Source organism: Musca domestica, unplaced genomic scaffold, assembly GCF_030504385.1.
Source record: "Musca domestica strain aabys unplaced genomic scaffold, Musca_domestica.polishedcontigs.V.1.1 24, whole genome shotgun sequence".
Classification (NCBI taxonomy): Eukaryota; Metazoa; Arthropoda; class Insecta; order Diptera; family Muscidae; genus Musca; species Musca domestica.
The window spans coordinates 4,473,705-5,050,420 of NW_026712272.1; the positions used below are offsets into that span (position 1 = coordinate 4,473,705).

The 576,716-nt window shown below is 34.5% G+C and overlaps 23 protein-coding genes, 3 long non-coding RNA genes and 12 other non-coding genes across 53 annotated transcripts in view; 22 read left to right on the forward strand and 16 right to left on the reverse strand.

Annotated features, from left to right (window-relative positions):
- Positions 1-2,318, reverse strand: part of LOC101894269 (uncharacterized) — a 9,172-nt gene extending 6,854 nt beyond the window's left edge. Inside the window, exons 1-2 of the mRNA XM_005183488.4 lie at positions 1,963-2,318; positions 1,235-1,897 (exon numbers count right to left, since the gene is read on the reverse strand). Of these exons, the coding sequence (XP_005183545.1) occupies positions 1,235-1,897; positions 1,963-2,082 (783 nt within the window). The 5' untranslated portion in view covers positions 2,083-2,318. The remainder of the gene's footprint in view (positions 1-1,234; positions 1,898-1,962) is intronic.
- An 8,206-nt stretch (positions 2,319-10,524) lies between these two features.
- LOC101893423 (glycine receptor subunit alpha-4) lies at positions 10,525-28,129 on the reverse strand. The gene is made up of 5 exons (XM_005183483.4): positions 27,914-28,129; positions 14,518-14,590; positions 14,002-14,456; positions 13,327-13,937; positions 10,525-11,594 (listed from the first exon to the last, which is right to left on the reverse strand). Exons 2-5 carry the CDS (start codon positions 14,586-14,588, stop codon positions 11,316-11,318), a joined length of 1,416 nt encoding a protein of 471 aa, XP_005183540.1. The 5' UTR covers positions 14,589-14,590; positions 27,914-28,129; the 3' UTR covers positions 10,525-11,315.
- Positions 28,130-49,944: 21,815 nt separating this feature from the next.
- LOC101893142 (large ribosomal subunit protein eL6) lies at positions 49,945-51,443 on the forward strand. Its single transcript, XM_005183481.4, has 2 exons — positions 49,945-50,106; positions 50,588-51,443. Exons 1-2 carry the CDS (start codon positions 49,996-49,998, stop codon positions 51,263-51,265), a joined length of 789 nt encoding a protein of 262 aa, XP_005183538.1. The 5' UTR covers positions 49,945-49,995; the 3' UTR covers positions 51,266-51,443.
- Positions 51,444-52,923: 1,480 nt separating this feature from the next.
- On the reverse strand, positions 52,924-55,073 carry LOC101892966 (acyl-coenzyme A thioesterase 9, mitochondrial). Its single transcript, XM_005183480.4, has 3 exons — positions 54,683-55,073; positions 54,532-54,611; positions 52,924-54,128 (listed from the first exon to the last, which is right to left on the reverse strand). Exons 1-3 carry the CDS (start codon positions 54,787-54,789, stop codon positions 52,957-52,959), a joined length of 1,359 nt encoding a protein of 452 aa, XP_005183537.1. The 5' UTR covers positions 54,790-55,073; the 3' UTR covers positions 52,924-52,956.
- A 3,118-nt stretch (positions 55,074-58,191) lies between these two features.
- LOC101894100 (JNK1/MAPK8-associated membrane protein) lies at positions 58,192-59,487 on the forward strand. Its single transcript, XM_005183487.4, has 5 exons — positions 58,192-58,506; positions 58,569-58,781; positions 58,862-59,028; positions 59,091-59,225; positions 59,293-59,487. Exons 1-5 carry the CDS (start codon positions 58,274-58,276, stop codon positions 59,445-59,447), a joined length of 903 nt encoding a protein of 300 aa, XP_005183544.1. The 5' UTR covers positions 58,192-58,273; the 3' UTR covers positions 59,448-59,487.
- A 2,308-nt stretch (positions 59,488-61,795) lies between these two features.
- LOC101892673 (E3 ubiquitin-protein ligase HRD1) lies at positions 61,796-66,644 on the reverse strand. 2 transcript variants are annotated; one of them, XM_005183479.4, is made up of 7 exons: positions 66,530-66,644; positions 65,960-66,220; positions 65,725-65,781; positions 65,465-65,653; positions 63,600-64,482; positions 63,302-63,537; positions 61,796-62,446 (listed from the first exon to the last, which is right to left on the reverse strand). In XM_005183479.4, the coding sequence occupies exons 2-7, from the start codon at positions 66,083-66,085 to the stop codon at positions 61,937-61,939; spliced, it is 2,001 nt and encodes a 666-aa protein (XP_005183536.1). In that variant the 5' UTR covers positions 66,086-66,220; positions 66,530-66,644; the 3' UTR covers positions 61,796-61,936. The 2 variants fall into 2 exon arrangements, with proteins under 2 accessions (XP_005183536.1, XP_005183535.1); XM_005183478.4 differs by lacking the exon at positions 66,530-66,644 and having other exon boundaries at positions 65,960-66,523.
- A 1,301-nt stretch (positions 66,645-67,945) lies between these two features.
- Positions 67,946-123,924, forward strand: LOC101893926 (probable ubiquitin carboxyl-terminal hydrolase FAF). 5 transcript variants are annotated; one of them, XM_059123357.1, is made up of 20 exons: positions 68,576-69,265; positions 81,452-82,413; positions 91,296-91,444; positions 93,959-94,938; positions 95,018-95,275; positions 95,478-97,481; positions 107,277-108,648; positions 108,716-109,109; positions 111,022-111,337; positions 111,410-111,563; positions 111,631-111,781; positions 112,189-112,497; positions 112,577-112,688; positions 114,609-114,718; positions 114,791-115,142; positions 115,217-115,476; positions 115,531-116,107; positions 117,598-118,110; positions 118,436-118,562; positions 123,259-123,427. In XM_059123357.1, exons 2-20 carry the CDS (start codon positions 81,995-81,997, stop codon positions 123,276-123,278), a joined length of 8,577 nt encoding a protein of 2,858 aa, XP_058979340.1. In that variant the 5' UTR covers positions 68,576-69,265; positions 81,452-81,994; the 3' UTR covers positions 123,279-123,427. The 5 variants fall into 5 exon arrangements, with proteins under 5 accessions (XP_011292518.1, XP_011292520.1, XP_058979340.1 ...); XM_059123356.1 differs by having other exon boundaries at positions 118,436-118,601; positions 123,259-123,403; XM_011294216.3 differs by lacking the exons at positions 68,576-69,265; positions 118,436-118,562 and adding an exon at positions 67,946-68,077 and having other exon boundaries at positions 123,259-123,924.
- A 6,343-nt stretch (positions 123,925-130,267) lies between these two features.
- Positions 130,268-130,637, forward strand: LOC131802783 (uncharacterized). The gene is made up of 2 exons (XR_009342389.1): positions 130,268-130,407; positions 130,464-130,637. It is a non-coding gene; the product is annotated as an uncharacterized LOC131802783 (long non-coding RNA).
- LOC131802782 (uncharacterized) lies at positions 130,344-131,144 on the reverse strand. Its single transcript, XR_009342388.1, has 2 exons — positions 130,661-131,144; positions 130,344-130,588 (listed from the first exon to the last, which is right to left on the reverse strand). It is a non-coding gene; the product is annotated as an uncharacterized LOC131802782 (long non-coding RNA).
- Positions 131,145-137,043: 5,899 nt separating this feature from the next.
- LOC101892497 (methylcrotonoyl-CoA carboxylase subunit alpha, mitochondrial) lies at positions 137,044-140,158 on the reverse strand. The gene is made up of 4 exons (XM_005183477.4): positions 139,970-140,158; positions 139,033-139,798; positions 138,468-138,974; positions 137,044-137,948 (listed from the first exon to the last, which is right to left on the reverse strand). The coding sequence occupies exons 1-4, from the start codon at positions 140,005-140,007 to the stop codon at positions 137,169-137,171; spliced, it is 2,091 nt and encodes a 696-aa protein (XP_005183534.1). The 5' UTR covers positions 140,008-140,158; the 3' UTR covers positions 137,044-137,168.
- A 3,155-nt stretch (positions 140,159-143,313) lies between these two features.
- Positions 143,314-227,013, forward strand: LOC101892331 (uncharacterized). Of its 3 annotated transcripts, XM_059123365.1 has the most exons (7): positions 143,314-143,414; positions 152,469-152,870; positions 214,772-214,894; positions 218,154-218,284; positions 221,036-221,974; positions 222,046-222,201; positions 225,986-227,013. In XM_059123365.1, the coding sequence occupies exons 2-7, from the start codon at positions 152,828-152,830 to the stop codon at positions 226,397-226,399; spliced, it is 1,806 nt and encodes a 601-aa protein (XP_058979348.1). In that variant the 5' UTR covers positions 143,314-143,414; positions 152,469-152,827; the 3' UTR covers positions 226,400-227,013. The 3 variants fall into 3 exon arrangements, with proteins under 3 accessions (XP_058979348.1, XP_058979350.1, XP_058979349.1); XM_059123367.1 differs by lacking the exon at positions 214,772-214,894; XM_059123366.1 differs by lacking the exon at positions 143,314-143,414 and having other exon boundaries at positions 152,449-152,870.
- An 8,194-nt stretch (positions 227,014-235,207) lies between these two features.
- Positions 235,208-238,845, forward strand: LOC101888797 (uncharacterized). The gene is made up of 3 exons (XM_059123346.1): positions 235,208-235,429; positions 237,354-237,405; positions 237,477-238,845. The coding sequence occupies exons 2-3, from the start codon at positions 237,366-237,368 to the stop codon at positions 238,469-238,471; spliced, it is 1,035 nt and encodes a 344-aa protein (XP_058979329.1). The 5' UTR covers positions 235,208-235,429; positions 237,354-237,365; the 3' UTR covers positions 238,472-238,845.
- A 345-nt stretch (positions 238,846-239,190) lies between these two features.
- On the reverse strand, positions 239,191-240,236 carry LOC101887877 (plectin-like). The gene is made up of 2 exons (XM_011294119.3): positions 240,096-240,236; positions 239,191-240,033 (listed from the first exon to the last, which is right to left on the reverse strand). The coding sequence occupies exons 1-2, from the start codon at positions 240,180-240,182 to the stop codon at positions 239,269-239,271; spliced, it is 852 nt and encodes a 283-aa protein (XP_011292421.2). The 5' UTR covers positions 240,183-240,236; the 3' UTR covers positions 239,191-239,268.
- Positions 240,237-242,460: 2,224 nt separating this feature from the next.
- LOC101896996 (histone-lysine N-methyltransferase trithorax) lies at positions 242,461-368,513 on the reverse strand. 2 transcript variants are annotated; one of them, XM_059123345.1, is made up of 11 exons: positions 367,030-368,513; positions 331,147-331,208; positions 287,832-288,387; positions 279,019-280,686; positions 260,486-261,665; positions 259,898-260,419; positions 257,487-257,711; positions 247,649-257,417; positions 247,450-247,583; positions 245,916-246,091; positions 242,461-245,852 (listed from the first exon to the last, which is right to left on the reverse strand). In XM_059123345.1, the coding sequence occupies exons 4-11, from the start codon at positions 280,564-280,566 to the stop codon at positions 245,679-245,681; spliced, it is 13,728 nt and encodes a 4,575-aa protein (XP_058979328.1). In that variant the 5' UTR covers positions 280,567-280,686; positions 287,832-288,387; positions 331,147-331,208; positions 367,030-368,513; the 3' UTR covers positions 242,461-245,678. The 2 variants fall into 2 exon arrangements, with proteins under 2 accessions (XP_058979328.1, XP_011293059.1); XM_011294757.3 differs by lacking the exons at positions 287,832-288,387; positions 331,147-331,208; positions 367,030-368,513 and adding an exon at positions 286,003-286,319.
- Positions 368,514-370,220: 1,707 nt separating this feature from the next.
- Positions 370,221-402,198, forward strand: LOC101895146 (RB1-inducible coiled-coil protein 1). The gene is made up of 6 exons (XM_005184778.4): positions 370,221-370,390; positions 371,245-371,394; positions 393,586-397,437; positions 397,509-397,797; positions 397,867-397,966; positions 400,603-402,198. Exons 3-6 carry the CDS (start codon positions 394,193-394,195, stop codon positions 401,703-401,705), a joined length of 4,737 nt encoding a protein of 1,578 aa, XP_005184835.1. The 5' UTR covers positions 370,221-370,390; positions 371,245-371,394; positions 393,586-394,192; the 3' UTR covers positions 401,706-402,198.
- Positions 389,134-390,292, reverse strand: LOC105261888 (uncharacterized). Its single transcript, XR_891573.3, has 3 exons — positions 389,874-390,292; positions 389,563-389,757; positions 389,134-389,494 (listed from the first exon to the last, which is right to left on the reverse strand). It is a non-coding gene; the product is annotated as an uncharacterized LOC105261888 (long non-coding RNA).
- Positions 402,199-412,045: 9,847 nt separating the features above from the next.
- LOC101895318 (transcription factor Ouib) lies at positions 412,046-414,283 on the reverse strand. The gene is made up of 7 exons (XM_005184779.4): positions 414,124-414,283; positions 413,722-413,864; positions 413,534-413,659; positions 412,931-413,469; positions 412,740-412,874; positions 412,531-412,641; positions 412,046-412,470 (listed from the first exon to the last, which is right to left on the reverse strand). The coding sequence occupies exons 2-7, from the start codon at positions 413,854-413,856 to the stop codon at positions 412,287-412,289; spliced, it is 1,230 nt and encodes a 409-aa protein (XP_005184836.1). The 5' UTR covers positions 413,857-413,864; positions 414,124-414,283; the 3' UTR covers positions 412,046-412,286.
- A 405-nt stretch (positions 414,284-414,688) lies between these two features.
- Positions 414,689-416,523, forward strand: LOC101895669 (serum response factor-binding protein 1). The gene is made up of 3 exons (XM_005184781.4): positions 414,689-414,830; positions 414,893-415,054; positions 415,114-416,523. The coding sequence occupies exons 1-3, from the start codon at positions 414,801-414,803 to the stop codon at positions 416,482-416,484; spliced, it is 1,563 nt and encodes a 520-aa protein (XP_005184838.1). The 5' UTR covers positions 414,689-414,800; the 3' UTR covers positions 416,485-416,523.
- LOC101895487 (large ribosomal subunit protein uL29m) lies at positions 416,501-417,834 on the reverse strand. The gene is made up of 4 exons (XM_005184780.4): positions 417,588-417,834; positions 417,077-417,514; positions 416,745-416,885; positions 416,501-416,686 (listed from the first exon to the last, which is right to left on the reverse strand). The coding sequence occupies exons 1-4, from the start codon at positions 417,698-417,700 to the stop codon at positions 416,542-416,544; spliced, it is 837 nt and encodes a 278-aa protein (XP_005184837.1). The 5' UTR covers positions 417,701-417,834; the 3' UTR covers positions 416,501-416,541.
- A 1,714-nt stretch (positions 417,835-419,548) lies between these two features.
- On the forward strand, positions 419,549-424,917 carry LOC101895844 (myelin expression factor 2). The gene is made up of 6 exons (XM_005184782.4): positions 419,549-419,730; positions 419,880-420,412; positions 421,874-422,015; positions 423,080-424,063; positions 424,131-424,266; positions 424,332-424,917. The coding sequence occupies exons 2-6, from the start codon at positions 419,901-419,903 to the stop codon at positions 424,385-424,387; spliced, it is 1,830 nt and encodes a 609-aa protein (XP_005184839.1). The 5' UTR covers positions 419,549-419,730; positions 419,880-419,900; the 3' UTR covers positions 424,388-424,917.
- Positions 424,918-426,289: 1,372 nt separating this feature from the next.
- On the reverse strand, positions 426,290-427,803 carry LOC101896018 (SAP domain-containing ribonucleoprotein). The gene is made up of 2 exons (XM_005184783.4): positions 427,646-427,803; positions 426,290-427,493 (listed from the first exon to the last, which is right to left on the reverse strand). Exons 1-2 carry the CDS (start codon positions 427,673-427,675, stop codon positions 426,546-426,548), a joined length of 978 nt encoding a protein of 325 aa, XP_005184840.1. The 5' UTR covers positions 427,676-427,803; the 3' UTR covers positions 426,290-426,545.
- A 1,854-nt stretch (positions 427,804-429,657) lies between these two features.
- Positions 429,658-450,876, forward strand: LOC101896178 (ras-related protein Rab-23). 8 transcript variants are annotated; one of them, XM_059123270.1, is made up of 7 exons: positions 429,658-430,134; positions 442,685-444,202; positions 444,281-447,221; positions 447,272-447,359; positions 447,409-447,483; positions 447,541-447,689; positions 450,751-450,876. In XM_059123270.1, exon 2 carries the CDS (start codon positions 443,016-443,018, stop codon positions 443,745-443,747), a length of 732 nt encoding a protein of 243 aa, XP_058979253.1. In that variant the 5' UTR covers positions 429,658-430,134; positions 442,685-443,015; the 3' UTR covers positions 443,748-444,202; positions 444,281-447,221; positions 447,272-447,359; positions 447,409-447,483; positions 447,541-447,689; positions 450,751-450,876. The 8 variants fall into 8 exon arrangements, with proteins under 8 accessions (XP_058979253.1, XP_058979255.1, XP_058979254.1 ...); XM_059123272.1 differs by having other exon boundaries at positions 447,423-447,483; XM_059123271.1 differs by having other exon boundaries at positions 444,281-447,205.
- Positions 450,877-455,467: 4,591 nt separating this feature from the next.
- Positions 455,468-457,949, forward strand: LOC101897171 (zinc finger protein 287). The gene is made up of 5 exons (XM_005184790.3): positions 455,468-455,748; positions 455,805-457,051; positions 457,123-457,257; positions 457,321-457,431; positions 457,684-457,949. The coding sequence occupies exons 1-5, from the start codon at positions 455,602-455,604 to the stop codon at positions 457,799-457,801; spliced, it is 1,758 nt and encodes a 585-aa protein (XP_005184847.1). The 5' UTR covers positions 455,468-455,601; the 3' UTR covers positions 457,802-457,949.
- Positions 457,950-459,465: 1,516 nt separating this feature from the next.
- Positions 459,466-461,555, reverse strand: LOC101896465 (myoneurin). The gene is made up of 5 exons (XM_005184786.4): positions 461,132-461,555; positions 460,271-461,058; positions 460,076-460,210; positions 459,898-460,008; positions 459,466-459,825 (listed from the first exon to the last, which is right to left on the reverse strand). Exons 1-5 carry the CDS (start codon positions 461,309-461,311, stop codon positions 459,672-459,674), a joined length of 1,368 nt encoding a protein of 455 aa, XP_005184843.1. The 5' UTR covers positions 461,312-461,555; the 3' UTR covers positions 459,466-459,671.
- Positions 461,556-462,122: 567 nt separating this feature from the next.
- LOC101896646 (J domain-containing protein CG6693) lies at positions 462,123-463,811 on the reverse strand. The gene is made up of 2 exons (XM_005184787.4): positions 463,635-463,811; positions 462,123-463,347 (listed from the first exon to the last, which is right to left on the reverse strand). Exon 2 carries the CDS (start codon positions 463,326-463,328, stop codon positions 462,411-462,413), a length of 918 nt encoding a protein of 305 aa, XP_005184844.1. The 5' UTR covers positions 463,329-463,347; positions 463,635-463,811; the 3' UTR covers positions 462,123-462,410.
- A 738-nt stretch (positions 463,812-464,549) lies between these two features.
- On the reverse strand, positions 464,550-466,270 carry LOC101896825 (protein farnesyltransferase subunit beta). Its single transcript, XM_005184788.4, has 5 exons — positions 466,097-466,270; positions 465,773-466,029; positions 465,277-465,712; positions 464,980-465,215; positions 464,550-464,924 (listed from the first exon to the last, which is right to left on the reverse strand). The coding sequence occupies exons 1-5, from the start codon at positions 466,187-466,189 to the stop codon at positions 464,660-464,662; spliced, it is 1,287 nt and encodes a 428-aa protein (XP_005184845.1). The 5' UTR covers positions 466,190-466,270; the 3' UTR covers positions 464,550-464,659.
- Positions 466,271-467,734: 1,464 nt separating this feature from the next.
- Positions 467,735-467,808, forward strand: TRNAT-AGU (transfer RNA threonine (anticodon AGU)). The gene has a single exon. It is a non-coding gene; the product is annotated as a tRNA-Thr (tRNA).
- A 35,102-nt stretch (positions 467,809-502,910) lies between these two features.
- On the forward strand, positions 502,911-502,984 carry TRNAT-AGU (transfer RNA threonine (anticodon AGU)). Its single transcript has one exon. It is a non-coding gene; the product is annotated as a tRNA-Thr (tRNA).
- Positions 502,985-506,271: 3,287 nt separating this feature from the next.
- Positions 506,272-506,345, forward strand: TRNAT-AGU (transfer RNA threonine (anticodon AGU)). Its single transcript has one exon. It is a non-coding gene; the product is annotated as a tRNA-Thr (tRNA).
- A 676-nt stretch (positions 506,346-507,021) lies between these two features.
- Positions 507,022-507,095, forward strand: TRNAT-AGU (transfer RNA threonine (anticodon AGU)). Its single transcript has one exon. It is a non-coding gene; the product is annotated as a tRNA-Thr (tRNA).
- Positions 507,096-510,693: 3,598 nt separating this feature from the next.
- Positions 510,694-510,767, forward strand: TRNAT-AGU (transfer RNA threonine (anticodon AGU)). The gene has a single exon. It is a non-coding gene; the product is annotated as a tRNA-Thr (tRNA).
- A 164-nt stretch (positions 510,768-510,931) lies between these two features.
- TRNAT-AGU (transfer RNA threonine (anticodon AGU)) lies at positions 510,932-511,005 on the forward strand. The gene has a single exon. It is a non-coding gene; the product is annotated as a tRNA-Thr (tRNA).
- Positions 511,006-511,448: 443 nt separating this feature from the next.
- On the forward strand, positions 511,449-511,522 carry TRNAT-AGU (transfer RNA threonine (anticodon AGU)). The gene has a single exon. It is a non-coding gene; the product is annotated as a tRNA-Thr (tRNA).
- A 4,350-nt stretch (positions 511,523-515,872) lies between these two features.
- On the forward strand, positions 515,873-515,946 carry TRNAT-AGU (transfer RNA threonine (anticodon AGU)). The gene has a single exon. It is a non-coding gene; the product is annotated as a tRNA-Thr (tRNA).
- Positions 515,947-516,839: 893 nt separating this feature from the next.
- TRNAT-AGU (transfer RNA threonine (anticodon AGU)) lies at positions 516,840-516,913 on the forward strand. Its single transcript has one exon. It is a non-coding gene; the product is annotated as a tRNA-Thr (tRNA).
- Positions 516,914-518,837: 1,924 nt separating this feature from the next.
- TRNAT-AGU (transfer RNA threonine (anticodon AGU)) lies at positions 518,838-518,911 on the forward strand. The gene has a single exon. It is a non-coding gene; the product is annotated as a tRNA-Thr (tRNA).
- Positions 518,912-521,798: 2,887 nt separating this feature from the next.
- Positions 521,799-521,872, forward strand: TRNAT-AGU (transfer RNA threonine (anticodon AGU)). Its single transcript has one exon. It is a non-coding gene; the product is annotated as a tRNA-Thr (tRNA).
- A 1,436-nt stretch (positions 521,873-523,308) lies between these two features.
- TRNAT-AGU (transfer RNA threonine (anticodon AGU)) lies at positions 523,309-523,382 on the reverse strand. The gene has a single exon. It is a non-coding gene; the product is annotated as a tRNA-Thr (tRNA).
- Between the last annotated feature and the right edge of the window lie 53,334 nt (positions 523,383-576,716).

A 576,716-nucleotide genomic window follows, 5' to 3' on the forward strand; every position in this document is an offset into this window, starting at 1 on the left:
AACGACGGCAGGATTTTAGTGCGGCTCTGTAATCCCTTTATGAAATGTCACAAAATATGCCTAGCCATGACTTCAAGCTTCTTATGTATTTAGACCCTAAGAATGAATAATGAAGAAGAATAAAGGTGCAAGTACATAACAAGCTTGAAGTAATGGCTAGACATATTAATGTCAAATTATAATGAAAAACGACGGCAGGATTTTAGTGCGGCTCTGTAATCTCTTTATGAATTGTCACAAAATATTATTTTCCATGTGTATTTCCGTGTGTACGTCAAAATTGCCACTTTACATATGACTCATAATTTTTGCAATCACACACTTGCATATGCTTTTTTAGTTTTCTTTGGATTAGTCTGTTATTATATGGTATTATATGAAAAATTATAAAACTTTTAATTGTTTTTTTTTTACCAGAACAGTGTTGGCTTGTTTGTTCGAGATACCATTGTATTTTGTTGTTGCAAAATGGTCAGGCTTAATCCCTTTATTGTTGTTTTTTATAAAAACAAAGTTTGTTTATTAGTGGAGAGCGACGATATAATTTACCAGGGGGTAAGGCAGGGAATACCTAGGTTTCAGAAAGAGCCACCAATCCTCATCAGTTCCCTTGTTTTTTTGTCTGGGATGTTCTCCCCAGAAGTTATTTTAAAAATAACTCCTATGACAAAAAAAAAACTTTTTTTTACCCAAGTGACGAGATCGTAACCACAAATTTAATTTTATTTTTTTTCACCCAAAAAAAAAAAAACAAATAAAAATTTTGATGAAATTATATTTATCGATAGAAATAGGGCTCGCTGTGATTGAAAAGTACGTGTGTACTAACTTCTGTATTTTTCATCTGAAATTTCGTCCATGTATCATACGATATGTGCAACTTCTACATATGGAAAATTTGTCTTAAACATATTGAAAAAACATTTCGTCTGATTGCGGCTTTATTCACAAATGTTCGATGATACATATTCATTTTTCAAGAGTCTCTGGATATAAATTATGTACAAGTCATGGGATAATACGAAATCAAAATTCAACAAGTCGTGGATGAGGCTTGAATTTGATCGAAATGTCGTGGATAATATATATTAATTATCTACAAGTTTAATATAATACACATATCTACTAGCTGCATAAAAATTATCCACAAGTTGTGGATATAATAAGTTATCCAACAATCTTGGATAACATACTTTTTTTTACATTACATCAAATTTTTAATCTCACAACTCACCCCCAATCGTCCAGCTGCAACACAATCCGTATAACCGTCTCGATTAATATCCATCGTACACAGCAGAGAGAAAACATTTGCCACACTCCATGTCTGCCACAAAAGATCACCATTCATACCGCTCACCGCTATAACACCACCCTCACAAGGCACTTCATCTCCCTGTATGGGACTTTTACATTTGGGCAGAGGATAACCCTCATATTGGATGTTGTCATCAACACCAAATCCAAACACAATATCCATAATACCATCTCTATTAAGATCTGTCTTGCGGACAGGACTTTCACTGTTCATGCGCGGAAATGTACGTGACCACAATTTCTGGACACTTATTTGGGTGCAAGGAACAAATTCACTGCCCATACTATCACCGTATGAACGTTGGCCGTCATCGAGTAGGCCCATGGCGGGGCCCGTACGCTGATTATGGAGCCAACCTTTAAGCTTTTGCATTGATACCGGTACCATGGTGAGGATAAGGGCAATCAAACTGATTAAGGCTATGACAATGGTTAAGGCAGCTAGACCATAACAAAAAGGTTCACAGCAACGCCAACAACAGCGTCGATGCTTTTTCATGATGGGCGATGAGGAGTGTGTTTTACCGTTTTTACGTCGCGGAGCCATCAGCGGGCGTTTCAGGCCCTTTTCTTCACTCATCTGCAGTGGAAGGGGTCAATGGGTAATTTCATTATTTTTTGTATATTTTTTACTGAAGAAAATACCTTGGATGTTTTGGAATCTTTGATGAAAACTTCATCATCGACATCATCGCTAATGTCTTCATCAATGGAATCGCGTATGGCGATACGATTTGAGGGCACATATGGTCTCATATTTATCATTGCCGGAAAATACTGCTTGCAAATCAAAATAACAAATATGGTATTTTTATCTACGCACTTTGGCACTTGTTTTTTGGAAAAATACACCCAAAAGTCTGCTACATTTATGTATTCTATTCGTAAGCCTTTTGCTTATGCTTTAGTTTTCAAATTATTTAACTTTTTTTGTCTATTCTTGTAATTTTTATTATTTTTCCATGAGCAACAAGAATTTCTACGTCTGTTATCACCAAAAAAAAAATCGATACTCTTTTTGCATTTTTATCTAAACTGTCATTTTGACAAATGGTGGTTGCTTCTTGATTCTTTGTGTGTTTTTTCTCCATTTATTTGACGCATGCGCCTAAATGTAGTCAAGTATTGTTTATCTTATCCAAAAGAGGGGGGGGGGGGGGGCTCATTGCATTCTAAACACGTGTTGCATGCTTCACGATTTTGTTTACCAACAAACACTCCACATCCATTCAAAAAAGAACATATGTTTTCATCCGCTGCTTTGCAAGGATGCAAGGGTGGACATGTTTATCAGAGGGAAACGGGATAACTTAGGTTATCTGTTGATATTTATTTACATTATTAGGGGAAGTTTTGTGCCCTTAGTTTTTGTATTGTTTTCCTTTTTTTTCGGGGGAAATTCTTGTGAAGTCCATCGAAGAGATTTATGAATGAATAAAATATGTGACGTAGGGATGTATGAACATTAAAAAAAAAAAACTTTTTTCCTAACTTCATTCATAATTAGATTTGGAGTGTAGACATATATTGGACTATGTATGTATTATAAGACATGTTTAGGGTGACAGGATTTTAGGAAAATATTTAAGGGGAAACATAAAACCCAGCAATGAATAAATTAATGAATTTCAGGGGAAATAATAAATTGTGATTTGTATAAAATATTTTGTAATACCTAAAAATTGTATTAGCTTTTATTTCTGTGGTAATTTAGTGTCTGACTTATAAAAAATTGAAATTTTTTCACATTGAGATAAAAAAAAACTGCCACAAAGTCAAACGTCATCATTTTAATTTTTTTTTTTTTTAATTATATTGAATGAAAGCACAACATGTCGGAAATATCATAAAATTGTAGAATACGTTTAGATTGGTTCGAATTGGTCACCTTTGGCACGAATTATGGCCTTCAAACCCCCCATAAAACCACACGCTGCCCGAATGTTGCTCTGCGGTATTTTGGCCCATTCTCAGCGAGGCGATTGCTTGAGGTGATCGACACCTTGGTATTTTTTATTGCCAAGCTTGCTTTTCAAAATACACCAGACACAATAGACCGGATTGGTATCCGGAGATTTTGGTGGCCATTGCGCTCTGGAAATGAACCGAGGAACCCCATTTTGTAACCATTTTTTGGGTGGCGCGTTCTGAGTGCGATGGTGCTGAGTCCTGTTGGAATGTCCAAGGTCTGCGGCCAAAATGGTTGCGTGCTCAAGGCTTTAATATACCCTCCAGAATATTTTCGAGGTAATATTCGTCTTTTATTCTGATTGATTAATTCGAGCGGAGAGCGACCATCGGCTATTATGGCTGCCCACACCATCACCATGGCCGGCGTTTGGGTTCAGGTGGCTAACCGAAGGTGCACATTTTCAGCTAACCCGTTTGGCAAGTAAACACGATCATTTTGTTTGTTTACAAACTGCTGGAAAACGAATATTTTCTCATCGGAGAAAACCAAATTCGGCAGTTCACCACTTTTGACCAAGCGAAGTAACTCTTTAGCTCTTTTGAGTCTATTTTCTTTCTGTTGCGGTGTAAGTTCTTGCACTTTTTGGAATTTCAATGGCTTTACTCCGAGCTCATTTTTCAATATTTGCCGAATGGAATATGTTCAGCTCACGAGCCATTTCTCGGTCAGTGCGACGCGGGTTTCGATCAAGTCGCTTCTTTACTTTTCGAACTATTTCTGCTGATGTTGCTGTTTTCTTCCGTCCACTTCCTTGACGTCGGGCTATGCTACCAGTATCACGGTAACGAGCGATGGTACGAGACACGAAATATTTATTCACATTTAAATGCTGGAGTGCTCTAAATATAATTGAATTCCATCGCGAATAACTATTTTTCTGGAAAATTCTCACTAAAATGCTTTTCTACGCTTGTAAACAATTTAATGAGCTGTCACTGGAATAATTTTAATAGCTCTCGGACGAGTTGCTTAGAAATGACAGCAGTCTGAAGTTGCTTGCAGTTTTTTTAACTCACCCTGTACATCTCAAATAAAACCTCACAAAGGACAAAGAAGTTCTAATGTAGTATTGCTGACAATATTTGCATTAATAGTGGTGAGAGACCCTCTGGACTTGCCAAATCAATTTGAGAGAGAATCCGGGTGGTTTGTTTATTAATTTCTGTCTGAGACTGCTCATAGCTGATGTAATGTAAACATACTATTAGTCACGGTCTACACCATGGTAGAAGAATATAGGTAGATGCATCAACGCTTGGGAACATTGATATGTCAAAAATTTGTAAGTGCTTTGCGAAAAATTAGTCGTTTTGTATATGTTTTCTTATACGACGCAAATCGAAGGTTGTAATGATATGTATTTTTCGACAATTTTTACAAATTTCAATAATTTTTCATTCATGATTTTTAATATCAAAATCGAACTAAGTCAACCTAAACCTCCTTTGTTCATCTACGAAGAAGCCAGCCGATGACTTAAGCCAGCCAAATATGCTCTTTATGTATTTCCAGCCTTAAGCCGGTCAAATAAGCGCATTATGTATTTCCACCTTAAGGGCACAAGGGAGCCTAGGGCCAAAATAGAACTAAGTTAACCTAAAACTTCTTTGTTCATCTACGAAAAAGCCAGCCAAATATGTGCTTTATGTATTTCCACCCTAAGAAACAAATTAAAAAACATAAATTTTTAAGAGTTTGTAAATTAAATAAATCCAATGGATTAAACAATTAATTTCATTAGATTTATTCTATGTAAACATGCTTTTACCCTGCGTTTACAAAAGAAAGGGCAATTTATATTTTAGTTTAGTCTGCTTGTTCGTATGATAGTAAATACAAATTTGATTCAAGACAATTTGTCCTGTGTAAACGCCTGGTTAGATATGGGTAATGTAAAATTTTCCATATGTAAAAGTTACACATATCGTGTGATACATGTACTGCATTTCAGTTGTAAAATACATGAATAATATAATCTAATAATATCTATTAGGTCATCCGACAAGACCAGCTGATTTCACGCGCATTGTCAAAATCATGTTATTGTGAATTAAACGTATGAAAACGTGAACAAACTTTTAAGGGGTTTTCTATATTAATCACAGTTTTTTATTGTGATTTACAGGATCTGTTTAATGGGACATAGCATGGTAGAAGAATATAGGTAGACGCGTCGACGCAGCTGCTTGGACAATGAACTGTCAAACCAATTTTGGAATTGAAAATGTTGAATGAAAAATTATTTAAATTTGTAAAAATTGTTGAAAAACGCGAATTATAATAGCCTCCGAATGACGTAGTATATGAAAGTATATAAAAATCTACTTATATTTGAAAAAACATTTAAATTTTTTTGACATATCAATGCCCCCAAGCGTTGATGCATCTACCTGTATTCTTCTGCCATGGTACGTATGTACTATTTCGGTCACAGCGTGCCGTTTTTCATCGGATAGAATTAAGTCAAAGTCAAGTTTGCTTGTTGTGTAAAAATACATAAAACCACATTTGCGTTCAAAATACATTAATAAAATTGTAAAATAGAAACCAAAACAAATATCGACAGCTAATTCAACGTATGTGTTGCAGCTGCCGGCAAATAAAAACTTAACCTAAAACGGTGGACGGCAGCTCACATAGAAACTGTAGTGTTGCCACTTAAAGGTATTCACAAAATACTACAGTGCTTGATTATTAGGGCTCTATAGGTAAGAAAAAATGTAAAAAACTACTGAAATCCCAACAAAATAAATTACCTAACAAAAAGGAAACTTAACATCAATGGCGTTCATATATAAAAGCAGTAGCGGGGGAAATTCGCCATTAAAGTATCAACATTTAAGATTTTTTTTACCTATATTGTAGAAACCAAGGCGTGATATTGTATTCATTGTTTTCCTTTGGTTTGATTTCATTCATCCATTCCATAATTACATGACTTATCAGACTAATATTTTAGTTTTTATTTTAGACTATATTCTTACTTGACTTTTATACCATCTAAAATGCGTGAAAATAACGAAATATTTGGTCTGAAAATAATGACAAACTCTTGCCAGCGTACACCCATATTTAAGGAGGAACTACATAAATAAATTTGACAATGAAGTGACAAAAATATTTAATAGTATAATAGCATGAGGTTACCTTGGTAATTGTACCATGTGTTTATTGTGGGAGGCATGGTAGAAGAATATAGGTAGACGCATCGACACAGCTGCTGAGACAATGAACTGTCAAACCAATTTTGGAATTAAAAATGTTAAATGCAAAATTATTTAAATTTTTAAAAATTGTTGAAAAAATTTGATAACCTCCGAATGAATTTCAATAACCTCCGAATGAAGTCGTATAAGAAAACATATAAAAATCTAACTATATTTAAACAACATTTAAATTTTTTTGACATATCAATGCTTCTAAGCGTTGATGCATCTACCTGCATTCTTATGCCATGGTGGGAGATGTTAGGGTGAGGTTAGTGTACGCGGAAATTGGGATCCCTTCAATTCCATTACATATATCTCAAATGTAAACATACTATTAGTCCCTATCTACCCACGAACAATTTCATGAAACCATTCGTTTTTAGACGAAAGAGATGAGGCGTTAAAGGGTGATATAAATTAAGGCTTAAATCGTGACTTCAACGTGGATATACAACACTGTCTCCATTTTTTGGCCATCTTCTTGCGGAATAAATAAATCACTTTTTATTTATTTCATATAATTTATTTAGCATTTATTATTATAATCGTTTACATATTAGTTTAATGCATCATTAGAGACGCAGACATAAGTTTATAGCATTTTTATGTTTAAATAAATTTTTATAGGCTATTACATCGACAAATTATTGCATTATTTTTAAATGTTAAATAATAATCATATTTTTATTATATGGCCAAAATAAAACTATATTTAATTTAATTATAATATTATGGTAGTATAAAAAAGAAGGAGATTTTGTGATAACTTTAAAATTATATAACAATGCGTAATATTTTTATAGATTCTATGAAGTTTTAAGATCATTCTAATAACAAGCTTTCTATTTTTTGTATGTACATGATCTCATAAGTTGGCAATGCCCCTTTGTTTCTCCACGAAGGTGCCAGCCGATGACTTAAGCCAGTAAAAAAGCGTTTTATGTATTCCCATCTTTACTGTTCTTAATTCTTCTGACTTTAGAAAGGATGCTGAAGCAATATGTGTTTGGAAAACAAAGTTGTATTTGTATTCAGTTAATTGTCTTGTGTAAATGCTATAAAGATGTATTGCATAGCTTCGTACTTTAGTATTGAAATCAAAATGATTTTGATGTCATATTAAATAAAAATGTCAGTGTCAGATCTTAATTAACAATGACGACTTTTAATTTGACTTGTAGGCTTTCTAACATGTTTCCAATATGAATTAATAACTCCAAAACCTTTTTTAGTGATATTTCCTTAACAGACATAAACATCTAATTCATTTATATACAATATTTAATTTTCTAGAATTTCGTATCTTTTGTTTTTATCATTTTATAAATAATCTAATTAAAATTACTTAAACATACAATTGTTTTTTTTTTTCTAAAGCTAGATTGCGGCTTGCCACAATGTTTGTGCTATAGGTTCGATAGTGTGGATAAAAAATATATCAAATAAATCGCAATAATACTAAATAAAAATTATACAAAAATTATTTTCAACAGAAGCAAACATTGGGAAAATCACACATACATGGTAGAAAAATATAGGTAGTCGCATCGAAACAGCTGCTGGGACAATGAACTGTCAAACCAATTTTGGAATTGAAAATCTTGAATGAAAAAATATTTCAATTTGTAAAAATTTTTGGAAAATGCGAATTATAATAACCTCTGACTGACGTCGTATAAGAAAACATATTAAATTCGACTTATATTTGAATGAACATTTAAATATTTTTGACATATCAACGTACCTAAGCGTTGATGCATCTACCTGTATTCTTCTACCATGCACACAAACAAATATAAAAGTACGTTTACATCATGGTAGAAGAATATAGGTAGATGCGTCGACACAGCTGCTGGGACAATGAACTGCTCTCAAACCAATTTTGGAATTGAAAATGTTGAATGAAAAATTATTTAAATTTTTAAAAATTGTTGAAAAACGCAAATTATAATAGCCTCCGAATGACATATTATAAGAAAACATATTAAAATCTACTTATATTTGAAAAAACATTTAAATTTTTTTTTTTGACATATCAATGCTCCCACGCGTTTATACATCTACCTGTATTCTTCTGCCATGGTTTTCATACAAAATATCCACCCGAATTAAACCTGATAATTGACCAATCACAATAATTTGTTTTTTATTTTGCCAGATTTATTTTAATTGATCAATAATTGAAAGATCAATAATCTCTGATTTGTCTATACACAATGGATGTTGTCCAATGCATGGTAAAATTAAGAAGGTAAAGTCATTTCAAAAAAGCATACCCATCTCTGCATTTTCTATAATTTACCTTGTCACATTTCACTACATAAAAAGTGGTTCCCATCTCTGATTTGTGTATATATATAATGGATTTATAAATACACATTTTGATAATGAGATGTTGTCAAACGAATAATTTTTGAAAAAATTGTAAACATATGATTGCATGACTTTACCTCCTTGATTCTACCTTCTACCAGCCCGAGTAAACCCTGAAAATTACCAATACTATATCAGATTATATAAATCGATGATTTATAATACCATGTTGTATCGAGGGGATTATCTGAGAGATGGACCAATTAGGTTACCTCATTTCGAATATTAATATTCAACCCTGTATTTTTAACATAGAAAAACGTAAGTTGTGTTCCAGTACTTTTTTAGTAGTAAAATTAGCAGAAATGCGATAAAATGTCAAAATTCAAAATTCCAAAAGTAAACAGCCTAAATTGGACTGGTGAAACCTTACTGAAAAGAGCGCCAACATTTAAAAAATGAGTATTGAAGACGATAAGTTAAAATTAATAATTTATAATAATAATTAATAATCTGATTCCTCATTCAGCCAGTCCTCTTCACTGCTGGAATCATCCAAAAGTGAATACATCAGTTGCTCCATATTTTCTCTTTTTGTTTTTTGCACGACAAATATTAGTTTTTCCTTTAGTTTTCAAGTTGATCATTTTCTTTATTAAAATGTATCAATACATTTTTCAACCTTGTTAGCCCTGCCAATTAAATGTCAAATTTACAATATGCACATTTCTGCTCGGCCAAATTCATGTAGCTAAAACAAGCAGAAATGTGCACCACTCAGCGCCATTTTTTTCTCGAGAGAGCGGCAAGTTTTGCTAGTTTTTGGAGTACGGGAACGCGTTGTAGCAGAATTAGTGCTAATTAGTACTAATTTGCAGGTTCTGGAACACAACTGTAAACGACAACTTTAACAGAATGGGTTTTCAATCACAATGGTCTAGATTACATATACCTCAAATGGAGTACCTATCGCTTGTACCATGGGTTGTCCATTATGAACACCTGATCCGCTTTAAATTGTCATTGCATTGACAAAACATGAAAAAAAATATAACACGGGTAAGAAAAAAATGTTCTGGTTTAAAATTGGAGACTCTCAAATGTAAACAAACCAATCTAATATAAGCTGATCATATTCGAATGAAATTCACTGGATTAAAAGGTGAAAGTACATAAAAATCTTTTCTGGCTGGCTTAAATCATCGGCTGGCTTCTTCGTAGAGGACCAAAGAAGTTTTATGCTGCAAGTACATAAGAAGCTTGAAGTCATGGCTAGGCATATTTTGTGACATTTCACAAAGGGAGTACAGAGTCGCACTAAAATCCTGCCGTCGTTGTCCATTATAACTTGACATTAATATGCCTAGCCTTGACTTTAAGCTTTTTATTTACTTGCACCCTTAGTTTGACTTAGTTCGATTTTGACCGTCAGCCAAAAAAGCTTTTTATATATTCTCACCCTAAGACAAAGGAATTCACAATTGAAATCCATTCGAATTAGTTAATGTAAACGAACTTATAGTTACGATGATGATTTAATTTTTTTTCTTCATTTCTACTAAAACAAACGAACTTTTCAACTTAAAAAAATAAAACAATATCACGTTTTTCAGATGCTTGGAAATAAATCTGTTCGATAACTCAATATGCAACAATAAATTTACAGAGTATTCCAGAACAAAGGTTCAAAATAATTCTGTAAATACGACACTAGTTTTGTAACCAGGAGTGAATATTGAGGCCAAGCTGCGTCATGGCTTAATAATAAGGTGACACCTTATCAGACGAAGTGTCAAAATTTGTTTAGAGTAAGTTTAGATTTATGAAATCCCCTCGATCTCCGAATGTCACTTCCATAGCGTATACGTCAAATAATATTATCCACTCCAAGATTTATGAATACGATTTACGTAACGTATACGCTTGGACATGGTAGAAGAATATAGGAAGACGTGTCGACACAGCTGCTGGGACAATGAACTGTCAAACCAACTTTGGAATTGAAAATGTTGAATAAAAAATTATTTAAATTTGAAAAAATTGTTGAAAAACGCGAATTATAATAGCTTCCGAATGACGTAGTATATGAAAACATATAAAAATCTACTTATAATTGAAAAGACATTTAAAATTTTTTTGACATATCAACGCTTCCAAGCGTTGATGCATCTACCTGTATTCTTCTGCCATGAGTTGACATGTGAAATCGAGTGAATTTATTAGTCTAAGCATACTCTAAGTGTTTTGGCAACTCTCAATTATAAGCTGATAATGATAAGTTGTATAAATTTTAAATTGAAGTAATCGAACAGACCCAATATTTGATAATAATTGGTCTGTTCCAGAATTGCAAGAATGTACAACTTTCTGATAACCGATTTTCCCTTTATGGTGTCGAAAAAATTGCAAAATAGAAAATTCTTGCAAGTTCTGAAAGAGAGCAAATTTGTGCTAATAGCAGTATTGAATACACATTGTTTTTCGTTTGTTTTCTTAGTTTTGGCTTAAAGATATTCATAAAATACTATCCAATATATGATATTAAGACTGGCAAATAACGCTGGAAATAGTACGCGTGATGTTCGATCAATGTATATGGCTCTTTTGAGACGTTCCTGTTGTGGTGTCAGCTTTGGTTTGGGAGGTTCAGGTGATGGAGGTTTTGGTGGCGGTGGTGGAGCAATACCTGGCGTCAGTATTATACGCGACTCCTGTCGAGGAATCCAGGGACCATCGGCGTCGAGGGGTGGTCGCATAACACGTCGTGTATGTGTGTGGGGAATCTAAGGTTAAGGAAAATAATTTAAAAATTTTTATTATTATAAATGCGAGAAATGTTTCAAAAATGTTCTTAAAAATAAAAAAATATAAATAACCATGGTAAATATTGCGATTTAAAGGCAAAAAAACGTTATCTGTTTAAAAGGTGGCTATCTGTGAGAAAACAGATACCTTATTGTAAGAATACATAGAAAAAAGTTAGGGTGACCTAGTTCAAATTGTGGACTACAATGGAACTAAGTAAACCTAAAATCCCTTAGTTCATTTAAGCTGTCATCAGACGATAACAGTTTTACATTTATAGTGTCAAATTTTCCATATGTAAAAGTTGCACACATCGTGTGATACATGGATGATATTTCTGTTGTGAAATCCATGACTAAAGTGCATATGTTCTTTTTCGATCACAGCGAGCCCTATTTTCGTTGGGAAAAATATAAATTAATCAAAAGTGAATTTTTTTGTTGTTGTGTGAAAATATGTATTCTCACCTTCATATTTTTTAGAAAATAAAATATAATCACGATGTAACCAAAGAAAATAAAAAAAGATTGCAAGAATTATGAGTCATATGTAAAATGACAATTTTGACATACACATGGATAATAAAAGTGACAGCACATATGTAAAACCCTAGTCGTCTGATTTAAGCTATACGAAGAAATCAGCCGATGACTTAAGTCAGTGAAGATACACATACTTAGGAGGCTTTTTTACTATTGCAACGACTCATGGTAGAAGAATACAGGTAAATGCATCAACGCTTAAGAACATTGATATGTCAAAAATGTTGAAATGTCTTTTCAAATATAAGTAGATTTTTTATATGTTTTCTAATGCGACGTCATTCGGAGGTTATAATAATACGCATTTTCAACAATTTTTTCAAATTTAAATAATTTTTCATTCAACATTTTCAGTTCCAAAATTGGTTTGACAGTTCATTGTCCCAGCAGCTGTGTCGATGCGTTTACCTATATTCGTCTACCATGGATGAGAGTACATAAAAGTCTTTTTGACTGGCTTAAGTCATCTGTTCGCTTTTTTCGAAGAAGAATAAAGGAGTTGTAGGTTGACTTAGTTCGATTTTAACCCTACGCTCTTGTTTTTTATGAATAAGCCAGCCGATGACAAAAGGCAGTAAAAATAACCTTTTATGTATTCTCACCTTCATATTTTTTTTAGAAAATAAAATATAATCGCAATGTAACCAATGGAAATAAAAAAACATATGCAAGTGGAAAATAGCAAGAATTATGGGTCATATGTAAAATGGCAATTTTGACATACACATGGAAACACACAAGGATGATACAAGTGACAGCACATATGTAAAACTATTATTGTCTGACAGCAGCTATGTATACGAAGAAATCAGCCGATGACTTAAGCCAGTAAAGGTACAGACACAAAGAAAGCTTTTTTTACTGGCTTAAAAATCAACTGGCTTCTTCTTAAAAAAACAAAGGAGGTTTAGGTTGACTTAGTTCAATTTCTGCCCATAATTTTTACTTGTTTACCCTATGCTCCTTTGTTCTTTTACGAAAAAACCAGTCGAAGTCTTCAGCCATTGAAAAATTTGTTCTATATTTCATAAATGGAAGCTAGACCCGTATTCGTCATTTTCCCTTTAATTGGACATTATGCCATGCCGTGATGACAAGTTGCATATGTATCATCGCCTTTATATTCTAAAACTCTGAAGACATATTTTCTAAAACCCTGACTACTCACCCTCTTATTTTTGGTCATTTCATCAAATATTTTCTCAATCTTTTCGTCTGTGAGTGGTGGCTTGGGCGCCGGTTCTGGCGCTGGCTTCTTTTCTGGCTCCTTTTTCTCCTCCTCTGGCTTCGGTTTAGGAGGATATGCTATAGGTTTGGGTATGGGTGTATCACTTAGCACGATATTGATGAGGCAATATTCCATCAGAGCCATAAACACGAACACCGTACAGACAGACATAAACGCATCGACTGCTTTCAGATAGGAAACCGGCGGTAGCGATGATTGTGATTTTGCATGTTGCGTAGATAGAGTAAGCAACGAAGTGACGCCCAATGTAACACGGGCTGGAGCTGCTTCGGGTTTAATCCAAAATGAGACCCATGACATGATGACAATCATACAAGTCGGAATATATGTATTGAATACATAGTAGACAAGACGTCTTTTCAGCGTGAAAACCACTTCGAGACACGTGAAATTACCCGTCGAATAGACTTGGGTACAATCAGCTGTTTCGTTGCGTATCAATGCCACCTGGGGCAATTCAATGTTTTCATCCACCACCAGGGGTGTTGTGGGATCCCATTGGAAAATCATATCATCTGTTGTGTGGGATACTGGAAAATATAAAGAAATTATAACATATTTTTAATGTATACTACTTTTAATTCGACTACTTACAACTTTCCATTTGTAGTTTACACTCTTGCGTGTCATGCGGATAGATGGCAAAATTCATAATACACGACAGCTTCAGTGTCAATTTCACCATATACAATATCGTCTTATCCTTATACAGCCACATATAATGATTGGGTATCGTCATTGTCTGAAATGTCACCGATTTAGCATTTTTAAAGAACGAATCTGGCCGCCAGACATTTTTCAACCAATCCACTTCGAGTAGACGATATTCTGTTGTCATATTTTCTGGCAATCGTAAACGATGATCTTTCCATGTTTGTGCGAAAAAGATATCCGCCACATAGGTCATGGAATTCTCATCGATAGAATCTAAGCCCATAACGGTAACGTGAAAATAAACTATACACGGTTGTCCCTCTTTTTTCGGCGGACGCATTTTATCATAACGTTTTATGTCCTCGGGTAAAATATCTGTGATAGCTAAACTATGTCTGAAATTGGAAATTTTTAGTTATGTATCAAATTCCACTAACATATTTTTGTAAAACTTACTGAAATTCTCCTCTAACGAAATGTTCCAGACTTATTGAAAGTAATACAAAAAGAACCGATTGGGCACCCATTGCTGTAAAATAAGAAAATCGCATTTAATTAGCGGATATTGGTAGGAACCGTAGTTGAATTAAGAAGATAATCTTGTGCAATCATATATTCAAAATTTTTTACACATTTGACAATTCTTAGTGTTAAAATTTGTGTTTATATCCACTGTATTTGCACAAATCAGGGATGAGAACCTACATCCAATGCAGTTAAATTTGACCAGATATACCACAAACAAGTAAAAAAGCAGTAAGTTCGCCGGGCCGAACTTTTAATACCCTCCACCATTTGGAACGAATTAGAAAATTTAAAAAAAAAAAATGAAATCCATTAAAAATTCTCTCAAAATCTTTGAAATACCTAATATCGGAAGATACCGATATATAGGGGGGTATGCGATATTGTGGACCTATATAGACAAATCTATGTCTGGGGGTAAAGTACTCACAAATAACTCCATGAGCAGAATTTCAGACAATTCCGTTGAAAAATTTGGCTAAAATCGTCAAAATACCAAATATAGGGGGGGGGGGGTACTGTTATATGGGGGCTATACGATATCGTGGGCCTATATAGACAAATCTCTTTCAGGGGTAAAGTGCTCACAAAGAACTCCATGTGTATAATTTCAGACAATTCCATTGAAAATTGTGGCTAAAATCATCAAAATACCGAATATCGGGGGTACCGTTATATGGGAGCTATACGATATCGTGGACCTATATAGGCATTTCTCTTTCAGGGGGTAAAATACCTACAAGGAACTTCTTGTGTGGAATTTCAGACAATTCCGTTGAAAAAATATGGCTAAAATCGTCAAAATATCGAATATCGGGGGGTACTGTTATATGGGGGCTATACGATATCGTGGACCTATATAGACAAATCTCTTTCAGGGGTAAAGTGCTCACAAAGAACTCCATGTGTAGAATTTCAGACAATTCCATTGAAAATTGTGGCTAAAATCATAAAAATACTGAATATCGGGGGTTACCGTTATATGGTGGCTATACGATATCGTGAACCGATATAGACCATCTTCGAACTTGACCTGCCTGCAGACAAAAGGCAGATCTGTGCAAAATTTTAGCTTCCTTTCTTAATTCGTTTTGATTGTATCGTGATCACAACGAACAGACAGGCCTAAATCGTCTTAAAATTTTACGCTGATCAAGAATATATATACTTTGTTGGGTCTAAAATTATTATTTCGATGAGTTACAAACGGAATGACGAACTTAATATACCCTCCATACTATATATGGTGGAGGGTATACAAATTCAGTTTACCTTGAATTAATTGTACCCCGGTAGAACAAAGATTAACCAGCTTTAGTTTAGAACACACCAATTCAGTTTTAAGGGTTAAAAATCGCCACAAGGGTTAAAAATCTCATGTCAAACTGACAATGTCAGTTGTCGATCACAGCGAGCCCTATTTTAATCGGAAAAATATCATTTAATCAAATGTGGTGTTTGTTTGTTTTGCGAAAATATGTAAGTTGATATTTACGATAAAAATCCATAAAATATTATATTTTTTTTATAAAATACAATGTAATCAAAGGAAATAAAAACATTTGCAAATTTATAATAGCAAAAATTATAAGTCATATGTAAAATGGTAATTTTGAAATACACATGGATGATAAAACTGACAGCACATATGTGAATCGCATTCCATCTGATAATGCCTTTAATAACACGTTTAAATGCAGATCAGATTCACCATACCTCATATTTATTTTTCTATATTTCTAACGGTGTATCTAAACACACATAGTTAACGCACCAGTGGGTAAACCTTCAATACTGTGAACGTACTTTTAACTTATACCATGTTGTCATTCCCATTTGAATTACATTATCTGCCGGCAAAACTACGTAACGAGTTCATACGACACGATTCATAGTTCAAAGTAACATAACTCCTTTTTTCTTACATAATGTTTCTGTATTTTTTAATTTGAACAAAATGCATGAAAAGAAGAAGCAAACCTTCAATACGAAAACATATACAAATCTACTTATTTTAAAAAGGAACATTTAAAAATTTCTGACATATCAATGTTCAATGGTAAAAGAATGCATGTAGATGTATTTTTTTACCATGGAATATACCCAAAAATATGTTTCGTATTCTTTTCGAATAGTCAAATTTTGAAATTTGAACAGTTGTTCTTTTATATAAAAGAGCTAAATTTTCATAGTTTAAGATTTTAAAACCTTTAAAATTCTGCCAAATTCGCTTGTAAAAAGTAGAAAAGCTACTGATTGACACTTATACCTTATTAAACATAAATAGATTTTAACATAGTGCAATAACAGCTTCATGGTACAAAATCAGTAATCAGCTTGCTTCTTCGGAAAATAACAAAGGAGCCTAGAGCCAGTCAAAAAACAAAACATTTTATGTACTTTCACCTTTACTGAAATGCAGCTCTGAGGCTATGCCGGTTCCTCTCAGAATTATTAGAAATGACATTTTTCCTCTGTTTTAAAATGGTTTAAAAATTTTGAAAGACGAATGAATAGTCTGGAATTTCTTGAAAAATATGATCAACAATGGCACAATTACAGAATGTAGAACAAAGCTACCTCTTAAAAACATTTTTTTTGTTTTGGTGCCTTAAGGTGAGAATACATAAAAGGCTGGCTTAAATCATCGGCTGGATTCTTTGGAAAAGAATTCGCTAGCCGCTGACTTAGTTTCTTGAAGTCGAGCAACCTTTCTGATTGAGTCATGACTCAAACCAACTTCATACTAAGCTGCAATGAGTACCAGGGTACGTACACGTATGCACTAACCATCGCACATTTAACTAAACAGTGATTCCACTTTATAAAGGCATTATCAGACGGAATGATTTTTTTCTTTTATTATCCATGTTTATTTCCGTTAGTATATCAAGTTGTTCTTTGAAATAGGACTCAAAATATTTGCTATCACACACTTGCATATGTTTTGTATTTATTTGCTTTTGTTACAATGTGTTTTGTAAAGGTGAGAGCTCAAATAACAAGTTTTTTACTGACTTAAGCTGGGAATACATAAAGCGATTATTTGGCCTGCTTATGTCATCGGCTGGCTTCTTCGGAAATGAACAAAGGAGCCTAGGGCCAAAATCGAACTAGGTCAACCTAAAACTCCTTTGTTCATCTACGAAGAAGCCAGCCGATGACTTAAGCCAGCCAAATATGCGCTTTATGTATTTCCAGCCTTAAGGCATTTGTATAAATGATGGCAAGAAATTGAATTGAGACAACTTCTTTGCCCTTTAACGAAGAAGCCAGCAGATGACTTAAGCCATTAAAAAAGCTCTTTATGCACTTACACCTTTTTCCGATGAAAATAGTATGTATGAACCATGGTAGAAGAATACAGGTAGTCATATCGACACAGCTGCTGGGACAATGAACTGTCAAACCAATTTTGGAATTGATATTTTTGAATGAAAAATTCTTCAAATTTGTAAAAACTGTTAACAAATGTATAACATAACAACATCGAAAAATCGACTTGTATTCGAAAAAAAAGAAACATTTAAAAATTTCTGGCATATCAATGTTCTCTTCTGCCATGGTATGTAATTTACTCATTTATTTCAAAACTGAAATGCCGTCCATTTATTTCACCATATGTGCAACTTCTACATATGGAAAATTTAACATTGCGTATGTGAAAAATATTTCGTCTGATAGAGCCTGGTTCTGCAGCAGAGCATGGTACAATTAAATAAAGGCAACCTTATTTTAAATTATAATATCCAGTTCTGCATGTTTCTGTAATTGACCTAGTCAAATTTTACTTAATTGAAAACAGATTCTTATCTCTGATGCGTGTATAGGCAAGGGGTTTTTAAATAAATAAAAATAAATATTTTGACAATTTTAAAAGATTGGAACAGAGCAATTTTTTTAATATTATAAGATTGATATCATCTCAAATGCATATTCACAAATCTATTACATAAAAATTAAGCAGAAATCAAAAATATCAGTCGCATGGCGTATCTCTTGCCGAAAGGGACGGCAAGTTCCAAAAAAAAGAAAATAACAAGTTAAAAAGCAGTAAGTTCGGCCGGGCAGAACTTTGAATTCCCTCCACCATTTGGAACGAATTTAAAAATTTTCAAAAAATAAAATCCGCTGAAAATTCTGTTAAAATCTTAAAAAATACCGAATATAGCCGTTATAATAGTGTCTATACGACGTGGACCTACATAGGCGCTATTTGTTATAAGCCATTACCATATTTAAATTCAAACCCTGAAATAAACGGTGATTAATGAGCTAAAAGCATCAGGTTATTTCGGAGCTATACGAAGACCTGGACCTGCATGGACAATTTTCTGTCACAGTCTGTAGCATCCATTACGAACTTTAAATACGACATCTCAAACAATTTCGGTGATTATTGTACCTAAAATCGTCAAAATACGAATTTAGCGAGGTACTGATATATGGGGCCTATACGAAGACCTAAACCTGCATAAACAATTTTGTGCCACAGTATCCATTACGAACTTCAAATGCCAAATTTGAAACAATTCCGGTGGATAATGTCGCTAAAATTATCAAAATACCGAATATAGGGAGGTACCGTTATGTGGAGGCTATACGAAAACGTGGATCTGCACAGACCATTTTCTGTCTTAGGCTGTAGTATCCATTACGAACTTCAAATGCCAAATTTGAAACTATTCTGATGAATAATGTCGCTAAAATCATCTCCTTAGTATGGTGGAGGGTATAAAAAGGATCAGAAAAAACTCTCCTAAGGTGAGAATACATTAAACGCTTTTTTGACTGGCTTAAGTCATCGGCTGTCTTCTTCGGAAAGAAGACAGCCGAAATTGAACTAAAATTGAACTAAAACCGCTTTTATGGCTGGCTTAAGTCATCGGCTGGCTTCTTCGAAAATGAACAAAGGATCCTAGGGCCAAAATCGAACTAAATCAACCTAAAATTCCTTTGTTCATCTACGAAGAAGCCAGCCGATGACTTAAGCCTGCCAAATATTCGCTTTATGTATTTCCACCCTAAGAAGAATCCAGCCGATGACTTAAGTCGGTTAAAAAAACGTTTTATATACTCTCGCCTTTAGAGCTTTTCCAATTAATAATCGAAATTGAATATCATTAAAGAATTCGCAATTCGAATGCATTTAAAATCACATACATATATGTAAACATGCTTTAACATTTCTTCGCATTGTATGGTACGCCAAGGCGAATGTACAATATTTGAATTTCGAGGTTAGAATTAAATATCGCCCATACGTAACCATGTACGGCGACCTTAACAATTATTCAATATCATCGAGATTATAATGTCATCACTCATTCACCATCTTCATATTTACGAACCATTCAATTTTTCTTTCAACGCGCACATTGTAAATAAAAGTAAACAAATCTATTGTCACCTTGTCTTTAACATTGAATTTCATCAAATGTATTAAATAAATAATATCACATTTAGAAAAAAGAAGTCGCACACATATGTACAAACATAAACAGGAAAATACTTATCTTTGAACACAAAAAAAAAAAAATAATAAGTGTGTGCGACGACGACTAGGACTTTTTCAAGAACAGAACGTGAAATCATTGTCAATTGTAATCACCTTGACGGCTCGTCATTCGTTAATACGAAACATTGAAAACGATATGCAAAAAAATTGAACGTTGCATTTGAAAAATAAAAATCTTAACAAGGATAGTAGTAGTAACCTACAAAAAACAAAACAAACAAAAAAACAAAAATATGTTACACATATTTCCTTGCCTCAACATTGTATTTTTTTATAAATTCAGACCATGATAATGATGTCGAGGATGATGACGGCGACGCCGACGATGACGATGTCGCTGCTACAGATGACAATTGTCACTACCTTCAGTCTGGTACTTGTGCGACGTATTTTTTTTTTTCCTTCTTTCTCTCATTTCTTTTACTTGTTTTCGTTTGTGTTCTTTGCTTTTTCTTGGCTGTAACCAACTACCGCACAATAGCGGCTTAATTTACAATTAAAACCACTTTAGTGCAAAAAAGCCCCCTCTTACAGTATCCTGTGCTTGCGACTGTTCTTTTGTATGGATACCGGTGTTATGGTTCATTGTCATAGTTGGTGGGCAGAACATAAAGAAGGGGTTTAAGATGTTGGGTAAAGATTTAAAATATATGCCAAAGAAATGTATGTGCTTGTATTGGATTGAGAATGATAAATGGTATAATGAAAATTAACCATTGAAAGTGACCTCAAAACCTAAGAGGACTAATTTTATATAAAATATTAAAGTGATCTTCGCCATAGAGTGATCTACGAAATCTGGCTTATATTTGAAGTTACTTTTTAGCATTATTACGTCATACTTTCAGGCGCTTAAACCCATTTCCAAACTAACCAACAAGAGAGTACCAATCGGTGTTTCGACAAATATATACCCTAAAGGTGTAAGTACATAGAAGGCTTTTTGTATTGGGGTATGTCATCGGATGGTTTCTCCGCAAAAGGAGAAAAGAGTTCTAGGTTGACTTACACTGCCTTTACACGGTGCAATTTTTATCTGGCATTTTTATCAATTCTCTTTTAAAATATCTGCGTAAATCTTCACGCCTTTACACGGTGGCATTTTACGATAAAAGTGCTTGGCATTTTTTCTGACATTTTATTTTATTCAGTATTTCGTATAGAGCTAATTGTTTGTAACAGATATTTATAAAGAAGTGATTTAAAATTAAATGTGTGAATCTAAAGAAGAAATGATGGAAAAAGTTATTGAGGTGTTAAATATTGCATTATTTACTTTTATTTTAACTTTCTTTTTTTACTTTTTAATACTTCCAATTAATTTTCATATAATTCACTATACAATTCAATCACTAAAAACATCACAATAAAAGAAACGCATCAAAAATTACAATAAAGAAACGATATAAAATGTCAAAATTATAAAAAATTCGGAAGAAGCAAAAAGAGAAATGCAAAGAAAATGGCATGTAACCCTGTGCGGTGGCTTATCGTGCCATTTTTTCTTCTATCCTTGTCTCTCTACACCTTTTACCAACAATAAAAAATGGCATGGTTAAAAAATGTCACCGTGTAAAGGCAGTGTTAGTTCAATATACTTATTCAGCCTATGCTCTTTTGTAATTTTACGAAGGAGCCAGCCGATGACTTAGGCCAGCTTGATTTACCTTATTAAAGGTGAGAATACTTAAAACGCTTTTTGATTGGCGATAACTTAAGCTGGGAATACATAAAGCGCTTATTTGGCTGGCTTAAGTCATCGGCTGGCTTCTTCGGAAATGAACAAAGGAGCCTAGGGCCAAAATCGAACTTTGCAACCTAAAACTCCTTTGTTCATCTACGAAGAAGCCAGCCGATGACTTAAGCTAGCCAAATATGCTCTTTATGTATTTCCAGCCTTAGCCTAGCTTCGTCGAAAAAGAACAAAGGAGCGTAAGGCCAAAATCGAACTAAGTCAACTTAAAACTGCTTTGTTCCTCTACCATAATATAAAAAGAATAAAGGTAGTTGCACCAAAGTTGTTGCTGGAACAATGAACTGTCAAACCAATTTTGAAATTGACATTTTTAATGAAAAATTATTCGAATTCGTAAACATTGTTAAAAAAATGCATATTATAATAACCTCCGATTGGCGTCGTATAGGAAAACATAAACAAATATACTTATTTTTGAAGGAACATTACAAAAATGTTGATATGTCAATGTTCCCAAGCGTTGATGCATCTAACTGTATGATTCTACCATGTCCTCTACGAAGAAAGCAGCCGCTGACTTAATTCTACAATGGGAGCTCTTTAAAGTATGCTATAAAAATGCTATATATGTACCATGGTAGAAGAATATAGGTAGACGCGTCGACACAGCTGCTGGGACAATGAACTGTCAAACCCATTTTGGAATTGAAAATATTGAATGAAAAATTATTTAAATTTGTAAAAATTGTTGAAAAGCGTGAATTATAATAGCCTCCGAATGAGGTAGTATAAGAAAACATATAAAAATCTATTTATATTTAAAAAAATATTTAAATTTTTTTGACATATCAATGCTCCCAAGCGTTGATGCATCTACCTGTATTCTTCTGCCATGATATGTACAGAATGTGAAAATACGGGGTAAATGCGAACATTATATTCAATTCACATTCAATGAAAATACAAAATACGTTTTTTTAAACGCATATTTGGGTAACATTAATTAAAATACAATTATATAATATTGATAATATTCGAGATTTAGTCCTTCGAAATGTACGTAAGGATATATATTCTTGTTTTTGGTCTGAAATTCCCGATATATTTACACTCATGGCAGAAGAATACAGGTAGATGCATCAACGCTTAGGAGTATTGATATGTCAAAAAATTTAAATGTTTTTTCAAATTTGAGTAGATATTTTTTCTTATTCGTGTTTTCAACAATTTTTACAAATTTAAATAATTTTTATTCAACATTTTCAATTCCAAAATTGGTTTGACAGTTCATTGTCCCAGCAGCTGTGTCGATGCGTCTACATATATTCTTCTGCCATGTATACACTATAAAAACAAATAGTACGTTAACAAAATTTTTTGTAGCATATAGACATGGTAGAATTAAGAAGGTAAAGTCATGCAATCATATTTTTACAATTTTCTCAAAATTATTCATTTGACAACATCTCGTTGTGAAAATTTATATTTATAAATCCATTGCATACACAGAAATCAGAAATGGGAACCTCTTTTATTTCATTGAAATTTGACAAGGTAAATTGCAGAAAATGCAAAAATGGGTATGCTTATTTGCAATGACTTTACCTTATTCATTTTATTATTCGGGAAGCAAAATCATATTTTTGTGCGCACATTTTGAAGGGTGAAATTTTAATTTTTAATTTTAAAACTTGCATATTGTCAATGTTAGCATGAGATTATCTTATGTAATTATTCCCATGCCAAACCTATGATACAATAAATTCAGGATAACTTTATTTCAAATAGTATAATCCAAGTCTGCGTTATTTATAGTTTATATCGTCAAATTTAGCTCAATTGAAAACAATTCCAGAACCTGCAAGAATCTACTAGTTTCGCAATCATCTCCGATATTGTACATTTTGACAATGGGGGTATCATTTCATCACTACACAGTATGTCACATATTACTTTACACACTCTCAACTTTCTGTTTTTTTTTTTTTTTGCATTATTCTAATTCTGGATTGTGTTGTGTACTTTGTACATACTTTTGAGTACGGTTGAGGCGCTGGGAAAATCTAACAATAAACAATAAATATTCTAAAATTATGTATTTCCCAGCCGCAATAAAATTTCACATGTGAACAATTCGGTGATGCGCGGTGATGCGCTGACGCATACGATAATGTGTGAGATAATAGAGGTTATGACCCATACGCACAGATATCGATGCGCTCAGTCGATGTGCAAGACCACTTGAATGGAATGACAAGCAGCCCCACAATGTTAGAGAATAGAGTCCAATCTCCCTCTTCGATTGTCAACTCTATTTTGGATCCTGCTCGGAGGATCAATGTTTTCAAAAATGAGAATAGAATCCAATCTCCCTCTTCGAACGTCGTCGTACTCATATTCCCCGCATTCGTCGAACATGTTGGGGCCTTCTGTACGTGAATCCATTCGTTCTTCGCCGAGTGCTTCATTGGTCAGGGCGGATTCGACCTCGGAATTTCTTCTCTCATCTCGTTCTTCAAATTGAGGACTTGCCGGCGGGAAACACTTCACAATATTTCCTTCTAAGCAGAGAATCTGTTTTAGATTAACATCATCATGTCCCTCTCTTGCATTTGTCAGTTGTTTGAACAGGTCAAATATATAAATTAGACACTAAATTACAACAAAAAAATGAAAACTAGTACAATTTTTAGATGTCACAAAATACTTTACACAAATCACGTTTTTCGTTTATTTTTCCAAAAATTCGTCGAAAATGGCTCTATTTTATAGTTGTACTAGAAGTTTACGATAGTAAATTGCCCATGTGTCGATAAAAATAGGGTGCTGTATGAAGCGGGACTAACAGCCTGTTTTTTGTAAAAAAAAATTACTTTCACTCGAATTGTTCGTATTCAAACGGGTAATATGGTTTTTATAAAAAATTAGAAACTCTCGTCCATTTCCAAAAAGCTTTGATATGTCTGGCTTTCCATAACCATTATTTTATTAATTTTTTATTTTATTTTATGAGTAGTTGTGCTCATTGTGGCAATCCCAATAAATTCAAAATTTATCACAAATTTGTAATATAAAATTGAAAAATCTTTTTAAGTTAATATGTAATATTAGTTCATATATAAATTCCCCGCCATAAACATACAATTTTGGCGAGATTCTGCAAAAAACAGCCAATTTCTTTCTATTTATATCTACAAGGGAAAAAAGCTTTATTGTGTTTGCCACTCGTAGAAAAAACATGCACTACAAAAACCCAAAATATATTTTCTTTTGCCAAAATTCCAAACGAAAGGAAAAATACTCTTACAAAAACATGCTGTATGTATTATACTTTGGAGAAGTTATTAAACAAAATGTAACAACATATGGAGTAAAAGTACATAACAGATATCGAGAAGGGTTTCCGTAACACAAAAGATGGTGTACAATGCCATTTGTAGAAGAAATATGAATATTTAGCCTTATTTACACCTACACCTAATTTACAAGTTCTACAAAGATTCGTCACTTATTTGTGGGTGCAAGGTCTACGCATGGAAAATTTGATAGCACTTTTTATGAGTAACGAGGCCTGACAGTCTTTAAAACACAACACAGCTGGTACACACAACACAGGTGGTACAATGAACTGCGAAAACATTTTTGGAATTAAAAGTTTTGAATAAAAAATTATTTAAATTAGTTAAATTTGTTGATAAACGCATATCGTAACAGCCTCTGAGCGACATCGTAAATGATATATACGAAATAGTCTCAAAATTTCATTTTCTTGGGAAAGTTCCAAAAAATAACTTAAAACATTTTTGGTTATTTTTAAAAATATCTAGTTTTTAATAATTCCTTGAAAAAAAATTATTAAAAATCTGCTTTTAAATTGTTAACAAACATTGGAAAATTTTTCTGAAAACTGCTATGTTTAAACGTCTAAACGTGAGAATACATTAATGGTGAGAATACATAAAACTCTTTTTAGACTGACTTAAGCCATCGCCAGGCTTTTTCGGAAACGAACAAAGGAGAGTAGGGCTAAAATCGAACTAAGTCAACCTAACTCTTTATGTACTCTCACCTTTTAAAACCCACGTTCACAGCTGTGATACTTCTAATTCAGTGTTCCAGGGAAAATATTCTTAAAATTTCAGGTTTCAAAAAAAACTGGTAATTCTTGGAAACTTATTCTTAAAACTCCAAAAAAAAACTTTTTTAAAATTTATGATTATAGCTTGAAAACTATTTAAGTTTGTCAATAGATTTATTTCCAATCCAATAATATTTAAGAAAACTCCAATTTATGTCTCGAAAAAAAATCTAAATGAATAAAGAGCTATAAATCGAATAAAAATCCAGAGCTGTAATTCTAATGCACGCCACACACGATACAACTGGTTGTACAACTTGAAGAGGTTGTATTCAAGATTGTATCGGTTGTATAAAAAATCAAAATTTTTTGATATTTGGCAAAGTTTGTGGGCATGTCGCATACAATTCCATTTTGCGTTTATTTTTGAAGAGGCAACACCATTGTTTCGCACTTCAAAACAATACGAAATTAAATAAAATGTGTGATTTTAACGTATATATAAAATGGAATTTCAAAAATTAATAATAAATAAATAAACTAGTCTTTAAAAATACCTTTAAAAATAATCTGGGCCATAACTCTGATAGGCATGGACAAAAATATTTAAAAATAAATAAAATCTGATAGGATGTAAGAATACATAAAACGCTTTCTTTTGACTGGCTTAAGTCAATGGCTGCCTTCTTGGGACAAGAACAAAGGAACCGATGAATTAACCCAATCAAAAAAGCGTTTTATGTATTCTCACTATAAGTTCAGTAGACCGAAAAATGTGTATTCGAGGTGTTACAAACGGAATGACAAACATAATATTCGCTACATACTATGATGAAGGGTACAAAAAAAATTCAAAACTACTATCTTATCGAAAAAAGTAAAAAATACTTTTTATATCTTTAAAAGAAAACATCTAATGCCCCGAAAAAAATGAAAAATCGATTATGGGTCAAAAAATATTTAATATAATTGAATAAAGTTCCTTTACAGCTCGAAAATATATTATTCGAAATTGACGTTTTTAGCTCCAAACATATTCGGGCTATTGTATCGAAAAAATATTCATACTCAAATTCGAAAACTTGAAATAAACGTTGAATAATGTAGCTAAAATCCTCAAAATACCGTACATAGGTAGGTATCGTTACATCGGAGCTATACGAAGACCTGGACTTACATAGACAATTTTTTGTTACAGCCTGTAGCATCCATTACGAACTTTAAATATGACATCTCTAACAATTTCCGTGAGTATTGTACCTAAAAGTATATATATTCTTGATCAGCGTAAAATTATATGTCGATTTTGCCATGTCCGTCTGTCTGTCTGTTGTAATCACGCTATCTTTCGAATGAATTGAGATAGAAAGCTACAATTTTCCACACATGTTTATTTTGCCAGTAGGCAGGTTAAGTTCGTAAATGGGCCATGTAGGTCTACGTTTTCATATAGCCCCCATATAACGGTACCTCCCGATGTTCGGCATTATTCACTGGAATTGTTTCAAATTTGGTATTTAAAGTTCGTAATGAATACTACAGCCTATGACAGAAAATTGTATGTGCAGGTCCACGTCTTCGTATAGCACCCATAACGGCTATATTCGGTATTTTTAACAGAATTTTTAACATTTCCAAATTCGTTCCAAATGGTGGAGGTTATTCAAAGTTCGGCCAGACCGAACTTACAACTTATTTACTCATTTTTAATATATCTTCGTGGCAAAAAAAGTTTGAGTATATTGCTCCAAGACTATAATATATATACTACAAACCTATAAAACCTGAAAAATATTCTTAAAAAACACATTCATATTCAAAAAATAAGAACAGTGCTTTAAGAAAATATTGTTAAAAACTCCATTTTTGTAACTCTTATAATATTTAAAAATCTATTCTTCGGAAAATTATGATACAAAATATACTTAAAATATTCATCCTTTAAAAAAATTTTAAAAATTCACGATCGGAATATAATTTTGGAAACAATTAAAAAGATATAACATTGAAAAATATATTTCCCTTCAAAACTTACTTCTTGATATAAATTTTTACTCCGTAATTAAAATTAATTTTAGACTAAATCAAACTATGCTTCAAGAGGGCCAATTGTGTTTGATGTGGCAGCTAAGTTGTAACACTTTCAGTTTAAATACTTGATTATTTTTCACATTATTATGTAATTTTATTTTATAATGAGATATTAACACAAACGAATATATAGATCTTTGGTTATTTTCACAAATAAATTTTTAAAGAAATTTGTGTTTTGTATATTTTAATTTATTTTTTAATTTAATTTCAAATTGTGTATATTTTTCTTTAAAATTTAATTTATATTTCCACAATTTTTCACAATTTATTTTCCCAAAAATTTGTTTTTTTTTTATTCTCTGTAGCTATCAACTGGGTTTCCGTTATTTTTAAATTTAACCAACTATCAACGTTGAATTTCCGCTACAAACTGGCAGTTGTTGAGCTATATTTTGAATTTGAAACCTTTGACGAAAATGAGGCAAATCACAACGAATGGCAGATGCAAAAACAGAATCGAGAAAAAACAAGAGCCTGCGACAGCGAATACCATTGCAGTTGTGTGAATTGCACTCACTAAATATGTATGTGTGTGTGTGTGAGCGCTAGAGAAAAGGATTTTGTCTTTTCCCAAGTGATAGGACACAAAATCATCATCATCATCATCGTCAGAATCATCCTTCTTCTTCTTTCTCATCATTTCACAAGTACGATAATGATGTTCTGTAACGTAAGGGCGAGGGTAGGGAGGAGGGAAGGTTTCGAGAAAAAAAAAACTAGAAAATGTTGAGTTTTCACATTAAGTCATAATTTCCTTAGACCAACAGACATGGCAATGATTCAGTCTGCCACCCCTGCACCATCGAAAAAAAAGTATGTACCGAGAACAACTAAACCTAAAACATGTTAAGGTTAATGTTAAGTGCTTCTGCTTTTGATTTTGGTTTTATTTTCAAATCGCATTCATCAAAGACAAATAACAATAAAGCTGCGCAGGTTTACAAAGACTTGGTGAAAGTGTTACCTTGCCATTTCCCCAAAGGGGAAATCTTTGCAGAGAAGTTAACTTTCTGTGCCATGTTTGCCACATGCCAGACAGTTGTAACCAATGGGACACCATTGGGAATTTTAGTTTTTCCACAAGAACACTGTTAACTTGAAGAAATAATTACAAAAAAATACTAAATTCACGATTTGTTGAAAACGTATTAAAGAAAATGGCAGAAAAAGGCAGAGAGATAGATACAAACTAAATAATCTTCCCATATGAGGAATTTTTTAAAGTTGTAAGGAAATCAAGTCACAATAATGAGTTTATTGTCAAAAGAAGTCTGAAAATCTGAGCTTATATGGGAACTTTCCCAATCTTGAAGTTCATTATAGTTTAGTCCTATAATTTCAAAAAGTAGGCTAAGCATCAACCGAACACCCATTAAACATGTCGTGTAACTCACAATGAAACTGTGTATCTCTCCCTGATAAAAAAAAAACTGCAACAAACTCTAAAGCCATAATTTATAAATTAAAAAAAAAAAACAATTAAAAAAACATTAAGTTCGGCCGGGCCAAACTTTTAATACCCTCCACCTTAGGGTAAAGGAAACATTAGAAGAAATGTGGCGAAAACTATCAAAATACCAAATATTGGGAGGTACCGTTATATGGGGACTATATCAAAACGTGGACCTATACATACAATGTTCCGCCACACGAACTAGAACCCATTATGACCAACAAATACCATTTTTTAGACAAATCCGTGAAAAAATGTGGCAATAAAATTAAAATACCGAATATCGGGAGGTACCTTTATATGGTGGCTATACCAAATCATGGACCCATACATGCAATGTTTTGCCACACGCACAGGGACCCATTATGACCTACAAGTACCAATTTTCAGACAAATCCGTGAAAAAATGTGGCATAAATAATCAAAATACCGAATATCGGGAGGTACCGTTACATGGGGACTATACCAGAACGTGGACCGATATATCTCATTTTCAATACCAAATATCCTAGACACAATACAAATAGCTCTGCCTAATTTTGGCGCTCTACGTCAAATAATGTGGGCTGTATCGTGATTTCAACAGACAGACGGACAGACAGACGGACATCGTTAAATCGACTTTAAATGTTATGCTGATTATGAATATATATACTTTATGGGGTCTACGACGAATATTTAAGGATGTTATGGTGGAGGGTATAAAAAATGTCGGAAATAGCATCAAATTTTAGAATAAGTTAAGATTTGTTCGAATTGGTTACCTTTGGCACGAATTATGGCCTTCAAACGGCCAATGAAATTGTCGCACACTGCCCGAATGTTGCTCTGCGGTATTTTGGCCCAGACCCAGTAATCCAACGGATTGGTATCCGGAGATTTTGATTGCTATCGTGCGCTGAAAATGAAGTGAGAAACCTCATTTTGTAACAATTCGCGTGTTGAGTGCGATGGTTTAATACACCCTCCAGAATATTTTCGGTATAATATTCGGACTTTATTCTGATGCCACGGTCGATTAATTCGAGCGGAGAGCGACCATCGACTGTTGTGGCGGCCCACACCATTACCATGGCCGGCGTGGCCAACCGAAGGTGCACCGTGGCCAACCGAAGGTGCATATTTTCAGCTGACCTCTCTGACAAGTAAATATTTTGTTTGTTTACAAACCGCTGGACAACGAATGTTTTCGGAATGTCATCGGAGAAATTCGGCAGTTTGCCACTTTCGGCCAAGCGAAGCAACTCTTTAGTTCTTTTGAGTCTATTTTCTTTCTGTTGCGGTGTAAGTTCTTGCACTTTTTGGAATTTCAACGGCCTTACCCCGAGCTCATTTTTCAATATTTGCCTAAGGTAATATTGCGATATGTTCAGCTCACGAACCATTTTTCGGCCACTGCTACGCGGCTTTCGATCAAGTCGCTTCTTTATTTTTCAAACCGTTTCTGCTGATGTTGCTGTTTTCTTCCGTCCACTTCTTTGACGGGTCGGGCTACGCTACCAGTATTACGGTAACGAGCGATGGTACGAGACACAAAAGATTTATTAACATATAAATGCTGGAGTGCTCTAAGGATAGCCACTTGTGGTTTTCCAGGCAAATATTAAGAAATCACGCTTGAATTGCATCACGCATAAATTTTTCTCTGGAAATTATCACCAGAATGCTTTTTTACGCTTGTAAACAATATAATAAGCTGTCACTGGAATAATTTTAACAGCTGTCGGGCGAGTGGCTTTGAAATGACAGCAGTCTGAAGTTGGTTGCAATTTTTTCATCTCACCCTATACATATATATATATAATTTGATGTTCTACCTTTACAGGACGTTTCATAGAAATATATTTATACACAAATATGATTGCTTCTTCTATGCTGATGCTCAACTTTTCCTGCTGATGCTATGGTGAGGACAGAGTTTTCGTTCGGTGACTAAAGTTGGCGAGATCTTAAAAATAAAACAAGTACTGTAATATAAGCCTTTCGCCTGTGAAACACATCACACATTTCGGTTATGTTTGCACAAACCCATGGTAGAAGAAAACAGGTAGATGCATCAACGCTCAGAATATTGATATGTCAAAAAAATTTTAATGTTTTTTTTAAATAAATAAATAAGTTTTTTTATACGACGCCAATCGGAGGTTGTTATGATATTTGTACAAATTTTCAAGAATTGTACAAATTTCAATAATTTTTCATTCAACATTTTCAATTACAAAATTGGTTTGACAGTTCATTGCCCCAGCAGCTGTGTCGACGCGTCTACCTATATTCTTCTACCATGGTTTGCACAAACCCATACATGCTATTTACATTTCCTAGATTTATTTATTTATTTTTGCTTTAAACGCCTCTACATGTCCCTAAAAATTTTCTAGAGTTGCATTTTCGATCTAATTAAAATTGTATCCGGCTACTGAATTCACAAAGCAGTTATTATGAAGATGTTGGCAGCTGGTTTACCGGGGTTTTTATTCCTAAAGGCTTACTTAAATTTAAACGTCACTCGAGAGCTGTACAACAGCTCACACAAATCTATTTTTATATGTCACTTATATATACCAATGAATGCCGAATATAATAGGTTATTTATTATTATTTTTTAAATATGTCACTCGCCATACGTAAATATTTTAAATATGACTAAAATTTTTATTAAAAAAAAAACAGAGTCGAGTTCGTTGAAAAAATATTGCTGTATTCAATTTAGCAAATGAGTCTACCTCTATTGTTTTGTCATGTTATGGTGTCGCTCGTCCTATATCTTTTAAGTGGCAAATGACGCAAATCTGGAAAAAGGGATTTTTGTCTATTGAAAACCGTTATATGCCTTTCGTTTGGAACACCTTCCGATTTTCTCTCTATTCCTATTTTTTCTGTTTGTTTTTGCCGTAAATGCATCTACATGTCCCTACAAATTCTCTAGAGTTGCATTTTCGCTCTAATTTAATTTGTATCTGGCAACGCTGGAATTTTACTTGACTCTTATTATTTGACAGGGATAGTGAACGATTGTAAACAAAGATCAGTTGACTGACATTTTACATAATTTTAAACTAGTCTAAATAAGTTGGATTTAGAAATAGAGTCGACTTAAAATGGCTTATCCAAATAGACTATAACAGAAACTTAAATCATGTTTACATATACAAAATTCCATGGGCTTCCACATTCCAAGCATACCATAATCAATAGGTATTTAATTTACCTATGTTGATCATCATCATCTATTTATTCGATGTATATGAAAACAGGTACGGCGTAAATAAGGCTTTAAAGGATATAGTGCCTTTGCGACGAATATTCGGTGTGTACTATAATACTATATTTTGTAAAAAATGTTGTTAGTAACACAAAAGTCCAGTTAAAGAGAACGATTTTGACAGTTGAGTCACTGAGAGTTTGCAGAATCTTACGGGAAATTGTTTTTTTTTTTTCTCAGTAAGAATCGCCGATTAACATCAGCTGATTGAAAAAGCATCTGTTTTGTGGCCAATACAAACATGAGTACATATCTCATTTTCCAGTTAATACATATTAAACTTAATATATATTAAACCATTTTTGTACTAAATGCTAATATTTGATGAATTTTTTGGACAAAGCGGTGTGCATTCGAAAATATCGTAATGATTTCGCAAAGGATTTCGAGCAAGTCATCATAAAATCAAATGGATTAAGCACTTAAACCGAGATGTGGGCGTGTATAGTCTAAACCATGGTACAATGAAATAAAGGTAACCCCATTTCAAATAAGCATTCCCAGCTCCTCATTTTCTGTAATTTACCTTGTAAAATTTCAATGCATAAAAAAATTTCCATCTCTGATTTTGTGTGTATACAATGAATTTATGAATATAAGTTTTGACAATGAGATGTTGTCAAATGTATTACTTTGAAAAAATTGCAAATATATGAATACATGACTTTACCTTCTTAATTCTACCATGAGTCTAAACGTACTTTGACAGACTTAGAATATCGTTTTGAAACTGTTCTGTTTTTATTTTTCATTTTCTTCATTGTGTCCTTCAACAGATGGTAGGTAAGGGCTAAAAATACTTTCAATGATTTTCAAAATTATATATGTCATGCATTGGGCATCATTAAAAAGTTTACTTCGTTATTTTAAATTTCTATTTTTTACTTTGACATTTTATTTTTTGGTACAATTCACTTTGAAGTAGCATCTCTGCAGTCACTTAACATATTTTCTCCAGTTCTTCAATAACTATACGAGTGCCCGACAAGCTCAAGTGGCTTAATGACATTGTCCAATATCTAGTTTTACAAGAGAATAAGACAGAGGGCAAGAAAAGCCCCACTGCTGTTGCTGCCACCACTACACATGGTGTCATTAAAGATGAAGAATATGTCATGATGACGTTAGTGGCAATTGTCGGGTGACGACGAGGTTTGGTGGTGGTGGTGGTGATTGTGTTGATTGTTTTATTGTGGATGTTATTGGCTGCTTAATATTCGATGCACCATTGCACACACATGTACCCCCAAACACACACGTGAAAGCGTTCTAAAGGCTGTAGTTAAGGATAAGGATGCACTACTTTGAGGACAGCTGTTTTGCGGCATTGTAAGGAAATTACACTAAATTCAATGTTAATTTGTTGCTGTTGTTGTTTTTTATTTGATTTTGCATTAATTATTGATTTCTTTCCAGCAGATTTTTGCGTATACAGCTTAGATGTGCTGTGGGGAGGATAGGGCGGCATACGTGTTAATCGCTGCAGATTTGTTTGCTTTTCTTCGAATACACGACGAGGGAACTGCATACATATGCATATCATTATACCATCTCATAAAGGTCGTTTATCGCATTCCCTCTTCGTTCGTCAAATTTTCATTTTTCTTAGAACAATTGTCCTTTATGATGGTTTAAAATTAGCTTAGCTTGACATGGTAGACAAGAAGAAAATCAATATTCAAATACTTTAATGTAATGAAATATGATTTTGAAAAAAAAAAATCTTTCGTCTTTAGAAGACCTTCAGAAGATCCTCTGTTTAAAGACGAGAGAAAGCCATTTTAGAGTAGAAGACACTTAAGGTGAGAATATATAAAATACTTTTTTGATAGACTTAAGTCGTTGGCTGGCTTCTTCGTAAAAAAAAGCAAAGGAGCTTTAGGTTGACTTAGTTCAATTTCGGTCCGTAATTTATGCTTGTTAACCCTACACTCCTTTGTTATTTTATAAAGAAGCCAGCCGATGACTTAAGACAGTCAAAAAAGCTTTTTATGTATTCTCACCTTTATATTTTTTAAGTGGATCTTTAAAAGGATATTATACCATGTTTACATTTTGATAATTAGCAAGATAAATTGTTGTTGTAATTTATTTATTTGCATTAAATTTATAATAGAAAATTGTCGGCGTTTTCGTGGGACAATTAACTGTCAAACCAATTTTACATTTGACATTTTTTAATAAAAAAAATATACAAATTTATAAAAATTGTTAAAACCGATTGGCGTAGTATAAGAAAACATTTACAAATCTACTTATTTTTGTAGATTTTGTAAATTATTATGAATGTTCATAAGCGTTGATGCATCTACCTGTATCCTTCGACCATGTGATTTTGGCTACATTTTTCAGCTGATTATTAATTGTGGGTCTTAAAATGTTGTCTATAGAAGACAGTTAAAATGCATTTTGTTTAGGACACCTTCTGTCCCATGGTAGAAGAATAGAGGTAGATGCATCAACGCTTAAGAACATTGATATGTCAAAAAATTTTAAATGTTTTTTTCAAATATAAGTAGATTTGTATATGTTTTCTCATACGAAAATTTTCGGAGGTTATTAAAATGCGCCTTTTTCAACAATATTTACAAATTTAAATAATTTTTCATTCAACATTTTCCATTCCAAAATTGGTTTGACAGTTCATTGTCTAAGCAGCTGTGTCGATGCATCTACCTATTTTCTTCTACCATGTTCTTTCCCTAAAATATCTTTAAAATATTATTTGACTATAGAATAGAAGAATATATAAAACCAAAAGTGTATACTCCACTTAGCACAGCAGCATTTCTACAAATCCCTGTAAATAAAAACAGAACTGGACACTCAAACTGGCCGGCTCATGTGCAAAATCCCAGTATTGCCAGATAAAAATTGAATTAGATCGAAAATGAAACTCTTGAGAATTTGTAGGGATATGTAGGTGCGTTTAAAGCAAAATCAAATAAATTTTAGAAAAATCTGCAAAAATATAGGAAAATAGGGGAAATTTGGCATCGCTTGGGCGGGAAATATCTCGTTTTAATTAATTTTGTTGTGTGAGTGTTCCATTTCTCCTGTAATATAAGTCTAGCCTGCAAAATTAAAAAAATTTGAATATTTATTTTAATTTGATACCATGGTAGAAGAATACAGGTTGTCGTATCGACACAGCTGCTGGGACTATGAACTATCAAATCAATTTAAAATTGAAAATGTTGAATGGGAAAATATTCAAAATCGTATAAGAAAACATACAAAAACTACTTATTTTTGAAAAAAAAAAACATTTTAAAAATTTTGACATATCAATGTTTCCAAGCGTTGATGCATCTATTGTATTCTTCTACCATGACTTTATACTTGGGACCATGGTAGAAGAATACAGTAGACGCATTGACACAGCTGCTGAGACAATGAACTGTCAAACCAATTTTGGAATTGAAATTGTTGACAGAAAAATTATTGATATTTGGAAAAATTGTTTGAAAAATTCATATTATAACAACCACCGATTTGCGTCGTATAAGAAAACATTTAAAAATATAATTATTTTTGATAAAACATTTTAAAAATTTTGACGTTCCCAAGCGTTGATGCATCTACCTATATTCTTCTACCATGCTTGGGCCATGGTCCCCGCAAATAAAAAGAGAACTGGATACACAAAAGTTGTGTTCCAGAACCTACAAATTTGTACTAATTAGTGCTAATTCTGCTACAACGCGTTCCCATACTCCAAAAACTAGCAAAACTTGCAGCTCTCTCGAGAAAAAAATGGCGCTGAGTGGTGCACATTTCTGCTTGTTTTAGCTACATGAATTTGGCCGAGCAGAAATGTGCAAATTGTAAATTTGACATTTAATTGGCAGGGCTTACAAGGTTGAAAAATGTATCGATACATTTCAATGTTCGCGGGTGACAACAAATGTAAAGAAAAAAGATAAATTAAAAAACTGCAGAAAAACTAATATTTGTCGTGCAAAAAACAAAAGCAGAAAATATGGAGCAACTGATGTATTCACTTTTCGATGATTCCAGGAGTAAAGAGGACGGGCTGAATGAGGAATCAGACGAAGAAAACGTATTGGAAAACAGTGCAAAATTAGTGAAAGGTAAATTGAAAAATTAAGCTTAAAATCAAAGATGTTCGCTTATTACTACGAACATTTTCTTTTTATTTTTTAGGTTGGCTGTCTTCCCAACTTGTGGCATTAAGTTTTCTAGCAGATTTAACATTAACTAAACCGGCGGCTCCAACGATGTCAGCTGCTCCGGCTCCGACTCTTCAACGCATTCTGAAAACAAAACTTTCTAAATAAACAGCATTCAAAAATATTTGTTAACTTTAACTTATTTTCAATACTCATTTTTTAAAATTTTGGCGTCCATTTCAGTAAGTCCGATTTAGACTGTTTTCTTTTGGAATTTTGAATGTTGACATTTTATCGCATTTCTGCTAATTTTCCGTTCCCTTATTTTTTGAGCACACCTAAACGAGAATGACATTTCGTGCTGTTCTCTCTTCTGCTAGTTTTACTAGTAAAAAAGTACTGGAACACAACTAAAGTGGCCGGATCATGTGCAAAATTCAGGCGTTGCCAGATACAATTTGAATTAGATCGAAAATGCATCTTTGGAGCATTTTTAGGGACATGTAAGTGCGTTTAAAGCAAAATCGAATTAACACAGGAATTCGGATTGAATTTGTTTTACATGTGTCGGTGCGAGAAAAATAAAAGTAAGTTAATGTGTTTTACGGGTAAAAAGATTATTCTAGTAATTGTTTTACGTTATTTCCGTTATTCTTGCAGATTATGGAACAAAACTTAATTTATTGTTTAGTACGTAAGTTTCTTGATTTGTTAGGCATTTTGACGCATGATAAATTACGGAAACCACTAAGTGAGATCTTTTAGGAAAATATTAAAATTCCCTTTATAATTCTTCGGCCCCTAGAGCTGATTTTTTATTTATTAATTTAGGTGTCAATGTAAGGGCATATTTACATGCATGGCTTAATAAGAAAGGTTGTTCAACTTCAAAGAAACTAAAAAAATGCAACTCTGTGCTGGAGTCTTATTGTGTCAAATGGACTTTTAAATATGCAACAATTGTCTTGGTTTATTTTTATTTTTTTTTTAATTCTTATATTAGGGAAAACCCGCGAAACAAGAATGGAATTTCTAGGTTATTCCACAAGATTGAATCTAAAATAGTAGAACAATAGTTTTATTACAAAATTGTACACTTTGTTACTCATTTACGTCGAAAATTTGCATTTATGTTGCAACCAAAATTGAAATAATTTCAAATTATTGTATTTTTTTATTCAAAGCAAAATGTGTATATTTTATGACAGAATAAGGGCACCAAAAGAAAAAAATTGTATTTAGGAGGTAGCTTGGTTCTACCTTCAGTAATTATGCCATGTTTACATGTATTAAATTCAGTGGTATCAACGGTCAATTCTATTGCGTATAGGTCAAATAAAATGTACTAGTTTTCAGATTTGGCGTATATAAAGATATACATATATTTAAAGTACATTTACATACAAAATCTGAATCTTATCTAAAGTTGGTTGTTCTATTATCAGGGATAAATCGGGTAAAAAATATTGTATGCAAAAGTACTTTAATTGGCAGTTAGTATCCACTGGATTTATTATATGTAATCAACATACGTATATTTCATTAATTTACCCCATCATCAAATTAATAACATATTTCCATGTCATTGAGTTCATAATGTATTTCCAAGAAAAACCAATTTACATATTTATATGATCGCAAAACTACGATGAATACAAGTCCTTGTGTTAAGGAAAAAATAATGTTGTCTTCAACATATTTTATACTAAAAAGAAATTATCCCCGGACGACTAATAATAGCAAACAGCGTCATAATAAAACACACATACACACGGCAACGTACATACGTACGTACATCTTATGATTTCTTAACAAACATAATTTACGTCATCATTAAGTCTACAAGTCGAAAGTCGCCTATTTTTAAATCCCTTTTCCTTTCATTTGAGAATTTCATTCCCCAACCTCTCTCGTGTGTATTTCATCCTTCTCTTCTCCTCTCTTTGCTCAATAACAGCTAACCACAACGAATCAGAAAAAAAAACATACTTACACAAAAATATCCACAAGTACTGCACTTAACCTCGTCTTCATAGTGATGTCTTAATCTATAAAGGAACACACATACACACACAAACATAACTGTGAATTAAATAAACCATAGTCAGTTCACGCAAAACAAGTAATTTATCTCCTTGGGGAAAAAATTGAAAGGCTGCAAAAAAAGTGTAGTTTTTACATAGCCACCTAACCTCACCCACTATCTCTCTTGTTAAACATCTACCGCAATATTTCACCCATCTGGCTACTCCCCTGACGCCATGCTTAAATGCTACCGAATAGAAATGTTCTAGTTTGGAGAGGAATATGCATTAAAAAATTGTTATTAAAAATTTTTTAGACTGCAAAAAAATAAAACAAATTTTATTGGTTGTGAGAAAAAAATACAACCAGAATTATATTCAGTAAAATATTGTTGGACAGTAGTTGACAAGAAGGAGAGGAAATATACGTCTTTAAAGAGGACCAGGAAAAGGGGTTATATCTACAAAAGAGAAAGATAAAGTCTTCTTCCCATGGCAGAAGAATACAGGTAGATGCATCAACGCTTGGGAGCATTGATATGTCAAAAAAAATTAAATGTTTTTTCAAATATAAGTAGATTTTTATATACTTTCATATACTACGCCATTCGGAGGCTATTATAATTCGCATTTTTCAACAATTTTTACAAATTTAAATAATTTTTCATTCAACATTTTCTATTCCAAAATTGGTTTGATGGTTCATTGTCCAAGCAGCTGTGTCGACGCGTCTACCTATATTGTTCTACCATGCTTCTTCCTATAAAATACATGAAGAAAATCTTCTCCTTAAAAGACCAGTAGAGGGCATTCAAGACCTGACACCTAAAAACCATAATCCCCGAACCACTGTTTCCCAATATTTTTTTTTCTGAAAAGCAATAATACTACCATGGTACAATAAAAAGGTAAGGTAGAGCTACCAGCTGATTAATTTTTTTTTTCTAAATGTGTCCGACTTCTGTCAATTTTGTGTATGTATTTATTATTTTGAAAAATAAAAGCAAAATATTTTTAAAATCAATGATTGGAAGAAACTTAAATTACGGGGCACGCATTAATGATATTAGCCAGGTTTGCCACGGAATTGAAGACTAAAGCTGGCCATAGACGAACGATTTGTTGGTGTGATTTGCAAATTTATTGCTGCGATTTATTGCATATCGTTTCTCCACACACGCTCGAACAAATCATAATTCGGCCGACGTTGAAGAGTAAGCATATGCTACGAAGCGGATGATGTTCATTTTGTGTTTGAACTTCGGTTTGTGCTTCTGTTTGAATTTTGTGGCAGAAAATTTTTTATTTAACAATTGGTTTTTTCTGTTGGTAGAAAACTTAAAAAAACATATGCGAAGATGCAGCGGCTGATGCAGCTGCGCTTTTAATTATATATACATGTTTCGACATGGAAAATAAAAAACAAGAAAAGAAAAAAATCGAAAAAAAAAGAAAATGGAGTGAAGAGTGGCTGCTCGAAAGAAAAAAGCATTCCCATGTAGCAACGCTCAAAAATATGGAAATGCTTACTCCAAGGGATTATAAAAATTTTCCATTTTGTTACGAGTTTTTCCCATGATTTTTGTTTTTCTAATTTGTCTTTATATTTTTCACTTTTTGTTTGCCAAATGGCATTTTCATTTTTTAACACATCAAAAAATTCTATCATAAAGTCTTTGCTTGCTATTTTTTGTGTGCACTACACGACCTTTCGTTACAATGGTTGAAGAGCAACTGAAATGGCAAAATGGCTTGAAATTTGCGCAGTAGCCCACACACGTATGATTTGTTTGCCAACAAATTGCAAGTTTTTGAAAATTTTCAAAAACTTGCAATTTGTTCGCAAACTACCCCACAGACGTAAAAACGCGACCACAAACCCAACAAATTGCTCGAATTTATCGTTCGTCTATGGCCAGCTTAAGGGTCATATTTCTGGGAGAACATCCAGGCATTTCATTCATCTTTCGGGCCATTTGACTCGGTTTAAAAATGAATAAAAATATCAAATAAATGAAAACAACTTGTTTGACATAATTTTGAATAATTCTGACAGGAAGCGGGCATTGCCTCAGGGCTGTATTTCTGTAGTTTCACGAAGGTGTTCTACCTCCTTATTGTACCATGAATACTACTACTAAATACTTTCCATATCAAACGTAACACAAAATATCTACACCCCCATCAATCATCTCCCTCGTCTTGCACTACCACAATATCCATCACATCTTTTCACCAAATAAAAAATCTAAAAACAACATGAAATGAATAGAAAACCCCCCATCAGCAAACAGAATCAGAGTTAAGACAAGAAGGAGATGGTGAATTTTGTTTTTAAGTGTTATATTTCAAGTGTGTTATTATCGCATCAGAGATAATTTAATAACAACCTTTAGTTTTTTTATATATCTATATACTCTGCTGTTTGTGGTAGTGTATACTATCTAAATTGGAAACAAACGAACACATCTGTGCAAACTATGTATAAACTAACCAACCACAAACATTCACATTACCATACAAAGGAAATGCAACTACTGACGATTTCCGCAGAAGAAACTAAAAAAATCCATAGACAGCTAAAGAAGGGTGTGAAGAAGGTTGCTGTGAATTTCGTAGAAATAGAATTGAAACAAAAATTTATTTGTTATTTAAATAAATGAAAATTGATGAGACTTTTAAAGCTCAAATTTCTGAGCCCAAACAGTTTTTTATTAATGAACCTATTTCATTTGACAATAAACTTAAGGCTCTATTATACGATATGTTTTTTAACTTATGTAATGTCAAATTTTCCATATGTAAAATTTTGCACACATCAGACGTGCAAATTGACATTACATATGTAAAAAACATATAGTCTAACTGAGCCTTAAGTTTATTGGTATATGGTTTTACGCATGGTACAATAAGGAGGTAGAACAGCTTCGTAAAACTACAAAAATACAGCCCTGAGGCTATGCCCGCTTCCTGTCAGATTCATTCAAAATTATTGTTTTCATTTTTTTCATCATTTTTAAAATGAGTTAAAAAGCGAAAAATGAATACAATGTCTGGATTTTTCTCTCAAAAACATGATCCTAACTGTTCAATCTTTCAATTTCATGGCTATACTGGCTAATAGCTTTAATGCGCGATCCGCAATTCATGTGTCTTCCAATCATTGGTTGTGAAAATATTTTTTTTCTTCATTTTTCAAAACAATAAATACATACACAAAATTGGCAGAAGTCGGACACACTTAGAAAAAACTTGTAATCAGCTATTAGCTCTACCTTACCTTTTTATTGTACCATGGTTTTACGCATGGTACAATGAAGAGAAGAGTTGTGTTCCAGTACTTTTTTTGTAGTAAAACTAGCAGAAGAGAGAACAGTTCGAAATGTCATTCTCATTTAGGTTTGCTCAAAAATAAGGGAACGGAAAATTAGCAGAAATGCGATAAAATGTCAAAATTCAAAATTCCAAAAGTAAACAGCCTAAATCGGACTGGTGAAACCTTACTGAAAAGAGCGCCAACATTTAAAAAATGAGTATTGAAGACGATAAGTTAAAATTAATAATTTATAATAATAATTAATAATCTGATTCCTCATTCAGCCAGTCCTCTTCACTGCTGGAATCATCCAAAAGTGAATACATCAGTTGCTCCATATTTTCTCTTTTTGTTTTTTGCACGACAAATATTAGTTTTTCCTTTAGTTTTCATGTCGATCATTTTCTTTATTGAAATGTATCAACACATTTTTCAACCTTGATAACCCTGCCAATTAAATGTCAAATTTACAATATGCACATTTCTGCTCGGCCAAATTCATGTAGCTAAAACAAGCAGAAATGTGCACCACTCAGCGCCATTTTTTTCTCGAGAAAGCTGCAAGTTTTGCTAGTTTTTGGAGTACGGGAACGCGTTGTAGCAGAATTAGTGCTAATTTGCAGGTTCTGGAACACAACTAAGGTAGGTCAACTTTGTAAAAATTGCAAGTATAGAGGTCTACCTGTTTGGCTTGTAATGTCAAAATTAGTATCAAAAGAATAAAAAATCCAACAACTTGTTGCATTTATTTTGAATAAATAATTGAAAACCGCGATAACTGAATGAAAGGTCAACACTTCTTTCCAAAATCATGTACTATATATCTCTAAAGGATTATTTCGCTACAAAAACTCTAGATTTTGTCGATGCATACGTTGAAATAAACATTTTGAAAACACCAGAATTTTAATATTTTCTGAACAATTTTTTTGTTATTGAAAAGAAAACACATACATAAACAAATAAAGATGACGTATTAAGCCAAGAAAATAAAAAAAATAAAATCATATGGTATCATTGCCCTACCTTGATATCATTGTACCATGCATTGTCCATGACATGTGTTATCAACGATTTGTGAATGATTTATATAAATTAATTACGGATCATGGTAGAAGAATACATGTGATGCATCAACCATGGTAGAAGAATATAGGTAGATGCATCAACGCTTGGGAACTTTGATATATCAAAATTTTAAAATGTTTTATGTAAAATAAGTGGTTTTTTAAATGTTTTTTATACGACGCAAATCAGAGGTTGTTATAAATGAAATCAACAATTTTTACAAATTTTAATAATTTTTCATTCAACATTTTCAATTCCAAAATCGATTTGACAGTTCATTGTCCCAGCAGCTGTGTCGATGCGACTACCTGTATTCTTCTACCATGGCATCAACGCTTAAGGTAAGGTCACATTGAGCAAATATTTGACGAAAAAGTTCAAATATTTCTTTGCCACAATCTGACCACAAAATATTTTTGTAGGGCAAACACAAAAACAGCTGATTTCGAGAAAACAAAGTTATTTGTCTGCAAAGACAATTTTGATCAATGTGGCCACAATGTGAACACCTGTAATCAAATATTTTCCTCTATTTATATTAAACATTTATTTGACCTTACAATGGTTTTGTATGAGAAAACAGTGAGAAATAACAGCTGTTGCATCACTGTTGTCAGTTTTTTATATTTAAAAATCACTTTTCTCAAGCAATTTGATATTTACACATTATATTATTATATTAATACCGCAAATGCATTGCAGATAACAACAACAAAATACAAATATCGTTTTGTTCCTTTTTAGTTGTAAAGGAATTATTTTAGTTTTAATTCGTAACATTTTATATGTAATTTGAGAAATATGTTTGTAATTCAAATAGTTTACTTTTTTAAATTGAGAATTCCAATTGCAATTCTATTTAGTTTTATTCGAACTGCAAATGGAATTATTCGAATTAAAAATAGAATTCTCAATTTACAACTGGATTGAAATGCAATTCAACTAGACATATTCAAATTATAAACGCAATAATTTGAATTACAAATGTATTTCTCGAATTACAAATGAAATGTTACCAATTGTACCAAAATTACTCGATTTACAACTGAAAAGTTGTATATTAAAATCCCAAGAGACGTTGATCGCTAAAAGCGTTTTTATTTAATATACGACATTGACAACATTGACATGTAAAACAGCTGTGCAGATAAACGTTTACCTACAAAAAGACAAAAAGGAATAATAGAAAGTTGAAGTGAGAAGTAATTCCAAAAAAACTAATAAACAAAAGGGAAATCAAATATGAAGTCCCGCAGAAGGAATCTCGGGGAAAGCAAAGGTTGCAAAGGAGTGGGCAGAGGAAGATATTTTTAAACTCATTGCTCTAGTGAAGGAACCAAATTGTCAAAATCTGCCGCGTTCATCCCCAAGAAACTTTTATAGACCGATGGTGTTTCAGCCCGCAGTTGAGTCAGCAATTTTACGCAACATCCTTCCTCTTTTCTTTGACGCAACCATTCTCGAACCCATGGTCTTTTCTTTCTATTTTTCATGGATTCATCCTCTTTGACGGCAATATATGATGCTGCACCACAACATAAAATAAAAAGCGCTTCTTCCTGCTGCATAACTTCTTTTAAATATTTCGACCAAACAATTTTTTGTTTTTTGACAGTTTGATCAAACTGCTTTTTATTCAAATATATTTTTCAAATGTGACCGCACGTCAAACCTGTTTTGTCATTGCTTTATTTTGATGGGTGTTTGAACAAACAAAATTTGTCAAATAAATGTGAGCAATGTGAACACAAAATCAACTCTGTCTGAAAACAACATTTTTTTGGGAAAATGTGATAAAACATGTTTGGGTCAAACATTTGCTCAATGTGACCTTACCTTTAGGAACATTGATATGTCAAAATTTTTCATATGTTTTGTAAAAAATAAGTATTTTTATATGTTTTCTTTTATGACGCAAATCGGAAATTGTACATTTTTCAATAATTTTCCATTCAATATTTTCAATTACAAAATCAGTTTGACAGTTCATTCTCCTAACAGCAGTGTCGATGCGGACATCGAAGAAGTGTCAAACTAATTTTGAAATTAAAAATTTCGAATGGAAAATTATTCAAATTTGTAATTGCTAAAAAATGCAATTGGCGTCGTATAGTAAAACAGATACAAATCTACTTATTTTTGAAGAAATATTCAAACATTTTTGATATATAATTTTTCTTTTTTCTTTTAACCGGATTAACCTGCAGTAAAAGCGATAAGAAAAACCAACCGTTCGGTTCGGGATCTCTTTCAAATCTCCTTCGTCGTCTACTGTAAGAAATTGAGTATAATTTGTCATTTCAAATCTGGATTCTTTCCCCATTTCGTTCACAATATTGATCAACTTTAACATTTGATATTCCAAACTTTCATATCTGTCCTCCAAGAAGAACTTTATCATTTCGTTTTATCATTTCATCCATTGTTGCCACATTTATATTAAACGTGTCATCTAGGCAACTCAATCGTCTATTCTCAACTTTCCTCGGATACCCAAACATCTTCTTTAGTATCTTATTTTTTGAAGCATTATTTGGTAGGAACATACATCCTTCTTTCAAAATTGTTATATTTTTAGTTGTGACTTTTATTATCTTCTTGTGATTTGCCGCTTGGATCTTTTTTCATTTTTTGTCTATACGGCTTTTTGCGTATAGTTAATCGATTCTTCAAAATATGGTATTGAACGCGAATACTAATAAGTTGCAAGGTTATTAGTATTTATTTTACGCTTTACGCGTATATATTACCTTAAACAATATATACCAAGGTCATTTTACACGCGAGACAGCATTGATTTATAGAGAGAAAAACAATAATATTTTATTACAACAAATCACCAATGACAATTCATTCATTATCTTAAATGTCAACCTCTAGAGTAGTTTGTGACGTCAACGTTAAATAGTTTCTCCCCTTTCATTTAAAAAAAAAAAATGTATATTTACCATCAATATTGGCATCGTTCAAGAGCATAATTTGCATGTACATAACCTTCTAACACTTCCGTGGGGACTTACATATCATTTCACCTTATTTACATTAGCATCAATGAGCATTAGTGTACACACATACATACGTATGTAGCATATGAAATAAATCAAACGTAGTTATAGATATTCAGAAATGAATTGGAATAAGATTATATTCAATACCATTGAGAGTCGCATTGGAATTGACAGTTGAAAACCAGCCGATTTAGTAAATGTAAACGTACCTTAGGTGTAAATGTACTTTATGATATGATCAATTCATGGTAGAAGAATATAGGTAGACGCGTCGACACAGCTGCTTGGACAATGAACTGTCAAACCAATTTTGGAATTGAAAATGTTGAATGAAAAATTATTTAAATTTGTAAAAATTGTTGAAAAACGCGAATTATAATAGCATCCGAATGACGTAGTATAAGAAAGTATAAAAAAATCTACTTATATTTGAAAAAAACCCATTTAATTTTTTTTTTTGATATCAATGCTACCAAGCGTTGATGCATCTACCTGTATTCTTCTACCATGCCTTGTAGTATTTTCAAAGTAATGCTAGGAACACAATTGGAGCGAACGACGAATTTTTTCGCGGCGTATGTTCGTCGTCAAAAATAAAAACCATATGTGTATATGGAAGTGCACACAATCACGGCGGCGGCGAAAATTTCGTCGGTCGCCGCGAACTCAATTAGCTTTATTTCTATTTCATACGCCGGCGAACGGCGACAAAACAGTACAAGGTGGCCATACTTGTACGAATTTTATGTGTTTTAGTAAATAAAGTTACTTTTTACTTAAAAATTTGTTATGGTCACTCTACTATCTGTTATTCGTATAAAAAAACATAAATAATTTGTTTATTTATTTGTGCACTTGCGCCTGAGTGAGGATGGATATCAGTGAATTTATAATAGAGAAGATGGACATAACTGAAATTATAAAGAATTGTGAGTTCTTGTATAATTTTCATTGTAGTCAACAAATGAGCAAAAAGTAAACAACTTCATCAGCTGTTTTATAATTTCGTCGGTATTGTGTTCCATACGACGAATTTTCGCGGCTCATTTTGTCGCCGCGTAGGGCGAAATTCGTCGTTCGCTCCAATTGTGTTCCTAGCATAACCCGGTAGCAGTGTTGCCACCTGATGTGTAATTACGCATATCATGTCAAATTTTCGTTGAATGTGGTACCCATGTGCAATTTGTGTTTTTTTTTCTATTTCGAGAAGAGCTTCATGATCTGAAATTTGCAGTGAAAAGATAAGCCAGAAGGACACTATCACACACATACAACTTACGCGGTTCATCAGACATATTTGGTGCCGATGGGTTTTACATATGTGCCCTCACTTTTTTATCCATGTGTACTTCCGTTTTTAACATATTGTCATTTTACATATGACTCATAATTGTTCCTATTACACACTTTTTAATTTCCCATTTCAAATAATTTTATGTATCATTTACGCCAAACTTGTTTCCTCAAAGCGCGTTATTTAGATTGTCAACTCCTTTGATTATTCGTTTATAACACATATGCCTTCCTAATTGTTGTTTTTTATTATAGTATGTTAAAAATGAATACATTTTTACCACAAAATTAATTTTATATATTTTACACTACAAACAGACAGACTAAATGATATATTTGATCGCAGCATGGCTTGTTGTTTCATTTCATATTTTCATAGAATTAGAATCCAGAACCAGCTCTGCATTCCCTATATTTATAAACAGACATACTGAACACAGCTTCATGCGGCATTGCCATACCCCACGTAATATATGAACATTGCCAGTTTTGATGGTTTACTCACTTTACGCAGCGTATGATGTCAATGCTTGTATTTAATATAGATTTTCTTCAACGATGTTCATCACTTGTTTCAATTATATCATTTAACAGATACAAAGTGTATATTGTTTAAGTGAACACACTTAATTTAATTATTTAAAATTTTTTGTGAAATTTCCTGAATGAAATACGTGGCAAGGGAAAATAACTTATATTGCTTTATAACAAATTCACGGTACGAACCTCACAGAGTCAGTGACGTTTGTGCCATGAGTTAGTGATTATGTCTTGGAATTTCGAAATTCTCAAGTGTTTATTTAACAGATAGTAAAGCAGACCGAATGAAAAGTTAAATTTACCTCAATCAATTCTCGTATTTCACATAAAACTCACTGTTTTTCTTTGTAAACTTTCATTGTATGTTCATGGACAAATCGATTGGACAATAGTACAGTTAATAAAGCTAGCTCTATTTCAAATAAGTTTATGCCTTGTTTACGCCAAACTTGTCTTCTATAAGCGCGTTAATCAGATTGAAAATCAAAAAATGGAAAGAATTGTTAATTTAACTCAACCTTTTTTATGTGTTGCTATCGACAGGAAAGCCTAAAAATGGTGTTGAAATGTTAGTTTTTTCATTCCTATCCTGGCAGCATTTCAGCTACTATATTTCCATATACATTTTCATTTTTTCTGGCTTCTTGAAGCTTATCCCAGCGTATAAGTGTTTTTTTTTTTTTTTTTGACTCCTGAGAAAAATGCGCAGACATATTATTATGAAATATATGAAATACAGCCCTGAGGATATGCCCGCTTCCTGTCAGATTCATACACAATTTTATATAAGTTCATTTCATTTTTTTTTTCATATTTGTCCTCATTTTTAAAATGGGTTAGAAGCGCGAAAAATGAACGAAATGTCTGGATTAGCTGTCAAATATTTGATTCAAACGATTCAATCTTTCAATTTCATGGCTAATCTGGTTAATTGCTTTAATACGCGAGCCGCGATGTACATGTCTTCTAATCATTGGTTTTTTCAAATTATTTTGTTTTTACTTTCCAAAACGATAAATACATACACAAAATTGGCAGAAGTCGTAATCAGCTGGTAGCTCTACCTTACCTCTTTATTGTACCATGGGTTTGCGTGTGTTTTTGTGTATTTCTGTATGTGATTTTAAATTAACTATAGACTACGATACATGGTCTATATAAGATCGGCCAGTATACCCATCTGACGAATAAGTTTGCTGTCAAAAGACAATTCTGCAAAAACTACTAAGTTTATTGTCAAATCGTTGTCAAAAGTAGTTTTTTTGGACGACCTTATCTAGGTTGCATTTTTAGGAGCATTGGGTAAAACAAATCTATGTTTTGAGTTAATTTAAGTTTGTATGGTAAGTCATCGTAGATTTGGGAGGATTGTGTACAATTCCAATTTATAAATCCATTGTACATAAACAAATCAGAAATGGGAACCTGTTTTTATGTAATGAAATGTGACAAGGTAAATTACAGAAAATGCTTATTTAAAATGACTTTACCTTCTTAATTTTATTATGGCTTTGTCTTTTCTTTCTTATTGTTGGATTCAAAGCAAAGAAACTTTTGACAGTAAAAACCTGCCACCAGAAAAAATAGCAAGTAAATTATTGTACCATGGCTTCATCTATACTGTACTTCAACTTGTATTACCGATCACAGGAGACATTAAATAACATGTGACGTGTTAATTATGCCATAGCTTTTAATTGTTTTCGTTTCTTCAAAATTTATATTCCATTCATATTGCACCAACTCACGTACGGCAAAATTAAAGTATCACTTTCATAACTAATACACTTTTCGTTCAGAGTATACCTGGCAATACCGGTTGACAACTGTCAATTGTCTGTCATATATTTTATCTGGCAACGCCGTTGTACCTAACCTTCCTTTTTACCATAATTTCTGTGCGGTGTACACGTGTTTTCCGATATGGCACCCGTCGAAAAAGCTAAGAAAACCGATAAATCGGGCAAGAAAATTGCTAAACATCCCTTGAACACTTACCTCCATGGCGGTGTTTTGCGTTACTCCAAGAGCCAGGTAATAATCCTTGAAATATCCTCCAGAAAAACTCCTTCCTCTACGATGTGATGATGGTGCCGACGGAAACTCCTTGATGCGTTTGTGTGCGTGCGTGTGTGAAACAAAGTATAAAATGTGGAGAAAATGAATACCAAAAATAATGGTGGTAGTGACAAATTTTGGAAATTCTTGCAAGGACATTAACCGTGGACGGACTGGATACGTTCTAATTAATCAATTATTTGTGACTAAATATGAAATATGTGTATTTACGATTCGTAAACTAATAGTGTGTGTTTTGACAAATGGAAGAGGCATCCATTGGATTCTTTCCCCAGAAAGTGTTAATTAGAAGTCATATTTTGTGAATTTGTAAATATTTTTCCAAATTTTTGCTTTGTCCCCCCACCATCATCACATTTGTTTTGTTTACACCTTCGCCCCTCTTGTTTGTTTATTTTGTAGTACGTTCTATAATGTGAACTCCTCTTTCTTGCAGATGTACAAGCGCCGCGCTCAATGGCGTTTGAAGGGTACCAAGCGTCCAGTCGTCAAGACCCTGAAGAAGGACATCAAGAAGGTCAAGAAAATCGGTGGTCCCAAGAACGGTGGTGAACGTACCGTCTACCTTCAAAAGCCCAAGGCTAACTACCCCACCAAGCGTTTCGTCAAGAAGCGCCCCGCTAAGAATGTCTTCAGCAAGCACCAACGCAAGGTACGCTCCAACCTTAAACCCGGTACCGTCCTCATCTTGTTGGCCGGCCGTCACCAAGGCAAGCGTGTTGTTTTGTTGAAGTCCTTGAGCTCTGGCCTCTTGTTGGTCACCGGTCCCTTCTGCTTGAACTCCTGCCCATTGCGTCGCGTGTCTCAACGTTATGTTATCGGCACCTCTACCCGCGTTGACTTGGGCGACTACAAAGTTCCCGAAACTTTGGATGATGCCTACTTCCGTCGCTTGAAGCTCAACAAGCAAAAGAAATCCGCCGAAGGTGATATCTTCGCCACCAAGAAGGAACGTTTCGTCCCCAACGAACAACGCAAGAAGGACCAAAAGGAAGTCGATGCTGTTGTACTCAAGGCTATCAAGGCTCATACCGATGGTAAATTCGTCGCCAAATACTTGAAGAGCATGTTTGCTTTGCACTCATCTCAATACCCTCACCGCATGCGATTCTAAATGTTTTAGATTTAGAATTTAAGATGGAGAGGATGTAGTTTTTTTCGGATGAGAAAGAAGAAAAAAAGTTGATTCTTTTTTTTATTGTAATTTTACCAAGTAAAAAATAAAATGGACAAGAAAAATTCTGTTTTGTAAAATGAAGACAATTTACAAAATCACCAAAAAATATTAAAAAGTTGGCTGTTTGTTTATTTTGTGGGGTGATATTGGTATATAAGGAAAAAGAGTGGGTCATTGGAAAAATCTGGGAACAACTTTCGTTTAGTAAAAGCTCTCGAAAATTTTTCAAGAGTTAGATATTTGCACCCTGTTTGCGGGAAGTCATTTTTTTCTTGGGCGGACCCGGATGTCAGAATATATGACCAAAAAGTCCATGTCCAAGACCCGTACCACCTACTAAACAAATATGGACATTTGTATCATTTGAAAGCTAATGGAAATGTCTATACAACAAGTGGACGCATGATGGGGTTATTTAAAATGGCTCCGTAGTTGTATCAAAATTATTAATTTTTTGGACCCGGATTTTTATAACAAAGGCCAAAAAGTTCCATACTGAGAGTCCACAAAATGTATGCCAAAGTGTGTTATTATCTTAGATCCAGAGATATGGGTCAGTACATTCTCTTTAATTTTTCTAAATTTTATGCCGTATTGGGTACTCTCCTCTGTGTATGTCCAACACCGGCTACGAGAACTAATAATTTTCAAAAATGTAATGCTTTTATGCAGCCAGCCTTCTCCTCTGGGTATGTCTAACACCGGCTACGGCTACATATTTGAGCATTTGGAAAGGTTATAGTGTCAGTATGGCATAAATGCTTGCTATAACTCCGGAAATGTTTTAAATAACCCTCTTGTTGGATATTTATTCTCGTTGGTAAATTCGGGTCAGGTACTCGGATTTTCGAGTCAAATATATAGGTATCCAAAAAAAAAATACTTTCCCGGAATCCCAGAATGCAAAAACCTACCTTATAAAGAGTTTTGACTATACTAGAGTTAAGTCAAAGTCTGATGGTAATTCGTAGTATTTCTTGGATGGAAGTCAAACAAGGCCTCCTAGACGTCCAGAATGTCTTCTCAATAAAGAAAAAAAAATTTTCTTAAAGAAGTCCATAATGTCTCATAAGTCGCCAAAAGGTATTTTCAATATAATGTGTGAAAATATCACACATAAATTCCAAACTTTGGGTAATTGAATAGATACATTTGTCGACTATAATCAGAAAAAAAACTAATATTTGTTAGAATTGTTTTTTTTTTTTTTCGCGATTGCAACAACATCGATGGGTATTAATATAAATTACAAAAAATGTATATAGTTAGACTAACTACATAAATACTTTAAACTTAACATAGCCAATTGAAAATACACATGTATGTAAGGTACATTTGGATAATAAATAAAAAACTAATATCAAATAAAGGTTTGTTAACATAAGGAAATACAGCAGATAAAAAATCGATTCAGAAAATAAATTGAAATTCGGGTGTGAGTTGTACTAAACACATAATAAAGTTTGACTTTACACTATGGCAAATACCTTCATTGAGTAATGTAAAATATTTTTAAGATATTTTACCATGGCTAGAAGGTTGGAAATCATTCACTATTTTCAGTACTATTCTAAGTTTCTGTTTGCCATTTAAGGGGGAGATTTGTAGGATTCTTGTTTTGCAATTACTTATTCCAAACCCAAAGCGTATTTGAATTTCCTGCGGCCTTGAAGATACCACATAGTTTCATGATAGGATCTTGGTAAGACTTCCGGCACCTGTTCCGTAGCCGAATAGGTATAATAGAAAACGTTCGAAGTCAATTGATCACCCGTCACCGAATCAATGACATCGGCCACTGTCATTATCTGTAGATAATTTACCTCCGTATAGACCACATAGGCAGTCATTTTAATGAAGGAATTCACACTGACCGGCTTTTCAAAACTAATATCACAGATGTGTTCAGTTTTGGGTTTGGCCGTTTTACAATATAAATTGGCACAGACCCAACTAATTTCCGAGGCATTACGCATTAAAAATCCACCAAATACCTTATTGTGGGCATTGCGATTTTCCGGGAACGATGCAATGGTATTTGTAACAAATGAATCCGACATCCAGCGACAATTTGGTGGCAGTACTCGTAAATTTAATTCCATGGTAGCCTGAGGTGTTGTTCTCTTGAACAACTCATACATGAGAGATTGTTCATAATCATTGGGTTCCACTTTGAATATCGAAGAGGCCTGCAGCAGTTGGCGTCTTTGTTTACGCAAAATACCACCATCGAAAATTTTCTTCTCTTCATCGGTTGCGGGTTTAATGGGATTAACAGGAGCCGGTCCAGTGTTTGTGGCATTACGGGCAGCCATTAGAAACAAGGCCTTTGTGATTTTATGCCACACTCCATTTTCCATTTGTTCCAACCACACAACAATTTCCATGGAACTTTTGCCCACCCACGAAACATGGCCCGACAGGCGAATATCTTCTGTGGCTTTCGTTCGGAAATTGGTGAATGTTATCTTATCGACCAATATGGTGACAAAGGTGTATGGTAGAGGAATGCCCTCGGGAAGATTATTTAATTTGATATGTTTGTGGCATACCCAAACGGCAAACATATCCATATCTTCCATTAAACGTCCCAAACGTACATGACCCAAAAATGCCACATATCGATCCTGCAATGTCTTGTCCGTGGATAGCGGTAAAATTGCCGAAGTAAATGAATCTTGCATAGAACGTGGTTCCAAATCCGATGCCTTTGGTTCATATTTCAGTAAATGTTCACGATGCTTTGGAATTGGTGTATAACCGGGCTCCAAGCCCAAACGTTCCATGATTTGATCTTTAACTGTAAATGAAAAGGAAATTAGTTAGGATATGGGGGGAAAGTGGAAATGTTACTCATAAATTCCAAATACAATAGCACCGACGTAGCCTAGGCTTAGGATGTCTAGAATCGTAAGTAGCATTTTTTACATATTTTACAGAAAAACATCATACTTCCAGAGAACTGTCTTGCGGGAAACCGGGCTCCGGAATGAAATGTTTAAGCTAATTTCCCACATTTCCCAAAGATCTAATCCTTTCATGATCCTTGGGTTGAAACGTGAAAACTTGAGTATTTTATAAAGACAGCTCCCGGTGTGGAATACATCACATTTAAATGACCTCGAAATACATTTCCGGCTACATCGGCGGACCATGGACCACTTCTTTTCCATCAAACATCGTCTCTATTAATAAAAACCTACCCTCTGCCATTGTTCCAGCATAAGCAGGATCATTCTGACCATGTTTCAGACCAACATTACGCTTCGTCATCGTTGTCATTCTAAAAAGACGAGATGCACAATCTTATTAGAATTTTTATTTCTCATTGCAATGCTATTGACCTTAACTTACACGGCACCATTGCTAGTGGACAAAATTAGATTGCTTTTAGTTGGCAAAGAGCCATATACAATTGGTCGAATTATTATTCCAGAGGTTTTCACAAGATTTCTTAGCATGATGCTGCTGCTTGCTGTTCAAGTTGTTTGTAACTGGTTGTGTTTTTAAGGAATACTTCAAAGTCCACAATTCTCACACTCTTCCACTTTCTTATCTTTTGACTAGGTGTCTGCGGATTAAATCAAAATTTGCTTTTTAAACTTTAACCGTGACGTAATTGTTTTGCACATAAACAAAAGAGATGAGTAGGGTTGCCAGCTTCCACATTTTTATGCCCTGCCTATAAATTGGGATGTATATACATTTTGAATTATGAGATTTTGTACTGAAGGTAGGGTGTTCGCGCAGAAGAGGACTGGAGATGATCGCAACAAACGTAAAAAAGGGTCCACATTTTCTTTACAACCAATGGCAAAGGTTTTTGGAAACATTATTCGTCACCATCACAACACATCAGTCCGTCTCTTAATGAGCAATGAATCATTTTAACAGCTCTATCATACGATATGTATTTTTACATGTGTATTATCAAATTTTTCATATGTAGAAGTTGCACACATCGTGTGATACATGGACGACATTTTACTTTTCACTTTTACGATCACATTTTCATAGGAAAAATACAATTTAATTAAATAATTCAAAAGTGATAATCTCAATTGCTAAATCGAATTTGGCAACCTTTTCAACAAACCTCGACCTTGTCATTTTTTCGAATAAAAATTATTGCATACATAAAATATTCGTGCATGACGAATGGCTTATTTAACAAAAATAATAAACAACCCCTTATTTGCCGCGTTCCTTGGCATGTAAAAGCAGTCATTTGTTCCATATCTCAAAATGTCATATTTTATCTATTTTTGTTTTGGGCTGAAGTATATAATTTTTTAGTGACTTAAGTCATCGGGTAGCTTCTTCGGAAAGGGCATGATAGAAAAATACTGGTAGATGTATCAACTCTTCAAAAATAAGAAGATTTTTATGTTTTCTTATACGACGTTAATCGGAGGTTGTTATTATAATTTTCCATTCAAAAATTTCAATTTCAAAACTGGTTTCACAGGTGCTGGGACAATGTAGCACCCATGGTACAATGATATCAAGGTAGGGCTATGATACCATATGATTTCAATTTTTTATTTTCTTGGCTTAATATGTCATCTTTATTTGTTTATGTATGTGTTTTCTTTTCAATAACAAAACAATTGTTCAGAAAACATTCAAATTAGGATGTTTTCAAAATGTTTATTTCATCGTATGCATCGACAAAATCTAGAGTTTTTGTAGCGAAATAATCCTTTAGAGATATATAGAACCTGGTTTTGAAAAGAAGTGTTGACCTTTCATTCAGTTTTCGCGGTTTTCAATTATGTATTCAAAATAAATGCAACAAGTTGTTTGATTTTTTTATTGTTTTGATACTAATTCTGACATTACAAGCCAAACAGGTAGACCTCTATACTTGCAATTTTTCAAAGTTGGCCTACCTTCTCTTCATTATACCATGGGTGCTACCATGGTACAATGAAGAGAAGGTAGGGTGCTACCATGGTACAATGAAGAGAAGGTAGGTCAACTTTGAAAAAATTGCAAGTATAGAGGTCTACCTGTTTGGCTTGTAATGTCAGAATTAGTATCAAAACAATAAAAAATCAAACAACTTGTTGCATTTATTTTGAATAAATAATTGAAAAACGCGATAAATGAATGAAAGGTCAACACTTCTTTTCAAAATCATGTACTATATATCTCTGAAGGAATATTTCGCTACAAAAACTCTAGATTTTGTCGATGCATACGTTGAAATAAACATTTTGGAAACACCCGAATTTGAATATTTTCTGAACAATTTTTTTGTTATTGAAAAGAAAACACATACATAAACAAATAAAGATGACATATTAAGCCAAGAAAATAAAAAAATTGAAATCATATGGTAGTTCTGCCCTACCTTGATATCATTGTACCATGGTAGCACCCATGGTACAATGAATTCAAGGTAGGGCAGAACTACCATATGATTTAAATTTTTTTATTTTTCTGGCTTAATATGTCAACTTCATTTGCTTATGTGTGTGTCTTCTTTTCAATAATAAAAAATTGTTCAGAAAATATTCAAATTCGGGTGTTTTCAAAATGCTTATTGCAACGAATGCATCGACAAAATCTACAGTTTTTGTCGCGAAATAAACCATAAGAGATATATAGAGCATGATATTGAAAAGAAATTTTGACCATTCATTCAGTTTTCGCGGTTTTAAATTATTTATTCAAAATCAATGCAACAAGTTGTTTGCTTTTTTATTGTTTTGATAGCAATTCTGACATTACAAGCCAAACAGGTAGACCCATATACTTGCAATTTTTTCAAAGTTGACCTACCTTCTCTTCATTGTACCATGGTAGCACCTATGTTGATGTGTCTATCTGTATTCTTCTACCATGGGAAGGACCAAAGCTTAGGGCCAAAATCGAACTAAAACTTCTTTGTTCCTATACGAAGAAGGCAGCCGATGACTCAAATGTGAGAATACATAAGAAGAATTTTGACTGGCTTAAGTTATCGGCTGGGTTCTTCGTATAAAAACAAAGTACTTTCAAGTTAACTTAGTGCGATTTTGGCCCAACACTCCTTTGTTCTTTTCCTAAGAAGCCAGCGGAAGACATAAGCCAGTCAAAAAAACGTTTTATGTATTCTCCTCACCTATTATAATTCGCGTTTTTCAAAAATTTTTACAAATTTAAATAATTTTTCATTCAGCATTTTCAATTCCAAAATTGGTTTGACAGTTCATTGTCCAAGCAGCTTTGTCGACGCGTCTACCTATATTCTTCTACCATGTCATCTACAAAGAAGCCAGCCGATGACTTAACCCAGCCAAATATGCGCTTTATTTCAACCCTTAAGTCAATCAAAAAAGCATTTTATGTATTTCCACCTTTAATGAATTGCCAAATATCTATTCACAAATTACCTTTGCCCCACAAAAGCATAATGCTTCAATGTTGATCGTAATGGTCATGGTAAAATTAAGAAGGTAAAGTCAGATAACCATACCCATCTCTATTTTTTTTTTTAATTTAGCTTGTCAAATTTCACTGCATAAAATACTAGGTTTCCATCTCTGATTTTTATATTTACAAGGATTTATAAATGTATATTTTGACGAATAATTTTGAGAATATTGTTAGCTTATGTTTGCATGACTTTATATTCTTGTAACCTCATTCCTGATGATTTATTTGTTTTATATGCAATGGACTTGGCAATTTAAATCCACTGGGTTTACTAAATCCGATAAACAGTAAACGTTCCACAAGCTTCTGATTTAAAAGGATTGCCCTCAAATGTTGATAATCTTATTAGTTTTACCGTTAAATAATTACGGCCCGCTACGGGAACACAGTACATGTTAAATCAATTGTTCGTTTATGCAAATACTAAAAGCTATAAAGTCGACCTAAGTAACCCTAGTCGTGAATGTAAACATAGTTTGTCTGCAGACAACCGTGGCAGTGGGATATGCTTCAGCATTAGAAATGTCAACAACATTGGAACGTTGTCCTGGACAATATTGTGGCCGTGTAGAATTGGAAGATGGTTGGAGTGATTGTGGACCTTGTCCACGGGGATTTCGGGTAAATGCCAGCTATGCCTGCAATCAATGCGAAGATGAATTGGATTCGTATTCATGGTTTTATATGGGCTTTATGGCAATGTTACCGCTGATGATGCATTGCTTCTTCATTGATTTGGATGCCAAAGATCGAAAGTAAGATTGCACGGTTATGGCATGTTCATGATGTTAAAATTATATATGTATTTTTTTTAAAGATTTTCTCGTAAACAATTGATATTAACATCTTGTGCCATTGTGGAGGTTACCATTTCGGCAATTGTATCAATTCTATTGATGGAACCTATGGGAGAATTTCGTTTATTTTCATGTCCAGTGAGGAAATTTTCCGATTGGTACACGCTGTTCTATAATCCCACACCAAATTATGAGGAAACATTGCATTGCACGCAGGAAGCAGTGTATCCTTTGTAAGTATTTGTTGTCAGTTGACGAAGTATATTTCATGTATGTGAAGAAGCTAGTTTTATGTTTTTCGTCTTATTTTCAGACAAACCATTGTCCTGGTATTTTATTTTCTTTGCCTGGTAACCATGTTCATTATAAGGCCCATAGTTAGTGGCGTCTTGGATGTCAGAGGTAAAGCACCAATTTATGCTGCTCTTTACTTCCTACCTTTGATTACATTTGTTCATGCCCTGGCTTGTGGTCTGATATGTAAGTGTTATGTGTACGTATAATCAAAGATATTTATGTGGATAATTTTTTATTTTCTCTAGATTATGCCTTTCCTTATATGAGTATAGCCATGTCAATGATCTCAAATGCAATACACTATTCCATGAAATTGGATCAATCTTTTAAAGCATTGGTCAAATCTTCCTTTATGGAAATAAAAAACTTTGTGATTATATGTAAGTACGGCAGCAATTTTATGTCTGAGCAGAAAGTAAATAATCTACATTTCTTTTTCATTTTAAGGTATTCAATGGCTTTTGCTGGCTTATGGTATTATTGCCTTGGGCCATCATTATGCCCTGCTGTCGTTAGTACCATTCCCCTCAATATTCTATATACTGACAGTACGTTTTACAGATCCAGCAGAGTTTAGAGAAGTTGAGTCCCGTAGCAGTTAAGTTATGCCAAAAGGTAAATTAAAATAATTTTAAGGTAAAAGCTGGTGCTTTCATAAATCAAAAAATCAATCAGTTTTTGTTCTCAATAAATTCGTATCGGATTGAACGTGATGTGTTTTTTGACGTGTCCTAAAAGAAAACAAAAATTTTTCCAGGTATATACATGTTATATATTTACGTTATATAAACCTACTATAATTTTGCTCAGATATATTTTAGGTGTGTAGAACCTTTGGTATTGAAAATGGACCATGTAGAAGGTGCCTTAAGCGGGTTGACACAGGCATATCATGCCCCACATCCACTTTTGAAGATAAAATACATTAAATTGTTCAGTTGTCTTCTTTAAAAATTTTTCCGAGTTTTCCCTTCTTATTAGCTGTTCGGCAACCTTAATGTCCCTAGTATTGCAGTGCCGTGTAGGCACATTGCATTGAAAATAAACACAGATTAAACGGGGCAGGACTTGATTAGCTTAAGTATTACCAAACTGTAAACATAAACTATGAAGCATAAACATAAACTGTCTATTATTTTGTAAATCATCCGGCTCTTTTGTGTCCTAGTAATATATTGGGTAAAAATTGACGAATTAGTTCGTTGTGGTTCCCAGTCGATTAGACTGTCAAACCACTTATAAAGTACTATGCCAGCTACATCAGAAAGGCTCTCGTCGGTTAAGCTGGCACTTGGGAACCGGCTGCAATGAATTAAGGGACATTTGGCCGGCAATTTCAAGAATGAGAACCTGAGCCTTCTATCAATTTGTACGCCTGATCTAGATTCGCGTTGGGCACATTGACTGTCTACTGCAGTATCAGATATTTGACCTCAAGATAGAATAACAGCAGTTCTGACTACTCTAGACTATGTGAAGACAAGGGAGATATTCAGCATCTAGTATGCAGATATACCACACTGTCGAGCATGAGATATAGGCTCTTCGATAACATTCTTCTCAGACATCGATCCCATAAACATCCATAGTTTTGCTAAAAAAATGTCATGGCCTAGAAAAACTGCACCTTACTAGATCTTTTTCTATTCCTTCTTTCCTAATCGATTTATATCTTTCCCATCACCTTTAATTCCCGGGATAAGCACAATAGACCGATGGTCTCCGAGTGAAGCACCTAACCTGGATTCAGTATTAGGGAATAAATTGAATAAATAAATTCTAACCAAATGGCATCTTAAAATTGTTTTTACGATCGGAAATATCTAAAAACTCCATTGCATGATAATGGCTTTGTCGCTTTTGGGACTACGTCAGGTATATCTTTGTGCCAAGCACTTCTAGCTGGGATTTTGGCAATTTGTTGCTGGAAAAACTTATGAACTTGCGCCAAATTATTTCAATTTCATTAAACTTAAGATTTCCATATAAACAACTAGGTGTCGAAAGTTACAGTTAAGCCCCAGTTGTTCTTAACAATTTTTTTTTATTTTTATCAGTGTAAAATGAGTCAACAGGAATTAATCGCGATATAATTTTCTTCGATATCGAATGCAAGAATTTGGCACCTTTTGCTTTCCTATTTTAGTTAATTAGAAAATTTATCTTGAAATCGCTGCAATTTAGTTTGACTTTTGTCCACGTTTTCGATGGCTCCCTTTTATAGTAGCAAACCGGGTCATAAAACACTTTCCTGGTTGCCCAAAACAACATTTGATATAAAAACACAACTTTTATTCCATTTATAATAATTTTGTGTGTGTTTTGTTGTTGATTTGTTTTATTTTAAATTCTAAATATAATTATAAATTATTTTTAATACATGTACATTAATGTTTTTGTTTTTTCTTTTGTAATCATAAATTTAAATCTTCCCATTTTTTGTTTGTAATCTTAAAGTTTTTTATTTTCGTTTTTCTCTTTTTTTTGTTTTGTTTGTTTTAAATTTTGCAATTCATAATTTTGTCTTCTAATTGGTTTCTTTTTTATACACAATATATGTTATAGCTACATACATATTTTTATGTTTTTAAATTATATATCGTTATATTAATAATTTTCTTTATATGTTTTTATATATATCAAGTATTATTTTGTTTATAAAGAAAATTATTTTTTACACTTGCTCGCATCGAAGGAATAGAGAAAACAACATAGAAACAGAAGGATAATGTTTCAATGGTTGTTATGGGGAGGGGGACATTTTTTTTAAAGCATTGAGTACTGTATTAAAATAAGAACATAAAATAGTAATAACAAATATTAGTAGTTACAAGTCCTTAAACTCAATTTCAACAAGGATAAACAGTTATGTGGAGTAGAAAAGTGTTTTGGAGGGGTATTAATTGCAGCTAAAAATGATAGTTTTAAAACCAAAGGAAAAACTACTATGTTTTGTTTGTTTTTTGTTGTTTGTTTTAATTCTTTAGAGTTTTATAAAAAAAAAAAACGATTTCAGTCCACCTTCAAAATATAAGAGTTAAGTTTTACTATTATAGATCATCATTTATAAAAATTGAGCCTTAACATTCTTTTATTCTGTAGACGTTTTGTTGCGTTCCTCCAGGAATTTTAAGCGTCGTTTTCTCAACTCATTTATCTGTTCGGCTGTACTGTCCACTTCCTTCGAAGTTGATGCTATTGTGGCCTTTTCTGGCCCATCTATATGATCATCTTCCTCACCACCCAAATCTTCTATGGTTACTTGATTGTGTTTGGCAACTGGAATTTCTTTGCTTTCTTCAGCTTTTATTGGCATTTCTTTTTGTGATGCTGCCGCTAATGTTGCCGCAGCTGCTGCGACTGCTGCTGCTGCCGCCGATGATGTTGATGGTAGTTCATCGGTTTTACTTTCTGTTGTAGTCACTTTGGATGTTGTTGGATTTGCTATATCATCCGGTTTGCTAGTTGTTGATGTGGCGGATGTAGATGTTGCTGCTGCTGCTGCGGGTGTACTTATTGGGACACTACGTGGAGCAACTATTTGATAGTTCTGCATAAGGACATTAGCTGCATCAAGCATTAATTGTATATTGCGTAAAAGCTGTAAAGACAAAAAAATATATTATTTCCATGATTTACGTGATGGTACAAGAAAAATTCTAAAATTATAGAGAAGATGGATGAACGAAAAGAAAAATTAATCAAGAGCTAAAATAGACAACAACTTCAAGTTAGTAGGGACTTTCAATGGCTAACAGAGCTGTGGAAGATTCTGTTAGAGCAATGTCATTCAACTTTAATGAGACTATTTCCCTATAAATATCTCCATCAGAAGATCGCCAGAATATATGAACCGTTGCTTTAGCAATCTGTAGCCATCTGAAGTGAAACTGTGAGCTCTGTCGCTTTTTGAGAATATTTTCTCAAAACCCCTTCTAAACAGGGCTAGTATTCTTACATCTTCGGATGCGTACAAGGAAATCTTGTTGACCTCTTATAAAGTAATAAGTCGAACTGTTGTTATATATGCGACTCCAGTGTGCTCTGCAAATAATAATGCTACGCATTGGAAAAGTATACAGACTTTTCAAAATACCAGGCTGAATATTGCATAGGGTCGCCTCGTCATGTTACCTCATGTACATTAAAAATGAAAATTCCCTCCGTACGTCAGCATAATCTCATGCAGAAGGGATCTACACGATCTACAGAGGGAGGTCCAACGATATAAGAGAGAGAAAGCCTTTAGATAAAGAAGCCAATCAAGCTTGGCTGTTTATGGCCCCTGGATACGGCCTATTAGATTAGCTGACTTTTTAAATCTTGATATAGAAGCACAATCCGATTCAACTCCTCCTTCTTCTCCTCATAAGTCAATTCTAAAAAGGGGTGATTTTGGATGTAGAATACCCACATCTCCGGGTGAGGATATACTTTCTATATCAGTATCACATACCTTTATACGCTCCTCAACATTTTTCCTTTCGTTTCCTTCCATAGCTCTGAGCTCTTCATCTGTGAATGTGGTTAGATCTGGTGGCATTGGTGGTGGTGGTACAGCATATGGTGCCACAAAGGGGAATGGTGGTGGCATCATAAATGGTGGCGGCATCATAGGTAAGCCGGCAAAGTTTGGTAAACCATTTGCACCAGAGCCTGCCAAATTGGGTACCGTATTGGCTGTTAGGCCAGCTGGAAAATAAAAACAAAATTTTATAAATATTACTTCCGAAGCAAGGCCCAAAAAAACTTACCATTTGCAACCAGTTGTTCGAAGGGATTGGGTGTAAGAGTGGGTGGTATTGGCGTGGCGTTGTCTGGAGCATTTGCCACCAAATTGGGTACAATTGGTACATTAGCTGCATTAACAATCGCAGCAGCACCTGGTATGACCGGGGCAACAACGGCAGCCGGTGCTACTCCTGCTACAACTGGCACAGCATTAGCATTGCCAGCTGCCGCATTATTATCCTCTTGCCTTGGCAAAGCTGTAGAATTTGTGGCCGGTGCCCTTAAGATGTTCAAACGACACGTGGGACATGTCTGCTGGCGTTGGAACCATGACCTCAAACACGTTGTATGGAATATATGACCACATGGTAACTTCTTCGAATGATTAACCATATCTTCACGACAAATAATGCAAATATTATCGGATAATCTCAACTCTTCGGGTGTGGCATCCGGATAAAGAGTATTCATATTACGTATGGCGCGTCGAGACATTATCACATCACTCAAAGCCTTCTTAAAGTTACGTATGGTAAAGAACATTGGTCGGAATACGAACATGGGTAGGGCATAGAATTTCGCCATTATAACGACAAACAAAACGTACAGAATGACTTTGATGAAACCAATAAAAAGTTCAGTGTAGAGTAGAAAAACTGCCTTATTTTCCCATGGTGTGTCCGTACGCATTTCAGCTGCATGTAGAACATATTTTATAGCTGTGCTCGCCACCACGGTCAATAAAATGGCATATTCAAAACCAAATACTAGCTGTACGCTGGGACCGCGGGCCAATGCCGAATTGTAGGCATGCATCAGCAGCATATAGTCCAATGTGCCCAATACCATTAATAAACTGGCCACACGTATATGGAATAGCCACCCAAGTACGGGAGAACGTTCCATCTGAAAAGAAGAGGAGGGAAATTAATAAAGCATTAATTTAAGTATTTTAAAGATCTGTTTTGTATATGAGGCTACATTTGTGTACATCATACAAGGAGAATTTCTATAATTTATCTAAAAAATGTGTATCGAAATTTGGTGGTCATCTGATTATAATATTCTCCTGTGAAAAGCTATTAACGTTTCCTCCATGGAGTACTGGAGTACTACTGCATTTTTTGAAGACAACTGTGGTCTATCCTGGCGACTTAAATATCTATCGAACGTGATCGAGGTTTTTTTTTGGGTAAGTAGTGGTTGATTGACGTTCTTTAAATCCTTCTCGTGATAGGCAGAATCAAATGACTCATTAAGTCATGCGCTTCAGATATGGTCACATTGGCGATATCCGTAAGGATTATAGGTTTTATCATGCGGATAAACAATTCGACGTTGTCGATAGTTTCGAATAGTGTTTGCCGATAGTAAATCCTACAGATCTTGGTATTGAGATTTCCTTTGGATCTCGATCTTGTTGTGATTATTCCACTTTCGGTTTTACCAACATTTATCGGATTAAATCCAATAACTACAATTGTTTCATTATTACCGTTTTTGGCATTAAGATTATCTTTATATCTGCAGGGTGACCCCCTAATCCCATTACATTATCTATCGTTAAAAGCACAATATTTCTGATTAGTTATGAAATTGTGGCGACAGGTGTCGTTTCAAGATTTAATGGGGTTTTAGTCTATTTTGTTGTTGTTGTTATTATTATTCGACTGTAAATAAACAAGTACACATCATAGGTATGCAAATGAAAGAACACATCAACTTGTTCGTTTCTTTTTATCAGCTGTCGTAGTTCAAAGTTGCCAATGATACAACAACAACTACAACAAGTAAATAAATATCTCCTGATAACACTTGACTCAAGTAGTGTAGTAATAAAAAAAAACACCTTTCAAATAAACTAAATATTCCCACCTGAAATACTTACAAAATCTACACGTTCTTCGGCCAACCAATGGAATGATTTGAGAAACAATAACACCGTAAACAGGGCCACAAATCTTGGATTGAAATCATCTCGAAATACGGTAAATGCCAAACATGTTTCCGTCAGGGCATACCAGAAACGTTCCAATAGATGTTCAAATTCAGCAGCTCGCAATGTACCCAAGAAGATCTGTAACAAATTGCATTTGATTACTCTGGTATTCCCCTGTCTCTGTAGTTTAAGCTCCAATTAGCACTTACCTTTCGCAACAATTTACCAAACATAAAGACAATGGCAAAGAATTGAATGTAAATCACCTGAAAAATAACATCGGACAAATACAATATTTTAAAGCAATGAGGTCATATCACACACACAGACATTCTATACTCCGTGAACACACAGAACGTAGAATGGGCGCCCTCTGCCACCCACTACTGCCGCCTACCATCCACTTGTCATCATCTTAAGACTCTTGAGAATTTGTGCACTTACCGCCATTGATGCATTCGATTTGGTGATGTACACCACCGCCGGATAGAATTGCTTCTTCTGGTACCAGGCATTCCCAATAACGGCACTGGTCAGTGCCATACATATGGCCGAAAGCAGCAACTGCATGATGGTACTGTTGTTTACACGCACAGCCACTTGGCTGATCGACTCGAAAAATATGTTAATCTTGCTTCGTTAACTCCGCGTTCGCTCCTCGAAAGTCAAACCATTTAAAATACATAAATATACGAAATGGTCTGACTGCGATCGGGAATCATTTGCCCGTCAGTGATGGTGGTGGAGCGGAATCAGTGACGACACACAGTAGTAATAACCAGTTAATTATTGCAATAAGATGAGAAGTTGAGGGAAAAAACAACAAAATTTTCGTCAATCAGAAATAGTTGGTCAAACGATTTTTCTTAAGAATTTAAGCTTGTTTTATTGGTTAGTAATGCCAAAAATCAGTTTATCGCGCGTTTAACTGCACTTCACAAATGCAATATTAAGAAATTAGCAATTAGAATTAACAATTTAAGGCGAATAAAATGAAAAATATATAAAATTTACTTCTTTTTTATAGATGTACGTGTCCCAGTTGAAGGGATATGTAGATCGACTTTCGGCAAATCGATTGTTGGTCTTTGGTAGAAGAAAAACACCGAAAAGATAATGTACGGTACACACCAATGGTAGTTAATGACAGAAAATATCATTTTTAAAATATTTTCTGTACATGAAAGCTCACATGACTTAATGTTTTATTTTGAATTACAACAATATATTTTTAAATTTCATGCAAATATTTTTGACATTTCATATACAAAGTTTTAAAACTATTTTAAGATTTGATTTTATTTTCTTCCTGTTAATAAACCATATTTTCATATTCATTCAGAATTTTTGATACTCTGGCAAATAAAAGAAATCCGGTCCATAAATAGAAAATACAACTTGCGCGACTAAAAATGGTAATGGGTCATTAAGAAAGCTTCCTTAGAGCTTTAAGAAACTATGAAAAATTCATATAGAATTTTTAATATGCTACAATTGTTTTGTTTATTTTATATTTTTTTAACAAAATTCTCATAATGGGGAAAACAACAAAACATGAATGAAATGTTGGGGTTATCTTACATTTCTATTGCAACTGAATTTGAAATAATTCAAAATTATTTGTTTATATTCAAAACAATACACACATATAGTGTATATGTTTTGACAGAATAAGAACGCCAAAAGAAAAAAATGTATTTAGAAGGTAAAGTCAATTGTTTTGAAAATAAGTCATTTGACATCTCATTGTCAAAGTTTATATTTATACATCTATAGTATACGCAGAAATCTGTTTTTTTTTTTCAACGAAATTTGACAAGGAAATTACAGAAAGTGCAGAGATGGGAATACTTATTTGAAATGACTTTACCTTCTTAATTTTACCATGGGAAGTAGCTTTGTTCCACCTTTTGCAATTGTGCCAAGGTATTGCCATGGTAGAAGAATATAGGTAGACGCATCGACGCAGCTGCTGGGACAATGAACTGTCAAACCAATTTTGGAATTAAAAATGTTGAATGAAAAACTATTTAAATTTGTAAAAATTGTTGAAAAATGCATATCTTTACAACCCACGATTTGTGTCGTATAAGAAAACATATAAAAATCTACTTATATTTGAAAAGAAATTTAAAAATTTTTGACATATCAATGCTCCCAAGCGTTGATGCATCTACCTGTATTTTTCTACCATGGGTATTGCCTACCATTTGGCTAATAAAAATATTTGTTAAATGGAAATTTTGTTTTAACATTTTTACTCACAATCTGGTTCATATTATTTTATTGTGATAACAATTCATATATACAAAAACTGTCTTCATCAAATTGTAATCCGAAGCCAATATGGCAATATATACTAATCACGATATATTGTTATCCCGTCCTCTGCTAATCACGATAAATTAATAACACTCTTCGTTTTTTTTCCGCATTTAGTTATAATTTGCTGCGACTCTGAACTCTGTGTGATTTTGGAAAGAAAAACTCTCTGGTCGAGTTGAGTTAATTTTAATAATAGAAAAATAATTTATTAATACTGCATAAAAGTTATTTTCAAAGGTATCTATGGTATAATATAATTCCATATAATAAATTTCATATATGTAAAAAGTTATATGGAAAACGAATGATTTGTAAAGAAAAATTTGCTCTGCAAAAAATGTAATGAAAAAAATTTTGCAAGGAACACCGGAAAAAGTACGTCGGGAAAATAAATCGGAGCCTGTCAGAGTAAAATCGATAAAGGTGTTGTGGCCACCAACATCACCACACACAACTCACAAGGCGTTGTGAAAAGAAATTAAATTGTCTGTTTTAAATGTGTCTTCATTTTGTGAAATTAATAAAATAGAATTTAAAGTGAACAAATGTGGAGAGAATAAAATAATTTAGTATTTTTCCTGTTAACATGAAAACATATAAGTACATGAAAATTGAAAAATTGAAATGACAAAGGAAAAAAGTGAATGAAGTAAGCAGTGCAAAAAAAAGTCAAAAGAAAAGAGAAAAGGAAGAAAAGCAAGCTGATGTTATTGCGAAAGGTGTTTTTGGAAGTGGCAAATCTACCAAAAAATAATAAATTTCAGTAACGAAATATTAGAAAGTCTGGCTGGTAGCCATTTTGTTGCAAACCCGGTGTATTAACAAAAATAGGGAAATATGCATTTTTCGGGTTTGCAACTCACATAGATAAGTCCAATAGAATAAAATTAAAAATTTTTGTGCAAATGTAAATAACAAGAAGGAACAAAGTAGAAACAGCCAACAGCGAAAAAGAGTAACGAAAATATACTAAAAAACAAAATCTGAGAGAGCCTACCAGACACTTCTTCCGAGAGAGGGAGATAGAGAGAGAACCAAAACGAGTGAGAGCAATAATTCTTATTGGGCGGATGCAAAAAAAAAAAAAAAAAAAAAAAAAAAGAATGCCATGCACAATGAAAAAATAAGGAATTGGCGAAAAGAGAAATTGCATTAAATCAAAGAAACAAAAGAAAAAGCCGAGTAAAAAATGAAAGAAGAAAAATTGCAATTCGTTCGTTCGTCGTTGTATGGTGCTTAGAAGTTGTACGAAATTTTATCGGTTAAATATTTTGAAAAAATAAACAAATTACAATATATTGTACGCTGAGAAACGTAGTTAACAAAAAACCTATGAGAAAAACATAAAACAAACCCGGAAAGTAATAATTTTTATGGCAAAAAAAAAAACAAAAATTTGCAACGACGGCAGTGGTATTATACACGGTGTGTGTGCAAGTGTGTTTGTTCTAAAAATCGATAGTAATCGCTGTTGTTGTTTTCCTTGTGTTTCATTTCATTTTTGCAGCTGTGTGTATGAGATGATTTTGTTTCGTTCGCTGTGTGCGGTTGGTTGTGCGTTTTATTGTCGATATTCGCTTCATGACATTCGCCGCCGATGAAAGAAATAAAGAAAAGAAATATGCGAAATATAAATAATTTAATTATTAAACATAAAATACGTGAGAGAGAGAGAGAGAAAATAATTTATGGTGTCATAATTGCAAAAATAATGTCAAATCTTTAATGACGTTTGACGTTAAGCACACATTACCAACGTTGGACGTTCAGCGCCGGAGATGTTATTCTTTTTTCAAACAAGGGATTGATGACCCATCGTCAAAAATTAATACATACTTATAAAGTTAAAAAAAATATATAGACAACACACATGTCTAAAAACATATGTTTTTGTGCATGTAAATGTTGTGGTTATTGTATGAGTGGCTAGAAAAAAACTTTTAATTGTATCTTGAAGCTTTTTTTCGTGTTAAAGAAAAAAACGGAGTCTTAACCCCCACCTACTGTCAGTGCAAAGAACAAAAAGGTTGTTTATTTTATTTGCGAAAAAATCAGCTGATTGGCTCGGCTTGGCCATGCCCGTCTGTCTATATGTCCGTCTATTGCAATCACTTTTCACCCAATTTTAAAGATAAGGCGTTTAAAATATTGGAAGGCATTTTTATTATACCTAGAATATTTGGTATTTACATTGAAATATATCGTTTTGGTATAGCTTTCATGAACCGGTAATTTTTGCTATTTTCAAAGTTTCAGACCCAATTTAAAACCAAATCAGCATTAATTTGTCACTTTGGATTCACAGTCCAAATCCTCGCAAAAATTTAGTCGAATTTCATATTGATTCTGACTTTTTAACTTATCTTTCATTGGTTAACCGAGAGAACAATAGTACCAATGGGGTTTTCAATAAATCGCTTTAGATTTACAAATGTGTATATGTACCTAGGTATATTTTTGATAAGAGTCTTTGTTTGGCACAGTTCATTGGACAGCTAATCTTCAATAATCAGTTTAAAAAACTCTGACTTTTTTTTACAAATATTCAGATGTAGATATCTTTTACCCTGATTGCGGAAAAATATAAAATTGAAAAGTTTATACTAAACCGGAGTTATGCCAAAAAAAATGTTTATTATGCGTGAGAGATATGTGCCTTTCATCCAGACCTTTGGCCGGGGCTCAAAGCCGTCCGTCCATTAAATTCTTCAGAACATTACATGCCCTTAAAACGCATATCGTGATCAGAGTATAAAACTGAAGATTTAAAAAAAAAACGGACTGCATTCATAAGCCTAAGTTAAGCGTTAAAAACTGATCTCCATTGATCTCCGAAATAGACTTACGGGAAAATCTGAGTGTTGCTGAATTTTCCTCTTGTCGATAATCTGTCACCTATGCATTACTCAACAAGTAGATACGCGAGCACTCTGTTTCAGCAGAAGATGCATTTTCCGCAAAGAACTCAAACATTGACGATGTCGAGAACGAACAATGAGAAAGCTCTCTGGCCGGAATTCAGAGAGTTCACCAATCTTCGCTTCAGAGAACTGCCCTTTAGATGTTCAGCTAGTAGAAAGGATTTCCGAGACATCATCAAAGCTGCAGCTGGTTGAATGTCCGTAATAAGACGAAATTCCCCCAGCCGAGGCAGCGGGACTAGCAAATGAGCGTGATGATTTCCGTTGTTAGAGGAGCATATAAGGAAAAGGGTGGCTTGGGGCGTTCAATCAGTCAGACTGTCAATTTTTTTAAGAAATTAGGATGCACTGATGTGATCAAATTTCTCAGCAGAGGCAGCGGGACTAACAAAATGAGCGTGATAATCTCCGTCATTCCAAGTAGCTAGACCATATGAGCGTTGCAACATTGGAACCGATATGAGTAAGGTTAAATCGCTCTCAAGCCCTGGCTAAAAGGATGGTAGGACATGAATCACTTTTAAAAACGTAAAGGTGACTGATCCGAACAGGTGTGCTGGCCATTCTAATCACCATTTTGTCGAGTATCCCTTAAGGTTGACAAGGCGAAGAGTGTAGTACGAAGAGTACTCTCACTGAGGAGGTGTGAACGCAAATCGTACGTATAATTCCGGAACAAGAAGACCAAATGCCGAAGAGTGAACCTGGGAGTGTCCCAAGATCGGGTTATATCCCCGTATCTGTTTAACATCTACCTTTTCGGAATTCCTCGAACCCAAACGGTATTGCGATCCAAACTTACGCGTATTATTGGACGATCATGGCGTCGGATCTGGTCGTTGATCGAGCTTGGCGCCTCTTCCTCGTGAGAAATATGAAAATATCCACCACTAAGCACATGGTATGCGGAGATCAGAATACAGATGAATGTGAATGTCGAGGGAGATGTTACTCAGACCAAAAACTAGACCAAAATCCTAGGGGTCATATTCGACAAAATGTTTAGCGATAAATTGAAAAGTTGGAACAATATCCTCTGGGCACTAGCCGGCAGAATTTGTGGTGGTCTGTGGCATATCCAGATCTGCCAGAATGCTGCCCTAAGAACTACATGAGGAGGCGAAGGCCTGTGTTTAGCTATAGGGCCCCAGTGTAGAAAAATATTCAGATCTGCCAGAATGCTGTTCTAAGAACTACATGAGCAGGCAAAAATCCTTCCCGTACGTCAGCATAACCATATGCTTTCGTTGCTGTCTCTGTTTGGGTGCTATCGTGGGGTCATCCAAACCATCATATGGTGGATGAAACTCCACTACCCGGGCGTGTCAGGAATAACCTACACGATCTAGAGAGGATGCTCCAACGCTATAAGAGAGAGAGCATCTAAAAGTAGCATCCACACTGATGTAGTCACAGATTCCACTGAATGTAATGTAAATGTTTTCCTAGGAGTCAATCCCCCAACCATTGCAGGTGAAGAACGTCGGCTGCCCAGACAAACCAGGGTAGTTTTTCGTATAACTACGTTTAGAAGAATACAGTCATCTCAATTCGTATTGGACACGAATTGATGAAGATATGCGAAACGCCTGCCCGCCCAATACACTGCATCCCTTTAATTGACCTGCCAAACCTAAACTTCTCATTCCAGAAGATCTTCGGTTACAGCCTACGAAAGTAGCCGAATCTTTAGACCTAGACTTAGAACCGGATAAGCAGAAATCAAACTACTCATGTATAGTTGTCACAACAAGGAACAATCGGTATCAATTTAATCACTCCTTGACAGGACTCTGGAGGACAAAACAAGTAGAAACATGGCCCGATATGACTGCAATCTCCTCTTTATTTTTATGTATTCCAGCATAAAATTTGTCCTTTCCTTTGCAACTCCACTGCACTGCGATTTACTACAAATTTTGGAATTTGAAGAGAGAAATTCTAATGAGCTGACGTAGATTTCATTTTCCTTATTGTGTTAATTTCTAAAGTCTCCCATATTGTCACTTCCTCCCATCTAACTCACATCTGTAGCCTGTTGGATTTTCGATCCATGTCGGTTCAGTGAGTATTTCATTTCCATTGTGAAAGTTATTCATTCGGGTATTTATTCTTTTTGACACGTGACTGTATAACTCACTGACGACTTATCAACAATTCTTTACATATTTATAGATTGTTTCTAGTTTTTTTTTTAAATATATATATATTATGCATATTTTTTATGCGATTTCTCTTTGCGTGTCATTTGCACACACGCACACATTCAACCAACACATACATAGTTTGCAAAGGGTCAAAAGCCTGTTTGCTGGTGGCTAAACTATACAACCACCACAGCACCACCACCATCAGCAGCACTAATGGCAGCAGCAGCAGCATTGGACCGACCTCCCTCAACTTGAGTGTGGGATAGCAGAAGAAAAATAATGACATCACAGAATAAATTATAGCACAATAGCAACAAAGAGGAAAAACAAATAAAAATGCGAAAATAACAGAAAAAGAATTTAGAAAAAAAAAAAAAAAAACATTTACACACAACAAATGTTATAATTATTGAGAGATATACCGAAGGAAGTTTTGGGAAAAACTAATGGATTTGCCCCCAAATATTGGATAAAAAAATGGGTCATTGGTTTCATGTCTCTTGTTCGCATGAACTTTACGGGTAACATCTCATTACAGTTAATTCCAGGAGGAAGTGAGTGAGTGGTTCAAGGTTAGAACATTTCTGAATAGTCTTTCTATTGAAAGCAATGGATTTTGGATACGAAAGGGTCCTGAGCTGGTTGTTGTTGTTGTAGCAGTAGTACATGAATGTGTTTGCGTTCTGCTAATCTGGTTCCAGCTCCAGGGTTAGAAATACGGCTACTTTAATGGGCTGTAGCCAGAGATCTTCTGGAGTGAGATGGGTTGGTTTGGCTTTGCAATTAAAGAGGTGCAGCGTATTGTGTGGGCCTGTATCACACGCCGGGCAGGCGTCACGCACATTTTCATTAATTAGTGCCCAATACGAATTGAGACGACTACACCATCCTGAACGTAATTGCGCCAAACCTACCTGGTCTGTCTAGGCAACTGACGTTCTTCAGCTGCAATGGATGGGGGGTGGACTCCGAGTATGGCATTCATACTGTAATTATTAACTACCTCTGTGACTGCATCAGTATGAATGCTATTCAGACCCGCTTGATAGGCTTCATGATCTAGAGGCTCTCTCTTGTATCGCTGGACCTCTCTCTCTAGATCGTGCAGGTCCTTCCTGACACGCCTGTGTGTGGGAGTTCTATCCACCATATGGTGGTTAGGGTGACTCCCGCGATAACACCCTAGCAGGTACTGCAACGAAAGCATATGATTATGCTGACGTAAGGAAAGAACCTTCGTCTCCTCATGTAAGTGGTCCACAGGCGTCATGAGGAGGCACCCTGTTGCAGTTCTCAGGGCGGCATTCTGGCAGGTCTGAATACATTTCCACTGCGTTGCACTTGTATTCGCCGACCACACTGGAGCCGCATAGCTAACCACAGACCGACCTATCGCTTTATAAGAGGTCAACAAGGTTTCCTTATCCGCACCCCAAGTGCTGCCGGCTAGCGCCTTGAGGACCTTGTTCCTACTTTTCATTTTATCGCAAATAGCTGTGGCTTGCGCGGAAGACTTAAACATGCTATCGAATGTGACTCCAAGGATTTTGGGGTAGTTGGTGGTCGGAATTATATGCCCCTCGACCTGCACATTCAGCTGTGTTCTCATCTCCGCAGTCCATATGGTAAATAGTGTGGCCGTCGATTTAGTGGCGGATATTTTCATATTCCTCGCGTGGAAGAAGGCGGCAAGCTCCGCGAGATAGTTATTCACCCTGACACATATGTCATCAACTACAGGACCCGACGCCATGATCGTACAATCATCCGCATAAGTTACGATCTCGAAGCCGTCTGGAGGGCGCGGGATTCCGGAAAGGTAGAGGTTAAACAGTTCCGGAGATATCACCACACCTTGGGGAACTCCCTGTTTCACTCTACGAGGCTTGGACTTCTTATTCCGGAATTCTACGTACGACTGGCGTCCACACATATAGTTGACTATCCAACGTTTCAAACTTGGCCGGAGGGTAGTGTTCTCAACGTCCTCGAACAGCGTGGCATGGTTGACCGTATCAAAGGCCTTTGATAGGTCGAGAGCCACCACTACTGTTCTGTGGCACGGCCTGTTCTGGTTGAGTCGTCGACTGATATGTGTGGATATGGCGTGCAATGCTGTTGTAGTGCTATGTAGTGGACGGAAACCGTGTTGATGGTTAGCAACTGAATAGCTTTCTCTGATACTGGGGAGGAGTAAGGCCTCGAGAGTCTTTGCTACTGGCGAAAAAAGCGAAATTGGCCTGTATGATTCGCCTTTGCTGGCATCCTTGCCAGGCTTCAGTAGCGGGACCACCCTGCCCATTTTCCAGGCTTCGGGAACTATGTGGGTGGCTAACGACAAGTTAAGGACTACTCAACTCCCGGCGTATCCAGTTGCTTCAACATTACCATTGATATTCCGTCCGGGCCCAACGCTTTAGATGACTTAGCGTTTCGGATGACATTCGCAACATCACCCATCGTAAACTGTGGAGGTACATCCTCGGCGGGAAGAGCTCTTATACGGCGGGAAGAGCTCTTCGCCTCGCCCTATCACTCTCGGGGTGCTCGACAAATTGGCGGTTAAAACAGCCGGCGCACCTCTTCGGATCAGTCACAGTTACGTCGTTAAATGTGACTGCTGTCCTATCATCCTTTTTTCCAGGGTTCGAGAGTGACTTTACCGTTACTCACTGTTTACTCAAATCGGTTCCAATGTTGCAACACTTCAGATGGTCTAGTCACTTTTTCCGCTTATGCTCCTGTACCAACCGGTTGACTTCCACTGTCAGTTCACTGACTCTGGGATCAGTAGGGTTGGTACGTCGGAGCTCATCACGCTCATTCGCTAATCCCGCTGCCTCTGCTGGGAAATTTGGGAACGTAGAACAACTTCTGGTACCGCCCCCGTAATTGATCGACACTGAATAACCATAGCCCAGATAAATTGCGAAATAGGCCTCCGACTCTTTTCTAAGATCTGATGTGAAGATGGGAGATATCGGGCTACTCTTCTAGTATCTTCCCCACAACGGGTTTAAATTTTGAGAGGCCATAAAGTTCACAAAATGCGAAATAAGCATTCGACTCTTTCCTAACTCGGAACACCACAATATTTCTATCAACACATGATCTAGTGTGGAGATGGGAGATATTGGCCAAATCTTTTGGAACCTCTCCCCTAAAGGGATAAAAATAATTAATTGAATAACCAATGTGCTCATAAATTCCGAAAAAGGCATCCGATTCTTTTCAATGTACACAAATCCCACTATGTTTACCAAAACAAGATCCGGTACGAAGATGGGAGATATCGACCCATTCCTTCTAATATCTCTCCCACAAGGGTAAACATTTTTAATAACAAAAACGCTTATAAAACTCGAGATTAACATCTGATTCTTGCAAACTTGGGACATCACAATATTTGTTCAACTACAAGATATCGTGTGAAAATGGAAGGAAGGTACCTCCTCCACAATGAGGTCAGCATTGTGAACAACTGAAGCTTTTATAAAAACCGAAAGAACCATCCGATTCTTTTCAAACATTACAAATCCCAATATTTCTACCAACACAAGATCTGGTATGAAAATGAGACATATTGACCCAGTCCTTCTGATACCTCTCCCACAATAGATTCAACATTTTGAATAATTCAAAGGATCACAAAAAGCGACATAAGCATCCGATTATTTTCAGACTTTGAACATCACAATATTTCTTCAACCACAATATATCGTGTAAAAATGGTAGACATCGTCTCACTCCTTTGGGTACCTTCTCCATAATGGGTTCAACATTGCGAATAACTTAAGTTCGCATAAAACACAAAATAAGCATCTTTTTATTTTCAAACATCACAAATCCCAATATTTTTACTAACACAAGTTCTGGTATGAAGATGGTACACATCGGTCAACTCCTTCTGATACCTTCCCCGAAAATGGTTAACAATTTTAAATAACCAAAACGTGACGTGAGCATTCGATTCTTTTCAAATTTCACACTTTCCAATATTTCTTCTGGTGCGAAGATGGTAGATATTTACCCGCTCTTTCGAAATGTCCCCCACAAAGGGTCGATATTTTGAATAACCAAAATGCTCATAAAGTGCGGAATAATTATCAGATTCTCTGTAAATTTTAAACATCTGGTAAAGATTGAATGTATCGGCCCATCCCATCTGCACCCACCTGCATTTCTAAGCCCAGTCTTGCCTGGTCTGGAGGAGGAAGGATAATAAAAAGAGGCCCTAGTTTAACTCAAGTTTCAAGTTTACTTATGTCGTGACAATGGGGTTTCGTTCGGAAGGACTGCCATCTTTTTACACCCTACACCACATAGTGGTATGGGTATAATGTCTCTATGCATTTGTTTGTAACGTGGAGAGGAAAACTAGATAGACCCACAGTTACTTTTCAGAATCTTAATAGAATCACTTTCTGAGTCGATTTGTCCGTCCATCTGTCTGTCCATGTATTCTTGTGCAGGTCGCATTTGTATCCGATTAAGATGAAAATTTTCAAACAATATTTGTTTGGCCCTAGGACGAACCGCATTGAAATTGGTGAGAATCGGTTTGAAATTAAGATAAAGCTCCCATATATCTTCAACCGATTTCGGGTTAAATGTGCACTAAATGGCCAATATTAGTCCAAATGACTTGAATTTTGGCACATCCGGACGAATTTAGTCTAGAAGAAAGTAAATCAAATTTGGTGACAATCGGTTCAGATATAGCCATAGCTCCCAGGTATATGTTTCATCCGCTTTTGGTGTTTAGGTCCTTCACATTCGTAATATGCGCCGCACAAGGATGATATTTGGTTACAGATATCAGATACAGGCCAGAAATACCTCTGCCAAATGTTATCAAGATCGGTTCAGATTTGGATATAGCTCCCATATATATCCTCAGCCGATTTCGTGTTAATTGTGCACCAAATGACCAACATCACTCCAACTGACCTCAATTTTGGTACATTCGACCGAATTCCATCTAGAAGCAGGTATATCAAATTTTAAAATCGGTTCAGATATAGCTTTAGATCCCATACATATGTTTCATCTGCTTTGGTCGTTAGATCCCTCATATTTGTTAAAGGCATTCGACAACAATGATATTTGGTACCAAATATCTTATATAGCTCGGAAATAATTTTGCCAAATTTTATCGAGAAGGGTTAAATTTTGGATATAGCTCCCATATAAGCTCTTTAATCCGATTTCAGGTTTGTTGTGCAAATAATGGCTTATATCAGCCCGAATGGAGTGAATTTCGAGACGTACGTTTCCAAATGTTGGAACTCGGCTCCGATATATTTCTTTTAATATAATCCTTGTCGAAATGACATCATGCACGCACTCTACATCAATGCTATTTGGTATAAAAATAAAAATGTCTCCGTCAAATTTAGTGAAAACCGATTCAGAATTGGATATGCCTCCCATATATTAGTTCCCCCTGAAACCAAATAGTAACTGCTCTAAAGCCAAATGTTGATAGGTGGTATGATCTATTTCAAATAAATTCTTCTCTTACGGGAGCTCTACTAAATATGCATAGTGGTGTAGGGTATCATATAGTCGGCCCGCCCGACTTTTGTCTTTTTCTTACTGTTTTTTTTTTTTTTTTTGATTTAAGATTGGGTTATTGACCTCTTTGCAATATAATATGAGATTTTGGAGACTTTTTGGACAGTAAAATTGTGTAACCTCCCACAAGTCTACATGCTCAGTAAATTTCTTAGGTGATTTAGACCATATGATCCCATGATTTTGACCATATGGCAGTCGCCTAATTTATTTTTGCGATCAAAGCTTTAAATTAAATTCAGATCCATTTGGATTTCTGCATTGTGATCGCAGACGTCGAAGCTGTAGCAACGTAGGGTAGTATGTCTTTCGCCAGTTGCGACCACATATGTTGCTTTGGGATTTTTGTTAAATCTGATGGTCCTCGAAAAAAGACATTATTTCCAAGGCTCTAAGTGGACTTGAAGGGGCCTACTTTCAAAAATCCTGAAAAAACCTGATGATTCCTGAAAAAATCTGGAACTTTTTGAGTCTGGTTTTCTTGTATTTTTTTTTTTTTTTGTTTTAAATGTGATGTTCCTCAACAAAGACATCATTTCTAAGGTTCTAAGGGACCTTGAATATAGTTTTAAAAATCCAATTTAATTGACATGGATAGTCCCTGAAAAAATTCCCGAATTCTTGGTCTGGCGTTTCTTGAAAAAATATTTTTAAAAATCCACATTTATTGTCCTGACCCTCGAATCCTCGAAATATTAGCCTGGTATTTCAAGAACAAATATTTTTAAACATTTTTGGAAAATATATTCTCGAAAATCCACGTTTGTGGCCTTGACAATCCTTGGAAAATATATCCTCTAAAACCCATGTTTGTGGCCTTGACAATCCTTGAAAAATAATATTCTCTAAAATCCACGTTTGTGGCCTTGATAATCCTTGAAAAAGATATTCTCTAAAATCCACGTCTGTGGCCTTGACAGTCCTTGGAAAATATATTCTCTAAAACCCACGTTTGTGGCCTTGACAATCCTTGGAAAATATATTCTCTAAACCCCACGTTTGTGTCCTTAACAATCCTTGGAAAATATATTTTCTAAAATCCACGTTTGTCGTCTTGACAATCCTTGAAAAAAATATTCTCTAAAATCCACGTTTTTGGCCTTGACAATCCTTGAAAAAAATATTCTCTAAAATCCACATTTGTGGCCTTGACAATCCTTGAAAAAAGTATTCTCTAAAATCCACGTTTGTGGCCTTGACAATCCTTGAAAAATAATATTCTCTAAAATCCACGTTTGTGGCCTTGACAATCCTTGGAAAATATATTCTCTAAAATCCACGTTTGTGGCCTTGACAATCCTTGGAAAATATATTCTCTAAAACCCACGTTTGTGGCCTTGACAATCCTTGGAAAATATATTCTCTAAAATCCACATTTGTGGCCTTGACAGTCTTAAACATATTAAAAATCCAAATTTATTTGTTTGGTGAACCCTAAAAAACATATTTTTGAAAATATACGATTTGTGATCCGGAGGTCCCTGACAAAAATATTTTAAAAAATCCTCGTTTATGGCTCTAATGGCTCCTAATTTTTTATACCCTACACCACAAGGTGGTCAGGGTATTATGTCTTTGTGCATTTGTTTGTAACAGGCAAAAGGAAACGAGATAGACCCATAGTTCCTTTTGATGATCTGCATAGAATCACTTTCTGAGTTGATTTATGCATGTCAGTCCGTCTGTCCGTCCGTCCGTCTGTCCGTCCGTCCGTCTGTCCATGTATTCATGTGAACAAAATGCAGGTCGCATTTATTATTCAATTGGGATGAAATTTTTCAAACAAAATTTGATTGGCCCAAGGACGAACCCTATTGAAATTGGAGATAATCGGTAAAAATTTAGATATAGCTCCCATATATATCTTCGTCCGATTTGCCTTTTATTGTGCACCAAACGTGTAATATCAGCCCGAATTGTATGGAATTTTGCACATACAACCAAATTAGGCCTAAAAATAAGTATGCCAAATTTTATCGAAATCGGTTCAGATATAGCTATAGCTCCCATATATATTGTTCATCCGATTTGTTATTTTTGTCCTCCGCAGCCGTAATATGCACTCTGTAACAACAATATTTGGGGACATATATCAAATGCAGCTCAGAAATACCTTTGCTAAATTTTATCGAGATCGGTTCAGATTTGGATATAGCTCCCATATATAACTTCGTCCGATTTACCATTTATTGTGCACCAAACGTTTCATATTTGTCCAATTGGGATGGAATTTGGCACATACGACCGAATTTAGTCTAGAAGGTAGTATGCCAAATTTGGTGAAGATCGGTTCAGATATAGTTATAGCTCCCATATATATTGTTCATCCGATTTATTGCATTTGTTACCCACAGCCGTAATATGCACTCCGTAACAACGATATTCAGGGAAATATATCAAATACAGCTCAGAAATATTTTTGTCAAATTTTATCGAGATCGGTTCAGATTTGGATATAGTTCCCATATATATTTTTATCCGATTTCAAATTAATTTCGCACCAAATAGGCAATACAAGTCCGAATTTAAAAGATACAAATGCTTCGGCATATTTAGTCCTTTGAATTTTAAATTATAATTATAATCATAGCGTGTATAATTGAATTCTCCCATAAAAACTTTTAATTATTAAGTGGAGCTCAACTAAATTAGCAAAGTGGTGTAGGGTATCACAAAATCGGCCCCGCCCGACTTTAGGACTTTCTTTACTGGTTAAAACCAAATTTTGTGGCTCTTATTATCCCCGACAATTTCCTCGGTTCTTATTAATGACGCAAATCAGGGCTCGAGTAGACCCCACACTGGCTTTGGTGTTGTGTCCGATGATATACACTGGTATAACTTACTTCTACATTTAAGAAACCTATTATCCTTTTACCCATATATTATCCTTGATGATTCCAGTTGTTGTTTTTTTTATTTGTTAATTTAGTTTTTGTTTTTCTGTTTCCATTTTTTTGCAGTTTATGGATTTTTGGATTTGTCTTTTGCCAGTGGAATATGTAATAACGCTTGCTTAGGAACCCTTAGTTGTTCCTAAGGCAAACAACAGCAACAACAACAAGAATAAGAAGAGAAAATCACCCGGAGCATATAAGAGACATAAATTGAAACCCAGAAGAGGAAGAAGAAGAAGCAGCAGAAGAACATTTGAATTCTTGGAAAGCACATACACACACTCACACACAGAATACTTACAAATATATTGTCCTTTGTTCGTGGTAAAGTCGACAACAACAACAAAAAGTACCATTGTATATCATCACACATTTTGTTTGAACAGAAGACCAACAAACAGACACCAGAAGCAGCCAGACGCCGCTCGCTGTGTGTAGGAGAAACTAAAGTCTGTGTGATAGTCATCATCATCACGCCATCACCTTCATCATCCCATCCCGATTTGCCGCCACTGTGGTTTTCTTTTTCATCTCTAGTTGAAGCGGCAGCAGCAGTAAGGAACAGCAGCAGCAGCACCATCATCATCATCATCGCCCGGTACTGGCAGCATGAAGTTTGAGCCACGACGTGTCCGTGGTCAGTCATCACCATCAGGTAGCGGTAGTGGTGGCAGCGGTAATGATAATTCATCAACTACAAGCACTTCCTCAAATACAACCTCATCCTCTTCGACATTGGTGGGCGGCAGCAGCGGCGGCGGCGGTGGTGTGAGTAGTGGCAGTGGTGGTGGAGGTGGCACTGGCATTGGTGGTGGCGGCGGCGGTGGCGGTGGCGGTGGGGAATCCTCATCATCTTCGTTGTCGTCCTCAAATCTAAGTACCACAGCAACTACGCATAATCCTGCAGAACCAACTATTTCCTCGGCAAATCCCACCACCACCAGCACCATAATGAACAGCAGCAGTAACAACCTAACTACAGATTCCCAAACAGAAAATCCAGGCGCCTTAGTGTCGGACACAGCAGTGTAAGTAGTAGAAGAAAATCTATTTTTTTTATTACGTGTTTTATTTTTTTGTTTTGTTCTATTTTTTTTTTTTTTTTGCTTTCTTACATTTAAGTTTTCATATTTTGTTGTAAGTCATGTACATATGTATGTAGGAAAGCTTGTATGTATGCATGTATGTGTCTTGTTTAGAAGAAGACGACGACGACGACACACAAATCTAGTGTGGTAGAAAAGAATTGGTAATAGTTTTCGTTTGCATTGGCAGTTAGTTGTTTGGCTGGCGATTATTGTCCGGCCGGCATATTTTAAGAGCAAAAAAAAAAAAACAAAATGAGCAACTTTTTCGTTTTATTCGCTTTTTTTTGCTTCCTTTTGTTATTTTGTGGTCAATAGTTTGCGTGTCCCATTGCTGTTAACCCTTGCGATAAGTTGTTCCTTTACTTTTGTTTTGTCGTAACAGTAAATATGTATTTTTTGCCTAGAATTTGTAATAGGTTAGGGAGAGTTCCATATTGCCGTGTGGAGGAGCCACTCACACATAAGGTACCAATATGTGAACATTTGCCGGCAGTAAAGAATATAGACGATTTGCGGTATATGGAATTTTCTGTCAAAAAGAGTTGAAATAACTGCCAATGCACTGCTTCAATGAACTTTGGATTAGGGCGTCAGGGCAGTAGATTTTAAAAACATTTGTCCACATAACGAACTGGACTTATTTGCAGGCATGTAATTAAGGGTCCTAGTATGTTAGATTTTTTAACCAAAAATTGTGGGGTTGATCTTTTTGCGATCTTTTTGTCACCTGGAAATTATCCAAACGTTTTTGAAGGAAATTTCCGTTTTTTTTTTTCTTAGTCTTTCTAAACGACTGGATGATGGACTGGAGACAGGTCTTTACATTTTAATCCTTTATGGAATGGGAAATTATATAGAAAACGTTTCTTTACAAACTTACCGGATTATATTCAAGAAATCTCTAGTTTCATTGAGGTTTTGATTTTTTTTTTGAATAGTCGCCACCATTTTTGAAGAAATTTCCATTTTTATACCATACACCACAAGAATGGGCAGGGTATTATGTCTTTGTGTATTTGTTTGTAACAAGCAAAAAAGGAAACGAGATAGACACGTAGCTCCTTTTGATGATCGGTCTGCATAGAATAGCATACTGAGTTGATTTATGCATGTTCGTCCGTCCGTCCTTCCGTCTGTCCATGTTTTTTTTTTGTCAACAAAGTGCAGGTCGAATTTATTGCCTGATCCCGATGCAATTTTGCACAAATCATTTGCTTGACCCAAGGACGAACCTTATTGAAATTGAAGATAATCGGTCAAAATATAGATATAGCTCCCATATATATCTTCGTCCGATTTGCCTTTTATTATGCACCAAACGTGTAATTTCAGCCCAAATAGTGTGGAATAGTTGCACATACGCCCAAATCAGGCCTGGAAATAAGTATGCCAAATTTGATCGAAAACGGTTCAGATATAGCTATGGCTCCCACATATATTGTTCATCCGATTTGTTATTTCTGTCCTCCGCAGCCGTAATATGTACTCTGTAAATATTTTGGAGGGAAATATATTAAATGCAGGTCAGAAATACCTTTGCTAAATTTTATCGAGATCGGTTCAGATTTGGATATAGCTCCCATATATGTCTTCGTCCGATTTGCCTTTTATTATGCACCAAACGTGTAATTTCAGCCCAAATAGTGTGGAATTTTGCACATACGCCCGAATCAGGCCTGGAAATAAGTGTGCCAAATTTGATCGAAAACGGTTCAGATATAGCTATGGCTCTCACATATATTGTTCATCCGATTTGTTATTTCTGTCCTCCGCAGCCGTAATATGCACTCTGTAAATATTTTTTTTGGGGGGGGGGGGGGGGGGGGGATATATAAAATGCAGGTCAGAAATACCTTTGCTAAATTTTATCGAGATCGGTTCAGATTTGGATATAGCTCCCATATATATCTTTACCCGATTTCTAGTCAATTGTACAACAAACGTGAATATTAGCCCAAATGGGATAGAATTTAGTACTTACGACCAAATTGATCCTAGAAACAAGTATGTCAAATTTGGTGAAAATCGGTTCAGATATAGCTATAGCTCCCATATATAATATTCATCCGATTTGTTATATTTGTTTTCCACATCCGTAATACGCACTCCATAAAAACGATATTCGGGGAAATATTTCAAATACAGCTCAGAAATACCTTTGCCAAATTTTATCGAGATCGCTTCAGATTTGGATATAGCTCCCACATATATATCTTTATCCGATTTCATGTTAGAAAGATATTCCTCTCATTTATTAGTTCCTTCTCACTTTAAACGTAATTCTCACAAATTTCCCATAAAAACTTTTATATGTTATGTGAAGTTATTAAAAATATGCAAAGTGGTGTAGGGTATCATAAAGTCGGCCCGTCCGACTATAAGACTTTCTTTACTAGTTTTCTATACATTTATTTTATTATATCCTCACCCAATGGGCTACAGAGGGTATATATCTCTTCTGTCTCTTCGAAATAACGTTTTTAGGCCCTAGGTCTCTTTGCATGAAATCCGTTTCAGGACACTGGAGTTGATCTAGCGGTATTCCTCTGTCTGGCTGGCTGGTGTAAATGATAACTCTGAAAAGAGTATCTGATTTTGTTCAAACTTGGCATATCGTAATATTATTATCAAGTTTAGATCGAGTTCTAAAACCTTCCCTGCAAAAGCTCAACATGTCCACAGGGAATAATTTACCATATAGAACAAAAAAGGATTATCTAGTTTTGTGCAAACTTTGCAAAATCTTATATTTGTATCGGTGCTAAGTCAGGTGTGAAAATAGACAATATCGGTCCACTTCTTCTGGTACCTCCCACACAAAGGGTTAGAATTTTGAAAAATCAAAAATGTGAAATAAGGATCACGTTGTCTTCTTTGCAAATCTCTATATATCTTCCAACACAAGATCTGGTGTGAAGATAGGATATATCGATCCACTCCTTCTGGTACCTCTCTTACAACGGCTCAAAATTTTGAATACCCATAACCATTATAAATGCAAAATGAGCATTCGATTCTTTTTAAATATGGCACATCCTAATTTTTCTACCAACACAAGATGTGGTCTACCACCCCTGCTGGTAGCTCCCCACTACAAAGAGTCAAGATTTTAAATAATCGCAACGCTTATAAAATAATTAACATTTTGAATAATCGTAACTTTTACAAACTGTGAGAGAGAGAGTCCGATTGTCCGATTCAAATTTGCCACATTCCAATATTTCAACCAAATATACTCTCCTACCAAATATGCACCCCTATTGATATCTTCTCCACAAAGGGTCAAAATTTTTATTAACTAAAACGCTCATAAATTGTCAACTAAGCATCCCATTCTTTTCAAACTTCACACATTTCAATATTATTTATATCGCCAAATGATTTTTCAAAAGATGGGATATATTGATCCTCCCACTACTAACCAAAACGCTCAAAGAATGCGAAATAAGCATCACGTTCTTTCCAAACTTCACATCTAAATTTTTCCTGCCAATATTAATATTCATCTGGTGTGAAGGTGAGGTAGATCGGACCATTTCTTCTGGACCTCCCACACAACGAGTCCATACCCATAACTCTTATAAAATTTGAAAGAAGCGTGGAAAGATATTCCTATGACTCTGGAAAGTCAATACCTTATCTTGAATCCGTGGCATTCAAGTGCAAAAAACCAAGTGCAATCGGTTAAGACTTTGGCATACTCCGACTACATAGACGTTTACACGGGCGATCGCGATGAAGAACCGTCGGGGCCTGCACAGAGTAATCATAAGGCAACGAAATCCCAAAACAGTTGCTGAACTTTACAGCCCGGTCATACCATCGTATATTGCCGAAAATTCCCACACGTTACAACGCAATTTTTGATTTTCCATTAAAGGCCAATAGTGGATTTGTTTATTTTGTGGTGGGAGCCTCTTGCCGAAACTGATATGTTGTTGTTTCGGTTTAATACGGTATCTTAGAATCGGCCGCCATTGGATTGCAGGTGGCATTGTTTTAAATATATCCCCGGTATCGTAAAACCCACAAATATTCCATGCCCTTCCTTGTCTTTCGCATCGTAGATTATCGAAAATTCTTACACTTTACAACAGAATTTTGTGATTTTTTCCACCCAAGGTCAATATTGAATTTGTTTATTTTGGAATAAATCTTCTTCGGCAAAAAATCTAAAATTAAAATGTTAGTATGTATAAGAAATATTCTTTGTTTCATTGCACATTTCTAAGTGGGTCTAGTTTGCAGTCTCTTCATTATCCACCATTACCACCACCACCTCCAACAACACATTTCTTTCTGTTTTTCGTTTACATACGGCTACCACGCAAAATTCTGTTTTCTTTTGTTTATCAAAAACAAATGTTTCGTAGTGGTCTTTTGCCCCTCCATTCTTCTTAGATTTTGATTATTCACTTAATTTTTTTCGTTACCACTATTCACCACTGAAAGTCGTCTTTCATTTACAAATATGTATTTGTGGTCATTTTCATGTTTGAGAAGAAACAGGGAAATTTGATATGAAACTGCGTAGTTCTGAATTTGTGGTTTTTAAAAAAAACAGCTTAGCATATAATTTGTAGCTCAGCCCACCGAATTTCCAAAAATAAAAGAGCTGCCTCAAGATATCAATATCCATGGCTGAGTGGTGGTAGTTTATCTCTGCCAAAAAATGCCACAGTTCTTATGAATCTTATATCAGTTAGGTGTTCGGAAAACTACTAAAATTTTATGGGGCGATCCCGATGAGATAAAAATGAAGAACCTTTTATTGCTAGGTAAAAAAGAGATCAGTGAGGTAACAGGCATCCTTACGGGGCATCCTTACGGGCCTACAAGCTCATCTGTACAAGATAGGATGTGAAGATAACAGCATATACAGGGCATATGGGGAAGATGACGAAACATTGGAACATTTTATCTGCCAATGCCCAGCGTTTGCAAATATCAGATCCCAATTCTTAGGCAACGACTCCATACCAGACATTGGTAAATGATATAAGACAGTTAAGAAATTTCATAAAGGCAACTGAATTTCAAATATAACAGACAGTAAACTGCTCGTCTTCTTCAAAAAATCCTTAGTCTAGAGCGCACAACAGGCCTATACTGACTTAAGTGTATGCCCAACAGGGCATGAGGCTAATTGCTTCGCCCCTCTTTTCAACCTAACCTAACCTAGGTGTTCGCAATCGACCCTTAAACCGCTGCTTTCCTCCATCTTATGTACGTCCATATAGATTGCATGTCCGATTTTTGAGCCCAAGGTAGAAGATGAAACTGTTGGTGGTTAAAGCTCATTGTATGTGGAGCTCTGTCACAATAGAAGATAAATTGTGTCTACGATTATTGATATTTGAAATGGGCTTTATCTGTTCATATTTAGGTGTAGACAACATAAAATGGTTACTCTCGATATTCGGTGTTTTGAATCTGTAACACACAATTTCCAAATGATACAGCTGCAATTTGCATATTTCAGACTTCAATCTGATTCTATTCTATAAGGCTACCTCGAGATGTTTTTTCTCACAAATTAGTTTCTATATGGGTCTAGTATTTGCTGGATACCTTCCACTCATAAAGGTACCTCCTGATTTGCGTTATTTTGAAGGTGTTAGTCTCAATGTTGACAATTGGCATTTAGAAGCTCCTGCCGAAGTGATTGTACTTTGTCATTTTGTTTTGAAATCTGAATGGGTAGGAAATTTTCTCGCAAAAATTGCACAATAATGATAGCCCCTCAATCCTGAATTTTTACAGATATTTGACAAATATCCTAGGAGTGTATAAAAAACTCGGCCTGGCCCCTTTTTATACCGCAGTCAGGCTATAGAGGCTAAATATCGTTTGACACGACCAAAAACTGGTTTATGGAAATAACGGTTTTAGGCCCCAGGTCTCTTTGGACGAACTGCGCTTTACGAAATTTGGAGTCAATCTAGCGGTGTCCGTTCGTTCACCTGTGTGTGTTTGACTGATGCGCACGACAACCTTCGAAGGGAGTATCCGATTTGGTACAAACTTGGGATATCGTCAGGTTATCATCAAACTTAGATCGTGTTCGTAGGTGGGAAAATTAATCTACTCCTTCTGGTATCTCCCACACAATACGTCTACATTTTCACAAAATAATATATCTCTTAAATAAAAAGAGGTATAAAATTTTGTTTCAACTTTCCAAGTGCAAATTAGGTGTAAAAATATTAGGACTCGCAAAGTTGGAACCAAATTCGAGAACAATATCGGTTCGCTTCTTCTGGTACCTCTCCTAAAAAAGGTTAACATTTTCTAAGAAAATAATTAACCTAAAAAAAGAGCAAGGCCCATTCGATTATGCTCAAACTTTTGAAATCCCAATTTTTGTATCATTGTTAGGTCAGGTGTGAAAACGGCCAACTCCTTTTAGTACCTCCCCTAAGGGGTTAAAATTTTGAGTAACCATAACTGAAAGATGAGTTCGATTGTCTTTAAATGTTGCATATCCCAATATTTCTATCAACTCTAGGTCTTATATGAAGATAGACCACTCCTTCTGATACCTCCTCCACAACGGGGTCAACTTTTTGAATAACCCAAACGCTCATAAAATCCGAAATAATCCTCCGATTCTTTTCAACACATCTCACTATATCTTCCAACAAAAGATCTGGTGTGAAAATGGGAGCCATCGTCCCGCTCCTTCTGGTACCTCTTCCACAAAGGGGTCAAAATTTTGAATAAACCAGATGAAATTTTCCACAAGTAATTCGATTGACCCAAGGATGAACATAGGGTTCGGAAATTGGAGATAATCGGTCAAAATTTGGATATAGCTCTCATATATATCTTCGTCCGATTTACCTTCTATTGTGCAGCAAACGTGTAATATTAGCCCAAATGGGATAGAATTTTGCCCATACAACAGAACTAGACCTGAAAATAGTAATAAGTATGGCTCCCGTATATGTTGTTCATCCAATTTGTTATTTTTGTTCTCCACAGCCGTAACATGCAGTTTGTAACAAAGATATTTGGGGAAATATATCAAAGACCGCTCAGAAATACCTTTGCTAAATGTTATCGAGATCGGTTCAGATTTGGATATAGCTCGCATATATATCTTCGTCCGATTTGCCTTTTATTGTGCACCAAGTGGGTAATACAAGCCCGAATTGATCGGCTAATATAGTAGAAATCGATTCAGTGGAGGATATTTCTCTTATATGCTAGTTCCTATGGACTTTAAATTATAACTCTAATCATAGTAGGGTATGATTTAATTCTCCCAAATTCTCCATTTATTTGTTATGTAAAGCTCTACAGGGTGAGATAAAAAAAACTGCAACAAAGTTAAACGCCGTAATTTTTACATATTTTTTTTATTATTCATATTTTAAATTGCATTAAATTTTAGAATAAGTCTAGATTTGTTCCAATTGATCACCTTTGGCACGAATTATGACTTTCGAACGGCCAATGAAACCATCAGACGCTGCCCGAATGTTGATCTGCGGTAGTTTGGCCCATTCCCGGCGAAGCGCTTGCTTGAGGTGATCGACTCTTTGGTATTTGTAAGTGCCAAGCTTGCTGTCCAAAATACTCCAGACGCAATAGGCCAACGGATTGGTATCCGGAGATTTTGGTGGCCATTGGGCGCTGGAAATCAAGTGAAAAACCTCATATTGTAACCATTTTTGGGTGGCGCGTACTGAGTGCGATGTTGCTGAGCCCTGTTGGAATGTTCAAGGTCTGCGGCCAAAATGTTTGCGTGCTCCCAAGGCTTTAATACACCCTCCAGAATATTTTCGCGATAATATTCGGCATTTATTCTTATGCCAATGTTTTTTTAAAACACATTTTTTTAGATTTTTTTTTAAATATTCAAAACTTTAATTTATTAAAATAACAAATTTTATGAGTTCAGTACCACAAGTTTTTTTTGCATTGCATTTTCAAAAAATATCACTTCATAGTACATTGAACTCAAAATTGAAATTATTGAACTGTAATTTGTGTTTGTAATCTATTCAAGCAAACCGAATAGTTTGATTAATTAGCAATTATTTAGAAGAAAAAGAAAACAAACAAATGTATTTCACAATTGTAATCATGAATGAAAAAATGACTACCTATGACAGTGTTAAGTACTTGTAGTTGTTGTCATTTTATAACTTTAAACGCCACCGACAAAAGTTGATAGAAAAAAAAAACTGATAAAAAGTAATCGACAAATAATAAAAATTCTCATTGTTTGTGGTGTGGTATGCCTTCCCCTTAAACCGAAGTAGCTTTAAAAGAAAAAACAGTCATCTAAACGCCAACGACATCATCAACCAAAACACCTGATAAGAAATTCTAATAATAATGCAAAAAAAAAAAAAATATTATTTGCCATGCTATTAAACGTTCACCTACAACATCTCCCACTTGCTAGGCCTCCCCCTTCTTCATCATAGACGAGAACGTTTTCCATTCAAAATATAGGTATCTACTAGACATTTGTTTTTTTTTTTGTACACTTTTTTTGTTTATCTGTAAACGCGCTTTTGTTTATCAAAGTGCACAATCAAACACACTCTCGTTTCGATTCTATATTCGTAATAGTACCAAGTGTGATTCATAATTATATATTTGCCATTATAATTATTATTGTTATTATTTGTTGGCATATTCTCATTATTTTTCTTTTCGTAGTGACGATAATCGTTCAATTTTTTTTTTTTTTGAGGGTTTTTGCTTTTGTGTTATGTTTACCAAATTTTGTTTTCATTTTCAGAAATTGTTTTTCATAATAATTTGTGTGTGTGTGTTTTTTTTTCTTCTATTTATTCCTTTTTTAGGTCGCCGGAAAAATTGATATCATCATTTCCCACAAAATCGCTAACATCACTAATACAGAAAATATCCAGTCCACGATGGGTTGTACCCGTTTTGCCAGAACAAGAGTTGGAGGTATTATTAAATGCTGCCATACAACTAACAGCTGCTGGTAAGTTGAAAGAGGGGAGCATAATACCCCAGGTGCAGTGGACCCATAGTCTAATGGACCTAATCAAAAACTTAAAAAATCAAAATCCAAAAGATTGATGATCCTTTTGATAAATTGAAATTCACATTTTTTTACTCTCCACAATGGTTTGGAGGGTATATTAAGTTTGCCATTCCGTTTGTAACTCCTCGGAATATACCTTTTAGGCACCATAAAGTATATATTTATATTCTCTTGATCTGCATAAAATTCTATGTCCATCCGTCTTTCCGTCTGTGGAAATCACTCTAGCTTTCGAACGAAATGAAGTAGGTTGATAAAATTTTACTCAAATGTATAGTATGTCTACAGGACTTTTGATATGTAGGTCCACGTTTTAGTATAGCCCCCATATAATGGTAGCTCCCGATATTCGGTATTTTGATGATTTTTTGATCACCAGAATTGTTTCAAATTTTGTATTTGAAGTTCGTAATGAATACTACAGCCTATGACAGAAAATTATCTGTGCAGGTCCACGTCTTCGTTTAGCTCCCATATAACGATACTCCCGATATTCGGTATTTTGATGATTTTAACGACATTATACACACAAATTGTTTCAAATTTTGTATTTGAAGTTCGTAATGGATACTACAGCCAAAGACAGAAAATCCCGATATTCGGTATTTTGATGATTTTAGCGACATTATTAACACATTTTTTTCAAGTTTCGATTGTATGGCTTATGACAAAAGTTGCCTACACAGGTCCACGTCGTCGTATAGACCGAAAAATATAACGGCTACATTCAGTATTTTTAAGATTTTAACCGAATTTTTAACGGATTTTATTTTTTTTAATTGCCAAATTCGTTCCAAATGGTGAAGGGGGTATTCAAATTTCGGCTCGACCGAACTACAGCATTTTTTCCTTTGAAAAAAATCTTAAAAATCCACGTTTATTGGCTAGATGGTCCTTTGAAAAAAATCTTTAAAATGTCCACGTTTATTGGTTAGATGGTCCTTTAAAAAAAATCTTTAAAAAATCCACGTTTATTGGTTAGATGGTCCTTTGAAAAAAATCTTTAAAAAGTCCACGTTTATTGGTTAGATGGTCCTTTAAAAAAAATCTTTAAAAAATCCACGTTTATTGGTTAGATGGTCCTTTGAAAAAAAAAATCTTTAAAAAATCCACGTTTATTGGTTAGATGGTCCTTTAAAAAAAATCTTTAAAAAATCCACGTTTATTGGTTAGATGGTCCTTTAAAAAAAATCTTTAAAAAATCCACGTTTATTGGTTAGATGGTCCTTTGAAAAAAATCTTTAAAAAATCTACGTTTATTGGGTAGATTGTCCTTTGAAAAAAATTCTTTAAAAAATCCACGTTTATTGGTTAGATGGTCCTTTGAAAAAAATCTTTAAAAAATCCACGTTTATTGGTTAGATGGTCCTTTGAAAAAAATCTTTAAAAAATCCACGTTTATTGGTTAGATGGACCTTTGAAAAAAATCTTTAAAAAATCCACGTTTATTGGTCAGATGGTCCTTTAAAAAAAATCTTTAAAAAATCCACGTTTATTGGTTAGATGGTCCTTTGAAAAAAATCTTTAAAAAATCCACGTCTAATGGTTAGATGGACCTTTGAAAAAAATCTTTAAAAAATCCACGTTTATTGGTTAGATGGTCCTTTGAAAAAAATCTTTAAAAAATCCACGTTTATTGGTTAGATGGTCCTTTGAAAAAAATCTTTAAAAAATCCACGTTTATTGGTTAGATGGACCTTTGAAAAAAATCTTTAAAATATCCACGTTTATTGGTTAGATGGACCTTTGAAAAAAATCTTTAAAAAATCCACGTTTATTGGTTAGATGGACCTTTGAAAAAAATCTTTAAAAAATCGACGTTTATTGGTTAGATGGGCCTTTGAAAAAATTCTTAAAAAAATCCACGTTTATTGGTTAGATTGTCCTTTGAAAAAATTATTTTAAAAGTTCCTCGTTTATTTGTTTAATGGTCCTTTGAAAAAAAATCTTTAAAAAAATCACGTCTAATGGTTACATGGTCCTTTGAAAAAAATCGATAAAAAAATCCACGATTATTGGTTAGATGTTCCTTTGAAAAAATTCGATAAAAAAGATCCAAGTTTATTGGTTAGATGGTCCTTTGAAAAAATTCGATAAAAAAAATCCAGGTTTATTGGTTACATGGTCCTTTGAAAAAATTCGATAAAAAAAATCCCCATTTATTGATTTGATGGTCCTTTGAAAAAATTCTTTAAAAAATCCACGTTTATTGGTCAGATGGTCCTTTGAAAAAAATTCTTTAAAAAATCCGCGTTTATTGGTTAGATGACCCTTAAAAAACACTTTAAAAAAATCCAGGTTTATTGCTCTGATGGGCCTTTGAAAAAAACACCCATTAAATTTCAACATTTATTAGGTTAATTGTCCCTTATAAAGTTTGTTGTTTGAGGGTCCTTTTCAAAAACGTTTAATTTATCTAACTTTGCTTTGCTTACTCTTTCCCCCCTCCAGGTGTGGATCATGACTGTGAGCCATGCGTTGAATTCTATCGCAATGCCTTGACGACATCCTTTACGAAGATACTCACAGATGAGGCTGTCAACTCGTGGAAATACGCCATACATCATTGTATTTTGATCTCCTGTGGCAAGCTATTGCATCTGATTGCCATTCACATGACACGTGATAATCCATATCTGTTGGATTTACTGGCGCTAGTCTTCGATCCGGAAAATAAATACAACACCTATAATGCGACGCGACAGCCGGAATGTTTTATACCACCCGAACATTTGTGGGGTGTTTTGGATGGCAATAAAATGTTTGCCAAATCGCCGCCAGAGCCCAAGAATGCACGTGGATGGTTGGTGGATTTGATAAATCGTTTTGGTCAGCTCAAGGGTTTCGACAATTTGCAAGAGCGTTTCAATCGCGGTCTGGTGCTGTTGCGCAAACAACAGGAACAACAGGCCGCTGCCGTGGCATCGGGTTGTGCCAAACCAACGGGATCACGGGCCATGCTACAACCCGATCCCGAACAAGAGAATAAATTGACATTGGCTTTGATCTATAGCTTGTTGCGTCCCTTCGGCCAATGCTATGAACTGTTGACACCGGCAACCATTTCCAAATATTTTATGCCCATATGGAATGTGGTTTTGGATTTACTCGACAGCTTTTCGGATGAGGAACTGAAGCGAGAAGCCAAACCTGAGGGACGTAATGACTACATCAATGGTATTGTGAAGTCGGCCCGTTACTTGGCCAGCCGTTTGCCTGGCCAGGAGGAGCTAATACGAAATTTGGAAATGTTTCGTTTGAAAATGATACTCAGACTGCTGCAGGTGTCCAGCTTCAATGGCAAAATGAATGCCCTCAATGAGATTAACAAAGTTTTGACATCGGTCTCATACTATTCGCACAGGACGCCACAGTTGCCGCACTGTATGTCGGATGATGATTTGGATTGGCTGACGGCGGAGAGAATGGCGGTAGGTTGAAAGATTTTACACATTTTTTTAAAAACAGATTTGTAATTTGTTGTCTCCTTTCTTTCGTATTGTTCTACAGGCCTGGATCAAAGAATCCGATGTCCTGGGCATTGTCCTGAAAGACTCGTTACATCAACCACAATATGTAGAGAAATTGGAAAAAATCATAAGATTTTTAATTAAAGAACATGCCTTGACTCTGGAAGACTTGGATGCGGTGTGGAAAGCCCAGGCTGGCAAGCATGAGGCCATTGTTAAGAATGTGCATGATCTATTGGCTAAGTTGGCATGGGACTTTACACCCGAGCAATTGGATCATTTGTTTGAATCATTCCAGGTAAGTTGGGGAAATTTTAAATTATATTTGTTCCATTTTCCAGAATCTGCAAGAATCTAAAAATATTATTACGATAAACGATTTTTCCTTTCGGATATCGAAAAAATTTACAAATCGAGCAGATTCCTGAAAATTTTTTGGGAACAGTTCTTTAAAAAATTTTTAAGAATATTTTTAAAAATAATATTACTTTTTCTTTCAGGCCAGCATGACAACTGCCAACAAACGCCAGCGCGAAAGGCTTTTGGAATTAATCCGCCGTTTGGCTGAGGACGACAAAAATGGTGTTATGGCTCAAAAGGTGTTGAAACTCTTTTGGACTTTGGCCCACAGCCAAGAAATACAACCCGAGGTCTTAGATCAAGCATTGGCGGCCCATGTTAAAATTCTCGATTACAGCTGTTCCCAGGAAAGGGATGCCCAGAAAATCGTTTGGCTAGAGAAATGTGTGACGGAGTTGAAGACGTTTGAATCATGGGTATTGCCAGCCTTGCGTTTAATTAGAGAAATCTGTTGTCTCTATGAGTCCTCGCCCAGCCATGCTCCCCGCTCACAGCAGTCGCTCAACCGCCAACAGGTCATTGAACGGCTACAAAACGAATATTCATTGGTAATCCTTGTGACCAATAGTCTGACATCGTATATGGATAAAATACGTGGCATGGTTGCCGAAATGTCCAATGTAGATCCTGCCGCCCTGTGTATAGATGGTCGTTTCCCCCACAATGTGCAAATATCGGAACGTTTGGATTTTCTTAAATTCCTATTGAAAGATGGCCAGCTGTGGCTTTGTGCCGATCAGGCCAAACAGATTTGGCATTGTTTGGCCGTCAATGCTGTATTCCCCTCGGATCGTGAGGAATGTTTCCGCTGGTTCGGCAAACTAATGGGCGAAGAACCGGACTTGGATCCCGGTATAAATAAGGATTTCTTTGAGAACAACATTCTGCAATTGGATCCACATTTGCTAACGGAATCGGGCATAAAATGCTTTGAACGTTTCTTTAAGGCGGTCAATTCCAAAGAGGACAAACTCAAGGCCATACATCGTGGTTATATTCTGGACAATGAAGATCTAATCGGCAAGGATTATCTGTGGCGTGTCATAACAACGGGTGGTGAGGAGATTGCCAACAAAGCCATTGATTTACTTAAGGAGGTGTCGACGGCATTGGGACCACGACTCCAGGAGAACATTAGTGATTTCCATGAAATGTTCATTGGCGAGTGTTGTGAACGTTTGAGGACCCACTACTCGAATATCTTGATACTGGGCAAATCGTTGGGCGGCAGCGGTGGCAATGTGGTGGCCACCTCGCCCGATGACAACAACCAGGAGGCCGATCAAAATGATTCAAAAGATTCGAAAATGCGTTTCATTGAGGCCGAGAAAATGTGTCGCATCCTCAAGGTCCTACAGGAATACATCAAGGAATGTGATCGTTCATTTAACGGCGATCGTACCATGCTGCCTTTGGTGCGTGCCACACGTGGCAAATATACTAGTCTTTATATACGTTTTCAAAATCCTGGACGTCCCATTGATGACATTGAAATTACCACCCATAACAATGAAATGGTGTCGTCGTTTAAGCGTAACCTACTGAAAAGGATCAAGGGCACATCGACGGCCAACATCAAAGTCGATTTGCATTACAACAATGGTGAACTGATTGAAATTGGTGATGAAATAAATCCCCTGTCGCATTACTCGATACGGGATAAAATGATTCTAACCGCGAAGCTGACACCAATTGGTGCGGGGCTGGCCAGCAGTCCAGACACGTCGAGCGACTCGAGTACCGGTTCTCCGCCCAGACCTTGCCCCGATATGTCACGTGTCGAATCGGAAAGCACGCTGCCGGGCGTAATAATCTCTCAGAATTTCCAATATATAGAATTTTTTCTTAAACTCTATCAGCTGGGCAGCGATTTGGAGCATGGTCGTCTAAGGGAAAGTGCTAAAATGTTGTTGCATTTATTGCCCTGTGATCGTCAGACTGTCAAGATGTTGCAACTAATGTGTGGCATGCCCGAGGCAGCGGTGTTGGGAAGTGGTGCGGCATTAACAGGTGGTGGTGTTGGAGGTGGTATTGGCTCAAATATTGTAACCAAAGATGAAGAGACAACGGCTGGGCTGAATGTCGGTACGGGCAGTGCCGTCAATGAGGGCCAAATCCAACAGGGCAGTTCAACAAATGAACCGGTAAGTTGGAAAGATTAATGGGGGGAGTTTTGGGATTGATGGAGGAGGAGGAGTTCTTCCTTAGGCGCAGACGATTTGTGGAAGATATTCCATTTAGGGAAAACCAGTATGAGGTTTTAAGCCTATTTGAGATTTTTAATTTATGAAAGACCCTGTAGAAGTTTTGTCATATAAAGAAGACCAGGGAAAGATCTACTGCCCATAAAAGACATGTAAAAAGCTTCAATCCAAGAACGACATGTGGGGGTGTTCGAACAGAAAAGAAGACTTGTTGGAGATCTTCAAAATATAGAAGACTTTGTGAAAAATAATTTTGTTGGCATGTCCTCTATGTACGTAAAGACTATGAAGGATATTCTATTTTAAGGAAATCTCTGGAAGGGTTTAAATCTATAGATACGCTATTGGAAGTCTATCATGTAGGGAAGAACCTATAGAAGTTCTATTGAAAATATTCCTAATTTAAAGCTATATAAAATCTACTAATCTAATCTACGAGAAAAAAGGCGAGAGGGGAATCTTCTAACCGTAGAAGATATGTGGGAAATCTAAACAGAGAAGAACCGAAGAAGGCCTTATATTTGTATAAGTTACCCGAAAGCAAGAAGAGACCTGTGGAAAGTCTTCAAAGAACTTTTTAAATGAAAACCTGCCACAGTCCCATTACCGACAGAAGACAACCCACTCTTTCAATATCTTATTTATACCCTCAGCCATGTGGCTATAGAGGCTATAAGTTAATGTTAGAAGTTAAAGTTTATTTCACACTGCTATGGTGTTTCTTTATTTTGTTACTAACATTTATGTTGCGGTGCTATGCACCTCTCTTGTTGGATTTACAATTATGAATCCCTTCAACTTAAAACTAATATTATACTGCAGCCTGGTCGTGCTCGTTATTACGCTGAGTCATCACTTGCGGTGCGCTGGTATTAGTGCGCGTGTTTGTGGCGGATGACTGCCCTGGTGTCATATTCCTGTTGATTTGTCGGACTGCTTGCGCAGCATAATGATGGGAATGTTTACTAGTTGGTTTGCATATTTAGTTTGATGTTTATTAGGGTGAGCCGTTAACTCCTCCCTCTCGAATTATCAAGCGTCTCGATTGATGTGTTTAGAAATATGGCAGATTATAAAGACTGCCGCGTTGATTCAAGTTAATATTGTGGTTTGCTAGTTGTTTTGTTTTGATAACAGATTCTGTTGTGCCGGCTGCCAATTGGCTTTCTGACACAGTCATTTCTATTTGAGGTCTAGACATTCCTTCATGTGGGGTCATTTTTATAATTTTCATACTAGTTTTGCGCCTTTGCCTCATTTTTACTGCCATCAGGAGGATGACCAATGCTAATATGAGACTGATGTTAAAACATAAACTGGTCTTGAATTCAGTATTTAGACGCTCGATTCTTTTATTACTTTTCACGTGCAACGTTTTTAGTAGTTGTAGAGATAGTATTTCTTCGGTGTAGTTGTTTCTAGCTGAGTGTTTTAGCAGCGCAGGCAACGGTTTGGAGTAAGCAGCTTCTTCGACGGTGAAATTTTTGTTGCCTATCCTAATTGTAGAATTACTAAATCTTATTAAATAAGTTCCTGTTACATTTTTTTCGTTTCCATTTATGACAATATTTTCTTTTATGTTATTTATCAAAATTAATCCAGGTTCTATTTCCTCTAAATTATTAATGTGATCTGCATTTACTATTGAACAATTATGTGGGCTATTAGTTACTAATTTAGGAATACATGTATTGTTTGTTATATTGGCTACATTAGATTCTAGACATAATTCAATACCATTTATTTTTTGACAAGGACTTTTAATTCCAAATGTTGCTCTTTCACATTTTACAATTTTCTTATAATCAAGATTTAAAACAGTATTTTGATTTTTTACAGGTCTTATGGTTATGACATTACAAATTTCTTTTACAGTTTTGGGAATGCTTATAATGTAAATTATATTAGTACTATTGTTTACAATTTTTATTCGTGCGAAATTTAAAGCTTGTTCAATGTTTTGAAACGGGATTTCATCTTGATTAAATATTTCTTCTATTTTTCTAATTTCTATTTCCGATAAAATAAATGTGTTTACAATGTTGGATTTTGTTAAATGAATGGCCGAATTAATATTCGTTATTTCCTCCTTTAAAATTTCAACTTTGTACTTTGCCTGCAATATGAGGGTATTACGGAAGTCCTCACTAGTCTTTAAAATTTTTGAAATACTATTTGTCGCATTCGTTATCTCCTGCATTCTTTCTATTAGATCTCTGTTGATTATTAACTGGTTATTGCTGTTGTCTGTTAACTCATTGATTTTGTTTTTCAAAAGCATAAGGTCATCATGGTCTGGACTACCTGCCAGCCATTTCCACGCCGTTCCAATCTCATCAAGAGATCTTTTAGATCTCTCTTCAGGCATTAGCCGATTTATAAGGTGAGATAGGGTAGTAATGTCATTATGTAGGAAGGGGAGTAGTGGGTGGTTGTCTGGAATTCCTTTGGCCAAGTCGTCCTTGATCCTCTCTAGAGTGTCATGATATTCCTTGATGTTAATAACATGCAAAATTTTGAATGTCCCTGTTTGTATTTTTCCTATTCCACTCTCTATAAGAACCACTTCTGATTGAGAGTAGTCCAATATTTCTGTGACCCCTAGGCAACCTGTAATTAAGAACTGGAAACCCGGTAAATAAGTAAGTCAGTTTCTGATATGACTCTTATGGACTATTCTCCCTGATTGAGTCAGGACAGTTGAGTGCCTATTCTCCTTTACAACTTCTTCTTTGAAACGTTTAGATAATTTGGTTCCTAATCTCTTGTTCTGTTTGACAAATATTTTCTGACCTTCTTGATATTCTTTTGGTTCTTCCCTAACACGATTATGATTTGCCAAATCATTTTCCTGTTTCCTCAAGAGTCTTTCGTAGTTGTTAAGGCGAGTCCTTTCGTAGTCCTCTGGTCCAAAGGTCGTCGGTCGTCCAAAAAATAGATCTACGGGTTTCTTTCCAATTGACGAATGTATTGTGTGATTGTACTTGTTAACGCTATCTTGCAATAGCTCCTCAAAAGAGTAATCGGGTCGCTCACACTTACTGCAACGCATAATTTCCGATAAGGTCGAATGGAATCTCTCTATTTGCCCATTAACCTCGCTCTTATAAGGCGGTGCCGTAAAAATTTCCATGCCAAGTTCGTCTTCCAACATAAACCGAATGGTCTGAGAATTGAAAGATCGCTCGTTATCAAATACAATTGACTTCGGGACCCCAAAGTAGAAAATTATTTCTCTCAATGGTTTCCTAATGTCTTCAATGCCTTTGCCATTTATCATTCTGGTTACTGCGAATTTTGTAAATTTGTCTATTGCGGTTAAAACTCGAAACTTGTCTGTAGAGAAGATATCTATGTGGATTGTATGCCCAGGATAAGTTGGCATAGGTGTCTTATTAAGTTTGGGAGCGTTCGGATGTCGCTCATACTTATTTTCTTTACATACTTTACAGATATTGATCACATTCTTTATTTTCCTAGTCATGGAAGGGAAGTAATAGCTCTCTAAAATTTGTCTCCTATTCTCGGCATTATTCCTATGTGCTCTGTTGTGAGTCTCAATAATGATTTGTTTTTGTCTCTCCTCATCAGTAACATCTTCAACCATTGTTCGAGCGAATCGTACTTTAATGTTTCTGAAGTGATGAGGGTACAGTGCTTGAATCATAAGCATAACTGGCTCTGAGGTCTTGATGCCGTTGACTACTGTAGGATTTAGGTATCTCTTTAATATGACTTTCAGATCTGATTCCGCTAGACTGGTTTCTTTAATGATATGTCTATGGTAGGAGGGAAATACAATGTTAAATTCATATGAGGAAGCTGATGATTCCTCAATAATGATCTGATTTTTGAAGGTATTTATTGGCACCTCAGCGGAAGGAATTAGGTCTTCCGATGAGTCCTCGGCACTGTGAACCGTGGGCGTTAGGGAGTTAACATCTGTCACTGGTGGTCTCGATAGCGTGTCCGCGACTACATTCGTGCTACCTGGTTTATAAATTAACTCGTAATTATATTCTTCTAACTGTGCCTTCCACTTCTTCATCTTCACATTTGTGTTCTTGTTGCTTAGCGCAAATGTCAAAGGTTGATGGTCGGTAAATATCTTTATGCTTCGTGCTCCATACAAGTAACAATTCAATTCCTTTAAAGCCCAAATTATCGCCAGCATTTCTTTCTCATTTGTCGCATATTCCTCTTCTGCCCTACTGAGAGTTCTAGAAAGGTATGTGATAGGTCTATTGCCTTGAGATAAAACTGCTCCTAAAGCGTATTTCGAGGCGTCAGTAGTGAGTTCAAAGGGCTTATCAAAGTCGGGATAGTTCAAAACGACTTCCTCCGATACCAAACAGTTCTTGAGCTGTTTGAAACTTTCAATCTGTTCGGAATTCAAATTGACACTGATTTTTTTTGACTGGTTTCTCGGGGTTTTCCCTATATCGCCTCTCATCATGGAAGTTAATGGTTTGGCTATTTGAGCATAGCCCCTTATGAATCTCCGATAATGTCCGGTCAAACCCAGGAACGATCGCAAGTCATGAACTGTTCTAGGTTGAGGGAAATTAACTATGGCCTTAAGTCTGTCTGGGTTTGCAGAAAAACCTCCTTCCTTTACATTGAACCCTAAGAAGTCAATTTCTTCCTTTAAGAATTCACTCTTGTCCAAATGAACTTTCAGATTAGAGTCTTCCAAAGTGCGGAATATTATCCTCAAATTTTCAATGTGTTCCTTTTTAGTCCTACCAAATATCAAAATGTCATCAATGTAGACGTAGCACCGTTTCCCTATATGCTCTCTAAGAATATCATCTAGAGCTCTTTGGAATATTGCAGACGCGTTACGTAGTCCAAATGGTAGTCTTGTGAACTCGAACTTTCCATTCTTGACGGAAAAAGCTGTTTTCTCAATATCGGATTCCCTAAGTGGAATCTGATGGAATCCGCTCTTTAAATCTATGGTGGAAAAGTATTTCTGTTCGCCTAAGTTAGCCAAGATTTCTGTAATTTCAGGTATGGGGTATCTGTCAGGTCTAGTTATCTCATTAAGTTTCCTATAGTCAATAACCATGCGGTATTTTTTCACACCTGAAGCATCTGGTTTTTTTGGTACTATCCAAACTGGAGCATTATATGCGGACCTGGAAGGGCGAATTATCCCGTCCCTTAATAGTTCTTCTATCTGTTTGTCAATTTCGGATTTCAGTGCCATTGGATACGGATAGGATTTTGAATAAACTGGACTATCACTACTCGTATTAATTTCAGCTTGTACGATTGTTGAATAAGTGAGTTTTTTATTGGGATCTGCAAAAAGGTTTGGATGGTCATCCAAAATATTCCTGACTTCTTTTTCATCTTCGGGATTTAGATGATTTAAACGTAGATTCATGTTATTAATCTCATCAATTTGCAGCTCTTTCAAAGGAAATTTCTTTCCATACAGAATTGTGAGATAGGATCTCCAAGTGTAAATCACTGCATTCAAAGATTTCAGGGTATCATTCCCTATTATCCCATCAAAGGTCTCTAGACCAGGAAGGATGTAAAATTCTAACTTTCCGATCCCGCAATTAAAAATGTCAATAAAACTATGGGTCTCTATACTAACTATGCCGCCTACGGACTTAACATGAAAAGGTTTCTGGTTCTTTAGAGGGTTTCTAATAAATTTGCCATTAATATAATTTTTGTTCGAACCGGTGTCTATAAGAAATTTAAGTTCGTTGCCATTTTTCATTCTGAAAGGGAGGTATGGCAACGTTGAAGCTAGTCTAAAAAATTAACGTCATCTACAATTGCCAACTGATCGTCTAGATCCTCCTCGTACGCTTCGTCATAGGAAACCTCATATTCCTGTTCATCAGAACCATTCATTTCATCCGGCTCTGCATCCTCACGTATTTGGGCCTCAACATTAAACATTCTCTGCTGCTTTTGCGGCTGATGAATATTTCCTGAATTATTTCTCTTAAAGTTAGGCTGAACATTGTTAAAAGCATTACTCAACTGTGGCCTATTCTGATAGTTTACCTGCCTAGTCTGTATTGATTGATCCACGTCCATTGGTACAGCAGGTTTAGGAGGAAGTGGGGGTCTGTATCCTCCGTATTGGGGGTGTCCAAAATTATTCACTACTGGAGGTCGATTCGAAAAGTTCGCCGGCCCTCCGTATTGTTGTTCTCCACTTCGGAAATTCCGATAACGATATTGAGTAGGGCCTCTGTACCTTTGGTCACCTTGAAAATTCCTATCACCAATCGTCAGCTGTGGGTAAAAATGTCTAGGAGGGTTAGTTTGGGGGATCCTGTTTGGTCTAGATCCTTTCTCGGTAGCGTGTTGAATACGCACACCTAGATTACCTAATTTTAAACAGGCATTTAGAGCCTGAGGCAAACTTGTCGGGTTTGTAACACTCATTAAGCTTGGAAGATTACCATTAAGTCCTCGAATAAAGGTGTCCAAAGCCTTGTCCCTATATGTTTGGGTCAATACATCCAAAGCCTCGTTCCCTATATCCAGACAATCAATCTTGTCCAGAATCAAAGACAAATGGTGGTAAACCTTCTGGTAAAAATCTGTTATGGTTTGCCCACCCTGAGATAGGACGGTCATTTGATACTCTAAGGTCGAAATATCTCTCTTATCTGAAAAATGAAGCACTAAACACTTTCTTATCGCTTTCCAATTTAATGGGGTCCGATAAGACTCCAAAGCCGTGTCGGCCTCACCAACAATTTTATGCCTAACAGTGTGTAGAATTGTGAAGTATTTGGTTGTTCCCCTTTGTGACTCATAAATGTTCATGATCCTATCAACAGCTTTCCTCCACGAACTAAATTCTCCTGGCTTGCCCGAGAATTCCCTTAACGTCTTCACTATGTCTGGTATTCTCTCTCCTTCTGAGATATCCCCAGATCCTTCTATGTCGACATCTTTAGTGGCGGTAACATCCTCCCCCTGTTTGAGAAGGTTTGCCACCGTCTCACTTATTATTCGTTTCACCTCATTAGTCTGACTTTCCGTAAAGGGATTAAACCTTACGGGAGCTGCCCCAGAAGGCGAAGATGTCTGTCCTGAAACACTCATAGCTTCGACCCTTGTTATTAAGTTGTTTAAATCTTCCGGCATTGGCCGCTCGAAAAAAAGGAGAAAAAGAAACACCAAATCCTAGTTCTCGTCACAAATCTATTATCAAAATTTCTTTAAACTTATTTCAGCACGGATATGACTCTTTAAATTTGGATGCCACACTCTATTTTTTTGTTTAACTTAATCTAACATTTCATATTTCTTACATTTGTTAATTTCGCACAAATATGATTTTTTTTGTGAATTTAGATGTCACACTTTATTTTTTGTTTTACCTTACTCTAACATTTCTTTCTTCTTACTTTGTTATTTTTGTTAAACGTATTCTAGCACAAATATGATTTTTTGTAAATTAGATTTCACACTTTCACTTTCTGTGTTATTCCTTATTTTGTTTAATTTTATTTTAACATTTCTTCTTTTTTACTTTTGTTAAATTTATAATAACTTACTAATAATAATTTGATCATTTTCCTTATATCCCGGTAGTCCGCTAGTTCTTACGTAACATCCTTTTCGTACTCCTACTCAGGAACGGTTCTCGTACCGGCTGTTGGGATGTTTTAATCCTTGTGGTTGTTGGGTTCTAGGATGTGTTGATCCTTGTAGTTGTTGGGCGCCAGTTAATGTTAGAAGTTAAAGTTTATTTCACACTGCTATGGTGTTTCTTTATTTTGTTACTAACATTTATGTTGCGGTGCTATGCACCTCTCTTGTTGGATTTACAATTATGAATCCCTTCAACTTAAAACTAATATTATACTGCAGCCTGGTCGTGCTCGTTATTACGCTGAGTCATCACTTGCGGTGCGCTGGTATTAGTGCGCGTGTTTGTGGCGGATGACTGCCCTGGTGTCATATTCCTGTTGATTTGTCGGACTGCTTGCGCAGCATAATGATGGGAATGTTTACTAGTTGGTTTGCATATTTAGTTTGATGTTTATTAGGGTGAGCCGTTAACTTATATATCACTTGATACGGCCAAAACGTTCCTTCTCGAAATAGTATTGGATATTGGGAGACGATCTAGTGGTGTCCGCCCGTGTTATAAACGGTTATAAAATGACAAATAAGCTTCCGATTCTCTTCATATTTTACATATCCTTATATTTCTACCAACACAAGATCTGGTGGGAAGATGGGATAGCAAAGCAATGAAAATGTTGAATAAACAAAACACTTAGGTCCGAAGTAAGCGTCCGATTTTTTTCAAACTTCATTCATTCCAACATTTTTAACAACACAAGATCTGGTGCAAAGATGTCAGATATTGACCCTCTCCTTCTGGTACCTCTACCACAGAGGTGTCAAAATTTCGAATAACCAAAAAAGACCCATAAAAAGGGAAATAACCTTCCGAATATCTTCATAATTCACATATCACATATCTGGTGAGACAGCCCACTCCCTTTTGCTACCTCCCCCACAAAGGGGGCAAAATTTTGAATAACCAAAACGAAACAAAATGAATTGGGTAAAAAAATTTTACTCAAATTTATATTATGTCTGCAGAACGTTCAATACCAAGAACATGGGTTATGCAGGTCCACGTTTTGGTATAGCCCCCATATAATAGAATCTCCCTATTTTGGGTATTTTGGTGATTTGCGCTACATTATTCACCGGAAATGTTTCAAATTTGGTATTTGAAGTTGGTAATGGATGCTACAGCCTATGACAAAAAATGTTCTGTGCAGGTCCACGTTTTGGTATAGCTCTCATAAGACTCCACCTCCCGATATTCGATATTTTGATGATTTTAGCGACATTATTCACCGGTATTGTTTCAAATTTGGTATTTGAAGTTGGTAATGGATACTACAGCCTATGACAAAAAATGTTCTGTGCAGGTCCACGTTTTGGTATAGCTCCCATATGACTCCACCTCCCGATATTCGGTATTTTGTTGATTTTAGCGACAAGATTCACCGAAATTGTTTCAAATTTGGTATTTGAATTTCGTAATGGATACTACAGCCTAAGGCAGAAAATTGTCTGTGCAGGTCCACGTTTCGGTATAGCCCCTATATAATGGTACCTCCCTTTATTCGGTATTTTGATGATTTTAGCGACATTATTCACCGGAATTGTTTCAAATTTGGTGTTTGAAGTTGGTAATGGATACTACAGCCTAAGACAGAAAATGTTCTGGGCAGCTCCATCTTTTGGTATAGCCAGCCCCCATATGACGGTACCTCCCGATATTCGGTATTTTGATGATGTTAGCGACATTATTCACCGGAATTGTTTCAAATTTGGTATTTGTATTTCGTAATGGATACTACAGCCTATGACAGAAAAAATTCTGTGCAGGTCCTCGTTTTGGTATAGCCTCCATATAACGGTTCCTCCCGAATTTCGGTATTTTGATGATTTTAAGGACATTTCGCATTTGAATTTTGTAATGGCTTATGACAAAAGCAGTCTATGCAGGTCCACTTCGTTATTAGACCCTAATATAACGGCTACTTTCCGTATTTTTAATTTAAACAGAATTTTTGACGGATTCATATTTTTTCTTTTTTTTAAATTGCCAATTTCGTTCTAAATGGTGAAGGATATTTCAAGTTCGGCCCGACCGAACTTACAGAGTTTTTACTTGGTTCTCTTCACATTTGATTTATTTGCGTTTCTTTCTTTCAGATCAATCCCCAAGATTGCACCCCCGAAATGCTATTCTTACATCCCACCCCAGCTCAAGTTCACTACAATCTCTGTGTACTGAATAGCCTGCTAATTCCCGCTCTCGATCCGTACGGTGAAAATGCTTTATTAATACAATCGTCATGGCTGCATTCCGGTTGTGCCCATTTCATATTGGAACTGCTGACGAAAAATAATTTCTTACCCAATGCCGATATGCACACGAAGCGGGCATCATTCCAGTGTGTTTTGCGTCTGGCCAAACTATTCCTCTACATTGTGGGCTGTGTGCTGTCACGGGTGGGCGACGAACCGACTCTGTGCGAATACGATGTGGGCTCCAGATCCCAGGTGGATATTCTAAAACAAATCTTAACCTCAATACCAAATACCTCAGAGATTACTTTAAGAGCCATCTCACAGAAATTGGCTGAGAATTTAGCCACGGAAATGTTATCGGCTTGTCCTGAGGGTGAACGTTGTCGGGTGCTGTTTGCCAGTACTCTGCAGTGGTCATGTCCCGATATATCGACCATTAAGGCTGTGGTCCAACTGGCCTGGGCATCGTCGTGCGGCAATTTACAGGCGCTGGGTACAAAGAATGATTTTGCCGATGACAACTCAACACCGGATAGCCAAGATTTTATGGTCTGTAAAGAGGCTTTGGAGGTGCTGACCATTTCGTTGGTTCTCAATCCAAGTGCCAATGAGGCTTTGAATTCTGATCCATTGTGGCCGAAATTTATAACATCATTGATATTGAAGAATCAATCGAGGCATGTGCGACAAGTGGCAGCGGAACAGCTGTTTTTGACCTGCACCTATTGTGCCGGCGATCGAAGGCCATTTGCCTATATGGTCAATCTATTGATTAGTTCATTGAAGACCCTAGTGCCACAGCATGAGGCCACCTGTGCCGATTTCTTCCAGCTGCTGTGTCGCACTCTGTCCTATGGCTGTCTGGTCAATTGGCCCTTAAACATTGGCGAGGGTCTGCTGGCCGAGGAAATCAAATGGCTGCAAAAGATACGGGAAAATGTCACCACCACGGGCGATATACAGGTCCATGAAGATCTACTCGAAGGTCATTTGTGCTTAGCCAAGGAATTGATGTCTTTCCTAATGCCCGAAACGAAGGCCCAACTCAACGACTTAATACACGAGCTGATCGATGCATTCTTGTTCACCGCCTCCAGGGAGTACTTGCATTTACGTAAAAGTGGTAAATTGAAAACCGAAACTGCCCCTCCTCCGGTGTGTCGTAGTCCGCACACAATAGCCGCTGCCTGTGAATTATTGATAGCGTTATGTCAGAATTGCGTTCCTAATATGAAATTATTAACGAATACTCTAATAGATTTTGTGTGTACAGGTAAGGTGTCCCCTCTGGGACTCTAGGTGATGTTCTATATGTAATTATCTTTTGCTTCTTCTTCTAGATACCGATCCCCTGCGTGAATGGGATTATTTGCCGCCAGTGGGCCCCAGACCAGCCAAGGGTTTTTGTGGTCTAAAAAATGCCGGTGCCACTTGCTACATGAATTCGGTGTTACAACAACTATATATGGTACCCTCGATACGTGTGGGTATCTTGAAAGCCGAGGGAGCGGCCACCAATGAAAGTGAAGATTTTAGCGGTGAACCAGAATCGAATGTTCTCATGGCGGCTGCTGGTGCCTCGCCCTTTTTCAATTCCAATAACGATGACAGCAACAATGACACCAGGAAGAACTATCATGTCGTCATTCTGAAACATGTACAGGCGATTTTTGCCCATTTGGGACACAGTGCATTACAGTTTTATGTGCCACGCGGTTTGTGGACACATTTCAAGTGAGTATAGAATGCCGTCGAGGCAATAGGATTTTTCCATTAATGGGTTAATCAAAATCAAAACAAGTAAAAAAGTATCGGTCGGTTTTGCAGACAGATGTATAGGCTATATAGCCAATGTTGAATTATTTAAAAATATTTTGACTTGTGTTTAGATTATTTAAACTGTTGACCCTCTATGGAGTAGGTTCAGAAGGAATGGGCCAATAATGTCCATTTCGTATCGGACCTAAATAAATAGCAAGTTATGACAGATAAAAATTGTGACCCTTTGTGGTTCTAGAAGGTGTTCGATGATATATATCATCTTCACAGCAGATCTTGTGTTTGTAGAAATAATGGGATGTACGAAATTTGAAGAGAACCGGATGCTTATTTCAAATTTTATGATAGTTTTGGTTATTCAAAATTGTGACCCTTTTGGGGGGAGGTACCACAATAAATGGTTCGATCTCTACCATCTTCATAACATACCTTGTGTTATCGAAAGTGTTGAGATGTGTGAAATATGAAGAGAACAGGATGCTTATTTTGGATTTTATGATTGTTTTGGCTATTCAAAACGTTGACCCTTTGTGGGGGAGGTACCAGAAGAAATGGTCCGATCTCTAACATCTTTTTAACAGATCTTGTGTTGATGGAAATATAAAGATAATCTAAGTTTGAATGGAATCGAATGTTAATTTCGCGTTTTATAAGCTTCATGAAAAATTCAAAATTTTTAAACATCTGTGTGGGGGAGGTACCAGAAGGAGTGGACCGATATATTCCCTCTTCAAAAATATTATGATGTGTTTAATTTAAATACAATCGGACTCGATCATTAAATTTTTTAATTATAATTCAAAATGTTGACCATTTATTGGGGGAGGTACTTGATGGAGTGGACCGATATTGTACATTTTCGCTCCTGACCTAGCACTGATGGAAATATTAATATATGCGAAGTTGAACCAAAATCGAGATATCCTTTCTCTTTCAGTGCAGTAAATTATTTTCTTTAAAAATGTTGGCATTTTGTGGGGGGAGGTATCAGAAGGAGTAGACCGATATTGCTCATCTCCGAACTCGATCTAAGCTTGACAATAATATTACGATGTACCAAGTTTGGATCAAATCGGATACTCCCTTCGAGAGTTATCTAGCGTACCAGCCAGCCGGACAGACGGTAATAAGGGGGGAAGGACGGACAACCCTAGATCGTTTTGGCCATATCAAATGATATAAACCACATAGACATATGGCTGAGGGTATACTATTCTCTCAAGTTTAGCTGAGGTTTTGGCAGAGTGGTTGGGCTTTTTTTGGCAGCCACATCACTCTGAGGCCGATGCTGCATTGTGTTTATTCTGAATAAAGAGTGGAAGAGAGAGAATAGTTTGTAGAATTAAAGAAGGCAGAAGTCCAACCAAATCACCAGTATCCTCACAAAAGCACTTTAAATGTTTAGTCGCCATATGTCTATCAAAGTTAGGTAGGGTTTTGGGTTGATTGTTTTTTTTTTTTTTTTGGCACCCACTTCACTCGGAGGCCGACTCCATTGTGTTCATACGGAAAAAAGAGAGGAGGTATAGAGTTGATGTCGATCACCAGTAATTTGAAATTTCCCACTCTCACAAAAAAATGATATTAAGGTCTCCCTTTTGGTCCAGTCCCAATGAATTTGATTTTAGGTATTTTCAAGGTCTCGACTCAGTCAAATTTATATTTCGGGTTATTTTTGGTTAGATTAACTCCTCTAAATTAATATTCAATATAGGTATATCCCTCATATATCTTAATTTCCATACTTATCCATAAATAATGATTTCACATGGTACAGGGTATAAAAAGTTCGGCCCACCTGAATTTGAATTAATTTTAACTTTTTTTTAATCGGTAATTTTTTTTCTTCTCCTTTCTCATTTATTAGACTCCAAGGTGAACCCGTCAACTTACGTGAACAACAAGATGCTGTGGAATTTTTCATGTCTCTTTTCGAAAGTCTGGATGAGGGCCTCAAGGCCTTGGGTCATACCCAATTGATGAATGCCACATTGGGCGGTTCGTTTAGTGATCAGAAAATCTGTCAAGAATGTCCACATCGTTACTCGAAAGAGGAGCCCTTTAGTGTTTTCAGTGTGGACATTAGAAATCATAGTTCGTTAACCGAATCTCTAGAGCAGTACGTTAAAGGTGAACTCTTGGAGGGCGCTGATGCATACCATTGTGATAAATGTGATAAGAAAGTAAGTTCCAGCACCTCCCTTTATGCCATACAAACTCGTTCTAATTTTCTCTTCCTTCCCTGCCTCTTTTAGGTAGTTACAATTAAGCGGTTATGTGTAAAGAAATTACCGCCTGTATTAGCCATACAATTGAAACGTTTTGAATATGATTATGAACGTGTTTGCGCGATTAAATTTAATGATTACTTTGAATTTCCAAGACTTTTAGATATGGAGCCCTATACAGGTGATTTGATGAGAGATCAAATATGGAATTTATTTCAATACTAATTTGGTATTTCTTTTCTTTACAGTATCTGGCCTAGCCAAACTGGAGGGCGAAGTAATCGAGGTTGGCGATAATTGCCAATCGAATGATGAATGTACCAAATACGAATTGACTGGTATTGTTGTGCATAGCGGCCAGGCTTCCGGTGGCCATTATTTCAGTTACATTCTATCAAAGTAAGTGGTGGAATAAAATCTATATTTTATTTAAAAAAATCAAGTTTCGACTCTTGGGGTCAAATTAATCAAACCATTCAAATATTTTAAAAATCGAATTGTCCTTTGTCAAAATGTTAAAAACGTTTTTTAGAAAGAGTTCTAAATGCCTTTCTACAAGAAGTGCTAAGTCAAAAATTTCAAGAGAAGTGCCCTATACTCTATAAAAAGACCTTTGCTAAGAAAACTCATGTTATCTTCTTTTGACAAAAACCTATCTGGTTCTCTTTAAGAAGAGGCATGTGAGGTTTCTCTGACAAGATGTGATTTCTCTGTCTTCTGTGGATGTTTGGATAATATTTGACCTTGTAATTAATATTTCAATACATATCAATCACTTCAAATATTTTTCATCCTCTATTTTCCAGAAATCCCTCCACTGGCAAAGAACAATGGTATAAATTCGATGATGGTGAAGTTACCGAATGTAAAATGAACGAAGACGAAGAAATGAAGGCCCAGTGCTTTGGCGGTGAATATATGGGCGAAATATACGATAGCAACCTAAAGCGAATGCAATATCGCCGACAGAAACGTTGGTGGAATGCCTATATGCTATTCTATACACGCTGTGATCAAAAACCAATACAATTTGAACCGAGTGTAGAGCAACTTTCATTAGCGGAAAGTCGTAATTTTGTATTGCCATTGCCAAAACCGATTGAGAGGAGTGTTAGGTATGAATTCAATATTTTTTTATATTATTTTCAATTTAAAAATTGTTGATCATGATTTCTTGTGTTTTGCTTTTTTTAGGAATCAGAATATACGTTTCTTGCATTCAAGAAGTATATTTTCTGTAGAATTTTTCAATTTTATTAAAAAATTGGTTAGTTGCAGTATTCCTCCCATTAGGGCCGAAAAAGTGGTAAGTAGATATTATTTTTATTTTTATGTTCAATTGAAATTTTCCAATTAAATTTTCTATAGAAAAATTTCACTATAAATATTTTTTCTATAGAAAAACTTCACTATCAATATTTTTCTATAGAAAAACTTCAATGTCGATATTTCTTCTATAGAAAAACTTCACCATCGATATTTCTTCTATAGAAAAACTTCACCATCGATATTTCTTCTATAGAAAAACTTCACTATCGGTATTTTTTCTATAGAAAAAACTTCGCTATCGATATTTTTCTATAGAAAACATTTTACTATCAATATTTTATCTATAGAAAAATTTCATTTCTAATATTTTTCCTATAGGAAAATATCACTGACGATACATTTTCTATAGCAAAATATTACTATCGATAAATTTGCTATATAAAATGTTCACTATCGATAAATTTTTTATATAAAACGATGATTCTATAGACTAATTTCACTATCGATAAATTTTCTATAGGAAAAGTTAACTATCGAGAAATTTTCTATACAAAAAGTTAACTATCGATAAATTTTCTATACAAAAAGTTAAATATCCATAAATTTTCTATAGAAAATGTTAACTATCCATAAATTTTCTATAGAAAATGTTAACTATCCATAAAATTTCTATAGAAAATGTTCACTATCGATACATTTTCTATAGAAAATGTTCACTATCGATACCTTTTCTATAGAAAATTTTCACTATCGATACATTTTCTATAGAAAATTTTCACTATCGATAAATTTTCTACAGAAAATTTTCACTATCGATATTTTTAAAATATTTTAAAATTCACTGTCGATATTTTTTCTATAGAAAAAATTCTTATTTGATATTTTTTCCATAGAAAAATTTTACTATCGATATTTTTACTATAGGATAATATCACTATCGATATTTTTTTTATGGCAAAATATCATTGTCTATATTTTTTCTATAAGAAAAAATCACTATCGATATTTTTTCTATGGCAAAATATCATTGTCTATATTTTTTCTATAAGAAAATATTATATTATTATTATTTCTGTAGAAAATTTTCACTATCGATAAATTTTCTATAGAAAATGTTCACTATCGATAAATTTTCTATAGAAAATGTTCACTATCGATAATCTTTCTATAGAAAATGTTCACTATCGATAATCTTTCTATAGAAAATTTTCACTATCGATCAATTTTCTATAGAAAATTTTCACTATCGATCAATTTTCTATAGAAAATTTTCACTATCGATCAATTTTCTATAGAAAATTTTCACTATCGATCAATTTTCTATAGAAAATTTTCACTATCGATCAATTTTCTATAGAAAATTTTCACTATCGATACATTTTCTATAGAAAATTTTCACTATCGATAAATGTTCTATAGAAAATTTTCACTATCGATAAATGTTCTATAGAAAATTTTCACTATCGATAAATGTTCTATAGAAAATTTTCACTATCGATAAATGTTCTATAGAAAATTTTCACTATCGATAAATGTTCTATAGAAAATTTTCACTATCGATAAATTTTCTATAGAAAATTTTCACTATCGATAAATTTTCTATAGAAAATTTTCACTATCGATAAGTTTTCTATAGAAAATTTTCACTATCGATAAATTTTCTATAGAAAATTTTCACTATCGATAAATTTTCTATAGAAAATGTTCACTATCGATAAATTTTCTATAGAAAATGTTCACTATCGATTAATTTTCTATAGAAAATTTTCACTATCGATAAATTTTCTATAGAAAATGTTCACTATCGATTAATTTTCTATAGAAAATTTTAACTATCGATTAATTTTCTATAGAAAATTTTCACTATCCATAAATATTCTAAAATTTTTTTCTTTGTATCGATAATTTTTTATCTTGTATTTATTTATTTTAATTTGTCTTACGTTTTCCCTTACAGACCCCATCCGCTGAAGAACTATCCCTATTGGGTGTCCAATTGGCTTCACAATTTCTATTTCATACCGGTTTTCGTACAAAGAAAACATTGCGTGGACCAGTTATTGAATGGTAAGTTGTCACACATAACTCCAGCTCAATATTTCTGTAATAATTTTCCGGACTATATTATTCTTCTTCCAGGTATGATACCCTATCACATCATATACGTTATTCATCGGCTGTACGCAAATGGTTTGCCAGCAATGCATTACTTAGTCCACCAACACGTTTGGGCGAATACATTTTAATAGCACCATCACCAGAAGTTCGTACTGTTATTGTTAAATTAGTTGTATTCTTTTGTCATTTTGCCATCAACGATGAGCCGCTGGCTGGCTATGAGGGCAATAATTTATGTGAACAAATTCTCATAAGTGTTCTTAAGTTATTAAAATGTGAAGTAGCAGATCATGGTAAACATTTGCCACACTATTTTAGTTTATTTAGCATGTATGTTGGTTTAGGCATACAAGAGAAGCAACAACTTTTAAAGGTAAGCAGGTGTGGAGTTGGCAGGGTGCGATTTTAAAATATTTTTTTAATAACGTTACTATTTCATTGCCACAGTTAAATGTTCCCGTTATATTTATGCAAGTGGCTTTGGATGAGGGACCTGGTCCTTCAATAAAATATCAATATCCCGAATTGAGTAAACTACATCAAGTTGTATCACAATTAATACGCTGCAGTGATATTTCCGACAAATGTCAATCGTCAAATCCCCAAGGAAGACCGCTACCGAATCCTTATAAAGATCCCAGTATAAGTCATGAAGATTTAATGCCTTTATCACCAGAATGTGTTGATATCTTGTTCAATAGGACGGGGTAATATTGTTATAATAGAAACATATTTTCATATTAAATTCATTTTCTTTACAGTTACATTAAAAAGCTCATTGAGGACACAAATGTGGGAGAAGAGGGCCTAAAACTATTACAGTATTGCAGTTGGGAAAATCCCCATTTCTCTCGTGCCGTTCTCACTGAGCTTCTGTGGCAATGCGGCTTTGCCTATTGTCATGACATGCGCCATCACACCGAGCTGTTGCTTCATATTCTATTGATCGAAGATTCGTGGCAACATCATCGCATTCACAACGCTTTAAATGGTGTCGCTGAAGAGCGAGAGGGTCTACTCGAGACAATACAACGTTCGAAGACCCATTACCAAAAGCGAGCCTATCAAATCATTAAGTGTCTAACACAATTGTTCCACAAGTCATCGGTGGCATTACAAATGTTAAATTCAAATCCATCGGTCAGTAGACATTGGATAATTGCTGTGGAATGGCTGCAGGATGAATTGGATCGCCAGCGTGGCATTGGATGTCAATATAATTCATATTCATGGTCACCACCGGCTCAAAGTAATGACAACACAAATGGCTATATGTTAGAGAGATCGCATTCGGCAAAGAATACCTGGTCCATGGCATATGAATTGTGTCCCGAAGAGGTAAGAAAAAAATTTAGAGTAGGAGAAAGTGGAGCGAGAAATATCGCTAAATTTTCTATAGAAAATGTTCACTTTCGATAAATATTCTAAAGAAAATACTCACTATCGATAAATTTTCTCCAGAAAAATTTCACTATTTATTTTTTTTTCACTATTTATATAGAAAGTATTCACTATCGATAAATCTTCTAAAGAAAATACTCACTATCGATAAATTTTCTCCAGAAAAATTTCACTATTTATTTTTTTTCACTATTTATATAGAAAGTATTCACTATCGATAAATTTTCTACAGAAAATTTTCACTATCGATAAATTTTCTACAGAAAATTTTCACTATCGATAAATTTTCTACAGAAAATTTTCACTATCGATAAATTTTCTACAGAAAATTTTCACTATCGATAAATTTTCTACAGAAAATTTTCACTATCAATAAATTTTCTATAGAAAATGTTCACTATCGTTAAATTTTCTATAGAAAATGTTCACTATCGTTAAATTTTCTATAGAAAATGTTCACTATCGTTAAATTTTCTATAGAAAATGTTCACTATCGATAAATTTTCTATAAAAAATGTTCACTATCGATAAATTTTCTATAGAAAAATAGCACTATCGACAAATTTTCTATAGAAAAATAGCACTATCGACAAATTTTCTATAGAAAAATAGCACTATCGACAATTTTTCTATAGAAAAATAGCACTATCGACAATTTTTCTATAGAAAAATAGCACTATCGACAATTTTTCTATAGAAAAATAGCACTATCGATAATTTTTCTACAGAAAAATAGCACTATCGATAATTTTTCTACAGAAAAATAGCACTATCGATAATTTTTCTACAGAAAAATAGTACTATCGATAATTTTTCTACAGAAAAATAGCACTATCGATAATTTTTCTACAGGAAAATAGCACTACCGATAATTTTTCTACAGAAAAATAGGACTATCGATAATTTTTCTACAGAAAAATAGCACTATCGATAATTTTTCTACAGAAAAATAGCACTATCGATAATTTTTCTACAGAAAAATAGCACTATTGATAATTTTTCTACAGAAAAATAGCACTATCGATAATTTTTCTATAGAAAAATATCACTATCGATAATTTTTCTATAGAAAAATATCACTATCGATAATTTTTCTATAGAAAAATATCACTATCTATAATTTTTCTATAGAAAAATATTCACTATCGATAAATTTTCTACAGAAAATTTTCCCTATCTATAACATTTCTACAGAAAATTTTCACTATCGATAAATTTTCTACAGAAAATTTTCACTATCGATAAATTTTCTATAGAAAATATTCTCTATGGATAAATTGTCTATAGATTGAAAAATTAAACTAAATTAAAAAAAATACAAAATATCCCAAAAAAATGTATCGACAATTATTTATTCATATTTTTTCAAGTTTTATCCATTTCTGATAATTCTACATTACATCTCAAATTCCCTCTTCTCTTTTTAGGAACAAGAAGAAACCAATGAATCCGATGCTGAAACCAATGAAGAAACCCAAAGACAACAACAACAGCAGCCACAACAAAACCAGCAATTGAACACAATCAAGTCGTCTGGTGGCAATGAAAAGGTGCCCGATTTGAATATAATTGCCGATTTGATAAGTAAAAATATGTCATCAGAGGAGGAGTCACAACAACAGGAAAAACAAAAACAATTGATGATTTCTCGAAATGCACCAAATGTTAAAAAGCTACTGGTCGGTGTACCACCGGGTGGTTCAACTGGCGAATGGATAGGAAGTGGTGGCAATGTTTCCAATACATTTAATAGCGGTGAGACAAAATCCAATGTTGATAATTCCACAACATCGACAACAACAACAGCAGCAGTAACAACAACAACGGGGTCGCCATCCTCCTCTTCAACGATGGCCGTCGTGACTGAAACCCAAACGGAACTATACAATATAAATGGTTTAACTAGTACTTTGAAACATTTGTCGCTATCGCCAAAAACGGTAAGTTTGCATGAAATTGATAAGAAGAAGGAGGAGGAGAAGGGAGTTGCATCGTAGCCCCATTTGTTTTGGTTTGGAATATGGGAATATATAATGTTGTTATGTTATTTTCTTCTCGAATTTATGTTGTTTGCCATTCTAACCAATATTCCCTTTTTTTAATTTTGTTTTTGAATATTTTCCATTCAAAATAATAATAATTTCTAATGATTCCCCTTTTTTCAAATCCAATGTTTTTTTTTTCTAACAATCGACCCCCCTTTCCTTTCTTTCGACTCAACTCAACTCTATCCACTGCCCCTTAACAAAAATAAAAAACCAATAGCGTTCAATGGGCAACAGTAAACAGCAACAACTTCAACAACATCTTCATCAACAACAATTACAGCAACATCAACAACAATTATTACTCCAACAACAACAGCAACAACAACAACAGAAACAACAACGCGGTAACACTTCAAGCCGTTTAGTATGATTTGCTGTGCCAAGTTAGTTTAATTTCCGCTTTACTTTACTTTTCTGTTCTGTTCCGTTCCGTTCCCTTTCATTTCATTGTCATTTTGTTTCTTCAAACTTTTGTTTTCTTTCGTTTTGTTTGTTTATTCATCGAACCACCACAGAGCACCACCAAATATTGCAACAAAAAATATTACAAATATGTGTGTGCGTGCGTGCGTGCATTTTAACAAACTAATTTTTGTTAAGTTTAGTTTTGCTTAATTTCCTAATGGCTTCCACATTTTATTGAATTGTCACCAATGGTTAATCTGTCTTCAGGATAATTCTGCTAACCTTTTGTTTTACACATTTGTTTGGCTTAGCAACAGCAAAATAGTAAAGTTTTTTTTCTTTTACTCTGACTAATTGCAAATCAGATAATCATTTTTGTATATGTCTCGCACCCCATGGCCTTATAATCTAACAGCAGTTTGTAGATAGAAATGAATTGCAATGCGTGCGTTTGAGTACGTGTCTCTGTGTTTTGGAGCTTAACACCTAGCTTGGCATATTTTAAAATACGTTTTCTTTTTAACACCCCCCCCCCCCCCACCACAAAAGTGGGGAGGAAGTTATATTATTTTTGTCATTCTGCTTGAAATTCGATAAAATATTTGGCAGGGATCACACGATGCGTTTGTTTCGGGTAAGCTAGAACAATTCTATGCCGATCTCTCTGTCAGATTGAGTTGTGAAACTTTTTGCAGGCATTTAAATTATTCCTAGGTATCTAAATATACAGGGTGAGATGAAAAAACTGCAACCATTTTCTAAGCCACTCGTCCGACAGCTGTTAAAATTATTCCAGTGACAGTTCATTATATTGTTTACAAGCGGACAAAAGCATTTTGGTGAGAATATTCCAGAAAAGAAGTTATTCGTGATGGAATTCAGGCGTGATAGTGTGATTTCAACAAGTGGCTATTGTTAGAGCATTCCAGCATTTAAATGTGAATAAATCTTTTGTGTCCCGTACCATCGCTCGTTACCGTGATACTGGTAGTGTAGTCCGACGTCAAGAAAGTGGACGGAAGAAAACAGAAACATCAGCGGAAATGGTTCGAAAAGTAACGAAGCGGCTTGATCGAAACCCGCGTCGCAAATATTGAAAAATGAGCTCGGGGCAAAGCCATTAAAATTCCAAAAAGTGCAAGAACTTACACCGCAACAGAAAGAAAATAAACTCAAATGAGCTAAAGAGTTGCTTCGCTTTGCCGAAAGTGGTGAACTACCGAATTTGCTTTTCTCCGTGGAGAAAACATTCGTTGTTCAGCAGTTTGTTAACAATCAAAATGATCGTGTTTACTTGCCAAAGAGGTCAGCTGAAAATGTGCATCTTCGGTTGGCCACCAGAACTCAAGCGCCTCAAGCGGCCATGGTGATGGTGTGGGCCGCCATAACAGCCGATGGTCGCCCTTCGCTCGTATTAATCGACCGTGGCATCAGAATAAATGCCGAACATTATCGCGAAAATATTCTGGAGGGTGTATTAAAGCCTTGGGCACGCAAACATTTTGGCCGCTGGCCTTGGACATTCCAACAGGACTCAGCACCATCGCTCTAAGCACGCGCCACCCAAGAATGGTTACAAAATGAGGTTCCTCGCTTCATTTCCAGCGAACAATGGCCACACAAATCTACGGATACCAATCCGTTGGACTATTGTGTCTGGAGTATTTTGGAAAGCAAGATTGGTACTACAAACTACCAAAGTGTCGATCACATCAAGCAAGCGCTTCACCGGGATGGACCAAAGTACCGCAGAGCAACATTCCGGAAGCGCGTGACGGTTTCATTGGCCGTTTGAAGGCCATAATTCGTGCCAAAGGTGACCAATTCAAACAAATCTAAACTTATTCTAAAATTTGATGCTATTTCCGACATTATTTGCTTTCATTCAATAGAAATGAAAAAATTTTGTAAAAATTATGGCGTTTGACTTTTTTGCAGTTTTTGTATCTCACCCTGTATACCCTCTCTAGCCATATGGCTGTGAGTATAAAAAGTGAATCTTAAGCTAAACTTTTAAAGGAGCCCCTGAAAGGCTTCATACCTTATTTCTTCCGCAAAATACTCCACGTTGTTGAATAACAGAGGCCCAATTGCTGCAAACGTCGACGAATCGATAATTGATGGTGATCATTACCATATTTTCTAAGAACCTAAATAACCCGAAAAGCAGCTTCTTCAATGGGTCGATTAAACTGACCATAAAATGAAAGAAGCATGCGATGAACTTTCTTAACAGAGCACGGATTTGGATAATGAAATTTAATGATTTACAAGCTTTGTTCGTCTGTAAGCCGGTTCAGGGTTAAATTATAGACCAAACAGGAGATGTTTTCAGTGAAACAAAACACGAGAGCTGTTTGATTAAAGCAGTATTGTCAAAAAGATAATGGCTTAAAAATCACCCTTTAATAACGAGCCGAGCAAAATTTAGCCGCCGAAGGAACAAACACTGTTTCATGTCATTGTTCTCGGGTTTATTTTATTGCTTATTTCCATGTCCCTAATTAAAATCACCTTGAGCTTCGTAAAACACTTTCCACTGGTTTGTAAATACTTCGGCTTCCCCATTGCTATTCTAATTTCTGCTTCGGCAGTGATTTAACCTGAATAAAGTGAAATATGTCGTTTAACGATTAGCTTGTGATGCGCACATTGACTTAGTATCAGATTTTATTTTTATCATTTATTTTAGTTCTTCTTTACATTTTGTTTCGATTTATTTCTGTAAGTAAACTGCAACGGCTTGAAATTGTGATTTTGTTTTTGTTTGGCAAATTTAAAATAAAATAATAATTCACAAATTCCAAGAATTAAAAAAAAATGCAAACCACAACACTTTTTACACACACACACCTATACAAAAGAATATTGAAAAAAATAATCAGCAGCTTCACATTTATATTTCACCGACATTTTTGTTTGAAATCAAAATAAACGCTTGTCACTGTTGCGCTTGGCATTATTGTTCGTGTTCTCGATTTAACAGCAACAACAACAACCACACCACTTTGTAAATGTTTTTTACTTATAATGATTTATTTAGTTTTTGTTTGTTTTTCCTGTCAAGCTGCATAATTTTAAGATGCTACCACGTTCTGATTTGATAGGAACAGAAGAGCCTTGAAGGTCCAATATTGGTCATTTATGGATAGAAGCCTATCTGGAAGCATGTGCAGATCATCTACGGATAGTAGAAGCTCTAATGATCTTCAATAAAAAGAATATTCTCTACAGCGGCTCTATGGATAAAAGAACCTCCACAAGTTTCAATAGGTAAAAAGTCCTCTATAGGTCTTCAATAGACTCTCTGCAGGTCTTCTTTCGATAGAAGATCCTCTTAATGGCTTTAATTGGTAAAAAGTTGCTCGAAGACTCTCTATAGGTCTTCTATGGATAGAAGGCCATCGACAGTTCTTATACGAATGGAAGACGTTCTTCAGGTCTTCAGGTGGACAGAAGTACCTCTACCGGTCTTCTATGGATGGAATACCTTCTTCTGGGTAGAATACCCTGTGCAGGTCTTATACGAATACATGGCCCCTACATGTCTTCTGTGCATAGAAGACCCTCTTCAGCTATTCTCTGGATAGAATACAAGGACCCTAAATGTCTTCATGGATAGAAGACCCTCTACAAGCCTTTTATGGATAAAGATTCCAAGGTCCCCCATAAATAGAAGACCTTCAAATGTCTTCTGTGAATAGAAGATCCTCTAAACAAAGGTCTTCTATCTAAAGCTCTTATACCTTTGGGTGAGGTTCAACAGGCCTTCTATGGGCAGTAGATTTTCTACAAGTTTTCTATGCATACAAGGCCCTTCAGGTCTTCTATGAATATAAGAACACCCTCTACCGGCTTTAAATGGATAGAAGAAACTTTACTGGTCTCCTATTTATGGAGCACCCTTTACAGGTCTTCTATGGATAGTAGTCTTGAATTCTGCGAACAAAAGATCCTTTAAACAAAGGTCTTCTATAAATAGAGGACCCTCTACAGCTCTTATACCTTTGGGTGAGATTCAACAGGCCTTTTATGGGCAAGAGATTCTCTACAGGTTTTCTATGGATACAAGGCCCCTCAGGTCTTCTATGGATAAAAGAACAACCTCTACCGGCTTTCAATGGATAGCAGCGACTTTACTGGTCTCCTATTTATGGAGCACCCTCTGCAGGTCTTCTATGGATAGTAGTCTTGAATTCAGTAAATAGAAGACCTGCTATAGTTCTTATACGTTTGGGTGAGGTTCAACATGACTTCTATGGGCAGTAGATTTTTTACAGGTCTTCTATGGATACAAGGCCCCAACAGGTCTTCCATGGATAAAAGAACGCCTTCTACGGGCTTTAAATGAATAGAAGAAACTATACAGGTCTTCTATTAATGGAGGACCCTTTACAGGTCTTTTTCTACAAGTTCTCTACAGTTGTATGGATAGAAGACCCTCTGTAGATCTTTGGTACACAGAAGTATTCAAAAGAAAGTGGTATAATCTTTGAAATCGCCTTGGCAGGATATTTGCCTTTTAAATGTATTTTCTTTTATTTTCGAACAAATATTTTCAAAATTATTCTAATAAATATTTTTCTTTTTTCCTTCTTCTTCTCCTCCATTACCACCCATTTTTCTCCTTTACAGTCCGTCAGCGGCGTCATTAGCACCACGGATATGCCAACAACATCAACAAATATATTGACGACAAATAGCAGTAATACAGTGACTACAACAATGGCAACAACAACAACAGCTACGATGAAAAAGGACAAAGACTTATCGACGACCACACATATTTTAAATGTACTCAACAATCCGGCTATGAGGACCCTTGGGACAATGACAAATGTCTTGGGAGGCGGCGGCGGAAGCGGAGGTAATGTTGCTGATCATTTGCAGACTGTAAATACAACAACCACAACAACAATAAATGACCAACAACAAGCGGAACAAAAGCAGCAGAACATTGAGCAACAGGAACTAACTACAACAACAACAACAGCAAACAACACGTAGATGAAGTTGAAAAATATTGAAATATTATTTAAACTCTACTATGCAAAGGGAAAGAGTAAACGAAAGAAAAACAACAACAACAAGAACCACAACAACAGCAAGAACAAGAACAAGAAAAGCAAACATTTTTTAAAAAATATTAATTATAATAATGATGATGATAAATATAAAAATCGATTTGATGAAACAACAGAAACAAAGAAAATAAACAAAAAGAAAACAATGTTCTTTTTTCACACTAAAGAATTAATTAATTATTAAAAAATAAATAAAAAAAAACAAAAGAAAAAATATTATTAAATAATAATTACTATTAATTTAATATAAAAAAAAATAACAAAAACAAAACCAACAAACTTTATTTCCCCCCTCAATTCAATTTTCAAACAACAACCATACACACATGAAAGAATGTTCCCCCTAAAAGTCCCTTCAACTTTTCAACCAGTCCTGATTATCCTTCACAAATTAAAAAAAAAAAACAATAACAAATAAAACAAATATTCTTAAAAGAAAAAAACGAACGATATTTATATATGTTAGTAATTTATATATATTTTTTAAATTTCTTATTTTTTTTTTAAAAAAGAAGGAGTGGAAAGAGAAGAAATTTCAAAGAATTTAAGGTCATAATTTATAGGTACATTTAGTTGTTTGACGAAAATAATATCAGAGATCCTCCCTAATTCACTATATTCAAATTCAATTTTTCTTAAATAAATAAAATTCAAAAAGTGAGGTTAAGTGATTATTTTTAAAGGCCGAAAGTTAATTATGTCGTTTACTCTCGAAAAAGATAGGACGAATACCTTGGAGTTAGCTTGAAAAAGTAGCACTGAGGAAAATGCTGGGAAAGACTCAGTTGCGGTTTTCTCCTGCAAGAAGTCTTAGGGTAAATTCTGGGGACTTAGACATAAAAAAAAATTCTTTGGCATGGCTAGGAGTATGATTTGTCCTTTCCTATCTCAAATGTCATCATTTTTTACAACAGTTGTCAGAAATGATCTAATGTTGCCTTATCTTTTTATACCCTACACCACATAGTGGTAAGGGTATTATGTCTTTGTGCATTTGTTTGTAACAGGCAAAAGGAAACGAGATAGACCCATAGTTCCTTTTGATGATCTGCATAGAATCACATTCTGAGCCGATTTATGCATGTCCGTCCGTCCGTCTGTCCGTCCGTCCGTCTGTCCATGTATTTTTGTAAACAAAGTACAGTTCGCATTTATTGCCCTATCCAGATGAAATTTTGCACAAATCACTTGTTTGGCCCAAGGACGAACCCTATTGAAATTAGAGATAATCGGTCAAAATTTAGATATAGCTCCCATATATATCTTTGTCCGATCTGCATTTTGTTGTGCACCAAACGTGTAATATCAGTCCGAATAGTATGGAATTTTGCACGTACGATCAGATTGGACCTGAAAATAAGTATACCAAATTTAATCGAAATCGGTTCAGATATACCTATAGCTCCCATATATATTTTTCATCCGATTTGTTATTTTAGTTCTCCGCAGCCGTAATATGCACTCTGTAACAACAATATTTGAGGAAACATATCAAATGCAGCTCAGAAATACCTTTGCAAAATTTTATCGAGATCGGTTCAGATTTGGATATAGCTCCCATATATAACTTCGTCCGATTTATATTTAATTGTGCACCAAACATCTAATATTTGCCCAAATCGGATGAAATTTGCAACTTACCACCGAATTGAGTCTAGAAGCTAGTATGTCAAATTTGGTAAAGATCGGTTCAGATATAGCTATAGCTCCCATATATACTGTTCATCCGATTTGTTATATTTGTTACCCACAGCCGTAATATGCACTCCGTAACAACGATATTCAGGGAAATATATCAAATACAGCTCAGAAATATCTTTGCCAAATTTTATCGAGATCGGTTCCGATTTGGATATAGCTCCCATATATATTTTTATCTGATTTCAAATTAATTGTGCACCAAATGGGCAATACAAGTCCGAATTTAAAAAATACAAATGCTTTGGCATATTTAGTCCTTTGAACTTTAAATTATAATCATAGGGTGTATGATTGAATTCTCCCATAAAAACGTTTAATTGTTAAGCGGAGCTCTACTAAATTAGCAAAGTGGTGTAGGGTATCATAAAGTCGGCCCCGCCCGACTTTAGGACTTTCTTTACTGTTTTTTTTTTTTTTTTAATTGCCAAAGTTAGGACTCCCAACCTGTGAACTTGTCCAAAGCCCAACCTGTTATTTTCCTGAACTCGTCTTATTGCATAACAATATACCACTGTCCAAAGTTAAACGTGAGCAGCGTATATATCTGCTTTTAATAGGAGCAATTGTTAGAATACCTCGAGAGGCGGTTTTGAATTCGATTCGAAATGTTTATTCATTGGACCTTTTAGTCTGATCTCAAATATGCTGAAGCGTACCTACGCTTAATGACTTACACAGTGTTTTTCGCTCTTACCACAGCAGACGGCATCAAACTGGTTCCCAAAACGTTGTAATTATATATTACCCGATCGTGGGAAAAAATCCTCCATCTTCCATCTCAAAAACTTACAGACAGTTATAACAATCTACACCAATGGACCAAAACTTAGAGAAGACCCCAGATCCCTTATTGATTGCATGGAGCTCATCAGCCGGCAGTCGTACAAACAGAATGAGGTTTAACTAGTGCGTTTTTCGGGCAAATCTTACAAATCTCCATGTCTATTGTCCAGATGGTTCTTAAAGCACATAAATGTACAGGACCATATAAATCTGAATTCATAAGGGATAGATAGATATATACTTGAATCAATAGAGAACTCTCCTAATATAACAAAAATGCCTTAGACGACAGCCTGAGACTAGTATCATGAAAATAGTTTGTCATAAAATTTTATTTAACAATACTTGTTCCCTTTTGGTAAAAAAAACAAAGTCGTGTGAATTTAGGACATATTTTCCGGAACTAATTCTTAAGGTAATGATTAATTTATCAGGGAATCTTTCAGGCTGTAGGCATGAAAAGGTTGGGGAAATTCAATGGAGGGCAATATTTGTAAAAAAGATGGAGAAGCTATAATATGGTTAAAGAACGCGAAAGTAGGTCTCAATGCCACAGGAGGTAGTGACAAATGGGAAAGGCCATCAATGAATAGATATGAATAAAAAATTAAAAAAAAAAACGTTCACTATTACAAACCTTATAAATAAGGGATTCATTTCGATTATTCTATATTTATTACACAAACTTTTTTCTAAAGTTTTTTTTTCAAGCTTACAAGTGAGGATACATAAGCAGCTTGGCATTAATGCTAGGCATATTGATGTCAAATTATAAAGGGAGACGTCGGCAGAATTTGACCGCGTCTCTGGCATCCCTTTATGATATGTCACAAAATATGCCATGCGAAGACTTCAAGCTGTTTATATACTCTCACCTTTTGGCTTGTATTCTAATGCTTATTATAATCAGGGGTGTCACAGACACCATGTCGGTTTTGCTTATTGTCGTTTTTGTAAACCAATGTTGGTTTCATTTGGTGTCATGAAACCAAGTTAGTTTTGTCAATTTCGAATGTAAATAAAACCAATGTTCGAAACAGCTGTTGTTGCTTACATATGTTGTTTGTTTATTTGTCATTGAAATATCAGTAAAAGTAAAATAAATAAAAAAAGGAATAAGTCGCTATAAATAAAGTAAGATGGCATCAGCAGTGGTAGTTTTTGTGTTGTTGGAAGAAGAACGCTTGTTTATAGTCCTTTAAAAATTCTTTATAAAATCCACGTTTATAGTCCGTTAAAAATTCCTTAAAAAATTCACGTTTATAGTCCTTTAAAAATTCTTAATGAAATCCACGTTTATAGTCCTTTAAAAATTCTTTATAAAATCCACGTTTATAGTCCTTTAAAAATCCACGTTTATAGTCCTTTAAAAATTTTGTTGTTGCAAAATGGTCAGGCTTATCCCTTTTATTGTTGTTTTTTTTTATAAAAACAACGTTTGTTTATTAGTGGAGAACGATGGTAATGTTTACCAGGGGGTAAGGCAGGGAATACCTAGGTTTCGGAAAGAGCCACCAATCCTCATCAGTTCCCTTGTTTTTTGTCTGGGATATTCTCCCCAGAAGTTATTTTAAAAATAACTTCTATGACAAAAAACATTTTTTACCCAAGTGACGAGATCGTAAGCTCAATAGAAGAGGAACAGACAAAACCAACTTACATGGTTATGCTTCTTCGTTCAGGTTTAACGAAAGCATAACAAGTGGAGAAAGATGTAAATGTTTATAAGTGCGGTTGTAAGATTTAGAAGACTTTCCAAAAGAATTTTAGTTTTATTTAATTCTTTGGTTCCTCTTCTATTGAAACTCCACGTTTATAGCCCTTTAAATATCCTTTTAAAATTCTTTAAAAAACTACGTTGATAGTCCTTTAAATAACTTTTAAAAATTCTTTAAAAAAAAACCACGTTTAAAAATTCATTCTTTAAAAATTCTATAAAAAATCCACGTCTATAGTCCTTTAAAAATTCTTAAAAAAATCCACGTCTATAGTGCTTTGAATATCCTTTAAAAATTGTTTAAAAAATCCACATTTTTAGTCCTTTGAATATCCTTTAAAAATTGTTTAAAAAATCCAAAGCAAATGAAAAGTGACAGCTCTAAGCAACTTGGTTTATTTCCAATAACAAAACCAATAACATTGGCTTCTATGACAACCAAAACCGATAAAATTCTAATTCGAAAATAAAACCGATAACATTGATTTTCATGACACCAAAGCATTTTTTCTTGTCGTTTTTAAAACCAATAGTGACAAAATTGGTTTCTATGACAGCCCTGATTGTAAAATGAATCCATTCTGGTCTCCTCGTACAAATCTAAGTCGTGTGTAAAATTTGATCGGACTTGTTAGTTGAAGTTAGAGATTATCCATTGTCGCGTTACATCTAGAATTTGCAAGTGGAATGGAGGCAATATTGACTGTTGCAGGCTCTGTGTAGATGAGAAGGTGATGTAGACAATGGAGCACCTTCTGCTGTGAGGTCGATCACGTTGGTTTAAATCTCTAAAAAATGTTTTTTTATGAAAGTACCTTGGTCTAAATCTTGAAGGAACATTTGTAAAGAATCTAAGTTGATTTAAATTTTCAACAAAAAGCTAAACTATTAAAAACTATTTAAAGAAAAATTAAACACTTATGTTGGCCCAAACTTTCAAAAATAATTGGTTTGTTCCAGAACCTACAAATTAGTACTAATTCTGCTACAACGCGTTCCCGTACTGCAAAAACTAGCAAAACTTGCAGCTCTCTCGAGAAAAAAATGGCGCAGAGTGGTGCACATTTCTGCTTGTTTAAACTACATGAATTTGGCCGAGCAGAAATGTGCAAATTGTGAATTTGACATTTAATTGGCAGGGCTAACAAGGTTGAAAAATGTATTGATACATTTCAATGTTCCCGCGTCATAACAAAAATAAAGAAATGATCAACTTAAAAACTAAAGGAAAAACTAATATTTGTAGTGCATAAAAACAAAAAGAGAAAATATGGAGCACTTTTGGATGATTCCAGTAGTGAAGAGGACTGGCTGAATGATGAATCAGATTATTAATTATTATTATAGATTATTAATTTTAACGTATCGTCTTCAATACTAAATTTTTTAAATTTTGGCGTTCGTTTCAGTAAGGTTTCACGAGTCCGATTTGGACTATTTACTCTTGGAATTTTGAATTTTGACATTTTATCGGATTTCTGCTAATTTTCCGTTCCCTTATTTTTTGAGCACACCTAATTGAGAATGACATTTCGAACTGTTCTCTCTTCTGCTAGTTTTACTACTAAAAAAGTACTGAAACACAACTAATGTTTGACATAATTCATCTATATTTATAACCATGGTACAATTATTACAGGTAACAGCAAGTCCCAGCTGATTTGACTCTATAGTAATACTAGGGTCAAACTCGATGTGACATTTTGTGATTTAATTCCATTTCTTGATATACAATAGGTATGCCCATTTTTGATATAAAATTTGAACATATTTTTTGTCTAATAAGAAGAAAATCGGCGTTGTACTTTACTAAAAGCCAAAGGCGATGGTTTGGAAACTTTTTTTGTGGTTAAGGAACAGCGATACCACATTAGATAATATATTCGTATAATTCATGCTTCCTAAAATTGCGAAAATGTACAATACTTTATGTATGTATGCCGATTGATTTCGACTTGAAAGGGATGTTGCCTTTTCCGCGATTTTCTAGCGATTACTTGAAGTGTTGAGAGATTAGGACCAACAGCTAACAACTATACATTCAGGGGAATGATGTGAAAGCATTAACAGCCTGTTCCACGATCTCGAAAGAAAATTTGTGCGAACGAAGGCTACTCACTCACTTTCGCATAAGAATGCGTTCCACTAACTTTCGTTCTTTCTTTCGCATAGCCTTACGTGATTCAGTGTTGCAAAATATTTTTTGGCAAAATTAATCGCGAAATAAGGCAAAAAAAGCGCCAAATGTCTAATATAAACGCGAAAAAGCAGCAGTGGCTCTGTCTCAACTGACAGTTCAGTTGTAAACAAACAAATTGTAAATAAACAAACAAAATAAAATTTCTAGTGATTGTGTTCAGATTATTTGTGTTCTTAAAAAAGAAAAAAAATGAATATTTCTGTAGCCCTATTTTTTATGGATGATGAGGAGGAGGTTCAAATTGTGCCACGGAGGCATTTAAGAGATGCTTCGAATTTATTTGAAGTACCTAACAACCAGTAAGTATGATTGTATTTTTACATTTTTAAAATAATAAAAAAATGATTTTTTCTAGGTTTGTGTCTTCCAGTGGTCTTCATGGGATTGCTTGCTGCTTCCAAAAATTGGCACTCCTCTGGCGAACTTAGGATTCTCCCCCATATACTCAACTAGTGCCCGCAGCTGTGTAGTTTTTTCGTGCTGGAATTGAGAAAATAAAAAAATATATATTTGTTGTTCACAGATTAAATTGCATTTATTATTTTTACTTACATTTTTCTTTCCATTTTCAATCAAGGAATGTTTATGTTAAAACAATTTTCCTTAATTTTTATTATTCGACAGCAAACACACAAGTGACTGATTTTGACATTTGTGTTCGCATGCGTACGAAAGAAAAAAGATAGTGGAACGCAAAATTACACTGAAACGCTTACGTTTTCGTTCGCTTTGATTTTCGTGCAAATTTTCGTTCTGATGGATTTTAGTGGAACGGAAATCAGCTGTTTGTGGTGTAAAAGTTGTGCGAACGTGTTCTTTCGACATCGTGGAACAGGCTGTAAAATTAATTATCTTAAGAACTATTCTTCTGCATTTTCAATTTAATAATCCAAATTCCAAAAATGTATATTTTTGAAATTAAAATAATTTATTGAAAATTAATTATTTTGTTTACATTTTTGGACACATAACTCTGACACTTGGATTACGTACAAAAACAAATTTATATGTGGTTGTTGTTACGATTGTTGTACAACAACACTTGCTGTTACTTGCTGTATTTTTTTACAATGATTTATAACATTCACATTCAGTCTGTCTTTCAAAAAAATATTTGATAGCAATCCACAATATTGAAAAAACCTTCAAATATTAAAAAATATATTTCAAAAAATCCACTTTCGTCAAAATCAAAATTTATAAAATACATAAAAAATTAAAGACCAATGGTCTATTCCAGAACTGCAAGAATGTAAAAGTTTTTACTCTTTATGACATCGAAGAAAATTGCAAAACTAGTAGATTCTTGCATTTTTCACATTTCTTCACATTTTTTTATTTTCTTCCAAAAATATTTCAAAACAATCCTCCAACGTGAAGAAATACTTTAAAAAAAAAAAATTCAGTAAACATTACTAAAAAAATCACAACAGGGGTCAAGTTTCATTAGCGAAATTTATACGAAATTTCAATTAATAGCATTGGTCAAATAACTCAAAACAAATCGAACTGGGGGCAAATTCTCTAATTCGATATGGAAACAAATTTAAAACTTTCTTCCTATGGGGTGAAAATTGTTTAGGGCTTTGAATAGATTAATTGCCCGCCTCAGAAGGTATCATGTGCGTATGGAAGGTTAGGAGATCTTTATTGAAAAATCTTTCTAAAGAATACATCTCTTTAATTTTAAAACTTTCTTCTTATGGGGTGAAAATTTTCCAGGGCTTTGAATAGTTTAATTGCCCGCCTCAGAAGGTATCATGTGACTATGGAAGGTTAAGAGATCTTTTTTGAAGAATTTTAAAGAATATTTTTTAACGCAGTAATAGAAAACTTTTTTTTAGCTTTTCTTTAAAGACAATTGGACTTTCTATTTAAAGAACTAGAGGTCTTCTATAATTGGGTATTAGAATATAAATAGATTAAACATAAGATATTTTATATGCCACTAGAAGTGAAATCGTCCCTCTATTTGAATGTCATTGGCTTCAAATTGATGGGCATTTGTCCTTTTTTTCTGACGATTTTGAAATCTTGTTAAAGTCCGTTTGGTTTTCTTTTAAAAAGGTTATTTTGTCTTTTAATTTTGATGGGAATTTTTCCGATATTGAATGCAAGAATTTGTCCCCCGGTTTCCATCTCTTAGCTGTTAGACTTTGGAATTCCATATTACTTTTTAGTTGATGCTGTGATTTTTATCAGTTTCTCCTTGCTCGTATAAATGTCTCTTGAACATTTCAAAATTGAATTTTCCTGTCATATTTTCATGTGGTAAAAATGTTATATATTGGTCATGGTAGAATTAAGAAGGTAAAATTATGCTTTCATATGTTTAAAAAATTTTCAACATTTTTCATTTGACAACATTTCATTGTCAAAATGTATATTTATGAATCCCATGGTATATTCATAAATCAGAGACAATTTGACAAGGTAAATTACAAAAAATGCAGAGATGGAAACGCTTATTTTAAATGACTTTATCTTCTTAACCTTTACCATGATATTGGTGTACTTTGGTGCGATAGTAGACTACATAGGAGTATATGTTTTGAAGCGTTATTGAATGAAATGACGGTTTTCAATTCAAATATGCTTTAAGAAAACGACCAACACTGTTCTTGAAATATTTTTATTACTTGATGGGGTTATTTAAAGCGGTTCGGAAGTTATAGTCAAATATTTTAGACACGGATTTTTTTTTTATCAACACTCCTACCTTTCCAAAATGAAAACAATTTGCTAATACCCTTTCTAGGTCCAGAGATGTTCTCTTCTGGTTATGTTCAACCGGCTACACGAACTAAAGTTTTCTAAATTTAACAATTGTTGCAAATAGCCAGCCTTCGGTGGTCATGTGACCACTTGTTGGATAGGTATAGGTATAAGTTGTCAAACGATAACTATATTTCCTATATCGGGTAAGTGGATACGGGAAATCAGTTTCCCGGAATAAGAGTAAAAATAACTGTCTCTGGAAAATATTTCGAAAAAATCGTAGAGTTTTTATTAAACTAGAATTGTTCCAATTGGCCACAGCATTGAGGTTTTTAGCGCTAGGATCTTATTAGACCAGTGTCGGAAATGACTTCAATAGGGGCTGTCATAGAAACCAATTTTGTCACTATTGGTTTTAAAAACGACAAGAAAAAATGATTTGGTGTCATGAAAATCAATGTTATCGGTTTTATTTTCGAATTAGAATTTTATCGGTTTTGGTTGTCATAGAAGCCAATGTTATTGGTTTTGTTATTGGAAATAAACAAAGTTGCTTAGAGCTGTCACTTTTCATTTGCTTTGGATTTTTTAAACAATTTTTAAAGGATATTCAATAGACTAAAAATTTGGATTTTTTAAAGAATTTTTAAAGGATATTCAAGGACTAAAAATGTGGATTTTTTAAAGAATTTTTAAAGGACTATATACGTGGATTTTTTAAAGAATTTTTAAAGGACTATAGACGTGGATTTTTTAATGAATTTTTAAAGGACTATAGACGTGGATTTTTTAAAAAATATTTAAAGAATATTCAAAGGACTATAAACGTGTATTTTTTAAACATTTTTTAAAGGATATTCAAAGGAGTATAAACGTGGATTTTTTAAACAATTTTTAAAGAATATTCAAAGGACTAAAAATGTGGATTTTTTAAAGAATATTCAAAGGACTAAAAATGTGGATTTTTTAAACAATTTTTAAAGAATATTCAAAGGAGTATAAACGTGGATTTTTTAAAGAATATTCAAAGGACTAAAAATGTGGATTTTTTAAACATTTTTTAAAGGATATTTAAAGGACCAAAAATGTGGATTTTTTAAAGGATATTTAAAGGACTATAAACGTGGATTTTAAAAGAATTTTTAAAGGACTATAAACGTGGATTTTTTTAAAAAAAAATTTCAAAGGACTATAAACGTGGATTTTTTTTAAAAAAATTTTAATGGATTATAAACGTGGATTTTTTTAAAGGATATTAAAAGGACCATAAAAGTGGATTTTTTAAGGATTTTTTAAATAATTTTTAAAGGACCATAAACCATAAATCTGCATAGCAGCTTTATGAGTAAGTTCACAATAAAAAAAATGCTTACGCTATCTCCGGCAACTCCAGTAGGTTGCTGAAATCTCTAAGAGCTTTTCTCGTCACCTTTTCTGAGCGTTCTTCGTCCAACAACACAAAAACTACCACTGCTGATGCCATCTTACTTTATTTATAGCGACTTATTCCTTTTTTTATTTACTTTACTTTTACTGATATTTCAATGACAAATAAACAAACAACATATGTAAGCAACAACAGCTGTTTCGAACATTGGTTTTATTTACATTCGAAATTGACAAAACCAACTTGGTTTCATGACACCAAATGAAACCCGCATTCTAATAACATCTGATGGTCTCTTGTGGATCCTTATGGATATGTATGAGAAACATTTGTGTTTCTCAATAAGACCTATTTATTTTTTGCATTATTCCAACGTTCTGGCAAAGATCATTTCTCCAGGATGCCCTTTTTGGAGTTTAATTGGAAATTCCATTGAGGTTTCCTACTCTATCTTTGTGTGTTATGCAAATTGTGTGGCTCAGTGTTATTTCTATAATTTTATTTATTTTAATTTCATTTATTTTAACAATAAATAATAATAGGGATAGGCTGCTGGTCATATATCTTGAAAACATTTTGAGGTTGGTTATAAATTTCTCCGTTGCTTTTTTTCATAACAAATAAATAATAATAATAAAATTAAAAATCACAATAATACTAATAATAATAATAGTACTAATAATAATATAACAATAATAAAAAAATAATAACGCAAATAAAATTTTTGTTCGTGAACCTCTTTATTTTTTAACTTAAAATGAAAAAGCTTATTTATCTTTTTTGAAAATTTTAATTGCTGTTTGTAGAACTTCATTAAAATATTTATCTTGTTTTGTTCTTAGGACTCTATAAAAATATTATTTCTATTTTTTTTTAATTTATTCAAACAACAAATAAAAGCAAACATATATTTAATAAAAAAAAATATATATATTCTAACATTTGAAAACCAAAAACAAAAAGTGATGCATTAACATCTATAAATATAAAAAACACAAATTGAGAAAAAAATAATGATTTTTTTTAACTCATTCTATACAGATTTAGAACTAAATGATATATAAAATAAACGACTATGGAACGCGATTTTTTATTTATTATCTAATTTTTCTTCATCTTTCTTAAAAAAAAGAGAAAATAAAAACTAAAATAGAAAAAAATATTAAAAACAAACATTCGACATTTTTTTAATTTTTATAAACGAGATAATTTCAATAAAAAGAAAAATAACGAAATAAATCCATATATATTATATAAAAAAAAATATGAAAAACAACAACAATAAGTCTACATAAAAGCAGAAAAAATTTAATTTAACAATTTTATGTTATATAGAAATTTAAAACAAAAAAAAATGATAAACAAAATATTATTACTACGCTTTATAAAAGAAGAAAAAAAAAAAACACAACTTAAATTCATTAAAAACAAAATAAAAAAAACTGAAATAAAAATTATATATAAATTAAATATATACTTATATTGATACGAAATAATATATGAAAAAAAAAACAAACAAACTGAAGAATAAATAAAAAATATAAACAAAAAACCAACAAAACTAAATGTTATGATGATAAAACCAAAAAAAAAAAAAAAAACAGAACAAAAAGAAAATGAACTCAAAAACAAAAATAAAAAAATTAATGTGAAATAATTCTTAATTCAAGGTTTTATTTTTTAAGAATTTCGTAATTATTTTCTTTGGCAAGACTTGTCAAGGTCTTCTGTTTTATAGAAAAATTTCTCGAGGACTTCTGTTTCGTAGACCTTAAAGGTTATAGAAATACCTATTGTTCTCAATAACATTTCATTACACCAACTTCTGGAAGAAGACCTAAAATTTCCTCGCCAAGACTAGGCAAGGCCTTCTATTATGTAGAAGATATCCTTAAGGTCTTCTTATTTTATTTATTTTCAATGTGTTGAGTAAACTAGCCCATAGGGCCATGGAGGGTTCCACAAACTCCTATACATGACTACTCTACTTCTGTTTCATATGAGATCTTCTAAAGATCTTCTGTTTTCCGAACCTGAAAAGTCCTTTGTTTTATATGTTCTTAAAATACTTCAATGTCATGGCAAATGGACGGAAGAAAACAGCAACATCAGCAGAAATGGTTCGAAAAGTAAAGAAGCGACTTGACCCGCGTCACTGTGGCCGAAAAATGGCTCGTGAGCTGAACATATCGCAATATTCCATTCGGCAAATATTGAAAAATGGGCTCGAGGTAAAGCCACCGAAATTTCAAAAAGTGTAAGAACTTATACCGCAACGGAAAGAAAATAGACTCAAGAGCTAAAGAGTTGCTTCGCCTGACCGAAAGTGCTGAACTGCCGAATTTGGCTTTCTCCGATGAGAAAACATTCGTTGTCCGGCAGTTTGTAAACAAACAAAATGGTTATGTTTACCATTGGCACCTTCGGTTGGCCACCAGAATTCAAGCGCCGGTCATGGTGATGGTGTGGTCCGCCATTAATGCCGATGGTCGCTCTCCACTCGTATTAATAGACCATGGCATCAGACCAAATGCCGAATATTATCGCGAAAATATTCTGGAGGTTGTATTAAAGCCTTGGGCACGCAAACATTTTGGCCGCAGACCTTGGACATTCCAACAGGACTCAGCACCATCGCACACAGCACGCGCCACCCAGGCCTTGACCACTAGGCCTTAAAAAGTAAAAATCCTTTTTTTTAAATTCTTCACAAAATTGCTCGTCTTTATTTGTATACAAAAAGAACTACAATTAAAACAATTTTAACATTTCACTTAAGAAGACATAATCTACATAAATACACGTAGGAGGGTTTTTAAAATAAATGCAATATATAAAAGGCACCCAAGTTTACTAAAAAAAAACAAAGATCAAAAATCAAAACTATATATCAAAAATAAATGCAATTTAAAATCTGGTACAGGTTGTCAGTGGTAGTGTCAAGGAATTTCCCAATTAATTCTCAGCTTCTTCCTCAAAGGTAATGACAGCAGCGCCCTTGGCAACATTTGAACCTTCGGCGCCACCAATCGATTTAACAACAGCATCCTTGGGAGCCTTGAGAATGTGTTCCATTTTCATGGCAATCAATACGGCCAAGTTGTCACCCTTTTTCACCTTATCGCCCGGTTTAACCAAAACCTTTTCCAAAACACCAGGCATGGGGGCGATTACCTTCGATCCAGCACTACCCATTTGATCAACGGCAGCATTTAAGAATTTCGGTTGTACCAATTCAAAAGCCAATTTACCATTTTCCAAAAACACACTAACTTCCGATTCATCAATATAGGCATTGTATGTGGAAATGTTATTGGCAATATTGGAACGAATCTTTAGACGTTCACCATCCTCTATGCGATCAGCTTTGACGGTATACCACGAGCCATTATCAATTTGAATTTCAATATTTTCAGCATTAAATTTAACATTGATTTGATAGGTCTTCTCATTGGCCTTCAGTTGGTATTGGCGTATTAGGTCATAGTTCAAACGTAAATTAGCCGAGGCAGCAAAAGGATCGTTGCGGCTAGGGGCATTTGTTTGGGATGCTTCCAATTCATTGAACACCAATGAAAGGGCAGCTTTACACAAGTCATTATCGGAAATTTCCACCGGTGGGAATAGAGTATCGAAATGTTGATCAATGAAACCGGTGTGAACATTGCCAGATTGGAATTCAGGATGGGAGGCCAAGTCAATCAGGAAATTGATGTTGGTTTCAAGGCCAGTGATCTGAAAAGCAAAGAGAAGGTGAGTATTAAAAATGGTTAGTTAATCTGAGCAGAAGTGATAAATAAATGAATGACAAGAAGGTATTATTTGTAAAGAAGACCAATAGGACGTTATAATAGACGACTAAAAACGTAGAAGACAAAATGGTCTTTCAATAGAAGACAAAATGGGAAAAGACAAAAATGGATCTATTAATAGAGGGCAAGAAGTCTTTACTTTGAAGACCAAGTTTTGTTTTTAGAGGGATTATCAAGGTCTTCTAATAACTCAAAATATGTCTTCGAATCTGCAACAAAGACCAAATAATCTTCAAGTAGGACACCAAGAAATTTCTTCAAAAAGAATAGCAAATTATCCGCAAATAGACAATAACAGAAAGATCTAAGGATAAAAGACCTCAAGCTCTTCAAATCATTGCCCCATTTGTCTTCAAAAAAAAAAAAAAAAAGGCTAAAAGAGTCTTCCATCAAAGGGTTCCAAAGTGTATACTTCTAAGATCTCCAAACCTTCCATACTCACATGATACTCCCTGAGGCGGGCAATTAAGCTGTTCAAAGCCTGTGAACGATTTTCACCCCATACAACCAATTTGGCAATCATGGGATCATAATGCACCGACACCTCATCACCTTCCCGGACGCCGGTCTCAACACGAACCAAATCGCTAGCTTGGGGTGTGGCCAAATAGCGTAGAGGACCAGCTCCTGGCAAGAAACCACCGCGAGGATTTTCAGCATAAATACGAGCCTCAAAAGCATGACCTTTACGGGTAATTTGTTCTTGAGTCACTGGCAGTGGTTCACCGGCAGCAATGCGAATTTGCCATTCAACTAAATCGGTACCGGTAATCATTTCAGAAATTGGATGCTCCACCTGGAGACGGGTGTTCATTTCCATGAAATGGAAACTAAGATCTTCTTTGTCCATAATGAATTCAACAGTGCCGGCGCCAACATAACCCACAGCCTTGGCGGCACGGACGGCGGCTTCGCCCAATTCACGACGCAACTCTTCAGACAAGCCAGGCTGGAATTAAAACAATTATATTAAGAATTATTGTTTCTACAAAACAAAAAATACTTACAGCTGGTGCTTCTTCAATGATCTTCTGATGACGTCTTTGCACGGAACAATCTCTTTCCCACAAGTACACAGCATTGCCGTATTGATCGGCAAACACCTGGACCTCTACGTGACGTGGTGAACGAACATAACGTTCCAAAAGCACCGAGCTATCACCAAATGATTTTTGCGATTCCGTACGAGCCGAATTCAAGGCATCCATAAAATCTTCTTGCTTATCGGCAATACGCATACCTTTGCCACCACCACCGCGAACAGCCTTAATCATCAAGGGAAATCCAATCTTTTGGGCCTCCTTTTGCAAACGTTCATCCGATTGATCTTCACCATGATAACCATTAATAATGGGTACACCGGCGGCATCCATAATATGTTTACTTGTGCTCTTAATACCCATATCGCGGATGGCAGAGCTAGGAGGTCCCATAAAGACAACACCCTCCTTTTGGCACAATTCAGCAAATTCCACAGATTCTGATAAGAAACCATAACCCGGGTGGATGGCTTGACAGCCGGATTTCTTGGCAATTTCTATGATGCGATCGCCGCGCAAATACGATGAGGCTGATGCAGCCTCACCCACACGATATGCCTCATCAGCATATTGAGTGTGCAGGGACTTTTCATCGGGATCAGAGTACACTGCCACCGTTCGTACACCTAATTTACGGGCAGTTTTAATGACACGGCAGGCAATCTCACCACGATTGGCAATGAGGATTTTATTAATTGGCCTTACCGCAGGTGTTACTTTGGCGGAGTAACATCTGTAAAAAAAATCAGATAAAAAACATGAAGTTCAAAACAAAAAAAATATTTATGTAACAACGTTCTGTGGGGTCGAGAATATCTCAGGTGATATAGATGCTGATCGTGGGAGCATTCACGGTTTGTGAATATGAGAGCAGTGAAGAAGACTAGTTATAACCTGGACTTACCTTATGTTCCTTAAATTTCTAATTAGTTGTGTGTACATTTTCTTCTAAAATTCTTTATTCTTAAACTACGCACACCTGCGGAATTGCAAAATGATCTTCTCCGTCTTATCAATTAGGGTTGGTAAACCATCGATAGCACGGTTGCTGATATCGATTGTGTTAACAATATCGATTATCGTCTTCCGAAGAAGTCATCAATGGTTGAAGCCCAAATGCCATGTCCTTGGTGGTACGCCACCGGTTCTCGAGACAATGTTTATCCATATATAACTATTGGTGGGAAAAAGTTCCGCATGTCGACACTTTCCCGCTTTTCGAAGGCTGTGCCCGAGCAACACTCACCGAGCTTACCAGAGAGAAATCCCATCTTGGGCTTCCCGTGTTTGTGCCTGTGCATGATGTTAATTGTTATCCGATTAATGCTAACTCTGAAATAACACAGAGAGGGAGAGAGAGTGAATGCAGTGAGCATATACTACCAAGCTACTCATTGACAACGGCAACGCCGTTGATGGAGTAACACTGAGGTAAACATCGATTACTGATTACTTTTTAAACAGCTGTGCATTGGAATTCGTTAAAATTAAATAATATTTTATATTTTCTAGCCGAAATAAAGTTAATTTCGTAGTATACCGAATACCGTAACAGTTAGAAGTACTAGGCGTAAAGCAAGATCGCCCAAAATGGTAATGCCTATAGAAGAAAAAAAGCCAGAGTGATATGGACGAATCAAATCAATCTAAAGAAAACAGTTCCCATGTGGCCTGGGGAGAAGAAAAGAGATGTTATTGTCATAAAGATCAAATTTCGATGACGAAAGCAGCAACGGTCTAGAGGTCGGGGTGAAATATGATGAATGCCAGCACAAAATACCCTGGGCCGAGGTAATTAAGGAATTCCCTCCTCTTGATCTTGGTATTGTCATTTCCAGAAAACGTATCAATTCCACGGTTGGGACAAATGAAAAATAGCCATCTTAATCGTTCGATCCTCCTCCTCAAGATCGTATACCCAATACCAATGAGGCTGAATAGAATTTTCCAAAAACAATGATCAATTCAATGGCGTAGAGGAGGTCTCAGATATATAGCTGTTCGAATTGTCGCAAACCTGGACACACATGACGCGAATGTAACCGACTCTTTTGCTACCGTTTTGCGAAGACATTAAAATGCTTTGTTTGCCAACAGGGAAACCGGCAGAGGTGAGTGGAAGAGAAGGAGGGACTACTTCTGAGAAGAACCCTCAGACAACGGAGAAAATATAAAAAAAGACGAGATCATAATATTAAATTAAATGGAATGGATTGAATTCGAAGACATAATCGAATCGAGACAAAAATCAGAGATGGGGACCTGTTTTTTATTCAGTGAAATTTGACAAGGTAAATTACACAAAATTCAGAGGTGGATAGTCTTATTTGAAATTACTTTACCTTCATAATTTTACCAAGATAAAGAATTCAAAAACTTCGTCTTAAGCAAACGTTTTCGTTGATCTTTGTTCTTGTGTAGGCCTAGAATGAGTTTTCACTTAAGGACTTTGGGGATTAAACCCCCAGAATTACCAGATGAAAATGTTTTCAAATTCTTCACTATACCTGTTATCATGGTAGAACTAAGAAGGTAAAGTCATGTAATCATATGTTCGCATTTTTTTTTCAAATTTATACATTTGACAACATCTCATTGTTAAAATCTATATTCATAATTCCATTGTATACACACAAAATCAGAGATGGGAACTGTTTTTTATGCATTGAAAATTGACAAGGTAAATTACAGAAAATGCAGAGCTGGGACTGCTAATTTGAAATAAGGTTACCTTTATTTCATTGTACCATGCCTGTTATATGGATTCTGTAGTAAAACGAAAACTTACGCTGAAAATTTCTTGTAACGAAGTTAATGTCAATTTGACTAAAAATGAGGGATGGAAATCTTTTTCCAGTATTTTAGCAAACAAGGAGTGATATTGTCTTCATACTTTTCCTGGGCGTAACCAAATTCAACCATACCAAAATTAAGACTTACATGACTTATCAGACGAGTATTGTAGGTTTCTATTTTATATTACATTTTTTCTTGACATTAAACCCTTTAAAAGGCGTGAAAATAACGAAATATTTGGTTTGAAATAAATACAAAATTCTTTACTGCTGTACGTCCACATTTAAGGAAGCACGATAAAACATCAATTTGACAATAAAAGGACATAAAATAAAAAATTGTAATCGAATGATAACATAAAATTACCTTGGTAATTGTATCAAGATTTCGCTGCTCTTTTTACAAATTGAGTTGATTTATTATGGGAAGTCAGAACATGTCATAACATTCAGAAGTCAGCCACACTATTCAGTAACATGAAACTGCGACCAACTTCACGTTTTATTGAACACAGCTCTTCAGGGTTGTATTGCAGTTGCGTATTAAGTCACAGACGTATTGGATGTAAAACAATGACATTATTTGGCCCTGTTTTAAAAACATTTATTAAAAACAATATTTGGACGCTATTTTCTTTATAAAAAATAAAAAAAAACGATTTTGAAAAATCTAGGATCACCGGAGCTAAAAACCCATTTTTAAAGAAAAAAAATAGCAAAATCCACATTAATTTTTATAGGAAGTTTTCAAAAACGTTTTTTTGTTGTTGGAATTTTTTTCCGAAAATCCCCATGACTAATCACCGCCTGCATTATTTCAATGAGCAAGCCAATGGATGATTGACCAACATCTCCTCTACATGCAGCATGTTTAAAATTTTAGCTGAAACAATGCCAATATTTACACATCATCACCATCTCATAGATTAATGGAAATGAAATACAATATTGTCATAAGCGGACTTCTGAAACCTTGTCCAGAAATTAAAAACTAAAAAAAAACAGCTACTACGAATATAACAGTAGAAGTCTTTGAAACCGGGGCGCCTTGAAAATCAGATTTTGTGCTCAATATTATTCAAATTTTTGTTTCGATCTAACATGGGTAGCAAAATGATTTAAACAAAGCTGAATAAATGAGAGAAGTTAAAACAAAACAGAAGCGTTACTGAGTAATAAATTAAAAGAAGTTTTCAAATTAACAGAATTTGTGTGAATTTAATTAAACAATGCTCTCAGAGTTTACATGTGTTGGGGGGAAATTAAGGAGAGAGAAATAACAAATTAGAGAGAGAGAGAGAGTAACGGAGAATACCACATAGCCGGCATTTGTTGATCTCCCCCAAAAAATGAGAGAAAAGCAATGAATGGCAATGCCTTTTTAAAGTTGTTTGTTGCCATTCCATGTTTGCTCCATGGCATTGTGCTTTACTTATGTGCATGCGTCAACTTGCCGAGCTCAAAATCGATGTTGCTTGTAAAACTTCAAGTCTTTTACGATTTAGTTTTATTTTAAACGTTAAAGCGATCACTTGAGCGATTTTCAAAGAAGCGGTAAAATTACAAATTTAGTTTACAAAACTTTTTCTACGTGCTTCGGTTTGAAGACTGGGAAAAAAGAAACAAAAACAAAATCCAAAAATCAAAAGCGTAAAGTTGAACGTTTTTTGAATGGCTGCAAAAATCAACACAAACGCCAACAACAACAAATGATACCAATAAAAACTCGTTATAGTAATTTAATAAAATTGCCACAATAACAACAACAGCAACAAAAACCAAAGTGAACCACAAAAAACCCAAATTGTAAATGAAAGAGTTTGACTAAATACACGAGCTGGCTGGCTAGCGGCCCGACACATATGATTGAAAATATAACAACATTAACAACAACTTTTGTAAATTTAGAATTAAAAAAAACAACAACAACAAAAATCGTGCACTTACAAAGTGAAGGAAAAAAATAACCTTCATTTGAATAAATCGTGGAAAAAAGATGGCATAAAAAATATAAAGAAAATATTGAAAAAAAATACGTAATTTTAAGGAGTTATAAATAAAAATGATGAAAATAAAAATTTTAAATAAAAACAAAAATGTTGAAAAGAAAAAGTTGTCATCATGCATATAAAAAGTGAAATTGTTTATTTTAGTTTTTCGAACCTCCCCATGGAATTTCAAACAACCTTAAACTCTAAACAGTCGAATAGATGCTAATTGAAAGAGAGAAAAAGTGTTAAAAAATCGGAACCAAAGTCCAAAAAAAAAAAAAATAAATAAATAAATAATAATAAAATAAAAAACAAAATATGTTTTGGAATTGGATACAATTTTCTAATATTTTCACTTTGTAATCCCAAGGAAATATTTGAATGCGGTTTTGTACGAAATTCCCCGCACATTTTTGTTTGGTTTCAGAGCTGCAAGAATGTAAAACTTTTCCGTACGATTATCGATTTTTTATACCCTCCACCATAGTATGGAGGGTATATTAAGTTTGTCATTCCGTTTGTAACACCTCGAAATATACATTTTAGACCCCACAAAGTATATATATATATATATATATATATATATATATTCTTGATCAGCATAAAATTCTATGTCGATTTAGCAATGTCCGTCCGTCTGTCCGTCTGCGGAAATCACTCTAGCTTCCAAACAAAATGAAGTAAGTTGATAAAAATTTACTCAAATGTGTATTATGTATGCAGGACTTTTGGTATTGAAAATGGGCCTTGTAGACCCAAGTCTTGGTATAGCCCCCACATAAAGGTACCTCCCGATATGCGGTATTTTAATGATTTTCGCGACATTATTTATCAGAATTGTTTCAAATTTCGCATTTGAAGTTCATAATGGATACTACAGCCTATGACAGAAAATGGGCCATGTAGGTCCACGTCTTCGTATAGCCCCCATATGACGGTACCACCCGAAATTCGGTAGTTTGATGATTTTAGCGACATTATTTACCGGAATTATTTCAAATTTGGCATTTGAAGTTCGTAATGGATACTTCGCCTATGACAAAAAATGGACCATGTAGGTCCACGTCGTCGTATAGCCCCCATATAACGGTACCTCCCGATATGCGGTATTTGGGTGATTTTCGCGACATTATTTATCAGAATTGTTTCAAATTTCGCATTTGAAGTTCATAATGGATACTACAGCCTATGCCAGAAAATTGTCTGTGCAGGTCCACGTTTTACAACCCCCATGGTACCTCCCTATATTCGGTATTTTGATGATTTTAGCTACATTATAAAATAAAAACATTTTTTTTCAAGTTTCTCATTTAAATATTGTAATAGCTTGTGATAAAAGTTGCCTATGCAGGTCCACGTCGTCTAATCAACGGCTACATTTGGTATTTTTAAGATTTTAAAAGAATTTTTAACGGATTTTATTTTTTTTTTGGAAATTGCCAAATTTGTACGAAATGCTGGAGGGTTTTCAAAGTTCGGCCCGGCCGAACTTATAGCTTTTTACTTGTTTAAATTTTATTGAATCAAAGCAAAAAACGTCGGAAACAGCATCAAATTTTTCAAAAAGTTTAGATTTGTTCGCATTGATCACCTTTGGCACGAATTATGACCTTCAAACCGCCAGCGAAACCATCACACGCTACCCGATTGTTGCTCTGCGGTATTTTGGCCCATTCCCGGCGAGACGCTTGCTGGAGATGATCGACACTTTGTATTTTTTAGTGCAAACCTTGCTTTCCAAAATACTCCAGACACAATAGTCCAACGGATTGGTATTCGGAGATTTTGGTGGCAATTGGGCGCTGGAAATGAAGCGAGACACCTCATTTTGTAACCTCATTCTTGGGTGGCGCTTGCTGAGTGCGATGCTGCTGAGTCCTGTTGGAATGTCCAAGGTCTGCGGCCAAAATGTTTGTGTGCCCAAAGCTTTAATACATCCTCCAGAATATTTTCGCGATAATATTCGGCATTTATTCTGATGCCATTGTCGATTAATATGAACGGAGAGCGAGCATCGGCTGTTATGGCGGCCCACACCATCACCATGGCCGGCGCTTGAGTTCTGTTGGCCAACCTAAGGTGCACATTTTCAGCTGACCTCTTTGGCAAGTGAACATGATCACATTTTGTTTATTTACAAACTGCTGGACAACGAATGTTTTGTCATCGGAAAAAACCAAATTCGGCAGTTCACCACTTTCGGCCAAGCGAAGCAACTATTTTAGCTCTTTTGAGTCTATTTTCTTCGCTGTTGCGTTGTAAGTTCTTGCACTTTTCGCAATTTCAATGGCTTTACCCCGAGCTCATTTTTCAATATTTGACGAATGGAATATTGCATTATGTTCAGCTCACGTGCCATTTTACGGCCACTGCGATGCGGCTTTCGATCAAGTCACATTTTTTTCGCCGATTATCGATAAATATTCTATAGAAAATTTTTATCGATTATCGATAAATATTCTATAGAAAATTTTTTATCGATTATCGATAAATATTCTATAGAAAATTTTTTATCGATTATCGATAAAAATTTCTATAGAAAATTTTCGCCGATTATCGATAAAAATTTCTATAGAAAATTTTCGCCGATTATCGATACAAATTTCTATAGAAAATTTTCGCCGATTATCGATAAAAATTTCTATAGAAAATTTTCGCCGATTGTCGATAACAATTTCTATAGAAAATTTTCGCCGATTATCGATAAAATTTTCTATTGAAAATTTTCGCCGATTATCGATAAAATTTTCTATTGAAAATTTTCGCCGATTATCGATAAAATTTTCTATTGAAAATTTTCGCCGATTATCGATAAAATTTTCTATTGAAAATTTTCGCCGATTATCGATAAAATTTTCTATTGAAAATTTTCGCCGATTATCGATAAAAATTTCTATAGAAATTTTTTGCCGATTATCGATACAAATTTCTATAGAAATTTTTCGCCGATTATGGATAAATATTCTATAGAAAATTTTTATCGATTATAGATAAATATTCTATAGAAAATTTTTATCGATTATCGATAAAAATATCTATGGGAAATTTTCGCCGATTATCAGTAGAATTTTCTATAGAAAATTTTCGCCGATTATCGATAAAAATTTCTATTGAAAATTTTCGCCGATTGTCGATAAAAAATTCTATTGAAAATTTTCGCCGATGATCGATAAATATTCTATAGAAAATTTTTATCGATTATCGATAAAAATATCTATTTGAAATTTTCGCCGATTATCGAGATCACATTTAAATGATGGAGTGCTCTAACGCTAACCACTTGTAGTTTTCCAGCCAAATATAAATAAATCACTCTATCACGCTTGAATTCCATCACGAATAACTTTTTTTTCTGGAAAATTCTCACAAAAATGCTTTTGTACACTTGTAAACAATACAATGATCTGTCACTGGAATAATTTTAGCACCTGTCGGACGAGTGGCTTAGAAATGACAGCAATCTGAAGTTGGTTGCAGTTTTTTCATCTCACCCTGTAAAATTATTTTTCGAAAAATTTCGCCTTCTCCATAACCTCACTTAATTTGCATTCCCTTTTTTTACATAATTTGTAATAAAATATTTCGGATTTTGAGAGTAATTGTAACAGGTTACATGTGTGTGTATTTTTGTGTGTCTTCAAACCTTAATTTCTTATTACCATAAACACTTTTGACAAATGACAGAAAATCAAGCTGAAGAAAAAAAAAAAATAGATTAACCGTTTGTTTTTATTTTTTGTCCAGCGACCAGCCCACCTGTAACGCATGACACATTACTCATCATAATTATTATCATCATCATCATCATAATTCACAACAAGGCAGCAGCACTTTTGCCCCATTGCTGTGTGCTGTTGTTGTTGTTGTCTGTTACCATTGTTAACTTGGCCCACTCAACTGTTAATATGGAAGAAGAAGACGAAGACGACAACTTTGAAAAAATCCCAACTTTATTTTTATTACCACTGCCGCCGTCGCCGCTGTTATACTCAAATGCAAGTTGATGACGAATTGACCAACAGTCCGTCCGACAGTCACATACGTACATGTATTTGTCCACTTTTTCTGTCCATTGATACGTGTTTTTTTTTTGCTGTTGTTGTGCTTGTTTTTTTTTTTTTTGTTTTTGCTTTCTTGTCGGTCATTCGTTGTGTCGTCCACTTTTACTTTAAATAAATATAACATCGGAATATTTATGAATATATCGATGGTATTTTGGGATGACAGGTGGTCGACGAAGTTTGGAGGTGCTACACAAAATAGCGAAGAAATAAAAAATAATTTAAAAACTTCCAATGAAAAAGCTCTTGATAATAGCTGTGTACCCGATATTGAGTTATTGCGGCAAATTCTCAAATAAATAATGGCTTATAAAATCTTAGTGTTAGTACCAATTCCGTTACTCGATTTCTAAATCGAGTCTATTTATTAAGGCTCGTGTGAACATGGCATAACTGTCTAGTTATCTGGAACTGCAACCAACTTCGCGTTTTATTAAACACCGCTCTCCAGGGTTGTATTGCAGTTACGTATTAAGCCACGGACGTAATGGATGTAAAATAATGACATTATTTGGTACTGTTTTAAGAACATTTATTAAAAAAACACTACACAAAATAGGGAAGAAATAAAAAAATAATTTAAAAACTTCCAATGAAAAAACTCTTGATAATTGGTGTGTATCCTATAACCCGATATTGAGTTACTGAGTATTGCGGCAAATTCTTGAATAAATTTATAATTTATAATATCTTAGAGTTAGTTTAGACAATTACTACTCCGTTACTCGATTTCTAAATCGAGTCCATTTATTAAGGCTCGTGTGAACATGGCATAACTGTTTAGTTACCTGGAACTGTATCCAACTTCGCGTTTTATTAAACACCGCTCTCCAGGGTTGTTACTCGATTTCCAAATCGAGTCTATTTACTAAAGCTCGTGTGAACATGGCATAACTGTTTAGTTACCTGGAACTGCAACCAACTTCGCGTTTTATTAAACACCGCTCTCCAGGGTTGTTACTCGATTTCCAAATCGATTTAATTTATTATAGCTAGTCTGAACATGGTTTAACTGTTCAGTTATCTAAAACTGCAACCAACTTCGCGTTTTATTAAACACTGCTCTCTAGGGTTGTATTACAGTTGCGTATTAAGCCACGGACGTAATGGAGGTAAAATAATGACATTATTTGGTACTATTTTATGAACATTTATTAAAAACACTACACAAAATAATGAAGAAATTAAAAAATAATTTATAAACCTCCAATGAAAAATCTCTTGATAATTGGTGTGTATCCTATAACCCGATATTGAGTTTCTGAGTATTGCGGTAAATTCTTGAATAACTAATGGATTTATACTATCTTATTGTTAGTTTAAACAACTACCATTTCCCTACCCGATTTCCAAATCGAGTCTATTCATTAAGGCTAGTGTGAACATGGCATAACTGTTTAGTTGCCTGGAACTGCAACCAACTTCGCGTTTTATTAAAGTCCCATTTCCAAGGTTGTTACTCGATTTCCAAATTGAGTCGCTTTATTAAGGCTAGTGTGAACATGGCTTGAGTTTTCAGTTACCTGGAAGTGCAACCAACTTGTGTTTTATTAAACACAGCTCTCCAGGGTTGTTACTCGATATCCAAATAGAGTCCATTTATTTTGGCTAGTCTGAACATTGTTTAACTACTCAGTTAGCTGGAACTGCAACCAACTTCGCGTTTTATTAAATCCATTAAATTTTCGGTACAATCCATGGTAGAATAATACAGGTAGTCGCATCGACGCAGCTGCTGAGACAACGAACTGTCAAACCTATTTTGGAATTGAAAATGTTGAATGAAAAATGTTTAAATTTGTAAAAATTGTTGAATAACGCGAATTATATTAACCTCCGAATGTCGTCGTATAAGAAAACATATAAAAATCTACTAATATTAAAAAAAAAATTAAAATTTTTTGACATATCAATGCTCCCAAGCGTTGATGGATCTACCTGTATTCTTCTGCCATGAGTTATCTGGAACTGCAACCAACTTCGCGTTTTATTGCACTTCACTCTCCAAGGTTGTTACTCGATTTCCAAATCGAGTCGATTTATTAAGGCAAGTGTGAACATGGCTTAACTGTTCAGTTATCTTGAACTGCAACCAACTTCGCGTTTTATCAAACACCGTTTTCAGGGTTGTATTGCAGTTGCATAATCAACCACCGAAGTAATGGATGTAAAGCAATGACTTCAACTCACTTTTGTGTGGGTTCCGTCACACGTTGAAATCTTCTACAACGAGTGTGCTGATATTTCCGCTTAACAAGCTGCTGCTGCTGGATGCATTATTCAATCAAATTTTTTTTCATCACACCCCCCCCAAACACTGGCATTCTAAATGGTCCCTAGAACCTGGGAAAATAAAACTGATTAATCGCTTGCTGTCAGATCACACATACTCAAAAGTATACCTCTACCAAAATAAAATTGTCACACACCAATCTCTGCTCACTTTGCAGTGTACCTCAAGGGGAAACCATTCTCAAATAACCAATCTTGGCACATAGGTAAACCCTTTATGGAGGAGATAACGAAGTAATGGATTTACGTCCGAATTTGGACTATATCGACCATCAATTTAAATGAGATATGTAATAATTTTTGGAAAATGTTGAGGAGAATCGGATGCTCATTTCGGGGTCTATGAGCTTCATGGTTACTAAAAATTGTAACCCCTTTTTGGGGGAAATTTTGACGCTTTCTGGGAGAGGTACATGATGTAGTCGGTCGATATTGTTCATTTTTGTACCTAACATAGCACTGTTGCGAATTAGGGTTTTGCAATGTTCGACAAAAATTGGTTCTAGCAATGTCCGTCCGTTCGTCTGTCTGGCTGGCTAGTGCGCACTATAACTTTCGAAGGGAGTTTCCGTTTTGATACAAACTTGGTACATCGTAATATTATTATCAAACTTAGATCGAGTTCGGATATGGACAATATCGGTTCACTTCTTCTGGTATCTCCCCCACAAAAGGTATTTTACTGCTCGGAGAGAGAAAGGATAATCCGATTTTAATCCAAATTTGCAAATCCTAATATTTGATTTAGTGCTAGGATAGGTTCGATAATGGACAATATCGGTCCTCCCCACAAAAGGTAAAATTTTTGAATATTCATGAAGCTCATAAAACGCGAAATGAACATCCGATTTCATTCATACTTGGCACTTATCAATATTTCCATGAACACAAGGTTCGATATGAAATGGACAATATTGGTCCGTTCCGAACATTCGCTGAGGGTATACATTTGTCGGCAAAACTGACTGATACTTTTTAACTTATTTTTGACTTAAAAGTGTAGAATTTGGTGTTTACGGCTCGTGTTTGACAAAAGTATTTTAAGAAATGTCCACATTTTTTTGGGATTTAGAGAACCCCAGTTTTGATAATAATTTAAGTTTTCACACCGTGGTGGGATAACAAAATTCCCCTCGATCGAAGAACCCAAGGTCACTTTTATTTATTAAATATGCACTGGTCAAAACCCTGTGTTAGCACATTCCAAAAAAGAGATTAGTTAAGATTTCATTTCAATTGTTTTTTTTTAACTTGGATGTTGTTCAAAAATTAATAATAAAGCGAATTTTTTAAAAAAAAATGTATAAATTATATATTAACACTGGTTTTTTTGATGATTAGAAAAATAAGCAGACAGAAATTGGATTGGTGAGCGAGGTCTGAGAGTAATTCCTCAAATGCTCTCCATATGGAGTTTGTGTCTTAAGTCTTTTGTCAATTCTCTTGATTATCTCTCTTGCTGGTGCTTGTTTCTTAAGTCTTTCGTTTATTTTTAGTTTTTTTTTTAGCATTTCTACCTTGAAATTAATATTTCAAAAAATTTAATTTTGAATTTTTATTGCATTTGCCTCTAAGACCAACTGTAAGGTGTATTATGCCATTAAACGGCATATATGGAAAGAGAGAGTGTTGAATATTTTTGTTTTCAAACAAACACAGGCACAAATACATACCTACCTTGTGCTATGCTACTACGCACACAAATGCCACAACTCAATGATACTTTGGTTGGCTTTTTAGTTAAGTTTTTTTTCAAACATCAGTCAGAAAAAAACTTCCACACCGGTTCTGCGTGCATTTCTTTGTGGTGAATGACAAACCAAAAAAAAAAAAAACAAAAGCGAGTTGGTTAAGCAAGTCAAGAAAATAAATAAATTTACATATAACTCTTCTTGGATTTTGTTGTAACCGTTGTCGAGAAGAAGAAGAAGATTGGAGACTGAAAAATTAAATAACACGCGCGGCATAAAAAATTAATAAAAAAAAAAACAAAAACAAATCTAGAAACCTAATGGGAGGTTTGAATATACTGCCTATTAAGTAATCTAGAGATTTAAATTTTACAAAAAAAAAAAAAATAAATAAAATAAATAAATAAATAAAAACATAGAAACTCAATGTGGGTTTTGAGGGAATAAATTGCAATCCAGATACTTAAATGTTTTTTTTTAATTTTAAATAAAATGAAACAAATAAATAAAAGAATTAATTTGGATGCCTATCCAAAAACCTTGTCAATCTAAGATAAACAATTTCACTTTCAGGCCATTGTGAATGCAGATGATTTTTTAAAAAATTGTGATAATAAAACGAAAAAAAAATTGTTTGGCACGCATCTGGAAAAGAGATCTACGGAGAAACATAAAAAATCGAAAAGAAATACTAATAAATATAAAAAACACAAATTGTCGGAAAAAGTAGCAAAAGAAAAAAAAAACAACACCAAAAAATTTTGTATTTTTTTGTGAGAAATTTCTTTCTTGCCGTTAGAAAAAAAAAAGAAAACAGAAGCAGGGCAAAACGTTTAGCCACCGCACACACATACCGTTACCACAAACAAAAAAACAAACAAAGAGAAGAGGCAACAGCAGCAACAACAAAAAGCCAGCGATACACCGGCAATATGAATTTCATTGTGATTGGCATGCTAATAATGCAGGCTGCAAGTAAGTAGTTTTTTTTTTATCATTTCAATGTTTCTTTTGTGTGTTTGTGTGCAAAAAATCATTTCATTTCATTTTCTTGAAAAAAAATCAGAAATACTCGTACACCACAAGAGCTGTAAATAAAAATTGCTACTGTTTTTTTATTTTTTGGTATTATATAAATTTTGTAAATATGTATATGAAAGAAACAAATGTAATTATTTATTATAGATATCGTTTTTCTTTGTTTTGTTTTAATTATAATAATTTTCTCCAATTTCCGTGGCAATATAAATGATAACACATACATACATGTGGGTTGGATATTAAATTTTTTTGAAAAAAAAGTATATCGAAAATTTCAAAAAATTAAATTTCATTAAAAAATAGACTACTTCAGGTATTTGAGAGCAAGGGGGGTTTTTATAATCCAAAAAATATTAACAATAAATAAATAAAAGTGAAATCATTACACAGTGGCCCCAATCCGTGAGAAAACCGAAAACCTGAATGCAACACATTTTAATGTTAGCGTTACAAATATTCTCTTAACTTTTCAATTTTTTATATTTCAATAATATTTTAGAAACTTTAAAACCGCACTTGAAAAAACTCTTAAGTCTTCATTTCTGTGGCATTATTTCAACTCCATATATTTTAATTTGTTGTTAATTGTGTTTCAAAATTTTGCTTAAAACTTGAAAATTCGGCAAATTATGGGAGGTATACCAAGTACTGATACTTTTAATTAACAATTTTTGGCAGGGAGTATATTTTGTATTCAGAACTCAAAATGACAAATTACATCAAATCGCTCAAATCCGGAGGGAACGGTTGTTAACCCCATATAACGAAAAATTTGTCCCATGTTGATAATATTTGGCACATACATTTATTAGCCTATCTCAAATCGGAATGATAAGTTACAGTAAAATCGATTGAAAAAAAGAAATCAAATCGTAATTAGGATAACTATATTAAATTCTGGGACCATATTAACATTTTTTTTTCTCAAAAGGGTATTGGTTTGCCATTATGAACACCAAATAAAAAACTACAGTAGATTTTAATAAAAACATTTATCGGAGGGATTCGGTATATGAGATTAGGTCTAAACGTGGACCTACCTTCACAACATTTTTGGTTACATTTTTGGTTACATTTTTGTTTTATACCCTCAGTCATATGGCTACAGAGCGTATAAATCTTTTGATACAGCCATCGAAATACCGGTTTTAGACCCTAGGTCTCTTTTTGGACCAAATCCGTTTTATGACATTTGGAGTCGATCTAGGGTGTCCGTTTGTCTGGCTGGCTAATGCGCACGATAGCTCTCGAAGGGAGTATCCGATTTGGCCCAAACTTGGTACATCGTAATATTATTATCAAATTTAGATCGAGTTCGGAGATGGGCAATATCGGGCCACTCCTTCTAGTAACTCCCCCACAAAAAATCGAAACTCCCAAAAATGTTTCACTGCACAGAAAGCGAAAAGATAATCCACTTTGCAAATCCTAATATATGCATCTGTGCTAGGTTAAGTGCGAAAATAGAAATACCGGCCCATTCCATCACCTCCACACCTCCGCCAAAACGGGTTAAAATTTTGAATAATTATATCACTCATAAAATGTGAAATAAGCATTCGTTTCTCTTCAAATTCCATATATTCCCTCCTTCAAATACTTTCCCCACAAAGACGTCAACATATTGAATAGCCATGAAGCTCATAGAACGCAAAATTAATATCAGATTCCCCTCAAATTCGGCGCAATCCAATATTTCTATCAACACAAGACCTCGTATGAAGATGGAGTATATTAATCCACTTTCTCCTGTACCTCCCCCACAAAGACGTCAACATATTAAATAGCAATGAAGCTCGTAGAACGCAAAATTAATATTAGATTCCTCTCAAATTCGGCGCAATCCAATATTTCTATCAAAGATCTGGTATGAAGATGGAATATATTGGCTCACTCCTTCTGGCACCTCCCCCACAATGGGGTTGAAATTTTGAATAATCATGATGCTCATAAAACGAGAAATAAGCATTCGATTCCTCTCAAACTCGGCACATCCAGATATTTCTATCAACAAAAGATCTGGTATGAAGATGGAATATATTGGTCCAATCTTTCTGATACCTCCACCACAACGGATCAAAATTTTGAATAATTTCATCTCTCATAAAATGCGAAATATTCATCCGATTCTCTTTAAATTTTACACATTCCCTTATTTTTGAGAACTCATGATATGGTGTAAAGATCGAATATTTCGGATAATTCCACACAGCGGGCTAAAATTTTGAATAATTATATGCCTCATAAAATGCAAAATAAACTTTCGTTTCTCTTTAAGTTTCTTACATCTAAATATTTTTTTATTAACGCAAATTCTGGTGTGAAAATTATAGATATCGGCCTACCCCTTCTGGTACCTCCCCCACAAAGGGTTACAATTTTAACTAATTATATAGTTCATAACTTGCGATAGAAGTCAACAAACTTGGTATATCTAAATATGTGTGTGTGTGTGTGAATATGGGATTTATCGGCTCATTCCTTCTCGTGCCTACCCCAAAAATTTAATTTTGACGCACAGTGTTATCTTCCCAACACGGAATTAGAACCCCTATCTATCAAAGAGAATTTTTTTCTGCTTCAACTCTCAATTACAAATTACATTCCTTCTAGTACCCCCCACACAGCGGGCCAAAATTTTGGAATAATTATATCCCTCATAAAATGCAAAATAAACTTTCGTTTCTCTTTAAGTTTCTTACATCTAAATATTTTTTATTAACGCAAATTCTGGTGTGAAAATTATACATACCGGCCTACCCCTTCTGGTACCTTCCCCCAAAGGGTCACAATTTTAACTACTTATATAGTTCATAATTTGCTAAACAAGTCATCGATTTTATTCAAACTTGGTATTTCTAAATATGTGTGTGTGCATATGGGATTTATCGGCTCATTCCTTCTTTCCTTCATTCCTATCTAAAAATTTAATTTTGATGCACAGTGTTATCTTCCCAACACGGAATTAGAATCCCTATCTATCAAAGAGAATTTTTTTTCTCTGCTTCAACTCTCAATTACAAATGTGACATCATTTCAATAATTTCATGCCTCGCTTAGCCATAATTTCTCTCTCCCCCTCTCTTTTTCGCTCCCACAATTGTTTATTTCCTCAAAAAATTCTAAGTGGAAAATTGAGCAGAGTAATTGTGAGTGATTACAACAACATGATTCTAATTCTTATTGTTTTGGTGGTTTGGCAATTGTCAACAAACAGTAGCAATGACAAAACACCAACAATAATAACACCAAGAATAACAACAAAAACCAAATTGTCCATAACATCAATTCGCATGAATTTGTCGAGAGCCCGAAATTGGCCAAACGAAGAATATAACTTGTTTACATGGTGACTACCCAGTAAACAATTTTTGCCGAATTCGGTCCGATTTCTGTCAGAATCTCTGAAAAAATGTCCGATTCTGATTCCGAATTCCTTCCGATTTCGGTACGAAAGTTGTATGGACGTGGTCACCGAATTCGGAAAGATTTTCTGAAAAAAATCTGAAAAAATATTAGATTTTCTGGACGAATTCGGTCCAAATTCGGTGAAAATTCTTGAAAAAATAGGAGAAAAAATTAGATTTTCGGAAAAGATTCGGAGGACAACTCCGAATTTCTGAAAGAAATCGGGCAGAATTCGTCTGGAAATTCGGCGGAATATTCAGATTTTCTAAAAGAAATCGGTCAGAATTCGAAAGAAAATTCGGAATAAAATTCAGATTTTCTGAAAAAAAAACGCTCAGAATTCGGGAGAAAGTTCCGATTTTCTGAAAGAAATCGTTCAGAATTCGGAAGAAATATCGAAAAAATCGTCACACCACTTAAAAATGAAAAAAAAAAAAACACATATTTATTTAAAAAACAAACAATTTATTTCGGGTTTCGTAAAAATGTAGTTTAAATATTACATCTATAATGTTGTTGTAGTTGTTTTTGCAATTTTTTTCCATCATATTTTTTTGGGAACGAAAGAGAAAGAGGCTGATTCACAACAACAACAAAACGCACATTTTTACAACGGAAAATCTAACAGTTCACAATAACAATAACAAATAGCATTTTTGCTTTACGCTTTGTTGTTGTTGAGATCTTGAAATGAATGATCACAACAACAACTACTATGGGAGAGAATGTGTCAAACCACCACCATCCGTTTACATGTGGGAGAGAATATGCCAGAGCAATAGACAATCTACTGAGTAGATTCTACTCTCTCCGTTTGTACATTTTTCGAGTTTTTTTCGCTTAAAAACACAGGAAAATGTGCAGAAATTCTAAAAAAAAAGTTTAGAAAATCGGACCAATTTCTATCAGAAATTTCTGAAAAAAACGTCAGAAATTTCGGAAAAAAATCTAAAATCAGAGCAGTCGGAAAAAATTGTTTACTGGGTATGTATATCCAATGTATGTATGTATGCATACATGTGTGTGTGCGTGATTATTTTACAACGTAAACGTTTACTCAATACCCAGACTTCTTCATTGCCTGCGTCGTCATCGTCATCAGTCGAACATGTTTGGTGTTTTGAATTATTACCGGTCTTTGGGAGGGAAGTATCTTCTAATGGCGTTTGGTTCGACGATGGTAAATCATGGTGTCGATAGAAGCTTGGTGTTTTCGTTGTTGTTGTATTTGATTACAATTATGGTTGTTAAATTCAGATTAAATCGTGGTTTATTTCAAACGTAATGCGCGTATTGTATCAGACGATCATCTCTTAATTGTAGTGTTTAGACAATAAATCAAGAGAGTTTTCTTTTAAAAAAAAGAGAAGTTGAAGGTGTAGGGGGTGAAATAAGCTTAGTCCGCCATCGTTTTGTGGAAGCTGAGTTTAAATTATTTGTTGGCCCATCTCATTGTTATTTTGGGAATTTCAAAAAGAAAGCTATTTGTTTTGAAGAAAAAATCGCATTTTGAAAAAGTTTTGTAAATATTTGGAATGGAGTTTGGAATTATATAATGGGAAATGGATATCAGCGATTTCTGTAGATCACGAAGTGTTTGACAAGCTTTGATACATTCACAAAATTTTGATAGAGAAGACGTGGCTTTTTTGCAGTTGTAACAAGTTATAAAACAGTAAGTTCGGCCGGGCCAAACTTTGAATACCCTCCACCATTTGGAACGAATTTAGAAATTTTCAAAAAATAAAATCCTTCAAAAATTCTGTTACAATTTTAAAAATACCGAAGATAGTAGTTATATTGGAGTGTATACGACGTGGACCTACATGTGCATTGTTTGTCATAAGCCATTACGATATTCAAATTCGAAACTTGTATTAAACGGTCAATAATGTAGCTAAAATCATAAAAATATCGTATATAGGGAGGTACCGTTATATCGGAGCTGTGAGAAGACCTGAACCAACATAGACAATTTTCTGTCACAGGCTGTAGCATCCATTACGAACTTCAAATACGACATCTCAAACAATTTCGGTGAGTATTGTACCTAAAATCGTCAAAATACCGAATATAGGGAGGTACTTATATATGGGGCCTATACGAAGACCTGGACCTGTATAGGCAATTTTCTGTCACAGACTGTAGTTCCCATAACGAACTTCAAATACCAATTTTGAAACAATTCCGGTGAATAATGTCGCTAAAATCATCAAAATATCGAACATAGGGAGGTACCATTATATGGGGGCTACAGGAAGACGTGGACCTGCACAGATAATTTTCTGTCTTAGGCTGTAGCATCCATTACAAACTTCAAATGCCAAATTTGAAATAATTCCGGTGAATAATGTCGCTAAAATCATCAAAATACCGAATATCGGAAGGTACCGTTATATGGGGGCTATATGATAACTTGGACCTACATGGCTCATTTACGAACTTAACCTGCCTACTGGGAAAAAATACATGTGTGCAAAATTTTAGCTTTCTATCTCAATTTGTTCGAAAGATAGCGTGATTACAACAGACAGACAGACGGACAGACAGACAGACAGACAGACACACAGACAGAAAGACGGACATAACTAAATCGTCTTAGAATTTTACGCTGATCAAGAATATATATACTTTGTTGGGTCTGACATGAATATTTCGAGGAGTTACAAACGGAATGACAAAGTAAATATACCCTCCATAGTATGGTGGAGGGTATAAAAAGGAAGTGACGAGTGAGTGACTGACTGATTCATCAACACCTAAGCAAAACAGCTGAATCTAGAACCATGAAATTTTGCATGTGGCCCAATTTTATTCTCCTGGGGTGAGATATTCTGGGTTTTGACAAATACAAACTATAAATTTAATCCATATTGGCCAAACGGATAGAGCTGGAATTCTGATATTTAGAATGCTTATTCCGATGGGGTGTAGGAAATATGTTTGAAAAGTAGTACTAAATGGTACTTTAAATGATATATATAGTGTGGATAATATTTGGAATTGTGTATTTTGATTTTTTCAAAATCTTGAAGCCTAAGTCTGGGGGAGGTACCAGAAGAAATGGTTCGATCTATACAACCTTTATAACAGATCTAGAGTTGATAGAAATATTGAGATGTGCCAAGTCTAAATGGAATCGGATCTTAATGTGGCGCTTTATGAGCTTCATGGGTATTCAAAATTTCGACACTTTGTGGGGGAGGTACCAGAAGGAGTGGACCGATACATTCCATGTTAACAGCAGATCCTGGGTTTATAAAAATATTGGAATGTGTGAAATTTGAAGACGTTTGGATCCTTACATCACATTTTATAAGAGTTATAATTATTCAAAATGTTGACCCTTTGTGGGGGAGGTACTTGATGGAGTGGACCGATATTGTCCATTTTCGCACCTGACCTGGCACTGATGAAAATATTAGGATTCGCCAAGTTCGAGCAAAATCGGGTAACCGTTTCTCTTTCTGTGCAAAAAATAAAAATAAAATATATAATAAATTTCGACCTTTTGTGTGGGAGGTACCAAAAGGAGTGGACCGATGTATTCCCTCTTAACACCAGACCTTGGGTTAATAAAATTATTGGGATGTGTGAAATTTGAAGACAATTGGACTCTTACATCACATTTTATAGGAGTTGTAATTATTCAAAATTTTGACCCTTTGTGGGGGAGGTACTTGATGGAGTGGACCGATATTGTCCATTTTCGCACTTGACCTAGAACTGATGCAAATATAAGGATTTGCAAAGTTTGAGCAAAATCGGATTTTTGCTTCTCTTTATGTGCAGAAAAAAAATATTTTTTTTTTGGTTTTTGAAAATTTCGACCTTTTGTGGGGTAGTTACCCGAAGAAGTGGACCGATACATTCCATTTTTACACCAGACCTTGGGTTAATAAAATTATTGGGATGTGTGAAATTTGAAGACAATCGGACTCTTACATCACATTTTATAGTTGTTGTAATTATTCAAAATTTTGACCCTTTGTGGCGGAGGTACTTGATGGAGTGGACCGATATTGTCCATCCTGATCTGGCACTGATGAAAATATTAGGATTCGCAAAGTTCGAGCAAAATTGGATTATCCTTTCTCTTCCTGTGCAATAAATTATTTTCTTTGAAAATTTTGACATTTTGTGTGGGAGGTACCAGAAGGAGTGGACCGATATTGCCCATCTCCGAACTCGATCTAAGTTTGACAAAAATATTACGATGTACCAAGTTTGGATCAAATCGGATACTCCCTTCGAGAGTTATCGTGCGCACCAGCCAACCAGACAGACAGACGGACGGACGGATGGACATCGGTGGATCGACTCCAAATGTTCTGAAACGGATTTGGTTTAAAACCATTATTTCGACTAGGCACGTTTTGACCGTATTAATTGATATACCCTCTGTAGCCATATGGCTGATATATATAGTGTGGAAAATATTTGGAATTGTGTATTTTCATATTAAGATCTCTGCAAGTGAGTAGCTATAACATGCGTATTATAACGTGTACGAAAAGTACAACATTGGTACTAAATTTAAAATAAAATCTAGAAATAGAGCTGAGTTGCATTTTGATTTTTGCTATAACGTTACTCTGTGTTAAATAATGGTCAGTTTTTTTGGAAATATTTGTCATATAGGGTACAAAAAGTACTAAGTTCGGCACGAAATGTAGAAAAAGAGCCGAAATTATAAATTGTGACATTAGGATTACCACTGCACATAGATTAGATATTGGAAATCTGATCTAAAAATTTCGAAAGCCCTTAGAAAAAGATAGTGGCTGTGAATTTGTACGAAGTGTACTAAATTGTACTTAAATTGGTATATAGTGTGGGAAAAGAAATTGAATGCACAATTCATATTTATATTAGGATTACTCTAAGTGTATAGTTTTTAGACAATGAGGTGAAATTTGGAATATGTACTAGAACGTGTACGAAAAGTACTAAATTCTACAAAATTTAAAATAATGCGCAGAAATAGAGAGTTGAATTTGTGATTTTTGAAATATCTTTTTGGCCAATTTTTGCATATATTTACCATATAGGGTAGAAAAAAAAAAATACTAAATTCGGTAAGAAGTGTAGAAAAGAGCTGGATTTATAAACTGTGGCATTTGGATCACCAATGTAAATAGAATAGATTTTGGATCTAATAATTTCGAAAAACCCTTAAAAATACCTACAACTTAAATAGTAAAATAATGACATATGGCACACTTAAGCATGACAACGACATAATATGCAAATCACTTCAAAACCAACAAAATTCAAATTCATACCTCTCTTTTAAAATTAGCATGACATATACATACCCACGGAAAACATGTCATACATCTATGTTAAATTATTTCCTTATGTTAATGTTTGCTTGTGAAAAACAAAAGACTTAAGCAACAAACTTCGTTGATTATCTAATGCGAATATTTTCATCATTTAAAGAGAATAGCCAAAGACAAGTGCCAAGGGCAATAATTGAAAATTAAAATATTGAAATAATATTATTGTAATATTGAATATTTTAGTTCATTGATTAAATGAAAGCACTGAACAACATATCTTTAGTGTGTTGTAAGCAGTGTGACCAGATCTAAAATAGTGTTGCAGCTAAAACAGCATAAACATAATGCTAAAAAATGCCAAAACAAAAAATGAAAAAAGCCAAAAAATAATGCTAAATATAAATACCTTTTTAAACCCTGCAACACTATGTGTAGGGGGTATTATAAGTCTGACCCACAAAAGTCTAAGTCTGGGCCACAAAATTATGTAACACTTCGAAATTTTGGCTTCCCACATAGGAAGGTATATATTGATCTACTAATCTCGCTTAGCTAAGCCGATCTAGCTATGTTAATTTGCAATCACGCTACGGGTCACAATTATAGACCAATCGACGCGGAATTTAGCTTGGTGCTGGAGCATAGGACTGGGCAGAAGCTTTCCAATTTGAATGGTCATCGGATAATATTGAGCGAGTGAAATAGACCATAAGTTTAGTTTAAAAAATCCCATTTAACAGCGAATATTCTTAATCCCGGTGAAATTACAAATAGACGAAAAGGTCAATTATATATATCAATATATATATATATATATATATATATATATATATATATATATATATATATATATATATATATATATATATATATATATATATATATATATATATATATATCGGCATATATTCGCTAGAATACTTACATCTCAAAAATAGCTGGACTGATTTTGACAAATCGTGTCAATTCAGAATGCCCTCTAGACAGGAAAGAAAAAAATCTAACAGAACGAATGAAAAGATCCCAATAAAGATGAAAATATTGATTTGGTGATATTTTCTTATATTTTTTCATTTTGTCACATTTTTGTAGCATGACTTACAATATTGAATTTTACATTTTGTAATATTTTTAAACCTTACAACACTATATATTTAGGATATAATATACAGGGCACAGTTATGGCCCGATCCTCACGAAATGTTGAATGGAGATGGGGTTAGTGTCAGGATAGGAGCCTGACGTTTTTGGAGATGTTCGCAAAATATTTACAGGTTCAAATGGTCCAAAAACTGAAAGTTTTCTGACACGTCATAATTATCGTCCGAGCCTCAAGAAATTTTAAGTGGCGGTTCGGTATGGGCCCTGCCAAGTATTTTGGATGGCCATCGGATAATAGTTAGCGGAAAAAATGGGCCCCGATTTTTGTGGGAAAAATACCAAAATGTCTAATCCACCGAAATGCTGAAAGTGAATTTCAGACGAATTAAGAAATACACGAATGACTCACTTTTGATCTTTTTTAAAACAATTCATATAGAGAAACCTTAATTTACAAATATTGTTCTGAATAGCCATTAGCATGACTTTCTTTTCTTAAGCTTTAATGTAGTGCAAATTTTATAAGAATATGCATTACTTCGGTCCAAAGCTTGAAATTTATTAGAGATGACAGGTTTTTCAAGAAAAAATTGGTTCCAGATCCATGAAGGTTATTCGGAAGGAGGACAATAAGGTCCAACATCTGTTTTTAAATTTTATATGATTTTATTAAAATGTATTAAGTCCTGCTACGTGAAAATTAGAGACCGAATGATGATTCGAATGAGATCGTTAGTAATCTTAAAAATTTCGCAACCTTTATTTAATCTTTTCAATCCGTTTCTAATTTAAAGAAGTGAATTCATGGAGTATAAGATCATTCTATTTCTAATTTCTGCTTTTATAAGGTTCATGCCACTTAAAACTCTTCCAACTTCTGTGTTACTAAACTAAAACTAGACAAAATCTTGAACAGTTTTTTATTTAAAGCATTTTTAAATTCTTATACGCATATCCAAAAATAAATCGTTCAGTTTATGTTTGCCCATTCATATGTACTTAGCTTTTGTCATTGCTTTTCTAAAATAGTAATTTCGTTCAAAATGTTCATGTAATTTAATTTTTTAGATTTAAGAAAAATTGGATTTATAAGGAAGTACTGAAATATATGAATATTTTTGGACAAAAAAATTCTAAAAAATGCTAAACTAATGATTTGAAAAAGCTAATAAAAATGCTAAATGCAAAATGAAAGTTTTGCTGCTAAATACAAAAAATAAATGCTAAATTTAGCTGCAAAAATGCTAAAATGGCCACACTGGTTGTAAGTTATAACGTTATGTTAAGATATTTCTCTCTACAGATGATCAACACATACAATTTGTAAGAGAAAAGAGACTTATTGTCTCACCAACTCTAAGAGAGTTAGTTTCATTTAGAATCATGAAATTTTGCATAAGAGATGCATGGATTTTTCTAAATTCCCACTAAAAGGTACTAAAAATTCATTTTGGGGAACTAAATTTCTGTACTTACAGAACAAGAAGCTTGAAATGTAGAATCTCGTATGAGAAATAAAATATAGTGGTTATTTTACAAAAAGTAACTAAAAAGTACCACATAAGTTAGCATATTATATGTTGAAGCTAATCTGTTCTGTGAAATGCAATTCCCAGAACTGAAAACTGGCACTCTTTGTAGAAGGGGTTTGCAGATCATCATATCATCTTCACAAGAGATCTTGTGTTAGCAATCAAGTTTGTCTGTGTGAATTTGAAGAGAGTCAGATGCTTATTTCGCTTTCTTTGAGCGTTTTGTTTTTCAAAATCTTGAACCCTATGTGGGGCAGGTAACAGAAGAGATGGTCCGATCTCTACCATCTTTATAACAGATCTTGTGTTGCTGGAGATATTGAGATGTACCAAGGCTGAATGGAATCGAATGTTAATTTCGCGTTTTATGATATTCATTGATATTCAAAATTTTGATCCTGTGTAGGGGAGGTACCAGAAGCAGTGGACCGATATATTCCATCTTGACAGCAGATCTTGTGTTAGTACAAAAAATGAGATGTTTAATGCTTATTTCGGATTTTATAATCGTTATGGTTATTCAAAATGTTGACACTTTGTGGGGGAGGTACCAGAAGGAATGTTCCGATCTCTACCATCATTATAACAGGTTTTGTGTTGATGGAGATATTGAGATGTCCTAAGTCAGAATGGAATCAGATGTTAATTTCGCGCCATATGAGCTTCATTAATATTCAAAATGTTGAGCCTTTGTGGGTTAGGTACCAGAAGGAGTGGACCGATATATTCCATCTTCACAATCGATCTTGTGTTAATAAAAATATTGTGATGTTTGTAATTTGAAGTAAATCGGACTCTTATATCACATTTTATAAGAGTTATAATTATTCAAAATTTTAACCCTTTGTGGGGCAGGTACCAGAAAGTGGGTTCCGAACTCTACCACTTTTTTAACAGATCTTGCGGTGATAGAAATATTGAGATGTACGAAGTCAGAATAGAATCAGATGTTAATTTCGCGCCGTATGAGCTTCATAAATATTCAAAATGGTGACCCTTTGTGGGTTAGGTACCAGAAGGAGTGGACCGATATATTCCATATTCACACCCGATCTTGGGTTAATAAAAATATTGTGGTGTGTGTAATTGGAAGTCAATCGGACTCTTATATCACATTTTATAAGAGTTATAATTATTCAGAAATTTGAGCCTTTTGTGGGGGAGGTACATGATGGAGTGGACCGACTAATGCTAATGCAAATATTAGGATTTGCAAAGTTAGAGAAAAGTCGGACTATGCTTTCTCCTTCTGGGCAGTAATATATATATAAATATTTTTTTTTTTTGGAAATTTCGACCTTTTTTTGGGGAGTTACCACAAGGAGTGGACCGATATTCTCCATCTCTGAACACTTTCTAAGTTTGATAATAAAAACAAAGTTTTAGCAAAATCGGATACTCTCTTTTTTCGTGCGCACGAGCCAGACAGACCGATAGACGGACGAACGGACATCTCTAGATCGACTCCAAATGTCCTGAAACGGATTTGGTCCAAAGAAACCTAGGGTCTTAAACCGTTATTTCGATGAGGCACATTTTGGCCGTAACAAATGATATATACCCTCTCTAGCCATGTGGCTGAGGGTATAAAAAACACATGTCCATTGGAATTAGGCGGAACAACCATCCAATTTAACAAATCCCGTTCTATGTCACATATTTCCATACAAGGGAAGGGAGGAAGGAAAAGGGTTGGAAATCTGAAATTTGTTATTAGAGTAACTTTTTGTGAGTCGGGATTGAGAAATAGAGGGGCTTTTGGAAAATGGTACTAAAAAGTACGAAAAGTACTAAATGATGTTAAATTGGGTATTTGGGGAAGGCATAGGACGGGAAATATGTTGTGTAGGATGGACGAACCAAAGTGTTTTTGGAAATGCGAATAATAAGTGTTAATGTGGAAACACACATATCCATTGGAATTAGGTGGAACAACCCTTACTTTAATATATCCTAATCTATGTCACACATTACCATACAATTGAAGGAAGGAAGGGAAAGAGTTGGAGATCTGAAATTTGTTATAAGGATCACTTTTTGTGAGTCGGGATTGAGAAATGGAGGTGGTTTTGGAAAATTTTACTAAAAAAGTACGAAAAGTACTAAATGGTATTAAATTTGGTATTTGGAGAAGGCATAGGACGGGAAATACGAAATTTGGAATGAGAGTCTTTAATGTTGTCTAGGAAGGATGAACCAAAGGTTTTTTTTGGAAATGCGAATAATAAGTCTTAATGTGGAAACACACATATCCATGGGAATCAGGTGGAACAACCCTCAAATTAATTAATCCCAATCTGTGTCACACATCACCATACAAAATATTGAAAATTTATATAAATTTTGTTGTTGTTGTTTTTACACACCATGTTTCAAAATTCAATTAACAGCTACTTCTTATTTCTGAAAAACGAGAGACATGCGTATACTGATGATGTCTTCACATTTGTCTCAGGGTAATGCCCCAAAGATGGTTTCTAATGGTCCATTCGATGATTGCCGACGATCGGAAAGAAATACCATTAATGAGAATGGCATTGATGAGTCTGTGCTGGGAAATAAAAATCGAAACATTTTGCAAATAAAAATAAAACGCCATGCGAAAGAAGAAAATAATATCAGAATATGGCTGGCTAGATAAAAAAAAAACCAATAACAAAAAACCAGGTCAATGTGAAAAAAATTTGGCTTAGTCATAAAACCGAAATACACGAAAAGACAAAATACCGCTCTTTTGGTGTTTTTTTTTTCATTTTGGATGCAATAATTTTTAGCTGATTGACGTTAATTTGTAATAAAAATTTATAATAAAAAACTTTTTTTTTTAAAGTGTAAATTATTTTGGCAGGGCCACAGTTCAAAATTTTGAAAATCCACATAAAAAACTATGAAGCATGCAATCCTTTTAATGATGACAACATTTTTCGGCTGCTTAGGGGCGAATCAAGATAGGCAACCATCCTATTTTCTTTTCCTCGTCTGAGTTGTGTGTTTCAAACAAAAGACTTAAGCAACAAACTTGATTATTGAAGATTTGCGCGGCTATTTGTTACTCTTCGCCATAAATCTATTATTAGCCGTTAATAAAAATTGACAACATCGAGCAATGGCTGTTAATATCATAAAACATGGATTTCATTGCTCGAAGTGATGTTGCCACGGCGAAATTGCAACCTGTGGCCAATAGATGGGGGGGATTTAAAAATTAAAAATTTAATCTTTGACACTCCTTTTGTAATAAATATTGTTAACATCGCCAATAAATTTTAATAGTAATGTAGAAATCTATAACCAGTAAAGAAAGTCCTAAAGTCGGGCGGGGCCGATTTTATGATACCCTACACCACTTTGCTAATTTAGTAGAGCTCCGCATAACAATTAAGAGTTTTTATGGGAGAATTCAATCATACACGCTATGATTATAATTATAATTTAAAGTTCAAAGGACTAAATATGCCGAAGCATTTGTATTCTTTAAATTCGGAATTGTATGGCCCATTTGGTGCACAATTAATTTGAAATCAGATAAAAATATATATGGGAGCTATATCCAAATCGGAACCGATCTCGATAAAATTTGGCAAGGATATTTCTGAGCTGTATTTGATATATTTCCCTGAATATCGTTGTTACGGAGTGCATATTATGGCTGTGGGTAACAAATACAATAAATCGGATGAACAATATATATGGGAGCTATAACTATATCTAAAACGATCTTCACCAAATTTGGCATACTACCTTCTAGACTAAATTCGGTCGTATGTGCCAAATTCCATCCCATTTGGGCAAATATTAGACGTTTGGTGCACAATAGAAGGTAAATCGGACGAAGTTATATATGGGAGCTATATCCAAATCTGAACCGATCTCGATAAAATTTATCAAAGGTATTTCTGAGCTGCATTTGATATATTTCCCCAAATATTGTTGTTACAGAGTGCATATTACGGCTGCGGAGGACAAAAATAACAAATCGGATGAACAATATATATGGGAGCTATAGCTATATCTGAACCGATCTTCACCAAATTTGGCATACTTATTTTCAAGCCTAATTTGGTTGTATGTGCAAAATTCCATACTATTCGGGCTGATATTACACGTTTGGTGCACAATAAAAGGTAAATCGGACGAAGATATATATGGGAGCTATATCTAAATTTTTACCGAGTATGTCCAATTTCAATAGGGTTCGTCCTTGGGCCAAACAAATGTTGTTTGCAAAATTTCATTTCAATCGGATAATAAATACGACCTGCATTTTGTTCACAAGAATACATTTCATTTCAATCGGATAATAAATACGACCTGCATTTTGTTCACAAGAATACATGGACAGACGGACGGACGGACAGACGGACTGACATGCATAGATCAACTCAGAAAGTGATTCTATGCAGATCATCAAAAGGAACTATGGGTCTATCTCGTTTCCTTTTGCCTGTTACAAACAAATGCACAAAGACATAATACCCTGACCACCTTGTGGTGTAGGGTATAAAAGGGTGATTTTTTATTGTTAACTCTTTTTTTGTGGCAAAACTGGCTTATATACGTTTCGTGGTTTGTTTCACTGTCAACATTTTAGTGACCGACTCACTGATTCTTCAACGCCAAGGCGAAACGGCTTGAGGTGGAATTCTGGAAATTTTTAATGTAAGTCAATATTGGGGTTTAGGGGTCAGACAAGGCTGGAATTTTCGAGATTCGAGCTATAAGTGGACTAAAAGGTCCCAAAAATTGAATCCATTGTATTGGTCAAACGGATAGAGCTAGAATTCTAAAATAAGGAATGAAGACCCCTGATGGGGTTAAGCATAGATGTACTTACGGTTTTTAAATTATTTGTTTTTGAAATTTTAACAATAAGTGTACTAAAAGTATTAAAAATCACAATAGTAATTATGTATCCGCTCACCTTTAAATATAGATCTAAAATCTTGAAATTTCGAGTAAGAATTAAGTTGAGGAAGTTGAAACTGATTTAAGGAGGTTCTTTTGGAAATTTTGTACTGAGTGTAAAAACAGGTACTAAATGGTACTAAGTTTTGGTAAAATTTAGGTTTTGGTGAACGAATGTAGGTGGAATTTTGAAATGAGAATATTAGGATCACTATTAGTGTGTAAGGCTGAGATTTGAAGGAGATTTTGGAAATATGTACTAAAAAAATCACGAAAAGTACTAAATGGTACTGAATTCGATATTTGATGAAGATTAAGTGTTGGATTTTTGAAATTTGTTGTTAGGTTGACTTTTTATGAATTGCGATTGAGATATGGAGATAGTTTTAGAAATATGTACTAAAACAGTAAGTCTACCGAACGGTTTGGCTGTTGATTCAATTCTAATTTTATTTAAGGAATATGTTTCTTACGTACTACTGAAACTAATCTAACTTAACCTAGTCGCAGCCACACAATTGTTCTTATCTATTCTAATACTGAATGGAGAACATTGCAGGGCTGCTTGGCATCTCATTCAAGTGGTCTTGTTCATCTACTGAGCGCATCGATATCTGTGCGTGTGGGTCATAACCTTTATTATCTCACACATTATCGTATGCGTCAGCGCACAAGATCGCCGAATTCTTCACATGTGATATTTTGTGGCGGCTGGAAAATATTTAATTTTTGAACATTTATCTTTTATTGCTACATTTTCCCAGCGCCTCAATCGCACTCAAAAGTATGTACAAAGTATTTTGTACAGTACTAAATGGTGTTAAATTTGTTTTTGAGGTAGGAAAAGAGTTGGAAATCTGAAATTTGTTATTTTGGATACATTTTGATATTTGGCGAAGGGAAGGAATAGAGTAGAAAATCTAAATGTTGGTATTGGGGTCACTTTTTGTGAGTACGAAGAGTACTAAATTCCGATGCTCGGTATTTGGTAATTTTTTGTGAGTTGAGGTTGAGATGTGGAGTTGGTTTTGGAAACTTGTACTGAAAAAGTACGAAAAGTACTAAATAGTATTAAATGTTGTATTTGGCAAGGGGATAGAGCTGGAAATCTGAAATTAGGTTTTTTGATGTTGTGAAGGATAGACAAACCAAAGGGTTTTTAGAAATTCTAGTAATAAGAGTACCAAAAGTACAAAAATTTATTAAATTTTTAACAATTTGGAATTTTGTGATGGGATAGAGGTGGAATCTTGAAATTTTTATGAGAATGAGGTTTGTGAGGAACAGTTGATATAAAGATGTGGTTTCGAAAATGTGTACTTAGTTTAAGAACTGTACTAAATGGTATTAAATTTGGTACAATTCGGTATTTGAGGAAGGAAAAGAGTTAGATTTTTGAAATTTGTTTTTAGGGTAACTTTTTGTTAGTGGGGATTGGGATGCGGAGATAGTTTTATAAATATGTACTAAAACAGCACGAAATGTACTAAATAGTAAAATATTTGGTGTATGAATAAGGGATAGAGTCGGAAATCGAAAATTTGGTATTTGAGTTACTTTTTGTGAGTTGGGGTTGGAATATTGAGGTTGGAAATTGGAAATATGTACTAAAAAGGTACTAAATGGTACTAAATAATACTAAATTTGGCATTTGAGGAAGGGAAACAAATCTGAAATTTAATATTATGGTCACTGTTTGGTATTTGGAGAATGGATAGAGTAGAAAATCTAAGATTTGGTATTGGGGCCACTTTTTGTGAGTTGGGTTTAAGATATGGAGGTGCTTTTGAATAATTGTATTAAAAAAGTACGACAAGTACTAAATGGTATTAAATTTGGTATTTGGAAAAGGCATAGAGGTGGAAATTTGAAATGAGGGTTTTTTTATGTTGTGCAGAATAGACAAATCAAAGGGTACACAATAAGTGTACCAAAAGTACTAAATTTCACTAAATTTTGTACCATTTCGTATTATATGGACGAATAGATTTAAAATCTTCAATTTTTTTTATGAGATCCCTAATTAAGAAATAAAATTGATATAAGGAGATGGTTTTGAAAATGTGTACTTAGTTCAGGAACTGTACTAAATTTTGTACAAAAAAAAAATGGTACTAAATTTGGTATATGAGGAAGGGGTAAGTTGGAAATCTGAAATTCGGTATTAGTATCACTTTTTGTGAGTTGGGGTTAAGATATGGAGATAGTTTTGGAAATATGTACTAAAAAAGTGCGAAAAGTACTAAATGGTATTGATTTTGGTATCTGGGGAATCGGAAATTTTGGAATGCGGTCCTTTAATGTTGTGTAGGGCGGACCAAAAGGTTTTTTTGGAGATTCGTATAAGTGTACTGAAAGTACTACAATTCGCTGAATGTGGTACCATTTGGAACAATGTGAACCGATAGAGTTACAATCCTGATATTTGTAAGGTTTGTAAAGGAGGCGAGATATAAGGTGGTATTTTTGAAAAAATGCGTATTAAGTGTAGGAAATGTACTAAATGGTACTAAATCTGGTCCAATTTGTTTTTTTTTTTTTTTTTTGGGCGAACGGGTGAAACTAGAATTGTTAAATTGTTAATATTGGGAATACTGAACCGATCTTGAAAAAATTTGACAGAATTATTTTTGGGCTGTATCTGATATCTGGTACCAAATATTATTCTTGTTGAGTGCACATTACGTATGTGAGGGACATAAAATCCCAAATCGGATGAAACATATATATGGGAGCTAAAGCTATATGGGAACCGATCTTCACCAAATGTGATGTACCTGCTTATAGACTGAATTCGGTCGGGTGTGCCCAAATTCAGGTCATTTGGACTGATATTGGCCATTTGGTACACAGTAAACCTAAAATCGGATAAATATATATGTGGGAGCTATATCCAAATCTGAACCGATCTTGACAAAACTTTAGACAGTTATTTCTGAGCTGTATCTGATATCTTGTACCAAACATTAATCTTGTTGAGTGCACATTACGCATGTGAGAAATCAGATGAAACATATACATGTGTGAAGATATATATGTGAGAGTTACACCTAAATTTGAACCGATTCTCACCAATTTCAATTGCGTTCATTCTTGGGCCAAACAAATATTGTTTGAAAAATGTCATCTTAATCGGATAAACGCAAGCATTGAAAACAGTGCTGCTCAAGAACAAGATTCAACTTATCAGTCAATTTCTCTTAGTTTTTTAAAACCATCAACAAATCAGTGTTAAAACATTATTTATTTCTTTATCGTTAATTATTAGCCTCATTAATACTTTTGGATAAACTTCGTATTTCAAAACAATTAAAAAAAATCGTAGAATACAAAGAAACATTTCTCTTAGTTGTTCTCTTTTGTGCAAGCATACTGGTTTGAGCAGCAGTATGAATTTATCATATTAAATGAGAGCAAGAGAATGCAATGACTTCATGCATGCTTTCAAGAGAAGTGAGTAACTTCCTTGTTCTCCCAGACGTCAATAATTGAGTGTTGTTATTAAAGAGACGAAAACAAAAGACTTAAGCAACAAACCTTAAAGCAATTAATTACTCACGAAAATAGATTGACAATGTGTTTGTTGTCATGTGAATTTAATTTTATGGTCTTGTGGCAAGTGAAAACAGCATCAGTTACACCCCAGTGACAGATGGCATGGCAAAGTCTATTCGTTATACAAAAAAAAAAAATAAATAAATAAATAACAAAAACAAAATGAACATGATGTGACAAATTTATTTACCACTTTCCTTAATTTCGGTTGAAAATTAAAATTAGAGAAAACTTTCTTTGAAATAATTTCGAAGGCAACTTCCACGACCATTGGACGCTCATAAGACTATCAAATTTGGTAGCCTTTTTGTTTTACAAATCAAGACAGAGATACAAATCTCCAATGAAGGTTAGAATTGAACCTTCAAAATAAAACTAAACCAACCTTATTTTTACACCATTAAATTAATCGTAAATTGACTTAATCAGGCATGTCCATTAAACGGTTTTTGATATTGTAAAGCGTCATTAGTTATGTAAGCCACTCAATTAAATTCGGAAGGAAATTAAAAAAAATAAATAAAAATACTTTAACACGTTTGAAAAAAAAAAACAATGATGGCCACTTTGTTATCCAGCAATCTCTAAACTTGCATAAATAATTGTTTTTTTGGAGGGGCCAAGTGGGGGCTCCCCCTCCCAAAACATAAAACCGAATAACCGCTTTAATCTGTCAATTTAAATGCAAATCAAATAATTTCTATTATTTAACCATGGAACATTTTATGGATAATTTTAAGGCTAGGTGTAGCCATGTCCATATTCAGTTATTTTTGGCCATTACTTTCCATTGCAAAAACTCTACTACTCAGGGGCTATTATATTGTTGTTGTTGCAACTCATCAATCAATGAAAGTCCATTAAAATGCCAATGACTTTGTTTATGTTTTTTTTTGTTATTGCAAAAATTGCAAAAAAATGTTTATTAAATATGAATTTTTTATGGGTGTGGGGAGAGGAGGTGTAAAAACTGCACCATAACTCAATCTTGCTGAATTTCTCAATACGTTTTCCCTTACAATTTCAATGCTCCCCTTTCCCCATTGTCCACATTACCATGCCTCGGGTTTTTTGGTCATTAGGAGTTGACGTTAAACGCCTTGGCCACAGCCACAGCCGTTAATAATAGCAACACTGTAACATTAATTGTTTATTTAACCAAAGTTTTATTTTTCCCATCTATTTCTGTTTACTTTGTGAAGACATTTTCAACTTCGCTTTCGTTTGCCTCCATTGAGCCGTTACTTGAAGTCAGGAGAGGCGGCCAAAAAAAAAAACTAAAATCAATTGTTGATTGCATTTCTCATTAGAGAGGCGAAAAGAGAAATAGAGAGAGGGAGTCAGTGAGAGTGATTACTTGCAGAAATTGTTGCATTTTTTTCAAACAAAAAAATATGAAAAGTTTCTGAGGAATTTTAGGCGAACTTTTGTAATAATTAATTAATTATCTTGTGGTTTTCCCTTTAGGAAAAATGTCTTGTGTACATGCGGAAAATCAAGAAGAAAAAATATAAAGAAACAAGTTAAAAAGTATCAGTCGGTATTGCCGCCAGATATATAGCCTCAGCCTATGTTCGATTATTTTTAAATATATTTTGACTAGTGTTAAGATTATTCAAACGTTTGACCCTCTATGGAGCAGGTCCCGAAGGAATGGGCCAATATTGCCCATTTCCTATCGGACCCAAAAATATGATAGAAATATTGCGACAGATGTGCCAAGTCTACATGGAATCGGATGTTAATTTGGTGTTTTATGAGCTTCATGGGTACTCAAAATTTCAATATTTTGTGGGGGAGGTACCAGAAGGAGTGGACCGATGTATTCCCCCTTCAAACCAGGCCATGGGTTAATACAAATATTAGGATGTGTGAAATTTGAAGACAATCGGACTTTTACATCACATTTAATGAGATTATAATTATTCAAAATTTTGACCATTTTTGGGGGAGGTACTTGATGGAGTGAACCGATATTCTCCATTTTCACACTTGACCTAGCGCTGACGCGAATATTAGGATATGCAAAGTTGGATCCAAATCGGATTATTCTTTCTCTTTCTGTGCAAAAAAAAAAAAAAACAAAAAATATTTTTTGAAAATTTCGACCTTTTGTGGGGGAGGTACCAAAAGGAGTGGACCGATATTGTTCATCTTAACACCAGATCTTGGGTTAATATAAATATTGGGATGCATGAAAGTTGAAGACAATCGGACTCTTACATCACATTTTATGAGAGTTGTAATTATTCAAAATTTTGACCATTTGTGGGGGACGTACTTCATGGAGTGAACCGATATTGTCCATTTTCACACCTGACCTAGCACTGACGCAAATATTAGGATTTGCAAAGTTCGAGCAAATTCGGATTATCCTTTCTCTTTCTGTGCAAAAAATATATTTTTTTGAAAATTTGGACCTTTTGTGGGGGAGGTACCAGAAGGAGTGGACCGATATTGCCCATCTCCGAACTCGATCTAAGTTTGACAAAAATATTACGATGTACCCAATTTGGACCAAATCGGATACTCCCTTCGAGAGTTATCGTGCACACCAGCCAGCCAGCCAGACAGACAGACGAACGGACGGACATCGCTAGATCGACTCCAAATGTTCTGAAACGGATTTGGTCCAAAGAGACCTAGGGTCTTATTTCGACTAGGCACGTTTTGGCCGTATCAAATGATATATACCCTTTGTAGCCATATGGCTGAGGGTATAGAAATGTTTTGAAGGAATTATGGCCTTTAAACGTCACACGCTGCCCGAATGTTGCTCTTCGGTATTTTGGCGAAGCGCTTGCTCGAGGTGATTGACACTTTGGTATTTTTTAATGCCAACCTTGCTTTCCAAAATACTCCAGACACAATAGTCCAACGGATTGGTATACGGAGATTTTGATGGCCATTGTGCGCTGGAAATGAAACGTGGAACCTCATTTTGTAATCATTTTTGGGTGGCGCGTGCGATGGGTGGAGCATGCTGAGTCCTGTTGGAATGTCCAAGGTCAGCGGCCAAAATATGTGCGTGCCGAAGGCTTTAATAGACCCTGCAGAATATTTTCGCGATTATATTCGGCATTTATTTTGATGCCACAGTCGATTAATACCATCGGCTGTTATGGTGGCCCACACCAAACAAACTGCTGGACAACGAATGTTTTCTCATCGGAGAAAACCAAATTCGGCAGTTCACCATTTTCGGCCAAGCGAAGCAACCCTTTAGCTCTTTTGAGTCTATTATCTTTCTGTTGCGGAGTAAGTTCTTGCACTTTTTGGAATTTCAATGGCTTTACCCCGAGCTCAGTTTTCAATATTTGCCGAATGGAATATTGTGATATGTTCAGCTCACGAGCCATTTTTCGGCCACTGCGGCCACAGCGGGCTTCAATCAAGTCGCTTCTTTAAGCACTTTACTCCCTAGAAGAGAAATGTTTATATAGGGCCACGCCTTCGTATAGCCTTCATATAATGGTACCTCCCGATATTCGATATTTCGATGATTTTAGCGACATTATTAACCGGAATTGTTTCAAACTACAGTCTATGACAAAAAATTGTCTATGCAGGTCTAGGTCTTCGTATAGGCCCCATATATCAGTACCTCCCTATATTCGGTATTTTGAAGATTTTAGGTACAATATTCACCGAAATTATTTGAAATTTCGTATTTAAAGTTTCTAATAGGTACTACAGCCTGTGACAGAAAATTGCCTAAGCAGGTCCAGGTCTCCGCATAGCACCGATATGAGGGTACCTCCCTATATTCGGTATTTTGATGATTTTAGCGACATTATTCACCGGAATTGTTTAAAATGTGGTATTTGAAGTTCGTAATGGATACTACAGCCTAAGACAGAAAATTGTCTGTGCAGGTCCACGTTTCGGTATAGCCCCAATATAATGGCTACCTTCAGTATTTTTAAGATTTTAACAGAATTTTTAATGTTTTTTTTTTTTTTTTTTTTTTTTTGAAAATTTCCAAATTTGTTCCAAATGATGGAGGGCATTCAAATTTCGGCCTGGCCGAATTTACTGCTTTTTTAACTTGTTTAATGTACAAAGAGTTGTTTTAAGGCTCTTTACAACCTCTTTGAATATCTTCCATTTTTGAAGTTTTTTTTTTTTTGAAAATTCCATAAATTTAGGTAAAATTTACAATTTTTTAATTTTACCTGGAAAACAAAACTTGTTTCTTGCAAATCTATAATTTTGTTGTATTCAAATCGGTTTGATTTCATGTCCATTTTATGTTCTCATTAAACAATTAAAATCATAACTTAGAATAAAAAAAAAAATATTCAAATCCAAATTGAGACAAAACAATCCTTTATGCCATACAGCCACCGGCTGAATCAATACTCCGAATCAAGTTATTAAAAAAAAAAACAAGTTTACAACAAAGTAAAACAAATTTCAAATATTGTTTTTATTTCTCACACACAACGAATTAAAAAAAAATTCAAAAACATTAACAACATACTACCAGCCACTACACTGCCATAAAATTGAAACAATTTGAAAGTCTCATTCAGAAAAAAACATAAACACTCAAGGATTTTAAATCTTTGATCTCACAAAGATTTGAGATCAAAAAATTTGGATTTAATGCCATTTCATATTAATTGAAACGTTTTGTCAAATACTTTACTTCCTCGATCGAATCTATTCATTTGATCTCAATACAAAAAAAAAAAAAAAAAAAAAAACAAAAGGTCAATTATATTATAAATTAACCTTATCAATAACCCAATGGATTGTAATTGATGGAGTAGTCATCGCCCTGAAACTGATTATGATAATCATCATCATAGGCAACCTCTCAAAAAAAATATTGGCATTAACAGAAAAGATACAAAAAAACAAGTAAGCAAAGGCTACAGTCGAGCGGGGCCGACCGTTGAATACCCTACAACACTATAATAAACGATACAGTTTATATAGGCGAAATACTGGAAAGAATTCCACAAGATATTGTGACAAATAATTAACAGAAAACCATCAGGTTTCGTTTTCTAATTTGCTCATTTCCAATTTATTGGTAGATGTTGCACTTAAATGGTCTTCCTAGATCTGGAACCAATATTTCCCAAAGACCTATAACCTCTCAGAAGTGGCAAAAGATTAACATTTATTATTGGTTTTTGACTGAAACGCATCTATATGAGATACAGATATTCTTCAACGAAATCAGCGTTAACGAAATAGTCAGAAGTGCGTCTTTCTTGTATTTGTGAATTCTCCAAAAAGTCACCGGAATGGACATTTTCATATTTTGTCTACAAAAGTTGGCAATCTATTTCACACATTGAATATTTTTGGATGGCCATCCAAAACTGCTTGGCTTTTGTAATGTCCGGTAACCCCCATTCAAATGTGCGTGAGGATCGGGCGATAATTACGACCTGCAGACAATTTTGCAGTTTTTTGGTCCATTTCAACCCCTAAATATATGGCGATCATCTCCAAAAAGAGTAGGCTTCTATTCTGACCCTCATCTTATCTCCATGCAAAATTTCGTAAGGATCGGGCCATAAATGCGATCTGTATATGATATCCTGATATCCTAACAACTTAGTTTTGTTAGCTGTAGAAATATTACCAAATGTTTAATTCAAAATAAAAATATGCCAAAAATATGACAAAATTGAAAAAATATGAGAAAATTTTACAAAATCAATATTTTCATCTTTAGGGAGATATGTTCATGCGATTTTTTGGACGTTTCTTCTTTCCTGCCAAGAGGCCATTCTGAATTAATGAGAACTGTCGAAATCAGTTCAGCCGTTCTCGACATATAAGAGATTTTTCAAGCCTATCTTCTTTGATAAACATATATATCGCACATATTTTGCTATATATCCGTTTTGTTGGATGTTAACATCAATGTAAAGATCAGAAGTAACCTTGTCATGGCTTTGTGATTTTGACATGATTTAAAATATTCGCGGTTTAATGAAAAATTTTGAATTTTTTCAACACAAAAGATATGGTCTATTTTACCCGCTAAATATTATCCGATGACCACCCAAATTGGTAGGCTTCTTCCCCGCCCTAAACTCTAGCTACATGCGAAATTCCGCGTCGATTGGTCTATAATTGCGACCTGTATGGCTACAGCAAAATCCGACATTTTTTCAGTATTTGGTCCATTTCAACCCCTAAACATTTGGCGATCATCTCCAAAAGAAATAGGGTTCTATTCTGACATTAACCCCACCTCCATTCTAAATTTCGTGAAGATCGGGCCATAATTGCGACCTGTAGAGTGATTACAAATTAACATGGACAGACGGACAGACGGACAGACGGACAGACGGACGGACGGACATACATAGCTAGATCGACTCAGCTCGGCGAGCTAGGAAGATCCATATATACTTTCCTATGTGGGAAACCAATATTTCGAGGTGTTACATAATTTTTGGGCCAATCAAACTTATAATACCCCCAACACATAGTGTTGTAGGGTATAAAAATAAATAAATAAATACAAAAATTTGAAAAAATGTGATGGCCTCAGGTGATAGGCCATTATGAATGGGTGGATTAAATTCCAAAGAGACACACATGCTCTTCAAAATTCATGAAAGAGGCGTCAAACCGAAAAAGTTTTGAATTAGTTGGCATTTGTTTTTATTTATTTATTTATTTATTTTTACAATTCAAAAATTATGCCGTCTTAAAAAATTTAAGTGGCAATTTCTTTCAAATAATCGTGACAACGTTTTTTTTTTACAAAAAATAATATAAATAAAAAATTTCTATTTCAAGCCACGCCAGTGTAGATGACATTTAATTGATCATCTCCACAAAGAAAAAAAAAAGATAAAGGCAGGTTGGAACATAAAAAATTTTAATTTATGGAATTTACAAACCTGCCCATGCATAACAATTTCGGCTAGAGTATTGGGCAATCAGAGATGACAAAAAAATTTTAAGATTTTATCTTAGCATCATGGCCTAGTCTAAAAACAGGCATCCCAGCCGCCTAGCCCACGATATTCAACTACTTAGCATCTTCACCGGTGTGTTATCTATTTTGTTTTTTTTTGGATGATTTGTGGGTTGTTGATTTTGAAATTGCTGTTTGGCATTGCTCGAGTATCACAAAAAAAAAAAAAAAAAAAAAAAAATACAGAAAACATATCTCAAACAAATACTAGACACCCGCTTACGCATATTTCCTTTGACGAATTATTAATGACTTGCAATTGAATTGTCAAGTGGTTTTGTTGGGTACAAAATTGTTGAAATAGATTTGTCATTGTTGGCACAAAACTCTTTCGAAAAAAAAACTCGAATTGAAATGATTTGGTGATAACAAACACCAAATAATTGAAATGACATATGTTTTTTTTCGTCGAGTTTGTTGCCTAAGTCTTTTGTTTTGGTTCTCTTTAAATCGATAAATAAGTGGTTGGCAACATTCACTCACAGAGGGCTTTAAGAGAAATAATTGGAAATAATTTCATGGCTGTTGTGAGAGATTAAAATAGGCCTCTCTTTTATATTTTTTAATCTCAATTGGTTTTCTCACCCAGATTTCCTGGAGAGACAGGAGAAAAAAAGCAGCACAGAATTCTCTAATATAGATCTAAACATCCATTCAGAATTCAGCTTCCAAGACAAAAATAAAAAATTAAATAATTTAAAAAAAATGGGGTTTTGTAGAGTTTTTTTTGCCCAAGTCTTTTGTTTTGATTCTCTTTAAATCGATAAATAAATGGGTTGCAACATTTACCCACAGAGAGCTTTAAGAGAAATAATTGGAAATAATTTCATGGTTGTTGTGAGAGATTAAATTAAGCCTCTCTTTTATATTTTTAATCTCAATTACATTTCTCACCCACATTTTCTGGAGAGGCAGGGGAAAAAAAGCTGCACAGAATTCTCAAATATAGATTTAAACATCCATTCAGAGTTTCCCTGGCAAAAATAAAGTTTGCCAGTCGTTTTGCCGATAGATGTATACCCTCAGCCAATGTTCCTTTTTTTTAAAAAAGATATATATCGATATACGCGAAGGGTATACAGTGCCTTCGTCGATATTGCAGATAAAAATACGAGGAATATTTGGCTAGATAATTTTAACCCTCTAGCTAGTCAAAAATGGATTTTTAGTCCTTTTTTTAAATACTTTTAAACGGGAACGTAGCAAGTCCAAATATTCTACAAAATTCTATTCAAGAATCGAACCTTACCTAAACACCAGAAATTCAAGTATATTTAAAATACATTTTAGGGTTAAAACTCAGCCATTTGGCTACAGAGGTTATATAAATGTGCCTCTTCGAAATAACGCTTTGGATCAAATCCGTTTTAGGACATAACTATCCAAGGGAGTTTCCGATTTAATCCAAACTTGGTACATTGAAATATTACAGTGAAACTTACATCGAATTCGGAGATGGGCAATATCGGTCTGCTTCTTCTGGGAAAGGGTTACAATGTTCAAACAAATATTTCACTGCACTGAAAGAGAAAGGATAATCCAATTTTGCTCCAACTTTGCAATCAAGTACGTCCCCCACATAGGGTCAAAATTTTGAATAATTACAACTCTTATAAAATGTGATGTGAGTGTCCAAGTGTCTTCAAATTACACACAAAATACTGTTTTTATTAAACCAAGGTCTGGTGTGAAAATAGAATATAAAGGTCCACTCCTTCTGGTACCTCCCCACAAAAGCCCAAAATTTTGAATACTCATCAAGCTTATAAAACGCGAAATTAACATCCGATTCCATTCAGAATTGGCACATCTCAATATTTCTATCAGCACAAGATCTGTTATAAAAATGGTAGAGGTCGGACAATTCCTTATGGTACCTCCCCCCACAAAGGGTCGAAGTTTCGAATAACCAAAACGATTGTAAAATCCGAAATAAGCATACGATTCTCTTAATATTCCACGCATTCCATTACTTCTACTAACAAAAGATCTACTGAGAAGATGGAATATATCGGTCCACTCCTTCTGGTACCTCCCCCACAAAGGGTCAAAAATTTTGAATATCCGCGAAGCTCATAAAACGACAAATTAATGTAGGATTCAATTCAGACTTGGCACATCTCTATGTTTCCGTCAACACAAGATCTGTTAAAAAGATGGGAAAGATCGGCCCACTCCTTCTGGTGCCTCCCCCACAAAGGGCCAAAATTTGGAAAAATCAAAACGATTATAAAATTCGAAATAAACATCCGATTCTCTTCACATTTCACATGTTCTATTATTTTTCTACTAACACAAGATCTGCTAAGAAGATGGTATATATCTGCCAACCCCTTCGAGTACCTTACCCACAAAGGGTTAACAATTTCAATACTTTTATCTATCGTAACTTGCGAAAGAAGCATTCGATATAGTCCAAACTTGGCACGTCGCAGTATTTATATCATTTTTAGTTAGTTCTGATACGAAATGGACAGTATTGACCAATTTCTACGGAACCTACTCCATAGAGGGTCAAGAATTTGAATAATAAAAATAGAAGTTAAAATATATTTAAATAACCGAACATTGGCTGAAGTTATACATCTGTTGGCAAAACCGATACTGATACTTTTTATTTTTTTTAATTTCAATTGGCTTTCTCACCAAGAATTCAGTACAACAAGGAGTGGAGCTATCTTTGATATCGAATTATGGAGATATGGAAATATACGACTTTTTCGCACTAAGATTCCTCGAAATTCGCGCATTTTACGTATATAGTGTCTGCGGCAATATTGCAGATAAAAATACGAGGAATATTTGGGATGAAAATGTTAGCCCTTAAGCGTGTGGAAAAAGTGGTCTTTTGGTCCTTTTTTAAAAATATGGTTTAAAACTCCCTTTGAATGGGATCGTGGCAAGTCGAACTATTCTAGAAAATTAGTTGCCTTAAAATTCTATTCTATAGGTCCTAGAAGACATCAAGAGTCTAAATCTTACTCAAATGCCTGGAAAACACATTTTAGGGGTCGAAACTCGGCTTCATGTGAGTTTATGCAAAAATCTCCAACAAATCATCTTTGTAGAAGGATTACGTCAGAGACAAAAATATTCTTTATCAAATTCTACTATAGGTCACCAAAGAAAAGAAGTTCCTATTTCCATTATATATCAAGAAAATATCCAATATATAGCATCAATATTTTCGAAAAAAAAAAACCAAAAATATTCAACGATTTTTTGATTACTTTTTCTATGGACTTTTTATAAGGTGACACCTGAAAGTAACTAAAAATTTCATTTTAGGCGGAAAGTGTAAAAAGAAGAAATATTCTGTACTAAATTTCACTATAAGTCCCAGAATATACTATGCATCTAAGTATAATGGTTTTTTAAGAAAATTCCATTCAAAATTTAAATATTGAAAGTAGAAAATATATTTGGATGTTTTTTGTCTGTCACTTTCAAGCGTTTCCAAACCTGAGTCAAAAACTGCCATAATATTTAATATTTTGGGGAAGTTGTCAAAGGAAGAAATAATCTACACCAAATTTCATCATAAGTCTCAGAATAAACCATACATCTAGGTACAATAGATGTTAAGGAAATTCATTTCGAAATTTATGCATTACAAGTGAAAAATTTGTGTATGCTATTTTTCTGTGAATTTAACACATATCCGATATAAGTCAAAATCTCCCATAATACTTAATATTTTGGGGAAGTTGTCAAAGAAAGAAATAATCTACACAAAATTTCACTATAAATTATAAAATAAATCATACATCTAGGTTAAATAGCTTTTAAGAAAATTAAATTCGAAATTTATATTATAGAAGTGAAAATTATGCGTTTATGTTTTTTGCTTTAAATTTAACACCAATTTCCAATTCAAGTGAAAATCTCACTTTAGCTTAGCTGTTTTCCCAAATTCCGTGCACATTTTCTTATAATAACCAGTCTGGCTGATGAAAAATTCCTTGTGGAGTTTCGAGTTTTTAGGCCAAACATTGTTAATTTGAAACTTGATTTTTTTTTAAATTTTTGTTTGAACTTTACCACAAAAAAAAGCGAAAATATTTCCTAAAATTGTTATGGAATTTTTTCTACAGTCTTTTTCGAGTCGAAGCATAAAAGTAACATAAAACTTCATTTTAGACAGAAAATATCAGAAGAGGAAATATTCTACACCAAATTTCACTATAAGTTCCAGAATATACTATATCTCTAAGTATAATAGTTTTATAAGAAATTTACATTCAAAGTTTAGATATTGAAAGTAGAAATTATATTTCGACGTTTTTTTGTGTGTCAATTTCAAGCGTTTCCAAACCTGAGTCAAAAACTCCCATAATACTTAATATTTTGGGCAAGTTGTCAAAGGAAGAAATAATCTACACCAAATTTCACCATAAGTCTCAGAATAAACCATCCCTCTAGGTACAATAGATTTTAAGAAAATGATATTCGAAATGTATGCACTACAAGTGAATTTTTTGTGTTTAAGATTTTTGCTGTGAATTAAACACATATCCGATATAAGTCAAAATCTCCCTGAATTCTTCATTTTTTGGGAAAATTGTTAAAGACAGAAATAATCTAGATCAAATTCCATTGCAAGTCTGGGAACACAGTAATCTTGTCTATCCAATATATACCTCTGAAAAATATCATCAATTTCGATTTATAAAAAAACGAAATATTTCAAATATTTTACCCAAAAAGAAAAACAAAACAACTCTAAAGCTATGCATTTTTTAATTCAAATTAAAATAAAAACATCATTCATGATTTTCTGGTTTTTTCATCATGTTCTCTTTTGTTGTTGTTGTTATGCATATGTTCGTATGTTGTTTTTGTTTAGAGGTCTAGCCACACAGACATACGAAATAAAAAGTTGATCTCTTGAACGATAATTAAAATCACAACAGCTGAAGATAATAGCTAGAGCAGCAGTGGCAGCGATGGCAGACTCTAAATGGAAACACCTTGAACTAGGCCCAGATTTCAAAGGTATTCTCGTTGGCCGAGTGAGATACTGCCACAACAACAACAAAAACAATAACGACATGATAATCACTATCAAATGCATATCTTGTCATTTGAAATGTTTACGGTTGGACATGGTTGTTTGGTATTCTTATGAAAAATATGTAAAGGGTTGTATCGCAAAGGACCGAATTTTCTTAAAGAAGAAGAAGAAGAAGCGTAAATGTCTTCTGGGTGGAAATAAGAATAACATTTTTTTGGAAATCGATTTTCACATAAAGGCTATGATGAGCCATCTTATGGGCGACCCAAAAGAATTTCTTGTAACAAAAGCCAGAAATATTTTTTTAAGTCCGGAGAGGTCTTCTTATGAAAGTTGCGTAAAGATTTTTACTCAAAAGACCGGGGATCGAATTTTCTTAAAAAAGAAGAGCCGTAAATATCTAGTTCGAGAAAATATAGATGACATTTTTTGGAGATCGATTTTCACATAAAGGGCATTATGGGCCATCTTATGGCCGACCTAAAAGGATTTCTTGCTGAAAAAGTCAGAAATATTTTTTTTTTTAATTACGAAAAGGTCTTCTTATGAAAGATGTGTAAGGATTGTTACTCAAAAGACCTGGGATCGATTTTTTTAAAAAAGAAGAAGAGCCGTAAATGTGTTGTTCGAGAAAATATAGATGACATTTTTGGAGATCGATTTTTACATAAAGGGCATGATGAGCCATTTTATGGAGGGCCTAAAATAACTTCTTGCTGAAAAGCCAGAAATATTTTTTTTTTAAATTCCGAAAAGGTCTTCTTATGAAAGATGTGTAAAGATTGTATCTCAAAAGACCGGGGATCAAGTTCTCTTAAAGAAGAAGAGCCGTAAATGTGTTGTTCGAGAAAATATAAATTAATTTTTTTTTGGAAAATCGATTTTCACATAAGGGGGTATGATGAGGCATTTTATGGGCGACTTTAAAGAACTTCTTGCTGAAAAAGCCAGAAATATTTTTTTAAGTCCGGAGAGGTCTTCTTGTGAAAGATGTGTAAAGATTGTTACTCAAAAGACCTGGGATCGATTTTTTTAAAGAAGAAGAAGAGCCGTAAATATCTAGTTCGAGAAAATATAGATGACATTTTTTGGAGATCGATTTTCTCATAAAGGGCATGATGTGCCATTTTATAGACGACCTAAGAGAACCTCTTGCCGAAAAGCCAGAAATATTTTTTTAAGTCCGGAGAGGTCTTCTTATGAAAGATGTGTAAAGATTGTGTCTGAAAGGACCGGGGATCGGATTTTCTTAAAGAAGAAGAGCCGTAAATGTCTTGTTCGAGAAAATATAGAAGACATTTTTTGGAGATCGATTTTCACACAAGGGGGTATGATGAGACATTTTATGGACGACCTAAGAGAACTTCTTGCTGAAAAAGCCAGAAATATTTTTTTAAGTCCGGAGAGGTCTTCTTGTGAAAGATGTGTAAAGATTGTTACTCAAAAGACCGGAGATCGGATTTTCTTAAAGAAGAAGAAGAGCCGTAAATATCTAGTTCGAGAAAATATAGATGACATTTTTTGGAGATCGATTTTCTCATAAAGGGCATGATGTGCCATTTTATGGACGACCTAAGAGAACCTCTTGCTGAAAAAGCCAGAAATATTTTGTTAAGTCCGGAGAGGTCTTCTTATGAAAGATGTGTAAAGATTGTGTCTCAAAAGACCGGGGATCGAGTTTTCTTAAAGAATTTAAAGGTCTCATTGGTAGAAAATATAGATACAGTTTTTTGGAGATCAATCTCCAAGTAGGGGATATCTTATGGGCGACCTGATAGTTTCTTGCTGAAAAAAACAGAAATGTTTTCTCATAGAGTCTGGAAAAGTCTTTCAATGCAATAAAAAAATTAAAAATGCCCTTTTTTAAAGACTTTAAAGGTCTTCTTAAACAAACCCCTACTAGATTCCTTATAAACAAGTTAAAACAAGTAAAAAAACTGTAAGTTCGGCCGGGCCGAACTTTGAATACCCACCACCATATAGTACAAATTTTCAAAAAAAAAAAAAAAAAAAAAAAAATCGGTTAAAAATTCTGTTCAAATCTTAAAAATACCGAATGTAGCCATATATTAGGGTCTATAAGACGACGTGGACCTGCATAGGAAACTTTTGTCACAAGCTATTACAACATTCAAATGCGAAACTTGAAAAAAAAATCTCTTTATAATGTAGCTAAAATCATTAAAATACCGAATAGAGGGAGGTACCATGGGGCTTATAAAACGTGGACCTGCACAGACAATTTTCTGTCATAGGCTGTAGTATTCATTACGAACTTCAAATACAAAATTTGAAATAATTTCGGTAAATAATGTTGCTAAAATCATCAAAATACTGAATATCGTGGGGGTACCGTTATATGGGGGCTATACGAAGAGGTGGACCTACATGGCCCATTTTCTGTTTTATGCTGTAGTATCTACTACGAACTTCAAATAGCAAATTTGAAACACTTCCGGTAAATAATTTCGCTAAAAGCCTCAAAATACCGAATATCGGGAGGTACGGTTATATGGGGGCTATACGAAGACGTAGACCTACATGACCCATTTTCAATACCAAAAGTCCTGCATGCATAATACACATTTGAGTAAGATTTTATCAACCTACTTTATTTCGTTCGGAAGCTAGAATGATTTCCACTGACGGACGGACAGACGGACGGACATTGAAAAATCGACATAGAAATTTATGCTGATCAAGAATATATATACTTTGTGGGGTCTAAAATGTATATTTCGAGGTGTAACGAACGGAATGACAAACTTAATATACCCACCATACAATGGTGGAGGGTATAAAAATATCTGTCGGTTTTGCCGACAGATGAATGGCCTCAGCCAATGTTCGATTATTAAAATATATTTTGACTTCTGTTATGATATGTTATGATCATTCAAATTGCTGACCCTCTATGGAGTAGGTTCCAAAGAAATGGGCCAATATTGTCCATTTCGTATCGGACCTAAATAAATATGATATAATTATTGCGAGGTGCCAGATTTAGGCTATGCCGACTACTTCTTGCACTTTATGTGAGATATGTGATAATTTTTAGAAAATATTAATATGTTGGTGAGGTACCAGATATAGTCCTCCGAAGTATTCCCTTTTCATATGTCATCTAATACAGATAATAATATTGGTTTGGGGGGAAATTACAAGAAAATCGAACATTTATATCCAATTTTATACGGAAATCATAAATTTCATATTCGTTCCAGGTTTCCTGTTGAGAGAAGCAAGAGAGAGAGAGAGAGAGAGAGAGTTGTAAAGTATAGCTGAATTGTTTCGCAAGTTATGACAGATAAAAGTATTGACAATTGTCACCCTTTGTGGGGGAGGTACCTGAGGGGGGTTCGCAGATATATATCATCTTCACAGCAGATCTTGTGTTAGTAAAAATGTTTGTACTGCGAAATTTGAAGATAATTAGATGCTTATTCTGCTTTCTTTGAGCGTTTTGTTTTTCAAAATCATAAACCCTTTGGGGGGAAATACCAGAAGAAATGGTCCGATCTCTACCATCTTTATAACATATCTTGTGTTGATGAAAACATTGAGATATGCCAAGTCTGAATGGAATCGGATGTTAATTTCGAATTTTAGAAGCTTCATGGATTTTATGAATTTTGACACTATGTGGAGGAGGTACCAGAGGAAATGGTCCGATCTCTACCATTTTTATAACATATCTTGTGTTGATGGAAATATAGAGATGTACCAGGTCTGAGAGGAATCGGATGTTAATTTCGCATTTTAGAAGCTTCATGGATATTCAAAATTTTGAACCTTTGTGGGGGAGGTACCGGAAGGAGAGGTCCTATCTTCACAGCAGATCTTGTGTTAGTAGAAATAATGGGATGTGTGAAATATGAAGATTATCGGAAGCTTATTTCGGATTTTATGATCGTTTTGATTATTCAAAAGTTTAAACCTTTGTGGGGGTCGTACCAGAAGGAATGGTTCGATCTCTACCATCTTTATAACAGATTTTGTGTTGATGGAAATATTGAGATGTACCAAGTCTGAATGGAATCGAATGTTAATTTCGCGCCTTATGAGCTTCATAAATATTCAAAATGTTGGCCTTTTGTTGGGGAAAGTACCAGAAGGAGTGAACCGATATATTCCATCTTCACAGCAGATCTTGTGTTAGTAGAAATAATGGGATGTGTGAAATATGAAGAGAACCGGATGCTTATTTCGGATTTTATGATGGTTTTGGTTATTCAAAATTTTAAATCTTTGTGGGGGAGGAACCAGAAGAAATGGTTCGATCTCTACCATCTTTACAACAGATCTTGTGTTGATGGAAATATTGAGATCTACCAAGTCTGAATAGAATCTGATGTTAATTTCGCGCTTTATGAGCTTCATTAATATTCAAAATTTTGACCATTTGTGGGGAAGGTATATTCAAAATGTTGACCTTTTGTTGGGGGAGGTACCAGAAGGAGTAGACCGATATATTCCATCTTCACACCAGACCTTGGGTTACCCAAAATATTGTTATGTATGTAATTAGAAGACAATCGGGCTCTTACATCACCCTTTATAAAAGTTAAAATTGTTCCAAATTTTGAGCCTTTGTAGGGTACGTACTTGATGGAGTGGACCGATATTGTCCATTTTTGCACCTGAGCGAGAACTTACGCAAATATTAGAATTTGCAAAGTTGGGGCAAAATCGGATTATTGATCTTTTTTCTTTGCAGAAAATATATTTTTTGAAAATTGCGATTTTTTGTGGGGTAGGTACCAGAAGGAGTGGACCGATATATTCCATCTTTCGACCAGACCTTGGCTTCATAAAAATATTGTGATGTGAGTAATTTGAAGATAATCTGACTCTTACATCACATTTTATAAGAGTTGTAATTATTCAAAATTTTAACCCTTTGTGGGGGAGGTACTTAATGGAGTGGACTGATGTAGTTCATTTTCGCACCTCACCTAGATGAAAAAATTTTGGAATATGCAAAGTTGGAGCAAAATCGAATTTTCCTTTCTCTTTCTGTGCAGAAAAATATTTTTTTTTTTTTTTTTTTAAATTTCGTCCTTTTGTGGCGGAGATGCCAGAAGGAGTGGTCTAATATTGCCATTTCTCCGAAATCGATTTAAGTTTGCCAATAATATTACGATATACCAAGTTTGGACCAATTCGAATACTCCCTTTGTGAGTTATCGTGCGCACCAGCCAAATAGACAGATAGAGAGGCGGACGGACATCGCTAGATCGACTCCAAAGTTCCTGAAACGAATTTGGTCCAAAGAGACCTAGGGTCTAAAAGCGTTATTTCGATGAGGCACCTTTTGGCCGTATCAAATGATATATAACCTCTCTATCCATATGGCTGAGGGTAAAAAAATCCACGACTATATTGGCCTTTAGTAAAATTATTTTTAAAAAATCCACGGCTCTATGTGGGCCCTATATAAAAATATTTTTAAAAACCCACGACTGCATATGACACAATATTTTTTTTTTTTTTTTTTTGAATCCACGACTTTATAAACTTTCAATAATATTATTAAAAAAAAATCTACGACTATATAATTTTAGTGTAGAATTTTAAAATCCAGCGACTATTTAGCCGACGGCCTAATTATCCCCTACACCACAAGGTGGTCAGGGTATTATGTCTTTGTGCATTTGTTTGTAACAGGCAAAAGGAAACGAGATAGACCCATAGTTCCTTTTGATGATCTGCATAGAATCACATTCTGAGTCGATTTATGCATGTCCGTCATGTATTTTTGTAAGCAAAGTACAGGTCGCATTTATTGCCCGATCCAGATGAAATTTTGCACAGATCATTTGTTTGGCCCAAGCACGAACCCTATTGAAATTGGAAATAGTCGGTCAGAATTTAGATATAGCTCCCATATATATCTTCGTCCGATTTGCCTTTTATTGTGGACCAGACGTGTAATATCAGCCCGAATTGTATGGAATTTTGCATATACACCCAAATTAGGCCTGAAAATAAGTATGCCAAATTTGGTCGAAATCGGTTCAGACATAGCTATAGCTCCCATATATATTGTTAATCCGATTTGTTATTTTTGTCCTCCGCGGCCGTAATATGCACTGTGCAACAATAATATTTGGGGCAATATATCAAATGCAGCTCAGAAATACATTTGATAAATTATATCGAGATCGGTTCAGATTTGGATATAGCTCCCATATATAACTTCGTCCGATTTACCATTTATTGTGCACCAAACGTCTAATATTTGTCCAAATGGAATGGAATTTGGCACTTACGACCGAATTGAGTCTAGAAGCTAGTATGTCAAATTTGGTGAAGATCGGTTCAGATATGGCTATAGCTTCCATATATATTATTCATCCGATTTGTTGTATTTGTTATCCATAGCCGTAATATGCATTCCGTAACAACGATATTCAGGGAAATATATTAAATACAGCTCAGAAATATCTTTGCCAAATTTTATCGAGGTCGGTTCAGATTTGGATATAGCTCCCATATATATCTTTATCTGATTTCAAATACATTTTGCACCAAATGGGCAATACAAGTCCGAATTTAAAAAATGCAAATGCTTCGGCATATTTAGTCCTTTGAACTTTAAATTATAATTATAATCATAGCGTGTATGATTGAATTCTCCCATCAAAACTTTTAATTGTTATGTGGAGCTCTACTAAATTAGCAAAGTGGTGTAGGGCATCATAAAGTCGGCCTCGCCCGATTTTAGGACTTTCTTTACTGGGTTTTAAACATATTTTTTATTATTTTTAAAAAATCCACATCAAAAAAAAATTTTGAGCTTAAAATCCTCATTTGGGGTCAAATGGAAAAACAATTCTTAATAAAGATTACATTACAAAATAATTATAAATATTTGCAAATTTTTAAAATTAAAAAAAATCGTGTCTATTCACAAAACATTCAAAATTTTTTATAAAATGTTGAGATTTTTTTTCAAAGAAAATGTCTTAATTTTTTTTTATAAAAAAATTAAATATTAAAAAAATCATTTTACAAGTTCACTAAAGTTCCTTCCAACAATCCCTTAAACTCTACGTTTAAGGCCCCATTTTTAAGAAAGTTGTCATTCGCAATTGAAAACCTCCAATAAATAACAACATTTAAAAATTATTGCTTAATTCAAAAATACTAACAACAACACGAAATTTCCATTGTCATATGATTTATGAGTTATTGTTAGCAACGCATTTCAAAAAAAAAAAAAAAATTATTTCCAGTTGACAAGAAATCCCCGAATTATTGATGCCATTCACTTTCCTTTTGCCCAGCGCCGGAGAGGAGGAGGAGGTTGTCAACAAAAGTGTTAATTTTTAGACAAGTCGTTGGTCTCTTTGTGTTGTTGTTTTTACTACCATTGTTTACTTGGTTTTGTTATTGTTATTGTTTTTTTAATTTGGTTTCCATTTTCAAAGGTTCACAAGGCACTGGCTCTTTTGTTTTGCTCGCTGCCAGAAATTTTAAGGTTAAACTGCTTTTGGATTAATTAGCTTGTAAAATAGATGGAATTTTTTATTTTATCTGGTGTCGTGGTAAAGACAATCTTTATTGGATTGTTTTGGTTTTGGTTTTTTTATTTTTGTAATTATAGCGACACTCAAAATCATTGATTATATAAATCGTAAAAAAAGAGTTACTCTGCTACTTGTTAATTATTATTTTAATTAAAGTAATTTACAAATGATTTACAAAAAAAAAAACGTTTGGAAGTAAATGGCAAATTTTGGGCTAGTTATTTTTTTGCCACGATTTTAGATAAGAGAAACGGAATTTCCAATGTTTGGAAATGTGGAGGCGTTGAGAGAAATATTTTTTCAATTTCGATTTTTTTAAATAATTTTTTTCTCAAGGACTTCAGCCCAAAAATCCTGAATTTTGTAATAACACTGTTTTAAGGGTTTCTAGGAAATTTTTGAGTTTTTAAGTATTGTTTAAAAAATATATAGAGGACCACAAACTTGAATTGTTAAATTTCCTAGCAAAACATTAAATTATTTTCTGTGAAATTGTTGACCTTTTGTACGGGAGGAGGACCAATGTTGCCCATCTCCGAACTCGATCTAAGTTTGACAATAATATTATGATCTATCAAGTTTGGACAAAATCGGATACTCCCTGCGAGAGTTATGGTGAGCACCAGCCAGCATGACAAAGAGACGCACCAGCCAGCCTGACAAACCCCTAGATCGACTCCAGAGATCCAGAAACGTATTCTGGTTCAAAGAAAAATGGGTTCATTTTTCGATAAAAATAAAAATACTCCCAAAAATCAAAGACAGTCCTTTGGACAATGCAAAAAACTCCGCAACTTGATAGGTTTTTTTTTTTAGAAAAAATAGGTTTCTTAAAATTTCCCCAAATAAAACAAAAATTCCACTAACAAAAAATCAGAAAAGAATTTAGAAAATTCACCATTGGGCGGGACTTAAAAAAAATATTTTTGAAATACACTATATATTTTCTTAAAAAATCTGCGATGGGAGGACCTCAGAAAATTATTGTTTAAAAAAATATGACAGAATGACTTTCAGGAAAATATTTTTTTAAAAATTCCACGCCTAGATAAATCTCAGGAAGATATTTTTTAAGAAATCCACGTCTGAAAATTTCTTAGAAAAATATTTTTTTTAAAATTCCACGCCTAGATAAATCTCAGGAAGATATTTTTTAAGCCCCACTTCTGAAAATTTCATAGGAAAATATTTTTTTAAAAATTCCACGCTTAGATATATCTCAGGAAGATATTTTTTAAAAAATCCACGTCAGAAAATTTCATAGGAAAATATTTTTTTAAAAATTCCACGCTTAGATATATCTCAGGAAGATATTTTTTAAAAAATCCACGTCAGAAAATTTCCTAGGAAAATATTTTTTTTTTTAATCCACGTCTGAAAATTTCTTAGGAAACTATATTTTTTAAAAAATCCACGTCTGAAAAAAAAATATTTTTTTTATAAAAATCCACGCCTGTATAAGTTCCTCGAAAATATTTTTATAAAAATCCACGCCTGTATAAGTTCCTCGAAAATATTTTTATAAAAATCCACGCCTGTATAAGTTCCTCGAAAATATTGTGTTTATAAAAATCCACGCCTGCATAAGTTCCTCGAAAATATTTTTATAAAAATCCACGCCTGTATAAGTTCCTCGAAAATATTTTTATAAAAATCCACGCCTGTATAAGTTCCTCGAAAATATTTTTATAAAAATCCACGCCTGCATAAGTTCCTCGAAAATATTTTTATAAAAATCCACGTCTGACAATTTCCCAGGGAAATCTTTTCATTTTAAATTCCACGCCTGAATAAAAAATCCAGGAAAATATTTTAAAAAATTCACGCCTGGATAAGTTCCAGGAAAACATTTTTTAAAATCCTCGGCTGCATAAATCCCATACAAAAATATTTTGTAACAAAACCATGCTCGGATAAATTGCAGGAAAAATTTATTAAAAATCCCACGGCTGCATAAATCCCAGGAAAATAGTTTTTAACAAAATAACTTCTGAATAAATCGCTGGAAAATATTTTGTAAAAATTAATGTATGACTTTGAGAAACTATTTCTAAAAAAATCCAAAAAATATTATTTTTAACAAATCTAAGCTTGTATAGGTCATAGAAAATTTTTTTTTTTTAATAAAACCACGCCTGAAGTAGTCCCATGAAAATATTTTTTTTTTTTAACAATTCAAGCCTGTATGAATTCCAGGAAAAGAACCTTTAAAAATTCCATGGCTGAATAAATTCCAGAAATATAATTTTTAAAAATTCCACGCCTGAACAAATTTGAGAAAAATATTTTTTAAAAAATACACCCCTGGAAAGTCCCAGGAAAATATTTTTCAAAAAATCCACGCCTGGATAAATCCCAGGAAAATATTTTGTAAAAAATCCATGCCGGGATAAATGGCAGGAAAAATTTTGTAAAAAGTCAACAAATATCCACTTCTGGAAAGTCCTAGGAAAATATATTTTTTTAAATCGAAATCCACGACTTGTAGACTTCCATGAAAATATTTTCTTAAAATCCATGACAGAATGACTCTAGGGAAAATATTTTTTTTTAAAAATCTACGATCAGATAAATCTCAGGAAATATTTTATAAAAAAAAAATTCACACCTGGAAAAAAACAGACAAATATTTTGTAAAAAATCAGCAACTGAATGACTTTCAAGAAAATAAAAAAAAGAGATAAAATGCACACCTAAAAAGATCCAGGAAAATATTTTGCAAAAAAATAAACAAAAGGAAGTAAATATTTAAAAAAAAAGCCAAATTTTTAAAAATAGGTGAATGATATCCTTCTATAGGTCTTCTCTATATACATGTAATTTAGATGTTATCACTTCAGTAGAAAACGATTCTATAACTATCTTATATTTTGGGGAGGTAATTCACAGCTAGAAAATATAGAAAATAATTTTTATCTTTTATAAATAGAAGATATTTTATTGATACATTCGATTCTGTATTTATAGAAAAACTATCAAAGGCCTTCTCTTACAATTTAAGGTTTCTTCTATTTCAATGCAAGTTTTCGATGAAAAAAATTCCCTAAGAAGCCTTGAGTGGACAATAGAAGCCACCTAATTTAAATAAATATAAAACAGTCAATACAATAAACCCACCACTGTATTATTTTTATTGAGAACTACAAGTGTTAATTAAACTAAAAGCAATCAATGTCTTTAAAAAAAAAACACACAAACAACTATTATATTTTTATTTATTGATAAATGACCACCGACCTATGCCAACAAAAATCCAAAGAAAAAAAAAACCAGTAAAGAAAGTCTTAAAGTCGGGCGGGGCCGACTTTATGATACCCTACACCACTTTGCTAATTAAGTAGAGCTCCACATAACAATTAAAAGTTTTTATGGGAGAATTCAATCATACACGCTATGATTATAATTATAATTTAAAGTTCAAAGGACTAAATATGCCGAAGCATTTGTATCTTTAAATTCGGAATTGTATTGCCCATTTGGTACACAATTAATTTGAAATCGGATAAAGATATATATGGGAGCTATATCCAAATCTGAACCGATCTTGATAAAATTTGGCAAAAATATTTCTGAGCTTTATTTGATATATTTCCCTGAATATCGTTGTTACGGAGTGCATATTACGGTTGTGGGTAACAAATATAACAAATCGGATGAATAATATATATGGAAGCTATAGCTATATCTGAACCGATTTTCACCAAATTTGACATACTAGCTTCTAGACTCAATTCGGTCGTAAGTGCCAAATTCCATCCCATTTGGACAAATATTAGACGTTTGGTGCACAATAAAAGTTAAATCGGACGAAGTTATATATGGGAGCTATATCCAAATCTGAACCGATCTCGACAAAATTTAGGAAATGTATTTCTGAGCTGTATTTGATATATTTCCCCAAATATTGTTGTTGCATAGTGCATATTACGGCGGCGGTGGACAAAAATAACAAATCGGATGAACAGTATATATGGGAGCTATAGCTATATCTGAACCGATTTCGATCAAATTTGACATACATATTTTCAGGATTAATTTGGGTGTATATGCAAAATTCCATAAAATTCGGGCTGATATTACACGTTTGGTGCACAATAAAAGGCAAATCGGACAAAGATATATATGGGAGCTATATCTAAATTTTGACCGATTATCTCCAATTTCAATAGGGTTCGTCCTTGGGCCAAACAAAAGGACTTTGCAAAATTTCATATGGATCGGGCAATAAATGCGACCTGTACTTTGTTTACAAAAATACATGGACAGACGGACAGACGGACGGACAGACGGACGGACGGACAGACGGACGGACGGACATGCATAAATCGACTCAGAAAGTGATTCTATGCAGATCATCAAAAGGAACTATGGGTCTATCTCGTTTCCTTCTGCCTGTTACAAACAAATGCACAATGACATAATACCCTGACCACCTTGTGGTGTAGGGTATAAAAACAAAGAATGAAACTCAAACTTGTTGAACTTGAAATTCACCAACTAATCGATATTTGCAGAACATTAAAAGCACGTAAATCGAATCGAATCAAATCAAATTAATAAAATTTGTATTTAAAACAACTACAACAACAATAAAAGTTAATAGAGCATAGAATTGATGTCAAATCGAATGGAGTTCAAAGTCAGTGGAAGCCAATAAAAAAGGTGGTGGTTGTATTCCGACTTTGGAGATTTCTAATTTGAAAAAAAGAATGTTCTCTAACACAAAAAACCGACGTAATTAAAATGCAATTAACTTGGCATATTTTAGTCCAACCTATAATTAAATCATCTTTAATGTTGACTATGTTATACCTGATGTTGTTGGATTCGCAGAGCTGGGTAATTGAGTTGTGAATTTTCACAATTCTATGTGAATTGTTTTTTTTTTTTATTTATGACATCGCATTTAATCAAAGTCCAATGATGTTTGATGGAAAACATGATTTGTTTTGTGCGCTAAAAATGAAATTAAAATATGTGGACTTTAATTTTGAAATTCAAAAGGCAGAGTCTAGCAATGAAAAACAAAAGACTTAAGGCACGAACTTGGTACTCATAAACATTGTTTTTATTAATGGTTAAAAAAAGAGTGTTGGAATATTATCACAGGTTATTTCCTGGTACAATTGGGTTTAATACCTTATATGATTGCAGAAGAATAATTTAAAAATAATAGGTTTTAGAAAAATATTTCAATAATTTAAAATATTAATAAATATACTTTCAGGAATGTCTTTAGAAAACTGCCTTTAGATTTTGTTTAATCCAAAACTAAAAAACTATAAAATATTTTGTTAAAATTCACTACTAAGTAGACATTTAAGGAAATATTTTTAAAAACCACAAATGTACACCCCTTACGGCTTTAGGAAATATTTGTTTGAAATATTAGGAAAAAAAGTTGTAAACAATTCACGTCTATCCAGGAAAATATTAATGTCATCGAAAATTTTTCTATAGAAAATTTTGTTATGGATTATTTTTATATGGAAAAATGTTGTTATCTAATATACTGTTATCGATAATTTTTCTATGGAAAAATATTGCTATCGATTACTTTTCTATAGAAAAATCCTATTATCGACAATTTTTCCATAGACAAATCTTTTTATCGACAATTTTTCCATAGAAAAATCTTGTTATCAAAGAATTTGCTAAAGAAAAACCTTGTTATCGATGATTTTGCCATAGAAAAATCTTTTTATGTATTATTTTTTTTATAGAAAAATCTTATTATCGACAATTTTTCGATAGCAAAATCTTGTTATCGACAATTTTTCCTTTGAAAAATATTGTTATCGATAATTTTTCAATAGAAAAATCCTATTATCGATAAAAAATTTGACGACTTTATATGGCTTTGATTTTCTTATTCCATCTTCGCAGGCTTTTTAATTCTCTGCGGTTCCGAAGATTTAACATCAGTCTTGCCTTCCTTTTAAGTTTGAGGGTGTTTCCTCGGGCTCTAGACATCAGGGGCCATTCTTGAATGCTTCAGCTTCCTTCGATTCGATTTTTCCAGACGACCGGGAGTTTTCCACAGTCGTCACATTTTGGAAGGTCTTGACTTGTTTCACACCTGTTCTGCATGTGGGGATCCTAATTATCGGGAGTTCGCTAAATGTTGCGTTAGGATACGTCCTCTCGAACTCCTAACGAACTTCAGGTTCGTCATGATAAGTTGCAGCTCCTTATCAGCGAGCTTAGATGGATCCCCATCAACATACAAGGTGAGATAAAGAAAAAACAACAACAAAGTCAAACGCCATAATTTGTAAATGGCCAATGAAACCGTCTCACGCTGCCCGATTGTTGCTCTGCGATATTTTTTCCCATTCCCGGCGAAGCGCTTGCGTGAGGTGATCGACACTTTGGTATTTTTTAAATGCCAACATTGCTTTCCGGATACCAACGGATTGGTATCCGGAGATTTTGGTGGCAAGTGGCTTAGTAATGACAACAGTCTGAAGTTGCTTGCAGTTTTTTCATCTCACCCTATATCGACTACATTAATTTACTACTCTTCCTTTTGATTAATCGTCTTCTTGAATTTGGCGCTCTCATTGTCGAGAGAGCTCAGCGGAACTTCCATTTTATCAATGGAGATGCAGCTCTGTCCTCCTGCCACTTCTATAGCCAGTCTTGACAGCGTGGGCTTGTCCGTATTTACTGACTGATTGCTGTTGGGGCCGCTAGTACTATTCAGTTCGACTTTCTTGGGAGTCAACCCCTGACCCTCGTCATACAGGCTTTCCTAGAAATCTGTAGAAATACAGTCCTGACTCAGTCCCAGCGGTCGCATATCTGCAATGTTCTGGTGGTCCTCTTTACAGATGTTTGACTATCTTAGGGACACCGAAACATTGCCTCGTCAGTTTAAGGATCATTGGCACTCGTGTATTTAAGCTGAGACTCTTCCCCCAGAACGGCTGACTCTCCGGGACCGGAAATTTTAAAAATTCACGACAAATTTTAATGATCCAAAAAAATTCCCGAAAAAAAAATATTTTTAAAAAAATTCACCACTTTGTAGAATTCGATAAAATATTATTTTTAAAAAAAATTACGAAATTATAGCCCATTAATAACATATTGAAAAAGTCCCCGACTATTGAGGCCTTTAATAACTGTAGAGATCATCAATTAAACTTAAATCCACCGCTGATAAGTTCTTATAAAATATTTTTTAAAAATCGAAGACGGAATGGAAGCCCATAAAAATATTCAAAAAAAAAAAAAAAAAAAAAAAAAAAATACTTGGCAATTGAAACCTTCAATGAAATATGTATTTTTTTAAATTCACAACTTAACCTGGCTGGATACAGAGTTTAAAAAATATTTTTAAAAAATTCACTGCTGAAAAGCTCTTATAAAATATTTGTTTTTAAAAATCGAAGACTGCAATGAAAGCCCATAAAAATATTCAAAAAACAAAAAAATACTTGGCAATTGAAACCTTCAATGAAATATGTATTTTTTTTTTAAATTCATAACTATGAAGTATTTAAAAAACATCATCATATTCAAAAAAAAAAAAAAAAAAAAAATATATATATATATATATATATATATAAATATATATATATATATATATATATATATATATATATATATATATATATATATATATATATATATATATGTATATATATATATATATATATATATATATATATATATATATATATATATATATATATATATATATATATATATATATATATATATATATATATATATATATATATATATATTTTTTTTTTTTTTTTTTTTTTTGAATATGATGATGTTTTTTAAATACTTCATAGTTGTGAATTGAAATTCAATAATTAGAATTCTCAGTGAGTATATATAAATATATATATATATATATATATATATATATATATATATATATATATATATATATATATATATATATATATATATATATATATATATATATATATATATATATATATATATATATATATATATATATATATATATATATATATATAAATATATATATATATATATATATATATAAATATATATATATATATATATATATATATATATATATATATATATATATATATATATACATATATATATATATATATATATATATATATATATATATATATATATATATATATATATATATATATATATATATATATATATATATATATATATATATAAATATATATATATATATATATATATATATATATATATATATATATATATATATATATATATATATATATGTATATATATAATTTAAACAAATCCCCATCTTGATGGGCCTTCAGTAAAATACGTCCCCAGAAGTCCTCGCTTTGGACCCACACAAATTTAGAATTTCGTTGGACTCCAAACGAATTGCCTGAAATTCAATAATTAGAATTCTCAGTGAGTAAAAAACTATCTCGAAAATATAAATTAGTTTAATTCCAAAAACAAAAGACTTAAGACACAAACTTAAAAACAATATATCAAACTAAAATTGAACAAGAATTCAAATAATTAAAAGAAGTTCACAAATTTTTCTGAAAAATCCTTCAAACAATAGGGTGACCAAAAAATCAACCCCCAACATTCACACGTGCATTCATTTATTACCAAGTTTTATTAGGCCTACACCAAATACTAAGACACTGAGAAAAGACAACAATATCCAACGAAGAACGATTGTCAAGATAAAGGTTAAGGTCTGCTCAAAGACGTAGCAATGCACGCACGACCAGCCAGCCATGTTTCAATGAAAGCGAAACCAAGTCAACTCTTTAATATTCAAAAAAAAAAAAAATAATAATAAAAATAAAAACAAAAAAAAAAATTAAAATCACAGATGTCTAGATAGCTGTCTTCTGTTTGGCTGGCTGGCTGGCTGACTAACTGGCAAAACCCTTCATTGCGGCTGCGAATAACGGCCAAACAAAAGGCGCGGTAGTTGTGAATAGCATCAACCGACAAAAGCAGAAACAAAAAAAAAAAAATAAAAAAAATGCAAATAAAAGCGTATAAATTATAATACAAAACGATGGTGTTGAGAATAGGGCAGTAGTAGAGGAAGAAAAAAAAGAAGACAGAAAAACAAGACATAAAGACATGACAAGACCAGACAACAAAAAAAAAAAAAACATAAAAAAAAAGATTTTAAAACACCGCTCAATTTGGACATGTGGCCCAAAATATTCGCTAAACTTTGGGCATCACCTTTGGATGATTGAAATCTTCTTTTTCTTGTTGCTGTTGTTGTTGTTTTAGTTGGAGGTAATAAAACTACAGCCACCATTCTTTGTTGACCTACTTTTCCAACATCACCACCTTGCCTTAGTCTTTATACCCTACACCACAAGGTGGTCAGGGTATTATGTCTTTGTGCATTTGTTTGTAACAGGCAAAAGGAAACGAGATAGACCCATAGTTCCTTTTGATGATCTGCATACAATCACATTCTGAGTCGGACATCCGTCCGTCCGTCTGTCCGTCCGTCCGTCTGTCCATGTATTTTTGCAAACAAAGTACAGTTCGCATTTATTGCCCTATCCAGATGAAATTTTGCAGAAATCATTTATTTGGCCCAAGGACGAACCCTATTGAAATTGGAGATAATCGGTCAACATTTAGATATAGCTCCCATATATATCTTCGTCCGATTTGCCTTTTATTGTGCACCAAACGTGTAATATCAGCCCGAATAGTATGAAATTTTGCACATACAACCAAATTAGACCTGACAATAAGTATGCCAAATTTGATCGAAATCGGTTCAGATATAGCTATAGCTCCCATATATATATATACTGTTCATCCGATTTGTTATTTTTGTCCTCCGCAGCCGTAATATGCACTCTGTAACAACAATATTTGGGGAAAAATATCAAATGCAGCTCAGAAATACCTTTGCTAAATTTTATCGAGATCGGTTCAGATTTGGATATAGCTCCCATATATAACTTCGTCCGATTTACCTTTAATTGTACACCAAACTTCTAATATTTGCCCAAATTGGATAAAATTTGGCACTTACGATCGAATTGAGTCTGGAAGCTAGTATGTCACAGCCGTAATATGCACTCCGTAACAACGATATTCAGGGAAATATATCAAATACAGCTCAGAAATATCTTTGCCAAAATTTTATCGAGATCGGTTCCGATTTGGATATAGCTCCCATATATATTTTTATCCGATTTCAAATTAAATGTGCACCAAATGGGCAATACGATTCCGAATTTAAAAGATACAAATGCTACGGCATATTTAGTCCTTTGAACTTTAAATTATAATCATAGGGTTTATGATTGAATTCTCCCATAAAAACGTTTAATTGTTATGTGGAGCTCTACTAAATTAGCAAAGTGGTGTAGGGTATCATAAAGTCGGCCCCGACCGACTTTAAGACTTTCTTTACTGGTTTTATTTTTTTTTTTTTGTAAAAGGGAAGATGCTAAAATTGGTTTGAATTCGACATGCTTGCCAATTTAACAGGAAGCTGTAGCTGCCTCAGAGAAGAGACGGCATTCTTTTGATGAAAGTTGAACATGTTCATCATGAATGATGTCTTTAAATTAATTGATTGCTGTTTAAATTATTTTTGTTTGACAATTTACACCCCAAAAGCGAAGAAAAAAAAAAGGAATGCGAATAAATAAATTTCTATGCCGAGGCAAACAGTCACGCCCTGTTTGGTCGGTGTATTTAGTTGTGTTAGCTCTTTAGAGTGATTTGACAAAAGATTAACAACAACAACTACAACAACAAAAATTGTGGTAGTGAAAGTATTTTGAAATGAGAGAAATATTAAATATGTGACCAAATAACTGCAGATCTTCAGTTAATAGAAGACTTTCTGAAGGCACACCCACTCAAGGATTTTTTGAGAATGTGGAGCTTTTTAAAATCTACCCCGAAGGTCTATAGTGAATTCTTAAGAAGATTTTTCGAAGGCCTATATCCATGGCGTATAGAAGACCTCAAGGTCTTCTATGGAGAATAGAAGACCTCAAGCTCTTCTATGGCGTATAGAAGACCGTGAAGCTCTTCTATGACGTATAGAAGACCTCCAGCTCATCTATGGTGTATAGAAGACTCAAGGTCTTCTATGGAGAATAACAAATAGAGAATATGAACATCGAGATCTTTCATAAAGATCAAAAGACCTCAAGGTCTTCTATAGAAAATAGAAGGCCCCAAGCTCTTTTATAGAGTATGGAATACCTAAAAAATCTCTATGTAAGGAGTATAAAATACCTCAAATTTAAGAACAGAAGGCTTTCTGCTGAAGGTAAAATTCCTCAAAGTCAGTTTTAAGATCTGTAAGTTTTAGATTGTTTTTGAACACTTAGGGTCCTCTATCGTTCATTAAAGACATGGAGGAGTTTTATTGTATTTAAACACATCAAGGTCTTCGGATGTCAAAAGATGTCCCCCAAAAGATCTATGAATCTGCAGAAAAACCTTAAATCCATTCTACTGCCTATAAAAAACCTAAAGGAGACCTAGTGACCCAAAGAACTTTTCATAGCCTGTAAATGTCCTTGGCGGTGTATATACTCTATATAGGCCTTCTGCTGTATATGGAAGAGTTTTTTGTTTACGAAAGACCTTGATACTTTCTTACAACTATAGGAGACCTTGAGGTCTACCCTTGTCTGTAAAAGGCCAAGAGCTTTTCACTTGCTCTAGAAACCGGACTAAGTTTCCATACATTGTCTTCGATTAAGGTGATATCTCATCCGCAACATTTTGAAGCTCTTTTTAAGTGGCCATTAAAATTAGGCCTACAACTCTTAAGCGAATACAATTTAATGGAATTTTTATGTTGTTATACAACCTCTATACATTTTTGTTGTTGTTTTTATAAATATTGAGCGCATCGAGTGAAAGTGAAACAATAAAAACCATTTAATTTCAATGGTTTACTTGTGGGATTTCCTTTTGGAAGTTATTGATATTCCCCACATGCCATGTAAGGAAACAGGAACTATTGAGGAAATAATATTAATAAATTATGTAATATATATCAAATATATTAAAAATAATAAATATACATTTTAAAATGCCAAAGAAAAAAAGCAAAAAAAAAAGAAATAAAAAATACTAAGCAAAAAACAAAAGACTTAAGACACGAACTTGGTAAGGCAAATGCTTGAAATATTGGATAAATTAAAGACAGTTTCAAAGAAGGCTTATAAAGGAAGTTATTTGCTTTTATTTGTAGCAATCTTAATTCAGTGAATTATTAATGGTTTCATACGTCAGTGAGGTTGTGGGAATATATTGGCATTGATTATGGCTGAGATTTTAAATCTAAGATATTAAGAAATTGTAAATTTCTTAGCAAAGTTTTTTTAATTTAGCATTTTTTTCTCTAGAGGGGAAGGGGTTTCATATTTCCGAATTTAAATCCAAAATTATTACACCATTGCCAAGCTATCGTTTTTTTGCCACCTGATGCCTTGAACGCAAAGCAAAAAAATATTTGTTTTGCATTTCCTTGTTATTTTATCCTCCCCTCCCTGCCCCCACATTGCAGTTAGACAATACCTTGTTATTCAGCCATTGTTTATTTTGTCATTTGATCCGTCAAATGATCAAACAAACGTTCGTAATATCGAATTCATGTACCGAACAAACATTATTAATAATGTTTGTTTTTGTTGCTATTTTTGTTGTTTTCTCCAATAGCTTTTTTATTAACAGCATTTCAGGTTTGTTTCTTAAGTCTTTCGTTTTAAATGGTTGGGGTGGGGGAACCAACAAAAAATGTGTTACTAAAACAACAGTTATTGGTCTTCAATGCCTGAAAGTCATGCAATACCCGTTGATGATTTCGAAATAATACTTCCTTTTCCTAGCCACCTACCCTCCTGGGTAGTATTGTTTAACAATGATGAGGGGTGTTTACTAGGAGAAGGTAATTAAACAGCAAACTTTGTTGTACGACGAATTGAATATTAATGAGATTTTGGAAAAAAAAAACGGCAACATGGAACGGGATGAGAGCTTATTAAGCTTGGCATTCAGTTACAAAGATTATTTTCAAAATCCACGACTTTAGAAAAATTAGATAAAGAAATTTTAGCATCTACGAAAAAAAATCTGGAAATAAATAAGGCAGTATTTTATAGAGGCCTGTTTTTTTTGCTGGATCGTGAATCTTTAAAAAGGCCCCTCTCTAAAGCAATTCCACACCAATTATTTATTGAGGTCAATTTTATTTTTGTAATTTAAAATTTGAGTAAATATTGGATTCAATACTAATCCAACATATTTTCAATATTAAAGGTGCTATCGTTTTTAAATAAATTAACTTGATACGAATTTTATTTTTTAATGTTTTAATTACTAAAAATTAACCCTTCCGTTGCTGTGTTTATTTTGTATTTAATTTTTTTAATTTCAACAATTTATAACAAAACGGATCTGAAGAGGTAAATTTGATTTGCTGTTGAGATTGTTTGAAAAAATAAATTGAGGATTTCCGGCTTGTTTACAGCACACGTAAATTAACCTAATTAGGTATCTATTATTTAGGGGTTTAGCGTCATAATGACCGTTAATAAGTGTTAAACTTGACACCAATAGAGTAGAAAATAATTAAAATTTAAAAAAGGGAAACAGGAATGTTGGACTTAAATAAAAAAATAAATAAAAACGCGAAATAAAGACGATATAGAGGTGTTCTCTTATCTATAAAAGACCTTGGGGCCTTCTACTACCAATAGAAAACCTTGAAATCTTCTAGTGTCTATAGAAGACCTGGAGGTCTTCTGCTGTATTTAAAAGACCTGGAGGTTTTCTGCTGTATTTAAAAGACCTGGAGGTCTTCTACTGTCTTTAGAAAACCTGGAGGTCTTCTACTGTCTTTAGAAGACCTTGAGGTCTTCTAATGTCTTTAGAAGACCTGGAGGTCTTCTAATGTCTTTAGAAGACCTGGAGGTCTTCTAATGTCTTTAGAAGACCTGGAGGTCTTCTAATGTCTTTAGAAGACCTGGAGGTCTTCTAATGTCTTTAGAAGACCTGGAGGTCTCCTAATGTCTTTGGAATACCTGGAGGTCTTCTAATGTCTTTAGAAGACCTGGAGGTCTTCTACTGTCTTTAGATGACCTGGAGGTCTTATACAGTCAAAATATTACCTGGAGGCCTTATACAGTCCATTGAAGACCTGGATGTCTTTTACTGTCTCTAGAAGAGCTGGTGGTCTTCTAAGGTCTTCTACTCTCTCTAGAAGACCTGGAGGTCCTCTAATGTCTTTGGAAGACCTGGTGGTCTTCTATTATCCATGGAAGACATTAAGGTTTTCTAATGTCTTTAGAAGACATTGAGGTCTTTTACCGTCCATAGAAGACCTTAAGGTCTATATAGAAGGCCTTGAGATTTTCTACTGCCTCTAGAAGACCTTGGGGTCTTTTTTTAATTGCGCTTATCTTGCGTGAAGATCTCACACCTGTCCGTATCTTGCATCTTTGGAACGGTGTTTTTTGTAGTTGTTTTAAGATCGGTTGCTGATGAGACCATGTGGTGAAAGAAGAAGAGATTTTGTTCTATATTGAATGCATTAACGTATGTTTAATTGAAGGTCATGTGAATAATTGAGTTGTTCTTTGTGACGCCTAAAAGTATGCAATGATAGTCGATACTTGGTTTTCTTTGCTTTGAAAGTTGGGAATACTCTGGAATATGGCAAGAATAAATGATCTAAAACCCCAAAAAAATCCTAAACGTGGCTTAGAAAATCTACAGATACATATGTACGTGTAAATATATGTATATATACATATATACATACATGTTTACAGCAATGGATATTCACAACAAAATTGATACGGTTGAACACCCTCAATTCATTTTTTTTCGCTCTTCTTGTGGTTAATTTGTTTTTGCTTCCTAACCAAAGCTGAATATTTCAGTTTTTCCCAAGACAATTTCAACAAATCAACTGGAAAAGCTGGTTAACCATAGCCGGGTGGTTGTTAATCATGGCGCGCTCATTACACTTGAAATCAAATCAAAAGCACCAAACACCGGTTAAACGACTCAAATGACATTATTGTTGTTGTTGTTATTGTTGGAAATCTAGACAACGTAACCATCACCACGATGGTTGGCAGCGGAGAGAAGTTTGGGTGGTCGGTTAACTTGGCTAAGATGGTTGTTTTGCATGTTTAACCAGCTGGCGTTGTCTGGTGCTGGTGCTGCTGCATCATTTCAAAACGACCTTTGAAGGTTCAAACTAATCACACAAAAGGGAGTGGATTTTGGGGCCACACCAACAAAAACAAAAAAGACAAACAACAATAACAAAATATGGAAAATAGCTTTTGATGTCATTCCCATAGAAATGTCCACACATGGGGCTATGTAAACAGCTGGACAATAACAACAACATCTACATGAAATGTTGTTAACAACAACAACTACTGAATTGGGTAATAATGTTGTTGGGACTTTTTTGTTGTTTTCGTATTTACGTTTCTCAGACGAATATTGAGGCCCTCCTTCGGTCAGACAGATAGCTAAGTAAATTAAGTTTATGTTTTTATTACCTCCTCAAGTCATGTCAACCCAAAAACGCTGCTCATCATTCTCACCCAGAGTCCCAGAGTCCATCTGGGCAATTGTTGTCTCCATTATTGTTTTTGTTGTTGTACAGTAATTAATAATGCTGTTTGTCAAATTTGATGGTAAACTTTTTTTTGCCAAATTATCCGAAAAACAAAACAAGATTGAAGTTGCTGCTTCTTCTTTTTTTTTTTAATATTTTGGCAAAATCCGCAAGCTGTGTCAAAAAATAAAATTAAATAATTAAGCGGTATTAACATTTATTTGATTTGAGAAAAAAATTAATTTAGTTGGCCGCTTGAACTTTTTGGATGTCAAAATGTTGTTTATGTGTTTTTTTTTTTTGAAAGTATGTATATATCTAAAATATAATAATTTGGAGAATGGATGTATCCAGGGAATTTTTGATGTGTTTCCTTGAGATATTGGTATTTTGTTTTGATTATCATTTAATTGAAATCGACATTTTGCCTTTTCTTTTTAACTTATCCAAAAGTCATATGTAGCCATGACTTAAGTCTAGTTTATATACCATGTGAGAATCATGCCCGAGGTGACTTTTTCAAATTTATATTAAGTATTTTTTTACAGCATACTTTTTGGAGTTTTCTATAATTTTTTTGAACTCTATCAGCCGTACGGCTACAGAGGGTATTATATCATTTGATATGACCAAAACGTGCCTCATCGAAATAATGGTGTTAGACCCTAGGTCTCCTTGGATCAAATCCGTTTCAGGACATTTGAAGTCGATCTCGGTGTGTCCGTCCGTCCGTCAATCTATCTGGTTTGTGTGCACGATAACTCTCGAAGGGATTAACCGATTTGATCCAAACTTGGTACATCGTAATATTATTGCCAAACTTAGATCGAGTTCGGAGATGGGCAATATCGGTTCACACCTTCTGGTACTTCCACCACAAAATGTCAAAATTTTCAAAGAAAATAATTTATTGCACAGAAAGAGAACCGATAATCCGATTTTGCTCCATCCTTACAAATCCTAATATTTGCATCAGTGCTAGGTTAGGTGTGAAAATGGACAAAATCGGTCCACTGCATCAAGTACCTCCCCCACGAAGGGTCAACATTTTTAATAATTACAACTCTTATAAATAGTGATGCAAGAGTCGGATTGTCTTCAAATTTCACACATCCCAATAATTTCATTAACCCAAGGTTTGGTGTGAAAATGGCATATATTGGTCCACTCCTTCTGGTACCTCCACCACAAAATGTCAAAATTTTCAAAGAAAATAATTTATTGCACAGAAAGAGAACCGATAATCCGATTTTGCTACAACTTTACAATTCCTGATATTGACGTCAGTGCTAGGTCTAGTGCGAAAATGAACAAAATCGGTCCACTTCATCAAGTACCTCCACCACAAAGGGTCAATATTTTGAATAATAAAAAGTCTTATAGAGTGTGATGTAAGAGTCCGATTTTCTTCAAATTTCACATATCCCAATAATTTTATTAACCCAAGGTCTGGTGCCAAGATGGAATACATCGGTCCACTCCTTCTGGTACCTCACCCACAAAAGGTCTAAATTTTGAATATTCATGAAGCTAATAAAACGCGAAGTTAATATCCGATTACATTTAGACTTGGTACATCTGAATATTTCTATCAACACAGGATCTGTTATAAAGGCGGTAGAGATCGGACCTTTTCTTCTGATACCTCCCCCACAAAGGGTCGAATTTTTGAAAAATTAAAACGATTATAAAATTCGAAATAAGCACAGGCTTCTCTTCATATTTTACACATCCCAATATCTCCACCTACACAAGATCTGCTGTGAAGATGGAATATATGGGTCCTCTCCTTCGGGTACCTCCCCCACAAAGACTCAAAATGTTGAATATCCATGAAGCTCATAAAACGCGAAATCAACATCCGATTCCATTCAGACTTGGTGCATGTCAATAGTTTCATCACCACAAGAACTGTTATAAAGATGGTAGAGATCGGACCACTCCTTCTGGTACCTCCCCCACAAAGGGTCAAATTTTTGAAAAATTAAAACGATTATAAAATTCGAAATAAGCACGCGGTTCTCTTCAAATTTCATACATCCCAATATTTCCACCAACACAAGATCTGTTGAGGATATTTGCCAGATTTTATCGAGATCGGTTCAGATTCTTAAATATACCTTCGATATACATCTTCATCCGATTTTATGGTTATTGTTCACCATATATGTAATATCCGGCCAAAATGAACAGCTTTTTTCGGATTCAAAAAAAAAAAAAATCCGTTTTTTTATTTTGACTTTAATGATTTGTGTAAATAATATTTTTGAAAACTCCCGCATAATATTATTTTATTATTTTTCAATGACAGTAAAACCTCTCTTTTGTAGATACTAAAAAATTGAAAAAATCCATATTTTTAATTGATATAAACAATTCCAATTATAATTAATTAATAACCCCGAACTTTCCAGCTATCGCCGATAATCTTCTGTTAGAGTTGTGACTACTCAAACCACGATAATTTGAAGACAACAATAATTCCGGCATCAAAGACCTTCTAAAACTTAAAAGCCACTTTAAAACCATTTCCTTCGAAGAAAATCATCGGACCCCATAGCTTGCCAAAACCAACGAGTTACCACTGTATTTACAATACATTTCTCAACATTTTACCACATTTTTAGACAAACTGATATTTATGTATTTTGTTAATACATTTCTGACCAAAAATCACATTTTGGTATTTAATTAATCGTATTAAATAAAATCAATTCAAGTCAACCAAAAAGAAGAAGATTTCCTTGACTTGTTATAATTGGTGATTGTTTTTTTTAGTTTTATTATCATTCTTGCTGTTGTTGTTGCTGCTGTTGTTATTGTGCCAACTCTTGTCTTGTGTTATATAATCAAATGCATTTTTAAATATTTTGTGTGTTTTTCAAGTTTGTAAATTATTTGTTGGGCCTAGTTTAGTTGCCAGGCATCGCATGTCTCTGTCGAGTAGTTGATTGGGACAAGTTCGTGTCTTAAGTCTTTTGTTTTGTCACTAATGAAGTGCCATGACTGTAATGGGTATTATCATTCGAAGTCTGCTAACATGCCACAATGTTAATTAACATTTTGGTGGGAATTTTGCGGTAGCAGAAGAAGAAGAAGAAGAAGAAGAAGAAATGCTATAAAATGTGACAAATGAATGTTAAGATTTTTGTATTTGACATATAATTATTTACAGAGGATGTTATATAAGTGTGTTGTCATAAAATATTATTCGGGGTGAAATGAAGAAATTATTTTTATTATTACAGAAATTTGCAACAAAAAGAAAAAAAAAATAATGAAAATCATAACAAATAATTAACTAGTCATGTAATTTATAAGGTTGTTATTTTTCAGAGAGAAAATTTATTCAGGCCAAGAGAGGAGGGATGTTTTGGAATCGTGGGAAAAAATATTAAAATGAAAAATAATAAGTATCAGTCGGTTTTGCCGACAGATGTGTACCCTCAGTCAATTTTCTAATATTTAAATATATTTTGACTTCTGTTATGATTATTCAAATTGTTGACCCTCCATGGAGTATGTTCCAAAGAAATGGGCCAATATTGATCATTTCGTATCGGACCTAAATAAATATCATATAAATATTGCGACGTACCAACTTTGGACTATGTCGACTACTTCCTTCACTTTATATGAGATATGTATATATATATATATATATATATATATACATATATATATATATATATTTACATATATATATATATATATATATATATATATATATATATATATATATATATATATATATATATATATACATATATATATATATATATATATATAATGAACTGAATCTTGGCAATTCCGACTGAATTCATCCTAGAAAATTTGGTGAAAATTGGTTCAGATATATATCAGTCGGAATTGCCAAGATTCAGTTCATTTGGGCTGATATTGGTCAATTGGTGTACAATTAACCTCAAATTGGTGGAAGACACAGAGTGAGATGAAAAAACTGAAACCTACTTCAGACTGCTGTCACTTTTAAACCACTCGTCCGAAAGCTATTAAAATTATTCCAGTGACAGCTCATTAAATTGTTTACTAGCGTACAAAAACATTTTTTTCCAGGAAAAAAGTTATTCGTGGTGGAATTCAAGAATGATAGTGTGATTTCTGTGATGTGATGATCGTGTTTACTTGCCACAGAGGTCAGCTGAAAATGTGCACCTTCGGTTGGCCACCAGAACTCAAGCGCCGGCCCTGGTGATGGTGTGGGCCGCCATAACAGCCGATGGTCGCTCTCCGCACATTTTGCCGCAGGCCTTGGACATTCCGACAGGACTCAGCACCATCACACTCAGCATTTCCTCGCTTCATTTCCAGTGCACAATGGCCACCAAAATCTCCGGATAACAATCCGTTGGACTATTTTGTCTGGAGTATTTTGGAAAGCAAGGTTGGCACTAAAAAATACCAAATTGTCGATCACCTCAAGCAAGCGCTTCGCCGGGTATGGACCAAAATACCACAGAGCAACATTCGGACAGAGTGTGACGGTTGCATTGGCCGTTTGAAGGCCACAATTCGTGCCAAAGGTGACCAATTCGAACAAATCTAAACTTATTCTAAAATTTGATGCTATCTCCTACGTTTTTGATTTCATTCAATAAAATTAAAAAACAAAGATGTAAAATGACTAGGATTTCTTTAAAGTTTTAAAAATGTTTTGAAAACGTGTAAAAGAATGTCAATTAGGTCTATGCTAAATAGAAACAAGTAAGCAAAGGCTACAGTCGAGCGGGGCCGACCGTTGAATACCCTACAACACTATAATAAACGATACAGTTTATATAGGCGAAATACTGGAAAGAATTCCACAAGATATTGTGACAAATAATTAACAGAAAACCATCAGGTTTCGTTTTCTAATTTGCTCATTTCCAATTTATTGGTAGATGTTGCACTTAAATGGTCTTCCTAGATCTGGAACCAATATTTCCCAAAGACCTATAACCTCTCAGAAGTGGCAAAAGATTAACATTTATTATTGGTTTTTGACTGAAACGCATCTATATGAGATACAGATATTCTTCAACGAAATCAGCGTTAACGAAATAGTCAGAAGTGCGTCTTTCTTGTATTTGTGAATTCTCCAAAAAGTCACCGGAATGGACATTTTCATATTTTGTCTACAAAAGTTGGCAATCTATTTCACACATTGAATATTTTTGGATGGCCATCCAAAACTGCTTGGCTTTTGTAATGTCCGGTAACCCCCATTCAAATGTGCGTGAGGATCGGGCGATAATTACGACCTGCAGACAATTTTGCAGTTTTTTGGTCCATTTCAACCCCTAAATATATGGCGATCATCTCCAAAAAGAGTAGGCTTCTATTCTGACCCTCATCTTATCTCCATGCAAAATTTCGTAAGGATCGGGCCATAAATGCGATCTGTATATGATATCCTGATATCCTAACAACTTAGTTTTGTTAGCTGTAGAAATATTACCAAATGTTTAATTCAAAATAAAAATATGCCAAAAATATGACAAAATTGAAAAAATATGAGAAAATTTTACAAAATCAATATTTTCATCTTTAGGGAGATATGTTCATGCGATTTTTTGGACGTTTCTTCTTTCCTGCCAAGAGGCCATTCTGAATTAATGAGAACTGTCGAAATCAGTTCAGCCGTTCTCGACATATAAGAGATTTTTCAAGCCTATCTTCTTTGATAAACATATATATCGCACATATTTTGCTATATATCCGTTTTGTTGGATGTTAACATCAATGTAAAGATCAGAAGTAACCTTGTCATGGCTTTGTGATTTTGACATGATTTAAAATATTCGCGGTTTAATGAAAAATTTTGAATTTTTTCAACACAAAAGATATGGTCTATTTTACCCGCTAAATATTATCCGATGACCACCCAAATTGGTAGGCTTCTTCCCCGCCCTAAACTCTAGCTACATGCGAAATTCCGCGTCGATTGGTCTATAATTGCGACCTGTATGGCTACAGCAAAATCCGACATTTTTTCAGTATTTGGTCCATTTCAACCCCTAAACATTTGGCGATCATCTCCAAAAGAAATAGGGTTCTATTCTGACATTAACCCCACCTCCATTCTAAATTTCGTGAAGATCGGGCCATAATTGCGACCTGTAGAGTGATTACAAATTAACATGGACAGACGGACAGACGGACAGACGGACGGACGGACATACATAGCTAGATCGACTCAGCTCGGCGAGCTAGGAAGATCCATATATACTTTCCTATGTGGGAAACCAATATTTCGAGGTGTTACATAATTTTTGGGCCAATCAAACTTATAATACCCCCAACACATAGTGTTGTAGGGTATAAAAATGAAGAAAACAACTTACACATAACTCTAATATTATGTGTAAATTGGCGTTAAGAATTGTAAATGTGTAAATGTGTAATAATGTACAATAGAAAACAAAACACAGAAAAAATTAATTCCATAAATCACCTCAGAGTCGTTACTAGAGTTGTGTCAATCTTGTTCATAGTTCAGCACACCAGGGGCTGGATTCTTGTTCTATGAAAATATGAAATGAAAAATATTATCTTTATAAAATTTTCCATTTGTCAATTCTTTCCTTTATAAAAGTTTTCATTTCACATTTTCATAGAACAAGAATTGAGGCCCAGTTCCTAAATGTATTAATGATTTCATAAATTGCATATATTTCATATCACTCATACGCCGAGTTTCATAGAAAAGGAGTTCGACCGAACTAGATTGACACAACTCTAGTTTGCACATTGAAAAATAACACACATTTCACCTCCACACCTCATTTTGTCACCACTCACACCCTCCCATCCCTTGTAAAATTTTTATTTTTTGTATATATATTTTTTTTTTCCAATTCCTCTTTTTTTGCTAATTTTTCTGTGTTTGTTTTCTCTTCCCTCTTTTCTCTTCTCATTTATTTTTTGTATTTATTTTTAGGATTGGCTTGCGGGACATGTGTTTTAGAATCCGATTTTGGTTTTATACTCAATTGTAATTTCAAAAAATCTGGACTATTTCGGGTCAGAAATTTGGGCGGCCTTAAGGCGCACTTTGGTTTAGGTAATACTATAATTATTTTTTATACCCTACAGTAAAATAAAATTAACAAATAGTTATAATCAAACAATTGTTTATATACTAACAAACACACGATTGTAAATATTTGAAATTTTTTTATCATGTAAAAAGTAAAACTTATACATATTTGTAAAATATAAAAAAAATGTAAAATAGACTTAAAAAAAGAAAGAACCCTAGAAGTCTGGAAGACCCATGTTGAAATTAAGAAGGTAGTCATTTCAAATACATTTCTCCATTTTCTGTATTTTACTGTGTCAAATTTAACCTGCATAGAAAACAGGTTTCCATCTCTGATCTGATGGATTAACTAATATCAATTTTGACAATGAACAATTTTTAAAAAATTGTAAACATTTGATTCATTAAAAGACACATAGTCCATATAAGAAGGTTTTTTTTTTATCTCCAAGACCTAAAGGTTTCTTTTCCATAAAATACCTGGAGTTATGCTTTCCATAAAACATCTAGTAGTCTTCTTTAAATATAAGACCATCAGGTATTTTCCCATAGAAAACAAGGAGGTCCTCTTGATATAAAATAATGTTCTCTAAAAAAACCTCTCTCCAAAGAAAACCTGGAAAGCTTATTTTCACATGAGACCTAGCGATCATCCTTTTTCATATAATACATAAATATCTTTTTTTCGATGCGGATATAAAAAAAAAAAAAACATATTTCTGAAAAGTTTGATCAACGAAAAATTTTTTAATCGTTTTTAATTCTTAAAAAAATATTTTTTTTAATAACCACGTTGGTTAATTTCTTCCATAAAAATCCACGTTGGCTAATATCTTCAAAAAATATTTTTTTATATTCCACGATGGTGAATTTTTTCAAAAAATATTTAAAAAACACGTTGGCAAAACCCCATAAAAATATTTTTTAAAAAATTCTGGTTAGCTAAATTTTTCAAAGAAAAAAAAAATATATATATATATATATTTAAAATAGCACAATGGTTGATTCCTTCAAGAAATCAGTTTTTAAAAGCCACATTGGTTAATTCCTTCAAAAAATATTTTTTTTTTAAATCCCGCTTGCTTTATATCTTTTTTTTTAAATTCCACGTTTTTTAATATCTTCAACAAATATTTTTTTTAAAAATTCAACGTTGGTGATTTTTTTCGAAACATATTTTTAAATATTTAATTAATTTTTTCAAACACACATTTTTTAAAATTAAATGATTTTTTCAAAAAAAGTATATATTTTTTTAAATCCCACGTTGGTTAATCTCTTCAAAAAATATTTTTTTCAAAATCCACGTTGGTTTAGTTTTTTTTCAAAACAATATTTTTTAAAAATTCCATGTTTGATTTTTTTTCAAAAAATATATATTTTTTTTTAAATTCAGGTTGATGAAAAATTTCAATAAATAATAAATAAATATTTTTTTAAACTTTTAGTTGGTTAATATTTTCAAAAAATATATATTTTTTAATTCTATGTTGGTTTTTTTTTTAACAAAAAATATTTTTTTATATGTTCAACCTTGGTGAAATATTTCAAGAAATATTTTTTTTTTAAATTCCTTGTTGTTTAAAAACTTAAAAAATACTTTTTTACAAATTCCACGCCAATAAAATATTTCAAAAAATCCACGTTGGTGCAATGTTTTAAAAAATAATTTTTAAAAAATTCAGTTTGGTTCAATTTTAAAAAAAAATATTTATTAAAAATTTCACGTTTTAAAAAATTCAGGTTGGTCCAATTTTTAAAAAAATATGTATTAAAAATTCCACGTTGGTGAAACTGTTTAAAAAATAGTTTTTAAAATAATCAGTTTTGCCCAATTTTTTTAAAAAAATATTTATTAAAAATTCCACGTTGGTGAAATGTTTTAAAAAATAGTTTTTAAAAATTCCACAATGGTGAAATGTTTCAAAAATATTTTTTAATAATTCCACGATGGTATTTTTTCAAAAAATATTTTTTAAAAATTCCTCGTTGATGAAATGTTTTCAAAAATATTTTTTTAAAAATTCGACGTTGATGAAATGTTTTAAAAAATATTTTTTAAAAATTCCACTTTGGTATTTTCTCAAAGAATATTTTTTTAAATATTACTTGGTGAAATATTTAAAAAAATATTTTTCAAAAATTCCACGTTGGCGTTTTTTCAAAAAAAATATATTTTTTTAAATATTAATTGGTGAAATGTTTAACAAAATATTTTTTTAAATTCCACTTTGTTTATTATCTTCAAAAATATTTTTTTAAATCCACTTTGCCAAAAATGTTTCAAAAAATATTTTTTGAAAAATGGTTGATATCTTCAATTTTTTTTTTTTCAAAATCGGCGTCAAACAACATCAAACAATAATTTTTAAAAAATCCTCGTAGGTTAGTGTTTTCAAAAAATATTTTTAAAGAATTACAGGTTGGTTAATTTCTTCAAAAAATATTTTTTAAAAAAACCACGTTGGTTAATATCTTCAAAAAATATTTTTTACAAAATCTACGTTGGGTTTTTTCAAATAATAATTTTTAAACAATTCAATTTGGCTAATTTGTTCTCAAAAAAAAAAATAATTTTAATAAATTTTTTACATACGTTATTTTTTTATAAAATCTTTTTTTTTAATTTCTTGACATTTAAAAAAAATATTTCCTTAACTATATTGATCAAAAAATTTAGGTTTTATTGATAGATGAATAGGTCCCTGTGTCTTCTAGTAAAAATTCTCAACGTCTTCTATGCAAACAATTTCTCTAAATCTTCTATGGAAAGAATACCTTAGGCCTACATTTTCTTATTTCCAATTTTTTTTTTTTGTTTTGAAAAACCATACCCAAACCTTAACCTGTCATTATCTATGACATCTTTATAATACCCACCAAATCAAATTGAAATACAACGAAAATTAAATGGACAATAATCATCGTCGATGTCATGGGAAGAGGGAGCTCAAAATTAAATGGCCCATAATCATCGATGGATGGGGGCAGGTCAGCTCCACATGCCCATTGACTTTAATTGCAAATTTTGTATTGATTTTGCACGATGATTGACACGGATGATTGATGGCGATAATGATGATGTCGACGATGATTGGGTCCACAAATTTGAATATGCGGAAACAAATATTAGTTATTTGAAAAAAAAAAATCAAGTGTGAAACTGAAATCTACAGCTGAATGAGTTTCTCACGTTCGTCAATTATTTAAATTGGTGATTTTTTCATCTGGTGATTTAAAGCTATTATTAATGTTATTTTTTGTTTTTATTTTTCTTCAGGTTTCAGTCTGGGCGATGAACTAGGTTTCCCCGAATCCTTGGGCAATGTGGAAGGAGGTCGCCGCCGTTCAATTGGCTACAAGAATGGACCACCACCAAATGCCGTTGGCGTTTTGCCAGCCAATCAACAGGTGAGACATGAATGGAAGAGTATTGAAAACAGTTTTGAAAAGAATTTGGAACTACAGGATGAGATAAAAAAAAATATTGGAAAAAAGTAAAACGCCATAATTTTTACATCATTTTTTTAAGTTTTATTGAATGAAAGCAAAAAATCTTGGAAATAGCATCAAATTTTAGAATAAGTTTGGATAAGTCCAAGTTGGTTAATTTCATAAAAAAATATTTTTTTAAAAATCCACGTTGGTTAATTTTTTCAAAAACTATTTTTTTAAAAATCCACGTTGGTTAATTTTTTCAAAAACTATTTTTTTAAAAATCCACGTTGGTTAATTTTTTCAAAAACAATTTTTTAAAAATCCACGTTGGTTAATTTTTTCAAAAACTATTTTTTTAAAAATCCACGTTGGTTAATTTTTTCAAAAACTATTTTTTTAAAAATCCACGTTGGTTAATTTTTTCAAAAACTATTTTTTTAAAAATCCACGTTGGTTAATTTTTTCAAAAACTATTTTTTTAAAAATCCACGTTGGTTAATTTTTTCAAAAACTATTTTTTTAAAAATCCACGTTGGTTAATTTTTTCAAAAACTATTTTTTTAAAAATCCACGTTGGTTAATTTTTTCAAAAACTATTTTTTTAAAAATCCACGTTGGTTAATTTTTTCAAAAACTATTTTTTAAAAATCCACGTTGGTTAATTTTTTCAAAAACTATTTTTTTAAAAATCCACGTTGGTTAATTTTTTCAAAAACTATTTTTTTAAAAATCCACGTTGGCTAATTTTTTCAAAAACTATTTTTTTAAAAATCCACGTTGGTTAATTTTTTCAAAAACTATTTTTTTAAAAATCCACGTTGGCTAATTTTTTCAAAAACTATTTTTTAAAAAATCCACGTTGGCTAATTTCTTCATATTTTTTAAAAAATCCACGTTGGTTAATTTCTTCAAAAACTATTTTTTAAAAAATCCACGTTGGTTAATTTCTTCAAAAACTATTTTTTAAAAAATCCACGTTGGTTAATTTCTTCAAAAAAATATTTTTTAAAAAATCCACGTTGGTTAATTTCTTCAAAAACTATTTTTTAAAAAATCCACGTTGGTTAATTTCTTCAAAAAAATATTTTTTAAAAAATCCACGTTGGTTAATTTCTTCAAAAAAAGATTTTTTAAAAAATCCACGTTGATTAATTTCTTCAAAAAAAGATTTTTTAAAAAATCCACGTTGATTAATTTCTTCAAAAAATATTTTTTAAAAAATCCACATTGATTAATTTCTTCAAAAACTATTTTTTAAAAAATTCACGTTGATTAATTTCTTCAAAAAAATATTTTTTAAAAAATCCACGTTGATTAATTTCTTCAAAAAAAATATTTTTTAAAAAATCCACGTTGATTAATTTCTTCAAAAACTTTTTTTTTAAAAAATCCACGTTGATTAATTTCTTCGAAAACTATTTTTTAAAAAATCCACGTTGATTAATTTCTTCAAAAACTATTTTTTAAAAAATACACGTTGATTAATTTCTTCAAAAAAAATATTTTTTAAAAAATCCACGTTGATTAATTTCTTCAAAAAATATTTTTTAAAAAATCCACGTTGATTAATTTCTTCAAAAAATATTTTTAAAAAAATTCACGTTGATTAATTTCTTTGAAAAATATTTTTAAAAAAATCCACGTTGGTTAAATTCTTTAAAAAATATTTATTAAAAAATTTACGTTGGTTATTTTCTTAAAAAAATATTTTTTAAAAAATCCACGTTGGCTAATTTCTTCATATTTTTTAAAAAATCCACGTTGATTAATTTCTTCAAAAACTATTTTTTAAAAAATCCACGTTGATTAATTTCTTCAAAAACTATTTTTTTAAAAAATCCACGTTGATTAATTTCTTCAAAAACTATTTTTTAAAAAATCTACGTTGATTAATTTCTTCAAAAAATATTTTTTAAAAAATTCACGTTGATTAATTTCTTCAAAAACTATTTTTTAAAAAATCCACGTTGATTAATTTCTTCAAAAACTATTTTTTTAAAAAATCCACGTTGATTAATTTCTTCAAAAAAATATTTTTTAAAAAATCCACGTTGATTAATTTCTTCAAAAAAAATATTTTTTAAAAAATCCACGTTGATTAATTTCTTCAAAAAATATTTTTTAAAAAATCCACGTTGATTAATTTCTTCAAAAAAAATATTTTTTAAAAAATCCACGTTGATTAATTTCTTCAAAAAATATTTTTTAAAAAATCCACGTTGATTAATTTCTTCAAAAAATATTTTTAAAAAAATCCACGTTGGTTAAATTCTTTAAAAAATATTTATTAAAAAATTTACGTTGGTTATTTTCTTAAAAAAATATTTTTTTTAAAAATCCACGTTGGTTAATTTCTTAAAAAAATATTTTTTTAAAAATCCACGTTGGTTAATTTAAAAAAAAAAATAAAAATCCACTTTGGTTATTTTTTCAAAAAATATTTTTTTTGAAAATCCACGTTAGTTAAAGTTTTCGAAAAATATTTTCTTAAAAAATCCTCATTGGTTCTTCAAAAAATAGTTTTAAAACGTCCACGTTTGTAAGTTTCTTCAAAAGATATTTTTTAAAAATTCCACGCTTTTGAAATTTTTTAAAAAAAAGTCGTCGTTGGTGAAACTTTTCAAAAAATATTTTTTTAAAAAATCTACGTTTTTCAGACCTTTGAAAATATATAATTTTTTTTAATTTATATTTTTATAATTTCTCCATTTCTTTTCCTTACAGCCCTCTGCCCAATCCTTGATGGATAAACGCATCCAGTCCCGTTCACCCATGGTCCTTAGTCCCGAACTAAAAGAATCTCTGCAGAAGCAGGCTAAAGCAGCGGCAGCTGCCGAACTCATGGCCCGTAAAAATGCCGGAGCCGATAATCTGGCCAGGCAACAGGCGCTGAATGAAATGTTGGTACAACAAAAACGCCAAGCGGAGTTGCGAGCGCAACAGGCAGCTCTTCGAGAATTGGCGGCGAAGAGAGCACAACAAAAACCCCTCATGACCGAGGCCAGACCTCTGCCGTTGGGTGTTCCCGCCTTTAAACCCATACCTCAAAAACAGCTACCGGCCGTGTCCTTTACGCCGCATCAACAAAATCAATTGGCTGAACGTCGGTCCCAAAGTGTAGCCGTCGATACCCCCAATTCCCGAATGAGTGTCAACAACAAACTGGTGGACACATACACCCAGCAATTGAACAACAATCGCACTTTCCATCCCCACAATGCGGTGATGATATCCAAACCCATGACTGTGCCAGCCTTCCAGGCAATGCCAAGTTCGGTGAATAAAATAACGTCTGTCCTCAAGACTCCCACACCCTCAGTTGCCACAGCCGCCGCCTCTGTTAACCATCCAAATTATCTGCAATTTGAGGAACCCAAATTCGATATGAAGGACATCACAGTGGAGGAACTGGCCAAGGCGGCCAATGTCAGTGTGGACACCATCAAACATGCCATCTATGTCAGGGAACAACAACTAAAGGCCGAACATCGAGCCATGTTGGCGGCTAAGTTAAGGGAGGAATTTATGAGAACATCCACCTCGACAAGTTCTACGACCAGCACCACGACAACCACAACTACTACCTCAACGACGACGCCTAGGCCTCAACCCCACTTTGTCGAGGAGAGCAATTTTGTTCAAGCGGAAAGTAAAAAATCCAAGGTAGGAGAAGACCCCCAAAAGGGAGAAGAGAAAAAAAATCATGTTTTTTTTTTTCTTTTTTTGTTTCCTAGGTCATGAATGCCCCCAAGGAATACTATCCTGTGGGTTATGATAAAAATTTCGATGACAATTTCAAGTCCAAAGTGGACCTACCTCCCACATCGTTTTCGTGTGCCAAACAGAAGCATTTCCCTGGCCTGTATGCCGATACGGACTTGGGGTGTATGGTGGGTATTTCCCCGTTTGATATTTTTTGGGAAAAATATTTTTTTTTTAAAAATCTCATTCATACAAAAATAATTAAACCCACGTTGGTTAATCCTCTCCAAAAATATTTTTTAAAAAAAATCCACGTTGATTAATATTTAAAAAAATATTTTTTAAAAAAAAATCCACGTTGATTAATATTTAAAAAAATATTTTTTAAAAAAAATCCACGTTGATTAATATTTAAAAAAATATTTTTTAAAAAATCCACGTTTGTTAATCTCTTCAAAAAATATTTTTTAAAAAAAATCCACGTTGATTAATATTTAAAAAAATATTTTTAAAAAAAAAATCCACGTTGATTAATATTTAAAAAAATATTTTTAAAAAAAAAATCCACGTTGATTAATATTTAAAAAAATATTTTTTAAAAAATCCACGTTAATTAATATTTACAAAAACTATTTTTTAAAAAATCCACGTTAATTAATATTTACAAAAACTATTTTTTAAAAAATCCACGTTAATTAATATTTACAAAAACTATTTTTTAAAAAATCCACGTTGATTAATATTTACAAAAAATGTTTTTTAAAAAATCCACGTTGATTAATATTTAAAATTTATTTTTATAAATCCACGTTGATTAATAATATAAAAAAATATTTTTTAAAAAATCCACGTTGATTAATAATATAAAAAAATATTTTTTAAAAAATCCACGTTGATTAATAATATAAAAAAATATTTTTTAAAAAATCCACGATGATTAATAATATAAAAAAATATTTTTTAAAAAATCCACGTTGATTAATAATATAAAAAAATATTTTTTAAAAAATCCACGTTGATTAATAATATAAAAAAATATTTTTTAAAAAATCCACGATGATTAATAATATAAAAAAATATTTTTTAAAAAATCCACGTTGATTAATAATATAAAAAAATATTTTTTAAAAAATCCACGTTGATTAATAATATAAAAAAATATTTTTTAAAAAATCCACGATGATTAATAATATAAAAAAATATTTTTTAAAAAATCCACGTTGATTAATAATATAAAAAAATATTTTTTAAAAAATCCACGTTGATTAATATTTACAAAAAATATTTTTTAAAAAATCCACGAAGATTAATATTTAAAAAAATATTTTTTTAAAAAATCCACGTTAATTAATATTTACAAAAACTATTTTTTAAAAAATCCACGTTGATTAATATTTACAAAAATATTTTTTAAAAAATCCACGTTAATTAATATTTACAAAAACTATTTTTTAAAAAATCCACGTTGATTAATATTTACAAAAACTATTTTTTAAAAAATCCACGTTGATTAATATTTACAAAAACTATTTTTTAAAAAATCCACGTTGATTAATATTTACAAAAACTATTTTTTAAAAAATCCTACTTGATTAATATTTACAAAAAATGTTTTTTAAAAAATCCACGTTGATTAATATTTACAAAAAATATTTTTTAAAAAATCCACGTTAATTAATATTTACAAAAACTATTTTTTATAAAATCCACGTTGATTAATATTTACAAAAACTTTTTTTTAAAAAATCCACGTTGATTAATATTTACAAAAACTATTTTTTAAAAAATCCACGTTGATTAATATTTACAAAAAATATTTTTTAAAAAATCCACGTTGATTAATATTTAAAAAAATATTTTTTAAAAAATCCACGTTAATTAATATTTACAAAAACTATTTTTTAAAAAATCCACGTTAATTAATATTTACAAAAACTATTTTTTAAAAAATCCACGTTAATTAATATTTACAAAAACTATTTTTTAAAAAATCCACGTTGATTAATATTTACAAAAAATGTTTTTTAAAAAATCCACGTTGATTAATATTTAAAATTTATTTTTATAAATCCACGTTGATTAATAATATAAAAAAATATTTTTTAAAAAATCCACGTTGATTAATAATATAAAAAAATATTTTTTAAAAAATCCACGTTGATTAATAATATAAAAAAATATTTTTTAAAAAATCCACGATGATTAATAATATAAAAAAATATTTTTTAAAAAATCCACGTTGATTAATAATATAAAAAAATATTTTTTAAAAAATCCACGTTGATTAATAATATAAAAAAATATTTTTTAAAAAATCCACGATGATTAATAATATAAAAAAATATTTTTTAAAAAATCCACGTTGATTAATAATATAAAAAAATATTTTTTAAAAAATCCACGTTGATTAATATTTACAAAAAATATTTTTTAAAAAATCCACGAAGATTAATATTTAAAAAAATATTTTTTTAAAAAATCCACGTTTGTTAATCTCTTCAAAAAATATTTTTTTAAAAAAATCCACGTTGATTAATATTTAAAAAAATATTTTTTAAAAAATCCACGTTAATTAATATTTACAAAAACTATTTTTTAAAAAATCCACGTTGATTAATATTTACAAAAACTATTTTTTAAAAAATCCACGTTGATTAATATTTACAAAAACTATTTTTTAAAAAATCCACGTTGATTAATATTTACAAAAACTATTTTTTAAAAAATCCTACTTGATTAATATTTACAAAAAATGTTTTTTAAAAAATCCACGTTGATTAATATTTACAAAAAATATTTTTTAAAAAATCCACGTTGATTAATATTTACAAAAACTATTTTTTATAAAATCCACGTTGATTAATATTTACAAAAACTATTTTTTAAAAAATCCACGTTGATTAATATTTACAAAAACTATTTTTTAAAAAATCCACGTTGATTAATATTTACAAAAAATATTTTTTAAAAAATCCACGTTGATTAATATTTACAAAAATTGTTTTTTAATTCACGTTGGTTAATATTTTCAAAAATATTTTTTTTAAATCTAACGTGTGTTAATATTTTTAAAAATTATTATTTTTTTTAAATCCACGTTGGTTAATATTTTCAAAAATATTTTTTTAAATCTAACGTGTGTTAATATTTTTAAAAATTATTATTTTTTTTAAATCCACGTTGGTTAATATTTTTATAAATTAATTTTTTAAAAATCCACGTTGGTTAATATTTTTATAAATTAATTTTTTAAAAATCCACGTTGGTTAATATTTTTAAAAATTATTTTTTTAACAATCCACGTTGGTTAATATTTTTATAAATTAATTTTTTAAAAATCCACGTTGGTTAATATTTTTAAAAAATATTTTTAAAAAATCCACGTTGGTTAATATTTTTCAAAAATATTTTTTTAAAAATCCACATTTGTTAATCTCTTAAAAAAATATTTTTTAAAAAATCCACTTTTGTTAATCTCTTCTTTTAAAAAATCCACGTTTGTTAATATCTTCAAAAAAAATATATTTTTTTAAAAATCTACGTTTGTTAATCTCTTCAAAAAATATTTTTTTAAAAAATCCACGTTCGTTGGTTCTTTCAAAAATATTTTTTTTAAAATCTAGGTTTGTTAATATCTTCAAAAAATATATATCTTTTTAAAAACTACGTTTGCTAATCTCTTAAAAAATTTTTTTTTTTTAAAAATCCACATTTGTTGATCCTTTCAAAAAATATTTTTTAAAAAATCCACATTTGTCGATCCTTTCAAAAAATATTTTTTAAAAAATCCATATTTGTTGATCCTTTCAAAAAATATTTTTTAAAAAATCCCGGTTTGTAAATCTTTTCCAAAAATATTTTTTTTAAATCTACGTTTGTTAATCTCTTTAAAAAATATTTTTTTTTAAAAAATCCACGTTAATTTGTTTTAAAAAATCCCATTGTTATAACATTTCCTTTCCTTTTTTCCAGGTCTTCCACGTCTGTGCCCTGACCGATGATGGCATGGTTCGCAAATCCTTCCTCTGCCCAGAGAACACCTTATTCGACCAAACGATTCTGAAATGTAATTGGTGGTTCTATGTGGATTGTGCCTCCTCGAAGAGTGTCTACGATTCGAATATTCCCATTTCGAAAAGTTATCAACTGATGAAATCACTCACCTATTTCTCCAAGTACAATAAACAGGGCAGTGATGAAGAGGGTATCAGCAGTGATGGTCGTGGTGTGGGCGGTGGCTTGGATATCCAGAGTCTAAAGGAGAGTATGGATGAGGAAAATCGTAAAACAACAACACCCAGTGATAGAAGTGACGATGACGGAGCTGAGTTGAGCAAATATGTTAACTCACAACTAATGGACGAGCATTCGAAGCAAGAGTCATAAGCATACTTTTAGGCGTAGACAAATAAATTCAGTAGTCGTCAAGTTAGTTATTTTTTTAAGGAATTCGAAAACTTCTGCTAAGGCTTTGTGTTGAAAAAAAAAACATTTTTAAAAAATTTTCATATTTTAGTAAAATTGTATTTTTCTTCCTCAAAAAAAAAAAAAAAAATAGAAAAGTTTATTTTTTCATTTCCATTGAAATAACACAAAGTTTCCTAAAAAGTTTTCACTTACAACGAACCACAGTTAGAACAATTTACAAATGCTGTCGAAAAACGTTTATAAAGAACAGTTTGGAAATAAAAATTTCGATTCATTACAAAAAGGTTAATTGGTTTCATGGCGTTGGGTTTGTGGCTTCTAGGGAGAAATAGTCGTCCTTTTGGAATCGTTAGTTTGTTTCCAAAACACTGTTCGATATAAGCGATTTTCAATGGCATTTACCGCTCATCATGTCTATGTAATTAAGTTTCGTTTTCTTTTCGTTTGTAGTTTAAATATTTTATAGTATTTTTTTTTTTTTTTTTGTTTCATTAAAACCTATTTTTGTTTAATTATATTTTTTTAAATACTGTAAAAATATGTAAGTGCGTGTGTTAACATTTTGTGGATGTATATTTATACCCTACAACACTATGTGTTGGGGGTATTATAAGTTTGATTGGCCCAAAAATTATGTAACACCTCGAAATATTGGTTTCCCACATAGGAAAGTATATATGGATCTTCCTAGCTCGCCGAGCTGAGTCGATCTAGCTATGTATGTCCGTCCGTCCGTCTGTCCGTCTGTCCGTCTGTCCGTCTGTCCGTCTGTCCATGTTAATTTGTAATCACTCTACAGGTCGCAATTATGGCCCGATCTTCACGAAATTTAGAATGGAGGTGGGTCTGGGGTCAGAATAGAACCCTATTTCTTTTGGAGATGATCGTCAAATGTTTAGGGGTTGAAATGGACCAAATACTGAAAAAATTTCGGATTTTGCAGTAGCTATACAGGTCGCAATTATAGACCAATCGACGCGGAATTTCGCATGTAGGTAGAGTTTAGGGCGGGGAAGAGGCCTACCAATTTGGGTGGTCATCGGATAATATTTAGCGGGTAAAATAGACCATATCTTTTGTGTTGAAAAAATTCAAAATTTTTCATTAAACCGCGAATATTTTAAATCCCGGCGAAATCACAAAGCCATGACAAGGTTACTTCTGATCTTTACATTGATGTTAACATCCAACAAAACGGATATATGGCAAAATATGTGCGATATATACGTTTATCAAAGAAGATATGCTTGGAAAATCTCTTATATGTCGAGAACGGCTGAACTGATTTCCACAGTTCTCATTAATTCCGAATGGCCTCTTGACAGGAAAGAAAAAACGTCTAAAAAAATCGCATAAAAATATCTCTCTAAAGATGAAAATATGGATTTTGTAAAATTTTCTCATAATTTTTCAATTTTGTCATATTTTTGGCATATTTTCATTTTGAATTAAACATTTGGTAATATTTCTACAGCTAACAAAACTAAGTAGTTAGGATATCAGGATATCATATACAGATCGCATTTATGGTTCGATCCTTACGAAATTTTGCATGGAGATAAGATGAGGGTCAGAATAGAAGCTTACTCTTTTTGGAGATGATCGCCATATATTTAGGGGTTAAAATGGACCAAAAAACTGCAAAATTGTCTGCAGGTCGTAATTATCGCCCGATTCTCTAGCACATTTGAATGGGGGTTACCGGACATTACAAAAGCCAAGCAGTTTTGGATGGCCATCCAAAAATATTCAATGTGTGAAATAGTTTGCCAACTTTTATAGACAAAATACAGTGACTTTTTGGAGAATTCACAAATACAGGAAAGACGCACTTCTGACTATCGTTAACGCTGACTTCGTTGAAGAATATAGTCAAATGTCTGTATCTCATATAGATGCGTTTCAGTCAAAAACCAATAATAAATGTTAATCTTTTGCCACTTCTGAGAGATTATAGGTCTTTGGGAAATATTGGTTCCAGATCTAGGAAGACTATTTAAGTGCAACATCTACCAATAAATTGGAAATGAGCAAATTAGTTTAAGTTGCTATTATTCGAAAATTAGAGAACGGAACCTGATGGTTTTCTTTTATTATTTGTCACAATATCTTGTGGAATTCTTTCGAGTATCTCGCCTATATAAACTGTATGGTTTATTATAGTGTTGTAGGGTATTCAACGGTCGGCCCCGCTCGACTGTAGCCTTTGCTTACTTGTTTTTTATAACTTATTTATTATGTTTTTTTTTTTTTTAATAAAATAATATTGAAAAACGAAAATATGTTAATAGCGTTTTGCTTCACAAAATTTTGAACCCCTTGTGGGGGAGGTACCGGAAGGAGTGGACCAATATCGCCAATCTGCGAAGTCGAACTAAGTTTGACAATAATATTACGATGTACCAATTTTGGACCAAATCGGATACTCCCTTCGAGAGATCTCGTGCGCACCAGCCAGAGAAACAGACGGACGGACGGACACCCCCAGATCGACTCCAAATGTCCTGAAACGGATTTGGTCCAAAGAGACCTGGGGTCTCAAACCGTTATTTCGATCTGGCTGAGGATATAAAAATATTCGAGAACTGACTGAAGCTAGAATCTTGACATTTTGCTCTCGGGCCAGCCATGGTGCGTAGGCGTGTGGTAAGGCTGGTTTTTTTTCGGAAATTCGTACTAAAATTGTACCCGAAATGGTAAAATGTACCAACAATTAAAAAATTGGTAGATTTCTGAAATTTGGAATGAGAGTCACAGATGGAGTTCAGGATAAATGTTCCACAGGATTTTTGGATATTCGAATGTTAAGGTTACAAAAAGTTCTAAAATGGTACTGAACTTCTAAAACGGTACCATTAGATATCATGTGAACGATTAGAGGTAAAAACTTGAAATTTGGTATGGACATCGTTTGCTAATCTCTCCAAAAAATATTTTTTTAAAAACTCCACGTTTACTAATCTATCCAAAAAAATATTTTTTTAAAAAATCCACGTTTGCTAATCACTTCAAAAAATATTTTTTTAAAAAATCCAAGTTTGCTAATCTCTTCAAAAAATATTTTTTAAAAAGTCCACGATTGTTGGTCTCTTCAAAACATATTTTTTAAAAAGTCCACGTTTGTTGGTCTCTTCAAAAAATTTTTTTTAAAAAATCCAAGTTTGTTGGTCTCTTCAAAAAATATTTTTTAAAAAGTCCACGTTTGTTGGTTTCTTCAAAAAATATTTTTTAAAAAATCCAAGTTTGTTGGTCTCTTCAAAAAATATTTTTTAAAAAATCCACGTTTGTTGGTCTCTTCAAAAAATATTTTTTAAAAAGTCCACGTTTGTTGGTCTCTTCAAAAAATATTTTTAAAAAAATCCACGTTGGTTACTATTTTCAAAAAATATTAAAAAAATCCACGTTGGTTACTATTTTCAAAAACTATTTTTAAAAATCAACGTTGGTTACTATTTTCATAAAATATTTTTAAAAAAATCCACGTTGGTTACTATTTTCAAAAAATATTTTTAAAAAAATCCACGTTGGTTACTATTTTCAAAAAATATTTTTAAAAAAATCCACGTTGGTTACTATTTTCAAAAAATATTTTTAAAAAGTCCACGTTTGTTAAACTCTTCAAAAAATATTTTTTAAAAGTCCACGTTTGTTAAACTCTTCAAAAAATATTTTTTAAAAAATCCACGTTTTTTGATTTCTTCAAAAAATATTTTTTAAAAAATCCACGTTTTTTGATTTCTTCAAAAAATATTTTTTAAAAAATCCACGTTTTTTGATTTCTTCAAAAAATATTTTTTAAAAAATCCACGTTTTTTGATTTCTTCAAAAAATATTTTTTAAAAAATCCACGTTTTTTGATTTCTTCAAAAAATATTTTTTAAAAAATCCACGTTTTTTGATTTCTTCAAAAAATATTTTTTAAAAAATCCACGTTTTTTGATTTCTTCAAAAAATATTTTTTAAAAAATCCACGTTTTTTGATTTCTTCAAAAAATATTTTTTAAAAAATCCACGTTTTTTGATTTCTTCAAAAAATATTTTTTAAAAAATCCACGTTTTTTGATTTCTTCAAAAAATATTTTTTAAAAAATCCACGTTTTTTGATTTCTTCAAAAAATATTTTTTAAAAAATCCACGTTTTTTGATTTCTTCAAAAAAATTTTTTTAAAAAATCCACGTTTGTTAATCTCTTCAAAAAATATTTTTTAAAAAATCCACGTTTGTTAATATCTTCAAAAAATATTTTTTAAAAAGTCCACGTTTGTTGGTCTCTTCAAAAAATATTTTTTAAAAAATCCAAGTTTGTTGGTCTCTTCAAAAAATATTTTTTAAAAAATCCACGTTTGTTGGTCTCTTCAAAAAATATTTTTTAAAAAGTCCACGTTTGTTGGTCTCTTCAAAAAATATTTTTAAAAAAATCCACGTTGGTTACTATTTTCAAAAAATATTTTTAAAAAAATCCACGTTGGTTACTATTTTCAAAAAATATTAAAAAAAATCCACGTTGGTTACTATTTTCAAAAAATATTAAAAAAAATCCACGTTGGTTACTATTTTCAAAAAATATTTTTAAAAAAATCCACGTTGGTTACTATTTTCAAAAAATATTTTTAAAAAAATCCACGTTCGTTAATATTTTTAAAAAATATTTTTTAAAAAATCCACGTTTGTCAATATTTTCAAAAAATATTTTTTAAAAAATCCACGTTTGTCAATCTTTTCAAAAAATATTTTTTAAAAAATCCACGTTTGTCAATCTTTTCAAAAAATATTTTTTAAAAAATCCACGTTTGTCAATCTCTTCAAAAAATATTTTTTAAAAAATCCCCGTTTGTCAATCTCTTTAAAAAATATTTTTAAAAAAATCCACGTTTGTCATTCTCTTCAAAAAATATTTTTTAAAAAATCAAAGTTGGTTAAAATTTTGAAAAACTATTTTTTTAAAAATCAACGTTTGTCAATCTCTTCAAAAAATTTTTTTTTTTTAAATCCACGTTTGTTAATCTCTTTAAAAATTTTTTTTTAAAATCAAAGTTAATTTAAATTTTGAAAATATATTTTTTTAAAAAATTATCGTTGGTTAATATCAAAAAATATTTTTTTAAAAAATCCACGTTGATTTAGCTCTTCAAAAAATACTTTTTTAAAAAATCCAAGTTGATTAATCTCTTTAAAAATATTTTTTAAATAATCTACGTTGATTAATCTCTTTAAAAAATATTTTTTAAAAAATCCACGTTTGTCAATCTCTTCAAAAAATATTTTTTTAAAAAATCCACACTTGTTAATCTCTCCAAAAATATTTTTTAAAAACATCCACGTTGGTTAAAGTTTTTTAAATTTTTTGTTAAAAAATACACGTTGGTTTATATTTTTAAAAAGTATTTTTTAAAAAGTCCACGTTGGTTAGTATTTTCAAAAATTATTTTTTTTTTTAAGTCCACGTTTGTTAATATCTTAAAAAATATTTTTTTAAAAATCAACGTTTGTTAATATCTTAAAAAAATATTTTTTTTTAAAATTCAACGTTTGTTAATATCTTAAAAAAATATTTTTAAAAAAATCCACGTTTGTAAATCTCTTTGAAAAATTTTTTTTTTTAAAAATCCACGTTTGTCAATCCATTAGATATCGTGTGAAAAGCTAAAAACTTGAAATTTGGTATGGAAATCAATGTTGAAGAGTAGGATCGATGTCAGGAGATAGTTTTGAAAGTATATTACTCATGTATACGAAAAGTACTGTAAGGTACTAAATTTGGTACAATTTGAATTTTCTGGAATTTGTATTTGGAACTGGAATCATGAATTTTGAAAATTGAATGGGAATCAAGGTTAAGTAGTAGGGTCGATGTAAGGAGGTAGTTTTGGCAGTGTGTACTCATATATACGAAAAGTACTATACGGTACTAAATCTGGTACAATTTGAATTTGGAACTGGAATCATGAAATTTAAAATTAGCATTACTGGCGGAATGTGAAATTGGGATATGGAGGTGATTTTCGAAATTTGTACTTATGTGCACAAAATGTACTCAAATGGTACTAAATTGGGCATAATTTCGGTTTGGGTGATCCGAATGAATTGGAATGCAGATACAATTCTGAAATTTGATATTCAGATTAATGATGGCATGAGTGTTTGAGATTTGGCGGTGGTTTTGATATGTGTTCTATATTGGTACGAAAGGTACTAAATGGTACAAAATTGGGTATTGGGAGAAGGGATAGAGCTGTAATACTTAAATCGGATATTGAGTTCTCTGTTGGTATCTGGAACTGAGATATAGAGGTGGTTGTGCAAATATGTACAATTGTACACATTATACGAAAAGTACTAAATAGTACCAAATTTTGTATTGGGCGAACGGACGGGGATAAAATCCTGAAAATTGATGTTTAAATTACTGATGGTATCTGGATTGACATATTGTGATTGTTTGTGAAAAAGGGGTGGTTTTGGAAATCTGTACTACAAGTGCAAAAACTTGAAATTTGGTATGGAAATCAATGTTGAAGAGTAGGATCGATGTCAGGAGATAGTTTTGAAAGTATATTACTCATGTATACGAAAAGTACTGTAAGGTACTAAATTTGGTACAATTTGAATTTTCTGGAATTTGTATTTGGAACTGGAATCATGAATTTTGAAAATTGAATGGGAATCAAGGTTAAGTAGTAGGGTCGATGTAAGGAGGTAGTTTTGGCAGTGTGTACTCATATATACGAAAAGTACTATACGGTACTAAATCTGGTACAATTTGAATTTGGAACTGGAATCATGAAATTTAAAATTAGCATTACTGGCGGAATGTGAAATTGGGATATGGAGGTGATTTTCGAAATTTGTACTTATGTGCACAAAATGTACTCAAATGGTACTAAATTGGGCATAATTTCGGTTTGGGTGATCCGAATGAATTGGAATGCAGATACAATTCTGAAATTTGATATTCAGATTAATGATGGCATGAGTGTTTGAGATTTGGCGGTGGTTTTGATATGTGTTCTATATTGGTACGAAAGGTACTAAATGGTACAAAATTGGGTATTGGGAGAAGGGATAGAGCTGTAATACTTAAATCGGATATTGAGTTCTCTGTTGGTATCTGGAACTGAGATATAGAGGTGGTTGTGCAAATATGTACAATTGTACACATTATACGAAAAGTACTAAATAGTACCAAATTTTGTATTGGGCGAACGGACGGGGATAAAATCCTGAAAATTGATGTTTAAATTACTGATGGTATCTGGATTGACATATTGTGATTGTTTGTGAAAAAGGGGTGGTTTTGGAAATCTGTACTACAAGTGCACGAAAAGTACCAAACAGTACAATATTTGGTACAATTTGGTATTAGGCGAAGAGATAGTGCTTGAAATCTGAATTTTTGATTAAGTTTTGATACAAGTTTTTTTTTTTTTTTTTTTTTTTTTTTGTCAAACTAAACTAAATTGTGCATTTTGAGTACTGAAAAGGCCAAACACGAATTGTGGGAACGAATGTAAAAAGTAAAAAATCTGCTTTGCTTAATTTTAAGATTTTTTTTTAATTCCTCGTCCTTGCAACAAAGTCCTCTCCATGCAGATTGTGTAACCAGTTTTGGGAAATTCCGCAAATCTGATGTGAGAAGCATTTTTCACAATTTATTTGAAAATGATTTTTTTTTTGTCGATACCAAAATAGAAAGACGCTGTCATTAAAGGAAGCCAACACCAACCAATTGCAGCCATCTGAACCTCACCTCATCTCAAATGCCAACTAAATTCATTGAATGCTGAAAACTCGTATTGGCCATGGAACTTGGACAGAGATGTTAACACAAAAATGGGGAAAAAAGAAATGAAAACACCAGCCGAACTAATCGTTCGACCGACAGACCAATGAATAAATAAATGCTTACGCGTGTAATATTCATTAGCTAGAGAGAGATTTGAGTGAGAGGTACAGTGTTGCAAAATAGAAGAAAATGTTTTTAGAAATCTAATAAAAAAACTCGTTCAAATAATTTTATCCATGGAAAAAACTTAGTCCAGGGTCTGGACGAATTTTTTCTATAGAAAAAACTTAGTCCAGGGCTGGCCGCAGGACGATGTTTTTTCATAGATTTTTATTTCCACGGAAAAAACTTAGTCCTTTTGCAGGAGTTTTTTTTTATGGAAAAAAAATTCCTTATTCGGAAGATATTTCCCATTTTGGAACACTGTTCCCACCACAACTTGTGGTTGGTCTAAAATTTTAATAGCAACATTATAACCTTTAATCTGACAGTCCGAAATGAAAAAAATCATTACAAAGTGTATCATTTGCTGTTGACTGGCCAGTGGTTGCAATAAAACGGTTGCAATGCAAAATATGTAACCAGCCACTCTGTCCGCCATCCAGCCATCGATGAAGGATTGTGGCCAAAGCTACTGGCTTTGTCATCAATAAATTTTGTTGCTGTCGCTGTTTTTTCTGCATCCGGTTAATGGAGATCCCAGAGACAATGCTGAGGATGGTGATGATGACGATCGAGATGACGGTGCGAGGATTGCCACCGAAAGTGGTTTTTCCGGTAGACAATTATTGATGTTACGTGAAAATCGTGAAAAACCTCCCCAAAGGAAAGTAAAAGCAACGTTTGTTTTCATTTCGTTGTTGTCGTTGTTGTTTATTTTATTGTTTTTCATATTTTGCAACCAAAAGTCATCTAATGATTTGCTAGAGAGAGAGAGAGAGAAGAGGGGGAATGGATGGGGAGAGTCGAGCGGGGATCGTGTACAGTGACATTGAATTTTCTTCCACACACATCTGGATGCGATGGCCTAACCATTTAAGCAAATATATTTTCAATGGCTATGGCCTGCCATGGAAATTGGAAAATTCAATTCAAATCGGAATTGAATTTCAAAGCTAAAGGACGTGTCCGGTGCTTAAACGGTAGTTCAAGTTCGAAGCGGTTTATTTTTTCAACAGACAAAGAAGGTGTCGAATCGAACAAAGGTGTGTGGAAATTAATTAAAAATTAGAAAAAAGAATTAATTCGGGATCGGCGTCTGCAGAACACAAATTCCAAAAGGATTAAAATTCTAAAGTTTTTTCCATGGAAAAAAATTCGTACGGCCACAGGACGAAGTTTTTTTATGGAAAAAATCGTACAGCCACAGGAGGAAGTTTTTTCTATTCGTCCAGGACCTGGACTAAGTTTTTTCCATAGAAAAAAAAATCGTCCAGGACCTGGACTAAGTTTTTTCCATAGAAAAAAAATTCGTCCAGGACCTGGATTAAGTTTTTTCCATAGAAAAAAAAAATCGTCCAGGAACTGGACTAAGTTTTTCCATAGAAAAACAATTCGTCCAGGACCTGGACTAAGTTTTTTCCATAGAAAAAAATCGTCTGGCCACAGGACGAGGTTTTTTCGTTAGAAAAAAATTCGTCTGGCCACAGGACGATGTTTTTTCGCATGGAAAAAATTCTTCTGGCCACAGGACGAGGTTTTTTCGTTAGAAAAAAATTCGTCTGGCCACAGGACGAGGTTTTTTCGTTAGAAAAAAATTCGTCTGGCCACAGGACGATGTTTTTTCGCATGGAAAAAATTCTTCTGGCCACAGGACGAGGTTTTTTTGCATGGAAAAAAAATCGTCTGGCCACAGGACGAGGTTTTTTCGTTAGAAAAAAATTCGTCTGGCCACAGGACGAGGTTTTTTCGTTAGAAAAAAATTCGTCTGGCCACAGGACGAGGTTTTTTCGTTAGAAAAAAATTCGTCTGGCCACAGGACGAGGTTTTTTCCATAGAAAAAAATTCGTCTGGCCACAGGACGAGGTTTTTTCGTTAGAAAAAAATTCGTCTGGCCACAGGACGTTAGAAAAAAATTCGTCTGTCCACAGGACGAGGTTTTTTCGTTTGAAAAATAAATTCGTCTGGCCACAGGACGAGGTTTTTTCCATAGAAAAAAATTCGTCTGGCCACAGGACGAGGTTTTTTCGTTAGAAAAAAATTCGTCTGGCCACAGGACGTTAGAAAAAAATTCGTCTGTCCACAGGACGAGGTTTTTTCGTTTGAAAAATAAATTCGTCTGGCCACAGGACGAGGTTTTTTCGTTAGAAAAAAAAATTCGTCTGGCCACAGGACGAGGTTTTTTCGTTAGAAAAAATTCGTCTGGCCACAGGACGAGGTTTTTTCGTTAGAAAAAAATTCGTCTGGCCACTGGACGAGGTTTTTTCGTTAGAAAAAAATTCGTCTGGCCACAGGACGAGGTTTTTTCGTTAGAAAAAAATTCGTCTGGCCACAGGACGAGGTTTTTTCGTTAGAAAAAAATTCGTCTGGCCACAGGACGAGGTTTTTTCGTTAGAAAAAAATTCGTCTGGCCACAGGACGAGGTTTTTTCGTTAGAAAAAAATTCGTCTGGCCACAGGACGAGGTTTTTTCGTTAGAAAAAAATTCGTCTGGCCACAGGACGAGGTTTTTTCGTTAGAAAAAAATTCGTCTGGCCACAGGACGAGGTTTTTTCGTTAGAAAAAAATTCGTCTGGCCACAGGACGAGGTTTTTTCGTTAGAAAAAAATTCGTCAGGCCACAGGACGAGGTTTTTTCGTTAGAAAAAAATTCGTCTGGCCACAGGACGAGGTTTTTTCGTTAGAAAAAAATTCGTCTGGCCACAGGACGAGGTTTTTTCGTTAGAAAAAAATTCGTCTGGCCACAGGACGACGTTTTTTCGTTAGAAAAAAATTCGTCTGGCCACAGGACGACGTTTTTTCGTTAGAAAAAAATTCGTCTGGCCACAGGACGATGTTTTTTCGTTAGAAAAAAATCGTCGGGCCACAGGACGAGGTTTTTTCGTTAGAAAAAAATTCGTCTGCCTCTTCCATAGAAAAAAAATTCAAGCTGCAGGACGAAGGAAAATATATATTTTTTAATATATTTATAGAATCTCTCCCAAATGGACTATTTGAAGTACATTGTCGTGTTTGCTCTGTTGGGTAAGTGTCCTGGACACTCACGTCCTAAAATCCTTTTCTGATTCTCATTTCCCATTCCATTTTGAACCCAGTATCCGTAGCCTCGGCGCGTAAGGTCAAGAGAAAGGGAGCCTTTGGCCTACCACCCTTGCCACCACAACAACCTGTCGGTCCATCCGGTCTTTCGGAACCCTATCAATTCGAAGAGGTCCGTTACGAGGAGTATGCCAACGAACAACCACCTCCACATAACCCCCATCACAGACAGACGCATTATGATTCCGCCCATTACGAAGTGGATCCCCATTATGCCCATACCCCCGTCTCGACAGGAAGCTCCTTTCTGGTGGACAATGGATTGAGGAGTATTGCCAAGGGATCTGCCGATCAGGCCAATTCTGCGGTGGTCTCTCAAAATGCTGCAGCCAAACAGGCGGCCTATATTGCCAAGAGTACTTTGGCCCAGGCTGCGGTACAGGCAGCTGGGACCGCTGTGGCCGTTCTGAAAGGTAAAGAGGTCCTCTTACAGCGTCTGGAGGAGCAAAGTTCCGAGGCCCACAAGGTTATGCAGGGTGAGTTACAGCAGCTGCAGCAAGCCAAGCGTGCAGCCAAGGCAGCCCAATACTCCGCCCAACAGGCCTTGCAACATGTATCAGTGTTAACTGCTGCCCTCAATAATGCCCAGGCAGCCTCGGAGTTAGCACAGAAATCTGCCTCCGAAGCTGCCGCCGAGTTGGCCTCACAAATTGACATGGTGGCCCAGGCCAAAGCTAAATTGGAACAAATCGAATCACATCTTTATTCGGCACGCCTGGACTACGAAGAGACGAAAGAGGCGGCCGAGAAGGCCACCCACTCGGCCCAGGAAGCCCAGCTGAATGCCAATGATGCCGGACTTCATGCCAATGTGGAGCTCAGCGAATCCTCAGCATCGCTGACAATTGGAGCCCATGAAAAAAGTGATTCTGAACCCCAACACAACATCGTCAAAAGACGACCGACCACTGCGGAGAGAGGTCGAGAGAAGAGCCAACGGAAAAATCCGCTGCAGCAAAAATCGCAAGAGAAAAACAACAATAGGAATTGAAATGGATTTCGGAAAGGATTTCAGAATTGTTCGTGGACCTTAAAGTATTGATAATCTCTTTTATTTATGCATAAATTTCTCAGTTCGGATGTAAGTGAAAAAATAAAAACAAAGGATTTGTAACTTATATTGGAAAAATGGTCAGAAAAAAGGTTACCTAGCAGCGGAGAAAGGCTTCTTCGATAGAAAGAAGACTTTTTTCGGAGACTTTTTTCGCTAGAAAAAAATTTCCTCAGGAACGGAGGAGACTTTTTTCGTTAGAAAAAAATTTCCTCAGGAACGGAGGAGACTTTTTTCGTTAGAAAAAAATTTCCTCAGGAACGGAGGAGACTTTTTTCGTTAGAAAAAAATTTCCTCAGGAACGGAGGAGACTTTTTTCGTTAGAAAAAAATTTCCTCAGGAACGGAGGAGACTTTTTTCGTTAGAAAAAAATTTCCTCAGGAACGGAGGAGACTTTTTTCGTTAGAAAAAAATTTCCTCAGGAACGGAGGAGACTTTTTTCGTTAGAAAAAAATTTCCTCAGGAACGGAGGAGACTTTTTTCGTTAGAAAAAAATTTCCTCAGGAACGGAGGAAGGTTTTTTCGCTAGAAAAAAATTTCCTCAGGAACGGAGGAAAGTTTTTTTCGTTAGAAAAAAATTTCCTCAGGAACGGAGGAAGGTTTTTTCGTCAGGAATGGAGGAGGGTTTTTTCGTTAGAAAAAAATGCTACATGGAAAAATAGCATTTTGAGAGTAGAGAAAGTATTTAATAAATAAAATATAATAAACGATATAATTCATGGAAGAGAACTTAGAACTTAATTGTTCCCTCGAGCTGCCTGATGCTTGAAACGATATTCCTTTGAACGCCTTTGTAATTGATGACGTCGATCACGTTGGGCATTCACTTTGGCATCGTGGGCCGCACAGGCCGCTCTATAGGCTGCCTGTTTGGTACTTGAGAAATCCGCTCGAGCACTGCTCAACTGGCGCAACAATTGTTCGACACGACTTTTTGCTGCTTCCAGCAACTGTTGTTTCTCGGCATATTCCGTTTGAGCTCCATTGGCTGCTTGTTCGGAATTCCCAATATTGGACTTGGCTATTTCAACAGCTTGACTAAGTGTCCTCAACTGAGCTTGGGCCTGTTCTGCGGCCTTAACTGCAGCTTGGACATTCTGTTGGGAGTTTTGTAGAGATAGTGATTCTTCCTGAACCACCGCCTCGGCTTCTCGCACCTCCTGCTGCAGTTGTTCCATAATTTGTTGTTTACCAGCCAAAGCTGCCTCTGCAGCCCTGGCAGCTTGCAGTGCCTTGTCGGCCAACTGCATTTTGACTTGTCGAGCAGCAGCTTGACCGGCAGACACTTGGGCATCGGTGGCCGCTTTTGCTTCCTGAGCTGCCTTCTGGGCAATGTTGGTGGATTTTTGACGAGGATTACCACCGCTTAGGGCCGACTCATTGCATTGGGCATCTGAGGAATTTTCACCATCAGCATCAAGATTTTCCGACATTAGGGGTGGCCGCTGAGCAGCTAATACAAAATCTGGATAAGGATTTCTTGTTATGCGTTGCTTATTTCTCTGGAGAGAAATAGGAAAGAGATGAGAAAAATTTAACCTTTTTTAACTGCGAAAGGACTCACCTTTCTCATGTTCGAGCTATCAATCTGAGAAATCTGCAGATTGAGAATGTATACGAAATAGACAGATATCAAAATATTTATTTTCATATTTATGTTTCTGATTTAGGAAAAAAAGAAGATTGAAAAAAAAAATAATTTAAAAAGGTTGCCATTCTGCAGAAAATTAAAAACTTCAAACTTAGGAATAGAGTTGCCCATGGAGAAGTAACGGAAGTCTCCTCCGTTCCTGAGGAAATTTTCTTCTAACGAAACAACTTTCCTCCGTTCCTGAGGAAATTTTCGTCTAACGAAAAAATCTTCCCCCGTTTCTGAGGAACTTTTTTTCTACCGAAAAAACCTTCCTCTGTTCCTGAGGAATTTTTTTTTTTTCTAACAAAAAAACCTTCCTCCGTTCCTGAGGAAATTTTTTTCTAACGAAAAAACCTTCCTCCGTTCCTGAGGAAATTTTTTTCTAACGAAAAAACCTTCCTCCGTTCCTGAGGAAATTTTTTTCTAACGAAAAAACCTTCATCCGTTCCTGAGGAAATTTTTTTCTAACGGAAAAACCTTCCACCGTTCCTGAGGAAATTTTTTTCTAACGAAAAAACCTTCCTTTATTTAAAAAAAATGCTTTACCTTTATTTTTTTAATTTCCCTGAACCTCCCACCCTTTCATGAAATAAAACCACAAGAATGCAAAGAATTATTTTTTTTAGTTATGATTTCTTTTTATTTTATTTTTATGAAAGTAATTTTCTTTCTCTTCTTCTCCTCGCCTCATAACCTTCCTCCGTTTCTGAGGAATTTTTTTCTAACGAAAAAACCTTCCTCCGTTCCTGAGGAAATTTTTTTCTAACGAAAAAACCTTCCTCCGTTCCTGAGGAAATTTTTTTCTAACGAAAAAACCTTCCTCCGTTCCTGAGGAATTTTTTTTCTAACGAAAAAACCTTCCTCCGTTCCTGAGGAAATTTTTTTCTAACGAAAAAACCTTCCTCCGTTCCTGAGGAAATTTTTTTCTAACGAAAAAACCTTCCTCCGTTCCTGAGGAAATTTTTTTCTAACGAAAAAACCTTCCTCCGTTCCTGAGGAAATTTTTTTCTAACGAAAAAACCTTCCTCCGTTCCTGAGGAAATTTTTTTCTAACGAAAAAACCTTCCTCCGTTCCTGAGGAAATTTTTTTCTAACGAAAAAACCTTCCTCCGTTCCTGAGGAAATTTTTTTCTAACGAAAAAACCTTCATCCGTTCCTGAGGAAATTTTTTTTTTAACGAAAAAATCTTCCTCCGTTCCTGAGGAAATTTTTTTCTAACGAAAAAACCTTCCTCCGTTCCTGAGGAATTTTTTTTCTAACGAAAAAACCTTCCTCGTTCCTGAGGAAATTTTTTCTAACGAAAAAACCTACCTCCGTTCCTGAGGAAATTTTTTTCTAACGAAAAAACCTTCCTCCGTTCCTGAGGAAATTTTTTTCTAACGAAAAAACCTTCCTCCGTTCCTGAGGAAATTTTTTTCTAACGAAAAAAGTTTCCTCCGTTCCTGAGGAAATTTTTTTCTAACGAAAAAAGTTTCCTCCTTCATCCGTTCCTGAGGAAATTTTTTTCTAACGGAAAAACCTTCCACCGTTCCTGAGGAAATTTTTTTCTAACGAAAAAATCTTCCGCCGTTCTTGAAGAAATTTTTTCTAACGAAAAAACCTTCCTCCGTTCCTGAGGAATTTTTTTTTAACGAAAAAACCTTCCTCCGTTCCTGAGGAAATTTTTTTCTAACGAAAAAACCTTCCTTTATTTAAAAAAAAATGCTTTACCTTTATTTTTTTAATTTCCCTGAACCTCCCACCCTTTGATGAAATAAAACCACATGAATGCAAAGAATTATTTTTTTTAGTTATGATTTCTTTTTATTTTATTTTTATGAAAGTAATTTTCTTTCTCTTCTTCTCCTCGCTTCATAACCTTCCTCCGTTTCTGAGGAATTTTTTTCTAACGAAAAAACCTTCCTCCGTTCCTGAGGAAATTTTTTTCTAACGAAAAAACCTTCCTTTATTTAAAAAAAAAATGCTTTACCTTTATTTTTTTAATTTGCCTGAACCTCCCACCCCATGATGAAATAAAACCACACGAATGCAAAGATATATTTTTTAGTTATGATTTCTTTTTATTTTATTTTTATGAAAGTAATTTTCTTTCTCTTCTTCTCCTCGCTTCATAACCTTCCTCCGTTTCTGAGGAATTTTTTTCTAACGAAAAAACCTTCCTCCGTTCCTGAGGAAATTTTTTTCTAACGAAAAAACCTTCCTTTATTTAAAAAAAAAATGCTTTACCTTTATTTTTTTAATTTGCCTGAACCTCCCACCCCATGATGAAATAAAACCACACGAATGCAAAGATATATTTTTTAGTTATGATTTCTTTTTATTTTATTTTTATGAAAGTAGTTTTCTTTCTCTTCTTCTCCGCGCTTCATAACCTGGACCTTTTCCAAAAGAAAAGTTTCGGTTACATGTGATGTGTGTGTACGTTTGTTAAGTTTTTTTGTTAATTTTAATTTTAAGAATAATATTAGTTAGTTTGTTTTGCTTTGTATTTTTAGTGTACTTTTGTTATTGTAATAATATATATTTTTTTTAGATTTTATGTATATATATCGTCATCATTATCATTTATCATTCATTCATTAAAATGTTATAACAAAAAAGAGAGATTTAGTTTAGTATTTTTGTTTTGTTTTTGTTTTTTTAATTATTATAGTTGCGGTTTGTTTGTTTTGTAGACTATGTGCTAAAGGGAAAATTATTACAAAAAAAATAATAATAATAATTATAAAATAAAATTATATATAAAGATTAAAAATAATTATATTTTGATGTTTCTTTTTTCAATTTCATTTTTCTTTTTTTTTTTTCTTTTATATTTACAAGCAAACAATCAAATTTTCTTTTTTTTTTTTTTTGAAAAACCCCTGTAAAAATGTTTCTCATTTAACTTTACAAAAGAATAGCTTACACAGAACTAAAATAAAAATTGGGAATAAATTAGCAAATAATACATGAAAATTGCTAATTACTTAAAAATTACAAAAATAAAAGATTTACAGATTTTTTATATTTATAATATTTTTTCTTGTTTTATATTAATAATAATAATCATAAAATAATAAGAACAATTATTTGAACGGATTACGAGAGTGTGAAAGCAATTTGAAATTTGCACTTTACATTGTTAGACCCTTAAAAAACACAAAACTTTCGATAGAGAAAATATTAAAAAAAACATTAAAAATTAAAAATACCATTAACATTTATAATAAACGCTTATAATCTTCTATCCGGCTTTAATAATCATTGTCTTCATACACAAAAAAAAAACTAAAATACTTAATTAAAAATATTATCTTTTCATTTTTTATACATACATATGTATAAGTTTATATATATAGTAATAAGGATACAATTTTCTTTTTTTTAAATTATTATATTTTTTTCTTTAATTTATTTTTTTTTGTAGAGATGTTTGTAAACTTAATAACAATTACACAATTGGTTATTTAGTAGGTTTTTCTCACATTTTGTTTTTCGTATGTATATATATATATATATATATATGCATTATAATAAATATATATTTATATATGTATATGTATAGATTTTTAAAATTGTTTGCATTTTTATAAAGTATATAGACAGGGTGTGACAAAATGAGGGGCTGCAAATAAAATCAGGGATAAGTCAAAGGATGAGAAGAGTGAAGAGTTCCAAAACAATCCTAAGAGGTCTTATAGTGCCTATAGGAGAAGGTTTTTTCGATAGAAAAAAATTTCCCCTAGAACGGAGGAAGGTTTTTCGTTAGAAAAAAATTTCCCCTGGAACGGAGGAAGGTTTTTTCGTTAGAAAAAAAATTCCCCTGGAACGGAGGAAAGTTTTTTCGTTAGAAAAAAATTTCCTCAGGAACGGAGGAAGGTTTTTTCGTTAGAAAAACATTTTCCTCAGGAACGGAGGAAAGTTTTTTGCAATTGAAAAAAATTTTCCTCAGGAACGGAGGAAGGTTTTTTCCGATAGAAAAAAATTTCCCCTGGAACGGAGGAAGGTTTATTTGTTAGAAAAAAATTTCCTCAGGAACGGAGGAAGGTTTTTTCCGATAGAAAAAAATTTCCTCAGGAACGAAGGAAGGTTTTTTCGTTAGAAAAAAAATTCCTCAGGAACGGAGGAAGGTTTTTTCCGATAGAAAAAAATTTCCTCAGGAACGAAGGAAGGTTTTTTCGTTAGAAAAAATTTCCTCAGGAACGGAGGAAGGTTTTTTCGTTAGCAAAAAAATTTCCTCAGGAACGGAGGAAGGTTTTTTCTTTAGCAAAAAAATTTCCTCAGGAACGGAGGAAGGTTTTTTCGTTAGAAAAAAATTTCCTCAGGAACGGAGGAAGGTTTTTTCGTTAGAAAAAAATTTCCTCAGGAACGGAGGAAGGTTTTTTCGTTAGAAAAAAATTTCCTCAGGAACGGAGGAAGGTTTTTTCGTTAGAAAAAAATTTCCTCAGGAACGGAGGAAGGTTTTTTCGTTAGAAAAAAATTTCCTCAGGAACGGAGGAAGGTTTTTTCGTTAGAAAAAAATTTCCTCAGGAACGGAGGAAGGTTTTTTCGTTAGAAAAAAATTTCCTCAGGAACGGAGGAAGGTTTTTTGCGATAGAAAAAAATTTCCTCAGGAACGGAGGAAGGTTTTTTGCGATAGAAAAAAATTTCCTCAGGAACGGAGGAAGGTTTTTTGCGATAGAAAAAAAATCCAAATGATTTTAATACATCTCCTCAAAATCTTCCTGATTGCTCTCATTCTCCTATTTATCTCCAAAATTTGTCTTTGCCTCCCCCATTTCGTCACATTAATTAATTTTATAAGCTACACATTTTAAATTTCTTGTTCTCTTCTCAACAAAATTGTAAACCAAAAAAATTATATGAATGGAAAGAAGCTTAAGTGAAATGTTTTTGTTTTTAGATTTTCTGTAGCATTTCTAGGTTTAGCTTTAGTTTTTCAAACTAACATTACATGTTTTTTTTAAATAGTAGTTTTTAATATTAAAAAGTTTAGATTTTCTACTATGTTTTTTTCTTTCGGAATACTGTTGCAATTTTCTTTTTCTCATAGATTTCTAAAGTTACTTAACATTTATACAAAAATAATAATAATAGTTAATATCATTATCAATACCACCACGCACTTAGAAATGGTATATGTTTAAATACAAAATACAATTTTACATACAATCTCCATCGGGTGAAGTTAGTTTTCTTTTCTGTAGGGAGAGGGGGGAAATAGTAGATTCCATATATATATAACTTTTATATTTTTCTTTTGTTTATAACATTTTGAAAGGAAATAAATTTTCGTTGCCTTTTTTCTGGTATTTTTAAAATTCTCATTTTTTGTGGTTTTTGCTTTTTTTGTTTTGCTCTGCATGGCATGGTTTACGGCATTCAACATTAAACTAATGAGTATATAAATATATAGATTTATAAATTACACACAATTACATAATACATAATCGTTATATATGATAATAATAAAAAGGTTTTCTTGTTTTTGTTTTCATTCAAATCACTTTTAATCACGTTAGGCTTTTTTCTTTAGTTTAAGTACTTTCTACATTTCTTGGAACCACAGGAGCATGGAATTTTCTCATCCTCAAAGGGAAATTTGTAATCATAGGTTAACTCCTCGCCCTGGACAATGCGTCGCAAAGCAAAGATAATTATGTGTTTGTGGCCCAGGATATCTACAACTTTGGAATAGCAATTGGGCTGGAAGGGAAAAAAAAAGACTTGAAACACTTGAAAATTCTGAAGATGAATTGTCCGACTTACCTCACATGAATGATTTATAAATCTGGCTGCATTGCCACGCATGGTGGCATCTACAACTAAATTGTCATCGATCTTGAACATATAACAGCCAATGCCTCGGCTGTTGTAGTAACGTTCACGCTGATCGGTTAGGGTGGAACGGATCAATTCACCAGCATATTCAATGACCATTTCACCTGGAAAGAAAAACAAAAACAATCAAGAATTAGCAATAGTTTTTCCCATTAAAAAGGACCGCGTCCAGGGGCCGGACGATTTTTTTTTCTAACGAAAAAACCTCGTCCAGCGGCCGGACGAATTTTTTTCTAACGAAAAAACCTCGTCCAGCGGCCGGACGAATTTTTTTCTAACGAAAAAACCTCGTCCAGTGGCCGGACGAATTTTTTTCTAACGAAAAAACCTCGTCCAGTGGCCGGACGAATTTTTTTCTAACGAAAAAACCTCGTCCAGTGGCCGGACGAATTTTTTTCTAACGAAAAAACCTCGTCCAGTGGCCGGACGAATTTTTTTCTAACGAAAAAACCTCGTCCAGTGGCCGGACGAATTTTTTTCTAACGAAAAAAACCTCGTCCAGTGGCCGGACGAATTTTTTTCTAACGAAAAAACCTCGTCCAGTGGCCGGACGAATTTTTTTCTAACGAAAAAACCTCGTCCAGTGGCCGGACGAATTTTTTTCTAACGAAAAAACCTCGTCCAGTGGCCGGACGAATTTTTTTCTAACGAAAAAACCTCGTCCAGTGGCCGGACGAATTTTTTTCTAACGAAAAAACCTCGTCCAGTGGCCGGACGAATTTTTTTCTAACGAAAAAAACCTCGTCCAGTGGCCGGACGAATTTTTTTCTAACGAAAAAACCTCGTCCAGTGGCCGGACGAATTTTTTTCTAACGAAAAAACCTCGTCCAGTGGCCGGACGAATTTTTTTCTAACGAAAAAACCTCGTCCAGTGGCCGGACGAATTTTTTTCTAACGAAAAAACCTCGTCCAGTGGCCGGACGATTTTTTTTCTAACGAAAAAACCTCGTCCTGTGGCCGTACGAATTTTTTTCTATGGAAAAAACTTCGTCCTTTGGCCGTACGATTTTTTTTCTATGGAAAAAACTTCGCCCTGTGGCCGTACGATTTTTTTTCTATGGAAAAAACTTCGTCCTTTGGCCGTACGAATTTTTTTCTATGGAAAAAACTTCGTCCTGTGGCCAGACGAATTTTTTTCTATGGAAAAAACTTCGTCCTGTGGCCGTACGAATTTTTTTCTATGGAAAAAACTTCGTCCTGTGGCCGTACGAATTTTTTTCTATGGAAAAAACTTCGTCCTGTGGCCGTACGAATTTTTTTCTATAGAAAAAACTTCGTCCTGTGGCCGTACGATTTTTTTTCTATGGAAAAAACTTCGTCCTGTGGCCGTACAAATTTTTTTCTATGGAAAAAACTTCGTCCTGTGGCCGTACGAATTTTTTTCTATGGAAAAAACTTTGTCCTGTGGCCGTACGATTTTTTTCTATGGAAAAAACTTCGTCCTTATATCTAAATTACTTACCAGCCTCAATGTCTTTTGTACAGTACAGGCCCCTGCCATGTATGTGGGAGCGGAAAACGCCCACATAATCTTTGTAGGTTTCCTTCAGTGTGCGATATTTCATGGCCATGGGAAGGTTGCTGCCAGTGCCGCGCCTAAAAGTATGCAACAATATTTGAAAACAATTCCAATATATTTCCATTGGAAAATAAATCCTTACCTTGGCACCAATTCATTATCCGATGGTTGTACAAACACCTGTACCGGTTGTTTACGATGCCTGGAGGCCAGCCAACTAAACATGTCATATTCCGAACGCTTCGAGTAGGGTTCACATCGGGCACAATCGTAGGGATTTTCATTGAGTTCCTCCTGCTCGGAATTGTAATCCAAACTATTGCCATCAACATCCAGGCAGCTGGGGCCTCCAACTCCCATGGAGGAATTGCTCAGGGAACTGGTGGAACACAGAGCCGACAGACTACCACTCAAATGGGATTGAGTGGAATAGTTACTGACACTACTGCTGCTGGAACCACTGTGATTCCTCTTATGATATTTGGGTGTGTATTTGTTGCATTTCTCCACTCCGGGTAGCTGTTCGATGAGATATTTCAAAGCATTGGTTTTGAGGCCAATCATTTGCACACCACTCATATCGGCCAGGGGTCCTTCGGGTAGCGGAGCCAAACCATTGGCCCGGCGGGCAACCTGTACCGCCTCAAACACCTTCTCCCATACCTCAGCAATGGAGGTGGATTTGTAGGTGAAACCATCTTCACTTTGTATTTCATAGAGCAGATGAGGTCCACTCACCCGTTTGGGTTGCCTTGTGGGTGGTGGTTGACTGGGTGGTGGAATGATGCTGCTGCTGGTCATGGGACCTTGTTGCCCAGCTGCAACATGATTTTCGATGAGTTCTTCTACCACAGCAGCTGCTGTGGCATGGTTATTGCTGAGCTGATGATATTGGTTAGAGGGTTCTTGTAGCTTTTCCTTGATGTTTTCCACGGCCAATTCAACATCGGCCAACAGGGCTGAAGTTTCTTCGGGTGTTCGGGAATTGTAGAAATCTGTCGCCGTGGCAAGTTGTTGTTCGGGAGAGGTATGCAGTTGTTGTTGGGAGTTTGTTAGATACGTTTGTTCTTCATTGTTCTGGGAATGCAAGTCCCCAGCCGTGGAGGCCTCTAGCGTGGTGGTATTGGGGGTATTCAAAGATTCCGCACACTCCTCATTGGTTAGGTTGTCGAGAATTTTACTGATCTTCTCTTTGACGGCTGGTTCATCGCTGTCCATGGAGAGATTGTCGGAACAATTTGTGGAGGGCATTTTCAAACTAAAACCATCATCATCCTCCTCGTCATCGTCCTCTTCCTCCTCCCCAGCATTCACAGCATCGTGGTTGTCATTATTTTCGGCTAAGGGATTTTCTGCCTGTTGTTGTCCCGGCATATCCATGAGGTTCTGGGCTGCTATGCCCAAGGCCTCAGGTCCATTCTCTTTTTGGGATGACAAAATAATTTCTCCCTCGGCCGGGAATTTTGGTTCAACCCCCAAACATTCCTCTGCCGCCGTGGAGATATTATTTGCCGGCTGCTCCTCCATGTAATTGTTGCATGGCACCTGGGGAACATAGCAGAGCTTGGAGTTGTCCTCAGCCTTGTTGTTTAACTCCTCATAACTGGCCAAGCTGTTGGGTGTGGGTGGTGAAACCTTGGCTGACATTAGGGTTATGGGTGTTGCCGCTGCCTCCTGCTGTAAATACATAACATGTTGTTGTTGCATTTGCTGTTGTTGTTGTATCGCCGAATCCTGCTGGGGATTGGGAGAGTGCAGCAACATCTGTTTAACCTCTGCCTCATAGGCAATTTTATTCAGGCCATGATTTTTCATTGATTCCTCCACCATGCTGAGATTGGAATGGGAGTTCAAATCCTGCGTGGAAGAGTTAAGGCTACTGGTTGTTGTACTACTCGTGGTGGTTATGGTTGAGGTTGTACAAAAGCCACCGGCTACCGAATTACCTAACACTGGATTATGTTGTTCAAAATTGTTGTTGTTGATTGCGGAGGAGGTGTTGCTGTTCAGGGTGTTTGTAGTGGTGGTGGTGGTGCTGTTATTGGAGATTTTCTGTTGCATGGGTAATACCCGATTTGTGGGCCTGGTAACTGTGGTGGTGGTGGTCGAGGAGTTACTTAGTGTGGAGAGGCTAGAAGCTGTTGTTGTTGTGGCGGCTGAATATTGTTGCAAGGGATTGACAATATTTATGTTGGTATATTGGGGCATCCTCTGGATGGTGGGTAGAATTTGATGGGTTGTGTTGCTGGTCTCATTATTTGTTGGTATGGATTGTTGTTGTTGTTGTTGTTGCTGGGAGTTGTGAGTTTCAAAATTCGCCAGATTATTGGAAAAGGAACAATGTGTGAGGGTAGTTTGTCCAGGATTTTCCTCCATCAGCAAGTTATCCGCCACATTGTAGTGTTGCTGCTGATGCTGCTGTGGGACAAGTTGCTGTGTAGTCTGTTGAAGACCTTGAATTTCCGAATTCAGGACATGTTCAGCATTATTATGGTGTCCCAAAATTGCAGGATTATTTCCAAGATTATTATTATCCACCAGGGTCATGGTTGCCGGCTCCAGGGTAATATTAGTTCGGACCTCCAATTGACTGAGATTTGACTCGATTTGAATTTGTGATTGTTGCTGATGTTGTTGTTGTTGTTGTTGCTGCTGGGGTTTGAGTATGATCATTTTGTTGTTGGGATTTAGAATTGCATTGGTGTTGTTGTGGCTATTTGTGTTGTTGTTGGCCTTGGTCACCATGGTGGCTGTGGCCGTTTTCATAACCTTTGGCTTAACCTCGGCCTTATTGAGGGGCCTTATCATATTGGTCTTTTTGTTGGCGTTGTTGTTGTTACTGCCAACCGCAATTTCTTGGTTTTGTTGGGATTTCAGGGAGTTGACATTTCCTTGATGTTGTTGTTGTACCACCGGATTTATTTTATTGGCAGGCGCTTGTTTGGGTTTTTGATTGCCATTTAAAATCAGAGCCGGTTGTTGTTGTGGGGTTGCCACCGAAACTTGCTGTTGTTGCTGGAGCTGTTGCGACGTCTGTATGTTGCTAAGCTGGGCCACATTTGGCATTACCTTGTTGACAACCACCTGCTGCGGCTGGACCTTCGTAATATTGGCCGCCGCCATGGGTGTGGCAGCTGCCGAGGCCTTGCCCCGTTTCACCTGGGCAGCCATGGGTGTTACCTTGGCACTGTACACGGTGCCCGTATTGGGATCCACATAGGTTGTTGTGGTGGCCTGTGCAGGATTCTGAAGTGTGCTGGCATTCAAGGTCACCTGCTGCGGCTGTTGTGACTGCTGCTGTTGCTGCTGGGTGAGATTTGGTGTTACCACAATCTGAGGATAGGCCGCTGCTGCCGCCGCCTGGCGATAGAGATTTTGCTGGTGTTGTTGTTGCTGCTGCTGCTGTTGTTGTTCTACCAGATTGGCTGCAGCTGCGGCTGCCGCCTGTTGTTGCAGGGCAGCCTGTATAAAACTGGCCTGATTGGCCGCAGCCTGTTGATTCACCCCCTGATTGGTTGCCGCCTGAGGCTGTTGACTTTGCAAAATAGCTGCCGCCGCCTGATTGGGATCCACATTATTGAGCAGCACATATCCTGCTGGTATATCCACCAAAGGCTCAATTTTACTGGCCTGAAATACCTGGGTGGTGGTGGCCGAAAAGCTGGCATTTTGACTTAAAACCCCCGGCATGGCGGTGGAGACGAATTGCTGTGACGACATCACAGTGTTCTGGACAATTGTCTCCAGACCATAATACATGGGTGGGTTATTGGTGGTGGCGGCCGCGAGTACCAGTTGTGGAGTGGCTGTTGGCTGAGCCAACATTTCGAGACCCGTTGCCGTACCTCCGCCGCCAGGACCTCCCGCTGTGGTGCCATTGCTAATGATAACCTGTTGCTGAGTTTGGGTTGTGGCTCCACCACCGTTTTGTGTTAGCCCCTCAGCGGTGAGAACATTTCCGCCCTGTAGCTGCAATGTTTGTGGTTGTATGAGCGTACCAATCACTTGGGACCCTGGACCGGTAAGCAATTGCAGGGGAGTGGGAGCCTGGGGCGCTGCCGTGGGCGGTCCACTGGTCAGCACTAAATTTCCACTGGCATCGGTCTGTAAATAGGCCGACTGCATTAGAGGCTGGGCATGCGTATGGCCATGATGATGATGTCCATTTGTGGTGGCAAAGATTTGCTGATTATTTGTTGTGGGCAGGGTAACATACTGGAACTGGGGCTGCTGTTGACCACCATCGGTACTGGTGGTCACAAAGGATATGATATTTTGCTGCGGCTGTTGCATGATAATCTGCGGCTGCCCTGGATTGGCGCTGGTTGTCTGAAAGACAATCTGCGGCGTGGTGGCATTGTTGTTGGCATTCTGCTGGGCTTGGACCTGGGCCTGCTGCTGCAGCTGTTGTAGAATCTGTTGATTTAGCAGCTGAGCTGCTGCGGCGGCCGTCGCTGCATTGTTGGTGTTGTTGTTCAGCGTGTTTGGGTTATTGTTGGTCGAGGTGGTGGTGGTCTGTTGTCCCAGCTGTACCTTTGACTGCAAAGGTTTCACGGCCGTTGTGGCCTTCAGCTTATTTTTAGCAGCCGCCTGTTGGGCTGCCTTCGTGGCCATGGTTTTCATGGGTTTTCCCCCACCCACCGGGAGAATGATCTTCTTATCGGTATTGGTGGCCTGCAGGGTTTGATATGTGGCAGGGGTGCTGGTATTGTGGGCGGGTAGTTGTATAATTTGTTGGCTACCATCGGCATTGGTTGAGAGGGCCAAAAGTTGGCCAGTTGGTTGGGGAGCAGCCGCAGGAGCTTGGGCAAAGGTGTGATTCGCTGTGCCCGCCGTGGGTTGTAGTGTAAAGGTGGTGCCATTCAAATTGGCTGTCAGACCCTGCAAAGCATTGGCATATAGCTGTAAATCTGCCGTTGTGGGATTATTCACCACCTCTGGCTGGTTATTGGCGGTGGTGGATATAAAGAAATTCCCACCCAAGGATTGGGGTTGAGCCGTGGCCGCAGCCTGGGTCAGTTGCTGTAGTTGTTGTAATTGTTGTAGATTTTGCAGTTGTTGTACATTTTGCAATTGCAATTGGGGTATCGCCGCCGCCGCTTGGAGACCCTGAAGCTGTTGCTGCAACGTTTGATTGGTGGTGGGTATGGCTTGCAGGAAAGGTAGCTGGGAGGCAGCTCTTTGTTGTTGTTGTAGTTTATTATTTAATTCCTGTAATTGTTCCAGAGTAATACCCGTTGTTGTTGTGTTTTGACCCTCTGGGGTTTCAGATTCCCCACCCCCGGTGCTACATGTCGCCAAATGTCGTTGGAAACCCTCTAAATTGCGATAGGTACACTGACACCTTTCACACTTGATGGCCGTATTATCCTGGGGTATAAAACGAAACTCCGTTACCGAATCATCCACACCATCAACCTGCATGATTTTCAATTTGGAATCGCCACTTGCGGTAGATGTCTCCAGATTGTAACGTTTCTCTGCACTCCAGGTAAAACTACGTTTATTGGAGGATTCCAGACGTACATTTGTCTCTTTCGATTTGTGGGACCTCTGTTGATGCTGTTGATTAAAGGTGATGAGCATATTTTCCGAGATTTTCCTACGCTTGATGGCATGTTTGGCATTGACATCGCCACAATTGATGATGGGCGAGGAGGATTTCTTGAGTTTCTGCAACTTTACGGCTGCCGCTGCTTGGCTACTGGAAAATAGGGCATCATCGCTGGTAGCACTATTGGCTCCACCCGCCGCCGCTGCCGCTACTGGCCAACCATTATTCAATTCCGCTGTCAATTGTTTGGTAAATGCCCCAATGGAGGTCATGGTATCCTCATCGGTGAGGGGAGTTTGTTCACCCTGGACCATGTCTTCATAGTTCATACATTTCGTAAAAATATCCAACATGGAAATACCCTCCAATAGGTCACCGGGTAAATCTTCAAATATGGCTTCTTTAATTTCAGGGGGCAAAAGATCAGCATTGTTTTGAGGTTCCTCATCGGCGGCGGTGTTCGTTTGCTCCGGATGGTTAGAATGATGACTGGTGTTACTGAAACCTTGCAAATACTCATAATCCTCCAGGGCATTATCATAATCGGTGGCCTTATTCAGACTGGAATGCCATTGTTGTATCTGCGTCAAACCCAAATGGATGAGGGCGGTATTTGTTTGGCTATGGTCAACCGTAAAATTCTTGCCCATATCCAAACAAGAGGAGCTCAAACTGGAACTCGAGGAGTTGTGAATATAAGTCCTTACGGTGTACTCCACAATTTTCCATGGCTCCTTGGAGGACCAATAAAGGCGGGAACACAAAAAGTTCACTGGGACCAAAGCCTCATAGGTATCGGAGAATCGTGGCAAAATATGACCCAATTGTTTCACCTCCAAAGAGCCAATGTGAAACTGGACCTTAGAGGGTTCCACCAGTTTTTTGCGTTTTCTTTCCAACTCCACATAGACGGGACGCAGAACCTCGAACTGTGTCTCAAATTCTGCACTCTGTGAACTATTGGGAGCATGGGCCGGACAATACATGGATTTATCGGCCAGGAATGCACAATTTTTCGATCGGGCACAGGGATAGTGATAATGTTCGCCACACGACTTGATGTTGCAGCCCACAGTGGCCCCTCTGTTGCCACAAACCGAACACTTGATCATTCGGCCCCTGGCCACAGCGGAATGTACATTTTGCAGAGAGCCATCGATTTCCTCAAATACCTCGGCCGACCACAGGGCACAGTTGGTGTGGACCCAACAGTCGTGGCCACAATATAACAGCCTCGACTCCTCCTGGGGCAAACCCTCTCCACTGCGGCGACAAAACAGACATATTCTTGAATCTGTCCGAGATTTGATGCCATACATTTGATCTTCCAAATCCTGGGGCAACTCAGCCAATAGAGCCGATCTTTGGGCCTCTTCATGTTGTTCCTCGGCCGTGGGCAGACAATCCATTTGATAATCATTTTCCGTATCCAGGGAGGTGTTGATACCATAGGCCCCTCCCGATGTCTCATACATATCCTCCTCCAGGGCATCCGTACAGGCCTGAGTCTCATTTTGAAACCAGGGAAATTGTTCCGACAACAATTCCTTGTAAACAATTTCCAGTTCATCACAATTGGCCTGGTGTATTACCATGGACATGTCGTAATGGAACTCAGCCAGGGATTGATATTTGTCCGAGGTGATTTTTTGTTTGATTTCCACCAGACTCAGATTTTGATTGGCAGCCGATGTGGATGACGACGAGGAGGAGGAGGTGGAGCCACCATTTGCATGGCTACTGGAATTTGAATTACAAACACATTTCTTTTCCAAAGCCAAGGGCAGGGGTGGGGCCATGGCTTCTGTGTCCCTTTCCTGGTCATCAAATTCATAGACATCAATATTTAGATTTGTGCTGCTGGGGGGATTTTGGGAGTCTTGATTGAACTGCAGGGATTTGGGTTGATATTTGGAGTTACTGCCATTGTTGTTGTTATTGGCGGCACCACCACCACAGGAACACTTCATTTGTTTCCGGGGGCTTAAACGCAGCAAGGAGCAGGCCTGCCTCGACTTACTCAACAGCTTTAGGACACTCATCAAATTCGATTGGAATTCTTCGCGCACCGCCTCCCGCCATTCATTGGCCCTTTGCTTAGCCTCTGGCGACTTTCGAGAACAACGTTTACATATGAATTCTATGGATTCGGGTAGGGTACTCAGTAGATTGTATTGCTCATCTGTTAGCGTCTCACATTTGGCATGAACCCATTGATGACAGTCGCCACATTCCATCATTTTCAAATCGAAATCCTGATCATCATAGCATTTCTGGCAGACCGGACAAAAATTGCCACGCTTGCGCAAACGAAAACAGCTGGTACACATGGGAAGGTTGCCCACAAATTTGGTTACCTTGGTGGTGGAACAGGAACGACATTTCAAACAATTGACACAGATCAAAGGGCGATCGGCACCCAACAGTCGTTTGCTGGTACCCAAACATGTCGAATGATAATTCTTTTGACATTTCTGACACTTCACCTTGGCACCGGAAGACATGTTGCACGTATAGCAGACCGTACAACGTGGACATAGCCAATTCAATTTGGCAATGGCTGTATTGGTACTCGTTCCACCCGCACCTGCACCACTGGCCGTAATACTGAGACAACTTTCATTTAGCAGCAATGTTTCATCGAGGGAGCCATGTTTAAGATTGAATTCATCCTGGACACAATACTGATGATAGGGTTCACAGCAGCAGGCACAAAATATCAAGGGATCCTGGCCGGCGGAACCACAGAGAAAACAAAGAGCGCGCTGCGCCACAGTTTCGGTGATGATAAGGCCAAAACCAGTTTGGCATACCTCAGCCGGATCATAGTTTTCCCAAAAATCAATGGATATCAGGAGTTTACATTTGCTGGCGGCCAGGGGGTCCTTACGCTGTCGCTGGCCATTGGCACTGGCAAGGGCCCCTGCTGTCGCAAGGGAGGAGGAATTTGTGGCCACCATTTGAGAGCTGAATTTATTTTTATAGCCCGTTGTCAGATGGGTGTTGTAGTGATGGGGTCTTTGCGACAATTTCGAGGTGGTTAAAACACTGGATCTTGTGGTGGCCACCGCCGTAGATGTTGTTGTTGTCGTGGTCACACTGGTGGTGGTTGTTGTGTTGCTGATGGTACTAGTTTGGCCGCCAGCCGTGCTAACCTCCATTTTGGCCACCTTTAAGGGAGGTGGTTGTTCTGTTCTAATGTCTTCGGGTTTGCTGCTATCCAATTGCTGGGTCTTACACGAGGCACAATTATCATTTTCATCGGTTAGGGGAGATTTTTCCACAACATTTTCAGTGGGTAAACTGGGAATATTATCTTCTGCGGTCATCACACCCTCTTGATGCTCCTGCTGTTCCTCATCCTCACCAAACATGGCCAAGGGTTGGCCCAATACAATGGAGGCACTGCGACAGACATGTTTTACCCGGGGACCCTTTAAATCAATGCGTTGGCGTTTGTCGGATGACACACCACCAGGGGCATTGGGGCCGCCACTGGAGCTTGTGCCACTAGGTGGTGGGGTCGCAAGCAATGCCGGGCAACCATTCACTGTTAAGGAACTATTTTCCAGGGCCATTGAGGCTGTTGCTCCCGCAGTAGTGGTAGTTGTTATGCCTTCCATGACCTCTGACTTTTCAATAATTTCCTTGGAATCCTTTAGCTTCTCCTCCATTTTGGGCGAGGGCATTTCTTTGATTTTAACATCCTTGCGGTCCTTCTTCTCCTTGGGTTTTAGTTTATTTGTACTAGGTGTCGTTGTTTCCAATGATGATGATGATGCAGGCGGTATTTCTAGCTTAACATCTTTCAATATTTCCAAGGGTTTCTTATCCAACTTCTCGGAAAGTTCCAATTTTGTTTCCATCAGAGAAGAGGGTTTAATCAATGAGGGTTTTTCCAAAATGGCCGGTCTCAGCAGAGGTAAGCTGCCAAAAGTCACACCACCAACATCAGCACCAATGGAATTTGATTTTATGCTGGATTTACCACCATTCAAGGCTGGAGGAGTTGATGTGGAAATACTTGGGGAGGTATTCACTTCCTTGGGTATTGGTGTCGCTTTCCAATTAATGGATAATTTCGCCGTCTCCAACAGCTCCATGTCTTTGCGGATTTTCATTTCTATGAGATTATTGTTTTTGCTATTGTTGTTATTGCTGATGCTGCCACTGGTGGCGGAGTTGTTTCCCCCAATAACAGCATTAAGGACAGGTAACAAAGCATTTAGCCTCACTTTGGGCAATTGTAGAGTGTGCAGGCATTTCTTGAGCCAGCAGAGACCACAGCGTTCCTTGTAGAGTTTCTTGAAGTTTTTTATGTGAATGCCTTTGTTCAAAGGCGTTATAGGGCAATTTCCTGATGATGAATGGAGAGGAAGATTTTTATTATTATTTGGAAATTGAATTGAATTCCAAATTTACTTACCATCCACTTTACACTGCGGTATAATGGGTTTATTAATTGCAGAATTTTTTATGGCAAGAGATTTCTTGGCAATTTTCGATATAAATTTACGGCAATATTCACAGCTTAGCTGACCATATTTTGAGGCTTGTGGTAGATTTTTTGTGTGTATGGGTGAGGAACACACCACACATAGGATACTGGTTGCTGAGGTGGAAGTTCCCGCCGAAAGTGAGGATAAAGAAGCTAAAAAGAGAAAAAAAGAAATAAAAATGTTTTTTTTTTTTTAAATAAATATTTTTTGAAAAAAAAAAGAAAACAATCAAATGTAGATTTTTTTAAAAAATATTTTTTGAAAAAATCATCAAACGTGGATTTTTTAAAAATTGTTTTTTGAGAAAATCATGAAACGTGGATTTTTTAAAAATTGTTTTTTGAAAAAATCATCAAACGTGGATTTTTTAAAAATTGTTTTTTGAGAAAATCGTCAAACGTGGATTTTTTAAAAATATTTTTTCAAGAGTCCATCAAACATGGATTTTTTAAAAAAATATTTTTTCAATAGTCCATTAAACGTTGATTTTTTTAATATTTTTTCAATGGTCCATTAAATGTTGATTTTTTTTAATATTTTTTCAAGAGTCCATCAAACGTGAATTTCTAAAAAATATTTTTTTGAAGAGACTCTCAGACTTCGATTTTTTAAATAACAGTATTTCAAGGTTCCATCAAACGTGGATTTTTTAAAATATATTTTTTCAAAAGTTCATCAAACGCGGATTTTTTTAAAAATATTTTTTGAGGAGACTCTCAGACTTAGATTTTTTAAAAAATATTTTTTCAAAAGTCCATCAAAAGTGGATTTTTTAAAATTTTATTTTTCAACAGTCCATCAGACGTGGATTTTTTTAAAAAATATTTTTTCAAGAGTCAATCAGACGTGGAATATTTAAAAAATATTTTTTCAAGAGTCCATAAACGTGGATTTTAAAAAAAAATGTTTTCAAGAGTCCATCAAACGTGGATTTTTTTAAAAATATTTTTTCAAGAGTCCATTAAACGTGGATTTTAAAAAAAATATTTTTTCAAGATTCCATCAAACGTGGATTTTTAAAAAAATATTTTTTTAAGATTCCATCAAATGTGGATTTTATAAAAAATATTTTTTTTCAAGAGTCCATCAAACGTGGATTTTTTAAAAAATATTTTTTCAAGAGTCCATCAAACGTGGATTTTTTAAAAAATATTTTTTCAAGAGTCCATCAAACGTGGATTTTTTAAAAAAATATATATTTTTTCAAAAGTCCATCAAACGTGGATTTTTTAAAAAATATTTTTTCAAGAGTCCATCAAACGTGGATTTTTTAAAAAATATTTTTTCAAAAATATTTTTTCAAGAGTCCATCAAACGTAGATTTTTTAAAAAATATTTTTTTAAGAGTCCATCAAACGTGGATTTTTTAAAAAATATTTTTTCAAGAGTCCATCAAAAGTGGATTTTTTAAAAAATATTTTTTCAAAAGTCCATCAAACGTGAATTTTTTTAAAAATTTTTTTCAAGAGTCCATCAAACTTGGATTTTTTAAAATATATTTTTCAAGAGTCCATCAAACGTGGATTTTTTAAAAAATATTTTTCAAGAGTCCATCAAACTTGGAATTTTTAAAAAATATTTTTTCAAGAGTCTATCAAACATGGATTTTTTAAAAAATATGTTTTCAAGAGTCCATCAAACGGATTATTCAAAAAAAAAAAAAAAAAATTCAAGAATTCATCGGACGTGGATTTTTTTAAAAAATATTTTTTGAAGGTTCCATCAAACGTGGATTTTTTAAAAAATATTTTTTCAAGGTTTTTTTTTAAATATGTTTTCAAAAGTCCATTAAATGTGGATTTTTTTTAAATATTTTTTCAAGAGTCCATCAAACGTGGATTTTAAAAAAAAATAGTTTTTCAAGAGTCCATCAAAAGTGGATTTTTAAAAATTTTATTTTTCAACAGTCCATCAAACTTGGATTTTTTAAAAAATATTTTTTTCAAGAGTCTATCAAACATGGATTTTTTATAAAAATATTTTTCAAAAGTCCATTAAACGTGGATTTTTTTAAAATATTTTTTAAATAGTCCATCATACGTGGATTTTTTTAAACATTTTTTCAAGAGTCCATCAAAAGTGGATTTTTTAAAAAAATATTTAATATTTTCATCAAAGGGATTTTTTTTAAAAAATACTTTTTCAAGAGTCCATCAGACGTGGATTTTAAAAAAAAAATATTTTTTCAAAAGTCCATCAAACGTGGATTTAAAAAAAAAAAAATAGTTTTTCAAGAGTCCATCGGACGTGGATTTTTTAAAAAATATTTTTTCAGGAGTCCATCAGTCGTGGATTTTTTATAAAAATATTTTTTTTTTAATTGTCTAAAAATCCTTACCTGTACTAGTATTATTTTTCAAAGAACTGCCACCGTTGTTGTTGTTGCTACTGTGGTTTAAGGAAAATGTGGGCGATAGTAATGACAATGCCGAGGCAGGTGATGAAGCCGTAGAACCGGAGTTCGCCGTACCACTGCTATTGGGTGAAGATGATGACGATGATATTGCCTGTAGCAGAGATTTGGGTAGGGAGGCTGATAGGGCTAAAGCTGCTGCAGCTGAAACATTGACATTGCTTCGATCACTGGTACTTATTGCCGACGCTGCTGCTGCACTGGGTGTGGTGCTACTGGCTGGGGTTGAGGCAGCCGTTGCCGATAAGGATTCAAATTGAAGGCGGGGTTGTCTTAAAATAAAACTACTGGGTTTTGTGGATGTCGATGATGATGACGACGACAATGACGTGGAGGTCGAGGAGCTTAGCAGGCTATTGACGTTGCCAAAATTGGAAAAAACATTGGAAGTGGCTGCGGCAAAGGCTGAAGGTTTCAAGGTATCGCCATCTTTGGAGGATTTGGAACCTAAAAATAAGAGGAGAAATTTAAGTGATTAGAAAGTCGAAGAGCAAATAAAAATTATGAACTTACCCATCAGACCATTGCATTCCTTGCTCTTGTAGTCACCACCCAAACCAAAATAGTTGGTTTGCAGCGTAATTCCCGGAGATTTTTCCTCTTTGACCTGTGCCACAGCTGCTGCTGTGGCTGAGGAGCTTGCCAAGCTGGAATTGAGATTTGATTTTAGTGTGGGTTTCTTGCCCAATATTGAATCTTCAACCAAACGCTTATTGGGTTTGATTAGACGCGATGAACGACAGCTACGTTTGGGCAAAACGAAATGTTTGTCCAACACAATCTGGTGCTCCTCATCGTTGCCTTTTATCACATTTGAGTTGTCGCCGAGTTTAGCCTCTTCTTTTTCCTTGGGCAACTGTAAACGTTGGCCCACATCTGTAGCTTCCGTCACCGCTTGATGATGGTTTTTATCACCACCCTTTTCCTCTCCCTTGGCAGGTTCATCTTCATCCATTTCCTCGTCTCCTTCCCCCTGTTCTTCTTCCTCCTCATCGTCGTCATCATCTTCTCCATCATCGTCATCCTCCTCCTCCTCATCTTCGTCTCTATTATTACGTGCCGGTTTGCTGAGACGAAAATTAATAACATTTTGATTTTGTTGCTCCTCCTCATCATCCGGTGGCAAGGGGGCTCCAAATACCCTTGACAAAGGTCCAGATAAAACCGATGACGATGATGATGTCGTTGATGAGACCGAATTCGAACGAAATTTCAATGAATTCAATTTATCAATGTTTGAATTATTTTTCAAAATTTCCGTTAGTCGTGAGGGTTTTACAATGCATTCACTGTTTCGGGTGTACATAAGCGGCCGATTGAGACATTCCTTCTTGATAATCGAGATAAGGGGTTTACGGTTATCGGGGTTATAGAATTTCTTGACGGCACTCTTGTCATCACTTGTTTCGAGAACATTTTTAAAGGTGACCGTTTTCTTTTGTTTTTTGTCTGTCGAGCTGTTGGGTGTACTGGAGGAGCTTGCCGATGATGAGCCATTTGTTGCCGCCGAGGAGGTGGCCATATCTTGGGCCACTGTCGTACTTTCGGCGACAGTTGTGGAATTGGTTTTAGATTTCAGGCTATTCTCTTCACTTGGATGTGCATTTTCCGCTGATTCACTGGTATCCCCACCGCCTTGGTTGTTGGTAGGAAGGACAGGCTGCTCCTGATTTGAAGATTTCAGTGCAGGTTTCTGAAAAAGGAAAAGGGAAAGGAATTAATATCAACATCTAAACATAAAATTTCGAATAAAAGTTTTTTTTTATAGAAAAAAAAATTAAGACTAGAGTCTGGAGACAAATGTTCATATTTAAAAAATACTTTTTTTGAAATGTTTACTCAACGTGGATTTTTAAAAAAATATTTTTGAAAAGACTATAAAACGTGGATTTTTAAAAAATTATTTTTGAAGAGGCTATCAAACGTGGATTTTTTAAAAAAATATTTTTGAAGAGACTATCAAACGTGGATTTTTAAAAAAATTGTTTTTGAAAAGACTATCAAACGTGGATTTTTTAAAAAATTGTTTTTGAAAAGACTATCAAACGTGGATTTTTTAAAAAATTGTTTTTGAAAAGACTATCAAACGTGGATTTTTAAAAAAATATTTTTTTAAAAGTTTAATCCATGAGGATTTTTTAAAAAATTATTTTTTAAGATACTATTAAACGTGATTTTTTTAAAAAATATTTTTTCAAAAGTTTAGTCCATGAGGATTTAAAAAAAAATATTTTTTCAAGAGACTATTAAGCGTGGATTTTTTTAAAAAATATTTTTTCAAAAGTTCAGTCCATGAGGATTTAAAAAAAAAATATTTTTCCAAGAAACTATTAAGCGTGGATTTTTTTAAAAATATGTTTTCAAAAGTTTAGTCCATGAGGATTTAAAAAAAAATATTTTTTCAAGAGTATGTCAAACGCGGTTTTTGTAAAAAATATTTTTTAAATAGACTATCAAACGTGGATTTTTTTAATAATATTTTTTCAAGGAACCACCAAACGAGTATTTTTTTTTAAAAAATATTTTTTGAAGAGACTATCAAACGTGGATTTTTTTAAAAAATATTTTTTGAAGAGACTATGAAACGTGGATTTTTTAAAAAATATTTTTTGAAGAGACTATGAAACGTGGATTTTTTAAAAAATATTTTTTAAAGAGACTATGAAACGTGGATTTTTTAAAAAATATTTTTTGAAGAGACTATGAAACGTGGATTTTTTAAAAAATATTTTTTGAAGAGACTATGAAACGTGGATTTTTTAAAAAATATTTTTTGAAGAGACTATGAAACGTGGATTTTTTAAAAAATATTTTTTCAGAAGTTTAGTCAACGTGGATTTTTTAAAAAATATTTTTTCAGAAGTTTAGTCAACGTGGATTTTTTAAAAAATATTTTTTCAGAAGTTTAGTCAACGTGGATTTTTTAAAAAATATTTTTTCAGAAGTTTAGTTAACGTGAATTTTTTAAAAAATATTTTTTGAAGAGACTATGAAACGTGGATTTTTTAAAAAATATTTTTTAAAGAGACTATTATATGCGGATTTTTTGAAAAATATTTTTTGAAGAGACTATTAAACGTGATTTTTTTTAAAAAATATTTTTTGAAGGGACTATTAAACGTGGATTTTTTTTAAAAAATATTTTGTAAAGAGACTATTAAATGCGGTTTTTTTTTTTGAAATATATTTTTTGAATAGACTATTAAACGTGGATTTTTTAAAAGATATTTTTTGAAGAGACTATTAAATTTGGATTTTTTAAAAAATATTTTTGAAGTGACTGTCAAACTGGGAATTTCTTAAAAAATATTTTTTTCAGAACTTTTTTCATTCCAATTTCCCCTTTTGTTTTTTCTCATGCACATTCACATCCTTTATTAAATTTATTCAATTTTTATTTATCCACTAACTAAAGGCCAATTACATATTTATAAAGATGCTTATCATAGTCATAATTCTTGTTTAAATTATGCTGAGGTGGCTGGCGGTTCCCCCCCCATCCTTCTTTGGTTACCCGACAGACAGACAAATGGTGTAAATTTAATTACAAACTGACCTTGATCATGAACACAATGCAAGACAGGAGGATGGTTATGGAGAGAAGACTTTGACGTTAAAAATAAATTCTATTCATAAAAATTGGCCAAGACAAAAAGGGAGAGCGAGCGACCAAGTATATTTACAATAATTATGCCGGAACAAAGACTGGCTGACTGACTAGCAAACTTCGTGGTCGTCATCCCATCCCGGTGGTGCTGAGTCAAAAAGACCTTTTTCAAGTTATAAATATTTTCAATTAATTCATGAATGCCAAACAGGCATGAGAAGAACAATCATCATCCAGCCAGCAATGAAACAATGGAGGAGGGGACAATAACCTGCTGGCCAAGCAGCAAAAAAGCATGCAAACAAAAAAACTGAAAAAGAACATCAAGCTGAAATGAAACTTTAAACAAACAGCAGCAAACTTATTAAGCCTCTTAAAATTTCCAAATTAAATGAGCGGGAAAGAGGGGGAGGAGATGGGGGGAGTTTTGCTTGAAAATAATTAAAACAAAGAAACATGAACTTCAAGTGTACTTGCAACAAAATAATCTTTAACAATTCGTAATAAGCCAAAAGATTTAACATAAGGAAGAAGGAGAACAAAAAGAGAACCCTCTCCACAAAAAATGAAGGGGGAGAATCAGTCATGAGACTCTTGTCTTCAAGTTTTTCAAAAAAAAAAAGAAAAAACTAAAGTTGATGTACTTGAGGGAAGTAGGCATGAAATTTGGAATGAAATATTCCTAAAGACAGACATGGAACCCAAAAATTTCAATAGACCATGAATGATGTGTGTAGCTATCAAAAAGAGAAGGCAAAATATTTATGGCTATCATGGGCATTTCCCATACCATAGCAGACCCCCTACTATATGTCCCTCTCTGCATCACCCCTGGGTAGTTCATAAATCTTGTTGGAATTTGCAACACCTGGTTAAGACGATATCTGTTCCTTGCTTTATTGCCTTTCTTCTTTTGAAGCGTTGTATTTTTTCCGTTTAGAGCAGAATTAGCAACAAATCAATGACTACAGATCGATGTTAGGAAAAAAAGAAATATTAACTCCAAGGAGAACATATGGAGCTGGTTGGTAGTTTTTTTTTCTTCCAAAGAAAGTCAGGCATTGATTAAATGAAAGGGAACAGTGGACAAGAAATATTTTCAACAAAAATGCACAATTTTAATAGACGTGGATTTAAAAAAAAAAACTATTTTTTATAATTTTTTGATGGTTCTTTTTAAAAAATTCACGTTTGCTGCTACTCTCAAAAGAATATTTTTTAAAAAATCCACGTTTGCTGCTACTCTCAAAAGAATATTTTTTAAAAAATCCACGTTTGCTGCTACTCTCAAAAGAATATTTTTTAAAAAATCCACGTTTGCTGCTACTCTCAAAAAATATTTTTTTTTTTTTTTAAATCCACGTTTTCTGCTACTTTCAAAAAATATTTTTTTAAAGAATCCACGTTTGCGCTAATTTCAAAAAATATTTTTTTAAAGAATCCACGTTTGCTGCTAATTTCAAAAAATATTTTTTTAAAAAATCCACGTTTGCTGCTACTTTAAAAAAATATTTTATTTAAAAAATCCACGCTTGCTGCTACTTTCAAAATATATATTTAAAAAAGCCACGTATGTTGGTTCCCTAACAAAATATTCTTAAAAAGACACGTTTGCTGGTTCTATCAAAAAAAAAAAAAAAATATTTTTTACAAAATATTTTTGTTGGTTTCCTCAAAAAATATTTTGATAAAAAATCCACGTCCGTTGGTTCTCTCAAAAAATATTTTAAGAAAAATCCACGCTTGTAGGTTCTCACGAAAAATATTTTTAAAAAAATCCATGTTTGTGGTTCTCCCAAAAAATAATTTTTTTAAAAAAATCCACGTTTGTTAGCATCTTCAAAAAATATTTTTTAAAAATTACACGTTTGTTGGTTATCTCAAAAAATATATTTTTTAAAAAAACCACGTCTGTTGGTTCTCTCAAAAAATATTTTAAGAAAAATCCACGCATGTAGGTTCTCACAAAAAATATTTTTTAAAAAAATCCATGTTTGTGGGTTCTCCTAAAAAATATTTTTTTAAAAAATCCACCTTTGTTGGCCTCTCCAAAAAATATTTTTTTTAAAAAATCAACGTTTGTTGAACATATCAAAAAATATTTTTTTTTTTTAAATCAACGTTTGTTGAACATATCAAAAAATATTCTTTTTTAAAAAATTTCGTGAGAACCTACAAGCGTTCTTTTTTGAACATAACAAAAAATATTTCTTTTTTAAAAATCAACGTTTGTTGAACATATCAAAAAATATTTCTTTTTTAAAAATCAACGTTTGTTGGACATATCAAAAAATTTTTCCTTTTTTAAAAATCAACGTTTGTTGAACATATCAAAAAAAAATTTTTTTAAAAAAAATTAGTTGATCCTCCCAAAAATATTTTTTGAAAAATCCACGTCGGTTGATCCTCCCAAAAATATTTTTTGAAAAATCCACGTCGGTTGATCCTCCCAAAAATATTTTTTAAAAAATCCACGTTAATTGATCCTCCCAAAAAGTATTTTTTAAAAAATCCACGTTGGTTGATCCTCCCAAAAAATATTTTTTAAAAAATCTACGTTGGTTGATCCTCCCAAAAAATATTTTTTAAAAAATCCACGTTGGTTGATCCTCCCAAAAAATATTTTTTAAAAAATCTACGTTGGTTAATCCTCCCAAAAAATATTTTTTAAAAAAAGTGCATGACTGTCGATGTTTTCCGAACACGTGATTAGTCTTTTTTTATTGTAACCACTGTCCCTCTGTGTGATCAAATTGAACTAAGTGTACTATGCAGCCACTAGCCACATTTCTTCGGCGTTCATTATTTTCCGATACAAACTTGCCCCAAAGGAGGGAAAACTTTAAAAGAAACCCAAACAAATAAACAAAAAATCCATGCCAATCAATGGCAAAAAGAAAAAAGCTGCATCATTGTTCCGTAGAGACCAAACATCAAACTCCGGCACAACATAACACAACGACCGAACGACTCACCAACCGACCACTAGGCAGCAACAGCCATCAACAAACAACGAACAAGAAAGCAACATAAAGTGGCTAACAACAAGAGGAGAGTCGTTCGTTGTCCCCCCTCCAAAAAAACAATTGACGGAAAGGAAAGAAAAATCCAGCAGCAATCCAGAGTTTTCCTGGCCAAAGAAAAAAATGCAGCAACAACAACAACGACAACTGCCATGAAAAGAAAGGGAGAAATGCAAAATACAGTCAACGCTTCCAAAGCCATCGATAACCCCACTATATGCCCGCCCGCCCGTCCTTTCGGCCATCCATCCATTGTTGTTGCTTGTTATTACTTTGCCCTCAAAAATGTTTGTGTGCAGTTAAGGCGGGAAGTCATGAGGTCTGAGCTGCAGCGCTATGATGGAGGCATAGCTTGACAACCAGGGAAAAGAATAAACAACTGGCTATCCCATTCGATGATGTCGTCCCCCAACACCAGAACCAACTGAAAGCCTTGTTTGTTGTCGTCGTCGCCGTTGCTGTTGCTCTCTTTTTCTCTGGCCCAAAAACACGTCATTCCTGCTGCCTGCTAAGCGACAGCATAACATGCACACAATCTCCAAGCTGACAAGCCGAAGCTGACTGGTTAAGCGCTTACGATATGGTCTTGCCATCAGCGAATAAATCCGATGGAAGAAAGAAGTTAACAACGCTTAAGTCAACACGAACATTGAATGCCCTTTACAAAAATTGGAAGACGTTTTATTTTATTAATTTTAAAAAAAAAATCCACATTTGAAAGTATCTTCAAAAAATATTTTTTAGAAAATCCACGTTTGTTGATCTCTTCAAAAAATATTTTTAAAAAATCCACGTTTGTTGGTCTCTTCAAAAAATATTTTTAAAAAAATCCACGTTTCTTGGTCTTCTTAAAAAATATTTTTAAAAAAATCCGCGTTTCTTGGTCTCCTTAAAATTTTTTTAAAAAATCCACGTTTGTTGGTCTCCTTAAAAATATTTTTTAAAAAGTCCACGTTTCTTGGTCTTCTTAAAAAATATTTTTTAAAAAATCCACGTTTGTTGGTCTCCTTAAAAATATTTTTTAAAAAATCCACGTTTGTTGGTCTCCTTAAAAATATTTTTTAAAAAATCCACGTTTCTTGGTCTCCTTAAAATATTTTTTTAAAAATCCACGTTTCTTGGTCTCCTTAAAAAATATTTTTTAAAAAATCCACGTTTCTTGGTCTCTTAATTTTTTTTTAAATCCACGTTTGTTGGTCTCTTCAAAAAGATTTTTTCTAAAGAATCCATGTTTGTTGGTCTCTTCAAAAAATATTTTTTAAAAAATCCACGTTTGTTGGTCTCTTCAAAAATATTTTTTAAACAATCCACGTTTGATAGTCTTTTCAAAAAAATATTTTTTAAAAAACCCAGGTTTGTTGACCTTTTAAAAAAGTAAAAAAAAAAATGATAACTAAGAGGCCTCTTGAATATAGCCTCATATCCGATATCGAATCGTAGAACCCATGTTACAAACCCAATTCCGAACCCAAAATACCGACCCATTCCATCCTCTAACAGCCTACCTTTCAAACCTGATGGAAGAGGAGCTCCATACGACAAAAAAGGTGCAAAGGCATAACAGAGCGAAAAATCGCCATAGCCAAGTTTATAAAGAAGCCTTTTTTTGTAAATAATAAACAATTATCTGTCATACACTCGGGCGCACACACACAAGCACACTCACGTCTAAAGCGCTCCAAGGAGATGTAAAGTGAGCGTAAGGAATGTAAGCTGGCGCACAAGAGGCAAAGCGAAAAGAAAAATAAAAGCAAAACAAGACAATAAAGAAAGAATAACGACAACGAACGAATGCCAGAAGACAGACAAAGCCGCCAAGTCATCCAGCCAGTTAGGCGCATCGACAAGGAGGAAAGCCAACAAAAACAACAAGAAGTTGCAAAAAGAACAACAACAGAAGAGAAGCAAAAAAAATGACAAGGAATCAAGTATGTGTGTAATAACGACCATGGAATTGCAGGAGAGACAACAAAAAGTGGCATTGTTGCCACTAAACGCCTGGGCATTGTTCCTCAAGAGCTTCAGGGAAGAAGGGGAAGGGTATGGAAAACTTCTTAACCTATACGAAATCTCCATACCTTGGAAGAGCTAGATTAGGTCTTATATCACTGTAGGACCAACTGGACGTCTTCTGTCGATAGCCCATCCCTAATTACGCTTCAAGACTCCTGGTTCTGGACAGACAAGTAAGGAGATTCTCAAGTTTGGCCATTTCAGACCCAGCTCGTCTGTAAGGAAAATCTCTAGGCTAACCAGCCCAGACCTAGAGCGTCTGTAAGGAGACTCTCTAGGCTGACCAGCCAAGATCAAGCTCGTCTGTAAGGGTACTCTCTAGAATGGCCACCCAGACCTAGCTCGTCTGTAAGGAGACTCTCTAGTTTGCCATTCAGACCCAGCTCGTCAGTATGAAAACTCCCCGGGCTGGCTGGCCAGATACAGCTCCTCACAAAAAAAAAAACTCCCTGAGCAGGTCAGACTCAACTCTACTCGATAAAGAATCTCAGAGCTGGCCAGACCCAGCTGTTTTCGATAAAGACTCCCAGGGTTGCCCAGCTCGTACTTATGAAGACTCCACAATCTATCTCACACCCAGGCCTGCCAGGAACATATCGTCTCGACAAAGAACCCCTGGACAGACCATACCCAACTCGCCACAATAAAATCCCCTTGGCCTGGCCGGACCTAACTCTTCTCTATGCAGACTCCCAGGCCTGACCAGCTCACTCCAGCTAATAGCCAGACTAGCCAGGAAAAGTTCATCTCGATAAAGAGCCCCTGGACAGGTCAGATACAACTCGTCACAATAAAGACTCCCAGGGCTGGCTAGACCCAACTCGTCATAATAAACACTCCCAGGGCTGGCCAGACCCAGCTCGTCTCTAAAAAGATTCCTGGGCTGACCAGACTCAGCTCGTCTAAATAAAGACTCCTAGGGCTGGCCCTACCCAACTCGTCTCAAAAAAGACTCCCTGGGCTGGCCAGACCCAGTGCGTCATAATAAAGACCCCCTGGGCAGGCCAGACCCAAGTCGTCTCAATAAAGACTACCAGGACAGGCCAGACCCAAATCGTCACAATAAACACTCCCAGGGCTGGCCAGACCCAGCTCGTCTCTAAAGGGAAGACCAGACCCAAATCGTCTCAATAAAGACTCCCAGGGCTGACCAGACCCAGCTCGTCTCTTAAAAGACTCCCTTGGCTGGCTCGACCCAACTCGTCTCGAGAAAGGCTTCCTGAGCTGGCCAGACCCAACTCGCCTCTATAAAGACTCTCAGGGCTGGCCAGATCCAACTCGCCTCTATAAAGACTCTCAGGATTGCCCAGACCCAACTCGTCTCAATAAAGACTGCCCGGGCTGGCCAGACCCATAACGACTCCCAGTGCTGTCCAGTCCAAACTCGTCAGAATAAAAACTACCACATCTGGCCAGCTCGTCCTTATGAAGACTCCACAATCTGACTTTCTCATGCCAAGGCCTGCCAGTAACAGATCGTCTGAATAAAGACTCCCTGGGCTGGCCAGACCCAGCTCGTCACAATAAAGACACCCAGGGCTGGGCACACCCAGCTCGTCCAAATAGACTCCCTGGCCTGACCAGCTCGTTTCTATGAAGACTTCACAATCCAACCAGCTCACACCCAGCCCTGGATTGAGCTGTGGTGGTCAAACGCACCTCGTATCGATAAAGACCCCTGGGCAGGCCAGACCTTCATCCGGCTCGTCTTTTTGAAGACTTTCTAGCCAGAGCCAGGCCCCAGGCTCCCCGCCCTGCCACGCCCTGCCATGCCAGGTTCCTGCTCCAGCTCGTTTCTGAATATACTTCCTGATCCTTGTTAAGATCCAGGTTAGGCCCAGCCAGCTTCTGTGTATTTGTACAAGACTGGCCCGGCCAATTTATCTCTGATTAGAACCAGGGATGTCCTGCAGCCAGTTGGTCTCTGATTTCAGCCAAGGATATCCTGCGACAATTTGGTCTCGGTATATTTCCAGGGCTGTCCCCCCATTGCAGACTGCCCCCAGTCAGTTGGTATCTGTGTAATGCCAGGCCTGTTCTTCGCTCAGCTCTAAATGTAGCTAGGGTTGGTCTCTCTGCAAATTGTTCTCTAACCCGGCCACCTTCTCTCTGTGTAGAACAGCCAGGGTTTGTGCCCAACCAGCTGGTCTCTATATAGAGAGCCAGTGTTGACCAGGTCAGCTTGTCTTTCTATAGAAGAGGTTGCCAGATTTTTTTATAGAAAACCAGCTCGTCATGTTTTATTGTTCCAAAAAAAAAATCCTGTCCTGATAGCTGGCTTCCAAATGATTCGATTATCCTTCGAAATAGACCACCACCAATGTCCACAATGTGTCACAAACAACGGACATTGGAACTACCAAATGAAGTTAGTATTTTGTATCCTGCATCCCCTCCGCCTCCCTTCAATTGAAAATCATGTATGCAAAAACCAAACAAATTCATCCTCCAGAAATTCATCCTCCATCCCTTGTGTCCTGAAATTTTTGCACTATCATCTCCTCCTGGTGGCAGCAATATAAATCAACTCTCGGCCAATTCAATTCAATTATGATGACAGATAACTTAATTTTTTGTTGTTGTTGTGTTCGACAGACAGGATGGGGTTTGGCTGACAGGACGAGACTTTTATTCCCATTTTAGATTGAGTGGTTGGTTCGCCGCTTAAAACAAATATCATATTTGACAATTTTATTGCAAATCAAGTGAAGGACAAACGGGACAGGACATGACTCAATAAGGGAGCCTCTCTCCCCCTCCCTCCCCCCCCTCCCTCCCCCTCCCTTGTGATCATGACTAAGTGTAGACTTTTTCTGGACTTTTTTTCGATGATGGCGTTTATTGGCCTACATTGAATTGCAGTCGTTGTTGTTATTTTTTGATTCAAAAGCCATCTGTTTTCATTCCAAAGGCCTCATTTAAGGATAATAATGACGCATCATCATTACAGCTTGTGTGTACAGTACCGAATTTTACTTTACTCCTTTTTTGGGAATTTTTCTTCTATTTTGAAGAATGTGCCAAAATGAAAGGGTGGTTGTTGATCACCTTGTTTGGTTTTTCGTTTTTGCCATTCATCCCTTATCCGGACACCACACGCACACACACACACACACACAGACAAAAACGGGAAGTAATCTTTCTATCAAATAAGACGCAATTGTTGTTTTTGTATTCGCTTCCTGAACACTCATTTCTTAAGTATCAATCAATTACGACGTAATTTGACTTTATTTTTGGGAGGAAAAAATACCGGGGGTTGTTGCAAAAGGAAAAAAGGGGTGTAAACACAATGCATAGACCCATGAGATTTTACAACGTAATTTGTTGGCAAAAAATCACAGGACGGTAAATGGTTAGTATTTTTTATAGACTCGAAGATTCGGGAAAATAATTTCTGGATTTCGAGGGGCCATCGATCTTTGAAAGGTTTTTTTAAAAACCTCTTTCAAAAATGGACGAAAAAATACAAAAAAAAAAAGTAGAGAAAGTCTTAAAATCGGGCAGGGCCGACTTTATGATATCCTACACCACTTTGCTAATTTAGTGGAGATCCACATAACAATTAAAAGTTTTTATGGAAGAATTCAATCATACACGCTATGATTATAATTATAATTTAAAGTTCAAAGGACTAAATATGCCGAAGCATTTGTATCTTTTAAATTCGGACTTGTATTGCCCATTTGGTGCACAATTAATTTGAAATCGGATAAAAATATATATGGGAGCTATATCCAAATCGGAACCGATATCGATAAAATTTGGCAAATATATTTCTGAGCTGTATTTGATATATTTCCCTGAATATCGTTGTTACGGAGTGCATATTACGGCTATGGGTAACAAATATGACAAAATCGGATAAACAGTATATATGGGAGCTATAGCTATATATGAACCGATCTTCACCAAATTTGACATACTAGCTTCTAGACTCAATTCGGTCGTAAGTGCCAAATTTCATCCAATTTGGGAAAATATTAGACGTTTGGTGCACAATCAAAGGTAAATCGTACGAAGTTATATATGGGAGCTATATCCAAATCTGAACCGATCTCGATAAAATTTAGCAAATGTATTTCTGAGCTGTATTTGATATATTTCTCCAAATATTGTTGTTACAGGGTGCATATTACGGCTACGGAGGACAAAAATAACAAATCGGATGAACAATATATATGGGAGCTATAGCTATATCTGAACCGATTTCGATCAAATTTGGCATACTTATTTTCAGGTCCAATCTGATCGTACGTGCAAAATTCCGAATAGTATGGAATTTTGGACTGATATTACACGTTTGGTGCACAATAAAAGGCAAATCGGACGCAGATATATATATGGGAGCTATATCTAAATTTTGACCGATAATCTCCAATTTCAAAAGGGGTTCGTCCTTGGACCAAACAAATGATTTGTGCAAAATTTCATCTGGATAGGACAATAAATGCGAACTGTATTTGGTTTACAAAAATACATGGACAGACGGACGGACGGACATGCATAAATCGACTCAAAATGTGATTCTATGCAGATCATCAAAAGGAACTATGGGTCTATCTCGTTTCCTTTTGCCTGTTACAAACAAATGCACAAAGACAAAATACCCTGAACACCTTGTGGTCTAGGGTATAATTAAGGCTGGAAATTTCTGGGGAAGAATTACTGGCTTTTCGAAAGTCTCTTTAAAGGCTCTTGAAGACTCGTTGCCAAAAATCACAGAAAACAAAAACCCAGGGTTCCAATAGAGTTGTAGCTTTCAATTTCAACAACGGTTTATAAAAGACCTTTGAAGGCTCGTTGTCAACACAGGATCAAGGATCCAGATCTAGGTCTTTCGAGGACCTTGAAAGGTTGTCAAAGTAATAAAGGAGTAAATGTTTTCAGACTTTTGAGATGCATCGACTTTCAGAAGGGCTCTATAAAAACTCGAAATGGTTCATTGACAAGCATCACAGGATGAAGGTCGAAAAAATTAAACAAATCTATTGACTGAAAAGTTCCAGGGAAGAGTTTCCCACCCATTCTAGGGCCTCTCGATCTCTTAAAGGGCTATTTAAAGGCTGCTGAAAGCTCGTTGCCAAAATAAAAGGATGAAAGGCGAAAAAAAATTAAAAAAATTGACTGAAAAATTAATGGAACGGGTTGGTGGCCTTTCTAGGACCTCTCGAACTCTTAAAGGAATAGCTCTTAAAAAACTTGAATTGGTTCATTGTAAAACATCATAGGGTTAAGGTCTAAATAATTAAACAAAATCTATAAACCATAAAGTTACAGGAAAGCGTTTTTATCCTTTCTAGGGCCTCTTGATCTCTCAAAGAGTTATTTAAGGGCTCCTGAACTCTTGTTGCCAAAAATCACAGAATAAAGAACGAAAGAATAAAAAAAAGTTCATTGAAAAGTTCAGAGGAATAGTTGCTGGCCTTTCTAGGGTTTCCCGATCTCTTGAAGGTCCTATTAAAAGGTCATAAAAACAGGATAAAGGACGAAAGTAAAAAAAAAAAAACATTTTAAAAGACTAAAAAGCTCTGGAGAAGGTTTGCTGGCTTTTCGAGGGCCTTCAATCTGTGAATGTATCAGTTAAGGACTGTTAAGGACTTCGCTACCAAAAATTAAAAGGTTAAAGGACAAAAAAACGTATGACACATTTTTAGAGATTTGAAAATGTCAGAGAAGAATTGCTAGTCTTGCAAGAGACCTCAGTAACTGAAGGGCTCTTTAAAAGCAGTTGAAGGGTCACTGTCAAAAATCAGAAGATTTTGTGAACTTCCGAGGACCTTCAGAACTCTTAAAGTGCTTTTTTAAGAATATCTTTAGAAAAATCTAGCTTCTCTCTCTCCAGAATTTTTAACAGGTTAAAGGAGACGAAAACGTATGACACATTTTTAGAGATTTGAAAATTTCAGAGAAGAATTGCTAGTCTTCCAAGAGACCTCAATCACTGAAGGGCTCTTTAAAAGCACTTGAAGGGTCACTGCCAAAAAATCAGAAGATTTTGTGGACTTTCGAAGACTTTCAGATCTCTTAAAATGTTTTTCTTTTTTTTTAAGTATATCCTTAGACAAGTCTTAGCTTCTCTCTTTCTATTTCTACAGAGGAACCTTTTGGGCTCCTTTCCTATAGAAACCCATTTAAAAGTCCTGCAAGGCTCTTTTGTATTGAAGATAGTCCCTAAAAGTCCCTAAAAGAGTATTTACTTCTCTCTCTCTCTCTCTCTCTCTCTCTCTCTATTTCCATATAGAAGATTCTCTGAAGGGTATCCTTTCTATGAAAGATTCTTCCGGGTCCCTTCCTTACATACACCCCTTTAAGAGTCCCTTCCACAAAATATCCTCTGAAAATTCCCTGTCATTGAAGATTCTCTGAAGGGTATCCTTTCTATGAAAGATCTTTCTGGGTCCCGTCCTTACAGACACCCCTTTAAAAGTCCCTTCCATAAAATATCCTTTGAAAATTCCCTGTCATTGGATGAAATGTTTCTATTGCACATAAGACCCTTTGAAAGATTAATCTCCCTTTCTCTCTCTCTCATTCTCTTTTTAACTCTATATACATTTACATATGAAATATCCTGTGAAATGACTCCTTTCTATGAAAGATCCCTCTAGGTCATTTCCATACAGAAACCTTTTTAAAAGTCCTTCTATAAAATTATATATGTTTCTATCATTAGACGACTTTTTCAAATGTCTTCGTCAGAATCCTTTGGAGAATTTCTAATGTATTTAAGAACCCTTGAAAGTTTTCTGGTAACCAACCAGAAAAAATGAATAAACATTTTTTCGCTAAAGTACTAGAAGATAGTTGCTGGCCTTTCGAAAACCTTCAGCCTCTTCAAGGCTCTTTTAGAGTGTTTTATTGAAGATAGTCCTTAAAAGAGTGTTTTTTTTTTCTTCTTTCTCTATTTCCTCTGATGGGTCTTTATTTCAGGAAATATCCTTCTAGGTGCCTTTCCTACAGAACCTCCTTTAAAAGTCCTTCTTACCATAAACAAGTAAAAAAACATTAAGTTCGGGCTGGCCGAACTTTTAATACCCTCCACTTTAGGGTAATGGAAACATTAGGACCCATTATGACCTACAAATACCAATTCTCAGACAAATCCGTGAAAAAATGTGCAAAAATCATCAAAATACCGAATATCGGGAGTTACAGATGGGGGCTATACCAAAACGTGGACTTATACATGCGATGTTTCGCCACCGGAGCTAGCACCCATAATGACCAACAAATACCAATTTTTAAACAAACCCATGAAAAAATGTGGCAAAAATCATCAAAATACCGAATATCGGGAGGTACAGCTATATGGGTGCTATACCAAAACGTGGACCTGTACATGCAATGTTTCGCCACCAGAGCTAGAACCCACTATGACCATAAAATACTAATTTTTAGACAAATCCATGAAAAAATGCGGCAAAAATCATCAAAATGCCGAATATCAGGAGGTACCGTTACATGGGGACTATACCTAAACGTGGACCCATATATGTCATTTTCAATACCAACCATCCTAGACACAATACACATTATTCTGCTAAATATTGACGCTCTACGTCAAATGATGTGGCATGTATCGTGATTTCAACAGACAGACGGACAGACCGACAGACAGACGGACATCGTTAAATCGACTTAGAATTTTATGCTGATTATGAATATATATCCTTTATGGGATCTACGACGAATATTTAGACATGTTACAAACGGAATGACAAAGTTAATATACCCTCCTTTCCAAGGTGGAGGGTATACAAATCCTTTCGTTGAAGTGGGCATGAAATGCCTTTTGGAGAGTCCTTTGAAGGATTTCTTATGTACATATGAGATCTGTTTAAACATATTCTTGCTTCACAATTTCAAAACCCCTTTAAACCCCTCTCTAAAAATCTTTTATCCATAAAAGGAACTTTTTAATATCGTGTTTCTTCCCAAGGTCCTTTAGAAACGTAGAAATCCTTTCCTATTCTCCCAATCCAAAAATTTTAAATTTCAACACTTCCTTCTTCCTTCAAAATCTTCTCCCGAAAAAAACACTCCCCAAAACTTTATTGAAAAAAAAAATTCCCGACACTTATTTTTGACAAGTTATGACGCTTGGTGGAGGAAAATAAAAAGAAGAATAAGCGGAGAGAGAGAGGAAGAGAGCAAAAAACGATGACAACAAGAATGTGACCCTTGTCATTGAAACCGCACAAAAGTGGCGCAAAAAAAAAAACAACATAAAAACAGAGATGAACAAAATCGAAAAGCAAAATAAAAAATCCTAAACCTGTTGATCTGCTGGGTGCTGTACTGACTGCTAGCCTGCCCAGCAGCAGGCCATGCTTGACTTTGATCATCAAAAGTTGACGATGATGATGACGACGACGACGACGATCACTATCATCAACCTCATCAGCAGTGTGGAGGCATTTAAATACAAGTTTTAGTTTTTTTTTTAACAAAAATACAACAAAATATGAGGGGTAGGAAAGGAAAAAAACATAACCAGAACAGATCCATCAAAATGATATGTTTATCATGCCAATGATGAAGGGCAGATCATTAAAGGGAAAACAATAATAATAATCCGGATTTAAATAATACCTCAACAGTGGGACGAGAGAAAAGGATTGGAAAAAGGGGAGTTGTTTCCAAACAGGAGTCAAGGCCAGGGTGTCGATATACAGACTTTGTCTAGAGAGTCTGTGTACAATTCAGCGGTGTGCACAGATCAGCTGACTGGCTGGCCAGCTGACTCTGTGTGCACAGATCAGCTGACTGGCTGGCCAGCTGACTCTCTGTACACACATCAGCTGACTGGCTGGCCAGCTGACTCTCTGTACACACATCAGCTGACTGGCTGGCCAGCTGACTCTGTGTACACACATCAGCTGACTGGCTGGCCAGCTGACTCTGTGTACACACATCAGCTGACTGGCTGGCCAGCTGACTCTGTGTACACACATCAGCTGACTGGCTGGCCAGCTGACTCTGTGTGCCCAGATCAGCTGACTGGCTAGCCAGCTGACTCTGTGTGCCCAGATCAGCTGACTGGCTAGCCAGCTGACTCTGTGTGCCCAGATCAGCTGACTGGCTAGTAGCCAGCCACTGTATCTGTCCACAGATCAGCTGACTGGCTAGTAGCCAGCCACTGTATCTGTCCACAGATCAGCTGACTGGCTAGTAGCCAGCCACACTGTATCTGTCCACAGATCAGCTGACTGGCTAGTAGCCAGCCACTGTATCTGTCCACAGATCAGCTGACTGGCTAGTAGCCAGCCACTGTATCTGTCCGCAGATCAGCTGACTGGCTAGTAGCCAGCCACTGTATCTGTCCGCAGATCAGCTGACTGGCTAGTAGCCAGCCATTGTATCTGTCCACAGATCAGTTGACTGGCTAGTAGCCAGCCACTGTATCTGTCCACAGATCAGCTGATTGGCTAGTAGCCAGCCACTGTATCTGTCCACAGATCAGCTGATTGGCTAGTAGCCAGCCACTGTTTCTTTCTACAGATCAGCTGACTGGTTAGTAGCCAGCCACTGTATCTGTCCGCAGATCAGCTGAATGGCTAGCTAGCCACCCGAATAAGACAGATCATCTGACTGGCTAGTAGAGCCACTGTATCTGTGAACAGATCAGCTGACTGGCTAGTAGCCAGCCACTGTATCTGTCCACAGATCAGCTGACTGGCTAGTAGCCAGCCACTGTATCTGTGAACAGATCAGCTGACTGGCTAGTAGCCAGCCACTGTATCTGTGAACAGATCAGCTAACCGGCTAGTAGCCAGCCACTGTATATGTTCACAGATCAGCTGACTGGCTAGTAGCCAGCCACTGCATCTGTTCACAGATCAGCTGACTGGCTAGTAGCCAGCCACTGCATCTGTTCACAGATCAGCTGACTGGCTAGTAGCCAGCCACTGTATCTGTCCACAGATCAGCTGATTGGCTAGTAGCCAGCCACTGTATCTGTCCACAGATCAGCTGACTGGCTGCCCAGCTGACTCTGTGTGCACAGATCAGTTTACTGGCTGCCCAGCTGACTCTGTGTGCGCAGATCAGCTGACTGCCTGCCCAGCTGACACTGTGTGCACACATCAGCTGACTGGCTAACCAGCCACTGTATCTGTCCACAGATCAGCTGACTGGCTAGCCAGCCACCTGAAGAAGACCTGTAAAGCTCGTCTCTGTCCAGAAGACCTGTAAAACATATATTTTCTCTTCTTTGAGCCACTGTTCATTGTTTTCATTATTACCTTGTTATTGAAAAGACAACACAAATCAAAATACTTATGTAAAATAGGGAGAAACAGAAGGAAAAAAGGAGGGAGCAAAAAAAAATCACATACACACACACCAAAGGCGAAAGAGATTATAAAAATTGAAAACCCAATCTTGTCAAAAAGACTTACCGAGTCATGGGAGTGGGGAGAACTGGAATTTCCATCATCATCACCGCCATGATGGCGGTCACCAACGGCATCATCATCATCTCCATCATGATGATCATCATCATTCTGGTCAACACCAATACAACTGTTCTTCCGTTCTTCCAAGCTGACTGTGGAAGCAGCAGTGACGGCGACATTATTAGCATCTTCGGCCTTCTTGTTGTTGTCTTTCCCCAACGTATCCGAGCGGAGAACTCCATCATCTTGGGCATCATTATTGGTCTGACGTGGTGATGCTGATGATGATAATGAAGTTGGGGACTTGTCTGTGGAGCTGGAAGGGGAGGGTGGTTGTGAAGCTGAAACAGATGATGTTGTTGTTTTTGTAGAGCCTGATGATGATGACATTTCGCATATTTGTGGTGGTGTATGTTGGTGTTGTTGTTGCTGTTTACCGATGACAGGTTCTGTTGTTGTTTCTTGCCTGCTGGTGGCCAAGGAGCTTTGCTGACCTGGGGAGGCGGGAATTGTTTTTGCATGGGATTTTTCTGGATGGGAATTTTGTTGTTGCTGTTGTTGCAATTTTAATTTCGACGATGACGGCAGCATAACTTCGGGTTTGTGAATATTTAAATTTTTGAATTTTTTACAATTACGCAAAGATTTCTGTTGTGATGTTGCTGAGGACGTGGATGAGGAGGATGGTGGTGCTGGAGGTGGAGGGGATTTTAAAGATTTTCTACATTCGTCGCTGATGGAGGATCGATCTTCCTTTTTCTCTTGTTGCTGCTGCTGCTGCTGCTCCTCCTTGGCTTTTGCCTGGCTTGTCTTAGGTTTATTGGAGTTGCAATTAGCCTCCACTTTGGCGCTTAAACTGGGCTTGGGAATTTTAATGGATGCCAGGGAATTTTGTGAGGTTTTATGGGTGCTACTGCCACCACCATTGTGTCTTTGACCACCTCCCATAGAAGAGGATGAGGAATTGCTGGCCTCACCATAGCCATTTGTGGTGGTGCGGCTACTACCACTGCTGCTGCTACTGCTGCCATTTCCCCGGGCAGAAAAATGTCCCCCCTCCTCCTCCTCATCATCATCGTCATCATGGTCTTCCCTTTTACCATTTTTATGTTTATCACAATTATTTAAGTGATTATCCTCCTGCTCCTCGTCGTCATCATCATCTTCGTCATCTTCCTTCTCCTCCTCGGCTGGATCTCCATTTCCCTGGTGCTGCTTCTCCTTCGCTTGCGGCGTTTTCGTTTGCCTGAGATTCTCCTCATCTTCGGAATTTGATGAGGATGAGGCTGTTGCTGTGGCATTAGTTTGGGAGCCCGATGCACTTTCTCCGGCCGCAGAGGAGGATCTGCTGTTGTGATGAGTTCCGCTGCTGTTAGCTGCTGCCCCTCCTCCCCCGCCTACAGTAGCTACTGTCCCCGGCCCTGAAGCTTCATTGACAGCCGCACTGCCGCCACCACCACTGCTGCTGGTATTCGGGTCTAATTGTAAAACACTTATTCGCTTACGATTTATCGATTTTGATGGTTTCCCGGGAAACTTGGAACGACCCATAATAATTTAGGTTTAGCATTTGGCGCGTAATTTCTTTTGCTTGCCTGCCTTGTTTTTGTTGCTGCTTTATTATGGTTGAAAGGTTGTTGTTGTTGTTGATGTTATTTCCTTTATTGGTTTCTTTAAAGAAAAAAGAAGGAGAGAGAAAAAAATGGAATGTTGTTGTAAGACTCTCACAGGATACATAGGGGGCAAAAACAACTCTCTTGAATTAATACAGTACGAGGATGATATGGGCAACAATGGAGAGGGCGATGTTATGATTTTTGGATAGCTTGCATTTGAAGGGAATTTTTTTTTATTTTATTTCTTTTTTTTTTTTTTTGAAAAATTAAAATTAATTTATAAATTCTACAAAAAAATCGAAATAAACTCTAAAATTTATTTCCATGTTTATGCAAATAATTGTAAATTTTTGTGGGAGAGGTACCAGAAGGGGTGTGCGATATCTACCATATTTACATGAGATCTCTGGTTGAGAAAAATATTTAGTTATACCAAATAGGAAAAGAATCGCTGATCTGTTTCGAAAGTTATGAGGGATATAAATATTGAAAATTGTGACCACTTTATGGGGGAGGTAAAGGAAGGAGTGGGCCGGTATGTATCATCTTTACACCAGATCTTGTACTAGTAGAAATATTCAGATGAGTGACATTTGAAGTGAATCAGATGCTTATTTCGCATTTTATGAGAGTTATAATTATTCAAAATTTCGACCCCTTTGTGGGGGAGGTACCGGAAGAAGTGGTCGGTTATATTCCTTCTTTACACCAGATCTTGTATGAATATAAATATTGGGATATACCGAGTTTGAAAAGAATCGGATGCTTATTTGGCTTATTATGAGCATTTTGGTTATACAAAATTTGGACCCATTTGTGGGGGAGGTACCGGAATCCAGATCTTGTGTTAATAGAAATATTGGGATACGCCGAGTTTGAAAAGAATCGGATGCTTATTTTGCTTATTATGTCAATTTTGGTTTTTCAAGAGTTTGACCCCTTTGAGGGGCACGTGCCAGAAGTAGTTGGCCGATTAATCCATTCTTACACTAGATCTTGTGTAAATAGAAATATTGGGATACGCCGAGTTTGAAGAGAATTGGATACATATTTCGCATTTTATGGGCATTTTGATTATTTGAAATTTTGACCACTTTGTGGAGGAGGTACCAGAAGGGGTGGGCCGATATGTATTATCTTCACACCAGATCTTGTGTTAATAAAAATATTAAGATATCTGAAATTTGAAGAGAATCAGAAGCTTATTTCGCATTTTATGAGACGTATAATTATTCAAAATTTTGACCCCTTTGTGGGGGAGGTACCAGAAGGAGTGGTCGGATATATTCTATCTTCACACCAGATCATGTGTAAATAGAAATATTGGGATGCGCCGAGTTTTAAAGAAATCGGATACTCATTTCGAATTTTATAAGAGTTATAAATATTCAAAATTTTGATCCCTTCAAGGGGGAGTTGCCAGAAGGAGTGGTCGGATATATTCCATCTTCACGCCAGATCTTGTGTGAATTGAAATATTGGGATACGCCGAGTTTGAAGAGAATCGGACGTATATGTCGCTTTTTATGAGCATTTTGGCTATTCAAAATTTTGACCACTTTGTGGGGGAGGTACCAGAAGGGGTGGGCCGATGTGTATCATCTTCACACCAGATCTTGTGTTAATAAAAATATTAAGATTTCTGAAATGTAAAGAGAATCGGATACGTATTTCGCATTTTATAAGAGTTATAATTATTCAAAATTTCGACCCCATTAAGGGGGAGGTAACAGAAGGAGTGGTCGGATATATTCCATCTTCATACCAGATCTTGTGTTAATAGAAATATTGGGATGTGCCGAATTTTAAAGGAATCGGATACTTATTTCGAATTTTATAAGAGTTATAAATATTCAAAATTTTGATCCCTTTGAGGGGGAGGTACCAGAAGAAGTTGTCGGACATATTCGATCTTCATACCTGATCTTGTGAGAATAGAAATATTGGCATATGCGAAGTTTGAAAGGATTCCGATGCTTATTTCGCCTATTATGAGCATTTTGCTTTTTCAAAATTTTGACCCCTCTGAAGGGGAGGTACCAAAGGGAGTCGGTCGATATGTTCCACCTTCACACCAGATGTTGTTATAGAAGAGATATTGCGATGAGTGAAATTTGAAGAGACTCGGATGTTTTTTTTTTTTGTTTTTTTAATGAGAGTTATAATCATTCAAAATTGTAACCAGTTGTGGGGGAGGTACCAGAAGTAGTGGTCCGATCTATCAATTTTTCATATCAGATCTTGTAGTGGTTAAAATATTAAGATGTGCGAAAATACAATCGGAGTTTTATTTCAAATTCTATAAAATTTATAATTATTCAAAATTTCGAGCCTTTGTGGGAGAGGTCCATGATGGAGTGGGCCGATATTGTCCATTCACACACCTGACCTAGTACTGATTCAAATATTGGGATTTGCAAAATTTAAATAAAATCGAATGATTCTTTTCTCTTTCTATGATGTAAAATATTTTCTTTGAAGATTTTGACAATTTGTTTACGATGTGCCACGTTTAAATCAAATCGGATACTCCCTTTGAGAGTTTTCGTGCACATCAATCAACGAGACAGACAGACAGGCGGAAACCACTGAAATGGATTTGGTCCAAAAAGACCTAAGATCTACAACCGTTATTTCCATGAGATACGTTTTGGCCGTATCAAATGATATATACCCTATGTAGCCATATCTAACTTTTAAATACTACAATTATTTTTCTATTTCAGTTGAAGTATTAGTGCTCTCTCTCCCTCTCTCTCGCTCTGTTTATATCTCACTTTTTTGTTGCTGTTGCCAAAATCAAGCTCGTACTGTATTTCACAAAAAAGTAAACTTTGCTTTTAATTTTCATTTGACATTTTAAGATTTTATACGATTGGTTACAAATATTCTTTATAAATTATATAATTATATAGAAAGTAGTTAACTTTTTCCATATGAATAATTTTTTCAATAATTTCACTTTCCGTTGTCAAATTTTAATTTCATTCTTCTATTTTCCGTTGTAAACATTTTTTATTTGTAACATAATTTTTATTTATTTTAAAAAATATTATTTTTAGTAATTTTTTTTAATTAATTAATTTTAATATAGCATTTTTCCCAATCTTTTTAAAAATTTTCAGTTCTCTATTTTTTTTTTAATTATTGTTAGGTTATTTTTTGGTTTTTAAATGGTAAAAATATATCTTTCATGAAACTTTTTGTTCTCTAGTTATTCAAACTTTTTTATTAACTTTCAAAAATATATATATTTTAGTTTCCCCTTCATTTTTTATTAACATATTTACGTTAGCAATGCAGTTTTTTTTATTTTTGTATTTAATTTTTCATTTTTTAAAGATGTTGTTTTTAAATTCTTGAAATTTTTAATTGTTAATTATTAGTTTTAAATGCTTTCAATTTTGTTTTGTCATTTCGGCAGCATGGTTTACATTCCTTTAATTCAAAATTTTTACATAATTTTCAAGTTATATTTTTGTTATAATTCGCCATTTTTTTTTTTTTTGTAACTTTTGATGTAAGTTTTAGCTATTAAATTTTTATTTTTAATCAGAAAATATTTCGCTGTTTAAAAAAGTTTTCATATTATATTATATATTTTTATGTTATTTTTAATTTATTTTATTTTATTTATTTTCTTAATTCAATTTTTATTTTCTTTAATTTTGGTTTATTTTTAGTTCATTGACAAGCTATATTTTTGGTTTGATATTTTTATTTTATTTTTATATTTTTTATATATTTTTATTTTATTTTTATATTTAATTTTTTTATACTTATATTGTTTATTATATTCTAATGTTTTTCGTTCGTTATTATGACATTATATTCGATTTTTACTTTTAACATAGACCACTATTTTATTATTTCATTTTTTATTAATGCTCTTTTTTATTTCTCTTGTTTTATTTCTTTTGTCCACTGAAAATCGCATTTTCTTACTAGGAAATTGTTATTAACTTTTATTGTAAGAAGAAATTTTTATTTGTTTGTAAACAGTTTTTTATTTTTTTGTATTGTTTTTTTTTTTTTAATTTAATTTTTTACAAATCGAGTTTTATTTAATTACCACTCTTTTCAAAATTTTTGTAGTTAATACTTCTTAATTTTAATTTGAGTTTTGTTGAGTTATAATCTTTCAATTCAAGATTTTACTTATATTTTTTTATTCGTATAATATTATTACATTTGTTAAATATTTTGTTTTTTATTACATATATTTTTTTTTTGTTTTTTTTTTATATGTTATTAAATTCTTTTCTTTATTTATTGTGTGAAAAATCTATTTTTTCAGGTTTTTTCTTGTTTTTTAATAATTTATTATTTTTATTATTTTTGCTATAATTTTTAAATAATATTGTTTTTTCATTTGTCACTTTTTTTCTTCTTCTACTTTTCGTTTTTGTCTTAACAATTCTAAAATTAATATTATTCTTATTTTAATTTTTTTTATTTTATTTTTCATATATTTTTAATTTTTTATTGTATATAACAAGAAATTTTTGTTTTGTTTTTAACAATATTTTTTAATTTTGTTTTTGTTGCACACATTTTCAAAGTTGTATATCTATATTATATTTTTATAATTTATATTAAAAAAAATATTCTTTTTAATTTTTTTTTTAGTTTATGAATTTTGTAAAATTTTTATTTTTATTTTATTATATATTTGTATTTTACTTCCAATTTTTTCTTAATTTGCCTTTTTTATTTAGTTTGTGATTCGATTTTTTATTATATTTTTAATTTATAAATTTTTATAATTCTATGTTTCTTTTTTAAATGTTTTTCTTAATTTGTTTACTGGTTTAATTTTTTTTTTTTACTGAATTTTAAAAAAAATATAATATTTTTAAAGTAATTTAAAATAACATTTATTAAATATAAAATTATTATTTCCTATTTTAATATTTGATTATTTGTTTTACTCATCCAGCATTTTATATTTTTTGTTTAGGATTTTTTTTAACATTAAAACATAATTTATTGTGTAGAAATATTTTTTATTATTATTATTTTTTTTTACTCTGGAAATTATTTTTAATGTTATTCTTTTTATAGTATTATATTATTATGTTGCATTTTATTATTATTTGTACTCAATATTTTTTAACATGTTTAGTTTTTAAATTAAGTTTTATTTACGTTTTTCATTCAAATCACTACAATCTCGTGTTTGTTTTTGTATGTTTTTCTCACTTCAAAATTTGTTCATAATTTTAATTTTTGACCACCATTATTTTTTTCTTTTATTGATCTCTTTTTTAGATTTTAAAATTTTCAAGTTACTTTCTATATTTTCTCACTTAATTTTTTTCAATATTTTTAATATATTTTGTTTTTCAATTTTTTTTTTTCGATTTTTTACCTTAATTTCTTCAATTTCTTGTGTATTTTTTCTCATTTTATTTCAACATTTTCTCACTTAAAATTGTATTTTTTCTTTGTGATTTTAATTTTTACCTTTAATTAATTTATTTATTTATTTATTTTTTTTTTTTTTTGGATCCGGCAATTCCAAGCCACTCATCACATTTTCTCTCATGAAAGTTATTTAATTTTTAAGTATTTCTTTTATTGCTGCCTTTATTTTTTTGAAGTTTTTGAAATTTTTATTTCACTCATTTATTTATTTTTATTTATTGTTTTCAGATTCACATTTTATTTTCAAGCCACTCATCACATTTTCTCAACTGATTTTTTTTTTTAATTACTGTTTTTTTTTTTATTTTTAACTATAATTTTTTTTTTTTTTTAGACTCGAATCACTTATCTTATTTTTTAAAATTTTATTAATTAATATTTATTATTTACCTTTATTTTTTTGGATTTTTTTCCAATGATTATCAAGTTTTTATTATTATTTTGATTTTTATTTAAAAATTCCTTATTGTTATTATTTATTCCTTTCTTCCGTCTTCGTATCAAACACGAAACTGAACTTCGTCATTACGCATACGTTTTCTTTGGCAAACTGAGAGTGAACGACTCCTTTTGTAAAGTTGTTTGGCGATGTTGTGTTTATTTCTGGTTTATTTCTTGTTTCGTTGTTGTATGGGTCTCACATACAAGAACGTTTCTCTCTCGCGCTCTCTTATCATAAGCCACACTCTCTCATCACAAATGTAGGAAGGAATTTCCCTCCCTGGTTTTTGGTTTTGTTTGGTGTTTATTATGGGTTATTTTGTGTGTGGTAAATATGGCTCTCTCTCACACAACGTCTCTCTCTCTTGTCTCTATCTGTGAGCAATTTATGCTTGTTGATGTTTGGTATGTAATGTTTTCAATGCAAGTCAGCCAGGCGGCAGATGTTTTTTTGTTTTGTTCATTCTTCCTCTTCTTCTTCTTCTTTGTGTGTTGTTTTGTGTCTTGTGTTATGTTGCATGACCACCTTTTGCTGTTTGCCGTGTGTGTTTGTGTGATTTTTGTCTCTTTCCCTCCTTAGGTCGGTTGGTGGGGTATTTTATGGCTTGGCTGGCTTGTTTGCCTTTGTTTTTTTTTCTTGTTAGTTTTATGCTTTTGCCTTAAATACCACCTTGCCTTTTTGTAATTATTTTATCACCTTTTTTATGATTCTTTGGCAAAAATGCATGAGGTTGGTGATGATGTTGTTGTTGTTGTTGCAAGGAGTGAGAGGTCATAAAAAAGAGCATGGTTGTTATGCTCTGTGTATGTTTTCGGTGTCGTCGTGCAAATTATTTTGCACGTGCTACCTTGCCGAAGTCGTGTACCCACACGAAATGAAAATGTAATGTGTTTGGCTCTCTCTTTCTCTGTCTCTAAGTGGCTTTTGCTCTCTCTTCAGTTTTTTAAATGGGGAGTTAAGTAAATATTTTCATTCAATTTGTTGGGGGCTTTATTGTTAGTGTTTTTATTGAAACTAAAGTGGTCTTTGCCACCACAATGAGTAAGTGGTTGAATGGCTGTTTGGTTTTCTTGTTCCCGTTGTACTCCCCTCTCTTTCTCTCCAATGGATTTAAAGAGGATTAGCTATGTTTTTATGATTTATTTTGAGAATTATGATTTATTTCCTTTATTGGAGCTGCATTTAGGAAGGGGGTGGGGGGATTGGTGCATGAGTGAGTAAGTGAATGGTGAGAGAGAGTACGTATTTTGCCGCCTTTTATTTATTTTCTTTATGGGGTTAGTAATTTTTGCAATTGATGCTGTTAATTTTTTTGTTTTTTTGCTCTTTACCTCTGTTGCTGTTGCAACTCCTTCAGATGATCGTGCTGCTGCTGTTCGTCCTGCTGCTGCACTTGTTGTTGTTGCTGCTTTTGATTGTAATTCGTATAGGTGTAGATGCTATAGTCTCCGCTGTAGTTGCCGCTGTAACTGTTGGTGAAATTATTATCGTAATTGCTGGTATAATTTTGGCTGTTACTGTAACTCTGGCCACTGCCGCCGCCTCTGCTTCTGTTGGCGTCACTGTTGCTACAACTACTGCTGCTACTGCTGGGGCTCTCTATGTTGTTGCTGCTATTGAAGTGTTGATGTTTGTTGCTACTGCGACTGCTTTTCGATAGACTGCGATTGCTGTTGTGGGACATGGGGTTGCTGTTTCCTGTTGCGGTTGGGCGCGAGCGGCAGGCAAAGAGATTGGCAAAGCGGCAAAGGTTTTTGTCTTAAATGGGTTGATGGTGTAAATACTATTCTTGTTGTTTTAATTACAACTGATGATTCATATTTTTTTTTTTTTTTTTTACAAGAAAATCAGGATTTTTTCCAAATTAAATTTGAATTGTTTTGCTTTCTGTGTAAAAATATTTCCATGCAGTCAAATATCATCACAGCATCCATCCAAATTTGCAGCAGCATAACATCACATCATCCAAAGTTTATCGTTTTTTTTTTTTTTGTGGTTGTCACAAAAGAAATTGGAATGAATGAAACGTACGAACGACGCGGCAACAAAGAAATAAACAAGAAAACGAAAAAAAAGAGAGAAAGAGGAAGAAAATCTTGTTTTATTACACAGTTTCTTGCAACGGCTTTTTCAATTCAAAAAAAAAACGTAAATGTGGAAAAGAATTTTCTTTTCTCAGCTTTTCTTTAAGAAGATGAATGAGTGGCAAGAGAGAGAGCGTGTGTGTGTATGCGTGTTTGATTGGTGGTATTTGGTGGTGGTGTTGATGATGAAGATGATGACGATGCCAATGTTTTTTTTGTATCCAAAACCAAACGTGTAGGTAGTGTTAAGGAATGGGATAGATGTGGATGGATGGATGATTGGGTGGTGGTATCTAGATGTTGTTGGTGATGATGATGTTGTTTTGAATGGAATTTGCTGTTCATAGAGATGTGTAGAATAATGTAAGAAATTGTAAAAAAAGAAGTTGAATCAAAAAGGGGGAGGCGGCTTGGGAGAAAAGAAAAATAGCTTGTTACAAATTTGAGAGAGAGCATTTAAGTCATGTCGATGACGTAGCTATTTTTTTTTTTTTGAAATAATGCCCAGACTTGGAAATCTATCTATAAACCAAACAAAAAAAACTATCCCAAATTATCCACAGTGGTCGTTAATTTATCCCTAAAATTATCCAAAAATCAGCTGTTTAACACAAAGAACAAAAAACGTGGAACTTTATCCAAAATGTGGATAATTTATCCGAAAAAATGTAAGATTTTTATCAGAAAAATAAGAAAATTTTTTTCAAAATTATCCAAAACCTGGGTAATTTAAGCAAATTTATTTAAAGCGTGAATAATTTATCCAGTATTATACACAAACGTGGACAATTTATTCAAAACTATCTACATTTCATACAAAAATAATCCAAAACGTAGATAATTTATTCAAAATGTTCTACAATTTATCCCAAGTATCCAAAAACGTGGATAAAATATCCTAAATTATCTGAAATTTATCCGAAATTATCCATAAATGTGTATAAATTATCCGAAATTAGCTACATATGGGGATAAATTTCCAAAATTATCCACAATTGACCCAAAAAAAAAACCACAAACGTTGGTAATTTATCCAAAATTTTCTTCAATTTATCCACAAACGTGGATAAAATATCCTAAATTATCTGAAATTATCCATAAATGTGTATAACTTATCCGAAATTAGCTATATATGTGGATAATTTTCCAAAATTATCCACAATTGACACAAAAATAAACCACAAACGTTGGTAATTTATCCAAAATGTTCTTCAATTTATCCACAAACGTGGATAAATTACTTAAAATTATACACAATGTTCTAAAATTATCAACAAAATTGGATAATTTATCCAAAAGTGTGCACAATTTATCCAAAATTATCCACTATTCATCCAAAATTATTAACAATTTATCCAAATTTATCCACAATTAATTCAAAATAATTAACAATTTATCCAAATTTATCCACAGTATATCTTAAATTATCCGCAATTTATCGAAAATTATCCACAATTTATCCAAAAATTATCCACAATTTTTCCAAAATTAATAGAAATTCATCAAAAATTATTAACAATTTCTCCTAAAGGTAGATAATTTATCTAAAATTATCCACAACTCATCCAAAATTATCCACAATTTATCCAAAAATTTTCCAAAATTATTCGAAATTTATCAAAAATGATTAATAATTTCTCCTAAAGGTGGATAATTTATCTAAAATTATCCACAATTTTTCCAAAAATATTCGAAATGTATCAAAAATGATGAACAATTTATCCTAAAGGTAAATAATTTATCCAAAATTATCCACAATTCATCCAAAATTATCCACAATTTATCTAAAATTATCCAAAATTTATCCAAAATTATCCACAATTTATCCAAAATTATTCACAATTTATCCAAAATTATCCACAATTTTTCCAAAATTATTCGAAATTTATCAATAATTACTAACAATTTCTCCTAAAGGTAGATAATTTATACAAAATTATCCAAAACTCATCCAAAATTATCCATAATTTATCCAAAATTATCCACAAATTTTCCAAAATTATTCGAAATTATAATTTATATAAAATTATCCATAATTTATCCAAAATTATCCATAATTTATCCAAAATAGTGGATAACTATTCATACAAAATTTTTAACAATTTATCCAAATTTATCCACAATTTATTCAAAATAATTAACAATTTATCGAAAATTATCCACAATTCATCCAAAATTATCCACAATTCATCCAAAATTATCCACAATTATCCACAATTTTTCCAAAATTATTCGAAATTTATCAAAAATTATTCAAAATTTCTCCTAAAGGCAGATAATTTATCCAAAATTATTCACAACTCATCCAAAATTATCCACAATTTTTCAAGATTATTCGAAATTTATCAAAAATTATTAAGAATTTCCATTAAGGTAGATAGTTTATCCAAAATTATCCACAACTCATCCAAAATGTATCCAAAATTATTCGAAATTTATCAAAAATTATTAACAATTTCTCCTAAAGGTAGATAATTTATCCAAAATTATCCACAACTCATCCAAAATTATCCACAATTTATCCACAAATTTTCAAAAATTATTCGAAATTATAATAAATTATAATTTATATAAAATTATCCAAAAATTATCCACAATTTATCCAAAATTATTCACAATTTATCCAAAATTATCCACAATGTTTCCAAAATTATTCGAAATTTATCAAAAATTATTAACAATTTCTTGTAAAGATATATCATTTATCTAAAATTATCCACTATTTATCCAAAATTATCCACAATTTATCCAAAATTTTTCCAATTTTTTTTTGAAATTTATCAAAAATTATTAACAATTTGTCCTAAAGTAGATAATTTATCCAAAATTATCCACAACTTATCCAAAATTATCCACAATTTATCCAAAATTATCCACAATTAATCCAAAATTATCAACAATTTTTTTCAAAATTATTCGAAATTTATCAAAAATTATTAACAATTTCTTCTAAAGATATATCATTTATCTAAAATTATCCACAATTTATCCAAAATTATCCATAATGTATCCAATAATTTCCCAAAATTTTTTGAAATTTATCAAAAATTATTAACAATTTCTCCTAAAGGTAGATAATTTATCCAAAATTATCCACAATTGATCCAAAATTATCCACAATTTATCTAAAATTATTCATAATTTATCCATAATTTTTCCAAAATTATTCGAAATTTATCAGAAATTATTAAAAATTTCCCCTAAAGGTAGATAATTTATATAAAGTTATCCACAATTTATCCAAAATTATCCAAAATTATCAACAATTTTCTCAAAATTATTAGAAATTTATCAAAAATTATTAACAATTTATCCTAAAGGTAAATAATTTATTCAAAATTATCCACAATTTATCCAAAATTATTCACAATTTATCCAAAATTATCCAAAATTTTTCCAAAATTATTCGAAATTGATCAAAAATTATTAACAATTTATTCAAAATTATCCACAATTTATCCAAAATTATTCATAATTTATCCAAAAATTATTAACAATTTATCCTAAAGGTAACTTATTTATCCAAAATTTTCCACAATCTTTCCAAAATTATTCGAAATTTATCAAAAAAGTTATTAACAAAATTATCCACAATTTATCTAAAATTATCCACAATTTATCCAAAATTATCCAAAATTTTTCGAACTTTATCAAAAATTTTTAACAATTTATCCTAAAGGTAGATAATTTATCCAAAATTATTCACAATTTATCCAAAATTATCTACATTTTTTCCAAAATTATTCGAATTTTATCAAAAATTATTAACAATTTATCCTAAAGGTAAATAATTTATCCTAAATTATCTACAATTTATCTAAAATTATCCACAATTTATCCAAAATTATCCACAATTTATCCAAAATTATTCATAATTTATCCAAAATTATCCACAATTTTTCTAAAAGTATTCGAAATTTATCATAAATTATTAACAATTTCTCCTAAAGGTAGATAATTTATCTAAAATTATCCACAAATTATACACAACTTATCTAAAATTATTCGATATTTATCAAAAATTATTAACAATTTCTTCTAAAGATATGTAATTTATCTAAAATTATCCACAATTTATCAAAAATTATCCACAATTTATCCAAAATTATTTACAATTTATCCATAATTTTTCCAAAATTATTCGAAATTTATCAAAAATTATTAACAATTTCTCCCAAAAGGTAGATAATTTATCTAAAATTATACACAATTTATCCAAAATTATTCTCAATTTATCCAAAATTATCACAATTTTTCCAAAATTATTCGAAATTTATCAAAAGTTATAACCAATTTCTTCTAAAGATATATAATTTATCTAAAATTATCCACAATTTATCCAAAATTACCAACAATTTTTCAAAAATTATTCGAAATTTATTAAAAATTATTAACAATTTAACCTAAAGGTAAATAATTTATCCAAAATTATCCACAATTCATCCATAATTATCAACAATTATTTCAAAATTATTCGAAATCTATCAAAAATTATCAACAATTTTTCCTAAAGGTAGATAGTTTATCCAAAATTATCCGCAATTTATCCAAAATTATCCACAAACGTAGATAAAAATTTTCCACAATTCATCCGAAATTGTACACAAAAATGGATAATTATATAAAATTATCTATAATTTATCCAAAATAAACCACAATTTATCCAAAATGATCCACAATTATCCAATTTATCCGAAATCATCTACAAAAATGGATAATTTTTCAAAAGTACTCCAAAAAAGGTGGAAACTTTTATCCAAAATTATTCAAAACGTGGATAATTTACCCACAAACATGAACAATATTAAAATTTTATCCAAAAAGACATGGATAGTTTATCCAGAACTACCCAAAACCTGGTTTATTTAATTTCACCCCATTCAAATTAAATCTTGGAATTTTTCCAGAACAGTCCTCAAAATATCTAACCATTAACACTCCAGCATTTAAGTGTCATCGTAGCATCTGTTACGTTTTAAATACAATTTTCAAAAAATAAAAGGTGTTGTGTTTACTTTGCTTTAATTCGATTCACATTTTGCTACAATTACAACAGCACTAACAACAACAACGACAACAACATTGTTGTGGTTTTTGTTAACCAGAAGCCCAGATGAATGGTTGGTCGCGGCGGTGGCGCTGAATGAATGAAATCCAAGTAGAGGGTCGTCCATGATTTCTGCCGGCCGGCTGGTTGGCTGGCTGGCTTCTAGCTGGACTGCTAGAGTGGTTAAATGTTTCGGGGTGTTTACACCGAAAGTGGTGTAACCTTTTGTTGTTGTTGTTATTGTTATTGAATCATTCTTATAATTCTAACCAGGCATTGTTTGCGGTGATGCGGCGACGTCATTTGTTGCCACTAAAACACATCGGGGTGTGCGTTTGTCCAAAGGCCACAATGGATGATGACGATGACATTAATGGAGGATAAACAACATTTGCTTATGCAGCGGCAAACACCGCAGCCAAATTAATTTGTCATGCAAGTTTGTCACAATTCCTGCCAATATTTCCCCGATTCATTGGCAAAAAATGCAGCAGCAACAACCAACCACCACCTTCGAGCCATTTGTTGGGTATTCATTTCATGTCCCTGCAATGCAATTCATACCACGATTTTTGTTTTGTATCGAGAGGTTATAGGCCTGCAAATGCAATTATTACCCTGATGATTAATTTTGTGTCGTGATTCATAATTCACCCATGTTCGGTCAGTCAGGCACGCAAAACTCAAATTTGAACATTTCTGTTTTGCATTTTCAATTAGGGGTGGCTTGCAGGGAGGGGGGAGGCTAATGTTTGCCTATTAATTTTAGTTTTTAAGTGAGTCCTTTGTTTGTTCAATTGAAGGAAGGGGATTATGTCATTTGGGAGGATGTCGTGCTTGTGATTTTTCAATATTTGTTTTTTTTTTTTTTCAAGAGGACCATGATATGAGATTATGTTGAGAGGAAATAAATTTGAGAACTGAAATTGATAACTCCAAAGCTAATATGAAAAATCGTGTCCCTTTAAATTTACCAATTTTGTCATATTTTCTATCCATTTTTAGATTTAATAACTCCACGAAGGATAAATCACCTTTCACCGAGACACAGTCCTTCAATTTGTCACCAAAATCTCACATTTTCCCCTAAAATCTCCCGTTTTTTTCCAGTTTTGACAAACACTTCTCTTACATTTATAGAGATTATACCTTCCCAGCCCTGGTATAACATTGTTACCATTTTTACGCTTCTACACCAAACTTAATTCTCACATTTTCCCCAGTGTATGAAAAATTTCCGCTCACATTCATAGCGATTGTGCATTCCCAGCCCTGGAATAGTATTTTGACAGTACTAATGTCGCTTCATCAAACTTAAATCTCACATTTTCCCCTAAAATCTCCCGTTTTTTCCTAGTTTTGGCGAATATTCCTCTTGCATTTATAGAAATTATGACTTCCCAGCCAAGGAATTTACAGTTTTAATGCCACTACACCAAACTTAAATCTCACATTTTCCCCTAAAATCTCCCGTTTTTTTCCTAGTTTTGGCAAATATTCCTCTTGCATTTATAGAGATTATGACTTCCCAGCCCTGGTCCAACATTGTTACAGTTTTAATGCCACTAAACCAAACTTAAATCTCCCATTTTTCCCCAGTGTATGAAAATATTCCGCTCACATTCATAGCGATTATACATTCCCAGCCCTGGAATAGTATTTTGACAGTACTAATGCCGCTTCATCAAACTCAAATTCCCCATTATCCCCTTAAATCTCCCATTTGTCCCCAGTGAACGCAAATATTCCTCTCACATTCATATAGATTATGCATTTCCAGCTCTGGCAGAATAATTTGACAGTATATTCTCTTATATTCATAGAGATTATGCATTTCCAGCCCTGACATAACATTATAAATTAATGCCATTACACCAAACTTAAATCTCCGATTTTTCTCAGTGTATGAAAATTTTCCTTTTACATTCATAGAAATTATGCAATCCCAGCCCTGGCATAATATTATGACAGTTGGTATGCCACTTCACCAAATATAAATCTCCCATTATCTTCAATGTAAGAAAATATTCCGTTCACATGGATATAGATTTTGCATTCCCAGGTCCGCCATAAAACTTTGACACTTTTAACGTCACTTCATCAAAACTTAAATCTCCCATTTTCCCCAGATTTTGCAAATATTCCTTTTACATTCAGCGCTTATACATTCCCAGCCCTGGCATAATATTTTCACAGTTTTAATGCAACTTCATAAAACTTAAATCTCCCATTTTCCCCAGTCCCCTGTTTTGGCCAATATTCCTTTTACATTCATAACGATTATACATTCCATGTCCTGGCATAAAATTTTGCAGGTGTGATGCCATAATATAGCCCTGGCATAATATTATGACAGTTAAAATGACACCTCACCAAACTTAAATCGCCAATTTTCCCGTTTTTTCTTTTTTTTTTTTTTTTTTGCAAATTGTCCTCTTACATTCATAACAATTATACATTCCCAGCCCTGACATAATATTATGACACTTTTAGTGTCACTTTACCAAACTTTTTAATTCCTTTCGAAGTTTTGCTTGTCCACAGCGCGTCGATGTTGTTAATTCTGTTGTAAAAAGGGAGATTAACTCTGGGTGAGATGCACAAACACTCACACACCCTCACGCGAAGAGCCGAGGAAAGAGAAAAGCGACTGCAATGAGAGGCCTTGCATTTAAGACAAGAAAGCGTAATTGACAATCATAAACATGCTATGGTATCCACCAAAAAGAGGTGTGAGAGTTTGGTACCAAAAGAGAGATATTTGAAGAGCCATTCATTTCAAGAAAAGAATTGAGTGCTGGTGAGATACATAAATTCCATTAAATTGATACTGAGAGGCTGTAATAAGGTAATAGATCAGAGATGGAAAGTTATATTTAAAATATTCTTCAAATGTAGGCAATTTATGGAAAAAAATTAACAACAAATTGGGGAAATAAGGAAAAAATATAAAAAAATTCTTCTTGATCGCAATCTTCGCGCGTCTATACAAACTTACTAGCCACCTAAAGGAGCTCTCTTAACTGGCCTAATTGCCGCTAAAATTTTCTGTGAAGAGGGTTTCTGGCCTCCGAAGAAATAAAGATGCTAAATAAGGGCCAAATCTATTTAAAAATGTGACCAAGAGACCCCGGAAATAGCTGAAATCAGGGGATACCTTAATATGAGAATTATGCCAAAACGTGGTGCTATTTTGATATTTTTTTTGGCAAGAATTGTTTCTTTTTACTAAGAACTCAAATGACCGAAATTTATACGAAAAATATAACAAAAAAGTAAAAATTACTTAAAATCGGAATATTGCCTTATATGGGGGGGCTATACCAAAAGGTGGACCGAAAAAAATATTTTAAATATGTGGATAATTTTCCAAAAATAATTTATCCAAACTTATTGTTACAAATTATCCACAAAAGTAAATAATTTATCTGACATACTGAAGCTTCAGATAAGTTGCTACAAATGTGGATAATTTATCCCAAATTATCCAAGAATTGTGAATAAGTCCTTACCATAAAATGGATAGTTTATTCAAAATTATCATATGTATCCACACTTCTTCACAGAGACGTAAATATTGTTTCAAAAAGCATATAATTAAATTTTTAAATTTATGCCATCTTTTCCATAAACCGGATAATTTATCAGAGGTATTTTCATAAGTCTATATTTTATCCGAAAGAATAGAGAGGTTGGTATTTTATCAGAAATTATCCAGGTATTGTTAATATATCCGAAACTATCAAGACGTGGATATTTTATCCGTTAGTTCGTTAATATTTAATCTGAAATTATCCCGACGTGGACATTTTATTCGAAACTATCCAAGAGTGGATATTTTATCCGAAACTAACCATATGTGTATATTTTATCCGAAACTATCCAGTCGTGGAAATTTTATTCGAAACTATCCAAATGTAAATATTTTATCCAAAATTATGCAGACATGGATATTTTATCCGACACTATCCAGACGTGTGGTATTTCATCCGAAACTATCCAAACGTGGATAGTTTATCCGAAATTATCCAAAGGTGAATTTTTTCCCGAAATTATTCAGACATGGATATTTTGTCCGAAATTATCCAGACGTGTTTATTTTATCCGAAACTATCTAGATGTGGATATTTAATCCGCAATTATTTTATTTTATTGTTATTATTTTTTGTCAAATTCACAATTCCAATTTTCGAATAAATTATTACATAGACATTTCTAGATTTTCAGACAATTTCATCGAAAAAATTGGCTACAATCATCAAAATAACGAATATCGGGGAGTTCCGTTATATGGAGGATATATGATATCGTGGACCTTTATAGACAATTTTCTCCCAGGAGATAAAGCACATAGAAGGAATTCCTTGTGCGGATTGCCAGAAAATTCCATTGAAAAGTTTGACTAAAATCATCAAAATACCGAATATCGGGGGGTACAGTATATGGGGGTTATACGATATCATGGACCGATATGACCCATCTTCGAACTTGACCTGCCTGCAGACAAAAGACTGCTCCGTGCAAAATTTTAGATTCCTATCTTAATTCGTTGTGACTCTAGCGAGACTACAACAGACGGACAGACGGACGGAAGGACAAGGCTAAATCGTCTTAGAATTTTACGCTGATCAAAAATATATAATTTCTAATATAATTTCTTTAAATAAATGGTCTTTTTATGTCTCCAATAAGTTTTTTGCTGAATTAAATGCATTACCCAGACATTTATATCTTCCAACCCTGTCTGGGGATAAACACCGTATGATTTTGTTGAGTGTTACTCTCATTGCCCAAATAGTTGTTACAGCAACGGCAAACTCCCCACCAAAAAAAAAAAACAAATCTAATAGTGAGAGGGAGAGTTAGAGTGAGAGAACCAAAAGTAACAGTTAATTGCCTCCAAATGGTGGGAATAAGGAAGTCTCTCCTTCATAGAGCAAAATAATGTGGTGAGTGGGTGTTGAGAAAATAGAAAAGTGGTTATGAGGAAAGCAGTTTACAAAATTAGAAAGAGTGGGGGAGAGGAAAAATCCACATCCTAGCAACAGCAACAGCAGCTCCCCCGAAAAAAAACAAGTTGTGTGTTGTTTCTTTGCATTTCCCTGCAATTATGGCGCAAATTCAAAAACATGTTTGGCGGGAAAAAAGTTGTTGTTGTTGCTGCTGCTGTTGCTGGTGAATGTGAATTGCCCCACCACCACTTACTCTCGCTCTCTCCCTCTCATCGAACGATTAAGGAAAGTGCAACATAAACAACATGCAATGCAAAAAAATATGAAAATACACAGCAATGAGAGCAACAAGCCAGCCAGCCAAGATAATGAAGACAAGAATGATGTTTGTAGTTGCTGTTGTTGTTGTTATTGTTGTTGTTGTAAGAATTAATACGATTTGATTGCCAGCTTCGTGTGTGTGTGTGTGTGTGTGAGTACAGTAATTGTGTTTTAATGACGTCGATGATGATAATGATGTTGGCCGATTGCTTGGTTGCTGATGATGGTGGAGCAGGAGGGATAGTAGTGGCGGCTGGCAGCCAAAGCTTGTTAATCTTGTCAACTGTACGCGATTTGTTTTATATAAATATAACATAAAAATTCGAACAACAAAAAAATACCAACAACATGCAACCAATTGCACACGGATACACGAAGAGCAAGCCACCATCGCCAGGTAACCAGCCAGGTTGGCCTCCTGAGCAAATGATTTTTGCTGCAAGCCATGTTTGGTGTTCGGCTGTGTAATGGGAGGCTTGATGATGACGACGATGGTAGGAAAAAAAATCAAAAACAAAAATTGAAAGAGAAGGGAGGCAGTCAGGCTAACTAACAAATCAAAAAGCTGTTCTCATATTAAACGACAACAAAAAGAAAGAAACAAAACTATGGCAAAATAATCATGTTTGTGCAATTCCATGACAACAGACAATGAAGACGATGGCAGCGACGACGACGACGTCAATGTGTTGGGGAAGGGGGAGAAGGATAGCTGTGTGTTGTGGTGTGCAAGTTGGCAAGGTGATAATACTATAAAAGCAGATAAATGAAAAAGAAAAGCGTGAAAATATTCTAGAAAATTGCCAAGATAATGCCCAGTGAAAAGAAATCGCTTTAGCACAAATTAGCTAAATTGGGTGTGAATTGGAAAGGCAAAGATAATTGATTTAAAATGAATTTCGATGCAAAAAATGTCAATTAGGAAATAAAAAATTGTTAGAAAAAATACAAAAAAAAAAATAAAATCGAATATTCGGAAAAATTTTAATCGGATAACCGGTTTTATGCGAATTAATAACTGAGTTAAAAATGTAATAAATGTTACATAGGAAACAACAAAATAATAGAAATAATACAAAATTAAAAAAAAAACGAATATTAAAAAAAAAGAGTAACCGGTTTTATGGAAACCAATAACAGACATTTCGATGCCAAAAATCGATTCCAAAAAAGAAATAAAAATTAATAAAAAAAACTAATTGAAACCAAACATTTTTAATCGGGTAACCGGTTTTATGGCAATTAATAGATGGGAAATAATAGAATTTCGATGGAAAAAAGACATATGGGGAGTAAAAAATTAATGGAAAAAATATAAGAAAAAATACAACAATAAATAAAACTGAATATTCGGAAAAAATTTAATCGGGTAACCGGTTTTATGGAAATTAATAACTGAGCTAAGAATGTAATAAATGTTCCACAGGAAACAGAAAAATAATAGAAAAACACAAAATAAAGAAAAAACGAAAATTCGAAAAAAATAGAGTAACCGGTTTTATGGACACCTTTAACCGACATTTCGATGTAATATATGTAACTTAAAAAATAAAAATTATTAAAAAAAAATAAAAAAACTAATTGAAACCGAATATTCGAACATTTTTAATCGGGTAACCGGTTTTATGGGAATTAATAACAAACTTTAAATTTCAATAGATATTAAAAATAGAATAAACATTATAATAGAAAAATTACAAAATATAAAAAATAACGAATATTCGGAAAATTTTCGGGTTTACAGAAACCCATAACCGGTATAACCGGATTTAAAAAGAATATCGATGCAAAAAAACGGCAAATGAGGAATAAAAAATTAATGGAAAAAATACAAATTTAATAAATCCGAATATTCGATTATTTTTTCGAATATTCGAAAATTTTTAATCGTGTAAACGGTTTTATAGTAAATAATAATTGAGCTCAAAATTCAATAGATGATAAATGGGAAAAAAAATATACTAGAAAAAAATAATTAACGAAAATTCAAAAAAAAAAAAAAAAACAAAAACAAATAAAAAGCAATCGGTTTTTTGAAAACCATTAATCGAAATTTCGATGCGAAAATGTAATTTAGGAAATAAAAAATTTATGGAAAAAAATTTTAAAATTTAAAAAAAAAAATACAACAATAAATAAAACCGAATATTCGGAAAAATTTTAATCGGGTAACCGGTTTTATGGGAATAAATAACTGAGCTAAGAATGTAATAAATGTTCCATAGGAAACAGCAAAAACAAAAATAAAGAAAAAAACGACAACTCAAAAAAATAGAATAACCGGTTTTATGGACACCTTTAACAGACATTTCGATGCCAAAAGTGTAATAAAAGAAATAAAAATTAATAAAAAAACTAATTGAAACAGAATATTCGAACATTTTTAATCGGGTAACCGGTTTTATGGGAATTAATAACCGATTTTAAATTTAAATAGAAATTAAAACTTTTCCGAATATTCGTTATTTTTTATATTTTGTTATTTTTCTATTATAATGTTTATTTATAATAGAAAAATTACAAAATATAAAAAATAACGAATATTCGGAAAATTTTTCATCTGGTAATCGGTTTTTCAGAAAACCGTAACCGGCAAAGGTAATTGATTTAAAAAGCTAAAAAAATAAAAAAAAATACTAGCAAAAAAAACCGAAATTAACAATTAACGAATATTCGAAAAAAAAAACAAATAAAAGAGCAACCGGTTATTTGGAAACCATTAACCGAAATTTCGATCCATTTTTTATCGAATATTCGAAAATCGAATAATCGAGTAGACGGTTTTATGGAAGTTAATAATTGAGCTAAAAAAATAAAAAAATACTAGAAAAAAATAAAAAAAATATTTTTGAAAAAAAAAAAAAACAAATAAAAAAGCAACCGGTTTTTTGGAAACCATTAACCGAAATTTCGATGCAAAAATTTAATTTAGGAAATAAAGAACCGGGTTAAGAATACAATAGATGTTACAAGGGAAATAATATTATAATGGAAAAATACATAATTAAGAAATAAGCGAATAATTGAAAAAATAAAAGAATAAACGGTTTTTTTGGAAACCAATATCCGAAATTTAGACCAATTTGATTTAAAAATAATTTCGATGCAAAAAAACGCCAAATGAGGAATAAAAAATTAATGCAAAAATTACAAAATTTAATAAAACCGAATATTCGATTTTTTTTTAATGTTCGAAAAATTTTAATCGAGTAACCGGTTTTATGGAAATTAATAATTGAGCTAAAAATTCAATAAATGTTAAATGAGAAATAAAAAAAAACTACAAAAAATACAAAATTAACAAATAAACGAATATTCGAAAAAAAAAACAAAAGAGCAACCGGTTCTTTTTGGAAACCTTTAACCGAAATTTCGATGCAGAAATTTAATTTAGAAACCAGAAAAAATAATAAAAAAAATACAAAAATAAATGAAACCGAATTTAATTTAAATTTAAACCGAAAAATAAATGAAAAAAATTTAATTGGGTAATCAGTTTTATGGGTATTAAGAACCGGGTTAAGAATACAATAGATTTTAAAAGGGAAATAATATTATAATGGAAAAATACATAATTAAGAAATAATAGAAAAATTGAAAAAATAAAAGGATAACCGGTTTTTTGGAAACCAATAACCGAAATTTAGATCAATTTGATTTAAAAAGAATTTCGATGCAAAAAAACGGCAAATGGGGAATAAAAAATTAATGGAAAAACTACCAAATTTAATAAATCCTAATATTCGATTATTTTTTCGAATATTCGAAAAAATTCAATCGATTAACCGGTTTTATGAAATTAATAATTGAGCTAAAAATTCGATAGATGTTAAATGGGAAATAAAAAAATACTAAAACAAGTAAAAAAACATTAAGTTCGGCCGGGCCAAACTTTTAATACCCTCCACCCTAGGGTAAAAGAACATTAGAAGAAATGTGGCAAAAAACATTAAAATGCCGAATATCGGGAGGTACCGTTATATGGGGACTATACCAGAACGTGGACCTATACATGCAATGTTTTGCCACACGCTCAGGGACCCGTCATGACCTACAAATACCAATTTTCAGATAAATCCGTGAAAAAATGTGGCATAAATCATCAAAATACCGAATATCGGGAGGTACCGTTATATGGGGACTATACCAGAACGTGGACCGATATATCTCATTTTCAATACCAACCATCCTAGAGACAATACACACACTTGTGCTAAATTTCAAAGGTCTACGTCAAATAATGTGGGCTCTATCGTGATTTCAACAGACAGACAGACAGACAGACGGACAGACAGACAGACGGACAGACAGACAGACGGACATCGCTAAATCGTCTTAGAATTTTATGCTGATTATGAATATATATACTTTATGGGGTCTACGACGAATATTTAGAGGTGTTGCAAACGGAATGACAATGTTAATATACCCTCCTACCCATGGTGGAGGGTATAAAAATACATAATTAACAATTAACGAATATTCGAAAAAAAAAAAACAAACAAAAGAGCAACCGTTTTTTTTTTTTGGAAACCATTAACCGAAATTTCGATGCAAAAATGTAATGTAGGAAATAAAAAATTAATAGAGAAAAATACAAAAATAAATGAAACCGAATATACAATGTAATTTAGGAAATAAAATGTTTATAGAAAAAAAAAACAAAAACAAATGAAACCGAATATACCAAAAATATTTAATTGGGTAATCGGTTTTATGGGTATTAAGAACCGGGTTAAGAATACAATAGATGTTACAAGGGAAATAATATTATAATGGAAAAATACATAATTAGGAAATAAACGAATAATCGAAAAAAATAAAAGAGTAACCGGTTTTTTGGAAACCAAAAACCGAAATTTCGATGGAAAAAAATAATTTGGAATAAAAAAATTAATAGAGAAAAAATACAAAAAAAATGTATCGACTGTTCAAAATTTTCAAAAATATTATGTAGAAAATAAAAAAGTTATGAAAAATATTCAACGTTAAAAATTCATATAACCGGTTTTTAAAAACAATAACCGGTTCTTTGGCAACAAATAACCGGGTTTAAAGTTTAAAAAATCCATTTGTATTTTTAAAAGTAAAAAGCCTTATCATAAAATAAAGTAAAAACGTAAATATTTTGGTATTCAACCCGAATATTTTGAATGTTCGAAAAAATTTTACCGAGTAACCGGTTTTATTGTAATAAAAAATTGAGTTTAAAAGTCAATAGATGATGCATAGGAAATAACAAAACAATAAGAAATGTATAAAATCACAAAAACTAGAGAATATTCGAAAAAAAATAATCGAGTAACCGGTTCTATGGATAACTGTTTTAAATAGAATTTCGATGTAAAAAATTACAAATAGATTATAAAAAATGCATAGCAAAAATACGAAAATAAATAAAACCGAATATTCAAAAAATCTTAATCGATTAACCGGTTTTATGGAAATTAATTGTCGAGTAAAAATCCAAAAATTATTGAATAGGATATAAAAAATAATAGAAAAATGTCAAACAAAAAATTAACGATTTTTAGAAATTTTTTTCATCGTGTAACCGGTTCTTTGAAGACCAATAACCGGTTTTTATATGCAAAAAATATTGTATAGAAAAAAACAGTAATGAAAATAAACAAAATTAATATTAAATATAACTAGTACTTTGGAAACCTGTAACCTGTTTTATATTTAAATCCCAAATATTAAAAATAATCGGTTCTTCAGAAACTTATCACCGAGTTTAAATTTCGAAAAATCCGATTTAATTGACTTGACTTTTGAGAATTTAAAAAATAAAAAACGACAAAAAGATTCTATCGAATAACCGCATAACCGATCAAAAAGTATCCGAATAACCGATTACTACATACAATTGTTTTGAATAAATACCATATTGTTTAAATATAATATATTTTTTCGTATTTTCCCTAAAATTTGATCAAAACCCGAGTAACCGGTTCTCAAAAAACCGAATAACCGGTTTCGAAAAAACACAAGATTGTAGTTAAAAATCAAAATTTTATAATTTAAACTTGATTTCAATTTTTCCACAATTTTTTTTATTTTGCCTTTCCGGTTCGCAATGGTTTAAAATATATCCTTAGGTGGAATCAAAACTTTTGCACTTTACATTTAATTTAAAAGCAAACACAAACAAAACAAGTGACCAACAAAAGTTGCAACAACAAAAAAAGTTTTTCCAACAAAAAAGAAAACAATAGGAAATTCAATATCCCATTTCCGAATCAATGTTGCAGAAGTTGCCAAAACAAAAAGCCTCAAAAAACGTCTGTGACGTCTGTCTATTTTGAGCTACCCAAAGGCCAGCAACAACATAGACACCAAGACGAAGAAGGTCACAACCTTTCTGCCGGCTGCAGGAAACACCAAAAATGTTACAAAACAAATAACCAGAAACAACAGATAAATGAGTTACTGGTAACGTTATGCCCCAAGGAAATTTTTGTATAGACAACATCAAAAACAAAGGCTCCAATAAGGAAGGGCGAGAGGGGGCAGGAGTTACAACGAAGTTTGATGGACAAGAGTATTCAACGTGTACTTGACCTCTCAAGGGTGTTTAATTTGTAGAAGAAAGGTCTTCTACTCATATAAGGCCTCCGAAGGGCCCCTTATCCATCGAAGACATCTGGTGAGTATTCAATCTATGAAAGACTTTTGAAGGGTCCTCTACCCATAGAGCTCCCCAAAAAAAAAAAAAAAAAAACTTTGAAGGATCTTCAATCTTAGAAGGCTGCTGAAGGGGCTTACTTCTATGGCAGACCTCTGAAGGGACCTATGAAGGGTCTCCTTTCCATGGAAGGCATCTGAAGGGTCTTCTGGCCATGGAAGACATTGAAAGGGTCTTCCGACCATTGAAGACCTGTGAAGTGTCTTCAATCTAAAGAAGACCTCTGAAGGGTCTTCTATCAATAGAAGCCCTCAAGAGGGTCTTCAATCTATGGTAGACCTATAAGAGGTCTTATTTCCAGAGAAGGTCTCTAAAGGCTCATCTTTAGATAGAAGATCTCTGAAGAATCTCCTTTTCCTAAAAGACCTCTGCAAGGTCTTCTATCCATAGAAAATCAATTCGTAGAAGCCCTATTAAGAGCCTTCTATTTATAGAGGACCTCTGAAGGGTTTTCAGTCTGTAGAAAACCTTTAAAGGTCTTAAATCCGTAGAAGACCTCTAAAGCGTCTTTAAGACCTATGAAGGGTCTTTAAGACCTATGAAGGGTCTTCTTTTCATAGAAGACTTCTGAGGGAGTCTACTACCCATAGATGTCCTCTGAGGCCTCTTTAACCCACAGAAAACCTTTAAAGTGGCTTCCATTCATAGAAAACCCCTCAAAGATCTCCTGCCCATAGAAGACCCTAGAAGGTCTTCTTTCATCTGCATTGAAACTCAGATAATAAAAAAAAAAAACTTCACAACCATTGAAACAGATAACGGCAAGTGTCATTAGCACAATTCCCCCGGGCAGATTAAAGCAACAGAGACACACACAGGCATTTGTATGACCTGGTTGTTTGATTGCAACTTGTCCATAAAAGGAATCGAAATCCACTTCTAGCGCGTTGCGGCAGGCATTTCGTTTGAGGATTTCAATTAAAATTTTGAAATTGATTTGCTTTTTTTTTTTTTTTTTGTCGCACAAACATACACCCATATGGAAGAGGGGGTAATGGCTGTCAACTGGTGGTATTGTTAAAATTCTCAAAAGATTTGAGCAATAAGCCAACCAACCAGCCAACATGTGTTCAGTTCTGTCCAATTCGATTTAGTCGGATGGCCGGCCAGTTGTTCGACTCGATTCGATTGTTATTTATTTTTTTTTTGGGTTGGGTTATATGTTGCGGCATTGAATTTGAAGTCAAATCGTCAGTCAGTTATTTGACATTTTCAAAAAAAAAAAAAAAATACACTTCTGTTTAATTTATTTTTAATGCCGATGTCACATTCATTGTTTGCTGGTGTTTTTTGTATTTCATCACTTTTTCGTTTTTTGCTTCTCTTTTTAGTTTTTTTGTGAATTATAGTTTTTTTTTGAGAACAATAGATACACATACAATTTTATCGAGCCACAAAAAACACAAAATGATGAATGTCTGAATAGACAAAACGACCGACTGTCGTTCCGTCTGTCCGTCCATCTAATATGTAGATTGTGAGATAGGTATTTGAAAATAATAAAAAAAATCAAAAACAAACAAAGGAAAACACATTCACACGCGTTCGCCGCACACATGTCACCTTGAATTGGATGGGCTCCCCTCATACATCTAGCTACCACTCCCCTCTCTTTCCATCACCCACCTCTCACCCACCAACTCTTCATTGACCCACAACAAATAAACAAAATATATTGCTACGAGCAAATGACGGATTGACTGATACACATCAAAGGCAAAACAAGACAACACAACGCCACACACTCATGCCACATAATTTCCACCAATTTTTAAGGGTTTTATTCTTCCATTTAAAAGTCGAAAAAAATATATGAAATAATTCAAATTACAAATGGAACAATTTCAATTAAAATTTAGACACAATAGTCCAACGGATTGGTATCCGGAGATTTTGCTGGCCATTGTGCGCTGGAAATGAAGCGAGGAACCTCATTTTGTAACCATTCTGTGGGGGGCGCGTGCTGAGTGCGATGGTGCTGAGTCCTGTTGGAATGTCCAAGGTCTGCGACCAAAATGTTTGCGTGCTCAAGGCTTTAATACATCCTCTAGAATATTTTCTCATTAATATTCAGCATTTATTCTGATGCCACGGTCGATTAATACGAGCGGAGAGCGACCATTGGCTGTTATGGCGGCTCCATACCATCACCATGGCCGGAGCTTGAGTTCTGGTGGCCAACTGAAGGTGCACATTTTCAACTGACCTTTTTGGCAAGTAAACACGAATATTTTCAGAGACAACGAATATTTTCTCATCGGAGATGATGAAAACCAAATTCGGTAGTTCACCACTTTTGGCCAAGCGAAACAACTCTTAAGCTCTTTTGAGTCTATTTTCTTTATGTTGCGGTGTAAGTTCTTGGACTTTTTGGATTTTCAATGGTTTTAGCCCGAGCTAATTTTTTGCCGAACGAAATATTGCGATATGTTCAGCTCTCGCGATATGATTTTCGCCCACAGCGACGCGGGTATCGATCAAGTCGCTTCTTTATTTTTCGAACCATTTCTGCTGATGTTGCTGTTTTATCCGTCCACGTCCACTTCCTTGACGTCGGGCTACGAGCGATGGCACGAGACACAAAAGATTTATTCACATTTAAATGCTGGAGTGCTCTAACGATAGCCACTTGTGGTTTTCCAGCCAAATCACATTATCACGCTTGAATTCCATCACGAATAACTCTTTTTCCGTAAAATGCACACCAAAATGCTTTTGTACGCTTGTAAATAAAATAATGAGCTGTCACTGGAATAATTTTAACAGCTGTCGGACGAGTGGCTTAGAAATGACAGCAGTCTGAAGTTGGTTGCAGTTTTTTCATCTCACCCTCTTTATGGGAGCTATATCCAAATCTGAAGCGATCTCGATGTAATTTTACAAAGGTATTTCTGATCTATATTTTATATATTTCCCCAAATATTGTTGTTACAGAGTGCATATTACGGCTGCGGAGAACAAAAATAACAAATCGAATGAACAATATATATGGGAGCTATATCTATATCTGAACCGATTTCGATCAAATTTTACATACTTATTTTCAGGCCTAATTTGGCCTGATGTGCAAAAAAAAGTCAAATCGGACGAAGTTATATATGGGAGCTATATCTAAATTTTGACCGATTATCTCCAATTTCAATAGGGTTCGTCCTTGGGCCAAGCAAATGATTTGTGCAAAATTTCATCTGGATCGGGCAATAAATGCGACCTGTACTTTGTTTACAAAAATCCATGGACAGACGGACGAACATGCATAAATCGACTCAGAATGAGATTCTATGCAGATCATCAAAAGGAACTATGGGTCTATCTCGTTTCCTTTTGCAGGTTACAAACAAATGCACAAAGACATAATACCCTGACTGCCTTGTATTTTTTTTTAGAAAAACCAAAAGAGATATACAATTCTTATGCATCCAACAAAAATTTTACTTTTTCATATTTTCACTTCATTCTCTCGATAAATTATTAAATACCTTGTCATTTTTAAAAATATGGAATTATATTTGATATTTATTTACTTTTTCGTATGTAAATTGCTTTCAACAGAGCCTCTTTTTAATATTTCAATCAATATCTAACAATCCAAAATATCCATCCCTGCCCACTAGAGTAAAACAATATTTTGGCGTTACTCTTTATCATTCTCACAACACAGAGAGAGAGAGGGAGGGAATTATAATGGTTATTTGGTGCGTAAATATGAAAAATTCCTCGGTATTATTGTTGTTCTACGACGGCATACCCAAGTGTGTGTGTGTGTGTGTGTGTGTATCTACGGCTTGGGGCAATTTAAATAAATAAATAAATACGCCACAAAAACAAAAATACAAAATAACGAACGAAAGTGTGTGCAAACAACAAATTGATGTTTATAAATAATAAAACAAAAACATAACTCACACTCACATAAAATACAAATGAAATTCAGCAGCAGCAGCGGCGGCAGCAACCAAATTTCAATAATCGAATTATGTACCTGCTCTCCTCTCCCACTCTCTCCTGATGAGTGGTGAAGGAATATTATTTAAAAAGCAATTATGTCGTTGATGATGAACACGCATGCTCTTCAAAAAAAGCAAACAAAATGTGACATGCATTTTTAAAAGCAAACAAAACCAAATGAATAAATTTTAATAAAAAAATTATTTAAATATTTAATTTACAATAATCAAATAAAAGCGAATGCGCCGGGAATAATTTGTCATTCATTTTGTTAAGGATAATTCAATTTTGAATTATTTGATGGAGAGAAGTGGATTATAAACCAAAAAACAAAAAAAAAAGAGAGAGAAAGGAAAACAGTAGATGATCAATGGTGGTGTATCTCCTTAAGGGAAAAGAATGTATTTATGGAAGACCTATAGTTTATCTATGATCTATGAAATAACTGACTCCACTAAGAATCAAGCCCCAGACGAAACGTCTGAAGCCAGAATCTTGAATTTTTGCACGAAAGTTTAAATTTAATACTTTGTTTTGGAAATATTTGGAATAAGAGTCACAGATGGAATGCGAGATAGAAATAACAAATTTGAACTTTAAGGTTACGAAAAGGTCTAAAATGGTACTAAACTTCTAAAATTGTACTAAATTTCCAAAATAGTACCATTTGGTATTATTTGAACGGATAGAGCTAAAAAAAATTTGATATGAGAATCAAGATTGGAAAGTAAGTTTGATATATGGAGGAGTTTTTGAAAATCTGTGCTAAGTACGCAAACTGCACTAAATGGTACAAAATCTGGTACAATTCCGTTTTGGGTAAACGGATGACGGCTGGAATTTTAAAATTTTGGTATTGGACTCCCTGTTGGTGTTTGCTTTGTGAAAAAAAGGTGGTTTTTAGAATTTGTTATTGGCCGAACAGATACGTCCCTAAAATCTGAAATTTGGTATTATCGATGCTATTCATGCGTAGCGTAGACATATGGAGGTGGTTTCGGAAATGTGTAACATAATTGTACGAAAAGTACTAAATGGTACGAAATTGGAAACTGGGTGAAGGTATAGAGATAAATTTCTAAAAGTTGACATTTAGTTTGCTGATGGTATCTGTGTGTTTAAGATTTGGCGTTGATGGTGGTGGTGTACTATAATTGCACGATAAGTACTAAATTTGGTATTGGGTGAAGAGATAGAGCTGATATCCTGAAATTTTATACTGAGGTCTCTGTTAGTGTCTGCAATTGAGACATGGAATTGGTTTTGGAAAGGTGTACTATAATTTTACGAATACTACTACTAAATTGGGTATTGGGTGAAAGGATAAAGCTGGAAATTTGATATTGAGGCCTCTGTTGGCATCTGGAATTGAGATATGGCGGTGACTTTAGAAATGTGTACCATAATTGTACGAAAAATAAACAAGTTAAAAAGCAGTAAGTTCGGCTGGGCCTGAATACCCTCCACCATTTGGAAGAAAAAATTTTCAATCATTTCAAATCCTTAAAAAATTCTGTTAAAATTTTAAAAATACCGAATATAGTCGTTATATTGGGGTCTATACGAAATGGACCTACATAGGCCTTGTTTGCCATAAGCCATAACCATATTCAAATTTGAAACTTGAAAGAACGGAGAATAATGTAACTAAAATCATCAAAGTATCGTAAATAGGAATGTACCGTTACACCGGAGCTTTGCGAAGACCTGGACCAGCATAGGCAATTTTCTGTCACAGACTGTAGTTCCCATTACGAACTTGAAATACCAAATTTGAAACAATTCCGTTTAATAATGTCGCTAAAATCATCAAAATACCGAATATAAGGAGATATTGATATATGGGGCCTATACGAAGACCTGGACCTGCACAGACAATTTTCTGTCATAGGCTGTAGTATCGATTTCGAACTTTAAATACCAAATTTGAAACAATTCCGATGAATACTGTCGCTAAAATTATTAAAATACCGAATATAAGGAGGTACTGATATATGAGGGCTATACGAAGACCTGGACCTGCACAGACAATTTTCTGTCATAGGCTGTAGTATCCATTACGAACTCTAAATACGTAATTTGAAACAAATCCGATGAATACTGTCGCTAACATCATCAAAATACCGAATTTTGGGAGGTACCGTTATATGGAGCTATACGAAGACGTTGACCTGCACAGACAATTTTTTGTCATAGGCTGTAGTATCCATTTCGAACTTCAAATACCAAATTTGAAACAATTCCGTTAAGTAATGACGCTAAAATCATCAAAATGCCGAATATTGAGAGGTACTGTGATATGGGGACTATACCAAGACCTGGACCTGCATAGGCAATTTTCTGTCACAGACTGTAGTATCCATTACGAACTTTAAATACCAAATTTGAAACAATTCCGGTGAATAATGGGGCTAAAATCATCAAAATACCGAGTTTTGGGAGGTGCAGTTATATGGGGGCTATACGAAGACCTGGACCTGCATAGACATTTTTTTGTCACAGACTGTAGTTCCCATTACGAACTTCAAATACCAAATTTGAAACGATTCCGTTTAATAATGTCGCTAAAATCATCAAAATACCGAATATAGGGAGGTACTGATATATTGGGCCTATACGAAGATCTGGACCTGCACAGACAATTTTCTGTCATAGGCTGTAGTATCCATTACGAACTTCAAATGCCAAATTTGAAACAATTCCGTTAAATAATGACGCTAAAATTATTAAAATACCGAATATAAGGAGGTACTGTGATATGGGGACTATACGAAGACGTGGACCTACACAGACAATTTTCTGCCTTAGGCTGTAGTATCCATTTCGAACTTCAAATGCCAAATTTGAAACAATTCCGGTGAATAATGTCGCTAAAATCATTAAAATACCGTATATCGGGAGGTACCATTATATGGGGGCTATATGAAACATGTACCTACACGGCCCATTTACGAACTTAACCTGACGGAGAGACAGACAGACGGACATCGCTAAATCGACTTAGGATTTTGGGTCTGACATGAGTATTTCGAGGAGTTACAAACGGAATGACAATGTTAATATACCCTCCATAATATGGTGGAGGGTATAAAATATGGTACTAAATTTGGTATTGGTTGAGGGATAGAGATGGAATCCGGAAATTTTTGTATCTGTGTTTTAGTTTTGTCGATGGTTTGCAAGTGCGTCCTATATTTGTACGAAAAGTACTTGGATCACTGTTGGTATCTAGCGTGGAGATATGTAGAATTTTTGGATATGCGTACTAAATTTTACTCAATATGGTATTGGGTGAAGGAATTGAGCTGAAATTTTGAAATTGTATATTGTGGTTCGTTTCTAGCGCTTACATATGGAGACGTTGCAATAAGTTAGGACAGAGAAAATGGATGTGGGTCCATTGTTTTCTAATCTTCAATAGATAGATCTCTTCAAGAATTTTTCTAAGAGCAGATGGAGGCACTGGTTATCTATTGTGAAGTAGCTGGACATATCTAGCCATCTTTGGGCGAGTAGATTACATATAAATTACATTATATTCAACAGTAAATGACTTCTCTTCTAATAAAGAACCACCTCCATTCCCCTCCATCAAATTACGCCATTCTTTATGTTTTTGGATTTTTTCTTCTCCAAAAAAAAAAAACTAAATCGTATTATTTATTACACCCAACTTGGGCTTTAACCGGATATTTTAAATTGCTTTTTAATTCGATGTTTACACCGCTAAATATTCCAAGGTGATTTATTGCTGCGTAATAATTTAGATTAAGTTTTGAGGGAGTAGATGGATGGGATCATCTAACCCTAGCAGGGCCCTCAATCATATACACACACATGTACCTTTGTATGTGTGCCATTGTGCGGGTAATTAATTATTTAACTTTTCCACCTTGGCTAATTAAAATAAATCTCCCAAAAAAAAAAAACAAACAACAACAACGAATTAGAGAATTAAGGGGGGAGGGGGCGATGATTTTATGCCACATCTTCAAGATAAATAAATGTTTGGTCATGGTTTGTTGTCTTTTCGTTGGCAGAGAGAGAGAGAGAGAGAGAGAGAATCAAAGGCACATAGGGGTATGTAGGGAGAACCTATGTAGGCATGGCATGATTTTTTTATGGAAATACCCTCTTCAGAAGATTTATTGTGTGAAACGCAGAAAATTAGTATTAGCTATTCATTCCATTGTAATGGTGATAGTCATTTATCTTCTTTTTTTGATGGGGGAGAACAGTTGCTGATTTTTATATCCTACACCACAAGGTGGTCAGGGTATTATGTCTTTGTACATTTGTTTGTAACATGGAGAAGGAAGCGAGATAGACCCATAGTTACTTTTGAGGATCTTCATAGAATCACTTTCTGAGTTGATTTATGCATGTCAATCCGTCTGTCCGTCCATCCGTCTGTCCATGTATTCTTGTGAACAAAATGCAGGTCGCATTTATTATCCGATTGAGATGAAATTTTCCAAACAACATTTATTTGGCCCAAGGACGAACCCTATTGAAATTGGAGATAATCGGTAAAAATTTAGATATAGCTCCCATATATAACTTCGTCCGATTTACGTTTTATTGTGCACCAAACGTCTAATATTTGCCCAAATGGGATGGAATTTGGCACATACGACCGAATTGAGTCTGGAAGGCAGTATGCCAAATTTGATGAAGATCGGCTCAGATATAGCTATAGCTCCCATATATATTGTTCATCCGATTTGTTATTTTTGTCCTCCGCAGCCGTAATATGCACTCTGTAACAATAATATTTGGCGAAATATATCAGATACAGCTCAGAAATACATTTGCTAAATTTTATCGAGATCGGTTCAGATTTGGATATAGCTCCCATATATAACTTCGTTCGATTTGCCTTTTATTGTGCATCAAAAGTCTAATATTTGCCCAAATGGGATGGAATTTGGCACATACGACCGAATTGAGTCTGGAAGGCAGTATACCAAATTTTGTGAAGATCGGTTCAGATATAGCTATAGCTCCCATATATATTGTTCATCCGATTTGTTATTTTTGTCCTCCGCAGCCGTAATATGCACTCTGTAACAACAATATTTGGGGCAATATAACAAATGCAGCTCAGAAATACATTTGCTAAATTTTATCGAGATCGGTTCCGATTTGGATATAGCTCCCATATATAACTTCGTCCAATTTACCTTTTATTGTGCACCAAACGTCTAATATTTGCCCAAATGGAATGGAATTTTGCACATGCGACCGAATTGAGTCTGGAAGGTAGTATGCCAAATTTGGTGAAGATCTGTTCAGATATAGCTATAGCTCCCATATATATTTTTTATCCGATTTGTTATTTTTGTCCTCCGCAGCCGTAATATGCACTCTGTAACAATAATATTTGGGGAAATATATCAAATACAGCTCAGAAATATCTTTGCCAAATTTTATCGAGATCGGTTCAGATTTGGATATAGCTCCGGCATATTTAGTCCTTTGAACTTTAAATTATAATTATAATCATAGCGTGTATGATTGAATTCTCCCATAAAAACTTTTGTTATGTGGAGCTCTACTAAATTAGCAAAGTGGTGTAGGGTATCATAAAATCGGCCCCGCCCGACTTTAAGACTTTCTTTACTGGTTTTAATATTTATTCCCTCAGCCATATGGCTGCAGAGGGTATGTATCATCTGATACGTCTAAAAGATGTCTTATCGACATAACGCTTTTAGATCCTAGGCCTCTTTGGACCAAATCCGTTTCAGGACATTTGGAGTCGATTTAGGGGTGTCTGTCTCTCGGTTTGGCTTGCTGTTATGCAAGACAACTCTCGAAGGGAGTATCCGATTTAGTCCAAACCTGGTAAATCGTATATATCGGAGATGTGAAATATCGGACGACCCCTTCTGGTACTTCTGCCACAAAATGTTAATAATTTTCATACATAACAATTTACATGATAGAACAAGAAAGTATCGTTCAATTTTCTTCAAATTTTGCAAATGCTAATATTTGTGTTAGTGCAAGGCCATGTGTGAAAATAGGCAATTTTGGCCCACTCCCTCAGGTCCCACCCCAATAAAGGATCAAAATTTAGAGAAATTAAACCTCTTAAAAAATGTCAAATATGATTTCGATAGTCTTCAAATTCCTCACATCACAATATTTTTGCCGGCACAAGATCTGGTAAGAAGATAGTTTTGAACGGACAACTCCATCTGGTACCCCCCATAAAGCGATAAAAATTTTGAATAACTATTCAGCTCATAAAACGCACAAAGAGCATCCGGTTCTTTTCGAACTTGGCATTATCCTCTACAAACACAAGACCTGCTGTGAAGATGATATATATCGAACCACTCCTTCTGGTACCTCCCCCACAGAGGGGTTAAAATTTTAAATAACTTTGAAGCTCATAAAACGCGCAATGTGTATCGGACAAATTTCAAACTCGACACATCGCAATATTTTTATAAACACAAGATCAGGTCTAAAGGTGGCATATATTGGATCAGTCCTTCTGGTACCTCTCCCACAAACGTGTTAAAATTTGGAATAATTATAACCCTCATAACTGCCAAAATACGCATCAGATTCTCTTCAATTTTCACACATCCTAATATTTCTATCAATACAATATTCTGTGTGAAGGTGGGATATATCAGTTCACACCTTCTAGTACCTGCCCCACAAAGGTGTTAAAATTCTGAAAAACCAACATGCTAATAAATTGCGAAATAAGCATTAGATTCTTTTCAAAATCGGCACATCTCAATATTTTTATTAACACAAGATCTGGTGTGAATATAGGATATATTGGCCTACACCTTCTGGTACCTTCCCCACAAAGGGGTCAAAATTTGGAATAATTATAACCTTCATAACTGCCGAAATACACATCAGATTCTCTTAAATTTTCACACGTCCTAATATTTCTATCAACACAAGATCCTGTGTGAAGATGGAATGTATCAGTTCACTCCTTCTGATACCTCCCACACAAAGGAGTTACAATCTTTTAAAAAGCAAAATGGTCATAAAACTCGAAATGGGCATCTGATTCTCTTAAAATTGCAGTCATGCCAACATTTTTACTAACTTAAGATCTGATGTGAAGATTATAGATATTGGCACCCCCATTATGGCACTTCCCCCACAAATGTTCACAATTCGATAAAATATATTTGATACCGAAAGTAGTGAAAGTAGCCGAAATGGTCCAAATCTGGCCGGTTATATTATTTATATCAGGCTTAGGCCAGACAGAAATTCTCAATATTGGGCCAATCCAGCGGAGTATGGATATTTTATACAGATAAGTTCAAATTTTGTCTTCAGATTCAATATTGAATATCAGGTCTTTTTATATGCATTTGAAACCCAGTCGTACGAAAAATAACCATTTCGTATTCAAAATAACCCATTCGTATTCAAAATTGCCTCGATTTCTATTCAAAGCTACAGTCCTGAAAGTTTGGACATTTTCGGGATCTAATTACCCTGTTTTATGTTGCTGTTGATGTACATACCTATACTATTTTATTATGGGTTCCATACCCAGTAATAGATTCAAATCCGTAAATTTGAGATTTTTTTTCATTTCAACTGATTTAATTTATTTGCATCCCAATACAGAAATCCTATTAAAATCTAAGCTCCTATCCTTTTAAAATAACAACAATGTGATAATATTCATGGTACAATGAAGACAAGATAGGCTAACTTTGAAAAATTGCAATTATAGAGGTCTACCTGTTTGGCTTGTAATATCAGAAATTCTATCAAAGGAATCAAAAAAACAAATAACTTCTTATTCAAATATACTTGACATATTAAGCCAAGAAATTGAAAAAAAAATGAAAACATATCGTATCATAGTCCTACTTTGATTTTATTGTGCCATGGTAATATGTATATCTTCCCATTTTGCTGTCCAATTTTATTTTTTCATTATTAAAATGACCTATTAAATTTTATCTTGGTTATTAAATTTTATTTCAAATGTGTACCTATTTTTTTCTTCCTTTTTTTTGAAGAATTCATTTCAATAAAAATATCTTGATAATTTCAACATTAAATTATCCATGCAATTTAATTTCTATACAAATTACCAATTTATTTCAAAACTATCAGCTTTCGTCACACTGTGTTTATTTTTCTTTGATTTAATTCGATTGACTTCTTTCCACCTATTGTAAATACAGTCTCAATTCTTACATATGATTGTGAGAGTAGAGGAGAGGCCATTCAAAATTATGGTGTGAGAAGAAAATCAAATAAAACCAACATCAAAATATTTCAAACGTTTTGTAGGCCACCGCCATAGCAGAGAAATATCCCCATCAACAACTCTTAGTCATCTCCCCCACCCCCACCCACTTTTGATGGTCTCATTAGTTTTGTATTGGTATCTTTTCTCTTTCTCTCTCTCCCTCCCTCTCACCATATTTCACAGTTTGATTAACCATTCTATTGAGTGTTTATTGTTGTTACAGTTATTGCTGTTGCTGTTGTTTTGGTTGCTGGTGGTGTTTTCCATTGGATTTTGGGTTTTATCGATTTTAATCGGATTTATGCGCTCAGTTTTTTTTTTGGTTGTCGTTTTTCATCTTTTTGGTTATTATTTTTCGTTTTTATAGCTTGGCCCAACAAATGAACGACCAATAGACCGACCAAAAGTGAAAAAACACAGACAAATAATTGACGTTTATCCATCGTAAAATCATACGAAATATTGATGCTAAGCAAGACGATGATAATGATGATGATGGCGTTGGTGAGATGACAATTTTCTCCCACTCTCCCTGCCAATTGGTGGGTTAACTGTTCTCTCTCTCTCTCCCAAAACCCACGATTGTTGTCGATTGCATTAGGTGTGAGTTGTTGGATACCAATTTGTTTATTTATATTTTTTTTTTTAGTTGGTTAATAATTCAATTGAGGGGGATAGTATTGTTGGGTAATTATAAATATTAAAATATAGCAGTTTATGATTTCGTTTAATTTAATGGGTTTTTGTTAATGCGGGATTGGTGTTTTGGGGGGGAAAATTCGTTGCAATATGATGTCGCATAAAATTTACAGATAATATGAAGTACTAATACTTATAGGGTACGAAAAGTACTAAAAATTGAATAATTTGTATCGGAATGAGCTAGAATTTTGTAAATATCCACACAAAAAGTACTAAATAGTACTCTATTTGGTACAATTTGGTATTGAGTGGGCAGATAGTACTTGAAATCTGGAAATTCGGTATTAGGATAACTGTAATGTGTGTGCCTGGACATATGTAGGTGGCTGCGGAACATATGGAGATTGATTATATGAAAAGTACTAAATGGTACTAAATTTGGTACCTTTTTTATTTGAAGAACCAGAAGAGCTAAAATTCTCAAACGTGGATTAAGTATCACCGATGGAGTGTATGATGGATGTTCAAAAGGATTTTTGCGAAAATCACCCCATAAGTGTACGAAAAGTTCTAAAATCGTACAAAACTTCAAAAATGGTACCAACATTTGGTATTTGGTAGTGAATGAATAAAGAGCTTAAAACTTCAAGGAATCAAGTAAAAAAGAAAAGTAAGTTTTATGGATGAAGGTGGTCTTGGAAATAAGTACTAAGTACTGTACTTAATTGTACTAAATTTGGGACAATTTGGTTTAGGATGAACGAATAATGAGTGGAATTTTGAAATTTTGTATTGGGTCCCTGTTAATGGTAGGTAGTAGGTAGGTGATAAAAAGGTGATTTTGGAAATCGGTACTACAAGTGTACGAAAAGTACTAAATAGTACTATATTTCGTACTATTTGGTATTGGGCGGACACAGATAGTATAAATTTTGTATTGGGTTTCATTTTGGCGGTAGGTTTATGATAAAGACGAGATTTTTGAAATCGGTACTACTAGTGTACGAAAAGGACTAAATAGTACTATATTTGATACAATTTGGCGAACAGACGAACACATAGTGCTTGAAATCTGCAATTTAATATTGGGGTCATCGTAGCCTTGACATATGGAGGTGGTTTGGCAAATGTGTCCCAATGTGTACCTTGTACGAAAAGTACTAATTGGTACTAAATTTGGTATTGAGACAAGGGATAGGGTATTGGGCGAACAGATAGTGCTTGAAATCTGAAATTTAATATTCGGGTCATCGTAGCCTTGACATATGGAGGCGGTTTGGAAAATTTGTCCTATATTTGTTCGAAAAGTACTAATTGGTACTAAATTTGGTATTGAGAGAAGGGATAGGGTATTAGGCGAACAGATAGTGCTTAAAATCGGAAATTTAATATTCGGGTAATCGTAGCATTGACATATGGAGATGTGTCCCAATGTGTACCTTGTACGAAAAGTACTAGTTGGTACTAAATTTGGTATTGAGACAAGGGATAGGACTAGAATCCTCAAAATTTGATAGTGAGGTCTGGAATTGAGATCTGAAGGTGGTTTGGTGAATGCGTACTATTATTGTTCGAAAAGTACTAAATTTTACAAAATATGGTACTGGGTGAAGGGATAGGTTTGGAATCCTAAAATTTTGTATTGAAGCTCTGTTGGTATAAAAGGTTGAGATTTAATGGTGGTTTAGGAAATGTGTACTATTATTGTTTGAAAAGTACTAAATAGTACTAAATTTGTTATTGGGTGAAGGAATCGAGCTGAAATCCTAAAGTTTGATATTTAGACTACTGGGTGGTATCTGTGTTTGAGATTTGGTGGTGTGCTCTAAATTTATCTACATTTGCACGAAAAGTTCTAAATGGTATTAAATTTGGTATTAAGTAGACCTGGAATCCCAAAATTTGATGTTTTGGTACAGTTTAATATTGGGTGAACAGATAGTGTTTAAACTCAGAAATTTGTTATTGGGGTTCCTGTTCATGTGTAGCCTTTGGACATATGGAGATGGTATCGGAAATGTTTGCTATAATTGTACGAAAGTACGTATTGGTACTAAATTTAATATTCAGTGAAGGAATAGGGATAGAATCCTCAAAATTTGATAGTGAGGTCTGGAATTGAGATCTGAAGCTGGTTTTGTAAATGCGTACTATTATTGTTCGAAAAGTACTAAATCGTACAAAATTTGGTACTGGGTGAAGGGATAGGGTTGGAATCCTCAAATTATGTATTGAAGTCTCAGTTATTATTAGAGGCTGAAATTTAAAAAATGTGTACTATAATTGTACGAAAAGTGCTGAATGGTACTAAATTTGGTATTGGGTGAAGGCAGTGAGCTGAAATCCTGAAATGTGATATTAAGCCTACTGATGGTATCTGTGTTTGAGATTTGGTGGTGGTGGTTTAGAACTGTGTTCTAAATTTATCTATATTTGTACGAAAAGTTCTAAATGGTACTAAATTTGGCATTGGGTGAAGAGATAGAGCTGGAATCCCAAAACTTGATGTTCAGATCTCTATTGGGGATGTGGAATTGAGAAATGGTGGTGCTTTTAGGCATTTGAACTCCAAGTGCATAAAAAGTACAAAATAGTACTTTATTTGGTATAGTTTGATATTGGGAGAACAGATAGTGCTTAAAATCTGAAATTTGTTATTGGGGTCGCTGTTCATGTGTAGCCTCTGGACATATGGAGATGGTATCGGAAATGTTTACTATATTTGTACGAAAGTACTAATTGGTACTAAATTTGATATTGAGTGAAGGGATAGGGCTAGAATCCTCAAATTTGATAGTGAGGGCTCTTTTCGGATCTGGTATTCAGATATGGAGGTGGTCTTGCAAAAATGCGTTTTTTTTTATTCGAAAATGGTCCTAAATTTGGTATTGGGTGAAGGGATAGAATTAGAATCTCGAAATATGATATTGAGGTTTCTGTTGAAATCTGAAACTAAGATATGGAGGTGGTCTTGCAAATATGTACTATATTTGCTTCAAAAGTACTAAATAGTACTAAATTTTGCATTGAGTGAAGAGATAGAGATATTTAGACTACTGATGGTATATGTGTTTGAGATTTGGTGATGGTTTAGAACCGTGTCCTAAATTTGTACAAAAAGTACTAAATGTTACTAAATTTTATGTTGAATGAACGGATAGAGCAGGAATCCTGATATTTGATATTGAGGTCTCTGTTGGTATCTGGTGTTGAGATACAAATGATTTTGGAACAAGTAAAAAAGCTGTAAGTTCGGCCGGGCCGAACTTTTAATACCCTCCACCATTTGGTACAAATTTGGCAATTTCCAAAGAAAAAAATAAAATCCGTTTAAAATTCTGTTAAAATCCTAAAAATACCGAATGCCTATACGACGTCTTAGACCTGCATAGGCAACTTTTGTCATAAGTTATTACAATATTTAAATGCGAAACTTGAAGAAAAATCTGTTTATAATGTAGCTAAAATCATCAAAATACGGAATATAGGGTGTACCGTTATATGGGGGCTATACGAAGACGTGGACGTGCACAGACAATTTTCTGGCATGGGCTGAAGTATCCATTAAGAACTTCACATGCGAAATTTGAAACAATCCCGGTAAATAATGTCGCTAAAATCATCAAAATACCGAATATCGGGGGGTACGGTATATGGGTGCTATACGAAAACGTGGACCTGCACAGACAATTTTCTGGCATGGGCTGAAGTATCCATTAAGAACTTCACATGCGAAATTTGAAACAATCCCGGTAAATAATGTCGCTAAAATCATCAAAATACCGAATATCGGGGGTACGGTATATGGGGGCTATACGAAGACCTGCACAGACAATTTTCTGGCATGGGCTGAAGTATCCATTAAGAACTTCACATGCGAAATTTGAAACAATCCCGGTAAATAATGTCGCTAAAATCATCAAAATACCGAATATCGGTACGGGTACGGTATATGGGGGCTATACGAAGACGTGGACCTACATGGCCCATTTTCTGTTTTATGCTGCAGTATCTATTACGAACTTCAAATACCAAATTTGAAACGATTCCGGTAAAAAATGTCGCTAAAATCATCAAAATACCGAATATCGGGGGATACCGTTATATGGGGGCTATATGAAGACGTGGACCTACATGACTCATTTTCTGTTTTATGCTGCAGTATCTATTACGAATTTCAAATACCAAATTTGAAACGATTCCTGTAAAAAATGTCGCTAAAATCATCAAAATTCCGAATATCGGGGGGTACTGGTATATGGGTGCTATACGAAAACGTGGACCTACATGGCTCATTTTCTGTTTTATGCTGCAGTATCTATTACGAACTTCAAATACCAAATTTGAAACGATTCCGGTAAAAAATGTCGCTAAAATCATCAAAATACCGAATATCGGGGGGTACGGTATATGGGTGCTATACGAAAACGTGGATCTGCACAGATAATTTTCTCTATTTGGCTGGTGTATCCATTACGAACTTCAAATGCAAAATTTGAAACAATTCCGGTGAAAAATTTCGCTAAAATCATCAAAATACCGAATATGGGGGCTATATGATAACTTGGACCTACATGGCCCATTTACGAACTTAACCTGCCTACTAGCAAAATATACATGTATGCAAGATTTTAGGCTTCCATCAATCGTCTTAGAATTTTACGCTGATCAAGAATATATATACTTTGTTGGGTCTGTCTGACATGAGTATTTTGAGGAGTTACAAACGGAATGACAAAATTAATATACCCTCCATAGTATGGTGGAGGGTATAAAAATTGTGGTGGTCTTTCAATGTTTCAGTGCTTACTACAAATACGACTTTTTTCTGAAAATTTTCAAAATTGGTAGTTGTTAGTTTTCGGAACACCCTAATATATTTAAGAAAAAAATTATATCTGCCGAAATTCTATCGATACGCCACATTGTGGCTTATTTATTATTCATGCCCTCTTCCAAACACAAAACCTGTTAGAAACTCTTTGTTAAACATAAAAGATTTAACACCCCGAAAAGAAACTCAACAACAATCATCATTAATCACGGCAATGATTAATTGATTCAAATGCAAAAAAGATGCGCATCATTAAACGACTTCGTAACACTGTGCCGGTTATGCTCGTACACACTCTCACACACTCCCACACACACATAGACTCAAAGAAATAAAGAACGAGAGGTGTTACTGCTTCGCAACATTATTAGAAATAATAATGGGAACAAATTGTTTTGCTGCTGTAGCTGCCAGCACGGCCACAGGTAAAAAATAAACAAACAAAACAAATGATCTTTTACACATCATTAACAATTTGACTGTAGCAATGTCTGCCTAGATATCTCTCCCCCACCTCTCCTCTCTCTCTCTCTCTCTCTCTCTCATAAACATTGAAAGACAAACATCCATGCCGATCACTCAGACAAAAAAACACACACACCTTAAGTGAGAGATCCCCACATATTTATCTTACTCTCTAATTGGTTGGGTAAGTGCTCTCGACTCTCATGTTTATTTATTTTGATCAGATATGGGAGATTTGAATTACAGTGGCTACATAAATTATAAATTCCATCAGAGATGGAAGATGGGAATTATACAAGTCGACTCGCAACTTATATGGCAGCCGTAGATGACCTAGGACAGATCTGGGTTTAGAAGACTTTTAAAACGGCAAAAACCCCAAAAGGTCTTTACCCGATTGAATAGCTCTAAAGGGTCGATCAGTAATAGAAATGAAGGACCTCTGAAAAGAACCTCCCGGAATGAAAGACCTCTGAAAAGTCCTCTTAAAAGTCTTATGGTCATAGACGGCCAATGAGGCTCTACTCAAATTAGAATGAGATTTCTTCTGGTCTTAGAAATCTTGTAAAATGGTCAGAGAAGAGCTGTGAGATGTCTTATAGACTTAAAAGTCCTGTGAGAGGTCCTACGACCCCAAAAGACCTGTTAGAGATTTTTTGGACTCATAAAACCTGTGAGACATTTTCTGGGCTCAGAAGACCTGAAGGAGGCTTCAGGTCATCAAATAACTTGTGAGTGTTTTTTCTGGCCTCAAAAGAACTGTAATTTGTTTCCTGGCCTTAGAAGACCTATGAAAGGTATTAAGGCATTAAAAGATCTATGAGTGGTCTTCTGACTTCAAAAATACCTGTGCGAAGTCTTCTGTCCAAGAAGAACCTGTGAATGTTCTCCTGGCCTTAGAAGACCTTTTAGAAGTGTTGTAGTTATTGAAAACCTCAGAAACCGGTGAGTGGTTTTCTTGCCTAAGACCTACTAGCTTCAGAAGATTTGTGAGAACTTTTCTGGCCTCGGCAGACCTGTGGGAGATATTCTGGACTCAAAATATTTATGAAGTCTTCTGGCGTCAGAAGGCCTGTGAAATGTCTTCCGGGTTCAAAAAACGCATGAGAGAAGTTCTCGCCTCTCCATTCTCTCAAAAGGATCTACGAGACGTCTCTGAATGTTCTCCTGGCCTTAGAAGACCTTTAAAAAGTGCTCTAGTCATTGAAAACCTCGGAGATATCTTTTGGCCTTTGGAAGACCTGTGCGGAGTCTTTTGGGGTGAGTGGTTTTCTTACCTAAGACCTACTAGCTTCAGAAGACTTCTAAGAACTTTTCTGGCCTCGCAGACATGTGGGAGGTCTTCTGGACTCAAAAGATCTATGAAAAGTCTTCTGGTTTAAGAAGGCCTGTGAAATGTCTTCCGGTTTCAGAAAACGCATGAGAGGAGTTCTCGCCTTTCTATTCTCTATAATCTCTGAGAGGTTCTTTAAACTCAGCAAATTGGTGAGAGATCTTCTGGCTTCAGAAGGCTTGTAAGACGTATATTGGTCTCAGATTATCTGTGAAAGGTCTTCTGCCCTCAGAAGAACTGCGAGAGATATTTTGAACTCAAAAGATCTGTGAGACGTCTTCTTACGTATTGGACCTTAAAGGAAGTCTTCCAGCTTAAAAATACCTGTGAGAGACCTTCAAACCTTAGAAAACCAATGGGAGGTCTTCAGGCCTCAGAAACATGTGAGAGGTCTTTGGGGCCCGGAAAACCTATAAGACGTCTCCTGGTCTAAGAAGATCTATGGAAGATCCTCCGGCCTCTAAGAGGTCGTATGGCCTTAAAAGGCCTGAGGGAAGACTTCTGGCCAGAGAAGATCGGTGAGAGGTCTTCTTATCTCAGAATGTCTGTAAGAGGTCTTCTGGCTCCAAAAGACCTGTAAGAAGTCTACTGACCGCAGAAGACCTCTTAAAGGCCTTTTGGCCTCAAAAGTCCTGTGAGAAGTCTTCCGGCCAAGGAGGCCTGTGAGAGGTTTCTATCGCACAATAACTAAATGAAGTCTTCTGGCCTCAAAAGACCTATGAGAGGTCCTCCGGCCTCATACTTGTGAAAGCTCTTCTGTATCTTCCCCTGGCCTTAGAAGATCTATGAGAGGTGTTCTGACTTCTGGCTTCTTGGCCTTTCTAGACCTGTTGGAGGCCACAGAAGATCTGAGAGGTCTTCTGTCTATAAAATACCAATTAGAGGCCTTCTGAACTTAGAAATCCTGATAGGTTTCTCCTGGTCTCAGAAAACCTGCAAAAAGCCTTCTTGTCATAGAAGTTCTTCGAGAGGTATTCGGGAATCAAAAGATCTGTGAGGTGCTTCTGGCCTTAGAATATCTGTAACCTCACCTTAGAAGACCTGTGAATGGTCTTCTGACTTTAGGGCAAACAATGAAAGTTATTGTAAGGCAAAAAGACGCCTCACGGGCCGTCTAAAGCCTCAAGGCGTCTCTAAGGCCTTCCAGGTCCTGATAAAAGCCTTCTTTTCATAGAAGAAGTCTAAAAGCTTTTCTAGAATTAAAAGACTTGAGGATGGTTTTCTAGCTCTGAAGACATTTGAAAAGTTTTCTAAGTCCTAGAATTCATCTAAAAGATCTTCAAACTATTGAAGATATCTCAAAGATGTTCTTGACATAGAAAGCCTCTGAAAGATCTTTGAGTCGTTGAAAGTCTCAGAAGGGTCTTCTAACCAAGGAAACCTAGGGGAAACCATATCCAAACCAAGAAGTCCATAACATAGAGATGTCCGAAGTGTCTTTTGGAGCCTTTCACAGGCCAGAGTTCGCCAAATACCACTAAGTTCCCTAGGTCCTAGAATACATCTAAAAGATCTTCAAACTATTGAAGAAAGAAGAAGAAAGATGTTCCTGACATAGAAAGCCTCTGAAATATCTTCGAGTCGTTGAAAGTCTCAGAAGGGTATTCTAACCATGGAAACATAGGGGAAACCATATCCAAACCAAGAAGTCCGAAGTGTCTTTTGGAGCCTTTCAGAGGCCAGAGGTCGCCAAATACCACTAAGGAGTTTTTTTCAAAACGAAGATCCTTGCAGAGAAGTCCGAAGGGTCTTTTGGAGCCTTCCAAAGGTCATATATCTTCGAAGATTTCTGAAGGTTCTTCTTTCTAACGAAGACCTTTAAAGAGACCATAAAAGACCCCAAAAGGAAGTTCTTAACTCCTTTTAAAGCATTTTATCCACAAAAAGCCTCTGAAAGGTCCTCTAGTCTATAACAGTTTTTTTCTCAGGACCGTATAAGACCCCTAAAAACCCTCCGGGCCGTAAAAGACCTTGGCTCCCAATTACTTGTTAAAATTCACATAATGTCTCACATATCTGTTCACATCTGGCCCATTTATATACCACTTACATATCGTTATTGACTTACCTACATAAATATCAATCAAATAGCTTGTATCTCGATTAGTATGTATCCATAATTCAGCACCACAACACACACACAGCGATACCCATATTCACACGTTAATTATACGACAACTGGGCTGATTGGCTGGCTGGCTGGCTGAATGACTCCCTTAGCTATCCGACAATAACAAATTATCAATGTTTGGTGGTTTAACTGGCTCGTTTAAACGATTGACACGGACGGCCCAGCCGACATTAATGACGATGACGAACGAACGAAGAATAAATTGAATAAATAAATAAATTATTGCGAACGAACAACGAATATGACTATGTAAATATTTATCTAATTTGTTGTCATCGCTGCTAAGCCGAAAACCGAAGCCGAAAGAAATATGAAATATGATCGACGGAGAGGGGAGGGGGGACCAGCCAAGCAGACCTGAGGATCGGGTCCGTCTCTCCCTGTATGTCTGTCTGGTGGTGGTCAGGAGCTAAGCATCGATAAATTGTCTGACTGGTTGTGGTTGGTGGTTTCAACCGCACTTTGAGGCTAAGATTGTTTTTCGTTTGTTTCGTTTAAGACCGGTAGTGATGTTGGCGATGCCAATAACAACAAATATTGAAAGCGAACAACAACAAAAAACACTGCTCACAAAGAAACCAAACAAAATCAAGCGGCGTTTTTGTATTTAAATGCGAAATGTTAAACAAATATCTAAAAACTAATCAATAATAAAATATCTCTAACAAACAATAATAATATTTCGCAAAGCAAAGCAAAACAACGACAACAACAACAACAAGTCAACAAAACGAATGATTTGTTACTCGTGTTTTGTTTTTTTTTTCCTTTTCTTTTTGTTTCGAGAGCTGCCGTCGTTTGGTTGAGTGTGAGAATTTGCCTATCTCTGAGTGAATATCAACAATTATAACCAGATTACTACTACCCACCCATTACACCCCCCATAACGGTTTAATGAGAGTGAGTAATACATGCTCTCGGAGCATAACAAAGGTGTAATGACAATAAAAACAACAAGTAGTAAATATGGGTAGGTAATTTGTAAATATTTATAATAAACGGGCAATTTGGCCTCCCCTTCTCTCTCTCCCTCTCTCCACAAACACCAACAAATCGACCAAAATAAAAACAAAGCAGCACCGGTTTTTTGGAGCAAATACTCCTTTATACTCCGTGAAACAGTGGTGACAACTTTTCAAAAGGGGAAAAAACGTTTAAAAATTTAAAACGCGATTTATTTTTATCAATTAAAAAAAGGTGTCTAGACATTATTTTTTTTTAATGCTTTTAATAGAGAGACTAATAATTTGCACACAAGCGTCAATATTAAGCTCTCCAAAGGTTAAATCGTCCTTTTTAATGTTCTATACGAAGATAGAAAATATATGTATAAATAAAGTCAAGAAAATATTTATAATCAATTTTTTCAATTGTAGACTCCATTATAAATATTATCATTACTATCGTTTATTCGCATATTTGTTACAACGAAAAACATTCAATTCGTTTGAAATAGATTTATTAGAAGAAAAATGGGCAAATTCTCTCCTTGTCAACCAACAAATAACAAAATTAAAACAAAGGATCACCGGTTTCAGGGCTAATGCCACTTTATATCCAGGAAACAATGTTGACAACTTTTTAAAAAGGAAAAAAATCACCTTAAAATGTTTAACTGTTATTATTTTCATGATTTTGAAAAAAAAAAAAAATAATATGAATATAATATATATTAAAATTAACTTATATAGGTAGAACGTCTGAAACAGATTTTTTATGACCTAGGAAAAGTCTGGTTTACAAAGTCCTATAATATGGCCAACAAATTTCTGAGGGGGTTTTACCCTTACTGAATACCTTTGAAAAATAGCGTCCAGCACGTAATAAGTTTCAAAGATCAAGATCAGATTAGATCGTGTGTTGGTGGAAATATTGGGATGTGCAAAGTTTGAAGAGAATGGGATGCTTATTTCGCCTTTGATGAGTATTTTAGTTATTCAAAATTTTGACCTCTTTGTGGGAGAGGTAGCGTAAAATGTGGGCTGATATCTTCCATCTTGAAATCAGATCTTGTGCTGCAAGAAATATTGGGATATGCAAAGTTTGATGAGAATGGGGTGCTTATTTCGCTTTTCACGAGGATTACGGTTATTCAAAAATTTGACGCATTTGTGAGAGAGGTACCAGAAGGAGTGGGCCGATAAATTCTATATTAACATCAGATCTTGCGTTAGTGGAAATATTGGGATGTGCAAAGTTTGAAGAGAATGGGATGCTTATTTCGAATTTTATGAGCATTTTGGTTATACAAAATTTTGACCCCATTGTGGAGGAGGTACCAGAAGGAGTGGGCCGATAAATTCTATATTAACATCAGATCTTGCGTTGGTTGAAATATTGGGATATGTAAAGTTTGAAGAGAATGGGATGCATATTTCGAATTTTATGAGCGTTTTGGTTATTTAAAATTTTCACCCCATAGTGGGGGAGGTGCCAGAAACAATGGGCCCATAAATTTCATATTCATACCAGATTTTGTGTTGGTAGAAATATTGAGATGTGCAAAATTTTTAAAAGAGTCGAATGATTATTTCGCTTCTTATGAGGATTACGGTTATTCAAAATTTTGACCCTTTTGTGGAAGAGGTACCAAAAAGAGTGGGCGGATAAATTCCATTTTCACATTAGATCTTCTGTTGGTAGAAATATTGAGATGTGTAAAATTTAAAAAGATTCGGATGCTTATTTCGCGTTTTATGATGATTACGGGTATTCAAAATGTTGAACCCTTTATGGGAAAGGTACCAGAAGGGGTGGACCGATAAATTCCATATTAACATCAGATCTTGCGCTTTTAGACATATTAACATGCGTAAAATTTTATAAGAGTCGGATGCTTATTTCGCATTTTATTTGTGTTTCGGTCATTCAAAACGTTGTGGAGGAGGTACCAGAAGGAGTGGTCCGATCTATTTGTTCTTCATACGAAATGTTTTGTTTGTGGAAATACTGGGATGAGTAAAGTTTGAAGAGGTAGGGAAGCTTATTTCGCATTTTATGCGCGTTTCGGTTAATCAAAATTATGACCCCGTTTGTGAGAGAGGCACCAGAAGCAGTGGTCCAAAAATCTCATTTCCATGCCAGATTCTGTGTTTGTAGAGATATTGGAATGTGTGAAGTTTTAAAAGAATCGGATGCTTAATTCGCATTTTTGAGCGCTTTGTGTTGACCCCTTTGTGAGGGAGGTACCAAAAGGAATAGTCCAACACATTCCGGCTTCACACCAGATCTTGTGCTGATAAAAATATGGGGACATGCCATGTTTGAAAAAATCGGACCTCTTTGTGTGGGAGGTATCAGAAGAAGTGAGTCGAAATATCGCATTTTCAAACCAGATCTTGTGTGGAAGATAATCGGGTGCTTATGGATGGATGGATAAATGTATGGATTAATAATTATGGATAAATGTATGGATTAATAATTATGGATAATTATGGTTGTGGTTATTCCAAATTGGACCCCTTTTTGCTGTTATTATAGTATTTTTAATTTTATTGAATATATTTAACTCAATATAGATCCGTAATATGTATGTCCGGACCCTGCTCTGTAGGGTCAAGCATGAGCATTTGCCAACTTAAAGTTAAACCAATTTCTGTTAGGGTTTTACAACTCCCTTGAAAATATTGTCAATTTAGCGTTTTTTAAGTTCGTTTTTATTATTTATTTATTAATTTGTAATGACATTAGATTTATAGTCCCATTTGAGAATTTTATAAATAAAATTTTTTAAATATTTTTTTTCTCATAACAAAAAATTAATTTTGTTTTATTCTAAAATTTTGACAAGAGTTGGGTGAAATTAATGAGTATGAAAATCATGTAAAAAGAGTGAAAGAATGAAAATGTGTAAAGTAGTGTAATGGTAAATGGTGTGTAGTGTATGGTGATTTTTTGCTTTGAATTCAATGGCAATTAATGGTTTATTATAAAATTGCACTTACCTTGAGCTTGGAATTTGTGATTTAATTTTTTTTACTGTTGATGAAATAACTTAATCCAAACACTGAAAATAAAAGAAAACAATTTCAATTAAGTAATATTTTAAGACAAAAAATATTGACAAATCTTATAAAAAGAAAAAACGCTACAATGACATCATTGTTAGCGTATACATGAACAAACTTTGTGACAGTTAACTCTATTTCGCTCACACACACCCAACTATATTTACCGATTTGTATTGAAAAAAATTATTAGAAACCAGTAAAGAAAGTCTTAAAGTCGGGCGGGGCCGACTTTATGATACCCTACACCACTTTGCTAATTTAGTAGAGCTCCACATAACAATTAAAAGTTTTTATGGGAGAATTCAATCATACACGCTATGATTATAATTTTAATTTAAAGTTCAAAGGACTAAATATGCCGAAGTATTTGTATCTTTTAAATTCGGAATTGTATTGCCCATTTGGTGCACAATTAATTTGAAATCGGAAAAAGATATATATGGGAGCTATATCCAAATCTGAACCGATCTCGATAAAATTTAGCAAAGATATTTCTGAGCTATATTTGATATATTTCCCTGAATATCGTTGTTACGGAGTGCATATTACGGTTGTGGGTAACAAATATAACAAATCGGATGAACTATAGCTATATCTGAACCGATCTTCACCAAATTTGACATACTAGCTTCTAGACTCAATTCGGTCGTAAGTGCCAAATTTCATCCCATTTGGGCAAATATTAGACGTTTGGTGCACAATCAAAGGTAAATCGGACGAAGTTATATATGGGAGCTAAATCCAAATCTGAACCGATCTCGATAAAATTTAGCAAATGTATTTCTGAGCTGTATTTGATATATTTCCCCAAATATTGTTGTTGCAGAGTGCATATTACGGCTGCAGAGGGCAAAAATAACAAATCGGATGAACAATATATATATGGGAGCTATAGCTATATCTCAATCGATTTCGATCAAATTTGGCATACTTATTTTCAGCCCTAATTTGGGTGCATGTGCAAAATTCCATACAATTCAGGCTGATATTACACGTTTGGTGCACAAAAAAAGGCAAATCGGACGAAGATATATATGGGACCTATATCTAAATGTTGACCGATTATGTCCAATTTCAATAGGGTTCGCCCTTGTACCAAACAAATGATTTGTGCAAAATTTCAACTGGATCGGGCAATAAATGCGACCTGTAAATACATGAACAGACGGACAGACGGACGGACATGCATAAATCGACTCAGAATGTGATTCTATGCAGATCATCAAAAGGAACTATGGGTCTATCTCGTTTCCTTTTGCCTGTTACAAACAAATGCACAAAGACATAATACCCTGACCACCTTGTGGTGTAGGGTATAAAAAGCGCCACATTGGCAACATTGTTAGGAATGATTCATTAAAGAGAGTAGAGATTAGTGGGACAATTTTGTGTTAGTCTGTTAACTCTGTATCTCTCTCTCTCTCTCTCTTACACAGCACAGACACATATTTTTGAATAACTATTGTATGGTGTATTCGAAGATCTGACGTCTATTTTTTCAAAATTCTTACCACTTTTTATTTATTTAGGAAAAACAGTTATTATTTAAAAAATATTGACATCACTGGCATCTGTCATTTCTCAAAATATTATGCATAGGAGCTTTTTAAACTTTCAAAATTTTGTAGAACCTCCTCTTTGATATTTCCCATCATCTGTAGCCCGGCCTGTATTTTGTTGCCCTTGGAACATCAACATAAATTCATTGATTCGTCTGATGTTTATTTGTCAACATTGTGACATCTGTTGTGACATAAACAAAACACACAGTACTACTTCACAGTGGAGTTGAAGTTGGGTAAACAAAGTTTAAACTTTGTTTACATATTTAAAACAAAAACAAAAAAAAACGCTCACAAAGAGGAAGCGAGGATACAATGTAGAGCAGCTAATTGTATGAGATTTGTAAACATTAAAACCTGATACTCCAGTGGCTCTTATTTGACACTTGAACATAAACAAACAATGACAAGGAAAACAATGGAGTTCCGATGAGATTTTGATGAGAAAAAGCGTTCCTCCGGCTCCAGATTGACGATTTTTTTTCCTAAAGAGAAATAGTATCACAGATCCTCGACGAATTTGTTACTATGGAAAAAACTTCATCCTGTGGCCGGACGAATTTTTTTCTATGGAAAAAACTTCATCCTGTGGCCGGACGAATTTTTTTCTATGGAAAAAACTTCATCCTGTGGCCGGACGAATTTTTTTCTATGGAAAAAACTTCATCCTTTGGCCGGACGAATTTTTTTCTATAGAAAAAACTTCATCCTTTGGCCGGACGAATTTTTTTCTATGGAAAAAACTTCATCCTGTGGCCGGACGAATTTTTTTCTATGGAAAAAACTTCATCCTGTGGCCGGACGAATTTTTTTTTATAGAAAAAACTTGGTCCTGTGGCCGGACGAATTTTTTTCTATAGAAAAAACTTGGTCCTGTGGCCGGACGAATTTTTTTCTATAGAAAAAACTTGGTCCTGTGGCCGGACGAATTTTTTTCTATAGAAAAAACTTGGTCCTGTGGCCGGACGAATTTTTTTCTATAGAAAAAACTTGGTCCTGTGGCCGGACGAATTTTTTTCCTATAGAAAAAACTTGGTCCTGTGGCCGGACGAATTTTTTTCCTATAGAAAAAACTTGGTCCTGTGGCCGGACGAATTTTTTTCCTATAGAAAAAACTTGGTCCTGTGGCCGGACGAATTTTTTTCTATAGAAAAAACTTGGTCCTGTGGCCGGACGAATTTTTTTCCTATAGAAAAAACTTGGTCCTGTGGCCGGACGAATTTTTTTCTATAGAAAAAACTTGGTCCTGTGGCCGGACGAATTTTTTTCTATAGAAAAAATTTGGTCCTGTGGCCGGACGAATTTTTTTCTATGGAAAAAACTTGGTCCTGCGTCCCGACGAATTTTTTTCTATGGAAAAAACTTGGTCCTGCGTCCCGAAGAATTTTTTTCTATAGAAAAAAACTTGGTCCTGCGTCCCGAAGAATTTTTTCTATGGAAAAAACTTCGTCCTGTGGTCGGACGAAATTTTTTCTATGGAAAAAACTTCGTCCTGTGGTCGGACGAAATTTTTTCTATGGAAAAAACTTCGTCCTGTGGTCGGACGAAATTTTTTCTATGGAAAAAACTTCGTCCTGTGGTCGGACGAAATTTTTTCTATGGAAAAAACTTCGTCCTGTGGTCGGACGAAATTTTTTCTATGGAAAAAACTTCGTCCTGTGGTCGGACGAAATTTTTTCTATGGAAAAAACTTCGTCCTGTGGTCGGACGAAATTTTTTCTATGGAAAAAACTTCGTCCTGTGGTCGGACGAAATTTTTTCTATGGAAAAAACTTCGTCCTGTGGTCGGACGAAATTTTTTCTATGGAAAAAACTTCGTCCTGTGGTCGGACGAAATTTTTTCTATGGAAAAAACTTCGTCCTGTGGTCGGACGAAATTTTTTCTATGGAAAAAACTTCGTCCTGTGGTCGGACGAAATTTTTTCTATGGAAAAAACTTCGTCCTGTGGTCGGACGAAATTTTTTCTATGGAAAAAACTTCGTCCTGTGGTCGGACGAAATTTTTTCTATGGAAAAAACTTCGTCCTGTGGTCGGACGAATTTTTTTCTATGGAAAAAACTTCGTCCTGTGGTCGGACGAAATTTTTTCTATGGAAAAAACTTCGTCCTGTGGCCGGACGAATTTTTTTCTATGGAAAAAACTTCATCCTTTGGCCGGACGAATTTTTTTCTATGGAAAAAACTTCATCCTGTGGCCGGACGAATTTTTTTCTATGGAAAAAACTTCATCCTGTGGCCGGACGAATTTTTTTCTATGGAAAAAACTTCATCCTGTGGCCGGACGAATTTTTTTCTATGGAAAAAACTTCATCCTGTGGCCGGACGAATTTTTTTCTATGGAAAAAACTTCATCCTGTGGCCGGACGAATTTTTTTCTATGGAAAAAACTTCATCCTGTGGCCGGACGAATTTTTTTCTATGGAAAAAACTTCATCCTGTGGCCGGACGAATTTTTTTCTATGGAAAAAACTTCATCCTGTGGCCGGACGAATTTTTTTCTATGGAAAAAACTTCATCCTGTGGCCGGACGAATTTTTTTCTATGGAAAAAACTTCATCCTGTGGCCGGACGAATTTTTTTCTATGGAAAAAACTTCATCCTGTGGCCGGACGAATTTTTTTCTATAGAAAAAACTTCATCCTGATGCCGGACGAATTTTTTTCTATAGAAAAAACTTGGTCCTGTGGCCGGACGAATTTTTTTCTATAGAAAAAACTTGGTCCTGTGGCCGGACGAATTTTTTTCTATAGAAAAAACTTGGTCCTGTGGCCGGACGAATTTTTTTCTATAGAAAAAACTTGGTCCTGTGGCCGGACGAATTTTTTTCTATAGAAAAAACTTGGTCCTGTGGCCGGACGAATTTTTTTCTATAGAAAAAACTTGGTCCTGTGGCCGGACGAATTTTTTTCTATAGAAAAAACTTGGTCCTGTGGCCGGACGAATTTTTTTCTATAGAAAAAACTTGGTCCTGTGGCCGGACGAATTTTTTCTATAGAAAAAACTTGGTCCTGTGGCCGGACGAATTTTTTTCTATAGAAAAAACTTGGTCATGTGGCCGGACGAATTTTTTTCTATAGAAAAAACTTGGTCCTGTGGCCGGACGAATTTTTTTCTATAGAAAAAACTTGGTCCTGTGGCCGGACGAATTTTTTTCTATAGAAAAAACTTGGTCCTGTGGCCGGACGAATTTTTTTCTATAGAAAAAACTTGGTCCTGTGGCCCGAAGAATTTTTTCTATGGAAAAAACTTCGTCCTGTGGTCGGACGAAATTTTTTCTATGGAAAAAACTTCGTCCTGTGGTCGGACGAAATTTTTTCTATGGAAAAAACTTCGTCCTGTGGTCGGACGAAATTTTTTCTATGGAAAAAACTTCGTCCTGTGGTCGGACGAAATTTTTTCTATGGAAAAAACTTCGTCCTGTGGTCGGACGAAATTTTTTCTATGGAAAAAACTTCGTCCTGTGGTCGGACGAAATTTTTTCTATGGAAAAAACTTCGTCCTGTGGTCGGACGAAATTTTTTCTATGGAAAAAACTTCGTCCTGTGGTCGGACGAAATTTTTTCTATGGAAAAAACTTCGTCCTGTGGTCGGACGAAATTTTTTCTATGGAAAAAACTTCGTCCTGTGGTCGGACGAAATTTTTTCTATGGAAAAAACTTCGTCCTGTGGTCGGACGAAATTTTTTCTATGGAAAAAACTTCGTCCTGTGGTCGGACGAAATTTTTTCTATGGAAAAAACTTCGTCCTGTGGTCGGACGAAATTTTTTCTATGGAAAAAACTTCGTCCTGTGGTCGGACGAAATTTTTTCTATGGAAAAAACTTCGTCCTGTGGTCGGACGAAATTTTTTCTATGGAAAAAACTTCGTCCTGTGGTCGGACGAAATTTTTTCTATGGAAAAAACTTCGTCCTGTGGTCGGACGAAATTTTTTCTATGGAAAAAACTTCGTCCTGTGGTCGGACGAAATTTTTTCTATGGAAAAAACTTCGTCCTGTGGTCGGACGAAATTTTTTCTATGGAAAAAACTTCGTCCTGTGGTCGGACGAAATTTTTTCTATGGAAAAAACTTCGTCCTGTGGTCGGACGAAATTTTTTCTATGGAAAAAACTTCGTCCTGTGGTCGGACGAAATTTTTTCTATGGAAAAAACTTCGTCCTGTGGTCGGACGAAATTTTTTCTATGGAAAAAACTTCGTCCTGTGGTCGGACGAAATTTTTTCTATGGAAAAAACTTCGTCCTGTGGTCGGACGAAATTTTTTCTATGGAAAAAACTTCGTCCTGCTTCCTGACGAAATTTTTTCTATAGAAAAAAACCTCGTTCTGTTGCCCGACGAAATTTGTGGTGGTCTGCGGTCTCCTGTGGTCGGACGAAATTTTTTCTATGGAAAAAACTTCGTCCTGTGGTCGGACGAAATTTTTTCTGTGGAAAAAACTTCGTCCTGTGGTCGGACGAAATTTTTTCTATGGAAAAAACTTCGTCCTGTGGTCGGACGAAATTTTTTCTATGGAAAAAACTTCGTCCTGTGGTCGGACGAAATTTTTTCTATGGAAAAAACTTCGTCCTGTGGTCGGACGAAATTTTTTCTATGGAAAAAACTTCGTCCTGTGGTCGGACGAAATTTTTTCTATGGAAAAAACTTCGTCCTGTGGTCGGACGAAATTTTTCTATGGAAAAAACTTCGTCCTGTGGTCGGACGAAATTTTTTCTATGGAAAAAACTTCGTCCTGTGGTCGGACGAAATTTTTTCTATGGAAAAAACTTCGTCCTGTGGTCGGACGAAATTTTTTCTATGGAAAAAACTTCGTCCTGTGGTCGGACGAAATTTTTTCTATGGAAAAAACTTCGTCCTGTGGTCGGACGAAATTTTTTCTATGGAAAAAACTTCGTCCTGTGGTCGGACGAAATTTTTTCTATGGAAAAAACTTCGTCCTGTGGTCGGACGAAATTTTTTCTATGGAAAAAACTTCGTCCTGTGGTCGGACGAAATTTTTTCTATGGAAAAAACTTGGTCCTGCGTCCCGACGAATTTTTTTCTATAGAAAAAACTTGGTCCTGCGGCCCGACGAATTTTTTTCTATAGAAAAAACTTGGTCCTGCGGCCCGACGAATTTTTTTCTATAGAAAAAACTTGGTCCTGCGGCCCGACGAATTTTTTTCTATAGAAAAAACTTGGTCCTGCGGCCCGACGAATTTTTTTCTATAGAAAAAACTTGGTCCTGCGGCCCGACGAATTTTTTTCTATAGAAAAAACTTGGTCCTGCGGCCCGACGAATTTTTTTCTATAGAAAAAACTTGGTCCTGCGGCCCGACGAATTTTTTTCTATAGAAAAAACTTGGTCCTGCGGCCCGACGAATTTTTTTCTATAGAAAAAACATGGTCCTGCGGCCGGACGACGAATTTTTTTCTATAGAAAAAATTTTTTTTCTATGGAAAAAACTTCGTCCTGTTGGTGGACGAATTTTTTCTATAGAAAAAACTTGGTCCTGCGTCCCGACGAATTTTTTTATATAGAAAAAAACTTGGTCCTGTGGGTGGACGATTTTTCCGTAATTTTTATTCTATCTCCTTGTGAGCGAGTGACTGGCAAATATCTGTTAGTGTTATTTAAATAAGAATTCACTTCTAGTAGACATAAATTTCCATTGAAATTAAATGCCAATTAGATGATGGTGTTACTGTTGTTGCTGCTGATTGATTTGTTTGACAAAACACAGTTTCATCAACACTGGGCCGACAGTCACGGCGCCATAACAATTCCTAAACCTTAGCCAACATTATTAAATGCCATCGACACCAAAGCGAATTCGTAGTTAAACGTGAAACCTACACCATAAAGCCGATGACGGCTTGGCCGTACTCCCCCTCTCAGGTTCCCTCCTCTTTCTACATCATCATCATCAGATTATTGTAGACAAATTATGGCTGTGGGGCCAGGCCAGGCCAAGTGGTTGGTTGGTTGTTTGGTGTGGATTAATAATTTCGGTTGCCTGACAGACAGACAGGCGGATTGTTTATTTAACTTTTTTTTGGTATCTAATTTAATTGAGGTCATGCTACTACCCATTGTCAGCATCGTCAACTTCTTAAACTTGGCTATAATTAAAAAATGACTTGTATCGTTTTTGGTAAATGTCAATGACATTTTTTGGATGATGATGATTTGCCAATGGGCATTTTTATAATAATTACACTGTGCGACAAATTTTAATTTTTTTCAATAACTAAGGGGAAAAAAATTCGTCCGACCACAGGACTAAGTTTTTTCTATAGAAAAAAATTCGTCCGACCACAGGACTAAGTTTTTTCTATAGAAAAAAATTCGTCCGACCACAGGACTAAGTTTTTTCTATAGAAAAAAATTCGTCCGACCACAGGACTAAGTTTTTTCTATAGAAAAAAATTCGTCCGACCACAGGACTAAGTTTTTTCTATAGAAAAAAATTCGTCCGACCACAGGACTAAGTTTTTTCTATAGAAAAAAATTCGTCCGACCACAGGACTAAGTTTTTTCTATAGAAAAAAATTCGTCCGACCACAGGACTAAGTTTTTTCTATAGAAAAAAATTCGTCCGACCACAGGACAAAGTTTTTCCTATGGAAAAAAATTCGTCCGACCACAGGACAAAGTTTTTTCTATAGAAAAAAATTCGTCCGACCACAGGACAAAGTTTATTTTTAATAGACAAAAATCTCCAGCCTCTGGGTCTGACGAAGTATTTTTCCTAAAGAAAAAAATCTCGATCCTGGTTCCCAGTTCCTTTCATACCCACCTCCTCACAATTGCATTCTCCATGCCATTCCATTCCGTTGCCGCCGCCATGGCAATCTAATATTCAAATGCAGTAGAAACATTTAAATAAGAACCCGTCAAGAAGCGATTAAATGTTAAGCACGAAAATAAAGGAATTACTGAACAACAATAATAACAAGAGCTACAACAACAACAACGACGCCAGCAACAACTTAACATGACAGCAATTACACACGACAACGACTTACGAGACCGTGTCAAAGAGAGAGAGAGAGAGACAGAGTAGGCAAAGAGGTGGCTGGAGGTCTGAGGGCGGGAACCCCCAATAATGGAAACATAGACGGGCCATGCAATGCCAACATTTACCGGTGACGTTGACAGCGAAGCCGCCACCATTCACTCAACCAAAGACAAGAACAACAACCAGAGCAAATTATAATAACACCTCTCGACAATAACAACAATAACAAGTCAAGTTTCGAATAACAACAGCAACAACAACGACAACTCAGCTGGAAAATAACACAAAACAACCACAAATAGTCATTTCTCTTTTGTCGATAAAGTAGACGGCGGCTGGTTGGGTCTGACACCCATCACCAACCACCCTCTCCGCCCTGTGACATTGGGGTCCTCTGCTTCCCCCCTCTCCCCTCTTCCATGTCATTTTCGATTTTCCCCTAAGCTTTTCTTTTAACTTCTTTTCCTGTCTACTTGGAATGGAAATGGTTGAGAAAACCTGAAGGTATGTCGGTGTATGTGTGTGTGTATGAGTTGGCGTGTTTACATTAGATGAGAATGTCAATTCGTGTTGCAAATTTGTAAGCTTGTGTGTGTGTTTTGGTTGGGGTTCATGGGACTGGTGTAACTAAAAACCTCGACTGGTTGGTTGCCACTTTTAATGGCAGTCAACGGAAAACGGACGGCACCAAAGTACGACAAAGATTTATGAGGATTATAATAATCGTTTAGGGTCAGGTGGGTGTTATTTGAAACCCTAAATACTGGCAGGCAGTCAGGCAGCCAACCAGTACCACAAGACAAACATGCAGAGTGTAATATGTCATACACATGGAGACAGAGTGCTAGGAAGGCAAGGCAAAAGGGACTAAGTAACAAAATTAAAAAATAAATAAAAAAAATATTGAACAAAAAAATCGTCAAGTCCAGAGGCCCAAATATTTTCTATAGAAAAACATCTGTTTTTAGAAGTTTTTTCTATAGAAAAAATTCGTCCGGCCAGGGAACAAAGTTTTTTTCCATAGAAAAAATTTTCGTTCGGCCATGGGACGGAGTTTTTTCCATAGAAAAAAATTCGTCCGGCCAGGGACGGAGTTTTTTCCATAGAAAAAATTTCGTCCGGCCAGGGAACGAAGTTTTTTCCATAGAAAAAATTTCGTCCGGCCTGGGGACGAAGTTTTTTCCATAGAAAAAATTTCGTGTGGCCAGGGGACGAAGTTTTTTCCATAGAAAAAATTTCGTGCGGCCAGGGGACGAAGTTTTTTCCATAGAAAAAATTTCGTGCGGCCAGGGGACGAAGTTTTTTCCATAGAAAAAATTTCGTCCAGCCAGGGGACGAAGTTTTTTCCATAGAAAAAATTTCGTCCAGCCAGGGGACGAAGTTTTTTCCATAGAAAAAATTTCGTCCGGCCAGGGGACGGAGTTTTTTTTTTCCATAGAAAAAATTTCGTCCGGCCAGGGGACGGAGTTTTTTCCATAGAAAAAATTTCGTCCGGCAAGGGAACGAAGTTTTTTCCATAGAAAAAATTTCGTCCGGTCAGGGGACGAAGTTTTTTCCATAGAAAAAATTTCGTCCGGTCAGGGGACGAAGTTTTTTCCATAGAAAAAATTTCGTCCGGTCAGGGGAAGAAGTTTTTTCCATAGAAAAAATTTCGTCCGGCCAGGGGACGAAGTTTTTTCCATAGAAAATAATTTGTCCGGAGTTTTTTCCCATAGAAAAAATTTCGTCCCGCCAGGGGACGGAGTTTTTTCCCATAGAAAAAATTTCGTCCGGCCCCTGGACGGAGTTTTTTCCATAGAAAAAAATTCGTCCGGCCAGGGGACGGAGTTTTTTCCATAGAAAAAAATTCGTCCGGCCAGGGGACGGAGTTTTTTCCATAGAAAAAAATTCGTCCGGCCAGGGGACGGAGTTTTTTTCCATAGATGAATTTTCGTTCGGCCAGGAGACGGAGTTTTTTCCATAGAAAAAATTTCGTCCGGCCAGGGAACGAAGTTTTTTCCCATAGAAAAAAAATCGTCCGGCCAGGGAACGAAGTTTTTTCGTTGGAACAAATTAAGGCGGTTAGAATTTTTTTTGTGTTAGAAAAAATCATCCCGCTACGTACGAATTTTTTTCGTTAGAAAAAATTTCGTTTGACCAGGAGTCTGTGTATTTTTTTTATTAGAAATTAATTTTTACTTTTTAATTTTCCCACTTAACCCATTTACAATTTAACCTAGAGAGCGTCACATTGCCTGTGGCAGGTAGTAGGCCCTTCAAAACACGAAAGGTGTTAAATGATTGGATTAAAGCCATTTTGGTGTTGTTTTATAAATTCGAGAAAACCTACAACGGCACGACAACATCATTAGAAGGCTATGCTGGGTATGGCGCAAAATAAAGTACTTCTTGGAAGCAACAAAGGAAGAGGAGGTGGAGTGGACGCAATCAGACCAGTCAAAGTAACACGCATACCATTTGGGGGGGGACATCTCTAGGAATGGGAAAACACCTAAACAATAAATGCACATGTCCGATGTTGAATTAAGGTAAACATGGAAGAAGCGAAAAAAAAGCTCAACATAGAAAATAATTTATGTGGCAAATTTCGTTCTTCACGTAAACGTAACGCAAACAAACGATTAATTCACAAAACATGGAAATGGGCAATAATTTATAATAAGAATTTCATTATTATGCTGATTTCAAAATCGCATATTTACATTTTCTTTTTAAAAATAGCACAGAGAGGGGCCTCAGGTGATGGAGGAGGAGGAGGTGTGGTTTTTGAATTAATTCGTCTTTAAGGGTGCAAGCAAATCATGCCATCCGGACATTGACATTGCTGCTCCACAATCATGCCAACTGAACATCCATAACAAAAATAATGAAATATTCATTTGGTATCGTAGAGAAAATCTGAAGGAGAGGAGGAGCGGTGCAAGAGGTGCCAGAAAAAAATTAACTATTCACACAATCTGCTGGAGAAAAGGTGGAACCTCTCTAAATTCATTTTCTTTTCAGCTCAACTACAAAATGAGATTTAATTGCCTCTGCCTTTTGTTCTAATCAATTTTGGACATGCTAAGGTCTTAATTTCAATAAATCTGCAATAACTTTGAATTGGTGTTGGAGTTGATGTTAGGGGAAATATTTTATGAGGGGAACAAGAAAAGTTAGTCTCAGCAATGCTTCTTCAAAGTAGGAAGATTGGTTTTGGCAACAGAGGCCTCAGGAGTGACTGACTGACGGATTATCAGTCAAATTTCAGAAATGGTGAAAATATTTTATGACCGAAAAAAAAATTCGTACGTCAGGGGACATAGTTTTTTCGTTAGAAAAAAAATCGTACGGCCAGGAAACGGAGTCTCTTCGTTAGAAAAAAATTCGTCCGGCCAGGGTACAAAGTTTTCCGTTAGAAAAAAAATCGTCCGTTCAGGGGACGGAGTTTTTTCGTTAGAAAAAAATTCGTCCGGTCAGGGTACAAAGTTTTTCGTTAGAAAAAAATTCGTCCGTTCAGGGGACGGAGTTTTTTCGTTAGAAAAAAATTCGTCCGTTCAGGGGACGGAGTTTTTTCGTTAGAAAAAAATTCGTCCGTTCAGGGGACGGAGTTTTTTCGTTCGAAAAAAATTCGTCCCTTCGGGGGAGGTAGTTTTTTCGATAGAAAAACATTTTTCCGATGAGGGGACGGAGTTTTTTCGTTAGAAAAAAATTCGTCCGTTCAGGGGACGGAGTTTTTTCGTTAGAAAAAAATTCGTCCGTTCAGGGGACGGAGTTTTTTCGTTAGAAAAAAATTCGACCGTTCAGGGGACGGAGTTTTTTCGTTAGAAAAAAATTCGTCCGTTCAGGGGACGGAGTTTTTTCGTTAGAAAAAAATTCGTCCTTTCAGGGGACGGAGTTTTTTCGTTAGAAAAAAATTCGTCCGTTCAGGGGACGGAGTTTTTTCGTTAGAAAAAAATTCGTCCTTTCAGGGGACGGAGTTTTTTCGTTAGAAAAAAATTTGTCCGTTCAGGGGACGGAGTTTTTTCGTTAGAAAAACAACAATGGCAAAATTACAAAATCACTTTCTGCAAGGCAAGTGAGAAAAAAGGTCAAAGTTCAATTTTAATTTGTGGCTATTATTGTTGAATGACTTCGCATAAAAACTCTTGGAAAATGTCAGTCACAACGGTCGTCAACAACGAAAAGGATTTTCTTCTCCCCTTCCATTTCCCAAACCCCCCCCCCCTTTTTTTGGATTTATTTCCTGTCAATATTTGTGAAGCCTCAAAGGCAAATCGGAAATTCATGCAATTATCCAGGCGACGAAGGACGAAAGTGAAATGAAATGTCAAAGTGTATTTGTGAGTTTGAGAGTGTGTTGAGAGAGAGAGAGAGAGCAAGGGTACGAGTGTACTTGAAATGCAACAAATCAATAAAAATGGCCAAATGGACAATAACAAAAAGTGGCAAAAAGAATGGATGGAACACTACCCTCAGCCAAATGGTGATACGGTGGCAGACACACAAAAGCAGCCAGACAATGGAAAGTTTTGTGTTCTCCTTTAACCCTTGACAAAGGATAATTAAGCAGCGAAAACTTCCCTGGGTGACAATTTATTTTTTTTGTCTCAAATTTTCTTAATTGGATTAGTAATGAAAGGATGAGGGGAGGTGGAGCAGCTAATGAATGGTATTTTTTTGCCTTAAAGTTTGATATTTGAAAAATTTTCAGAGCCTTGGGGGATTTAAAAAAACTTTTTAACAACAAAGGATGACAATTAGTTCGTACGAGTGATGGGGGGATAGGTTATTTTCAGACTTCTCCTAACTCCTCTCATTCCATCCAACCACGTAGCTTGAAATAAAATTCCGAAAAAATTGCAGTCTCTCAGGACAAAAATCGTGGATTACTTCCAAATATTTTTAAGGAACCTTCAAAGCATACTTTTGAGGGGACATTCAGGTCAAAAATCCTGGATTTTTGGTGGACATTCAAATCAATAATTTTTAAAGAATAAGTTTTGAAAGGGCCAATAACCATGCATTATTAAAGACAATTTTTGAAAACGCCTTCAGGCCAATAATACTGGTTTTTTAGAAGACCTTCAGCCCAAAAATCGTGGATTTTTTAAAAACATTTTAAGGGACCTTCGGGCCAATAATCGTGGAATTTTAAAGATTATTTTGAGAAGACCTTCAGTTCAATAAACCTGGATTTTTACGAGACGTTCATCCAAATAGTTGTGAATTTTAAAAGCATATTTTGAGGGGACCTTCAGGTCAATTATCGTGGATTTTAAAAGAATATTTTTAGAGGATCCACAGGACGAAAATCGTGGATTTTTTTGAAGAATATATGTCCTATGTGTCAATATTCGCGGATTATCAAAGGATATTTTCTATGGGACCTTTAGGTAAATATTTGTGGATTTTTTGAAGAATATTCTCGAGAGGACATTTAATCAATAATATTAGATTTGAGAAAAATATTTTTAAAAGACTCCAGGACAACAATCGTGGATTTTTAAAGAATATTTTCTAAGGGACCTTTAGGCCAACAATCGGAAATTTTTTAGAGGACCTTTCTGTTAATAATATTGGATTTTTGAAGAATATTTTTTAGGGGATCTTCAGACCAATAATCTTGGATTTTCTCCAGAACAACAATCATGGATTTTTGAAGAATATTTTCTAATGGACCTTTTAGTCAATATTCGTGGATTTATTAAGAATATTTTTAGGGGACCCTCGGGCCACTTACCTTGGATTTTGTGGAAATTTCTTTAGAGGACCTTCAGGCCAATAACCGTAAATTCTTAAAAAATATTTTTGGTGGAACTTCAAGTCAACAATTCTAGATTTTTAAAGAATGTTTCAGTGGACCTTCAGATCAATAATTGTGGGTTTAAAAGAATAATTTCAAAAGGGATCTATAGGTCCAGAGAATCTCCAGGACAAATATCGTGGATTTTTAAAGAATATTTTCCAAGGGACTTTCAGGTCAATAATCTTATTTTTTTTTAAATATTTCCAGAGAATCTCCAGGACAACAATCGTGGATTTTTAAAAAATATTTTTCAAGGGACTTTCAGGCCAATAATCGTGGATTTTTAAAGAATATTTTCCAAGGGACTTTCAGGCCAATAATCTTAAATTTTTTAAAAATATTTCCAGAGAATCTCCAGGACAACAATCGTGGATTTTTAAAAAATATTTTCCAAAGGACTTTCAGGCCAATAATCGTGGATTTTTAAAAAATATTTTCCAAAGGACTTTCAGGCTAATAATCTTAATTTTTTTAAAATTTTTTTTAGAGAATCTCCAGAACAACAATCGTGGATTTTTAAAGCATATTTTCCAAGGGACTTTCAGGCCAATAATCGAGGATTTTTTAAAAATATTTTCAGAGAATCTCCAGGACAACAATCGTGGATTTTTAAAGAATATTTTCCAAGGGACTTTCAGGCCAATAATCGTGGATTGTTAAAGCATATTTTCCAAGGGACTTTCAGGCCAATAATCTTAAATTTTTTAAAAATATTTCCAAAGAATCTCCAGTACAACAATCGTGGATTTTTAAAGCATATTTTCCAAGGGACTTTCAGGCCAATAATCTTAATTTTTTTAAAAATATTTCCAGAGAATCTCCAGGACAACAATCGTGGATTTGTAAAGCATATTTTCCAAGGGACTTTCAGGCCAATAATCGTGGATTGTTAAAGCATATTTTCCAAGGGACTTTCAGGCCAATAATCTTAAATTTTTTAAAAATATTTCCAAAGAATCTCCAGTACAACAATCGTGGATTTTTAAAGCATATTTTCCAAGGGACTTTCAGGCCAATAATCTTAATTTTTTTAAAAATATTTCCAGAGAATCTCCAGGACAACAATCGTGGATTTGTAAAGCATATTTTCCAAGGGACTTTCAGGCCAATAATCTTAATTTTTTTTTAAATATTTCCAGAGAATCTTCAGGACAACAATCGTGGATTTTTAAAGAATATTTTCCAAGAGGCTTTCAGGCCAATAATTTTAATTTTTTTTAAATATTTCCAGAGAATCTCCCAGGACAACAATCGTGGATTTTTAAAGAAAATTTTCCAAGGGACTTTCAGGCCAATAATTTTAAATTTTTTAAAAATATTTCCAGAGAATCTCCAGGACAACAATCGTGGATTTTTGAAGAATATTTTCCAAGGGACTTTCAGGCCAATAATTGTGGATTTGTAAAGAATACTTTCCAAGGGACTTTCAGGCCAATAATTTTAATTTTTTTAAAATATTTCCAAAGAATCTCCAGGACAACAATCGTGGATTTTTAAAGAATATTTTCCAAGGGACTTTCAGGCCAATAATCGTGGATTTTTCACCATATTTTCCAAGGAACTTTCAGGCCAATAATTGTGGATTTTTAAAGAATATTTTCCAAGAGGCTTTCAGGCCAATAATTTTAATTTTTTTTTAAATATTTCCAGAGAATCTCCCAGGACAACAATCGTGGATCTTTAAAGAAAATTTTCCAAGGGACTTTCAGGCCAATAATCTTAATTTTTTTTAAATATTTCCAGAGAATCTCCAGGACAACAATCGTGGATTTTTAAAGAATATTTTCCAAGGGACTTTCAGGCCAATAATCGAGGATTTATAAAGAACATTTTCTTTCAGGCCAATAATCTTAATTTTTTTTTAAAAATATTTCCAGAGAATCTCCAGGACAACAATCGTGGATTTTTGAAGAATATTTTCCAAGGGACTTTCAGGCCAATAATCGTGGATTTTTAAAGCATATTTTCCAAGGGATTTTCAGGCCAATAATCTTAAATTTTTTAAAAATATTTCCAGAGAATCTCCAGGACAACCATCGGGGATTTTTAAAAAATATTTTCCAAGGGACTTTCAGGCCAATAAATCTTAAATTTTTTAAAAATATTTCCAGAGAATCTCCAGGACAATAATCGTGGATTTTTAAAGAATATTTTCCAAGGGACTTTCAGGCCAATAATCTTAATTTTTTTTTAAATATTTCCAGAGAATCTCCAGGACAACAATCGTGGATTTTTAAAGCATATTTTCCAAGGGACTTTCAGGCCAGTAATCTTAAATTTTTTAAAAATCTCCATGACAACAATCGTGGATTTTTGAAGAATATTTTCCAAGGGACTTTCAGGCCAATAATCGTGGATTTTTGAAGAATATTTTCTAAGGGACTTTCTGGCCAATAATCTTCAATTTTTTAAAAATATTTCCAGAGAATCTCCAGGACAACAATCGTGGATTTTTAAAGCATATTTTCCAAGGAACTTTCAGGCCAATAATCGTGGATTTTTAAAGAATATTTTCCAAGGGACTTTCAGGCCAATAATCTTAAATTTTTTAAAAATATTTCCAGAGAATCTCCAGGACAACAATCATGGATTTTTGAAGAATATTTTTAAGGAACCTATAGTCAATAGAAGAAAATTTTTAGAAAACCTTTAAGCCAATAATTGTGGATAATTAAAGAATGTGGAGGATTTTAAGAATATATTTAGAGGACCTTCAAGCCGATAATCGTTGATTTTAAAACAATATTTTTAGGGGACCTTCAGGTCAATTATTGTGAAATTTTAAAGAATCATTCTCATGGGACCTTCAAGTTAATAATCGTGGATTTTTAGGGAAAATTCAGGGTAATAATTGTATATTTTTCAAGTATATTTTTGAGAGGACCTTCAACCTAATAATCCTGGATATTTAGGGGACCTTCATGCCAATAGTTTTGGCATTTTTTTAGAATATTTTAAGGGGTCCTTCAGCCCAATAGTTGTTGATTTTTAAAGAATATTTTTAGGCAACATTAAGGCCAATAATTATGAGCATTTATAGAATATTTTTGAGGGGACCTTTAGAGTAATAACTGTGTATTTTCAAACATATTTTTAGGGAGCCTACAGGACAATAACCATAGAATTCTAAAGCGTATTTTCTTGAGAGCCTTCACATATATAACCGTGGAATTTTAACGAATATTTGGGGAATATTTTTAATGGAATAGAATATTTTAAAATAATAGAATATTTTAAAAGGATACCTAAAGTGATACTTTTCTAAATAGAACTACCCAAAACATTTACCCGCCTCAAAATAAAATTCTTCTCCTTATTCCTATTTCCAATCAAAAAAAAGGAAATTTCCCCACCACTTATTAATAACTTATACTCCCCCCCCCCCTTTGAATATAAATTTAAAAATATTGTTCACAAAAAAATATGTAAATTTTTTTCTAAAAATAATAATGGAAATTATGGAAATTTGCTCATGGTCTCAAAAAGCTAAACGAAAATAAACAGGACTAAGTAAACGCTGTGTCATCACTATCATATCATCGTCAACAAGCCTGGCAGCCGCACTACCTCCCACCCACCATCATCTCCTCCCTCGACTATCGTCTTGGCTGGTTTGTTAGGAATTTGTAACACACTGAGGACAGGAAAGACGACTACAAAAAGAACAGAACAATGAAACAACGGAACAAAATATCTGGCAGCAGACAACAGCACCACCATGCTGTCTTAGGAAGGACTAAAGGAGCCATTCTCTCTCCCTCTCTCTCTGTCTCTTACACACACACAAGCAAAGTAAATAGCTCAAGACGTTTGTGGTTTTGTTCGTTTGTTTGGGGCACAAAAAGAAGGTGTTTTAAATAAAAATGTCTGCAACGTTATTTTCTTTTCTTCTTTTTTCGTCTTAACTGTCTATCAGCCGATAGACGGCGCAGGCAGACGGACGGACAGCCAGCCAAAGAATCATCCCTTATTCGTGGCGCTCAGACATGGCAGAGAGCTTAAAACTTAACAGCTTAAAATTTTAGAAAAAAAATAAACATTTAAAGACGAAACTGAAAGTAAAAAACACGACGCAAAATACGAAATTAAATTCGACGTCATTTTATATCTCAAGAAAAATTCTTCAGGAAAAATCACAGCAGAGAGGACTATCGGGGCAATAATCAATGATTTTCAAATATTTTCGAGGAGACCTCCTGGTTAATAATAGTGGATTTTGATGATCGATTTTTAGTGGAGAGGACCTTCAGGTCAGTAATCCCATTTTTCAGAATATTTTCCAGGGGACCTTCAGTACAATAATTGTGAATTTTAAAGAATATTTTCGAGGTGATTATCAGGCCAATAATCGTGGATTTTTAAAGAATATTTTCGTGTGGACCTTCAGATCAATAGACTTGAATTTTTTAAGAGTATTTTCGAGGGGACCTTCAGGCCAATAATTGTAGGTTTTTAAGGAATATTTTCGAGAAGGACTTTCAGGCAAATAAACGTAGATTTTTACAAAATATTTTTGGAAGGATCTTCAGGCCAACAACCGTGGATTTTCAAATAATATTTTCGAGAGGACCTTCAGTTCTATATCGTAGATTTTTAAAAAATACTTTCGAGGGGATCTTTAGGCCAATAATCGTGGATTTTCAAAGAATATTTTCGAGGGGACCTTCAGATCAATAATCGTGAATTTTTGAGAATATTTTCGAAGGCACCTTCAGGTCAATAATCGTGGATTTTTAAGAATATTTTCGATGGACCTTCAGGTAAATTATCTTGGATTTTTAAAATAATATTTTTGAGGGGACCTTCAGATTAATAGACGTGGATTTGTAGAGAATATTTTCGAGAGGACCTTCAGTCCAATAATCGTGGATTTTAAAAAATATTTTCGGGAGGAACTTCCGGCCAATAATCGTGAATTTTTAATAACATTTTTTTAAGGGACCTTCAGGTCAATAGACGAGGATTTTCAAAGAATATTTTCGAGGGGACCTTCAGGCCAATAATCGGAAATTAGGTATATATTTACTAGGTATATATTTGAAATTAGTAATATTTTTGGGGGGACCATCAGATCAATAGAAGTTGACTTTTACAGAATATTTTCGAGGAAACCTTCAGGTCAATAGTCGTGAATTTTTTGAGAATTTTTTCGGGAGGAGCTTCCGGCCAATAATCGTGGATTTTTAATAAAAATTTTCTAAGGGACCTTCAGATCAATAGACTTGGATTTTTAAAGAATATTGTCGATGGACCTTCAGGTAAATTATCTTGGATTTTTAGAATAATATTTCGAGGGGACCTTCAGGTTAATAGACGTGGATTTTTAGAGAATATTTTCGAGAGGACCTTCAGGTCAATAGACGAGGATTTTCAAGGAATATTTTCGATGGCCTTCAGGTAAATTATCTTGGATTTTTAAAATAATATTTTCGAGGGGACCTTCAGGTTAAAAGACGTGGATTTTTTAGAGAATATTTTCGGGAGGAGCTTCCGGCCAATAATCGTGGATTTTTAATAAAAATTTTCTAGGGGACCTTCAGGTTAATAGACGTGGATTTTTAGAGAATATTTTCGAGAGGACCTTCAGGTCAATAGACGAGGATTTCCAAAGAATATTTTCGAAAGGCCCTTGAGGTAAATAAACCTGAATTTTTAAGAATATTTTCGACCGGACAATAATCGTGAATTTTTAAAGAGATGACCTTCTGGCCAATATTCGTGGATTTTTTAAAAAATATTTGCAAAAGAATCTTCAGGAAAACAATAAACGTGGATTTTCAAAGAATATTTTCAAGGGGACCTTCAGACCAAAAATCGTCGAGTTTTAACGAATATTTTGAGAGGTGGGGTCCTCAATCCACAACAATCGTGAATTTTTTTAAGAAAAAATTGAAGGACTTTCTGATGCAAAGCAGAGGATTATTCGAGAATATTTTTAGAGGAACTTCGGACTAATAATGGTGCATTTTTAAGGAATATTTTGAGAGGACGTCGAGGTTGTGCCTCCTTCAAAGTAATTATCGTGGATTTTTTATGAAATTTTCAGGCTAATAATCGAGGAAATTTTGAAAAAATTAAAAAAATAAAAAAAAAATTAAAAATACTTAAAGAGGACCATCCGGCATTTCTTAAGGGTCCTCTAAGAGAATAATTTTGAATTTTTAAAAATATTTTAAGAGCAACCCAGGCCAAGAATCGTGGTTATTTAGAAATTGTTTTAGGGAACCTTCAGGCCAATAATAGTTAAATTTTAAAAAATATTTCTGAAAGATTTCCAGGACAATAATCGTGGATTGAGAGGACCTCCAGGATACTAATCGAAAATTGTTAAAAAAAAAAACTATTTTTTTGAGCAGATAATACTGGCCAACCAGCGTGGATTTTCAAAGAATATTATTCGACGACTACAAGGCACTAATACCGGATTTTTTGAGAATATTTCTTAGACGAGTTTCAAGGCACTAATCGTTGACTATCAGAAATTAGTTTCAGTTCATATTGAAGCTAATGAAGTTCCCCCTTAGGGTTGTGTTCTCACTCCCCACCTACCTGTCTTCCTATCACCCCTTCCTTCGCATAATTATGATCTATGCTAATAATACCCAACAATGACTTGCTCCAAGTCGTTAATAGGTTTTTCGTTAGCATATATTCTTCTGTCTGGCATAGCATAAAGTGAGAATGACACTCGGCGCAGCACGTGTGTGACAAGGCAACTTGTCTTCAATGTCTGTCGGCTTTTCACTTTCGTCGAAGGCACGCGACATAATTCAGAATTTTACAATAGACTTGGTGTCTTTTCGATACAACGCCATGACTGGCATGGTGAATACAGACGGACGGACGGGCACACACACTCAGAGGGGGGTTCCGAGAAGAAAAAATATAATTAAAACTTATGTTCGCCAACCTATTTCCTAGAATTTCAAAATAGGAAGTAAACATGTTGTTTTTGTTTGCTTTGTTGTTGTCTAAGTTCTCTTGAAAGCCAGCCCACATTTGATGCGTAATAGTATTTTTTGTTTTTGCTTGTGCGCTTGGCAAAAGTTAAATGACTAGAAGTTGTTGGGAATGGGAAATGGTTCGGGAATCACTACTTCGTAGTCACAACATTCCACATTTCACGTGCGCTTCCACCCCTGAGACTGTTGTCTCCATGGCAAATTGTGAATGAAATGCCGTTCGTTTTTGGTTTGGCCCACCCTATCTAAAATCGTAGAGTCGGCGGTAAATATTGAAACGTATATAAGTTTTAGAATGTGGCGACGTTAGCAAAATTTCCTAATGCGTAATTCGATAATTGTGTATATGTTGAGTCGCAGCAACGGCAGCTGTTTGGATGGTTGGTTGGCTGGCTAAGCGTTTTATGGCCACTCGGGGAATTTCAATTAAATAATAGCCTTGTTTCAATCAAAGGCGCTAGCCGTTAGAATTATGGAAATGTGTGACAAATACACAGAAAAAAATATATCACAGGAAAAAATGTATCACAGTGATATATTTCTTCAACAAATATATCACAAAGACATGTTTCTTCTATACGGGAAAAAATATATCACAATGATAAATTTCTTCACAGTGATATACTTTTCCTATACGGAAAAAATATAACACAGTGATATATTTTTTCTATACGGAAAAATATATCACAGTGATATATATTTTTTTCTATACGGAAAAATATATCACAGTGATATATATTTTTTTCTATACGGAAAAATATATCACAGTGATATATATTTTTTTCTATACGGAAAAATATATCACAGTGATATATATTTTTTTCTATACGGAAAAATATATCACAGTGATATATTTTTTTTATATATCACAGTGATATATTTTTCTATACAAGAAAAAAATATCACAGTGATATATTTTTTCTATACGGAAAAACATATTACAGTGATATATTTTTTCTATACGGAAAAACACATCACAGTGATATATTTTTTCTATACGGAAAAACATATCACAGTGATATATTTTTTCTATACGGAAAAACATATCAGAGTGATATATTTTTTCTATACGGAAAAATATATTACAGTGATATATTTCTTCTATACAGAAAATAAAATATATCACAGTAACATATTTTTCTATACAGGAAAAATATATCACAGTGATATTCTTTTCCTATACGGAAAAATATATCACATTTTTCTTCTATACGGGGAAAAATATATCACCGGTAATATATTTTTGCTCAATACGGAATGATATATCGCTGTGATATTTTTCTACACAAAATATATCACTGTGATATTTTCCATTTCGTTTTTCAACATCCTCCAGCTCTTAAATGATTCCCCGGTAGATTTGTAGCATTACCAAGCACTGGCGACTATAAAATTGAGTGGCGTTTCGTTTCCTTTTTTTCTGGCTGATCGGGATAATAGCCAAAAATATTTCAAGAGCATTCTCAAGTGTCCTAGAGAAAATGGTATTAACGGAAAAAATCCTTTGCAACAATTCTCAACGAGGCAGTCACCTTGACGTTATTCATGGAGTTATTGAAGTGATTGTTGTTGCTATGGCTGTTGTTTTTGTTGTTGCTGTTGATTTTATTCAAATATTTTGCCAAAATAGCTTCAAGTGTACTTTGCCCCGGGCCACTCTCTTCAGCTGAAGAGTGTAAAGCACTTGAAAAATGGATTTCCATGGCACTTGAATGAATGAAAGATATATTCTTGGCAAAGTTATTCTTTTTTTCTGAAGAGAGTTGAATTATTTAGCAAGTGATTTGGTGCGAAATGTTAAGAGAGGTGGTAAATATTTACTTGTGTATTTTTTATAGAACACTTAGTAAAAAAGTAAAAAATAATTTTGTTTTAAGAAGTTTCTGTCTGGCGGAGTTATTAAAAGCCAGCATTTTGTAAATATCCAATAAATGTGGGTTGTTGAACGAGTGGCTTGTAATATCGCCTAGTCGATGCCACAAGTTCATGTTGTTGTTGTTGTTTTGGTGTTTACGTTAATAAATGTTCTTACGTCTGGCTTAAACACTTGATTATCTCCTCGACAGAATAGAAAACAATTAAGCCATTAACTTGGTAATTAAATGCAAATAAGAAAAACAATGAGCTTTTTTGTTGCTATGCCTCTGTCTGTCGGCTTAATTTAGAGGGGGATTAATGGCAGGCGGATGCCATAACAACCGAATCAGTGGCCAATAGAGTAGGATGCTTTTTTATAAATTCGAGAGTTGTGAAAATTAAACTCGCGATTAAATAGTAATTAGGTTGGTAATTAAAAACACGTTCCTGAAGATATTATTTTCAGAAATGTATTGACGTCATTACATTTCTATCGAAAATCGATCAAAAGGTTTTTCTATTGAAAAATGTCAAAAGCAAGGTATTTTGTATAAAAACCCAGGATTTTTCAATAGAAAATCTATCGAAAACAAGATTTTTTATAGAAAATATATCGATAATAGGATTTTCATATAAAAAAAATTATTGATAACTGGGTATTTTCAGAAAAAAATTGTCGATAAAAGCAGAAATATTATTCGATAGTAAAATCTTCGACAACATGACTTTTCTATAGAAATATTGTCAATAACAGGATTTTTCTGTAGAAAAATTACAGATAATAGGTTTTTTTATAGAAAATAGAATTTTTTTCTATAGAAAAATTATCGATAACAAGATTTTTCTATAGAAAAATTGTCGATAACATGATTTTTTCCATAGAAAAATTGTCGATAGCATGATTTTTCCATAGAAAAATTGTCGATAACATGATTTTTCCATAGAAAAATTGTCGATAACATAATTTTTCTATTATCGATAACATCATTTTTCTATAGAAAAATTATCGATAATAGGATTTTTCTATAGAAAAATTGTCAATAATAAGATTTTTCTATAGAAAAATTGTCGATAACATGATTTTTCTATAGAAAAATTGTCGATAACTGGATTTTTCTATAGAAAAATTGTCGATAACTAGATTTTTCTATAGAAAAATTGTCGATAACTAGATTTTTCTATAGAAAAATTGTCGATAACTAGATTTTTCTATAGAAAAATTTTCGATAACTAGATTTTTCTATAGAAAAATTTTCGATAACTAGATTTTTCTATAGAAAAATTATCGATAACATGATTTTACTATAGAAAAGTTATCGATAACATGATTTTGCTACAGAAAAGTTATCGATAACATGATTTTGCTATAGAAAAGTTATCGATAACATGATTTTTCTATAGAAAAATTATTGATAACATTATTTTTCCACAGAAAATTTTTCGATAACATGATTTTTCTATAGAAAAATTATCGATAACATGATTTTTCTATAGAAAAATTATCGATAATAGGATTTTTCTATAGAAAAATTATCGATAACATGACTTTTCTATAGAAAACGTATCGATAATATGACTTTTCTAAAGAAATATTGTCGATAACATGATTTTTCCATAGAAAACTGATCGATAATAGGACTTTTTTATATAAAACTTATCGTTAATAGGATTTTTCTATAGATAAATTATCGATAATAGGATTTTTCTATAGATAAATTATCGATAATAGGATTTTTCTATAGATAAATTATCGATAATAGGATTTTTCTATAGAAAAACTATCGATAACATTATTTTTCTATAGAAAAATTATCGATAACATTATTTTTCTATAGAAAAATTATCGATAACATTATTTTTCTATAGAAAAATTATCGATAACATTATTTTTCTATAGAAAAATTATCGATAACATTATTTTTCTATAGAAAAATTATCGATAACATGACTTTTCTATAGAAAAATTATCGATAACATGATTTTCCTATAGAAAAACTATCGATTATAGGATTTTTCTATAGAAAAACTATCGATTATAGGATTTTTCTATAGAAAAACTATCGATTATAGGAATTTTCTATAGAAAAACTATCGATAATAGGAATTTTCTATAGAAAAACTATCGATAATAGGAATTTTCTATAAAAAAATTATCGATAACATGTTTTTTCTATAGAAAATTTATCGATAACACGATTTTTCCACAGAAAATTTTTCGATAACACAATTTTTACACAGAAAATTTTTCGATAACATGACTTGTTATCGATAATTTTTCTATAGAGAATCCATCGATAACATGATTTTACTATAGAAAAATTATCGATAACATTATTTTTCCATAGAAAAAATTATCTAAAACAAATCCTTTGCGATAAATTTTCCCCCACTGTTCCAGAATTTTATGTTTTCATTTGGCTTCCATTGTTATTGTTTCCTTTGAAATCCCTTTTATCCTCTTTATCCTGACTGACGTTATCTGGGGATTGTTGTTGAAGCGATGATACAGCTTGATGTGGTTTGGCATTAGAAATCCAGAAAATTTCTTTGTGTTGTTGTTGTGATTCATTTGTGTGCAAATTAAGTGTTAAAATTGTTTCCACTTATGATGATATGAAATCGGAGAGGAAGAGAGAGGAAATGAGAGAGAGGATAAGGGTGAGAGCATAAGGGTGGGAGCAAATGTGGCAGTGAACTACACTTACAGAGGCATTCAACAATAATTTCTATGCAAATGCAGCTGACGTACTGTTAGAACCCCAAGGAAGTCGGAAAACGACGTACAATGAACTGTGATTAGGTTTTAGGCCCTTGAATGTTGGCAGGAGTTCAACTCCAACTGTTCTCTGAAAAAAAAAACAGTTAGAATTTCTATATTTTTTCACATAAAATTTTGAATTTAGTAACAAAAAAAAACAGAGCAATTATTCGTCATAATTTAGTCATTAAAAAGTCCTTCCAGACGGAGACAGACCGCCTTCTGTGTGACAAGCTGTCGACTGTTCACAGTTGCAATAGTTGGTATTACTCCCCCCTGGTGTTTTTTTTCTTCGTAGTGTTAGATTTGTGCGACGTTATCCTTTTTTGAATTTTCGGCCTGATGTGCGTGTTCCTTCGTTCTGCTTCAAATGGCACAGCTGCCGAACAACAACTTCATAAAAATATCCTTTTAATATCATTGAGCATTAGTCACTCAAAATGGCCAGGGCAAAGGACACACACACACGCACACACATTAACAACCACATGCCCACACACACACACACACACATCCCCACACATCCATATGTCATGCGAAATGAAAAATTTATAAAATGCCCAAACCAGACATAATTGAGGCGCGAGGACACTGCGTGAGTGTGTCGTCGTCGTGTGTTTTTCTGTTTTTGCACACGAGGTCCTTTTTTTTTGGTTAGGTATCGTGTCACAGTTGTTCGTCGGTTTTTTTGTGTGTGCAATATTTTTTTATTGCCTGCTGCGCTGCCCTCTTCGGTTCGGTTATTAATGTTAATCGTCATCATCAGAGTTATCTTGTTGCGGCGTTCTTGTTCCGAATATTTGTTTAGGAGGTTTAGCCATTGAAAAGAGAGAGGGTTTGAAACATTTCACAAACATGACGAGGAGTGTGTCCCTTTTTTTACAAACTTATACTGAAGTGGAAGAGACTTTTATCCTCTGACATCTGCCCTCGGCATTGTTTGACATGAAAATATTATCGACAGGGTGACTTTCCTATACAGTACAGAAAAACTATCAATAGAAAAATTCTATATAATTATATACCGGTAATAATATTTTCGGTGGAATAATTATCGATAACAATATTTTTTTTTAATATACAAAATTAACCATAACCATTTTTCAAAAGACTAATTATCGACATCAAGATTTTTCTATATAAATATTATCGATGACAATATATTTTCGGTAGAAAAACTATTAAGTGATCGATAACAAGATTTTTCTATAGAAAACTTATCGATTTTAATTTTTATATAGAAAAATTGTCGATAACATGGTTTTTCTTTAGAAAAATTGTCGATAACATGATTTTTCTATAAAGAAAATTTGTCGATAACATGATTTTTCTGCAGAACGTTTCTTGATAACAACATTTTTTCAGACAAAAATATTCGATAGCAATATATTTCTAAGGAAACATTGTCGATAATATGATTTTTCTATAGAAAAATGGTCGATAACATGATTTTTTTTATAGAAAAATGGTCGATAACATGATTTTTCTATAGAAAAATGGTCGATAACATGAATTTTCTATAGAAAATTTGTCGATAACATGATTTTTCTATTGAAAAATTGTCGATTGATTTCTCTACAGAACGATTCTTGATAACAACATTTTTGCAGACAAAAACATTCGATAACAATATTTTTCTAAAGAAACATTGTCGATAACAAGATTTTTCTAGAGAAAACTTGTCGATAGCAAGGTTTTTTCAATAGAAAACTGTTCGATAACAAGATTTTTCTATAGAAAATTTGTCGATAACAAAAATTTTCTATGAAAAATTTGTCGATAACAAAAATGTTCCATGGAAAATTTGTCGACAACAAAATTGTTCCATGGAAAATTTGTCGATAACAAAATTGTTCTATGGAAAACTTGTCCATAACAAGATTTTTCTATAGAAAACTTGTCGATAACAAGATTTTTCAATAGAAAAATTGTCGATAACAAGATTATTCAATAGAAAAATTGTCGATAACATGATTTTTCTATAGAAAATTAATCGATAACAAGATTTTTCAATAGAAAAATTGTCGATAACAAGATTATTCAATAGAAAAATTGTCGATAACATGATTTTTCTATAGAAAATTAATCGATAACATGAATTTTCTATAGAAATATTGTCGATTACATGAGTTTTCTATAGAAAAACAATCGATAACTTGATTTTTCTATAGAAAAACAATCGATAACTTGATTTTTCTATAGAAAAACAATCGATAACATGATTTTTCTATAGAAAAACAATCGATAACATGATTTTTCTATAGAAAAATTATCGCTAATAGGATTTTTCTATAGAAAAATAATCGCTAATAGGATTTTTCTATAGAAAAATAATCGATAACATGAATTTTTCTATAGAAAAATTATCGATAACATGAATTTTTCTATAGAAAAATTATCGATAACATGAATTTTTCTATAGAAAAATTATCGATAACATGAATTTTTCTATAGAAAAATTATCGATAACATGAATTTTTATAGAAAAATAATCGATAACATGATTTTTCTATAGAAATATAATCGATAACATGATTTTTCTGTGGAAAAATAATCGATAACATGATTTTTCGTGGAAAAATAATCGATAACATGATTTTTCTGTGGAAAAATAATCGATAACATGATTTTTCTATAGAAAAATAGTCGATAACAGGATTTTTCTATAGAAAAATAATCGATAACATGGTTTTTCTTAGAAAAATTATCGATAACATGGTTTTTCTTAGAAAAATTATCGATAACATGATTTTTCTATACAGTTATCGATAACATGATTTTTCTATGGAAAGATGGTCGATAAATTTATTTTTTATGGAAAAATGGTGGATAACAAGATTTTTTCATAGACAAATTATCGATAACAAGATTTTTCTACAGAAATATGTTCGATAACAAGATTGTTCTATAGAAAAATTTTGGATAAAAAGATTTTTCCAGAGAAATTTTTCGATAACTTTATTTTTTTTATAGAAAAACATCGATAACATGATTTTTTTCAGAGAAAATTTTCAATAAGAAAGTATGGTCTTTACAAATATTATCGATATCAAAAAAATTGATATTCTATTTGCGTCTTTTGTTCTTCCACTGGAATTTGCGCTTTTTTGCTTTTTGTATTGTCATCTTCTAATTGCTGTGTTCTTATCTCCATTCAGTCGATCATAGTTTTGTTTTCATAACTAATTTAATATCCTAATGATGACTTGATTGTTATTATTGTTATTGCTTTTTTAATTTCCAGCCATTTCACAGTAATTTTTTTAAAAATAAATCGCAATAAAAAAGTATTACGTATGTCTCAGAAATTAAACGGGCACATACGGACACACACACCCGAGGGAATGTGTGTGTGTGTCTGTGTATGGATACACTCATACATCCGTTTGCAAGTCGTCGTCGTCGTGCCCAGTGAAAAAATTGAAATCTGTACCTATTAAATATTTTTATAATTTTTTTGTTGCTTTGAAACACCACCCACCACCTCCTTCTACACCTCCTGCCCGCGGTCTTCATTTGCAGCAACTCTTTTTCTCACATTGACAGCAACAAAAACAACAATGACAGCGATGTTGACAAAAAAAAATGACAAAAAAAATAAAAAACAACAAAAGTGCCGGCAACAACAAAATCTACATGGACGGTGACAACAACAGCAGCAACGACATCAACGTTGACACAAAACTTATTAAAATGTTTTTTCAATGACTCCGACCGACCGACCACCCGACAATTGCAATTTGTTATTGTTGTTGGATTTTTGTGTTATATGAGCAGCTTGTTTTTGAATTTACAATAACAATTACCGCTATAATTTCATCACATTTGCAAATCAATTTAGAAAAAAATAATGGGACTGGTGGGGGAGGGAGGTCCCATATAAAGTGTATTTTTAATGGCGTTAATTGAGCTGGAAAATTTTTTGAAAAAAAAAAGTAAATCATCCATCGCCGATAAAACAAATGAAAACTTTTTTTTTTTCTTTTTTTTTTTTTGGATAAAAAAATGTTTTAAGACAAAATGAATTTTCGAAAAAAAAATTTTTTTGATATATTTTTTATCATGCGATATTTTTTTTTAATGAAAAATATTAATATTAAAATTTTTTTCAAAATTAATTTCAATTTTTTTAAAGCACTAAACCTCTAATAAATACTTTAATTGCAATTAGTTGCACCTCTAGTCTTCAAACATCGCCAATCACCACCAGAGGTGGGATAGTAACGTTTAACGTGATCTGTTCGGATTTAATTGACATGAATTCGGTTTTTGGGTGTTTCGTTGAATGCATGTTCAAGTTGTAAGCATTTTATTGCTGGTATCGATTGCACCATCGATGTGGAACATAGATACACACATACACATCTACTACAAAATGGCTATTAGAGAAGCCCATGTAACCCCCTCGCAATAATCTCGTACTCTGGAGGCAGATACCGCCACTTCTAAAGACTTGTCATCGTCGTCGTTAGGGTCTTAACGAATTAAAAAGAATGTTTTTGTCGATTTTAAGACAACTGTAAGTAGTTACAGTTGTAATCTACAGTGAGAACTAATTTTATGGGCAATTGAAACCAGCAGTTGTTGGATAAAATGCAGGGATAAGAAGCCTTTTCAAATAAAAATAGTCGGTAACGACATTTGTCTATAGAAAATTTTTCGATAACATGATTTTCCCATAGAAATATTTTTGATAACAAGATTGTTCCATAGACAAATAATCAATAACATGATTTTTCCACAATGATTGATAACAGGATTTTTCTACAGAAAACATGTCGACAACAAGATGTTTCTATAGAAAATATATCGATAACGAGATTTTTCTATAGAAAACATATCGATAACAAGATGTTTCTATAGAAAAAATTTCGATAACTACTAAAATATAATCAATAACTAGATTTTTCTATAAAAAAATGTTGATAACTAGATTTTTCTATAGAAAAACTGTCGATAGATAGATTTTTTTTATAGAAAATTTGTCGATAGCTAGATTTTTTTATAGAAAAATTGTCGATAACTAGATTTTTCTGTAGAAAAATTGTCGATAATTAAATTTTTTTGTACAAAAACTATCGATAACAAGATATTTCTGTAGAACAACTATCGATAACAAAATTTTTCTATAGAAAAATGATCGATAACAAGATATTTCTATAGAAAAATGATCGATAACAAGATTTTTCTATAGAAAACATATCGATAACAAGAATTTTCTATAGAAAAATTTTCGATAACTATTAAAATATAATCAATAACTAGATTTTTCTATAAAAAAATTGTCGATAACTAGATTTTTCTGTAGAAAAATTGTCGATAATTAAATTTTTTGTACAAAAACTATCGATAACAAGATATTTCTGTAGAACAACTATCGATAACAAGATTTTTTCTATAGAAAAATGATTGATAACAAGATATTTCTATAGAAAAATAATGATCGATAACAAGATTTTTCTGTAGAAAAATTGTCGATAACTAGATTTTTCTGTACAAAAACTATCGATAACAAGATTTTTCTATAGAATAATTTTCGATAACAAGATTTTTATATAGAAAAATAATCCATAGCAAGAGTTTTCCATATAAAAATTGTCGACAAAAAGAATTTTCTACAGAAAAATTTTCGATAACAAGATTTTTCTGCAGAAAAATTTTCGATAACAAGTTTTTTTTGCAGAAAAATTTTCGATGACTAGATTTTTCTATAGAAAAATTATCGATAACATGATTTTTCTATAGAAAAATTATCGATAACATGATTTTTCTATAGAAAAATTATCGATAACATGATTTTTCTATAGAAAAATTATCGATAACATGATTTTTCTATAGAAAAATTATCGATAACATGATTTTTCTATAGAAAAATTATCGATAACAAGAAAAATTATAAACAACCTGATTTTTCCAGAGAAAAATTATCGATAATATGATTTTTCCAGAGAAAAATTGTCAATAATATAATTTTTCTATAGAAAAATAATCAATAGCAAGATTTTTCTATAGAAAAATAATCGATAGCAAGATTTTTCTGTAGAAAAATAATCGATAGCAAGATTTTTCTGTGGAAAAATAATCGATAGCAAGATTTTTCTGTGGAAAAATAATCGATAACAACATTTTTCTATAGAAAAATAGTTGATAACAATATTTTTCGACAGAAAAATAATCGATAACAATATTTTTCTACAGAAAAATAATCGATAGCAAGATTTTTCTGTAGAAAAATAATTGATAGCAAGATTTTTCTATGGAAAAATAATCGATAGCAAGATTTTTCTATGGAAAAATAATCGATAGCAAGATTTTTCTATGGAAAAATAATCGATAGCAAGATTTTTCTATAGAAAAATAATCAATAACTAAATTTATCTAGAGAAAAATAATCGATAGCGACATTTTTCTATAGAAATATAATCGATATCTAGATATTTTTTCTTCCATTTCATTTTTTTTTTTTTTTTGATCAATTTTATTTTGTTTTCTTAATTTGACCTGTAATTATTTATCTTTATTTATTATTATAATATATTTATCCTATAAATACACCTCCAAATAATTATTCATTCAAAAGCACCTTTCCTCCCAACTCCATATCTTAATTCCCCACTCTCAATTACCGGTTAAGCGAATCATCAGTGTTTTTCGATTGTATCCAAAAGATACACAAACAACTTGTTTACGTGCGGTTGTGTGTGTGCATGTGTATCTCAATCAAACGGAATTTTTGACTGTTATGAATTTGAATGTATGGTGGATGGAATGTGTGTGTGTGCAGCTGTGTACAAGAAAATGAAAATTACTCGGTTGTTTTGAAATACGAATGGCAGACAAAACGATAGAAACTACAATAAAAATGACGAACAAAACAACAACAACAGCAAAATATTTGCGGCAAATAAATAAATACTCTCTAACTACGCAAATTCAAGTGCTCACCCTATCAAAAAAAAAAAAGATAATTGAAAGAGAGAGAGAGAGAGAGAAGGACTCAATTTGTATGAGAGAGAAGTTGTCAGTGAGATACATAAACAGTGCGAGTGATGCCAAGTTGGTCGATTAAAAAAACGTTTTCTTTAAAAAATCTCTAAATGTAATAATCGCCACATATTTTGTAATTCATCCAATCTACTTAAAAAAAGGGAGTTCTTATTATTAGAATGAGGACTGAAAATCCTTGAGGATATTTTTCCAGCCAAATGGATGATCTTATAAGTTAAAAATTAGAATAATTTTAAAATACTTTTTGGCAGTCCAACAGAAAATTAAATCTTGTTCTGACTTTATCCGCCCACCTGTCTATATTAATATGAACCAAATTTACACTTTATAATATATCTACTATACAGAGATCAAGGGCTCAATTTTTGTTTCATAAAATCATTTACAAAAGGAAAGAAAAGTGAAATCAAATTTGTTCAAGAAAATATATTTAATTACAAGTTTTCATAGAACAAGAATTTATTTTCAGATTGTCTATAGTTGGACTACGACTACGAGTACCTTTACACCAAACGGTCAACATTTTCTAAACAAAGAGATAAAATCGTTTAAATGATGCGTCTCAAGGTAATAATTTAACGAAATTGTATCATTTCGACTGGGAAATTCGACTTGGACCTGCAACATGCATCCGATATGGTACTTATGGCCACAACACGTACCTATATCGTCAATTGTTATTAAAAAATATTTAATTATTGCTTCAAAAAAAAATAAAAAAAACGTAGATCAATATTGAAAAAAAAAAGAAATTTTTCTGCTGAGCACAAAAAAAGATGTCTAATTGCAGCATATATTTGTTAAAAATGTAGCTTTAAACCAGATTATGCAGTTATATGAGCCGATACCAAATAATAAACGGATATTGTACATTCCATACTATTTGGACTGATATTGGTGCACAATAAAAGACTATTTGGACGAAAATATATATAGGAGCTATATGCAAATCTGAACCGATTTCCATAAATTTGGCAAAGGTATTTCTGAGCTGTATTTGATATATTTCCCAAATATCAATGTTACAGAGTGCATATTACGGCTGAGGAGGACAAAAATTACAAATCGGAAGAACAATATATATGGGAGCTATCTATATCTGAACCGATTTGGATCAAATTTGGCATACTTATTTCCAGGCTTAATTTGGTCGTATGTGCAAAATTCCACATTATTTGGGCTGATATTAAAAAAGCAAATCCTACGAAGATAGTTATGGGAGCTATATCTATATTTTGACTGATTATCTTCAATTTCAATAAGGTAATTGAGTCAAACATATGACTTGTGCAGAATTTGTTTACAAAAATACATGGACGGACGGACATGCATAAATCGACTCAGAATATCATTCTATGAAGACCATCAAAAGGAACTATGGGTCTATTTGGTTTCCGTTTGCCTGTTACAAACAAATTCACAAAAGGCATAATACCCTGTCCACCTTGTGTTGTAGGGTAAAAAAAGTATAGTCAAACTATGCCACTAGCCCATAAACCGCACCAAACTGCGACTTTTTTCTTAATGCATTTGTAGTTTTTGCAATGCTTCTGACTGATCTGCACTCCAAAACCAACAATTCTGCTTATTTAGGCAGACTTGATTCAAAACTGAGTTTCGTCGCAGAACACAATTTTTGGATAAAAAAAATGCTTCTGCTGCCATTTTTCCAAGAGCTCACTTACCAAAAAAAAAACTTTAAAAAACAAATTGAAGATGTTTGACAGTAAAACAAAAAAAATAAGAAATGTGCGTGAGGTCTTGAAAATAGTGCTCCCAAAAAGATAATGGCTAAAAAATCACCCTTTACTCTTTAGATTTATAAATAATAATTTTGACAATGAGCTGTTGGCAAAGGAAATTTTTTGAAAACAAAACTGTAAGCATACAGTGCATAAGGCTACCTTCATAATTCTACCATGAACTGATTCAAATTAGTGTTTAAACAACTGCTCGTATTTTATAATTTCTTTCTTCATTTGCCGAATGGATTTACAGGCATATATTTTGGCAATGAACTCTTGTCAAAGAAATAGTTTTGAAAACAATATTATATGAATATGATGCATATGGTTACCTTCTTAATTCTAGCATGGGGTGACGTAAATACTTCTCTTTAAACAATTAATCGTATTTTATAATTTCCTTCTTCGTTTGCCGACGCTGAGTCTCGAACACCCAACCTTCGATTTTGAAATTGGAAGCACACACATTTTGCTGGGGTAACTCATTACTTGGTAATGAGGAAAATAAGTTATTTTGCTTTTGTGATTTTTTTTTTGAGAATAACTCTCATTATTTTCAATCTACTGGAAATGCAGAAATTAGTTTGCATCACTTTTTAATGTGTTATTCGGCTCAAATTTGTTATGAAAACTATTAAAATTTCTCAAAAATCCCAAATGAATGCAAATTTATTTAAATTTGACGATTCCTATTGGAATGGATAAAAAAAATCGCCCAATTTTCAATTAACAATAATATCTAAAGAAAAAACGACAATTTGGCATCACTGAAAAGGTGACAGTTTACCTCAAGGCAAGAGGTGAGAGAGAGAGAGAAAGAGAGAGAATTTAACACAATCGAGAGCACAACAAATGGGAGTCAGATGAAGAAAAAAAAGAAAAACAAAAAATTACGAACAAGAATTGTTTTTCTTCACAAGCAGCAATGGAAAATTATTCCAGAAAATCGTCATAAAAATCCAGAAAAAAATATTGGCAATTTTCTGTTTTGCATTTTTCCGGGAAAACAAAACTAGGCATGTTTTATGGCTACATGGAAATAATAAACAAAGAAAAATCCTCGAAAAAATTACCTTGGCTTAAGGTAATTATGATGAATTTAAAACAAAAGATAGGTAGGAAGGAAAATTTAGGCCCACTTACAGTGCTGTGCTGTTATGCGAATTTGTCTGTTTGTTTGTTTTTTATTTTGGCGAGCGAGGCCAAGCACGAAGATTAATCCATACTGGTGTTGCTGGTTGGCTGGCTGGTTATTTGTTGTTGTTTATTTCGGCACAATCAATATGTATATTTTTTGTTTTGTTGTTTGTTTTTGTTTTCGTTTTTTTTTTGGGTAAAAAAGTAGGTAGTTGTTAGGTAGCCAAAAAAATGCAACACTGTGTGTATCTTTTGATAGATTTTTTTCGTCTTCTTTAGGTGGACATTCACTTGGGATATTTTTTTTTTCTTTATCAATTACTTTTCATTACATCTTTTTTAATAACATTTTCTTCATTTCGTATTTCTTTTTCACAAATTTTTAGATCAAAACACCATGGCTTTGTTGTTTTCTTTTGCAAAACTATTCGTTGTCCTCGTCTGCACACAACTTTATGTACATTCTCTTGTTTCAATCGATGTGTGTGACAGACGTACAACAATAACAACAAAATATCGCACAAATTTTATTGTTAAAATACAACAAAATTTACCTATATATTGACACGACCACGACGGCCAGAGACTAATCGAGCGACCGAGAATGACACCAAACGACACGATATGCTGCGATACGACGACACGATTTAGGGGTAATACACACAGAAATCTCACAAGAAAACAAAAAACTCGTTCATTACACAAATACACTTTTGGGATCGACACAAAAAACACCTCAACGATATCGTCGTCGATGACCCAACAATTAACCGACCAAAAACGTTTGTCCGTCTGTCCGGCCGTTTAAACCGTGTATAAAATAATACTAGTTTTCACATTTATTGAATTGAATGATTTCTCACACACATCTCAACATCATTGCGCGGCGCTCTCCTCCAACCGCACACACACACACATTTATTGGTTTGCTTATTTTTTCTCTCAATTTTCTTTTTCTGGTTTATTTGCTTTTATTTCAATTTTCTTTTGCCAAACACTAACTGGCTGACGGCTGACTGTGGTGCTGCTGCTTGATTCCAGAAGATGATGAAGATGACGGATAGCTCTCGTCTCTCACACAAAACAAACAACAACAGCAGCAGCAGCTATGGATATATGTAATATATATATTTATGTGCCGAGTACAAGTACGGGGAGAAAAATTTGAACTTTTTTTATTGTTGTGATGTGCTGCTTGCTGCTTTTTGATTTTTTCTTTCGTGTTATTTGTTACACACACACACACCTTCTCACGGGGCCATAGAAATTTTTTCACTTGGTTTTTCTTGCTGCAAAATCGTGTTTTATTCTTCTCTTTTAACATAAATTTTATAAATTCCATTTAATATTTATTGAATATTTGCACTTTCAATTAATTTTATGTTAATTTATCAATAATAAATCGAATTTTATTGAATTTTTCCGTGGAGCAAAAGATTTCTCTCGTTTATTCTCCTTCGTGTTTTTTTGCCTACATTCATATGTCAGTGCCAAAAGTCAGGGTTCACTAAATCGTTTGGTGGCATTAGGGCTCAGTAGGTGGGCAAAAAATACAAAGTGAAATGATAGCCTTTATTGTCTTAACGGAAATGAAGAAATATGAGAGTATTATACAAATTGAATGGTATAATTCTATGGATTTGCAAAGGCAGGCAGGAGTGAGAAAGTGGGGTGTGAAATCATTTACCATTATTTATAATATTTTCCATAATAAAAAACTTAAAAGAAAAATAAACAAAATAAAACACCCAAGCAAAGTCTACGTCAGGCAGGCCGACCGTGTGACAATTCAAAGACCTAAAATGGTAAAGTCTGGACAAAATGCATTATGGAAAAATAGTAATTGTGAAAAAAAATGTTGAGGCGTTCCTCATAAAGGAGACGTGTTGGCATAAAAAAAACATAATTACGGAGTAGTTTAAAGAACGTAATTTTCTGTAAATAAAAAATTTGGGCTCAAAATTGTATTTCATTGACGTTTTCAATTAATGGAAAACTGCATGTGCTCTTAAAACAACTTAACATTGGTGATTATGTAACAACAGAGGTAAATCACCCGGTTAATATATTGACTCTGACTTGTCCTATCTTTATACCCTATGTCTTTGTACAATTTACGGTAATGTTTCTGCAGATGTGATACACTTGGAATAGAAAGAAAGAATCCCTCAAGGTATGAGAATTCATAATTTGATAACTTTGGGAAATCATTGGATATATCAAGGATGGTTCTATTCAGTGAGCCACTCAAAAAACGTTTTATGTATTCTCACCTTAAAAGTTTTTACTACGATAACCGATTTTTCCTTTGTGATATCGAAAATTGTAGAACTAGTAGATTCTTGCAGGTAAGTGGAAGCTCCCAGCTGATTACAATTTTTTCTTAGTGTGAGCGACTTTTGAAGTATAAAACCAGTGTAGCCATGAAATTGAAAGGTTTAACAGTATAAATCATATTTTTGAGAGAAAATGCCTGGATTCTTTCATTTTTGACGCTATTTAACTCATTTTAAAAATGAGGAAATATAAGAAAACACTTTTGAATGAGTCTGACAAGAAGCGGACATAGCCTCAAGGCTATATATTTCTGTAGCTCTACTTTTTTATTATACAATGATTTGTGGGTATGAACCATGGTTGAAGAATATAGGTAGACGCGTCGACACAGCTGCTGCGACAATGAACTGCCAAATTTTGGAATTGAAAATGTTGAATGAAAAATTATTAAAATTTGTAAAAATTGTTGAAAAACGCGAATTATAACAGCCTCCGAATGACGTAGTATAAGAAAACATATAAAAATTTACTTATATTTGAAAAAAAAAGACAACGTTGATGCATCTACCTGTATTATTCTGCCATGGTATGAACATGGTACACTAAAAAAGTAGACTGGTTACAATTGCTTTCTTTATTGTGTCTGACTCCTTCCAATTTTGTTATTTTTGTTATAAAAAAATATAAAATCAATGACTAGTAGAAAATAACCCAGCTGGATTATTTTATTTCTTATGATATATTAGTAAGTTAATATAATGCACAAATTATCCTGTCTAAACGTTAAATTTCCTTTTTGTTAAAATGTCCGTTCTTAAAATTCAACTTATTCGTGAACATGGCTATGTCATTTCACATATGTCAAAAATTTAACGGCGTCACCGTTTTAGGATGTCAGCTGCGATATCCCCTGAACTGTCGTTTAAACGGCGACCAAACGACTTCATTCTCATATCAAACAAATAAAAGAAAATATGTTCGTCCAATTACGAAAAAGTTACTAAATATTTTTTCAAAAAAATATTGCACATGACGGCGGGTGTACGTTCACGAAATACTTGAGAAAAAGGGCACAGCAAAACGAAAAAAAGTAATGGAAATTTAAAGTTTTTCATCGTCTATTTAAATGTGAAAAAAACATAACAAAACAACGCAATTAGACAAAGAGAAGTCATCACCTATTTTTTTGCCTTGCTTTACTTTGCTGTTGCTGTTTTTTTGGTCGTCATACGTTCGTTTCATTCGTGAAGAAGAAAAAAAATAAATTAGAAGAAGGAAACCAATTATACGTAAAATAAAATACAATAAGAAATACAAAGAAGTCAAAAGAAAAAACCCACAAAAAATTCATATACGCAAAAAGAAACCCCCTCTAAGAAGAGGAGAAGTGAAATGGATAATTGTTGTTAATGAAATGTAAAAATCCAGTGGAAGAAAAGTGTGTGTTATTTTCTTGATGTGAAATTGGGACCCCCTGCATGGAGAAGTGAATAAAAATTTTGGTGTTGTGGTCCCTTTTGCCAAAGGAAAAATACCCAGTCGAATTACAAATAAAAAGAAGTTCCAACAACAAAGAGGAAGAAAAAATCAAAATATTTTGCTGTGTTGTACACAACAACAACAAGAACTACGTTACGTTTTTAATAGCCGTCTTCGTTAACGTCGACGCTGTCGTCGTTATTGTGCTCTCGCGTTATAACCCAACTCGTATTTAACTTCGGCTTCACCGCTGCCGCGGTCGATGTCAACGTCTCCATCACAAATGTGTGGTGGTGTTGTTGTTATTATTATTATTATTATTTCTCCTTGCATTGAGTGTGTTGATTTTCTTTCTAGTTATTTTTTATAATTCCCTCTGTCTCATTGCTGTTGCCGTTTGCAATTAAATATAATTTCTTGTTGTTTTTTTTTTTCATTCTCCTCTTCCTCTTCTTTCAATAAAAGTGCAATTTCCATAATAATCAAACGATTAAGTCCCTAAAACAAATCCACATATGGGAGAAGAGACTTCATAACTGAACCGAAGAGAAATCAGAAAGTAAAGAAGGAGAGCACCTCCACAACCACCAGCAGCAGCAGCAAACAAAGAAAAAGGTAAGTGTCTGAAAATAAATTGTTTTGTTGCTTCTAGATTTGACTTTTTATTTACTTTTCTTCAATGCAATAAAGGAAAATGGTCGGGCAAAAATAGGGACCCCCTCCTTTGTTTTGGGTGTTCGGCCTTTATTATGACAGCTTGTCTGTCAATCAGCCACCCCCTATTGATATTCCTAAAAAAAACACAAATGTACTGTAGTTATCCTCCTTTCCTCCAAACACACAACAGCTGAGTTGAGTGTGTAGTATTGTTGTCATCATTTGGACATACATACATTTGTATGTATCAAAAAAAAATAAAAACCAAACAAACATACATACATGCATATGTGTGTCTGTGATGTGTACATTTACCTATATTAAAATAAATATAAATGTTCGGAATGTCCTATTATTTAACACAAATCAAAAAAAAAAATGCACACACTGTACATATGTTCATATTTTGCCGTTGTTGTTTTTGCTTCTTCCCTCTTTGTTTGTTGTATGAAATTGGAAAATGAACAAAACAAACATCATCGTCCAAAGATATCGGTCAATGAAAATCACGATCAAAAACTAAAATTCATTTTTACATTAATTTTTCTAGCTGTTTATTTTTGTTATTGTATGTTCCCCCTATTTTCTTATTGTTTTTCTTTTTTCTACATTTTACAATATGCAGTTTTGTTTTGTGGCTGAGAATCATATGTGTCAGGTTGTTTGTAATGCGTCAACTGCGCTGCCACCATGCATTTCATTTTCTCTCTCTCTCATTCTGTCGTCGCCAACACTCTGCCGCGAATTGTGACTGCGTCGAGAGTAGAGGTATTGCCATATTGATGTCATGTTCACATTAGAGTTGTAAATGTAAACAAAGGGATCTGTAGGGAGATAAATGGAATAATTAACTTGGAGTTAAAAAATAGCTTCAAGGGGATTTGGCGCGCATTTTTTTTAGCATTTGATAAGAATTTTTCGTGGAGTAGCTTACAAAACTGAAAATTAATTCAACAGACTACATAAATTGTGGAATCGTTGAAGCTTAACTAAGCAGGCTTTATAAACTTAGCTTCAATTAAAGGCCTAAGCTCAGGTTTCGTAATGTAAACATTCCTAAGATTAATTCAAAGTGAAGACAAAGGATGCACCAACGTTGACTAAGGTGGTTGACCTATAAACCTGTGGAGTTTCTTGTATACTTAAAGCATTGGGTGTGAATTTTTTAATTATTTTTGTTTTAGAAAATTTTATAAGAATAACTTGTGGATTCTTTTTAGGATTAATTAAGAAGGCTTTGTAGACGTGGAATTTGTTAACAGACCAGAAAAATCTCAGGATGTATGTACGTGGATATTTTTAAGATTAATTGCAGGCCCATGCTGAGTAGGCACATTGAAGGCTTAAGCTCAGTATTCATAACGTGGATATTTTCAAGATAAATTAAATGTGAAGACAAAGGATTGCACAAACGCTGACACCTCTTAGAAGCGGAATTTGTTAACATACAAGAATCTCAGGATGTATGTACGTGGATATTTTAATGGCTAATTAATGGCCCAAGCGGAAGATGCATGAAACTTAAACTTTTCAAGATTTCTTAAGCAGCCTATCAGGCAGATGGTAATATGGAAATACCTTTTAAAAATTAACGGCCTTTGAGGTCCTCTGTAGATTGATGTATTTTAGAAGCCTTCGATGTACAACAATTTTCTTGAAGGTCTTCGATACATAGACTTGATCAGGAGCCGTTAAATAGATTGAAGTTTCTTAGAAGTGGTTACAATTACAAATTTTCCCCAAGAGGTACTCTTTTCACAGAAGATCTAGATCTTGGAGAATATCTCTTAAATGCTTTATGCAGACATGGCATGAACAACTTGGAGTTCTTCTTTACAAATAAGTTAAGAAAGAAGGCGAGATCTTCTTTAGTTGAAAGGAATCTAGAGCCTAGTCTTTACAAAATGTTCGTGTTATATATAAAGTGAGTTTTTCCACAATTATCTGTAGCATTTCTATAACATACTTTTAGGCGCTCACCAGTAAAATTCTAAGTCGATGTCCGTCTGTTCTAATCACGCTATCTTTCAAACGAATTGAGATGAAAAGTCGACGGAAGAAAACACCAACATCTGCAGAAATGGTTCGAAAAGTAAAAAAGCGACTTAATCGAAACTCGCGTCGCAGTGACCGTAAAATGGATCGAGAGCTGAACATAATGCCATTGAAATTCCAAAAAGTGCAAGAACTTACACCGCAACGGAAAGAAAATAGACTCAAAAGAGCTAAAGACTTGCTTCACTTGGCCGAAAGTGGTGAACTGCCGAATTTGGTTTACTCCGATGAGAAAACATTCGTGTCCAGCTGTTTGTAAACAAACAAAATGATCGTATTTACTTGCCAAAGAGGTCAGCTAAAAATTTGCACCTTCGGTTGGCCACCAGAACTCAAGCGCCGGCCATGGTGATGGTGTGGTGTGGGCCGCCATAACAGCCGATGGTCGCTCTCCGCTCATATTAATCGACCGTGGCATCAGAATAAATGCCGAATATTATCGCGAAAATATTCTGGAGGGTGTATTAAAGCCTTGGGCATGCAAACATTTTGGTCGCAGACCTTGGACATCCTAACAGGACTCAGCCCATCGCACTCAGCACGCGCCACCCAAGTATTGTTACAAAATGAGGTTCCTCGCTTCATTTCCAGCTCACAATGGCCACCAAAATCTCCGGATCTCCGGTTGTGTCTGGAGAATTTTGGAAAGCAAGGTTGGCACTAAAAAATACCAAAGTGTCGATCACCTCAAACAAGCGCTTCGGCGGGAATGGGCCAAAATACCGCAGGGTAACATTCGGGCAGCGTGTGACGGTTTTATTGGTTTTTCAAATGTGAAAAAGTCTCAGTTAGTCGGGCATTAAGAGGTGACGTTTTCTCTAGGAGGCAAAGACCCTTTGATAAAGACCCCTTTGGGTCCATCATTTGATAGGAGTCCCCTCGAATTTATAGAAGTAATTTAAGGGGTCTTCTATCAAATGATGGATGCAAAGGAGTCTTTATCAAGAGATGATATAAAAAAAACTCTTCTATCTGCAGAAAAATTCCATTGGTAGGTTCTCCATGGAGTCCCTCTCGGATATTTTTTCCCCTCATTTGAAGTTTTTTGTTTTTTTTTTTATTGTTCGGCACCCCTCTGCCAAAGTAATTTGCAAAACAAATATTTATTACAATAAATTACCACTAAATGAAGGTGTATATATTTTAATAAAAAAAAACGAAAAACAAAAATACAAATACAAATGATAGCAGATTTGTAGGTGTCCCCGCTCGCTCGCTCGCTCGTGTCTCTTGATTGATAATTCATATTTGTTATGTGATATGGAGGCGCAATGCGACGATGACCGCTGATATATAAAGAGACTCCCCTCCCTCTTCCCCCCACCTACACCAGCACCAACACCATCCTCACCAAACATCTCAATCAATACCCCTCCTCTGGCTTCTTACTGCCTGTCATCCCCGGACTTTACTGCACTTCACACGGATAAGTGACAGTTGTGTGATGAGGACGAACGACGATGATGGTGTTGATGTTGGTGGTGGATTTCTTTGTCTTTAAACGCGCCCGCCGCCACCATCACAAATGGGTGGGAAATCAGGTATACCATGCATGCATGCATGCATTCATACTTTGCTTTACTTGTCTCCACTTTTGGCCAACCAACCTCAGCTCATCCGACCGACCGACCGCCCGCCAAGCCACCACATTTGCAATGCATTTGTGTTTTGTGGTGTGCTATACTCGAGAGTACTTATTTTGCATTAAATAATGAAGATGAGAAGGATGATTTGGATGATGGTGATAAACACGCACATACAATCAATATAAATACATGCAAATGTGTGCATGCTCAGTGCAAGCAGTGCCATATACTGGAAACATTCAATTGGGTTGGAATATTTTGTTTTTCTCCATAAATGCCAGAAAAGAAGTTTCTGGGAATTGCGGATTTTTTTTTTGAGAATTTTTTTTTTATTTTTAAAATTGTCTTCAAAATAGAATTTGTTTCTCCATAAATACCAGGAAAAAATCCTGGCAATAATTTTCACCATAGTTTGTCATTCCGTTTGTAACATTTACATTTACACCCCACAAAGTCTATATATATTTTGATCAGCATTCTATGTCGATTTAGCGATGTCCGTCCGTCTGTGGAAATCACTCTAGTTTCCGAACGAATGGAAGTAGATTAATAAAATTTTACTCAAGTGTATGTTATGTCTGCAGGACTTTTGGTATTGAAAATGGGCCATATAGGTCCACGTTTTGGTATAGTCCCCATATAAAGGTACCTTCCGAAATTCGGTATTTTGATGATTTTAGCGACATTATTCACCGGAATTGTTTCAAATTTGGTATTTGAAGTTCGTAATGGATGCTACATCCTATGACAGGAGATTGTCGGTGCATGTCCACGTCTTCGTATAGCCCCCCTTATAACGGTACCTCCAGATATTCGGTATTGTAGCTACATTATTCATCGGAATTGTTTCAAATTTGGTATTTGAAGTTCGTAATGGATACTACAGCCTTAGACAGAAAATTGTCTGTGCAGGTCCACGTCTTCGTATAGCCCCCCACATAACGGTACCTCCCGATATTCGGTATTTTGATGATTTTAACGACATTATTCACCGGAATTGTTTCAAACTTGGTATTTGAAGTTCGTAATGGATACTACAGCCTTAGACATAAAATTGTCTGTGCAGGTCCACGTCTTCGTATAGCCCCCCACATAACGGTATCTCCCGATATTCGATATTCGGTATTTTGATGATTTTAGAGACAATTTTCATCGGAATTCTTTCAAATTTGGTATTTGAATGGATACTACAGCCTAAGACAAAAAATTGTCTGTGCAGGTCCACGTCTTCGTTTAGGCTCCCATATAACGGTACCTCCGGATATTCATTTTTTTAAGTTCCGCATTTGAATATTGTAATGGCTCATGACAAAAGTTACCTATGCAGGTCCATGTCGTCGTACAGATACTAATATAACATATACATTCTGTATTTTTCAGATTTTAATAGAATTTTTAACGGATTTTATTGTTTTTGAGAGTTGCCAAATTCGTTCAAAGTTCCGCGCGGCCGAACTTACAGCTTTTTTACTTGTTGTTGTTTTTTTTTTTTTTTTTTTTGAAAAATTATTTTATTTTTAAAATTGTCTTCAAAATAATTGCTAAATTTCCAACTCAGGAATGTCGAATAAGCCTGGTACTCATTTACATTGAAATTCTGGCCCCAATTCAAATGGAAATCTTGGGCGCCATTTTTAAAAATCTCCATAATAAAACAAGTGAAATTGAATCAGTCGGTTTTGCCCACAAATGTATACTCCCAGCCTTGAGTTATGATTATTCAAACTGTTGACCCTGTTGTTTCCGAAGCAGTTGGGCAATATTGACCAATTCGTATTTGTCCTAAGACTGATATAAATCGCCGACCTGTTTCTCAATTTATGACAGATATAAATACTGGAAATAGTGACTCTTTTTGGGTGAGGTACCAGAAGAGGTTGGCAGATATATATCATCATTACAACAGATCTTGCGTTGGCAAAAATATTTGGTTGTGTAAAATTTGATGAGAGTTTAATGCTTATTTCGCTTTCTTTGAGCGTTTTCTTTTTCAAAATCTTGAACCCTATGTGGGGGAGGTACCAGAAGGAATAGTCCTATCTCTACCATCCTTATAAAAGATCTTGTGTTGATGGAAATATTGAAATGTACCAAATCTGAATGGAATCAAATGTTAATTTCGCGTTTTGTTAGCTGAATGGATACCCAAAATTTTGACCCTTTGTGGGGAGGTACTAGAAGGAGTGAACCGATACATACCATTTCCACACCAGATCTTACTAAAAATATTGTGTTGTGTTTAATTTGAAGAGAACCGGATGCTTATTTCGGAATATAGGATCATTTGGGTTACTTAAAACTTTGAACCTTTGTGTGGGAGGTACCAGAAGGAATGTCCCAAGTCTAAATGGAATCGAATGTTAATTTCGAGTTTTATGAGCTTCAGTTTGAATTTTGGCCCTTTGGGGGCCCTTCACAGCAGATCTTGTGATAGTAGAAATAATAGGATGTATGAAATGCCAAGAGAACAGAATGCTTATTTCGAATTTTATAATCGTTTTGGTTATTTAAAACTTTGACCCTTTTGTGAGGCAGGTACCAGAAGAAATGGTCCAATCTGTACCATCTTTATAACAGATCTTGTTTTGATGGAAATATTGAGATGTACCAAGTCTGAATGGAAGCAGATGTTAATTTCGCGATTAATGAACATCATGAATATTCAAAATTTTCACACTTTGTGGGGTGACCACATTTGTTGCGTGTGTTCGGAGCTGAAAACCATTCTTTAAATCCCCGTTCATTGGTCTAGTCGGTCCTTTAAAAATATAAATCACAACTCTCACCCTGGGCGCCAGTTACTCCGCTTCACTTCAAAATATTGGGTGACTAATGTTGAGATCATATTTGAGGACAGCCAATTTTGTCCGCGTTCCTGGACGTACTGTTCCTATGTGAAATGTGCTGAAATTCAGGTATATTTGTCGTATTATTGGTCTGGAAAATATTCCCCAAACATAGACGTTTATTGGCCAGGATGGCCCTCTAAATATTCGTCAAAAGCCACATTTGTTGGTGTGCTGAAATTCAGGTATATTGGTCTTTGGAAAATATTCCCCAAACATACACGTTGATTGGCCAGGATGACCCTCTAAAATAATATAATTTTCAAAATCAAAGTTTATTGGTTGGTTGGACTTTTGACAAATATTCTTCAAAAACCACATTTGTTGGTGCGTTTGAACCTTTGAAAAATATTCTTCAAATCAATGACTATTGGTCTCGTCTACTAAAAACATATCACAACCCTTACCTTGGACGCCAGTTCGTTACCACGTTGGGCGCTATTTTTTTCATATGTCTGATATTTAAAGCAGATTCTTCGGACCATCAAAAAATATCCTTCAAAACCACGTTTATAGGTCTGTTAGGTCCTTTAAAAATATGTATCACAACCCTTACTTTGGGCGTCAGTTCGTTACCCGTTTCACATTGAAATTTTGGGCGCCATTTCGTTACCCCGTTTCACATCGAAATATTGGGCGCAAGTTATTTGTTTCAACTGTCTTCTGATATTTAAGGCAGCCTGTTAGGAACTTTGAAAAATAATCTTCAAAACCAACGCTTATTGCTTCTTTTTAGTCCTTTAAAAATATATCTCATCATTACGTTGGGCGCCAGTTCGTTACCCCGTTTCACATTGAAAAGTTGGGCGCCAGTTTTGTTTTCAACTGTCTAAAATTTAAGACGGAGTGTTTGGACCTTTGAAAATTCACGTTAATTGGTTTTGTTGGTCCTTTAAAAATATATATCACAACCCCTACGTTGGGCGCCAGTTCGTTACCCCGTTTCTCATTGAAATATTGGGCGCCAGTTTCTTTCTTTTATTTGTATCTTTCTGATATTTAAGGTGGTAGCTCTGACAAATGTTTGGGTAGACACTGTCCACTCACAATAAAATTAACAATTTATCTAGATTCTGAAGGTATCTGGCAACATAGCTTTATACTGGAAAAAATTTTTGGTTATATAAAGGTGACTTTGAAAACTGTCAATCTGTTTAATTTTGGTTTATTTCTTGGCAAATTACGTAACTCAACCGCAATTGTGCTCATTTCAATTTTGGACGCCACTTGTAATTGTAAGATTTTTGGAATATATTAATTGCATTTCACCAGTCTATGGATCTTAATGGGTCTGCAATTAATATTTGTAGGTTAGTAAAATACATTTAATATTCTCTTGAAATCTTGCTTTCATAGTCTATTAAAACTGGCGCCCAACGTTGCAGTCAGAATAATTTGAGTTGTCATTGAACTATTTACGGTTGGAAGCATTAATTTCAGAATTAAAATGGCCAGTTGATAGCCTATTAAAAGTGGTGCCCAACATTGCAATCGGAATACTACGAATGGCATTGAACTGTTTATGTTTGGAAGCAATTACTTTAAATTTAAAAATACTAGCTTATGGTATAATTAAAGTGGCGCCCAACGTTGCAATCTGAATAATTAGAGTTGCCATTGAACTATTTAAGTTTGGTATTAAACATTTATAGATCGGAAGCATTAACTTCAGAATTTAAATAACAAGTTGATAGTCTATTAATAGTGGCGCCCAACGTTGGTAGTCCATTAAAAGGTGCGCCCAACGCGCCCATTGCCATTGAACTATTTATGTTTGGAAGCATTAACTTCAAAATCAAAAAGACTGGGTTATATTCAATTAAAACTGGCGCCCAACATAATCAAAATAATCAGAATTGCCATTGAGCTATTTATGTTTGGAAGCAATAACTTCAGAATTAAAATGACCAGTTGATAGTCTATTAAAAGTGGCGCCCAATCTTGCCAGTTGGTATCCTGGTAAAACTTGCGCCCAACGTTGCATTCGAAATCTTTGAAAGCATTAACTTCAAAATTACAAGGAGTAGTCTATAGCCCATTAAAACTGGCGCCCATCGTTGCAATTGGAATAACAACCATTGCCATTGAACTATTTACGGTTGGATGCATTAGCTTCAAAATTAGTATTTGATAGTCTATTAAAACAGGCGCCCAACGTGGCAAGTGGAATTATTAGAACTGCAGAATTAAAATGGCCAGTTGATGGTCTATTCAGACTGGCACCCAACGTTTCAGTCAGAATTCTTTGAATTGACATTGAGCTATTTTACTTTGGTACCATTAACATTCAAATTAAAATGACCCGCCAATAGTCTATCAAAACTGGCGCCCAACGTGGTAATCAGAAAAATCAGAATTGCCATTGAAATATTTAAGTTTAGAAAATATAAATTCAAAACTAAAACAGGATAAGTTGAAAGCTTCCGATTTCACTTTCGCATTGCAAATATAGCCATATATATTTTTTTATTTATTACCCATATATATTAAATTTATTTATTACCCACCCTAATGTCACTAAATATAAGCCTGACCATTTTGCAACAACAAAATACTACGGTATCCCGAACAAACAAGCCACACTGTTCTATATAAATATTTAAACAAATATTAATATGTTTGTCCGATGTTGGCTAGGTATGTTGATATAAACGTTTCTATGCACCTACCACATAGCTACATATAATTTGTATATATTTGTTGATTGGTGTATCTGTTTTGTGTGAACCCTCTTCGATGGCTTGTAAAGCACTTAAAAAAAAGCAAAACAAAACAATAACACCAACATACCGCAAATTGTATTCATTTCAATTTAGTTCAACTCAACACAAAACAAAGCCAATATAAGGCAAACACAGCAGAGCAAAAACGAACCAAACCAAAAAAAAAAAAGATGGGCAGACAACGGACCAAACCCCCCCCCCCCCCCCCACACACACACACACACACTGAGACATACTCGCGAACAAGTACTTACTTTATAAAAGGCGAGATGAAAGAAGAAGAAGAAGGCGCAAGACAAGTAGTAATAATGGAGTGAACTCAAACAAAACAAAACAAAAAAAACTGATATCATTTTAACAAAGAAAATATATATTACAGCAATAACAATGTATGTATGTAAATATATATGTTTGGGTGTTTGTTTTTATTCTTTTGGAAATATAAAAATTGAATTGAACCAAAAAATTAACGAAGTAATGGAAATGGAAAAATTTGAAAAAAGGTTTTATTGTCACATAGTCATCTAAATGGTCTATAAAAGTGTGTGTAGGTTTCTCTAGTTACGTTTTCCGCAAAAAAAATGTCTAGCAAGTCTCTTACTCAGAGAGTAAGGTAGTTGTTATGCTCAGGTGGATGACATCTATAAAAACGTGAAAGTAATCAGCTGATTTGTCAAAAAACAATTTGTTAGCCAAAGCCAAAAGTTAAAAAGTATCAGTCGAGTATACCCTCAGTCGGATGTATACCCTCAGCTACTGCCCGTTTATTTAAACATATTTTAACATCCGTATTTATTTTTCATAATGTTGAGCTTCTTATGAATGCAGGTTCCTAAGGAGTTGGCCAATGTAATCCAGCTCCTCTCTGATATAAATATTACAATGTGCCATATTTAGACTGTATCACTTGATATGTGATAATATTTAGAGAATGTTGAAATGTGCGTGAGGTGCCACATTTAGTGGATCGAAGTATTCCGCTTCATTCAATAATAATAAAAATATTGGGACCTTCAAAATGTAAAGAAAATCGAATATTTATTTTCAATTTTATGCGAACAATTTTAAATGAAAATTTTAACTTTTTTGGGGTTAGAGTTGGTATTGGAGGGAGTTTGCAGAAAAATTCATTCAAATCAGATAACTTGTTGAGGGAAACATTAGGATATACCAGTTTTTAATAGAAACGCAGAATTGTTTCGTAAGTTTTGAGAGATTTAAGTATTTAAACTTTGTGGGGGAGGTACCACAAGGAGTAGGCCGATATCTGTCATCTTCACACCATATCTTGTGTAAGTAGAAATATTGGAATGTGTGGAATTTTAAAAGAGTCGGAAGCTTTTTTCGTATTTTATGATAAATATAATTATTCAAAATTTTGACCCGTTGTGGGGGTGGTAACAGAAGGTGTGGTCCGATATATTCCATTTTTACACCAGATCTTTCTGTGGAATTTTAAAAGAGTCGGAAGCTAACTTCATATTTTGTAAGAAATATAATTATTCAAAATTTTGACCCTTTGTGGTGGAGGTAACAGAAGGTGTGGTCCGATAAATTTCATCTTTACACCAGATCTTGTGTTAATTGTAATGTTGGGATGTGTGGAATTTTAAGAGTGTCGGATAATTATTTCACATTTTATGAGAAATATAATTATTCAAAATTTTGACGCTTTGTGGGGGAGGTACCAGAAGGTGTGGTCGGATATATTTCATATTTACACCAGATCTTGGGTTAATAAAAATATTGTGATGCATGTAATTTGAAGAGAACCGGATGCTTATTTGGGATTTTAAAATCGTTTTGGTTATTCAAAACTTTGACCCTTTGTGGGGGAGGTGCCTGAAGTAATGGTTCTATCTATACTATCTATATATATATATACTATATAACAGATCTTGTGTTGATGGAAATATTGAGATGTGCCAAGTCTGAATGGAATCGAATTTTAGTTTCGCGTTTTATGAGCTTCATAAATATTCAAAATTTAGACCCTTTGTGGGGGAGGTACCAGAAGGAGTGGACCAATATATTCCATCTTCACACCAAACCTTGGCTTAGTAAAAATACCTATGTAATTTGAAGATAATCGGACTCTTACATCACATTTTATAAGAGTTATAATTATTGCAAATTTTGACCCTTTGTGGGAGAGGTACTTGTTGAAGTGGTCGGATAGTGTCCATTTTCGCTCCTGACCAAGCACTGATGCAAATATTAGGTTTTGCAAAGCTGGAGCAAATTTGGATTATACTTTCTCTTTCTGTGCAGTAAATTATTTTCCTTGGAAATGTTGACATTTTGTGGGGTAGGTACCAGATGGAGTGGATCGATATTGCCCATCTCCGAACTTGATCTAAGTTTGATAATAATATTACGATGTACCAAGTTTGGATCAAATCGGAGACTCCCTTCGAGAGTTATCGTGCGCACAAGACAAACGGACGGAGATCGCTAGATCGTCTCCAAATGTTCTAAAACGAATTTGGTCCAAAGAGACTTAGGGCCTATAACCGTTATTTCAATAATGAACGTTTTGGCTGTATCAAATGATATATATCCCCTCTCTAGCCATATGGCTGAGGGTATAAAAAAATCAATTAATAGTCCATTAAGAATGGCGCCCAACGTTGCAATCAGATTACGGTCGGAAACATTAATTTCAGACTTAAACTGACCAATTGATTATCTATTAAACTGGCGCCTAACATTGCTCTCAGAAAATTAGAACTGACATGGAACTTTTTAAGCTTGAAAACTCATTGGAAGACAATGAGTACCGGGCGAAATGTTGGAAGGAATATGTCAACATTTGACTAAGCATATGGACCTTTTGAGTCGTAGTTGCGTTCAATATTCGCGTGGAATAACCTTCACAAGTAGTAATAATGGAGTGAACTTAAACAAAACAAAAAAACTGATATCATTTTAACAAAGAACATATATATTACAGCAATAACAATGTATGTATGTAAATATATGTGTTTGGTTGCTTGTTCTCATTCTTTTGAAAATATAAAAATTGAATTGAACCAAAAAATTAACGAAGTAATGAAAATGGAAAATTTTGAAAAAAATTTTGATTGTCACATAGCCGTCTAAATGGTCTATAAGAGTGTGTGTAGGTCACTCTAGTTACGTTTTCAGCAAAAAAAAAAATGTCTAGCAAATCTCGTACTCAGAGAGTAAGGTAGTTGTTATGCTCTTGTGGATGAAATCTATAAAAACGTGAAAGTAAATCAGCTGATTTTTCAAAAAACAATTTGTTAGCCATAAAAATTAACAAAACAGACAAGCAAAATTTTATACATTTTTCTCAATTAGACATACTTTTATTCAAAAAAACGTTCCTATAGTTTTTTTTTTTTTTTTATGATTATGGAACTTCTCTAGGATCATCTCAAATTTTTGTCCCTAACTTTTTTTGCATAACCAAAGGTTGTGCTTTATTTTTGAACAATACTGTATATTAGTTACCTACCCACACATATGCAAATGTGTACATATGATTGTGTGTTCTTTACTTTACAATTATCTGTGCCACTGAACCATATTTTTTTTTTTTTTTTTGAATAGCAAACATGCAATTTCACTTGAAGCTATAATTTGTTATAACAACAAAGAAGTCTGTTAACCTTTCGAACACTTTGTGTGTGTGCGCGCGCTACTGCGATTGTTAATTAAAAGAAAGATCTGTTCTTTACATTGACCCATATTTTTCATGAATCATTAAATATGTTCTCCTTTCAAAAAAAAAAAATCTCTGAATAACTATCTGAGCAATAGTCGTGGGTTCTTCAGGCCGACGTTTCAGAGAACTCCCGGAGATATTATTGTGAATTTTTAAAGAAAAGTTTTTATGGGTATTTCAATGGCTTAATTAAGGACTTGGCAGTGGTGTAGTGTATTTTAAAGAACAGCAATTTTACAACGACCTTTACTTTAGGTTGGCTGCCATTATTGCTGTGCGACAAAATTCAATTTTTGTCAACTATTATCGATAAAATCCAAAAAGAACGTCAATTTTCACACGACCTTTATTTTTTGTTGGGCGCCAGTATCGCTCTCCGACAAAATTCATTTTTTTTCAACTATTATCGAAAAAAAAATCCAGAAAAAAATTTTATTTTTCACACGACCTTTATTTTATGTTGGGCGCCATTATCGCTGTGCGTCAAAAATTCAATTTTTTCAACTATTATCGGAAAAAATTCAGAAGATTATGAAAGTAGATCCAACAAGTAAAAAAGCAGAAAGTTCCGCCGCGCTGAACTTTGAATACCCTCCACCATGCGGAAAGAACTTGGAAATCTTCAAAAAAAAAAATAATAAAATCCGTTAAAAATGCTGGTAAAATCTTATAATCACCGAATATGGCCTTTATGCACATTGAGATAAAAAACGACAACAAAGTCAAAAGCCATCATTTTTACATTTTTTCTTTAATTTTATTGAATCAAAGAAAAAATTGTCGGAAATATCATGAAATTTTAGAATAAGTTTCAATTTGTTCGAATTGGTCACCTTTGGTCACGAATTATGGCCTTCAAACGGCCAATGAAGCCGTCACACGCTGTCCGAATGTTGCTCTGCAGTATTTTGGCCCATTTCCGGCGAAGCGCTTGTTTGAGATGATCGACACTTTGGTATTCTTTAGTGCCAACCTTGCTTTAAAAAAAACTCCGGACCCAATAGTCCAACGGACTGATATCCGGAGATTTTGTTGGCCATTGTGCGCTGGAAATGAAGCGAGGAACCTCATTTTGTAACCATTCTTGGGTTGCGCGTTCTGAATGCGATGGTGCTGAGTCCTATTGGAATGTCCGGCTAAAATGTTTTCGTGCCCAAGGCTTTAATACATTTATTCTGACACCACGGTCGATTAATGCAAGCGGAGAGCGACCATCGCCTGTTATGGCGGCCCACACCATCATCATTGCCGGCGCTTTAGTTCTGGTGGCCAACCGAAGGTGCACATTTTCAGCCGACCTCCTTGGCAAGTAAACACGATCATTTTGTTTGTTTACAAACTACTGGAAAACGAATCTTTTCTCATCGGTGAAACCTAAATCCGGCAGTTCACCACTTTCGACCAAGCGAACCAACTCTTTAGCTCTTTTAAGTCTATTTTCTTTCTGTTGCGGTGTAAGTTCTTGCACTTTTTGGAATTTCAGTGGCTTTACCCCGAGCTCATTTTTCAATATCTGCCGAATGGAATATTGCGATATATTCAGCTCATTTTTCGGCCATTTCGACGCGGGTTTCGGTCAATTTTCGAACCATTTCTGCTGATGTTGCTGTTTTCTTCCGCATACTTCCTTGACGGGTCGGTTTACGCTACCAGTATCACGATGAAGAGCGATGGCACGAGACACAAAAGATGTATTCACATTAAATGCTGAAGTGGTCCAACGATAGCCACCTGTGGTTTACCAGCCAAATATAAAGAAATCACATGCTTGAATTCCATCACGAATAACTTTTTTCTGGACAATTCTCACCAAAATGTTCTGTACGCTTGTAAAGCTGTCACTGGAATTATTTTAACTGCTGTCGGACGAGTGGCTTAGAATGGACAGCAGCCTGAAGTTGGTTGCAGTTTTTTTCATCTCACCCGGTATACCCTCCATACTATGTATGGTGAAGGGTATAAAAAGTAGGTCAAATTTGGTGGAAATCCATTCAAATATAGCTATAGCTCTCCCATATATACAGTTAAATTTTTAAATAAATGTAAAAATAATTAAAAATTAAAATTAAGTATTCTCCAATTGCTAATATCACAGATGGTTGGATACGACTAAAATAATGCTGATGTATAAGTTGCATTGGTGTTATCTTTGTCTTCTTGACTCCACGAAGGGGTCTTTTGGGTCCTTTTTTCATCAAGATATGGTTGAAAACGCCATATCAGCCAAAGAACCACTCGGTCCGTCCCACCAAGTGATTAGAAAATCCAGTGCAAACATGTACCCATTTGTAGACCTAATTTATTGTTGTTGATAAATAAATTAACACATTGACATTTATCTTTTGCATTACTCACACGCCAAGGTATTTCGCCAACTTTAATAATTGAGGCTAAAAATACCACTCATTTCATTCCATTGTTGTGAAATTTGTCAAAGGCTTGTTGTGGTAGATATATTTGTTTTAGCTTCTCTCTATCTTCATATACTCACCGTTTGCTTATGAATGACATTTTCCTATGTTTTGAAATTCAAAAAAGTTCTACAATAAAGGATCTTGTAACGATCGATTTTATTTTTTGTCAATTGCTTGCAAAACAAAGATTTAATGAAAGAGTCTTATAAATGGTTCACTCTCGATCACTCTCTCTCTCTTTCCTTCTTTAGTTTGAGTTGAACCACCAAACGTGCTGTTTGTCATTTTTTGCATATTTTGGCAATTCTAAGTGATGCCAACGCAATATTGTTTTTAACCGAAGAAATAAAACGAAAGAAAAAACGCAAAGCTTGAACAGACCTTCAAAAAATAAGTAATAAGTAAAAATAATAAGAAATTATAGGTAAAGGACAAATATTGTGAAATTTCTTTAAATTCAACTGATTTCTTTGTTAATGAAATGTCATAATTTTGTGAACACTCAATTCTAAAGTCTTCAGTGTATACTGTGATATTAAAAAAAAACATATATTTTTTTCCCAGTGTGTTACGTTTTATTGCTGTTTTTGTTTTTTTTTGTTGATAGTTGGTAGCCCCCAACTCGCCACTGGAATATCAATAATACATAGTTGTTGCTGGTCCTGTTGTATGATTTGATTTCTTTTTTGTTTTTTAATAAAATGTGGATTTATTTTCATCTCTCTAGAGTGCTATTATGACATACCTACCTACATACTGGGTATGTAGATGTGTGTTCATTTACTGGTATCATATACAGAGCACTCGCTTTGAACATGATTGCAGACATCATGTCGTGAATTTTGGTTGACCAGTGATGTCAATGTTTGCAAACAAAACGCGGACTTTTTAAAAACCGTTATAAGGGGAAACCAATTAATTTTTGAGTTTTGCCTCTTTAAGGCGAAGATCATATGTTTATGATTTATGTGTTTATTTCTCTGTCGAGACGAGCTCTATAATCTGAAATTTGGAGTGAAAAGGAAAGCCAGATAGACACTTTCACACACTCACCACTATGCGACGCGTTTCGCCGTTGGTTAAGCGGCTCTCTGGAAAGTAGTATTTATTTCAAAAAAAAATATATATTCCACTGACAGCTCATTATATTGTTTACAGGCGTACAAAAGCATTTTTGTGAGAATTTTCCAGAAAAGAAGCTATTTGTGATGGAATTTAAGCGTGATAGTGTGATTTCTTTATCCTTTAACTCCTGAGGTGGTGGTAAATTTTACCCTCCCTTCACATTTTTTTGAAATTCTCTATTCTATTACAATGAATAAAAATTTTGTTCACCTCAGAATTTAAAGGTTATATTTGGCTGGACAACCACAAGTGGCTATCGTCATCTGAAAATGTGCACCTTCGATTTGCCACCAGAACTCAAGCGCTGGCCATGGTGATGGTGTTGGCCAAAACGCCATAACACCCGATGGTCGCTCTCCGCTCGTATTAATCGACCGTGTCTGATGCCATAAATGCCGAATATTATCGCGAAAATATTCTGGAAGGTGTATTAAAGCCTTGGGCAGGCAAACATTTTTGCCGCAGACCTTGGACATTTCAACAGAACTCAGCACGTGCCACCCAATAATGGTTACAAAATGAGGTTCCTCGCCACATTTCCAAAATGGTCACCAAAATCTCCGGATACCAATCCGTTGGACTATTGTGTCTGGAGTATTTTGGAAAGCAAGGTTGGCACTAAAAAATACCAAAGTGTCGATCATCTCAAGCAAGCGCTTCGCCGGGAATGGGCTAAAATTCATTGGCCGTTTGAATTCCATAATTCGTACCAAAGATGACCAATTCGAACAAATCTAAACTTATTCTAAAATTTGATGCTATTTCCATTTTTTGTTTTATTACGGCGTTTGACTTTGTTGCAATTTTTTATTTCACCCTGTATAATTTTGAATAATTCTGACAGGAAACGGGCAAAGCCTCAGGACTGTATTTCTGAAGTTTTCCGAAACTTTTCTACCTCCTTATTTTAACATGGCTATTATTGTAGTACAATGAATGCAATGTCGCATAAGTTTGGCAAAATTTTAAAGAACGACCCATGTAGGGGGTTATTTAACTTTTTTTTTTTTTTTTTGAGTTACCGACAAATATCGGGCTAATAAAATGGCAAAATTATAAATGTTGGTCGCTAAATTGTCAATTACCGAAATTGTTAGAATTTTAATTTTTGTCGGTTACTTAAAATATTAGTTGGCGAATCGCTGATTGTGTTGTCGAAATTGCCACAAATCAAGGCAATGCGATTTTAATTTTTTTTAAATAAATAATCAAAAGAGTGTTTGATTATCTTAAAAAATGTATATAAAGGGTGATTTTTTAAGAATTATAGAAAAGTTTTTCAAAAAATAATAAATAAATTGATAAATGAGTAAAAAAACTAAATTCTTAAAAATGCAAGAAATCTTCATTTGAATTGGTAGTACGGTCCACATAAATTAAAATTTAAAAATTATTTCATGCAAATATTGATCGCGACTGCACCTCAAATGATTTATCCGTTTAGTCCAATTTTGGCGCACTCTTTGCAACACTTCGTCCAGTAACTCATGAATAAATGCTTCAATGTTGTCTTCCAATAGCCACTTGCTGCTATTATAACTTTAAGAGGAACTGCATTTTTTGATGTAAAAAAATGGTTAAAACTTATTTCTCGTGTATGTAAATGATGTTTTTCAAGCTAAAATAAAAGAGGAAAACTTTGAAAAGTTAAAATTAATATAATTAATAGTAGCTACGCGAATTTACAGTTGACGGAAAAAGACGATTAATTGAGATCGATTCATGGGTCCTTCCATAATCCATTAATTGGCTTCCACATCAATTTTATTCATTAGATCTCTCCCCACCAATTCAAAGAAATGCTTGATGACAAGATTTTATTTTATTTTGTACTTTGTCTCGTGATATGGTTAGATTTAATTTTAGATAGATTTTACCTTTCTGTATATAAAATAAAAATAAATGAAAATTACATGAGTTATGTCCCAAATAACTTGGAGCTTGGGCTCATTTTGGTGTAAAATTAAACTTTAATATGTGTTTATGAATTTACCCACCAGATGCGCGTAACATTGGCATCACTGTTAATTGGCTCTCTACAATGTCGCTCGCACACTCTCTTTACCACCGTCTCTTTGTTTGACAAGTTTGTTTTTTTTTTTTTGTGCAATACTACATTGATTTCCATTGTGTTGCTGCTGCTGCCACCGCTGTTTGTTATTTTTCGTTTCGTTTTTTTTTTCTTCTAATTTTAAAGCAAGTGTCTGAAAAGCTTAAAAACACGTTCCTGAATTATAGTTTCAGAAACTAACAACTTTATAGCGTTATGTGTCTGGCTAGCTGGCTGGCTATTTAATATTTATCAGCACAACACTTTATTTTTGTTTTGTTTTGAATATGTTTACCTTCGAGACAGAAATGACGTTATAAAATTTTAAATTGTTTTGGTTTATTTTTTTTCTTCTTGTTATTATTTCTATTGTTCCTGAAACTTTCATTGTTGTAAGCGTCTCGGTCGGTCGGTCGGTCGGTCGGTCTGGGCATCTTTTTTGGGTGAGTGTGAATTAAGTGTTATCAGCATTTATAGTAGACGGCTGTTATTGGTTTCAATTTCTACAGTATGAGCTAAATTTATGCAACGTTGTTTTGTTTTTCTTTTGTTGGGAATTGAATTAAGCAACTGGTACAAAACGATATAAGGTACATATCTTGCCATTTGATTAACATCTTTTCTTATGGCCCAGGCTTCATCGAAAATAACAGTTTTTTGACCCCATATTTATCTGAATCAAATTTAAATTGCTATATCGGACATTTCATTTTCACTATTTTCTGTTTCCTATTGAACTTTAAAATGGTGTATATAGTACAAAACAAGTTTGACCGTGGAATAGGTTAAAGTCGTTCATACATACCTAGACTAGGAAGAGGAAAAGGTAACTATAATTTTAAAATTATAATAATGTGTATATATTATATATTTATCTTTGTGGACTACAAAAGGTGAATGTACGCTAACTTTTAGGCATGTTCAAAAGTGTGTACCCACTCACCTAAGCCGGTGTTTACTCAAGATAAATTTCATTGTAGCCGAGTTGTATTTTACTACCTCTTGCCGTGGTAGAATTATTGGTTTAATATATCCGGGTCTGGAACAAGAATAGGTCAAGATCTGGATACCACAAGTAAAAATAATTTCTCGGAATCATGGTATAAATACTTAAAGCTGAAAAAATCCGACAGTTTTTACGAAACTAGGATTCAGTCAAAATATTTAACTTTTATGTTAAATTTGTATTTTTACTTTTCCATTGCATTTCAACAAATTAGATGATGTTGCACAAACGTTCACAGAAAATAATCTCAGAGTGCAGTGTATCTGAGAATAATTAACGACGTCCAGATTACATAAATTATTGGTGATCATAAAATTGTAAAAAACAGTATATAAAACAAGTTAAAAAGTATCAGTCGGTATTGCCGCCAGAGATATACCCTCAGCCTATGTTCGATTATCTAAATATATTTTGACTAGTGTTAAGGTTATTCAAACGTTTGGCCCTCTATGGAGCAGATTCCGAAGGAATGGGCCAATATTACCCATTTCCTATCAGACCCAAAATATGATATAAATATTTCGACAGATGTGCTAAGTCTAAATGGAATCGGATGTTAATTTGGCGATTTATGAGCTTCATGGGTACTCAAAATTTCAATATTTTGTGGGGGAGGTACCAGAAGGAGTGGACCGATGTATTCCCCCTTCACACCAGACCATGGGCTGATACAAATATTAGGATGTGTGAAATTTGAAGACAATCGGACTTTTACATCACATTTAATGAGATTGTAACTATTCAAAATTTTGACCATTTGTGGGGGAGGTACTTGATGGAGTGGACCGATATTGTCCATTTTCACGCCTGTCCTAGCACTGACGCAAATATTAGGATTCGCAAAGTCGGAGCAAATTCGGATTAGCCTTTCTTTTTCTGTGCAAAAAATATGTTTTTTTTTTGAAAATTTCGAACTTTTGTGGGGGAGGTACCAGAAGGAGTGGGCCGATATTGTTCATCTTAACACCAGACCTTGGGTTAATATAAATATTGGGATGTGTGAAATTTGAAGACAATCGGACTCTTACATAACATTTTATGAGAGTTGTAATTATTCAAAATTTTGACCATTTGTGGGGGAGGTACTTGATGGAGTGGACCGATATTGTCCATTTCCACACCTGCCCTAGCACTGACGCAAATATTAGGATTTGCAAAGTTGGAGCAAAAATGGAATATCCTTTCTCTTCCTGTGCAAAAAATATATTTTTTGAAAATTTCACCTTTTGTGGGGGAGGTACCAGAAGGAGTGGACCGATATTGCCCATCTCCGAACTCGATCTAAGTTTGACAAAAAAATTACGATGTAGCCAATTTGGGCCAAATCGGATACTCCCTTCGAGAGTTATCGTGCGCACCAGCCAGACAGACAGACAGACGGACGGACGGACATCGTTAGATCGACTCCAAATGTTCTGAAACGGATTTGGTCCAAACAGACCTAGGGTCTAAAACCGTTATTTCGACTAGGCACGTTTTGGCCGTATCAAATGATATATACCCTCTGTAGCCATATGGCTGAGGGTATAATTACCAAAATCCGATCAACTCCTAAATTTTTCATTTTTGTGACCACTTTCGAATGCAAATGCCCACTTTGGACAATACTGATAACCCGACATAAATAGATAACCTGTAATAGAATTGGTTATTTTGAATATAAATTTGAATTACCACCAAATTTGTATATTACACTGTGCGACACTCTAGCAGATTATGAAAATAGAGCTATAAACAGAAAACAACTGTATCGGCTTTTTAAAGTAACAGCTGTCGTATGAGTGGCTTAGAAATGACAGCAGTCTGAAGTTGGATGCAGTTTTTAAATCTCACCCTGTATTTCATACAAATTATAAATAGGTAAACCAACATGGCCAAAATCTTATATTAACACACAACAGGATAAAGACAGCCTATAACTATATTAATCTAAAAAAACTAAATAAATAACAAACATTTTCATAATCTGCTGGATTTTTCCTGTAATTTTTGTGTTGCACAGTGTTATTCTTAAAAATGTGTCTGTCGTGCCCTATGGAAAGTGATTTCCTTTGCTGTCATCTGACCGCTTTTGCTGAAAATAGAAATATTGCTTCGTTCTATTTTTAGAGAACTTGGAATAGATTTTGTATTTTTTATGATCAGTTCTTCAAGTTACAAAAATCCAGAACGTATTGTACATTGCTTTTAGTAGTTTACTTTCATTAGTCACATAATAATATGGAAATTAAATTTGTTTTCACTTCGATTAGGTTGCCACAATCTTGGGAAAAATCAAATGAGATAATAGGCCAAACTTATAATAAAAAAAAATTAAAATAAAACAAAACAAAAAAAGAATTGGTACAAATTCCAATAGTTCCGCGATTAACACGAACATCAAATGCGTTTTCAAAGGACTTTACTTATTAGCAATTCCCAAAGGTATTGGTTTCAATTTCCTCTAAAAAGAAATCCAAGCCTTAGATGTTGTTTTTCACTAATTCTCACTTTTCGATATTCAAAAGAACTCGAAATGACCCAAAACTATTCTTTAGTGATTGTTTATATTTTGAATTTAGGTTGATTATATCTCATTTTCCCACAAACTTTAAAATTAAATCATATTTTATTAAATACACTAACTATTTTTTTTTCTCTTTTTTGGTTTTAGGCATTAAACGTCTCCTTTGTTGCGACAAGAAGAAGAAGAAGAAGAAGGAGAAGCTGTAGAAAAAAGAACTCCTCCTTAGCCACCTCCGGCTTTATTTTTGTATTTACCCAAAAATTCCAAGGCTAAGAAGCTAGCAGCAAGCAACCAACCCAAAATATATACTAAATGGGACGCCAATTTAGACAAGTGGCACTTCGAAGCCATTTTTAAGAGGATTTTTGTTTCGTTTTTTTATTTTTGCAACATCTTTCAAGAGACGACGCAAGGAAACCAAGCAAGCAAGCAACACTGCCAAAAAAAAATAATCCCTACCACAACAGCAACAGCTATACTGAAAACAAAAGAGGAGAGGGTGGCTCTTTTGTGGAGTAATTCATTGCCTTCTACTCCACGTACGCCGCCTACACGTCGTCGACGTCGTGGTAGTCGTCGTCCTCGTCGCCATCCAAAACATCTAAGCTGGATTTTTTAACTTAAGCACAATTTTTGTTCTAATTTTAATAATTAAAAAAAATATTCCGTAATACATCTCGCCCAACTGCGGCGGACACACCCCCTACATCCCCGCTAAATCAGCCAGACAACAACAACAACAAAAGCAACCAAAATGTTGTACGTTTTTCATGTCGATGTCGGCCGCATGTTAAATTTTGATATGACAGTTGCACTGTCGTCGGTTGAAAATCTCAAAGACACCATTGAACGCCTGCATGGCATACCGGCGGCCAATATTGTCCTGCTGGTGAGTGGCGGTGAAATGTTAATACATTCCACACAAGTCTCATATTATTCAGCCGGCACCGATACAAATCCCATTTACATGTTCTTAACGGGCGATGTTCGCCTGCCAGCCCTTGAGCCTCCCGTGGAGGCAGATTTGGATTTGCGTGAACAGGTCGAACGTAGCCTTGAACTGCCGGCTGTCTATGATACCGTGGTGAGGAGAGCTCAAATTGCATTGCGCATGCATGATTTAGCGCGCGACGAAGAACGGCTGTGCGAACGTTTGGTGCACGATCAACATTTGCAACAGCAGGGCTGGTCGGCGGTGGTAGCCAATTTAGAGGATTTGACGGAGGAATTTCGTCAACGTTTTCGTAATTTCTGCGATGCTTTTGACAAGCATTTGGAAAAGAGGTCATCGTATTTGGAATTGTTGCGGAATTTCGCCGATGATTTAACCAAACTGTCACGTATACCCATTCTGCCGGGTTTAATGCCTCTGGCGGAGGCTGATTTCCATGGATTTGATGAGTTTCTGGAAAATGACGATGTGTTTTCTCGTTCCAAAAATGCCCAGGAATCGGTATTAATGGTGGGTGGTGCTAATAACGAGTACGCGGAGGAAACAGACCCAGAGACACCAAAGAAAGCAGAGGGTGGTGGTGGTGGTGAAGAGGCCGGTGATAATCCCCCAGATGACAAGTCCACCTCATCCACCTCCACATCGCCCAACAAAAAGTTAAAAATGGGCACCGATTCCAATGAAGAGCGCATCTCTCAAACCTCACAGACATCAACGTCATCAACGGCCCGCCGCCTCAATCTTTTGCAATGGATCACCTCCAAGGAGAACCGCAACGCCCTACGGACAATGGCCGAGGAATGTGCCCAGGGCTTGAATACATTTAACGAAGAGATCTACGATAAACTGAAAATCGAAGTCCAAAACATCATCAAACTTGCCGAACAGAATGAGGTCAAGGAAATCAGGGGCCTGGGCGAACGCCTGTGCAAGCTGGAAGAATTCAAATACAAAATAAAAAGTATGGTCAAGGATCAGCGTGAATTGTCCACAGCCTTCCAACAGAATCAAAACAGAGCCATTAACCTCAGAGATGCCTCCATATTACCCGATCTATGTGCCTCGCATCAATCTCAGTTATTGGTTATGCTGCAAAATCATCAGAAAATCCGAGATCATCGGCGCTGCATTGCCAAGGCCAAGGAAGAGTTGGGCTCAAATCTGTATGCCCGTCTGAAACGCATTGTCTTCATTGAGAATGCCATGAGCGAGTTTGATAACCGGCTGTTGTTTTATCTACGCTGTTTGCGCAGGGCCGAGCGGCACATACACATCATAGATCAGATCCATCAGGCACCGAATATGTACGTGGCTGCCGTCACAGAAGTAATGCGCCGTAAAATCTTTTCCTCAGAGTTTCGCCTGTGGGCCTCTAAGTTGGCCGAGGATTTTGATGGCATCCACAGTGAAGAGATGAAACGTCGTCAACAGTTCAATGTCAACTTCGAGGGGCATTTCCTGAATATTTTATTTCCCGGTATGACCGATATGCCGCCGGCCTTTGCCAATGAATATCCACTCGTGTTTGATGCTCGTCTGCCGAATATCACAAAATCGGATATTGATGTTCTTACCACACATTTACCCGAAATGGCCTCGCAGATACAATTGCCCGATATGGAACCTGTGATATATTTTTTTGTTTCTCGTTCGGGTATGCATCAGCGGGAGCGTTTTGAAGAATTGCTCAAAAAGAGAGAGAAGATCGAAATCCAGGAATGTTTAAAACAATTGGCGGCCGAGATGGGTGAGGGCGACTCTGGTTCCTCATCATGTAAAGCCATGCAGACGAGCGGGAAAATCCTGGTAAATCCTCGTGTAAATGAGCTACGTAAAGACACAGGCGGTGGGGGAGGAGGCGGAGGAGTGACGGGCGGCGAAGAATCAGAAACCGATACCGAAACTGAATTCGAACAAGTGGCGGCCGTACAGCAATCTGTTGCAACATCAATGACCGACAACCCATTCCTCCCACAAGGCCTTACAAAAAGTACCGGTACCGAAAGTGTTTTAATGCAAAGTGCCGAAACCCTGACAGAGGAAACAGGCGACTCCCTAAAGGCAGAAGTCACACGTATGCGAGCAATGTTGGGAGCCATGTCTAAATTGGCTTTGGATTGCATACAACTGGCACGAAGTAATCTACAGAGTTTTCGCGAGGAAGCCACAACACAAAAAGAAGATCTCCAGTCAGAATTGCAAAATCTCAATGATAAATGGAATGTGATACGTATGCAATGTGAAGCCCGGGAACAGGATGCCCGCACCATCGAAGAACAAAGAGAACGCGACATCTTACTGCTAAGAGAAGAGCTTAAGAAACGTGAGTGCGAACTGCAGGAGGAAAGGGAGAGAAATGCCGAAATGGCCACGATGCAAATAAAATGTGCAACTCTGGAAGCCCAGCTGGAGGAGTTAAGGGAAAAACTAAAATCAGTGGATGCCGAAAGGGAACAGGCCGTCTCTGAGGCATGTGAAAAACTCATACATGCCCATAAAACCGAGCTGGAGTCACTGCGTCAACGTTTCAAGTTAATGACTTCAATGGAACGTTCACCATCGGATCTTAGTCTAGAAGTACCCACAATGGTCGCCGGCGGCGGCAGCAGCAGCAGCGGAGAACGTAGTCTGGAAAATGTCATTGACAAGACGCAACATGAACAGCAAATGAAGCAACTACGCTCAGAGCTGGAAGCTGAAAAAGAAAAGGCCATAACGGCAGCCATTGAAGTGGAACGCTCCATATGGCAATCGAAAATATTCCCACTCAATTCAGAATCTGTGATGGCCAACGTTGGCATTCTTAAGCAAATGATTGTAGACAAGGAGCGCCAACTGGAGCAATTGCGCGAAAAGGATCTAATGTTGACAAAGGAAAATTTCCAATTGAAAACACGCCTGGATGCGTTGACCAACGAGGAGGGCAACAGTTGGCTAAAGGAGAAAATCGATTATTTGAATCGTGACAAGTGTCGCCTGGAGGAGGAACTAAATCAGGAGAAATCGAAACGTCTAGAAATGGAAACATCTGTTGCAGCTCTCAAGGGGTAAGTTGACAAAATGAGGAAAAGAAAAAATGATAAAAGAGGTTATTACTCCATTTACATTTGCCTTCCAGCTCCACTTATGAACAATCTACCTTGCCACGTTCCAAATCCAGTGGTTCTAGTCAGAAATCCATCATATTGGAGTCGTGCACCAAAGGTGATTTGGTCTTTGTCGTCTGGAGCATGCGTCACGGCCAATTTATGGTTGTACAAGATTCCCCCAGTTTATATTTTGTTCATGGTGACAGTTTGGCTGCACTGAATTTACGTTTACCCCAACCGGGCGATGATACCAGCATACCAATGCCTTACTATGCCATTGGTCGTGTGGTAGAAAAGGAGTATTGTCAGGCTCGAAAGGTAAATTGGGAATTGTGTTTTTTTTTTTAACCATTGTTTGATTATCTATTTCTTTTCTCTTTCTTGCAGGATGAAAACCGTTATCGTGTCAATAGAGGCTCTAAATTTTATCGTATTAAATTGGTACCATTGCTATTCAGGCAGTCGGTTAGACGTGAACGTTTAGAATGTAAGTGTGGAACATGTGCAATTGGGTTTCGAACCGAAGGGGTTGAATTTTAAAGGATTGGAGGACTTTCAAACTCTGCAAGGGTATTTCAAGGGGCTGTGCTTCCAAGAATGTTGACTGATTATTGAAAATCACTGGAAGGCCTTTAAAGCCAAGAGATCATAGCATAGAAGATATCCGAAAGATCTAATTAGCGACACAGAAGACAGCCAATATTTAATCTAATCTTAGACGTACTTCAGACCGTATTTTTTCTCATATCTTAAAACCACTTAAAGATCTTTAAATAGAAAAGAGCTCCAAGAGTTCCTCTTAGCATGGAAGACGAATGACGTTCAATTTAAATATAAATATTTATAGAGATATTCAAGAGATCATAGGATATATAGTATTCGAATTGTCTTGTAAGCGCAGAAGACACCCAATAGTTAATCTTAGCTTTGACAATCTACAGACCGTAATACTTCAGCTTTTACAATTATCAAAATCCCATTGAAGATCACTCATAGATTCTCACAATACGGAAGGGTTCCAAAAGAACCTCTTAGAAAAGAAGGCTAACCACACAAGACCTCTTTAAAACCCATTATGTTTCATATAGGAATGACGTCCAATTTGAACATTTAAATATTAAAAGAGATATACAAGAAATCATAGCATGGATGATATTCAAATGGCGTAGAAGGCTACCAATAATTAATCTCAGCTAAGATGAAATTTAGAACCTATTTCTGCATAGCTTTTAAAACTACCAGAAACCTATTGAAGACCACAATAGAGAAGGTCTCCAAGAGGTCGTCTTAGAATAGAATGCTTACAACACATATGGGAATGACGTCCAATTTGGACATTTAAATATTAAAAGAGATATACAAGATGATATTCAAAAGTCCATGTAAGCGTAGAAGGCTACCAATAGTTAATCTAAGCTTAAACGAAATTCAGAATCTATTTCTACATAGCTTTTAAAAGACAGAAGATCTTCACAATACACAAGAGGCTCCAAGAGTTCCTCTTAGAAACGAATGCTTATAACAAATATGGAAATGACATCCAATATGAACATTTAAATATTAAAAAAATATCGAAGAGATCATAGCATAGATGCTATTCGGAAGTCCATTTAATCGCGGAAGACACCCAATAGTCTATCTAAGCTTAGACGAACTACAGAACGTATTTCTGTTTAGGTTTTTAAACTACCAGAATCCTATTGAAGACCACAGTACAGAAGATCTTCACAATACAGAAAAAGGTCCTCTTAGCATAGAATGCTAACCACACAAGATCTTTTTGGAACTTACTGTCTTGGACAAGTGATGTCCAATTTGAAATTTGAAATGTTCATATATCTTTTAATATTAATGTTAATATCTCCAAGAAATCAAGGTATAGATAATATCCGAAAGATTTTATGGGTCACACACAGAAGACACTCAATAGTTAATCTTAGCTAAGAAGAACTACAAACCGCTCCCCTTCGCAGGTTTTAAAACTATCGGAATCCTATTGAAGGTCATCCATAGATCTTCACAATATAGAAGAGCTCCATGAGATCATGGAATGCTAACACCAAAAGATCCTTAAATTAACTACTATTTTGGAAATCCCTGTCTGCTGCAGATCCTAAATATGTCTTCATAAAATCCAGTAAAACTCTTTGAAGGTTTTTTTATTATTCCCTATATAGAAGCAATCCTCTTTCTTTTACAAAAAAACTAACAGTTTTCTATTTTGAGAGAATGTCGAATGGTCGTCCACTTTGAAAATTGATATCTCTATCTTTAGCAGACCCTAAAAATGATTTAATAAAATCAAGTGAAAATGCCAAGTGGCTCTTTCTGTCCCTTCTCATTTGAACGTTTTTCTATATTCGCATGGAATTTTTCAAGAAAAATCCCAGCTACAGTTTTCTACCTATATTGGAAAAATTAAACATTTTTTTCCCACATAAAGAAAATCTCCTCAGAATTTCGCGGGGTTCTTTATCACCAGTAGTGCTTACAAAAACCAAAAAAGAAGAATAACTTCAGAATATTTTATCTGTGGAAGATGCCGTTTTGTTTTTAAATTTTTAGGGTATTTCTCAGGTGTTTTTGTATTTAGCAGACATTTTATGGACCTCAATCTAAAAAAAATCTTAGGAATCACAAAGCCTTTTTACAGCACATCCCTACGATCTCCTTAAAACCTTCACTTAAAGTTCCCAAAAGAGCCTTCTCTAGAAGACGTTCTAAGAGACTTCGTCATTCCGAAGGCATACTAAATAAAACCCTAAGTGCATTTTATCAGTGGGAGACGTTACTTTGTTCTTCAATTTTTGGGATACTGCTAAGGTGTATTGTGTATTTAGCAGACATTTTATGGACCCCAAACCAAAAAAATCTAAAGAAATCACAAAGGCTTTTTAGAGCACATCCCTACTATCTCCTTAGAATCTTCATTTAAAGTTTTCAAAAGAGACTTCTCTAGAAAAAGTTTTAAGAGACTTCATCATTCCGAAAACATACTCTCTCTGATGATCTTCAATATTTTCCCAGAACTTTTCGATCTTTCAAATAGGCCCCAAAGCCTTTCTACTTACTTACCTTCAGTAATTCATATCTAAATCAAATCATTTCTCATTTAAATTGCAGCATTCACCACATCAATTAGTCGTTCAATATCACAAAGTGAGTCTCATGGCGGCGATAACATACTGGCGCCATCTTCTTCATCGGCAACAAACACATCGTCGTCATCATCACCATCATCGACAGCTGTATTGGGTTCGGGCACAACACCATCATCATCGTCGTCATATTCAACGCATGGTGTAACTTTAACTGCAGCAAAGGATGTTGTTGATTCCACTACAAGTGGCAGCGGAGCTGCAACAACATTACCAATGGCCACATCTCCCATAACTGTTATAACAACTACAGCCAGCAGCTCCAGTCACCATTCATCAGCTGGTAATGTTTCGGGTCCCCAAATGTTAACCTTTAAGGAGCGTACCATGAGCATTACCAGTGTGACGGAAGAGGATGATGAGCCGGTGTCATTGTTAAGTGAACGTTGCCGCTACATCAGTGTTAGTGAGGAGGATGAAAATGCCATTGCGGAAATGGTGGCCGAAACAATGGTGACATCGGCAAATGCCGCAGCAGTTACGTCAGCCGCTGCAACATCATCATCTTTGTCTATGTCACTGACAATGTCGGCGACAACAGCGGCGCCCACAACAACAACAACAACAAATCAACAAACAACTGTGATAACAGAGCAGCCAACAGCAACAGCCAGCAAATTGGAATTAGATTTAATGTTGGCCTCTGCTGATATAAATACAACATTAACCGATACAATAACAACAACAACAACACAAGATAATAATGAAAACATTACAACAACAACAACACAAACGAATACAACTAGTAGCAACATCCCCCATAATCCCTCTGCATTAAGTTCAACGACAGCTGATGTAGATGCAAGCAACAGTGGCTATGGCGATGACGACGACGACGTTGCAACACCACAAATTGTGGTGGCATCTACATCATCAGCAGCAGCATCATCATCCGCAACAGCAGCAGCAGCAGCAACTCCTCTTTTTATAACTCCTTCATCCAATGAAGTCGCTGACAAAAGCTCACCTTCCATACCAACATCGATTGGTACCACAACAAGTGAGGATTCGGATGAATATCGATCATTGGAACCAAAAGATGATACGGATTTTCCAATATCCGAATAGTGTTGAAATTTATTATTTCAATGCTATTCTATGCTAATGATATTACAACAACAACAACAGCGGACAATGCTACAACATCATGGCTTGGTGACATTGATTAAATAACACAAAAACTAAGTAAATAAATTATTAACGACCGACAATGACGACGATAGATTGATTCTAATGCTAAAATAGTAAAGCTGACCAACCACAATAAGAATTACAACACTAGTGTTAATTAACAGAAACGACAAACGACAATTCTTTAATACAACAATTTACTATTATAACAAAACAACAACAACCAGAAGAAATACAAACTACTACTACTATAACTACTCCTTTAATGTTGTGCTGCTATTCTCTAAATGTTTACCAAAAAAAAAAGAAGAAAAAGAAAAAAAAAAACAAAACAAATGAAACTAAATCAAATTACAAACCGAAATACAATACACAATAATTGTTCTAAAAATAATAATGAAAAGAAAAAAAATGGAATAAATACTGCAAACCAGTAATGTTTTAATTGTACACACAAAAAGAACACAACCACACTCACTCCCACTCCCCAAACAAACAAATTTTCGGTTAAAAAATATATACCTACACCAAAAGAGAAAATCCAAACAAAAAAATGTGTTTTTCAGATTCAAAAGAATCTTGAAATGCAACATACATTTTGATTATAATTTCAAAATCATTTCGAAACCAAAAAAACATCCATCACTTCAGATTGATTTTTTATCATTGGAAATCTATCTAAGCATTTGAATGATGAAATGAAATGAAAGACATTTAACGAACGGCCATATCTTCTGGGTGTTTTCATGCTGAAACAACGTTTTGAAAGGCAGAAAATATATTCGAATAAAAATTAAATTATTTGTAAAATTTATCGTGTACTTCAAAGAAGAGACTCTTTGCTCTATCCAACACATTGTTACTTGACATTGAAAAATTGTTTAATTGAATCCCTAAATCGATCGAAATCGCTATATTTGATTTATATATATAACAGACATTAGAGCAACGTATGAAGTAGATTTGAATAAAAAAAGGAAGACATTCAACTATTTTTCCATAAAAATTGACTAAGAATCAAGAGGCTTTTATTCAATTTTAAATGTTTAAAAAATATTACTGAAGAGCATAAAATCATTTCCAATATAAATTGTGAGCATAATTCGCTTTCTTGAATTATTTTCAAAATTAATCGTCTACTTCGAAGAGAGACTTTTTACTCAAACCAAAATCATTGTTATTTGAAATTGAAAAATCGTTTTATTAATATTCTTAACAACAAGCTCTCATTTATATAACATACATTAAAGCATAATGAATTAAATTGAATGAAAAAGGAAGATATTCAACTATTTTCTCCACAAAACATGTTTATTCAATTTTAAATGCTAACAAATATTGCAATCTCTTTGATTATGGAGCCATAAGTTAAAATTTATTTGTATTTTCCTCAATTTCAATTGAAATCAATATAATTTCAATTTAATATTTGACATCAAAGCACTTTTAAGTCAATTTCAAATATTAAAAAAATATATATATTTATGTGCAAAAATACATAGAAGGCTTTTGTCGGCTTAAAGGTGAGAATACATAAAACGCTTTTTTTTTTGAGTTGGTTAAGTCATCGGCTAGCTTCTTTGGAAAATAACAAGGGAGCGTAGGGCCAAAATCGAACTAAGTCAACCTTAAACTCCTTTGTTCCTCTACAAAGAAGCCAGCCGTTGACATAAGCCAGTCAAAAAAGCGTTTTAGTGTGGAAATACATAAAGCGCATATTTGGCTGGCTTAAGTCATCGTCTGGCTTCTTCGTGGATGAACAAAGGAGTTTTAGGTTGGCCTAGTTCGATTTTGGCCCTGGGCTCCGTTGTTCATTTCCTAAGAAGCCAGCCGATGACTTAAGCCAACCAGATAAGCGCTTTATGTATTCCCACCTTTATGTATTCTCGTCTTAAGTTATTGGCTGGCTTCTTGGTAAAACAACAAACAAGGTAGATTTAATAGGTAACCGCATCGGTGAATTGCTAAAACAAAGCAACTTTTGTGGTACCCTCAAATGTCAAAATTGTCATCTAAGGCGAAAAACATACATTCGCCATGACATTTAAAGTTTGCGGCAATTTTGTTTCAACCAATCAGAAACGAGGTGTTTATTTACATTTTATGTTGTGTGTGGAAATTAAGCCAAAGTAATAATACGACTTTCGGGGACCATTGTAACAGCCTCAAGTGGATAGTTAGCCCCTGAAATGTTTATACAACCCCACAACTGTAATATCTTTTACGTCATCGGCAAATACCTCCAATATTCCAGGCAATGTTGGTAACCGGAGGTTACACCGACTCCAACATATGGCACAACAGAAGCAAGTTTTGACGATTAAATGGTTTTAAAGAAAGAACATAGCACCAATTTCGCCACCAGTAAAAGCCCTCTTGGTAGCAGAGCCGATGCAAATTCCCCAAATCATACAAAGAGTTTTCACATACCACAGGGAGCTGGAAGAGATGGGGCTAGTAGAAGTTTGGATAAGACCAACTGAGTCATAGCTCTCGTGTCTCACGGTTTTTCTTATTGCAAATGGAACACTTTTTAATTTTTCTCATTTTCTTTTTAATTTTTTTTTACTGGTAATTCACTCTAAACTTGCTCTTAAATTTTGAAATATCAAAAAAAATACTTTTAGTGAAGTTGACATAAACATTTTTGTTTTTGTGTTGCATTTATTTAGGGCGAATTCAGCATTACAACAACTTGTTTTGACATTTAAAGGTGCCGTTAGCTGGGGTGATGCGACTACCTAGTAGATCTACCCTAAGTTTCCTTTGTGCTTTTACAAAGAAGCCAGCCGAAGACTTAAGCCTGTAAAAAACCCTTCAATGTATTTCCACCAGGGTTGGGCATATTGTACTAAATTTTTAGTGCACTAAGAATTAAATAATTAGTGGTAGTGCAATTTTTAATTCCACTACCACTAAAGGGTTAGTGGTAGTGAAAAATAAATTGCACTACCACTAACTCTTTAGTGTTATTTAAAAAAAAATTGCACTACCACTAAATTTTAGTGGTAGTGAAATTTTATTAGCACTACCACTAAATTTAGTGATTTTTCAAATAAAATTTGCACTACCACTAAATTTTAGCGAAGCCAAAAAAAACACTATGTATATAAGTATTATACCAGCTATAATGAAGTTTATTGAAGTGAGTAGGGAACAACAATCCAGAATATATAGTACATATTCATAAAATTTGATTACTTTTTCTAAATAGCACTAATTTAGTGCTATTTTTTATGAAATACCACTAATTTAGTGCAAGATTTTTTTAAATACCACTAAATTTAGTGGTAGTGCTATTGAAATTTCACTACCACTAAAATTTAGTGGTAGTGCAATTTTTTTTAAATATCACTAAAGGGTTAGTTGTAGTGCAATTTATTTTTCACTACCACTAACCCTTTAGTGGTAGTGGAATTAAAAATTGCACTACCACTAAATGAACAGTGATAGTGAAATTATTAGTGCACTAAAAATACAGTTCATTATGCCCATCTCTGATTTCCACCTTTGCAATGTTTTTTTTTTTTTTTTTTTTTTAATAGAGTCATATTAATACAATTTAAATTAAATGGTTAACATGAAAATACTTTAACTCAATTTAAAATATTTAAAAAAATATTGCAATGTCTTTAATTGTGGTGTCATAGTTTTATTAGCTACAACGTCTTATCTCCAGAAGGCTTCTTTCGGTCGTTTCCCAAAAAAATTATAAATATTCGCTTCGAAATAAAAATATAGCGGCGAGTTTCTACTTTAATGTTTTTAGAAGTAATGTTATATATAATAAATAAATATTGTTATAAATTGTAATTCTTCCCAAGATCTGGACCCTGAATATTATTGCTTCGAAAATCGGCTTATGCAGAGGAGAAAGAGCTTACCCTCTTTACTTTGGTAGAGAATTAAATGTCTTTGACTATGACCAACATTTTTGATTGATTCATGGACTTTATGGAATGGTCGGCTTAAAAAACTGGCATATTCTTACGGAAATCTAAAGCACACTACCTTGAGAATTCAAAAAAGTTTTCGATGGATACCCATCTTAAATATGACTAATAATTTGCGATGACTTTAAACTGGGGATAAATCCGATCGTAACATAAAAATTTTTGAGAGTAAATGTTATATTTAACAAACTAAATTTTTTTATAAAATGTAATTGTTCTCGAGATGTCGACCCTAAACGTTTTACGAGAATTTTTGTATTTATTTCGTTGCTTTGGAAGTCGACCAATGCAAAATGAGTAAAAAGACCCTTTCTCTCTGGCCTTTATCAGACAATTTAATGTCTTTGCCTAAGAACAAATTTTTGGATGAATGCAAAAGCTTTTTGTAATTATCCGCTTAAAAAGAAAAACCAGCATATAAAGGAAATATTCTCAAGGAACTCAGACTCTTGACAAGTCAAAAGGTTTCCGAGGGCTATCTATGAAATGATTTGCAAGTACTCTGAACAGGGGATTCATCTTTCAATCCGATCGTAACATAAAGCAGAAGTCGGCGAAGTGACGAAATCTTTTTAAGAAATATTTCTTGGATTTTATTAAAAGTCTTTCTAGAGTTATTAAAAATAATCTTGTGCTCTTCAAAAACGAATACCCTTTTCTCTGTTGCACAAAGTCACATTCAGAACCTTCCATATACCGATTCAAATAATAGTCTCCGCGTCAATTTTTTTTTTAATTCAATGTAATATATTTTTTCATTCTTGTTAAAGAATTCAATGGTCCTCCTCTTTCATATAAGGACCTACTGACCAGAAAAATTGTTGTCTATTTTAAGAAATCCTTTTTGGATTTTATAAGAAGTCTTTCTAGAGTTATTAATGAAAATCTTCTCCTCTTCAAAAGCGAACACCGTCTTCTCTGTTACAAAAAGACATGCCACTTTCAGAACCTTCCATCTACCCCACATTTTTTCAATTTAATGTAATATATATTTTTTATATAAGAAACTACTGACCCAAAGACTTTTGCCTTCTAAATTAAACACTTTTTTAAATTTATAAGAAGCCTTTCTAGAGTCTTTAAAGAAAGTCTTCTGATCTTCAATAACGCATACCATCTTCTTTGTTACAGTGGTTTCTACAAAGACATGCCACTTTTGAGAATTAACGTTATCCTTCCATCTACCGATTCAAATGGTCTCAGGCCCATATTCTTCTATTCAATGTAATATATTTGTTCATTCTTGTTTAAGAAGACCTAAATGTTCACTTCCATATGAAGAACTACTGACCCAAAGACATCTGCCTTCGAAAAGAAAGACTTTTTAAAATTTATAAGAAGCCTTCTATAGTATTTAAAGAACGTCTTCTGATCTTCAATAACGTATACCATCTTCTCTGTTAGAGTGTTTTCTATAAAAACAGAGGACTACTACTACTCTACTCTGTTGCAAAAAGACCTGTCCCAGTTTTTTCTAAAAAGACATCTCTCTTTTAGCACGTCCTTTTGATTTCCTTTAAAAAATACCACCTAATTCAAATGGATTGGATTCAAGTGTTATATCAAAGATGATTTGAAAAGGCAACCGGTTAAGTTTAAAAGCTATTTAGGCAGGTGGTCTTTTCAAGTCTTCTTTGATATTGAATCCAATAGAAAGAAACATCGCTTACATATAATTATTTCTGGAACCAATCTAAAGCTGCTCTCCTCAAAGTCTTCTAGACTTGTTAGCAGCTTTTAAATAATTTTCTCCTGATTTTAGAGGTTTTTAAAAGACACTAGTCTTTTAGGAAATTCGTTAAATAGTTTTCATCATCTGTATTCTTTTTGCCAAAGTTTTTCCAATTTATGAACACTAAAGACCGATTATACTAAATTGTATTCTTTTAATAGCAGACACAATAGGTAGTCTTCCTGCCACCGAAAAAGAGAAAAATCGGAGTATTCAATTCCACTTTTTAATCTCTTATGATGGAACATCACTTATCTCCTTAAAATGTCCAATATGCAAAAGACAGTCCTGACTTGTTAGCAGTTTTCAAATAACGTTCACCTAATTTCAAATCAATCAGAAGGCCTCTAAAGACGCTACACTTTTGTATAGCATATATTTTAAATAGTTTTCATCATGTGAATTATTTTCGCTAAAGATTCTTAATTTATGCCACTCTAAATTTGATCCTTAAGCAAACCGTTTATATTAAATTGTATTATCTTAATAGCAGACACTAAAAATAATTTACCTACCACCAAAAAGGGGCGCATTAAATTCCACTTTTTAATCTCTTTGTTTTTAATTAAAGAATTTCGGGGCCTAATAGTTAGGATACAAATGGTTTCATAACTATTTATTTAATCGTCCCATTTACACTTTAATTCAACTTTAAGAACCGCTTATGAAACCCTTAACCAAATGTCTTTCAGGCTTGTTTATAAAAATAAAATCCTGAGCAATTACTGTACGACGGAACATTACTTCCATTTTTCTGGAAGCAATCTAAAATTTGTCTACTTAAAGTCTTCAATGTCCAAAAAACAACTGTGACTCGTTTGTAGCTTTCGTATAACTCTTATCTCAAAAGACGCGACTCTATAGCAAACACTTTAAATAGTTTGCTTGTTTTCGCAAAGGTTTTTTAATTTATGGAAATTATAAATCGGTCTCATTTCAGCCGGGGGGAGATCGTTTCATTTTTTTTATATATTTATATTATACTAAATTGTATTTTCCCAATAGGAGACTCCAAAAAATAATCTTTTGGGAAAAATACACTATTTTACTCAACATTTCAACCTATTTTTATAAATAAAAAAATTTCAAATTATTTTTGGAACCTATGTAAAATTCGTCTCCTTCAAGAGTCTCCAATAGGCAAAAGACAATATTTTTATCGATAATGCAATTTTTCTTGATATTTATTAACTTGACATTGCGAGATTTTTGAAACTTACATACATCTCGGAAAAAAAATTTTGATACCAACACATAGACATTGCATAAATGACTTAAAATTTTTTTTTAAATATAAATTGAAATTGTTTCTTCTGGATATTGGATTCTTGTTAGAATTTTGATGAAATTTTAAATTTTTTTAAATGACAATGATGTGAGCATATACCCTTTTTTGCTTTCATATTTAGGTAAAAGTTTTTCATTCGATTCGATTTGTTGTGTTAAGATCCTCATATTGGAATTTTCGATTCGTCAAGTAATAATGATTCCCATTTTGCTTTCATCTTAAATTTAAGACTTCATTCGATTTGATTTATTTGAAAAGAAATATATGTGGTGAAGGCTAAGTTAAAATACACTTTTACGAATAAAATAAAGTTATCTAAAGAGGTTCTAATTCATATTACAAGCTAAACAAAAAAACCAATACATGAAGACATTCAGAATATGGCTTAACATTATTAGCATGGTAAAAGAATCCAGGTAGTCGCATCGACGCAGCTGCTGGGACAATGAACTGTCAAACTGATTTTGGAATTGAAAATGTTGAATGAAAAATTATTGAAATTGGTGAAAATTGTTGAAAAATGCATATTATAAGAAACTCCGACTTTCATCATATAAGAAAACATTTAAAAATCCACTTATTTTTGACAAAACTTTTCAAAAATTTTGACATACAAAATGTTCCCAAGCGTTGATGCATCTACCTATATTCTTCTACCCTGATTATTAGTAACCCTCCAGAACATTTCTAATTTGAACTTTCCGAATATTAAGTAAACCACACATTATTAAAACTAAAGCGGACGTTTTCCTTTATAAAAGGTATTATTATTTTTCATTATTTTTTTAAAAAACGAAAAATACATCCTTCCTACCTATTATACAAAGATAAACAAACAAACACACACCACCAATACACTCTATATAAATGATCATCTAACAACAATCTAATTAAAAATTAGTTTAAAAGTTAAAAATAAAACTATTAATTTTTCTACTTTTAATTAGTTTTATTGGAAGAAAGAAGAAAAGAAGAACGAAAACGAAAAAAGAAAGTAATTATTTTATAGTACACACACACACAATTTTGAAACAACAAATTGCTTTAATAAGTTAGAAGACGTACTCTATATCTCTCTATCTCACCCCACCCAAAATGGAATCAAACAAAAATATTTTTTCTCAAAAACAAACAAATGTTTTAATTAAAGTTATCAAATAAAAAAGTGTAACAATAAATACAAAAAATTTAATTTTAACAAATAACAAATTTTGAAATTGTTAAAGAAAGAAAGAAACAAAAAATAACAAAACAAATACACTGAAGTGATAGTTTTCTTCTCTCTCTATCCTTATTATTATTATTATTATTATTATTATTATGTTTCGGTTTAATTAATTAGTTTATTTTTAAATATTATTATTAATAATAAAAACAAATTTTATTCAAAAATAAACTCCTATTCTCCTTTTTCTCTTTCCCTTTGTAAATAGTTTTATCTACATTTTCGATTTGGAACAAAGAGTAAAGAATATAAATTTAATCTACAAACAGAAATGAAAACAATAAACAATATGTATATAGTTAAATATCGACAAAAAAAAACAACAACAAAAATCAAACTTAAAATATATTTGCTTTAAATAAACAAACAAACAAAAAAAACTGTAAAAGTGAAATAAAATCAAATAAAAAAGAAATATTAAATAAAAGTATATGAAAAATGTGTTATTTTTTATAATGTAAATAAAATTGTTGAGAGTCCTCCAGGCTATATTCTTTGGACATACAGGACAGCATTTTCCCGTTACTATTCTGTGGGAACAATAAGGTAGGAATAACAAGGAATTGTTAAGTAGTCATTGGCTTAACCCTGTCCACTTTGACTAATGCAATTATATTGAAAGAATAATAATTTTCAGATCATGGGAAGATATTCTCTTAAGTTCCTTTTAAAAGGGTAATGCAAAAAGAAGTAAAAAAGCAGCTAATTTGGATCGTCCCCAATTTTTTATAACCTCCACCATTTTGATGGAACTTGAAAAATTTCAACAAGAAAATCCGTAGCAAAATACCTCTCAAACGAAATACCTTATATGGGGGCTATACGAAGACGTGTTCCTTCATAACTAATTTTTTTTGTGATAGGTTGTGGTACCTTTTACGAACTTCAATTACGAAATTTGAAACAATTCTGGTATATTATTTACCAAAAATCATCAAAATATCGAATATAGGGAGGTATCGATATACGGGGGATATACGAAAACGTGGACCTGCATACGCGATTTTTTATTATAGGTTGTAGTTCCCACTACGAACTTTAAATGCAAAATTTTAAACAATTCTGGTAAAAAAATATGGCTAAAATCATCAAAACCCCGAACATTGGGAGCTACCATTATATGGGGACTATACGTAAAAATGAACCTTCATGGACACTTTTTTGTCATACATTGTAGTAACCATTACGAACTTCAACTACGAAATTTGACACAATTAATAATCTCTCTACAATCATCAAAATACCGAATATCGGGAGGTATCGTTATATGGGGGCTATACGAAGACGTGGATCTGCATATGCCATTTTTTTTTGTCATAAGTTGTGGTACCTATACGAAATTCAAATACGAAATTTAAAATAATTCCGGTAAAATATATCTCTAATATCATCAGAATACTGAATATTAAGAGGTACCGTTGTATGGAGGCTATATGAAAACGTGGACCTATATGGTCCATTTACAAACTTAACCTGTCTTTTGGCAAAATTTGTTCTAAAGGCATCTTGATTATACCAGACAGACAGGCGGACATCTTTAAATCGACTTAGAATTTTACGCTGATAAAGAATATACAGGGTGAGATAAAAAAATTTAAAATTGTGGCGTTTGACTTTGTTGCAGTTTTTTATCTCACCCTGTATATACATTGTTGGGTCTGACATGAGTATTTCAAGGAGTTACAAACGGAATGACAATGTGAATATACCTTTCCTAGTGAGGTGGAGTGTATAACAAAAATTGGCGGACAAAGTAAACATAGTCTACGCCTTCGATAGGACTCCTGTGGCCTTATTGATATTTTACTTGGATGCAGTAAAGAAAAATATCCTGGGAAATTTTTTTTCGCTCGAAATTTGCGCGATATCGTGTGAGAGAATTTGGCTTTGAATTCACTTACGCCAACTTATTGCAGTTATTGTAAGAATTAACCAGGGACTAAGTTGATTGCAGAACCTTTTACTCCGTTATCTCCGGCCTGCTAGCAGTCAATATAAAGCCTTTAGAAGAACACCCAATTCAAAATCCCAAACATTTTTACAACTCCTATTTATACAACTATTAAAAATCATCAATCATTAATTGTTTTTGTTTCTTTTTTATTGCAGTTAATCAAGATGGTTTTGTTGTACGTACATATACTATAACGATTAGTTTTGCATTATTTTGTATGTGTATAAAAAACCATAGAATATACACAAAGAAAAATCTTAAAATTGAAAAAATACTTAAGAGTCTAATCAAGATATTTGTTATACACTAATAAATAAACGTAAAGTAAACCTATAATTTTTCATTCGGGACATGAATGCATACAACCTATACTGGATGTTGTTCAACTATTTGTCCATTATTATCGGTTATTTGCAATGTATATTCTGTACCATCTTGATCTTGGAATTTTGGCGTTAAGAGATTTTTAATGGTCTGCTGATGTGTTATGGTACTTAAATGCTGCTCCAATTGATGTTTGCGTGAAAAGGTCTTATTGCACGGTTTGCAACTAGGAAATAGGGAAAATATAAAATAAATGCATTAAAGTATATGTGGTTTTCATACTTACGGGAATGGCTTTTCTCCTGTATGTATTAGCATATGATTCTTCAAGACGTTCGAGTATGTGAATGATTTTCCACATGTCTGGCAGGTGAAAGGCCTCTCGTTTGTGTGGATTCTGTAAGGATTGAACAATGTGTAATTAATATTTTTGATATATGTCATAATGATTGTTTATATAATATAATTTTAATATACAATCCACATTGTGATTACCTTTCGTGTTTTATATTTGTACTTCTATCAGCAAAAGTCCTTCCACAGAAACGACAAACGTAGGGCTTTTCGCCTGTGTGTATTCGTATATGCCGACTTATTTCTGAGGGGCAGGTAAATTGTTTGCCACAAATTCTAAAATAAATTAATAAATATTATAAAACACAATGTTAAATAATGTCATTACTTACTCGCACTCAAACGGCTTTTCCGCCCGATGACGTCTCATATGCATGTTCAAGAGACTTCTCTTGGCATAGATATTACCACATACTTCACATATATTCGTTTCCGGCTCTGCTTCATTTTTCTTACGCCCACGCCCTCTACGAACTTTCTCTCCAGAAGCTTTGTTATCCGTAGATTCTTTGCTTTTCGGTTTCTTTTCCGGCTTTAAAACTTTCGCTTTTTTCTTTTTTGGTATGGGCACAAATTCATCATCATCTATTAGTTTATCGTTATCATTATCCGAATCACTATCATCCAAATGTTCTTCGCCATCAATTTCCTCTAGATCAACCTCTTCAATAGCCAGAAATTCGTCGTCACCATCATCACTGAAGGAGTCATGTTTAGTGTCCGGCAAATCATCAAAATCCACCTCTTGTCCTTCAATGAATTCTGAACGTATATCAAAAAATAATTCATCCTCCTCTTCGCTGGCTTTTGTTTTTGAAGTATTTGCTTGATTAGAACTGGAAGACTCTTGAGGTTCTGTTTTTAACTCCGACTGAAAAATTATCATATTTGAGTTGTGGAGGTGTACTTTTTTGTTGTTTTTTTTTTTTACGAACCTTAACTATTGCATCCAATAGGGCCTGTTCACTTGACTGACACATCAAGCGAAATTTATACGATGTATTTAAAAAGTCTAGGCACTGGAAACAAATCATTTTGGGAAACTCTTCATGATGTTTTAACTGCAAAGAAAAGGTTACAAAGATTTAGAAGTGGAAAACATTGTTACTTATGTCCACCTTACCACTATTCCTCCACATTCCTCAATGCGATGAACAATTTCGGCACAACGGACATTTTTCTCATCAAACAACGGTTGCATTCCGCTACGGCCCTTGTCCTCGGCTAGACATATGCGACACATTTTTTGGACTGGCATTTTATCGGCTGGCAAAAAGAAAAACAGTTACTTCTGCTTACTTTTTATCTTAACTAGACTAGAGAACACGCACAACAAACATTAGAGTTTGCCAGACACAAATTGTAAAGTTTGGGACACAATTTTGAAACCCCGTTTCCAATGCAAGTCCCACATTATATCAAACAATTTACTCGGGAATATGTCCTGTATAGTTTTTGTCACCAACACCCACAATTCTGACTGTCAACAAATGTTTGCTTCGTAATATTTTCAACTATTCATTACTTTATATTAAGTGTATTTGGAGTTCCGGACTACTTTCCACGTATATATTGCCAGGAAGGGCCACAATGGAATAATATTTGTATAATCTGCAGGTCCTGGGTTGATTTTCCAATTTTCCTTCAACCAAGCTAGAAACTGAATAGGGATTTGAAGATCGACTTGTGGCCAATTTATTCAGTAGACTTATTACAGTAAACGTCGGCTACACGTGCCTGTGAAAATAGTTGTTTTTATACTATACAATTGAGGGTATATTAATTTTTGCTTGGGAGAACCTAGAGTTAAGTGATAATAAATTATGAAGACAGTCAGTGTAGCTCTCTTGAAAAATTTTTAACAGCCGGCATTGTTTCAGTCATGAGTTTTAATAAATCTTCTTTGTTTGTCTTTGAAAAAACAAAATCAATTAAAAAGTTTTAGCTTTTATGATAAATAAAATCGGCAAACCTGTACACAAAATTTTTCCATGGTGAGGAAGGTGAATTTGTGGTATTGTACGTCGGACCTTTGATATGACCCTTATACGCACGCAAGCATTTTGGTAAAGGCCTTAAGCAAATCTATATTTTCCGATAGTCAATAATCGACCTGTATATCCCTACACAGAAACACACATTTTTGTTTTGGTTTTGATTTATTTAACGTTAGTACGAGGAAAAAGTTGGGAAAACTCTAAAATGTTGAATAAACTACAGTTTAATAATATGGTAAGCTGAATGCATTTCATTTAAGTGTTATTAAATTTAAAGCGTTATTTCTCCTTTTAAAGGTAATATCCAACAAAAAGGGTATACAACAGGCCCGATTACAGACTATCAACAAACTCGTGCACAAAATACGAAAATTAAAGACCCTGTTGGAAAAACGGCCGGATGATGGCAAGTGCAAAGAAAGAATCCGAAAATCGACAGAGACAATGGAACACTTGAAGGTATATCTTACGACTATAAAGAAACTTGATATTGTTAAAATCGTTCCTATTTTTTATAGAAACTCAAACGTGTTGAAATTATGAAAGGGGTCTTATTGTTGGAGAAACCCCCTGCAGCTGTGATAACGAATGGTTCGTCAACACCCGAGGAAATGGCCGGAGCATTGCTTTCAATGAACAAAGTTATGCAGGGCTTAATAAAACGCTTTAAATTAGAGCTAAAACTTGAGGACAACGAAAGCGCCAAATGGAGAGAAGAACTTAGGGAAAATAGTAAGAGGCGGCAAAAAATAGAAAGAACGGAGGAAAAGAAACGCAAACGGCAAGCAATGAAGGAGCAAAAAGCAATGGCTCGTAAACGAAACGAATGGTTAGAACAAAATTGTCCGAATGGCGGTAGCGAGGAGGCACCTAAAGATGACTCTATATCCACTGTACCTGGCTGGAAAGTAGAAGAAGTGGAAGAAGAAAAGCTGCCAAAGGAAATTGTCGAAAGTAAACCAATTTTAGCAATTGAAAAGCCAAAAATCAAAAGAACAAAGCCGGTAAAAGATGAAAAACCGATAAGAAACGATGTCCCCATAAAGAAATCCAAACCAGAGGTAAAACCAACGCTTAGGGAACCACAAGAAAATCCAACACCGAAATATGAATCAGACGAAGAAAGTCAACCGGAAAGTTTCAAACCCGGCGACGATGATAATGCAGAATCAGAAACTGAAGAAACGACACATGTTGTTGATCCATTCTTTGTTACAGAAACTGGAGAAAATTATCTTTCCACGGCAGTTGTGAGTAAATCTCAAGTGGAAGAAACCTACAAGGAGGAAGAAAAGGATAGGCATCTTATACAATTGAATGGCTCGAAAAAATATACAGATTTCCGTGACAATCGAAAACAGCAAAGGCGTGAAGATAGTTTCCCGCAGAAAGACAAATGGCAAGACAAAAAATACCCCCAACAATCAAATAGATTCGAACGTAGAAGGCAAGATCAACAGCAACGGGGTGAAAATAAATTCCCCCAGAGAAACAAGTGGAACGATGATAAACACTCGCAAAAACCTAACCGATTTGGAAATGATAATAGGAGGCAAGGCCATCAGCGCTTCGATGACAAACCAAAAGACGACTTTAAGAACAACATTGATGCTGGGGAGAAACTGCATCCATCTTGGGCGGCCAAACAAAAGCTCAAACCTATAATAACGGGTTTCCAGGGCAAGAAAATTGTATTCGGTGACGGGGAAGGTGAAAAAGAAGATAAAGGCAATGTTAGGTCATTAAATGTAAATAAATCTGCCAAAGAAACTAAACCGCAAAATGTAAGCGGTGAAAATTTACATCCTTCTTGGGCAGCAAAACAGAAACAAAAACCCGTTATAACTGCTTTCCAAGGTAAAAAAATCAGCTTTGACAACGATGACTAAAATAATAAACAGGACGTGACTTTTAAAAAACACAACAAATTTGTATTATTTTGGAATCTATACATTGGGTACATAATGACCACGGATTTTATCCGACTCCATCAATTTATCTATATTCACATTGGGGAATTTACGTCTGAGGAAATCAACATCCATGTTAGGGTTGCGGCGTAGCAACATCATGACTTCATTGCGAGAGCGACTGCAAGAAAAATAATAGGTTTTTATGTTGTTTGCATCTATTTCCAAATTTAACTTACTTCTTGGCCTTTCGCTTTTCATTGTAAAGTTTTTCGCGATATTTCAACAAGAATTTGCGCACAGCACGTCCTCCGTAGCCAATGGAGCGGGTCTTAATCCATCTGACGTTCATAAATGGCGGCAGGACATGCTCAACAGATCTGAAAATTAAAAGAATAATGTTTTTTTTTAATAAATATTTTCCGTAGAGTGTCGACTGGTAGCTCTTTCTAATGCGTCCAAGACATATATTCCTATTGTTCGACACAGTCAGTATCATGTTGAAAATTATTAAAACTTTAATAGGAATGTATACACTTTATATTGAACTGCATTCTATCACCATACTCACTTGTACATGTAGCGAATACCCAGATTGTTAGCCACCAAACGTTGAGGACGTTCACCAGTCTCACCCGTCTCCAACAAATGATAGGCCTTATTACGTTCTCTCACAACTGTTTCCAAATTCTCCATCGATATTTTCACTTTATCCAAACGCTCTGGACTGGGAAACAGTTCCATCTTCTCATTGCATTCGTGTTCCATGGTCAGCAGCATGTTACGTTCCTTTAGTAAAACATACCACAACTGATGCAATTCTTTGTTAGACTTTATACGTAGTTCATCTAGCTTCCAGGCACGACCAACTTTAACCTCATTTTCAGGCCAGTTTTTAGGATCGTCAAAAAATTGCATCAAATCACATTTTGTTTGGTTCGTTGAGAAATTTCGACCAGTGATTGCCGAAGCACTGGCACATAGTTGAGGTTGTACGTGTTGTTGAAACCTTTAAATATAAAACAGAAAGTTACATAGAAAACGATGTCCAATCAAGAAAAAAAACAGTTGCCGGAATATACCTCAACAGTGATCCAAAGTTTCTTGTTGTGCTCTGTATGGACAAATTACCCAAGGCCGCACAGCAGACTTTTATGCTTTGGGACACATTGACTAATTTTGTGAATCCTGCCATTGTTTTCAACAAGTTTAATTCATTTATTTTATAAACTTTTCCGCAATCGACCAAACAAAAATTTCTATCACATTACACAATGCGTGCTGTGTCCCCTCTTGAAATCCGTCTTCTACATGTATTCGCACCAGTGCCCCTCTTGAATTCCGCCTTTCAATCATATCCGCAATAGGGAAATGTAAACAAACACATATGTATTACAGCCCAGATATCTATAGATCGATTTATATCCAATCAAAACGTAATTTAAAACATGTTCACACATGACATTTTAAATGCACTATTGCAGGATTTGTTAAATAAATATATCTTCTGTTCCAGAACATGGTAGAAGAATACTGTTACACTGCCTTTACACGGTGGAATTTTTAGCTGGCATTTTTATCAATTCTCTTTTAAAATTTCTGCGTAAATCTTCGCGCCTTTACACGGCATTTTACGATAATAGTGCTTGGCATTTTTTCTGACATTTTATTTTATTCAGTATTTCGTATAGAGCTAATTGTTTGTAACAGATATTTATAAAGAAGTGATTTTAAATTAAATGTGTGAATCTAAAGAAGAAATGATGAAAAAAGTTATTGAGGAGTTAAATATAGCATTATTAACTTTTATTTTAACTTTCTTTTTTTACTTTTTAATACTTCCAAATAATTTTCATATAATTCACTATACAATTCAATCACTAAAAACATCACATCACAATAAAAGAAACTCATCAAAAATTACAATAAAGAAACGATATGAAATGTCAAAATCATAAAAAATTCAGAAGAAGCAAAAAGAGAAATGCAAAGAAAATGGCATGTAACCCTGTGCGGTGGCTTATCGTGCCATTTTTTCTTCTATCCTTGTCTCTCTACACCTTTTACCAACAAAAAAAAATGGCATGGTTAAAAAATGTCACCGTGTAAAGGCAGTGTTAGATCATGAAAACAGAAAACATCTACAAAGCATAGTTTTATAAGGATGACGTAAAAGTCAAAAATATTCCTCAGAAAATTTCACTATAAGTTACTAAAGGAAGGAAAATCTTTTTCCATTATAAATCCAAAAAATATTGCCATCGATGTTGGCAGAAAAACTTGAAAGTATTTCCCAATATTTCGATAATTACACCCTACAACACTATATAAACAGGTCGTGTAAATCACAATAAAAAAACACAATTGAGATCGACAATCCTTCATAATATCACAATGTCAAACACGGGTAAAGTCGCTTTAGAAGCACAACTCAACCACAATAACAACCAACTCATCTGACCTTAACAAGGACCTTGGTATTGGGGGTAATGGACACATTAGTTGAACAGGAATTTGCAAAAAAAAAAAAAAAAAAAAAAACACTCACTGTTTTTTAGTAAGTAATGCTAATTCACTTATTTTCAAAAATTTTTTGACAAGTTACTCTCCAACCGAATTTAAAAAAAGATAAATATATGTAAATATCAACATTTATACAAAAAGTTCAAAACATAAATGACAGCCCTAAAAGCACAATAAGACAAAGTCTTAAATCATTCATGAATGAAAATTGTTAAATGAAAGATAAAATAAATCTTGGGAGAAAAAAACAATAATTTCTTCTATTATTAATGCTAATTTAATATACTTTCGCACAAATTCCTATACAAATCAACAAACAAAAAATTTGAAAAAAGGAAAAAAGGATGTTACTACGAATTACGAATCGTGCCGTATGAACGGGCACTGAGAACATAGCATAAGCTGAACAATCGACTATGAATAGTCGAGTACTCGGTTTTCATCCAAGTCCACAGTCGAGTACTCAAATCGATTATTCAATTAATCGGAAGTCGATTTACCTATCCCTCGATTTTCGTGTGTATACGTGATTTGTAGTTTGTTCTTCACCGCGTTCATTACGGCCCAGGAGGATTTGTCGGCGATTTTGCAAAAAACAAACTAGTTCAATTTAATAGCATCCTAAGAAATATTTGCATCGAGCAGCAGAATATTGCTGGTCACAAAGCGGAGAATTTTTTAATTGAATAAATAAGTTGAAAGGTAAGAAATTGCAAACAATTTTTGCCGGATAAAAATGAAGACGCCATTTTTATTTTCGCCAATGACGCCGACTGACGCTGTGCAGAAAGAAAATATTTGATGAGTATATAGTTTTGCAAATATTAAAGATTATTTTTCAATTTGTTTAGCGCTTCAACATTTCGGACGATATGGAAAACAACGCCGGTCTTGAGAACCGTGAAAAAGACCGCGAGCGTCGTGGTCGGGCACGTGGAACACGCTTCTCCGATGCAGATACATCCTCTGCCGCCGGTGCTGGAAATCGCGACCGTAGCCGTGAGCAGCGACGTAATTGTCGTATTTACATTTCGAATATACCCTACGATTACCGTTGGCAAGATCTCAAAGATCTGTTCAGACGTGTTGTGGGTTCGGTGGAATATGTTGAGCTGTTCCATGACGAAAATGGCAAGGCCCGCGGATGCGGCATTGTGGAATTCAAAGATCCCGATAATGTACAAAAGGCATTGGAGAAAATGAATCGCTATGAGGTGAATGGCCGCGAGTTGGTTGTCAAGGAAGATCACGGCGAACAACGTGATCAATGTGGACGCATAATTCGTGATGGTGGCGGCGGCGGCGGTGGTGGTATGGGTGGAGGACGCGGTGGTGGCGGCGGCAATGATGGAGGTTATGGTGGTAGACGCGATGACGATCGATCGTAAGTATATTCAAAAAAAATCCCTTAATAACTAAAGCTCATATAATAGTTATAAAAAACTACTTTTGGTGGATTGCGCAGAAAACAAAAAATCCAGTTTTCCTCTATTTTTCGTTTGTCCAAATGCTAAAATTTTTGAAGGCTGTAGATTTTGAAAAAAATATTCTTTAGTTTTGTTTGAAATTTAATGGGCTGTGTCCTTTTGTGATCAAAATTTGTGTTTTCGCCACAGGTAAATTAAAAGTACAGTAGAGTTTCTTGTTACCTGGGATTAATTTCGAAAATAACATAGGTAAGCCTTCGCTAGAGTGAGAAGGGGCTACATACGGGAATGTGTACAAGTTTTACAATTTTATATTTATTTGAATATTCCAACAACCCCGGGGAATTAATTGCATAAATGAAGCATATTTTCCTGATCAAGCTGAAGATGGAAAACTATTTGTCTAATAAATATTCCACATTTGATTATAAAAATTACGGGAAGTGAATTGTTCTAAAATTAAAACTTGGCAAAAGGCGTTAAAATCGATACTAATCTTAGATGTTGTGCAGAAAATTAGGCAGTTCATGCTTTAGCGATTATATATTTTTTGTTATTGTTTGGACAAGGAATTTATATAAATTATTTTAGAATATACCTCCTAGTCTGCTGGCTTTATTTGAATCTATTGTTAACCGTAACTTCCCACTTAAATTGTGCCAGTGCTGAAATTTTGCATACTGGGTTTCGTTTGCTTCTCCAAGTTCTAGACATTTTGGACTGATTGATTAACATCACTTGATTTTTTATGGCTACAATGGAAATTGTTAAAGCTTACTATCCAACGTTTATGCCTTTGAATAGTATTAAAAATGACAAATCTGGAATCATTAGAAGGGGTTTTTAAAATTCGTTGTTATCGATTTTATTTTTTTCTGAGGACTGTGTAGCTATATCGAATTTGAAAAAGGAAATATCTTAATGGATTTGATCTTCAGAAATAGTGTTTGCATATGTATTTTTTATACTTTCTTAAAATTTGAACTAACGTAACAAACTTCTAGTAGTTATATTGAAATAATTTATACATAATAATAATTATTATTAAATTGTATATAAACAAACTTGAGTAAGGTAATATACGTAAAGTGAACTCTCAGTTGTAACTTCAAAGCAATATCATCCCTCCTATTAGCATTTGTTGAAAACAATAATATTAGACTTACCTATAGCTTGTTTTTTGTGGAAAACAAGCAAATCAAACAGAAGCAACATTTGCAGCTGATGTGGATTGTTGTGTGCACCACCAACAACATCTATACATTTTCTTTCAGCTCTTTGTCTGATTTATTTTGATGATGATTGATGACGAATCCTCTCTTTCACTCTCCTAAATTCAGCTTGTTGTTGTTGTTGCTCTCGTTCTTGAAAACGTGTTCTTATTCGTCTACTGTTGTTGTTGATATCTTCCCTTTTAGATCTGGTCGTAATAATTATAACATGATGTCTAATGATTTTGTAAACCCACCAGCGAATTATAATTATTATGGGCTTTCAGCGTCGTTTTTGGAGAATCTTGGCATAACTGGACCTTTGCATAATAAAGTTTTCGTTGCTAATGTGAGTATTGTTTATAAAAAACTGATTTTCTTTTTAAGACCTACAACCCTAAAAGTAAAGAAATTAAAAAAATGTAAGTGTTCGTTGTTGCGTTTGTAAGGTTCGACGATTTACTTTGCATTTTCGTAGCGTAATCGGGAATGATATAATTTTACAAATGGTTTTTCGATTCTTTCTAAAAATGATGAAGGACAAATTGCATGACATTATGTTTCTCTAGGCGGAACTTGCGCTGTACAACTCCTCATACCAGCCATTAAATTATAAGTCCTGAACGTTTCTATTTTACTTTGGGTGGTGTTCACCAAAAGGGTTTTTTTTAATCAAAAGAAGAAGATCTTGCGCCGCTCTCCGTTTGTTACCAGCCCTGAATTGATGGCTATATTTTGTCAGATTATTTTTGATTTTATAAATGATTAATTTCAATAGGGATGGCTGTTCTGCGCTGTGCCTTGCTGTATATTTTCAATAGATTTAAAAAAAATATGGGCCATTTTAAAATTTCCAGTTGAAATTAAATTTCCCTTTTTTCTGTTTTTATTATTTGTTTATCATTGGCTTCTCGACGAGTCTCTAAGATCTGTTGCAGCTTTCAAATGAACGCCTATAGAGCCATATAAATTGGACAAGTTTCATCCAATTTACTTAATCTTACTAACATCTTTATATTTCGATCCGCCGTAGACAAGTTGCTCTCTGAATGAAAACAGACAGTCTCAATTTGTTTCATTTCAATCGAACGAACCACATTCACTAATATCATGGTAATGCAGTTCCGGACATTAATTTTATCTAGCTTGCGCTCTAAATGAAAGCAGGGCGTTTGATGGATTCTCAAACTATTCGTTCTTTTTTTTTAATCTTTCAACATTTGATTTCCACGTAATGTTTTGCGGCTAAACTAAGTTTCCTAAAATCCAATGTAATGAATAAATTTAGTAACGTCGGCTGGCCTGTGGCTGCAAGGGGTTATTTGTGAAAGCCATGCTTTTTCGAGTTTCATTTACTAATTCCTTTTCGTTTTTTCTTCTATTCCCTTGCTGTTGTGATTCCATTTTTTGTAGCTTGACTATAAAGTGGATACGAAAAAGCTTAAACAAGTTTTTAAATTGGCCGGCAAGGTACAGAGTGTTGACCTATCTGTAGACAAGGATGGAAACAGCCGCGGTTTTGCCGTTATTGAATATGATCATCCTGTAGAAGCTGTGCAGGCCATATCCATGTTGGATCGTCAAATGTTGTATGATCGACGCATGACCGTGCGTTTGGATCGTATTCCTGACAAGGGTGAAAGCATTAAATTGCCCGAAGGTTTGGGAGGTGTTGGCATCGGTTTGGGACCCAATGGTGAACCATTGAAGGATGTTGCCCGTAACTTGCCCAATTCCAATCAAAATTGCAATTCATCCCAACAAATGGGTGGTGTAAACAATGGCAACATGGGTGGTGGCATGAATGTCGGTGGCGGCGGCGGTATGGGAGGTAATGGCGGCGGCATGGGCATGAATGCTGGACCCAATGTTGGCGGTATGTTTGGCAACAATGGAGGTGTGCAACAGCCGGCACCCGTTGCCCCAGTTGGCAACAAGGCCCAAGGAAATTTACCCTTAAATGCCAATTCCGGTCTTAATTTGGCAGCTCTAACCAATGTGGTTGGTGGTTTGGGTGCCGCTCTCTCAAATCCTCTATTAACAACTTCCCTGAATAATTTGGGCATTAACTTGGGCCAAGGACAAGGTGGTGGCAATGATGATGCCCTCGCAGCCGGAAATGCAGGTCTGTCGAACAACTACAGTACAGGAGGTAACAACTACAGTTCTGGCTTTGGCAACTCATCGGGTTTTAATGCACCGGCCGGAAACTCTGTTGGCGGAGGAGGTGGCTTTAATTCGTACAACAGTGCCAGTGGAGGTGGTAATGCTGGTCCAGCCTTAGATGGTGACTATGGCTCGGGTAACGCCCTTGATATGTATGGTTCTGGAGCAGGTGGCAATGCCGGCAACAATGCAGGAAATGTGCGCAAATCAGATACAATTATTATTAAAAATGTAAGTTTTTTCAGCAATTCACAACCAATTTACAACAATTTAATTGTTTTATGTTTCCATTTTCTAGATACCCTTGAGCTGTACTTGGCAAACACTGCGAGACAAATTCAGGGATGTTGGCGAGGTAAAATTCGCTGAAATTCGGGGCAACGATTTGGGTGTTGTGCGTTTCTTTAAGGAGAGAGATGCTGAACTTGCCATAGGTATGTTGTTAAACTAAATTACGCTTTTCTAAAATATCTCAAAATATTTTGTTTGTCTTTTGCAGCGCTTATGGATGGTTCTCGCATGGATGGACGTACTATTAAAGTAACATATTTCTAAAATTAGTCCACTCCCACCTGCCACGGCTTCATTTACAAAAACAAAACAAAAAATTAGATGAAGTGTTCCACTGAACCTGGACTTGTATTGACACTTCCCTTAAATTTTAATACAAACAGATATATAGTATATAATCTAAACTTATTTACCATATATGTATGATGATTTCTAACATTTAGACATTTATTTTAAGTTGAAACACTTGTGTATTTTTAACCAGACATTCATTTTAAATTAGAAGAACCAACCAGCAGCATAAAACAGACATCACTTTTGTCAAGTGATGTTGTTTTATGTAAAAAAATAAAAAAGAATTAAAAAAAGAAACAAACGGCATTGGGGGAAAATCTCAATTTTCATCCCTCCCTGTTTTACAACCAAATGATATCGTCGTCGTTGTCCCAACAACAGTGTAGTTTTAAAAAAAATAAAAAAAACTCTCCATACGTAGTGTTTGAACCGACGACCATGGAATTAATGTATTCTCAATAAAATAACAATTTTAAGAATATAAATGAAACTTTTAGAAAGCTATGAGTTTTTATTTGGCATATTTTTTTGTGCTTGGTTACCTTGAGGTAAACATTTATCTAAATTGGTATTTTTATACCCTCCACCATACATAGCATGGAGATTACATTAAGTTTGTCATTCCGTTTGTAACTAATCGAAATAATGTTTTTAGATCCATTAAAGGATATATATATATATATATTCCTGATCAGCGTAAAATTCATATCCGATTAGCCATGTCCGTCCCTCTTTTGTAATCACTCTTTCTTCCGAGGGAATTGAGATAGTTTCGAAATTTGGTACTCATGCGTTTTGGGTCTGAACTTAGATAAAGTTTGAAAATGGGTTATATTGACCAACTTTTTCGTATAGCGCTCACATAACGTCGCTTTTCCGTACCTTTTTCCTCGGAATTTTCTGGAATTTGGTGTTTAAAAGTTGTTCTGTGTTCCTGACCCCCTTCAGAAAACTGTTAATATAGGTCCACATTCGAATGCGAGAATTGTCTAATATTTTGTGTTTGAAATTTCTGTGTCGAAATCCCTTACAAAAATTTTTTGATTTAGGTCCTCATTTTAACTTTCTATATACACTCAAAAGTTTTGAAAATTGAATATATCGTTTTAAGTACAGCCCCCATGCAACGGTCCTTCTGTAGCCAGATTTTCTTATTTTATAACGAAAAAATTTCGATCGGACACACAACACAATGGGTGAGCGGGTATCCGAGTGGAGCGGTTCCCCTAAATCCAGCATAACCTAAGTCCCAGATTTGTTTATAAAAAAACTTTGAACGAAATGTGTTACACATCGAATGCAAGAATTGGATTGGTTGAAAAAGTAAAAAAGTTCTAAAACTCGAAAAATCAATAGGTACCACATAACGTAACATCCAAAACTTGCTCTATTATTAAAATTATTTATCTGCTTTGTTAGATCTCTGAATTTATTATAGAGATTGTTAGAAGTCCTCCTCGAAATATTGGAAGAGCTTATTTTAAAAATGCTGAAAGCTAACCATAGCTACTACGCGTTTTGGGAAAAAGTGTACCGTTTTTGTACCGATACTTTATATAAAAAAATTACCTATAACCAGTTTTCTTTTTATTGAACGTTTCCGTACAATAAAAATATAACGTATTCCAAACCCACCTCTTTAAGACAAACCTCAACATTAGAATGTTATTAAACTCTCATATAATGAAAAAATGTCTCAATTTAGGCCAATTTTGGTGTACAAGAATATTTCGTGTAGATTTAAGGCACATATTTCTGTATCAATAGGTTTGGATTCGCTTCTATTAATACAAAGATATGTCTGACCCTAAAAAGATACAAACGAAAAATTTTCTCCTTATCAATATAGTAATAAATTACGCTACAAATTCGTTCATATGAAATTTTGTATTGATTTTTTATTGCTATATGTTGTATGGTGGTATGTTATTTGAATTTTATAGAAATGTTAATAAAACATGTTTTTTTTTGCATTTTAGTTAGTGATGTTAAGAATATTTTGTTGTTCATTATATATCTTATGGACTTAACCAAATGAATTTGTTTACGTTTGCAAAACTTACTGAAGAGAGGTGAGAATTTTTTTCACAAATAACTCTTAAAGTAGAAAAAATAAGAGAATACATGATTAGTTGCTAGCAGCTGTTGCAACTGGATTTGTGGTCGTCGCAGTTGCAGCTGCAGCCGGTGTGGTTGACGACGTGGACGTTGTTGTTGCTGAAGCACCGCCAAAACGCTCCAAACGTTTTCGTGCCTTTTCTGCCCACTCGCTGGAATCAGCTGGCGTGGAGTTTGTTGTGTTGTTATCTTTAGCTGTTACTTCACCTCCAAACCGTTGTAGCCGTTTGAGTCTTCTTTCTTCAGCATCCAGTTTTGCCAAATTGGTGGATGTAACACAACCAAAACGTTCCGCGCGTTTTTTCAATAGCTCCACTTGTTTTTCGCTACTAACAACGGGAGCCTGTGAAATGGCCTTATTTGCGGAGACGGAGTTTGTGGCAGTTGCCGCTGCAGTAGTATTCAGACCAAATTTCTTCGCTCTTAATTCCAAACGTTCTTGCAATGTCATTTCCGAAAACTTTTTCGCTGCACCAGTCCCGGATGCTGCTGCGTTCCCAGTGCTTCCAACTGTGATGGGCGTGTGCTCACTAACTTTTGCAGATTTTGGTTGGGTGGGTTCGGTATTCTCTTTGGTTGTATTTGAAGATTCATTGGTCGCACCACTGTTCACTGATATCTTTCGTTTCAATACTACTTTTTTCGCTGTCGTGGTTGGAGATTCTAATATCTCGTCCTCCGTTAGAATAGCATCATTATTGTCTGATGCACCCTTTGAGGGCAAAATTGTGGTAGGTGTAGTTGTTGGGCTCTTGAGAAGTTCATTCTCATCGCCTGCCAGAATTTTTTCCTCATCAGATAATACAGCCTCTTCATCCAAGATGTCCTCACCGGCAATAGATGAGTCTTCTAGCAATGGCTCGCCATCCAGAGCAGCTTGTAAGCGTTCTTGCAATTCGGTTTTGTTTCCAGCAACGGAGAGACCTCTATCTTTCAGCTCACGTTTCAAATCCGCTACCTTTAATAACAATGAAATAGTTTATTATATGATTAGATATATTTGTGTATGTATTTTAGTGCTCTTTCTGATTACAAGTGTTCTGTTTAGTGCACTTTCATGACCATCTAGCGTTCTGTAACCACATGAAAAGTGCAATTAAACTTTCTTACCTTCAGATTAGCAACATCGATGACGGGCATGTTGAGTAAATTGTATATTTTATTATATTTTTTAAGCTAAAAATAAATTGTCTTGATTGTTGTCGCTTTTCGTCGTAAACTAATTCATTGAGAAAACATGGCGAAATACAACCCTGGGTAGGAAAATGCCGCATTGCAACTAAATGACGGCGTAAATTATATTATGCTATAGTTGTACGTTCAATAAAACGTAAGGTAGAAGCGTTTTATTTTTTCTCCAATATTTTTTCATATTCATATTTTTTCCAATATATTGTCATTTTATTACTTCTATGTATGTCAAATTTTGTTGTTTGTTATTCTTCTCAATTATTTACAAAATATACAACAAAAATGCTTATTACAACATGAATGTGGACGATATTTAACCATTTTAAGAAATATCAAAAAGTGTAAATAGAAAATGATTTTAAAATTAAATCATGAATTTATATTCAGTTTTCACGTGTCTTCGTATTTCTTATTTTGTAACATCTTCACCATATATTACTTAAACAAAATAAAATAATTATTCTAGGCAAATTTGGCCGTGTAAAAAAGTAGAATTGTTGCCAGCTTCTTATTGGCTGACATGTTGATTTTCAAGAATTGGTGTCCAATATTGAACTGTTTAGTTCTGTTTTCGTACTTTTTCAAGTTACTACCTTTCTACTTGAGCCATGGTAGCATGGTACAAGTCAGACACCATATGTATACATTTTGACAATGACAAATGTTGTCAATAAAGGTTACCTTGTTAATTCTACCATCGGAAAACTTCTGATTTGTTAATATAGTTGTGTTCCAGTACTTTTTTAGTAGTAAAACTAGCAGAAGAGAGAACAGTTCGAAATGTCATTCTCATTTAGGTTTGCTCAAAAAATAAGGGAACGGAAATTAGCAGAAATGCGACAAAATGTCAAAATTCTAAATTCCAAAAGTAAACAGCCTAAATCGGACTGGTGAAACCATACTGAAAAGAGCGCCAACATTTAAAAAATGAATATTGAAGACGATAAGTTAAAATTAATAATTTATAATAATAATTAATAATCTGATTCCTCATTCAGCCAGTCCTCTTCACTGCTGGAATCATCCAAAAGTGAATACATCAGTTGCCCCATGTTTTCTCTTTTTGTTTTTTGCACGACAAATGTTAGTTTTTCCTTTAGTTTTCAAGTTGATCATTTTCTTTATTGAAATGTATCAATACATTTTTCAACCTTGTTAGCCCTGCCAATTAAATGTCAAATTTACAATATGCACATTTCTGCTCGGCCAGAATTCATGTAGCTAAAACAAGCAGAAATGTGCACCACTCAGCGCCATTTTTTTCTCGAGAGAGCTGCAAGTTTTGGTAGTTTTTGGAGTATGGGAACGCGTTGTAGCAGAATTAGTGCTAATTAGTACTAATTTGCAGGTTCTGGAACACAACTTATATTAGTTTTACTGTTCTCGCACTTTCTGGTTAAATTAGTAATCTTAAGGCTCTATTAGACCATATGTTTTTACATATGTAGTGTCAAATTTGTCATATGTTGCAGAAGTTGCACACATCGTGTGATACATGGACGACATTCTATGTGTAAAATACATGAGTAAAGTACATATGTACTTTTTTGATCATCATCCATCGGAAAAATAATATTTAAAGTTGTTTGTTGTGTGAAAATGTATAAAATTAAATTTTCGGTAAAATATTATCCATAAAGTATTATAGTTATTTTTTTAGAAAATGTAATAACAATAAGAAGAACGCAAAAATTATGAGTCATATGTAAAATGGCTATTTTGATGTACACACTGAGATACATATGTATATGAAAAGTGGCAGCACATATGTAAATCCCATTCCGTCTTATAATACTATTACAGTGACTCTGACAACTCACTCTATTTCCAGTTTTACCATTAAAGTGCACAGCAAATGTGTCATCTTTGAGTTATTTTCTAAACACAAAGTAAAAAAAAAAACAAAATGTGCGAATATAAATTAAAAATATTTCTCTTTACTCTCTTAAAACTCTCTTCTAGTTTCGCTCTTAGTTGATGTTTTTCCATTGCAGTGTATTTGTAACAATAATGTACAATGACTTACACCACTACCATGGCTTTAAGCCAGGTTAAGAATTTCTGAAAACCAACCACACAACATCAAGTGATGTTGTGGGCCAAAAAAGAGCGCACCTGTGGCTTATGTATTCAGTCTTGGTAGGAGAGCTAAAGAGTTAACAACTTAAAGCCGGGTTATTTCGTTATAAAGCGGGTAGATGCGGTATGAAACGCTAACAAGAAATGTATAACAACAAACTAAAAACATATCAATAAAGTGTGGAGTAAAAGCAAAACAATTAAAGCAGAGTTTTAGATAAAAAAAAAATTGTTGTGTTGATTGAAAAACCAAAGAGCTGTAGGAAACTAAACGACGAATTGTAAAAATAGAAAGATAAAAAAAAAAAAAACAAGGAAGAAAAATAGTGGTATATTAATTTGATTTTTTTTTTTTAAGAAAAAGATAAACCTAAAAGAGACTTTCACTACGGTTTAAAGATCAAGAAATACAAAATTAGTTATTACAAAAAAAAAAAAGAAATGAGAAAAATTGTTGGAAGCAAGTTTCTGTGCTAGCTAGTTTCAACCTGCAGAGTTTTAACAAAGTAATGTGGAGGTGAATGAATTATTCACAAATTCTCACACAATGTACGTACGCTGGTGTTGATTGTAAGATGGGACCAAACAAAAGAAACCCCAACTAAATCTCTGGGATTTTTGCATACAAAAAGCGACGACATGAAACTTCTGTGGTGGGTGACTATGACGAAACAGGCAAAAAGAAACAGCAAAGCAAGCCGCCTCAATACATTATAATTTAGTTATTTGAGGATGCAAACAAATTAATTAAAACCTATTTAATGACATGAAACCCAACGACAATTTCAAAGAGAAAAAATATACTAAAATATTGTATAATATTACAAACCAAATGTGATAGCTACATGTGTATGATGATGGTCATACCTACATACTCACATAGATAGAAAACCAAAGAAACTAGTAAGATTTGCCGTCACCTAATGGATCACTGTGACACCACTACAACACAAAAGAAAACAAAGCCATGGTAACAAAGATTTTTTTTGATACGGACAAGCGAGCTAGCAGGCAGGCAGGCATTAACCACCAAGATCACTCTTGACAGCAGCGACATTAGCTGCTGCCGCGGCTCTAGCACACGACGTCTCTCACCTGTTGCTATATCTTCTGCACCACCATCATCGCTCGCAATCGAACAGAGCAGAGGAGAGTACAAAGCCACGATACCGTTAGAAGTACCCATTTATGTATGTTGTATATGCGATTTGAAATATGAGAAATTTATTCATAATTGCCTTAAGTAGGAGCTTGGAGTTAGAGTAGCATATGTATTGCATGAGTAGTCATCCCAAACATCCAACCGACTGCGCGATCCAACCGAGGATTTGGGAATTGTTCGACTAACATATGTAACAAATCTCTGACGTGAGGAAATTGAGATAATGAAGACCACTAATATGAGCGTAACAATCCTAACAAATAACGACAATAGCTTTGAAACACAAACACACTGACAACAATCAAAAACAGATCGGCGCTTTGCTGCAGCTGTTTTAATCAGCAAAATGTAACAAAACACAATGAATGAGTGCACTAACCACGAAACGAATCAACCAACCATCTTTATGATCACTTTAGCAATTGTTATGTTAACTGCATAGGCGTAGGTGGAGTTTTTTCTAAGAGGGGTAAATTTGTGGTGGTATTACATTTATTTGCTAAATCGAATATAACAACTTTTTCCCAACGAATTTGACCTTGTCATTTTTCTAATGAAAATTATTTTATACCTAAAATATTGAAGTATGTCGGGTGGCATATTTTTCAAAAATAATATATAGGCCGGTTCATGGTAGAAGAATTCAGGTAGATGCATCAACGCTTAGGAACATTGATATGTCAAAAATTTTTAAATTTCTTTTCAAAAATAATAGATTTTTATATGTTTTCTTATACGACGTCTTTCAAAATGACAAATAAATCGTTTTTCAAATCTTTATTACAAGTTTCATTTGAATATGAACTATCCGATAAGCAAAAATTCAGACCAGCTTCCCTTTATCCATGATAGAATCAAAATGGCAAAGTCATATTTTTACAATCATATATTTACAATTTTTTTCAAAAATTATTCATTTGACAACATCTCATTGTCAAAATTTGAATTTTTAAATCCATTGTACACAAATCAGAGGTGGGAACCTGTTTTTATGTAGTAAAATGTGACAAGGTAAATACAGAAAATGCAGAGATGGGAATGCTTCTTTTGAAATGACTTTACCTTCATAATTTTACCATGCACTTATCTTTTAACGTAAAGTTTATTGAATTCATGTTGCGATATTTTATATTGATAATATGGCACTAACAGTATTCAATGTATTCAAATTAAAAATGGATAACGCAAGAAAAGAAGACACACACATAAGCAAATGAAGTTGACATATTAAGCCAGGAAAATAAAAAATTGAAATCATATGGTAGTTCTTCCCTACCTTGAATTCATCGTACCATGGTGACTACAACATACATTCAAAAAAAAAAACTTGTCATATTTCTGAAAAAAATGCATTTATTTTAAAGAAAACAAAACCGGACTATAAAGAAAATATGGCAACATGAATTCAGTAAAATTTACATTAAAAGATGAAGAGAAGATGGTCTGACCCATGGTAGAAGAATATAGGTAGATGCATCAACGCTTGCGAACATTGATATGTCAAAATTTTAAAATTGTTTTGTCAAAAATAAGTACATTTTTATATATTTTCTTATACGATGCAAATCGGAGGATGTTACAATATGCATTTCTCAACAATTTTTACAAATTTTAAAAATTTTTCATTCAACATTTTCAATTCCAAAATCGGTTTGATAGTTCATTGTCCCAGCAGCTGTGTCGAAGCGACTACCTATATTCTTCTGTCATGAGGGAGTTTCCATCCACAAAATGTTAACCCAGTGGGCTAATCTTCAATAGTATAAATGCGCTATAAACCATGTTTACATTCATGCCGTAGACATTTCTTAGCCGATCATTCACTAATCAAAATTGAATAGTTTATCATGACAAAAAAAAAAAAAAAAAAAACGTGAAAAAACTTGCACCAAATATGTTTAAATGAAAAGCGTCATTTAAATTCCATTGCATATACAAAAAAAATGTATTTTTTGTAAAACGATTTAAAGCGATATTTGCCAAGCAGTCATATCAACTTTACATTTCCACGTCTATGGTTACTACTTAAACAACAGTTTTTGTTGCCAATCCACCTCCTGCTGCCATTGTTGTTTGTACTTTCTTGTTCTCTTCTTATTTTCCCGGTTAATTTCTATTATTCGCTTTGTTCTATGTGTGTATAAAATGTATGGCCTCACCACATAATTTAATAAGTTTTGATAGTCCCCACAGATAGAGAGTGGTAAGGAAAAACAAAAGATTAAAAAAAATAACTTGGCAGAATGCATGTCTGTACGGAATGTATGTATGTTATGATGTACACATTGAAAAGCAAAGAAGAAAATAAAGAAAAATAGCATCACCGTAACGTTAGAACATACCACAAATATGTCATTATGCAGAAATGTTAAATAACTCTGAAATAATCAATTGACAATTATGTCGGTTCAATTAAATTCTCATTATATCTAATGATTTTTTATTTAAATTGTACACATTAGTCATTTAGATGTAATCTTCTTATCAATTTAATTTCTACATAACATAACGGTTTTAACATGGTAAAATTAAGAAGGTAAAGTCATTTCAAATACGCATTCCCATCTTTGCATTTTCTGTAATTTACCTTGTCAAACTGCACTGCATAGAAGGCAGGATTCCATCTCTGATTTGTGTATGTACAATGGATTTATAAATAAATATATTGACAATGAGATGTTGTCAAATGAATAATTAAAAAAAATTGTAAACATGTGATTTCATGATAATTTCATTTAATATATATTTTATTTCATTTAATAATATATTGGTGGAAGTTTTATAGAAACGAAATTGTTTCCAAACATATGGATATGCTGCTGCGCAATTGAGATGATGTAATTATATGTCAGCTGATATCGGTTTATGTAAACATACAACCATGGTTGAAAAATACAAGTAGATGCATCAAAGCTTGCGAGCAATGATATGTCAACAATTTTTAAAATTCTTCTCAAATATAAGTAGATTTTTATATGTTTTCTTATACGACATCATTCGGAGGTTATTATAAAATGCCTTTTTTAACAATTTTTACAAATTTAAATAATTTTTCATTCAACATTTTAAATTCCAAAATTGGTTTGACAGCTCATTGCCTCAGCAGCTGCGTCGATGCGTCTACCTATATACTTCTACCATGCATACAACTTAAATAGTTGTGGTATTTTACAATTTTTAATGAATAAAGTTAGCTGGGTTAAATGTTGTGCCATGACAGCGAGTATTTCGACCGTCATTTCCATCGGATTTAAATTCACATTTATGCAAATGTACTTGAAATCCAATGTATTTACTATATGTAAGCCGGCGTTAATTGATCTATATGTTTATTTGGAAACATTGTCTTCAATTTTCAACTGTTAAAGACTAGAGGCAGGAGTAAAGTATAAACGTACTTTTTTGATCACTGTCATGTAGAAGAATACAGGTAGATGCATCAACGCTTGAAAACATTGATATGTCAAACAATTTTAAATGTTCTTTCAAATATAAGTAGATTTTTATACGTTTTCTTATATGATTATTATAATTCCCATTTTTTACAAATTTAAATAATTTTTCATTCAACATTTTCAATTCCAAAATTGGTTTGACAGTTCATTGTCCCAGCAGCTGTGTCGATGCGTCTATACACATTGAAATTGATATCAGTAATCCAATTGATTTACTAAGTGAAGACGTACCTTTAAGGCGAAACTTTTCAGATCAAATGTTTTATATGTTATGTTAAATCTTCCATATGAAGAATTTACACATATCGTGTGATACATGAAAGACATTTTACTATTATGCTATTTATTTTTTTACATTTAACTTTTTTGATCACAGCGTGCCCTATTTTCGTCAAAATCTTATTTGTTTGTTTGTTGTGTAAAAATATAAACAATTAAATTTACGCTTAAAATTCATCCCTAAAATATTATAATGGTTTATAAAAAATAATATATAAACAAATTCAATAAAAAAATATGCAGTGTCTGATTACAAAAATTATAAATTATATATAAAATGACAATTTTGACATATACCGTGAAATACACATAGGTAATAAAAGTGACAGCACTTGTGGTAGAAGAATTCAGGTGGCCGCATCAACGCACCAATGAATTAGACAATGAACTGTCAGACACATTTCGAAATTGAGAGTTTTGAATGAAAAAGTATTCGAATTCATTGAAATGGTTAAAAATGCATATCATAACAACTTCCGATTGGCGTCGTGTAAGAAAACATATAAAAATCTAGTTATTTTTGAAAAAAAAAAAAATAAATAAATAAATAAATAATTTTGGAATATGACAATGTACTTAAGCTTTGATGCATCTACCTGTATTCTTCTACCAACGCACATATGAAAAATCCATTCTCAGAACGACTTCGAGAGAAAAGCCTAGAACACGTTTACGCTTCTAGATTTATTCGATTTCAATTGTATATTCCATAGCGTATACGCCACGAAAATCTTATGCTAGAAACACAATTGGAGCGAACGACGAATTTTTTCGCGGCGTATGTTCGTCGTCAAAAATAAAAAACATATGTGTATATGGAAGTGCACACAATCACGGCGCCGGCGAAAATTTCGTCGGTCGCCGCGAACTCAATTAGCTTTATTTCTATTTCATATGCTAGGAACACAATTGGAGCGAACGACGAATTTCGCCCTACGCGGCGACAAAATGAGCCGCGAAAATTCGTCGTATGGAACACAATACCGACGAAATTATAAAACAGCTGATGAAGTTGTTTACTTTTTGCTCATTTGTTGACTACAATGAATTAAACAAGAACACATAATTCTTTACGTTCTCTATTATAATTTCACTTATGTCCATCTTCTCTATTATAAATTCACTGATATCCATCTTCACTCAGGCGCAAGTACACAAATAAATAAATAAATTAATTATGTTTTTTTTATACGAGTAACAGATAGTAGAGTGACCATAACAAATTTTAAAGTAAAAAGTAACTTTATTTACTAAAACACATAAAATTCGTACAAGTATGGCCACCTTGTACTTTTTTGTTCGCCGGTCGCCGGCGTATGAAATAGAAATAAAGCTAATTGAGTTCGCGGCGACCGACGAAATTTTCGCCGGTGCCGTGATTGTGTGCACTTCCATATACACATATGTGTTTTATTTTTGACGACGAACATACGCCGCGAAAAAATTCGTCGTTCGCTCCAATTGTGTTCCTAGCAATACGCCGGCGAACGGCGACAAAACAGTACAAGGTGGCCATACTTGTACGAATTTTATGTGTTTTAGTAAATAAAGTTACTTTTTACTTTAGAATTTGTTATGGTCACTCTACTATCTGTTATTCGTATAAAAAACATAAATAATTTGTTTATTTATTTGTGCACTTGCGCCTGAGTGAAGATGGATATCAGTGAATTTATAATAGAGAAGATGGACATAACTGAAATAATAAAGAATTATGAGTTCTTGTATAATTTTCATTGTAGTCAACAAATGAGCAAAAAGTAAACAACTTGATCAGCTGTTTTATAATTTCGTCGGTATTGTGTTCCATACGACGAATTTTCGTGGCTCATTTTGTCGCCGCGTAGGGCGAAATTCGTCGTTCGCTCCAATTGTGTTCCTAGCATTAATCATAAATCCATTGGATATTATTTGAAGTAAACGCTATGGAATTCACATTTAAGATCGAGAAAATTTCATAAATCTAAAAGTATTTCTAATTTGCACAGAACATGTTTTCATAAAACGCGTTATTCATATCGCCAACTTCTTTGATTATATGTCAAAAAAGTAACGAATATTCATAAAACGGTTAAGGTGGGAATACATAAAGCGATTATCTTGCTGCCTTGAAGGTGCAAGTACATAAAAAGCTTGAAGTCATCGCTAGGCATATTATTTCCAAATTATAATGGAAAACAACGGCAGGATTTTAGTGCGGCTCTGTAATTCCTTTATGAAGTGTCACAATATATGCCTAACCATTACTTCAAGCTTCTTAGGTACTTACACCCTAAGTCATCGGCTGGTTTCTTCGGAAATGAACAAAGGAGCCTAGCGCCAAAATCGAAATAAGTCAACTTAAACTCTGCGAAGAAGGCAGCTGATGACTTTAGCCAGCCAAAAACGCGCTTTATGTATTTCCACCCCTAATTTGAGTTTCAGTGGCTGAATACATAAAAGTTATCATTTCACAGTAATCCAAACACGTTGTCAACTGTCTAAAATCCATCATCGAAAAAGAATTTGAAAGTATAGCAAAATTCCACTGATATGGAAACTATCACCGATTTTAACGGTAAAGCCAATATAATTATGTTAATAAAACGTTAATTATTATTATTGCGTTTATATTTATCAACGGCAACAATCGGTTATTAGATCCAACGAAAGCAGCCATTCAAATGGAAATTGTTATGAGCATTTGAGATTGATGTTTCTTTGAAACAATGGAGAATGCCAAATACATCTTTCACCTTTAATATTGGCGAAACTGGTGGTGGTGCCTGTCATTCATTCTTTGCCAGTTCCGACCATACCGCCAAGTGATAGTTGATACCATTGAAGATCTCTATGCATAGTATGTTTTCATTTAAATTATTTTTTGATCGGAAATTTACATAACAACGAAGTGTACAAAACAAGATCACAATCAAAATGAAAAACAATAGATATTTGTTCCATTGAATGTTTTTGAGAAAAAAAAAATGGGAGTTCCTATCGCATAGTTTGTTGTGACAATGAAAACATTTAATGGGCACGAGTTCAGTTAAAGCTATAAAATTTTTAAAATACCGAAGATATTGTATTCGTAATGGCCTGTTCTAGAACTGCAAGAATGTAAACATTTTTAATTTAAATTAAAAAATTGCAAAACTAGAAGATTTTTGCATGTTCTGAACAGACACTTGGAAAAATACATGGCAGAAGGATTCAGGTAGATACATCAACGCTTGGGAGCATTGATATGTAAAAAAAAATTAAATGTTTTTTCAAATATAAGTAGATTTTTACATGTTTTCTTATACGACGTCATTCGGAGATTCGTGTTTTTCAACAATTTTTACAAATTTAATTTTTCATTTAACATTTTCAATTCCAAAATTGGTTTGACAGTTCATTGTCCCAGCAGCTGTGTCGATTCGTCTACCCATATTCTTCTACCATGGAAAAATGCAACTAATTTAATTGTCAAAACTCTTATTGTGATTGGAATCGTAGTGCGAAAGATAAACAACACATTAACGACATTTCATTCGTCTAATTGGTTTAAACCTTATTATTGCGCCAAGATAGGGACCTAAAGGCCCGATTTCTGTTTATTGTTTTTCTGCGTACATTTTGATGTTATCAATTAAATTAAAAAAATATATATCACATCTTAGTATGATACTACATTGTATAAGTTTGGCATAGTTCTATTTGTATACTGATCAAAGCTAGTATAAATAAAATATAAACTATAACAAATTAACATCCCGTTTTGGTGGGGGAAACAACCAAACTGACCAAGTACAATGTCTGATGATAAATGTTTATGTTATCCAAAGTCATTCACGCGTTAGTACGCATTGTAAAGCATGATCGAATCTAAACCTGTTCCCAACTCTGTCTTCGCATGGAAAACTTTGTTTTTTTTTTTTTTTAACTCTCCAACATAACATAGGGGTATGACTGTATGGTGCTCTTTCAATGCATGATCTTTTGCTAGAGAAATCTATGGAAAAAGAAAGTGAATATTGTTAGCTATGTGTGTGTGCAACGACGACCAACAAAAACGATAATAAAAGAGAAATGAAAATTCATTAAGATCTCACATCTTTAAACATAGTAAATTTTCCAACACCAAATGTTTCTAGCATGCTTTCAAATGTGGCCAAATGGGCGAGCGCTGGCACACACACACACATCAAAAAGTTCAATACACCTAAAAAACTTGTTTTGTTTCGTTTCGTCTCAATATCGAACAGGTGAAGAATTACAAATATGCAGTTGTCCTATTTTGCTTTTTTACATACACAAAATGATTTTCTGCAAGAGATCATATTATTTATAGTCGATAAGAAGAGCGTTACAAAAAAAAAAATATCATGATTTTATGTCTCATAACGGGAGAGATGTGTTGAAACAATTTATTAATGTTTTGACATAGCACGGGTCATTGGCACAATTTTCAATACTCATACATATTTATGTATACAAGGGTGAAGATTAAAAACCATAAGCAATTTAAAATCTCTTCTGCTCCAGTATTAAACCAGCAACACGCTTTTGAAATTTATGCAAATACATCGTTTGTTCGAATGAAAATTTTTGATGTAAACAAAGTTTTTGGTTCTTCAAATAAAGCCTGGGTCAACATATATGACATATGACATGTTCAAGTTTCAAACCATGAAAGAACTAAAAATAAAAACAATTAAACCCATGGTACAGTAAGAAGGTAGAACTGTTTCGTAAAACTACAAAATACAGCCCTGATGCTATGCCCGCTTTCTGTTAGACTCATTGAAAATTATATACAAGTTGTTTCCATTTTGAGTTAAATATTGCGAAAAATTATTAAAGTGCCTGGATTTTCTTTCAAAGATATGATCCAAACTGTTCAATCTTACAATTTCATGGCTAAACTGGTTAATAGCATTAATGCGCTTACGTGTCTTTTAATCAATGATTTCGAAAATATTTTGTTTCCATTTTTCAAAACAATTAATACATACACAAAATTGGCAGACGTCGGGCACACTTAGAAAAAAATTGTAATCAGCTGGTAGCTCTACCTTACCTTTTTAATGTACCATGATTAAACCTAACTATGGAAAAGAAAAGTGGGAAAAAAAACTATTATTTCTTGTAACAGGACTTTTTGCGAAAATGCGTATTACATAAATCAAAAGAAATGATGATTAAGTGTATATACTTTATAAAGCTGTTTCGTGCAAACATAGCCTAACTTTTTGTGAGTTATTGTATGTTCATATTAGTTAAAGTCACATGTAAACTGTCCAATTCGTTAACCCTAAAGGCATTTGCTCTTTCTTCGATATCATAAAGGGAAAGTAATTTAGAAGAAGGCAAGAAGATGCATCAACCCTTGGGAACATTGTATGTCAACATTTTTATTTATTTATTTTTTTCAAAAATAAGTAGATTTTTATATGTTTTCTTATACGACGCCTATCTGAGGTTGTTATGATATGCATTTTCAACAATTTTAGCGAATTTGAATAAATTTTCATTCAAATTTTTCTATCTCATAATTGGTTTGACAGTTCATTGTTTCAGCATCTGTGTCAATGCTGCTCCTGTATTCTTCTATCATTATCAAATAGAAGTAGGGTTTCATATGGGCTGTCACCTTTAAGCTGCTATCAGACGATAATGTTTTATTGCTGTCATTTTTATTATGAATGTGTATTTCCGTGTATCCCAGACAAAAATAAAATAAGAGAACTGATGAGGATTTGTGGCTCTTTCCGAAACCTAGGTATTCCCTGCCTTACTCTCTGGTAAACATTACCATCGTTCTCCACTAATAAACAAACGTTGTTTTTATAAAAACAACAATAATGGGATTAAGCTTGACCATTTTGGAACAACAAAATACTATGGTTTCCCCAACAAACACACTGTTCTTTTTGATTAAATTATATTTTTCCGATCAATATAAGGCTCGCTGTGATCGAAAAAGTACATATTTACTTTACTGAAATATCATCCATGTATTACACGATGTGTGCAACTTTTACATATGGAAAATTTGACATGACATGTCTGATAGCGTCTTCAGTCATACCTAATTATTTTATATATCAAAGTAATTACCATGTTCTAGTACTTTAAAATGGCATAACTAGTCTGAGAGAACTATTTTCCAAGGGATGCAGGAAAGGGGAAAATTACTTAACTTAGAAAAAATAGGAAAAATGCAACTATGTTGTAAAGTCTCATTCTGTAATATATACTTTTAAAGGCAGTATCAGACGAAACGTATTTTAACTTTCCCATATGTAGAAGTTGTACATATCGTGTGATACATACAAACGATGTGATATACAAACGAGACCTACCTATAGATACCAAAATTGCCAACTGTAACTTATTTTTTATATCAGATCTTTGGATTTAAACGTTACGATTTTTTGTCGGTCACTCAAAAAATGAATTGGAAAATCCCACTACAGAATATGTTAGATCAAGGCCGCAGAAAAATTATTGGAATATATAAAATCTATTGAAAAATGTTTATCATAACAACCACTGATTGGCGTCGTATAAGAAAACATACAAGAATCTACTAATTTTTGAAAAAAAAATATTAAAAAATGTGACACGTCAACGTTCCCAAGTGCCATGCCACAGATAAAGTCTTAAGGCGAGAATGCATAAAACGCTTTTTGCCTGGCTTAAGTCATCGGCTGGCTTTTTCGTAGAGGAACAAAGGATTTTTAGGTTAACTTAGTTCGATTTTTGCTTTAACCTCCTTTGTTCTTTTCCGAAGAAGCCAGTCAAAAAAGCGTAGGGCCAAAATCGAACTAAGTCAACCTAAGAAGCCAGCCGATGACTTAATGTGAGAATACATAAAGGTGCAAGTACGTAAAAAGCTTTAAGTCATGTCTAGGCATATTAATGTCAAATTATAATGGAAAACGACGACAGGATTTTAGTGCGGCTCTGTAATCCATTTATGAAATATCATGCCATGACTTCAAGCTTCTTATATACTTACACCCATGGCAGAAGAATTCAGGTAGATGCATCAACGCTTGGAAACATTGATATATCAAAAATTTTTAAATATAATTTCAAATATAAGTAGATTTTTATATGTTTTCTTATATAACGGCATTCGGAGGTTATTATAATACGCGTTTTTCAATATTTTTTTTGCAAATTTAAATAAATTTTCATTCAACATTTTCAATTTCAAAATTGGTTTGACAGTTCATTGTCCCAGCAACTGTGTCGATGCGTCTACCTATATTCTTCTACCATGTTTACACCCTAAAACGTTTTCATGACTGGCTTAAGTAATCGACTGGCTTCTTCGTAGAGGAACAAAGGAGGTTTAGGTTAACTTAGTTCGATTTTTGTCCTAACCTCCTTTGTTCTTTTCCGATGAAGCCAGCCGATGACTTAAAGTGGGAATACATAAAACGCTTTTGTATGGCTTAAGTCATGGGCTGGCGTCTTCGTAGAGGAACAATGGAGTTTTAGGTTGACCTAGTTCGATTTTGACCCTACACTCCTTTGTTCTTTACCGAAGAAGCAAGCTGATGACTTAAGCCAGTCAAAAAAAGCGTTTTATGTATTCTCACCTTTAAAGTATGAATTTAAATATAAAAAAATGTAAATAAATTATCTTTGCAATCTGACAATAACGTTGATGTAAACATGATATTAGCGTCCATGATCGTTTCATTTATACCATAGTGTTTTTTTTTTTTTTTGATAAAGAGACAAAGTAAGAATTTGATGAGAACTAGTTTGTGATTTGATGCAATAGACACATATTTTTGTATACCGTACATAGATATAGATATGAATGTAATACCAGAATGTCAATCCAGTTGTGTGTGTGTGTTTGCCACATTGAATGTTACTAAACTTAAAACAAAATAGTTTGCACAGAAACTAGTTATGTACGCATGAGCTTCCAACAATTAAAGAAAAGTGAAATTCAATATCGTTTTTTTTTTTCAACATTTTCCACTGACCGCAAAGAGGGGACAAACAAACAAAGTGATGTAATTCAAATGAGAAGAAAAACTTGCAAAAATATTCAAAAATAATAATACGAAATTATTGAATGTTATAATTAATAAATATGCAAAACTTATATAAAAATTACTAAAGACGTTTTATAAAATCTATAATTAAATCAGCATTTTGAACTGAATAATCTCATCGTAGTGATATGCATTTGCATTAAATGAGAGTGTAAAAATTAGTTTGTAATCAATACCTATATAGACATTGAACTGTTCGCGATCATTGGAAAGCTAAAAGAAAACATTTTTTAACCGACCATCCTTTTGAACCTACCAAAGTTTAAATGTTTAACACAATGCGCGAGGATGACATTGAATTTGCCATCAAAGTTGTGATTGTTGGCAATGGCGGTGTCGGCAAATCGTCCATGATTCAACGCTACTGCAAGGGTATCTTCACAAAGGACTATAAAAAGACCATTGGTGTGGATTTTCTGGAACGACAAATCGAAATCGATGGCGAAGATGTGCGAATCATGCTATGGGATACAGCTGGTCAAGAAGAATTCGATGCCATTACAAAAGCATATTATCGTGGTGCTCAGGCCTGCGTCCTAACATTTTCCACAACAGACCGGGCCTCGTTTGAGGCCATACGCGAATGGAAGCGTAAGGTGGAAAACGAATGTCAAGAAATACCCACAGTTATTGTACAGAACAAAATCGATCTCATCGATCAGGCTGTCGTAACAGCTGATGAAGTGGAGACCTTGGCGCAACAATTGAATTGCCGTCTGATAAGGACCTCGGTGAAGGAAGATGTTAATGTGGCATCGGTATTTCGTTATTTGGCCACCAAGTGTCACCAGCTAAGTCAAGCATCCTACATGGAACAAAACCAACAGTCGCAAGTTAATGGTGGTTCATCATACAACCATCACGAAAGTCACAAGACCATAAGTGCGTTTAGTCCCACATACACAAAGGCCAAGTCGACACCGGGCACCATAAAACTGCAAAAAAGCTCAACAGCACGAAAGCGAAAAATAATATTAAAAAAATGTGGCATAGTATGAAATACATCATTGCCATAACATGGCAGCGCCCAACAGGCAGGCAGGCAGGCATTGCTCTAGCCTTTACTACCACTACTACTACTATGAATAACTTCACCAAAAAAGCAAAAAAAACAAAAAAACGAACACATAAACCATCTAACCAACTATTCCATTTAGCGGACCACCGGCCATCTGATGTCTGATGATGAAAGCAGTCAAAATCTCCAAGTAGTTTTCATTAAATTCACATTAAAACATTGATTAATCGCAAAAACAACACTTGTACGGCTTATACATCACGTTCTTTTTATCAAGAAATTACTGGAGCGTAGTCAACACCACCTATCTTCCAAAAAAAAAAAATATTCGTTAATTAGATGAAAATAAACCTAAACAACAATTTAAGCCAGACAGCCAAATGATAAAGCCTGTTAATTACATTATTTTGGAAATCGTTTTCAAAACTTAAAACGGTAAATGTTCAATTCTTTAATTATAACAAGAAGTACTTATGATGGTTAAATGAATTTCTGTTTTTTTTTTTTTTTTAGATAACCGTAATACTCATTCCCTTACCAGTGAAGTGCAGCGGAATAGTAGGTGTACACTATTTTTGTAATACTCAGAACATGATCCTTATGTTAGTCAAAAAGAAAATAATAACGAAGAGAACACAATGAGCTCGGCGTATAAGTGATAGAGCAGAGTCAGTAAGGAGATGCGCATCATAAATAAAAATATGGGAGTGTGTACACATTGTCGATCATCTTGTTTTATTTCTCTGTAAGAGAATGTACGACATTTATTATCTATAATCTAAGTTATGAGTTTTATTAAAACAACTTTTATGTAAATATAACATTTAGACTAACAAATCCACTCAATTTCAGATGTCAATTTCATAGTATATGCGTCACGTAAATTGTATTTATAAATTCAGTGAATATTTATTGACGTATATGACGTATGACTTACTTTAATGCAGTAGAAAAACATATGTTGTGTCTAGTCATGGTAGAAGAATACAGGTAGTAGCATCGATACAGCTACTGGGACAATGAATTATCAAACCAATTTTGAAATTGAAAATTTTGAATGAAAAATTATTAAAATTTGTAAAAATTGTTGAAAAATACATATTATAACTGCCTCCGATTGGTGTCGTATAAGAACACATATAAATTTCTACTTAGTTTCGAAAAAAAAACAACATTTTTAATTTTTAACATACCAATGTTCCCAAACGTTGACGCATCTACCTGTATTCTTCTGCCATGAATCCAGTACTGCAAGGATGTAAAACTTTTTTACTACGATAAATAATTTTTTCTTCATGATATTTGAAAAAAAATGCAAAACTATAAAATTTTTGCAGGTTCTGGAACAGAGCATATATGTATATACATTTTGAAAAATTGTTAACAAGAAAATCTTGATAAATACACCATTGCTATATACATTTAATTTTTTTCGAACAAAATGCTATTTGTCATCAATTGTATTCGTAAAATATTAATTGAATAATAATAATGTGACTGGATTCTTGTTCTATGAAAATATCCATTGCAAAACTCATTTACCACCACGCAGTGGGATAATATACCTCTATAAATGAGTTTAGCCATCTGACTTTGCAAAAGACGAGTAGAGAGTTCATGTTTTATTGTTGACATTTTCTGTCTTTGAAAAATGCCAAACAGTTATACTATTTATATGGAAGCAATTTGTCTTGTGTAAACGTCATACTATAATTTGGTAAAGCAGAAAATCAAAAGTTATTTTATGCAATTCGCTAACTAACTTATTTTTGTTTATCTAAGGCCAGATTACACAATATGATAGAGTCATATGTAAAGTGACATTTTCACACATTAAATTTAAGTTCTTAATGGCACCCTTTTACCCTTAAAAACCATTTTTATATTCTTGTATACAATACTAGAATATTCTTCTACCATGACTATATCATATAATTAAACCATGTTTACACCATGGTAAAATAAATAAGATAAAGACATTAAAAATAAGCATATCCATGCCTGCATTTTTTGTAATTTACCTTGTCAAATTTCCATTTTGACAATTTTTACTCTATACTTATGTAATTAATGTATTTCTGATACTATGCTAAAAGCAATTCTTATTAATTTAAAATTTTTTTAAAGCTTCAGGCTATAAAAAGTCAAAAAAATAAATTTAGAAAATGTCGCTTTACATATGACTTTAACATAATGTATAATATGAACCTTGTAAATGTAAACGTGGCTTTATATTGTATAATTAAAATAAATCATGATCTGCCCTTTTTTCATATGATGTATATTGGCCGCAGAATAAGGATATTTGGACCTATAATAAAATATGGATCCCGTTATAACAAGGTCACCAAATAAAAGTTCATTTTTATCATCCGTAGTGTGAACACAGTGTTAGAGTGCAAAGCTGATTGTAAAGCCAAGTTAAGACTCTGTTAGACGCATGGTAGAAGAATATAGGTAGACGCATCGACTCAGCTGCTGGGACAATGAACTGTCAAACCAATTTTGGAATTGAAAATGTTGAATGAAAAATTATTGAAATTTGTAAAAATTGTTGAAAATACATATCATTACAACCTCTGATTTGCGTCGTATAAGAAAACCTATAAAGATATACTTATTTTCGACAATAATTGTTGACATATGAATGTTCCCAAGCGTTGATGCATCTACCTATATTCTTCTACCATGGTTAGACGAAATGTTTTTTACATGTTTTCGATCACAGCACGTCCTATTTTCATCGGAAAATTATAATTTAATCAATAGTTTTATTTGTTTCTTGTATAAAAATATATATAACGAAATATGCGACAAAAATTCATGTAAAATATTAAGTTCTTTTATATAAAATATAATATATTCACAATGTAGTCAAAAAATATGGAAAAACGAATCATATGTAAAATTGCAATGGATAATGAAAGTCACAGCACACATTTAAAACGCATTCCGTCTGGTAGTCTCTTTACCTTGCACACTAATTGTAAAAGTCTAGTTTACACTTGATATTAGTGTTTTATGTTCAGTTGCTTTTTTATACACATTAGCATTTTCTTTATGTATGTTTCTGAACTTTTCAGATGAGGTATGGCATAAATACCATTAAATATTTGAAAATGTTTACCTTAATTGTCCATTTTCTTACATATTCTTTAATTTTATATCTTCATTAAGCTGGAAATACATAAAGAGCATATTTGTCTGGCTTAAGTCATCGGCTGGCTTCTTTTTTTTTTTTTTGATTCTCTTTCTCCTTCTTCGTCATGGTTGGCAGGTACCCGAAGTACACATATGCCAAATTACTAGGTTATTGATTACTTAATAATCGTATTCTTTGTTTTGTTTATGTTTCTGCTATCTCACAGAGAAAATCAGAGTTGAAGATTGCATTTGTGAATGAAGTTTGACAGTTCGACGAAGTTTTCTGGCGAGAAGGTTTTTAAAATTGATGGTAAGTCCTTGTACCTTTCGAAGATTTTAAATTGTTTCCTTTCGTTACAGAATTTTGGGCAATGAAAAATTTGGTGATCCTCACTTTCAGTGATTCCACAAAGTGTGCAGATGTCCGAGGCCTCGACTTTAATGCGATGTAAGTATATTTTGCCGTAAGTGTGTCCAGTGAGTAAACGATTTATTAGCTTTATATTACCAGGTGACATCTTTGAGCCAGTGAACCAGTATGATTTTGGTGGTGTGTTGAAGAATTGTGAAAAGTAAGTGCCCTTAGTTTCGGATGCATCCTTGTACTTATCTACCCATTCTTTCCATAGATGATCATAAATGGCAGAGTATGCGTCTGTAATTGAAGCATTGGTGGTGATTATACAGCCAGCTGTGGCTGCGTGTTTGGCGAAATAATCTGCGAGTTCGTTTGCTGGTATACCAATATGCGAGGGAGTCCATATGAAAATAAGAGATTGTAAGTTAGAATTGTTTATTTTGTGAATTATGTCGTTTGCTAGATAATTATGGTGTGTGTTTGTCTTGAGTGTAAGACAGGCATTTTTACTGTCCGTAAGAATGACTGCTTTGAGCGTGTTTTCCTCGATCATTATATCAATTGTTTTATTTATGGCATGTAGTTCTCCCATTAGAGAAGAGGTTTTTGATGTTATTCTGAAAGCATAATTATGTTTCATTGATATGTTGCAGACCGCACAACCTGTACTACTGTCTGTGACTGATGCATCAGTTGACCATATGGAATGACCCTGGTTTTTTAAACAGACTAGTTTTTCTTGAAGAATTGCTCTAAAAAATTCATTGGACTTGGAGTATTTTACTGCCTTAAAGAGATCATCTAAAAAGCTTATTTTCTTTGAAGGTGTCCTTTTTTGATTTACCATAGTTCGGTCAAGGATGTGTTTAAATTTGTTGTAGATAAAACCCAAACTTGTTTTTACAGAGGAATCTGTGGTGATGCAGTTGTACAGTGTATTGTTATACATTTTGAATTTTATTAGTTCTTTAGCTGCAAGATACTGAGAACGTTGTTCAGGAGGAAGCATAACAGCCAGTGCATAGATGTTGTGTATTGGTGTGGAAGGGGTAAGTCCAAGGCTTCTTCTAAGCATTTGATTTTGAAAGCTAGTTAGCTTTTTGTTGAGATATTGTGGCATGTGGGCCATAGATGATATTGCGTATTCTGTCTTAGAGAACACTAGGGATTTTGTTAGATTTATTGATATGTTTGGGAGTAATCCGTTTTTGGCGTTGTTTATCATTTTTAATGCGTTTAGTGAGTTGGTACAGGAATTCATTACTTCATCATAGTGTTCCTTTAGCGATAGACTGTTTTTAATATATCTTCCCAGAAATTTTATTTTTTCAACAGAGTTTATGTTTGTATTTTGTAACTTTATATTTGGGATTTTACGGGGGCCTTTTGCTACATACATGACGAAGGTTTTATCAGGGTTGTATTTAAGATTCAAGCGGGATAAAATATGGTAAAAATGATTCGCTTTATGTTGTAGATTTTCATTTGCCATTTCAAATTCCTTGTCAGTGGATAGTAAAATAAAATCATCCGCAAATTGAAATAAATATGTGTTTTGATCTGCAATTCCATGTAGACCAAGCGTATATATATTAAAAAGTATTGGACTTAAGCAGCTGCCTTGAGGTAATCCATTATATATATCTATCATTTCATTGCCCATAACAATTGTGCGTTTTTTAAGAAAGTTTATTGTCCAATCTTTGATATCCTCCGGGCAGTTTATCTCGGACAAAATTTTATAAAGAATTAATAGATTTACGCAATCATAGGCCTTTTCAATATCTATAGACAGTAGAATTACTTTTTCTCCTTTTTCCTTATGATAATTTATTGTGTATAGTAAATGATTGATACACATGGATGAAGAGAAGTTTTTCCTGTATGCGTATGTGTTGGTCGGAAGAATATCTTGTTCCTGAAGAAATGACTGTAATCTTTCTTTGATCATAAGATTTATAATTTTGAGAAAAACTGATATTAATGATATTGGTCGAAAATTTGTGAATATTTCCAGATCTTTTCCTTTCTTTGGGATTGGAACAATTTTGATTTTTCGCCAATTTTCTCTTAGTTCACATTTTTTCCAAGCTGTATTCATTGCTTGAAAAAGATTATATTTAGATGATTCTGATAAGTTATTTATCATCTCATATGTTATGCCATCTAATCCTGCTGCTGAAGGTTTTTTCTTTCTGTTTAAGACAGATGAGAATTCTTCCATTGTGAGTTCGACGGGTGTTCTTTGCGTGTTTGGAGGGAAGGTAATGTGGCTGTTGTTCAAGACTTGATCCCTTAGGTGTATTAAAAATATTTTGTTGTTATTTTCGGACCATTTCCCACCGTTATTGCATGACAAACTGTTCTTACATCCTTTTACCAGACGAAATAATGATTTTGAGTTAGGCTCCATATTTAAAGTTGTAATTTTTGATTTAAAAGATTGTCGTTTTGCATATTTTGTGGCGTTTTTAAAATTTTTAATGGCTTGGAAAAGATTAAGAGCATTAGTGTCATTGCTATGCAAATCATATTTCTTTTGCGCGGCTACTTGCAATCTGAATTGTTTTTCGACAAAAGGGTCCCACCAAGGTTTTGGATTTCTTTTGTTATCAATAACATATGTAGCTTTTTTGATTTCAGCTTGCATGGCGAAGTTGATTTCCTCGAAGTCCGGATTTAATTTTAATATTGCAAGATTTCTTATAAGCTTTTTTTTCGCTAAGAACTTTTTGCCGTGGCAAATAGTATCGCTCAATTTCAGAATTATTGGGAGATGGTGACTTCCTCCAATTATTGTTTTTTGAACTTTCCAAGATAGTGACAGAGTTGAGTTGGTAAATGATAGATCTAAAACAGATCCCGTATTGTCATTGATTCGTTTTTTAAAAGTGTAACTTCCATCATTTAAACATCGAAAGTTTGAATAGTCAAAAAATTCTTTAAGCATTTTTCCACGTTGCGAATCAAAAAAATCACCAAAGGCCGAATGTCTAGCATTAAAATCGCCACAGATAAATGTATTTGGATTAGAGTTGAGGAAGGATGTTATTTTTTCAAGTTCATTTTTAATGGTTATGCTTTTTACGGAATGTGGAAAATAGACAGCAACTAAAGTGAGATTGTTGTTTAAATTAGTGGTTTGACAAATTAGTATGTCAAGTGTTGATTGAAAAGAGATTCTTTTAAACTGAATATTTTTCTTTAAAATTATCGCGACGCCACCATAATTATCTTTTCTCTTTTTTGAAACTATATTATAATTTTGAAAAGTTGTTGAATTTTGTTTTTCATCTATATTGAAAATTTCACTCAGGAAGCATATATCGATGTTGAGTTTTCTTAAATGGAAGTCCAGAGAGTTTTTGTTTTTTTTAAGACTTTGTATATTGTATTGTAAGATGTTCATGGATAATTGAAAAAAAAATTATTATTATTTGTTTGCAGTTATTTTAGATTGATCACACTTTATCTTTTTCAGGATGTTACTAATTGGCTTTCCTCATTGGCTTCTGATGTATATGGGCTTTGGTTGTTTGCTGATGCTGGAATGACTATTTGTTGAAATTTCTTTAAAACATCAAGACCTTCTGTGCAGTTAAGAGACGTAAGTATTGTGGACATTTGCCTTGAAAATGATGCTAATGCTCTTTCTATTTCAGTAACTTTAGAAAAATTTTGATGATCAAATACTGCTTTCGTTGGATTTACATGAATTGGGCTTGCAATGGCATGTTGATTTTTCGTTATTGGAGCCGCAACTTTGCTATATTTAATACTTGTAATTTTTTTGTTGATTGCATCATGTATATTAATTTTTGGAGTCCTGTTTGTTAAGAGAGGCGGGAACTCATTATTAAAATCATGTTCAGAAAGAATTTGGAAACGATTTCTTGTTTCTGGGTAATTTTGGAGAATCTCCCTTCTAGATAGGTTTGTTAGGGCCATAATGCTGCTAATATTTCTTTCAGACTTCCACTTCAAACAATTTTTGGAATCTGTTGCAAGATGATCTATTTTGTTGCAAAGTATGCATCTTGGAGACATGCATAGTTCTTTGCAGGTTGTTGTAGAACGACAATCTAAACATCTATTTTCCTTACTGCAATTTGTAGCACATAGAATTTCTTTTCCACAGCTTAGACACTTCTTCGTCGACCTGCAACGAAGAGCAATGTGGCCTAAACGGCCGCAGTTTAAACACAGCCGAACAGGTGGTACATACAAGTCCGGTGTTATTTTTGTTCCACACATATATATTTTCGTAGGAATTCCATCAAAAATAATACCAATCTTTATAGTTTCTGTGGGTACGATTAAACCAGAATCATTTTTCCTAGTAAAGCGATAAATTGAGACTACTTCCATACATTCATTGTTTTGCATAATTTCTTCCTTTATAATATTTGCAGAAAGGCACGTAGGTACATTTTTGATAATATAAAAACGTTGAACAAATCTCTCTGGGATGTATGCCTTTAATCCAACAGTTTTTAAATTGGGATTTGTGGCAAATAAGTTGGCAGATTCAAAATTGTTGAACGTCATTCTAAAAGTGTTATATCCCACACACTTGCAAGCATAGTTAGTGAGATTGATTTGCTTTAGACGTATATACAAATGGAGTTCGCAGTTTTTTCTCCTAGAGCTGATTGGCGTTTCTGACGACACTATGACATAAAATGGCCCTGGATGGTTTGGTGTATACAGTACATTTCCATCATTTAGCGAATTGTAATTGTATTCGGTGTCCATTTTGTCCGTGGTCTGGGATGAAATTATTTTATTGGTGTTGGTGTTTTTTATTGGTTGGCCATTATTGTTTTTAAAACTTTTATTATCATTTTCAATGTTTTTGGCTCTTCTTTTATTGGTATCCCCAATAGGTGGCGGGGGAACAGGTGGAGGAGGGGGGTCTCCGACTCCCTCCATAATTGTTTAAATAAAAAAAACTTGGCAAAAATTTCACAAAAATTGTTTTTAACCAAGATAAAAGAAAAAAATGGAGGTTTGTTTGTGTTTTGATTTTGTGTTGATTTGTTGTTGTTGTGTTTGTTTGTAAAGAAAAAAAGCGACCAGCGCGAAAAAGTCTAGTGTCAACAAAGGTTGATAAGCGACTGACGGCTGGCTTCTTCGTAGATGAACAAAGGAGTTTAAGGTTGACTTAGTTCGATTTTGGCCCTAGACTCCTTTGTTCATTTCCGAAGAAGCCAGCCGATGACTTAAGCCAGCCAGGTAAGCGCTTTATGTATTTCCACCCTTACCTTTCCAAACATGCATAAAAGTATGATACCAGTATAATGTGAAACTATTCTTTACTGCTCCATCCTGATATTGAAAAAAATACATAAACGTTGCCTAATCTAAAGAAAAAACAGAATGCACTCGTTGAATTATGTGTTCCTTTGACAGCAAGACCACGATATTGACGGTGGCATTGATACGCGGAGTTCATTTGGCTTTAATCCCAGGAATGTTTTTTTTTTAATTTTTCCACTATGTTTGGATCAGATCATAGTTTTCAATCAAAATCATAGCTAAAAAGGCCTATTTTCGTTTATATTACAGCTTACATAACATGTAGTTCTAATTTCGTGGCCAATAGGTTACACTTTTTAATATACTTGGTTTACTAGGAGACTGATATCACTTATACATATAAATATTATGCACAGAGACGCAAATGTTACTAATTCCTTAAAATGTTTAACAATATAATAAGTCGTTTTTTAAGTTTCTTTACATTTTGTGCTATCCAAAATCACAAGTGTTTTATTAGTCCTATCATTATTTATATGTAATATAAATGTATAACATACAAGTAAAATAAAAATCATATCATACAAGTAAAATAAAAAATCATATCAATTTGTTTTTTTTTTTTTTCTTTTTTTTGTTTTGGGTCAAACGTTAATTGTAAGCAAAGAATAAAAAAAGTTGTGAAATCGACTGCAAATACATAAAAAAGATAATCCAATCTTCAAACACATGTTTAAACCACATGCAACTTTAGATAGTATGTCCTGGTCTTTTTATGCAAAACAATGTGTAATGGAATTAAAGGTGAGAATACATAAAACGCTTCTCTGACTGGGAGTCTAATGCTAGGAACACAATTGGAGCGAACGACGAATTTTTTCGCGGCGTATGTTCGTCGTCAAAAATAAAACACATATGTGTATATGGAAGTGCACACAATCACGGCACTGGCGAAAATTTCGTCGGTCGCCGCGAACTCAATTAGCTTTATTTCTATTTCATACGCCGGCGACCGGCGAACAAAACAGTACAAGGTGGCCATACTTGTACGAATTTTATGTGTTTTAGTAAATAAAGTTACTTTTTACTTTAAAATTTGTTATGGTCACTCTACTATCTGTTACTCGTATAAAAAAAAAATAATTAATTTGTTTATTTATTTGTGTACTTGCGCCTGAGTGAAGATGGATATCAGTGAATTTATAATAGAGAAGATGGACATAAATGAAATTATAATAGAGAACGTAAAGAATTATGTGTTCTTGTATAATTCATTGTAGTCAACAAATGAGCAAAAAGTAAACAACTTCATCAGCTGTTTTATAATTTCGTCGGTATTGTGTTCCATACGACGAATTTTCGCGGCTCATTTTGTCGCCGCGTAGGGCGAAATTCGTCGTTCGCTCCAATTGTGTTCCTAGCATAAGGTTGACTTAGTTCGATTTCGGCCCTACACTCCTTTGTTCTTTTCCAAAGAAGCCAGCATATGACTTAAGCCAATCAAAAAAAAACTCTTTATGTGCTTGCACCTTAAGATCTCGATTAAAGCCAAAGATTTCATCGGTAACAGTCATATTGCCTCATATAAGGTTCTTACGTTTAAATTTCCTGTAACATTTACGCAGTAAGAAGTTACAGAGAAAAAATATTTCTTCTCTCTCGAGAGAAAAAAAATGTACAAAGTAAACGAATAACATCTTGAAAAACATATGTAAGAAAACAGCTGATTCATCAAAACAGCTTTGGCCAAAACCTTAACAGCAGATATTTTTTGATGCAGTCTATATGTTTTTTTCATTTTCATAGCACAAAATAATAATTTAAAACACAAAAAAGTTTTAATGCACAAAAATGCCGTCTACAACAAATAACTATTATTCCAGCATCTTCAATTAATATAAGCATGAGCAATGGTGTCCCTTGGATGCACATTTTTTAGCTGGATTTAGCTAAATGAACAAACTATTAAATGGTTTATTTTTCATTTGTGCAAATTTGTACAAATTAACGAGTAAACGAACTCTCCTATAGTCTACTTTTGTTGTGCATTGCTGTCAAATATAAAGAAAATACACACATTTCAAGCGAATTTTTATTTTAGGTTGGTAAAAACTTTTTAAATTATAGACATAAGGCATAAATTCATGTAATTATCTTAGTTGTGTTCCAGAACCTGCAAATTAGTACTAATTAGCACTAATTCTGCTACAACGCGTTCCCGTACTCCAAAAACTAGCAAAACTTGCAGCTCTCTCGAGAAAAAAATGGCGCTGAGTGGTGCACATTTCTGCTTGTTTTAGCTACATGAATTTGGCCGAGCAGAAATGTGCATATTGTAAATTTGACATTTAATTGGCAGGGCTAACAAGGTTGAAAAATGTATTGATACATTTCAATAAAAAAAATGATCAACTTGAAAACTAAAGGAAAAACTAATATTTGTCGTGCAAAAAACAAAAAGAGAAAATATGGAGCAACTGATGTATTCACTTTTGGATGATTCCAGCAGTGAAGAGGACTGGCTGAATGAGGAATCAGATTAGTAATTATTATTATAAATTATTAATTTTAACTTATCGTCTTCAATACTCATTTTTTAAATGTTGGCGCCCTTTTCAGTAAGGTTTCACCAGTCCGGTTTAGGCTGTTTACTTTTGGAACTTTGAATTTTGACATTTTATCGCATTTCTGCTAATTTTCCGTTCCCTTATTTTTTGAGCAAACCTAAATGAGAATGACATTTCGAACTGTTCTCTCTTCTGATAGTTTTACTACTAAAAAAGTACTGGAACACAACTCTTGTGTGGTGAATAACGTCGACCACATACGTCGAATTTTAGGTAACGCTGTTGTAGTGATTATGGCGTAAGCACACGCAACTATTATGGTGGCAGATCACCCATGCGGCGACGGCGACATTACTTTTTGCCTGACCTGGGAATGTTGCTGTCACTGCAATGGACAACGACGCTTAGTTTCTTGTTTTTGTTTGGTTGGGGAGAAGTTTGTTTTTATTATTATTCATTTAATAGAATAATATTATTGAATTATCAGTATATCGATATCTTCCGAAATGGAAATTAGCATAAAGTGGAATATATGTAGGGTATGCCTGAAGGAGGAAACTCATAAAGAGAATGAAAAAATGATACCAATTTTTGAAGAGCATGAAGGCAACAAAAAGCTGGCCAAAGATATATTTGATTCCTCTGGTATTGCAGTGAGTATTGGCCGCATAGAGTCATAGCATGTTTAATTTCCTTGAATCACTTTCAGATGAGCCCTAATGATGGACTACCTGACAAGATATGTCGAAAATGTGTTGCAATTTTGAAACAGGCTGTATATTTTCGTAAGACATGTCGGGAATCAAATACAAATCTCCGATCAGTCTTGGAACAAACTAAATCTGCCACAAATTTCTTTAAAAAAGATCGAAGCAAAGATATTGTAACAGTAAGCGAATCTGATGATAATATATGCGATGAAGATGCTGAACTGGAAGACGAAGAAATTGTATCGGAGGCTAAAGAAGTTATTGCAGAGGAGGAGAAGCGCTATCTTCACAAGAAACGAAAGGAATGCGGCAACAAGCGTAAAATAGAACCAGAAAGAAATTGTGATGAAAAAAGAATTAAAAATGAACAGAAATTTGTTGAAAGTGATTTTAGCACCAAAAATGAAAAGCAAGTCATGAGTGTGGAGGATGAAGTGATTAATGAACCACTAGATTTTTTCACAAATGCAATGGATGAGACCCCAAAGGTACCATCAGGCACTTCCGCACTTGGTCATACAATAGACTTAGCCACTGGCGATAATGTTTCATCAGAAAACCCCGATCTTGATGCAAATTCCACGAGTTTTTCTTCAAAAATGTTAAAGGTACAAGAAATGATTGACAGTGAAACATTTGAAAATGACTTCACCGTTGATTCAGCACCAGAAGGGGATTGTAGAGACAATAGTATTAAAAAAGCAAATGAATCCCTTTATTATATAATAAGCAATGATGGTCTTCAAGAGGATATTAATTCAAATGAACCAGCAAATATGAAGAATAATCAGCTATCCGAAGAAAATATATCATATGTGTCATTTTCTGAGGAAAGGAACGAAGAAGATAACGATGAAGAGCTATTGGAAGAATTTGACGAAGATAGCCAAGATAACGATGATGAGGATGATAATGTTACTTCAACTGTTATCACCAAGGAAGATGTTTATTTTGAATCTGCCTATTCAACTAATTCAGAGCAAAATATTGATATCGAATATGAAATAGATGAATTCATAATACATGAACCATCAAAGATTAGTAAAAATTCAAATGTAACATTAAATTATGAACATAAGGCACCCCTAAGGATACATCAATCTAAGAAGACCACAAGTGGCAAAGTGAAATCACAATCTAGTACATCACCCCTTACCTGTGAAATATGTGGAAATAGTTTCAACAGCCGTCAAGTTTTGAATGTTCATATGAAAATTCATCGTCAAGAAAAAACCCATGAATGCGAGTAAGCTTATGATCAGCAACATTTGTTAAAAGTATGTTAAATAAATAACACTGCTTTCTATCTATTTTTAGGATATGCTTTAAGCGATTTATAACAGCTTGTAATCTTCAGGCTCATATGCGAGTTCATACAGGCGAGAAACCATTTGAGTGTAAATTTTGTGCAAGACGATTTTCCGATCGAAGTACACACATAAGACATGAAAGGTATGTTCCTGTTTGAAAAAAAAAGAAACATATTTTAATTCAACTTCATCATTATATTTCCAGAATTCATACTAATGAAAAGCCTTTTACTTGCGACGATTGTGGCAAATCGTTTGCTCTGGCAACTACTTTACAGGCTCACCTAAAAGTCCACACTGGTGAAAGGCCATTTAGGTAAGCAGTTTGCTTTGTAACTAGTAGGCTCAAATCTGTCTGATAATTATTTATGTTCAAAAGATATTCCCTTTTTGTCGGCTGTAACACCTTTTGACTCAGTATTTTGGATACTAAATTCATTGTCGTACCGGTTGTGCCGTCTGGAATTATTATTGATATTTTAAATTTCAGACACATCTGAGTCTCTCAACATACCATCGCTAATAATGTAATTATTCTTAATGTTTTCTTTTTTCTCCATATATCTAGGTGTGAACCATGTTCGAAATCCTTTAAACTTGCTCATCAATTAAAAGCTCACAAAAATACAAGTCTACATAAGGCGGTAGAAAATTCGGCCAAACACTCTAAATACATAGATGCGTAAATATTACAAAACAAACATAACTAAGCAATATGTAAATAATCAATAATGTGTAAGAGTACGCATATAAATTAAGTAGTTTTTAGTATTCTTTATGTTCTAGTTATTATATTTACAAATAGATAAATTTAGCATCTTGCTATTTTCTTAACTGACTGTTGTTTTTATTCCTTTGGAGGCAGCTTCATTTTTCTGATGTTTTGCTGTAAGCATGTGTGGCTTCATATGAAAATTAAAAAAGCGGCTAGGTTCCGATGCCGAACTTTTAATGCACTCCATCAATTGGAAGGAATTTTGGAAGATTCTAAAATAATTACATACCAAATATCGATTGATACAGTTATATGAGGGCTATATGAAAACATGGATCTGTATAGCCAATCATATCTCAGAGAAGGGGGTGCCTATTGTGAACACCAAATATCAATTTCGAGATATTTCCGTTAAACAATGATGCAAAAATCGACTAAATTCGTAAACAAAAATTAAAACAATTTATTCCAAAAATGTGGCTTAAACCATCAAAATATGAAATTTACCTGGGTAAAATTATATATGGGGTCATACGAAAATACGCACCTGTGTAGATAATTTTTTTCAGAGAAGTTTATATTGTCAACATCAAATACCAATACGTGGACCTGCACATACAATTTTCTGTAATAGGAGGTATAAACCATATCGAACTTCACGTTCCAAATTCGGAACAATTCCGGTAAACAATGTCGCTAAAATCATCAAAATACAGATTATGGGGGCTATACGAAGACGCTGACCTGTAATAGTAATATTTTTCATAGAAGATAGTTAAATTCGTGCTATAGTAAAACGTGAAAGGACAGTGTTCAGCTATCAGATGTAGGATCCGTTACATACTCTGAACATAATCGGTGAAAAGTGTGGTAGTACTACGTACAAAACAATATTTGCTCTCATCCGTATTGTTCTAGCATGATGACGACTCCAAAAGACTTGTTTACAAACTTTGACTGCAAGTGAATTTTTATCATTTCAGTAGGTTTGTGAATCCTGCTTCGTTCCATCGTTATTAATGGTGCAGTTTCTAGTTGTCAAAAGTGACATACCCCAAAAATACCGGGGCAATTCAAAATAAAGCCCGTTATTTTGATCACAAGATAACTAAGCCAAACATTTGTCAGAACGGCGTTAGGAAAAATTGTAAGAGACAAAGTCAGTTTAATCAAATAAACGCCGACCATAATATAGGGCACTATATGGTAGGAAAGGGACTGATTAACAACTCCTTGGAAGTTTCAGTTGTATATAGGAATGATTAAGGTTTTAGTTTACATACGACAAATGACGTACAGATTTCTTTAAATTCCTTGAAAGTAGGTTATTTTGTTTCATAAATGAACAAAATGAATGGCAAATTTTATTGACTATTAAAGGAACAACCGTTTTATACGCTTTATGAAAACGTGCATATTAAAGTACATACCTTTATTTGGGTGGGAGCAAAGCCAATGTTTAGGTTTTGTTGATTTAACGGAAAGATTCAAAAAGCTATGGTTCCTCACTGAAACAGTAGAGTTTTTAGGGGCCTTATCTAACTTTGTTACGTCTTTCATTCATGCAATATAGTGCATAAGGTGCTCTTTACATTGTACATTTAAAATTTTGTTTCAAGATACACTGTAGCCACATTGCGAGTCACAAGTTACAAGCAAATCTATTTAAATAGTCTGTAACTTCCTATTTATTTTCTAGTGGGGATAAAATATATATTTTTTAATTTCTAATGAATAGAATTTCAAAAAAATATGTACAAAAAAAAAACATTTTTCCCTTTACTATTTTCAATATAGTAATCTCCACATAATACCTTCACATATAATAATATGTATATTTTCTAATTTTTTGTTGTTTTTGTCATTTCGACTGCTTCAAATATTACTTTATAACCTTGAGCTTCGAAAGCTGCCTCCTTCTGCCTGTGTGTTAGTGTCAGCATGTGGGCCTTTAGCTGATGGGCCAGTGTAAATGATTTATTACAGACAGCGCATCTGTTGTTTGAAGAGAAGATATATAACATTTTAATAAAATACATTTGTCACACACAATATGTAAGTGCTTACATGTAATCTTTTTCGCCAGTATGCAATTTCATATGATTCTTTAAAATAGCCGAATAAGTGAAACTCTTGCTGCATACATTGCATGTATAGGGACGGGAATTGGTGTGAACTCTGTTTAGATCAAAAGTACATATTTTGTTTGTATTAAAATATAACAAGGCAAACAATCTAAAGGTACCTTTCGTGGCGATGTCGCGAACTTCGGTCCATAAAGTGACGATCGCAGAATTTACATTTAAATGGTCTTTCACCCGTATGCCTATACATGTGATTCCTTAAATCGCTCATTATACGATAGGATTTGTTACATATTCTGCAAAGATTCAAATTGTTTATAATGATATTAACATTGAAATAAAGCCAACTTTCTTACTCGCACTGATATGGTTTAACATCGGAATGCATGCGCATATGATATTGGAATAGGGGTTTCTTGCTGTAAACATTACCACAAATGTTGCACATAAACATTGAAGGTTTCGGTAATTTTTCCGTTTTGGATTTCTTTTTGTACTGCGGGTGTTTCTTTGGGGCAATTTGTTCTTTTGCTCTTGAGATTATGGCTTTACGCCTGAGAGTTTGTAAAGCAACATTCTTGGTGGCACAGTGTTCTATAACTTTTTCCAATTCATCGTCATTATCGGCATTTAAATAGTCATACGCCTCGGCAAAATCATCTGGTGAAAATATTTCAGAGAAATCAATTTGATTGAGCTTTGATAAATCGAATTGATATTTGTTGGCATTGTTTTTGGAAGGCTTAAAGTCTGGATCATGAGTATCATCGTCATTATCGAAATTTTCGTCATACATATCGTCGTAATCATCATTGAACACCGGATCTTCATCTTCCACTGGTTCATCGACCTCTTCTACGATATAATCAATATCGGCTTGTGTATCTGTGGCATTGATATGTTGTGATGCAATTTGTTGTTCCCTTTTGTGTTGTTGTTCCTCGGTTTTCTTGAGGAGTTCATTGCGCATTTTTTGCAGGTTTTTTATGCTGCCGACCACAACGTCTTCCTCTATGGACAAATGTATTTGTGAGGCCAGGAATGCCTGGGAATTGCGACACATTTGTCGAAAATTGGACCACATATGTACGATATTCAAACATTTGGTACATATTTTAGTGGGCAAATGCGGTTTGGAAATTAACTGTATGGTAAAGTAAATAATTGTTATTATTTGTTGGTGTTGTTGAATTCTTTGCACTTTGATGCTACGTTACCTTGACACCACAACAATATTCCACCTTTTCAACCAAAGGCAATTGGGAGAAATCATCATCGGCTCGCATGTCTTCTGGGTCCCTACAATTAGTTTCTGCTTTTGTGAATAAATCTTGCATTTTATTTGAATCGCAATCAACCAAACAGAGGCGACACTTGTGATTACTTTTATTTGACATTTTTCTGTGGCGCTTCGAACAACATAAACTAAAAAATTACAATTTTTTTGTTGATTGTTGTCCCTCGAGAGCAGACCACGAAGCGGAGTGACTTTTTCGACGGCGACGGTTTTTTATGTGTGAAACAGTCGACGGCGGCAGGTTGTGATTTTGGTGTACTCTGTACAAACCCAGCAAACAAAATGTCGGTCGTCCAACACATCTGCTCAAAGTCTAAATTTTTGTCCGACGCGTCTGACCAACGTTTGTAGAGCCTTTTTTCTTCTTCTTGTGTTTTAACATTTGTTGTAAACCATGGTACGGTTAAAATGTTAATCTTTTGTAATCATAGGATAACACTTTTTAAAAGATAGACTTTTATTGTCAGATTTATATTTTGTAACTCTTCCTTAGATATGGGCGTTCAACAAGGAAGAAATTTATATTTATTTCCGACTAAATATTTTGTAATTTCACACCTTTTATACCCTCTATTAAGGAAGAATAAAATATAAATCCAAAAACTAACACATTAAGACGTGGTTAAATACGCAGCTTGAAGTCTCCGCATATTTTGTGACATGTCATAAGTTCAATGCACAGCAACAATACTGTCAACTTTAATCTAGACTTTTTACTCATAATTTTGCATTTTAATATTATAACTGTTGTTAACTTTAACAATGAATTTTTCATTTTTTCATGAATATCAATAAAAAAAATCAAAAATAATTTTTCCACATATTTTATTTGCCAATCAGTCCGAAATATATTCAGGACATTTTTAAAAAAAAATAATTATGCGAAATACGAAATATAACAAAAACTAATCTTACTTATTAAGGACAAATGTCTCGATCTATTTAGTAATTTATTATAATAGGTTTTAAAATCTACGCATATACAAGGATAGAACCGCTACTTCTAATTTTATTTGAATATTTGTTCCAAAGCCTACATTGAAAAAATATAATGACCATCAATTGCGAGTTAATTAAAAGGCTCGTTTTTTTGGTAAGGACAAAGTATTTTCCACTCAATCAATGATTTGATTGTTCACTGTAGCCGATTTTGGAACACATAAATGAATTCGATTAAATTGTTATATGTGTCTTTTACTTTACTCCTTGCGCTTTTTGACTTTGCCATTTTTTACTGTATGTAATGTTTTATCCGATTTTTCTTTGCTATTTGCTGCACCAGCAGAGGACTTCTTTTTGCCCCGTGACTTTCCCAAAGAATTTAGGTCGATAGCTTCATCATCATCCTCATTGCCGTATTTGGCCATCAGTTTATCCATGAGAGAATTGAAACCATCTTCACGTGACTTTTGTCGGCACATAATAGCTTGTTCCAGACTGCCACCGCCACTGCTACCATTTTCTGCCTTCTTCTTATTTTTGGCCTCAATTTTCGCCAAAATTTCTTTGGCTTCCTTAGATTCACGGGCGTATTTCTTGTGACGTTTTTTACGTTTCAATTCTGGTTCGTTGGTGAATATCTTATATTCGGGAACTTCTCCATCATCAATCATTTTGCGTACAATTTCTTGTATACGTGGTTCATCTTCCACCTTCATAAAGGGCACAGAGTTCATCATGTAGTTAATACATCCTTTACCATTGAGATATGCTTTCTTTATGTCAGTTTTTTCGAGCTCCGACCCCACATAGGATTTTTCATAGTTGTTGATATCCTCTGTGGTAATGGGCTTGAATATCTTCTGCCACAATTCCAACCAATTATTTAGTTTGCCCTCCAAATTATCATCGTCATCATCAATGATGCCCTGTTCATCGTACAAGGCTCGTTTATCTTTATCGGTAAGGGTTTGATACAGCTTTGAGAGCAGTTTAAATTTCTCTGTGGCATCTTTCTTTTGGGCTTCCGGCACACGATCTGGATGTACTAACAATGATAATTTGTAATAGGCTTTTTTCAATTCCTTTTCATTGGCTGTTTTCTCTACTTGAAATAATTTGTAAATATCCTTGGTATCGAACAGTTTTTCACACAGTTCCAGGGTGGACATTTTCATTTATTTAATAGTGGCTGGGCTGTAAGTAGAAAAATCGTTGTTAGTTAAGTGTTATAAAATTCGTTCACGCAGAATCTTGAAAAAAATAATGCTTTGCGACGATTCTTGTGGAAACATGCAAAATCAAGCAGACAGAAAATAATTCGATTCCATAATTTTATTTGCTATTTTTGTTAATTAGTTTCTTGGACCAATATTTAATCCATTGCTGCAATGGACTGTTTTTTTTTTTTTTTCAACATATTAGGATTATTCCCGCCAATGTTCCTCCTTTTTCTTTCATTTTCTGGAAAAAAGGCAACTTACCAAATAATATCTAGCAATCAGTTTAGCTTTCTTTCTACTTTCAATATTTTACACGTGCACACAAAGATTCGAAAATTTTTTTATTTTTTTTACTGCAGACTCAAATTCTTAATTTTTTTAAATAAATATTTCGCAAACTTGCAAATTTTCTCCAGTACCAAACAAATGTAAACAATTTATGGTGAAGATGCCAATGAACGCCGCCAAGAAACATATGTGCCCAGAGTTGTATTTTTATGGGACTATGTTGTTTATGCTTGACATATATATTCAAGCTGAACTTTGTGGAAAATAACACAATGACTAAATTGTTGTACAACTTAAAGTATCAATATGAAATATTTTTTTTTAAAGAATTTGGATTAATTTTATGGTGCTAAATTGAAATGGAAGGAATTAGAGACTTAAGAAAGTTGCATTTTAAAATTTATTTAATTATTATTGAACATTTACATAGCTTTTTTTTTAAAATCTTGTTTGTTAAAAATAGCTTGTAATTTTCTCGAATTTTCATTTTCGATTGGAATTTTACGTATTCTCCGGAAGCGTGAGCGATAGGTAAATGACATAGGTATTGCTACAATCCCCGTCTGAATGTTAAAAAAATGTTAGCGTTGATTAACAACTCCGGTTTGATAAACCCACAAACATTCACCATAACTTGGAATCGTGAATTCATTTGAACGAGATAACGATTATTATTTTGAAAATACGATTTTATTAGAATTTTTTATTTGTATCGCCTCTAAATGGTCATTAAAGATAAAAAATATTTTTAAAACGAACACAGGTATATTTAGTTTTGTGTGTGTTGTTTTGATTTTTGCAAGTGGTCCTCTTGAGAGTAATAGACTGGGGTATAATACAGGATGCAGACTCCCAATTCTCCCAAAAGAAATGTGGATAGTTTACATGTTCACTATACATAAAATACATTTACAAAATAAGTTTTTAACATTTCATTTAAATAAGTAGTAAAAATACAATGTTTTTTTTCGTATAATTTAACAAACTCTTTTTCATAATTATACTTCTTCTACAGGATCTTCCACAACATCGTCATTGTCGACATCATTTATATTGAAGTCGGCAAAGGAACGTAATTTATTTAACTGCTCATAGAAATGTGTTGTATGGGCCACAGCGTCTGGAGGTACATTAAACAGAGGATGCGTTGGCAGCAATTCATTAGCTGGATCGCCCAAAACTGCAGGAATTTCAGCTGATTCAGAATGTTGAGCAATTGCAATGCCACTAAGGGTATAACAGGTGTGATAGAGGTCTTGGGGTCTGAAAAACAAGAATTTAAGCTTTGGCTCCTAAACTGTAATTTCAAAACACATACTTTCCTGGTTTGTCAATGAGACCACCACTGGCTTTTTGACAGCAAAGTAATATATACTCCTGCAAAGCGCCAATATCGAAGAGTGCTTTCTTTAATGGTTTGCCATCATTATTCATAATAGCCTGGGTAATGGGTATGGTAGCTCCTACCCAAAATGAATAACAACCATCAACTAGTTTATTGGTGCGTCCCTGAAAGCCGCCCTCATAGGCCATCTGTCTTTGTAATGTCCATTTCTATAAAATACAAGAAAAAAAATATAATTTCTATTTTTGTAAATGTAATTCCCATTATTACCAATAACTGTTCCTGCTGGCATTTGTGACCCTCGTTGAGCATTGCCAATGCCGCTATACCACAAAACGTGTAACCACCATGGGCTTCTAAATCGGGTGCCCCACCAAAACCTCCCTCATATGTTTGACAACTTGCAATCCAATCGCCAGTTTTATCAAATAATTTCTTCAGTGTTTCTTCAGGCATATTTGTTAGTTTGGCCACGGAAACGGCACAGTAGGCACCTCTTACATCAGTCTCACCATCAACGTGTAGGCGAAAAGAGCCATCAGGCTCACGTACAGAAAACAAAAATTTCTCCAGGGAGTCACGATCTATGGCACGAAATGCACTGGGCGTGCCAATCATGGCCAAGCTATTTACAGCTGCATAGGTTGTTGCCAAATGTGGATATTGGCCTGGACCACCGGCAAAACCGCCCTGAGGATGACGGCATCTACAAAATTAAAAGGAAAATGTAGTTCAGAAAATCTAACAAATAGACAAACATACATACTTTTCCAAAAATTGAACTACATGTTCCAATGTTTCCGGAGAATACGTAAAATTTAGCACATGAGCCGCTTGCAAAATCCAATAAACACACCAGGGTCTGCTACTGTCCAAACACTCGTAATTCGGTGGCAAACGATGTAACATACATTCGAGAAACCTTTGATGTTCTTTACGATGGAATTTCGATATCCGCCGATCCGAGTAACGCAGCTGCAGATAGCGATCAAAACATTTTTCTATGGAATTTTCAGTTTTTTGCTGAAATCATATTTTGTATTTAGGAGATTTTAAGAGCTGCGGCAGCTATCTTGAGATTAGAGCTCACCTGTTCTCTGGATGTGACCGTGGACACCTTTTCATCGTCGAACTTAAATGCTTCCAGTTCGGTAAAGTCGCGAAAGTCCAGCAGTTCCTCCATTCTTCTAACCAAACAAAAACAACAAAAATAAACTTAATATCAAAACAGACAACGAAGTGGAATGACACTGCATCGGCGGCGGCATCAAATATGAATCAAGACAAATGCTTCTTCTTAGTGTTGTGTATGAGCAAAATACTACCCAAAGTGGAATGATAACAAAGTCATTTAATTCAGCTGTCTGGCTTTTTGTTATTGTTGATGTTTAATGGCCACATTTATTGTAAAATTGTATATTTTGCGTGTTTCCGTAAATTACAGGTTCAATTTATTAAATAAAAACTTATGTTCCATGTAATATCAAGAGTGATGTGCCAAGTGAAGTGATAACACAAAAAAATTGGTTATGGGAAATTGTTGCTTGCAATTTTTAAAAACTTAAAACCTGTTACATGTCGAAAAAATAATTGAAAAGAAAACAATAACATTCATGTGTGTTTTTAAATTTTTTATTTATTACTATTTTAAATATTATTTAAATAAATTATTATCTCAAAAATCAAAAATTTTTAAAACACATAGTATTTGTGCTTTTTTGACATTTACAAACAGACCCTTAATAAAAAGATACAGATACATTTAATAACAGAAAAAGCGGATTTGATCATTATTCATATCAATCTTTAGCTTATTTGGATGGAATTTTTGTCTCATATGGTTGACATTTCTGTACATTTTATATAAAAACCACCAAATGTTTAAGGTGTAAGTACTTAAGAAGTCATGGCTAGGCATATTTTGTGACATTTAATGAAGGGATTACAGAGCCGCACTAAAATCCTGCCGTCGTTTTCCATTATAATTTGACATTAATATGCCTAGCCATGACTTCAAGCTTTTTATGTACTTACTCCTTTACAAATGTTTTTTTCAAAACATACAATTCAGAAAATGCTAATCTTTATTTGAAATTATGTTACAATAAAGGTAAGGTAGGGCAGAGCAATCACCCTGAATACAGTTTTTTTCTTTTGGTAGCCTTTTAATGTCATAACATGTATACAAATTTGTATGTGTATGCCTAGCACAATAATTGCAAGGTTTGGTAAAATGAATACATTTTAAAAACTTAACCCTGAAGCTGGAGTTTTAACTAACTTCAAATTTACCAATAAAAATGCAAAAAGTAGTTTTTTCCAATACCGTATTCCTAATACGAGTACTATTCTTTTTTATTCCAAAATGGAAACATTTGTTTTTAAATGATTGAAAATTATTTTATGCATTTTTTTATCAATTTAGACTTATAAATTTTGCCGCAGAGAAAAAATATTTTTTAGGAGAGAAGGCTAAAGAAATATTGACAATTATCTCAATTAACTCTTTTTCACATAAAATCCTATTTACAAATAATTTCACTTTGCAAATAATTAGGAAAAGATGTGGTGGAACAAAACTAATGTAATTACCATATAATACAGCAAGAGTGGAAATACAACACTGCTGTATGAAAAGGCAAGTCTCTGCTACATATTGAACATTGTCACTATACGCACATATCGACACACATCTAATATGACTAAATGAAGGGCGACATGGCAACGTGGCGCCGTGGCTTAGTTGGTTAAAGCGCCTGTCTAGTAAACAGGAGATCGTGAGTTCGAATCTCGCCGGGGCCTAACTTGCACAGTTGTAGAAAACTGTGCAGGCAATTTTTTTTGCTTTTTGCTATTTTTTTGTTATTGTTTTTTACTACATATTAGTATTAACAGTAAGTATGTAGTGTGTACTTCTGCCAATTTTGTGTACGTATTTACTGCTTTGAAAAATATAATCAAAATATTTTCAAAATCTATGGTTGGAAGAAACGCATATTACGGGGAGCGCATTACAGCTTTTTAACAATTTTGGCCATGGAATTTGAAAGATTGAACAGTTTAGATTATATTTTTGAAACAAACTGCAGGTATTTTATTCATTTTAAATATGAGGAAAAATAACAAAAATATGAAATGAATAAAACTTAAATTAAATTTTGACATAGAATAGCTTCAGGGCTGTATTTCTCTAGTTTTACTAAGCTGTTTTGCCTTCTTATTGTAGCATGATTGCTCGAACTTTTATATCACAATTTTATCACTCTTTTTACTTTACTTAATTATTGAATTTAATAATAAAAAATAAATTATTTAGTAGCGGATGATGAGCTATTTCATTTATTTAGGTGTCAAATGCCTATATCAATTGGAAGCGCAGGAACAATTGTTATTTGTTGCAGACAGTACATTTGTACATGGGAACGATTTATGTTTTATTATTATTTTTGTAATGAAAATGTAAAAAACAAATAATCTTCGTCAAAATATGTCTGCTGCTAAGATTGTGTCAAAGTTCTTTCGACGGATCAGCTGTTATCTTACAAATATTTTTTTAAAAATTTCTGTTCGTTTATTTTTTGCAATTTTTTCTCTCTTGAGAGACAGAGAAAGTAGTATTTTTACTCAGTAACGAACCTATTGTTTATGCTTCTTCTTATTGGGAGAAAAAATGTGTGTTGATAATGTCTCTCATATTAAGCCAACATTCCTACAGGGAACTTATAATTTTTGTAAAATATGCCACTTGTCATACGAACAAATTTCAGGTATTTTAATTATATTTATTAGAAAAATGACAACGTCGAGTCTGTTGGAGAAGGGTTGCCGTATTCATTTTAGCAAATGAGACTATCCCTATAGTATATAAATTTTAATTTAATTTATTTAAAAATTATAACAAGTTAAAAGTAATTTTAGCCAATGTTCGATTATTTAAATATATTTTGACTTAGGTTACGAAGGAATGGATCAATATTGTCAATTTCGTATTGGACCTAAATAAATATAATAAAAATACAGAGTGTGATTAAAAAAACTGCAACAAAGTCAAAATCCTTAATTTTTACATTTTTTTTAAATTTTATTGAATGTAAGCAAAAAATGTCGGAACTAACATCAAATTTTAGAATAAGTTTAGATTTTATCGAATTGGTCACCTTTGGTACGAGTTATGGCCTTCAAACGGCCAATGAAACCGTAACTCGCTGCCCGAATGTTGCTCTGCGGTATTTTGACTCATTCCCGGCGAATGGCTTGCTTGAGGTGATCGACACTTTGGTATTTTTTAGTGCCAACCTTGCTTTCCAACATTATCCAGACACAACAGTTCAACGGATTGGTATCCGCAGATTTTGGTGGCCATTATGCGCTGGAAATGAAGCGAGGAACCTCATTTTGTGACCATTCTTGGGTGGGGCGTGCTGAGTGCGATGGTGCTGAGTCCTGTTGGAATATCCAAGGTCTGCGGCCAAAATGTTTGCATGCCCAAGGCTTTATTACACCCTCCAGAATATTTTCGCGATAATATTCGGCATTTATTCTGATGCCACGGTCGATTAATACTAGCGGAAAGCGACCATCGGCTGTTATGGCGTAATGGCCCATACCATCACCATGGCCGGCGCTTCAGTTCTGGTGGCCTCTTAAGCAAGTAAACACGATTATTTTGTTTGTTTACAAACTGCTGGACAACTGTGGCGAATGTTTTCTCATCGGAGACAACCAAATTCGGCAGTTCACTACTTTCGGCCAAGCGAAGCAACTCTTTAGCTCTTTTGAGTCTATTTTCTTTCAGTAGCGGTTTAAGGTCTTGCACTTTTTGGGATTTCAATGACTTTACGCCGAGCTCATTTTTCAATATTTGCGGAATGGAATATTGTGATATGTTCAGCTCACGAGCCATTTTTTCAGCTACTGCTTCTTAACTTTTTCGAACCATTTTTGCTGATGTTGCTGTTCTCTTCCGTCCACTTTCTTGACGTCGGGATACGCTACCAGTATTACGGTAACGAGCGATGGTACGAGACACAAAATATTACTTCGCATTTAAATGCTGAAGTGCTCTAACGATATCCACTTGTAGTTTTCCAGCCAAATATAAAGAAATCACACTATCACGCTTGAATTCTATCACGAACAACTTTTTTTTCTGGAAAATTCTCACCAAAATGCTTTTGTACGCTTGTAAACAATATAATGAGCTGTCACGTATGTAGCTTACTTGGTGGCAACCCTGGAACGTATTATTTATGCTTCTTCTTATTGGTAGAAAATTTTTAGCGTTGATAATGTCTCATAAATAGTAGACAAAAGCAGTGACATGGCGATACATAACCACAACTTTTCTACAGGGTATTTATTATTTTTGTCAATTGTCATATGTACAAATTTTAGGTATGAAAAGTATTTTTATTAGAAAAATGACAAGTCGAGTTTGTTGGAGAAGGGTTGCCATATTCGATTAGGAAATTATACCATGGAATTAATTAATTATTGAACAATTTAAAAATGATTACTAAATTCTAATATTAAAAATAATGTCAAATGAGATTAACTCTTTAATTCTACCATGATATAACTATAATATAAATATAGTATATAGTTAAAATAGTATAGATTTTCTTGTAGTTGCACAAATTGTTGGGAGCCCTGAAAGTATGCTATAAAAATGCCAAATATGAAAAAAAATGAAAAAGTTACATTACATTTGACTCTTAATATAATGTGTGAATTAGTCTTTGCAATTTTCTATGCAAATTTTGTGCAGACCTTTTTTTTGCTTTTTCATAATATATTAACTTGAGTGACGTACTTCCTTCTGGGGAGTTGCCACCGCCCCTCACAAAGACGAGGAGGAAAATAATTGCAAAATTCTTCTTTCTTGTTTTGTTTTGCATGCAATAAATTGTCATCCTCTTGGCATAGAAAATTGCAGCAGCAGCAACAGCAGATGGAGGTTAAGTGGAAAACGTGTATTTATTAAAACATATTTTTTGTTTTCGTTTTTTTTGAAAAATTTGCACCTTTTGCCATGCGACACGAAGTCAAGACATACATACGAACATACATTTTGGCCAAGGCAAGCGCAAGTATGTACTTGAGGATATTTAGCTGGTACATGACCAAAGCACTAATTTTATGGGTTTTCTATTCAAATTGACATTTACTAATGTCGGCGTTGTTGGTCGGTACAACAACTTATTAACATATTTAATTAAGAAGCAAACAAACAACAACAACAGCAACAAATTGCATCTAAGGGCAGTTTTTTTGGGTCATTGCGCATGGCCATTTTACTGCATGGAGGGGGGAAACCAAAAAACGATGCAATAACCCTTTTGTTCTTCAAGACTCTGATGAGTTATAAACAATGACCAACAATTAGCATAATCGTTGTTATTGCATATTTCGTCTTACCTGGCTTCTGCAAGATGAATGCCAACATTTCTCACCCCAAACTTATTGCATGACATTAGCTGGAAGACATCATCCATCTATTCCATCAACGTACATGGAACATGGCATTGCCATCAGTTTTTAGATCTTTGTCTTAAAGACAAGACAAAAAGGATGACCCTCTTCGTGAGGGAGTGGAATGAACCCCTCCATTTTTTGTCTTCTAAATTTTGGCTGTTGCTCATCCTGACATGCCGTGGCAGTTTAAATGACCCCTTGTGCCAAATTTAATTATTGTGCATATTGCCATCGCTGGGCTTCTTCATATCAGTGATAAATATCACTGACTTTGCTTAAGCTTTTTGCCATGGCTATTTTATTTAATTTTATTTGGGAGTGGGGGTTACTTGTTGTGGACCGCCTCAGGACCATGATGATACTGATAAATTATGAAAGCTCATATTTTAGTTTCACAATTTTTACGCTCTGTATTCAAAAGCTATTTATGGAAATTGTCTTGGAATATTTGTGATGGGGTGAAAGAAAGATTGGGGAGAAGGGTAATGGAATTACTATGAATTTATAAAGTTAAAAAGTTGTAAGTTCGGCTGGGAAGAACTTTGAATACCCTCCACCATTTGGAACAAATTTGGCAAATTTTCAAAAAAATAAAATCCGTTAAAAATCCTGTTAAAATCTTAAAAATAGCGAATGTAGCCGTTACATTAGGGTCTATACGACGACGTGGACTTGCATAGACAACTTTTGCCAAAAGCCATTCCAATATTCAAATTCGGAACTAGAAAACAAAATGGGTGAATAATGTAGCTACACTCATCAAAATGCTGAAAATAGAGAGGTACCATTACATATGGGCTACACCAAAACGTGGACCTGAACAGACACTTTTCTGTCATAGGCTGTAGTATCCATACCGAATATAGGGAGGTACCATTATATGGGGGCTATATGAAGACGTGGATCTGCACAGACAATTTTCTGCCTTAGGCTGTAGTATCCATTATGAACTTCAAATACCAAATTTGAAACAATTCGGGTGAATAATGTCGCTGAATTAATCAAAATACCGAATATCAGGAGGTACCGTTATATCGGGACTATACGAAGACGTGGATCTGCACAGACAATTTTCTGTCTTAGGCTAAAGTATCTATTACGAACTTTAAATACCAAATTTTAAAGAATTCCGGGGAAAAATATTTGCCGAATGGAACATTGCGATATGTTCAGCTCACGAACCATTTTTCGACCACTGCGACGCGGGTTTCGATCAAGTCTCTTCTTTATTTTTCGAACCATTTCTGCTGATATTGGTGTTTTCTTCCGTCCACGTCCTTGACGTCTGACTACGCTACCAGTATCACGGTAACGAGCAATGGTACGAGACATTTATATTTAAATGCTGGAGTGCTCTAACGATAGCCACTTGTGGTTTTCCCGCCAAACATAAAGAAATCACACTATCACGCTTGAATTCCATCACAAATAATTTTTTTCTGGAAAATTCTCACCAAAATGCATTTGTACGCTTGTAAACAATATAATGACCTTTCACTGGAATAATTTTAACAGCTGTCGGACGGGTGGCATAGAAATGACAGCAGTCTGAAGTTGGTTGCAGTTTTTTCATCTCACCTTGTACCTATAGTTATTGCGAGGGTCTTGACCATAATTTTCAATCGATTTAGCTTTAACTTGGTTTACTAGGGCGTAGATCACTTTTTTTGCCAAAAAATTTCAATGGAGGTTTTTCAAAGTGGTGTGTTTTCAAGCTTATTTTTTGTCCTGTTAATTTTTGAAAAAAAAAAATATTCTTAACAATTATCTAATTTTTCTAAAAAAAATCACATGTTATTCTCAAAAAGTCCACACACGATGAGCTGATTTTTTTTAAAAATAAATAAATAAAAAGTTCTTAAAAAAAAAAACAGAAATCCTAGAAAAGTCCTTTGTATGTGTGAGTTAAAAAAATAAAAAAAAACTTTTTAAAAAATTTTAAAAATATTTCTGGAAAAATATTCTTTAAAGAATATAGGGTTTTTGGGCTAACAATTATTAAAAATATCCTACAATTTTTATAATTCCTAAACACAATCCCAATAACTCAAAAAAAAAAATATTTTTTTTTTCAATCCTCTTTTTTAGGCTGGTAATTTAAAAAAAAATTAAAATTCTTATAATTAAGAAAAATATTATTCTTCCAGACTCCTTTCGTTCACTTGTATTTGATGAGAATTTTTGTATAAACAATTCTTAAAAAATTTTTAAAAATCTTCAAATTTGATGTTTAGGGCATTGAAAATCCCTTAAAAAGATATTCTTGTGCATTTTTGTAATTTTTAATGAATTTCAATTTTTGAAAAATAAATATTCTTAACAATTATCTGATTTTGCTGTAAAAAAGTTCACATGTAATTGTCTATATATTTAAAAAAAGCATTTAAAATAATTTTACACATATTCCCTCGAAAATATTCTTTAAAGACTTTTGTGTTTATAGGCTACAAATTATTAAAAAAAAAATAAAATTTCTTATAATTTATAAAAAACAAATTTAATATTTGTTAAAAATATATTAGATTTCAAAATCCATTACTATAGGACTGGTAATTTTTGAAAAAAATAAAAATTTAGAATTTTTGTAAAAATAATTCTCAAAAAACTCCGCATTAAAAAAATCCTAAAAATCCATGTTAAGATCTTCGAAAATCCTTTAAAAATTATCCATGTGTTAATCTATTTCCAACGTCCTCAGAAGGCTCCGATTTTATCCCCTGCCATCCATCCCTGAAGTCATTTGAAAAATCTCATTCCCACATTCTAAGAGATTTTTAAAAAATATGCATTTAAAACAACATTTAAAATAATTTTACACATATTTCTTCGAAAATATTCATTAAAGACTTTAGTGTTATAAGACTACAAATTATTGATTTCTTATAATTCATAAAAAAAAAACAAATTTAATATTTTTTTAAAAAAATATATTAGATTTCAAAATCCATTACTTTAGTACTGGTAATTTTTGAAAAAAAAATCTTTTAAAAATTTAGAATTTTTGTAAAAATAATTAAATAAAAAAACTCTGCATTTAAAAAAAAATCTTAAAAATCCATGTTAAGATCTTCGAAAATCCTTAAAAAATTATCCATGTGTTAACCTATTTCTAACGTCCTCAGAAGTCTCCGATTTTATTCCCTACCATCCATCCTTGAAGTCATTTGAAATATCTCATTAAATTTCCAAATTCTAATGATGTGTGAATAATATCCACTTATAAATGTTTGTAGGTTTCCTCTTGTCGTTGGCGGCACTTCGTCCATGACCATAGACTTTCAGTTAATTTCCATAAACAAAATGATTGCCGATAAATCCACACAGAAGCTATGGCCCAAAGAGTAACAACAACCCCGATGACAAATGTTAAACAAAATAAATTGAAAATGAAAAAAAAAAAAAAACGAAAAATAAACAGAAGTTCGGAAAAAATATCTGTGGCTTGTGACTCACGATTCTCGAAAAAGTGAAGAAGAAGAAAAAAACCTCCAACAAGAAAAAGTAAAAAGTGAAGTAGTTAGCACTTTTGGCTAAAAAAAAAAACTTTGTTGCCACATGAATCTTGGCCAGCTCATCAGATTTCTTAATTTAATTGGCTGCCAAGCTGCTGACCTGGCTGGCTGGCTGGCTGGCTTAGAAGGCAGTTGGAGGAACAAATGCTGAGATATAAAGCCAGGGAATCCTAGCAGTTCGGCAATGAATACATAATATATATTTTTTTTGGTTTCGTTGGTTGTATTAGGGTAAGCGCGATAGATAGCAAGGACGGACAAAATTCACACCTTGGCTGGGGCTTTATCGCTTCTCGCCTCCACAATAGGGTTTTTCACAGACAAGCTGTCTGCCATGGGCAGGAGCAGAAACGGCAGCAACAGCAACATTGGGACCCAGCTAAATACCACAGAAGTCAATATGCGGTCAAATGAGCTGCGACACCATACCAACACCTTGTAGCTTATTTTATTTATTGTTAAATCGAATTGTTGATGTTGTTGTTGGTGTTGTCTTCTTCTGGCTTGTAATGCTCCTCGAAGCCATTAACACCTCACCAAAATTTCGAGATCTTTGAATGAATAGCAGTAGCAGCAGCAGCAGCAGCATTTAACTCTTCTTCTTCTGACTCTACTCTTGGCTTGTCTCGATCAATGGATCACCAGCCGAACTACAATCCAAGCATTTGTCTTCCATATGGACGTTGCCTTGTTTTGTTTTTGAATATGTTTTGGTGTCATTTCAAATTAAAATACAGACACCGACCACAAAAAACGCTCCCATCCTCACACCATCACCCAAATGTTAGTTGGGAGCGATAAACCATCTTCGTTTATTTGTTGTTGTTGTTGTTGTTTGGTTCTTCTCTCCATCCGCAAAAGTTTTACATTGTCTGCCTGGTTGGCTTGAGGTGGAAGTAGTTGGGAAGCTGATGTTACTGCTACTGGTCTTGGTTTAATGTCGATTTACAATGAGCGAAGTGGTCATGCCAATGGCTGGATGTTGGTGGAAGTGACGATGGCATTCTTCTGGCCTTCTTCTCCCCCTGCTGCACTTGTAAATGAATTAAAAAACGTGGGAATTAATTTTGTAAAAAAAATCTTAAACATTTTTGGATTCTTTAAATGAAAGGAAAACCATCGGAACCCATATTCGTGGATTAGTTGAGAATATTTTTGAAAAATAAGTGATCCCCAAAATTGGATTAAAAAAATAATTCAAAATTTTGTTTGGTATAATAGCCAAATTTTTATTTTTAGAAGATTTTTTTAAGATTTTTATAAAAAATTTGAAGATTTAAAAAAGGCGAATTAAGAAAAAGTAAAAAAAATTAAGTTCGGCCGGGCCAAACTTTTAATACCCTCCACCTTAGGGTAAAAGAAACATTAGAAGAGATGTGTCAAAAATCCTCAAATTACCGAATATCGGGAGGTACCGTTATATGGGGACTATATCAAAACGTGGACCTATACATACAATGTTCCGCCACACGAACTAGAACCCATTATGACCCACAAATACCAATTTTTAGACAAATCAGTGAAAAAATGTGGCAAAAACCATCAAAATACCGAATATTGGGAGGTACCGTTATATGGGGACTATACCAAATCATGGACCTATACATGCAATGTTTCGCCACCGGAGCTGGAACCCATTATGACCAACAAATACCAATTTTTAGACAAATCCGTGAAAAAATGTGCCAAAAAAAATTAAAATATTGAATATCGGGAGGTACCTTTATATGGGGGCTATACCAAAACGTGGACCCATACATGCAATGTTTCGCCACCGGAGCTGGAACCCATTACGACCTACAAATACCAATTTCCAGACAAATCCGTGAAAAAATGTGGCATAAATCATCAAAATACCGAATATCGGGAGGTACCGTTATATGGAGACTATACCAGAACGTGGACCGATATATCTCATTTTCAATACCAACCATCCTAGACACAATGTAAATAGCTCTGCGAAATTTTGGCGCTCTACGTCAAATAATGTGGGCTGTATCGTGATTTCAACATACAGACGGACAGACAGACGGACAGACAGACAGACAGACGGACATCGTAAAATCGACTTAGAATTTTATGCTGATTATGAATATATATACTTTATGGGGTCTACGACGAATATTTAAGGATGTTACAAACGGAATGACAAAGTTAATATACCCTCCTTTCCAAGGTGGAGGGTATAATAATTCAAAATTTTGTTTGGAATAATACATCAAGGATTATTCCATCCAAATTTTTATTTTTAGTAGATTTTTATAAAAATTTTCAAGATTTTAAAAAGGCGAATTAAGAAAAATGTTAGATTTTTTAAACAATTTTTTTCAAAAAAAAAATTTAAATTTTCATGATATCTCCTCCAGGAAAGTGGATTTACAAAAAAAAGAGGATTTTGTGTATATTTTGATAAGCACGATTACACCACCAAACGTAGATTTTCAAAATATTTTTCAAACCTCAGCCATATGGCTAGAGAGGGTATACATCATTTGAAAACGATCCTCATCGAAATATCGATTTTAGACCCTAGGTCTCTTTGGACCAAATCTGTTCCAGGACATTTGAAGTCGATCTAGCGACGTCAGTCCGTCCATCCGACCGACTGTCTGTCTAGCCGGCTGGAGTGCGCGGTAACTCTCGAAGGGAGTATCCGAATTGGCCCAAACTGTACCAAGTTTCAAAAAAAAAAGCTAGTTCGGGAATGGGCAATACCGGTCCACTCCTTCTGGTACCTCCCCCACAAAAGGTCGAAATTTTCAAAAAATATTTTAGTGCACGGAAATAAATAGGATAATCCGATTTTGCTTCAACTTTGCCAATCCTCATATTTGCCTCAGCGAAAATGGACAAATTTTGAATAATTATAACTCTTAAAAAAATTCGAAATATGAATCCGATTCTCTTCATATTTCACACATCCCATTATTTCTACAAACACAAGATCTGCTGTGAAGATGGAATATATCGTTCCACTATTTCTCGTACTTCCCCCACAAAGGGTGAAAATTTTGAAAATCCATGAAACTCATAAAACGCGGAATTAACATCCGATTCCATTCGGACTTGGTACATCTCAATATTTCCACCAACACAAGATCTGCTATGAAGATGGTAGAGATCGGAACATTTCTTCTGATACCTCCCCCACAATGAGTCAAAGTTTTGAATATCCAAAACGAATACCAAATCCTAAATAAGTATCCGATTCTCTTCATATTTCAAACATCCTATTATTTCTACAAACACAAGATTTGCTGCGAAGATGGAATACATCGGTCGACTTCTACTGGTACTTCCCCCATAAAAGGTCAAAATTTTGAATATCTAGAAAGTTCATAAAACTCGAAATTAACATTCGATTCCAATTTTATTGAATGAAAGCAAAAAAATGTCGGAAGTAGCCTCAAATTTTAGAATAAGTTTAGATTTGTTTGAATCGGTCACCTTTGACCCGAATTATGGCCTTCAAACGGCCAATGAAACCGCCAAACGCTGCCCGAATGTTGCTCTGCGGTATTTTGGCCCATTCCCGGCGAAGCGCTTGCTTGAGGTGATCGGCACTTTGCTATTTTTTAGTACCAACCTTACTTTCCAAAATACTCCAGACCCAATAGTCCAACGGATTGGTATCCGGAGATTTTGATGGCCATTGTGCGCAGGAAATGAAGCAAGGAACCTTATTTTGTCACAATTTTTGAGCCCTGTTGGAATGTCCAAGGTCTGCGGCCAAAATGTTTGCGTGTCCAATGCTTTAATACACCCTCCAGAATATTTTCGCGATATTCGGCATTTATTCTGATGTCACTGTCGATTAATACGAGCGGAGAGCGACCATCGCTTGTTATGGCGGCCCACACCATCACTATGACCGGCGCTTAAGTTCTGGTGGAAGGTGAACATTTTAAGCTGATCTCTTTGGCAAGTAAACACGATCAGTTTGTTTGTTTACAAACTGCTGGACAACGATTGTTTTCTCATCGTAGAAAACCAAATTCCGCAGTTCACCACTTTTCGGCCAAGCGAAGAAACTCTCTTTAGCTCTTTTGAGTCTATTTTCTTTCTACTGCGGTGTAAGTTTTTGCACTATTTGGAATTTCAATGGCTTTACCCCGAGCTCATTTTTCAATATTTGTCGAATGGAATATTGCGATATATTTACGAGCTCACAAACCATTTTTCGGCCACTGCGCCGTGGGCTACGATCAAGTCGTCGCTTCTTTATTTTTCGAACCATTTCTGCTGATGTTGCTGTTTTTTCCATCCACTTCCTAGACGTCGGGCTAAGCTACGGTAGTGAGAGATGGTACGAGACACAAAAGATTTATTCACATTTAAATGTTGGAGTGCTCTAATGATAGCCACTTGTGGGTTTCCAGCCAAAAATAAAAAAATCACACTATTACGCTTGAATTCCATCAAGAATAACTTTTTCTTCTTGGAAAATTCTGAACAAAATGCTTTTGTACGCTTGTAAACGATATAATGAGCTGTCAGTGGAATAATTTTAACAGCTGTCGGACGAGTGGTTTAGAAATGACAGGAGTCTGAAGTTAACTACAGTTTTTTAATCTGCGCCAGATACAATATAGGGCTTTGAATATTTATAGACAGCTTTGAATTACTTCAAAAATCAGTGGTATAAACAATGTCGGTACACTTTTTTGTAAAGTCCCCATATGGGAATAAACCGCGATTTCCAGTATTTTTTACGTGAGAGTCATACTCTTTATTTATGTTCGCCAATTTAAAAAGAAAGTATTATTTTCGATTACCCAAGTCTGGAGTATTCCCCCAATGACTTCATTTCATATTACTCTCTATATCTGTAATAGAGAGTAATATGAAATTAAGCCACTGGGGAATACTCCAGACTATATATATTTTATATATATTATTTCTTATATATTTTATCTTTAAAAAATTCTTAAAATACTTTCTTTACAATTCTCGCCAATAAATGAGGATTTTTAATATAATAAAGTAAGATGGCATCAGCAGTGGTACTTTAGTTGCGGATATAGCGTAAGTATACTTTTTTATTGTGAACTTACTCATAAAGCTGCTTTGCAGATTTATGGTTTATGGTCCTTTAAATATCCTTTAAAAATTCTTTAAAAAATCCAAGTTTATAGTCCTTTAAATGTCCTCTAAAACTTCTTTAAAAAATCCACGTTTATAGTCCTTTAAATATCCTTTAAAAATTCTTTAAAAAAATCCACGTTTATGGTCCTTTATATATCCTTTAAAAATTCTTTAAAAAATCCACGTTTATAGTCCTTTAAATATCCTTTAAAAATTCTTTAAAAAAAACCACGTTTATAGTCCTTTAAAAATTCTTTAAAAAATCCACGTTTATAGTCCTTTAAAAATTCTTTAAAAAATCCACGTTTATAGTCCTTTAAATATCCTTTAAAAATTCTTTAAAAAAAACCACGTTTATAGTCCTTTAAAAATTCTTTAAAAAAATCCACGTTTATAGTCCTTTAAAAATTCTTTAAAAAATCCACGTTTATAGTCCTTTAAATATCCTTTAAAAAATTTTTAAAAAATCCACGTTTATAGTCCTTTAAAAATTCTTTAAAAATCCACGTTCATGGTCCTTTAAATATCCTTTAAAAATTCTTTAAAAAATCCACGTTTATAGTCCTTTAAAAATTCTTTAAAAAATACACGTTTATAGTCCTTTAAAAATTCTTTAAAAAATCCACGTTTATAGTCCTTTAAAAATTCTTTAAAAAATACACGTTTATAGTCCTTTAAAAATTCTTTAAAAAATCCACGTTTATAGTCCCTTAAATATCCTTTAAAAATTCTTTAAAAAATCCACGTTTATAGTCCTTTAAATATCCTTTAAAAAATCCACGTTTATAGTCCTTTAAATATCCTTTAAAAATCATTTAAAAAATCCTCGTTTATAGTCCTTTAAATATCCTTTAAAAATCCTTTAAAAAATCCGCGTTTATAGTCCTTTAAATATCCTTTAAAAATCCTTTAAAAAATCCACGTTTATAGTCCTTAAATATCCTTTAAAAATTCTTTAAAAAATCCACGTTTATAGTCCTTAAATATCCTTTAAAAATTCTTTGAAAAATCCACGTTTATAGTCCTTTAAATATCCTTTAAAAATTCTTTAAAAAATCCACGTTTATAGTCCTTTAAATATCCTTTAAAAATTCTTTAAAAAATCCACGTTTATAGTCCTCTAAATATCCTTTAAAAATTCTTTAAAAAATCCACGTTTATAGTCCTCTAAATATCCTTTAAAAATTCTTTAAAAAATCCACGTTTATAGTCCTTTAAATATCCTTTAAAAATTCTTTAAAAAATCCACGTTTATAGTCCTTTAAATATCCTTTAAAAATTCTTTAAGAAATCCACGTTTATAGTCCTTTAAATATCCTTTAAAAATTCTTTAAAAAAATCCACGTTTATAGTCCTTTAAATATCCTTTAAAAATTCTTTAAAAAATCCACGTTTATAGTCCTTTAAATATCCTTTAAAAATTCTTTAAAAAATCCACGTTTATAGTCCTTTAAATATCCTTTAAAAATTCTTTAAAAAATCCACGTTTATAGTCCTTTAAATATCCTTTAAAAATTCTTTAAAAAATCCACGTTTATAGTCCTTTAAATATCCTTTAAAAATTCTTTAAAAAATCCACGTTTATAGTCCTTTAAATATCCTTTAAAAATTCTTTAAAAAATCCACGGTTATAGTCCTTTAAATATCCTTTAAAAATTCTCTAAAAAAATCCACGTTTATAGTCCATTAAATATCCTTTAAAAATTCTTTAAAAAATCCACGTTTATAGTCCTTTAAATATCCTTTAAAAATTCTTTAAAAAATCCACGTTTATAGTCCTTTAAATATCCTTTAAAAATTCTTTAAAAAATCCACGGTTATAGTCCTTTAAATATCCTTTAAAAATTCTCTAAAAAAATCCACGTTTATAGTCCATTAAATATCCTTTAAAAATTCTTTAAAAAATCCTCGTTTATAGTCCTTTAAATATCCTTTAAAAATTCTTTAAAAAATCCACGTTTATAGTCCTTTAAAAAATCTTTAAAAAATCCACGTCTATAGTCCTTTAAAAATTCTTTAAAAAATCCACGTTTATTGTCCTTTAAATGTCCTTTAAAAATTCTTTAAAAAAGTTTCTTGTCGTTTTTAAAACCAATAGTGACAAAATTGGTTTCTATGACAGCCCTGACTATCATATACGATCCTGATTCCTGAAATTCTATTTTAAACATTGTCTTTTTACTTCAAATACCAATTAAAATTGTTTTCATTCTTAAATTCCTTAACGAAACCCACACACACATACAAATGGGCCATTTAGTCGTCACCAGATGTACTAAATGTTGTCCAATGTTGGATTTCATTCACAAACGATGTCCATTTCGAAGATTTTCCCTTGAATTGCAAAATAAAAATTAAAAAAAAAAAAAACATTCGAAATCACGTTGCCTAACAACAGCAACAGCAGCTTAAATAATGAAATCTCTTTGCACAATCTCAAATTGCTCATTAACATTTTGTGTTCGGGCTATCAGCTGTGAAAATCGCAGCAAAAGGAAGAAGGAGAAGAAGGATGTGAGAAAAAAGAACTGGTGTAGAGCTGTGAAAGATTCTGACTGGGCCACAAAACAAGTAATGAAGGTGGGGATATTCGATTGTGAAAGGATGAATGAATTTGAAGGGTTTTAAGAACACATTTCCGTGAAATGACATAGACAATTTTCTGTCACAGGCTGTAGCTTCCATTGCGAACTTCAAATACGACATCTCAAACAATTTCGGTGAGTATTGTACCTAAAATCGTCAAAATACCGAATATAAGGAGGTACTGATATATACGAAGACCTGGACCTGCATAGGCAATTTTCTGTCACAGACTGTAGTTCCCATTACGAACTCTAAATACGTAACTTGAAACTACTACGGTGAATAATGACGCTAAAATCATCAAAATACCGAATATTGGGAGGTGCCGTTATATGGGTACTTTACGAAGACGTGGACCTGCACAGACAGTTTTTTCTGTCGTAGGCTGTAGAATCCATTTCGAATTTCAAACACCAAATTTGAAACAATTCCGGTGAATAATGTCGCTAAAATCATCAAAATACCGAATATCGGGATGTACCGTTATATGGGGGCTATATGAAAACGTGGACCTACATGGCCCATTTACAAACTTAACCTGCCTACTGGCAAAATAAACATGTGTGCAAAATTTTAGTCTTCTATCTCAATTCGTTCATAAGATAGCGTGATTACAACAGAGAGACAGACGGACAGACAGACAGACACACATGGCTAAATCGTCTTAGAGTTTTACGCTGATCAAGAATATATATACTTTGTCGGGTCTAAGACCATTATTTCGATGAGTTACAAACGGAATGATAAAATCAATATACCCTCCATAGTATGGTGGAGGCTATAAAAAAGCGACTTTATCGAAATCCGCGTCGCTGTGGCCGAAAAATGGCTCATGAGCTGAACATATCGCAATATTCCATTTGGCATTTGGCAAATATTGAAAAATGAGCTCAGGGTAAAGCTATTGAAATTCCAAAAAGTGCAAGAACTTACACCGCAACAGAAAGAAAATAGACTCAAAAGAGCTAAAGAATTGCTTCGCTTGGCCGAAAGTGGTGAACTGCCGAATTTGGGTTTCTCCGATGAGAAAACATTCGTTGTCCAGCAGTTTGTAAACAAACAAAATGATCCTATTTACTTGCCAAAGAGGTCAGCTGAAAATGTGCACCATCGGTTGGCCACCAGAACTTAAGCGCCGGCCATGGTGATGGTGCTGGCTGGCTGGTGCGCACGATAACTCTCGAAGGGAGTATCCGATTTGATCCAAATTGGCTACAACGTAATATTTTTGTCAAACTTAGATCGAGTTCGGAGATGGGCAATATCGGTCCACTCCTTCTGGTACCTCCCCCACAAAAGGTCGAAATTTTCAAAAAATATATTTTTTGCACAGGAAGAGAAAGGATAATCCGAATTTGCTCCAACTTTGCAAATCCTAATATTTGCGTCAGTGCTAGGGCAGGTGTGGAAATGGACAATATCGGTCCACTCCATCAAGTACCTCCCCCACAAATGGTCAAAATTTTGAATAATTACAACTCTCATAAAATGTTATGTAAGAGTCCGACTGTCTTCAAATTTCACACATCCCAATATTTATATTAACCCAAGGTCTTGTGTTAAGATGAACAATATCGGCCCACTCCTTCTGGTACCTCCCCCACAAAAGGTCGAAATTTTCAAAAAAAAAGGTCCAAATTTTTTGCAAAAAAAGAGAAAGGCTAATCCGAATTTACTCCAACTTTGCGAATCCTAATATTTGCGGTCCACTCCATCAAGTTCCTCCCCCACAAAATATTGAAATTTTGAGTACCCATGAAGCTCATAAATCGCCAAATTAACATCCGATTCCATTTAGACTTGGCACATCTGTCGAAATATTTATATCATATTTTGGGTCCGATAGGAAATGGGCAATATTGCCCCATTCCTTCGGGATCTGCTCCATAGAGGGTCAAACGTTTGAATAACCTTAACACTAGTCAAAATATATTTAGATAATCGAATATAGGCTGAGGGTATATCTCTGGCGGCAATACCGACTGATACTTTTTAACTTGTTTATTTCTTTTTTCAACACCGTCTAGCCCCTCTTTCCCTTTCCCCCTTTTTTCTGTTTTTTGAAAATTGTATTTTATGATAAGTTTTATTATTGCAATTTGCAATTAAATACGCAATAAAATGCAGTTAAAGTGTTTGCCTGGCCATGGTAATTAATCAGTCAGTCCTTCGCTCACTCTTTCTCTGCCATTGTCCATCTCCTTCCCAATTCAGAAGTTTTGAAAAATGATACGCCGCCGAAGAATGCAAAATATGTGTGGTGCGGCCGGTTTGAAATTGAGCGCGACAGGCAGGTGTCAGGTTCGTTGGTAACAATATGCCTATTTGAAATATGTATGTAACGCTGCAGTTGCTGTTGTTGTTCTTCTTCTTGTCTGAGACCAATAATTAAATACAAATTATAGCTGTATTTAAAAAAGATGACATTATTAAAAACAAGTAAGCAAAGGCTACAGTCGAGCGGGGCCGACCGTTGAATACCCTACAACACTATAATAAGTGATATAGTTTATATAGGCGAGATACTCGAAAGAATTCCACAAGATATTGTGACAAATAATAAAAGAAAATCATCAGGTTTCGTTCTCTAATTTTCGAATAATAGCAACTTTAACTTTTGCTCATTTCCAATTTATTGGTAGATGTAGCACGTAAATGGCCTTCCTAGATCTGGAACCAATATTTTTAAAAGACCTATAATCTCTCAGAAGTTGCAAAAGATTAACATTTATTATTGGTTTTTGACTGAAACGCATCTATATGAGATACAGCCATTTGACTATATTCTTCAACGAAATCAGCGTTATCGAAATAGTCAGAAGTGCGTCTTTCCTGTATTTCTGAATTCTCCAAAAAGTCACTGGAATGGACATTTTCGTATTTTGTCTACAAAAGTTGGCAAACTATTTCACACATTGAATATTTTTGGATGGCCATCCAAAACTGCTCGGCTTTTGCAATGTCCGGTAACCCCCATTCAAATGTGCGTGAGGATCGGGCGATAATTACGACCTGCTGACAATTTTGCAGTTTTTTGGTCCATTGAAATATATGGCGATCATCTCCAAAATGAGTAGGCTTCTATTCTGACCCTCATCTTATCTCTATGATAAATTTCGTAAGGATCGGGCCATAAATGCGATCTGTATATGATATCCTAATATCCTAACTACTTAGTTTTGTTAGCTGTAGAAATATTACCAAATGTTTAATTCAAAATGAAAATATGCCCAAAATATGACAAAATTGAAAAAATATGAGAAAATTTACAAAATCAATATTTTCATCTTTAGAAAGATATTTTTATGCGACTTTTTAGGCGTTTTTTCTTTTCTGCCAAGAGGCCATTCAGAATTAATGAGAACTGTCGAATTCAGTTCAGCCGTTCTCGACATAAAATAGATCTTTCAAGCATATCTTCTTTGATAGACATATATATCTCACATATTTTGCTATATATTCGATTTGTTGGATCTTAACATCAATGTAAAGATCAGAAGTAACCTTGTCATGGCTTTGTGATTTCGCCGGGATTTAAAATATTCGCGATTTAATGAAAAATTTTGAATTTTTTCAACAAAAAAGATATGGTCTATTTTAACCGCTAAATATTATCCGATGACCACCCAAATTGGTAGGCTTCTTCCCCGCCCTAAACTCTAGCTACATGCAAAATTCCGCGTCGATTGGTCTATAAATACGACCTGTATAGCTACTGCAAAATCCGACATTTTTTCAGTATTTTGTCCATTTCAACCCCTAAACATTTGACGATCATCTCCAAAAGAAATAGGGTTCTATTCTGACATTAACCCCACCTACATTTTAAATTTCGTGAAGATCGGGCCATAATTGCGACCTGTAGAGTGATTACAAATTAACATGGACAGACGGACAGACGGACGGACGGACATACATAGCTAGATCGACTCAGCTCGGCGAGCTAGGAAGTTCCATATATACTTTCCTATGTGGGAAATCAATATTTCGTGGTGTTACATAATTTTTGGCCCAATCAAACTTATAATACCCCCAACACATAGTGTTGTAGGGTATAAAAATTGTGGAGGAAAATTAAAAAAAAAACCAGTAAAGAAAGTCTTAAAGTCGGTCGGGGCCGACTTGATGATACCCTACACCACTTTGCTAATTAAGTGGAGCTCCACATAACAATTAAAAGTTTTTATGGGAGAATTCAATCATACACGCTATGATTATAATTATAATTTAAAGTTCAAAGGACTAAATATGCCGAAGCATATGTATCTTTTAAATTCGGACTTGTATTGCCCATTTGGTGCGAAATTAATTTGAAATCGGATAAAAATATATATGGGAACTATATCCAAATCTGAACCGATCTCGATAAAATTTGGCAAAGATATTTCTGAGCTGTATTTGATATATTTCCCTGAATATCGTTGTTACGGAGTGCATATTACGGCTGTGGGTAACAAATACAATAAATCGGATGAACAATATATATGGGAGCTATAACTATATCTGATCCGATCTTCACCAAATTTGGCATACTACCTTCTAGACTAAATTCGGTCGTATGTGCCAAATTCCATCCCATTTGGACAAATATTAGACGTTTGGTCCACAATAAATGGTAAATCGGACGAAGTTATATATGGGAGCTATATCCAAATCTGAACCGATCTCGATAAAATTTAGCAAAGTTATTTCTAAGCTGTATTTGATATGTTTCCCCCAAATATTGTTGTTACAGAGTGCATATTACGGCGGCGGTGGACAAAAATAACAAATCGGATGAACAATATATATGGGAACTATAGCTATATCTGAACCGATTTCGATAAAATTTGGCATACTTATTTTCACGCCTTATTTGGTTGTATGTGCAAAATTTCATACTATTCGGGCTGATATTACACGTTTGGTGCACAATAAAAGACAAATCGGACGAAGATATATATGGGAGCTATATCTAAATTTTTACCGATGATCTCCAATTTCAATAGGGTTCGTCCTTGGGCCAAACAAATGTTGTTTGGAAAATTTCATCTCAATCGGATAATAAATGCGACCTGCATTTTGTTCACAAGAATACATGGACAGACGGACGGACGGACGGACGGACGGACAGACGGACTGACATGCATAAATCAACTCAGAAAGTGATTCTATGCAGATCATCAAAAGGAACTATGGGTCTATCTCGTTTCCTTTTGCCTGTTACAAACAAATGCACAAAGACATAATACCCTGACCACCTTGTGGTGTAGGGTATAAAAACAAAAAAAAAACATATTCATGGCCTGCTACTTATGTGAAGGATAGAGGAATTTCCATGGCCTGTATAAGATCGGCCAGCAAGCCCATCTGACAACGAAGTTTGCTGTCAAAGAAATATTGTGATTTGAAAATCAAATAGTTTATTGCCAAATTGTTGTCAAAAGTAATGATCTTGGTCGACCCTATATAGGCCTTGGGAAATACAATATATTAAAAAAAATTATTTTTCAAATTTTTTCCAAAACCTTTAGAAGGTCCTTTGCAAAATTCCTAATAAGTCCGAGCGTTTGAATTTTATAAACTTCTCCCCCCATGTTTCCTTTACTAATGGCCCAAAAACAAATACCTCCATTAAAAGGGCCGTTACTTTTTAAAGTGTTGTTAAAATAAATTGCCGGGGAGGGAACTCCTTCGGTTTGGCACAAACCAAAACACATACACAAATACGCACACACACACACTCGGCTCATTAATGAATAACTGGCTTAGTTCGCAAACAAAAAATGCATCATGAATATTCATGAATTATAAAATAAAAATGTTTTATCGATAACTTAATATCAAAAATTTTGAAACACAAGTGTGGCAGACATGTGAATGGTGGTGGAATCGAGGGCTTAAATTTGTTAAAGGGAAAACAGGATTTTTTTGAGAAGTATTCGGGATTTTTATAGGAGACTAGCTGAACCCGGTGCGCTTCGCTACCCCTGTTGATTTTATATGCATTCAAAATTTTATTTACGAACATATGTTGGATAAAGAAAAATAAATTTAAAAATTAAAAAAAATAAATATTGCACTAATTTAATGCGTTAATAAACAAAATCATTACAAAAGCAGTAACATGACATGCATACACGAAGGATTTGTCCTTTGGATTTATTTATTTCATAGCAAATACCAAGCGTGCAGGAAACTGCAATTTTTTTAAGTAGAGTGGCATTTCTATTGCAATTAGTGAATTCGAGATAGCAACATACTTCGCCGTAATAAGCGTATTTCAAATAAATTGTTGTGTTGTTTTTTGGTGTTAGCCTAAGGCGTTGTGGGTCAATGGTTCTTATTAAAATCATATCCCAATCTGATCCGATTTAAATATAATTTTACAAAAATTACTTTTACACCAAACTCCGCCACACCTTTCATATTTCATTGAAATTGGTGCGTCAAATATGTGAAATCGGCCGAGAATATATATATGGGAGCTATATCCAAATCTTCACTAATTTCCAATTAATTTATCACATTTATTATTATAACCAAATTCCGCCACACATTCTGAATTTCATTGGAATCGGTCATATATATCGTGTTTGGTGCATAATATGTATGAAATCGGCCGAAATATATATGTTAGCTATATCCAAACCTCACTGATTTCAATATAATTTGGCAATTTTTTCTGGTGCCAGATTTTGTCTCTCTCGCTTTGGGTGCATAAAATATGTGAAATCGGCGGAGTATATAAATGGGAGCTATAATCACATCTGAGCGTATTTGAATATAATTTATCAAATTTATTTTTGTACCAATTTTAGCCACTCATGCCGAATTTCGTTGGAATCGGAAATACGTATCGTGTTTTGTGCATCAAATATGTGAAATCGGCGGAAAATATATATGGGAGCTATATCCAAATCTGAACCGATTTTAATATAATTTGACTAATTTATTTTCTAATCATAATCCCGTTACATATTCCAAATTTCTTTGGAATCGAACATACATATCGTATATGGTGCATAAAATACATGAAATCGGTCGAAAATATATATGAGAGCTATATCCAAATCTGAAACGATTTTAATATAATTGGACAAATGTATATTTGTTTTAATTTCCGCTACACATTCCAAATTTCATTGAAATTAGAGATACATAGCGTGTTTGGTGCATCAAATACATGAAATCGGTCGAAAATATATATGGGAGCTATATCCATCCATATCCATATATTTAATTTGAGAAATTCATTTTGGCTCCCAATTCCGTTACTTATTTTAAATTTCATTACAATTGGAAATACATGTCGTGTTTGGTCCACCAAATACATGAAATCGGCCGAAAATGTATATGGGAGCTATATCCAAATCTGAACCGATTTCAATATAATTTGGGAAATCAATTTTTTAGATAAAATCTATCACACGTTTCAAATTTCATTGAAATTGGGGATACATAGCGTGTTTGGTGCGTCAAATGCTTGAAATCGGCCGAAAATATATATGGAAGCTATATCCAAATCTGAACCGATTTCAATATAATTTGACAAATTTATTTTCGGATTAAATCCCGTCACACATTCCAAATTTCATTGGAATCGAACATTCATATTGTGTTTGAGGCATCAAATGAACGAAATCGGTCGAAAATATATATGGGAGCTATATCCAAATCTGAACCGATTACAATATAATTTGGCTAACTTATTTTTGTTCCAAATTCCTTTACGTATTCCAAATTTGGAGACTGTATCTTCAACCAATCAATAGATATGTGCATATAAAATCTAAATTTTTGGGAGGTACCTCCGATTCTGATGCTATATCTCCAGTTCCAAGTGGAAATTCAAAAATGTATATAGCCTATGTTACTTTCAGGCGATGTTGCAGTATATATGGAAATTTTCAGGAAAATCTATTCAGCGGTTTTCGAGTCCATAAATTACAAACAAACAAACAAACAAACAAACAAACAAACAAACATACAAACATTTTCCTCTTTTATAGATATAGATTTTCGAAAATTTTTAAAAGATTTTTTTCATGAAGGATTCCAAAACTTTGACTAAGGAATATTTTCTAGATTTCTAGAAAGATCCCCAGAGCCAATCAACGAGAATTTTTATACCCTCAGCCATATGGCTACAGAGGGTATATATCATTTGATACGGTCAAAACGTGCCAGCCGAAATAACGGTTTTAGACCCTAGGTCTCTTTGGACTAAATCCGTTTCAGAAAATTTGGAGTCGATCTAGCGGTGTCCGTCCGTCCGTCTGTCTGTCTGGCTGGTGCGCACGATAACTCTCGAAGGGAGTATCCGATTTGGTCCAAACTTGATACATCGTAATATTTTTGTCAAACTTAGATCGAGTTCGGATATGGGCAATATCGGTTCACTCCTTCTGGTAACTCCCCCACAAAAGTTCGATATTTTCAAAAAAAATATTTTTTGCACATAAATCAGGTAATCCGATTTCGCTCCAACTTTGCAAATCTTAATATTTGCGTCAGTACTAGGTCAAGTGTGAAAATGGACAAGATCGGTCCACTTCTTCTGGTACCTCCCCCACAAAGGGTCAATATTTTTAATAATTAAAACTCTCATACAATTGATGTAAGAGTCCGATTGTCTTCAAATTTCACGCATCCCAATATTTAATGTAACCCAAGGTCTGGTGTTAAGATGGAATATATCGTTCCACTCCTTCTGGTACCTCCCACACAAATGATCGAGATTTTCAAAAAAATATACATTTTCTGCACAGAAAGAGAATCGATAATCCGATTTTGTTCCAACTTTGCAAATCCCGATATTTACGTCAGATCTAGATCAGGTGCAAAAATGGATAATATCGGTCCACTCCATCAAGTACCTCCCCCACAAAAGGTCGAAATTTTGAATATCCATCAAGCTCTTAAAACACTAAATTAACATCCGATTTCATTCAGAATTAGCACGTCTCAATATTTTTATAAACGCAAAATGTTTTATAAAGATGGTAGAGATCGGACCATTTGTTCTGGTACCTCCCACACAAAGGATGACAGTTTTGAATAATCAAAACGAGGAAAGAATCCGAAATAAACATCCGGTTCTCTTCATATTACACACGTCCCATTATTTCTAGTAACTCAAGATCTGGTGTGAAGATGGGATATATCGGTCCACTCCTTCTGGTACCTCCCCCACAAAGGATCAAAATTTTGAGTATCCATGAAGCTCATAAAACGCAAAATTAACATCCGATTCTATTCAGACTTGGAGCTTCTCAATATTTTCATCAACACAAGATCTGCCAACTTTTAATTGTCATAACTTCCGAAACAAGTCGGTGATTCTTAACAACTTGCTATATCTAAATATTTCTCTTAACCAGTATTCTGATATGAATATGTAATTTGTCGGAATTTATGATTTCGCATAAAATTGGATACGAATGTTCAATTTTCTTCAAATTTTGCACATACCAATATATTTTATCTGTACTAGATGAAGTATGAAAATGGAATACTTTGGTCCGCTATATCTGTTACCTGACGCATATTTCCGAAAATGTGCATATAAAGTATAAGAAGTAGCCGATATAGTCCAAATCTGTCACGTTCATAACTCAAGGCTGGGGGTATACATCTGTCGGCAAAACCGACTGATACTATTTTACTTGTATAAAGAGAAATTTGTGAATTTTAGTAAATTTTAAAAGAGATTTCTAAGGCCATAAACGTGGACCCTTAAAGGACATTTTTGAAATTTTCATAAGGATTTTTTAACGAATGTTTTCGGCATTTTTCGAGGGATTTAAAAAAAAACAGAGTTTTTGAAGAAATTTTTCTGAATTTTTAAAAATGTTTTAGAAAGGATTTCCAAATCTAAAGCCCCGAACCTTCAATAAATAATTTTTTAAGGATTTAGGGAAGGATTCACATTGCCATTATTTTCTGATGGATTATAAAGGATTGAAAAACATTTTCTTAGATTTTAATTTTTATACCCTCCACCATAGTATGGAGGGTATATTAAGTTTGTCATTCCGTTTGTAACACCTCGAAATATACATTTTAGGCCCCACAAAGTATATATATTCTTGATCAGCGTAAAATTCGTAAGGATTTTTAACGAATGTTTTCGGCATTTTTTGAGGGATTTAAAAAAAAGAAGAAAATTTTCTGAATTTTTAAAAATGTTTTAGAAAGGATTTCCAAGTCTACAAGCTCCGAACTTTTAATACATATTTTTGGAATTTTTAAAGGATTTAGGGAAGGATTCTAATTTCCATTATTTTTTGAAGGATTATAAAGGATTGAAAAAAATTTTCTTAGATTTTAGTTTTTATACCCTCCACCATAGTATGGAGGGTATATTAAGTTTGTCATTCCGCTTGTAACACCTCGAAATATACATTTTATGCCCCACAAAGAATATATATATTCTTGATCAGCATAAAATTCTATGTCGATTAAGCGATGTCCGTCCACTGTCCGTCTGTGGAAATCACTGTAGCTTCCGAGCGAAATGAAGTAAGTTGATAAAATTTTACTCAAATATGTATTATGTCTGCAGGACTTCTGGTATTGGAAAAAGTCCATGTAGGTCCACGTCTTCGTAGAGCCCCCATACAACGGTACCTTCCGATATTCGGTATTTTCATGATTTTAACGACATTATTCACCGGAATTGTTTCAAATTTGGTATTTGAAATTCGTAATGCATACTTCAGCCTAAGACAGAAAATTGTCTTTGCAGGTTCATGTTTTCGCATAGCCCCCATATAACGGTGCCACCCGATATTCGGTTGATAATTTTAGCGACATTATTCACCGGAATTGTTTCAGAATTGGTATTTGAAGTTCGTAATGGATACTGCAGCCTATGACAGAAAATTGTCTTTGCAGGTTCACGTTTTCGCATAGCCCCCATATAACGGTGCCTCCCGATATTCGGTTGATAATTTTAGCGACATTATTCACCGGAATTGTTTCAGAATTGGTATTTGAAGTTCGTAATGGATACTGCAGCCTATGACAGAAAATTGTCCGTGCAGATCCACGTCTTCGCGTAGCCTCCATATAACGGTACCTCCCGATATTCGGTATTTTGATGATTTTAGCGACATTATTCAACGGAATTGTTTCAAATTTGGTATTTGAAGTTCGTAATGGATACTACAGCCCAAGACAGAAAATTGTCTGTGCGGGTTCACGTCTTCGTATAGACCCCTATTTAACGGCTCCTCCCGATATTCGGTATTTTGATGATTTTAGTGACATTATTCACCGGAATTGTTTCAAATTTGGTATTTTAAGTTCGTAATGGGTACTACAGATAAAAAATTGTCTGTGCAGGTCCACGTCTTCGTATAGCCCCCTATTTAACGGCACCTCCCGATTTTCGTTATTTTGATGATTTTAGCGACCTTATTCACCGGAATTGTTTCAAATTTTGGTATTTGGAATTTGGACAGAAAATTGTCTCTGCAGGTCCACGTTTTGTTATAGCCACGATATTTCCCTATATTTGGTATTTTGATGAATTTCGCTCATTATTTACCGATTTTTTTCGCATTTGAATATTTTAATGGCTTATGACAAAAGTTGCCTATGGAGCCCGGTTTTTTGAGATCCTAATATAACGGCTACATTCGGTATTTTTAAGATTTTAACAGAATTTTTAACGGATTTTTTTTTTTTGAAATTGCCCGGCCCGGCCGAACTTACAGCTTTTTTACTTATTAATAATATTTTTTTCTTATTTTCTAAATTTTTCTTTTAAAAATATTTTCTTCGTTTTCTAAAAGTTTTTTTTAAGAATATTTTCCAAAAGATTCCAAGACATGTTCAGAGTTTTATTTAAAAAGTATCCACCCGTTAATTTCGCAAACATTGTTAGCCATTATTCTCCAGAATGGTCCCTCATTTCATTGGCCATAATGACAATCCTGTTTATCACACATTTATATTTGGCAATAAAGCTATATAATTTGGTCATAAATTACGGTAATTATCCTTTGCAGGATAATCGCTATCAACCCATAAAGCCTGTGTCAAAATAATATTATAATTAGAATTGAAAAACCTGCTACTCATTAACGCAACCCTTGAACACAAAACGAGAAGCAGCTAAAAAGTGTGCCAAGGCAATGATCATAAGGATCCCTATTATTATTATCCTTGCAAAACAAATTTCTTAAGCGAATTAAACTGAAGGAAAACCAGGGATAATTTCGAGTATTATGCGGCTTGTTTGGCATATTTGGCAAAAACAACAAAACAAATATCCCAAAAAGAATTGTAAGGCAAAGGATAACAAATATGAAAGGAGAGCAGTTGAAATCAACACCTGCAGGGTCCTTATGAGTTGTACATCGAAACTGGTTTTCCCTGGCCACTAAAAGTAATTGTCCTTTGCAATTTTATGTCCGATCAAAGGGGGGAAATGTAACCAAACTCTTTTCTTATATAAGCCGGAAAATTGTCTATATGAAATGGGTTTTTGAGGATCTATTCATTAAAGTGACCCATTCCCCCTACCCGGCCAACACCGTTGTCGGCATCCTGTGTGTGTTAATGATACGAAATGGTATTTGACATTTTAACCACCACCACCGCCAAAGAAAGGGTAACTGATGCCAGCAAGGCTACACCTTGCATGCACTCCTTTAAGGACACCAAAAAGCAGATGACCGGCATGAAGTGCAAAAAAGAAAAACATCTCTGGAAATAAAACGTTATCAATTTGAACTCATTTATTGAGGGGTACTGCCATTCAAAAAGGGGTTGGATGTAGGGAAAACATGTTTATCCTAAACTAAACTATGTTGATGTCCTGTTTTTTTTCACTACCTTCCATGTGTCATCCTACCTCACACGTGCCCCATTTACTTAATTGCTTTGGCAAATTCCTTGGATGGACATGAAAAAATAATGTTTTCGAAAATTACTTGTTATCAAAAAAAAAAAAAAAAAAAAAATGCAATTTAAATAAGTTCAGGACACAAGCAGAAAGCCTTTATGGCAGTAGCAAGAGGAAAACTTATTCACTTTTTATGAAAGTAATTTAGTTTTAATTTAAATTGAAAATTTTCAATTTCTAAAGCAGATAGACACATAAATATTATTATAAGGCAAAATTCTGAAAATAGTATTAGAAAAAAAAAGTATAGAACCCAGTACGAACTTCGAATAGAAACTTTTAAAAAATACGTTAGAAAATGTGGCTTGAATTGTCAAAATAATGAATTTCCGAAGGTAACTGGCTTAATTCGCAAACAAAAAATGCATCATGAATATTCATGAATTATAAAATAAAAATATTTTATTGATAACTTAATATCAAAAATTTTGAAACACAAGTCTGGCAGACATGTGAATCGTGGTGGAATCGATGGTTTCAATTTGTTAAAGGGAAAACAGGATTTTTTTGAGAAGGATTCGCAGGGCCATAAATTGGGATTTTTAAAGGAGATTTTCGAAATATACCCTTGTATGGGTGCTATAGTAAAGCGTGGATAGTGGATACTCTGAATATCAAATTTTTCGTGGAAAAGTGTGACTAAAATGATCAAAATACCGAATACCGGGAGATACCGTTATATAGAGGCTATGCGAAAACGTGGTCCAGTCAATATCAACCATATTCAATACCAAACATCCTAGACACATTACAAACTATTGGGATATCTTTATAATTTTTGTGGTCTACGAAGAATATTAAGAGATTTTAAAAATGGGATGAACAACCCTGCAGGGAAATTAATTGGTTTAAAACTAATTTAAAATTAGTTTAAAAAAAACCACAACTAGTTTGTTTTTTGATTTATTTCCTTTACGCCAACTAACTATTTTAACATGGGGATGAGCTAGGCAGTGGACAATTGTCCATTCCTGCATTACTTTGAAACTAAATATAAACTAGTTTTTTTTAAACTAACTATAAACCAATTACTTTTAAGCCAATTTTTAGTCAGTTGAAAAATATGTTAAAAAAGTTCAAAAAAAATTTTTTTAATTTTTTCTTTATTTTTTTTATTTATTTATTTTTTTTTTGTTTTGTTAATCAAATTCTTTATTTTCTATTTGGCTGCACTGTTTTTCTAAGCATATGTACTTGTGTATTAAGGTTAGCAGCACTAGCTTGTATCATTGTACGTTGCATTTATATCGAAGTATTTTTGGAAATGTATTATGCGAATTATTGCAAAGTAGTTTGATATAACCAATCATCATTGCTTTTTAGGGCTGCTTTTTTCTCTAGAGAACTTATATGTGTTTTGTTTTTGCAATTTATTTTCGTTTTGGTGTTTGAAGTGGTTTATATCCAGATGACTTTTCAACCAATTTGAAGTTAGTTGTAGAATAATGCATTTATAACTAACGATTTTCTCAACTGGTTGAAAAATGCCCCGCTGGTAAGTTAGTTAGTAAATGCATTATTCTACAACTAACTTCAAATTAGTTGAAAAGTCATCTGAATATCAACCAGTAGTGGTTACTTTGCTTTTTGATCTCCAGATGACTTTTCAACTAATTTGTAGTTAGTTGTAGAATAATGCATTTATAACTAACGATTTTCTCAACTAGTTGAAAAAAGTCTTGCAGGGAATTTAATACGCTCCTTTCCAAGGCGGAGGAAATAATAACAATAGATTTTGATCTTGGAATTCGTATTGACAAAGCCTCAAAAAATGCAGAAAATATTGAAAAAAAATCAGATTCAATTTCCCTTTAAAATTCAGAAAAATGTTTTAAAAATCCAGAAAATATTCACAAAAAATCCTCGGTAATGACCCTTTAAATGTTCAGAAAATATACTTTACTTCGACTTAATGACTTATCGAAATTTCAGAAAATATTTTTCAAAAATCCATCTCCCAAGTCAAAAATTGGTCCCTTGATAATTAAAAAAAACATGTTTTAAAAATTCACGTTAGCATCTCTCCAAAAAAATAGAAAATATTCTTTAAAAAAAAAATAAAAAATTTAGAAAGTATTCTTTAAAAAAACACGGAAATAGTCCTTTAAAATTCAGAAAGTATTAATTAAAAAATCCACCGTTATGGGCCTTTACATATTCCGAAAATATTCTTTGAAAACTCCTACTTAATGAACCATCGACATTTCAGAAAATATTTTCTAAAAATCCAAATAATGGTCGTTTAAGGACACAAAAAAAAAAATCAGGTTAAGAAACTTTCAAAAAAGCCAGAAAGTATTCTTTAAAAAAAATCCCAATAAGTAGTACTCTACAATTCAGAAAATTGCCTCTTAAAGACTGAAAAAATAGGGTAAGTGCGCCTAAGTTCGGCATGTCCCAGTTGTCGGCAGTTTTGAAATTTAAACTTAAATAACTAAAAATGGAATTGACCAAATAATGAAATAATTGCAAAAAAAAAAAAAAATACGTCTACAGTGTTCTCTGCTCTCTTTCTGTAAAAAAACAATGAGCTCTGATCATTTATTACGAGAGAATAACGGTTTTCGTCAGTGAGTGTCTTCCAACGTGTGCGATAGTGCTTGTTTGTAAAGAAACAAGTAAAAAAGTATCGGTCGGTTTTGCCGACAGATGTATACCCTCAGCCCTCTTCAGCCTCTACGGAGTATGTTTTGAAAGAAAGGTCAATATAGACCCTTTCGTATCCCACCTAAATAAATATGATATAAATATTATTATATATAAAAATAATTATATATATAAAAATAAAGTATAGCAGATGGATATAGCAATTGTAAAGAATCGGTGAGTTGCTTCGCAAATTATGATAGATAAAAATATTGAAAATTGTGTCCCTTTGTGGGTGAGGTACCAGAAGGTGTTCGCGGATATATAGCATCCTCACAAGAGATCTGGTGTTAGCAAAAATTATTGTATGTGTGAAATTTGAAGAGAGTTGGATCCTTATTTCGCTTTCTTTAAGTGTTATGTTTTTCAAAATTAGATTATTGCTTCCCTTTCTGTGCAGAAAATATATATTTTTAAAATTTCGACCATTTGTGGGGGAGGTACCAGTAGAAGTGGATCGATATACTCCATCTTAACACCAGACCTTGACTAATAAAATGATTGGGATGGGTGAAATTTGAAGACAATCGAACTGTTAAATCACATCTTATGAGAGTTGTAATTTTTCAAAATGTTGACCATTTGTGGGGGAGGTACTTAAAGGAGTGGACCGATATTGTCCATATTTGGACCAGACCTAGCACTGATGCAAATATTAGGATTTGCAAAGTTGGACCAAAATCGGATCATCGTTTCTCTTTCTGTGCAAAAAATATATGATTTGCAAATTTCGACCTTTTGTGGGGAGGTACCAGAAGGAGTGGACCGATATTGCCCATTTTTACACCTAACGTAATACTGATGCAAATATTAGGATTTGCAAAGTTGGAGCAAAATCGGATTATCGCATTTCTTTCTGTGCAAAAAATATATTTTTTGCAAATTTCGACCTTTTGTGGGGGAGGTTCCAGAAGGAATGGACCGATATTGCTCATCTTAACACCAGACCTTGGGTTAATATAAATATTAGGATGTGTAAAATTTGAAGACAATCGGACTCTTAAATCACATTTTATGAGAGTTGTAATTATTCAAAATTTTGACCATTTGTGGGGGAGGTACTTGATGGAGTGGACCGATATTGTCCATTTTCACACCTGACCTAGCACTGATGCAAATATTAGGATTTGCAAAATTTGGGGCAAAATCGGATTTTTCCTTCACTTTCAGCGCAAAGAATAAATTTTTTGCAAATTTCGACCTTTTGTGGGGAAGGTACCAGAAGGAGTGGACCGATATTGCCCATCTTCGAACTCGATCTAAGTTTGACAAAAATATTACGATGTACCAAGTTTGGACCAAATCGGATACTCCCTTCGAGAGTTATCGTGCGCACCAGCCAGACAGACAGACGGACGGACGGACGGACGGACATCGCTAGATCGACTCCAAATGTTCTGAAACGGGTTTGGTCCAAAGAGACTTAGGGTCTAAAACCGTTATTTCGACTAGGCACGTTTTGACCGTATCAAATGATATATACCCTCTGTAGCCATATGGCTGAGGGTATAAAAAGAAAATCACATCATTGACCTTTTAAAAATTTAGAAAATATTTTTAAAAAATCTAGATAAAGGACCTTTATAAAAAAATAAACAAGAAAAAATCTCTAAACAATCCATATTAATGCCCCTTTGAAATTTCGAAAAATATACGATAGTGGCCCCATTAAATTGAGAAAATGTTTTTTAAATAAGTCCGCCTCTTTGAGAGAAATTCCTTTCTCAGAAAATATTCCTTATACAATCCACGTTAACGGCCTTCTTAAAACTTTCAAAAATGCAGAACATATTGCTCTAGTTTTGGTGTTCGTTCCTCAAATATCCAGAAAATGTTCTTAAAATATCCATGTTAACGGCTTTTAGAATTCTTCAAAAATACTCTCAGAATCAGAAAATATTCTATGAAACGTACAGCTAAAGGGTCCTTATAAAATTTTAGAAAATATTATTAAAAAACTCCACGTTTAGGACCTTTCAAAAATTCGGAGAATATTTTTTGAAAATCTACGATGAGGATCTTTCAAAATTACACAAAGTAATATTTTAAAAAAAACGTTAAGGACCTTATAAAAATTAGAATTTTATTTTTCTAAAAAATCTAACTAAAGTATCTTTAAAAAAATCAGAAAAAAATCTTAAAAAAATCCATGTTAATGCCCCTTTAAATTTTCAGAAAATATTCCTTAAAAATTATCGTTAATTCCACGCAGATGGTCCATAAAGATTTAGAAAATCTTCTTTAAATCCCCACCTTAAGTGTCTTCAAAAAATAATTGTGGGAATCTTTAGGAAAAAAAAATTCGAAAAAAAGCTATTAAAATATAACCCAGAAAATATTCTTTAAAAATCCTCTGGGAATTTAGATTTTTTTCTTAGATATATCTTTAACCTAAAAATTCAGAAAATATTCTCCGAAAAGTTCTGCCTCTATTTCATTCAAAGTTCCTCGTGTGTGTCTCTGGTAGAATTAAAAAATATATTTACTATTTTCCAGAAGTGCAAGAATTAAAAACAAGTTAAAAAGCAGTAAGTTCGGCAGTGTCGAATTTTGAATACCCTCCACCATTTGGAACTAATTTAAAATTTTCAAAAAATAAAATTCTGTTAAAAGTTTAAAAGTAGCCGTTATATTGGGGTCTATACGACGTGGACCTACATAGGCATTGTTTGCCATTAGCCATTGCCATATTCAAATTTGAAACTTGCAATAAACGGTGAATAATGTAGCTAAAATTTAACGTTATTTCGGAGCTGTGCGAAGACCTCGGCCAGTATAGAGAACTTTCTGTCACAGGCTATAGCATCCATTACTAACGTCAAATACGACATCTCAAACAATTTCGGTGAGTATTGCACCTAAACTCGTCAAAATACCGAATATATGGAGGTACTGATGTATGGGGCCTATACGAAGACCTGGGCCTGTATAGGCAATTTTTGTAGTTCCCATTACGAACTCTAAATACGTAATTTGAAACAATTCCGGTGAATAATGACGCTTAAATCTTCAAAATACCGAATTTTGGGAGGTACCGTTATATGGGGTCTATACGAAGACGTGGACCTGCGCCGAAAATTTTCTGTCATAGGCTGTAGTATTCATTACGAATCTCAAATTCCAAATTTGAAACAATTACGGTGAATAATGTCGCTAAAATCATCAAAATACCGAATATAGGGAGGTACCGTTATATGGGGGCTATACGAAGACGTGGACCTGCACCGACAACTTTCTGCTTTATGCTGTAGTATTCATTACGAACTTCAAATACCAAAGTTGAAACAATTCCGGTGAATAATGTCGCTAAAATCATCAAAATACCGAATATCGGGAGGTACCGTTATATGGGGGCTATATGAAAACGTGGACCTACATGGCCCATTTACGAACTTAACCTGCCTACTGGAAAAATAAACACGTGTGCAAAATTTTAGCCTTCTACCTCAATTCGTTCGAAAGATAGCGTGATTACAACAGACAGACGGACAGACAGACAGGCAGGCGGACATGGCTAAATCGACTTAGAATTTTACACTGATCAAGAATATATATACTTGGTTGGGTCTGACATGAGTATTTCGAGGAGTTACAAACGGAATGACAAAATTAATATACCCTCCATAGTATGGTGGAGGGTATAAAAAAATCCTCGCTGATGGTCCATAAAGATTTAGAAAATCTTCTTTAAATCCCCACCTTAAGGGTCTTCAAAAAATCCACAATAGTGGGTCAAATTCGTTCCAAATGGTGGAGGGTATTCAAAATTCGGCCCGATCGAACTTGCAGCTTTTTAACTTGTTTTTTTTTTCCAAAATTTTTCATTTGACAAATTTTTATTGTATATACCGAAATCAGAGATGGGAACCTGTTTTTTGTTAAGGGAAATTTTACAAGGTAAATTACAGAAATTGCAGAGATGGATATGCTTATTTGAAATGACTTTACCTTCTTAATTATACAATGAATCCTTCTCACAAAGCCTTTCAAAAAATCTGAAAATCGTCTTTAAAAATTCCATGTTTACAATGTGGGAATCTTTAGAAAGTATTCGCAAAAAATATTTGAAAAAAAATTTCAAAAAAAACTATTTAAAAAAAGAACTCAGAAAATATTCTTTAAAAATCCACTGGAAATTTAGATTTTTTCCTCAGATATATTGCTACCCTAAAAATTCAGAAAATATTCTCCGAAATGGTCTGACTTTATATTCATTGAAATTTCCTCGTGTGTGCTTCTGATAGAATTAAAAAAAATATTTACTCTTTTCCAGAACTGCAAGAATTAAAAAAAATAATCCGATTTTAAACCGATTTTCCCTCTATAATAAAATGCAAAAAAGTGGATTCTTGCCGGTTCTGGAACAGAGCGATTGTTTTAAAGACAACGAAAAATGATTGTCATATCTGTTCCCTCAACCACTTGACATTATCTACCAGAATACATTCATCGAAAATGTGTATGTGTGTGTGCGTGTGATTATTTGTTCAATCAAAAAATACTATCTCTCCCCCCGCATAGAGACGAAACCTCTCGAATACCATGTGCGCATGTTGAAAATATTTAAAAATAGTTTACACAATTGTTTTTTTGGTGTTATTTTAAAAATAAACACAGCATAGACGAGCCAGGTACCCTACCAACACCCACCACATACGCTACAGACACACGCACATGGAGGGAAGGTCGTTGCCCAACGCATATATGGCGCCGTGGCTTAGTTGGTTAAAGCGCCTGTCTAGTAAACAGGAGATCGTGAGTTCGAATCTCGCCGGGGCCTTGAGTAGTTGCTTTATTTGTGACATTTTTGCCCTGTTCGAAATTACTTTAAATGGTCGGAGTGGATTGGATTGGGGGAAAAGGTTAATGTGTGGTTAAATTGTTGTATTACCTGGCAATTCATTCCTAACTACGTTGCTGTTATGCAAATTACAGTTTTAACCTCCCGTTGCTATTAAATGCAATCAATGTGTCAATTAACTGGCAATCATTGTTTGAGAATATTTCACCTACCACCACCAGCCAGCCAGCCAGCAGCAGCAGCAACAGCGTCATTATCCGGATTGGCGTTGATCTCTCTGCCAACTAACCGTAGATCGTTTGTTTGACCGATCGATCAATCATGCTGTGATAATGTTTTACATACTGGTATTTTGTCGACGACGACGACGACTTCTTTGGAGTTTCAAAACTTGTTTTCGTAGTTCAATTGAAATGATCACCGAACCAATCCATCCATCCATCCATTCGAATACTCAATAGATGCAAGGATAGAGTCAAACAATTTGTTTGCCTGAAATTAATTTGCCAAACGGCAGCGGTAGTTAATGTCAATCAATTTGTCAGTTATAGATCCATCAATGGAGGGGCAAAAATAGAAAATAACACTTCGGGAGGTTTTAAGCTATTTTGATAAGTAACGGGTGATTTCCTTCTGCATTCGGAACGGTTAAGAGAATAAAAAAGGTTTTAAATTTTGGTAATGAAACTACAAAAAAGCCAGTATTTCAACCATAGAATGTAAAAATACCGAATGTAGCCGTTATATTAGGGTCTATACGACGACGTGGACCTGCATAGGCATTTTTTGTCATAGGCCATTACAATGTTCAAATGCGAAATTTGAAAAAAAAAATTGGTGAATAATGAAGCTAAAATCATCAATATACCGAATATAGGAAGGTTATAGTACCTATGGGGGCTATACCAAAACGTGGACCTGCACAGACAATTTTTGTGTTCTAGGCTGTAGTATATATTAAGAACTTCAAATACCAAAATTGAAATAATTCGGGTAAATAATGTCGCTAAAATCATCAAAATACCCAATATCGGGAGGTGCCGTTATATGAGGGCTATACGAAAACGTGGACCTGCACAGACAATTTTCTGTCTAAGGCTGTAGTATCCATTACGAACATCAAATACCAAATTTGAAATAACTCGGGTGAATAATGTCGCTAAAATCATCAAAATAACGAATATCGGGGATATGGGGGCTATACGAAGACGTGGACCTGCACAGACAGTTTTCTGTCGTAGGCTGTAGTATCCATTACGAACTTTAAATACCAAATTTGAAACATTTCCGGTGAATAATGTCGCTTAAATCACCAAAATACCGAAAAAAGGGGAGGTACCATTATATGGGGGTTATACCAAAACGTGGACCTACACGGACAATTTTCTGTATCAGGCTGTACTATTCATTACGAACTTCAAATACCAAAATTGAAACAATTCCGTTGAATAATGTCGCTAAAATTATCAAAGTACCGAATATTGGGAGGTACCGTTATATGGAGGCTATTCCAATACGTCGACATGCATAGACAATCTTCTGTCATATGCTGTAGTATCCATTACGAACTTCAAATACCAAATTGGAAAAAATTCCGGTGAATAATGTCGCTAAAATTATAAAAGTACCGAATATCGGGAGGTACCGTTATATGGGGGCTATACGAAGACGTGGACCTGCACAGACAATTTTCTGTCATAGGCTGTAGTATCCATTACGAACTTCAAATACCATATTTGAAACATTTCCGGTGAATAATGTCGCTTAAATCAGCAATATGCCGAACCTCGGGAGGTACCATTATATGGGGGCTATACCAAAACGTGGACCAATATGGCCCATTTTCAATACCAAAGGTCCTGCAGACATAATATGCATTTGAGTAAAATTTTATCAACCGTTCGGAAGCTAGATTCATTTCCATAGACTGACAGACGAATAGACGGACGGATATCGGTAAATCGACATAGAATTTGATGCTGATCAAGAATCTTTGTGGGGTCTAAAATAGAAATATATGTCCCGAAATTCACTGATATTAGGTATTATTAAACCTAAAATCGGATTAATGATATATATGGGGCAATATCCAAATCTGAGCCGATCTCGATAAAATTTGGCAAAGGTATTTCCGAGCTCCATAAGATATCTAGTACCAAATATCATTCTGGTGGAGTGCATATTACAAATGTCTGGGACTCAAACACCAAATCGGATGAAATATATGTATGGTACCTAATACCTTTATATGTGGTACCTAATACCCTTTCCACCATGTGGTGTAGGCTATAAATACAGCGATCTTGTTCAGTAAGTTCGGCCGGGCGGAACTTAGAATACCCTCCACCATTTGGAACAAATTTGGAAATTTTCAAAAAAAAAAGGAAAATCCGCTATTTAGGAGCTATAAAAGACCTGGACATACATACACAATATTCTGTCATAGAGAAGCTTAAGATTGTGTTTCTTTCTCGCCTCAGTAAATTTGATCCTTCGAGCCGGATAGAGAATTTAATTGACGAGGTTGGATTCTCTTCTCATATTTACACAGGGCATGCATTCAACCTCAAACTTTATAACCCAATCTTTGCTTACAAACCTTTTATTCTGGCTAGGAATCTCATTCTTTCCCCCAACTACTCGTATTTGTATACTTTCAGCCATTTGGCTAGCGAAATAACTGTTTTAGGTCCTAGGTCTCTTTGGATCTAATCCGTTTCAGGACATTTGGGGCCGATCTAGCGGTGTCCGTCCATCTGTCTGACTGGTGTGCACGATTTGGTCCAAACTTTGTACATCGTAATATTATTATCAAACTTAGATCGAGTTAGGAGATGGACAATATTGGTCCACTCCTTCAGGTACCGCCCATACAAAAGGTCGAACTTTTGAATAATTATAACTCTTATAAAATTTGATGTAAGAGTTCGATTGTCTTCAAATGACACACATCACAATATTTGTATTAACCGATGGTCTGGTGTGAAGATGGTATATAACGGTCCACTCCTTCTGGTACCTCCACCACAAAGGGTCAAAATTCTGAATTCCAATGAAGCTCATAAAACGAGGCGACGTGTATAAAGTATCCTTGCGAATGCCAACACTGCATACGATAACTCATCTCTTAAGATGGTGGATGTGACATAGCGTAGCGAAGAAGGCATACAAGGACCTCATGCTACGAGAAATAGCCTTCGTATACACATGAGACAATCACAGTTACATGCCACATCCTTTTTGCCAATAACTAACGGTACAACAAAGGCGCCGTGGCTTAGTTGGTTAAAGCGCCTGTCTAGTAAACAGGAGATCGTGAGTTCGAATCTCGCCGGGGCCTTACGAACAAAGCACACTTTGTCCGAAATTTTTGATGAGCTCAAATCTTGAGATTGACGACGGGGTATTTTGCGTTCTAAAATCCTTGACATATTTGATGGAAACTTGATAGCTTACAATTTTTAAATTCGAATATTTGTATTACGAAAATGTAGAATCTTTTCATGTAAAAATAATTTCAATAAAGGCCAACGATTTTATATAGTTTCAGAATAGAACAACAACCACACAAAAGTCGTTTTTTTGTGAAATCTATGCCTTATTAGTGCGTAGGTCATTTGTTGATGGATATTTGACAATTTTCTCTTTTGAGTTGAGTTTATAGTGACCTGAGATGAAATAAATCATAGGCTGCATTTCGATTCAAATGAACCTAGGAATTTAGGGTACCTTAGACCAAATTAGGCTCATAGCCCAGTCTATGTTTTATGCCAGAAAGAATCTTCTTATGTTCAGCCATTAAAAATCGCAAACATATATTGTGCTTACGTTGGGCGCCGCTAATTGAACGGCTTCTCTCCACTTCACACTTTTTTGGTTGTCATGACAATTTGAATCCTTATTCATGCCCTTGATAGGGTGTTGTTGTTGTCATTATTTCCGATACCCACCACCATTTTGGGGGATTGGAAATTTTCTAACCTTATCATCACGAGGGAATGGCCTCAAACGCATATGGCGCCGTGGCTTAGTTGGTTAAAGCGCCTGTCTAGTAAACAGGAGATCGTGAGTTCGAATCTCGCTGGGGCCTAAAGTGAATGAGTGTTCAGCTGTTTTGCTGCTTACTCGAACATTGATGCTCGAAATTCGAAGGACATTTTATAGAGCAGCGAGGAATATACGAGAATAATTTCGGGATATGTTTGGCATGGAAATATCGTAAGTATGATGATTACGAATTTCTTGTATGGCGACGTGTATTATACCAGACCCCCAAATCTTCACATACACGATAATACCCCGGTTCTAAAATGGGAAGAGTATTATTTTTATGGGTGAAATTTTTCAGATATCTGGCAATTCGAAGTGTCATAGTCTAAAATTTGAAAAATTGTTATTAAATACAAGGTTAGTAAAAATTAAGCACCACACGAATTTTCCAAATGTTAATAGTTTACGGCTACAGTTCGGAAATTGGGTGCCTTGAATACTCCAATTGCGCCAAATGTAAAGATTTTAGTGGATAATTTTGATAAAACTGGAAAATATCACAGATGTACGTAATGATGTCGCTCAAACTCCAATCACCTCAATTCGACAACGAGCTCAGCAAATTGGTGTCTCTAAATCCCCCTTGCAGCGAATTTCGATAAAAAATCATGGACAGGGCAAAGGGAGTGCGTTATTTAGGTGTTGGAGAGACATCATGAAAATGCTGATTTAACGAGACCCATTTCCACCACTAAATGGATTCGTCGATAGGCGGAATTTTCGCCTTTGGGGTGAGGAAATCCTAGAGTGATTCACGAGAAGCAAATGCATCCTCAACGTTTGTATGTTTTTGGGCTAGAGAAATCATTGGACCTTTTGTCTGGAAATAAGGCGGATCAAGCTCAAACCGTCATTGGGGTTCGGTATCGTGAAATGATAACCAATTTTTTCTTGCCTAGAATTTTTTTCTTGCCATGAAGGACAACATTGATGCATTTTTTGTAAGATACAGGCCGAAAAGTGGAAAAGATATTACTTGTATAAAAATCTGAAAAAATCTTGTTTCCATTAACGAATTACTTTTAACTTTAAATGCAAATATGTTAAAGTTTATTAGCTTTCTTCCACAGTTGGGCGTATGTGAATATTTCAATATAAAATTGATAATATCATGTATGGATTCATCAATCACTTTGCATTCAAGCACGTGGAGATACGTGGACAGCGTCCAGTAAAAAATTTATGGTCCCAGCAAAAATACTCATTACAAATCAGGGTATCAATCCGCATTTGTGCATTTTTTTAAATTTAGGAATACCAAATAAAATATTCAAAAAAATCTTGTTTCCATTAACGAAGACATTTTAACTTTAAATGCAAATATGCCAAATCTAAATACTCCAATAAAAATAAATGAAGGCTTGCTACTTTTCCTAGCATTGCATTCAAGCACGTGGAGATACGTGGCCAGCGTTGATTAAAAAATATATGGTCCCAGCAAAAATACTCATTACAAATCAGGGTATCAACCTGTCTTTGTGCATTTTTTTTAATTTAGGAATACCAAATAAAAATACTAAAAAAAATCTTGTTTCCATTAACGAAGACTTTTTAACTTCAAATGCAAATATGCCAAATCTAAATACTCCAATAAAAATAAATGAAGGCTTACTTCTTTTTCTAGATTTTATTAAAAATCATATACTATTATTAAACACAAATAAAATTCGTCAAAAAATCTTGTTTCCATTAACGAACACCTTTGAATTTAATTGTAGATATGTCAAGCCTTTTAAACTTTAATAATATCCAGAATAAATTACTCTTGCATTGTATTCAAATGGGTGGAGATACGCGGCCTAAAAAAACATAATGTAATGTAAACAGGTTAATGTTTTTTTTTATTATAAACAAAATTTTTATTCATTGCAATAGAATAGAGAATTTCAAGAAAATGTGAAGGGAGGGTAAAATTTACCACCACCTCAGAAGTTAAAGGTTAACGATGAACTTTTAACTTTAAATCCAAATATGTCCAACTTTTTTAGTTTTAATAATCCCCAGAAGATTACATTAATCTAAACAGGTTAATGCTGTAATTATTATAATTATGGATTTTTTTTCATTTAAGAATACCAATTAAAAATCGAAAAAATCTTGTTTTCTATTTTTTTGTGAAGGCTCTAAAATATCAAATCTAATGAAACTATATATATCTGAATAGATTTGGTCCAAACTTGGAAGAATTTATTCTAGTCGGGATTTGAAACATAGCACGGTCTGCATATTATGTCTTTCAAATTAGAAAGAAATAAAAGTGGCATCAATTTCCACAAATTTTGGCAAAGGTATTTCAAATGTATACCAGATACAAAGACCTAAAATGGTAAAGACTGGACAAAATGCATTATGGAATAATAATTAATGTGAAGTATATATAGGGGTGCTGCTCACAAAAGTGACATGTTAGCATAAAAATCATATTTACAGAGCAATTTTACGAATAACATTTTCTGTAAACCAAAAATTTGGGCTCAAAATTGCATTCCATTGACGTTTTCATTTAATTGAAATTGCATTTTCTGTTAAAATTACTTAACATTGATGATTATGTTGTTATGATATCGTAACAACAGAGGCAAATACCCCTGGTGACAATATTTTGACTCTGACTTGTCCTTGTATCAATATTATCTAATGCATCTTACGGCTTTGGGGGGCTTAAATGTCAAATCAAATGAAAAATATAAATGAGAACCATAGATATATCTAGAGCGATTTTCGAATAATCTGAATATTTCAATATAAATTTGATAATATTCTAAGTCGATATATTGATGTCCTGCATTTAAAAACTACTTAATTTTTAATGAATCCGCAGGCTTGCTTTATTCCCTAAATTTAATTATTTTACTTTTATTTACGAGTAACAAATAAAAATCGTCAAAAAAATCTTGTTTCCATTAACGAAGAACCTTTAACTTTAAATGCAAATACGTCAAACTTTTTCACAACTTTCCTCCAGAGTTAGACGAATCTAAATATTTCATTATAAAATCGATAATATCATGTATCGATTCACCCATGTCCTTCAAACGCGTAGAGATACGTGGCCAGCGTTCAATACAAAATTTAGGATGCCACCAACAATAAAATAATGTAATCTAAACGGGTTGATGTGGTAATTACTATAATCGTGTAGTTTTTTTTAATTTAAGAATACCAAATAAAAATCCTCAACAAAAATCTTGTTTCCATTAACGATTAACTTTTAACTTTAAATGTAAATATGTCAAACTTTCTTTTCACTATCCTTCGCGGTTAGCGGATATGAGTATTTCAATATTAATTTGTTTATATTCTATAATAATAATTTCGAAAAAAATTTAATAATTTCGAAAAAATTTTAAAACTTATGACTGCGTGAATTTACTTTCTTTATTCTACCCTGATACTAGTATTTAAAATGGGGTTATCTTGATTTAATTGTACCATGAACCATTCAATGTATCAAAGGGGTTTATTCTTGAAATTTGTTTTTCCCATATTCACTTCTATGGCCATATTTGAAATGATTTTCAATAAAAGTGAGTTCCATTCTCCCATTGAAATTACTTTGTGTGATTCCCCCCATAACATGCCCTAACACTCCTCACATCTCAGCAATTTCAAATTTATGTCATCGCATCCCAATGTGGGGCGCCGTGGCTTAGTTGGTTAAAGCGCCTGTCTAGTAAACAGGAGATCGTGAGTTCGAATCTCGCCGGGGCCTTGAACCAGAACTGCTTGATATTTTTTTGCCAACCAAAAATAAATGAGAATTTCAATATTATTTTTAAAACTAACTAACTAGGTAACAAATGTTTAAAAGGGGCTAAAAAATTAATTCCGTGGCCTAATTTTTTGGAAATATTTAAAGTATCGGGACCGTAACATGGCGCCGTGGCTTAGTTGGTTAAAGCGCCTGTCTAGTAAACAGGAGATCGTGAGTTCGAATCTCGCCGGGGCCTAATAAGCATGATTGTAGTACAGTGGAAAAATACAATCTTTTTTAATATTTAAAGTCACTAAAAAGAGGATTTTCACATTTAAACAGAACCTTATGATTTTGAATATTTCTCTCATCACACCCAAACTGTCCATTTATGTCTTGAAAAAAAAGAAAAGGCTCAATAAATTTGAATTGAATTGTTGTATTTAGTGATGTATATTGGTACAGCTGTGACATATCGAAACATATCTGTTTATGAATAAACAACGTTTTTTTTTTCAAGGCATTTAAGAAAATTGTTCTTAAATAAACAGTTGATAGCTGTACATACACACAAGATTTTACATACAAAAATGTCCGCCACTACCGTTTTGAAACGTCCATGTATGCACCTCGTAAGTTCTTGGAATTCTCCATAATTCCGGATTCCGAGAATTTCTCAGAGTTACGGGAAAACATAACGGCGCCGTGGCTTAGTTGGTTAAAGCGCCTGTCTAGTAAACAGGAGATCGTGAGTTCGAATCTCGCCGGGGCCTATGAGATGTGTAGTGAAAAATCTCAAGAATAATTTTTTACAGTAGCTATTTACAAGCGAAACTCGTACACTTAGCAAACAATTTTTTCATGCAATACCAGAAGAAACCTATATTTTTTATTAGTGTTAAGGGTGCTAGAACTAGCCGTAGAACAAACGTTTACTGTTTTTATTTATTTAACAAAATAGTGACATTTATTCTAAAACTGACAAAAATTTTTATGTAAAAGCTAAACTCGTACAGCTTACATTTATACCGCAACCCTGATTCAAACTGCTTCCAACTTCACGTGATTGTTGGAAAATGTATTTGGGGAAGTCCCTAAAAGCTAATTTATCACAAATTTCCACGTGCTGTGTAATTTCTGACGTAAATATGAAAAAACATAAATAAGTAAAAAAGCAGCTAAGTTCGACCGGGTCGATTTTTGAATACCCTCCACCATTTGGAAAGATTTTGGCAATTTTCAGAAAAAATAAAATCCGTTAAAAAGTCTGTTAAAATGTTAAAAATAACGAATGTAGCCGTTATAATACTCGATAAATTCATGAAAATACCGAATATCGGGAGGTACCGGTATATGGGGGCTATACGAAGACGTGGGTCTGCACAGACAATTTTCTGCCACAGGCTGTAGTATTCATTACGAACTTCAAACACCAAATTTAAAATATTTCCGGTAAATAATGCCTCTAAAATCATCAAAATACCCAATATCGGGAGGAACCTTTATATGGGGGCTATATGAAGACTTAGACCTACAGGGCTCATTTTTTGTCGTAGGCTGTAGTATCCATTACGAACTTCAAATACCAAATTTGAAACAATTCCGGTGATTAATTTCGCTAAAATCAACAAAATACCGAATTTCGGGTGCTACCGTTATATGGGGGCTATACGAAGACGTGGACCTACATGGCCCATTTTTAATACCAAAAGTCCTGCAGACATAATACACATTTGAGTAAATTTTTATCTTCATTCGTTCGGAAGCTAGAGTGATTTCCACAGATGGATGGATATTGCAAAATCGGCATAGGGTTTTATGCTGATCAAGAATATATATACTTTGTGGGGTCTATGTATATTTTGAGGTGTTACAAACGGAATGACAAACTTAATATACTCTCCATACTATGGTGGAGGGTTTAAAAATGGGAAGACAATGAGGACAAACCACTGTTGAAGTGAGAAATTTAGTAATTAAACATTACAAAAACCATAAATCGCAAAATGAGATATCTGAGATTGTTAATAGAAGCCGATCTACACTTCAGTACATCATTAAACGGTTCAAAATAGATGGATGTGTAGAAAATAAGTCAAAAAACGGCAAATAATAAAATATTTACCTTGAGCGATGAGAAGTATATTATACGGCAGGATCCATTTTTGAGTGCACCGAAGCTCGCAAAAATTGCTGAAAAGGATTTGGGAAAAGTATGTTACCCTCACACAATAAGAAATATACTGCATAAATCGAATTAAAATGCAAGAAGAGCTAAACATAAACCTCTAAACAGCAAGCGAAATCAAGATGTAAGATTGCAATTGGCCAAGGAGCACATTTCAAAAGATTTTTAATTTTCGAAGAATGTGCTGTACACGGACGAGAGCAAATTCAACTTTTTTGGTTCAGATGACAGACCTTATGTATGCAGTAAGGCAAATGAAGTGCTCCTTGTCAAAAAAAAAAAAAAAAAAAAAAAAAAAAATATGATGCCTAAAGTGAAGCACGGTGGTGGGTCAGTAATGATGTGGGGATCATTTTCAGCCTCTGGACCTAGTGTCCATTTGCATTTGCATTTTATTGACGGTATTATGGATTAGACTATGTACCTTAACATTTTGAATGAAAGTTTACACCTCTGTAATGAAAAGCTCGGCTTGGGTGTAGATTATTATTTTTTATCAAGGCAATGATCCGAAACACAAAGCTTATAAAGTGCAGTCATGGCTGCTACATAATTTTTCCATGCGTCATGGATACACTAGCCCAGAGTCCAGACATAAACCCCATAGAGAATTTATGGAGCTCGATGGATGGATGGATCTCGATGGAAAAATTCGCCAGCATACCACATTTCACTCAAATACATATTATGTCTGCAGGACTTTAGGTATTGAAAATGGGCCAAGTAGGTCCACGATTTGATATAGCCTCCATATAACGCTATCTCCCGTTATTCGGTATTTTGATGATTTTAGCGATATTATTCACCGGAATTGTTTCAAATTTTGCATTTGATGTTCGTAATGAATACTGCAGCCTAAGACAGAAAATTGTCTGTGCATGTCCACGTCTTCGTATAGCCCCCCATAAAACGGTACCTCCCGCTATTCTGTATTTTGATGATTTTAGCGACATTATTCACAGGAATTGCTTCAAATTTGGCATTTTAAGTTCGTAATAGATACTACATCCTAAGACAGACAATTTTCTGTACAGGTCCACGTTTTACAACCCTCATGGTACCTCCTTATATTTTGTACTTTGATGATTTTAGCTACATTATAAACAGATTCTTCTTTTTCAAGTTTGCCATTGGAATTTGTAATAGCTTATGACAAAAGTTGCCTATGGAGGTCCACGTCGTCGTATAGACCCAGATATACGGCTAAATTTGGTATTTTTAAAATTTGAACAGAATTTTTAAAGGATCTTTATACCCTACACCACAAGGTGGCATTTGTTTGTAACAGGCAAAAGGAAACGGGATAGACCCATAGTTCCTTTTGATAATCTGCATAGAATCACATTCTGAGTCGATTTATGCATGTCCGTCCGTCCGTCTGACCATGTATTTTTGTAAACAAAGTACAGTTCGCATTTATTGCCCTATCCAGATGAAATTTTTGCACAAATCATTTGTTTGGCCTAAGGACGAACCCTATTGAAATTGGAGATAATCGGTAAAAATTTAGATATAGCTCCCATATATATCTTCGCCCGATTTGCCTTTTATTGTGCACCAAACGTGTAATACCACCCCGAATAGTATGGAATTTTGCACATACAACCAAATTAGGCCTGAAAATAAGTATGCCAAATTTGATCGAAATCGGTTCAGATAAAGCTATAGCTCCCATATATATTGTTCATCCGATTTGTTATTTTTGTTCTCCGCAGCCGTAATATGCACTCTGTAACAACAATATTTAGGGAAATATATCAAATACAGCTCAGAAATACATTTGCTAAATTTTATCGAGATCGGTTCAGATTTGGATATATCTCCCATATATAACTTCGTCCGATTTACATTTTATTGTGCACCAAACGTCTAATATTTGCCCAAATGGGATGGAATTTGACACATACGACCGAATTGAGTCTAGAAGCTAGTATGTCAAATTTGGTGAAGATCGGTTCAGATATAGCTATAGCTCCCATATATACTGTTCATCCGATTTGTTATATTTGTTACCCACAGCCGTGATATGCACTTCGTAACAACGATATTCAGGGAAATATATCAAACACAGCTCAGAAATACATTTGCTAATTTTTATCGAGATCGGTTCAGATTTGGATATATCTCCCATATATAACTTCGTCCGATTTACCTTAGATTGTGCACCAAACGTCTAATATTTGCCCAAATGGGATGGAATTTGGCACTTACGACCGAATTGAGTCTAGAAGTAAGTATGTCAAATTTGGTCGAAATCGGTTCAGATAAAGCTATAGCTCCCATATATACTGTTCATCCGATTTGTCATATTTGTTACCCACAGCCGTAATATGCACTTCGTAACAACGATATTCAGGGAAATATGTCAAATACAGCTCAGAAATATCTTTGCCAAATTTTATCGAGATCGGTTCCGATTTGGATATATCTCCCATATATATTTTTATCCGATTTCAAATTAATTGTGCACCAAATGGGCAATATAAGTCCGAATATAAATGATACAAATGCTTCGGCATATTTAGTCCTTTGAACTTTAAATTATAATAATCAATGCGTGTATGATTGAATTCTCCCATAAAAACTTTTAACTGTTATGCGGAGCTCTACTAAATTAGCAAAGTGGTGTATGGTATCATAAAGTCGGCCCCGCCCGACTTTAAGACTTTCTTTACTGGTTTTTTATAAAAAAATGCAGGTTTGGATTATTACCCTATCACCCCATTCTATAAATTATTAATATTAGTGTCATTAATTATTGTTATTATTATAATTATTACAGATAAGATCTTCCAAAATTTGTCAAATTTTAACTCCATTTGGATGGAGGCCACATACAACAGTACTCTGTTGCACTAAGGGGTCTACATTTTATATGCATGTTAAAAGTTCGGTACTCCCATACACATTCAGTTCTTTAAACCCGGAAAGTGTGGGCGCCGTGGCTTAGTTGGTTAAAGCGCCTGTCTAGTAAACAGGAGATCGTGAGTTCGAATCTCGCCGGGGCCTAAGTTGATTTGAATGGTTGTTGTTGTGTCAATCAATCAACTCGAAAATTTTTGGAAATCATTATATCTAAGAATATTTCCTGAAATTTCCCGAAATTTCATAATCAAACATTGTGTGTGTTTATGCAAAATTCTATTACAAAAAAAAAAATCAATTTAGAAGAATAATTCCAAAGACAGAAATATTCTCCATCAAAATTCACTATAAGTCACCAATTAAAAAATATCTGTATTTCTATTAAAAAATACTAAGAAAATATTAGCATCAATATCCCAAAAAAAAAAAAAAAAAAACAGAAAATATTCACTAATTTTTTGATCAATTTTCTCTCGGCCCGTTTCTTCTGAACAGTTGCTCCAATGTTCATAAAAACACAAAAGTATTCCCTTTTTTCTTCCTCCATTTCTCCTGTAAAGTAACATAAAATTTCGTTTTAATTTTGCCCATACCAATATTTTTATCTGTATTAGATGAAGTATGAAATTGGAATACGTCGGTCTTCTTATACCTTACGCAAATTTTAACGTTTTCTAAAAATTTGCGCATATCTCATATAAAGGGAAGGAAGTAATTATAGTCCAAAATCAGGCACGTCCCAATATTTATATCATATTTATTTTGGTCCGCTGCGAAATGCACAATATTGGCCCTTTCCTTTGGAACTTACTTCATAGAGAGTAAACTAATTTAATAATCATAATAGAAGTCAAAATATATTTAAATAATCGAACGTTGGGTGAGGGTATACATCAAAACCGTGTGATGCTTTGCTACTTGTTTTTATTATAAATTGAACTATTTCCATGCATTTTCTATGCAAAGATGCCGGAAATAGATTTCCAGAAATTTTTTTATTTATTTTTTAAAAAATACACCTTTATTTTTGATAAAGAGGCGCCGTGGCTTAGTTGGTTAAAGCGCCTGTCTAGTAAACAGGAGATCGTGAGTTCGAATCTCGCCGGGGCCTTGATACAACAACTGACCTGAGGTCAACATTTATTTTGCGGATATGAACCAGGGTTCACTACTTGTTGTTTTTATCTGCAATATTGCCGAAGACACTGTACAACTAAAATCAAAAGATTCCGAGGAATCTCAATATGAAAATTTCAAAAAACTAAAAAAAACAAAAAAAAAAAATGTAAGGGGGTACTTGTCTTCCCTATTTTTATATTACTCTGCGATGTAAACTAAAAAAAACCCGGTATACGATTTAGTTCTACTTTCATAATCTGAGTAAAAAAGCTGTAAGTTCGGCCGGGTCGAGCTTCGAATACCCTCCACTATTTGGAACGAATTGGGCAATTTTCAAAAAAAAAAAAAAAAAAAAAAAAAAAAAATAATAATAATAATAATAATAATAATAATAATAACAACAACAATAATAATAATAATAATAATAATAACAACAATAATAATAATGATAATAATAATAATAATAATAATAATAATAATAATAATAATAATAATAATAATAATAATAATAATAATAATAATAATATAATAATAATAATAATAATAATAATAATAATAATAATAATAATAATAATAATAATAATAATAATAATAATATAATAATAATAATAATAATAATAATAGTAATAATAATAATAATAATAATAATAATAATAATAATAATAACAATAATAATAATAATAATAATAATAATAATAATAATAATAATAATAATAATAATAATAGTAATAATAATAATAATATAATAATAATAATAATAATAATAATAATAATAATAATAATAATAATAATAATAATAATAATAATAATAATAATAATAATAATAATAATAATAATAATAATAATAATAATAATAATAATAATAATAATAATAATAATAATAATAATAATAATAATAATAATAATAATAATAATAATAATAATAATAAAATAATAATAATAATAATAATAGTAATAATAATAATAATAATAATAATAATAATAATAATAATAATAATAATAATAATAATAATAATAATAATAATAATAATAATAATAATAATAATAATAACAATAATAATAATTAAATAAATAAAATCCGTTTAAATTCTGTTAAAATTTAAAACAACCGAATGTAGCCGTGATGTTAGGGTCTATACGACGACGTGGATCTGCATAGGCAACTTTTGTCATAAACAATTACAATATTCAAATCCGAAACTTGGAAAAAATCGGTGAAAAATGTAGCTAAAATCGTATCGTTATATGAGGGCTATATATATACACAGACAATTTTCTGCCTAAGGTTGTAGTATCCATTACGAACTTCAAATACCAAATTTAAAACAAATCCGGTAGATAATATCGCTAAAATCGTCAAAATACCGAAAATAGGGAGGTACAATTTCATGGGGGCTATACCAAAAAGTGGACCTACATGACCCATTTTAAATACCAAAAGTCTTGCATACATAATATACATTTGGGTACATTTTTATAAACCTATTTCATTTCGTTCGGAAGCTACAGTGAATTCCACAGATGGACAGGCGGACGGACATCGCTAAATCGACATAGGATTTTATGCTGATCAATATATACTTTGAGACGTCTAAAATGTATATTTCCAGGTGTTACAAACAGAATGACAAACTTAATATACCCTCCATACTATGATGGAAGGTATAAAAAGAAATGAATTCTCTTTGTTATTTCCGCCGATAATATCAAATTCTATTACCATCAATTCTAGGATTATGGGGTTTTATTAATAATCCATGAACAGAATATTCAAAACTTGTTCAAAAATATGTACATACAAATCTCTCAACCTCTGATACATTTCAATACTCTTGTATCATTTTCCATCACAATTTTTATAGCATTCAATTAATATCGTTATGAGTATTCAATACTGATTCCCGAAAATAATGCATGGCGCCGTGGCTTAGTTGGTTAAAGCGCCTGTCTAGTAAACAGGAGATCGTGAGTTCGAATCTCGCCGGGGCCTAAGTTGATCGCAATTCAACTGTAGAATTTTTGTTCAAAAGAAATCACGCAAAACTTTCGAATTTATCGATGAAAATTCTAGAAGATTCGACGATAGTTAGAGAGATATACCTGGACAACAAAAATAAAATGTCACGCTGTGATGGAGGATTTTCTCCAGCCTATGGCAATACACTTACAATAACAAAATTAATACAAAAATTGTGTATGTTTGTTGTTGTATTGAAGTTCAATAAATTTAGTTCATTCAACAGCACAACCGTCGGAACCCACACCCCATATGCTATTTAGGGATTCCGCTTGAAGTAGTCGTAATAATGTTGTCTCGTTCCACAATTCTTATGCGGCAACATATTACTATCATGAAATGCTAATATTAACTTTTTATACCCTCTACCATAATATGAAGGGTATACTAAGTTCGTCATTTCGTTTGTAACACCTCGAAATATACATTTTAGACCCCACAAAGTATATATATTTTTGATCAGCATAAAATTCTATGTCGATTTAGCGATGTCCGTGCATCTGTCCGTCTGTGAAAATCACTCTAGCTTCCGAACGAAGTGAAGTAGATTTATACAATTTTACTCAAATGTATATTATGTTTGCAGGACTTTTGGTATTGAAAATGAGCCATGTAGGTCCACGTTTAGCTATAGCCCCCATATAGCGGTACCACCAGATATTCGGTATTTTGGTGATATTAGCTTCATTATTCACCGGAATTGTTTCAAATTTGGCATTTAAAGTTCGTAATGGTTACTACAGTCTACGTCTACAGTCCACGTCTTCGTATAGCCCCCATATAACGGTTTCCGATATTCGGTATTTTGATGATTTTAGCGTCGTTATTCACCGGATTAGTTTCAAATTACGTATTTAGAGTTCGTAATGGGAACTACAGTCTTCGTCTAGACCCCATATATCAGTACCTCCCTATATTCGGTATTTTGACGATTTTTGGTACAATACTCACCGAAATTGTTTGAGATGTGGTATTTGAAGTTCGTAATGGATGCTGCAGCCAGTGACAGAAAATTGTCTATGCAGGTCCAGGTCCAGGTCTTCGTATAGCTCTAATATAACGGTACCTCCCTATATACGATATTTTGATGATTTTAGCTACATTATTCACCTTAATTTCAAGTTTCGAATTTGAATATGGTAATGGCCTATGACAAACAAGGCCTATGTAGGTTCACGTCGTAAAGACCCCAATATAACGGCTATATTCGGTATTTTTAAGATTTTAAGAGAATTTTATTTTTTGAAAACATCCAAATTCGTTCCAAATGGTGGAGGGTATTCAAAGTTCGGCCCGGCCGAACTGCTACTTGTTTCATTTCTTTATACTCTACACCACAAGGTGGTCAGGGTATTATGTCTCTGTGCATTTGTTTGTAACAGGCAAAAGGAAACGAGATAGACCCATAGTTCCTTTTGATGATCTGCATATAATCACATTCTGAGTCGATTTATGCATGTCCGTCCGTCCGTCTGTCCATGTATTTTTGTAAACAAAGTACAGGTCGCATTTATTATCCGATTAAGATGAAATTTTCCAAACAACATTTGTTTGGCCCAAGGACGAACCCCATAATCGGTAAAATAATCGGTAAAAATTTAGATATAGCTCCCATATATATCTTCGTCCGATTTGCCTTTTATTGTGCACCAAACGTGTAATATCAGCCCGAATAGTATGCACATACAACCAAATTAGGCCTGAAAATAAGTGTGCCAAGTTTGATCGAAATCGGTTCAGATATAGCTATAGCTCCCATATATATTGTTCATCCGATTTGTTATTTTTGTCCTCCGCAGCCGTAATAGGCACTCTGCAACAACAATATTTGGGGAAATATATCAAATGCAGCTCAGAATGAGCTTTGCTAAATTTTATCGAGATCGGTTCAGATTTGGATATAGCTCCCATATATAACTTCGTCCGATTTATCTTTGATTGTGCACCAAACGTCTAATATTTGCCCAAATGGGATGAAATTTGGCACATACGGCCGAATTTAGTCTAGAAGGTAGTATGCCAAATTTGGTGAAGATCGGTTCAGATATAGCTATAGCTCCCATATATACTGTTCATCCGATTTGTTACCCACAGCCGTAATATGCACTCCGTAACAACGATATTCAGGAAAATATATATAAAAACCGCTCAGAAATATCTTTGCCAAGTTTTATCGAGATCGGGTTAGATTTGGATATAGCTCCCATATATATCTTTATGTGATTTCAAATTAATTTTGCACCAGATGGGCAATACAATTCCGAATTTAAAAGATACAAATGCTTCGGCATATTTAGTTCTTTGAACTCCAAATTATAATTATAATCATAGGGTGCATTCTCCCATAAAAACTTTTAATTGTTATGTGGAGCTCTACTAAATTAGCAAAGTGGTGTAGGGTATCAAAAAGTCGGCCCCGCCCGACTTTAAGACTTTCTTTACTGGTTTTAGATATGTTACAAATTGAATGACAAATGTTCTGTTACAGAACATGTAAGAATCTACTAGTTGTGCATTTTTTTCAATATCATAAGGGAAAAGTATGTTATAGTAGTAAAAACCTTAACATTCTTGCCATTCTGGAATAGAACAAAAATACCTTCCACTTTAGGATTTAAATTCCCAACAATAATTCCCCAATTACATTACGTGATCCAACAAAAAACTACTGCTAATTATTGATAAAACACGCACAACACACATCTATTTTATTATGGCTCCCCTCCGATGCCACCGAATGACAAATGTGAAGTCAATATTATTTTCAAATAAATCATCAATTCATATCTGTAACACATAATTGTTATTTTAATGCCTATCTCTAATAATAGCAATTTCCTTTGGCTACGCAGCGCTGTAGGGCGCCGTGGCTTAGTTGGTTAAAGCGCCTGTCTAGTAAACAGGAGATCGTGAGTTCGAATCTCGCCGGGGCCTTCGTTAATGTAAACAAGATTTTTTTTGATGTTGATATTTATCGTTTGATTTGTGATTAATACAAGCACAAAAAAATATAGCATATTTTTAGGGGTTCCAAAAATACTTGCTCTATCTCGGTGCGAGAAATCTTCAATACATCCTATAGAAAGTTATGACTTTGTGAAAAAATAATGTTAATATAGTACACAATTTAAAAAAAAAAAATATTAATAATATAAAATTACCAATATTTGAGAAAGAAATAATATAATAACTATAATAATAATAAATACACCATAAATACACCATATAATAATATCTTCAAAACTATTTTAAACTAGTAAAGAAAGTCTTATAGTCGGGCGGGGCCGACTTTATGATACCCTACACCACATTGCTAATTTAGCAGCAATCTTGATCAATTTGGCAAAGGTATTTCTGAGCTGTATTTCATATATTTCCCTGAATATCGTTGTTACGGAGTGCATATTACGGCTGTGGGTAACGAATATGAAAAATCGGATGAACAATATATATGGGAGCTGTAGCTATATCTTAACCGATCTTCACCAAATTTGACGTACTAGCTTCTAGACTCAATTCGGTCGTATGTGCCAAATTTCATCCCATTTGGGCAAATATTAGATGTTTGGTGAACAATAAAGAGTAAATCGGACGAAGTTATATATGGGAGATATATCCAAATCCGAACCGATCTCGATAAAATTTACCACATGTATTTCTGAGCTGTATTTAATATATTTCCCAAAATATTGTTGTTACAGAGTGCATATTACGGCTGCGGAGGACTAAAATAACAAGTCGGATTAACAATATATATATTGAAGCTATAGCTATATCTGAACCGATTTCGATCAAATTTGGCATACTTATTTTCAGGCCTAATTTGGTTGCATATACGAAATTCCATACTATTCGGTCTGATATTACACGTTTGGTGCACAATAAAAGGCAAATCGGACGAGGATATATATGGGAGCTAAATTTAAATTTTTACCGAATATCTCCAATTTCAATAGGGTTCGTCCTTGGGCCAAACAAATGATTTGTGCAAAATTTCATCTGGATCGGGGAATAAATGCGAACTCTACTTTGTTCATAAAAATACATGGACAGACGGACATGCAGATCACAGAATCACAGAATGTGATTCTATGCAGATCGTCAAAAGGAACTATGGGTCACTCTTAAAAGTAGCAATTACAAGAAGCTTAAACCTTTGCAGAAGTTGTAAATATGTATTTAAATTCCAACTGAGTTTGAAAATTTTTCAATTTTTTTTTATTATTCAAAACTATACATACACATAAAAAACAAACTATACATACATATTGTCAATATTGACCAAAATGTTCGAATGTTTGACGTTTGATTGTAATTATTGTTTTACCATTAAAAAATTTGAATTTTGACCTAAGTCAGTTGTTGTATCAAGGCCCCGGCGAGATTCGAACTCACGATCTCCTGTTTACTAGACAGGCGCTTTAACCAACTAAGCCACGGCGCCCGTTATGCAAAAATGAGAGAGAAATTTTCGAGAAAAAAGTGTATGTTTCTCAAAACTATTTAAAAAGAAGTGAAAAAACTAGTTAAACAAGTTAAAAAGCAGTAAGTTCGGCCGGATCGAACTTTAAATACCCTCCACCATTTGGAACGAATTTGGAAATTTTCAAAAAATAAAATCCTTAAAATATTCTGTTTAAATTTTAAAAATACCAAATATGGCCCTATTATTGGGGACTATACGACGTGGACCTACATTTGTCATAAGCCATTACCATATTCAAATTCGAAAACTTGAAATAAACGGTGAATAATGTAGCTAAAACCATCAAATTATCGTATATAGGGAAGTACCGTCATATCGGAGCTGTGCGAAGACCTGGACCAGCATAGACAATTTTCTGTCATAGACTGTAGCATCCTTTACGAAGTTCAAATACGACATCTCAAACAATTTCGGTGGGTATTGTACCCAAACTCGTCAAAATACCGAATATAGGGAGTTACTGATATATGGGGCCTATACGAAGACCTGGACCTGGATAGACAATTTTCTGTCACAGACTGTAGATCCCATTATGAGTTTTAAATACGTAATTTGAAACAATTTCGGTGAAAAATACCGAATATTGGGAGGTATCGTTATATGGGGGCTATACGAAGACGTGGACCTGCATAGACAATTTTCTGTCATAGGCTGTAGTATCCATCACGAACTTCAAATACCAAATTTAAAACAAATCCGGTGAATAATGTCGCTAAAATCATCAAAATACCGAATATCGGAAGGTATCGTTATATGGGGGTTACACGAAGACGTGGACCTATATGGCCCATTCACGAACTTAACCTGCCTATTGGAAAAATAAACATGTGTGCAAAATTTTAGGCTTCTATCTCAATTCGATCGAAAGATAGCGTGATTACAACAGACAGACGGACAGACATACAGACGGACATCGCTAAACCGACTTAGAGTTTTGGGCTGATCAAGAATATATATACTTTGTTGGGTCTAACATGAATATTTCGAGGAGTTACAAACGGAATGACAAAGTTAATATACCCTCCATAGTATGGTGGAGGGTTCGAACTTTTTATACCCTCCACCATGCGGAGGAACTTCATAAATTTCAAAAAAAAAAAAAAAAAAAAATCGTTGAAAAATACCACTTAAATTAAAATTTTTATATGGGGGCTATGCAAAGACGTAGTGCTGGATTTTTGTCGTAGGGTGTAGCAACGATTCCGAACTTTAAATACGAAATTTGACGCGATTCGAATATCGAACAAAGGAAGGTACCGTTGTATGGGGGCTATACTAAGACGTGGACCTCCATAGACAGTTTTCCGTCATAGGTTGTAGTACCTATTACGAACTTCAAATAGGAAATTTGTATAATGACGCGAAAATCATGAAAATACCGAATAAAGGATCTATACTAAGGCGTGGATTTCAAATACGAAATTTTACGCAATTCTGGTGAATAATGTCGTGAAAATCTTGGAAATACCGAATATCTCGGGGTAGCGTTATATGGGTGCTACATTAAAACATAGACGTGTATAGGCAATTCTCTTCCAGGGGGTAAAGTACTCAGAGGGAACTCCTTGTTTGGATTTTAGGCTATTGCATTGAAAAATGTGGTTAAAATCATCAAAATACCTAATTTCGGGGGGCCACAATTGTATGGGGGCTATACGATATCGTAGACCTATATAGACAATTCTCTTTCAGGGGGTAAAGTATTCACAGAGAACTTCTTGTGTAGAATTTCATACATTTCCATTGAAGATAATAGCTAAAATCGTCAAAATGCCGAATATCGTGGGTACCGTTATATGGGGGATAAAGGATATTCTGAACCTACATAGACAATTCTTTTTAGGGGGGTTAATCAGTCAGAAAGAACTCCTTGTGTAGAATTTTCGGTAATTCCATTGAAAAATGTGGTTAAAATCATCAAAATACCGAATATCGGGATAAACGATATTTTAGACCGATATAGCCCAACTTCGAACTTGGCCTGCCTGCAGACAAAAGACAGATCGGTGCCAAATTTTAGCTTCCTATCTTTATTCGTTTTGACTCTAGCGTGATTGCAACAGACGGACGGCAGACAGACAGACAGGATCTTTTAATGGCTCCTCGAATATAAGTTTTATAGACCTTCGCCTAGAAGATCTGTTGATCTTTACATTAAAGTTTTGTAAATATTCTCGATCGAAACTGGAAGATATTCTTTTGGTGGAATTTCCTATCGAAAATCTACAGGTTTACTAATTAAAGATCTGTCGATCTTCTCAAAGGAGATCCGTCAATTTTCTCAAAAAAGATCCGTCGATTATTCCATTGCAGAATTTCGAATAGAAGATCTGTTGCTGTTTTCCTAGAAAATTTGTGGATTTTTTGTATGGAAGATTTGTAAATCTTCTCTTCGAACTTTGGAGCTTCTCAAAGATTTTTCATTGAACTTCTTCTGGAAAATCTGTGGATCATCTCAAAGAAGATCCGTCGATCTTCTCATTGAAGAACTAAAGATTTTCAAACAAAGATCTGTTGTTTATTCCCTCGAAAATAATCTTCTAATGAGAGATCTACAGGGAGAGAGGGAGAGAGGGAGAGAGAGAGGGAGAGAGAGATCTGTAGATCTTCTCAAAGAACACTGTAGATTTTATAGGCCTGGTGATCTTGCATCTCAAAGAAGATCCGGCGATCTTTTCATTGAAGAACTGTAGATTTTCAAACAAAGATCTGTTGCTCATTCCCTAGAAGATCTTTTCATGAGATATCTGTAGATCTTCTCGAGGAAAACTGTAGATCTTCTCAAAGAAAACTTTAGATCTTCTATTGCAAGATCTGGCATCTCAAAGAAGATCCGTCGATCTTTTCATTGAAGAACTGTAGATTTTCAAACAAAGATCTGTTGATCTGGTGATCTTGCATCTCAAAGAAGATCCGTCGATCTAGAATTCCCTAGAAGATCTTCTCATGAGATCTGTAGATCTTTTCGAAGAAAACTTGTAGATCTTCTCAAAGAAAACTGTAAATCTTCTATTAGAAGATCTGGCGATCTAATAAAAAATTCATCAATATCATTTTATCTTCCGGTAGAGAACCTGCATATGTTATCAAAGAAAATTTGTATCCTCTTTATATCTTCCAGCCAGATTTATTTCCTTTAATTTTTATTCTGGCTGCGCCACACCACTGTATTCTGTTCAACACCAGATTTTTTTTTGCTGTGTGTAGAGATGGTGGAGGAGAGATAAGAAACGATTATTACGGCGGCGACACAAATGGAGGTGTGGTTAGCCTGTGGATGGAAGCCACATGCAATCTTTCCAACTTCATATGTTGTTCAGGTTGGCATTTTTTTAGTTTTATCGTTTTTTTGCTGTTGTTGTTGTTCTAAGTATTTGGTTTTGTTGCTGTAAATTTATTCAAGCAAAATCTGGGCTCTGTGTAACACAGGCACAAAGTAGTCGGTCGGTTGGTCGATTGGGGAAACTGCCGTAAATTTAAGGAAATAAAAACGGGCGTTGCCCAAAAAACACCAAAGCGACGGAGGAAGGAGAATCTTGGGGAAATAATCGGAAAACAAGGCCGACTGTGTAACACAGTCAGACAGACGAGTTGTGTGAGTGCGCACGTCGTTGTTCCAAATTATACGGAGGAATTGCAAATGGACATTGGCTGGCTGGCTGGCTGACTGCCTGGCTGGAGAGAGAGCGCAGGAAAGAACCAACGGACATGTTACAGAAAATGGTTATTTAAAAAGATTTATGTTTTGTTGTTGTTGTTGTTTTCATGTAAATGGCAGAATAGCTAAACAGAACGGAACGGAAGTAGAAATGCAAACGACCACAAACAAATATGGCCGACATTTGGATTACAAAAAAAAAAAAAAAAAACCAAAAAATTAGGCAAAAAGGGCCTCTCAACCATAGGATGCCAACAAAATGTTAATCCATAATTTTCGGAATATTCCTCGGCTAGAAAACACTTGCTGTATAACCACCAGCAACAACAACACAGCATGTGTTATGGCTGGATTAGCCAACGAATGGCTATGGGAAATGAAGGCACACACAAAAAGGGGAACGACAATAAGTGTTTGTTAGCGATCGGCTTAAGAGGAGAGGGTAGGAATATCTCTGTTTTTTTTTTTTTGGCATAAAAGTCAGGTGGATTATAATTAATAAGCAATTGTTTTGCTCAACCGAAATTGCATCATGTGGCGGTCGAATGGTTGCCCTTAAGTCGTTAATTACGGCCAGGCAAAGAAAAGGCGATTTTTGGGCTAAAATCGGAATTATTCGCACCATAAAAAATTGGCTTAACTTTGTTGAGACAGGTTGTGAATTTTAAAGGGGATTATCAGAGACCACAAAAACAACAACAACAAAAAACAAAAAAAAAAGAAGGGTGAAGAATTGAAAATCGAGATTAAGTTCGTCATTCCGTTTGTAACTCATCTCATCATATTCTTGATCGGCGTAAAATTCTAAGACGATTTAGCCCTGTCCGACCGTCCGTCTGTTGTAATCGCAGTAGAGTCCAAACGAATAAAGATAGGAAGCTAAAATTTTGCACATATCAGCATTTTGTCTGCAGGCAGGTCAAGTTCGAAGATGGGCTATATCCATGTCCACAATATTGTATAGCCCCCATATTTCTTTATATTTGGCTGGAAAACCTCAAGCGGCTATCTTTAGAGCATTCCAGCATTTGAATGTGAATAAATCTTTTGTGTCTCGTAACATCGCTCGTTATCGTGACGCTGATACTGGTAGCGTAGCCCGACGTCAAGGAAGTGGGCGGAAGAAAACAGCAACATCTGTAGAAATGGTTCGAAACGTAAAGAAGAGACTTGATCGAAACCCGCGTAGCAGTGGCCGAAAAATGGCTCGTGACCTGAACATATCGCAATATTCCATTCGGCAAATATTGAAAAATTAGCTCGGGGTTAAGCCATTGAAATTTCAAAAAGTGCAAGAACTTACACCGCAACAGCAAGAAAATAGACTCAAAAAAGGTTAAAGAGTTGCTACGCTTGTCCGAAAGTGGTGAACTTCCGATTTTGGTTATCTCCGTCTCCGATGAGAAAACATTCGTTGTCCAGCAGTTGTAAACAAACAAAATGATCGCCCTTACTTGCCTAAGAGGTCAGCTGAAACTGTGACCTGCGGCTGGCAACCAGAAATCAAGCGCCGGCCATGGTGAAGGTGTGGGCCGCCATAACAGCCAATGGTCGCTTTCCGCTCGTATTAATCGACCGTGGCATCAGAATAAATGCCGAATATTATCGCGAAAATATTCTGGAGGGTGTATTAAAGCTTTGGGCACGCAAACATTTTGGCCGCAGACGTTGGACATTCCAACAGGACTCAGCGCGCGCCACTCAAGAATGGTTACATTTCCAGCCCACAATGGCCACCCAAATCTCCGGATACCAATCCGTTGGACAACTGAGTCTTGAGTATTTTGGAATGCAAGGTTGGCACTAAAAAATACCAAAATGTCGATCACCTAAAGCAAGCGCTTCGCCGGGAATGGGCCAAAATACCGCAGAGCAACATTCGGGCAGCGTGTGACGGTTTCATTGGCCGTTTGAAGGTCATAATTCGTGCCAAAGATGACCAATTCGAACAAATCTAAACTTATTCTAAAATTTGATGCTATTGCCACCCAAGAATGGTTTCAAAATGAGATTCCTCGCTTCATTTCCAGCCCACAATGGCCACCAAAATCTCCGGATACTAAACCGTTGGACTGTTGAAAAGCAAGGTTGGCACTAAAAAATACCAAAGTGTCGATCACCTCAAGCAAGTGCTTCGCCGGGTATGGGCCAAAATACCGCAGAGCAACATTCGGGCAGCGTGTGACGGTTTCATTGGCCGTTTGAAGGCCGTAATTCTTGCCAAAGGTGACCAATTCGAACAAATCTAAACTTATTCTAAAATTTGATGCTATTTCCGATATTTTTTGGTTTCATTCAATAAAATTTAAAAAAATGTAAAAATTATGGCGTTTGACTTTGTTGCAGTTTTTTTATATCACCCTGTATGGGTCTACTATATCGTATAGCTCACATAGAGTACCCTCCGATATACGATATTTTGATGATTTTGGCGACATTATCCACCGGAGATGTTTCAAATTTCATATATAGAGTTCGTATGACAAAAAATGGTCAGGAGCACGTTTTCGTACAGCCTCCATGTAACGGTACCTCCCGACATTCGGTACTTTGATAATTTTAGCGACATTATTCACCGGAACTGTTTCAAATTTCGTATTTAGAGTTCATAATGGGAACTGCAGCCAATGACAAAAAATTATCAGGCCCACGTCTTCGTACAGCCTCCACGTAACGGTACCTCCCTATATTCAGTATTTTGATGATTTTAGGGACATTATTCACCAGAGATGTTTCAAATTTAATATTTAGAGTTCGTAATGGGAACTACAGCCTATGACAGAAAATTGTCTAAGCTGGTCTAAGTCTTCGTATAGTCTCCATATATCAGTACCTCCCTATATTCGTTACTATATTCGTACTACAGCCTAAGATAGAAAATTGTCTGTGAAGGTCTACGTCTTCATATAGCCGCCATATAACGGTACCTCCCTAATTTCAGTACTTTGATAATTTTAGCGAAATTATTCGCCAGAGCTCTTTCAAATTTTATATATTTAGAGTTCGTAATGGAAACTACAGCCTATGACAGAAAATTGTCTAAGTCTTCGTATAGGCCCCATATATCAGTACCTCCCTATATTCGGTATTTTGACGATTTTAGGTACAATATTCACCGAATTTGTTTGAAATTTCGTATTTGAAGTTTCTTATGGAGACTGCAGCCTGAGGCCCAAAATTGTCTATGCAGGTCCAGTTCTTCGTATTGCCTCCATACAACGGTACCCCCCGATATTCGATATTTTGTCGATTTTAGGGACATTAGTCACCAGTGCTGTTTCAAATTTCGTATTTAGAATTCGTAATGGATACTACAGTCTATGCTGGAAAATTGTCTATGCAGGTCCCGATCTTCGTAAAGTTCCCATATATCAGTATCGCCCCATATTCGGTATTTTGATGATTTTAGCTACATTATTCCCCGATTTTTCATTTCAAGTCTTGCATTTGAATATTGTAATGGCTTATGACAAAAGATGCCTATGCAGGTCCACGTCTTCGTAAAGACCCCAATATAACGGCTGTATTCGGTATTTTTAAGATTTTAACAGAATTTTCACGGATTTTTGTTTGAAAATTTCCAAATTCGTTCCAAATGGTGGAGGGTATTAAAATTTCGGCCCGGCCTAAGTTTTTGCTTTTTTACTTGTGATCATTTTTGTCCTCCACAGTATTCCAATAATTCATCAAACATTCCCTTTTGTATAATTTAATCTTTTAATTGTACCTTTGTAATAATTTTGCTTTATTGGCTGTAAAACTCATCTCTTTTTATACCCTCAGCCATATAGCTAGACAGGGTAGAAAGGTCGTAGTAACGGTTTTAGATAGTAGGTCTCTTTGGACAAAATTCGTTTTAGGGCATTTGGAGTCGATCTAGCTATGTCCATCTGTCCGTCTGTCTAGCTGGCTGGTGCGCACGATAACTCTTGAAGGGAGTATCCGATTTGGTCCAAACAAGGTATATCGTAATATTTTGGTCAAACTTGAAGATGGGCAATGTTCTGGTACCTCCCCCACAAATGTTCAACATTTTCAAAAAATATTTTTCTTTACAGAAAGAGGAAGGATAACCCGAGTTTGCTCCAACTTTGCAAATCTTAATATTTCCATTAGTGCTAAGTCAGGTGTGAAAATGGACAACATCGGTCCACTTCTTCTGATACCTCCCACACAAAGGGACAACATTTTGAACAATTATAACTCTTATAAAATGTGATGTCCGCCGATTGACTTTAAATTACGTATATCACAATAATTTTATTAACCCAAGGTCTGCTGTGAAGATGGAATATATCGGTCCACTCCTTCTGGTACCTCCCCCACAAGGGGTCTAAATTTTCTATACCCATGAAGCTCACAAAACGCAAAATTAATATCCGATTCAATATACCTATAATGTAAGCACTCCAAAGAATCTAAAAATGAAAATTAAAGAAAAACCAAGTAACAAAGCTTTAAGTTCGGCCGGGCCGAATTTTGAATAACCTCCACCATTTGCAATGAATTAGGCAATTCTCAAAAACAATCAAATCCGTTAAAAATTCTGTTAAAATCTTAAAAATGAATGAATGAAGCTGTTACATTAGGGTCTATAAGACAACATGGACCTGCATAGGCAACTTTTGTCATAAGCCATTACAATATTCAAATGCGAAACTTGAAAAAATATCTTATTAAAATGTAGCTAAAATCATCAAAATACCGAAAAAAGGGAGGTTATAAAACGTGGACTTGCACAGACAGGTCCATTACGAACTTCAAATATAAAATTTGAAATAATTCCGGTACATAATGTCGCTAAAATCATCAAAATACCCAATATCGGGGGTACCGTTATATGGGGGCTATACGAAGACTTGGACCTGCACAGACAATGTTCTGTCATAGGCTGTAGTATCTATTACGAATTTCAAATGCGGAATTTAAAACAATTCCTGTAAATAATGTCGCTAAAATCATCAAAATATGGAAAATCGGAGGCTACCGTTATATGGGGGCTATACGAAGACGTGGACCTGCACAGACAATTTTTTGTCAAAGGCTGTTGTACTCATTACGAACTTCAAATAACAAATTTGAAACAATTCCGGCGAATAATGTCGCTAAAATCATCAAAATACCGAATATCGGAGGGTATGGTATATGGAGGCTATACGAAGACGTGGACCTGTAGAGACAATTTTTTGTTAAAGGCTGTTGTACTCATTACGAACTTTAAGTACCAAATATGAAATAGTTCCCGTAAATAATGTCGCCAAAATCATCAAAATACCGAAGGTAGGGTGTGGGTGGGGGGGGGGTGGTGTACCTTTTTATGGGGCCTATACGAAGACATGGACCTGGACAGACAATTTTCTGTCTTAGGCTGTAGTATCCATTACGAACTTCAAGTACCAAATTTGAAATAGTTCCCGTAAATAATGTCGCTAAATGTCATCAAAATACCGAATGTGGGGGGGGGGGGGGGGGGGCACCCCGTTTTATGGGGCCTATACGAAGACAATTTTCTATCTTAGGCTGTAATATCCATTACGAACTTCAAATAACAAATTTGAAACAATCCCGGTAAATAATGTCGCTAAAATCATCAAAATACCGAATATCGGGGGGTACCGTTATATGGGGGCTATACGAAGACGTGGACCAGTACAGACAATTTTCTGTCTTAGGCTGTAGTATCCATTACGAACTTCAAATACCAAATTTGAAACAATTCCGGTGAATAATGTCGCTAAAATCATCAAAATACCGAATATCGGGAGGTACCGTTATATGGGGCCTAAAGGAAGACGTGGACCTACATGACCCATTTTCAATACGAAAAGTCCTGCAGACATAATACACATTTGAGTAAATTTTTATCAACTTCCTTCATTTCGTTCGGAAGCTAGAGTGATTTCCACAGACGGACAGAAGGAGGGACATTGCTAAATCGACATAGAATTTTATGCTGATCAAGAATTTCGAGGTGTTACAAATGGAATGACAAACTTAATATATCCTCCATACTGTGGTGGAGGGTATAAAAATATAAAGGATGAGGGATCCTACCTCTTTGGTCTAGATTACTTTGCGATATAAGGTTTTAAAACACCGATACTCGTGCCTTCTATTTTTAGCGCCAGGATTTTAACGAAAAATTGGAATTTTGTCGCACAGTGTTTTTGGAGTCATATATAAGTTTTTTTCTCCCGAAATAATCGTTAGCATCTCCCCCTCACCCACTCTGCAGCCCACATCGTTGCAATTGACAATTATTATTTGATTGTCTTTATGAAACAGCTACAGCTGATTTTTATCTTCCAATTACAAATATTCAGAATGTAATTGCTTTTGTTGTTGCCTTACATTTAAGTGAATAATTATTTCGATGTTTTTTGGGTAATTTCTATTAAAAAAATTTCATTTCAACACACACACACACTAAGCGCTATTGGAACAACTACATGAAATAATTCTACTCCAATTTAAGCCGAAGGCATTTTGGTGGACGACCTCCATATCAGCAGACGAACGAACGGGGAATGTCAATCAAACAAAAGATGAATATTTTTTTTTGGCTGGGGGAAACATATGTTTCTTCAGGATCAGCACCAGCAACCACAACAACCACTAATAACTGAACTGAACTGACTGAACTCTTTTTTGTTGCTTGGTCCGTCCGGCCGATCGTTCGAACACACACATGTCACTTTGGTGGCCATCGAGCGGCAACCAAAAAATATGATTGATCGATCTGGTCAACTGGGTCTAGCGCCTGTTGGCGCAAATATAATGCATGAATGCACATATACACTCACACACACACACGTGTGTGTCTGTGTATGTCCATATGTGTGAGATTAATTAATGCACCCTATAATTATCATGTCATTTTGCAGAGCTCCGTTGAACTGTTACGAATGCCTTTGCATTGAAAAAAAAAAAAACACGAAACTGGAACTGCTAAGAATTTTCATTTCCATTGAATTTTGTGTAAATTGCATATGAAACAACAACAACAACAGTAAAAACATTAAGAAAAACAAAAACATACGAATTAATTTTAATTTAAATTTAAAAAGACAACAATTACCACGATTTGTATTCGGTTCGAGTGTGGCAAATTTATGGACAATAGAAGAAGATGGTAGACAGTGGTTCAAATAAGGGATCACAAAATATATAAACCATAAGTGAAAAAGGATCAGTAGGTTTTGCCGACAGTGGTACTGGATGAGATAAAACAACTGCAACAAAAGTCAAACGCCATAACTTTTAATTTTTATACCCTCCACCATACTATGGAGGGTATATTAATTTTGTCATTCCGTTTGTAACTCCTCGGAATACTCATGTCAGACCCAACAATGTATATATATTCTTGATCAGCGTAAAATTCTAAGACGATTTAGCCATGTACGTCTGTCTGTCTGTCTGTCTGTCTGTCTGTCCGTCTGTCTGTGTGTCTGTCTGTCTGTCTGTCTGTTGTAATCACGCTATCTTTCGAACAAATTGAGATAGAAGGCTAAAATTTTGCACACATGTATATTTTGCCAGTAGGCAGGTTAAGTTCTTAAATGGGGCATGTAGGTCCAAGTTATCATAGAGCCCCCATATAACGGTACCTCCCGATATTCGGTATTTTGATGATTTTAGCGACATTATTTAGCGGAATTGTTCCAAATTTGGCATTTGAAGTTCGTAATGGATACTACAGCGTAAGACAGAAAATTATCTGTGCAGGTCCACGTCTTCGTGTAGCCCCCATATAACGGTACCCCCCGATATTCGGTATTTTGATGATTTTAGCGACATTGTTTACCGGAATCGTTTCAAATTTGGTATTTGAAGTTCGTAATGAATACTACAGTCTGTGACAGAAAATTGTCTGTGCGGGTCCAGGTCTTCGTATAGGCCCCATATATCAGTACCTCCCCATATTCGGTATTTTGACGATTTTAGGTACAATACCCACCGAAATTGTTTGAAATGTGGTATTTGAAGTTCGTAATGGATGCTACAGCCTGTGACAAAAAATTGTCTATGCTGGTCCAGGTCTTTGCACAGCTCCAATTTAACGGCACCTCCTTATATACGATATTTTGGTGATTTTAGCTACATTATTCACCGCTTATGACAAACAATGCCTATGTATGTCCACGTCATATAGACCCCAATATAACGGCTATATTCGGTATTTTTAAAATTTTAACAGAATTTTTTAAGGATTTTATTTTTTAAAAATTTCCAAATTCGTTGCAAATGGTGGAGGGTATTAAAAGTTTTGCCCGGCCGAACTTACAGCTTTTTTACTTGTTTTTTTTTTTAATTTTATTGACCTAAAGCAAAAAATGTCGGAAAAAGCAGCAAATTTTAGAATAAGTTTAGATTTGTTCGAATTGGTCACCTTTGGCACGAATTATGGCCTTCAAACGGCCAATGAAACCGTCAAACGCTGCCCGAATGTTGCTCTGCGGTATTTTGGCCCATTGCCGGCGAAGCGCTTGCTTGAGGTGATCGACACTTTGGTATTTTTTAGTGTCACCCTTGCTTTCCAAAATACTCCAGACACAATAGTCCAACGGATTGGTATCTGGAGATTTTGGTGGCCATTGTGCGCTGGAAATGAAGCGAGGAACCTCATTTTGTAACAATTAATGGGTGGCGCCTGTTGAGTGCGATGGTGCTGAGTCCTGTTGGAATGTCCAAGGTCTGCGGCCAAAATGTTTGCGTGCTCAAGGCTTTAATACACCTTCCGGAATATTTTCGCTATAATATTAGGCATTTTTTCTGATGCCACCCCACGGTCGATTAATACGAGCGGAGAGCGATCATCGGCTGTTATGGCGACCCACACCATCACCATGGCCGGCGCTTGAGTTCTGGTGGTTGGTTGGTTGGAAAGTGCATATTTTCAGCTCTCCTCTTTGGCAAATAACCACGATCATTTTGTTTGTTTACAAACTGCTGGACAAAAGAATGTTTTCTCATCGGAGAAAGCCAAATTCGGCAGGTCACCATTTTCGGCCATGCGATGCAACTCTTTAGCATTTTTGAGTCTATATTCTTTCTGATGCGGTGTAAGTCCTTGCATTTTTGGAATTTCAATGGCTTTACCCGGAGCTCATTTTTCAATATTTGCCGAATGGATTATTGCGATATGTTTAGCTCACGAGCAAGTAAACACTTGCCAAAGAGGTCAGCTGAAAATGTGCACTTGCGGTTGGCCACCAGAACTCAAGCGCCGGCCATGTTGATGGTGTGGGTAGCCAAAACAGCCGATGGTCGCTCTTCGCTCGTATTAATCGACCGTGGGTGGCATCAGAATAAATGCCGAATACTATCGCGAAAATATTCCGGAGGGCGTATTAAAGCCTTGGTCACGCAAACATTTTGGCCGCAGACCTTGGACATTCCAACAGAACCATCAGCACCATCGCACTCAGCACGCACCATCCAAGAATGGTTACAAAATGAGGTTGCTCGTTTCATTTCTAACGCACAATGGCCACCAAAATCTCCGGATACCAATCCGTTGGACCATTGTGTCTGGAGTATTTTGGAAAGCGAGGTTGACACTAAAAAATACAAAAGTGTTGATCACCTCAAGCAAGCGCTTCGCCGGTAATGGGCCAAAATACCGCAGAGCAACATTCGAACAGCCATGTGACGGTTTCATTGGCCGTTTGAAGGCCATAATTCGTGCCAAAGGTGATCAATTCGAACAAATCTAAGGTTATTCTGAAATCTGATGCTATTTCCGACATCTTTTGCTTTCATTCAATAAAATTTAAAAAAAAAGTAAAAATTATGGCGTATGACTTTGTTGCAGTTTTTTTTATCTCACCCTGAATGAATGCTCTCTTTCGTATTCCCCCTCTCTTTCACTCTCCTCCTCTAGTTTGCTCTCCCATTAAAATTCCGGTTGGCTTCCCACATGCCTGTGAAAGCTCTCTCTCTCTCTCCCTTTCCGTTTCCTCCAGCTGGCCTAGAGAGAAAGGCTTCAGATCGCCCATTAAAAAAAAAAAAAAATAAACATTATGGCGTATGACTTTGTTGCAGTTTTTTTTATCTCACCCTGAATGTAGGCTCTCTTTCGTATTCATCCTCTCTTTCACTCTCCTTCTCTAGTTTGCTCTCGCATTAAAATTCCGTTTGGCTTCCCACATGCCTGTGAAAGCTCTCTCTCTCTCTCTCTCTCTCCCTTTTGCTTTCCTCCAGCTGGCCTCGAGAGACAGGTTTCAGGTCGCCCATTAAGGACCCTAGCACCTCTGCCACTGCAACTCCCTTTCGTCATCCCCCCTCGCATGTGTAGTTTCTTTTTCGCTGGCCTATTAATGAGTTTGTTTTTTTTTCGTTCCACTGTTCGCTCCAAACCCCTCATCACAAAAACCCATTTGAGATGAAGCCTATCATTCAAAATTTTCGAGATGTAATAACTGATATTGATGATCATGAGGCAAATATGACTGACCACAAGCTATCAACCGACCGTCATCATCAAGAACATTTCATCTGTCAATGCTGGTTGTGGGTGGAAAGAGGGGTGTGGGGGAGGTGCGCTGAGGATGGGAAACAAAAATAGCTTTGGTCAGTGAGACTAATTTGAGGAAAGACAATAATTCTTAGAACTTTTGCGCAGAGGAAAAAAAAAAGAAAAGAAGCCGCCAACAAGAACAACGATAATGCACCATGTAAATGATGCCGATCATCAGCATCGCCATCATTATGGTCGCTGTGGCCATCATCGGCATGAAGGGAATTGTGGCTGGACAAATGAATGTTTTGCCGTATGGCTGTCAATCAAAATGATTTATTCAACTTCCCACCGTATATCATCGCCACAATTTATAATTTTTTACATAACGACCTCCCCCTACCCCCTTGCCAACCTTCTTTCTTTAGATGAAATTGCCAAAGCCAGCAGAAAATTGGAGAGTTGCACACACACACACACACTTCCCACTGCCAATAATCGGGACTGTGTCTACTTAAGTTTTCTTAAATTGGATTTCCCCCCCTCTCTGCTACCCGGTTTGTAATTAATTTCTTGGAGGCCGGTATCCTTCCTCTGCCTGGCAATCGTAATTATGCTCGTGCTCATCATTAGCTTGATATTTCTATGAATGCGAATAGCTTTGCGCTTAATTCAGATACAAATAAACAATTCCATTTCATTTCATTTCAATTCTTCCTCATCCATATTTATGAGAGAGAACACTTCTCGAAACGAGAACGACTAGATCCATCATCAGCCATACCCATCCTCGTCAGCAGCAGACGTACATGTTTAATTATTTCTGCTGGTGGTGGTGGTGGTGTCGGTGGCGCGATGATGGTGTGGCAGAGCCGATTGTGGCGCTTAATTGTCGGCACTTAGATGACACTCACTTTTGATGAGGATCGCAAAGAATTTTGCTTTGCCGCCACGCTGCCTTTGATCTATGCCGATGGCGAATGGCAAAGGAACTTTTCCGTCACTGCCTCCTCTTCTGGCCAAGCGCTTACTCTCTCTGAAATGGTGATTAGTTAATTTTGAGAAAAATTAATATAGAAACGGTAAATTGAACACGATTTTCAATTAATTTATTATTCAGATATTTTTTTTTTGTTTTGTAGAGGAGCATTTCAACAATTTAAAAGGGGGGGGGGGGGGGGCGGAGGTAGGTGTGGCAAAGGTTGTATAATATTGTGCGACAAAATTAAATTTTTTTCCAATAATTACAGGCAACAACCAGCAGATTATGAAAGTAGAGCTAAACACAGAAGACACATGTATCGAAGAGAAGACAAATTCCCAAATCTTCCACTTTTAATTTTGAAATTTTCGGATTTAGATTAATTGGAATCCTTACAATTTTTTACGTACAGGGTCTTGGACAATATTACAGAAAACAATATGAGGGTTAGATTGATCGAAAATCTTAAACCTCAAACGAGCAATAAATGAGTTTTTTTTAGACCTTATTTCAAAATCTGGTTCGTATTCGTATTGTTATCTGTAATCTTACAAAAGACAGTGTACGACGGAATTTTAAGGATTCGAAGCAATCTTAATCCGAAAATATCAAAAAGTGTGGACGAGGGGTCATCTTACTCCCTTTTCTTGGATTACTTTGCGATGTACACTTTCAAAGCGTCAAGTGTATCGACGCCTCCTATTTTTAGCTTTTCATTCAAAATCGTAAGGTTTTGAATTTGTTGTCCAGTGTAATTTGATTGATATGGACGGGTAACGGAAACGACTCTAAGTTAGGCTACTAACCTATAAAGACTCTATAGTCATTCGATCATCTACAAGGACTCGCCATATCACCAGCTCAGGTTCATATCTTCTATAAAAACTCCCTGCCTCCGCAGCTCGTCTACAGGGACTCCCTGCCCAGGCAGCTCGTCTATAGAGACTCCCTCCCTCTGCAGCTTGTCTATAGAGACTCCCTCCCTCTGCAGCTCGTCTGTAGAGACTCCCTCCATCTGCAGCTCATCTGTAGAGACTCCCTCCCTCTGCAGCTCGTCTGTAGAGACTCCCTGCCCAGGCAGCTCATCTATAGAGACTCCCTGCCCAGGCAGCTCATCTATAGAGACTCCCTGCCCAGGCAGCTCATCTATAGAGACTCTCTGCCCAGGCAGCTCGTCTATAGAGACTCCCTGCCCAGGCAGCTCGTCTATAGAGACTCCCTGCCCAGGCAGCTCGTCTATAGAGACTCCCTGCCCAGGCAGCTCGTCTATAGAGACTCCCTGCCCAGGCAGCTCGTCTATAGAGACTCCCTGCCCAGGCAGCTCGTCTATAGAGACTCCCTGCCCACGCAGTTCGTCTACAGAGACTCCCTACCCACGCAGCTCGTCTACAGAGACTCCCTACCCACGCAGCTCGTCTACAGAGACTCCCTACCCACGCAGCTCGTCTACAGAGACTCCCTGCCTCCGCAGCTCGTCTACAGAGACTTCCTACACACGCAGCTCGTCTATAGATACTCCCTGCCCACGCAGCTCGTCTATAGAGATCTTCTGTCTCCGCAGGGCCAGTGAGTCAATAGAGAATCCCTGCCTCCGCAGCTTGTCTATAAAGACTCACTGGCCCACAAGTTCGCCTATAGAGACTCATTATCCCACCAGCTTGTCAATAGAGACTCCCTGCCTACGCAGCTCGTCTATAAAGACTCACTGGCCTACCAGTTCGCCTTTAAAGACTCACCGGTCCACAAGCTCGCCTATAGAGATTCACTGGCCCACCAGCTCGCCTATAGAGACTTACTGGCCCAACAGTTGGTCTATAGGGACTCACTGGCCCACCAGTTCGTCTATAGAGACTCAGTGGCACACCAGTTCGTCTATAGAGACTCATTGGCCCACCAGTTCGTCTATAGAGAATCATTGGCCCACCAGTTCACCTATAAAGACTCACTGGCCCTCCAGCTCGTCTATAGAGACTCACTGGCCTCCAGCTCGTCTATAGAGACTCCCTGCCTCCGCAGCTCGTCTATAGAGACTCCCGTCAAGGCAGCTCGTCTACAGAGACTACCTGTCCACGCAGCTCATCTATAGAGACTCTCTGTCTCCGCAGGGCCAGTGAGTCAATAGAGAATCCCTGCTCCGTAGAGAGACTCACTGGCCCACCAGCTCGCCTATAGAGACTCAGTGGTCCTCCAGCTCGTCTATACGGGAGACTCACTGGTCCTCCAGCTCGTCTATAGAGGAGACTAACAGGCCCTCCAGCTCGTCTATACAGGAGACTCACTGGCCCTCCAGCTCGTCTACAGAGGAGACTCACTGGCCCTCCAGCTCGTCTACAGAGGAGACTCACTGGCCCTCCAGCTCGTCTATAGAGGAGACTCACTGGCCCCCCCAGCTCGTCTATAGAGGAGACTCACTGGCCCTCCAGCTCGTCTATAGAGGAGACTCAGTGGCCCTCCAGCTCGTCTATAGAAAATCTCGTCTATGGTGACTCTTTGCCCTTCAAACACATCTATGGAGATTCCCTGCCCTTCAGGCTCGTCTATGGAGTCTCTCCTTACAGGTCGTCCATTTAGACTCTCTTCAACTCGTCTTTTCCTTTCTCCGTTTGTTTCACTAGTCTTCATGTATTTCATCTCCCCCTCTTCTGTCCCATCATCCCCTTAACTGTATTTATTTATTTTTTTTTTTCTCTCTTCAACTCGTCTTTTCCTTTCTCCGTTTGTTTCACTAGTCTTCATGTATTTCATCTCCCCCTCTTCTGTCCCATCATCCCCTTAACTGTATTTATTTATTTTTTTTTTTTTGATTTTTGTTAAACAATTCTCAGGAAAATCTTAAGATTTTGTGGAAAAAAAAATTTTCCCAAAACGGTCATGTGAGTGTAACGCCCACTTTGTATTGTTGTCGATCTTCGAGATGTGACAATAGTTTTGATTCGATTTTCACATACATATGAACCTGTAATTACAAAAATGTGCGTGTATGTGTGCGTGCGTGTGTGAATTTTCCAACAACTACAATTTAAAATAGTTATTAAATTACAGTTTCACCTTGATGACATTGCTAAACAACAACAACAACATTAGCAGCAATAAACGTTTGCAACAATAACCCTTTTGCCAAACAACTACTACAACAACAGCAATAAAATAATAACAACAATTTTTAAATTCCATTGAGACCTTCTCTGAATATTATCTCATTAGTGAGGTAGCAACATTAGGCCTATGCGGCACAGTGGTGTGACATGGGGAACCAACCCAGAATTCGAAGGTTGTCTTTATAGACGAGTATTTGTAAATCACCTGTGGATGGCCCTTTAGACGAGCTGGGGGAGTCTCTAGTGGGGGAGTGAAGACTAGTGAAAAAAACGGAGAATGGAAAAGACGAGTTGAAGAGAGTCTCTATGGACGACCTGGAAGGAGGTCTCCATAGACGAGCCAGAAGGGCATGGAATCTCCATAGATGTGTTTGAAGGGCAAGGAGTCTCCATAGGCGAGATTTTCTATAGACGAGATGGAGGGCCAGTGAGTCCCCTCTATATACGAGCTGGAGGGCCAGTGAGTCTCCTATATATACGAACTCAGGGGTATCTCATTTGACGTGGTTTAGAAGGTTTTTGAAACAAATATTTTAAGATCTCCTCGATTTTTATTGGATATATATGATAGGTACATTTCTACGAGACACAGTATTTTCAACGAACTCTTTAAAAAAATAAAAAAAAAACAGTAAAGAAAGTCTTAAAGTCGGGTGGAGCCGACTTTATGATACCCTACACCACTTTGCTAATTTAGTAGAGCTCCGCATAACAATTAAGGGTTTTTTTATGGGAGAATTCAATCATACACGCTATGATTATAATTATGATTTAAAGTTCAAAGGACTAAATATGCCGAAACATTTGTAGCTTTTAAATTCGGACTTGTATTGCCCATTTGGTGCACAATTAATTTGAAATCGGATAAAGATATATATGGAAGCTATATCCAAATTGGAACCGATCTCGATAAAATTTGGCAAAGATATTTCTGAGCTGTATTTGATATATTTCCCTGAATATCGTTGTTACGGGGTGCATATTACGGTTGCGGAGGACAAATATAACAAATCGGATGAATAATATATATGGAAGCTATAGCTATATCTAAATCGATCTTCACCAAATTTGACATACTAGCTTCTAGACTCAATTCGGTCGTAACTGCCAAATTCCATCCCATTTGGACAACTATTAGACGTTTGGTGCACAATAAAAGGTAAATCGGACGAAGTAAAATATATGGGAGCTATATCCAAATCTGAACCGATCTCGATAAAATTTAGCAAATGTATTTCTGAGCTGTATTTGATATATTTCCCCAAATATTGTTGTTGCATAGTGCATATTACGGTGGCGGTGGACAAAAATAACAAATCGGATGAACAATATATATGGGAGCTATAGCTATATCTGAACCGATCTTCACCAAAGTTGACGTACTAGCTTCTAGACTCAATTCGGTCGTAAGTACCAAATTCCATTCCATTTGGACAAATATTAGACGTTTGGTGCACACAAAAAAGTAAATCGGACGAAATCGGTCAAAATTTCAATAGGGTTCGTCCTTGGGCCCAAAAAAAAATGATTTGTGCAAAATTTCATGTGGATAGGGCAATAAATGCCAAATGTACTTTGTTTACAAAATTATATGGACAGACGGACAGACGTACGGACGGACGGACATGCATAAATCGACTCAGAATGTGATTCTATGCAGATTATCAAAAGGAACTATGGGTCTATCTCGTTTCCTTTTGCCTGTTACAAACAAATGCACAAAGACATAGTACCCTGACCACCTTGTGGTGTAGAGTATAAAAATCGTAGAACATAACAAGTAAAAAAGCTGTAAGTTCGGCCGGGCCGAACTTTTAATACCATCCACCATTTGGTACAAATTTGACAATTTCCAAAAAAAAAAAAAAAAAAAAAAAAATCCGTTAAAAATTCTGTTAAAATCTTAAAAATACCGAATGCTTATACGACGATGTGGGCCTGCGTAGGCAACTTTTGTCATAAGTTATTACAATATTTAAATGCGAAACTTGAAGAAAAATCTGTTTATAATGTAGCTAAAATCATCAAAATACCGAATATGGGGGGTACCGTTATATGGGGGCTACACAAAGACGTGGATATGCACAGACAATTTTCTGGCATGGGCTGAAGTATCCATTACGAACTTCACATGCGAAATGTGAAACAATCCTGGTAAATAATGTCGCTAAAATCATCAAAATACCGAATATCGGGGCTACGGTATATGGGGGCTATATGAAGACGTGGACCTATATGGCTCATTTTCTGTTTTATGCTGCAGTATCTATTACGAACTTCAAATACCAAACTTGGAACGATTCCGCTAAATAATGTCGCTAAAATCATCAAAATACCGAATATCAGGGGTACCGTTATATGGGGGCTATATGAAGACGTGGACCTACATGGCTCATTTTTTGACTTAGTATGTAGTATCCATTACGAACTTCAAATACCAAATTTGAAACGATTCCGGTAAACAATGTCGGTAAAATCATCAAAATACCGAATAACGGGAGGTACCATTATATGGGGGCTATATGATAACTTGGACCTACATGGCCCATTTACGAACTTAACCTGCCGACTGGCAAAATATACATGTGTGCAAAAATTTAGCCTTCTATCTCAATTTGTTCGAAAGATAGCGTGATTACAACAGACAGACATACAGACAGACGGACATGGCTAAATCGTCTTAGAATTTTACGCTGATCAAGAATATATATACTTTGTTGGGTCTGACATGAGTATTTCGAGGAGTTACAAACGGAATGACAAATAAATATACCCTCCATAGTATGGTGGAGGGTATAAAAATCGCAGATTATATAATTTTGTAAAAAAAAGGGCTATAAAAATGTTTGATTTTTTTTTTGTTTTTCCTCAGCTCCGTTTTGGAACACTGTGCCTCTTAAAACTGTACCTCTCAAATTCGGTCAATAAAAATTTATTGTTGTAGTTGTTTTATTTTTTATAACTTCCAAATGACAAAACGTTTTGGCTGCTTCTACCGCGCTATGCATGACAAATTGCCGGCTAATAATTTTCTCGATGAAAGATTTTCTGTGTGAAGGTTATGGCATTGTTCCGAAGTGGTTCGGTTGAATGGCCATCCATGAAAATCCCACCAATGACAAGGGCCGCCGCCATTAGAATCGCTGACAAATTAGAGGTCACAGCGACAAGTCTGCCTTTTTGCCTCAGTGGCGGTAATTTTTTGCCAAGAAAGAAAGAAGGGAAATGGTGAGAGTGGGCGGTCGGTCGGTCACTGGGAATTACTACGGTATCTGTCTCCCTAGGAAAAGGGGGGGGGGTGGTTTCTAATGGAAATTCCTGCAACAAATTGTAGCATGTCTTCGGAGATAATTGCTATATTTAAAAAATATACCTGAGGAATTGTTGTTGTTGTTACTACTCCATTTGTTTTAAAATATTTAATAATACCGGTCTTGGGAATTTTTGCTTTCTTTAGTTGGGATTTGAAAACTTCTTTAAAAAAAAAACGTGGGAAGAAGAGTGGCATGGGGGGCTACACATGTTAGCCAAACGCCAGACATACAGACAGACAGACAGACAGACAGACAATGTGCGTGTCATTGGTGTTTGGTGTTGGCAAATAGAGTGAATCATGAAAGAATGAATTCTGTAGGCATTGCAATGAATTGAATGCATGACATGATGAAAACATAACTACTCGCATATGTTCACACATGTAGGTATGTATGTATGTGGTAACTATATAAACATAATCATATATACACGAAATGACGATTTGTTAGACAGGAAAACCACTCCAGCAAATAGAATACAAAAAAAAACTTTCATTTTCAATGTCATTCACATGAAAATCCAGCAGGGGAAGGCCACTCTCTCTCTCTCTCTCTCACACGCACACACACAGAGACATCTCATTAATCTACCAATGACAATCTCATCTCGTTGAAATATTCAATTATTTCATTGAATTTAATTAACTTTCGACTATGCGTGTGATAATCACAACACGAAACGGAGTGGAGTGGAGAGTTCGCTGGACTGCATCAAATTAACCCACTGTTCTAATTTTGCTTAAGTGGGACGAGCAGGCAAAAAAGGCCTTAGAACTGGAGTGGATAAGATGGAAGGAAGAATAGACGAGCTGGAGGACCAGGTAGTCTTTATAGACGACGAGCCGAAGGCCCAAAAGTCTCTATAGACGAACAGGAGGGCCAGTGAATGGTTATAGACGAGCTGGGCGGCCAATGAGTCTCCTCTCTAGATGAGCTGTAGGACCCACGAGTCTTTATAGACGAGCTGGAGGGCCACTAAGTCTTTAGAGACGAGCTGGAGGTCCCACGAGGTTTAATAGACGAGCTAGAGGACCAACGAGTCTCTATAGACAAACTGAATGGAAGTCTCTATAGACGAAGTGGACGGAGAGCCATGGAGTTTTTTTAGACGTTGGATGTCTCGACAGGTGAAGTGGAGGGCCCACGAGTCTTTATAGACGAGCTGGAGGGCCCACGAGTCTTTATAGACGAGCTGGTGGGCCCACGAGCCTTTTTAAACGAGCTGGAGGCGCCGCGTATTTATAGACGAGCTGGAGGGCCCACGAGTCTTTATAGACGAGCTGGAGGGCCCACGAGTCTTTTTGGACGAGCTGGAGGGCCCACGAGCCTTTATAGACGAGCTGGAGGGCCCACGAGCCTTTTTAAACAAGCTGGAGGGCCCACGAGTCTTTATAGACGAGCTGGAGGGCCCACGAGCCTTTTTAAACGAGCTGGAGGGCCCACGAGTCTTTATAGACGAGCTGGAGGGCCCACGAGTCTTTATAGACGAGCTGGAGGGCCTACGAGCCTTTTTAAACCAGCTGGAGGCCCCGCGTATTTATAGACGAGCTGGAGGGCCCACGAGCCTTTTTAAACGAGCTGGAAGGCCCACGAGCCTTTTTAAACGAGCTGGAGGGCCCACGAGTCTGTATAGACGAGCTGGAGGCCCCGCGTATTTATAGACGAGCTGGAGGGGCCACGAGTCTTTATAGAAGAGCTGGAGGGCCCACGAGCCTTTTTAAACGAGCTGGAGGGCCCACGAGTCTTTATAGACGAGCTGGAGGGCCCACGAGCCTTTTTAAACGAGCTGGAGGGCCCACGAGTCTTTATAGACGAGCTGGTGGCCCTACGAGCCTTTTTAAACCAGCTGGAGGCCCCGCGTATTTATAGACGAGCTGGAGGGCCCACGAGCCTTTTTAAACGAGCTGGAAGGCCCACGAGCCTTTTTAAACGAGCTGGAGGGCCCACGAGTCTTTATAGACGAGCTGGAGGCCCCGCGTATTTATAGACGAGCTGGAGGGGCCACGAGTCTTTATAGAAGAGCTGGAGGGCCCACGAGCCTTTTTAAACGAGCTGGAGGGCCCACGAGTCTTTATAGACGAGCTGGAGGGCCCACGAGCCTTTTTAAACGAGCTGGAGGGCCCACGAGTCTTTATAGACGAGCTGGAGGGCCTACGAGCCTTTTTAAACCAGCTGGAGGCTTCGCGTATTTATAGACGAGCTGGAGGGCCCACGAGCCTTTTTAAACGAGCTGGAAGGCCCACGAGCCTTTTTAAACGAGCTGGAGGGCCCACGAGTCTTTATAGACGAGCTGGAGGCCCCGCGTATTTATAGACGAGCTGGAGGGCCCACTAGTCTTTATAGACGAACTGGAGGACCACGAGTCTTTACACCTGGGCGCAGTCTCTATAGACAAGATTAAGAGAGAGCTGGTATAGACGAGTTGGGAGGCAGTCTTTATAGACAACCCGAAGAGAGAGTCGGTATAGACGAGCTGGAGGGTCAGTGAGTCTATATAGACGAGCTGAAGGGAAGGGAGTTTCCATAGACGAGCTGAAGGGTAGGGAGTTTCCATACACGAGCTGAAGGGCGGAGATCTCTACAGACGTACTGGACGGGAGTCTCTATAGTCAAGCTGGAGAGAGAGAGGCGAGCTGGAGAGGGAGCCTTTATAGGCTAGCTGGAGAGAGAGTCTCCTCTATAGGTGAGCTGGAGAGAGAGAAACTCTATAGACTGGTGAGAGTATCTATTGACGAGCCTACAGCCGGTCTATAAAGAGAGACCCCCGCCGGTCTATAAACTCAGCCTTCAGCTGATCTACAAAGGCGGCCTCCAGCTGATCTCTAAAGACAGTCTCCAGTCCTCCAGTTATAGAGACTACCTTTAGCCCGTCTCTGGAGACTCTTTTCTGGCTCGTCCAAATTTCCGTCACATTCAACATTTAAACATCCCCATGGTTTGTGTTTTATGTGTGGCGAATGATAATATTTTAATTTACACTGACTCCGAACCGAATGTTTTGGATTGTTCGTTCCCATATGCCCAGCAACAGCAACAACAGCAACAAAGCAACAGAAATTAACAAAAATATCACCAATAATCTAAAATAAATCATCTGCCTGCCATCGACACATTGGTAGACGTCGTCATCATCATTATCAGGGGTTTAGGTTTCCATGGCCGCGCCGAACCGAACCGAGCAGAAGCGACAGCAGCAGGAGCACCACCATGGGTCACAAAACAAATTTTTTCAATGTTTTGCTGCTATTCAAAGTGGCCCAAACGGAGATTCGGCCAACAAACCTGTCATAATTTCCCTCGACATATAAATATTCCATGTCAGCGGCAGTGCATTCCGATCCCGTGAACTTTTGTCCCAACTGCGATATTCTCAAGTGTCCTCATGGCACACTGCCAGACAAAACTCAGCAGCAGCATGTTTCGTTGTTGTATTAAATTCCTGGGTTTCTGGGACATGACTGTAAAGATCCCCATCCATGCTGGAGGAGGTGGCCAAGCAGGTTGGAGCGCGTCATCATCGAATCGGCCGCATTTGGTTTGTGGCCTAAGATGGCGTATTGGATAACATCATTATGATCACAGCTTTCATGTTCATGTCATAATTTTCCTAAAGAGTACAAAACGGGGCACCACTGGGATGCAGCCAAGTACAAAGCAACAACGACAACAACGGTAACGGCAACTGAACCCTGGCCAGGGAGATTGGACGGAGTTGGAGTATATCTTTGTTTTGTAAAATAAAATTCCAACATTGCTTGACTTTTGTTGGGGCATCCATTCGAATTCGGTTGTAATCTGCAGTTCCCCTGTCTCTGAACCCCACCCCAGCTTTGCTTCTTCCCATCCATGTCATAGCGAATTGCGGTGGTTAAGTGAATTGATTTGATTTGTTGTTCTTGTCGTTGTTCCATTTGATGTTGATTTTTATGTTCATTTCTGTTGTGTTTGTTGTTTTACAGCCAGCAAACGCCAGCAAAGAGTAGAAGCTCCTGTGAGTAATTAAACAAATATTTCATTTCATTTTTGGAGCCAACAGGGCGGTGTTTTGCTGGAGGAGACGAGGGCCCTAAAATACTGGGTGGAGTCTGTATAGATGAGTTGGAGTGATGTAAAGGGAGTTTTTTTTATCGATGATCTGGAGGTAATATTTATGGGAGATCTCTCTCGAGAGTCTCTATAGACGAGCTGGGGAGAGAGAGAGAGAGAGCCTCTATAGACGAGCTGGAGAGGGAGTCTGTATAGACGATCTGGAGAGGTAGAGTTTCTATAGACAAGCTGGAGAGATAGGGTTTCTATAGACGAGCTGGAGAGATAGGGTTTCCATAGACGAGCTGGATAGGAAGAGAGTCTCTATATAGGAGAGGGAGAGGATCTCCGTAGAGGAGGGAGAGGGCCTCTATAAAAGAGTTGAAGGGGAGTCTCCATATACAAACTAGAGAGAGATGCCCTATATACGAGCTAGAGAGAGATGCCCTATATACGAGCTGGAGAGAGAGTCTCTATAAGCGAGCTGGGGAGAGTCTCTATAGATGAGCAGCTGAAAAGAGAGATAGTTTCTATAGACGAGCTGAATAGAGAGAGTATCTATAGAGGAGGGGGAGAATGTCTCTATGGTGGAGGGGCGGGGAGTGTCTATTGGGGAGGGGGAAGAGAGTCTTTATAGACAAGCTGTAGAGAGAGAGTCTTATAGACGAGCTAGAGTGAGAGAGAGTATCTATAGACGAGCTGGACGGAGAGCTTTTACAGGCGAGCTGGAGAGAGAGTATCTATTGAGGAGGGGAAGAATGTCTCGGTAGTGGAGGGGAGGGGAGTGTCTATTGGGGAGGGGGAAGGGAGTCTTTATAGACAAACTGTAGAGAGAGAGTCTCTGTAGACGAGCTGGAGAGAGTCTCTATAGACGAGCTGTAGAGGGAGTCTCTATATACGAGCAGCCTCCCGCTGGTCTATAAAATCAGGTTTTAAATGGTATATAAAGACAGCCTTCAATTCGGCTATAAAGTCTGTCTCCAACAGGCTTATAAGGAAGCCTCCGGCTGGTCTCTAGAGAAAGCCTTCAGCTTGTCTATAAAATCAGCCTCAATCAGGCTTACAAAGACAGCTTCCGGCTCCGGGACAGCCTCCTGCTGGTCTATAAAGACAGCCTGCATTTGGTCTATAAAGACAGCCGGCATCTGGTCTATAAAGATAGCCTCGAGCTGGTCTATAAAGTTAGCTTCGAGCTGGTCTATAAAGACAGCTTCGAGCTGGTCTATGAAGACAGCTTCGATCTAGTCTATTAAGACAGCTTCGAGCTAGTCTTTTAAAACAGCCTCGAGCCCGTCTATGAAGACAGCCTCGAGCAGGTCTATGAAGACAGCCTCCAGCTGGTCTATAAAGACAGCCTCCAGCTGGTCTATAAAGACAGCCTCCAGCTGGTCTACAAAGACAGCCTGCATCTGGTCTATAAAGATAGCCTGCATCTGGTCTATAAAGACAGCTTGCATCTGGTCTATAAAGGCAGCCTGCATCTGGTCTAAAAAGACAGCATCGAGCTGGTCTATTAAGACAGCCTCGAGCTACTCTATGAAGATAGCTTTCGACAGGTCCATAAACTCAGTCCAAACAGAAGAGAGATTCGCTATTCGCGTGGTGGAGAGAGAATCTCTTTAGACGAGCTGAAGAGAGGTTCGTCTCGATATGCGAGCCTGAGGGTCATTTCCATAAACGAAGATATCTTCCAGCTGGTTTACAAAGACAGCCTCTAGCTGATGTATAAAAACAGCCTCCAGTTGTTCCATAAAGACAGCCTCCAGGTCGTTCATAAAACCGACCTTCAGCTTGTCTTTAAAGGCTCCCCTCAATTCGCCTAAAAAGGCCCCTGGTTTTATTTTCCAAGTATTTTTTTTTTTTTTTTTTTTTTCAAAAAAATTAAAAACAAAAGGACACCGATTATTGTTGTATCCAACCGAAAATGGTAGCTTGTGTTTTTGTTTCATGTTTGTTGTTGTTTGTTTGAGTACAATTTATTAGTCAACATATTGATTTCAGCATAGAGTCGGACTCCAATAACAAGAAAAACAAACATGGACCGAACAACATGTTGTTGCAATCGTTGCAACAACATGCTTCTGCCGTTGATGTTTTATGAAATTTTGTATATTTTTCGTTGAACCTGGTGATATCGAGCAACAGCAACAACAACAATAATTGCGTCTAAAGTTTATACGGTAGTTGCCGACATAAATAGCAAACAATTTAAGCAGACACCACAAACGACGTTTTGCGTTAAACATGGCTAAGCGACAACATCGCTGCAGCCTCATCAGCATGGAGCCCTAGCGCCGTCGCCGTTTCAGAGTGTTGCTGTGAGAGAAGGAAAGAGAGAGGGGGGGGGGATTGAAAAAGGTATCATTGTGGGACATCACAATTGTGCGGAGGGGCCCGGTGTTGCCATATGTTTGGGAATTATAGAGGGTTAAGTATTTTTTCTATGTTTTTTTACATCTGGCAACCTTGGGTTTTGACAAAGAAATCACACGGCTCATGGGGTCCTATGGAATGAGAAAAAAAAAACACCGCTGCTGATATGGCTTAAACAACCATCAAATTAATAACAGATCATATAACTGAGCACAGCGGGGGATCTCCATACGGATTCGGTTGGTTTGGCAAAGCTTTTGTATCGGTTGTGTTAGCTGTTGGCAACTGCAATGGGACAATTATCAGCTGGAATAATAAAATCAATGCTCATGGAGCCGAAGATGATGTTTAAAAAAATTTGATGCTGAAAACGGGGTTAAAAAAAATCGTAAACAATCCAGGCTTATGGAGCCGAAGACAAAGTTTAAAAAACTCAAAAAACCCGAACCGATTTGAAATAATTTATAAAAAATGCAATTTTAGATTACTCACGCGTTTGGACCTAAAACAGTCTATAAAGAGAGTCTCCACCTAACTTAAGACTTCAGTGGGTCTACAAGACAGCCTCCAGCTGGTCTATAAAGACAGCCTCCAGCTGGTCTGTGAAGACAGCCTCCAGCTGGTCTTAAAGACAGCCTCCAGCTGGTCTGTAAAAACAGCCTCGAGATGGTCTATAAAGGCAGCTTCCAGCTGGTCTATAAAGACAGCCTCCAGCTGGTCTGTAAAGACAGCCTCCAGCTGGTCTCTAAAGACAGCCTCCAGCTGGTCTGTAAAAACAGCCTCGAGATGGTCTATAAAGACAGCTTCCAGCTGGTCTAGAAAAACAGCCTCCAGCTGGTCTAGAAAGACAGCCTCCAGCTGGTCTAGAAAGACAGCCTCCAGCGGGTCTACAAAGACAGCCTCCAGCGGATCTATAAAGACAGCCTGGAGTTGGTATATAAAGACAGCCTCCAGCTGGTCTATAAAGACAGCCCCCAGCTGGTCTATAAATACAGCTTCCAGCTGATCTATAGAAAGAGCCTCCAGCAGGTCTACAGAGACAGCCTCCAAATGATTTATAGAGACAGCCTCCCACTGATCTATAGAGACAGCCTCCAGCTGATCTATAGAGACAGCCTCCAGCTGATCTATACAGACAGCCTCCCACTGATCTATAGAGAAAGCCTCCAGGTGATCTATAAATACAGCCTCCAGCTGGTCTATAAAGAAAACCTCCAACTGGTCTATAAAGACAGCTTTCAGCTGGTCTGAAAAAAAGTCTCCAGTATAAAGACAGCCTCCAGCTGGTCTATAAAGATAGCCTCCAGCTGGTCCATAAAGATAGCCTCCAGCTGGTCTATAAAGACAGCCTCCAGCTGGTCTATAAAGACAGCCTCCAGCTGGTCTACAAAGACAGCCTCCAGCTGGTCTATAAAGACAGCCTCCAGCTGGTCTATAAAGACAGCCTCCAGCTGGTCTATAAAGACAGCCTCCAGCTGGTCTAGAAAGACAGCCTCCAGCTGGTCTATAAAGACAGCCTGGAGTTGGTATATAAAGACAGCCTCCAGCTGGTCTATAAATACAGATTCCAGCTGATCAATAGAAACAGTCTCCAACAGGTCTATGGATACAGCCTCCAGCTGATCTATACATACAGCCTCCCACTGATCTAGAAAGACAGCCGGCATCTGGTCTAGAAAGACAGCCTCCAGCTGGTCTAGAAAGACAGCCTCCAGCTGATCTATACAGACAGCCTCCAGGTGATCTATAAATACAGCCTCCAGCTGGTTTATAAAGACAACCTCCAACTGGTCTATAAAGACAGCTTTCAGCTGGTCTAAAAAAAAGTCTCCAATATAAAGACAGCCTCCAGCTGGTCTATAAAGACAACCTCCAACTGGTCTATAAAGACAGCTTTCAGCTGGTCTGAAAAAGTCTCCAATATAAAGACAGCCTCCAGCTGGTCTATTAAGACAGCCTCTTGCCGATCTATAAATACACCTTCCTTGTGGATCTCAAACATTGTCACAATATTTTTGTAATTTATTGTGGGTTGCACCTCTTGTTTTCGATATATAATTTTCCAGAACTGCATCCGACATCAATTATAACTTTGTTTTAATTTTCTTTTTTTTTTATTTGGAAAAAATTTAATTTTTTCTCCAATGTTGTTTCAGCTTATTTTTTGTCGTTTACATTGTTTGTGTTGTTGTTGTTGTTATTATTGTTGGTATGTATTATTATTCTTGCCGCTAAGATGTTGTAGTTTTTTCCATTACAATTTATTTACACGCAAATTATGAATAAATTTAACGCCATTAAAAATTGCAAACAAAAATTGCAAAAGTTTGTTACAAAAAGGAGGCGGACGGCAGCTGTAGCCAGAGGAAGAGGCCAAGAAAAAACAGAAACGAAGACTAAGACTACGAAAATGAATTATAGAAAAATATAAATTATTCTTCAAAGAAAATAATAATAACAGCAACAATAGTGTTGATGATGATGATGACGGCGGTTGAGACCACAGCTAGGTGGCTAAGACGAGGCCAAGACTCCATGGACGTCCAGTGAGAAGAAACGTCCAGTAAATAACTAAATATGGTGCAGATTGAGTCAGAAGGGAACAGTCTAACAAATCAAAAAAAAAAAAAAAAAAAAAAAAAAAATAATAATAATAATAATAATAGTTAAATAAATAAAAAAGAAATAAATAAAAAATTAAAAACGTAAATAAAAAAATTTTAAATAATTAACAAAAAAATAAAAAATTATAATACCAAATAAATAAAAATAAAGAAATAAGTACAAAAATATCTACCTCTAAAAAAATAATCCCCTATAAATTTAAAAAAATCCATTCCTCAAAGATAACGCATAAATTTTTTTTTGTTTGTAAAAAAATTTACTCTCGTTAAATTAAAATTTTTTTTTTTTTTTTTTTTTTTTTTTTAAATAAGACTTCAAAAATTGAAGAGAGATTTTAAAAATATTCTTAAAAATATACCCTTGAAATGTATTGTCTTTATGAAAATCCATCTCCCATGCTGCCTGCCATTAACATCTGTGAGCTACATTACCAATCGCCTCAAAGTATGCACCATTCATTTAATATATTTTTTTATAGTTCTTCGCTTTTTTTAACTTTCACAACACTGTCCCTGTCTTCCATTAAAAAACAGAAAAAAAAAAAACACTCAGCCAATGGAAAAGTGCAGAGAAAAGCTAAACAACTAGGCTTCAACTAAAAGCAATTTTATGTTGCATTATTTAAATTTTGCTTTTGTTTTGTTAGAAAAATGTAAATTTCCCATATTTTTCCTAACATGCAGAATATGTCGGAGATAAACAATAAACCAAACAGTTTAATATTAGATTAATGTCGAGAGATTAGTGACGAGTTCGCTGTTTGGTGAGCATAACTACACTGATATGGTCCAAATGGACAAGAGAAAGAAAAAACAAGTCAAAATTGAGAAAATTTAAAATTTTTTTAAAAGAAGGTGAAGGAGTTTTTAACTTTTGCTAAAAAATTAACGACAGTAGTCATAAAAAATCTTGAAAAAATCCTTTAAAATAAAAATTAATATTTTTAATAGTCCTTGAAAAAGTACCTAAAATATTCACATTTTTAGCTCAAATAGTTTTGGAAAAATCCGTTAAAAATTCAGACTTATATATTTAATAGTCCTTTGGAAAAAATAAAATTGGAAAAAATAATTAAAACAAGTAAAAAGCTGTAAGTTTGGCCGGGCCGAACTCTGAATACCCTTCATCATTTGCAACGAATTTGGCATAGGCATCTTTTGTCATAAGCCATTACAATATTCAAATGCGAAACTTAAAAAAATTCGGACAATTTTCTGTCATAGGCTATAGTAAATATTTCCAGTGAATAATGTTGCTTTATATAGGGGCTATACCAAAACGTGGACCTACTTGGCCCATTTTCAATACCAACAGTCTTGCAGACGTAATATACATTTGAGTAAAATTTTATAAACCTACTTAATTTCGTTCGGAAGCTTGAGTGATGTCCACAGACGGACGGACATCGCTAAATAGATATAGAATATTAGATGAAAAAACTGCAACCAACTTCAGACTAAAAATTTTCCAGTGACAGCTCATTATATTTTTCACAAGCGTACATTTTGGTGAGAATTTTCCAGAAAAAAAGTTATTCGTGATGGAATTCAAGCGTGATAGTGTGATTTCTTTATATTTGGCTGGAAAATCACAAAAGGCTATCGTTAGAGCACTCCACTCCACGAGACACACTCTTTTGTGTCTCGTACCATCGCTCGATACCGTGATACTGGTAACGAGCCCGACGTCAAGGAAGGGAACGGAAGAGAAGAGCATCATCAGCAGAAATGGTTCGAAAAGTAAAGAAGCGACTTGATCGAAACCTGCGTCGCAGTGTCCGAAAAATGCAATATTCCATTCGGCAAATATTGAAAAAGGAGCTCGGGGTAAAGCCTTGGAAATTCCAAAAAGTGCAAGAACTTACACCGCAACAGAAAGAAAATAGATTCAAAAGAGCTAAAGAGTTGCTTCGCATGGTCGAAAATGGTGAACTGCCGAATTTGGTTTTCTCCGATGAGAAAACATTCGTTGTCCAGCAGATTGTAAACTTGCCAAAGATGTCGGCTGAAAATGTGCACCTGCGGTTGGCCACCAGAACTCAAGCGCCAGCCATGGTGTCCATATCAAAATTAGGTTCCTCGCTTCATTTCCAGCGCACAATGTCCACCAAAATCTCCGGATACCAATCCATTGGACTATTGTTTCTGAATTACTTTGGAAAGCAAGGTTGGCACTAAAAAATACCAAAGTGTAGATCACCACAAGCAAGCGCTTTGCCGGGATTGGGCCAAAATAGCGCAGAGCAACATTCGGGCAGCTTGTGACGGTTTCATTGGCCGTTTGAAGGCCATAATTCGTATCAAAGGTGACAAATTTGAACAAAACTAAACTTATTCTTAAATTCGATGCTATTTCCGAGATTTTTTGCTTTCATTCAATAAAATTTAAAAAAAAATATAAAAATTGTGGCGTTTGACTTTGTTGCAGTTTTTTTTCTCACCCTGTATATATGTATTGTGGTGTCTAAAATGTGTATTTCGATGTGTTACAAACGGAATGACAAACATAATATACCCTCCATGTTATGGAGGAGGTTATAAAAAAAATATTAGAGAGGACCCTTTGCTAGTCAATGTTTAAAAAAATAGTTTCATAAAGATCTTTAAATAAACATTTTTGAAAGAACAATTAGAATATGGATTTTTATTAAATATATTTTAGAAAGAACCGACTCGTGGGTCTATAAACATTTCTTTGAAGGACTAAAAAAAAGAAAAAAAAATTGAGATTTTGTTAATGATCTTTTGTTTTTGAAACAACAAGTCGATGGCTCTTTCAAAAAAAAATATTTAAAAAAAAATCCTGAAATGCTTTAAATAATGGGTACTACAGCCTATGACAGAAATGTTTGTATCTCCGTTCACGTCTTCGGTGCCTCCCGATAGCATAGCATTTTCATGATATGAGCAACATTATTTACCGGAATTATTTCAAAGTTCTTATTTGAAGTTCGTAACGCTGTAGTACCAATCAATGACAACAATTTTTGTATGCAGGTCCACGTGTTCGTATAGTCCCCATATGACGGTATAATATTTAAAAAAAAAATTAAATTTTTAAAAAATCCTGAAATCCTTTAAAAATTATTTTTATAAATTTTATATTTTATCTATGTTTCTTTCTACATCCATCCTTGTTTTTTAAAGCCTGCTTCATGTGAGTTAATGCATAATCCTTCTACATATGGGTACATAAACAGGGTTGCCCATATTCGACGGACCTTTGGGTCCTTTGGGCCCATTCCAATCGACGAGGCTTGTCCGCAGGCAACATTCTTTGCGTCAATTGAATTTTGTACGGGAACAAATGTAAATCAATGCGAATAATCCGTTGTAAAGTGGACCGAGCCATGCCCAACTGCTGAGAACGGTGTTTTTGGGATGTTCTTGGAGACCTCTCAACACTGGCTCGTACGGCAGCGATATTCTCGACCGATCGCCTTGGTCGACTTTTATATGGCCTCTTCGGATTAGAAAGAGCCTTAACAGTCGAAAATTTTTCGTATAAACGCTTAATGGTGTTCTTAGAAGGCGCACTTCTCACATTTTTTAATGTTTTTAAAGCACGTTGAGTTTTCACAATTGACTTCTTCTGTTGAATGTAAATTTCAACTATTTCAGAGCGCTCGCGTGGCGTGTATTGGTTCATGGTAAAAATCTGCTTGGACTGACGCTTCAAACGCGGTGTGTCATTAAGCGATGTGACATCTCTGTCAAAAGTTATGGCGTTGCCAGATGGGTCAGTCGAATATGGGCAACCCTGTAGGTTACTTTGCTATATAACCTTAAAAAAGCAGATAGACGTGCTCTGCTTTAATAATCTACTGAATTTTTCCTGTAAATAGTTTTTGTTGTTGTCCTTGAAAAATTCCCTTAAAATCCATCCCTGGTGCAAATCAGAGACTTTTGCCCCCTTTGGCTACCAATTCCTGGCAATTGCTGATCTCCATTTTATTTTTCTGGAGTTTTTGCCGCCACCAACCACTACCATCAAAATTGGAATTTAATAGCCCTTGAAATTGTTGCCAATAGCTTTTGTTTGTTCCAGTGGCCAGGTAGTACGCAACTCCATATCGACATTAACATCGAATGAAACGACGACCACATTGTGTGCGAATGCTGGGCATCCAGCCACCAATCGGTCAGTCCATCCATCAATCAAATCAATTATTATCGATTTTTTAGGGCGGCAAAAAAGTAGAAGAATACGAAACAGCAACAGCAAGAACTAATGGGATTCGTGGAAATTTCGCAAATTTAACTTCGATGTGGAAGGCAATCACCTAACCTCAAAGCAGGCTAGCGAGCGGTAGAAAGGAAGGAAGGAAGGTAATGTGTTTGTCCATGTATTGGTGGTGTACCGAAGGATTTATGATTTTTCGTCAGCCATAATGAATGGTTGCCAACTTCTGATTTCGGCGGGCCCTAGCTAGTTTTGTGGTTGCTATTGTTGTTGTTTATTCATAATTTTCACCATGGTTATTATTTTAGTTTTGTTGTTGGTTTGTTTGTTGATTGGTATTTGCTGATAACACAGGGAACCCAATGAAACAAAAAAGTAAGGGGCAGTAGCAACAACAACAACAATAAATAATAATGAGGTGATGTTTGAAAATCGTAGGAGAAAATGGTTGCACCACTGCCATGAAACACACACACACACGTTTACAGGGCATATCCTCTGGTGTATTTCAAAGTCCTTTTTTATGAAGGATTTGCGTCGAATTGAATTAACAAGCAGGCCAACCATCATTGAAGGAATTGTGTTCGACGAACTTATTACAGGTGACCGGGGGATGTTGTTTTTGACTGGAATTCCCATTTTTTTCTGTTTTTTAAATTCAACATTTTCATCTGAAAATTTTACAAGGATATTCAGATGGGGTAAGATATTTTTAAATTCATTATCTTTAGAGTAAATAGTTTTTTTTTTTATTAAAAAAAATCCAGGAAGTGATCATTTTTTTAAAAAATATATTTTTTAAAAAGCTAATAGACCTTTTTTAAAAAAAATATTCTTTTTCTAAATCCATGAATTACTAGTATTTTTTAACAAATATTTTAAAACTATTCACAAACTGATGAGCCCTTAAAGAATATATTTTGTTTTAATTCCATGGACCAATAGATTTTTTTGAAAAATATTTTTTATTTTCATTATCTTTAGAGAATAGTGTTTTTTTATTAAAAAAAATCCAGTTAGTGATCATTTTTTAAAAAATATATTTTTTTAAAAGCTATTAGACCTTTTTTTCCGTGAACTACTAGTATTTTTTAACAAATATTTTAAAACTGTTCACAAACTGATGATCCCTTAAAGAATATATTTTTTTAATTCCATGGACCAATAGATTTTTTTTGAAAAACATTTTTTATTTTCATTATCTTTAGAGAATAGTGTTTTTTTATTAAAAAAATCCAGGAAGTGATCGTTTTTTAAAAAATATATTTTTTAAAAAGCTATTAGACCTTTTTAAAAAAAATATTTTTTTTCTAAATCCGTGAATTACTAGTATTTTTTAACAAATATTTTAAAACTGTTCACAAACTGATGATCCCTTAAAGAATATATTTTCTAATTCCATGGACCAATAGATCTTTTTTGAAAAACATTTTTTATTTTCATTATCTTTAGAGCAAATAGTTTTTTTATTAAAAAAAATCCAGGAGATGATAATTTTTTTTTAATATTTTTTTATAAAAAGCTATTTTTTAATTCCATGGATCAATAGATTTTTTTGAAAAATATTTTTTAAAAATCCACGAACCGATGGCCTATTCAAATAATGTATATTAAAACAACAAATATTTGTTTTAATCCACGAGGTAATGCTGATGTCTAGTTTTTTTTTTCAATTCACAATTCAATGGTCTTTTCGACAAATACATATTTATACCCTACAACACTATGTGTTGGGGGTATTATAAGTTTGATTGGGCAAAAAATTATGTAACACCACGAAATATTGATTTCCCACATAGGAAAGTATATTTGGATCTTCCTATCTCGCCGAGCTGAGTCGATCTAGCTATGTATGTCCGTCCGTCCGTCTGTCCGTCTGTCCATGTTAATTTGTAATCACTCTACAGGTCGCAATTATGGCCCGATCTTCACGAAATTTAGAATGGAGGTGGGGCTAGGGTCAGAATAGAACCCTATTTCTTTTGGAGATGATCGCCAAATGTTTAGGGGTTGAAATGGACCAAATACTGAAAAAATGTCGGATTTTGCAGTAGCTATACAGGTCGCAATTATAGACCAATCGACGCGGAATTTCGCATGTAGCTAGAGTTTAGGGCAGGGAAGAAGCCTACCAATTTGGGTGGTCATCGGATAATATTTAGCGGGTAAAATATACCATATATTTTGTGTTGAAAAAACACAACATTTTTCATTAAACCGCGAATATTTTAAATCCTGGCGAAATCACAAAGCCATGTCAAGGTTACTTCTGATCTATACATTGATGTTAACATCCAACAAATCGGATATATAGCAAAATATGTGGAGGATATGCTTGAAAGATCTCTTATATGTCGAGAACGGCTGAACTGATTTCGACAGTTCTCATTAATTCAGAATGGCCTCTTGGCAGGAAAGAAAAAACGTCTAAAAAATCGCATAAAAATATCTCTCTAGAGATGAAAATATTGATTTTGTAAAATTTTCTCATATTTTTTCAATTTTGTCATATTTTTGGCATATTTTCATTTTGAATTAAACATTTGGTAATATTTCTACAGCTAACAAAACTAAGTAGTTAGGATATCAGGTTATCATATACAGATCGCATTTATGGTCCGATCATAACGAAATTTTGCATGGGGACCAGATGAGGGTCAGAATAGAAGCCTACTCTTTTTGGAGATGATCGCCATATATTTAGGGGTTGAAATGGACCAAAAAACTGCAAAATTGTCTGCAGGTCGTAATTATCGCCCGATCCTCACGCACATTTGAATGGGAGTTACCGGACATTACAAAAGCCAAGCAGTTTTGGATGGCCATCCAAAAATATTCAATGTGTGAAATAGTTTGCCAACTGTTGTAGACAAAATACGAAAATGTCCATTGCAGCGACTTTTTGGATAATTCACAAATACAGGAAAGACGCACTTCTTACTTTTTTAAAAAGCTAGGAGATATCAGACATTTCAAAAATATATTTTTTTTCTAAATCCGTGAATTACTAATATTTTTTAAAATGTATTTTAAAAGAGTTCACAAACTGATGATCCCTTAAAGAATGTATTTTTTTTAATTCCATGGACCAACAGATTTTTTTGAAAAACATTTTTTTAAAAAATCCACGAACCGATGGTCCATTTAAATAATGTATATTAAAACAACAAATATATGTTTTAATCCACGAGGTAATGTTGATGTCTAGTTTTTTTCAATTCACAAGATAATGTTTTTTTCAACAAATATTTTTTTTAATCTAGGACCTGCTAGTATTTTCGAAGTTTTTTTTTTTTTTGGAAAGTTTACAAATAAAATTTATATACCCTTCACCATTTTATGGAGGGTATATTAGCTATGTCATTCCGTTTGTAACTCCCCGAAATATCCATTACAGACCCTACAAAGTATATATATTCTGGATCAATGTAAAATTCTAATTCGATCGAGCGATGTCCGTCTGTCTGTTGCTATGTTTCAAAAGAACTGAGATAAAAGGCTAAAATTTTGCATAGTTTACCAGTAGGCAGGCTATATTCGTAAATGGACCTTGCCTGTCCACGTTTCCCGATATTCGACATTTTCATGATTTTAGCGACATTATTTATTTCAAATTTCGTATTTGTTGTTCGTAATCTACATCCTATGACAACAATTTTTGTATGCAGGTCCACGTCTTCCTATAGCCCCCATATAACGGTACCTCCCGATATTCGGTATTTTGATGATTTTGGCGACATTATTCACCGGAATTGTTTCAAATTTTGTATTTCAAGTTCATAATGGGTCCCATGACAAACATTTTTGTATGCAGGACCATGTCTTCGTATAAACCCCATATAACGGTACCTCCGGATAGTCGGTATTTTGATGATTTCAGCAACGTTATTCACCGGAATCCTTTCAAAATTCGTGTTCGGATGATCTTAATGGGTACTGCAACCTAGGGCAAAAAATTTCGAATGCAGGTCCAAATTTTTGTATAGCCCCCATATAATGGTACCTTCCGATATTCGGCATTTTTATTATCTTAGTAACATTAGTTACCGAAATCGTTCCAAATTTCATTTTGGAACTACAGTCTATGACAAACTTTTTTGTATGCAGGACCACGTCTTCGTATACCCCCCATATAACGGTACCTTCCGTTATTCGGCATTTTCATGATTTTAGCAACATTATTTACCGGAATTATTTCAAAATTCGTGTTGGATGATCTTAATGGGTACTACAAACTAGGGCAAAAAAATTCAAATGCAGGTTCACGTTTTCGTATTGCCCCCATATAACGGTACCTTCCGATATTCGGCATTTTCATGATTTTAGCAACATTAGTTAGCGAAATCGTTTCAAATTTCGTATTGGAAGATCTCAATGGATACTACAGCCAGTGACAAACATTTTTGTATCCAGGTCCACGTCTTCGTATACCCCCTATATAACGGTACCTCCCGATATTCGGCATTTTCATGATTTTAACAACATTATTTACCGGTATTATTTAAAAATTGGTGTTGGATGATCTTAATGGGTACTACAACCTAGGGCAAAAAAAAAAAAATTCGAATGCAGGTCCACGTTTTCGTATAGCCCCCATATAACGGTACCTTCCGATATTCGGTATTTTGATGATTTTAGCGGCATTATTCACCGGAATTATATAAAATTTCGTATTTGAAGTTCGAATGGATACTACAGCCTATGAGAAAAAATTGTCTGAGCTGGTCCACGCCTTCGTGTAGCCTCCATATAACGGTACCAACGGATAGTCGGTATTTTGATGATTTCAGCAAAATTCTTTTGAAAAATTGCAAGTTCCTTCAAAATAATGGAGGGTATTAAAAGTTAGGCCCACCCGAACTGAAAAATATTTTTTCATATCACCTTTTGATTATTTTTCAAAAAAAAAAAAAAAAAAAAACAGTAAAGAAAGTCCTAAAGTCGGGCGGGGTCGACTTTATGATACCCTACACCACTTTGCTAATTTAGTAGAGCTCCACGTAACAATTAAAAGTTTTTATTGGAGAATTCAATCATACACGCTATGATTATAATTATAATTTAAAGTTCAAATGACCAAAAATGCCGAAGCATTTGTATCTTTTAAATTCGGACTTGTGTTGCCCATTTCGTGCAAAATTAATTTAAAATCAGCTAAAGATATATATGGGAGCTATATCCAAATCTGAACCGATCTCGAAAAAAATTTGCAAATATATTTCTGAGTCGTATGTGATATATTTCCTGAAATATCGTTGTTACGGAGTGCATATTACAGCTGTGGGTAACAAATACTAGAAATCGGATGAACAATTTATATGGGAGCTATAGCTATATCTTAACCGATTTTCACCAAATTCGACATACTAGCTTCTGGACTCAATTCGGTCGTAAGTGCCAAATTTCATCCCATTTGGGCAAATATTAGACGTTTGGTGTACAATATGAGGTAAATCGGACGAAGTTATATATATATATCCAAATCTGAACCGATCTCGATAAAATTTAGCAAAGGTATTTCTGAGCTGTATTTGATATATTTCCCCAAATATTGTTGTTGCAGAGTGCATATTACGGCGGCGGTGGACAAAAATAACAAATCGGATGAACAATATATATGGGAGCTATAGCTATATCTGAACCGATTTCGATTAAATTTGGCATACTTATTTTCAGGCCTAATTTGGTTGTATGTGCAAAATTCCATACTATTCGGGCTGATATTACACGTTTGGTGCACAATAAAAGGCAAATCGGACGAAGATATATATGGGAACTATATCTAAATTTTGATCGATTACTTCCAAAGTCAATAGGGTTCGTCCAAATGTTGTTTGGAAATTTTCATCTCCATCGGATAATAAATGCGGCCTGCATTTTGTTCACAAGAATACATGGACAGACGGACTGACATGCATAAATCAACTCAGAAAGTGATTCTATGGAGATCCTCAAAAGTAACTATGGTAACATGTTACAAACAAATGCACAAAGACTTAATACCCATACCACTATGTGGTGTAGGGTATAATTATATATATATATTTTTTTTTTTTTAAATTTTTTTTTTCTTTTTTTCCAATCATGTACTGATGATCCTTTCAAAAACTATATTTCAAAAATCCAGTGGCTAATGGCCTTTTTGAAAAATATTTTATCATTTCTCATTTTAATTTTTTTTCAATATCCCCAAGTTCCGAATAGTACTTAAGTTCTTAATATCCCCAAGTTCTAAATAGTACAATTGTCATTGTTACTTTAAAAATCAAAAAGCTTACAAAAATATTTTTATAAAATCTCTTGGGTAATGGTCCTTAAAAAAATATTTTATAAAAGTCCACGGATCCTTTCTAATATGTTTTGCCTTTTTGAAAAAAAATTTTCTTCATATCACCTTTTGGTTTTTTCAAAAATAATTTTTTTTTTCAATATCCCCAAATCTCGAAAAATCCTCGTTGTTATAACCACCTTAACATATGGCTCCATATGTACATACACATGTGTATTCTATAAATATGTGATTATGGGTTTATGTGTGGTAATGTCTCTGTTTATATATATATATATATATATATATATATATATATATATATATATATATATATATATATATATATATATATATATATATATATATATATATATATATATATATATATATATATATATATATATATTTCTATATATAGAAACATATGGCTATATACAAACTTTGTTGGTATGTGATTTCACATTGCTTACAATTTTCTGTACATTTTGAGTTATTTTGTTTTGGTGTTTTTTTTTTTTTTTTGTTTTGTTCTGTTGTCTCAGATAAGAGATTTCAATCATGAACACGCAAGCTACACGGCTTCCCTGCCACACAAAGGATTATTGTTCTCATTGGTTATGCAGAAATGGTGGCTTTTTTTGAGTTCGAATTCATTGTTGAATACTTTTTTCAGGTTCTTTGTTTTTTTTTCGTTTTGATAAGTAGTCCTTTTCATAATTTCGTTGTTAAAGAATTACAAAATATAGGGTAGAGAATGAAAAGTAATTTGTATTCACAACTGCTCCTTGTTGTGGCTTTAATAAACATGGCTCGTATGAAAGGTTTTTTTTTGTAATTTTTTGTTTTATTTGAAATCTATGCAGGTATCGTGGCGCCCAATTGCAAATATTTATGTAAAAACAAAAAAGTGTTTTTTTTTTCTTCAAAATAACATTTATTTCAAAAATTACGATGAAGCAGCAGATTATGAAACTATAGCCATAATGAAAAAGACACGTGTATCGGCGTCCTGAAAGTTTACAATGCAAAGTAATCTAATAGCGGGGACATGTTCCTTCCCTTTCGAATTTTTCGGAAAAAGGTTCCTCGAAATCCTTGTATTTTCGGCATATAGTGTCTTCGGCAATATTGCAGATAAAAATAGCAGAAATACTTTAGTGGAAAATTTTAATCCCTATACGAATCATCAAAGGGATTCTTTTTGGTCCATTTACCAAAAGCAATGTTCCGATCTCTTCCATCTTTATAACATATCTTGCTCTGATGGAAATATTGAGATGTGCCAAGTCCGAATGGAATCGGATATTAATTTCGCGTTTTATGAGCTTCATGGGTATTTAAAATTTTGAGACTTTGTGAGGGGAGATACCAAAATGAATGTTCCGATTCCTACCATCTTTATGACAGATCTTGTGTTGATGGAAATATTGATACCAAGTACCAAGTCTGAATGAAATCAGACATTAATTTCGGGTGGTATGAGCTTCATGGGTATTCAAAATGTTGACCCTTTGTGAGGGAGGTCTCAGAAGGTGTTGACGTGATGTGTGTAATTTAAAGAGAACCGGTTGCTTATTTCGGAATTTATGATCGTTTTGATCATTCAAAACTTTGACCTTTTTTGGGGAGGCCTGGCACCTCCCGAATGATCCGATCTCTACCATCTCTATAACAGATCTTGATGTTAATTTTACGTTTTATGATCTCCATTTTCACACCAGACCTTGGGTTAAAAAACACATTGTGATGTGTGTAATTTGAAGAGAACCGGATGTTTATTTCGGATTTTATGATCGGTTAGTTATTCAAAACTTTAAACTTTTGTGTGGGAGGTACTGGATGGAGTAGACCGATCTCTAACCTCTTTAGCACAAATCTTGTGTTGGTGGAAATATTGAAATGTACCAAGTCTGAAGAAATCGAATATTAATTTCGCTTTTTATCGGCTTCATGGGTATCCATAATTTTGTTCTTTTTTTTTTTTTGGGGGGGGGGTGGGTTTGTTAACAGATGGAGATGGATGGATATATTCCATCTTCACACCAGACCTTGGGTTCATAAAAATATTGTGATGTGTGTAATTTGACGACAATCGGATGCTTATATTGCATTTTATAAGAGTTATAATTATTCAAAAATTTGACCCTTTGTGGGAGAGGTACTTGATGGAGTAGATCGACATTGTCCATTTTCGCACCTGGTCTAGCACTGATGCCAACATTAGGATTCGCAAAGTTAGAGCAAAATCGGATTATCCTTCCTCTTTCCGTGCAGTAAATTATTTTCTTTGAAAATGTTCAGATTTTGCGTGGGACGTACCAGAAGGAATGGACCGATAGTGCCCATCTCCGAACTCGATATAAGATTGACAATAATATTACGATGTGCCAAGTTTGGATCAAATCGGATACACACTTTGAGAGTTATCGTGCGCACCAGCCAGCCAGACAGACGGACGGACTTCGCTAGATCGACTCCAAATGTCCTGAAACGGATTTGGTCCACAGAGACCTAGGGTCTAAAACCGTTATTTTGATGAGGCACGCTTTGGCCGTATCAAATAATATATACCCTCTATGGCTGAGGGTATAATGATGCTTTGTTGGAAAGTTTTGTACAAACTCTCATAAAGTTCTTCTTTAACCCTAGTATGTGTTTTAAATATATTGAATTCCTGGCGTTTAGTTAAGATTTAGACTCTCAAGGCCTTCTGGGACTAAGAATTTTATGACAAATTATTTTGTAGAATATTTTGACTTGCTACAGTACCATTTAAAGGGAGTTGTTTAACTCAGGGGAGTGGAGGAATGGCAGACAGCGGCAACAACAACGAGAACTCCCCAGAGTTATTATGTGATGGTGAGAGGTGCGGGTGATTCGCGTGTGTGGTGAATGCGGTGAAAAGAAATAGCAAAGGAATGAAACACAACGATTTATTAGTAATAAATTCTAAATAGTTTCATCTTTATTTGTGTATTTCTCTTTTCTAATACAACAAAATTACCTTTGTAATTTGGGGTGGCGTCAGAGGCCTGGTTAGTATAACCGTGGTACGAGGGGTTAGCGCGCGAGAAGTGTACACTTCAACAACTAAACGACAAGAGAACGCTGAGGTTCTTGCAATCGCAGAGGATCGCAGTGATCGCCGAGGATCATTGTCGATTACTACTACTACATCTACAATTATTTCCAATGAGAGCAGAGTCTCGTATGTATCAAAGTGAGCTAACCAACAACAACCACCGCCCGGTGGCATCTGCGCTCTACGGTCTCCGCCGAGGGAAGTATGCCGAGGAGATGCCCGTTGTGTCAATCAGCATCCGTGATTGACTGGACTCGGGAAGTTGAAGGCCAACTTAAACAGGAGTTTTGAACTATAATTTGAACAAGTAAAAAAGCTGTAAGTTCGGCCGGCCCGAACTTTTAATACCCTCCACCATTCGGTACAAAATTTGGCAATTTCCAAAAAAAAAAAAAAAAAATAAAATCCGTTAAAAATTCTCTTAAAATTTTAAAAATACCGAATGCTTATACGACGACGTGGACCTGCATAGGCAACTTTTGTCATAAGTTATTACAATATTTAAATGAGAAACTTGAAAAAAAATCTGTTTATAATGTAGCTAAAATCATCAAAATTCCGAATATGGGGGGTACCGTTATATGGGGGCTATACGTAGACGTGGACCTGCACAGACAATTTTCTGCCATAGGCTGAAGTGTCCATTATGAACTTCACATGCGAAATTTGAAACAATCCTGGTAAATAGTGTCGCTAAAATCATCAAAATACCGAATATCGGGGGGTACGGTATATGGTGGCTATATGATGACGTGGACCTACATGACCCATTTTTTGTTTTATGTTGCAGTAACTACTACGAACTTCAAATACCAAATTTGGAACAATTCCGCTAAATAATGTCGCTAAAATCATCAAAATACCGAATATCCGGGGGTACCGTTATATGGGGACTATATGATAACTTGGACCTACATGGCCCATTTACGAACTTAACCTGCCTACTGGCAAAATATACATGTGTGTAAAATTTTAGCCTTCTATCTCAATTTGTTCGAAAGATAGCGTGATTACAACAGACAGACGGACAGACAGACAGACAGACGGACAGACAGACAGACAGACAGACAGACGGACATGGCTAAATCGTCTTAGAATTTTACGCTGATCAAGAATATATATACTTTGTTGGGTCTGACATGAGTATTTCGAGGAGTTACAAACGGAATGACAAAATATAATTATATACCCTCCAAAGTATGGTGGAGGGTATAAAAAAGGACCAAATAGTCCCCTTTGGGGACTCGCTTGAGGGTTAAAATATTTGACAAAAATGATCCTCGTATTATTATCTGCAATATTGCCGAAGATACTATTTACCTAAAATGCACGGATTCCGAGGAATCTGTATTCGAAAATAAAATAGACCAAATTTTGAAAAGGTTACTTTGCGCTGTAAAATTTGAAAACGCCGGTATACGTGTCTTTAAGCTTTATTTTCATAATGTGCTGATTTTTTTCCTGTATATTTTTTTTCAAATTTTAAAGATAGCTAGCGAGCAGACCTAGTATCATGGATTTGAAATAATTAAATCCGATTTAATTTTGTTTTTTTTTTGTTTTTGTTTCAAATTCGCAAATGATTTTATTATTATTTTAATTCCCCCCCTGTAATGAAGTGATAAGTTTCTCGGTTTTTATTATCATTATTATTATGATTCTAACAAGTGTTGAAATTCCTTGGGGGCTTCTTATGGAAAACAGCCAGGCCGGCGATGCTTAACGGCGCTGAAACATGACAGCAAATGAAGAACGAAGCCCGCCCACGCAACGCTGGTGACACGCGTGCATTTCAAATGGCATTAAATGCCAGATACAAATCGCAGAATTTTTAATTCAATTTTGAAAAAAAAAAAACAGAAATGAAAAGAAGCAACAACAACAACAGAAAAATAAAATAAACAACAAATTATAAGAGAATGAAGGATTTTAGAGCCTAAATGGTGAAAAAGAAAAGAGATTATGGGACCCTTATAGCCATGTTAAGGCATTGCATAGTTGGGTGTGATGTTGTTGAGCCTAAACAAATAACTTCAAACCTCTAAATTTGAATAAAGGCCACATACAGGGTGAGATGAAAAAACTGCAACCAATTTCAGACTGTTGTCATTTCTAAGCCACTCGTCCGACAGCTGTTAAAATTATTCCAGTGACAGCTCATTATATTGCTTACAAGTGTACAAAAGTTTTTTGGTGAGAAAAAAGTTATTCGTGATGGAATTCAAGCGTGATAAGGTGATTTCTTTATATTCGGCTGGAAAACCACAAGTGGCTGTCGTTAGAGCACTCCAGCATTTAAATGTGAATAAATCTTTTGTGTCCCTGATACTGGTAGCGTAGCCCGACGTCAAGGAAGTGGACGAAAGAAAACAGCAACAACAGCAGAAATTGTTCGAAAAGTTAAGAAGCGACTTGATCGAAACCTCGTTGCAGTGGCCGAAAAATGGCTCGTGAGCTGAACATATCGCAATATTCCATTCGGCAAATATTGAAAAATGAGCTCGAGGTAAATAAAGCCACTGAAATTCCAAAAAATGCAAGAACTAACACCGCAACAGAAAGAAAATAGACTCAAAAGAGCTAAAGAGTTGCTTCGCTTGGCCGAAAGTGGCGAACTGCCGAATTTGGTTTTCTCCGTCTCCGATGAGAAAACATTCGTTGTCCAGCAGTTTGTAAACAAACAAAATGATCGTGTTTACTAGCCAAAGAGATCAGCTGAATATGTGCACCTTCGGTTGACCACCAGAACTCAAGCGCCGACCATGGTGATGGTGTGGGCTGCCATAACAGCAGATGGTCGCTCTCCGCTCGTATTAATCGACCGTGGCATCAAAATAAATGCCGAATATTACTTGGGTACGCAAACATTTTGTCCGCAGACCTTGGACATTCCAATAGGACTCAGCACGCGCCACCCAAAAATGGTTACCAAATGAGCGCATATTGGCCACCAAAATCTCCGAATACATATCCTTTGGACTATTGTGTCTGGAGTGTTTTGGAAAGCAAGGTTGGTACTAAAAAATACCAAAGTGTCGATCACCTCAAGCGAGCGCTTCGTTGGGAATGGTCCAAAATACCGCAGATCAACATTCGGGCAGCGTGTGATGGTTTCATTGGCTGTTTGAAGGCCATAGTTCGTGCCAGGTGACCAATTTGAAGCTATCTAAACTTATTTTAAAATTTGATGCTATTTCCGACATTTTTTGCTTTCATTCAATAAAATTAAAAAAAAAAATGTAAAAATTATGGCGTTTGATTTTTTGCAGTTTTTATCTCACCCTATACAATGAAGATCATCGTGGTTTGATGCCTGCCTAACCTTATTAATCGATTTCCCCTAGTTTGGACAATGTGTGGAGAAAGAGAGGGAGATATCCGATGATAAGATCAACAATTGACCCCTGGTTCTTTGGTGTCTGCAACAAGTGCTGACCCCTTTTTTATTTTTTTGGTAAGGAAGGTCATACTTCCCCTTCCTTCTCCCTACTTCTGAAATTATTTTGGAGAATGTCATTATTTCGAAAAAAGGGTTCCTCATTGCCATTCATTCATTTGCCCTGGGACATAACTTTCAAGAATGTATTGCCGTTTACTTGGCAAATCAAAACAAATTAATTTCAGACGTTATGCTTTAAAGTGAAATCTGTTTTTTTTTTTCATTTTCAAATCGACAGGATATTTTGGAAAGACAAGCTCAATAACAAAAAAAAATCTTAACTACAAGAAACCGTTTTCCAAAATTGAAGCTGCATACAAGGGATCCCAATAAGACCACAATGAAAAAGTATGTGTCGGTATGTAGGCACATATGTCTTTATCTGTGTGTGTAACTGTGCCTGTATGTATGGACCTATATGAAATGTACAATTCTATGATTGACAGCTTAAATGAGATTTTAATGATGGGTGAAAGATGGGGGTCTCATTCCACTTCCCGCAACACCACACCATACCATTCCACTTTTTGGTTTTTATCTTGGCATTCGGAACTGTATACTGGCCAGACACAATGATAATGACGACTTCGTCGGTCCAGCAAAAGGCTGGCTAATAACACCAATGAACTACTACAACTTGTGGCCACAACAATTCTGCCGATAATTTCCAGCGGTCTGTAGAATTTAAACAAAAAGTATTGAACAGTTCTGTTGGATGGGTTTTTTTTTGTCAGTACTCCATGATTTTGAAAAGTGACCCTGAAATTGAGCTCCAAAATAAAATTACAGATAATTTTTCGATCAATTTTCCCTTTTTTTGGAAGTTTTAGATGGAATTATTTTTGGAAATAACGTCGGACAGTTATATTTTGAAATTGAAGAAGAAAAAAAAAATGAAATGAGAACAGAACACAATAGACCTACAGAAAATATTGAAATTTTTTAAGATACTCCTTCCAAATTAAAATCAAGGTAACAAAAAAAAAAAGAAAATGGATTTCTTATGAATACTTTTTTGAAGGACTAATTGGCGAATATTTTTTAAAGATTTTTTTTGAAGGACTAATGGGCGTGGATTTTTATAGATCTTTTTTGAAGGCCTAATGGACGTGTATTTTTTAAAGAATTTTTTTGAAGGATTAATGGGCGTAGATTTTTTAGGGATTTTTATTTTGAAGACTAATGGGCGTGGATTTTTTAAAGAATTTTTTTGAAGGACTAATGGGCGTGAATTTTTATGAATCTTTTTTGAAGGCCTAATGGACGTGTATTTTTTAAAGAAATTTTTTGAAGGACTAATGCGCATAGATTTTTTAAGGTTTTTTTTTGAAAGACTAATGAGCGTGGATTTTTTAAAGAACTTTTTCAGGGACCACCAAAGCCAAGGCTTGGATTTTTAAAGATTTTTTTCAGAGACTACCTAAGGTTTTGATTTTTAAAGAACTTTTTCAGGGACCACCAAAGCTAAGGCTTGAATTTTTAAAGAATCTTTTAAGAACCTCCAAAGCTAAAGTTTGGATTTTTTAAGAGTTTTTTTAAAGACCACCTAAGGTTTTGATTTTTAAAGAATTTTTTAAGGACCTCCAAAGCTAAGGCTTGGTTTTTTTAAGATTTTTTTCAGAGATCACCTAAGGCTTTGATTTTTAAAGAATTTTTTAAGGATCTCCAAAGCTAAAGCTTGGATTTTTTAAGATTTTTTCAGAGACCACTTAAGGTTTTGATTTTTAAAGAACTTTTTCAGGGACCACCAAAGCTAGGGCTTGTATTATTAAAGAATTTTTTCAGGGACCACCAAAGATAAATCTTGGATTTTTAAAGATTTTTTTTCCAGGGACCACCAAAGCTAAGGCTTGAATTTTTAAAGAATTTTATAAGGATCTCCAAAGCTAAGGCTTGAATTTTTAAAGAATTTTTTTCAGGGACCACCAAAGCTAAGGCTTGTATTTTTAAAGAATTTTTTCTGCGACCACCTTAGGCTTGAATTTGTAAAGATTTTTTTTTCAGGGACATGCAAAGCTAAGGCTTGTATTTTTAAAGGATTTGTTTTTTTAAAGGATCTAAAGGCGAGGTTTTTTTTAAAGAATTTTTTTCAAAGACCTACTAGGATAAAGGATTGGGATATTTAAAGAATTTTTTTACAAGGACCAGCAAAGCTAAAGGTTTGGATTTTAAAGGTGTTTTTTGTCAAAGACCTCCTAAGCCAAAGGCGTCGAATTTTGAAAGAATTTTTTTTAAGGACATACTATGCTATAGGCGTGGCATTTTTAAAAAATATTTTCAAGGACCTCCTAAGCTAAATTCGTGGAATTTTAAAAAAAAAATTTTCAAGGACTGATTGGCCTGGATTTTTTAAAGATTTTTTTTGAAGGCCTAATGGACGTGTATTTTTTAAAGAAATTTTTTGAAGGACTATTGGGCGTAGATCTTTTAAGGATTTTTTTGAAAGACTAATTGGCGTGGATTTTTTAAAGAACTTTTTCAGGGACCACCAAAGCTAGGGCTTGTATTATTAAAGAATTTTTTTCAGGGGCCAACAAAGCTAAGGCTTGGATTTTTAAAGAAATTTTTTCTGGACCACCTAAGGCTTGAATTTTTAAAAAAAAAATTAGGGACCTCCAAAGCTAAGGCTTGGATTTTTAAAGAATTTTTCGGGACCACCTAAGGCTTGAATTTTTAAAGTATTTTTTTCCAGGGACATGCAAAGCTAAGGCTTGTATTTTTAAAGAATTTTTTTAAAGGATCTAAAGGCGAGGTTTTTTTAAAGAATTTTTTTCAAAGACCTACTAGGATAAAGGATTGGGATATTTAGAGAATTTTTTCAAGGACCAGCAAAGCTAAATTTTTGGAATTTTAAAGATTTTTTTCCAGGGACCACCAAAACTAAGGCTTGAATTTTTAAAGAATTTTTTAAGGACCTCCAAAGCTAAGGCTTGAATTTTTAAAGAATTTTTTTTTTTTTCAGGACCGGCAAAGCTGAAGCTTGTATTTTTAAAGAATTTGTTTTTTTCAAGGATCTAAAGGCGTGGTTTTTTAAAGAATTTTTTTCAAATACCTACTAAGACAAAGGAATGGGATATTAAAAGAATTTTTTTTCAAGGACCAGCAAAGCTAAAGGTTTCGATTTTAAAGGTTTTTTTTGTCAAGGACCTCCTAAGCTAAAGGCGTCGAATTTTAAAATAATTTTTTTAAAGGACATACTATGCTATAGGCGTGGCATTTTTAAAAAATTATTTTACAAGGACCCCCAAAGTTAAAGGGTGGAATTTTTAAAGAATTTTTCTAAGGAGCACCAAAGTTAAATGGGTGGAATTTTTAAAGATTTTTTTTTCAAGGACCGATTGGCCTGGATTTTTTAAAGAATTTTTATTTTTCAAGGACCAACAAAGCTAAATTTGTGAATTTTTTAAAGAGAAGTAGTAGTGGATCCCTTGAGCCCCAAAAATTATTTTATAGAAATTCACGATTTTATTTTCTTTAAAACATTTTTTTTTAATCCGCTACATATTTCGTTCTTTCAAAGATTTTTTAGATTTTTTTTAAGTTTTTTTTTTTTAAAGAGAAGTAGTTGTGGATCACGATTTTATTTTCTTTAAAACATTTTTTTAATCCGCTACATATTTCGTTCTTTCAAAGATTATTTTAAAAAGTTCACTCCTTGAGATTCGCTTTGAAAAATATTATTCAAAAAGAACAGAACACAATATAACCTTCTAAGCTAAAGGCGTCGAATTTTAAAAGATTTTTTTTCAAGGACAAGCTAAAGGCGTGACATTTTTAAAAAATTATTTTCAAGGACCTCCTAAGCTAAATTCGTGGATTTTTAAAGAATTTTTTTAAGGACCACCAAAATTAAATGGATGGAATTTTTAAAGATTTTTTTCAAGGACCGATTGGCCTGGATTTTTTAAAGAATTTTTTTCAAGGACCAACAAAGCTAAATTTGTGGATTTTTTAAATAGTTTTTTTTCAAAGGCCAACAGAGAAGTAGTTGTGGATCCCCTGAGCCCCAAAAAATATTTTATAGAAATTCACGATTTTATTTTCTTTAAAACATTTTTTTTAATCCGCTACATATTTCGTTCTTTCAAAGATTTTTTAGATTTTTTTTTTAAAGATTTTTTAAAAAGAAGTAGTTGTGGATCTCTTGAGCCCCAAAAATTATTTTATGGAAATTCGCGATTTTATTTTCTTTAAAACATTTTTTTTTTAATTCGCTACATATTTCGTTCTTTAAAAGATTATTTTAAAAAACTCACTCCTTGAGAGTCGCTTTGAAAAATATTATTTAAAAACCTTTTCCTGTTGCACTCTTTAAAAATTATTCTTACCAAATCTTGCACTAGACGTAAATATCATAAATTATTCATTAATGTTCTTTCAATTTTCATATTTTCCCCCACCGCAAATAGGAAAAACTCACAATTCCACTATTCCACTGCAAGGCTGTGCGTGTCATCAACTTCTGTTTTAAAGTGACAGTTACGATTTAATGGCCCAATGGCTAAAGTTACAAATTAATAAAGCCAATGGCAAAAAAAAAAAAACAAAAACAGCTACCCAAATGACAGCTTTGGAAGATGGCTAGGAAAATATATGGTGTTGGTTCTATAAACACTATCAGTTAAATGTGATTTTGGCCATTATGGTTCTATTACCGCAAAAAGTTGCAACGGAAAATCTAGCCTGTCTGCCTGTAGCTGGCCACTATATTACGAAAATTACCGGCTGCCGTTATTCTCATGCATTGCCGAAACACTGCTGGTCACTTGCCGTCTTGCAAAAAACGTCAATGCACCAAGCTGGCAGAAAATATTCATGTTTGGAGAGGGGGGCCTTTGTGGCGAACAATTAGCACCTTTTGCGTGGCTCAAATGTGGCCAGTCGCCTGCCTAACTACATGTCACAGAAAAAGGCAGGCAGCAATGTCACTTCCAACGCAAACGCAAATAACCAATGACCTCCCCCTTCATTAGAAAAAAAAATCGATTAAGCCTTAATTGTTGGTATTTGGTGTAAAATGGCAGCTTTTAAGTGATTTTTTTCACATTATTTCTTTAAATAATTGTCTGTATGGGGGCGAAAGTGGAGTGGATTTTTTTTAAATATCCACACCTTTAGATCCAAGGACCAACAACCTTGAATTTTTCTTTTTAAAATATCCGCGTCTTTAGATTTGTTGGTCCTTGATTTTTTTAAATATCCACGCTTTTAGATTTGTTGGCCCTTGAATTTTTTTTAAATATCCACGCCTTTAGATTTGTTGGTCCTTCAATTGTTTTCTTTTTAAAATCTTCACGCCTTTAGATTTGTTGGTCCTTGATTTTTTTTTAAATATCCACGCCTTTTGATTTGTTGGTCCTTGATTTTTTTTTTAAATTCGCCTTTAGCTTTGGTGGCCAATGAAATCCAAGTATATTGGTCCGTGAAAAAAAATCCTTAAAAAATCCAGTTCTATTGTTCCATTGGTCCTTTCTTTAACAAATCTAAGACTATTGCTCTATTCGTCTTTGAAAAAAATTATTTAAAAATCAACGACTATAGGTTTATTGGTCCTTAAAAAATTCTAAAAAAAACTCTTTAAAAAAATATGGAAAAAAATTATTTAAAAAAACACGTCTATAGTTGAAGTGGTCCTTTAAAAAAAATTCTATAAAAAATCCACGCCTAATGCTCTATTGGTCCTTAAAAAAATTCTTTCAAAAAACCCAGTCTTAAAAAATTATTTTAAAACCACGCTTATTGTTGCAGTGGTTCTTGAAAAAATTCTTTAAAAACACCAA

Excerpts from the sequence above, each read along its gene's own strand:
- LOC101895844 (XM_005184782.4), top strand. The coding sequence starts at position 419,901 with ATGGAAAACAACGCCGGTCTTGAGAACCGTGAAAAAGACCGCGAGCGT. Across the intron at positions 422,016-423,079 it reads ATAAAGTTTTCGTTGCTAAT|CTTGACTATAAAGTGGATAC; the intron begins GTGAGTATTGTT and ends CATTTTTTGTAG. Across the intron at positions 424,267-424,331 it reads AGATGCTGAACTTGCCATAG|CGCTTATGGATGGTTCTCGC; the intron begins GTATGTTGTTAA and ends TGTCTTTTGCAG.
- LOC101896018 (XM_005184783.4), bottom strand. The coding sequence starts at position 427,675 with ATGCCCGTCATCGATGTTGCTAATCTGAAG. Across the intron at positions 427,494-427,645 it reads TCGATGTTGCTAATCTGAAG|GTAGCGGATTTGAAACGTGA; the intron begins GTAAGAAAGTTT and ends TTGTTATTAAAG.
- LOC101893142 (XM_005183481.4), top strand. The coding sequence starts at position 49,996 with ATGGCACCCGTCGAAAAAGCTAAGAAAACCGATAAATCGGGCAAGAAA. Across the intron at positions 50,107-50,587 it reads TGCGTTACTCCAAGAGCCAG|ATGTACAAGCGCCGCGCTCA; the intron begins GTAATAATCCTT and ends TCTTTCTTGCAG.
- LOC101895318 (XM_005184779.4), bottom strand. The coding sequence starts at position 413,856 with ATGCCAGTCCAAAAAATGTGTCGCATATGTCTAGCCGAGGACAAGGGC. Across the intron at positions 412,875-412,930 it reads GAAAAGCCGTTTGAGTGCGA|AATTTGTGGCAAACAATTTA; the intron begins GTAAGTAATGAC and ends AATTTATTTTAG. Across the intron at positions 412,471-412,530 it reads ACAGGAGAAAAGCCATTCCC|TTGCAAACCGTGCAATAAGA; the intron begins GTAAGTATGAAA and ends CCTATTTCCTAG.
- LOC101895669 (XM_005184781.4), top strand. The coding sequence starts at position 414,801 with ATGTTGAATAAACTACAGTTTAATAATATG. Across the intron at positions 414,831-414,892 it reads AACTACAGTTTAATAATATG|GTAATATCCAACAAAAAGGG; the intron begins GTAAGCTGAATG and ends CTCCTTTTAAAG. Across the intron at positions 415,055-415,113 it reads AGACAATGGAACACTTGAAG|AAACTCAAACGTGTTGAAAT; the intron begins GTATATCTTACG and ends TATTTTTTATAG.
- LOC101895487 (XM_005184780.4), bottom strand. The coding sequence starts at position 417,700 with ATGGCAGGATTCACAAAATTAGTCAATGTGTCCCAAAGCATAAAAGTC. Across the intron at positions 417,515-417,587 it reads AACTTTGGATCACTGTTGAG|GTTTCAACAACACGTACAAC; the intron begins GTATATTCCGGC and ends TTATATTTAAAG. Across the intron at positions 416,687-416,744 it reads GAAAAGCGAAAGGCCAAGAA|TCGCTCTCGCAATGAAGTCA; the intron begins GTAAGTTAAATT and ends TTTTTCTTGCAG.
- LOC101896646 (XM_005184787.4), bottom strand. The coding sequence starts at position 463,328 with ATGAAAATGTCCACCCTGGAACTGTGTGAAAAACTGTTCGATACCAAG.
- LOC101895146 (XM_005184778.4), top strand. The coding sequence starts at position 394,193 with ATGTTGTACGTTTTTCATGTCGATGTCGGCCGCATGTTAAATTTTGAT. Across the intron at positions 397,438-397,508 it reads TCTGTTGCAGCTCTCAAGGG|CTCCACTTATGAACAATCTA; the intron begins GTAAGTTGACAA and ends TTTGCCTTCCAG. Across the intron at positions 397,798-397,866 it reads AGTATTGTCAGGCTCGAAAG|GATGAAAACCGTTATCGTGT; the intron begins GTAAATTGGGAA and ends TCTTTCTTGCAG.
- LOC101896996 (XM_059123345.1), bottom strand. The coding sequence starts at position 280,566 with ATGGGTCGTTCCAAGTTTCCCGGGAAACCATCAAAATCGATAAATCGT. Across the intron at positions 261,666-279,018 it reads CTCCCCACTCCCATGACTCG|AAACCTGCACTGAAATCTTC; the intron begins GTAAGTCTTTTT and ends TTCCTTTTTCAG. Across the intron at positions 257,418-257,486 it reads ACCGCAGTGTAAAGTGGATG|GAAATTGCCCTATAACGCCT; the intron begins GTAAGTAAATTT and ends ATTCATCATCAG.
- LOC101892966 (XM_005183480.4), bottom strand. The coding sequence starts at position 54,789 with ATGCTAAGAAATCTTGTGAAAACCTCTGGAATAATAATTCGACCAATT. Across the intron at positions 54,612-54,682 it reads TCCACTAGCAATGGTGCCGT|AATGACAACGATGACGAAGC; the intron begins GTAAGTTAAGGT and ends TCGTCTTTTTAG. Across the intron at positions 54,129-54,531 it reads TGCTGGAACAATGGCAGAGG|TTAAAGATCAAATCATGGAA; the intron begins GTAGGTTTTTAT and ends TTTCATTTACAG.
- LOC101896465 (XM_005184786.4), bottom strand. The coding sequence starts at position 461,311 with ATGTCAAATAAAAGTAATCACAAGTGTCGCCTCTGTTTGGTTGATTGC. Across the intron at positions 461,059-461,131 it reads AATATTGTTGTGGTGTCAAG|TTAATTTCCAAACCGCATTT; the intron begins GTAACGTAGCAT and ends TTTACCATACAG. Across the intron at positions 459,826-459,897 it reads ACTGGCGAAAAAGATTACAT|ATGCGCTGTCTGTAATAAAT; the intron begins GTAAGCACTTAC and ends TTCAAACAACAG.
- LOC101896825 (XM_005184788.4), bottom strand. The coding sequence starts at position 466,189 with ATGGAGGAACTGCTGGACTTTCGCGACTTTACCGAACTGGAAGCATTT. Across the intron at positions 466,030-466,096 it reads CGGTCACATCCAGAGAACAG|CAAAAAACTGAAAATTCCAT; the intron begins GTGAGCTCTAAT and ends ATATGATTTCAG. Across the intron at positions 465,216-465,276 it reads GCCAGCAGGAACAGTTATTG|AAATGGACATTACAAAGACA; the intron begins GTAATAATGGGA and ends TGTATTTTATAG.
- LOC101894100 (XM_005183487.4), top strand. The coding sequence starts at position 58,274 with ATGTCAACAACATTGGAACGTTGTCCTGGACAATATTGTGGCCGTGTA. Across the intron at positions 58,782-58,861 it reads CAGGAAGCAGTGTATCCTTT|ACAAACCATTGTCCTGGTAT; the intron begins GTAAGTATTTGT and ends TCTTATTTTCAG. Across the intron at positions 59,226-59,292 it reads AAAAAACTTTGTGATTATAT|GTATTCAATGGCTTTTGCTG; the intron begins GTAAGTACGGCA and ends TTTCATTTTAAG.
- LOC101897171 (XM_005184790.3), top strand. The coding sequence starts at position 455,602 with ATGGAAATTAGCATAAAGTGGAATATATGTAGGGTATGCCTGAAGGAG. Across the intron at positions 455,749-455,804 it reads TTGATTCCTCTGGTATTGCA|ATGAGCCCTAATGATGGACT; the intron begins GTGAGTATTGGC and ends AATCACTTTCAG. Across the intron at positions 457,052-457,122 it reads GAAAAAACCCATGAATGCGA|GATATGCTTTAAGCGATTTA; the intron begins GTAAGCTTATGA and ends ATCTATTTTTAG.
- LOC101892331 (XM_059123365.1), top strand. The coding sequence starts at position 152,828 with ATGAATTTCATTGTGATTGGCATGCTAATAATGCAGGCTGCAA. Across the intron at positions 214,895-218,153 it reads TAAGGCGCACTTTGGTTTAG|GTTTCAGTCTGGGCGATGAA; the intron begins GTAATACTATAA and ends ATTTTTCTTCAG. Across the intron at positions 222,202-225,985 it reads ATACGGACTTGGGGTGTATG|GTCTTCCACGTCTGTGCCCT; the intron begins GTGGGTATTTCC and ends CCTTTTTTCCAG.
- LOC101892673 (XM_005183479.4), bottom strand. The coding sequence starts at position 66,085 with ATGCAGTTGCTGCTTTCGGCCATATGTATGGCACTGACCAGTGCCGTT. Across the intron at positions 65,782-65,959 it reads AATCGAATGCATCAATGGCG|GTGATTTACATTCAATTCTT; the intron begins GTAAGTGCACAA and ends GTTATTTTTCAG. Across the intron at positions 65,654-65,724 it reads TTGGTAAATTGTTGCGAAAG|ATCTTCTTGGGTACATTGCG; the intron begins GTAAGTGCTAAT and ends AATTTGTTACAG.
- LOC101893423 (XM_005183483.4), bottom strand. The coding sequence starts at position 14,588 with ATGGGTGCCCAATCGGTTCTTTTTGTATTACTTTCAATAAGTCTGGAA. Across the intron at positions 14,457-14,517 it reads TTCGTTAGAGGAGAATTTCA|ACATAGTTTAGCTATCACAG; the intron begins GTAAGTTTTACA and ends TTCCAATTTCAG. Across the intron at positions 13,938-14,001 it reads TAAACTACAAATGGAAAGTT|TATCCCACACAACAGATGAT; the intron begins GTAAGTAGTCGA and ends TATATTTTCCAG.
- LOC101887877 (XM_011294119.3), bottom strand. The coding sequence starts at position 240,182 with ATGAAAATAAATATTTTGATATCTGTCTATTTCGTATACATTCTCAAT. Across the intron at positions 240,034-240,095 it reads ATAGCTCGAACATGAGAAAG|AGAAATAAGCAACGCATAAC; the intron begins GTGAGTCCTTTC and ends ATTTCTCTCCAG.
- LOC101892497 (XM_005183477.4), bottom strand. The coding sequence starts at position 140,007 with ATGTACACACAACTAATTAGAAATTTAAGGAACATAAG. Across the intron at positions 139,799-139,969 it reads AGAAATTTAAGGAACATAAG|ATGTTACTCCGCCAAAGTAA; the intron begins GTAAGTCCAGGT and ends TTTTTTTTACAG. Across the intron at positions 138,975-139,032 it reads TCATTGAAGAAGCACCAGCT|CCTGGCTTGTCTGAAGAGTT; the intron begins GTAAGTATTTTT and ends TTTTAATTCCAG.
- LOC101896178 (XM_059123266.1), top strand. The coding sequence starts at position 443,016 with ATGTTTAACACAATGCGCGAGGATGACATTGAATTTGCCATCAAAGTT.
- LOC101888797 (XM_059123346.1), top strand. The coding sequence starts at position 237,366 with ATGGACTATTTGAAGTACATTGTCGTGTTTGCTCTGTTGG. Across the intron at positions 237,406-237,476 it reads TGTCGTGTTTGCTCTGTTGG|TATCCGTAGCCTCGGCGCGT; the intron begins GTAAGTGTCCTG and ends TTTTGAACCCAG.
- LOC101893926 (XM_011294216.3), top strand. The coding sequence starts at position 81,995 with ATGAAGTTTGAGCCACGACGTGTCCGTGGTCAGTCATCACCATCAGGT. Across the intron at positions 94,939-95,017 it reads TGACGGCGGAGAGAATGGCG|GCCTGGATCAAAGAATCCGA; the intron begins GTAGGTTGAAAG and ends ATTGTTCTACAG. Across the intron at positions 111,338-111,409 it reads GTGATAAATGTGATAAGAAA|GTAGTTACAATTAAGCGGTT; the intron begins GTAAGTTCCAGC and ends TGCCTCTTTTAG.